Source organism: Urocampus carinirostris, chromosome 1 (genome assembly GCF_059441175.1).
Source record: "Urocampus carinirostris isolate Australia breed hairy pipefish chromosome 1, RoL_Ucar_1.0, whole genome shotgun sequence".
In the NCBI taxonomy this organism is placed as follows: domain Eukaryota; kingdom Metazoa; phylum Chordata; class Actinopteri; order Syngnathiformes; family Syngnathidae; genus Urocampus; species Urocampus carinirostris.
In genome coordinates this window covers 74239128-74806560 of record NC_142349.1, presented here as the reverse complement: position 1 = coordinate 74806560, position 567433 = coordinate 74239128, and the positions used below count along the sequence as shown (strand labels likewise).

The following is a 567433-nucleotide window of genomic DNA, read 5'->3' as shown; positions in this document are numbered from 1 at the left end:
TATTGAGTATACAGTGGAACCTTGCTTCTTGACCATAATCCGTTCCAGAACCCTGTTCGAAAACCGATTTGTTCGATCACCGAAATCATTTTTCCCATTAAAAACAATGTAAATCGTTTTAATCCGTTCCAACACCCTGAATGTTTACCCTGAATGTTTAACGTAAACATCAAGCTTACCCAGGCTAATCGTACGTTCGCGTTATCGTAATCTTCTGTACGAAAGATTACGCTAACATGAACGTATAAAAATTAAAAAATCGGGTCGTTTACAAGTCATTTAGCACCCGGGTCTCCACAATAAGTGGTGAAGCGGTTCTATGGAAAGGGGGCTCCGTTCCAACACCCTCAATGTTTACCTGAATGTTCAACGTAAACTTAATGCCATACCAGGCTAATCGTACGTTTGCGTTATCGTAATCTTCTGTACGAAAGATTACGCTAACATGAACGTGTAAAAATAAAAATAAGGATAACAACAATAATTATGGATAGGATTTTTTACCTTTGTGGTGGTCAGCAGAAGGCACGGGTGGATGGCCGTTGCTTGCTCATAGCACTCACTCCCTTAGCCACATCACTAAATTTCACAGCCTCCTTATTCTTTAGTATCGAACTGATTGTAGATTTAGCCATGCTGTATTCCCTAGCAAGATCAGACACTCGCACACTTGCTATTATTTCTTTCTTAAATGCAATAGTTGTACGCACTACTTTTCTTTTTTCACCCGTAGCAACTTTGCTGCTTGCTCTGACTTTCTTCGGAGAAATAATAAGGGGCTAAAACACCCGTACGCCGCTCAGCATGGCACCCTAGCGTACGCACTCACGCATTACCGGCGTTCGAACTCCGATTTTTTAACCGAACAGCAAAGCAATAATTTCTCGAAATTTTTGGTCGGACTCCGATTTGTTAGAACTGAGAGGCGTTTGAAAACCGAGGTTCCACTGTACTATAAAAATAAAGATTTGAGTACAAACGTATAAGAGTATATAAAAAAACAAGAGTATAACAGGCACATTTAAACCATAATTGCCCTTACACAAGGTTTCTTCATTTCCCTCATGCTAAAGTTTTTGAGTTTTTCCTTGCCCTCATGTGGGTTTTAGATCAGGGGATGGTTTCTTAATAGTCTGTAGCAATAGTCTGTGGTCTGTGAAGAACTCTTTGTGGTTAGGGCTATACAAATAAACATGACTTGACTTAAGCCACACAAATGTCACTAAAACCAGAGGCAACCCAATCTGTGGATACCACTATGTTAGGGGAAATTTGCTTGTCCAACAATCGTTATCAAAGCAAAGAACTTATCAGATCACTGTGTGACAAGGAAAATGTGTCCGTTCCATGTATCATGTCTTTTTTGAAGAAACATGTTCACTTGATTGACTGGGAATTTTTCTGGGTTGTTACCCAATTGCTACTCATTAATTCAGATTCAGATTCAGATATACTTTATTGTCATTCTTGTACACGGATATACAGTACGAAATGTCGATACATCTGACCCGCACAGTTTCCTTGAATGTACAGATATAAATAAAATGTTGTATTGAGTTGGAGTATTGAAGTAGTAATAATATACTAAATAATTATAGCTATGTGTAGTATTATACAGTAGTGCAAAGAGTGCAAGAGGAGCAGCTGACCAGATGTGCAAAATGGGCAGTCAGGTAAACAAGTCACTATACAATAACAATAACACTGTAGTACGATAGTGCAGAGGAAAACAGATGTGCAAAAGAGTGGCTAGGTATAAGAGAACTGCCAGTAGTGCAAAAAAACAAAAACAAACAGATGTACAGATTAGCAGCTGTGTAGGCTTACCATGTGTGTGATTGACCATTTAACAGTCTAATGGCCAGGGGGACAAGAATTAAGAATTAAGAAACAAAGTCAGATGAATCTCGTTTAAAATAATTCATAGGATTTACCTTGTCAGTGTGCTAATTGCAAAAAGGTTTAATAAAGACATTGATGTTAAATGTACATTTTGTTCAGATGACCCTGAAACTGTATAGGAATAATCTTGGAAACTTTGAACATTTTCAAAAATCGTTCAGTGGTACATGTTAAATTTCAGATATGTGCTAGGGGGGTTGCAAATCATTCAACTCGGATAAGCAGTTAAAACTACAAACTCTTGTAGAAAGAGGAATCAAAGTTCTATCTATCTACCTACCGACCTAGGTCATATCCCTCAAAAGGGGTGACCAACCCAATTGCCCAAACAAGTTAGGCACCTCGGCACCAAAGTTGGTCATGCTTTCATCCCTCCAGATGAAACGGGACACAAGAAAGCGGCCAAAGCACTTGGGTCAGGGTGACACAACACACTCTTCTGTCCGACTGCTTTCACTGGTTTACCCCTGCCGTAGCATACGGGTACACTGCACATCCCTGAGAACGCGTCCAAGCATCCCACTATCCTTTTACAACACCTTTTCACTCATTTCTATTACCAACAAGAGCTCTAGCTTCCATTAGATTTAGACCTCAAAGGAATCAAAGTTAAATGACAAAATTGTAGTTTAATGTAAGAACAAGACGGTCACAAAGTTGACATAATCTTGTTTTTCCTATGATAATTATAATTGAATTACCTCAGGACACGGTAATCTATTTCTAGACATTTCGTCTGAAATGACTGCCCATTTTGCACATCTGGTTAGCTGCTCCTCTTGCAGTCTTTGCACTACTGTATAATATTATACATAGCTATAATTATTTAGTATTTTAGTACTTCAATACTCCAACTCAATACAACATTTTATTTATATCTGTACATTCAAGGAAACTGTGCGGGTCAGATGTATCGACATTTTGTTCTGTATACACGGGTACAAGAATGACAATAAAATATATCTGAATCTGAAACTGCAAACACTTAAAATAAATAAATCAACATTAAATGACAAGAATGCAGTTTAAAATAACAACAAAGATGGCCACGAAAGCAAGCATTTATTGGAAATAAAAAGGAAACTAATGGATGTGATTTGAGATGGACACGAGTGTCTTTGAGATCTTACACGACAACCGCACAGCTAAACCTATTCACGTTATTTATACAGTGCTGAGAAACACGCATACACAAAACATTATAATTTATATACCGTAAATTCCGGACTATAAGCCGCTACTTTTTTCCCCAAACTTTCAAACCTGCGGCTTATTCAGTGATGCGGCCAATTTATGTCATTTTTCTAACGCCTGCCAGCGGCGCTCGAGTACAAAAGGTCTATATGACAACGTTTGTTTCCGACACTGAGGAAGACGACTTTGATGGCTTCAGTTCTAAGGAGGAAGATGAGGACGGTTTACCGTGATTTTCACAAGTACGGTATGTTTTTTTACCAGCCCCGTTTACTGTGTTGCGAGCGTGTTGCTAGCGTGTTGCTACCATTAACTGCCCTGTCACAGGCACCGTTTGGGATGAAAGTTATATTATTATTTTTATAGCTTTGAAAACTCTCTCGGTGTACCGTATTTCTTTGTAAATATGTGTAACCCATACATAATATGTATTTGCAACTGTATATTTTTGTAATGTATTCATTTGTATTTATTTTAGACACTTATTCTGATATGTTTTGCACATAAACGCGGGGTGACAGGAAGTGGGGACCGGTAAAGGTGAGGAACAGACAGTCCTGTTTGTGGACGCGGCGGACAATACTGGATATATATTTTTTCCCACCCTTACCTTTGAAAATATACACTTTTTTCCTTGGATTACTTTCAACGGGATCCGGACTTTGCAGGTCTGCATCAAACCTTAAGTAACGGTATCATTTTCCATTAATTTTGCCGGCTGTGATTTTTGGACTGTGTACTTTAATGAAGGACATTTAGTTTCAAACGCGGGACTTAAATTCGGGTTTGGGTTAATTTTGTGTTTGTGTTACATTTTTTAATGTGGGCGCATGCGGCTTATATACAGGTGCGGCTTGTGTAAGTACAAAAACGGTTTTCCTCTTAAATGTGGTGGGTGCGGCCTATAATCAGGTGGGCTCTATAGTCCGGATTTTACAGTGTATATATACCGGAGCCAGATCCCCCTAGTGGGAGGTGGCTAGAGTCATTTCTGACTTTTTCTGGGAGATTGATATAGAGGAGGGGATTCCCAGCCCCCTCGCTCAACCCAACTGATGTGTTTGGAGTCATTAGGTGACCAAACCCCCCAATTCCAACCCCCTAATGCCGAGGGAGGCAATGGGTACCAATGTTGTAAGTCTTAGGTATGACACTGTCGGGGCTTGAACCACAACCTCCCAGTCTCGGGGCGGGCGCCCTTACCCCCAAGGCCACCGAGTTGGTTTAAACATTTAACATTATAATTTAATGGCACAATATCCCGAATTGATAACAAAGTCATTTCATTAAAGTCGACAAAAAGATCAATGAGACCCCAAAACAAGGGCTGATGGCAAAGTTTTATCTCTTGTCCCCCTTCACTTTAATACTTTACACAAATGATACATTTCAAAAAACAAAATATAAAAAATAAAAAAAACAAACTGATGAAATTGTGATTATTAGTCAAACCTAAATGTATGACGTTGTTATATCACAGTGAATCACATTTGTTTTCAAATCAATCTTTTCAACAGAACAATTTTCAAAAAATGTCATCGATTCACATTTCACGACGCTTACATGTGATACAAGACAATGAAATACACGTACAGTAAGAGTCAGTGTATGAAATAACGTCTGCCCGGACGCACGGGGCCTTCATCTTTTACGTCGGGCATACAACTTACACAACGTCTCTGCCCAGGTGGCTGATAGCTTTTTCAAGAAAGGGAAAAAAACCCGAAAGATTTGTTTTCAAATCAAACATTTGCTTTATTCCGATTTCGAAATCTTCGTTCGGTTTGGAAATTTCGGGAGTTCGTTTGGAAATTTGCATACCCGGCAGCCAATCAGAAGCCTGCATCCAATAACTTCGTGCTTCCGGACTCTCCCGAGCGTTATAAGGTCGTGCATTTGCATATCATTTTCCAAAGTACACGCACAGAGAACACAAGAAAAAATGGAGAAGTGGTTAGGAATCGAGCCAAAACCTCAGCCCCAGAAGATTCAAAAGAAGCTAACAAAATGGATGACGCTACAGAACGTAAACGTACATTAAAAGCAAGGTGGAAAGAGGAGTTCACCTGGCTTGTAGCAGACGACGCAACACAAACATTGCATGAATGAAAATGACTATATACAGGCAGGGATGGGTAGGGTTACTTTAACTCGATTACTTTCAATTACAGCACGGTGGCGCAGTGGTTAGCGCATGTGCGGTTCATGTCTTGGGAACCTCCTGCGTGGGTTCAAATCCAGCTCCAGACTTCCTGTGCGGAGTTTGTATGTTCTCCCCGTGCTTGCGTGGGTTTTCTCCGGGCACTCCGGTTTCCTCCCACATTCCAAAAACATGCATTTCAGGTGAATTGGCTGGTCCAATTTGTCCCTAGGTGTGAATGAGTGAGCGAGTTGTCTGTCCCTGTGTGCCCTGCGATTGGCTGGCAACCAGTTCAGGGTGTCCCCTGCCCACTGCCCGATGATTGCTGGGATGGGCTCCAGCACCCCCGCGACCCTACTGAGGATAAGCGGTGTAGCTAATGAGATGAGATTTTCAATGACTTTTGGATGACTCCAATACCAAATATGCTAATAAAAGACAAAAGAAACTAAATATGAATAAAATGATGACTCACAACACGTGGTAAGCTTTCCCTCCTGGCTTTGATCTCTTTGATCTCCGGCAAAACTAACATAAAATGCGACAGAAACAAAATGAAAATCAATCCAAACAGCTTGCCAACATCATTTTTGCCGTTCCATGTATTCCGTTACTCCCCAAGCCTGCACAAAATTGAGTCATTTTATTCATATTTAGTTTCTTTTGTCTTTTATTAGCATATTTGGTATTGGAGTAATCCAAAAGTCATTGAAAGTAATCAAGTTAAAGTAACCCTACCCAACCTTGAATACAGGTGCATACTGATGGCAGATGGAAAACAGCATATACATGCAATTCATGTAGTTGTAGTTTAGTTTATTCAACCAATAATCTTATAATATAATATTTCATAGATTCATGTTAAAAACTAAAGGGTATTGCACAAAAAAAGGGATTAAACAGGGATATATTTGTCAGCTCGAGGTAATTTAGCCTCAAGCGGGATGCATGAAAGCAAGTTAAAACTAACCTGGCTCAGTTGCTATGGTGATTTATTCTCAACAGCCAATGTTTTCAACGTGATACTCATCAAATAGTCAAGTCATGTTTATTTGTATAGCCCTTAATCACAAAGAGTCTCAAAGGGCTGCACAGACCACAGATTAGCGTTGAATCTCCTTATTAAAGACGACCATAAAATCATGGGCTAAATGGGTAGAACTATCTGGAATAACCTGTTGCCTCGTTAGCGATGCTACATCGTCAAAAAGGACTTTGGGGTTATTCTTTTGTGCCGCAATCACCTTCGAAAAATAGGCTGATTTTGCAGAGGCAGGGGCTGCTTTATACTTTAACAAGTTGTCACACCAGGTTTGACGGAAAACCTCAAGCTTGGTAGCGCGCCATTTTCTTTCAGATTTCCGAATCAGCAGACTATAGATTTGGATATTTTTAGATTATTAAAATGACAGAGTATATTTTCACCATCGCGTGCGTTTTCCAGCAAAATTCATTTTACTATTTAAATATCACATCATTACTTTTATCATCACAATATTTAGTTTAATGAACCGCTGTGCAAAAATACCAGACGTCCTTTCCTTACTATTAATGCTCATGTAACCTTTTTTCCCTTATTTCTTTCAAAAGTTCATAGAACTCCATAAGAAGCTGAAGTTCAGTGGCCGTAAAAGATCATAGGCAACATTTTTCCATGTTCCAATCTCGGATGCTGAAATGGATCATGGGAGTCAATTTAAAATATTCTGTGAACATGCATTTCCCTCAGTTGTCTACAGCTGGTTTGACATAGCCGCGCCTTTTCATTCTCACTCAGACACCATGCAACCCATTAAGCCAGACTAGATCGAGCTAAGCTTATTCAGTTAGCCTGGATTTCTTTATTCGACTTTTGTGCAATACCACATGGAAAGAGTCCATCTTGATAAAGTGAACTCAGACGTTTGAAAATACTCAAAGACTCAAAAATTGAATATACCTAGAAGATGTCAAAGTAAATCATGTTATTCATAATTTGTTGAAAAAACACTTTTAAAACAAGAACAATAATACAAAAAGTCTGTGTTTAGACATATTTCTAACGTCAAGAGTACAAAAAGAGTTCATTGAGTGTTTTTTTTTTAATATTAAATACAAACTATGAGCTCAAGCAGCGTTATGACTGCTATCTTCACCAGCACAATTGTGTCATTGGGCTTTGACCTGAAAAGAGAATCTTCAACTGGAAACTGAACAAGAAAGTAGTTTCTCATCAGTGTAGGTTCTAATGTGTCCTATTAAGGTTCCTTTTCTGTAAATTTTAAACCACAAACGGGCAAGCTAAAGGATTCTCACATGTATGGGTTTTTGCGTGAATTGTTAAGTCGGATTTTTGGCTGAATTTCTGACCACAAACGGAGCAGGAAAAAGGTTGTTCACCAGTGTGGGTTCTGTTGTGTCTTTTCAAACTTCGTCTTTCACGGAAGTTTTTACCACAAACTGTGCAACCAAAAGGTTTTTCACCGGTGTGGATTCCTGTGTGGTGTTTCAAACTTTGCCTGCCGCTGAAATCTTTACCACAAACTGAGCAAACAAAAGGTTTCTCACCAGTGTGGATTCTTGTGTGCTTTTTTAAACCTTCTTTACGGCTGAACTTTTGACTGCAAACTAAACACGCGAAAGGCTTCTCAGCAGTATGGATTCTTGTGTGGTCTTTTAAGGCATTCTTCCAGCTGAATCTTTGACCGCAAATTGAGCAGGCAAAAGGTTTCTTACCTGTGTGGGTTCTTGCGTGGATTTTTAACCCACCCCGCTCAGTAAATTTCTGACCGCAAACTGAGCAGGCGAAAGGTTTTTCACCAGTGTGGGTGCTTATGTGCCTTCTTAAAATTTCTTTATGGCTGAATTTTTGACCGCAGACTGAGCAGGCAAAAGGTTTTTCACCAGTGTGGGTTCTTAAATGGCTTTTCAAAGTTTCGCTCCGACTGAATGTTTTGTTACAAACTGAGCAGGAAAAAGGTTTCTCACCCGTGTGGATTCGTGCATGGAGTTTTAACTTCCCCCTCTCAGCGAATTTTTGACCACAAACTGGGCAGGCAAACGGTTTTTCACCAGTGTGGGTTCTACCATGGCTTTTCAAATATTTTCTATGGCTGAATTTTACATTGCAAACTGAGCAGGAAAATGGTTTTTCCCCAGTGTGGGATCTTGTGTGGATTTTTAAGGTACCTCTCCGGGTAAAATTTTGACCACAAACTGAGCAGGAAAAGGGTTTCTCACCAGTGTGGACTATCATATGTAATTTCAAATAGCATTTGTATTTAAATGTTTTTCCACACTCCAAACATTTGTGATTTGTCTTATCACCTTCCGACTGTTTGTCGCCATCATTGTGTGCAGAGTCGGACACGTCTTCGTCATCTATTGTCTCGGAGCTTCTGCATGGAGACACCTTTTCCTTGTTCTCTACATGTTGATCTTTGGAGGTTAAACAGACCCCAGTCACTTCAATCTCTCTCAAATCGTCCTCCTCTTTAAAGTCAAAATGCTCAAAATCCTCCTCCTCCTTTTTAATGAGATCAAACTCCAAAACTTCCTCCTCCTTTTTAATGTCAACCGTCTCTAAAAACGGATCTTCCTCTTTTTTATCATGATGCGGCTCCAAATTGTCCTTCTCCTTTTTGAGGTGTTCAGGCTCCAAATCCTCTTTTTTGACGGCAGGCAACTTTGTCTCCTGTTGCCGAGGAAGAAGATTCTCTTCGCTGACGTCTGCAGGACCCAAAACACACAGTTTGGGAAAATCTCTACACACATAAAAGCTTTTTTTTTTAACAGCAACCCCGTCACAAAGATTTAACTCAAATCTTGTGGCATGCGTCCTAGACGCATCATTTTTGCTGGGGATGCATAGTGTCAAATCAACGTGCGTCAAATTGTCATTATTACCCTATTACTTTTTTTTAACAAAGATTTACTGCACTCCAAACTTTTCGTCAGGCAGATCCGCCATTGTTGTTTTGGTCTCGCGGTTCGAGTTTTCGTCCGCACGCCGATCTCGGCCAACGAGATCTCGTTGCTTCGAGATGACGTCATTGTTTTGGTGATTGTCGAGTGAAAGAGAAGTATGCCTCCGAAAAAAAGTTAGTATCAGGTGAAAATCAACACAAAATTAGTCATTTCTTCAGTGTCAGTAACAAGTGGAAACATAATACAGAACGCGATAACAACGGCAATAATTCCGGCACACAAAAACAGCGGAGAAATTCATACCTGTCAAGCTGTACGTTTTTGACGTACAAAGTACGTTTATTACGACGTACGAGAAAATCTGTACGGAAAAACGCAAATTTGTCAATCATGGGTACCATCCGGTATACACCGACTATCACCAAACGGCAAGTCAAACGAGTTCGAGTTGTGTAGTGAAAGGAAGTCCGTCTTTTTTTAAGAGAACCGGCTTTTTTGGCTCAACTCATTAAAAAGTGCCGGCTCTCAAACGGCTCACTTGCTTTGATATACTGATTAAAAGGGATAATCACAAACCTGTCTTTTTTCATTTTCTCCTTTTATACTTCCTTTTTTCTTAACTTCTTTATACAACATCATCATTCGTAATATAATGCATCAAAGCAAGTGAGCCGTTGGAGAGCCGGCTTTCTTTAATGAGTTGAGCCGGAAAAGCCGGTTCTCTAAAAAGAAACGAACTTTCACTACACAACTCGAACTGGAGATCGGCGTGCAGGCGAAAACTCGAACCGCGAGACCAAAACAACAATGGCGGATCTGCCTGACGAAAAGTTTGGAGTGCGGTAAATCTTCGATAAAAAATGATAATGAAGATTGTGTCAAAAAAAGTTGCGTCCCGGGGACGCACGTTGATTTGAGACGATGCGTCCCCAGCAAAAATAATGCGTCTAGGATGCAGGGACGCGGGCAAACCAGAACACTGATCCATCTATCTATCTATCTATCTATATGTTGGAATTATATACATATATTTATCCTACAGTTGACATTAATATGTTATAAGTGTTCTCAGCCCTTTTTGTATAGTTTTCAGCCGTAAGCTGTTCTTCAAGGCCATGAGTTGTTTTTTGTTCAGTCTGTTTACCCTTCCAGTGGGTGCACCCTGACCTGTGCATGCCATAACTCAAGTTGTTTTTCACCAAGAACCTTAATAATTAGGAGGGAGGGTTTGGAGATTTCTTCAGAGTGAGGAGGGGTCTCCGCCGCTCTCATTATAATGATTAATAAAATAACCAATTCTCAATGACCGATTCTCTATGTCTTCTTTTATTTCAGAGCGTTTTATTAAAAATGTTGGGGACTTAAACCTAACACTATATCCATCCATCTGTCACCCGCAGAATTGTTCTCTTTGGACTTTCAACCGTTACTAGAACAATACAAATCTGACCTTACTAGATGGAGCACACTTCATCTGTTCTCAATAGGTAGCCCTAATCTTATCAAGATGACTGAACTGCCGCGGCTCCTCTATATGTTGGAACGTGTCCCTTTTTCCAGACAAAAGACGTTTTTTACCAAGTTAGACCAGTTGACTAATTTGGATTTTTGTGGAGTATTTAGGAAGACCACTCTTTCGCTTCCCAAGTCCCTTGGTGGTTTAGCTTTGCTCGATTTTTGCAGGTATTACTGGGCTAACAGTAGTAACAAGCTCCTTTTTTGGAATGTCCCAAAAAAAAAACTTCCACCTCATCTGCTTTATTGTCAATGATGTGCCCTCAAGCTATTAAAACGCTTCATCTGGAAGGATTTTTTATTTTATTTAATTGACTATAAGGGAAGCACTGCGGCGCAGTGGTTAGCGCGTGTGCGACACAGTTCTGAGGTCTTGGGAACCTCCTGTGTGGGTTCAAATCCAGCTACCGGACTTCCTGTGCGGAGTTTGTATGTTCTCCCCGTGTTTGCGTGGGTTTCCTCCGGGCACTCCGGTTTCCTCCCACATTCCAAAGACATGCATTTCAGGTGGATTGGCCGAGCGAGTTGTCTGTCCCTGTGTGCCCTGCGATTGGCTGGCAACCAGTTCAGGGTGTCCCCTGCCCACTGCCCGATGATTGCTGGGATGGGCTCCAGCACCCCTGCGACCCTACTTGAGGATAAGCGGTGCAGCTAATGAGATGAGATGAGACTATAAAGGGTTTAATATAATACAAATTAAATGTTGGTGAATGCAGTGGGGATTTTTCACAGAAGGCTGAAGGTTGCGCCGTTCAAAGTGTAGAGAGTTTTGGCTGAGGAATTTTGATAGCGGGGCGCTGACGAGGGAATTTGAGCTGATAAGTTTTCTTGTTTTGAGCCCTCTAAACGTGGCGGCGTCTTCCGGGGAGGAGGAGGTGACGTTGCCACCTGGCCTGCTCAGGGGAGGAGTCAGCACGCCCAGGGGGAGTGGCCAATGCCCCGACGTATCAAAAAGATGGAACCCGTAAGATGGAGACAGAACAGACAGACGGGATCGAAGACGAAAAAATGTGGGGCTCGACAAGACTAATTGGACTAATTCGATAATAATTCGGCAAAATTCGATGGAATTCACTTTAGAAATCATATGGGAAAATAAATCTGCCCCCGTGTGGAAAAGCCTGTCTCCTGTCAATGTTTCCCTAAATTAAGAAAACGAGCATGCGTTTGTTAGGAGGATAGAGTTTGTGTTTGGTTAATGGATTCAGATAACTAATCCGAACAATTTGGTAAACGCTACATTGTACATATAGTCTAATTCCTAACAATCTTTCAAATTTAGCCTTTCATTTTATAAAACTGCAAGGTTAATTCCTATTCTGTCCGCATGAGCGTATATTTGATTTGGTCTCGACGCCATTCCCATATATTCACCACCCAGAAGCGGCTCCATCATAAATATGGAATAGTAAGAGAAACTACTCTGCCGCCATTTTAAGTTTCTTCCACGCTCAAGTATAAAGGGAGAACGAATGGCGACTAAAACACTCCAACCTTTGAAATTTAGCGTTTGATTTTATTGAACTGCAAAGCAAATTCCTGTTGAGCGTGTATTTGATTTGGTCTCCGCGCTGTCATTTACGGTAATTGATTGTGACTGCGCAGCTGACGAGTTATTACGGTACACGCACACCGAGCGAGAGTCTGGGAGCTGTTTGTTACTAAGTGAAAGAAGCTATAGCGTGTTCTAAAAATAAACAACGTTCATATTGAGATTAAAGATATTATGGCAGCCTTTCCAGCAGCTCCGTGTTATTTCGCTCTTTTGTGATTTATTGTTTTAAGTGTCTGCTTCTATTTTCGGTGTTTTTCGTCCTGTTTGACAATTACACTTTGGATGACTTTCTATCCCAGCGTTATGGGTTTTAACGCACAAAAAATGCGTTTATTCGAGGGATAAACTCCTTGCCCTGAAGAATTCTCGTGCCGGCGTGATGAGGGGGCCCTATCGTAGATGCAGAGCCGGAGCTAAGGCTAAGCGGCTAGTGGCGTTATGAGTCTTTGGTACCGTCCGTATTCATGGTAAATGAACTCTCTTTCCAATAAGACCGACGTACTGGCTGTGCTGGTGAAAAACATCAAAACGTACAGGGAGTTTGCTGTGTTTTACCAAAACGTGGCTCACGTCTAGCATCTCGGACGCTAACGTGGAGCTAGCCGGAGCTATCCGGCTTCAGCGCCGTTAGGGACAGAGACACAAAAGCCTGCGGGAAGCGGAGAGGAGGTGGACTCGCTATCTACGTTAACACAAGGTGGTGTAACCCTGGGTACAAAGATCTCCATCTGCTGCAGGGACGTCGAGCTTTTGGACTAGCGTGTGACGTCATCCACTCCGCTGTGGCTAAACTACAACACAGCATCCCGAGGCCATCTTGTTAATCTGTTGATAAACAACAAAAGGATGCTGCTGGAGGTGTGAATTTCCCTACGGGGGTGAATAAAGTGTCTATCTATCTATCTATCTATCTATCTAAAGAGGACATCGTCTATCTTTTACACAGGCCAAACCAACGGATACACCCCTCATAGCATCTTCCTCATATATGTGGAATATAAATCAAACATATGTCGTGCAAAAGACTTCAAGAGCAGAAAACAAGAATTTATAAAATGTAGAAATGAAAATGACTAACCGGCTCCGTTCGATACTACTTTTAGCTGCTTGCTAATGCTAACTTGGTTGAGCCGTCGATCTTCTCCCTCGTTTTCTTCTTGCACTTCTCGAAGCTCCTCCTTGACATGACATTTCTCTATCTCGCACATTTTAGCCACATTTGAAGCTCAAGTGAAAAGTTTTAAAGAGTTAAATGCAGTAAACTGGAGTCGACTGAGCCCCAACAGCTCACAAACAATGGCAGCAGTGATGTGTCATTCTTGTCTTCTTCTTGGTTTGTATCCATCTCTTTGGAGCATTACCGCCCCCTATGATCACATCCTCGTCACTGTTCCCCTGTGTTGCGTCGTTGTGAACCACTTTTACCTCGTTTTATCTCACTTTTATATCATTTTTCGAGAATGTAATGGCGAACAAATGACCAAAACCACTTCGTCTCGCATTTTTTGGAAAAGTAATACAACTTAAACCTTTCCGTCTTTGTATTTGTTGTGAATGTAATCGAACGGCAATGCACACCCTATATAAATCACTGAGCAGGTAACATGTTTTTTTTTGCCTTTTTCTATTCAAATCGCTTGTATTGAAACTGTTATGCACTCTACCATAAAGCTTATTTCAGCACAATAAGCTTTACGGTAGAGTGCATTCGTAACGGTACACAGGTGGATGGTCTAGCTCCATTTGTTTTATATATTTTTCTTTTTTTTCTTTTTGTTTTGTTGTTCTTTTACCTAATCTGCAAAATAGATGGCAAATGTCAGTCTCACACGACACCATTTACTTGTTGCCATTAAGAGTGATTTATTAGACAAGTCTCTTTAAATCACGCGAGACTTGCCCCAAAAACACCCTTCTCTGACCTGTGAGACTATGTCATCTAGTGGTGATATACTGGTACTTCACTTTTACGGCTTTACAAAACAACACCAAAATCCCAAAATATAACATTTTAACTAGTCAGCAACCCTTGTTGCGCCACACATTACAGTTCTAGAGTAAACCACTGTTTACCCTAGGCAAGCTTTTCGACCCTCACTCACTCCTGTTTTTGCTCCCGTCTGTTTCCCGACTTTGACCCGTTTTCTTATCTTGACCACGTCTACTCTCCCCTGCTGGCTTTCGACCCGTTTTGATCCCGAACACGTTTATTGCTCTCCTGTCCCGGCTACTGACCCGTTTCTTCCGTTCCCGACACCGCCATCGCTCGCCCAAGAAGTGCCACTTCTGTGTTCAGAGCGACCTGCTTCTCGCGACCAGGGATCACTGGATCGTGTGTGCACTATTTTCCTTTCTTCCCAATAAAACTGAGAGAAACGTAACACAAGTGGGTCCTGTCCCCGTTCCGGTCCTGACAATAAGTGGTTAGGAATCAAGCCAAAACCTCAGCCCCAGAAGAAAGATTCAAAAGAAGCTAACAAAATGGATGACGCTACAAAACGCAAACGTACATTAAAAGCATAATGGAAAGAGGAGTTCACGTGGCTTGTAGAAGATGACGCAACGGCAAAAATGATGTTGGCAAGCTGTTTGGATTTATTTTCATTTTGTTTCTGTCGCATTTTATGTTAGTTTTGCCGGAGATCAAAGAGATCAAAGCCAGGAGAGAAAGCTTACCACATGTTGTGATTCATCATTTTATTCATATTTAGTTTCTTTTGAAATGATCTGCATTTATATAGCGCTTTTCAAGTCAAGACTTCCCAAAGTGCTTTACAGTGTGCTTCACATTTCCCAATAGCGGCCGTGCAGCCATGTAAGGTGCTAACCTGCTTATTGAGGACCTTAAGGGTTCAGTGTCTTACCCAAGGACACTTCGACATGTAACACGGAGGAGCCGGGATTCGAACTGCGATTTCTTGATCCCAAGACGAGCGCTCTACCTCCTGACCCACTGCCGCCTCGTCTTGGGATCAAGGGATCCCAGTTCGAATCCCGGCTCGTCCATGTTACATGTCGAAGTGTCCTTGGGTAAGACACTGAACCCCTAATACCCCCAATAAGCAGGTTAGCGCCTTACATGGCTGCAAGGCCGCTATTGGGAAATGTAGAGCACATTGTAAAGCGCTTTGGGAAGTCATTGACTTGAAAAGAGCTATATAAATGCAGATCATTTCATTTCATTTTGTCTTTTATTAACATATTTGGTATTGGAGTCATCCAAAAGTCATTGAAAGTAATCAAGTTAAAGTAACACTACCCAACCCTGCTAGCTACGATTCCGACACACATTCTGTCGGAAACTCGGCGCTAAGAATAGATAACGCAAAGGAGAGTCGGATTCGGAGGGGAGTCGAATTGAGCCATTTCGTTCGCCCAAGACACATCACAATGGAACGGTGACGAGGATGTGATCCTAGAGGGGGCGCTAATGTACCGAAGAGATGGATGCCAGCCGAGAAGAAGACAGGAACGACACTGCTGCCATTATTTGTGGCCCCGTGGCGTTCACCTCCAGTCGTGTGCACATTTTAACTTTAACTCCATTTCACTATGTCAAATAGGTATTGGTGAGCTTCAAATGTGGCTAAAATGTTCTCAAAAGGGAAAGGAAATTTGAAAGAGGAGCTTCAGAAGGTGCAAGAAGAGAACGAGCTACATCATCGACTGCTAAAGCAAGTTAGCATTAGCAAGCAGCTACGAGTTGTGTTGAACAGAGCTGGTTGGTCACTTTTAATTCTACATTTTCTACATTCTCATTTTCTGCTCTTCAATTCCATTGCACCGCAAATGTTTGGCGTCTATTTCACATTTATGATGCCATACCTGTCAATCTGTACGGTTTTCATACACCGACTATCACGAAACGGCAAATCAATCAAGTCAAACGAGTTGGCTGCGGTATCCTCTATCTCGGTATCATTTTATTCGTTGCAAACGAAGCGAGCGGTTTGATGCTACTGTGCGCATGCGTCTGCCGCCTGGGTATTTCCCATCATGCATCATTCCGAAAAAAATATGGTGTACGATTATTTTGTATTTTGTGCGGGAAAATGCGAACGTTTGTATGGGCATGGAGCCGTGGAGGTTGACAGGTATGTGATGCAGCTACTTAGGAATGGTTAGCTACTTCGAGATCAAATCTAAACCCATGCGGCCAAAATAGTAATTAGCACTGCAGTTTATCAAAATTAATTGCTAAATGTTTTAAATGTTTCAGTCGTTTGGATACATTTAGTTTTAGTTCTTCCTGTTTGCACTTTTGTGCTAAATAAAAGTACAATGGCGGCGGAATCGTTGCTACTACTATAAGCATAATTTCTTGTTCAAATAATTGTAGACTTTTTAAACGTTCGCATTAAATATTAGAGTAATAAATTGAACCCCTAATTACGTTTTCATGTCATTGGATATGATCGGTAAACCTCCGATTCGCCCTGGAGATAAATAAGAAATGGGCTAAGCTATGCTAAGTTTACAAAGAGTGGAAGTGGATTACCACATGAACCCACCAGATGGTGCACTCCCTGGATTTTTTTAATGCCAACATACAATAAAATATACTGTATCTTCACACATAATATCTCTGTATTATTTGTGATTGCAACATCCTTCGCTGTCTGATAATCCTGAAAGGGAGATGCTACATGTGCGGTCCCTTCTCAAGGTTTCTTCATTTTCCTCATGTTGAGGTTTTTGAGTTTTTCCTTGCCCTCATGTTGGTTCCAGATCAGGGGATGATGTCATAATAGTCTGAAAAATAGTCTGTGCAATAACCTGTGCAGCCCTATGAGACTCTTTGTGATTAAGGGCTATCCAAATAAAAATGACTTGACTTGACATATTAGACGCACTGTTTGAAAGGGCGCACTCCTCTGAGTTCGATTTTTTTTTTTTTGGTCTGCTCAAATGGCGCACTGGCCTATTAGACGTGAGTGTCACGCTTCCCCCTTTAATACCACAGCAAAATAAGCACCGGTAACAAAACTGAGTTTGATTGGGGTTTATTAAGTATTTACTCAAAACATGAGAATACAAAAGAATTGTGAAAAAAAGACCAAACAGTCTGGTATTTACATTTTTACACAAAGCCCTGGAACTCTTCATGTTCCGTCTCGGACATAAAAAGCTGCTCCTTCATCATTGAGTATAGTGGCGATGGGGCGCTGCTGACCTCAACCCAGGATGTTGTGAATTGGTGGAAAGAGTACTTCGAAGACCTCCTCAATCCCACCGAAACGTCTTCCTCTGAGGTTGGCTCTCATATCTCTGGGGTTGAAGTCACTGAGGTGGTCAAGAAGCTCCTCAGTGGCAAGGCCCAAGGGGTTGATGAGATCCGCGCAGAGTTTGTTAAGGTCCTGGATGTTGTGGGTTTGTCATGGTTGACACGCCTCTGCAACATGGCGTGGACATCGGGGACAGTGCCTCTGTACTAGACCTAAGATTTATGGCCCGAGCCCGAACCCGAACCCGAGGCAATTTCGGGCCGGGTCGGGCCTGAAATGTCAGTCATACGGTCGGGTCGGGTCGGGTTCCATCCGCATTAACAAACGCATTTTGTAAAATACGATCGCGCTTTATTGTTTAAATAAACGCGTTTTATAGACTAGAATCTCCCAATTATTATAATTAGCTCGCTTTATTTTGTTTTAAAGCGTATTATATAGAATACGATCGCTTTTGTCGAAAGCGTACATTGACGTTGGTGACATTTTCATCCGCGTTAAAAACGCAATTTGTAGAATACGATCGCGCTTTATTGTTTAAATAAACGCGTTATATAGACTAGGATCTCCCAATTGTTATAATTAGCTCGCTTTATTGTTTTAATAAGCGTTTTATATAGAATACGATCGCTTTTGTCGGAACCGTACATTGACGTTGGTGACATTTTCATCCGCGTTAAAAAACGCAATTTGCAGAATAAAATCACGCTTTATTGTTTAAATAAACGCGTTATATAGACTAGGATCTCCCAATTATTATAATTAGCTCGCTTTATTGTTTTAATAAGCGTTTTATATAGAATACGATCAGGGGGGGGGGGGGAATTTGCATAGGAGTCGGAAAAGGGCACAACACGTCAACACCCGCTTAATGAAACTGCTGCGCTAAAATCTTAAGGACGTACTACTACTGCTGCTGTGGATTATGGCCCAATGATCAAGTCGTCAAAATGACGGACGCCCTTAAATGTTTTCGCTACCTCAAAAAAAAAAAAACGTCAATGACAGATTGTCGCTTAATGTAACATCTGCAGTGCAGACACAGAAATATAAAAGATGTAAATGTTTATACAGTTTTATTTAACTTAGGCCTAGATGTTGTAACAAAAGGCAGAGTTTAATTTGTTATCATAAATCACCCCTCCTTATAAATAAAATATGTAATTTCGGGCCCCCTCGGGCCGGGCCAGCAAATCCAGTTAATTAGTCGGGCTCGGTCTGGGTCGGGTTTAATACCCCTCGGGCCTGCGTCGGGCTCGGGTGCTTTTTTTTGGCCCGATCTTACCTCTACTCTGTACTGGCAGACTGGGGAGGTGGTTCCCCTCTTCAAGAAGGGGGACCGGAGAGTGTGTTCCAACTATAGGGGAATCACACCTCTCAGCCTTCTTGGTAAGGTCTATTCAGGGGCACTGGAGATGAGGGTCCGCCAGGAAGTCCAATCTCAGATTCAAGAGGAGCAGTGTGTTTTTTTTTTGTCCCAGCCAATTTATATATCCTGACTGTTCCATATACAGTACTATTTAGAGAGAAATTATGTTTGAAAAAAAAGCAAGCAAGGAAGGAAAGGTAAACATTTATTACAATATTGTAATTAAGTCAAGTCAAATTTTTTTATATAGCCCTCAATCACAAAAATGTCTCAAAGGACTGCACAGGATTACAATGACACAATGACCTGATCTTAAACCAACATGCGGGCAAGGAACAACTCAAAAACCCCAGTGTGAGGAAAAAGAGAAACCTTGAGAAGGGACCTCACACGTGGTATCCCCCTTTCAGGATGACCAGTGTGAATTACATTTAGCATTACAGTACACAAACATAGTAAACGCTAGGTAAGATATTGAAAATTTGTCGGGAAAGTGCATGACAGCAGCGACGCCCCCAGCCTGTAAACTAGTCCAGAAAGTCTATGACGGCCACGACGCAGCTTCCTATCTCTGCCAGCTGGTCCATGCAGGCGTTCACATGCTTCAGGTCAAACGCTGGTCCGCTGACTCACCTCAAATCGTCCTTCTCCTTCGTATCACCACCAGGCAGGCAGTCTGAAAAAGACAGGACAATACACAATATGAGGTGGGCATCAATCATAAGCTTTGGAATAGAAGTGTGTCTTAACCCGCAGGGTTGAATGTTTGGGAAAAAAGTAGCGGATTATAGTTCGGAATTTACTGTAGATGTGTTGTTTCATTCTTGTGTTTTTTAAATAAATGAGCCTCTGGCCATTAGGACGGTGTGATTTTCTCTCTGAGCTGATCTTGGAAGCAGTCTTAGGGGAAAGCTCAGTGGGACGCACCTGCGATGGAAAGGCTATCAAAAATTTAATCTCTGACTCACAGTGTGTTCCTTCCTTATTCTCGTACAATCTCAAGTTTTCACCTTGACATACGTTAGCTGTAAAAAAATATTTTTTGTGTGTGTGAATAGAGATTATACACATTCATGTCTGTCTTGTGTCCTGCAGATGTCAGTGAAGAGAATCTTCTTCATTGGCAACAGGAGACAAAGTTGCCCGGCGTCAAAAAGGAGAAAGATGAGTTTTTAGAGACTTTTGACATTGAAAAGGTTGAGGATTTGAAGCCTGATCACATTAAAAAGGAGAAGAAAGACTTTAAGGCTGTTGACATTAAAAAAGAAGAGGAGAAGGATGTGGAGCCTGTTGACGTTAAAGAGGAAGAAGATTCAAGAGAGTTTCTCCTGACTGGAGCCTGTTTAATATCTGAAGATCAACATGAAGAGAGCAAGGAGAAGGTGTCCCCAAGCAGAAGCTCGGGGACAACGGATGATGACGACACGTCTGACTCTGCACACGATGATGGCGACAAACGGTCGGAAGGTGATAGCTTATATCACAAATGTTTGCAGTGTGGAAAAACGTTTTCATACAAGCAAAACCTGAAACGCCACACCATTGTCCACACTGGTGAAAAACCATTTATCTGTTCTGTTTGCGGACAAAATTTCACCCGGAAATCAAACTTCAAAAGGCACACAAGAACCCACACTGGTATAAAACCTTTTGCCTGCTCAATTTGTGGTAAAACATTTTCCCAGAGAAGTTCCTTAAAAAGGCACACAGAAACCCACACTGGTGAGAAACCCTTTTCCTGCTCCGTTTGTGGTCAGAAATTTGACCATAAATCCCACTTAAAAACGCACACTATAACCCACACAGGTCGAAAACCTTTCGCCTGCTTAGTTTGTGGTGAAAAATTTAGCCAAAAAGGAAATCTGAAAAGCCACACAAAAACTCACGTTAATGAAAAACCGTTTTCCTGTTCAGTTTGTGGTCAAAGATTCACCTGGAAGTTTTGCCTAAAAATACACTCAAGAACCCACAATGTTGAAAAACCCTTTGCCTGCTCAGTTTGCGGTCAAAGATTTACCCAAAGATGTGACTTAAAAATCCACACAACAACACACACTTTTGAGAAACCTTTTGCCTGCTCAGTTTGTGGTCAAAAATTCACCCGGAAATTTTACTTAAAAGACCATTCAAGAATCCACACCGGTGAAAAACCTTTTGCCTGCTCAGTTTGTGGTTTAAAATTCAACCATAAAGGTAACTTAAAGAGCCACACAAGAACCCACAATGGTGAAAAACCTTTTGCTTGCCCAGTTTGTGGTCTGAAATTCAGCATGAAATCAAACTTAAAAATTCACACAAGAACCCACACTGGTGAAAAACCTTTTGCTTGCTTAGTTTGTGGTAAAAAATACAACCAAAATCGAAGTTTGAAAATACATTTGAGAACCCACACAGGTGAGAAACCTTTTGCCTGCTCACATTGAGGTCCAAAATTCAGCTTAAAGAAACACATAAAACGTCACACAAGAGCCCACCTGAATGAAAACCTTTTCTTGTTCAGTTTGCGCTCAAAGATTCGCCAATAAAGTCCAGGATCACAAGTGTGCTGGTGAGAATAGCATTCATCACTCTGTTTGATATAAGCTTACAGTTTGCATTTACATTGAACATTCAATGATCTCATTTATGTACTCTTGACATCAGTGATATGTCTAAACTTAAGCTATTTATGTTGTTTATCTAGTTCTGAAAACAATTATATCCTATTTTGATTGATTATATGAAATTAAACAAATAATAATTACTAAATGTCCTCAGTTAGTTCCACCAATTGTCTTTTCTTCTGAAGTACTTTTAAAGTGTCTCTTGTGAACACATGTAAATACAGTTGTGGTCAAAAGTTGACATACACTTGTGAAGAACATGATGTCATGGCTCTCTTGAGTTTTCAGTTATTTCTAAGACTCAAACAAAAAATGTTTGTATCTGCATTTTTCGTGAGCGTCTGTATTTCTACAACTCAGATTTTTTTTCTGATAGAGGGGGGACTTTGCAAGGTTTATGTTCTATATTCTTTATCAATTATCCATTATCCGTTATCGGTCAAATCATAATACGCTACAAAGCCAAGGGGCCGAGACAATTGCTCTCAGCCAAGAGGCCGAGTCAAGGTCCTAGCCACAGAGCGATGCCTTGAAGCTGACACCTTTGGGATTGGAACAGATAATTCTTTGTCACAAAAAACATTCACGAGGTTTGGTTCTTTAATCACTTTATTATGGGTTAACAAGTGAAGTCAAGTCATGGTTATTTGTGACGCCCTTAATCACAAAGAGTCTCAAAGGGCTGCACAGACCACAAATTATTAACAGAAAAAGTGATGAAATCTGGGTCAGAAATATACATAAAGCAACACAAATTAGCCAATTTGGGGACTTAGAAAGTTGTGTCATTGAAATGAACTTCAGAGCGTGGCCTCTTAACTTCTTGTGAGTGATTCTGAGTGACTACAGCTGGTGACTTCCCTGAGGCCATTTAAATAGGGCTCACTGGATGCAAACACCCAAAAACACTACAGTGGGAAAGTCAAAGGAGCTCAGCATGGATCAGAAAAAGTGAATCATTGATTTGAACAAGTCAGGAAAGTCACTTGGAGCCTTTTCAAAGAAGCTGCAGGTCCTGAGAGCAACAGTGCAAACAATTGTAAGTATAAAGTGCATGGCACTGTTTTGTCACTGCCACGATCGGGAAGAAAATGCAAGCTATTGCCTGCTGCTGAGAGAAAATTGGTCAGGAATCACCATAAAGCATCTCTGCCAAGAATTAGAAGCTACTTGAACACAGGTGTCAGTGTCCACAGTCAAGCGTGTTTGGCATCTCCATGGACTGAGAGGCTGCCGTACAAGAAGGAGGCCCTTGCTCCAAAAGCGGCACCTTGAGGCTCGACTGAAGTTTGCTGCTGAACACATGGACCATGATAAGACCTTCTGGATGAAAGTTCTGTGGTCAAGACGAAACAAAAATCAAGCTTTTTGGCCAAAATGCTCAGCAATAGGTTTGGAGGAGAAAAGGTGAGGCTATTAACCCCAAGACCACCATGCCTACCGTCAAGCATGGTGGTGGTGGTATTATGCTGTGGGGCTGTTTTGCTGCCAATGGAACTGGTGCTTTACAGAGAGTGAATGGGATAATGAAAAAGGATGATTACCTTAAAATTCTTCAAGATAAACTAAAGTCATCAGCCCGAAGATTGGGTCTTGGGCAAAGTTGGGTGTTCCAACAGGACAATGATCCTAAACACACATCAAAAGTGGTCCAGAGACTAAAAATCAGGCTAGAATTAAGGTTTTAGAATGGCCTTCTCAACGTCCTGACTTAAACCCCTTTGAGAACTTGTGGACAATAATGAAAAAAAAAACAAGTTCATGTCAGAAAACCATTAAATTTAATGGAACTGCACCAATTCTGTCAAGAGGAGTGGTCAAAGATTCAAGCAGAATCTTGTGGATGGGAACCAAAAGTGCCTAATTGAAGTGACAATAGCCAATGGACATGATACCAAATATTAACGCCGCTGTATGTATATTTTTGACCCAGCAGATTTAATCACTTTTTCTGTCAACTGATAATAAAGTCATTAAAGAATAGAATAGAATATGCCTTTATTGTCATTGTTACAACATGGGATATGCTGTGACAACGAAATTGGACGACTCCAGTCCCACATTTACAGTGAGGATAAGGAAACAAAGAGATAAAGGAACAAAGAACTAACTGACTTTGTTGTAAGTAGGCTTTGTTTTCCTCCGGGGGGTGTGTGATGAGAGGGGTGAGGGTCAAACAGAGTTGCTGGATACAACCGGAATGTTTGATGTTTGATCTTACATTATACATAGTCCAGTGTTTTTCCGAATTGCTCAGTCCACAATTGAATGGATTTGGGAGTACAGTCCATAAACATGCCCGATTAAAGTCGCCGTCGACGATAAAGCTCCATTGGGGTGTGCAAGCTGCTGTTTATTGATAGCAGCGGGCAGGAGATTTAGCGCTATGCTAACGTTAGCATCCGGTGAAACGGTTAGCGGTGGAAAGTAAACAGCAAACACAAAGACCACAGTTAACTCTCCCGGTACATAGCTAGAAACTCCATATCGAGTGAGCAGTGTGTGTCAATGGTTCGGCTGTTATTGCAGCGCATAGTCCCCCACCCCTGTTTTTACCGGCGTCTTCGTCTCGTTTGAGCCGGTGATGTAATGCGGCGTCGGGAAAGCCAAGACTCCGTGATGACAAAAAAAAAAAAAAAACTCCAATTCCGGACATTGTTGGTGGCGATCCGCAGCTCAAATTCACTCATTGTGGACGATGGATCTGGCGTTGGTCGAACATGCTTGGGAGCGCTGGTCCGTGTGGCCGCCTTCTTAGCTCAGAGCTGACTGGCAGCCTTTTCCTTTTGCTCCGTCGTTGTCGGCAGGCAGGCAGATCTTCCAGGGAGATCCGGTGGTCTCTGTATCACCCTCGGGATGTAGTGGATATTATTGTATGAAGGGAGTCGAAGGGAAAATATGAGGGATCGGGGGACACTGAAAAACAAAAGACGAACTGGAGCCCGAGCCGCAGCGTCTGCCATCTTGACACACCAAACCTCATGAATGTTTTTGTGACAAAGAACTATCTGTTCCAATCACACATTCAGAGAAAAATCAGAGTTGTAGAAATACAGACGCTCCCCTACTTACGACCATTCAACCTAAGAAAAATGGTAGAGATGAACATTTTCATCGGTATGTCGAAAAATATCCGAGACATTGCTGTAAGTTAGATTTTGTATTGTAGTTCACCTTATTTCTAGTACAGTGGAACCTCGGTTTTCAAACGCCTCTCAGTTCAAACAAATCGGAGTCCGACCAAAAATTTTGAGAAATTCTTGCTTCTCTGTTCGGTCAAAATAGTTCGAACGCCGGTAATGCGTGAGTGCGTACGCTAGGGTGCCATGCTGAGCGGCGTACAGGTGTAGATTGCTCTTTTCGTGACCGACTGTTAGCGCGTGCGCACGTGCTTCGTTTTGCTTTCGCTTTAAATATAGGTGTACGAAGTGTTTTAGCCCCCAATTATGCCTCCCAAGAAAGTCAGTGCAAGCAGCAAAGTTGCTACAGGTGAAAAAAGAAAAGTAGTGTGTACAACTATTGCATTTAAGAAAGAAATAATAGCAAAATATGAAGGAGGTGTGCGAGCGCCTTCTGCTGACCACCACAAAGGTATTAAATCCTATTCATAATTCTTTTCTTTATCCTTTTTTTTTTATTTTTACACCTTCATGTTAGCGTAATCTTTTGTACGGAAGAGTATGATAACGCGAACGTAGGATTAGCCTGGGTTAGCTTTAAGTTTACGTTAAACATTCAAGGTAAACATTGAGGGTGTTGGAACAGAGCCCAACATTGAGGGTGTTGGAACGGAGCCCCCTTTCCAATGAACCGCTGACCACTTGTTGTGGAGACCCGGGTGCTAAATGACGTGTAAACGACCTGATTTTTTTATTTTTACACGTTCATGTTAGCGTAATCTTTCGTACGGAAGATTACGATAACGCGAACGTACGATTAGCCTGGGTGAGCTTTATGTTTACGTTAAACATTCAAGGTAAACATTCAGGGTGTTGGAACGGATTAAAACGATTTACATTATTTTTAATGGAAAAAAGGATTTCGGTGATCGAACAAATCAGTTTTCGAACAGGGTTCTGGAACGGATTATGGTCGAGAACCGAGGTTCCACTGTACAGTGCATTACTGTAGTGCTTCTTTCCGCCGCTACCGGCGTGTGGTGGCACTGTGAGTGGTCACCCAGCATCCACCCTGAAAAAGAAATACGCTTCCTCTTCCTAGTTGGTTTGTAAACATACTACGTACACTGTACTGTATGTCGACATTTGTATGGATAATATAGTTTTTCTATTCCTGCCTGTTGGTTTAAGATCAGGGGAGGGTGTCATTGTAACCTGTGCAGTCCTTTGAGACATTTTTTGTGATCAAGGGTGTCATGTCCTGCACAGTTGTCATGGCGCCCAGCTGGCCCCGCCCCTTGACACCGACTGAGACGCATTGGACTGATTGCTTTTGGAGTACTTAAACGCTCCTTTTGGGACTGCCCGTGGCCAGATCATTGCTTTACCTTGTTGAAGACCTGTTCATGCCTGTTTGATCTGAGTAATGCCTAGTTTGTCATTTTGATTGCCTTTAAACCTGTTTTGTTTTTGGTCCGTTTGTGTGTTGGACAACTTTGATTTCCTAATTAGAGTGACAGATTGTCTACGCATGTGAGTTCCGACTTCCTGCTTCCCGTCCGTTACCTGACAGAATGATCTGGCCACGGGCAGTTCCAAAAGGAGCGTTTAAGTACCGTATTTTCCGCACTACAAGGCGCACCTAAAAGCCTTTATTTTTTTCAAAAGCTGACCATGCGCCTTATAATACAGTGCGCCTTATTTATGGATCAATATTATGTCGCAAAGTCTTGCAACTAATCCAAGCTGCCGCCGACTAGATTTTCCCCCGAACGCGAGTAGTCCGCGGTGTATGCTGGGATTTATATACCGCCGTTTCATTGGCTAACCAATGTGTCAATCATCATTTGAATCGATCACTATTGGCTAAAGTTATTCGGAGATAAAGGGGGCGGATCCTTTTTTATCGTTTACAGGCTCGTATAGGCTAAGGGGCAAAACAAAGCCTGCAATTGGCCGAAAAAGATGAATGTGAATAGCAAGTCTGGTTGTCTACGGCATAAAGAAAACATGTTTAACCATTCTGTATTTGTAGATATTTTACTCTCCTGGATTTACTACACTCACGGATATAAGAGGACCATGGTTGCACATTATTATTGAACGCAACGACTTCGGTGAGCTACTCCGGCTATATATTTTCCCAGTATCTTGTTTCAGAGTGATATCGATGTTTCTGTGATGGGTCTTTTTTTAAATTAAACTCAATTCCAAGTGTTTATTGTCTATGCACAGTAAAGTTGCGAGCGAAAAAGAAAATAGAAACTAAGGAATGGTTGGCATTTCTTGAATCCCAAGACTTTAACCTTCCGAATGATGGAACGATGCATTTGAGTGACATCGTACGGACACCGCATCCGCACGTGTCTACGACACGTATTTGCTTCTTTGCAAGCTTTGGGAATGTTAAGGGGGTAAGAAGTTTGACTGAACAATCTGACTGTTTTGTCCACGTTCCCAATGCAGCGCCTTATAATCCGGTGCGTCTTATGTATGTCAAATATAGGACCAAAAACTATTTTTTCGGGGTGCGCCCTATAACCCGGTACGCCTTATAGTGCGGAAAATATGGTACTCCAAAAGCAATCAGTCCAACGCGTCTCAGCCGGTGTCAAGGGGCGGGGCCAGCTGGGCGCCATGACAACCGTGCAGGACATGACAAAGGGCTATACAAATAAATGTGACTTGACGTGACCCGATGGCTGTGCTCAAATCTGCAATAAATGCACAAGTTGACATTGACCGTTTGGACATCTTTCTTAATCCTTCAATTGATAAAATGTTTGGGGACTTTGAACTCATTTTCCAAGATGACAATGCATCATGCTACAGATCAGAACGTGTGAAAGCATTCCTTGGGAGAAAGACTCATCCAATCAATGTCACGGCCTGCAGATATCCCAGATCTCAACCCAATTGAAAACGAATGAATCGAAAGAATGAAAGAAAAAAAGAGAGAAAGAAATAAGAGAAAGAGAGGGAGAGAAAAGTAGAGAGGGTGGGACAAGGAAAGAGAGAAAAGAAAGAGAGAGAGAGAGAAAAAGAGAGAGTGTGAGAAACAATAGATAAAAAGAGAAATAGCGAGAGAGAGCGAAAGAAAGAGAAAGAAAGAAATCCAAACAGAAATAGAAAGAGAGGATGAGAGAAAAAAGAAGGAGAAAAAGAGAGAAGGGGAAATCAAGCGAGAGAGAAATGGAAAAGAGCATGAGAGAGCAAAAGAAGGTAAATAGACACAGACAGAAAAAGAGACAGAGAGGAAAAAAGAGATACAGAGAGAGAGATAGAGTGGGATAAAAAGGGAGAGAGAGAGAGAGAAAGTGAGGGAGAGAGAGAGAGAGAAAAAAAAACAGAAAAATACAAGTACAGCGTTTGTGAGAGGCACCTGGCTTTGACAACATCAAGTGGACATATATCAACCTGCAGCTCGTTTTTCTCTTGCGCTTCCCTCAGGATAGTGAACCTTTGTAACACAAAAGGTACAATGCGTCTGAGAAATCAACGCAAAGCCAAAATGGAGGCAAAACTAACATCAAATGCGACAGAAACAAAATGAAAATAAATCCAAACAGCTTTTTGCCGTTCCATTCCGTTACTCCCCAACCCAAGCCTGCACAAAATGTAGTCATTTTATTCATATTTCGTTTCTTTTGTCTTTTATTAGCATATTTGGTATTGGAGTCATCCAAAAGTCATTGAAAGTAATCAAGTTAAAGTAACCCTACCCAACCCTGGAACCAAACTTGTTTACCTGGGGATCACAATAACCAAAGACCGACAAAAAAAAAACTGGTTTGTAGTTAGAACTCTCTTAGAGGTAGTGTTCTCCTGTCTCAGGCAGATGGGATTTCTGGATAAACGTACACTTCTCAATCTGTATCTGGGTAAGAAATTATTAGCAGAGGTTGAAAGGCAACTACAGTGGAACCTTGGTTTTTGAACGCCTCTCAGTTCGAACAAATCGGAGTCCGACCAAAAATTTCGAGAAATTCTTGCTTCGCTGTTCGGTCAAAAAAATCGGAGTTCGAACGCTGGTAATGCGTGAGTGCGTACGCTAGGGTGCGATGCTGAGCGGCGTACGGGTGTAGATCGCTCTTTTTGTGACCAACTGTTATCGCGTGCGGACGTGCTTCCTTTTGCTAAAGTAAACATTCAGGGTGTTGGAACGGAGCCCAACATTCAGGGTGTTGGGACGCAGCCCCCTTTCCAATGAACCGCTCACCACTTGTTGTAGAGACCCGGGTGCTAAATGACTTGTAAACGACCTGATTTTTTCATTTTTACACATTCATGTTAGTGTACTCTTTCGTACTGAAGATTACGATAACGCGAAAGTACGATGAGCCTGGGTTAGCTTTATGTTTCCGTTAAACATTCAAGGTAAACATTCAGGGTGTTGGAACGGATTAAAACAATTTACCGTATTTTCCGCACTATAAGGCGCACCGGGTTATAGGGCGCACCCCGGAAAAATGGTTTTTGGTCCTATTTTTGACATACATAAGACGCACCAGATTATAAGGCGCTACAATGGTAACGTGGACAAAACAGTCAGATAGTTCAGTCCAACTGATTACCCCCTTAACATTCCCAAAGCTTGCAAAGACGCAAATACGTGTCGTAGACACGTGCGGATGCGGTGTCCGTACGATGTCACTCAAATGCATCGTTCCATCATTCGGAAGGTTAGTCTTGGGATTCAAGAAATACCAACCATTCCTTAGCTTCTATTTTCTTTTTCGCTCGCAACTTTACTGTATATATGACAAATAAACTCTTGGAATTGAGTTTAATTTAAAAAAAGACACTCCATTACATCCATTATCTGCACCGCTTATCACAGAAACATCGAGTTCAGTCTGAAACAAGATACAGGGATAATATATATAGCCAGAGTAGCTCACCGAAGTCGTTGTGTTCATAATAATGAGCAGCCATGGTCCTCTTATATCCGTGAGTTTAGTAAATCCAGGAGAATAAAATATTTACAAATACAAAATAGTAAAAAAATGCTTTCTGTTTGCCGTCAGCCACGTGCTATACGCATTCATCTTTTTCGGCCAATTGCAGGCTTTGTTTTGCCGTTTAAGCCAATGCCAGCCTGTAAATGATAAAAAGGATCCGCCCCTTGACCTCCAAATAACTTTAGCCAATAGTGATCCATTCAAATGATGATTGAAACATTGGTTAGCCAATGAAACTCCGGTAAATAAATCCCAGCATACACCACGGACTACTTGGCGTTCGGGGGGAAAGCTAGTCGGCGGCTGCAAGTTAGTTGCAAGACTTTGCGAATTAATTTTTTTCCATAAATAAGGCGCACTGTATTATAAGGCGCATGGTCAGCTTTTGAAAAAAATGAAGGCTTTTAGGTGCGCCTTATAGTGCGGAAAATACGGTACATTATTTTTAATGGGAATAATGATTTCGGTGATCGAACAAATCGGTTTTTGAACAGGGTTCTGGAACGGATTATGGTCGAGAACCGAGGTTCCACTGTATGCAATTTTTGTATGGAAAAATAGAACTCACCATGTTAAAAAAAATATGCTACTGATGACGTAAAGGGAACGGTGGCGAGGACGTGAGGCTAGGGGGCAGTATTGCACCCAAGAGATGGATGCAACCGAGAAGAAGACGAGAATGACATATTACTGCTGCCATTTTGTTTGTGGGCCCGTAGCGTTCCGTTCCTGACGTTTGCGCAATTTAACTCAGTTTAACTGCATTTAACTCTGTTAAAGAGTTAGCGGTGAGCTTTAAAGGTGGATAAAATGTGTTCGAAAGGGAAAGGAAATTTGAAAAAGGAACCCCAGGAGGTGCAAGAAGAGAACGAGCTACATCATCGACTGCTAAAGCAAGTTAGCATTAGCAAGGAGCTACGAGTTGTTTTGAACAGAGCAGGTCGGTCACTTTTAATTTCACAACATTTTATGCATTCTTATTTTCTGCTTTTCATGTCCATTGCATGGCAGATGTTCGATTTATATTCCACGTATATAATGACGCTGATTCGAAGGGTGAATCTAATTCACGCCCTCATGCGGACAAAATAGGAATTAACTTTGCAGTTTCGAAAAAAAATCTAACGCTAAGAGTGTTTTGGTCGCCATTCGTTCTCCCCGTATGCACTTTCGTGCGGAATAATCTCAAAATGGGGACACAATACTTGCCATTACTATATAGCGTCGTTACTTGTTCAAATGCCTGTAGACTTATTAAACGTACGGTTGGAATATTATAGTGATACATCCATCCTTTATCTACACTGCTTATCCTCAGTAGGGTCGCGGCGGTGCTGGAGCCCATCCCAGCTATCAGTGGGCAGGGGACACCCTTAACTGGTTGCCAGCGAGTCGCAGGGCACACAGGGACAGACAACACACTTGCTAATTCACACCCATGGACAATTTAGACCGGCCAATAAACCTGACGTGCATGTTTTTGGGGTGCCTCGAAGAAACCAACACAAGCATGGGAGAACATGCAAATTCCACACCGGAGGATTCGATCTCGTGACCTCAGAACTGTGCTGCCGATGTGCTAACCACAAAAGTAATTTTTGTGTCATAAGATATACTCAGTCAACTTTCGTGCAGCCCTGGAGATAACTAACAGATGGGCTACACTATGCTAAGCTAACAAAGAGTGGAAGTGTATTTCCACTAGATGGCGCATTCCCTAAATGTTTTTTTTTTTTCAATGCCAAATTGCAAGAAAATATAAACAAACCAAATGCCAAAGGGGGGGGGGTGTAAATAAACTTGTAAATATGGACTTCTGATGACAGTGGTACTGTGAATTGTAGATTTTGCCACCTCCAGGGCAGGAAAGCAAGAGTCTTTTTACAAAATGCAATTCGGCAAAACGGTCAGGTTTCGGGGAAACAGAATTTGGAAATACAAAAAAAAACATTGTGTAAAAGATCGTTTTGAAGTATAAAAACATTTTTTTGAGGCTGAACTCATTGATAGTTTGTTTCTATTATTTGTTTAATGAATTGAATTCTAGCACTCTTGGGCTTCCCTATGCAGTATCATTTCTATTTCAAATACTGGTATATTTTTAAAACATTCAGATCAAATATTATAGTAATCCATTGAAAGCAAAATTAAATTTTTATGTCATTGGATTTCTTCAGTCAGCTTTTGAGCTGCTCCAGAGCTGACAGACAAACGGGTTAAGCTAGGAAAGAGTGAAAGTGTATTAGCGCATGAATCCACCAGATGGAGCACTCCTTGAATGTTTTTTTTTTTTCTTATTTTTTCGTGCCAATCGACAAGAACATACAAAAAACATGCCTGGCGGGAAACGGACAAGTTCAGCAAAATGTTTCCGAATATGATTCTATCTATCTCCATCTTTATATCTCTATCTATCTCTCTATCTAGATAGATTATCTAATCTATCCAATCTATCTAAGATATCTAATTTGCTCTTGCTCTTGAAACAATTCCCAGGATGAAATAAGCCAGCAAAACTAAATCAAGAAGACAATAAATAAAAAAAAAACCCCTCTCAATGCCGGCTACCGTACAATTATTATTTCTTGTAAACCTATACTCGGGTTTATTCCGTTAATGCCTTTTCATGTAAAAATTGACATTGAGAGAGTTTTCACGGAATTGTCTTTATCGTCATAATTAACAACGTAGTTAACATGATAACATTTTAGGATTGACATGAAAAAAAAGGCTTTTAGGGGAAAAATAAATGACCATATATCTGTGAAACTTTTTTTTGGTCTTGATAATTATTCATGACATTTTTTTGGAGCCGAAACCAAAATCCCTGGGTTTTTGTGGACCATCGTTGTGGATTAACTGCAAGTCGGCCTGATTGAAAACATCTGGATGTCATGTAACCATGTTGATACAGGAAATACCACAGTGTTTTTCCCGCCCCGACTTGGCTCAGTGGTTAGGGTATTTCCTGTATCAACATTGTTTCATAACATCCAGATGTTTTCCATCTAGCTGACTTGCAGTTAATCCACAACACCACAACCCCCCCGAAAATCCACGTAGTGTCGCACCTTCATAAAAGCCCCCAGAGGGTTAAACTTATTGAAATGACGTCATTTCCGACTCAATAGTATACAACCGTAACAAAATAACAATCATACATCTACAAACAATCACACACAACACATACTTGAAGTTGAATGGATGGTTTTATTAACATCATACAAAAGTAAAATGTGATTGAAGGAATTCTCCTTTTAGAATCAGAAAGCTATTTAGAGAGCTGCCGGCTAACTGCACGCCAGCATCGGGTGTTCTCAAATTACGCCATGTTTCCAATTGTAGAGGTTTCTCACTTTGTAGCTCCATGTCATTCGTTTCATGGTTAATGGATCTGGTATTGGAAAGATACAGGATACGCAGCTGCAGCTTGGCAGGGTTGCTAGCCTAGCTGTTAGCAGTACGCCTGACCTGTATTAAGGCTTTTGCTTTCCCTTCTGATGCCTCTTTAGTCAATTCATGGATGCGAACAATCCACATAGCACCTGCTGGCATTTCTTTGACTCCTCTGACTTTCCTTAGAGTCCAATTTATTTGATGAATATCTTTTCAATGTAACAAGCCGCTAAAAGCGCTTGCCCTGGTTTGTTTACAGAGGCATTGCCCGCCCGCTGTTTGACTCTACTTACACCAGCCTATCAGAGTGGTGTACACAGTCACATCAGCCTATCACGGCCATGCACACGGTCACACCCACCCAACAGAGCACTTTACCTAATCTCTCCCCGCTGAACACAATGCACGATACAATGATATTAATGGCAACATAGACAAAATCAATTCATTTGAAAATTTGCGAAGTAGTAAACTAGCAATAACCGAAGCGCAAAATAGCGAGTGGTCTCTGTATGCTGAAAGGATTTCTTTAGCGATGCTTTTGCTTTAGAAAAATATATTTTTTGTGTTTGAATAGAGATTATACTCATTTATGTGTGTCTTGTGTCCTGCAGACATCAGTGAAGAGAATATTCCTCATTGGCAACAGGAGACAAAGTTGCCTGGCGTCAAAAAGGAGGAAGACGAGTTTTTTGAGACAGTTGTCATTAAAAAGGAGGAGGCGGAGGAGGATTTGGAGCCTGATCACATTAAAAAGGAGAAAAGGGACTTTGAGCCTATTGACATTAAAAAAGAGGAGGGGAACGATGTCCAGCGTGTTGACATTAAAGAAGAGAAAGATTTAACAGAGTTTCCCGTGACTGGGGCTTCTTTAATCTATGAAGAGCAACATAAAGACAGCAAGGAGAAGGTGTCTCCGAGCAGAAGCTTCGGGACAATAGATGAGGACGACACCTCCGACTCTGCACACAATGATGGCGACAGACAGTCGGAAGGTGATGACACATATCACGAATGTTCCCAGTGTGGGAAAACGTTTAGGCGCAAGGATCATCTAAAAAGCCATGTCAATGTCCACACTGGTGGGAAACCATTTGCTTGCTCGGTTTGTGGTCAAAAATTCGGTCGAAATGAGCATTTAAAAAGGCACACAAGAACTCACACTGGCGAAAAACCGTATTCCTGCTCAGTTTGCGGTAAAAAATTTGCCCAGAGAGATTCCTTAAATAGCCACAGCAGAACCCACACTGGTGAGAAACCCTTTTCCTGTTCAGTTTGTGGAGAGAAATTTGGTCGTAAATCATACTTAAAAACTCACAATAGAACGCATACAGGTGAAAAACCTTTCACCTGTTCAGTTTGTGGTGAAAAATTTAGCCAAAAAGGAAATCTGAAAAGCCACACAAGAACCCACTTTAGTAAAAAACCATTTTTCCGACTCAGTCTGTGGTCAAGTATTAACCTTGAAATTTTGCATTAAAAATCACTGAAGAATCTATACCGAAGGAAAACATTTTGTTTGTGTTTGCAGCCAAAAATGAACCCAGAAAGGTACCTTAATCATCCACACTGGTGAAAAACCTTTTGCCTGCTCAATTTTTGGTCTTAAATTCAGTGTGAAATCAAACTTGAAAATCCACACAAGCATTTTTTTTAAGCAAAACCTCTTATTTGCTTAGTTTGTGGTTAAGAATTCAACCAAAATCCAAGATTGTAAATACACACAAGAACACACAGTGGTGACAAACATTTCGCCTGCTCCGTTTCTGGTAAAAAATTCAGCTTTAAGAGAAAATAAAATATCCAACAAGAACCGAAACTGACGATTAACTGTTTCCTTGTTCAGTTTGCTGTCAAAGATTCTCTAGTCAAGTCAAAGCTCAGGATCAAAAGTGTGCTGGTGAGAATAGCATTCATCACTGTTTGATGTAAGCTCACAGTTCCATTATAAAACACTGGATGATCTCTTTTGTGTACTCTTAATGTCAGTGATGTCCCTAAAAGCGTATTTTTTAGTGGTTGTAGTTTTGAAAATGCAGCTTGTATCTTTTTTTGATTGATGAGTGTTATCCATCATTTTATTTCATATGCCGTAAATTCCGGACTATAGAGCGCACCTGATTATAAGCCGCACCCACCACATTTCGGGAGGAAAACCGATTTTGTACATACACAAGCCGCACCTGTATAAGCCGCATGCGCCCACATTGAAAAAACGCAATACAAACACGAAATTAACCCATCCCCGATACAGTCCACAAAAAACAGCCGGCAAAATGAACAGAAAATGATACCGGTACTTGAGATTTAATGCAGACCTGCAGAGTCCGGGTGTCCATTGAAAGTAATCCAAGGAAAAAAGTGTATATTTCCTAAGGCAAAGGTGGGAAAAATATAAATCCACCATTGTTGGCCGCGTCCACAAACACATCTCACCTTTACTCCACTTCCCGTCAGCCCGCGTTTGCCCCGCCCCTTCTTTCTCATTTTCTCGTACAAAACATATCAGAATAATTTTCTAAAATAAATACATTACAAAAATATACAGTTGCAAATACATATTATACATGGTTACACATATTAACAAAGAAAGACGGTACACCGAGAGAGTTTTCAAAGCTTTAATAATAATATTATAACTTTCATCCCAAACCGTGCCTGTGAAGGGTAGCAAAATGCTAGTAGCAACATGCTCGCAACACAGTTAACGGGTCTGTAAAATAATCATACCGTACATGTAGAAACCACGGTAAACCGTCCTCATCTTCCTCCTTATAATTGAGGTCATCAAAGTCGTCTTCCTTCAGTGTGGGAATGAGACTTTGTCATATAGATGTCGTCTCACGCTCCTTTAGTCAAAAACACGCTAGCAGCACGCTCGCAAAGTAAAGTTTACGTGCAGTAGCTCTGTTTCCTTGTTTATCGGACTGCTCGATTGCGTTTAGCTTGAAAGTTGCGTCATGAGCCTTTCTTTTAGCAATTTGCATGATGAGGTTATGTCCACACTAGTTTAATTTGTGCACAAGCTAAGAAGTTGCAGTCGAAATTTTACCTTTTGTACTCGAGCGCTGCCGGCGGCCGTTACAAAAATGACATAAATTGGCCGCATCACTGAATAAGTCGCAGGGTTGAAAGTTTGGGAAAAAAACGTAGCGGCTTATAGTCCGGAATTTACGGTATTTTCCATTGTATCGCCTCAGTATGTTCGATTTTTGACTTTTTGATTCATTTGAAATATCCCTTGTTGACTCGTGTAAATATGTTATACAGTTTTGAGTTGATCAAAATGGCCTCTAGGGTTATTGCACGCAAATTGGAATAAAGAATATGTCAATATGGCGGCGCCCCTGTTCCGCTGCGGCTACATCGGCTCGTTACAGTTTTTTACACGTCGGCCATAAGACCCAGTCTTCGACTCGAACTGCAGATTAAGATACGATTTTGCTGGATATGCGATCATCCAGACATCAAGCGCTCGGTGCTACGAACACTCGGGAGTGTTTATTAGCCACGGACTGCTATGTCAACAAGACCCAGCGGCCTACAAAGCAGCGAAGCAGAGTGGCACGGCAGCGGCGTGACCGCCGGACGAGGAAGCGAGGTTGTCGGGCCGGGCTAACAGCCAGGCTAAAGGCTAAACGCCTCTCCCATCCATTCTCCAACGTTCGCTCTCTGGACATTAACTGGACCATTTAACAACTGGAAGTGGCATCGAACCGCGAGATGACGAACTGCTGCGCTAAAATTCTGACGAAGACACGGTTAATCTTATCTATCCCGGCTGACGTTCAAAGAAACAGTGCGGGTCAGATGTATCGACATTTCATTCTGTACACACGTGTACACGAATGACAATAAAGTCAATCTGAATCTGAAGAAAACCAGGCTAACTGAATAAGCTCAGCGAGAGTAGTCTGGGTTACTGGGTTGTATGTTTTCAGAGTCGAGACGAATAGGCGCGGCTATGTCAAGCCAGCTGTATGTAGTGGGGATCAAATCTATGTTCACTGAATCCTCAAATGGACCCTCGGATCCATCTCAGAATCACTCATCGGATGTTTGAAAGAAAGTAGAAAAATAAAAAGGTTACACAAGCATTATTAATAAGGATGATTTCATAAAACGTTTCACTTCACAACTGTTACGGTTGTAAGGTCAACAAAAACATAGTGCCAGAAAACATACAAAAAAATGATTCACTCGGAAAGAGGGAAATTATAACTTGAGGGGCTGTCGTAAATTCATAATCCCAAAGGTGAGAACCACCAGGAAAAGTATGTGTGTGTCTGTGTGTGGAGTCAAGCTTTGGAATAATTTACAATAATTAAAAAGCATTACTGGCGAAATACAGGGATGAAGAAAATGGGATATGAGGGAGATTGGAAATACTGCGTTTAAAACTATACTTAACGTGTTGTTATTGTTGCTATTATTATATCAGAACTCTTCTTACAAATATTATGTTTATTTTTATTGTTGTTATTATCATTGGTGCCGCAGTGACATTTGGTAACTAGGCGGATTATGACGTTGAGGGATGGGTAATGAGAAGATTAGTGTATAAAATCTGATTATTGTAATTATTGATATCTGACCTATGTAATAAGTACTGTATTTTCCGCACTATAGGGCGCACCGGGATATAGGGTGCACCCCCAAAAAATAGTTTTTGGTCCTATTTTTGACATATATAAGGCGCACCGGATTATAAGGCGCTACAATGGGAACGTCGACAAAACAGTCAGATGATTCAGTCCAACTTATTACCCCCTTAACATTCCCAAAACTTGCAAAGAAGCAAATACGTGTCTTAGACACGTGCGGATGCGGCGTCCGTACGATGTCACTCAAATGCATCGTTTCAAATATCATTCGGAAGGTTAATGTCTTGGGATTCAAGAAATGCCAACCATTCCTTAGTTTCTATTTTCTTTTTCGCTCGCAACTTTACTGTGCATATGACAATAAACACTTGAGTTGAATTCACTCAACTCATCACAGCAACATCAAGATCGTTCTAAAACAAGATACCGTGAAAATATAAAGCCGCATAGCTCACCTAAGTTCTCACGTTCAATAATGGTACGCAACCATGGTCTTCTTACAACCGTGAGTGAAGTAAGTCCAGGAGAGTAAAATATTTACAAATCTAGACTAATGAGACATGTTTCTTTATGGCGTACTTTAGCAAGCTTGCTATTCACAGTAATCTTTTTCGGCCAATTGCAGGGTTTGTTTCGGCCCTCTAGCCTATCCGAGGCTCCGAATAACTTCAGCCAATAGCGATCGATTTAAATGATGATTGACACATTGGTTAGCCAATGAAACGCCGGTATATAAATCCCAGCATACACCGCGGACTACTCCACGTTCGGGGGAAAATCGAGTCGGCGGCTGTTGCGTAAGTTGCGAGACCTTGCGATTTAATATTGAATCTTATATAAGGCGCACTGGATTATAAGGCGCATGGTCAGCTTTTGAAAAAAATTAAGACTTTTAGGTGCGCCTTATAGTGCGAAAAATACGGTATATGCATGAGATTTTGTTATATTAGACATGAGAGGAAAGGAGGATTTGTAAAATGTATTCAATAGGGAAGATAAAGGGGTAGGAAAAATAAGCATCTGCTTCTGACTACCCCTTTTCGAACATGTTATGTGACATTATTTTGTTGTTGACTCATTGTTTTTGTCCTGTTTTTATTTAATGTTCGAAATAAAAGTTGTCATTCATTCATCCAAGGAAAGGACAACGCCAGGTACTTTTACACACCGGTTCATTGAAACTTCATTAAATATGACAGAAAATACTAATTCAAACGAAATAATAATTAAATCCGGGCTTAATCCTTTAACTCGGTGTCGTGCAATAACCCCGTAGAGGTTTTTTTTAAAAATGTGATTGAATGAATCTACCAGGTTTGGGTAGGGTTACTTTAACTGGATTACTTTCAAAATGAATCAATTTTGTGCAGGCTTGGGAATAACGGAATACATGGAACAGCAAAAATGATGTTGGCAAGCTGTTTGGATTTATTTTCATTTTGTTTCAGTCGCATTTTATGTTCGTTTTGCCGGAGATCAAAGAGATCAAAGCCAGGAGATAAAGCTTACCACGTGTTGTGAGTCATCATTTTATTCATATTTAGTTTATTTTGTCTTTTATTAGCGTATTTGGTATTGGAGTAATCCAAAAGTCATTGAAATTAATCAAGTTAAAGTAACCCTACCCAACCCTGGAATCTACTGTACAATGTATATTTTGATACCTGTAATCAAATCATGACTTTTATGGTGATCTCATTATCTCGTATCACATGTAAACATGTTTGTTCTGTGAATATGTGACTAAAAATCAAAATTCAGATTCAGATTCAGATTCAGATCTACTTTATTGTCATTCTAGTACACGTGTATACAGAACGAAATGTCGATGCATCTGACCCCCACAGTTTCCTTGAATGTACAGATATAAATAAAGTTGTATTGTATTATGGCTACGTATAGTATTTTACCATAGTGCCGATAGTGCAAGAAGAGTAGCTAACCAGATGTGCAAGATGGACAGTCAGGTTAACAAGTCAGGTATACAGGAACATTAACACTGTAACGATAACGCTGTAAGTACAATAGTGCAGAGAGCAAATGTGCAAGGAGTGGCAAGCTATAAAAAAACTGCCAGTAGTGCAAAAAGTCAGATTAGCAGCCGTTTAGATTTAGGTTAACTATATGTTAGATTGACCATTTAACAGTCTAATGGCCAGGGGGACTAGACTATTGCGGAGCCTGGTGGTCCTGCACCGCACACTGCAGTACCTCTTCCCAGAGGCTAGCAGAGTGAACAGTCCATGATGGGGGTGAGAGGGGTCCCCGGTAATGTTCTTAGAATGGGATAGGCAGCGCTTCTGGCCAATGTCCTGAATGGAGGGAAGTGTAGTCCCGATTATTTTCTCTGCTGTCCTCGTTACCCTCCTCACACTACCCCAGTCGGTAGCGCTGCAGCCTCCACACCACACAGAGATACAGCTGGTCAGGATACTCTCTATGGTGCCCCTGTAGAATGTGATGAGGGAGGGTGGGGGCAGGTGGGCTCTCCTCATCCTCCGCAGGAAGTACAGGCGCTGCTGTGCCCTCTTAACCAGTGATGCAGTGTTCATGGACCAGGTGAGTTTGTTTGTAATGTGCACCCCTAGGAACTTGATACTGCTGACAACCTCCACAGCCTTGTTGTTGATGCAAAGTGGGGCATGGTTGGGCTGGTTTGTCCTAAAGTCGACAATGATCTCTTTAGTTTTGTCAACATTCAGGACCAGGCTGTTGTCCCTGCACCAGCCCACCAACTGCTCCACTTCCTCTCTGTAGGCCAGGTCGTTGTCATCCCTGATGAGGCCCACCACCGTTGTGTCGTCAGCATACTTCACGATGTGGTTTGTGGCGGACCTAGGGACGCAGTCGTGTGTCATCAAGGTGAACAGCAAGGGGCTTAGGACGCAGCCTTGGGGGGAGCCCGTGCTGAGGTAGATGACATCTGAACTGTTCTGACCTATCCGCACAGATTGGGGTCTGTCACAGAGGAAGTCCAGCAGCCAGTTCCGCAGGGGGGTGTTGAAACCCAGGAGTCTCATTTTGTCTACCAGATGTTGTGGGATGATGGTGTTGAATGCTGAACTGAAGTCCAGGAACAGCATCCGCACATGGGTATTCTTCTCCTCTAGATGTGTCAGGCTCAGGTGAAGCGCAGAGGAGATGGCATCCCTAGTGGAGCGATTTGTCCGGTAGGCAAACTGAAAGGGGTCGAATGAGGAGGGGAGACTGGAGGTGATGTGCTCTTTAACCAGTCTCTCAAAGCACTTCATTATGATAGGAGTCAGTGCAACGGGCCGGTAATCGTTGAATGATAAGATCTGGGGTTTCTTTGGCACTGGGATGATGTTGGCAAATTTGAAGCATGATGGTACTTTGGCTTGGTCTAGCGAGGTGTTGAAAATGTCTGTTAGTACGCAAGCCAGCTGATCGGCGCACTCCCTAAGTACCCGCCCCGGAATGTTGTCCGGGCCTGGAGCCTTCCTTGTGTTGACCCTTCTCAGGGTCTTCCTCACGTCAGATGAGTCCAGGTGGAGTGCTCTTTCGTCCTAATTTGGAACCGCTTTCGCTACAGGGGTGCCGTTTTGTGCCTCGAACCTTCCAAAGAATTTGTTGAGGTCATTCAGAAAGTCCATGCTAGTGTCCTGCACTGGGGCGGTGGTTGGCTTGTATTTGGTAATGGCCTGAATGCCTTTCCACATATCCCTGGTGTTGGTTTTGTTGACGAAACGTTCCTGGATTTTTTGACTGTACGTTCGCTTTGCTAGTCTGATAGCACGGTTCAGGTTAGCCCTCGCTGATCTCAGCGCCTCCTTGTCACCAGATTTAAAGACAAGGTTCTGTACTTTTAGTTGTTTGTGTATCTCAGCAGTCATCCAGGGCTTCTGTCATGTCAGGACTTCATGTTTATTTGATTGATTCTATTGTTTTTAATTGACCATTTGTGTAAAGTATTGAAGGTAAAGACACACAAAATAAACTTGTTGACTGCACTGCCCTGCTGCCTCTCTTACAAGAAAATCTGTACGCAAATTTGTCAATGATGGGTACCATCCGGTATACACAGACTATCACGAAACGGCAAATCAATCAAGTCAAACGAGTTCGCCGCGGTAGCCTCTATCTCATTATTGTTTTTTTCGTTGCAAACGAAGCGAGCGGTTGGATGCTACTGTGTGCATGCGTCTGCCGCTTCGGATTTCATGTGGTAGTTGTGTAGTGAAAGGAAGTCTGTCTCTTTTTAGAGAAGCGGCTTTTTCGGCTCAACTCATTAAAGAGAGCCGGCTCTCCAATGGCTCTTGCTTTGATGCATTATATTATGAATGATTATGTTGTATAAAGAAGTTAAGAAAAAAGGAAGTATAAAAGGAGAAAATGAAAAAAAGACAGGTTTGTGGTTATCCCTTTAATCAGTATATTACCAACAATAATTTAATCCAGAAAATGAATTAATAATTTGAATAAGAAAATGTATTATTCTACTTAAAAATATTTAGATGTATTTTTCTTTCTACAGTGAACGACCAAGCTACTTCATTTTTTAACTTTTTTTAATAATAAACCTCATTCATGTCGAGCAACTCAGTTTCTCACAACAAAATGTTAATTAACAATATATATGATATAACGAAACACAAGTACAACACAACATGTTAAAATACACAAATAAACACGTTTGAAAAAAAATATGGTGTAAGATTATTTTATATTTTGTAAGGGAAAATACAACATTTTGTAAGGGCATGGAGCGGAGGAGGTTGACAGGTATGCTATAACTAATGTCTCCGCTAGATAGCGCACTCCCTAAACCTTTGCGGTTATCATGTTATGTACTGTACTCTTTTCTAAAATTGATATGAATAAACCGTAGCAAAAATCAATACACTAAAAAATATATAAAATAAAATATACCAAACAAATATTTTGAATGATAAAATTAAAATGTATCAGCTTTGAAGAGCACTGGTGTAACCCGGAACTTCTTTGGTTAGAGCTCCGCCCACTTTCTTTCTTCTTCCGGCTAACTCCAAGTTTGTTTCGGTACACGTAGCAATTCGCTCCAGACGTGTGAAAAAGCTCCATTTAACTCTGTCAATAGTAAATGGTGAGCCTAAAATGTGGATAAAATGTGCGAGAGAAGGGAAGGATATTTAAAAGAAGACCTTCAGGATGCGCGAGTAGAGATCGAACAAAAAGATCGAGGGCTAAGCCAAGTTAGCATTAGCAAGGAGCTACGATTCGTGTTGAACAGAGCAGGTCGGTCACTTGTTTTTCTACATTTTTATTTTTCTATTTTGTGCTCTTCAATTCTCAATTCCATGTTACGATTTTTGACCGATCTCTATTTAATATTCGTCATAAAGCTGCTTCGGGTGGAAGCTTTATTTCGTTTCGTCGAGACGAATTTAAATATACGCGCATGCGTACAATTAAGATGAATTAACTGCATTTTAACCAAATCAATTGGTAAGTTAAAATATGTGCACCTTTCGTGGATATTTCTTATTAAGTTTTTTGTTTAAATACCTGTATTTGATGTTCTAAAGGTTAGGAACATTCCCTATTATCATGTTCGTAAATTTAAGCCATCCATCCATTATCTGCACCGCTTATCCTCAGTAGGGTCGCAGGGGTGCTGGAGCCCATCCCAGCTTTTTTTGAGCAGTGGGAAGGTGACACCGTGAACTGGTTGCCAGACAGTCGCAGGGCGCACAGAGACAGAAACTCACTCGCTCATTCACACCTAGGGACGATTTGGACAGGCCAATTCACCTAACATGCATGTTTTTGGAATGTGGGAGGAAGCCGGAGTGCCCGGAGGAAACCCACCCAAGCACAGCGGAGAACATGCAAACTCCACAGAGTTCCAAGTTGGAGTGTGTCGTATGAGGTGCCCTTAAAAAGTTGAAGGATCTCATGACCTCGGAACCGTGCCGAACACGCGCTAACCACTGCGCCACCTGCTGCCCTAAATTTATGCCCAAAATCCTAAAAATCTTCCGTCGTTGACTACGCCAGCGATTAATAAACCCATTTTCTATGAAAACTAGAAAAATGAATCGAGCATTGTGTATTTTTGTATTGAACACGTTGATTGTGATCTTACGTTTACTGTTTCTGCCTTCGTCATTCACTCAGAAACTGTGGTTGGATTTCTCGTTTGGAACAAATGGTAAATGGTCTGCATTTCTATAACGCTTTTTAATTCAATATAGACCTACCCTTACCCTCAATATAGACCTACCCTACAATGTTTTTCACACTTACCCATTCACACACACACTCGCACACCAATAGGGAGTTAGCCCCCCAATAAGCCTACCTGCTAATCTACCATTCTCATTCTTATTTTCCCTGCTCACATGCAGCACATGACAGCACTTCACAAGAAAAGTCTGATTTGGAAATGTCGGTGTTAAAGAGACAGGAAGCAGTCCTAAGGCTTCAAGAAGAGTATTATACACTCAAAATTCAGTGGATGAAGAAGAAAATTGTAGATTCTCCTCTACAAAACTGAAAAGATTCTCCATGGTGGATCTCAAGCTCTTCCCTTTTGGCTTGGCACTTAATAGTAGAGTTGTTTAGCATGTAATTGTTTATTTAATGTGAATACATTGTAAACTTAGGGATTCAGTGTCTTGCCCAAGGAACTTCGACATATACAGGGATCAGAATTTTCCGCGGATCCGCGGATTTCCGCTGTTTTTGAACCCCAAAGGTCATTCCCGTACATCGTCTAAATTCGATGAGAAAATATTTTGGGGGGGTGAGGTATGATGCGTGACTGTTTCATCACCCCAATTTAGCAGTTAGAGATCGCGAGAAAAATCGGCAAAAAGAAGCGCAGCGCATTAGATCTATAACACACAACAAATAGATCGACTCCTACCATTGGTCGATAGGTTCGCTGATAACCAATCAGCGGAGCTTTTGTTCAGAGCATTGGCTTTCTCAAACATGGCGCTCCTTCCGGTCTTTTCAAACGGTGAAACGAGTGTTTGAAAAAGTAAATATGAAAATACTAAGAAAAGAAGACGAGGCTTTTGTCTCCGAGATTGATAAAGGAATCAAGAATAAATTGAAGTGGTCATGGCTGGAGAAGACTGTCACAGACTGACATGTATTTTCTTTAAGCATGTTCAGTTTGTGCATTCTATTTTCAAATTAATGATGAATGGTTATTAATGTATATATTTTCATATATATTGTTGATTAGTAGCTAAATACAAGGTCCATCTTCATCATCAAAACACAACAACAATGGTGATGGTTGTAACATTGTAATCCCCCAATTGTTTTAAACATCTTAAAACTGAAAAAAATACATGGTTTCTGTTTTGTTGGATTTAATTCATTCTAGTGCAATTTTCACATAGCAAATAAGATAAATGCTGTTGGCTTCAGGGGGGCTTCGCCCCGCTGAGCTCCCCACCGGGCTCCACCCTGGACCTGGCCGGGGCCTGCGGCCCCTGGCTATTTCAGCTGAAAATGAAAATCTCCATTCTGATCCCTGCATATAACACAAAGGAGCCGGGAATTGAACCTTCGACCTCTTTATCCCAAGACGAGCACTCTACCTCTGAGCTAATGCCAGGCTTGAGGCAATTGATGTTTTTTTGCGGGAGCGGTATGCATAAGGACACTGGGGATTTCGGTGGTACTAAAACAATATCTTATTAGTGATATTGTAGTTATATCAATATATTTTTCACATTTTTGTTAGACTGAAAAGGCTTAAGAGTTAATTTTCTTTGAATCCACAAAAACACGAAACCTAAAATGAGGCATATTCATTTCGTCAAAGTATTGACAGAAATGTGGTGATACGATGTTTTATTCTGTAACAGGTTATTTTTGAAATGTGTCCCAATGTTTTTGTTCCGTAAATGTACATAGCATGAATTTTCCGTTCCGGCCATTAAAAACAAAAAAAAAATAGCGGTTGAAGGGCGACATCTAGTGTACAGATGTAGGCCGTCTCTGTCCGTGGTACAAACAACAGTAAATCATTTAATAGGACGTAATGGACATAAAATGCAGATTAAGCTAGATATAAACCACAATATTTTACCTGTTTTTAGATTTAACAAGAGTAAACAAAACGCACCTATTACTGCAACGTTTTTGATGTTTGGAGCACTTAATTACGGATTAGCACGAGGGTCTTTTCTAGGGGGTATCATCTATATACTCTATGATAAGTCGATTTTTTCATTTCATAATTTGTTATAGTAATTCTGTTTCCTAAATACATTATTTTGAAAAAGGTGTAGACTTTTAAGGAGATGGTATAAAGATGGCTTCGGCAATGTTCCCTCTAAGCTGCGTGTGCGCGCAATTGCGCACTCCCCAGGGTTTTCCGCGCACAAGAAAATCTAGCCAGCTCACAAAAATCAGGGCTCGAAATTGCCAATTAAGAAGCTCATTAAGTCAAAGTTACAGTGCATGAAGGTAAAAATACAAGGGTTCCCCTGACGTTGAGTTCTAAATGCGGTATTTGGAAGTCGAACAAAGTTGAGTAAAGTCAGTTTTTCGAGAAGGGCCTTCTTCGGCTCGGCTCACTAAAAGGAACCGACTCTTTCGAGTCCCAAACGGCTCTTCAGGTTGTTTTTGCTTCTTACATCCCTATATGACCAAATATGTAAAATTTTGCACAAAATGACTTAAAGGAAGGGGGAATAGAACAAAAAGGAAAAAAATACCAAAATGAAAAAGTAGTGTAAAACTGAGAAAAAAAGAAACAAAAGGAAGAGAAAATTAAAGGAAAAATTCAGAAAAAAAAAAAAAAGTAACAGCTAGGAAAAAATAAACACAATTAAAAGGAATTTTAAAAAAAGGATAAAAAACACAGAAAAAAGAAAAAAAGGTTGTGTTGCATTCAAATGATTTCCCATTATATCAAGTAAATCTTGTTGCCAACATTGTACTTCCACTAAAAATGTGATTAAATAGAGTTCTGTATCTTACAACCGACTAAATAAGCCCCCAAAAATGTTGATATTATGCGACAAAATATGTCAGGAAATAAAAAGAAATGGATATCTTGTGAAAGAATTGTTGTAAAAACAAACGACGTTTGTAGGCCGTACAACCTTTGCAATAGTACATGAGTCAATTCATTCAAAAGAGAAAAATCATTTTGCATTGCCGGAAACTCAGCAAAATGTAACTCGAAGACAAGTTTAGGACATGTTTGATAATGACTTAGTTGCCACACTTGGGATTGCCGTTGCTCACTTTTGTTTCAAGCGTTGCTCACCGACTTTGTGTGAACGCTCAGACCCGTAAGGAAAATTACAGGGAACATTGCTCCAGAGTACACATGTAATACAGACTTGAATGAGAGAAATGAGGCCAAATAAATTTTTGCTGTAGAAAATAAATCACTGTGGTCATTGAGCCCAGCTTAACTGAACCTGCTTTCATGCAACCAAGTTAAGGCTATGTTCAGCCAAAATAACAAACATACTACTAGTAGATTAAAGAGAACGAACAAGAGAGATAAAGAAATAATAGAAAGAGGGAGGGAAAAGGAGAGAGGGCGGGACAAAGAAAGAAAAAGAGAGAGAGAGGGCGTGAGAAACAAAAGATAAAAAGTCGTGAGAGAGGGGGGAAAAGAAAGGGAGAGTAAGAAAGAAATCCAAAGAGAAATAGAAAGACAGAAGGAGAGAAAAGAGAAAAGAAAGCGCGAAGGGTATGAAGAGAGAAAGAGAAAAGAGAAAAAGGAAGTTAGAGCAAAAGAGGTTAAAAGACACAGAGAGAGAAAGAGACAAAGAGCAACAAAGGAAGAGCAAAAGAGAGACACGGAGAGTGAAAGAGATAGAGACAGAGTGGAAGAAAAGGGGTGGAAAAGAGAGAGAGAAATAAATACAAGTGCAGTGTCTTTGTTCGAGGCACCTGGCTTTGGCAACACCAAGTTGACATATTTCAACCTGCAGCTTGTTTTTCTCTTGCGCTTCTCTGAGTCTTGTCTCGCGGGCCGGATTCAATCCCTTAGCGGGCTTGATCTGGCCTGCGGGCCACCTGTTTGACACCTGTGGTTTAAACTTGAACACCCCTGCTGTTAAGTTGGAGTGTATTTATGGAATGATCTTGGGGATCATTTGAAACAATCTTCCATTTCTGTTTGAAAGCTTTTGAAAAATTAAAAAATCTTCAATCGTCAAGAAACCTCAAAGCATAAAAATCCCAAACTGTTATGACACAATGGAATAGAATAGAATATTCCTTTATTGTCATTGTTACAACATGGGATATATTGTGACAACGAAATTGGACGTGGCACTCCAGGTCCACAGTTTACGGTGAGGATAAGGAAAACAAAGAGATAATCCATGTATGTCTTGTGTCCTGCAGACGTCATGGAAGAGAATCTTCTTCATTGGCAACAGGAGACAAAATTGCCTGACGTCAAAAAGGAGGAAGATGAGTTTTCAAACATGGAGGAGGAGGATTTGGAGCCTGTTCCTGTTAAAATGGAAGAGGAGGGATATTTCGGGACATTTGACGTTAAAAAGGAAAATTTGAAGCTCTATCACATCAAACAGGAACAGGAGGGTGATCTTGAGCCTGTTGACGTTAAAGAGGAGAAAGATTTGAGAGAGTTTTCCGTGCCCGGGGCCCGTTTAACCTCCGAAGATCAACATGAAGAGAACAAGGAGAAGGTGTCTCCAAGCAGAAGCTTCGGGGCAACTGATGACGACGACACGTCCGACTCTGCACACGATGGCGACAGACAGTCGGGAGGTGATAACACCAATCACGAACGATCGCAGTGTGGAACTGAAAAACCATTTTCCTGCTCGGTTTGTGGTAAAAATTTCACCCACAAATCAGACTTAAAAAGGCACACAAGAACCCACACGGGTGAAAAACCGTTTGCCTGCTCAGTTTGCGGTCGAAAATTCAGCCGAAAGGAAAATCTAAACAACCACACAAGAAACCACACTGGTGAAAAACCTTTCGCCTGCTCGGTTTGCGGCCAGAAATTCATAACCAGAGTTTACCTTAAAAGACACATGGGAATCCACACTGGTATAAAACCCTTTACCTGTTCTGTTTGTGGTCAAAATTTTACCTGGAGAGGTAACTTAAAAATCCACATGAGAATCCATACTGGTGAGAAACTCTTCGCATGCCTAGTTTGCGGTCAGGAATTCACACTGAGCTCACACTTAGAAAAACACACAAGAACCCACACCGACACGTGCGACTCTGTGCACTATGATGGTGACAAACGAAGAGGTGATGACACAAATCACAAATGTTTGCAGTGTGGCAAAATATTTCGATTCAAGTGTCAATTGAAACGCCATATCATTGTCCACACTGGTGAGAAACCCTTTGCCTGCTCAGTTTGTGGTCAAAAATTCGGTCGGAAATCACACTTAAAAACCCACACAAGAACCCACACTGGTGAAAAACCTTTCGCCTGCTCGATTTGTGGTGAAAAGTTCAGCCAAAAAGGAAGTTTGACGGACCACACAAGAACCCACACTGGTGAAAAACCTTTTGTTTGCTCCGTTTGTGGTCAAAAATTTCCTCGGAGAGGTACCTTAAAAATCCACACAAGAATCCACACTGGTGAAAAACCATTTGCTTGCTCAGTGTGTGGTGAAGAATTCCACTGGAAAGAAAGCTTACAAGTACATACAAGAACCCACTCTGGTGAAAAGCCCTTTGCCTGCTCAGTTTGTGGTAAAAAATACAACCGCAAATCCCACTTAAAAATCCATGAAAGTACCCACACAGTTGAAAAACCTTTTTCCTGCTCAGTATGTGGTCAGAGATTCAACTGTAAAGGAAGCTTAAAAGTACACACAAGAACTCACACTGGTGAAAAACCTTTTGCTTGTTCAGTTTGTGGTGAAAAATTCCGTTGGAGACAAAGCTTAAAAGTACACACAGGAACCCACACGGGTGAAAAACCTTTTGCCTGCTCGGTTTGCGGTCAAAGATTTAACTGGAACGCAAGCTTAAAAGTTCACACAAGAACACACACTGGTGAAAAACCTTTTGCTTGCTCAGTTTGTGGTCAAAATTTCAGCCATAAAAGAGATCTAAAAAGACACACTCATGAGAAACTGTTTTCTTGTTCATATTGTGGTCAAAGTTTCTCTTGTCAAGTCAAAGCTCAGGATCACAAATGTGCTGGTGAGAATAGCAGTCATCACTCTGCATGATACGAATTCTTGGTTTACATTCACATTACAGAAGAAATCACAGCTACTATTGAATGGACTCATTTGTTTACTGACGTCAGTCAGTGATATTTCTTAATTTAGCCTATTTTTATTGTTCTAATTTTGAAATTGTTGTTTTTTCTAATGCACAAGTATCTTTTTTGATTGATAATATGAAATCATGAATAGCAATATTACTATGATATGTCATGAGAATGTTTAATTTTTGACTTTTCTAGAGAAATTTCAAAAATCTGTTGTAGACGCATATAAATAAGTTATAACGTTTTGAGATGACTTAATCAAGATGACTACTTTATAGGTAATAAAAAAAATCCAGGCTGACTCAATAAGTGCTTTCACTGAGTCTTCAAATATATCCAACTCAGAATAACTGATCGGAAAGTGTAAAAGTGTCGCCCATGATCTTTTACAACCGCTGAACTACAGCTCTTGATGGAGTTTAAAAACTGTATGAAGAAAGTACAAGAAAAAAAAAGGTTACTAAAGATCTGTTCACAAGGAAAGAACCCCGGGTACTTTTGAGTATCGGCTCATTGATTGTTCATTGATGAGTATCACGCTCTTGAGAATAAATAGACATAGTAACTGAGCTAGGCTAATTTGAATTTGCTTTCATGCAAACCACTCGAGGCTAAATTCAACCAAAACAATAAATATACAGTGGAACCTCGGTTCTCGACCATAATCCGTTCCATTTCTTTGTACAAAAACCGATTTTTACGATCACAGAAGTCGTTTTTCCCCATTAAAAGTAATGTAAAATTGTTTTAATCCGTTCCAAAACCCTAAATGTTTACCATGAAAGTAAACATGAAGCTAATCGTACGTTCGCGTTAGCGTAATCTTCCGTACGAAAGATTACGCTAACATGAACGTGTAAAAATAAAAAAAAATCGTGTCGTTTAGCACCCGGGTCTCCACAAAAAGTGGTGAGCAGTTAAAGGATAAAGAAAAGAATTATGAGTAGGATTTCTTACCTTGGCGGTTGTCTGCAGAAGCCATGCTGTATTCCTGAAAGAAGGGAAACTCGCACACCTTCTTCATATTTTGCTATTATTTCTTTCTTAAATGCAATAGTTGTACGCACTACTCCTCTTTTTTCACCTGTAGCAACTTTGCTGCTTGCACCAACCTTCTTCCGAGGCATAATTAGGAGTTAAAACACTCCCTTCACTGCTTTTGAAAAACGGAAGCAGAGAAGGAGTGCGCGTTGCCGTGACAACAGTTCTTCACGAGGGGTGGGGGCAATCTACACTCGTACGCCGCTCAGCATCGCCTCTAGCGTACCGGCGTTCGAACTCCGATTTTTTTGAACGATAAGCGAAGCAAGAATTTCTCAAAATTTTTGGTCGAGAACTGATTTGTTCGAACTGAGAGGCGTTTGAAAACCGAGGTTCCACTGTATCTCGTTTTAATTCCTTATCTTGCTTTTGTGTGTTATATATTTGTGCAGAGTGTCTAAGTGTCCGGAGCACAAGATAAACTTGAGCTGTTCCCGTCTGTCCTTGTTTTGAAGGTATAGTTTTCAGCAATCTTATCAACTTTTTGTGTGCCTATTTGACTGTAATCTTGTTCCTGAATTGAAATGTCTTTGTTTTTATATCATACTGTAAGTATGTCAAAAACGTTATTTTTCTCTGCAATGTGTAAATAACCAGGGTTAGGTAGGGTTACTTTAACTTGATTACTTTCAATGACTTTTGGATTACTCCAATAGCAAATATGCTCATAAAAGACAAACGAAACTAAACATGAATAAAATGATGACTCACAACACGTGGTAAGCTTTCTCTCCTGGCTTTGATCTCTTTGATATCCGGCAAAACTAACATAAAATGCGACCAGGGTTGGGTAGGGTTACTTTAATGTAATTACTTTCAATTACTTTTGGATGACTCCAATAGCAAATATGCTAATAAAAGACAAAAGAAACTAAATAAGAATAAAATGATGACTCACAACACGTGGTAAGCTTTCTCTCCTGGCTTTGATCTCCGGCAAAACGAACATAAAATGCGACCAGGGCTGGGTAGAGTTACTTTAACTGGTTTACTTTCAATTACTTTTGGATGACTCCAATACCAAATATGCTAATAAAAGACAAAAGAAACTAAATAAGAATCAAATGATGACTCACAACACGTGGTAAGCTTTCTCTCCTGGCTTTGATCTCCGGCAAAACGAACATCAAATGCGACAGAAACAAAATGAAAATCAATCCAAACAGCTTGCCAACATCATTTTTGCCGTTCCATGGATTCCGTTACTCCCCAAGCCTGCACAAAATTGAGTCGTTTTATTCCTATTTAGTTTCTTTTGTCTTTGATTAGCATATTTGGTATTGGAGTAATCCAAAAGTAATTGAAAGTAATCAAGTTAAAGTAACTCTACCCAACCCTGTAAATAACATGCATTGGTTCGGCAGTTTGATTATCATGAAGGTACTCAGAGACTTGTGTCATTGTGTCGTGTCTCATCAGTAAATGGAAACCATATTTTGTTTTTATTTACAATAAATAGTTAAACTGTGTTTTTGTCATTTCGTTTTGAATTCTCTTATTTGAAAGGGTTTGAAGTTTGGACTGCTGATCCGTGTTTAATGATTTTCTAACCCCTCTGGCCTATATCGGTCATCTATCATTTACCACAAGATAACTGAAGTTTTTCCACAGTTGCCAAAATCATTCCTTTATTCAAAATGGGAAACTAGTCCAGATTGTCTATCACTGTTTCCTCCCAATGGCTGCCAACCAATGTTCCCTGTCATTTTCCTTACGGGTCTGAGCGTTCACACAAAGTCGGTGAGCAGCGCTTGAAACAACAGTGAGCAACGGCAATCCCAAGTGTGGCAACTGAGTCAGTATCAAACATGTCCAAAACTTGACATCGCGTTACATTTTGCTGCAAAATTATTTTTCTCTTTTGGATGAATTGACTCATGTACTATTGCAAACGTCATTTGTCATTATTTGAATGCAACACAAACTTTTTCTTATTTTTCCTTTTTTCTACTTTTTTTTAATTCCTTTTAAAAAAAATCTCATTGTGTTTATTTTTTCCGAGCTGTTACTTTTTTCTTTTTGTTCTCTATTTACTTTTTTCCTACATTTCTTTCTTTTCTTTTTTTCTGGCTTTTTTTCTAAATTTTTCCTTCTTTCTTCTCTTCCTTTTGTTTTTTTTTCTCAGCTTTTCACTACTTTTTCATTTTGGTATTTTTGTCTTTTTTGTTCTATTCCCCCTTCCTTTAAATCCTTTTGTGCATAATTTTACATAATATTTGGTCATGTAGGGATGAAAGAAGCAAAAACAACCCGAAGAGCCGTTTAGGACCCGAAAGAGCCGGTCCCTTTAAGTGAGCCGAGCCGAAGAAGCCGGTTCCCCGACAAACTCTACTAACTTTACTCAACTTCGTTCTCCTTCGACTCGACTTCAAAATACGGCATTTAGGACACAATGTCAGGGAAACCCGTGTATTTTTACCTTCATGCACTGTAACTTTGACTTGAGTCGCTTCTTAATTAGTAATTTTGAGCCCTGATTTTTGTGCACTGGCTAGATTTTCTTTTGCGCTGAGAATGTGCGAGCAGTGCGCCATTGCGCACGCGCGCAGCTTAGAGGGAACACTGCTCCCGACCAATTCTTAACATCCTCCAACTCTTGCAAGAACAAGCATGCAGACGATGAACTGGTAGATAGATACTTTATTCTACGGGGATGAATAAAGTAGAAGAAGTTGTGCAAGTATGAGAGATTAGTGCTAGGCATTCTTGGTTATTTAGATTTGGTAAATATTTTACCTCTGCTCTAAAAAGTTGCATGACACTCCGCTCACAGACAAAAGAAACTAAATATGAATAAAATTACTAAATTTTGTGCAGGCTTGGGGAGTAACGGAATACATGGAACGGCAAAAATGATGTTGGCAAGCTGTTTGGATTTATTTTCATTTGTTTCTGTCGCATTTTATGTTCGTTTTGCTGGAGATCAAACAAATCAAAGCCAGGAGGGAAAGCTTACCACGTGTTGTGAGTCATCATTTTATTAATGTTGAGTTTCTTTTGTCTTTTATTAGCATATTTGGTATTGGAGTCATCCAAAAATCATTGAAAGTAATCCAGTTAAAGTAACCCTACCCAACCCTGGTGATCAGATAGATACTTTATTCATCCCTGTAGGGAAATCCACACTTCAAGCAGTATCCTTGTGTTGAAAAATACAATTATAAAGATATAGAATACAAAAATACCCAATATAACTTTTTTTGCTATAGTGTATTTAAACAGTGCCACGAAAATACACACTGTAATAAAAATAGGGTAATATGCAAATGTGGGGGTGGGGTTTCATGAGGGCTTTTACTCCCCCGGGTGGAGTTAAAGAGCCTCATGGCATGAGGAAGAAATGATCTCCTCAGTCTGTCCGTGGAACAAGACTGTGACAGCAGTCTGTCGCCGAAGCTGCTCTTCCGTTTGGAGATGATGCTGTGTAGTGGATGTGATGAATTCTCCATGATTGACCGCAGTTTTTTCAGTTCCCGTCTCTCAGCTACAGTTGTCAGGCTTGTCGAAGGAGAAAAGTCGGGGTTCCTTGACATGTGCCCCCATGCAAACCTCACATGCGGAGAGGCCTTTCTGACGTGTCGCAGCAGACGTACTCGAGTTGCCTATAGCATCCAAGGGCAACCGTTATGATTTGGTTGTGGAGGATTATTTCACCCAAGACAAAAGAAACTAAATATGAATAAAATGACTCAATTTTGTGCAGGCTTGGGGAGTAACGGAATACATGGAACGGCAAAAATGATGTTGGCAAGCTGTTTGGATTTATTTTCATTTTGTTTGTCGCATTTGATGTTAGTTTTGCCGGAGATCAAAGCCAGGAGAGAAAGCTTACCATGTGTTGTGAGTCATCATTTTATTCCTATTTAGTTTCTTTTGTCTTTTATTAGCATATTTGGTATTGGAGTCATCCAAAAATCATTGAAAGTAATCCAGTTAAAGTAACCCTACCCAACCCTGGTGATCAGATAGATACTTTATTCATCCCTGTAGGGAAATCCACACTTCAAGCAGTATCCTTGTGTTGAAAAATACAATTATAAAGATATAGAATACAAAAATACCCAATATAACTTTTTTTGCTATAGTGTATTTAAACAGTGCCACGAAAATACACACTGTAATAAAAATAGGGTAATATGCAAATGTGGGGGTGGGGTTTCATGAGGGCTTTTACTCCCCCGGGTGGAGTTAAAGAGCCTCATGGCATGAGGAAGAAATGATCTCCTCAGTCTGTCCGTGGAACAAGACTGTGACAGCAGTCTGTCGCCGAAGCTGCTCTTCCGTTTGGAGATGATGCTGTGTAGTGGATGTGATGAATTCTCCATGATTGACCGCAGTTTTTTCAGTTCCCGTCTCTCAGCTACAGTTGTCAGGCTTGTCGAAGGAGAAAAGTCGGGGTTCCTTGACATGTGCCCCCATGCAAACCTCACATGCGGAGAGGCCTTTCTGACGTGTCGCAGCAGACGTACTCGAGTTGCCTATAGCATCCAAGGGCAACCGTTATGATTTGGTTGTGGAGGATTATTTCACCCAAGACAAAAGAAACTAAATATGAATAAAATGACTCAATTTTGTGCAGGCTTGGGGAGTAACGGAATACATGGAACGGCAAAAATGATGTTGGCAAGCTGTTTGGATTTATTTTCATTTTGTTTGTCGCATTTGATGTTAGTTTTGCCGGAGATCAAAGCCAGGAGAGAAAGCTTACCATGTGTTGTGAGTCATCATTTTATTCCTATTTAGTTTCTTTTGTCTTTTATTAGCATATTTGGTATTGGAGTCATCCAAAAGTCATTGAAAGTAATCCAGTTAAAGTAACCCTCCCCAACCCTGGTCGCTGAATACCTTTACCAGAATCCTTGAACACGTGATGGAAACCTTTCACACCGACACGGGAAGGCAGTTTGAGTCGGACATTTTCAAAGGCTTGTGGGAAAGGTTGGGGGTGAAACAAAAAACCATACCACACCTTATAATTCAAAATCAGATGGCATGGTGGAGAGGTCTAATCTTCCGATGGAGGAATCTGCCACACTAAACTGGAAATTTGAAGGCCTGCCTCACTGAGATAAAAGAATGAATGTCACTCAACTTCTTGCGCCTTAACTCTGAAAAGACCGAAATGTTAGTTGTTGGTCCATCTAAATGCCGTGACTTGTTCTGAAAAACGGCTCTGAATATTGACAAATGTAATATCACTCAAAAATTTGGGTGTCATATTTGACCCCAATGTGTCCTTTCAAATAGACGTGAAGAATATTACTAGAACGGCTTTTTTCCGTCTTTGCATCATTGCTAAAATTTGCCCTATGCTGTCTCAGTCGGATGTAGAGATTACAGTGGGACCTCGCTACTTCGCGGTTCAACGTTCGCGGGTTCAGAGCTTCGCGGGTCAAAAAATAAAAATAATAATTTGAGCATTTTTGAAGGCGCGTCGCTACTTCGTGGTTCCAAGTTCGCGGGTTCAGAGCTTCGCAGGTCTAAAAAATAATAATAATAAAAAAAAAAAATTAAAAATAATAAAATAAATAATAATATCTCAGGCAGTGGGCAGGGGACACCCTGAACTGCTTGCCAGCCAGTCGCAGGGCATAAATAATAATATATATAATATATATATATATATTTATATATCCGGGCAGCACGGCGGCGCAGTGGTTAGCGCTTGTGCGGCACAGTTCATGTCATGGGAACCTGTCGTGGGTTCAAATCCAGCTCCAGACTTTCTGTGCGGAGTTTGTATGTTCTCCCCGTGCTTGCGTGGGTTTCCTCCGGGCACTCCGGTTTCCTCCCACATTCCAAAAACATGCATTTCAGGTGAATTGGCCGGTCCAAATTGTCCCTAGGTGTGAATGAGCGAATGAGTTGTCTGTCCCCGTGTGCCCTGCGATTGGCTGGCAACCAGTTCAGGGTGTCCCCTGCCCACTGCCCGATGATTGCTGGGATGGGCTCCAGCCCCCCCGCGACCCTAATGAGGATAAGCGGTACGGCTAATGAGATTTATATATCCATCCATCATCTGTACCGCTTATCCTTAGTAGGGTCGCGGGGGTGCTGGCAGTGGGCAGGGGACACCCTCAACTGCTTGCCAGCCAGTCGCAGGGCACACAGGGACAGACAATTCGCTAGCTCATTCAAACTCAGGGACAATTTGGACCAGCCAACTAACCTGAGATGCATGTTTTTGGAATGTGGGAGGAAACCGGAGTGCCCGGAGGAAACCTACAAAAGCATGGGGAGGTTGGTAGCTGGATTTGAACCCATGACCTCAGAACCGCGCCGCCGTGCTGCTATATATATATATATATATATATATATATATATATATATATATATATATATATATATTTTTTTTTTTTTTTAAGCATTTTTGAAGGGGCACCGCTACTTCGTGGTTCCACGTTCGCGGGTTCAGAGCTTTGCAGGTCTAAAAAATAATAATAAAATAAAACAATAATTAAAAAAAACATTTTTTTTAAGCACTTTTGAAAGGGGCGTCGCTACTTCGCGGATTATCACTTTTCGCGGGTGGTTTTGGTCCCCATTAAGCGCGATAACCGAGGGATTACTGTATAATTCACGCGTTTGTTACCTCCCGTCTGGATGACTGTAATGCACTACTCTCCGGTCTCCCGAAGTCCAAAATCAAGAGCCTTCAGCTGGTACATAATGCTGCTGCCAGGCTTTTAACTAAGACAATAAAGTTTGATCACATGACCACGATTTTAGCTCACTGTTAGCTTAAGATGTGATTTTAAGGTTCTGTTGGTAGTATACCAAATCAGTCATGGACTTGCTCCCTCATACGTGTATACAGATCGACATTTCGTTCTGTATACACGTGTACTAGAATGACAATAAAGTAGATCTGAATCTGAATCTGAATATCTTTCAGATTTAATTTCCCCCTATGTTCCTGTCTGGAGCCTTGGCTCTGAAAATGCTGGTCTACTAGTGATCCCAAGAGTCAAGAAGAAATACGCAGGTTGGAGAGGGTTGTCCATTCGGGCCCCGATATTGTGGAATGCTCTTCTCCCTGAGATTCAATCTATAACCTCAGCGGGACTGTTTAAACCTAGGCTTAAAACTCACTTCGATTCTATAGCACATGAATAAACTATATTTTCTGTTGACAATATCTGTGTATTATTTGCCCTCATGTAGGTTTTAGATCAGGGGATGGTGTCATTATAGTCTATGGTTTGCAAATAGTCTTTGATCTGTGCTGTACTTTGAGACGCTTTGTGATTAAGGGCGTCACAAATCTACATGACTTGACATGCTTGCTAATGCTAACTTGGTTTAGCCGTCAATGATCTCGCTCGTTCTCTTTTGGGCTTTCCCGAAGTTTTTCTTTCTATTTTCCTTTCCCTCTCGCACATTTTAGCCACCTTTTCAGCTCACTAATAACTCATTTAAAGCGTTAATTGCAGTTAAATTGGGTTACATTTTGCATAGGACTGGAAAGAAACGCCGCGTGTGAACAACCAATGGCAGCAGTGCTGGGTCTTCTTCTTTTTGGAGTTTAAGAGCGGTTGTCACCGTTTTGATGCATTAGCGCACCCTATCGTCTCGGATCCATATTACCTGTATGTAGGACGAGAATGACCAAAATGCAATATATCTTGTTCTACGTACAGCAAAAAACAATCAGAGTATGAGAGCGACTTGCTTCCTGCGTCCAGCAAACACTGGATCGTGGGCGCAGCCCTTCCTCTTTCCTTCAATAAAACTTGTGGTGGACGCTACGCAATTGGGTCCTGACAACATAAAATAAGAGAAGTTTTAAAATTAAATGACAAAATCGCAGTTGAATATAAGAACAAGGACGGAACGAAAGCAACTGTTTATTGGAAATAACAAGTACAGAAATGGTTTTGATTTGCTGAAGAGACGGAGACACAATGGCACAAGTTTGTTTGAGCACTGACAGTTTAGTACAGGGGTGTCAAACTCATTTTAACTCGGGGGCCACACGATAGAACAAACATTCTGTCGGGGCCCGGACTAGTAGATTAAAGAGAAAGAAAAAGATAAAGAAATAAGAGAGAGGGAGGGAAAAGGAGAGAGGGTGGGACAAAAAAGAGAGAGAGGGAGAGAGCGTGAGAAACAAATGACAAAAAGTCGTGAGAAAGGGGGAGAAGAAAGGGAGAGGAAGAAAGAAATCCAAAAAGAAATAGAAAGAAAGAAGGAGAGAAAAGATAAAAGAAAGCGCAAAGGGCAGGAAGAGAGAAAGAGAAAAGAGAGAAAAGGAAAAAAGGAAGTTAGAGCAAAAGAGTTTAAAAGACACAGAGAGAGAAAGAGACAAAGAGCAACAAAAGAAGAGAAAAAGAGAGGCACAGAGAGTGAAAGAGATAGAGACAGAGTGGGAGAAAAGGGGTGGAAAAGAAAGAGAGAGAAAGAGAGAGAAATAAATACAAGTACAGTGTCTTTGTTCAAGGCACCTGGCTTTGTTAACATCAAGTTGACATATTTCAACCTGCAGCCTGTTTTTCTCTTGCGCTTCTCTGAGTGTTGTCTCGCGGGCCGGATTCAATCCCTTAGCGGGCCTGATCTGGCCTGCGGGCCACCTGTTTGACACATGTGACATATGTGTTCACGAGAGATGTTCAAAATTAATAAATCAAAAGACATACTGAGGAGATATCATCGTAATTACTATACATCATTTCATATAATCAATTAAAAATAGGATACAAGCAGAAACACTCCTCCATTTCAAGTCAAGTACAAGCACAAAGATGAATGAGGGCTTAACACATACAATATAAGCCCTCAATTTCTAAATGACAGGGGAACCATACCGTGGAGAATAGTGCCAGATTGCAACACAGGCATGAAAAGTTGTTGTCATTGGTGGTTCTCCAGCCATACTGTGGAGAATAGTGCCAGATTGCAACACAGGCATGAAAAGTTGTTGTCATTGGTGGTTCTCCAGCCATACTGTGGAGAATAGTGCCAGATTGCAACACAGGCATGAAAAGTTGTTGTCATTGGTGGTTCTCCAGCCATACTGTGGAGAATAGTGCCAGATTGCAACACAGGCATGAAAAGTTGTAATTGGTGGTTGACATTGTAAGGGGCCAGCTTGCATTTGCTTGTCATCGTTCCTCAAGAATTGAAGTAAACTCCAATGACCAGGCAATAACTACAACAATGCCACTATAGAAGAGTAGAGTTTTTGATCATATTGAATGCGGTTCAAATCGGATGTAAAAATTGAGGACTTGATTTGTGGGAGCAAAAATTTAATCATTAGTACATATTGTAAGGAAAAAAAAACATGGAGGTAATGTTTCCCCGATTCCAGTGTATGATTTTATTATAGCACCACACATAAGATTAGCGACCCATATGCAGTGTTCCTTCTAAGCTGCACGCGTGCGCAATTGCGCACTGCTCGCACATTCTCAGCGCACAAGAAAATCTAGCCAGCGCACAAAAATCAGGGCTCGAAATTGCTAATTAGGAAGCGAGTTAAGTCAAAGTTACAGTGCATGAAGGTGAAAATACACTGGTTCCCCCGACGTTGTGTCTTAACTGCGGTATTTTGAAGTCGAGTCGAAGTAGAACGAAGTTGAGTAAAGTTAGTAGAGTTTGTCGAGAACCGGCTTCTTCGGCTCGGCTCACTAAAAGGAACCGGCTCTTTCGGGTCCTAAACGGCTCTTCAGGTTGTTTTTGCTTCTTTAATCCCAACATGGCCAAATATTATGTAAAATTATGCACAAAATGACTTATAGGAAAGAGGGGATTGAACAAAAAAGAAAAAAAATACCAAAATGTAAAAGTAGTGAAAAGCTGAGAAAAAAGGAAACAAAAGGAAGAGAAAAAAGAAGCGAAAATTTAGAAAAAAGCCAGAAAAAAAAGAAAAGAAAGAAATGTAGGAAAAAAGTAAATAGAGAACAAAAAGAAAGAGTAACAGCTAGGAAAAAATAAACACAATTAAAAGGAATTTTTTAAAAGTAGAAAAAAAACACAGAAAAAAAGAAAAAAAGTTTGTGTTGCATTCAAATAATTTCCCATTATACCAAGTGAATCTTACATAGTACTTCCACTAAAAATGTGATTAAATACAGTTGTGTATCGTGCAACCGACTAAATAAGCCCCCAAAAATGTTAATATTATGCGACAAAATATATCAGGAAATAAAAAGAAATGGATATCTTGTGAAAGAATTGTAAGAACAAACGACGTTTGTAGGCCATCCTACATGAGTCAATTCATTCAAAAGAGAAAAATAATTTTGCATTGCCGGAAACTCAGCAAAATGTAACGCGATGTCAAGTTTTGGACATGTTTGATAATGACTTGGTTGCCACACTTGGGATTGCCGTTGCTCACTGTTGTTTCAAGCGTTGCTCACCGACTTTGTGTGAACGCTCAGACCCGTAAGGAAAATTAGAGGCAACATTGCATATGTATAAACAATCAAACTGTCAAGTGCAAAAGACATTTGAAAACTATATTTTAAAAACTGCAAAAACAATCAAAATAGGCTAAGTTTAGACATATGGCTGACGTCAATACTACCCAAATGAGTTCAAGGGGTGGTAGTTGTGTTTCTTTAAGAGTAAATGCAAACTATGAGCTTTGACTTGACAAGAGAATATTTGACCACAAACTTAACATTATAATAGTTTTTCACCAGTGTGTGTTCTTGTGTGGCTTTTCAGGTGATCTCTACGTCTGAATTTTTTACTGCAAACTGAGCAACAAAAAGGTTTCACGCCCGTGTGGATTCTTGTGTGGCTTTTTAAATTTGATTTATTGGTGAATTTTTTACCACAAACTGAGCAGGAAAACGGTTTCTCACCAGTGTGGCTTCTTGTGTGGATATTTAAGTAGGATTTATGGGGAAAACTTTTGCCACAAACCGAGCAACCAAAAGGTCTTTCGCCAGTGTGGGTTTTTGTGTGGCTTCTTAAATTTGATTTGTGGGTGAATTTCTGACCACAAACTGAGCATGCAAAAGGTTTTTCACCAGTGTGAATTCTCATATGGATTTTTAAACTTCCGTTCTTGGTAAATAGTTGGCCGCAAACTGAGCAGGAATAAGGTTTTTCGCCTGTGTGGATTTTTGAGTGTCTTTTTAAGTTCCACCTCTCGGTGAATTTTTGACCGCAAACTGAACAGGACAAAAGTGTTTTACCAGTGTGGATTCTTCTATGATTTTCTAAGTATGACTTTCTGGTAAATTTTTTACCACAAACTGAACAGGCGAAAGGTTTCTCAGCAGTGTGGGTTCTTGTGTGGTTTTTCAAACTTCCTTTGTGGCTGCATTTTAGTCCACAAAGGGAGCAGGCATAAAGCTTTTCACCAGTGTGAATTCTTGCATGGATTTTTAAACTTCGCTTCGTGGTGAATATTTGACGGCAAACTGAGCAGGAATACGGTTTCTCATCGGTGTGGGTTCTTGCGTGTCTCTCTAAGTTTAATTCCAGGCTGAATATTTTACCACAAACTGAGCAGGAAAGGGGTTTTTGTTTGTCAACATCATTGCGTGCAGAGTCTGACGTGTCGTTATCATCTGTTGTCCCAGAGCTTCCGCTTGGAGACACCTTCTCCTTGATCTCTTCACGTTTATCTTCGGAGGTTAAACGGGCCCCAGTCATGGGAAACTCCCTCAAATCTTCCTTGTCTTTAACGTCAACATGCCTAAAATCCACCTGCTCCGTTTCGATGCGGTCAGGCTTTAAATCCTCCTTTTCATCTTTGACGTCAACAAGTTTAATGTCCTCCTCGTCCTCTTTAACGGGGTCAGGCTCCAAATCTTCCTCATCCTTTTTGACGTCAATATGATCCAAATCTTCCTTTTCCTCTTTTACATAATCAGGCTGCAAGTCTTCCTTGTCCTTTTTAATGTCAACCGTTTCTAAAAACCCAACTTCCTCCTTTTTAACGTGATCAGGCTCCAAATTCTGTTTTTTGACGGCAGGCAACTTTGTCTCCTGTTGCCGAGGAAGAAGATTCGCTTCGCTGACATCTGCAGGACACAAAAACCACATAGTTTGGGAAAATCACTACACGCACACGTTTATAGCAAAAGCATCACCAAAAAAAATCCTTTCAGAGATTCTGCATAAAAAAGTTTTACAGTGAATGATTTTATACATTTGACTATAAAGGATTTTATACGATTGAATACACACACTGCTCACTCGATATAGAGTTTCTAGCAGTATCGTGTAGACCCTTCTATCTACCGAGAGAGCTAACTGTGGTCATTGTGCTTGCTGTTTACGTTCCACCAAATGCTAACGTTTCACCGGATGCTAACGTTAGCATAGCGCTAAATCTCCTGCCCACTGCTATCAATAAACAGCAGCTTGCACACCCCAACGGAGCTTTTATCGTCGCCGGCAACTTTAATCGGGCATGTTTATGGACTGTACTTCCCAAATCCATTCAATACGTGGACTGAGCAATTAGGGAAAAAAACACTGGACCGTGTGTACAGTAAGATCAAACATCCAGTTGGATCCGCCCATCTCTGTCTGTCCCTCACCCCCTCATACACCCCCCCTCCGGAGGAAACAAAGTCTATACAACAAAGACAGTTAAAACATCTTCTTTGTTCCTTTATCTCTTTGTTTCATTATCCTCACTGTAAAATGTGGAACTGGAGTCGTCCAATTTCGTTGTCACAATATATCCCATGTTGTAACAATGACAATAAAGCTATATTCTATTCTATTCTACATTTATTGAGTACAATGAAGATTTTCACCAAGTAGGCTTAAGTTCAATGAGCAGTGAAAGTTCAGGGCACCCTGGTCTGGTAGGAAATATTGCTTACAGGAATGGCGGGAACGGGACGTGAGGCTGATAAGATAATCAGCGCATCCAGACGCAGAGGGGCCCTGATGACAGAGGACGAAAAGGAAATGTTTTGAGAAACGCTCGGCTGTTTTGAGTTTTTCAGACATCGAGGCGAGGTGGTGCAGGCCACGTAGGGCTTCCCTGGCACGCCCATGGGAGGAGCCGGGACACCATCTTGCGGAAAGACGTGGGCCGAGAGGAGAAGGCTGGAGGACTTGAAGAGAGGGTTTCACAGAGACTCCTACGACAATTGTTAATGAAATTAAATCTTTTCTTGTGTGAAAATGTCGGTTATTCTTGTTCACCTCTTCCATCAAGAATGTAGGTTGTGTTTGGTTAATGGAGTCAGATAACTCATTCGAACAATTTGGTAAACGATACATTTTAATATCTAATTCCCAACAAAAGGAATAAGGACTTTTTTTTTCCTTTTTTTAATGTTTCGAGTGCCGCGCAATGACAAAGTCTTTCCCATAACATTGAAAGTTTCTGCTGGGCTGGTCACACTAAACCTGATGGGAAACACTGATAAGACAATTCAATGAGAACCCTCTCGATGTGCGTTTCAGAACTGATTTGAAGGTGCGTTTAAATGTCTTAACGGTCTTGGGTCTTATCTCATTTTGTTATAAGAGCTTTTGCAGTCTGAGGTCCTCTGACAGCGGTTTGTTGACTGTTCCTCACGTGAAGACCAAAACCGCCCAATGGTGAAGCATCATTCAGCCACTTTGGTCCTCACCTATGGAACAGTTTGCCAGAAGACATCAGGTCTGCAGGGACCCTCGATATTTTTAAGAGGAGGCTCAAAACCCAATTTTCTAATATGGCTTTGAACTGATAGTTTTTATTTAGTTTTGATGGTAGGTGGCTGGTTAGCGGTAGTGCAGTCAGGACGAGATGGGCAGAGTATTTTGAGAAGTTGCTAAATGTGGAGGATGGGAGAGAAGTGAGAGTCGAGGAGATCGATGGTATGGAGAGAATGCCCGTGTTGGGTGATTTAAATGTGAAGCCCGTGGAAGGTGCAAGAGGCAGTAAAATAAATGAAAGGGGGGAAGGCACCTGGGTTGGATGGTTGTACTGCTGAATGCCTCAAAAAAGGTGGCACAGCGATATTTGACTGGTTAGTACGCTTGTTGAATGTATGCTTTTTAAGTGGTGTGGTTCCTGTTGATTGCTGTAGTGCATGTGTGGTGCCATTGTATAAGGGTAAAGGTGATAAGTATGAATGTAGCAATTCGAGAGGTATCAGTTTGTTGTTGGGTAAGCTGTATGGAAGAGTCTTGATTAAGAGAGTGAGAGAAAGAACGAATGAGGTGGTGATGCATGATTTAAATGTCCACCCGTAACTCCAGACCTTCTACCATACATACCTCCAAGCTGTAATTCACCCTTTCCTTTCATCTTTGTTTCACTCGAGGCTAGCACATCAACCTTCCTTTTAGTCATCATCCTTCCGATCTCCTCTTTCTTCCACTCAGTCGCTTTACTTCCACATCCTCTCACACTTAGTGACCCAATAACTAGGGTTTGTAAGACCTTTCGGTCTCCCGCCCCCCTTTCTTTGCCTTGCTGTCTCTTTAACTTGTAACCTTTTACTGTAACATACTTTACTTTTTATTTCACGTTTGTATGTTTTGTTCTGCTGTTGTTTTTATTTTTAGAATAAATGTTTCCTCATTTGGGGGTACCACACTGGTAGGGTGTTGATCTATGGCTGAAAATCCCAAAGGCATCTGTTGTCATCCCCATCAGTGTGGATAAGCCTCCCTTGAAGTCCCTTTTCTCACATGGTGAGTCCGTGCGAGAGGTAAGATCTTGGGCCCTGGCCCGAAATTTGGACGGCATTTCGAAGGAGAACCAACAAGGAAACTGCTAAAAAACCTCCCATTATGTTGTAGTAGAGCTGGACAGCCTGACAACTGTAGCTGAAAGACGGGTACAAAAAAAGCTGCGGTCAATCATGGACAATCCATCGCATCCACTACACAGCATCATCTCCAAACAGAAGAGCAACTTCAGCGAAAGACTGCTGTCACAGTCTTGTTCCACGGACAGACTGAGATCATTTCTTCCTCATGCCATGAGGCACTTTAACTCCACCCGGCGGAGTAAAAGCCCACATCAAACCAAACCCCCAATCGAATATTACCCTATCTTTATTACAGTGTGTATTTTCCGTAGCACTATTTAAATACTCTATATCAACACGTTACATTGGGTATTTATGTATTATATTCCTTTTACTTTATTATTGTTTTATTTTGAACACAAGGATACTGCTGGAAGTGTGAATTTCCATACAGGGATGAATAAAGTATTTATCTATCTATCTATTTATCTACCGAAAATTCTGGACTATAAGCCGCTACTTTTTCCCCAAACTTTCAACCCTGCGGCTTATTCAGTGATATGGCCAATTTATGTAATTTTTCTAACGGCCGCCAGCGGCGCTCGAGTACAAAAGGTCTATATGACAAAGATTTATTTCCGACACTGAGGAAGACGACTTTGATGGCTTCAGTTCTAAGGAGGAAGAGGAGGACGGTTTACCGTGATTTTTACAAGTACGGTATGTTTTTTTAACAGACCCGTTTACTGTGTTGCGAGCGTGTTGCTACCATTAACTGCCCTGTCACAGGCACCGTTTAGGATGAAAGTTATATTATTATTATTATTAAAGCTTTGAAAACTCTCTCGGTGTACCGTCTTTCTTTGTAAATATGTGTAACCCATGTATAATATGTATTTGCAACTGTATTTTTTTGTAAAGTATTTATTTTAGACCCTTATTCTGAACGGGCGAATGAAAAAGGAGGGGCGGAACAAACGCGGGGTGACGGGAAGTGGGGACCGCTAAAGGTGAGGAACAGACAGACCCGTTTGTGGACGCGGCGGACAATAGTGGATATTGAACCGGCTCACTTGCTTTGATGCATTATATTACGGATGATTATGTCGTATAAAGAAGTTAAGAAAAAAAGGAAGTATAAATGGAGAAAATGAAAAAAGACAGGTTTGTGGTTATCCCTTTAATCGGTATATTACCAACAAGAATTTGATGCAGAAAATGAATTAATAATTAGATGATTAAAACTGAATGAGAATATAGATTTTTATTATATATTTCCACCGATTTACAATTTCAACCTTCAACTCTCGATGACTGTGATGCACTACTCTCCGGTCTCCCGAAATCCAAAATCAAGAGCCTTCAGCTGGTACAAAATGCTGCAGCCAGGCTTTTAACCAAGACAAGAAAGTTTGATTACATTACCCCGAAATATTTAAATCTAAGCTTAAAACACCCTTCCATTCTATAGCATATGAATAACCTATATTTCATGTTGATAACATGTGTATTATTTGCCATCATGTAGGTTTTAGATCAGGGGATGGTGCAATCCGTAGTTTGCAACAGTCTGTGCAGCCCTTTGAGACTCTTTGTGATTAAGGGCGTCTCAAATAAACATGACTTGACTTGACTAAGTTATATCACATTCCCAACAAATGCCAGACGAAATAGTTTTGGTGACATTTTCGCTATTACATTCCCAAAAAGTAAGATAAAAGTGAGATAAAACGAGGTAAAATTGTTATAGTAGCAGGAGTGACGCGTGCGCGCTTCCGCTATGGGGGGACAAATTCCGGCGGGGGGGCAATTCTCAGCACAACACTCGTTCGTAAGTAGGGCGGCGTCTGTATTGCTGCATTTTAAGGATTGGGAGTTAGTCATATACAGTAGAGTGATATAGCTAGAAGCTAAATATAGCCCGCTAATGGCTAGCTAGTGGCTAAGTTTTCATCTCAAATAATAGAAACAGATCTCTCTTTCTCTTATTTGTCCCTCTCCTTTTCTCTCCCTCCCCTCTCTTCCTTTGTTTTTGTTGTCTCTCTTTCTCTCTCTTGCTTTGTCTCTTTCTTTTTCTTCTTTCTTTTTCTCACTATTTCTCTTTTAGTTGCTCTGTCTCTTTCTATGTTCTTCTCTCTTTCCCTCTTTTTCTTCTCATTTCCTCGGTCTTTTTTCACTATATTTGTCCCTTTCACTTTCTCTCCCCCTCACTATCTCTTTTTGTCTTTTCCTCTCTCGGTCTTTTTGTTTATAATTCTCTCTCTCTCTCTTTCTCTTATTTGTCCCTCTCCTTTTCTCTTCTGCTCCCTCTCTTCTCTTCCTATTCTTCTCTTTTTCGTCTCTCTTTCTCCCTTTTCTCTCTCTCTCTGTATTTCTCCCCCTCTACCTCTCCTTTTTCCCCACTCACTTTTTCTTTCCCCAATGCCCCAATAAGCAGGTAGGCGCCTTGCGTGGCTGACTCCCTATTGGTGTGTGAGTGTGTGTGTGAATGGGTACATGTGAAGCACATTGTAAAGCGCTATAGAAATGCAGACCATTTACCATTTAGCTACCACCTTTCCTGCCCACTGTAAATAGCTAGCTGTCTTGCAAAATAAACTTCAAATTTGGTTAGCTAGTTCTCTATAAAAAGCTATATAACTCAATTATGCTAGCCAGTAGCTAGTAGTTGAAGGCTATAGCTAGGACTTGAATTAAAACATTGACTCAACTTCCTAGCAGCCGCATTAAGAATATGAAATAGAAGTAAATGGTAAATGGCTGGCATTTATATAGCGCTTTTTCGAGTCAATGAAGACCGCCTAAAGCGCTTTACAATGTGCTTCACACTTTCCCTTTTACACACTAACTAAAAATTATAGCAGTGTTAGAAAGGCAGTGTTCTCGTTTGCCCGCGTCCCTGCGTCCTAGACGCATCATTTTTTCTGGGGACGCATAGTGTCAAGTCAACGTGTGTCCCCCGGACGCAACTATTTTGACACAAAATAATCATTAATACCCGATTACTTTTTTTTTTTTAAACAGAGATTTACCGCACCCCAAACTTTTCGTCAGGCGGATCCGCCATTGTTGTTTTGGTCTCGCGGTTCGAGATTTCGTCTGCACGCCGATCTCGGCAAACGAGATCTCGTTGCTTCGAGATGACGTCATTGTTGTGGTGGTTGTCGTCGAAGGAAGGTGAAAATCAACACAAAATTGGTAATTTCTTCAGTGTCAGTAATAAGTCGAAGCTTAATGCAGAAAGTGATAACAACGCCAATAATTACGGCACCAAAAAACGGCGGAGAAATTCTTCGAAAGATCGCGAAGGCAAGGAAAACACGTGTGTTGAAGCGAACGATTCGACGAAAGAAAACAAACAAAAGAATACTCCTAGCGAGAAAAGGACCTTTCTGCCAAAATGGACTCAATTATATTCTTGGTTACGCTATGAGGAGGATGATAATGGATTGGACCTTGAGAAGGCATTACAACTGTGGCGGGACAGCAAACCACAAAGAGTATATGAACTGAAAAATCGGAAGTGATAATGGCTTTGTATCACCAATTGACTGTGATGATTAAAACTGCACGAATATAGACTAATATTTCAGCAATATTATTTTGTATAATGTACAATATTTTTGTGAACTGAAAAATCTAGAAGTGATAACGGATTTGTATTACCAATAAACTGTGATGATTAAAAGTGAATGAATATATAGATTTATATTATATATTTGTCGCCGATTTAAATTTTTAACCCCGATAACGCTCAATTTTGGGGACCCATAGATCTCTGTTGGGACCCATAACTTTTCGGAGGTAAAATGAACCCTGGAAAGGCACGACATATATAAGTAAATTGACTTCGGGAATGGAAAATTAGATGAAAACTCAAGTGACCAACCTGCTCCTTTAAACACAACCTGTAGCTGCTTGCTAAGGCTAACTTGGTTTAGCCGTCGATCTTCTCGCTCGGTCTCTTCTTCAAGCTCCTCTTTGAAATGTCCTTTCCCTCTGGAGGACATTTTAACTCTTTTAACAGATAAACATAGCTTTTTTTAACACGGCTGGAGCGGGACGCCAAGTACAGGAACCGAAAACAAGCTGAGAGTGACCCGGAAAAACAAAGAAGGTAGGCGGAGTCTTGACTAATTCACTTCCGCTTACAAAAGAGTTTTGAATTTTTCTTTTTTGAGGTGGTATTATTTTTGTGTATTTTATGATTATGCCAACCGCAAGAGTTTAGGGAGTGCCCTATCTTGTGGAGTATTTGCATAATATAGCTCTATTGTGCTGATAGACGTAGCGCAATATGGCAGAATAGCAGGGTTGGGTAGGGTTACCGGTACTTTAACTGGATTACTTTCAATTACTTTTGGATGACTCCAATACCAAATATGCTAATAAAAGACAAAATAAACTCAATATGAATACAATGATGACTCACAACACGTGCTAAGCTTTCTCTCCTGGCTTTAATCTCTTTGATCTCTGGCAAAACTAACATCAAATGCGACAGAAACAAAATGAAAATAAATCCAAACATCATTTTTGCCGTTCCATGTATTCCGTTACTCCCCAAGCCTGCACAAAATTTAGTCATTTTATTCATATTTAGTTTCTTTTGTCTTTTATTAGCATATTTGGTATTGGAGTCATCCAAAAGTAATTGAAAGTAATCAAGTTAAAATAACCCTACCCAACCCTGCAGAATAGACAGGGTTGTCAATTTGGGAGGGTTGCCTTTAAACCGTAATCCGATAGGGTTATTAGTTACCTTTTGAAAGACAGCATTCAAGTCATGTTCATTTGTGACGCCCTTAATCACAAAGAGTCTCAAAGAGCTGCACAGACCACAGACTATTGCAAACTACAGACTATTATGACACCATCCCCTGATCTAAAACCTACATGAGGGCAAATAATACACATATTATCAGCATAAAATATAGGTATGCTATAAAATAGAAGTGTGTTTCAAGCCTAGGTTTAAACATTTCCACTGAGGTTGCAGATTGAATCTCAGGGGGAAGAGCATTCCACAGCACCGGGGCCCGAATGGAGAAGGCTCTCCAACTTGCGGATTTCTTCTTGGCTCTTGGGGTCACTAGTAGACCAGCATTTTCAGAGGGAAGGCTCCGGACCGGAACATAGGGTGAAATTAAATCTGAGAGATATGAGGGAGCAAGTCCATGCATGATTTTGTATACTACCAACAGAACCTTGAAATCACATCTTAAGATAACAGGGAGCCAATGCAGGTTTGCTAAAATCGGGGTCATGTGATCAAATGTTCCTGTCTCAGTTAAAAGCCTCGCTGCAGTTTTTTGTACTAGCTGAAGGCTCTTGATTTTGGACTTCGGGAGACCGGAGAGTAAGGCATTACAGTCATCGAGACGGGAAGTAACAAACGCGTGAATTATAATCTCTGCATGAGACAGCATAGGGCGAATTTTAGCAATGTTGCGAAGATGGAAAAAAGCTGTACCGAGTTCTATAATGTTGCAGTCATTTAACCTTGATTACTTCCCACTACTTTTGGATTACTCCAATACCAAATACGCTTATAAAAGACAAAATGAAGACAATTTAAACAAAAACACGACATTTAACAATGTAACCCTCGAAAAACAATTAGAGGTAACCACGATTAGGTAGTTGCTTGTGGTCCAATGAAACAGTGTTCACATTTGAAGCTTGTAGTAATGGTGTATTGAGCAAAAATACAACTTTCTCGTTCACATATATAACATTAAATATGCTTTGTTTTAGTTCACATTAATAGCATATCAAAATCCCATTATTGTTCTAAACATACTAACTTGTCACGGTTGCCATGGTGCCCAACTGGCCCCGCCCGTGTGGCACCAACACCTCCTCTTCGCTTCCCGGGTAGCGACGGATAGCTCCACGTTAGCGTCCAGGATGCTACACGTGAGCCACATTTCCATAAAACACAGCAAACTGCACTCCCTGTACACTTTGATGTTTTTCACTAGCACAGCCAGTTCGTCGGTCTTATTTGGTAGAGAGTTCACATTTACCGTGATTACAGACGGTACACCATAGACTTATAGCGCCGCTAGCCACTTAGCTAGCTCCGGCTCTGTATCCACGATAAGGCCCCTTCATCACGCCGGCACGAGGAGTGATTCCTCCAATAAACTTATTTTTGTGCGTTAAAACCCATAACCATAGGATAAAAAGTAATCCAAAGTGTAGTTGTCAAATGGGACAAAAAAAAGACAGAATTGGTGCAGTACTGTTAAATTTATTGGCTTTCTGACATGAACTTGTTTTTTCAGCATTGTCCAAAAGTTCTCAATGATAAGGTTTAAGTCAGGACTTTAAGAAGGCCATTCTAAAACCTTAATTCTAGCCTGATTTAGCCATCCCAGTACCACTTTTGGTGTGTGTTTGGGATCATTGTCCTGTTGGAACACTCAACTGCGTCCAAGACCCAATCTTCCGGCTGATGACTTTAGGTAATCTTGAAGAATTTGAAGGTAATCCCCCTTCTTCATTATCCCATTTACTCTCTGTAAAGCACCAGTTCCATTGGCAGCAAATCAGCCACACAGCACAATACTACCACCACCGCGCTTGACGGTAGGCATGGTGTACTTGGGGTTAATGGCCTCACCCTTCCTCTTCCAAACACATTGCTGGGCATTGTGGCCAAATAGCTCTATTTTTGATTCGTCCAGAAGGTCTTATCTTTGTCCATGTGATCAGCAGCAAACTTCAGGTGCCGCTTTTGGAACAAGGGCCTCCTTCTTGTGCGGCAGCCTTTCAGACCATGGAGATGCAAACCTTACTAGAAAATAGTCCCTCATCAGTGAGGGTTTTGTGTGCCTTTTTAAACTTTATTTACGGCTGAACTTTTGACACCAAACTGTGCAGGCAAAAGGTTTTTCAAAAGCATGGGTTCTTGTGTAGGTTTTTAAGCTTCCTTTATGGCAGATTTTTTTACCGCAAACTGTGCAGGCAAATGTTTTTCAGCAGAGTGGCTTCTTCTGTGTCTTATTAAATCCCCACGAACTGAGAATTTCTGACCACAAACTGAGCAGGCAAACGTTTTTTCACCAGTGTGGTTTCTTGCGTGAATACTTAAGTGATGTTTTAGTCTGAATTTTTGACCGCAAACAAAGCAGGCAAAAGGTTTCTCACCAGTGTGAATTTTTGTGTGGATTTTTAGTTTATCAAGTTCTGTGAATCTTAGACCACAAACTAAACAGGAATGAGGTTTTTCACCCGTGTGGGATCTTACATGCCTATTTAAGTGTGATTTATAGGCGAATTTTTGACCGCAAAAAGAGCAGGCAAAAGGTTTTTCACCCGTGTGAATTCTTGTGTGGATTTTTAAGTTTGATTTCCTACTGAATTTTTGACCGCAAACTGAGCACAAAAAAGGTTTTTCACCAGTGTGGGTACTTGTATGTATTTTTAAGTTTGATTTCCGTCTAAAATTTTCACCACAAACTGAGCAGGCAAACGGTTTTTCACCAGTGTGGTTTCTTGCGTGAATACTTAGGTGATCTTTTCGTCTGAATTTTTGACCGCAAACAAAGCAGGCAAAAGGTTTCTCATCAGTGTGGACAGTGATATGGCGTTTCAAACAAGACTTGTCTGGAAACATTTTGCCACACTGCAAACATTTGTGATTCGTGTTAGCGCCTCCCGACCGTTTGTCGACATCGTTGTGTGCAGAGTCGGACGTGTCGTCATCATCTGTTGTGCCGGAGCGTCTGCTTGGAGACACCTTCCCCTTGTTCTCTTCAAGTATATCTTCGGAGGTTAAATGGGCCCCAGTCACGGGAAACTCTCTTAAATCTTCCTCCGCTTTCACGTCGACATGCTCAAAATCCTCCTTTTCCTCTTTAACACTGTCAGGTTCCAGATCGCCGTTCTCCTTTTTGACACAATCAGGCTCTAAATCGTCGTCTTCTTTTTTAAAGTCAACCTTCTCCAAAAACTCATGTTCCTTCTCTTTGACGCAAGGCAACTTTGTCTCCTGTTGCCAAAGAAGAAGATTCCTTTCAGTGATGTCTGCAAGACACAAAACACACACATGGTTTTACAGCAAAAGCATTGGTACAAAAACGCTTTTGGCATCTCTGGAAAGAAAAAGATTCATTTGTAAATATTTACCCCCCAAACTTGTTCAAAGCAGGGTTGGGTAGGGTTACTTTAACTGGATTACTTTCAATTACTTTTGGATTACAGTGGGACCTCACTACTTCGCGGTTCGACGTTCGCGGATTCAGAGCTTCGCGGTCTGTAATGGTAAAAAAATAAAAAATATTTTTTTTTAAAAATTTTTTTTGAAGGGGCGTCGCTACTTTTTGCGGGAATCCCCCTCGGCCGACGACCCTAGCATGGCGCGCCTTTCTCGTTTCCAGGTGTTGTGCCCAAATCCGACTCCCGTACAGAATCCTCCCCCCCTCGCGTGAACGCGCATTCTGCTGCGCTTCCGACAAAAGCGACCGTATTCTACATAATACGCTTATTGAAACCATAAAGCGAGCTAATTAAAATAATTGGGCAATCGTAGTCTATATAACGCGTTTATTTAAACAATAAAGCGCGATAGTATTCTACAAAATGCGTTTGTTAACGCGGATGAAAAAGTCACCAACGTCACGTCTCCCGCTCGGGCCGCGATGGCTCTACATGGCGCTACACGGCCCTCGATGGGGGGGAAAGGGGTAGGGAAGACCTGTGTGGGTGAGGGGGCGGTGAAGCGGAAGCCGCGTGGACCCAGCAATGGCAGCCGTGGGCTACCGGTACACTCAGTACGGCCAGAGTAAGTCGAGAGCCTTCCTGGCTTAGCATGGTGCTCGTGGCGCACTATTATGCATTACGGCGGTGAAGCGGAAGCCGCGCGCCGGTGTTGTGCCCAAATCCGACTCCCGTACAAAATCCTCCCCCCCTCGCGTGAACGCGTATTCTGCTGCGCTTCCGACAGGCCGTCGCTGTGTCGTGCGTATCGCGCCCGAAAGTACCCGCGCCGCGGGTTAGGGGCTCGCTCGCGAATAATAAGGATAAGCGGTGCAGATAATGAGATGAGATTTTTTTTTTCTTTTTGAAGGGGCGTTGCTACTTCGCAGATTTTCACTTTTTGCGGGTGGTTTTGCTCCCCATTAAACGGGTCTAAATAATAATACCAGCTCAGTAGCCTAGATGGTAGTGTGCCCGCTTTGAGACTGGGAGGTCGCTGGTTCGCGCCTCGGCCGAGACATATCTAATTGTTATAATGGCAGCGCCCTCTGTTGGCTGCGGCTGCATCGACTCGCTACAACGGGTCAGGTGTATCGACATTTCGTTCTGTGTACATTGTTACAAAGAATGACAATACAAAGGAAATTATTATTATTATTATTATTATTATTATAATTTAAAAAAAAAATTAAAAAAAATGTTTGGGAAGGTGCGCCGCTACTTCGCGGATTTTCACTTATCGCGGGTGGTTTTGGTCCCCATTAACCGCGACAACCGAGGTCTTACTGTACTGCAATACCTAACATGCTAATAAAAGACACAATAAACCAAATATGAATAAAATGACGACTCACAACACGTGGTAAGCTTTCTCGCCTGGCTTTGATCTCTTTGATCTCCGGCAAAACTAACATAAAATGCGACAGAAACAAAATGAAAATAAATCCAAACAGCTTGCCAACATCATTTTTGCTGTTCCATGTATTCCGTTACTTATTTAAATTTAGTCATTTTATTCATATTTAGTTTCTTTGGTCTTTTATTAGCATATTTGGTATTGGAGTAATCCAAAAGTAATTGAAAGTAATCCAGTTAAAGTAACCCTACCCAACCCTGGTTCAAAGTTATGAAACAGTTCGAAGTTTTACAGAAAAATGGACATTTTCTTCTTTTTGATATCTATTTTTTTTTGCATAATAGCCATTTAGTCCATGTTTATTCTGGAGTGCCGTGCGTTATCATCCACACTACGTTGTTATCAATGACAATAAAGACAATTGAATGGTAAATGGTAAATGATCTGCATTGATACAGCGCTTTTCAAGTCAATGAAGACCTCCCAAAGCGCTTTACAATGTGCTTCACACTTACCCATTCACACACACACACACTCACACACCAATAGGGAGTCAGTCAGCCTCCAAACGTTTTGAGGATAATCAAGATGCTAAATGGTAAATGGTCTGCATTTCTATAGCGCTTTTCAAGTCAATGAAGACCTCCCAAAGCGCTTTACAATGTGCTTCACACTTACCCATTCACACACACACTTACACACAAATAGGGAGTCAGTCAGCCTCCAAACGTTTTGAGGATAATCAAGATGCTAAATGGTCTGCATTTCTATAGCGCCTTTCAAGTCAATGAAGACCTCCCAAAGCGCTTTACAATGTGCTTCACACTTACCCATTCACACACACACACACACACACACACCAATAGGGAGTCAGCCATCCAAGGCGCCTAGCTGCTTATTGGGGGGCATTAGGGATTCAGTGTCTTGCCCAAGGACACTTTCACATATAACATGGAGGAGCCGGGAATCAAACTTTCAACCTCTTGATCCAATTCAATGAAAACCCTCTCAATGTTAATATTTACAGAAAAGGGCATAACGGGAAAAATCCCGAATATAGTGGCACAAATAAATACTAATTGTAAGGTCGGTGGCAATGAAAGGTGTTTCTTAAGTTATTCCTATTCAGCGTCTTATTATTTTAAGAGCAAGATGTTGTGACACTTTTGAAGATCAAATGCTCGAAGAACTGAAAAGCAATTCTTCTTGGCAAGATTGAATGGCTGCCTTGCAATTTTCTATTTTAAAAAAATCTCTTATTGCTAATAGTTACGTTACAATTTCTTGAAGTAGTTCATTCCAAATCAATTGGCTTGAAAACCCCCGAGTGTATATGGAACATAATCAGACGTATATTCTTGTATTGTAATTGCAAAATTGAGAAAAAAATGTATTCCTTTCCCTTCTTGCTCTCTTATTTTCAAACATTTCTCTCCAAGTAAATACTTTATGTAAAACAAACAAAACATTTGTATTTAACTATATTACAATTTCATCGTTCCTCCTACAAAGAGTCAAGATTACAATGGCTTCAAACTACCGTATTTTCCGCACTATAAGGCGCACCTAAAAGCCTTTATTTTTTTCAAAAGCTGACCATGCGCCTTATAATACAGTGCGCCTTATATGTGGATCCATATTGAGTGACAAGGTCTCGCAACTAAGGCAAGCAGCCGCCGACTCGATTTTCCCCCAAAGGCGAAGTAGTCCGCGGTGTATGCTGGGATTTATATACCGGCGTTTCATTTCCTAACCAATGTGTCAATCATCATTTGAATCAGTCAATATTGGCTAAAGTTAATCGGAGGTAAAAGGGGCGGATCCTATTTTTTCATTTACAGGCTCGCATAGGCTAAAGGGGCGAAACAAAGCCTGCAATTGGCCAAAAAAGATGAATGGGAATCACACGTTGGGTTGCACTACGGCATAGAGAAAACATTTTTGACTATTCTGTATTTGTAAATATTTTACCCTCCTGGATTTACTGCACTCACGGTTGTAAGAAGACCATGGTTACGTATCATTATTGAACGTGATGGCTGCAAGAGAACTTAGGTGAGCTATGCGGCTTTATATTTTCCCGGTATCTTGTTTTAGAACGATCTTGATGTTTCTGTGATGAGTCTTTTTTTAAATTAAATTCAATTTAAAGTGTTTATTGTCATATGCACAGTATAGATACCCCATTACCCTGCACAATAAAATTCTTACTTTGCTGTCCACACAGTTACCAGCGAAATCTTGAATCCCAAGACTTTAACCTTCCGAATGATATGTGGAACGATGCATTTGAGTGATCGGTGACATCGTACAGACACTGTGTCCATACATGTGTGAGACACAAAATTTGCTTCTTTGCAAGCTTTCGGAATGTTAAGGGAGTAATACGTTTGACTGAACTATCTGACTGTTTTGTCCACGTTCCCATTGTAGCGCCTTATAATCCGGTGCGCCTTATGTATGGAAAATATAGGACCAAAAACTATTTTTGGGGGTGCGCCCTATAACCCGGTGCGCCTTATAGTGCGGAAAATACGGTAGTTTGGTGTTGGAGTATGAGTCCCAAACATGTCAACTAAAGCCATATAAAACCTTTGTTGTCAACCTTATCTATATCACTCAGTTTTACATTCACAACTGCAAAGTAGACTTTTTTTGCTTTTCAATGTGAAGTAAAACAATACATTTTGTCTATGAAGCTTTCCCACAAGAAGACAGAAGGCTATTCACACCAATGATCGGATTTAAGAGAGGACTGTGCCGACTGTGTTGTATGGTGCAGAGACTTGGAGCCTGAACGCAGATTAGAGAAGGAAATGAAATGTTTTTGAGATGAAGTGTTTGAGGAGTATGTTAGGAAAGACAAGATTGGATGGATAAAGAAATGAAATTGTGAGAGACAGAACTGGAGTAGTCGTGGAACTGAGCACGCGTGGGGATAAGAGAGTACCCTGTTGGTTTGGACACATGGAGAGGATGGATGAGGAGCAAATGTTGAAGAGGATCTACAGAGCAGAAGTCAATGGAAGGAGACCAAGAGGAAGGCCACGATAGACATGGATGGATGGTGCTATGAGTGCACTGCAGGAAAGAGGTCTAAATCTAGTGGAAGAGCTCTTGTTGGTGATAGGAAGGAGTGGAGAGGGGGGATGTTTGGACGCATTCTAAGGGATGGGCAGGGAACCTGTATGATGCGGCAGGGGTAAACCAGTGAAAGCTGTCAGGTCCTGCTGTTGAACAGAAAAGTGTATTGTGTCACCGTGAACCGATTGACACGGCTCCTTTCTTGTGTCCCGTTTCATCTGGGGGGACGAAAGCTTGACCAAATTGGGTGCCGAGGTGCTTAACTTGTTTGGGTGTTGTCTGCTGTTAGGAATAATAAAAATCAGCACCCGTGTGGTTTTTCCTGGTCATTTCTCCCAAAAAACGAGTGTGCATAACTGTTGGATGAATGTAGGTCATGTTAGGTTGATGGAGTCAGATAACTCATTCTAAAAATTTGGTAAACGGTACATTTTGATGATGACAAAGCCTACTTACAACAAAGTCAGTTAGTTCTTTGTTCCTTTGTCTCTTTTTTTCCTTATCCTCACTGTAAATGTGGAACTGGAGTCGTCCAATTTCGTTGTCACAGCATATCCCATGTTGTAACAATGACAATAAAGGCATATTCTATTCTATTCTATTAAATCCCAACAATAGCTCAATTTTGGTAGTTCGTCATAAAGCGATATAGCTAGAAGCTAAATATAGCTAGCTAATAGCTAAGTTCTCATCTCAAACAATTGAAACCGATCTACCTACTTGCCTGTCCACTGTTAATAGTCAGCTGGCTTATAAGAGAAACTATAAATGTAGTTTGCAAAATTACTATAGTGGGTGGGTGTGTGGCTCTCTTAACCAATAGGGTGGTAGGCAATGTTCCCTGTAATTTTCCTTACGGGTCTGAGCGTTCACACAAAGTCGGTGAGCAACGCTTGAAACAACAGTGAGCAATGGCAATCCCAAGTGTGGCAACTGAGTTATTATCAAAGATGTCCAAAACTTGACATCAACGTTACATTTTGCTGAGTTTCCGGCAATGCAAAAAAAATGTCACTTTTGAAGGAATTGACTAATGTACGATTGCAAAGGTTGTAGGGCAGACAAACGTCATTTATTTTTACAACAATTCTTTCACAAGATTTCCATTTATTTTTTTTCCTGGTATCGTTTGTCGCATAATACTAACATTTTGGGGGGCTTATTTAGTCGGTTCCACGATACACAATTGTATTTAATCGCGTTTTTTTGTGGAAGTACAATGTTGGCAACAAGATTGACTTGGTATAATTGAAAATTATTTGAATGCAACACAAACTTTTTCTTCTTTTTCCCAGTTTTTTTTTCTACTTTTTTATTCCTTTAAAAAAATCTCATTGTGTTTATTTTTTCCTAGCTGTTACTTTTTTTGTTTGTTTCTTTCTTCTCTTTTTTTCTGGCTTTTTTTCTGAAATGTTCCCTGTTTTTTCTCTTCCTTTTGTTTTTTTTTCTCAGCTTTTCACTCCTTTTTCATTTTGGTATTTTTTTCTTTTTTGTTCGATTCCCCCTTCCTTTAAGTCATTTTGTGCACCGTTTTACATAATATTTGGTCATACAGGGATGAAAGAAGCAATAACAACCTGAAGAGCCGTTTAGGACCCAAAAGAGCCGGTTCCTTTTAGTGAGCCGAGCCGAAGAAGCCGGTTTTCGAAAAACACTACTGACTTTACTCAACTTCGTTCTACTTCGACCTTGACTTCAACATACCGTATTTAGAACACAACGTCAGGGGAACCCGTGTATTTTTACCTTCATGCACTGTAACTTTGACTTAATTCGCTTCTTAATTAGCAATTTTGAGCCCTCATTTTTGTGAGCTGGCTAGATTTTCTTTTGCGCACACACGCAGCTTAGAGGGAACATTAGTGGTAGGGGCATCATTTCCTGTGGTGTGTCTTGGGCAAGTACAGCCTGGTGGTGCCCATCCCTCTCCAGGGCAAAGAATGTTTCCACCCAGTCTCGAAAGCTATGTGACTTGAGTTTGCTTGCTAGTAGCTAGGAGTAGAAGGCTATAATTAGAAGTTACATCAAATAGACTCCACCTTCTGGCAATTACGTCAAGAATATAGAAAGGTAACAAGATATACAGTAAATTGACTTCGGGGGTGTAAAATAAGATGGAACGTCAAGTGACCAACCTTCTCTTTTCAACACAACATGGAGCTGCTTGCTAATGCTAACTTGGTTTAGCCGTCGATGTTCTCGCTCGGTCTCTTCTTCAAGCTCCTCTTTGAAATTTACTTTCCCTTTGGAGGACATTCTAGCAACATTTAAACCTCACAATTAACCCTTTTAACAAGTTATATGTCGTTTTCCCACACGGCTGGAGCAGAAGGCCATGTCGCTGAAAACAACCCGTGAGTGACCCGGAAGGACAAAGAAAGTGGGCGGGGCTCCATCGAAACAACTTCCCCTCACAAAATAGCTTTTTAGAATATTTTTTGCAGTATTATTTTGGTATCTGTTATGAACAGGGTTGGGTAGGGTTTCTTTAACTTGATTACTTTCAATTACTTTTGGATTACTCCCAATACCAAATATGCTAATAAAAGACAAAAGAAACTAAATATGAATAAAATGATGACTCACAACACGTGGTAAGCTTTCTCTCCTGGCTTTGATCTCTTTGATCTCCGGCAAAACTAACATAAAATGCGACAGAAACAAAATGAAAATAAATCCAAACAGCTTGCCAACATCATTTTTTGCCGTTCCATGTATTCCGTTACTCCCCAAGCCTGCACAGAATGGAGTCATTTTATTCATATTGAGTTTCTTTTGTCTTTTATTAGCATATTTGGTATTGGAGTCATCCAAAAGTCATTGAAAGTAATCCAGTTAAAGTAACCCTACCCAACCCTGGTTATGAAGCATCTTCTTGTAACAGTATACTGATTTTGCACCAGTTGTTCGACGTAGAATTCAGAAAGGACTGCATAACATATACTAACGTTGAGGGAGTGCACCTTCTTGTGGCCCCTTGGCAAGGCCTTAGCTCGCCTGCAGTAAGAGCAGGGTTGGGAGGATTACTTACAAACAGGGTTGGGTAGGGTTACTTTAACTTGATTACTTTCAATTACTTTTGGATAACTCCAATACCAAATATGCTAATAAAGGACAAAAGAAACTACAGTGGAACCTCGGTTCTCGACCATAATCCGTTCCAGAACCCTGTTCGAAAACCGATTTGGTCGATCACCGAAAATCGTTTTTGCCATTAAAAGTAATGTAAAATCACTTTAATCCGTTCCAACACCCTGAACGCTTACCATGCACGTAAACATGAAGCTAACCCAGGCTAATCGTACGTTCACGTTAGCGTAATCTTCCGTACGAAAGATTACGCTAACATGAAGGTGTACAACTAAAAAAATCAGGCCGTTTACACGTCATTTAGCACCCGGGTCTCCACAAAAAGTGGTGAGCGGTTAAAGGATAAAGAAAAGAATTATGAATAGGATTTCTTACCTTTGTGGTGCTCAGCAGAAGCCATGCTGTATGTATAGCAAGATCGGAAACTCGCACACCTTCTTCATATTTTGCTATTATTTCTTTCTTAAATGCAATAGTTGTACACACTACTCTTCTTTTTTCACCTGTAGCAACTTTGCTGCTTGCACCGACCTTTTCCGGAGGCATAATTAGGGGCTAAAACACTCCGTTCACCGATATCTAAAGCGAAAGCAAAAAGAAGTGCGCACGCACGTCATGACAGTTCTTCACGAGGGGTGGGGGCAATCTACACCCGTACGCCGCTCAGCATCGCCCCTAGCGTACCGGCGTTCGAACTCCGATTTTTTTGAACGAAAAGCGAAGCAAGAATTTCTCGAAACTTTTGGTCGAGAACCGATTTGTTCGAACTGAGAGGCGTTCGAAAACCGAGGTTCCACTGTAAATATGAATAAAATGACTCCATTTTGTGCAGGCTTGGGGAGTAACAGAATACACGGAACGGCAAAATGATGTTGGGAAGCCGTTTGGATTTATTTTCATTTTGTTTCTGTCGCATTTTATGTTCGTTTTGCCGGAGATCAAAGTGATCAAAGCCAGGAGAGAAAGCTTAACACGTGTTGTGAGTCATCATTCTATTCATATTTAGTTTATTTTGTCTTTTATTAGCATATTTCGTATTGGAGTCATCCAAAAGTAATTGAAAGTAATCCAGTTAAAGTAACCCTACCCAACCCTGATCTTAAACTAACAGGGAGCCAATGCAGGTTAGCTAAAATCCGGGTAATATCTTTTGCAATTCTGTCTAAATTCCATGTCGGAAAACTGTTGCAAAATCAGTATCCAACATTCTAAAATAACACTTTAAACAGAAATGAAAAGCTCTTTTGTAAGACAAAATGAGTTAGTCGTAGCTCCGCCCATCTTCTTAGTCCTTCCGGGTCACTCACAGCTTGCTTCGTCTAGGAGGCGTTCCGCTCTAACTGTGAAAATAGAACTCAATTTACCTGCATTTAACTCTGTAAATGAGTTTTTTTGTGAGCTTTAAAGGTGTCTAAAATGTTCTCCAGAGGGAAAAGACGTTTCAAAGACGAGTTTCAAGAAGAGACCGAGCGAGAAGATCGACGGCTAACTCAAGTTAGCATTAGCAAGCAGCTACAAGTCGTGATGGAAGGAGAAGGTTGGTGAAATTAAATGAAATGATCTGCATTTATATAGCGCTTTTCAAGTCAATGACTTCCCAAAGCGCTTTATAATATGCTCCACATTTCCCAATCGCGGCCTTGCAGCCATGTAAGGCGCTAACCAGCTTATTGAGGGTATTAGGGGTTCAGTATCTTGCCCAAGGACACTTCGAAATGTAACACGGACGAGCCGGGATTCGAACCGGTATCCCTTGATCCCAAGACGAGCGCTCTACCTCCTGAGCTACTGCCGCCCCATCAGTAGTGGTCATTTTCATAACATCTTTGGCATTTTACTTTTACAATGTTACACTCACAAAATACATTTTTATGTATGTTATGTATACGTGTCCGTGTTTTACTTTTCTATTTCATATTCTTGACGCGGCTGTTAGATAGATAGATAGATAGATACTTTATTCATCCCCGTAGGGAAGGATGTACCATATACAGTCAGGATTTTGTATCAAGTCGAGCACCAAATTTATTTTAAATAAACAATTTAAACTACCAAAATCAAGTCTTTTAATCCTCCTGTAACGGCCCTCTTTCATGCACGACACAAGGTTTCACAGTCACTCGGTTTATTGCCTGCATTCAGTAAACAAAACAATACAAAAGTCAGGGGCATCTGTTCACGACGTCAATTATCTTCAGCGCATACAAATTCACTGAAGCCACGGCAAGCAGAGAACATACGAGCACATTCATAGTGAAACTTCAATAATAACAATGAACATAACTTTCTCACGTACCTGCATTCAGTAAACAAAACAATACAAAAGTCAGGGGCATCTGTTTACGACTGCAATTATCTTTAGCGCATACAAATTTACTGAAGCCACGGCAAGCGGAGAACATACGATCACATTAATAGTGAAACTTCAATAATAACAATGAACATAACTTTCCCACGTACCTGCATTCAGTAAACATTGAAAAGCGCTATAGAAATGCAGATCATTTCATTTTTCACTTGGCACGTGATCTAATGAAGGCTTCTTTTGCTTTTTGGCGATATAACTCATCAAGTTCACATTGTGCGAGAGAGTATTCTTCTTTTTCTTCTGTTGTTAAACTCTTTACTAGCTAGGGTGGTTATAATAGATATGAACTCATCTTTTTTCTGGGTTTAGAAGATTTCTAGCTCATATTTTCATGATTCCCAGTTAATCCCTTAGCGACTTTCGTTTTATGCTTTATTCCAATCATGTGAAGTCTCATCTCACTCATCAGCTGCACCTCAGTAGGGTCGCGGGGGTGCTGGAGCCAATCCCAGCAATCATCAGGCAGTGGGCAGGGGACACCCTGAACTGGTTGCCAGCCAATCGCAGGGCACACGGGGACAGACAACTCACTCGCCCATTCACACCTAGGGACAATTTGGACCGGCCAATTCACCTGAAATGCATGTTTTTGGAACGTGGGAGGAAACCGGAGTGCCCGGAGGAAACCCACGCAAGCACGGGGAGAACATACAAACTCTGCACAGGAAGTCTGGAGCTGGATTTGAACCCACGCAGGAGGTTCCCAAGACATGAACTGTGCCGCACATGCGCTAACCACTGCGCCGCCGTGCTGCCCACGTCTCATCTCATTAGCTGCACCGCTTATCCTCAGCCATCTTTGGGCAGTGAGCAGGGGACACCCTGAACTCGCTCGCTCATTCACAGCTAGGGACAATTTGGACTGGCCAATTCACCTGACATGCATGTTTTTGGAATGTGGGAGGAAACCAGAGTGCCCGGAGGCAACCCACGCAAGCACAGGGAGAACATGCAAACTCCACACAGGAGGTTCGATCTCATGACCTCAGAACTGTGCCGCACACGCGCAAACCACTGCGCCGCCGTGCTGCCCCATCATGTGAAGTTATTTTCATTATTTGACTTTGACATGTAACAATGAGCAGTTAAGTTTCCAGTAGCTCCCTAAGCTGCGCGTGTGCGCAATCGCGCACTACCCAGAGCTTTTCCGCAGAAAAAATCAGGGCTCGAAATTGTTAATTAAAAAGCGAAATAAGTCAAAGTTACAGTGTGCATGAGGGTAAAAATACAGGGGTTCCCCTGACGTTGTGTTCTAAATGCGGTATTTGAAAGTCAAGGTGGAAGTAGAACGAAGTTGAGTAAAGTCAGTAGAGTTTTTCGAGAACCGGCTTCTTCGGCTCAGCTCACTAAAAGGAACCGGCTCTTTCGGGTCCTAAGCTCTTCAGGTTGTTTTTGCTTCTTTCATCCATGCACGACCAAATATTATGTAAAATTATGCACAAAGTGACTTAAAGGCAAAAAAAAAACATACCAAAATGAAAAAGTAGTGAAAATCTGTTCCTTATACAAAACTATTTCAAGGAATTGTCAAATAATAATTGGCAATAAGAGTTTTTCTTCCTCATGCCACGAGGCTCTTTAACTCCACTCGGAGGAGTAAAAGCCCACATTAAACCTGACCCCCACATTTGCATATTACCCTATTTTTATTACTGTGTGTCTTTTCTGAAATTCTCTCTCTCTCTCTCTCTCTCTCTCTCTCTCTCTCTCTCTCTCTCTCTCTCTCTCTCTCTCTCTCTCTCTCAATGAGAGGGCTTTTGTCGAATCGCCTTTGTTGTCATTGATAATAACTTAGTGTACATGACAACGTGATTTCGTGTAGCACTTGTAAAGTAGATCATATTTAGTTAATTGTGTATTTCTCTGTGTTCCATGTTACAAATAATCCTGATGAAATTAACTCTCATTTAATTTAGTTTTTTCTTATTTGTATTTACTATTTTTCCATTTCGAATGTATGAGTAATCATTAAAATACACACACATACTCTGATTTTAATACACACATTTACTTCAGTTATTTTTTTCGCTGTATGTATGGAAAAGATGTATTTGTGACGATTGATACCGTAAAATCCGGACTATGGAGCACACCTGATTATAAGCCGCACCCACCACTTCTTAGGTGAATTGCCACTTTTGTACTTACACAAGCTGCACCTGTATATAAGCCGCGTGCGCCCGCATTAAAACATGTGACACTATCACTAGCTTAATTCAGACCATGCTGTAGGTTCCTCAATTGTAACTGGGGGTTTTTAGGGTTTTTAAGGGTTATTGATCTATCTTCGTTATTCATCCTCAATTGTAACTCAGTAGATAGTACACAATCCTAATACCACAGTCAGCATCATGAATGGGAAATGATACCCGTATTTAACGTATGATGCAGACTTGTAAAGTCCTGGTCCCGTTGAAAGTAATCCAAGGAAAAAAAATGTCTTTCCAACGTTAAGGGTGGGAAAAATATATATCCACTATTGTCCGCTGCGACAACAAACAGATCTACCGATAACTCAGCTTTACCCCACTTCCCATCAGCCCGCGTTTGCTTCGCCCCTTCTTTTTGATTCGCCCGCAGAACACATAACAAAATAAGTCTCTAAAATAAATTCATTACAAAAATATACAGTTGCAAATACATATTATACATGGTTACACATATTTACGAAGAAAGACGGTACACCGAGAGAGTTTTCAAAGCTTTAATATTATTTATATAACTTTCATCCCAAACCGTGCCTGTGAAAGATACTACCACGCTAGTAGGATCACGCTTGCAATGCATCAAACGTGCGTGTTAAAAAAAGCATCCCGTAATTGTGAAATTAACAGTAAATCGTCCTCAACTTCCTCCTCGTAATTATCGCCATCAAAGGCGTCTTCCTAATTATCGGAGAGTACCTTTATTGTACAGGCAATGTATGCATAATCTTAGAGGTTGCAGTCTTCCTCGGCGCACATATTCTGCTGGTCTTAATCTTACCTTATGTACTCCAGGGCCGCTGGTAGCCGTCAGAAAAATGACATAAATTGGCCGCTTCACTGAATAAGCCGCAGGGCGGAACATGTGGGAAAAAAGTAGCGGCTTATAGTCCGGAATTTACGGTAATTTCTACGCATGCGCGAAGCTGAATAAAACTCGTTCGCTGTCTGCAAACGGGGGGAGAGAGGTCTTTGGTATAGCCCGAAGGGAGATACCATTCTCTCCTCCCCGCTGCGCAGCGGATTCTAAATACAATAATAATAATAATTTCCTTTGTATTGTCATTCTTTGTAACAATGTACACAGAACGAAATGTCGATACACCTGACCCGTTGTAGCGAGTCGATGCAGCCGCAGCCAACAGAGGGCGCCGCCATTATACCAATTAGGTATGTCTCGGCCGAGGCGCTAACCAGCGACCTCCCAGTCTCAAAGCGGGCACACTACCATCTACTAAAAACTATACATTTGCATTTCTGCCTGATCACTTTAGTCAATAGCGTATCAATATCTTTATTAGCTCTCTCACACTCCAGGAGAAACGTGATATCAACGGTTTTTAGGCAAAAAATAAGACTTAACAGAAACAATGTCCATATTTCTGTAAACATTGTTTTTGGGGTGAATATTTATTAAATTATATATCTTTGCAGATATGCTGATAGGATTTTTGTTTTCTTAGGATTTGCCTTAGAAAAAAACTTTTTTTTGTGTGAAATGAAATGATCTGCATTTCTATAGCGCTTTTCAAGTCAAGACTTCCCAAAGCGCTTTACAGTGTGCTCCACATTTCCCAATAGCGGCCGTGCAGCCATGTCAGGCGCTAACCTGCATATTGGGGGTATTAGGGGTTCAGTGTCTTACCCAAGGACACTTCGACATGTAACACAGAGGAGCCGGGATTCGAACTGCGATCTCTTGATCCCAAGACGAGCGCTCTACCTCCTGAGCCCAACGCCAAGTGTTTAAACATTATATAAATTCATGTGTGTCTTGTGTCCTGCAGATGTCAGTGAAGAGAAACTTCTTCCTTGGCAACAGGAGACAAAGTTGCCCGGCGTTAAAAAGGAGGAAGAGCAGTTTTTAGAAACGCTGGATATTAAAAAGGAAGAGGACGTTTTGGAGTTTGATAACGTCAAAAAGGAGGAGGAGGATTTGGAGTCTGTTGACATTAAAGAGGAGGAGGAAGATTTGAGAGGGTTTCCGGCGACTGGGGCCTGTTTAACCTCCGAAGATCAACATGAAAAGAACAAGGAGACGGTGTCTCCGAGCAGAAGCTCCGGGATAACGGATGATGACGACACGTGCGACTCAACACACAATGATGGCGAGAAACAGTCGGAGGGTGATGACACTGGAGAAAAAGTATTTACCTGCTCAGTTTGTGGTGAAAAATTCAGCCAAAAAGAAAGGTTGAAAAGACACACAAGAGCCCACACTGGGGAGAAACCCTATTCCTGCTCAGATTGTGGTCAAATGTTTGGCTTGAAATCAAACCTAAATAAACACACAAGAAACCACACTGGTCAACAACCCTTTGCCTGCTCAGTTTGTGGTCAGAAGTTCTCCAATAAATCATGCTTAAAAATACACATAAGAACCCACACTGGTGAGAAACATTTTGCCTGCTCAGTTTGTGGTCAAAAATTCAGACAAAAAGGACATTTGAAGAGCCACACAAGAACCCACACGGGCGAAAAACCCTTTGGTTGTTCAGTTTGTGGTCAAAAATTTACTGAGAGTTGGATCTTAAAAATCCATGTAAGAATTCACACTGGTGAAAAACCATTTGCCTGCTCAGTTTGCGGTCAAAAATTCACTCAAAAAGGAAGCTTAAAAATCCACACAAGAACTCACACTGGTGATAAACCTTTTGCCTGCTCAGTTTGTGATCAGAAATTCACGGAAAGTGGGTCTTTAAAAATCCACACGAGAACCCACACTGGTGAAAAACCCTTTGCCTGCTTGGTATGTGGTAAAAAATTCAGCCAAAAAGGAAATTTGGAAAGCCACACAAGAATCCACACAGGTGAAAAGCCTTTTGCTTGCTCAGTTTGTGGTCAAAAATTTACCCAGAAATCCAACTTAAAAATCCACACAGGAACCCACACTGATAAAATACCTTTTTCGTGTTCAGTTTGCGGCCAAAAATTTTCAAGGCAGGTTAAAGCTCAAGATCACAAGTGTGATGGTGAGAATATATTTTAATTAGTATTTTAATTCAAATGGGTAATGGAATGAGAGGAAGGCCCACTTATGATTGGATGGATGGGGTGAAACTTTGCTTCGGATGTGAGATTGGTTAATTTGATGCATGCAAGAGTGTGCTAAGAATAGATGTGATTGGCGAAGGATAGTTAAGAATGACTGATTTCGACGCAGGCTAAGCTGGGCTTCCCGGCTGGCTTGTTTGGGCCAGCGGGGAGCCGAGGTGGGATTGGACCATATGATGCGGAGGGGGTAAACCAGTGTGTGCTGTTGATGGTTTTAATGGCATAGTAACTCATCCCGTTGTGTAATCTTCTGTGTTTGGAAAGAGCTAGTGGAATTAATGTTTGGGGAATGTGAGTGTGTTCTTGACTCTAGCCGTCTCCCAATTGGGGGATATAACTTTAGCATAAAAAAAATCAAAAAACAAATAGAACGTATTTTGAAAAAAAATCACAGCTGCTACTGTGTACTTGATGACGGCAATATCTCTTAGCCTGTTTTATTATTGTGCCAGTTTTGAAATTGTTTTATCGAATGCACGTGTGTTGGAGCTTGTTTGCTTTTACAGACGCTGCCCTAGTTACGAATGAGATCGTTAGTAAGTTGAATTTGTCGTTTCTTCAGTGCTATATTTTGTATGGAAAGTATGTTTAAGGTTTATATACGTATGTTTAAGGCTTGTATAAGGAACCTGTATGGTTGTGTACTTAAAAATAAACATTTAATAAAATGGCATGCTCTACAAAGATCCAGTTGAGTTTAACTTACTTTTGGGAGTCTTGCTTCAAGAGTTAGGCGACTTCCTCCTCCGTGGTAGAAAGTTGCCGAAAAAAAGCGATGCAACCATTTTCTCAACCGCATCAAGCTTCCATATTCCTCTTTCAAATGAAACGGCTCGCCTTTACACTTTACACCAACCATGTTAAATGGATGCACGAGATATTAAACAATAAAAATGTCAAAGTTGTTAGTGCACTGGAGATACAGTATACAGAAGTATTTTTACGAACGAACTCGGAAGGGGAAGCTGGATTTCTTCTTCAGGGTGGATGCTGGGTGACCTCTCACAGCGCCACATGCCGGTAGTGGCGGAAAGAAGCACTACAGTACTGTCCTGTACTCGGAAAAGGTGCACACATTTCCAAAACCTAACTTACATTAATGTCCAAGTATTTTTCGATATCCCGGAAGAAACTTCCGTATCTACCGCTTTTCGTAACTCGAATGGTCGTCAGTAAGGGAGCGTCTGTATTGAATAATAGAAATGATGAATTATAACAGCAATTACTACCGTATATATTCAGTATTTTCCACTATTGACTTTTCTTCTGAAGAACTTCTCAACCATCTCTTGTGTACACTTGTAAATATGTTATAATTTTGTGAGTTGACTTAAGCAATTTGATCTCTTCACAAAATTATTTGAAATCTGATTGTGATGAAATTAATCTACGATGTCCTTTTTGTTGACCTGTGATGGAGGCGCGATGACTTATGCTGATTTTATTATTTTGTACGACATTGTGATTTTGTGATCCTCTTTGAAGATTGAGATTTATCTTCAACGGTACGCAATTCACCCACTTCATACATTTACATTTGACTTAAAATTAAAATGTCATGAGTTCATTTGTTGATTGATTTTGTTTTTAAATTGTGATTATTAGAGTGTCTAATTTTTAGGGGACTAGAGATGAACTTGATATTTTCCTTTCACCCCTTGTTTTTAAGATTCGATTATCTTTTTGTCCCTTATTATTATAATTATTGTTATTGTAATAGATTCTCTTATTATATAGTACGCTGAAAATGTATGGAGACAATGATAGAATAGAATATACCTTTATTGTCATTGTTACAAAATGGGTTAACATATTGTAAACAAAATGTATAAGATATAAGATAACATTGAAAATAGCGATGGTGGCGTTGATGAGGACTGTGCATCCACAGAATGTAATTATGTACTTTCGTGAGGTGTTTGTCAAGTTAAGTCCCATTTATTTAACAACACCATCCCCTGATCTTTAACCCACATGCGGGCAAGGAAAATCTCCCAAAACCTCAGCTCGAGGAAAGTACGAAACCTTGAGAAGGGGCCTCACAATTGGTAATCCCCCTCCCAGGATGACCAGGGTGGAATAGATTTAGCATTGGGTAACAGTACACATGACTTGTACCGTAAATTCCGGACTATAAGCCGCTACTTTTTTCCCTAACTTTCAACCCTGCGGCTTATTCAGTGATGCGGCCAATTTATGTAATTTTTCTAACGACCGCTAGCGGCGCTCGAGTGTTGCTACCATTAACTGCCCTGTCAAAGCTATATTATTATTATCAAAGCTTTGAAAACTCTCTCGGTGTACCGTCTTTCTTTGTAAATATGTGTAACCCATGTATAATATGTATTTGCAACTGTATATTTTTGTAATGTATTTATTTGTATTTATTTTGGCCCCTTTTCTGATATGTTTTGCACGGGTGAACGAAAAAATGAGGGGCGGAACAAACGCGGGGTGCCGAGTTTAAGTGGGGACCGCTAAAGGTGAGGGACAGACAAGGAAAGAAGAGGGGGTAAAAGGTTGGTTAAAGAAAAAGGAGTTGCGTGAGTAAATGTGTTCATCTGATATATTTTTCCCACCCTTACCTTTGGAAATATACACTTTTTTCCTTGGATTACTTTCAACGGGACCCGGACTCTGCAGGTCTGCATCAAACCTTAAGTACCGGTATCATTTTCCGTTCATTTTGCCGGCTTTGATTTTTGGACTGTGGACTTTAATGAAGGACATTTAGTTTCAATCGCGGGACTTGAAGTCGGGTTTGGGTTAATTTTGTGTTTGTGTTACATGTTTAAATGTGGGCGCATGCGGCTTATATACAGGGGCGGCTTGTGTATGTACAAAATCGGTTTTCCTCTTAAAATGTGGTGGGTGCGGCTTATAATCAGGTGCGCTCCATAGTCCGGAATTTACGGTAGTTTTTTGTTCTTAACGCGTGCAAAATCAAGTTTCATTCGTTCATTCTCTTAACTTGACTGCGACCTTGTTCCTGAAATGAAAGGAGGAAAAATAAATTGCCAACATTGTTTTTCAATATGTGACATGTGCTCAAATTAGCTCTTTTTTCCCTTCATTTCTTTTTGAGTAAGAATACTGAAAAGGAAGACTGTTTTATTGTATAGACGTACCTATGGTGTAACCAGGGTTAAAATGCCCTATAGTGTTTTTTCATGCCCAATGGTGGTTTTTCCTACATTCCCTATAGTCCCTTTAATTTGGGTTGCAGAATTCTGATCTAGGCCATTTGTCTGATTGCTGGGATGGGCTCCAGCACCCCCGCGACCCTACTGAGGATAAGCGGTGTAGCTAATGAGATGAGATGAGATGAATGCCATATAGAAGCCAAACCTGTATAACTCGACATATCTCAAATGGAATGGAGTAAGTTGAATCTTTATTAAGTTCTACCAGTGTCTGAAATAACATATGCCCAGATGCCTGGGGTGTGCATCTTTTACGATTTTTTTTTTTTCAAATCAAACGTTTGCTTTATTCCGATATCGAAATTTCGGAATTTTGGTTCGCTTGGCAATTTGCGTACTCGGCAGCCGATCAGAAGCCTGCATCGAATAACTTCGTGCTTCCGGACTTTCCCGAGCGTTATAAGGTCGTGCATTCGCATATCATTTTCCTAAGTAGACGCACAGAGAACACAAGAAAATTCGATAAGCCCCAGAAGAAAGATTCAAAAGAAGCTCACAAAATTGATGACGCTACAAAACGTAAACGTACATTAAAAAGAATCTTGGAAAGAGAAGTTTACGTGGCTTGTAGCAGTCAACGCAATGCAAAAATTGCCTAACTGAAGATGAGTAAATACAGGTACACACTGATTGTAGATGGAAAATAGCGATGTCATATCCTTGCAATGAATGTTATAGGTAGATTTATAATAACCTTAAATTTCAAGTGTTGTTCTGTTATATATTCTGATTGTCAATCCTTAATACTTTGCATCAATGTTTTTGTTTTTTGTTTTTGCGATGAGACGTCTTATTGTGTTTCAAGTTGTGAAAAATAGAGTTGTCTGCCCTGGTGTCCGCTAACTTTTTGTCATGAGTTTCAGACACTGGTTCTACTTTATTAAGGTTAAAGGAAAAGACACTGCAACAAATGTTATTTTCATCAAACAAAACCAGTAGATTGCTGGCGTTCCATCCCATTAAGATTTCAGCAAACAATCTCATTTGATGCATAGCAAAATAACTTCCCCACAGAAAATATCAAAAACCCACTTTTTTTTCAACCAGTTGGTTTTTTGGCCTTAAATAAGAATCTGCCCTTTGTTGAGTTAAACATGTCATTATTATTATTTTGTGTTCACTTTATTTCTTCAATTTTTTTTTGTAATTCTGCAAGGCTTTCTTTTCCCTTTAAAACGGTAATTTTGTATTGTTAAACTGTTTCATGCAAGATTTGTTTGTTTGTGTGTTTGTAATGATGCAGTATTCAATAAAATAAATCATTTTGAATGATTTGAGATTTTTTTTTTTTAATGTTTCTTCTTCATGCTCTGGTCTCTTGCTAAGAGAACTACAACATCCAGTTAGCTGGACTACAAATTTTGTGGCTATTCAGACAATAATGAATACGGGAAAATGAAATGTACGTTTCCACCACAATTCTTCAATGTAATCCTGTTTTAACGGAAGAAATCAATTTACTGTTTGTGTTATCGTGGAATCTATTTTGTTGAAAAAGCTTTAAATATTATAAACGTAACACTCTCCTCAGGTGTAGTTCCAGTGGCTTTTAAGTCCGCTGTTATTAAACCTACACCGAAACGACCCAACCTTGTTTCAGAAAGCTTATGTAATTATAACCCTGTGTCAAACCTACCGTTTCTTTCTAAAGTACTTGAAAAAGTGGTGGCAAAGCAGCTGAAAGATTTTATATCTGAGAACAATCTTTTCGAATCTATGCAATCAGGATTCAGGGCTAACCACTCTACTGAGACAGCCCTGATTAAGGTAACCAATGATCTTCTACTGGCAATGGATTCCGGCGCTTCATCACTCTTGCTGCTGCTGAACCTTAGTATCTCACAAGAACGGTTGGAAACATGGATTGGTCTCTCAGGAACCGTCCTTTTATGGTTCAGATCCTACCTCTCAGATAGGACGCACTGTGTTAAATAAGGTGATATCACATCAGAGCCCTTTACTGTTACCTGTGGTGTTCCGCAGGGTTCTGTACTTGGCCCCCTTCTTTTCAGCATTTACATGCTTCCATTGGGTGATATTATTATTTGCAAGTATAAGTTTTCATTGCTACGCAGACGACACTTAACTCTATCTTGCGATGGAGGAATCTGCCACGCTAAACTGTGGAAATTTGGAGGCCTGCCTCACCGAGATAAAAGAATGAATGTCACTCAACTTCTTGCGCCTTAACCCTGAAAAGACCGAAATGCTAGTTGTTGGTCCATCTAAATGCCGTGACTTGTTCTAAAAAACGGCTCTGAACAGTGACAAATGTAATATCACCCAGAGTGACTCAGTTAAAAATGTGTCATATTTGACCCTGATCTGTCCCTTCAAACACACGTGAAGAATATTACTACAACAGCTTTCTTCCATCTTCGCAACATTGCTAAAATTCATCCTATGCTGTCTCAGTCGGATGCGGAGATTATAAGTCACGCGTTTGTTACCTCCCGTCTCGATGACTGTAATGCCCTACTCTCCGGTCTCCCGAAGTCCAAAATCAAGAGCCTTCAGCTGGTACAAAATGCTGCAGCGAGGCTTTTAACTAAGACAAGAACGTTTGATCACCTGACCCCGATTTTAGCTAACCTGCATTGGCTCCCTGTTAGCCTAAGATGTGATTTTAAGGTTCAGCTGGTAGTATACAAAATCATGCATGGACTTGCTCCCTCATATCTTTCAGATTTAATTTCGCCCTATGTTCCAGTCCGGAAAACTCTCTCTCTGAAAACGCTGGTCTACTAGTGATCCCAAGAGCCAAGAAGAGATCCGCAGGTTTCAGAGCGTTTCTCCATCCGGGCCCCGGTGCTGTGGAATACTCTTCCCCCTGAGATTTGATCTGCAACCTCAGTGGAAATGTTTCAATCTAAGCTTAAAGCACACTTCGATTCGATAGCATATGGATAACCTAATTTTGTGTTGACAATATCTGTGTATTATTTTCCCTCATGTAGGTTTTAGATCAGGGGATGGTGTCATAGTAGTCTGTGGTTTGCAATAATCTGTGGTCTCTGCAGCCCTTTGAGAATCTTTGGGATTAAATGCGTCACAAATAAACATAACTTGACACAATTAGAATTGTCTTTATTGTCATTGATAAAAACACGGAGAACATTGTTTCCAAAGAGATTAGACGTGGCACTCCAGGATAGACACGTAATAAAAACTTAAAAGAGAAAGCCAAAATTAAAAGAATGTCAGGATAGTTAGGCAAAAATAAAAACAGTAGACATACAGAAAGTACTTCAGAAGATCAATAGTTGAACATGATAAATTGATATTGTAGAAGTTACTAGGGCTGCACGGTTAAAAAAAAAATAAAAATGCGATTTTTCAGACCTCTATTGCAATTTCGATGCGATTTTTGAATTTACAAGAAGTGCATTTCTGAGCTTTTTTTTAAATTTTGGGGATAACTTCAACAGGCAAACTTACCACGAGATGACATCATTACCGACTGAGAGTATAACACTAACAAAATGACAACTAAAAATCTACAAATATAAAAAATGGCACTTAAATAAATGTATTTTATTGACATTATAGTAAAGAGGGCTACTCCTTTCAGTGTAAGAAAGCGATTAAGAGACGTTAGTGACGGGTAACTGTTATTTCTGCAAGTTCTCTGTAATGATTAAAATACCAGGGTCACAAATTTAGCGGTTTTTCACGAGTAGTAGCTCCGTTTCATTGGTAAAAGATCTGGCGTTGGGGACTAGCTATGTTCGGCAGCAGCGGCTTCAGAGTTATTGGCCTGTTGTGGAGTCTGCTTGCATAAGGAACACATCAAGCTAAGAGAAAGGGGAAATTCCAACTCGGCGAATATTATTATTAATGATCGCCTTGGACGAAAGACTGGCGCCCGACAGCTTTCGCTGGTTTACCCCTGCCGCATCATACATGACTTCTGTAAAAATCTGGAGGCCTGCCTTACTGAGATTCAAAGATAGATCCGGCTCATTGTCGTGAGTTTTTTCAAACACTGCCTGAACCTAGACACTTGTAATATCACCCATAGTGACTTTGTTGAAAATTTTGGTGTTATATTTGATCCTAAGTCGTTTCAGTCACACGTGAAAAATATTACTAGAATAGCTTTCTACTACCTCAGTAATATTGCGAAGATTCGTTCGATGCTGTCCCAATCAGATGCAGAGGTTTTCATTCATGCGTTTATTACTTCTCAGCTTGATTACTGTAATGTATTGCTTTCTGGTCTCCCGATGTCTAGCATCAAAAGTTTGCAGCTGGTTCGAAATGCAGGAGCAAGACTGTTGACTAAAACAAGAAAGTTTTACCATACTACTCCTATTAGCTCACCAGTTCTGGCTTCCAGTTCGCTTATGATCTGACTTTAAGGTTCTTTTACGAACATACAAATGTTGGCATGGACTTGCGCCCTTCTTATCTCGCAGATTTGGTTTCCCCCTATGTTCCTGCACGGAGCCTCTGCTAGGAAAATGCCGGTCTACTTGTGACTCAGAGAGCCAAGAAGAAGTCTGCAGGCTCAAGAGCAGTGTTGCCTCTAAGCTGCGCGCGTGCGCAATTGCGCACTGCTCACCCATTCTCTGCGCACAAAAAAAATCTAGCCAACGCACAAAAATGAGGGCTCAAAATTACTAATTTAGAAGCGACTTAAGTCAAAGTTACAGTGCATGAAGGTAAAAATACACGGGTTCCCCTGACGTTGTGTCCTAAATGCGGTATTTTGAAGTCGAGTAAAGTTAGTAGAGTTTGTCGGGAACCGGCTTCTTCGGCTCGGCTCACTAAAAGGAACCGGCTCTTTCGGGTCTTAAACGGCTCTTCAGGTTGTTTTTGCTTCTTTCATCCCAACATGACCAAATATTATGTAAAATTATGCACAAAATGACTTAAAGGAAGGGGGGATAGAACAAAAAAGAAAAAAATACCAAAATGAAAAAGTAGTGAAAAGCTGAGAAAAAAAAAGAAACAAAAGGAAGAGAAAAAAGTTAAAAAAGTAAATAGAGGACAAAAAGAAAAAAGTAACAGCTCGGAAAAAATAAACACAATTTTTTTTTTAAAGGAATTAGAAAAAAAAAGTAGAAAAAAATACGGAAAAAAGAAGATAAAGTTTGTGTTGCGTTCAAATAATTTCCAATTATATCAAGTGAATCTTGTTGCCAACATTGTACTTCCACTAAAAAATGTGTTTAAGTACAGTTCCGTATCTTACAACCGACTCAATAAGCCCCCAAAAATGTTAATATTAAGCGACAAAATATATCAGGAAATAAAAAGAAATGGATATCTTGTGAAAGAATTGTAAGAACAAACGACGTTTGTAGGCCGTACAACCTTTGCAATAGTTCATGAGTCAATTCATTCAAAAGAGAAAAATCATTTTGCATTGCCGGAAACTCAGCACAATGTAACTTGAAGACAAGTTTAGGACATGTTTGATAATGACTTAGTTGCCACACTTGGGATTGCTGTTGCTCACTGTTGTTTGAAGCGTTGCTCACCGACTTAGTGTGAATGCCCAGACTCATGGAAAATTAAAGGGAACATTGCTCAAGAGCCTTCTCCATTCGGGCCCCGGAGTCTGGAAATGCTCTGCCTCCAGAGATAAGATCTGCAACCTCATTGGAAGTTTTTAAATTTAGACTTAAGACACACTTCTATTAAATAGCTTATGATTGATGCCTACTTCATATTTTGTATTGTCCTTATTGTCCTGTCTTTTTCTGACTGCCTGGCTGGTGGTGATACGAGGGATAAAGACGATTTGAGATGAGTCAGCGGACCAGCGTCTGGACTTTAAGCATGTCAACGCCTTCATCGACCAGCCGGCCGAGATGGGAAGCTGCGTCGTTGCTGTTATAGACTTTTTGGACTATGTTACATGTAAGAGGCGTCGTTGCTGTCATGCACTTGCCAGACAAATTTCAACAAGTTACCTATCGTTCTCTTTTGTACTGTTACCCAATGCTAAATCTATTCCACCCTAGTCATCTTGGAAGGGGTATGACCACTTGTGAGGCCCCTTCTCAAGGTTTCTTTTTTCCTCATGCTGAAGTTTTGAGTTTTTCTTTTCCTGCATGTTGGTTTAAGATCAGACGATGGTTCAATTGTAATCCTGTGCAGTCCTTTGAGACATTTTATGTGATTAAGGGCTATACAAATAAATATGACTTGACATCAAGAGTACACAAATCTGTACAATCAGTTGTAGTTTCTTTCAAATGTAAATACAAGAAATGAAAGCATATCAAGCCGAGTTACCAATGCTAGTTTCATCAGCACACGAGTGACCCTGAGCTCTGGCCTGACTTGGGAATCTTGTCCCACAAGCTGAGCAGGAAAAAGGCTTCTCAACAGTGTGAATAATTGTGTGTCTTTTTAAATGTGCTTTCTGGCTGAATTGTTTACCACAAAAAAGGCAAGAAAAAGGCTTCTCACCCGTGTGGGTTTTTATATGGTTTTCAAGGACATGCTTACGGCTGAATCTTTGACCGCAAACTGAGCAAGAAAAAGGCTTCTCAGCAGAGTGGATTAATGCGTGTCTTTTTAAGAGTGCCTTCTGGCTGAATGTTTTACCGCAAACCGTGCAGGAAAACGGTTTCTCTCCAGTGTGGGTTCTTAAGTGATTCTTTAAGACGTGCTTCCAGCTGAATTTTTGACCGCATACTAAGCAGGAAAAAGGCTTCTCTGCAGTATGGGTTCTTGTGTGGTCTTTTAAGACATGCTTCCAGCTGAATCTTTGACCGCAAATGGAGCAGGAAAAAGGCTTCTCGGCAGTGTGGGTTCTTGTGTGGAATTTTAGGTAGGTTTTTTGTCTGAATTTTTCACCACAAATTGAGCAGGCAAAAGGCTTCTCCCCAGTGTGGATTGTTGAGTGTTTTTTCAAGTTTCCTTTAATGGTGAATTTTTGACCGCAAACTTTGCAGGCAAAAGGTTTCTCACCAGTGTGTATTCTTGCATGTCTGCTTAAGTGTTCTTTCCGGCTGAATTTTTGACCGCAAACTGAGCAGGAAAAAGGCTTCTCGCCAGTGTGGGTTCTTGTGTGAGTTTTTAAGTATGCCTTCAGGCGAAATCTTTCACCACAGATTGAGCAGGAAAAAGGCTTCTCACCAGTGTGGGTTATTGTGTGTTTTTTGAAGTTTGCTTTTTGGCTAAATTTTTGACCGCAAACTGGGCAGGCAAATGGTTTCTCACCAGTGTGAGTTCTTAGGTGATTTTTTAAGACATGCTTCCAGTTGAAGTTTTGGCCACAAAATGAGCATGAAAAAGGCTTCTTACCAGTGTGAACTACCATATGCAACTTCAAACGATACTTGAATTGAAACGTTTTCCCACACTGAGAACATGTTTTATCACCTTCTGACTGTTCGTCGCCATCAGTGTGTGCAGAGTCGAACGTGTCCTCGTCATCAATTTTCACGTAATGATGGGAGCTGCTGCTTGGAGGCTCCTGCCAGTTTTCTTCATCTTTTACCTGACTCCCAGGAGTTAAACAGGTCTCAGTCACCGGCAACTCTGTGAAATGTCCCTCCTCTTTCACACAAACAGGTTCCACATCCTCCTCCTCATTTTTAATGTCAGGAAACTCTGGTTCCTTCCAGACAGCAGGCAGGAATTCTTCCCTGACATCTGTGGGACACAAGACACACATAGGTTTCGAATCATCCAAAATATACAACAAAATACCAAAATGACTGAATGACAAAGTATTAGGTGATTTACATTGTGTTCCTAAAGTTTTAAAGTCCTCTTATCTCTTTAACTATGAATAGTAGTAAAATAAAAGTTGTGCCATTTAACAGCTAATGACATTTAAAAGTACTTCTCATCTCATTAGACGTACCGCTTATCCTCATTAGGGTCGCGGGGGGGCTGGAGCCCATCCCAGCCATCTCCGGGCAGTGGACACCCTGAACTGGTTACCATCCAATCGCAGGGCACACAGGGACAGACAACTCACTCGCTCATTCTCACCTAGGGACAATTTGGACCGGCCAATTCACCTGAAATGCATGTTTTTGGAACGTGGGAGGAAACCGGAGTGCCCGGAGGAAACCCACGCAAGCACGGGGAGAACATACAAACTCCGCACAGGAAGTCCTGTAGCTGGATTTTGAACCCATGACATGAACTGTGCTGCACAAGCGCTAACCACTGTGCCGCCGTGCTTAAAAGTACTTTGTATAGTAATTTATTTTTCTTTTAGTTTTTTTCAGATCCGTTGATTGTGTTCACAAAAGTAGTTTTGTGTTCTTGAGTTTGCAAAAACGGAATCATGGACTGTGGATCAACATGCATGCAGAAAATTTGGAAAGGAGCCAGCAGAGAGGAAGTCCAGAGTTCATTCTGCGCAGTTAAAAGAACGGTACACCCCTCGATTTCAGAAGATCTCGTGTCCTGGCCACCCAGATCTTCAGACCTTAAAACATGCCGTTTCTTTTATTAGGGATTTGTGAAAGAATTGGTCTAAGAGCCCCCATTCCAAGAGACGTGGATGAAGGCAGGGGTAACAAACCCTCGAGGTAAGTTTAAACTTTTGCGGGCTTTTATGAGGGTGCGACGCTGCATTGCGGATTTTCACTTTGATCAGGTGGTTCTGGTGCCCTATTAACAGCCAAGAACAAGGGATTGTGTGTGTGTGTGTGTGTGTGTATATCAGGGATGTGATTGAGGTGAGGAGAAAAAGTCTGAAACCTAGCCGGGGGTTCGGGGGCCCAGGGCAGAGCCCAGTGGGGGGGGCACTGGGGGGCGATGCCCCCCCAAAGCTCCCGGGTTTTAAGCAATTTACTTGTCCAAAACCATGCTTCAATTAATAATTTAACATCTTTAGAAGATTTAAATAACAAAATAATTTGCCCACATACCTGATTTTTTCTGTAAATACTGCAAGGTCAGTTCAAATGCAGTTCAGACCCTGCAGCTTGTGCAACAATGTGGCCAATTTATGCATTTTTTTCTAACGGCCACCAGGGTGCGCCAGAGCAATAAAGGAAAGAGTGAGACAGTCGGATTTGTTTGCTACGCAAGTGAAAAAGTCGGAATTCCGACTATAGTCAGAAAAATCACATCCCTGGTATATGTAACAGGTGTAATAATAACTTTTGTTTTATTGAAATTCCTGCTGAAATATGTGTATAGTTTTTGGTAAGTGTCCTGCAAGGATGAGTCCAACAGTGCCACCTGCTGGTATGGGGTGGGGCTTGGTTTTGGCTTCTGACATGTGACCGGGAGGCGGGGTTTGTTGGCAGTTTTCAGAGGGAACTGCCACTGGTAAGACACATCTTTTGGTGCTCCACAAAAGAAGTTAATTTTAAACATTATCACCCCAGCTGACAAATCTCTCAACATGCACAGTAATGTGATTGATATTGTCAAGCTGTTTAGATTTATTTTCGTTTTGTTTCTGTTTTACTAAAATATTAATTCCCCTTGTAGAGATCAAAGAGATCAAAGCCAGCAGAAAAGCTAATGTTGTGACTCATTCATTTGCAGGTAAATTGTACCCGTTTTTATACTCATTATTGTTTTTATTTCTATTTTCTCATATTCATTAAAAAGGATGATGTTGGTTAAAATTCAGACTAAAGAAAAATATGTTGAATTCATTGTAAACGTTAAAAATCCACTATACGATCTCTTGTTAAAAGTATCTTGTTAAAATGGATGTAAAAATGTATTGTGATATTCTAAAATGTATTTTATGTAAATTGAAAAGAAAGCTCTTTGATATGCTTTTGGGCAGAGGTTTTCAGAGGGAACTGCTACTGAGATCAAAGAGATCAAAACCAGCAGAAAAGCTAATGTTTTGACTCATTCATTTGCAGTAACTGTAATAAAAACCTCATCATCCAGTCGAGCGTGAATGTGGATCTTTGGTAGGACAAGTACACCGCGGTTACATATTCATATAAACACCATTCATTTGCCTTGATTTGCAAAATAAAACATTGTGAAAAATACACAAGTTTATAAGAGTGAAAACGGGCAGCACGGCGGCGCAGTGGTTAGCGCGTATGCAGCACAGTTCTAAGGTCTTGGGAACCTCTTGTGTGGGTTCAAATCCAGCTACCGGACTTCCTGTGCGGAGTTTGCATGTTCTCCCCGTGCTTGCGTGGCTTTCCTCCCACATGCCCTGCAATTGGCTGGCAACCAGTTCAGGGTGTCCCCCGCCCACTGCCCGATGGGATGGGATCCAGCACCCCCGCGACCCTACTGAGGATAAGCGGAGCAGCTAATGAGATGAGATGAGATAAGAGTAAAAACATCCTCTTAATGATTATTACAATATGGCGGCGCGCACGGGTGTAGCGGCTTCAGGCTCTCCAGTTAGTCTTTTTGTTTAGTGTTTTTTTTTTATCTCGCCTATTTTCCCTGATCAATACATGATTGGCAAAAAAAGCCCTGACCAACGCCAGATCCATTGTTCACAAAATTGGTGAATTGGAGCTATGGATCGCTACCAACAGCTTTCTCCGGAATTGCAGTATTTTTGTTATTACGGAGTCTTTGCTTCACCCGCGGATCCCTGACGCTGCAGTCTGGCTAGCAGGACGCACGCTACAACGGCACGACCAGGACTCCGGTAAGAACAGGGGTGGGGGACTATGCGCTTAAATGCATAATGTGTGGTGTAATAACAGCAGAATCATTGACACACACTGATCACCCGATATAGAGGTTCTAGCAGTATACTGTGGACCTCTCTATCTACCGAGAGAGCTAACTGTTGTCATTGTGATTTCTGTTTACATTCCACCGGATGCTATTATTAGCATAGCGCTAAATCTCCTGCTCTCTGCTATCAACAAACAGCAGCTTGCACACCCCGACGGAGCTTTGATTGTCTGCGGCGAATTTAATCAGGCATGCTTAAGGACAAAACACTGGACCATGTTTACAGTAACATCAAACATGCGTACAGAGACACCCTCCCCCCCACCTAGCTGGAACCGACCATCTCTGTCGGTCTCTCACCCCCTCATACACCCCCCTCCGGAGGAAAACAAAGCCTGCAACAAGGACAATACAAACATGGCCTGAGGGAGCTCTCTCTCAGCTGCAGGATTGTTTTTACCAGACTTGCTGGGAGGTATTAAAACACCAAGACATCCAGGAGTACACTGATACTGTACCATCTTATATTGGACACTATATGGTCAACGTCACAGTAAATCAAAAAATAAGGGTCTTGCCGAACCAAAAACCCTGGATGTCCAGCAAAATGCGCACCCTCCTCAAACACCGCCTTCAGGTCTGGAGACAAGGCGCTTTACAGCACAGCCAGGGCTGACCTGAAGAGAGGTATTAAGGATGCAAAGGCAGCCTACACGAGGAGGATCGAGGACCACCTCGCTGGAATTGACTCAAGGAGGATGTGGCAGGGTCTACTACAGAGGCAACAACCTGGCGACTGTTGGGGCTGATGCTTCACTAGCTGCAGAACTTAAACAGTTCTCTGCCCGCTTTGAAGATGAAAGGCCACCAGCAGTCACACCACACTCAGCAGCCAGCAGCAGCACACTGACACTTCAGGAGCATGAAGTATGACGTATGCTGAGAACCGTAAACCCCAGGAAGTCACCTGGCCCAGATGGAGTACCAGGGAGGGTACTCAGGGAATGTGGTGAAGAGCTGCCCGGTGTCTTCACCGCCATCTTTGACCAGTCCCTGTCACATGCTACCATCCCACCCTGCTTCTATACCTCCACCATCTTTCCCATTCCCAAAAAGTCAGCAGTGGAAAGCCTCAATGACTACAGGCCTGTTGCACTTACGCCTGTGGTCATGAAGTGCTTTGAGAGGTTGGCATCCAAGCACATCAAGGACTCCCGACCGCCCACACCGGGCCCCCATCAGTTTGCCTACAGGGCAAACCGCTCCACTGATGACGCCATAAACACCGCACTTCACACCACGCTGAGCCACCTGGAGCACCGGGGGAAGCTATGTCAGAATGCTCTTCCTGGACTTCAGGCAAGACTTCAATACCATTAGCCCGGAGATCCTGGTGGAGAAACTCTCTTCCTCCTTCTGCCACTCATACCACCCACAATTCGTGAAATGCGGCCACCACGTCTCTCCCACCCTAACGCTGAGCACCGGCTCCTCCCAAGGATATGTACTGAGCCCCCTGTTTTTCACCCTCTACACCTCCGACTGTTCACCGACCCACCTCACAAACACAATTGTTAAGTTCGCCGACGACACTACCATCGTCGGCCTCATCTCTGAAGGGGATGAGGCGGCGTACAAGGATGAGGTGGAGTCACTGACAACGCGGTGCTCGAAAAACAATCTCCTATTGAACACCACAAATACAAAGGAAGTGATACCAATCCAAACACACGACCTCATACAGATGTAAAATTGTATTCATGCGTATGATTACTTTGCACAATGTTGCCTATTTGCACTACTGCCCCTTTATGTAAACACCCAATGTAAATACCTTCTGCTTTTACATGCCGACACTTTCTTGTGCTCATATATATCCAAATTATTTTTATCTTTTTTTATTTTTCGTCTTATACGGTGTTCATGTGTAACTGGAGTGCCACGTCCAATTTTGTTGACACAATATGTTCAACTAATTTTGTAACAATGATAATAAAGGGGGCAGCACGGCGGCGCAGTGGTTAGCGCATGTGCGGCACAGTTCATGTCTTGGGAACCTCCTGCGTGGGTTCAAATCCAGCTCCAGACTTCCTGTGCGGAGTTTGTATGTTCTCCCCCGTGCTTGCGTAGGTTTCCTCCGGGCACTCCGGTTTCCTCCCACATTCCAAAAACATGCATTTCAGGTGAATTGGCTGGTCCAAATTGTCCCTAGGTGTGAATGAGCGAGTGAGTTGTCTGTGCCTGTGTGCCCTGCGATTGGCTGGCAACCGGTTCAGAGTGTCCCCTGCCCACTGCCCGATGATTGCTGGGATGGGCTCTAGCACCCCCGCGACCCTACTGAGGATAAGCGGTGTAGCTAATGAGATGAGATAATAAAGGTACATTCTATTTTATAATATTGAATTTCAAATATTTTTCAATCAACTTCATATAGTGTTAAAATGTCAATGGAGTTATTTGTAACTTGTATAATTCTTCATAAATTGTTGATTTAACGAATTGTTCGTTTATTATTTAAAAACACATTTTCTGTTTTTATACTTATTTAATTAACCATCCATAATAACAACATGTGTTTAGGTTGACCAAAAAAAGCTACCTTCGTGATAATCGGAAGTAAAATGAGCAAATGAAGATTTCTTTTCAATGCAGGTCCATTACCTTAAAGGGGACGTTGACCCGACCAATATGGCTGCCAGGTGGGCACGCTAAATAGCAGGCTACTAAAGCACACCGACGTCTCTAGTCTTCCATGTATCTGTGGTTAAGGAGCCAATATGGCCGCTCATCGTATACAGTAATTCAGTATGGAGCTAGTATCACCCTGACCCCTCCCGCTAGCATTTAACATACAATAAGAATACATACATTTACAAGGACATTATATAAAAGGTTAGAAAGTAGGGAATGAATGACCAACCTGCCCTGTGAACACCACTCGAAGCTGCTTGCATACAGCCATTTTGTAGCGATAACTCAATCTCCTCTTTAGGACTCGGAAGCTCCTTTTTCAACATGACTTTCCCTCTCTCGCGGGTTTGATTTTCTCCCAAGTCCAAAGGCGTCTTTCCAAGCGAATGGATATGAAAAAAATGGTGGCAAGATTCTATTGCGAGTCTCGCCGTGTGCGCGTCGTTTCCGCCAGATCGAAGAATTAGATCCACACCACGAGAACAGTGATGGGAATTCCGGCTCTTTTGAGAGAATCGTCTCTTTGGGCTCAGCTCACTTAAAGGAGCTGGCTCGCTCGGATCCCAAACGCTTCTTCAGATTTTTGTGTCTTTAATAACTATGTTATAAAACATCATGGAGTAAATAATTCATTTTTATTCATTCCAAACCCGAAGGCGCATTTTCCTGCGGCTGGATCAAAATCCACGTCGCCAATAAAGAATTAGAGAAGCGTCGTTCGCGACTGAAAGGACTCTATAAGCTGGCTCTTGAGAGCGAACGACAGTAATCGACTCTCCAGCAATATTTCTCATGCAATTGGTCAATATATTTGTTTCTGTATGGATTTTGTGTAAAATTTTCTGGGGGGAATATATGTGAATATTTTAACTTGCTTCCTGCGTTTGTCAGAGATCTTGTGTTTCACCATTCGCCTTTTTCTTTTAAATGTAAAGTTTATTCTCGGATTCCGTAGTTGATTTGTGGGTGCATGAAAAGTCAATATTTTTAATTGACATTTTGTGTTTTTCAGAGATTGGGAATTGCTTGACTTTAAAGTATAAAATGGTTCAATGTTTACTTAAAGGTTCATTGTAGAGTTAAAACAATGAATCCTGCTATGAATTTGATGAATTAATCTAAAAATGTATTCAATTTGAGCATAATCCAGTGTTTATATTATCTCTGAAAAGTGATGGGTCCCAGGGACTTGCATGCTCAAAAATCTATGAGTCCCAACAGAGATCCATGGGTCCCCAAAATCGAGTGTTACCGGGGTTGAAAATTTAAATCGGAGACAAATATATAATATAAATCTATATATTCATTCACTTTTAATCATCACAGTTTATTGGTAATACAAATCAGTTATCACTTCAAGATTTTTCAGTTCACAACAATATTTTACATTATACAAAATAATATTGCTGAAATAATTATATAAATCTATATTTTTATTCAGTTTTAATCATCACGGTTAATTGGTAATACAAAGCAGTTATCACTCCAGATTTTTCAGTTCACAATATTGTACATTATACAAAATAATATTGCTGAAATATGAATCTATATCTTCATGCAGTTTTAATCATCAGTTAATTGGTAATACAAAGCAGTTATCACTTCAGATTTTTCAGTTCACAAAAATATTGTACATTATACAAAATAATATTGCTGAAATTATTATATTAATCTATTTTTTTAATTCCGTTTTAATCATCATAGTTAATTGGTAATACAAGCCAGTTATCACTTCAGATTTTTCAGTTCATATATTCTTCGTGGTTTGCTGTCCCGTCACAGTTGTAATGTGTTAGGACTGTATAATTATATTTATCCTACAGTTGACATTTAATATGTCATATGTGTTCTCAGCCATTTTGAAGAGTTCTCAGCCTGTAAGCTGCTCTTCAAGGCCATGAGTTGTTTTTATGTACAGCCTGTCTTTTGTTCTCACATACCAATGGATACACCCCGACCTGGAATAAATCTCTTCATGCCATAACTCAAGTTGTTCTTCACCAAAGAGCCTGGGAAGAAGGAGGGGAGTTTGCCCAGGACAGAGGTCACCTGTCATCATCGGATGGAAAGCAGGCCTTTGAAAGAAGACTAACTCTACGTAGCAAAAGCCAAAAACTGAACATTAGAAGGGAGGTTTTCGGAGACGTCTTCAGAGCCCAGCGAGCAGAGCGAGCGAGCGAGCAGAGCGAGCGAGATGTTTAACAGCAGGATCTCCGCGGCTCTCATAATGATGATTAATAAAATAACCAATTCTAAAGAACCGATTCTCTTTGTCCTACATTTCAGAGTGTTTTATTATAAATGTTGGAGACTTGAACCCAACAAATGCCTTCTCAAGGTCCAAACCATTATCAGCCTCCTCAGAGCGTAACCAGGAATATAATTCAGTCCATTTTGGCAGAAGTCCTTTTCTTGCGAGGAGTATTCTTTTGTTTATTTTCTTTCGTCGAATCGTTCGCTTGAACACACGTGTTTTCCTGGCCTTCGCGACCTTCCAAAGAATTTCTCCGCCGTTTTTTCATGCCGGAATTATTGCCTTTGTTATCAGTTTCTGCATTATGTTTCGACTTATTATTGACACTGAAGAAATTACCAATTTTGTGTTGATTTTCACCTAGTACTGTTTTTTCAGAGGCATACTTAGCCTTCACCTTCCCTCGACAACAAGCACCACAACAATGACGTAATCTTGAAGAAACATTGTTTGCAGAGATCGGCGTGCAGACAAAAACTCAAGACCAAAACAACGATGGTGGATCTGCCTGACGAAAAGTTTGGAGTGCGGTAAATCTTTGTTATCAGGTAATAATGACATTTTTGTGTCGAAAAAGTTGCGTCCCGGGGACGGCGTTGATTTGACACTATGCCTCCCTAGCAAAAATGATGCGTCTAGGACGCAGGGACGAAGCCAAACAAGAACACTGATAATCTATGCTTTTTAAGGGAACCCCCCCAAAACTTTATTGTATTCCTCTTTGGTTTCTGCTGATGTATGAAGCTGGATTCTCGGTTTCGCCGAGAGTTTCACCTTTTAGTGCCTTTGGGTGGATTTTGGCAGGGTATTCGTCTCGTAGAGCTCTCCACACTACTGCACGGTAGGCGTTGAACTCAGTCCCATCGGCCATCACATCGATCATCCGTCCGTTCTTGTTGTGGCGCAGGAGATTCTCCATCGTTGAAGCACCTACACTTTGCGCCTATACTGACTTGGTGTCAACAATGGCCAGCAGCTTAGCAATGGTCTCTTCCTCAAACCGTCGGATCCACTTCCCAGCACCTTCGTGTATGTCTGGCAGTCGGGAGTTCAAGTGTCTGCCATGGGATATATTGACCTTTATTTCCCTTGATTGAAATGATAGATACTTTATTCATCCCCGAAGGGAAATTCACATTTACAGCAGCATCCCTGAGCTGAGAACAATACAATAATAAAGCAAAAAGAATACAATATACAAATACCCAGTGTGACGTGCAAATGCCCACTGTAGCGTGTTATATAGAATATCTAAATAGTGCTACACAGAATACATATTGCAGTAAGATTCGGTAATATGCGATGTAGGTGGTGTGGTTTAATGTGGGCTTTTACTTTGCCGGGTAGAGTTAAAGAGCCTCATGGCATGAGGAAGAAAAGATCTCTTCAGCCTGTCCGTAGTACAAGACAGTGACAGCAGTCTGTCGCTGAAACTGCTCTTCTGTCTGGAGATAATGCTGTGTAGTGGATGCGATGGATTGGGAATGGGAAACTGGCAAGGGTTGGATAGCTATCCGGCGGCCAGATATTTGGTCTATATCTTAAGTCACAATTTCTAGTTATAACCGTTGACGGTCCAGGTTTCTCACTGCAACTTCTTTGTGTGAAGACTGTCCAGTTCCTCTTGTAATTCTTGGATTGTGACCCAAATGGCTCATTATTGCCCTAGGACAGGGGTAGGGAACCTATGGCTCGGGAGCCATATATAGCTCTTTTCATAAGTACACATGGCTCCGAAATAAAATGTAACTATTGCACATCTCTCTGTGGCGTTCCAAAGTCAAGTGATTTCATCCCGAACGAATTCAACTTGCGAACGATCGTCCGGAACCATCTCGTTTTTAAATAGGGCAGCGTCTGTATACATATTGTGGGTTCATTCAATCACATTCAGATTTCAAACGAATATTGGAAAAGGTCATCATAATTTTGTCAACTCAAAAAATAATAACATGGATACATACATCCACAAATAAAAATGTCTTTATTGTCATTGATATAAACATAGAAAACATTTCCAAAGAGTTGATAGATAGATAGATAGATAGATACTTTGTTCATCCCCGAAGGGAAATTCACATTTCCAGCAGCATCCCTGAGCTGAGAACAATCGAGAACAATCGAAAATAACACGGGAGCTGCTGGAGTGGCTGCCAAGATGTGACACTCCAGGATAAACTCTGAATAAAGACTTCAAAAAGAAAAATAAGGTCAGGATAACTAAACTAGGCATAAATAAAAGATATTCAGAAAGTACTTCAGAAGAGAAATCAATCGTTGAAAATAAATGGATATTGTAGTTACTGTTACAGAATATTTAAATGTACAGTGCCTTGCGAAATTTTAGCCCGTACAACCTTTTGTCATTTTGCTAAAAAAAACTGTTCTAAGAATCAACAAAATGTGAGACACAATGGTGAAGTGGAATCAAAATATTTAATTAACATTTTTAGATTCTCCAGCACACATGTGATTCTGAGCTCTGGCTTGACATTAGAATCTTAGATTGAAGCTGAGCAAGAAAAAGGCTTCTCGCCAGTGTGGGTTCTTATGTGTGTTTTTAAGTGAACTTGCTGGCTGAATGATTTACCACAAAATGAGCAGGAGAAGGGCTTCTCGCCAGTATGGATTGTGGTGTGTTTTTTTAAGAGTTCTTTCCGGCTGAATGATTTCCCACAAATGGAGCAGGAAAAAGGCTTCTCGCCAGTGTGGGTTCTTGTGTGTGTTTTAAAGTGAACTTGCTGGCTAAATGATTTACCACAAAACGAGCAGGAGAAGGGCTTCTCAGCAGTGTGAGTTCTTGTGTGTCTTTTTAAGTATGCCTTCAGGCTGAATGATTTAGCACAAAACGAGCAGGAGAAGGGCTTTTCGCCAGTGTGGGTTGTAGCGTGGTTTTTCAAACTTACTTTGTGGCTGAATTTTTGACCACAAACTTTGCAGGAAAAAGGCTTCTCACCAGTGTGGGTTCTAGTGTGTCTTTTTAAGTATGCCTTTCGGCCGAATGATTCACCACAAAATGAGCAGGAGAAAGGCTTCTCACCAGTGTGGGTTGAAGAGTGGTTTTTCAAACTTACTTTGTGGCTGAATTTTTGACCACAAACTTTGCAGGAAAAAGGCTGCTCACCGGTGTGGGTTCTTGTGTGATTATTTAGGTTTGATTTCTGGCTAAATGATTTAGCACAAAACGAGCAGGAGAAAGGCTTCTCGCCAGTGTGGGTTCTTGTGTGCGATGTTAGGTTTGCCTTCTTTCTGAAATTTTCACCACAGATTGAGCAGGAGAAAGGCTTCTCACCGGTGTGGGTTGTGGCATGGTTTTTCAAACTTGCTTTAGAGCTGAATTTTTGACCGCAAACTGAGCAAGGAAAAGGCTTCTCACCAGTGTGGGTTCTTGTGTGATTATTTAGTTTTGATTCATAGGTGAATTGTAGACCACAGATTGAACAGGAGAAAGGCTTCTCGCCAGTGTGGGTTCTTGTGTGCGATGTTAGGTTGACCTTCTTTCTGAAATTTTCACCACAGATTGAGCAGGAAAAAGGCTTTTCAGTGTGGGTTCTTGTGTGTCTTTTTAAGCTTCCTTTATGGCTGAATCTTTGACCGCAGACTGAGCAGGAAAAAGGCTGCTCACCAGTGTGAACTACCATATGCAACTTCAAACAATACTTGAACTGAAACGTTTTCCCACACTGAGAACATGTTTTATCAATCTCTGACTGTTCGTCGCCATCAGTGTGTGCAGAGTCGGACATGTCGTCATCAGTTTTCACGTGGGAGCTGCTGCTTGGAGGATCCTGCCAGTTTTCTTCATGTTTTACCTGACTCCCGGGAGTTAAACAGGTCTCAGTCACAGGAATATCTGTGAAAAGTAGTTCCTCTTTAACACAAACAAGCTCCACATCCTCCTCCTCCATTTTAATGTCAGGAAACTCTGGTTCCTGCCGGACAGGAGAAAGGACTTCTTCACTGACATCTGTGGGGCACAAGACACACATAGGTTTCGTGTCATTCAAATTGTACGACATAATAACGAAACTGATAAATGACAACATGTATAAATATATTGACTGCATTTATATTATAATTCTAACCAATGGAGACAGAAACACCGCAGAACTTCAATTAAAATGTGTATAACAAAAACAAATATCATTGGTCTCTACTGAATATTGGCATTTAGGAACTCAAAGTGCTAAGCTTTGAAGGACTGATTCCAATTCTTCTGTCAGTGATAGACAATGCACAATTTTGCGTACCGTAAAATTTGGACTGTAAGCCGCTACCTTTCTTTAGCAACCGCCAGGGGGCGCCCAAGGCAGTAAAGGGTAAGAGTGAGACACGTCGAATATATTGAGAATCAGCCACAAGCGATGTGTCATCTGCAAACAACAACTGACTTACCTGCCGCACTGTTCCACTGTTGTCCATCATCATTGTTAGAATATGATATAATGAAATTGTATATGTGTTTAATTGCTGTTATAAATGTCACCAAAATCGTTCAAACTTCATATTGTTAGAAAATGATATAATGAAATTGTGAATATGTTTAATTGCTATTAAAAGTATCAATAAAAAAATGTTCAAACCTCATCTCATCTCATTAGCCATACCACTTATCCTCATTAGGGTTGCGAGGGTGCTGGAGCCCATCCCAGCCATCTCCAGGCAGTGGGCAGGGGACACCCTGAACTGGTTGCCAGCCAATCGCAGGGCACACAGGGTCAGACAACTCACTCGCTCATTCACACCTAGGGACAATAAGGACCGACCAATTCACCTGAAATGTATGTTTTTGTGACGTGGGAAGAAACCCACGCAACCACCGGGACAACATACAAACCCCGCACAGGAAGTCTGGAGCGGGATTTGAACCCACGACAGGTTCCCATGACGTGAACTGTGCCGCACAAGCGCTAACCACTGCCCTGCCGTGCTGCCCTATGTTCAAACCTCACATTCTTTATCTGCTGTTAAAAGTGTCAATAAAAAGTGTTCAAACCAAAAACCGTATATTATCAAAACTCCTTTTGTGTGCACTCTTTCTATGTAAAAATCTCAAATCCTTCAATGTACTGGGAGTGCCTTATAGTCAGGTGCACCCTAAAGTCCGAATTTTATAGTAAGTAAAATGAGTCCATGTGAGGATCATTTTCCTGCTTTGCCCCTTTTTTAGAAATGTCCCTTTTGTCCTCTGTATAATATTATAAGTCTAAGGGGGCTGGAGGAGAGGAAGACCGAAAAAGAACTGGGCAGACAACATTAAGGAATAGACTGGTGCCGGTGTAACAGAGTTGAAATTTGATTGTTTTGAATGTTTTTTTGAATTCTCACAAAATCTGTGTTTTTGTTGTATTACTGTTAATATTCCGGTACCTCATTCAGTTGTGAAGTCATGGGCGTCTGCGACTGTTTTTTTCGTTTGGTACTTTATGGGCTTCAGCGCTTGCCGTAGTTTATGTTATTTTGCAAGCGTTAAAGGTAAGATGTGCCCAATATCAGTTGGATTAAAAAAATGCATATTTTGCTAAACATTTGAGCTGTTTTCGAAATTATTTTTGTATATAAAGATATATAAGTTGTTCTAAATGATGTATATTAAAAAAAGCACTAAATAAGAAGTTAAGTAATATAGCTTGAAATGAAAATGCAACGTATTTTGATGCAAACACGCCACGAGGTGCGGCCTGTTGATTAATGACCCGTTCTTTTGTATGTTTAATATTTTAGATAATTGCAGTCGTGTACAGACACCCCTGACTTTTGTATTGTTTTGTTTACTGGATGCAGGTACGTGGGAAAGTTATGTTCATTGTTATTTTCGAAGTTTCATTATTAATGTGCTCGCATGTTGTCTGCTTGCTGTAGCTGATGTTATTTTGCAAGCGTTAAAGATAATTGCAGTCGAGAACAGACACCCCTGACTTTTGTATTGTTTTGTTTACTGGATGCAGGCAATAAACCCAGAGATTTTAAAACCTTGTGTCGTGCATGAACGAGGGTCGCTACACCAACTTTGCCACGACCCAAGAATAGGCAAGGGACTGGAACCGATGGAGAAGGCTGTCCAAAGTTGCGTTGAATTCTAGATGAAATAAAAATTGCACTTCAACGGTTTCATCGTTTCGACTCAATCAAACACGGAAACGAAGAACAAGATTAATATGACAAATATTAAATGCTGATGCTTAGCAACTGGGTAGCCAAAATGGCTGCTTATCCTGCTTGGCTCGCGTTGTTTAGCAGGTCACCTCTGGATTGTATCTTACGTGCACCGAGAGAAAATCTCTTTTCAAAATATATTTTATGAAAATTGGCAAAGTAGGAACTAAATGACCGACCTGCTCTGTTCAACACGAATCGTAGCTCCTTGCTAATGCTAACTTGCTCTAGCCGTCGATCTTCCCGCTCATTGTCACCTTGAAGCTCCTCTTTTAAAATTCCTTTCCATTTCTCGCACATTTTAGCCACTTTTGAACCTTTAGGAAATCAAATGGAGTTCGATGTAGGTTTATTGTGCACAAGACTGGAGCAAAACGCCACGGAGCCGAAGACGATTGAAGCAGTGATGTGCGGTTCTTCTCTTCTTCTCGGAAGGCATCCATCTCTTTGGTGCTCTATCGCCCCCTAGCATAATACGTTGTCACAGCTCCACTCTGCTGTGTTGTTGGAGAACGAAATGAGTTAATGAGCTCTCTCTCTCTCGATAGATAGATAGATAGATAGATAGATAGATAGATAGATAGATAGATAGATAGATAGATAGATAGATAGATAGATAGATAGATAGATAGATAGATAGATAGATAGATAGATAGATAGATAGATAGATAGATAGATAGATAGATAGATAGATAGATAGATAGATAGATAGATAGATAGATAGATAGATAGATAGACAGACAGACAGACAGACAGACAGACAGACAGACAGACAGACAGACAGACAGACAGACAGACAGACAGACAGACAGACAGACAGACAGACAGACAGACAGACAGACAGACAGACAGACAGACAGACAGACAGACAGATAGATAGATAGATAGATAGATAGATAGATAGATAGATAGATAGATAGATAGATACTTTATTAATCCCCGAAGGGAAATTCACATTTCCAGCAGCATCCCTGAGCTGAGAACAATCGAGAACAATCGAAAAATAACACGGGAGCTTCTGGAGTGGCTGCCATTCGTGACGGCGCCGGAAGAAACGATTCAATTTGAATCATGTACAAACAAACAAGCAAACAAAATATTTATGTTTCAATAAGCGGAGTGTTAATAAAATGGGGGGAAAATAATTTCTGATACTGATATAACCAGGTAAAACTAATATATATATATATATATATATATAGTATTAGGTGAAAATCGACACAAAATTGTTCATTTCTTCAGTGTCAGTAATAAGTCGAAACGTAATGCAGAAAATGATAACAACGGCAATAATTCCGGCACAAAGAAACGGCGGAGAAATTCTTCGGAAGATCGTGGAGGCAAGGAAAACGAGTGTTCTGCCATAATCATATTCCTGGTTACGGTATGAGGAGGATGATAATGGATTGGACCTTGAGAAGGCATTACAACGGTGGTGGGACCGCAAACCACGAAGAATATATGAACTGAAAAATCCAAAGTGATAACCGCTTTGTATTACCGAATAACTATGATGATTAAACCTAAATTAAAATATACGTAGATTAATATAATTATTTCAGCAATATTATTTTGTAAAATGTACAACATTGTTGTGAACTGAAAGATCTTGAAGTTAATGCTTCATTGAACCAAACACATATAGCACCTGCGTATATAGTATTTGGGGTTTTCAGTACCGAACCTAGGGTCTCAGACTCTCAGTGAGGTAGGGATGAAATCAGGTCTTCCACAAAAAAAAACCCTACCCCATACCAGCAGGTGGAACTGTTGGACTCATCTTTTCTTTCCAAAAACTATACACATATTTCAGAAGGAATTTCATTAAAACAAAAATTATTATTACACCCGTTACTGGAGTAATCCAAAAGTAAGAATTCGATCCACACCACGAGAACAGTGATGGGAATTCCGGCTCTTTTGAGAGAATCGTCTCTTTAGGCTCAGCTCACTTAAAGGAGCCGGCTCGCTCGGATCCCAAACGCTTCTTCAGATTTTTGTGTCTTTAATAACTATGTTATAAAACATCATGGAGTAAATGATTCATTTCTATTCATTCCAAACCCGAAGGCGCATTTTCCTGCAGCTGGATCAAAATCCACGTCGCCAATAAAGAATTAGAGAAGCGTCGTTCGCGACTGAAAGGACTCTATAAGCTGGCTCTTGAGAGCGAACGACAGTAATCGACTCTCCGGCAATATTTCTCATGCGATTGGTCAATATATTTGTTTCTGTATGGATTTTGTGTAAAATTTTCTGGGGGAATATATGTGAATATTTTTACTTGCTTTCTGCGTTTGTCAGAGATCTTGTGTTTTACCATTCGCCTTTTTCTTTTAAATGTAAAGTTTATTCTCGGATTCCGTAGTTGATTTGTGGGTGCATGAAAAGTCAATATTTTTAATTGACATTTTGTGTTTTTCAGAGATTGGGAAATGCTTGACTTTAAAGTATAAAATGGTTCAATGTTTAGTTAAAGGTTCATTGTAGAGTGAAAACAATGAATCCTGCTATTTTACGAATTTATGAATATATTCTTTTGATCTAAAAATGTATTCAATTTGTCCATAATCCAGTGTTAATATTACCTCTGAAAAGTGATGGGTCCCGGGGACTCGCATGCTCAAAAATCTTTGGGTCCCAACAGAGATCCATGGGTCCCCAAAATTGAGTGATACCGGGGTTGAAAATTTAAATCGGAGACAAATATATGATATAAATCTATATATTCATTCCGTTTTAATCATCACAGTTTATTGGTAATACAAATCAGTTATCACTTCAAGATTTTTCAGTTCACAACAATATTTTACATTATACAAAATAATATTGCTGAAATATGAATCTATATATTCATGCAGTTTTAATCTTCAGTAAATTGGTTATACAAAGCAGTTATACCTTCAGATTTTTCAGTTCATATATTCTCGGTTCATATATTCTTGGTTTGCTGTCCTGTCACAGTTGTAATGCCTTCTCAAGGTCCAATCCATTATCATCCTCCTCATGGCGTAACCAGGAATATAATTTAGTCCATTTTGGCAGAAAAGTCCTTTTCTTGCTTAGAGTATTCTGTTGTTTATTTTCTTTCTTCGAATCGTTCGCTTCAACACACGTGTTTTCCTTGCCTTCGCCGTTTTTTCATGCTGGAATTATTGCCGTTGTTATCAGTTTCTGCATTATGTTTCGACTTATTATTGACACTGAAGAAATGACCAATTTTGTGTTGATTTTCACCTAATACAAACTGTTTTTTCGCAGGCAGACTTAGCCTGCACCGTCCCTCGACGACAAGCACCACAACAATGACGTAATCTCGAAGCAACAAGATCTCGTTTGCCGGGATCAGCGTGCAACCAAAAACTCGAACCGCGAGACCAAAACAACAATGGCGGATCTGCCTGACCAAAAGTTTGGAGTGCGGTAAATCTTTGTTAAAATTTTTTTTATCGGGTAATAATGACAATTTTGTGTCGAAAAAGTTGCGTCCCGGGGACGCACGTTGATTTGAGACTGCGTCCCCAGCAAAAATGATGCGCCGAGGACGCAGGGACGCGGTCAAACGATAACACTGATAATCTATGCTTATTAAGGGAACCCGCCCAAAACTTTATTGTATTCCTCTTTGGTTTCTGCTGATGTATGAAGCTGGATTCTCGGTTTCGCAGAGAGTTTCACCTTTTAGTGCCTTTGGGTGGATTTTGGCAGGGTATTCGTCTCGTAGAGCTCTCCACACTACTGCACGGTAGGCGTTGAACTCAGTCCCATCGGCCATCACATCGATCATCCGTCCGTTCTTGTTGTGGCGCAGGAGATTCTCCATCGTTGAAGCACCTACACTTTGCGCCAATACTGACTTGGTGTCAACAATGGCCAGCAGCTTAGCAATGGTCTCTTCCTCAAACCGTCGGATCCACTTCCCAGCACCTTCATGTATGTCTGACAGTCGGGAGTTCAAGTGTCTGCCATGGGATATATTGACCTTTATTTCCCTTGATTGAAATGATAGATACTTTATTCATCCCCGAAGGGAAATTCACATTTACAGCAGCATCCTTGAGCTGAGAACAATACAATAATAAAGCAAAAAGAATACAATATACAAATACCCAGTGTGATGTGCAAATACCCACTGTAGCGTGTTATATAGAATAACTAAATAGTGCTACACAGAATACATATTGCAGTAAGATTCTGTAATATGCAATGTAGGTGGTGTGGTTTACTGTGGGCCTTTACTCTGCCGGGTAGAGTTAAAGAGCCTCATGGCACGAGGAAGAAAAGATCTCTTCAGTCTGTCCGTAGTACAAGACAGTGAGAGTAGTCTGTCGCTGAAACTGCTCTTCTGTCTGGAGATAATGCTGTGTAGTGGGATGCGATGGATTGGGAATGGGAAACTGGCAAGGGTTTGGATACCTATCCGGCGGCCTGATGTTTGGTCTATATCTTAAGTCACAATTTCTAGTTATAACCGTTGACGGTCCAGGTTTCTCACTGCCACTTCTTTGTGTGAAGACTGTCCAGTTCCTCTTGTCATTCTTGGATTGTGACCCGAATGGCTCATTATTGCCCTAGGACAGGGGTAGGGGACCTATGGCTCGGGACTCTGGAGCCATATATAGCTCTTTTCATAAGTACACATGGCTCCGAAATAAAATGTAACTATTGCACATCTCTCTGTGGCGTTCCAGAGTCAAGTGATTTCATCCCGAACGAATTCAACTTGCGAACGATCGTCCGGAACCATCTCGTTTTTAAATAGGGCAGCGTCTGTATACATATTGTGGGTTCATTCAATCACATTCAGATTTACAAGGAATCTTGGAAAAGGTCATCTTAATTTTGTCAACTCAACAAATAATAACATGGATACATACATCCACAAATAATAACGTCTTTATTGTCATTGATATAAACATAGGGAACATTTCCAAAGAGTTGAGACGTGATACTCCAGGATAAACATGTCATGAAGACTTCAAATAGAAAAGATAAGATAAGGTCAGGATAACTAGGCATAAATAAAAGATATTCAGAAAGTACTTCAGAAGAGAAATCAATCGTTGGAAATAAATGGATATTGTAGTTACTGTTACAGAATATTTAAATGTACAGTGCCTTGCGAAATTTTAGCCCATAGAACCTTTTGTCATTTTGCTAAAAAACAGAAAACCTGTTCTAAGAATCAACAAAATGTGAGACACAATGGTGAAGTGGAATCAAAACATTTAATTAACATTTTTAGTTTCTCCAGCATGTGATCCTGAGCTCTGGCTTGACATTAGAATCTTAGATTGAAGCCGAGCAAGAAAAAGGCTTCTCGCCAGTGTGGGTTCTTATGTGTGTTTTCAAGTATGCTTTTCGGCTGAATGATTTACCACAAAGCGAGCAGGAGAAAGGCTTCTCGCCAGTGTGGGTTCTTGTGTGCGATGTTAGGTTTGCCTTGTTTCTGAAATTTTCACCACAGGTTGAGCAGGAGAAAGCCTTCTCACCAGTGTGGGTTCTTATGTGTGTTTTCAAGTATGCTTTTCGGCTGAATGATTTACCACAAAGCGAGCAGGAGAAAGGCTTCTCGCCAGTGTGGGTTCTTGTGTGCGATGTTAGGTTTGCCTTCTTTCTGAAATTTTCACCACAGGTTGAGCAGGAGAAAGGCTTCTCACCAGTGTGGGTTCTTTTGTGTCTTTTTAAGTATACCTTCAGGCTGAATGATTTAGCACAAAACGAGCAGGAGAAGGGCTTTTCGCCAGTGTGGGTTGTAGCGTGGTTTTTCAAACTTACTTTGAGGCTGAATTTTTTCCCACAAACTTTGCAGGAAAAAGGCTGCTCACCGGTGTGGGTTCTTGTGTGATTATTTAGGTTTGATTTCTGGCTAAATGATTGACCACAAAGCGAGCAGGAGAAAGGCTTCTCGCCAGTGTGGGTTCTTGTGTGCGATGTTAGGTTTGCCTTGTTTCTGAAATTTTCACCACAGGTTGAGCAGGAGAAAGCCTTCTCACCAGTGTGGGTTCTTGTGTGTCTTTTTAAGTATGCCTTCAGGCTGAATGATTTAGCACAAAACGAGCAGGAGAAGGGCTTTTCGCTAGTGTGGGTTGTAGCGTGGCTTTTCAAACTTACTTTGTGGCTGAATTTTTGACCACAAACTTTGCAGGAAAAAGGCTGCTCACCGGTGTGGGTTCTTGTGTGATTATTTAGGTTTGATTTCTGGCTAAATGATTTACCACAAACTTTGCAGGAAAAAGGCTGCTCACCGGTGTGGGTTCTTGTGTGATTATTTAGGTATGATTTCTGGCTAAATGATTTACCACAAAGCGAGCAGGAGAAAGGCTTCTCGCCAGTGTGGGTTCTTGTGTGCGATGTTAGGTTTGCCTTCTTTCTGAAATTTTCACCACAGGTTGAGCAGGAGAAAGCCTTCTCACCAGTGTGGGTTCTTGTGTGCGATGTTAGGTTTACCTTCTTTCTGAAATTTTCACCACAGATTGAGCAGGAAAAAGGCTTTTCAGTGTGGGTTCTTGTGTGTCTTTTTAAGCTTTCTTTATGGCTGAATCTTTGACCGCAGACTGAGCAGGAAAAAGGCTGCTCACCAGTGTGGGTTCTAGTGTGTCTTTTCAAGTATGCTTTTCGGCTGAATGATTCACCACAAAATGAGCAGGAGAAAGGTTTCTCACCAGAGTGCGTAGTAGCGTGGTCTTTCAAACTTGATCTCCGGCTGAAGTTTTGACCGCAGACTGAGCATGAAAAAGGCTTTTCACCAGTGTGAACTACCATATGCAACTTCAAATGATACTTGAATTGGAACGTTTTCCCACACTGAGAACATGTTTTATCACCATCTAACTGTTCGTCGCCATCAGTGTGTGCAGAGTCGGACATGTCGTCATCATCAGTTTTCACGTGTTGACGGGAGCTGCTGCTTGGAGGCCCCTGCCAGTTTTCTTCATCTTTTACCTGACTCCCAGGAGTTAAACAGGTCTCAGTCACCGGCATATCTGTGAAAAGTAGTTCCTCTTTAACACAAACAAGCTCCACATCCTCCTCCTCCATTTTAATGTCAGGAAACTCTGGTTCCTGCCGGACAGGAGAAAGGACTTCTTCACTGACATCTGTGGGACACAAGACACACATAGGTTTCGTGTCATTCAAATTTTACGACATAATAACGAAACTGATAAATGACAACATGTATAAATATATTGACTGCATTTATATTATAATTCTAACCAATGGAGACAGAAACACCGCAGAACCTCAATTAAAATGTGTATACCGAAAACAAATATCATTGGTCTCTACTGAATATTGTCATTTAGGAACACAAAGTGCTAAGCTTTGAAGGACTGATTCCAATTCTTCTGTCAGTGATAGACAATGCACAATTTTGCGTACCGTAAAATTTGGACTATAAGCCGCTACCTTTCTTTAGCAACCGCCAGGGGGCGCCCAAGGCAGTAAAGGGTAAGAGTGAGACACGTCGAATATATGTGTCGAGGAAGACGCAAGTTTAATGTAACTTGGCGCTTTGTGCATGAAAAAACTAGCATGAACAGACCCTAATCATGGGAAAGGAGAACGCTGACGGCCACATTGAGAATCATTTTACAAGTTTTGTTGACTTGTAAACGGAAATAAGGGGGCGAAACAGACGAATTACAAGAAGCAACGTCCAACAAAGCAGAAATGTTTCATGCAGATTATTATTAATCTGTAAGCATGATCGTGTGGCTCGAAATAAATATTTTACACGGTTGGATTCTATGAATTGCCCTAATGTAACGAAGACATTTTCGCGAAATTTAAAGCAGGTGAAGACGGCCAAGTGATGTAATGGCATTGGCTCATAAGGTAGAGCGCTCGTCTTGGGATCAAGAGATCGCAGGTTCGATTCCCGGTTCCTCCGTGTTATATGTCGAAGTGTCCTTGGGCAAGACACTGAATCCCTAATGCCCCCAATAAGCAGGTCAGCGCCTTGCATGGCTTAATGGCCGCTATTGGTGTCTGAGTGTGTGTGTGTGTGAGAATGGATAAGTGTGAAGCACATTGTAAAGCACTTTGGGAGGTCATTAACTTGAAAAGCGCTATATAAATGCAGACCATTCACGATTTACATTTAATGATGAGTTATGCAGGCTTTATAGTTTTCAGATATCTTGTTTTAGACTGTTTTTTTTTTTTGTTTGAACAAATTTATCGACACCAATTACAGCAAACAAACAATGTGAGGTTTGGAAAACCCTTCTCGCCAACCTTAACAGCAATCAAGCATATTCTCAATTTCGTTATGTCTGGCAATATGACGTTTTAACATTTTTAACCACTAATAACAGCAAACAAATAATGTGAGGTTTGAACAACCCTTCTCGACAATCTTAACAGCAATCAAGCATATTCACAATTTTGTTATGTAACATCTTTGTTAGTGTCAATAGATCTGTCCAGGCCAAAGTCGATTGTTTTTTGTTCTGAACAAATCCACCGACACCAACAGCAGCAAACAAACACGACAATCTCAACTGCAAACAAGCATATTCACAATTTTGTTATATCTGACAATATGACATGACAATATGACGTTTTAACATTTTTTTCTGACATTTTCAACATCAATTAAACAATTTCAGAGTCATTATCTTTCAACAGTAGTTAAACAACGTGTAAAGGGCAACACTAATGTGCAAGGGCATGTTTTAGACTGGTGTTTCTGATGAGTGTATTCAGAAATAGTCATCATATTTTGAATGTCAAGAGTTGCTTGCCACTGATATGTGGCATGACGTATTTCGGTGACATCATACAGACACGATTTTTGTCTATTAAAGGTCCTTCGGCCCACCTGCAGAATGTCAAGGGGGTTAAGGTACCTTGTATTATTATACCTCATATTGTTAAAATATGATATAATAAAGTTATGAATGTATTTAATTGCTGTTAAAAATGTAGACAAAAAATGTTCAAACCTCATATTGTTAGAAAATGATATAATAAATAAATCGTGAATGTTTATTTGCTGTTAAAAGTGTCAATAAAAATGCTTTAAACCAAAAACCTTATATTATTAAAACTCCTTTTGTGTGCACTCTTTCTTTGTAAATATCTTAAATATTTCAATGTACTGGGAGCGTCTTATAATCAGGTGAGCCCTATAGTTTGAATTTTACAGTAAGTAAAATGAGTCCATATGAGGATCATTTTCCTGCTTTGCCCTCTTTTTTAGAAATGTCCCTTTTCTCCTCCGTATAATATTATAAGTCTAAGGGGGCTGGAGGAGAGGAAGACCGAAAAAGAACTGGGCAGACAACATTAAGGAATAGACTGGTGCCAACTTTGCTACGACCCAAGAACAGGCCAGAGACTGGAACCAATGGAGAAGGCTGTCCAAAGTTGAATTCTGGATGGAATAAAAAATGCACTTCAACGGTTTCATCGTGCGACCGGGATATTGAATCAAACACGGAAACGAAGAACAAGATTAATCATGACAAATATTAAATGCTCAAGCTTAGCAACTGGGTAGCCAATATGGCTGCTCATCCTGTTCGGCTCGCGTTGTTTACCTCTGGATTGATGTGCAATGAGAGCAAATCTGTTTTCAAAAGACAATATATGAAAGTTGGCAAAATAGGAAATGAATGCCCGACCTGCTCTGTTCAACACGAATGGTAGCTCCATGCTAATGCTAACTTGGTTTAGGTGTCGATTTTCTAGCTCGTTGTCATCTTGAAGCTCCTCTTTCAAATTTCCTTTCCATTTATCGCACATTTTAGCCACTTTTGAACGTTTAGGAAATTAAATGAAGTTAGACGGAGTTCAATTCTGCACAAGACTGGAGTTAAACGCCACGAAGCCGCAGATAACGGCAGCAGTGATGTGTGGTTCTTCTCTTCTTCTGGGATGTCATCCATCTCTTTGGTGCTCTATCGCCCCCTAGCATCAGACCATCTCGCAGTTCCACTCTGCTGTGTTGTTGGCGAACGAAATAAGTTAATGAGCCGGCTCCCTTCGAAATGCTCCCCCCCCCCCCCCCACCCACCCAAAGGAGATCTGGTTGTTTCGAGATTACGTCATTGTTGTGGTGCTTGTTGTCGAGGTAAGGTGAAGGCTAAGTATGCCTCCGAAAAAAGGAAGTATTAGGTGAAAATCGACACAAAATTGGTCATTTCTTCAGTGTCAGTAATAAGTCGAAACGTAATGCAGAAACTGATAACAACGGCAATAATTCAGGCACAAAAAGACGGCGGAGAAATTCTTCGGAAGGTCGCGGAGGCAAGGAAAACAAGTGTGTTGAAGCAAACGATTCGACGAAAGAAAATAAAGAAAAGAATACTCCTAAGCAAGAAAAGGACTTTTCTGCCACAATGGACTAAAACATATTCCTGGTTATGCTATGAGGAGGATGATCATGGATCGGACATTGAGAAGGCATTACAACTGTGGCGGGACAGCAAACCACGAAGAATATATGAACTGAAAAATCTGAAGTGATAACTGCTTTGTATTACCAATTAAGTGATGATTAAAACTGCATGAATATATAATTATTTCAGCAATATTATTTTGTAAAATGTACAATATTGTTGTTAACTGAAAAATCTGAAGTGATAACTTATTTGTATTACCAATAAACTGTGATGATTAAAACTGAATGAATATATAGATTTATATTATATATTTGTCACCGATTCACAATTTCAAACCCGATAACACTACATTTTGGGGACCTATAGATCTCTGTTGGGACCCATAGTTTTTTGAGCATGCGAGTCCCCGGAACCCATCACTTTTCACAGCTCAGATGAACATTGGCTGCGCGTCCGACAATAGCTTTATTGTTTTAATAAGCTTATTATATAGAATACGATCACTATTGTCGGAAGCGCAGCAGAATGCGCGTTCATGCGAGGGGGGGAGGATTTTGCAGGGGAGTCAAAATTAGGCACTACAGCGGCAGAAGCATGCCCACAGTAGCATCAAACCGCTCGCTTTGTTTGCGACGAAAAAAACGAGACCGAGATAGAGGCTACCGCGGCAAACTCGTCAGACTTGATTGATTTGCCGTTTAGTGATAGTCGGTGAATATCGGATGGTACCAATCATTGACTAATTTGCGTATTTCCGTACAGATTTTCTTGTACGTCATACTCGTCTTAAAATGCATAATAAACGTACTTTGTACGGCAAAAACGTACAGCTTGACAGGTATGTTAATGCTTCATTGAACCAAACACATATAGGACATGCGTATATAGGGTTTTCAGGACAGATACCAATTATTGGTATAAGAGGAGGCCGATAACCGACATTTTGTAGTCAATATTCATTTGCTGTACTGTATAGGGATTTTAAACTACATTTATGGGAGGGGCGACGAACCTAGGGTCTCGGTGAGGTAGGGACGAAATCAGGTCTTCCACAAAAAAGGTTCTGATAAAAACATTTCACTGTCAAGTATATATTTAATATATATATTTAATTACCTGGGCAGCACGGCGGCGCAGTGGTTAGCGCTTGTGCGGCACAGTTCATGTCATGGGAACCTGTCGTGGGTTCAAATCCAGCTCCAGACTTCCTGTGCGGAGTTTGTATGTTCTCCCCGTGCTTGCGTGGGTTTCCTCCGGGCACTCCGGTTTCCTCCCACATTCCAAAAACATGCATTTCAGGTGAATTGGCCGGTCCAAATTGTCCCTAGGTGTGAATGAGCGAATGAGTTGTCTGTCCCTGTGTGCCCTGCGATTGGCTGGCAACCAGTTCAGGGTGTCCCCTGCCCACTGCCCGATGATTGCTGGGATGGACTCCAGCCCCCCGCGACCCTACTGAGGATAAGCGGTATGGCTAATGAGAATGGGATGATTTAATTACCTAAGATCTATAAATGAAAGAATATGAGCAAGAAATGAATCAATAATCTGGTAGAGTTGCACTTAAAAGGACAGTGCCTCCAAGTGGTGAAAAAATGTCTTATGTCAAAACTCAAGGTTGATCTATATTTTAAGCAAAAATAGATCAACTATGGGCGACACGGCAGATGAGTGGTTAGCCCGTCCGCCGCACAGTTCTGATGTCATGGGTTATATTCCAGCTACCCACCCTTCCTGTGTGGAATTTGCATGTTCTCCCTGTGCTTGCATGGGTTTGTACGATTTCCTCTCACATTCCAAAAACATGCATGTCAGGTTGATTGGCTGGTCCAAATTGTGTGAATGAACGAGTGAGTTGACTGTCTCTGTGAGGGTGTCCTCTGCCCACTGCCCGAAGGTGGCTGGGATGGGCTCCAGAACCCCCGAAACCCTACTGAGGATAAGCGGTGGAGATAATAGATGGATGTCCTCAATATGTTCCACTAGGGTGGAGCTTCTTTTCAAAGTTGCAAAAACCTTCTGACTTACCCCCTAATTGTGTTCCATTACACAAAAGACCATTTGCTGTGCAGTTTGGTCTAAATAAAATCAATTTTAGAGGTAGCTCAATTGCTGAGAAGTTGGGCGTTTTCCATCATTTTTCTTAAATGGGAGTTCTAGACATGCTGGGATAAGCAGGGTTGGGTAGGGTTACTTTAACTGGATTACTTTCAATGACTTTTGGAGGACTCCAATACCAAATATGCTAATAAAAGACAGAATAAACTAAATATGAATAAAATGATGACTCACAACACGTGGTAAGCTTTCTCTCCTGGCTTCGATCTCTTTGATCTCCGGCAAAAATAAAATCAAACAGCTTGCCAACATCATTTTTGCCGTTCCATGTATTCCGTTACTCCCCAAGCCTGCACAAAATTGAGTCATTTTATTCATATTTAGTTTCTTTTGTCTCTTATCAGCATATTTGGTATTGGAGTGTAACCGCGGTGCACCTGTCCCACCAAAGATCCACATTCACGCTGGACTTGATGATGAGGTTTTTTTTTTTAAATTACAGTTTCTGCAGATGAAATGAGTCACAACATTAGCTTTTCTGCTGGCTTTAATCTCTACAAGGGGAATTAACATTTTAGTAAAACAGAAACAAAACGAAAATAAACCCAAACAACTTGACAACTTCAATCACATTACTGTGCATGTTGAGAGATTTGTCAGCTGGGGTTATAATGTTTAAAATTAACTTCTTTTGTGGGGCACCAAAAGATGTGTCTTACCGTTAGCAGCTCTCTCTGTAGACTGCCAATAAACCCCGCCTCCCGGTCACATGTCAGAAGCCAAAACCAAACCTTACCCCATACCAGCAGGTGGCACTGTTGGACTCATCATTTCAGCACACTTTCCAAAAACGATACACATTTTTCAGCAGGAATTTCAATAAAACAAAAATTATTATTACACCCGTTACAGGAGTAATGCAAAAGTAATTAAAAGTAATCCAGTTAAAGTAACCCTACCCAACCCTGGGTATAAGCCACATATGTGTAAGTTTATATCTCAAACAATTATTACCCACAAGTCATTGCTCAGCAAATCAGTCTAATTCAACTAGACTAATTTCCCTTGACCTACTTTTGAAGACAAAGCCAGCAGACCTTCTTTGTCCTCCAAGAAGTGATTGACATTCAAATATCAGCACCAGGTAAATATTCAGTACATTGTTTCAACTAGATCATGTAGCAGTCGTAGTTCAGAAGATGATAAACCAAGAACAAGTCATGACATATCAGGTATTGGTATCTCAAATAGTAAAAGAGATATGAAAAACGTAACTTCAGAGTTAGCTGCTGCTTTAGATCGCACCAAGATGTCTGATGGAAAAGCTACATTTGTAATAGATTCAGGAATACTGCGGTCATATCCCAAAAGATGAAACTGATCTGTAGCCTCTGCAGCAGATTGCTGAAAAACACGGCAAAACTTTTCCTGACAGCCGTAAAGAGACTCTAACAAAGGACTGAGTTTTTCTTATTGTCTGTATTATGTACCGAAGCCATCATTATTTTGAGTGTGTAACCGGGCAGCACGGTGGGGTGTGGGTTAGCGCATGTGCGGCACAGTTCATCTCATGGGTTCAAATCCAGCTCCAGACTTCCTGTGCGGAGTTTGTGTGTTCTCCCCGTGCTTGCGTGGGTTTCCTCCGGGCACTCCGGTTTCCTCCCACATTCCAAAAACATGCATGTCAGGTGAATTGGCCGGTCCAAATTGTCCCTAGGTGTGAATGAGCGAATGAGTTGTCTGTCCCTGTGTGCCCTGCGATTGGCTGGCAACCAGTTCAGGGTGTCCCCTGCCCACTGCCCGGAGATGGCTGGGATGGGCTCCAGCCCCCCCCCCCCCGCGACCCTAATGAGGATAAGCGGTACGGCTAATGAGATGAGATTAGATGAGATGACTGAAACTTCTGCTGTGTAGTTTTTAGTGGAAGTGGAACATTTTTGAGGGGTAAGATAAAAGAAAACACGAAATAAAAAAATATTGGCCATATAAGCTCCACTATAATGTTCCACTGTTGACTTTTCTTCTGAAGTATTTTGCAAGCATCTCTCGCGTACACATGTAATTATGTTATATATATACATATATATAAGTAATGTGATAGATGTTGTCAATCTGTTTGGATTTATTTTGTTTCTGTTGTGCTAAAATATTAATTACCCTTATAGAGATCAAAGCCAGCAGAAAAGCTAATGTTGTGACTCATTTCATTTGCAGGTAAATTGTATTCGTTTTTTATACTCATTATTGTTAGTATTTCTATTTTCTCATATATATATATATATATATATATATATATATATATATAAAAAGGATGATGTTGGTTAAAATTCAGACTAAAGAAAAATATGTTGAATTCATTGTAAACGTTAAAAAAAACACTATACGATCTCTTGTTAAAAGTATCTTGTTAAAGTGGATGTAAAATTGTATTGTGATATTCTAAAATGTATTTTATGTAAATTGAAAAGAAAGCTCTTTGATATGCTTTGGGCAGTCTACAGAGAGAGTTGCCAACAAGATCAAAGAGATCAAAGCCAGCAGAGAAGCTTATGTTGTGACTCATTTCATTTGCAGTAACTGTAATAAAAACCTCATCATCCAGTCCAGCGTGAATGTGGATCTTATGTGGGACAAGTACACTGCGGTTACATATTATATGTATATATATATATATATATATATATATATATATATATGTTTGGTTTTTAGTTCACATTATAAAGCCAGAAGATATTTTTATACTTTGCTCTTGTGAATGTAGAATTGAGCTATAGTAATAATAAGATTTATTTGATCTGAAGACGTCAGCAATACCAAAACCATCTGCACCCGTGCCAATCAGAAGCCCTGGATGACTGCTGAGATACGCAAATTGCTAAAGGTACGGAACCTTGCCTTTAAATCTGGTGACAAGGAGGCGCTGAGATCAGCGAGGGCTAACCTGAACCGTGCTATCAGACTAGCAAAGCGATCCCACAGTCAAAAAAATCCAGGACCGTTTCCTCAGCACAACCAACACCAGGGATATGTGGAAAGGCATTCAGGCCATCACCAGGTACAAGCCAACCACCGCCCCAGTTAAGGACACTAGCATGGACTTTCTGAATGACCTCAACAACTTCTTTGGGAGGTTCGAGGCACAAAATGGCACCCCTGCAGCGAAAGCGGTTCCACATGCAGACCAGGAGAGGTTATAGTTATAATTTACCATGTAAATTATAACTATAGCCTTATTCCCCTTGTTTTATAACATTATCTTCTCTGTTCCTTTATCTTCTTGCTCATACCCTCACTATGTGTAAAACTGGAGTGTCATGCCCAATTTCGTTGTCACAATATGTTAGCCCATTTGTAACAATGACAATAAAGGTATATTCTATTCTCATCTCATCTCATTAGCCGTACCGCTTATCCTCAGTAGGGTCGCGGGAGGGCTGGAGCCCATCCCAGCAATCATCGGGCAGTGGGCAGGGGACACCCTGAACTGGTTGCCAGCCAATCGCAGGGCACACAGGGACAGACAACTCATTCGCTCATTCACACCTAGGGACAATTTGGGCCGGCCAATTCACCTGAAATGCATGTCTTTGGAATGTGGGAGGAAACCGGAGTGCCCGGAGGAAACCCACGCAAGCACGGGGAGAACATACAAACTCCGCACAGAAAGTCTGGAGCTGGATTTGAACCCACAACAGGTTCCCATGACATGAACTGTGCCGCACAAGCGCTAACCACTGCGCCGCCGTGCTGCCCCATATTCTATTCTATTCTATTCTATTCACATCAGGACGAAAGAGCACTCCTCCTGGACTCAACTGACGTGAGGAAGACCCTGAGAAGGGTCAACACACGGAAGGCTCCAGGCCCGGACGACATTCCAGGGCGGTTCCTTAGGGAGTGCGCCGATCAGCTGGCTTGTGTACTAACAAACATTTTCAACACCTCGCTAGACCAAGCCACGGTACCTTCATGCTTCAAGATTGCCACCATCATCCCAGTGCCAAAGAACCCTCAGATCTTATCATTGAACGATTACCGGCCCGTTGCACTGACTCCCATCATAATGAAGTGCTTTGAGAGACTAGTTAAAGAGCACATCACCTCCAGTCTCCCCTTCTCACTCGACCCCTTTCAGTTTGCCTACCGGACAAATCGCTCCACCGGGGATGCCATATCCTCTGCGCTTCACCTGAGCCTGACACACCTAGAGGAGAAGTTTAGCATTCAACACCATCATCCCACAACACCTGGTAGACAAAATGAGACTCCTGGGTTTTAACACCCCCCTGCGGAACTGGCTGCTGGACTTCCTCACTGACAGACCCCAGTCAGTGCGGATTGGTCAGAACATCTCCGATGTCATCACCCTCAGCACGGGCTCCCCCTCAGGCTGTGTCCTGAGCCCCTTGCTGTTCACCCTGATGACACACGACTGCGTCCCTAGGTCAGCCACATACCACATCGTGAAGTTTGCGGACGACACAACAGTGGTGGGCTTCATCAGGGATGACAACGACCTGGCCTACAGAGAGGAGGTGGAGCAGTTGGTGGGCTGGTGCAGGGACAACAGCCTGGTCCTGAATGTTGACAAAACTAAAGAGATCATTGTCGACTTTAGGAAAAACCAGCCCAACCATGCCCCACTTTGCATCAACAACAAGGCTGTGGAGGTTGTCAGCAGCATCAAGTTCCTAGGGGTGCACATCACAAACAAACTCACCTGGTCCGTGAACACTGCATCACTGGTGAAGAGGGCACAGCAGCGCCTGTACTTCCTGCGGAGGATGAGGAGAGCCCACCTGCCCCCACCCTCCCTCATCACATTCTACAGGGGCACCATAGAGAGTATCCTGACCAGTTTTATCTCTGTGTGGTGTGGAGGCTGCAGCGCTTCCGACTGGGGTAGTGTGAGGAGGGTGACGAGGACAGCAGAGAAAATCATCGGGACTTCTCTCCCCTCCATTCAGGACATTGGCCAGAAGCGCTGCCTATCCCAAGCCAAGAATATTATCAGGGACCCCTCTCACCCCCATCATGGACTGTTCACTCTGCTAGCCTCTGGGAAGAGGTACTGCAGTGTGCGGTGCAGGACCACCAGGTTCCACAATAGTCTTGTCCCCCTGGCCATTAGACTGTTAAATGGTCAATCAAACACATAGTAAATCTAAACTGCTGCTAATCTGTACATCTGTTGGTTTTGTTTGACTTTTTTTGCACTACTGGCAGTTCTTTATAGCTAGCCACTCCTTGCACGTCTGTTTCTCTGCACTATTGTACTTACAGTGTTATTGTTACTGTTTACCTGACTGTCCATTTTGCACATCTGGTTAGCTGCTCCTCTTGCACTATTTGGACTACTGTAAAATACTATACATAGCCATAATTATTTAGTATATTATTAGTACTCAATACTCCAACTCAATACAAAATTTCATTTATATTTATATCTGTACATTCAAGGAAACTGTGCGGGTCAGATGTATTGACATTTCGTTCTGTATACACGTGTACTAGAATGACAATAAAGTAGATCTGAATCTGTTTGGAGTCATATAGTCCAAGCACAAACTGGTTTGAAGCCATTTGTCAATCGAGACTCTTTTTATAGGAGAAAAGATGAAAATGCTGGGAAACCAATTTAATATTGTTCAATAAAAAATAATTTATGTTGAAACAATAGGTCCCGATTGTTCCATATACACTATTTATTTGGAGAGAAATGAGAGCAAGAAAGAAAAAGAAGGCCTTCTCCTAATATTGTAAGTACTAGCTAAGAAGGATTGGTGTTCCATACAAGATCAGGATTTTTGAAGACAATTGATTTGAAATCAAGTATTTCAAGAAACTGTAACGTAATCTTGATCAATAAGAGATTTTGGTAGATCTAAAATTTACCACGGAGGAGGACGTCGCCCAACTCTTCCAAAAGTAAGTGATACGTAACTTTATCTTTATAGTCAATTCATATTTATTTGGATAACCCTCAATCACAAGGAGTCTCAAAGGGCTTGAGAGACCACATGTAGCTTGTTTTTTAGAATAGAATAGAATATACCTTTATTGTCATTGTTACAAATGGGCTAACATATTGTGACAACGAAATTGGGCATGACACTCCAGTTTTACACATAGTGGGGTATGAGCAAGAAGATAAAGGAACAGAGAAGATAATGTTATAAAACAAGGGGAATAAGGCTATAGTTATAATTTACATGGTATTTACACAAGAATATCGGCATGTGGGATGTTACATACAGGGTTGTCGTGATAACGTTGTATCGTAACGGTTGTGCAATATTGCATTTGGTGCAAAGTCATCATGGTGCAAAAATAGTCAGCATATACATTGGTGCAGGCATAGACATCATAGTACAGAAAAAGGAAATGGTCAGACATTGTGCAATTGAGCATTAAACGTAGTGCAGTCGACATGTGCAAGAACAAGACATGAGTAACATTATATTCGTATGAGGTAGTGTTGGCACGAGTTTTCAGTTTTTTGTGCGGTGTCTGTTTGAGCAGTGAACAAACATAGTGCAGACAGCATGTACATGAGTACCATTTTACATACGTGTGAGGTAGTTTTTTTGCAACAGTTTTCAGTTTTTTGTGCGGTGTCTGTTTAGGGTGGTAATGGCTGTGGGGAAGAAACTGTCTCTGAGTCTGTTCGTTTTTGCTTTGTGTGACCTGTAGCGCTTGCCGGAAGGCAGCAGTACTATGCTTGATCATTCAGCCTGCTTTGTAACGTTATAGAGCATTTTATTTCAGTAAATCTTTATTTTTCAATTTCAAAACAATACAGGTTACTTATATAAACCCTAAACATACTTTCCATACAAAATATAGCACTGAAGCAACTTACGAACAAATTCAACTTACGAACGATTGTCCGGAACCATCTCGTTCGTAAGTAGGGCAGCGTCTGTATACATATTGTGGGTTCATTCAATCACATTCAGATTTCAAGTTAATCTTGGAAAAGGTCATCTTAATTTTGTTTTATAAAAATGTCTTTATTGACATTGATATAAACATAGATAACATTTAAAGGAGATTAGACAAGACAGTCTAGGATAAACACATAAAGACTTAAAAGAGAAAAATAAGAAGGTCAGGATAACTAGGCATAAATAAAAGTTATTCAGAAAGTACTTCAGAAGAGAAATTAATAGTTGAAAATAAATGGGTATTGTATTTACCGTTTTTGACATTTTGCCACCTTTGAGGCTTCAAACGTAAAGCTAAAAAACAGAAAACCCGTTGGAAGAATCAACACAATGTGAGACAAGTCATGTTGTATCAAAAAAAATTAACATTTTTGGTTTCATCTACAGCGGAAAAACGGACACACATTGTGTGTATGTATGTGTGTGCATATAGAGAGATATGTTATTGAATTGATATGACATGAAGAGCACACAAATCTGTACATTAAAAATTATATATCAAATAGAGTGACGGATGCCATTTTCTCCAGCACACGTGTGATCCTGAGCTTTGGCTTGACATTAGAATCTTAGATTGAAGCTGAGCAAGAAAAAGGTTTCTCGTCAGTGTGGGTTCTTATGTGTGTTTTAAAGTGATCTTTTCGGCTGAATGATTTACCACAAAACGAGCAGGAGAAGGGTTTCTCCCCAGTGTGGGTTCTTGTGTGTATTGTTAAAATTTCTTTCCGGCTAAATGATTTACCACAAATGGAGCAGGAAAAAGGCTTCTCACCAGTGTGGGTTCTTGTGTGTTTGTTTAGATTTGATTTATGGGTGAATTGTAGACCACAGATTGAACAGGAGAAAGGCTTCTCGCCAGTGTGGGTCATCGCGTGGTTTTTCAAACTTACTTTGTAGCTGAATTTTTGACCACAAACTTTGCAGGAAAAAGGCTTCTCACCAGTGTGGGTTCTTGTGTGATTATTTAGGTTTGATTTCTTGGTGAATGATTTACCACAAAATGAGCAGGAGAAAGGCTTCTCACCAGTGTGGGTTGTAGCATGGTTTTTCAAACTCACTTTGTAGCTGAATTTTTGACCACAAACTGAGCAGGAAAAAGGCTTCTCACCAGTGTGGGTTCTTGTGTGATTATTTAGTTTTGATTCATAGGTGAATTGTAGACCACAGATTGAACAGGAGAAAGGCTTCTCGCCAGTGTGGGTTGTAGAGTGGTTTTTCAAACTCACTTTGTACCTGAATGTTTGACCACAAACATTGCAGGAAAAAGGCTTCTCACCAGAGTGGGTTCTTGTATGATTATTTAGATTTGATTTATGGGCAAATTGTAGACCACAGATTGAACAGGAGAAAGGCTTCTCGCCAGTGTGGGTTGTAGAGTGGTTTTTCAAACTTAGTTTGTGGCTGAATTTTTGACCACAAACTTTGCATGAATAGGGCTTCTCGCCAGTGTGGGTTCTTGTGTGTGTTTTAAAGTGATCTTTCCGGCTGAATGATTTACCACAAAACGAGCAGGAGAAAGGTTTCTCCCCAGTGTGGGTTCTTGTGTGTGTTTTTAAAATTTCTTTCTGGCTGAATGATTTACCACAAATAGAGCAGGAAAAAGGTTTCTCACCAGTGTGGGTTCTTGTGTGTTTGTTTAGATTTGATTTATGGGTGAATTGTAGACCACAGATTGAACAGGAGAAAGGCTTCTCGCCAGTGTGGGTTATCACGTGGTTTTTCAAACTTACTTTGTAGCTGAATTTTTTACCACAAACTTTGCAGGAAAAAGGCTTCTCACCAGTGTGGGTTCTTGTGTGATTATTTAGGTTTGATTTCTTGGTGAATGATTTACCACAAAATGAGCAGGAGAAAGGCTTCTCACCAGTGTGAGTTCTTGAGTGTGACGTTAAATGTGCCTTCAGGCTGAATTTCTGACCGCAAACTAAGCAGGAAAATGGTTTCTCATCCGTGTGGATTGTAGCGTGGTTTCTCAAACTAGCTTTCCGGCTGAAGTTTTGACCGCACACTGAGCAGGAGAAAGGTTTCTCACCAGTGTGAACGATCATATGCAACTTCAAACAATACTTGAATGGAAACGTTTTCCCACACTCAGAACATGTTTTATCACCCTCTGACTGTTCCTCGTCATCAGTGTGTGCAGAGTCGGACATGTCGTCATCATCAGTTTTCACGTGTTGACGGGAGCTGCTGCTTGGAGGCTCCTGCCAGTTTTCTTCATGTTTTACCTGACTCCCAGGAGTTAAACAGGTCTCAGTCACCGGCATATCTGTGAAAAGTAGTTCCTCTTTAACACAAACAGGCTCCACATCCTCCTCCTCCTCCTTTTTAATGTCAGGAAACTTTGGTTTCTTTTGGACAGGAGGCAGGAATTCTTCACTGACATCTGTGGGGCACAAGACACACATAGGTTTCGTATCATTTAGAATATACGACATAATACCGAAACTGCTGAATGACAAAATGTATAAATATATAATATAAACTATATTTACGTAATATTTCTAACCAATGGAAACAGAAACGAGACAGAACCTCAAATAAAATGTGTATCACAAAATCAAATATCTTTGAAGGACTGATTCCAATCCCAAACTTTGAACATTGCAACTTATGCAGCCAATTTATGCATTTTTTTGGTGGCCGCCAGGGGGCACCCAAGCAGTAAAGGGTAAGAGGGAGACACGTCAGATTCCTGCTATATCAGAATTCTGGGCAGAGATTTTTCATCTTGAACAGCTGAAAAGTTTCAGGTAAATATCTCGGACGATTGGCGTAAGGTTTGTGCCGCGCGCAATTGTTCATCGTCGCGCTGCTGCCGGTAGCCGGTGAAAGAGCAAACTCTCCCCCCGGCTGCTAAGACACTAAGACGCTGCTCGGCTTCTGACGACTCACAAGCGAGTATGGGTTGTTGTAAAGGTTGCTCCCGCCTCCGTAGGAAGGTTGCAGAGGGACGTGTCTGCAACTAAAGCATTTTAAAAGGAAAATGGTAAGCGCCACGGACATCACTGCTAGCGTGGGTTGTAGCAAAATTGCTAGTGTGGTCAGGATTAGCCCTTAACGGGTTGCTAACTCCAATGAGCCAATCCAGACTCATAGTAAGTTCAGCCCCCAGCGAGTCCCACTCCACCCCGGTCTACTGGCTCCCGCACCCTAGATATAGATGACTCCATCACCTGTAACATAAAGCTTAGCAACCCAGCTACGTTTATGTGTATTTCTGGGGCCAGAGTACCCGACATTGAGGCTAATTTGAGGGATCTGACACGCAAACCTAGACACCAGGACAGGGCTAGCTACACCGATATAGTCATTCACGTAGGCTCTAATGATACTAAAATGAGGCAATCTGAGATTACAAAGCAAAATATTGCTAGGACCTGTAATCGCGCCAGAAAGACGAGTCGGCATCGAGTAATTGTCTCTGGCCACTTGCCTGCAAGAGGCAATGATGAGATGTTTAACAGACGAGTCTCGCTCAACCGGTGGCTGGCAAGTTTTTGTTGTCAGTAGGGCTTTAGGTCTGTGGATAACTGGCCTGCTGTCTGGGTCCGACCTGACCTGCTTAGGAGAGACGGCCTTCATCCTCACTGGTAAGGTGCTCTCACTCTTTCTAAAAATGTATAGTTCTGTTTACGGCTCCCATGACAGGGTACACTAGTGCAAGCCAGCTCACAGGTGATTAATGAGCCTTTAACCACGAGTATGGAGTCTGTATTGCTAGAGCTAACTAGCGCTATGCTAGATTCTATTCTATTCAGGTACATCACATCTTTTTTGTAGTTTAGAGTGTTCCATTGCCTGCACTACACACGCTGATTTTTACTCTTCCATAACTCCTGAAAATTTTGAATCTCAAGAGTTGAAGCTTTCCACTAATATGCGTCATGACGTATTTCAGTGACAGGTGACATCATACAGACACGCATTTGTTTATTAAATATCTTGCCGTTCACCAGCGGAATGTCAAGGGGTTAAGGTACCTTATATTATGAAAACTCATTTTGTGTGCACTCTTTCTTTGTAAATATCTCAAATATTTCAATGTACTGGGAGCGCCTTATAGACAGGTGCGCCCTATAGTCTGAATTTTAGGGTAAGTAAAATTAATCCATATAAGGATAATTTTTCTGCTTTGCCTGCCTTTTTAACCAAATTCCCTTTTGTTCTCCGTACAATATTATAAGTCTGAGGGGCCTGGAGGAGAGGAAGACCGAAAAAGGACTGGGCAGACAACATTAATGAATGGACTGGTGCCAACTTTGCAACGACCCAAGAACAGGCCAAAGACTGTAACCAGTTGTCCAACCGGTGCAGTTAAGGGATCCGTAAACCTCCATATTGCAGTCTTTGTTGAACCGTTCCTGATCTAAACGTGCTGCTGCGGCAGCCTCCCCCCTGTTCTACGGAGCGAACAAGCGTATGAGGACAAAAACAAATTACAAGTTTGAGAGCCTGGCGAGCACCAACGAAACACTGGCATCATGCCAGGGTTCTTTTATGGCATATGAAACACCGTGATTAACGTATAACAGAATTAAAAATGAAAGAAATATTGACCTTGCTTGAAAGAAACATCTCCTGGATGCAACTGGGACACGTCATCAGTGATGTAACCTGGGTTCATTGAGTGTTTCGGTTCTTGCAACATCAGACACTATCGCCCATGTGACCCAGCCGATGTTGGTCAAGCTTCAACTTGCGTCATTGTGGCCCTCGAGTCAGAAAGTTTGCCCACCCCTTTTCCAGGCATTTCCAAAAGTGGCCATTTGGAGACGACCAGTTGACAGTCCTTACTTTATCATTTTACTTTGGGCCGATTTGATTCAGTTTCCTTAAACAGGCCTTCACGGGTTGTCATGGGCTGATAACCGTAAAAAAGCTTGCACTTGGCCAAGAGTGATGACAATCAAACGGTCAGAGGCTAACATTAGTCATATAAAAATGTGATCCAAATAAAAATGACCGACCTGCTCTGTTCAACACAACTCGTAGTTCCTTGTTAATGCTAACTTGGTTTAGCCGTCGATCTTCTCGCTCGTTGTCATCTTGAAGCTCCTCTTTCAAATTTCCTTTCCATCTCTCGCACATTTTAGCCACTTTTTAACCTTTAGGAAATTAAAAGCAGTTAGATTCGTCACACGACTGGAGCTAAACGTCAATGAGCCGCAGATAACGGAGGCGGTGACGTGTAGTTCCTCTTCTTCTTGGATGTTATCCCTCTCTTTGGTGCTCTATCGCCCCCTATATCATACCATCTCACAGCTCCACTCTGCTGTGTTGTTGGCGAACGAAAGGAGTTGATGAGCCGGCTCCATTCGAAATGCTTTCTCATATCCCCCTCTCTCTCTCCCCCCCCCCCAAGCGGTCATAACTGGTCAATACGAGTGTTTTTCTTCGTGTAATCCATGTAAAAGTTGAAATGAGGTCAAAGTTCACCTCATATTGAAATAATAAAGGTTATAACAGCAGCATAACCCTATTCAAAATGATTTAATTTGGGACATCCGATTTCATATTTATTTTGAGTATATTTAGATAGATAGATACTTTATTCATCCCCGTAGGGAAATTCACACTTCCAGCAGTCTACCCCGTTGTTTATTAACAGATGAACATGATGCCCGATGGGTGCTTGTAGCGAAGTGGATGACGTCACGCCAGTCCAAAAATTCGACATCCCTGCGGCACATTAAAAACTTTTCTTTGTGAAAATCCAGGGATACACCACTTCGTGTTAGGAAGTCCGCCTCCTCTCCAATTCCCCCGGCTTTCGTGTGTCTGTTTAGCTGCGTTGAACCCGGATTGCTCCGGGTGGCTACACGTTAGCGTCCGGAATGCTAAACGTGAGCCACTTTTCCACAAAACACAGCAACTGCGCTCCCTGTACACTTCGATGTTTTCAAAAAGCACTCGATGATCTTATTTGGTCGTGAGTTTGCATTTACCATGATTACGGATGGTAAAGAAGACTTATAACGCCGCTAGCCGCTCCACTAGCTCCGGCTTTTCCTCAGGATAGTCCCCTTCATCACGCCGGCACGAGAATTCCTCAGGGCAAGGAGTTGAAATACATGCAATTCTTGTGCGTTAAAACCCATGTCCATAGGATAGAAGTAATCCATAGTGTAGTTGTCAAAACGGGAAGAAAAAACACCGAAGATAGGAGCAGACAATAAAACAATAGGGCAGCTGCTGGAAAAGGCAGCCGCTCGTGGCAGCGCCGCTTTGATGATTTGATTTGAAAACAAACCAAAATAATTTTCGGTTGCAATCCGGATAGTTATTGTATATGTTAGAGACATTTGGGAGTGTTCATCAATTTGAACAGATGACACTGAAAACATATTCACTGACAAAAATCTGAAAAAAAAGGTTATACATCTTTCATATTATTGGTGGATGAAAATGATTTCACTCATCTACAATTGCAAAAAGAGCAGTTATCTTAAATTTTAAAACGCGATTTTAATTAATCTTTTGATGAAATGAAAATGAAATTATCAGCATTTATGTAGCGCTTTGCAATCAATGACTTCCCAAAGTGCTTTACAGTTTGCTTCACATTTCCCAATAGCGGCCTTGAATTGCAGCCATGTAAGACGCTAACCTGCTTATTGGGGCTATCGGGGTGTATTACCCAAGGCCACTTCGACATGTAACACGGACAAGCCGGGATTTGAACTGGGATCCCTTGATCCCAAGACAAGCGCTTTAACTCCTGAGCTACTGCCGCCCCGGATGATACATGTTATTACCAGAATTGAAAGAGTTAAATATTGACTCATGTAAATGTACTACAGTAGTTTGAAATGTAATCAGTAACATAACCTTAATACCACATTCGATTTAAAATAAATCTTGGTGAAGGTCATCTTAATTTTGTCAACTCAACAAATAATAACATGTATTCATGCATCCTGTAAGATTTTAACATTTATGATACTGAAATCTGACTCTGAAGATACTTCCCATGTCTTGTGTAATCCTTTAAAGTTGGAGCATTTCCAGACGCCGGAGAAGCTATTGAGACGAGTATAGTCCACATATTAATGTATTTAGCCAAATCAAAGAGTTAAACATATCAGGTCTCTGCATGTACCAATTTTATAAACGTGTGCAGGAGAAGAGGGGGGCTTCCGGGGTTGCCCACTTAATTGACACATGGCGATGAAATGTTCACGCCCCATGACCAAGTCGTTGGCTGATTCGTCCGCGGTCGTCGACGCAAATTTCCCAATAGTCCTTTGAAGCTTGGGAGAAGGGTGATCTGTCATTACCCTCTGGACAAAATGGGGCACAACACACACATTCAAAGCCCCCAGGCAGGGTGATAAATCATTAATATCTGCACAGACTGAAACCAAAGATAAGATTCCTGAGCACAGGCGTTTTTACAATATCCTAAAAAGTTGCACTCAAGGCTGAGATCAAACTTAGGACATGTATTTTAAACATAAGTGGAATAAAACAGCGTATAAAATACCATATAACTTCAATTGACAATTAGAAATGTATTTCTTGGCATTGATGAAAATACGGAGAACATTGTTTACAAAGTGATTAGAAGTGGCACTCCAAGGGACACGCGTGGTAAAGACTTACAGGAGAAAAATAAGAAATAAAATGTCAGGATAAAAAGGCAAACATAAAAACAAGAGAAATTGAAAAATAATAAATGTAAATTAGATACAGTAAAATATTATTTCAATCAGTGCTTAAATGTAAGACAAAATCGGGAAGTGGAACCAAATTTTGTTCCCCCATTTTGTGTTATATTTACAACAAAAACACGTGAAAAGTAAGCTATTGAATTATATTATCCCTCTGTTCTCTCAGTTTAGCCAACAAACATGAGAAGTTCCCTGATGACTTCTGAATGATCCAATGTCCACGTAAAAGACTATCAAAGTGAACCTTAGTGTCATTAAGCATGTCAGTTTTAATCCATTAGCTCTGTGGTGGGCTCATAGGTTGGTGAAAGGAGACACTGGAGAACAGACAACGTTATGAAGACCAAAGTGCACACCGGGTAGGTCCAGGATAGTGTTGAGGAAAAGCAGGAATAGAATACAGAAAGATTTTGCAACATTAACACATCTCCCGGAGCACTCTGCGAGCAATGATTTAAAAATGGAGACAACTTAAACATGGGTTCAGGAACTTGCAGCTTGCAAGCCATATATGTCTTTTTCATGAGAACCTATGGCTAGGATATAAAACGGACCTTTAGCTATTACTTAAAATATTGTCACTTATGAAGGCATTTGTCAGTCGTGAGAAACCAAGACAGTTTACACTCTTAAATATTTTTGCATCGTTTCCGTTGTAAAATTTCACGCTACGTACACATACACAAAACCCTTCACGCGTTGTTCGAGTTCTCTGTATTTTAAATTCTCCAATCTCTCAAGTTATGAGCCCTGTCTTGCATTTCAAACATTTGCTGTGAATTTAAGGCCTCTTTTTGTTGAAAAACTTGAATTAAAACTAGCCGTATGGTATTTGATGAGACCCTGAAACTTGAGCAATTTAGACTCGTTAATAACACGCAGTGCTGGTTTTTCTACTGTAACTGTTGCACTGGATTTTCCCCAGAATGTCAGGTCATTTATCTCGCTACTGCATTTTGTATGTTTAATGACAGTTCAAATGTATTTATGAGATGTTTCATGGCTATTTAACTTGGATGCTTTCTGGAGACCAAAACTGATGAATTCATTTTCAATTATTTCATATGTTCGAAATTCGCTTCTTCACAATCAATTTGGGAAAAAACCTGGAACAAAGTAAGCTTGTATGAAGGGGTACCACTGTGCGTGTAGCTGTGTGTATATATATTCTATACAGACACGTAAACACAAAAAGTTTTCATTCATTCGTTGGCCGATTTCTTTTTAGTAAATGCAAGAAATGAAACCGAATCAAACGGAGTGACGGATGCTATTTTACCCGGCACACGTGTGATCCTGAGCTCTGGCTTGACTTGAGAATTTTAAACCGCAGAATGAGCAGGAAAAGGGTTTCTCTGCAGTGTGGACTCCTGTGTGATTTTTAAGGCCCCTTTGTGCCTGAATTTCTGACCACAGATTGGGCAGGAAAAAGGTTTCTAGCCAGTGTGGGTTCTTGTATGCTTTTCGAGGATCTGCTTCTGACGGAATCTTTGACCGCAAACTGAGCAGGAAAAGGGCTTCTCATTAGTATGGATTCTTGAGTGTCTTTTTATGTTTCCTTTGTGCTTAAATCTCTGGCCACAAATTGAACAGGAAAAAGGTTTATCACCAGTGTGGGTTCTTGCGTGTGAGTTTAGGTTTGCCTTGTGTCTGAAGAGTTCACCACAGATTGAGCAGGAAAAAGTTTTATCACCAGTGTGGGTTCTTGCGTGTGACTTTACGTTTGCCTTCTGTCTGAAATGTTGCCCACAGATTGAGCAGGAAAAAGGCTTCTCACCAGTGTGGATTCTGGTGTGGACTTTTAAGACCTTCTTATCGCTGAATCTTTGTCCGCAAATTGAGCAGGAAAAAAGTTTCTCGCCAGTGTGGACTCCTGTGTGGATTTTTAAGGTCGATTTCTGCCTGAATTTCTGACCACAAATTGAACAGGAAAAAGGCTTCTCACGAGAGTGGGTTCTTGTGTGTGCGTTTAGGTTTGCTTTCTTACTGAAGTTTTTACCACAGATTGAGCAGGAAAAGGGCTTCTCACCAGTGTGGATTCTGTTGTGGATTTTTAAAGTTTCTTTGAGCCTGAATTGCTGACCACAAATTGAGCAGGAAAAAGGCTTCTCGCCAGTGTGGACTCCTGTGTGGATATTTAAGGCCCCTTTGTGCGAGAATTTCTGACCACAGATTGAGCAGGAAAAGGGTTTCTCATTAGTATGGACTCTTGTGTGGATTGTCAAGGCCTCTTTGTACCTGAATGTCTGACCACAAATTGAACAGGAAAAAGGCTTCTCGCCAGTGTGGATTCTTGAGTGGATTGTCAAGGCCTCTTTGTGCCTGAATGTCTGACCACAAATTGAACAGGAAAAAGGCTTCTCGCCAGTGTGGATTCTTGTGTGTCTTCTTAAGCTATCTTTATGGCTGAATTTTTGACCGCAAGTTGAGCAGGAAAAAGGCTTCTCCCCCGTGTGGGTTCTCATATGCAACTTCAGACAATACTTGGATGAGAACGTTTTCCCACACTGAGAACATGTTTTATCACCTTCTGACTGTTCGTCGCCATCAGTGTGTGCAGAGTCGAACGTGTCCTCGTCATCAATTTTTACGTGATGATGGGAGCTGCTGCTTGGAGGCTCCTGCCAGTTTTCTTCATCTTTTACCTGATTTCCAGGAGTTAAACAGGTCTCAGTCACTGGCAACTCTATGAAAAGTCCCTCCTCTTTACCACAAACAAGCTCCACATCCTCCTCCTCCTTTTTAATGTCAGGAAACTCTGGTTCCTGCCGGACAGGAGGCAGGAATTCTTCACTGACATCTGTGGGACATAAGACAAATTTAAAATATACGACATAATACTGAAACTGATAAATGACAAAATGTGTACCGTATTTTCTGCACTATAAGGCACACCCAAAAGCCTTTATTTTTTTCAAAAGCTGACCATGCGCCTTACAATACAATGCGCCTTATATATGGATCAATATTAAGTCGCAAAGTCCTGCAACTAATGCAAGCAGCCGCCGACTCGATTTTCCCCCGAAGGCGAAGTCGTCCGCGGTGTATGCTGGGATTTATATACCGGCTTTTCATTTTCCTGACCAATGTGTCAATCATCATTTGAATCGGTCACTGTTGGCTTAAGTTATTCGGAGGTAAAGGGGGCGGATCCTTTTTATCATTTACAGGCTCGCATTGGCTAAAGGGGCGAAACAAAGCTTGCAATTGTCCGAAAAAGAATCGCACGTTGGGTTGCACTACGGCATAGAGAAAACATTATTTTACCATTCTGTATTTGTAAATATTTTACTCTCCTAGATTTACTACACTAACGGTTGTAAGAAGACCATGGTTACGTATCATTAAAGAACGTGATGGCTGCAAGAGAACTTAGGTGAGCTATGCGGCTTTAAATTTCCCCGGTATCTTGTTTTAGAAAGATCTTGATGTTTCTGTGTAAATTCAATTCAAAGTGTTCATAGTCATATGCACAGTAAAGAACCCTGTTTCCCTACACAATAAAATTCTTACTTTGCTGTCCACACTGTTGCCAGCAAAAAATAAAATGGAAACTAAGAAATGTTTGTTTGGTGACATTGTACAGACACTGTTTCCGTACATGTCTGAGACACGTATTTGCTTCTTTGCAAGCTTTCAGAATGTTAAGTGGGTAATAAGTTTGACTGAACTATCTGACTGTTTTGTCGACGTTCCCATTGTAGCGCCTTATAATCCGGTGCGCCTTATGTATGGAAAATATAGGACCAAAAACTGTTTTTTGGGGGTGCGCCCTATAACCCAGTGCGCCTTATATTGCGGAAAATACGGTAAATATAAAACAGACTGCATCCATGTAATAATTCTAACCAATGGAGACAGAAACGACACAGAACCTCAATTTAATGTGTACAATGTGTCCCTGCCACCCACACTGGACCCACATCAGTTTGCCTACAGGGCAAACCGCTCCACTCACGATGCCGCAAACACCGCTCTTCACACCACGCTGAGCCACCTGGACCATGGGGGGAGCTACGTCGGAATGCTCTTTCTGGACTTCAGCTCAGCCTTCAATACCGTTATCACGGAAATCCTGGTGGAGAAACTCTCTCACCAAGGACTCTCTTCCTCCATCTGCCATTAGATAATGGACTTCCTCTTAAAACACCCACAGTCCGTGAAACTCTGCAACCACGTCTCTCCCGCCCTAACACTGAGCACTGGCTCCCCTCAAGGATGGGTGCTGAGCCCCTTGTTTCTGACCCTCTACACCTCCGACTGCTCACCGACCCACCTCACAAACACAATTGTTAAGTACGCCGACGATACTACCATGGTCGGCCTCATCTCCTTAGGGGACTTCTGGAGGAAAAGGCAGAAACCCAACACCACGCAATATAAAAGGAGACTGTGTAGAGAGAGTCCACTCTCAATTTCCTGGGTGTGCACATCTCCGATGACCTCTCCTGGTCTGCAAACACCAGAGCGATGGTAGGGAAGGCCCAGCAGCGAGTCATCTGAAATAGCAACTGCTGGTGTCCTTCTACAAAGCCACAGTGGAGAGCATTCTGACATTCAGAATTACGGTGTGGCAGGCAAGGTGCACGGCAGCAGACAGGAAAACACTTCAGAGGGTCATCAACACAGCCCAGAGAATCGTTGGTTTATCTCTGCCCAGTTTGGAGGACATTGCCCGCTCTCGCTACCTCAGCAGAGCAGAAAACATCACAGAGGACTCTTCTCACCCCGGCCACCACCTCTTTGACCTGCTGCCTTTCGGCAGACGCTACAGGTCACACAAAACGAAAACAAACAGACTCGGAGACAGTTTTTTCCCCAGAGCCATCACCGCCCTAAATACACACTGCACAAAAAAAACAAACTCTTACAAACACACCCCATACAGATGTACAATTGTATTCATGCCTATGCTTACTTTGCCTCTACATGCCCGCACTTTCTTGTGTAAATTATCTTTGTCTTTTTTTTTTCTCAGTAAAATGTGACACTGGAGTACCACGTCCAATTTCATTGTCACAATATGATCAACCCATTTCGTAACAATGATAATAAACGTATATTCTATTCAAAAACATAAATATAATTGGTCTCTACTGAATATTGGCATTTAGGAACACATCTGTAAATTATTCATTCGGAAAGAGGGAAATTATAATTTAAGGGGCTGTAGTGAATTCATAATCCCAAAGGTGAGAACCACCAGGAAAAGTATGTGTGTGTCTGTGTGTGTAGTCAAGCTTTGGAACGGATTGCAAGATGAGATCAAACGGTGTCCAACTATTCACTTGTTCCGGTTTAGATACAAAGGAACATTCCTGTCGGAATACAGAGATGAGGAGGGTGGGGTATGAGTGGTGCAGGGAGATTGGGAATAATGCGTCTAGTTAACTTTGTGTTATTGTTGCTATTCTTATATCAAAACTGTTATTAATTTCATTACAATTTTTGTTATATTATTGAAGAAGATGATGATCGAGAATTCGTCTCATACGCGTTCACAGAGAATGCAGGAATCAATGGCGTCAGAAGGAGTTCTTGTTTATTGATGCAACAATCTCAACAAGAAACTCAGAGAATCTCCAGATATGCGTGGATCTTTATAGTTTCAACACAGAATGTGTAAACGGTGTAGCCTGTCCCTTTCACGCGGCATGCACAGGGTTCCGTCCTTATTTGGAAGTGTTTTTGTCAGTTTATGTGACCTTGCCCTTTGCCGTTATCTCTTGGCAGGACAGACGCTTCCCTTAAGGAGGATTGTTTATACTAATTCGTCCGCCGAGACCTTCCCGAAATGTAAGCAACATTTCTCCCAACTGTAAGCAAATCTTTTTCAAATGTTAGCAAGTCCCCTGAACAAATGTATGCAAATCTATTCTACTAATGCAAACAAGTTTCTATTCTACAAAAAAAAGTTTCTAATCTACAACAATATCATGGGTATACTTGGTGGGGAAGATGAAGGGGTAGGTTCTATCTATCTACCTTGGTCATATCCCTCAAGAGGGGTGACCGACAGCAAAGACAAACACATACAATAAAGAAAATAAAAGGGAAAAAAAATAGCAAAAAACACACATAACATTTTTTGGGACCATGGCCAACCCAATTGCCCAAACAACCAAACAAGTTAGGCACCTCGGCACTTAAGTTGGTCATGCTTTCGTCCCTCCAGATGAAATGGGACACCAGAAGGGGTAGTTAATATAAGCATTTGCTTCTTACTACCCCTTTTCGAATATGTTACGTGTGGTTATTTTGTTGAGTTATTGTTTTTGTTCTGTTTTTATTTTGAAGTTCGAATAAAGTTTTCATTCATTCATTCAAAGTGCTAAGCTTTGAAGGACTTATTCCAATTCTTCTGTCAGTGATAGACAAAGCACAATGTTAAGTACCGCAAAACTTGTACTAGAAGCCGCTACTCCCCCCCAAGCTTTTAAGAGGAAGACCGAAAAAGAACTGGGCAGACAACATTAATGAATGGACTGGTGCCAACTATGCCACGACCCAAGAACAGGCCAGTGACTGGAACCAGTGGAGAAGGCTGTCCAGAGTGTCGTTCTCATTGGTGCCCCAACAACTCATGCGGTTGAGGGATCCGTGAACCTCCATATTGCAGTCTTTGTTGAACTGTTCCTGATCTTAACGTGCTGCTGCGGCAGCCTCCCCCCTGTTCCGTGGAGCGAAATAGCGTGTGAGGAGAAAAAAACGAAACAAAATACAAGTTTGAGACGCTGGACGTCTAGAAAGACGTATAAGAGAATTAAAAACAATAAACATTTTCACTGACCATCTTAAAACCATATTCTGAAAAATGAGATTACATAAAATCCATAATGCATTCAAACAGATTAACAACAGTATTAACTCAAAATCACGATATTAAACAATAAACGGCAAAAAAATCCAAACAAAATCTTGGGGTCCGCTGACTATCAATCAAGATAGTCAGCATCAAAGCACAGGGCGTGCTTTGATGCTGGGAATTGCGGGGTAGAGCTTTCCTCCCTCCATTCCTTTATTTTTACAGGGACGCATTATACCTTTCGTGTTACAAAGTTTCATTTTCCTTAGTGCTCATTTATTATGCTCACACGCCACCTAATGACCAGCATTATTCACTTCATTTAAGCAAGTTTTCTGTCTGATCTCGCTTAAGCCAATCAGAGGTATTGTTTTATGCGCGTGTTTCCATATAAATGAGTTTCTATCCGTTGAGGGAGAGTGGTTCCTCCCTGTGCCGATCCCGGAAGCAGATCTCGGACGCCCGAGCATCCGATTTAAGGACTATCAAAAACCTACCGTATTTTCCGCACTATAAGGCGCACCTTCAATGAATGATATATTTTTAAACTTTTTCCATACATAAGGCGCACCCCATTATAAGGCACTATAAGTGCATGCAGGTTTAATTTTGTAATTGTAATCCTGTGCAGTCCTCCGAGACATTTTTGTGATTAAGGGCGTCATAAATAAATGTGACTTGACTTGGCTACAGTAGAGGACGTAGTTACGTTATGCAACCATTAGATGGTGCCGCGCTAAAGGGAATGTCAACAAAACAGTCAAATAGGTCAGTCAAACTTTATTAATAGATAACAAACAAGCTTTCCTCAACTCCATTCACTCCCAAAACGAATAAACAGCCGCTTTATTATTTTTCTCTGAGGTAAAGCATTTTCGTGACACATCTTTAACATCTTTGAACAACAGCAAGGCATAACATTTTACTTTTCCTCTATTTAGTCAACACGCAAAAAACAGTCTGATACTGTTATGGTAAATTAAACGTTAGTGCAATAGCACTATAGTGACACTCGTAATGTGCAAAAACAACAAGTGCAAAACAATAACAATAAAGCAATAACTGTAAAATGTAAACAGCTCATCCTCATGCTTCTTCCACTTCCGCAACATCGATTCATTAATGTTAAACTCTCTTGCTGCTGCTCTATTTCCGTGTTCTACTGCGTGACTGATCGCCCTGAGTTTAAACTCTGCGTTGTAAGCGTGTCTCTTAATAGGAGCCATTTCAGGGTCTTTATACAAACGCACAAATAAAAGAGAATCGTTGTTTAATATTTCCCAGTATGCACAGCGCACTTCTTCTACGCGAAAAATGGAGTCAGTGGCTGCTTCTCTTAGTTGCGAAACCTTGCAATTCAATGTTGATCCATATATAAGGCGCACCGGATTATAAGGCGCATAGTCAGCTTTAAAAAAAAAAAACAGATTCTATGTGCGCCTTATAGTGCGGAAAATACGATAGTTTGATACTTGGTTTTGTAGTATTTGTGTAGAAGTATTTTTGTTCTAGATACACAAGGGGCAATGGGGACAAAGTTGGCATTCTAAAACATTTTTGTTATTAGCGGTATTTTTTTTTTATTCAGTCAAAGTCAGCTTTATTGTCAATTCTGCAGCAAAAACAGAATTGAAATTGTGTTTCTCTCAGCCCTCCGTTTCTAGAAAATTAAAAAAAACACACTATACTTGTACAAACATATAGACTGATAAATTGATAGTGCACACGTTCTATTTTAAGAATTTTCGTTTGGCTGGCCGGATGATACCGCCTGACGGGTTGCATGTAGCCAGCGGGCTGTAGTTTGCCCACCTCCTGGTGTAAATGAAAGTATGCCATTTTTTCAGCACGCCCGTAAAACCTTTTCTGTACTCAAAAGCCTAGAATAGTTTTGTTTTGAATTCTAGATGACATAAAAATTGCACTTCGACGGTTTCATCGTGTGACCGGGATGTTGATTCAAACACGGAAATGAAGAACATGATTAATCATGATAAGTACAGTGGGACCTCGCTACTTCACTGTTCGACATTCGCGGATTCAGAGCTTCGCCGTCTGTGATGCTTCCGCTTCACCGCCCCCTAAGACCCACAGGTCCCCCCCTACCCCTTTCCCCCGCCGCCGCCCGTCCGTCTAGCGCCATGTAGAGCCATCGCGGCCCGAGCGGGAGACGCCGGGGGGCGCCGGTGTTGTGCCCAAATCCGACTCCCGTACAAAATCCTCCCCCCTCGCGTGAACGCGCATTCTGCTGCGCTTTCGACAGGCCGGCCTCCGCACGGAGCGCCCGACCCGCTCCGCTTGCCGCGGTGTCGTGCGTATCGCGCTCGAAAGTACCTGCGCCGCGGATTAGGGGCTCGCTCGCGACCGTAATAAGGATAAGTAGTGCAGATAATGAGATGACATATTTTTTTTTTTCCTTTTCGAATGGGCGTCGCTACTTCGCAGATTTTCACTTTTAGCGGGTGGTTTTGCTCCCCATTAACCGGGTCTAAAAAATACTTAGAAGGGAAAAAAAAGTTTTTTTTGAAGGTGCACCGCGACTTCGCGGATTTTCACGTATCGCGGGGGTTTTGGTCCCCATTAACCGCGATAACCGAGGTCTTACTGTATTAAGTGCTGATGCATTGCAACTGGGTAGCCAAAATGGCTGCTCATCCTGCTCGGCTCGCGTTGTTTAACGGTTCACCTCTGAATTGTATCTTACATGCAACGAGAGAAAATCTATTTTCAAAAAGGTATTATATGAAAGTTGGCAAAGTATATAAATAATAAATGACCGACCTGCTCTGTTCAACACAACTCGTAGCTCCTTGCTAATGCTAACTTGGTTTAGCCGTCGATCTTTGTCATCCTGAAGCTCCTCTTTCCTCCTTTCCATTTCTCGCACATTTTAGACACTTTTGAACCTTTACGGGGTTGGATGCAGTTGGATGGAGTTAGATTCTTCACAAAACTGGAGCTAAACGCCACGAAGCCGCAGATAACGACAGCAGTGACGTGTAGTTCCTCTCTTCTTCTCGGATGGCATCCATCTCTTAGGTGCTCTATCGCCCCCTAGCATCATACCATCTCACAGTTCCACTCTGCTGTGTTGTTGGCGAACTAAAGGAGTTAATGAGCCGATTCCCTTCAAAATGCTCTCTCATTTCGCTCTCGCCCGCCTCTCTCTCTTTTGCAGGCGCTCATAACTACAGTAAGACCTCGGTTAACGCGGTTAATGGGGACCAAAACCACCCGCGATAAGTGAAAATCCGCGAAGTAGCGGCGCACCTTCAATTTTTTTTTTGAAATTATAATTTTTTTAGACCCGTTAATGGGGAACAAAACCACCCGCGAAAAGTGAAAATCTGTGAAGTAGCGACGCCCCTTCAAAAAAACAAAAAAAAAAACAAAAATCATCTCATCTCATTATCTGCAACGTTTATCATTTTTAGTGTGACGCCACGTCCGCCGAACTCGCTCCGTCGCGCAGCCCGGGAGTGACCTTGTGTGGTGCAATAATAGCGGCCGTGCAGCCATGTAAGGCGCTAACCTGCTTATTGGAGGCATTAGGGGTTCAGCGTCTTGCCCAAGGACACTTCGACATGTAACACGGAGGAGCCGGGATTCGAACTGCGATCTCTTGATCCCAAGACGAGCCCTCTACCTCAACGGAAAAGTATTCTGAAATGCGTCCACTAGACAGCGCTCTCAATGATTGCTTGAAATGTCCTTATCAGTTGTTAGAAAATGTCTTGTTAAACAACATTCACACAAATAAATACACCCAAAACCTTTTTTTTTGTTTATGGCTGCTGTGGATCTCTTCTTGGCTCTTGGGATCACTGATAGACCAGCATTTTCGGAACAAAGGCTCCAGACCGGAATATAGGGCGAAATAAAATCTGAAAGATATGAGAGAAAAAGTCCATGCATGATTTTGTATACTACCAACAGAACCTTAAAATCACATCTTAAGCTAAAAGAAAATTATTCTAAACCTCATGTTTTTAGGTCATGATTTAAGCCGTAGGGGCGCTACTGAATCCAGGACACTAGCCAGGGTAGCATTAAACTCATTCATGGGTGAGTCAATAGAGCCTGAACGAAGATCAGAGAGCTCAGAAACTATGCCAGTGCAAATATTGCGGCCGCTAAATCCTTTAGTTTCCTTAATGAAATGAAATGATCTGCATTTATATAGCGCTTTGGGGCGGCAGTAAAGTAAAGTAAAGTGACTTATAGTGACTTGAAAAGCGCTATATAAATGCAGATCATTTCATTTCAAGTCAAGACTTCCCAAAGCGCTTTACAGTGTGCTTCACATTTCCCAATAGCGGCCGTGCAGCCATGTAAGGCGCTTACCTACATATCGGGGGTATTAGGGGGTTCAGTGTCTTACCCAAGGACACTTCGACATGTAACATGGAGGAGCCGGGATTCGAACTGCGATCTCTTGATCCCAAGGCGAGCGCTCTACCTCCTGAGCCACTGCCGCCACACAACATTTAGCCAGCACAGAAATAACGATAGTACACGGTAACTCCGTCATGTATGAGGTTGAAACTCCTTGAGTCAGAACCAAGTCTAGCGTGTTTCCATCTTTATGAGTCGGCAAATCAATCAGTTGATTAAAACCAAATGTATCAATTAGAGACCGAAACGCAACAGTAAGTGAACTGAGTGTGGAGTTCATATGAATGTTAAAGTCCCGCATTATTATTATTTTATCTGCATAGGTTACTAGATCAGACAACAGTTCAGAGAATTCATCTAAGAAAACCAAGTATGGTCCTGGTGCGCGATAAAAAGTTACTACATATATTGACATTTAAGAGGACCGCATGACAAGAGCCTCAAATGCCTTATAATTATTAGAGGCACGGGGAGTAAATTTGAGTATTTTTTTCAGAAATGAGCGCAACACCGCCACCCTTCTTCAAAGAGGGTGTTACATGACAGCTCATGTAGACAGGAGAAGCCTCATTTAACGATAAGAAACTCATCCGGTCTCACCCAAGTTTCAAACAGACCAATCAGGTTAAGTTTGTGATCACGAATAATACAGGGTGATCCAAAAATATGCGTACCCACATTTTATTCGATAAAAAATTCATTTTTTTAACGAATGTCTTTCCTGTTGCAGGACTTGAAGGGTGAACCTATGGATGATCATCAGGGTTATTGAAAGTAATTGAAAGTAATCAAGTTAAAGTAACCCTACCCAACCCTGATGATCATTTGCAGCTATAGTTGCCCTGACAACATAACAACATTTAACATTTATTATACTGAAATCTGACTCAGAAGATACTTCCCGTGTCTTGTGTAATCCCTTAAATTTGGAGCATGTCCAGAAGCCGGAGAAGTTATTGAGTATAGTACACATATAGAGTATAGTACACATATTAATTTATTTTGCCGAATCAAAGAGTTAAACAAATCAGGTGTCTGCCTGTGCCAATTTTACAATCGTGTGCAGGAGACGACAAGGGTTTCCAGGGTTGCCCACTTTTATGACACATGGCGATGAAATGTTCACGCGTCCTGACCAAGTCGCTGGCTGATTGGTCCGCACTCGTCGACGTAAATTTCCCAATAGTCCTTTGAAGCTTGGGAGAAGGGTGATAGGTCATCGCACTCCTAACAGAATGGGGCACGACACACACATTCTAAACCCCCAGGTGAGGCATTGTTATCTGCACAGACTGAAACCAAAGAAAACATTCCAAAGCACAGGCGTTTTTACGACATCCTTCTAAAAAGTTGCACTCAAGGCTGAGGTCAAACTTAAAACAAGTATTTTGAATATAAGTGGAATAAAACAGCGAATAAACTGGTATATAACTTCAATTCACAATTAGAAATGTCTTTATTGTGATTGATAAAAACACGGAGAACATTGAATGAATGAATGAAAACTTTATTTCGAACATTAAAATAAAAACAGGACAAAAACAATGAGTCAACAACAAAATAATGGCACATAACATGTTCGAAAAAGGGTAGTCAGAAGCAGATGCTTATTTTTCCTACCCCTTTATCTTCCCTATGAAATACATTTTACAAATCCTCCTTTCCTCTTGTGTCTAATTTAACAAAATCTCATGGATACACTTATTACATAGGTCAGATATCCAAAATTATAATAATTACAATATTCACATATTTTATACACTAATCTTCGTAATACCCATCCAATTGTTTACATTGTTTACAAAGAGATTAGAAGTGGCACTCCAGGAGAGACACGTAATAAAGACTTACAAGAGAAAAAGAAGATAAATAAAATGTCAAGATATAGGGGCAGCATAAAAACAAGAGAAACTTAGAAATAACTTTAGAAGAGAAATCCACAGTTGAAAATAATAAATGTATAGATACGATAAAAGAATATTTCAATGTACAGCGCCTAAATGTGAGACAAAATCGTGAAGCGGAACCAAATTCGTTCCCCATTTTGTGAAAAGTAAGCGTTTCGAAAATATTGTCCCTCTGTTCTCTCAGTTTAACCAACAAACACGCGAATGTCCACCTAAATGACTAACAAGGACGAACAAAGTGAACCTGTGTGCCATTAAGCATGACAGTTTTAATACATTTGCTCTGTGGTGGGCTCGGAGGTTGGTGAAAGGAGACACTGGAGAACAGACAACATTATGAAGATCAAAGAGCACACCGGGCAGGCCCAGGATAAAGTTGTGGAAAAGTTCAAAGCAGGAATGGGATACAGAAAGATTTTGCAACATTTACACATCTCCCGGAGCACTCTGCAAGCAATAATATCAAAATGGAGAGAGCATAAAACGACCTAAGATCTGGCTGTCCGTCTAAACCAGGGTTCGGGGAACTTGCGGCTTACGAGCCATAGATGTTGTTTTTCATGAGAACATATGGCTACGAGATGAAACAGACCTTTAGCTATTACTTAAAATGTTGTCACTTATGAAGGCGTTTGTCACTCGTGAGAAACCGAGACGGTCCCGGCTGCTTAATGGGTTCAGTCCAGTATATATAGGACGCAATTTCAACAACAGTTTACCGTCCAGGTGTCACACTGTTGTAGAAAATGCAGGTTCGAGAATTGATTAATTCTTCTCGCATGCGTTCAAGAAATGCACGGATGCCGGCGTCGTGAGAGGGATGTTCTTTATTGCATCATCCCAAAGAAATCAAAGAACTTTAGACATAACAAAGCTTTTATAGCTTCAAGTGAGTAAAACCCGAGAGGCGGCCCGGTCCTGCGTGAGGACTTACGTATCATCTTCGGAATTGTTTATCTCTTAAGGAAGGTGTTGTCGTATCCTTATTTGGAAATGTTTTCGCCTCAGTTTGCTCAGAGAGTCCTGGCAGGTCCCATGCTCTTTTAAGGAAACTTAATTGTCTGCCAAGAACTTTCCCGAAATGATGTCAACATGACTTTTCTCCACCACAACACCGACAGACCCGGTTTTGGCTGTAAATTGCTAATTAAGCCTTTGTACGGAAAGCTCAATAAACAATCTATGATAAAAAGCCACATCACAAACTTTAAACATCCAAAACCGCTAACAAAACACCTAGCAATTTCATTAAGAGAGTGGTAGGAATGTGCAGAGCTATACATACGCAGGGTTGGGTAGGGTTACTTTAACTTGATTACTTTCAATTACTTGATGCCAGGTCCTTAGCTTGGCCTTTTGGCCGGCTGTGATTGTTACCTTATGCTCAGTCAAAATGTACTTTGTGTACTTTCTATGAAGTCACTATCTTTGATTTTTGCATTTCGGAGATGGAATATGAGCTTGCTCTGTCCACTCCATGCATCGGCCCGGTATTGCAGTACCTCCGGGAACGGTGCATTCGCAATGATCGCAGCAAGGCTTTAGGGCTAGGACCTTAGCTTGGCCTTTTGGCTGAGAGTAAGTGTCCCGGCTCCTAGGCTTTGTAGCGTATTATGAACTGACCGATAACGGATAATGGATAATGAATAACGAAGATAGATCAATAACCCTTAAAAACCCCACTTTCAATTACTTTTGATTACTCCAATACCAAATATGCTAATCAAAGACAATAGAAACTAAATATGAATAAAATGATGACTCACAAGACGTGGCAAGCTTTCTCTCCTGGCTTTGATCTCTTTGATCTCCGGCAAAACTAACATAAAATCCGTTTCTCTGCATCGTACTTACAGTGTTATTGTTACAGTGTTATTGTTCTGTTTACCTGACTTGTTTACCTGATTGCCCATCTTGCACATCTGGTTGGCTGCTCCTCTTGCACTATTTGCGCTACTGTAAAATACTATACAAAGCCATAATTATTTAGTATATTATTAGCACTCAATACTACAACTTAATACAACATTTTATTTATATCTGTACATTCAAGGAAACTGTGCGGGTCAGATGTATCGACATTTTGTTCTGTATACACGTGTACTAGAATGACAATAAAGTAGATCTGAATCTGAAAAAAAGAATCTAAAAAAAGCGACAGAAACAAAATGAAAATAAATCCAAACAGCTTGCCGACATCATTTTTGCCGTTCCATGTATTCCGTTACTCCCCAAGCCTGCACAAATTTCAGTCATTTTATTCGTTGGCCGATTACTTTTATATGTAAATGCAAGAAATGAAACTGTATCAAACAAAGTGACGGATGCTATTTTCCCCGGCACACGTGTGATCCTGAGCTCTGGCTTGACTTGAGAATATTAAACCGCCATCTGAGCAGGAAAAGGGTTTCTCATCGGTATGGTGTGTCTTTCTAAGTGTTCCTTCCGGTTGAATTTCTCATCAAAAATTGAACAGGAATAAGGCTTCGGAGTGGATTTTTACGTGATTTTTTTACGCTTTCTTTACGGCTGAACCTTTGACCACAAACTTCAAGATGGCTGCACGCGCGAGTGCAGCGGCTTCACGTGTCTCTCCAGTCAATCTTTTTACTTTTAGTGTTCTTTTATCACTCATCTTTTCTTTGATAAATACTTGCTCGGCAAAAATCACCTTAAGTCGCTAGGAACTTATTAACCTGGGTCTAAGATTAGACTTCGACTCATTTCACCACTACAACACCAACAACAACATCCCAAAGGACATACGAAGACCACCGGGATCTCCCTGGGTGATCTGCCCACCCGACAAGCGACGGAGAAGGCGGAAGGAACGTAAGCAAAAACGAGGCTCTCGGGGAGGCCTAGCGGAGAAGCTAAGAAGGCGACCACACCAACAAGCGATTCCGAGTATTTTCCTGACCAATGCCAGATCCATCGTTCACAAAATCAGTGAACTTGAGCTGCGGATAGCTACCAACAGCTTCGTACGGAACTGCAGTATTTTTGTGATCACGGAGTCTTGGCTTGACTCGCGGATCCCAGACGCTGCAGTCCAGCTAGCAGGACACACTCTACACCGAAACGACCGCAACAAAGACTCCGGTAAAAAAAGAGGTTATTGCTGGCGACTTTAATAAGGCATGTTTAAGGACTGTACTTCCAAAATTCTTTCAACATGTGAACTGTGCAACAAGGGGAGAAAAAAACTTTGGACCGCGTATACAGCAACATCAAAAACGCATATAAAGCTCCCCTCCTCCCCCACCTAGTCAATTCCGATCACCTATGCCTGTCCCTCACCCCCTCGTACACCCTCATCCGGAGAAAAACAATGCCTGTAACATGGACAACACAAACGTGGCCTGAGGGAGCCCTCTCACAGCTGCAGGACTGTTTTCATCAAACTTGCTGGGAGGTATTTGAACACCATGACCTCCAGAAATTCACTGAAACTGTTTTATCCTACATTCGATACTGCACGGATGAAGTCACAGTAAAAAAAAAAAATCAAGGTATACCCAAACCAAAAACTCTGGATGTCCAGCAGGGTGCGCACCCTACTCAAACATCGCAACAGCGCCTTCAGGTCTGGAGACAAAGCTCTTTACAGTGTGGCCTGACCTGAAGAGACGCATTAGGAAAGCAAAGGCAGCCTACGCGAGGAGGATCGAGCACCTCTTCGCTGGAAATGACCCGAGGAGGATGTGGCAGGGTCTTCAACACATCACTAACTTCAGAGGCCACAACCTGGCAACTGTTGAGGCTGATGCTTCACTAGCTGCGGACCTTAATCAGTTCTTTGCTCGCTTTGAAGCTGAAAGGCCACAAACAGCCACATCACACCCACTAACAACCAGCAGCAACACACTCACATTTCAGGAGCAAGAAGTTAGGCGTGTGCTGAAAACCATAAACCCCAGGAAGGCAGCTGGCCCGGATGGAGTACCAGGGAGGGTACTCAGGGACTGTTCCGATCCGCTGGCTGGGGTCTTCACCACCATCTTCAACTGGTCCCTGTCACAGGCGACCATCCCACCTTTCCTCAAAACCTCCACCATCATTCCCATCCCCAAAAAGTCAGTAGTGGAAAGCCTCAACGACTACAGGCCTTCTACACCTCCGACTGCTCACCGACACACCCCACAAACACAATCATTAAGTTCGCCGACGATACCACCTTGATCGGCCTCATCTCTGAAGGGGACGAGGCGGCGTACAGGGATGAGGTGGAGTCACTGTCAACGTGGTGCTTGGAAAACCACCTCACACTGAACACCACAAAAACAAAAGAACTGATACTGGACTTCAGAAGGAATGGCAGGAATCCAGCACCTCTCATCATAAAAGGAGACTGTGTAGAGAGAGCCCACTCCTTCAATTTTCTGGGTGTGCACATCTCCGACGACCTCTCCAGGTCTGCAAACACCAGAGCGGTGGTAGGGAAGGCCCAGCAGCGACTGCATTTCCTGAGAGTGCTCAGGAAAAATAATCTAAAACAGTAGCTGCGGGTGTCTTTATACAAAGCCACAGTGGAGAGCATTCTAACGTACTGCATTATGGTGTGGTATGCTGGGTGCACAGCAGCAGACAGAAAAACGCTCCAGAGGGTCATCAAAACAGCCCAGAAAATCGTCGGTTGCTCTCTGCCCAGTCTGGAGATGATTGCCTGCTCTCGCTACCTCAGCAGAGCAGAAAACATCATCAAGGACTTTTCTCACCCCGGCCACCACCTCTTTGACCTGCTGCCTTTTGGCAAGCGCTACAGGTCACACAAAACAAAAACAAACAGACTCAGAGACAGTTTCTTCCCCAGAGCCATTACCACCCTGAACTGACACCGCACAAAAAACTGAAAAACTCTTGCAAAAACACTACCTCATACGAACGTAAAATGGTACTCATGACTATGTTCTTGCACATGTTGACTGCACTTTGTTTACTGCTCACCTTGCACAATGTTGACCGTTTTCTTTTTTTTTGCACTATGATGACTATGTTTGCACCAAATGCATATGTTGACTATTTTTTGCACTATGATGACAATTTTTGCACCAATTGCAAAAACCCTTATGATACCAACTGTATTACGATACCAACTGTATGTAACATCCTACATGCCGACATTTCTTGTGTAAATATCGTGTAAATTATAACTATAACCTTATCTTCTCTATTCCTTTATCTTCTTGGCTTTATTACCTCACTGTGAATGTGTGAAACTGGAGTGTCGTGCCCAATTTCGTTGTCACAATATGTTAACCCATTTTGTAACAGTGACAATAAAGGTATATTCTATTCTATTTTATTCAAAAGGTTTCTCGGCTGTGTGGATGCTTGTGTGTCTTTTTAAGCTTACTTTGTGCTTAAATCTTTGGCCACAAATTGAACAGGAAAAAGGTTTATCACCAGTGTGGGTTCTTGTGTGTGAGTTTAGGTTTGCCTTGTGTCTGAAATTTTCACCACAGATTGAGCAGGAAAAAGGCTTCTCGCCAGTGTGGATTCTGGTGTGGACTTCTAAAGCATGCTTTCGGCTGAATTTTTGATCGCAAAGTGAGCAGGAAAAAGGCTTCTCACCAGTGTGGGTTCTCATGTGACGAGTTAGGTTTGATTTATGGCTGTATTTTTGGCCACAAACTTTGCAGGAAAAGGGCTTCTCATTAATATGGATTCTTGTGTGTCCTTTTAAGTGTCCTTTCTGGCTGAATCTTTGACCGCAAACTGAGCAGGAAAAAGGCTTCTCCCCAGTGTGGATTCTTATGTGTGAGTTTAGGTTTGTTTTCTGGCTGAATTTTTCATCACAGATTGAACAAGAAAAATGCTTCTCACCAGTGTGGGTTCTTGTGTGTGAGTTTAGGTTTGCCTTGTGTCTGAAATTTTCACCACAGATTAAACAGGAAAAAGGCTTCTCGCCAGTGTGGATTCTAGTGTGGGCTTCTAAGGCATGCTTTCGGCTGAATCTTTTATCGCAAAGTAAGCAGGAAAAAGGCTTCTCCCCAGTGTGGATTCTTGTGTGCGAGTTTAGGTTTACCTTCTGGCTGAATTTTTCATCACAAAATGAACATGAAAAATGCTTCTCGCCAGTGTGAATTCTTGTGTGCGAGTTTAGGTTTGATTTTTCTCTGAATTTTTTACCACAAACTTTGCAGGAAAAAGGCTTCTCGCCAGTGTGGACTCTTGTGTGGATTTTTAAAGTTCCTTTAAGCCTGAATTGCTGACCACAAATTGAGCAGGAAAAAGGCTTCTCGCCAGTGTGGATTCCGGTGTGGATTTTTAAAGTTCCTTTGTGCCAGAATTTCTGACCACAAATTGAGCAGGAGACAGACTTCTCGCCAGTGTGGACTCCTGTGTGGATTTTTAAGGTCCCTTTGTGCCTGAATTTCTGACCACAAATTGAACAGGAAAAAGGCTTCTCGCCAGTGTGGATTCTGGTGTGGTCTTTTAAGACATGCTTTCGGCTGAATCTTTTACCGCAAACTGAGCAGGAAAAAGGCTGCTCACCAGTGTGAACGACCATATGTAACTTTAAACGATACTTGAATTGAAACGTTTCCCCACACTGAGAACACTTGTTATCACCTTCTGACTGTTCGTCGCCATCAGTGTGTGCAGAGTCGGACGTGTCCTCATCATCACTTTTCACGTGTTGATGGGAGCCGCTGCTTGGAGGCTCCTGCCAGTTTTCTTCATGTTTTACCTGACTCCCAGGAGTTAAACAGATCTCGGTCACCGGCAACTCTGTGAAAAGTCCCTCCTCTTTAACACAAACGGGCTCCACATCCTCCTCCTCCTTTTTAATGTCAGGAAACTCTGGTTCCTGCCGGACAGGAGGCAGGAATTCTTCACCGACATCTGTGGGACACAAGACAATACTGAAACTGATAAATGACAAAAAGGGTAAATATATAATATAGACTGCATTCATGTAATAATTCTAACCAATGGAGACAGAAACGACACAGAACCTCAATTAAAACGTGTACAATGTGTCCCTGCCACCCACACTGGACCCCCACCAGTTTACCTACAGGGCAAACCACTCCACTGAAGACGCCATAAACACCACTCTTCACACCACGCTGAGCCACCTGGACCACCGGGGGAGCTACGTCGGAATGCTATTTCTGGACTTCAGCTCAGCCTTCAATACCATTATCCCGGAGATCCTGGTGGAGAAACACTCTCACCTAGGACTCTCTTCCTCCATCTGCCATTAGATAATGGACTTCCTCTCAAACCGCCCACAGTCCGTGAAACTCTGCAACCGCGTCTCTCCAGCCCTAACACTGGGCACTGGCTCCCCCCAAGGATGGGTACTGAGCCCCTTACTTTTAACCCTCTACACCTCCGACTGCTCACCGATAGGGTGGTCCTTAATGGGGGTCGAAAATTTTTTTTTTGAAATATTGGGCTCTGACCCCCCGCATATGTTCTTATATCGATAAAAACACACTGTGTGCAATTTTGAACAATTTGGATAATATTTAGAGGTAGCTCAACGACTTTGAAATTTCCCAAAATGGTAAAATTTTGGCAATTTTCGAGAAAAAACGGAAATCTTAACCCTATGTGTACGGCGTTTTAGAACATCCAATTTCAGTCCATTGCTTATAATTGTAACACAAGAAAAGTTACAAGTAACTTTGTACACTAGGTCTGATATAATGTGCGAAAAATCCTTATTTTTCATACCAAAATTTCAGAGGCCTTGAGCGACCTCTAAATATCCTTTGATTTTGATGAAACTTTGCCTAATTACGTTTTGTATATATTGGAACATATTCAAGGGGTCAGAGCATGAAATTTTAAAAGTCGAAAAATAAGGACCACCCTACTCACCGACACACTTCACAAACACAATTATTAATTACGCCGACGTTACTACCATGGTCGGCCTCATCTCCTTAGGGGACGAGGATGGGACACTGATTACGTGGTGTTCAAAAAACCACCTCATACTGAAATTACAAAAACAAAAGAACTCATACTGGACTTCAGGAGGAAAAGACAGAAACCCAACACCACTCATTCTAAAGGGAGACTGTGTAGAGAGTCCACTATCTCAATTTCCTGGGTGTGCACATCTCCGATGGCCTCTCCTGGTCTGCAAACACCAGAACGGTGGTAGGGAAGGCCCAGCAGCGACTGCATTTCCTGAGAGTGCTCAGGAAAAATCATCTAAAACAGCAGCTGCAGGTGTCTTTTTACAAAGCCACAGTGGAGAGCATTCTAACGTACTGTATTACGGTGTGGTATGCTGGGTGCACAGCAGCAGACAGGAAAACACTTCAGATGGTCATCAACACAGCCCAGAGAATCGTTGGTTGCTCTCTGCCCAGTCTGGAGGATATTGCCCGCTCTCGTTTTCTGCTCTGCTGAGGTAGCATCACAGAGGACTCTTCTCACCCCGGCCACCACCTCTTGGACCTTCTGCCTTTCGGCAGACGCTACAGGTCACACAAAACGAAAACAAACAGACTCGTAGACAGTTTCTTCCCCAGAGCCATCACCGCCCTAAATACACAGTGCACAAAAAAACAAACTCTTGCAAATACACCTCAAACAGATGTACAATTGTATTCATTCCGATGCTTACTTTGCACAATGTTGCCTATTTTGCACGACTGCATATTGCACTCATACAATCCCAAAACTGGATGTAAAAACCCAATGTAAATAACTTCTGCCTCTACATGCACACACTTTCTTGTGTAAATATTGTGTAATTTATATTACATCTTTTTTTTAATTCTCTCAGTAAAGTGTGAAACTGGAGTACAACGTCCAATTTCGTTGTCACAATATGTTCAACCCATTTTGTAACGATAATAAAAAGCGTATATTCTATTCAATAACATAAATAATAGCAAAAAACACACACATGTTTTTGGACCATGGCCAACCCAATTGCCCAAACATGTTCAGCACCTCGGCACTTCAGTTGGTCATGCTTTCATCCCTCCAGATGAAATGGGACACCAGAAGGGGTAGGTAATAAAAGCATTTGCTTCTTACTACCCCTTTTGGAATATATTATGTGCGTTTTTTTTGTTGAGTTATTGTTTTTGTTCTGTTTTTATTTTAATGTTCGAATAAAGTTTTCATTCATTCATTCAAAGTGCTAAGCTTTGAAGGACTTATTCCAATTCTTCTGTCAGTGATAGACAAAGCACGATGTTATGTACAGTAAAATTTGGACTAGAAGCCGCTACTTCCCCCCCAAGCTTTCAACTTTGCAATTAATATTAAAACTCCTTTTGTGTGCACTCTTTCTTTGTAAATATCTTAAATACTTCAATGTACTGGGAGGGCCTTATAATCAGGTGCGCTCTATAGTCTGAATTTTACGGTAAGTAAAATTGGTCCATATGAGGATCATTTTCCTGCTTTGCCTCCTTTTTTTAAAAAAATCCCTTTTGTCCTCCGTATAATATTATAAGTCTAAAGGGGCTGGAGGAGAGGAAGACCGAAAAAGAACTGGGCAGACAACATTAATGAATGAACTGGAGCCAACTATGCCACGACCAAAGAACAGACCAAAGTCTGTAACCAGTGGAGAAGGCTGTCCAGAGTGTCGTTCTCATTGGTGCCCCAACAACTCATGCGGTTGAGGGATCCGTGAACCTCCGTGTTGCAGTCTTTGTAGAACTGTTCCTGATCTTAACGTGCTGCTGCAGCAGCCTCCCCCCTGTTCCGCGGAGCGAACTAGCGTGTGAGGAGAAAAAAACGAAACAAAATACAAGTTTGAGACCCTGGACGTCTAGAAAGACGTATAAGAGAATTAAAAATGAAAGAAATATGGACCTACCAACAACATCCGAAATTCAAAAATAAAGTACAAATCCTTAAACAATAAACATTTTCACTGACCATCTTAAAACCATATTCTGAAAATGAAATTACATAAAATCAATACTGCATTCAAACAGATCAACAACAGTATTAACTCAAAATCGCGATATTAAACAATAAACTGCAAAAAAAATCCTAACAAAGTCTTGGGGTCCGCTAACTATCAATCAAGATGGCCCTGTGCTTTGATGCTGGGAATTGCGGGGTAGAGCTTTCCTCCCTCCATTCCTTTATTTTTACAGTGACGCATTATACCTTTCGTGTTACAAAGTTTCATTTTCCTTAGTGCTCATTTATTATGCTCACACGCCACCTAGTGACCAGCATTATTCACTTCATTTAAGCAAGTTTTCTGTCTGAACCAATCAGATTCGTTTCATGTATTCTGGATTGTATCTTACATGCAACGAGAGATAATGTATTTTCGAAAGATATTATATGAAAGTTGGCAAAGTAGGAAATAAATGACCGACCTGCTCTGTTCAACACGAATCGTAGCTCCTTGCTAATGCTAACTTGGTTTAGCCGTCGATCTTCTCGCTCGTTGTCATCTTGAAGCTCCTCTTTCAAATTCCCTATCCATTTCCCGCACATTTTAGCCTCCTTCGGACCTTTACGGAGTTAAATGCAGATTAAAGAAGTTTTATTGTGCACAAGACTGGAGCGAAACGCCAATGAGCCGCAGACAATGGCAGCAGTGATGTGCTTCTTCTCTTCTTCTCGCAAGGCACCCATCTCTTTGGTGCTCTATCGCCCCCTAGCATCATTCCATCTCACAGTTCCACTGTGCTGCGTTGTTGGCGAACCAAAAGAGTTAATGAGCCGATTCCCTTCGAAATGCTCTCTCATTTCTCCCCCCCCCCCCCCCCCCCCTCTCTCTCTCTCTTGCAGCCGCTCATAACTAGTCAATTACAGTGTCGTCTTTTCTGTGTGTTTTTCTTCGTATAATCCATGTAAAAGTTTAAATGAGGAAAAAGTTGTCCTCATATTGAAACAATAAAGGCTATAGTAACATAGTAAAACTAACAAAAAATGTTTCGTTGTCTTTAATCCGAAGAGCCCGCTGGGGGCTAAAAGTGCCTGCCCGTTTTCGTGAGCCGAGCCGAAAAAGCCGCTTCTCTAAAAAGAGAAGAAATTCCCATCACTATTCAGGTCGCAAAGCAAAGTGAGAACGGAAAAGTATTCTGAAATGCGTCCACTAGACAGCGCTCTCAACGATTGCTTGAAAGTTCCTTATCAGTTGTTAGAAAATGTCTTGTTCCAAACAACATTCACACAAATAAATACACCCAAAAACATTTTTTTTTGTTTATGGCTGCTGTGGATCTCTTCTCGCCTCTTGGGATCACTGATAGACCAGCATTTTCGGAACAAAGGCTCCGGACCGGAACATAGGGCGAAATAAAATCTGAAAGATATGAGGGAGAAAGTCCATGCATGATTTTGTATACTACCAACATAACCTTTAAAATCATAACTTAAGCTAAAAGAAAATTATTCTAAACCTCATGTTTTTAGGTCATGATTTAAGCCGTAAGGGCGCTACTGAATCCAGAGGCGTGTTCAGGAGAGTGATCAGACATGAAGTCTCTTGATAATCGCTTGCCGCGCACTGCTGAACGTTTTGTAATCGCTCACTGTGATTGCCTTACTGATCCAAAATGGCCGACGACAGTACAATGGATTTCGTTCTACAGCTTGCTTTGAGCGAGTTGGCTGATATGAGCGACAGTTCGCATATTGACACAGTTAAGGTTATCCTAAACGCAGTGGAAGGGTCATACCTGTCTTGCATTGTTCACAAACATTACCAGGCAATGTAAGACGATATATTACATCGCCAACAGCACTCGTCAGGGTGAGATACTCCATCTTCTGCACTGTCGACGCCATGTTGGAAATCAAAGTAAGCGGTCTTTCTCCCGTGATTACTCGGGCACGCGAGCGCTCAATAATCACTGGCCGTTCAGAAGCTAGCGATAGCTCGCGATAGCAATCACTCACTCTCCTGAACACGCCTCAGGACACTAGCCAGGGTAGCATTAAACTCATTCATGGGTGAGTCGATAGAGCCTTTATATAAAGGATGCTCTTTTATATGCTTTGGGCAGTCTACAGAGATACCTGCCAACGAGATCAAAGTGTTCAAAGCCAGCAGAGAAGCTAATCACATGTTGTGACTCATTTCATTTGCAGAGACTGTAATAAAAACATCATCATCCAGTCCAGAATGTGGATCTTTGGTGGGACAGGTACACCGCAATTACATTGGTGCCGTTGACATTAAAGAGAACCGCATGACAAGAGCCTCAAACGCCTTATAATTATTAGAGGCACGGGGAGTAAATTTGAGTATTTTTTCCAGAAATGAGCGCAACACCGGCACCCTTCTTCAAAGAGGGTGCTACATGAAATGAAATGATCTGCATTTATATAGCGCTTTTCAAGTCAATGACTTCCCAAAGCGCTTTACATTGTGCTTCACATTTCCCAATAGCGGCCGTGATCTGTGCAGCCATGTAAGGCGCTAACCTGCTTATTGGGGGTTCAGTGTCTTACCCAAGGACACTTCGACATGTAACACGGACAAGCCGGGATCCCTTAATCCTAAGACGATCGCTCTACCTCCTGAGCTACTGCCGCCCCACATGACATGACATGACAGCTCACGTAGACAGGAGAAGCCTCATTTAACGATTAGAAACTCATCCGGTCTCAACCAGGTTTCAAACAGACCAATCAGGTTGTTTGTGATCACGAATAATACAGGGTGATCCAAAAATATGCGTACCCACATTTCATCCGATAAAAAAATCCATTTTTTTAACGAATGGCTTTCCTGTTACAGGACGTGAAAGGTGAACCTATGGATGATCATTTGCAGCTATACAGTAGTTGCCCTGAAAATGTCTTGGACAAATCAGCAGAAGACATTCTCCCTGGACACCTATTTTGCGACAAAATCATACCAGAGTGTACAGATTCAGTTTCGAAAGCGTTTCCATTGTCGCAACTTTCCATCAAAATCAACGATTGTTAGTTGGAGTAAGAAGTTCAGAGAGCATGGAACTGTAGTGGACCTATGTTCTAAAGCCACAGGGAGAACTTATTCAGGCAGGAACCTTTGAAACCCCAAAAAACATTGTTTTTGCTATTGATGTGCCCAGAAAACAAAAGATGGGCTTCATCTGAGATCCAAAGAAAGTTTGCATCATTTTCAAGCACATGACCGAACCATTCACACATTGTTACTCGCTTTTCCTTGTCAGCATCAGTTCATTTTTGCTTTATTTGGATCTTGTATGGGTATAGGTGCAGATCAGACGTAAGAACGAGCCGCAGTGACTCCCTTGTCATTCCCAGTTCTTGGCTGCGTCTGCGCACTGATTTCCTAGGGCTGCTCCTCCAGAGTCCCTCACTGCAGCAATGTTTTATTCTGTCCTTTCACTCTTCTTCATGCCTGAATAAGAAATTTAGACGCAGAACCAAATGTATAAGTTCCTCCCGACTGTAGGTATTATTGGCCATGCATGTGTCCAGAAAAGAAAGCTAAAAAGACAAGAGAACTGTAATAAATAGAAAATTAGCTGAAGAGCTGTGAGCCGCTGCGTCCATGCGTGCCGCCATCATGCAATTCCAGTACTTTATCGAAACACGACATAGTAAGAATTGCAGTTTATTCCGATATTTCAAATGACATCGTTGTCACAGGTTCCACCGTAAAACGTCCCGTCGGATTAAAATGAGAATAAAACCGGAAGTTCACCTCCTCCTGTGGAGCTGACCAAACGCTAGACATGGACGTTGCAGTATCACATTTACCAACCAGATAACGCACTCCCTGAAAATTAAGGTTTAGCTTAGGCTCGCTAACAAAACAGCTAAGCTAGGCATTTGCTTACAAGTGTTTGAAATTGCCGCGTCATTAAACATTTTTGTGACAGGAAGTTAGATGATGCAAGATAACAACATTCACATTAAAACTCGTGCCGCTTTAATTACAAGTAAAAAGAAGTGTAATCATTGTGGGTAAATTCAATCATATTCAGATTTAAAATAAATCTTGGTGAATGTTATCTTAATTTCTTCAACTCAACAAATAATAACATGTACTCATGCATCCTGTAAGGTTTTAACATTTATTATACTGAAATCTGACTCGGAAGATACTTCCCGTGTCTTGTGTAATCCCTTGAAGTTGGAGCATGTCCACAAGCCGGAGAAGCTATTGAGCCGAGTATAGTCCACATATTAATTTATTTTGCCGAATCAAAGAGTTAAACAAATCAGGTGTCTGCCTTTAGCAATTTTACAATTGTGTGCAGGAGACGACAAGGGTTTCCAGGGTTGCCCACTTTTATGACACATGGCGATGAAATGTTCACGCCCCATGACCAAGCCGTTGGCTGATTGGTCCGCGGTCGTCGACGCAAATTTCCCAATAGTCCTTTGAAGCTTGGGAGAAGGGTGTACTGTCATCACCCTCTGGACAGAATGGGGCACGACACACACATTCTAACCCCCCAAACGAGGTGATAAGTCGTCGTTATCTGCACACACTGAAACCAAAGAAAACATTACAAAGCACAGGCGTTTTTACGACATCCTTCTAAAAAGTTGCACTCAAGGCTGAGGTCAAACTTAAAACAAGTATTTTGAATATAAGTGGAATAAAACAGCGTATAAACTGGTATATAACTTCAATTCACAATTAGAAATGTCTTTCTTGTCATTGATAAAAACACGGAGAACATTGAATGAATGAATGAAAACTTTATTCCGAACATTAAAATAAAAACAAGACAAAAACAATGAGTCAACAACATAATAATGTCACATAACATGTTCGAAAAGGGGTAGTCAGAAGCAGATGCTTATTTTCTCTACCCCTTTATCTTTCCTATTAAATACATTTTACAAATCCTCCTTTCCTCTTGTGTCTAATATAACAGCATCTCATGGATATACTTATTACATAGGTCAGATATCAATAATTATAATTACAATAATCACATATTTTATACACTAATCTTTGTAAAACCCATCCAATTGTTTACATTGTTTACAAAGAGATTAGAAGTGGCACTCCAGGAGAGACACGTAATAAAGACTTACAAGAGAAAAGGAAGATAAATAAAATGTCAGGATATAAAGGTAGCATAAAAACAAGAGAAATTTAAAAATACCTTTAGAAGAGAAATCCACAGGTGAAAATAATAAATGTATATTAGATACAATATACATTTATTAAACGTGAGACAAAATCCGGACATTTTCAACATCTTACCTAGTGTTTACTATTCTGTGTACAGTAATGCTAATTGTAATTCACCCTGTTCAATCCTGGAAGGGGGATTACCACATGTGAGGTCCTTTCTCAAGGTTTCTCTTTTCTCCTCACACTGAGGTTTTTGAGTTTTTCCTTGCCCGCATGCTGGTTTGCTAGTTTAAGATCAGGTAATTGTGTAATTTTGTAACTGTAATCCTGTGCAGTCCTTTGAGACATTTTTGTGATTAAGGGCTATATAAATAAATTTGACTTGACTTGACTTGACTTGACAAAATCGTGAAGTGGAACCAAATTCGTTCCCCATTTTGTGTTATATTTACAACGAAAACACATGAAAAGTAAGTGTTTCGAAAATATTGTCCCTCTGTTCTCTCAGTTTAGCCAACAAACACGAGATGTTCTCTGATGACTTCTGAATGATCCAATGTCCACCTAAAAGACTATCAAAGTGAACCTGTGTGTCATTAAGCATGTCAGTTTTAATGCATTTACTCTGTGGTGGGCTCAGAGGTTGGTGAAAGGAGACACTGGAGAACAGACAACATTATGAAGATCAAAGAGCACACCGGGCAGGTACGGGATAAAGTTGTGGAAAAGTTCAAAGCAGGAATGGGATACAGAAAGATTTTGCGACATTTACACATCTCCCGGAGCACTCTGCAAGGAATACAGTAATATCAAAATGGAGAGAGCATAAAACCACCTAAGATCTGGACGTCCGTCTAAACCAAGGTTCGGGGAACTTGCAGCTTGCAAGCCATATATGTCGTTTTTCATGAGAACCTATGGCTACGAGATAAAACAGACCTTTAGCTATTACTTAAAATATTGTCACATATGAAGGCGTTTGTCACCCGAGAGAAACCGAGACAGTCCCGGCTGCTTAATGGGTTCAGTCCAGTATATATATAGGACGCAATTTCAACTACAGTTTACCGTCCAGGTGTCACACTGACGGACCCCGTTTTGGCTGTACGGAAAGCTCATAAAACAATCTACGACAAAAAGCCACATCACAAACTTTAAACATCCAAAAGCGCTAGCAAAACACCTAGCAATTTCATTGAGAGAGTGGTAGGAATGGGCGGAGCTATACATACGCCCATTTTCTTCTCCTCGCCCAGGGACGTATACACTGAAGGTAAACGAGTTGGTTTCCTCCATGGAGTATTTTATGGAATTTGTACATAATAACTTATTTAGGACAAAAATGAAGGTTCAAATGAGCTTCATCACAATATTAATTTGAAGTGGTATATTTGTATTAATATGAGACACAGGCTCTGGCGTTATAATGATTTTGCTTTTATGGCCTTTTGGGTTTTTCTACTGTAACAGTTCCACTGTATTTTCCCCACAATGTCATGTGACTTATCTCGCTACTGTATTTTGTATGTTTGATGACAGTTCAAATGTAATTTAAGTGATGTTGAAGATGTGCTTCATGGCTATTTAACTTGGATGCTTTCTGGAGACCAAAACAGATGAATTTGTTTTCATTGATTTCATATGTTAAAAATTTGCTTCTTCACAATCAATTCGGGCAAAAACCTGGAAGAAAGTAAGCTTGTATGAAGAGGTACCACCGTGCGTATGACTGTGTATATATATATATTCTATACAGACACGTACACACACAAAGTTTTCGTTCATTCCTTGGCCGATTACTTTTATATGTAAATGCAAGAAATGAAACCGTATCAAACAGAGTGAAGGATATTATTTCCCCCGGCACACGTGTGATCCTGAGCTCTGGCTTGACTTGAGAATATTAAACCGCCATCTGAGCAGGAAAAGGGTTTCTCATCGGTATGGATTCTCATGTGTCTTTTTAAATGTTCCTTCCGGTTGAATTTCTCATCATAAATTGAACAGGAAAAAGGCTTCTCACCAGAGTGGATTTTTATGTGATTTTTTAAGCTTTCTTTACGGCTGAACCTTTGACCGCAAACTGAGCACGCAAAAGGTTTCTCGGCTGTGTGGATTCTTGTGTGGTTTTTTAAGGCATGCTTAACGCTGAATCTTTGACCGCACACTGAACAGGAAAAAGGCATCTCACCAGTGTGGGTTCTTGTGTGTGAGTTTAGGTTTGCCTTGTGTCTGAAATTTTCACCACAGATTGAGCAGGAAAAAGGCTTCTCGCCAGTGTGGATTCTGGTGTGGACTTCTAAGACATGCTTTCGGCTAAATTTTTGACCACAAAGTGAGCAAGAAAAAGGCTTTTCACCAGTGTGGGTTATTGTGTGACGATTTAGGTTTGATTTATCGCTGTATTTTTGACCACAAACTTTGCAGGAAAAGGGCTTCTCATTAGTATGGATTCTTGTGTGTCCTTTTAAGTGTTCTTTCTGGCTGAATCTTTGACCGCAAACTGAGCAGGAAAAAGGCTTCTCCCCAGTGTGGATTCTTGTGTGTGAGTTTAGGTTTGCCTTCTGGCTGAATTTTTCATTACAAAATGAACAGGAAAATTGCTTGTCACCAGTGTGGGTTCTTGTGTGTGAGTTTAGGTTTGCCTTGTGTCTGAAATTTTCACCACAGATTAAACAGGAAAAAGGCTTCTCGCCAGTGTGGATTCTTGTGTGGTCTTCTAAGACATGCTTTCGGCTGAATTTTTGACCGCAAAGTGAGCAGGAAAAAGGCTTCTCACCAGTGTGGGTTCTTGTGTGATTGTTTAGGCTTGATTTATCGCTTAAATTTTGACCACAAACTTCGCAGGAAAAGGGCGTCTCACCAGTGTGGGTTCTTGTGTGTCTTCTTAAGCTTTCTTTATGGCTGAATTTTTTACCGCAAGTAGAGCAGGAAAAAGGCTTCTCCCGAGTGAGGGTTCTCATATGCAACTTTAAACAATATTTGAATTGAAATGTTTTCCCAGACTGAAAACATGTTTTATCACCTTCTGACTGTTCGTCGCCATCAGTGTATGCAGAGTTGGACGTGTCCTCATCATAAATTTTCACGTGATGAGGGGAGCCGATGCTAAGAGGCTCCTGCCAGTTTTCTTCATGTTTTACTTGACTCCCAGGAGTTAAACAGATCTCAGTCACCGGAAACTCTGTGAAATGTCCCTCCTCTTTAACACAAACAGGCTCCACATCCTCCTCCTCCTTTTTAATGTCAGGAAACTCTGGTTCCTGCTGGACAGCAGGCAGGAATTCTTCCCTGACATCTGTGGGACACAAGACACACATAGGTTTCGGATCATTTACAATATACGACATAATATCGAAACTGATAAATGACAAAATGTATGTTGAGGAATTTGTCGGTTGGTTAGGAAAAGCCTTCTCATATGTGGATAAGGAGACAGAGGCCAGCTTCGGAGGGAGATTGCTTTATTGCAGATTCTCTCAGAGAACGGTGAACATGACAATGGTTTTAAGCAGTAGTGACGATTACGCTGGATACACCCCAAAAGGCGGTCCTGTATCACGTATGAGTACGTGACCAGTCCCGTGTACGCCGTATGAGTACGTGACCGTTCCTTGCACGCCGTCTGGCAACGGTATCTTCAAGGTAAACTCTAATCGTCTGGTAACGGTATTCAACCGAGGTCACCCCGACCTTTTCCCACAAGCAAGTAATGTATTGTAAGTTAATGTAGACATGTATGCAAATCTATTTCTATATATGCAAGTGCAAATGCTTTTGAGGATTTGCCACAACATAATCCCCCCTTTTTTTTTTTTTCCTTTGAATGGAAATTAAAATTGAAAAGGAAAACGGAGTAGTGGCAAATTATTACCAATCGTAGATATCAATACAGGACAGAGTTTACGCGAATCGAAAATAAAATAAAATTCTGGCGGTCAGCCTGCTGTGATTACTCTAACTTTCATTATTCATGTTTCATTAAATAAAAAAGAAAAAACCCCTAACACTCCAAACATCTGACCCATGCACTAACCCCCCCCCTTCATTTATCTTTATCCGTACATACTGTATTATACACGTGGACCGTCGACGGTTGATCGGTACGTGATAAAGGTAAATGAATGATTAAACTGATCATCGATAACCAATTTCGTTAACAGTCGATACATTTCAAGATGAGCGCAAGACTGGATAGTGATACAGCATGCACATCGGCCTTTGGCCCGACCCCTTTGAAAAATTTGAAGACCATGCATTGTCGTATTCGTCAACGGGTGTCGTGAAGTCAGATGTTGGAGTGAGTGTTATCCCAGCAGGCATCACGCTCAGTTTCCATGCAGCCAAAAACCCGGAAGCGACGATGACCATCCCAGGCAGCAGCTTGTTCCCCGGCAGTGTGACATACCAACAAAAGAATCACAATTAGAAACCAATATATTTGTTGCTGTTATTCCTAGTGCTATACAGTGTGTTGCGTGTTTAACAATAGTGCTAATTGATATCGTATTCCGTCCAGATCATCATATGTGTCTCTTTCCGCAGATGCTCCATTATCTAATGTAATGTAGACTGACTATTAACGTTGCCAAATAAAATTCAAGGTTTTGAATTTAGTTGAGTCATCTGTTCTTCCTCACTAATGAATAGGCTTGGATATTTAATCACAAACTGTGCTCATTGAGCTTCTTGCCACCCTAGTATTAGCCACTACTGTCATTTGTCCTCCAAAAGTCTTAAGAATTCCTCTTTTAAGAATAGGTATGGCACAGAAACACAACAAATACATAATTATTACGATAGTTAGTACGAAAATTTCCCCCCTTTGCTAACATACTAGCCCAGTACCCCAATGTAGACGAGAACCAATCAAAAGAGATACTAGATGTCTCATGTAATTGCTCTCCTACTGAACTAAAGGCCTCGTTAATGTAATTAATAAACGTTGTTGGTTGTAATAAATGTAGTTAATCCATTTTGCGTTCTTATCCTGAGTTATCCAGATAAACACCGATTCTAATCCAGACTTAATTTCATTGCTAGCTATAAATTACTCTGGAATTACTCTCGGTTGTCCGATGTTATTTAGCTATACCCGTCCACCCGGAATATATGTTCTCTTTACTGCGGCCAATTGTCAACAAAAATATTTCATTAAATTACTTTTTCCCCTTTTCATTTTCTTCCTTTTCTCACTTGTATGTCCCTCTCTTCTCTTTTCCTCAACGCCTACTTTCTTTTCGCCTTTTTATTTCCTCCTTTGCTAACTCTTATCTTTCTGTATTTGTAACTTCCTTACTTGCTCTGCCAACAATCCATTTTCCACATAACTTTCCCTTCTCCTACGCCCTCTAACACATGCTTTTTAGCCCACTAGTTTAATGGGAAATTGACATATAACCATCTCACTTAATCTTTCAATTCATTTATTTATTTTTTCCAAACCAATTAAATCTACCATCCTAGCTTCACCTACTTCATTTGAAAACGACGTGCATTGATCTACAACGATTCATCTTACTCATTTGTATTCCATTCAATGAATATTTCCTCCATATTCAATGAAAAAAAAAGTATTTACTCACGCTTTTCCACTATTCTCGTACAACAATGCTTTTCATTTTCAAATTACTCCATCCCAATTTCACTCAATTGGATTTTTCCTCGTCTTCACATTCCTTTATTTTCCAATTTTTAACTGAAAACGAAACATTTTTATTCATTTTTTGTCACTATTCCATCTTTCTATGGTGAGGTTCTGGCATTACCTCTATGAATCTGAAATAACTCAAACATAATTTTTCTAAACTTACCACTCCTAAATTTATCGTTGTCCAATCGAAAAAACAGAAAAAATTTGGACCGTAAAAATTTTTATTGGAACCCCTTAGGCCCGCAGGCGTTATGTTGTACACCTTTAGCGTCAAACACTGATTTCCCAAAAAACGAACATTTTCGATTCCTGACGCGATGTGCTCTCGGTTCCACCCAAAAACAACATTTTTTAAACGGTCTTACTGTTGATAACAAAACGTTTCTGTCGTTGCATTGTGCACTTAAATTCGCTTCCTTTTTCTTCTTTGTTAAAAATGCACGCGCTCTTGTCCGCGGCAATTTTCCTTCGTATTTTTCTATTTTTCCTTTTCAGTTACGTGGGCCGCTTAAAAGCTAGTACAAACAAACATAAGACAAGAAAAAAGAGAATACAGGAAAGTATACAAACATTTACAACATTGAACAAACATAAAACATATGACAAGACAAATGGCCCACAAAAATTTAAGTTGTTTAGTCAAATTAAGTCAGTGCACATTGAGACCATGCGCCTACACAACTACCGAGTTAGGGTTACGGTTTTCCTCTTCTACACAATTTCCCGAATTTTACGTACTGGCCGTGCACTCATGTTTGGCTGTCGGCGTTGTAACCTCACTCTTTAGTGCTGTCGCCGTGGGTGTAGGTTTCTCTGGACTTTGGTGTGTCGGAACCTTCCTTGCCTGTATCGTCACATTAAGGTTTAGCCTATTATTAACTTTAGTCTGTACTGTCGTTAACATATTTGGTTTCTGGTAGTCCGTCGGCACTCCGACTGGTTGCACGTTTAGGGCGCTTTGAGGAGAGGGATGACTGAGAATGGGCGCCAAGAGTGGACTGAGAGTGTGATCGTGGCCACTGTGTTGTGCGGTGCAGAGACGATTCAGTTTTATTAAGACGACAGCAGTGTGTGTGTGTGTCGTCGTATCGATACTAATAACTACAAGGAGTGGAATGGAACTATGACGACTATAACATGAAACCAAACGAGACGTCACGCTCTATAGAGAATTTATCGACCTATTTCATCATCGCCTACAATCAGCTCAAAATTTTTTTCCAACATTCTGCTTCTTAAAAGAACCTAAAAAAAAATCAGTCATTAAAAGCGCAATTAACCACCAGTCTATCGTCCCAAAAACAATAGTTTTAAGTCAATGGTGGGCAAACTTTTGTCGTCACGGCCTGGGGACACATCCAATTTTTCTCATTTACAATTATGATGTTGTATTTCATTATATTTAATTCCTGTTTATTTATTTTGTGTAATGGTTGCACATCAAACTGAAATATTAGCGTTTGTTCCTTGTTATTTTTTCCATTGTTCCTTACAAAACCGCTCCCCAGTTCCCAAAGGTACGACGGTGATCGTTTGGATACACCATTTTTCAGATCTTTCCACAAACACTATTTATGTCCGGACTTGGGCTTGGCTATTCTAACACATTTATATTGTTAGTTCTAAAACATGGAATTTTAGATTTTGTTTATGTACGAACCCCTACTGAACACCAGCATACCTTCAGGGCAATTGCAGTTGACTCAACAAGGTTCGTTTTCTTTCGGAACGGACTAATCCCGTTTCAATCCAATTGATTCAAATTGATAATGTGTTTCGATTTACAATAGTTTCATCATTCCATATTTACTGCTAGAACCAATTAAACGTATAAGTAGAGGTACAACTGTGTTATTGTAGTTGTGCACGTATGTAGTATTTCTGCCATGTCCAGCATGGTCGCTGTGGCGACCGTCTAATTTGCATGTGTCCTTCTTAAGGGCTTGCCCGTTCTGAGTAAAAGCCTGTTTTATGAGTATTCCAAGTTTGAGTTCCTGTTTGCCTGTAAGCCTGTTTTTGTTTTGTTTTGTCCCTGGGTGTTGGACAATTTTGCTAAATAAAGTAACTGGTCGTTACGCGATTGAATTCAGGTCCGCTCTGCACTTAACTCAACCATTCCTGCAGTAGTATCTTATAATATTTATTAAATAAGATTCTGTAATATTTTCGAAGTAGGTTGTAGTACACTTGAGGCTATATTTTTTCAGGATTTCTTTAGTAGCGCTAGTATTAATGCTGTTGTAGTTTTGTAGCAGTATTCTTGCAGAATTTCTGTAGTTGGTCTTTTTAGAATTATAGCCGTACCATATACTATGTCCCATTTTTCAAGCTCTATATTCCGTTTTCTAGTAATTTCATAAAATTTCTGTAGTAGGATTTAAATTATTGTAATCTTTTGCCATCTCATCTCTTGTACTATTTTGGTTTACTGCACATGAATGGCTGGATTAAACCCTAGAGGTTTAATTCTGACCCAATTGTGGAAAAATGTATCTGATAATGTTACTTCCGGCGCCGTCACTAATGGCAGCCGCTCCAGCTGCTCCCGTGTTATTTTCGCTACTTTTGTGATTTATTTATTTGTTTATTTATTTTTGCTTACTTTATCAGTGCCTTGCAACACTTGGATTACTTTCTATCTCCACCCAGCAGAGTAAAGGCCAACATTAAACAACACCACCTACATTGGACATTACCGAATCTTACTGCATTATGTGTTCTGTGTAGCACTATTTAGTAACTCTATATAACATGCTAAAGTGGGCATTTGCACGTCACACTGGGTATTTGTATATTGTATTCTTTTGGCTTTATTATTTTTCTGTTCTCAGCTCAGGGATGCTGCTGGAATTGTGAATTTCCCTCAGGGGATGAATAAAGTATCTATCTATCTATCTATCTATCTATCTATCTATCTGATTAATTCGTTCACCCCTGTGATAGTGAACCTAAATCGTTTAATTAGCTTTTTTATAAAGTATTTAGCAATTTATATCCAAAACAGGGATTGCTGGTGTGACTACGCGATTGTAAACTGGAGTTACTGGAGTTTTCCATAACATAACATGAGCATCACCTAGAGGCAGTGAAAAATAGTGCTTATGTGGGTGCTGTGACCCCCCTTAATTATCCTGTCAAGCACTTTTATTTTGGTTGCACTCCACAGTGCAGAGACTTCTTGCGGTCAATTTATACACACTGTCCCTTTAAAAATTTCGAGTGCATGCTTTTTATGAAACCTTATTCTAAAAATTATATTTTACACATTTTCGTCACATCTCACATTTTTCTTTTTTCCTGTAATATTTTTTGATTTTGGTACTTTAGAGCTTATCTACCTCAGGGCCAGTGAGCCCTTCATGAGGTAAAATGTACTTGTACTTTCCAAATCACCAACCGTTTTGGCATGTTATACAGTAGTGTCACACTTAACCGGGTCGCTGTCTCTAGGATGCGTCATGGTCTGCAACTTCGCTTTTTGGATCTCCGGTTGCACTTTCGGAACCGCAATTTCCATTCGCCGCTGCGATTTCTCGAGCTCTGCTCCTAGTAACAATCATATCAGACAATTTATTATCACACACAGCTTTGTTATCCACATCTTGTTTTCCTAATTTGAACGTTACTGTCCTGTTGATCTTGCTTGGTCTCGTTGACGGTGGCAGCAGGGGTCAGCAATAGATGATTGGTGAAAAATTAATGCCATTAATTGCGAAAAATTAATGGAATGGTTGCTTAAATTCATAAATCCATTTATTGCAAAATTTAAATAATTAGCAATTATTGCGAGTTTGCGACCCATTAATTGCGAAATTGTTCGGGTTTTTTGTTAGTCGATTGCGTCAACAAACGTGCAAATTTTCTCGCCGCGCGAGCATTTCGTATGCGGTCAAGGGCACATACACGCACAATCGGGACAGTGCATGTATACGCGTAAGCTACCGTGTTTCCCCCATTATAAGGCCCAGCTTTTTATGAGAAATGAAATTCAACCTTGTCAACAAATTGCCTAGAAGCCCAACTTTTTTTGTTTTCTAACAACCGCTTCTGGGACAGCGAATTTGTTTCCCACATCGTTTCATCTAATGAAAATCTCTAACATTTTCACTCTCTCCGATGCTTCTATGTTGTACACATTTTTGTTCATAAATGAATGTGTAATAAATAGCAAAACCTCTTATTACTAAGGTGTCTTACTGCGCATGATAATGTTGGCGTGAATGTTCTATCATTCACTGTTCATCTAACCTCAGTTAGTGTTCCGACAATTCGCATATTAATTTAGGAGAAATCGACAAATTATAATTATAAAACAAGCCCCAACATGCCGGTAGCTGATGTGATCACCAATAACTCAGAAGATATTTTTTGTACTAAAAGTAAAGATTAAAGGACCAGTTTGTTCGACCACATTGACACGGCTAGCACACCATTAAATTACCAATTAATGGCTAGAAATCCAATAAATACCCATCAATTGGCCTTGCCGCAAAAAAAATTAATTTTAATTTTTTCGCACTTAAATATTATTTTTCTTCCAAAAATCAATTAATGATGACCCCTGGGTGGCAGCGTGAGCCCTCGACCTGGACTGCGGCCAGCGTTGCCCTCACGACGGTGTACGGTCCCTCACGCCTCGGATGGTTCCTCTTTCGTCGACCTTGATGTACACGAGATCCCCTGGGACGTCTTTTCAAATGGTTGTTCGACCTTGGACTCCTGTCTCTTAACCAGCTAGTAGATGACAGCCGTCAATTGTCACATTCAGTCTCTCAGTTCAGTTTGTAGTGTTTTGTAGTTGCTCAAGTGGCCCAGACGCGGTGCTGGTCTGCCTGTTACAGGGATATGATTCGACCAAAGTGAAATTACCTGAAAATTAGGTGGGGGACTGGGGGGCGCGGGCCCCCAACTGGGTCCAGGGCAGTGCCCCGGCGGGGGGACTAGTGGGGCGAAGTCCCCCCCGAAGCTCATGGGTTTTCCGTGTTTTTAAAGTACTTTCAATGCATTCAGATGACAAAGAAATAGACAAAACAACAGAATACCATCATATCTAACTCATGTGATTACTAAGTTAACACAAATGTCTTGGTTATTGCAGAAGAGTTTTTCTATAAATGAAAGTACTGTAGTTTGGCTGTACCTAATTCACCCATGGAACCATTGTTTAATGTGTAGTTTTTGTAAGATGCCATTCACGACCTTTAGAACAAACAAATTTATCTGATATAAAGTCAAAGGTATTTCCCTGTTACCTATTCTCGCCTCTGGAGACACAATCACCGATTTCCTGGAAAGCAGATTCAAAATACAATTTTAGCAGTATTTCTGTGTTAAAAATAAAATAATTCACAATCCAAACGTATCAATATTCCTCAGATTTGTAAACACTACGTCAATCAACAAGATTCTAGCGTGATTCAAAGCAGACTTGTGTTGTTAGTTTATCACCGTCGACGGCCTTGGCCGTCTGGCTCAGTCCCTTGTGACGTTCACTCGCAGTCTGCCGCCGGAATGTTTTCGTGAGCTTATCAGTACCAAACTGACCTTGGTGCTCAGCTGTCTACCTTTTTCCCCTCGTAACTGGCTGCAATCAGCACTTTTTGAGGACAGCCTGGATGTGCTCCAGTGTCCCCACGACCCTTCTGTAGACAAGCGGCCAGACAATGGATTAGTGAACGTCTTTGTTTGTTCTTTGCCCGTTTTTCTGTCCATCCTCAGCCCTTTTCAACGATCGTCTGACTTCTGAATCCTGTTAAATCGGTCATGTTTACAAACTCGGATGTTTAGTCTAGGTTAAATGACTGAATGAATGAATGAAGACATCACCTTAGCAATTAAATTCTTAAATTTTTCATGGTCTTCCTCAAGATCAAGTAATCTGCTCTTCATTGTATTTTGAAAAAGCTTGCCAAATTGTCCTCAATTTACCCAAACTATACTTATTACGTTTATCGGAACAAGATCTCACAAATCAAAAGGCCACACGCAAACGGAGCACTTGACTTGACGAATTAAGTAATCCCTCCATTTTTTTATTTTTATGACACCACTTAACATAACGTTACATAAAGTAAAGGGAAAACAATACACACGGTCGAGCTCAACTTACACACGGAGAAAGACAGAGTGGTGGGGGTAAGGGGGGGGGTAAAAAACAAAAAACAAAAAAGACAAAAAGAACCAACGGTTTGCGCTAATAACCCACAAAAACCAAGAAGCAGTCACTCCATCATTCATCCATGCATCCATAACTCCACACCCAACGCCAAACAAAAGAAAAACAGAAAAGACAAAAACATCAAAGGTTCTCCTCCGCACAGCGTCGTATAAATCACCCGCGTACAAAATAAGATATTTTATTTCCTTTTTTACAAAAATACAGAATATAATTTGCATAAACAGCCAAATAAATATTACATTTCAAAAGGGTCTTTAACAAACGTTTAGGACACTTTTACTTGTATTTATTTTATTATATAATTACCTCTTTTTAATATTAAATATAAAAGCAGTAACGTTTGCTCATTGGTAACATTTTTTTTAATGACAATTATTATTTAAATAAAGAGAATTCATATTTAAGCAAGCGATGTTATCTGCCATTGAAATAAAAATCACTCAGCGAAGCCCACGACCCTGAGATTAAGAATCTCATGCTCTACCGACTGAGCTAGCCGGGCGGGGGAGAACACACATCCACAGACAGAAACACACACGCACAGTTCTCGCTAGCTGGCACACACCAACATTCCCGAATGAGACATCTCCCACACCAAAACATGTCATCAATTCCCACACATTCTTTGTATCGCCTGTTCTATGCGAAAGTATTTTAATAATAAAACATCGATTACTGCTCATTTTTTAGCGTCGGTCTAACAAAATCAGATTTTAGAAAATGGCGGTCTTCCACGCACCATACTTCTTATTAAGTCAAGGTTACATGTCCGACTCCCAAATCATAAATCCACTAGGGAAACAAATATTTCCCGTATTAACAATATATAAATCGCCTATTTTGAACTGCCACTAGCAAATGACGACGTCTTATCACAGCTTTACACAGATCTCAAGACAATCATAAATTATACCTAAACCGACGCCGCTGCACACCATTTTATCCAGGTAAAATTTGCCTTATTATGTTTTTAACGCAGCCATGTCTCTTAACTAACAGGGTTCCTGAGCATCGAACTCCCGTTTAGACAACAAAATCTCAACTCAGTTCACATATCACATCCGCTCGAACTTGGGCCAGACTACGGATGGAGAAATTCACATGCATGCATTTAATTTAGCTCCGAGATTCTGGCTCCTGTCTCTCCACAAATATCTCGACAAGCAAACTGAAATAAGGAGATAAAAAAACATTCCTTACCTCAGTCGCTGGTGCGAGACCGATGAGACAATGAGAAGTTTTCCTCCCTTTTCGGTTTTATTTGATTAGTGGGTCAATTCACGTTGTGGCGCCATTGATTTGTTGAGGAATTTGTCGGTTGGTTAGGAAAAGCCTTCTCATATGTGGATAAGGAGACAGAGGCCAGCTTCGGAGGGAGATTGCTTTATTGCAGATTCTCTCAGAGAACGGTGAACATGACAATGGTTTTAAGCAGTAGTGACGATTACGCTGGATACACCCTAAAAGGCGGTCCTGTATCACGTATGAGTACGTGACCAGTCCCGTGTACGCCGTATGAGTACGTGACCGTTCCTTGCACGCCGTCTGGCAACGGTATCTTCAAGGTAAACTCTAATCGTCTGGTAACGGTATTCAACCGAGGTCACCCCGACCTTTTCCCACAAGCAAGTAATGTATTGTAAGTTAATGTAGACATGTATGCAAATCTATTTCTATATATGCAAGTGCAAATGCTTTTGAGGATTTGCCACAACATGTACAAATATATAGACTGCATTTATGTAATAATTCTAACCAATGGAGACAGAAACGACGCAGAACCTCTGAAAAACACGCAAACATATCAATTAAAATGTGTATAATAAAATCGTAAATATAATTACTCTCTACTGAATATTGGCATTTAGGAACACAAAGTGCTTAGCTTTGAAGGACTGATTCCAATTCTTCTGTCAGTGATACACAATGCACAATGTTACATACCGTAAAATTTGGACTATAAGCCGCTACCTTTCTTTAGCAACCGCCAGGGGGCGCCCAAGCAGGAAAGGGTAAGAGTGAGACACGTCGAATATATGTGTCAAGGAAGATGAACGTTTGATGTAACTTCGTGCTTTGTGCATGAAAAAACTAGCATGAACAGACCCTAAAAATGGGAAAGGTGTCAATCGAAGGAGAACGCTGACGGCCACATTGAGAATCATTTTACGAGTCTGTTGATTTGTAAACGAAAATAATAGATAGATGTCTAGATAGATAGATACTTTATTCATCCCCGTAGGGAAATTCACACTTCCAGCAGTCTACCCCGTTGTTTATTAACAGATGAACATGATGCCCTAGGGGTGCTTGTAGCGAAGTGGATGACGTCACGCCAGTCCAAAAATTCGACATCCCTGCGGCAGATGGAAAACTTTTCTTTGTGAAAATCCAGGGATACACCACCATAATGTGGCGAAACAAACAAATTACAAGACGCAACGTCCAACGAAGCAGAAATATTTAATGCAGATCATTATTAATCTGTAAGCATGATCGTGTGGCTTGGAATAAATATTTTACACGGTTGGATTCTATGAATTGCCCTAATGTAGAAGACATTTTTGCGAAATTCAAAAAAGGTGAAGACAGGAATGGGACGTAATGGTGAGTTACGCAGGCTTTATGGTTTTCAGGTATCTTGTTTCGGACTGATGTTTCTCTAATGAATGTATTTAGAAATCATATTTTGAATCTCAAGAGTTTAAGCTTTCCACTGATATGCGTATTTCGGTGACTGCTGACATCGTACAGACACATATTTGTTTATTAAAAGTCTTGCGGCCCACCGGCGGGCCGGCAGAATGTCAAGGGGTTAAGGCAGCTTATATTATAAAACTCCTCTGTGCGGTCTTTGTAAATATCTTGAATATTTCAATGGTGGCACATGCGGCTTACAGTCAGGTGCAATTTTTGTACAAAATGATCGTACTTTTAATGACGTACTGGGAGCGCCTTATAATCAGGTGCGCTCTAATTTTACAGTAAGTAAAATTAGTCCATATGAGGATTATTTTCCTGCTTTGCCACCTTTTTTAGAATTGTCCCTTTTGTCCTCTGTATAATATTATAAGTCTAAGGGGACTGGAGGAGAGGAAGATTGAAAAAGAACTGGGCAGACAACATTTATGAATGGACTGGTGCCAACTATGCCAAGACCCAAGAACAGGCCAAAGACTGTAACCAGTGGAGAAGGCTGTCCAAAGTTGCGTTGAATTCCTAGATAAAATAAAAATTGCACTTCAACGGTTTCATCGTGCGACTCAATCGTGACAAATATTAAATGCTCATGCTTAGCAACTGGGTAGACAAGATGGCTGCTCATCCTGCTCGGCTCGCGTCGTTTAACAGGTCACCTATGGATTGTATCTTACATGCAACGAGAGAAAATCTGTTTTCGAAAGATATTATATGAAAGTTGGCAATGGAGGATATAAATGACCGACCTGCTCTGTTCAACACGAAACGTAGCTCCTTGCTAATGCTAACTTGGTTTAGCCGTCGATCTTCTCGCTCGTTGTCATCTTGAAGCTCCTCTTTCATATTTCCTTTCCATTTCTCGCACATTTTAGCCACCTTTGAACCTTTACGGGGTTAAAAGCAGTTAGATGAAGTTAATTTATGCACACAACTGGAACGAAACGTCAAGGAGCCGCAGATAATGGCAACAGTGACGTGTGGTTCTTCTCTTCTTCTCGGATGACATCCATCTCTTTGGTGCTCTATCGCCCCCTAGCATCATACCATCTCACAGTTCCACTCTGCTGTGTTGTTGGCGAACAAAATAAGTTGGTGAGTTGTCTCCAGTGTTCCCTCTAAACTGCGCGCGTGCGCAATTGCGCACTGCTCGCACATTCTCAGCGCACAAGAAAATCTAGCCGGCGCACAAAAATCAGGGCTCAAAATTACTTACTAAGAAGCGACTCAAGTCAAAGTTACAGTGCATGAAGGTAAAAATACACGGGTTCCCCTGACGTTGTGTCCTAAATGCGGTATTTTGAAGTCAAAGGAGAACATATTTCAGCAGGAATTCAACAAAACAAAACGTTATTGTCACACCCGTTACACGTATATAGTGTATATTTGGGACATTGGGAGTGTTCATCAAATTTAACAGATTACAACGATAAATCTAAAAAAAGATTAAACATCTCTGATATTCTTGTACAAGTGGACATGAGAAGAACATAGCATCTGTGATTTCAATATCAATATAGCAAAATGAGCAGTTGTTATCTTTAATTCTAAAACGTGATTTTAATTAATCTTTTGATGATACATATTATTCACAGAATTGAAAGGGTTACTTTAAATATTGACTTATATAAATGTACTAGTTAAAAAATGAAATCTTTAACCTAACCCTAATACCATAATATTGAAGTAATATAACTGGATTACTTTGGATTTACTCTAATATCATTTAAGCTAATAAAAGACAAAATAAAGGATATGAATAAAATGACTACATTTTGTTAAAGATTATTGAACAATGTAACCTGAAAAAAAGAATCACATTTACCCACCAGATGACGCGCTCCCTGAAAATGAAGGTCTAGCTTAAGCTCGATAACAAATCAGCTAAGCTAGGCATTTGCTCACAAGTGTTTGAAATTGTCGTGTCATTAACATTTTTGTGACAGGAAGTTAGATGATGCAAGATAACAACATTCACATTAGAACTAATGCAGCTTTAATTACAGGTACAAAAAAGGGTATTCATGGTGGGTAAATTCAATCACATTCAGATTTAAAATAAATCTTGGTCATCTTAATTTTTTCAATTCAAAAAATAATAACATGTATTCATGCTTCCTATAAGGTTTTAACATTTATGATACTGAAATCTGACTCCGAAGATACTTCCCGTGCCTTGTGTAATCCCTTAAAGTTGGAGCATGTCCAGAAGCCGGAGAAGTTATTGTGCCGAATCAAAAAGTTAAACATATCAGGTCTCTGCATGTACCAATTTTATAAACGTGTGCAGGAGAAGAGGGGGGCTTCCGGGGTTGCCCAATTTTATGACACATGCCGATGAAAGGTTCACGTCCCATGACCAAGCCGCTGGCTGATTGGTCCGCGGTCGTCAATGCAAATTTCCCAATTGTCCTTTGAAGCTTGGGAGAAGGGTGCTCGGTCATCAAACTCCGGACAGAATGGAGCACAGCACACACATTCTAACCCCCCAGGCAAGGTGATAAGTCATTGTTATTTGCACAGACTGAAACCAAAGAAAACATTCCAAAGCACAGGCGTTTTTACGACATCCTTCTAAAAAGTTGCACTCAAGGCTAAAGTCAAACTTAAAACAAGTATTTTGAATATAAGTGGAATAAAACAGCGTATAAACTGGTATATAACTACAATTCACAATTAAAAATGTCTTTATTGTCATTGATAAAAACACAGAGAGCATTGTTTACAAAGAGATTAGACGTGGCACTCCAGGAGAGACACGTAATAAAGACTTACAAGAGAAAAATAAGATAAATAAAATGTCAAGATATAAAGGCAGCATAAAAACAAGAGAAATTTAAAAATACTTTTAGAAGATAAATCCACAGGTGAAAAAACAGATTCGATAAAAGAATATTTCAATGTACAGTGCCTAAATGTGTGACAAAATCGTGAAGTGGAACCAAATTTGTTCCCCATTTTGTGTTATATTTACAACGAAAACACGTGAAAAGTAAGTGTTTCGAAAATATTGTCCCTCCATTTTCTCAGTTTAGCCAACGAACTCGAGATGTTCCCTGATGACTTCTGAATGATCTAATGTCCACCTAAATGAATAACAGTTGACTAACAAAGTGAATCTGTGTGTCATTAAACATGTCAGTTTTAATGCATTTGCTCTGTGGTGGGCTCAGAGGTTGGTGTCAAAAAGGTTACCGACCACTGATCTAAGCCTTCGGCCCAACAAGGAGACAACTCATCAGAGAAACAACTGAGAAAACGGGAATCACATTGAATGTATAATCGGCCCGCCCAATGATTGATCAACCTTTAGTTCGAACTCTTGAATATTTTTGCATCGTTTCTGTTGTAAAATCCGACTGTTCCGGTTTTTGTACTGAAACGGTTCCACTGGATTGTCCCCACAATGTCATGTGACTTATCTCGCTACTGTATTTTGTATGTTTGATGACGGTTCAAATGTATTTTAAGTGATGTTGAAGATGTGTTTCATGGCTATTTAACTTGGAGACCAAAACAGATGAATTCGTTTTCAATGATTTCATATGTTCAAAATTCGCTTCTTCACAATCAATTCGGGCAAAAACCTGGAAGAAAGTAAGCTTGTATGAAGAGGTACCACCGTGCGTATGACTGTGTATATATATTCTATACAGACACGTACACACACAAAGTTTTTGTACATCCGTTGGCCAATTACTTTTATATGTAAATGCAAGAAATGAAACCGTATCAAACAGAGTGACGGATGCTATTTTCCCCGGCACTCGTGTGATCCTGAGCTCTGGCTTGACTTGAGAATATCAAACCGCCATCCGAGCAGGAAAAGGGTTTCTCATCGGTATGGATTTTTGTGTGTCTTTTTAAGTGTTCCTTCCGGTTGAATTTTTCATCACAAATTGAACAGGAAAAAGGCTTCTCACCAGAGTGGATTTTTGTGTGATTTTTTAAGCTTTCTTTACGGCTGAACCTTTGACCGCAAACTGAGCACGCAAAAGGTTTCTCGGCTGTGTGGATTCTTGTGTGGTTTTTTAAGGCATACTTAAGGCTGAATCTTTGACCGCACACTGAACAGGAAAAAGGCTTCTCACCAGTGTGGGTTCTTGTGTGTGAGTTTAGGTTTGCCTTGTGTCTGAAATTTTCACCACAGATTGAGCAGGAAAAAGGCTTCTCGCCAGTGTGGATTCTGGTGTGTACTTCTAAGACATTCTTTCGGCTGAATTTTTGACCGCAAACTGAGCAGGAAAAAGGCTTCTCACCAGTGTGGGTTCTTGTGTGATGATTTAGGTTAGATTTATTGCTGTATTTCTGACCACAAACTTTGCAGGAAAAGGGCTTCCTATTAGTATGGATTCTTGTGTGTCCTTTTAAGAGTTCTTTCTGGCTGAATCTTTGACCGCAAACTGAGCAGGAAAAAGGCTTCTCCCCAGTGTGGATTCTTGTGTGTGAGTTTAGGTTTGTTTTCTGGCTGAATTTTTCATCACAAATTGAACAGGAAAAATGCTTCTCACCAGTGTGGGTTCTTGTGTGTGAGTTAAGGTTTGCCTTGTGTCTGAAATTTTCACCACAGATTAAACAGGAAAAAGGCTTCTCGCCAGTGTGGATTCTGGTGTGGTCTTCTAAGATATGCTTTCGGCTGAATTTTTGACCGCAAACTGAGCAAGAAAAAGGCTTCTCACCCGTGTGGGTCCTAGCGTGACGATTTAGGTTTGATTTATCGCTGTATTTTTTACCACAAATTTTGCAGGAAAAGGGCTTCTCATTAGTATGGATTCTTGTGTGTCCTTTTAAGTGTTCTTTCTGGCTGAATCTTTGACCACAGATTGAGCAGCAAAAAGGCTTCTCCCCAGTGTGGATTCTGGTGTGGTCTTCTAAGACGTGCCTTCGGCTGAATTTTTGACCGCAAAATGAGCAGGAAAAAGGCTTCTCAGTGTGGGTTCTTGTGTGTCTTTTTAAGGTTCCTTTTTGGCTGAATCTTTGACCGCAGACTGAGCAAGAGAAAGGCTTCTCACCAGTGTGAACTACCATATGCAACTTCAAACGATACTTGAATTGAAACGTTTTCCCACACTCAGAACATGTTTTATCATCCTCTGACTGTTGGTCGCCATCAGTGTGTACAAAGTCGGACGTGTCGTCATCAATTTTCACGTGATGATGGGAGACGCTGCTTGGAGGCTCCTGCCAGTTTTCTTCATGTTTTACCTGACTCCCAGGAGTTAAACAGATCTCGGTCACCGGTAACTCTGTGAAAAGTTCCTCCTCTTTAACACAAACAGGCTCCACATCCTCCTCCTCCATTTTAATGTCAGGAAACTCTGGTTCCTGCCGGACAGGAGGCAGGAATTCTTCACCGATATCTGTGGTACACAAGACACACATAGGTTTTCTATCATTTATATTAAACGACATAATACCAAAAGAGATAAATGACAAAATGTATAAATATATAAATGTTTCATGCGGATTATTATTAATCTGTAAGCATGATCGTGTGGCTTGGAATAAATATTTTACACGGTTGGATTCTATGAATTGCCCTAATGTAGAAAACATTTTGGGGAAATTCAAAGCAGGTGAAGACGGCCAGGGGACGTAATGGTGAGTTACGCAGGCTTTGTAGTTTTCAGGTATCTCGTCTCAGACTGATGTTTCTCTGAATGTATTTAGAAATCATATTTTGAATCTCAAGGGTTTGAGCTTTCCACTGATATGTGGCATGGCGTATTTCAGTGACTGCTGACATCGTACGGACACATATTTGTTTATCTAAAGTCCTGCGGCACACTGGGGAGCCGGCAGAATGTCAAGCGGTTAAGGTACCTTATATTATAAAACTCCTTCTCTGTGGAATCTTTGTAAATATCTTGAATACTTTAATGTGGGCACATGCGGCTTACAGTCAGGTGCGACTTATGTACAAAATGATCTTATTTTTAATGACATACTGGGAGCGCCTTATAATCAGGTGCGCTCTAATTTTTCAGTGAGTAAAATTAGTCCATATAAGGACAATTATCCTGCTTTGCCTCCTTTAAAAAATCCCTTTTGTCCTCTGTATAATATTATAAGTCTGAGGGGGCTGGAGGAGAGGAAGACCGAAAAAGAACTGGGAAGACGACATGAAGGAATGAACTGGTGCCAACTATGCCACGACCCAATAACAGGCCAGTGACTGGAACCAGTGGAGAAGGCTGTCCAAAGTTGAATTCTGGATGGAATAAAAAATGCACTTCAACGGTTTCATCGTGCGACAGGGATGTTGATTCAAACACGGAAACGAAGAACAAGATTAATCATGACGAATATTAAATGCTCATGCTTTGCAACTGGGTAGCCAAAATGGCTGCTCATCCTGCTCGGCTCGCGTCGTTTAACAGGTCACCTCTGGATTTTATCTTACGTACAACAAGAGAAAATCTGTTTTCAAAAGATATTATATGAGAGTTGACAATGTAGGAAATAAATGACCGACCTGCTCTGTTCAACGCGAATCGTAGCTCCTTGCTAATGCTAACTTGGATTAGCCGTCGATCTTCTCGCTCGTTGTCATCTTGCACTTCCTGAAGCTCCTCTTTCAAATTTCCTTTCCATTTCTCGCACATTTTAGCCACCTTTGAACCTTTACAGAGTAAAATGCAGTCGAAATGAATTTTATTGTGTACAAGACTGGAGCGAAACGCTAATGGGCCGCAGATAACGGCAGCAGTGATGTGCGGTTCTTCACTTCTTCTCGGATGGCATCCATCTCTTTGGTACTCTATCGCCCCCTAGAATCGTACCATCTCACAGTTCCACTCTTTGTGTTGTAGGAGAACGAAAGGAGTTGATGAGCTGGCTCCCTTCGAAATTGTCATGTCATTGATATCTAATGCAAGATAATAACATTCACAATAAAACTCATGCAGCTTTAATTACAGGTAAAAAAAAAAGTATATTCATCGTGGGTAAATTCTATCACATTCAGATTTAAAATAAATCTTGATAAAGGTCATCTTAATTTGGTCAACTCAACAAATAATAACATGTATTCATTCATCCTGTAAGGATTTAACATTTATTATACTGAAATCTGACTCCGTAGATACTTCCCGTGTCTTGTGTATTCCTTAAAGTTGGAGCATGTCCAGAAGCCGGAAAAGTTATTGAGCCGAGTATAGTCCACATATTAATATATTTAGCCGAATCAAAGAGTTAAACAAATCAGGTCTCTGCCCGTGCCAAGTTTACACTCGTGAGCAGGAGACGACGGGGGCTTCCAGGGTCGCCCACTTTTAAGACACATGGCGATGAAATGTTCACGCCCAATGACCAAGCCGCTGGCTGATTGGTCTGCGGTCGTCGACGTAAATTTCCCAATAGTCCTTTGAAGCTTGGGAGAAGGGTGATCAGTCATCGCCCTACGGACAGAATGGGGCACGACACACACATTCTAACCCCCCAGGTGAGGCATTGTTATCTGCACAGACTGAAACCAAAGAACATTCCAAAGCACAGGCGTTTTTACGACATCCTTCAAAAAGTTGCACTCAAGGCTGAGGTCAAACTTAAGATAAGTATTTTGAATATGAGTGGAATATAACAGCGTATAAACTGGGATATAACTTCAATCCTCAATTAGAAATGTCTTTATTGTTGTTGATAAAAACACAGAAAGAGAGACTTACGTGAGAAAAATAAGATAAATAAAATGTCAGGATTAAAAGGCAGCATAATAACAAGAGAAAATTTAGAAGAGAAATCCACATTTGAAAATAATCCACAATTAAAAAATTCTTTATTGTTATTGATAAAAACACAGAAAACATTGTTTACAAAGAGTTTAGATGTGGCACTCCAGGAGGGACACGTAATAAAGACTTACAAGAGAAAAATAAGACTACATTTTACAAATCCTCCTTTCCTCTTGTGTCTAATATAACAAAATCTCATGGATATACTTATTACATAGGTCGGATATCCATAATTATAATAATTACAATATTCACATATTTTATACACTAATCTTCGTAATACCCATCCAATTGTTTACATTGTTTACAAAGAGATTAGAAGTAGCACTCCAGGAGAGAAACGTAATAAAGACTTACAAGAGAAAAATAAAATAAATAAAATGTCAAGATATAAAGGCAGCATAAAAACAAGATAAATTAAAAAATACTTTTGGAAGAGAAATCCACAGTTGAAAATAATAAATGTATATTAGTACAGCGCCTAAATGTGAGACAAAATCGTGAAGTGGAACCAAATTCGTTCCCCATTTTGTGTTATATTTACAACGAAAACACGTGAAAAGTAAGTGTTTCGAAAATATTGTCCCGCTGTTCTCTCAGTTTAGCCAACAAACACGAGAAGTTCCGATGACTTCTGAATGATCTAATGTCCTCCTAAATGACTAACAAGGACTAACAAAGTGAACCCGTGTGCCATTAAGCATGCCAGTTTTAATACATTTGCTCTGTGGTGGGCTCAGAGGTTGGTGAAAGGAGACACTGGAGAACAGACAACATTATGAAAACCAAAGAGCACACCGAGCAGGTCCAGGATAAAGTTGAGTAAAAGTTCAAAGCAGGAATGGGATACAGAAGTAAGCAGTGCAAATATAATTTTACCCCCCCCCCTGATAATATAATAAAATTTTAACCCCCTTGATAATATAATAAAGTTTTAAACGCCCCCCTGAAGTCAAAGAATTTTTAGCATTTTCAGTACTCAAAATGCAGCTAAGAAGTAACACATTTTACATTATCTTCACAATCACAACCTCATGTTTACTGTCAATTTACCTTAACTGTACTGATGGAAATAATCAAAAGAAAGTTATTTAGAATAGAATAAAATAGAATACAATATGCCTTTATTGTCATTGTTACAACATGGGATATATTGTAACAACGAAATTGGACGACTCCAGGTCCACATTCTACAGTGAGGATAATGAAACAAAGAGATAAAGGAACAAGAACATATTTTAACTGTCTTTGTTGTCTTTGTTGTAAATAGGCTCTGCTTCCTCCAGAGGGGGGGTGATGAGGGGGGTGAGGGACAAACAGAAATGGTGGATCGAACTGGAGGTTTGATCTTACAGTACACAAAGTCCAGTGTATTTTCCCGAATTGCTCAGTCCACGTATTGAATGGATTTGGGGAGTACAGTCCATAAACATGCCCGATTAAAGTCGCCGGCGACGATAAAAGCTCCGTTGAGAGCAGGTTTGGCCGTTTTGTTGAATCTTATCTTAAAATGCAGTATATGGCGTGAACCCCAAAAAATAAAATGAAAATATTTTTGCTTTTATTGCCCTTTGGGTTTTTCTACTGTAACAGTTCCACTGTATTTTCCCCACAATGTCATGTGATTTATCTCGCTACTGTATTATGTATGTTTGATGACAGTTCAAATGTAATTTAAGTGATGTTGAAGATGTGTTTCTTGGCTATTTAACTTGGATGCTTTCTGGAGACCGAAACAGATGAATCTGTTTTCAATGATATCATATGTTCAAGATTCGCTTCTTCACAATCAATTCGAGCACAAACATGGAACAAAGTAAGCTTGTATGAAGAGGTACCACCGTGCATATGACTGTGTATATATATTCTACACAGACACGTACACACACAAAGTTTTTGTACATTCGTTGGTTGATTACTTTTATATGTAAATGCAAGAAATGAAACCGTATCAATCAGAGTGACGGATGCTATTTTCCCCGGCACACGTGTGATCCTGAGCTCTGGCCTGACTCGAGAAACTTAAACAGCAAGCTGAGCAGGAAAAGGGTTTCTCATTAGTATGGATTCTTGAGTGTCTTTTTAAGAGTCCTTTCTGGCTGAATTGTTCATCACAAATTAAACAGGAAAAAGACTTCTCGCCAGTGTGGACTCCTGTGTGGATTTTTAAGGTCCCTTTGTGCCTAAATTTCTGACCACAAATTGAACAGGAAAAAGGCTTCTCACCAGTGTGGGTTCTTGTGTGCGTGTTTAGGTTTGCCTTCTGTCTAAAATTTTCACCACAGATTGAGCAGGAAAAAGGCTTCTCGCCAGTGTGAATTCTTATGTGGTCTTCTAAGACATGCTTTTGGCTGAATTTTTGACCGCAAACTAAGCAGGAAAAAGGTTTCTCACCCGTATGGATTGTGGCGTGGTTTTTCAAATTTGCTTTCCGGCTAAAGTTTTGACCGCAAACCAAGCAGAAAAAAGGTTTCTCACCCGTGTGGATAATAGCGTGGTTTTTCAAACTAGCTTTCCGGCTGAAGTTTTGACCGCACACTGAGCAGGAGAAAGCCATCTCACCAGTGTGGGTTGTAGCGTGGTTTTTCAAACTTACTTTGTGGCTGAATTTTTGACCACAAACTTTGCATGAAAAAAGCTTCTCAGCAGTGTGGGTTCTTGTGTGTGCTTTTAAGTATGCCTTTAAGCTGAATCTTTGACCGCAAACTAAGCAGGAAAAAGGTTTCTCACCCGTGTGGATTGTAACATGGTTTTTCAAACTTGCTTTCCGGCTGAACTTTTGACCGCACACTGAGCAGGAGAAAGCCTTCTCACCGGTGTGGGTTGTAGCGTGGTTTTTCAAACTTAGTTTGTGGCTGAATTTTTGACCACAAACTTTGCATGAAAAACGCCTCTCACCAGTGTGGGTTCTTGTGTGTGAGATTAAGTATGCCTTCCGGTTGAATTTTTGACCGCAAACTAAGCAGGAAAAAGGTTTCTCACCCGCGTGGATTGTCGCGTGGATTTTCAAACTTGCTTTCCGGCTGAAGTTTTGGCCGCACACTGAGCAGGAGAAAGGCTTCTCACCAGTGTGGATTGTAGCGTGGTTTTTCAAAGTTAGTTTGTGGCTGAATTTTTTACCACAAACTTTGCATGAAAAAAGCTTCTCACCAGTGTGGGTTCTTATGTGCGATGTTAGGTTTGCCTTCTGTCTGAAATTTTCACCACAGATTGAGCAAGAAAAAGGCTTCTCACCAGTGTGGGTTCTTGTGTGAGTTATTAAGTATGCTTTCAGGCTGAATTTTTGACCGCAAACTGAGCAGGAGTAAGCCTTCTCATCAGTGTGGATTGTAGCGTGGTTTTTCAAACTTACTTTGTGGCTGAATTTTTGACCACAAACTTTGCATGAAAAAGGCTTCTCACCGGTGTGGGTTCTTGTGTGTGATGCTAAGTGTGCCTTCAGGCTGAATTTTTGACCACAAACTAAGCAGGAAAAAGGTTTCTCACCCGTGTGGATTGTAGCGTGCTTTTTCAAATTTGCTTTCCGGCTGAAATTTTGACCGCACACTGAGCATGAAAAAGGCTTCTCACCAGTGTGAACTACCATATGCAACTTCAAATGATACTTGAATTGGAACGTTTTCCCACACTGAGAACATGTTTTATCACCTTCTGACTGTTCGTCGCCATCAGTGTCAGCAGAGTTGGACGTGTCGTCATCATCAGTTTTCACGTGTGGACGCAAGCTGCTGCTTGGAGGCTCTTGCCAGTTTTCTTCATCTTTTACCAGACTCCCTGTCGATAAACAGGTCTCGGTCACCGGCAACTCTGTGAAAAGTCCCTCCTCTTTAACACAAACAGGCTCCACATCCTCCTCCTCCTTTTTAAAGTCAGGAAACTCTGGTTCCTGCCGGACAGGAGGCAGGACTTCTTCACCGACATCTGTGGGACACAATACACACATAGGTTTCGTACGATTTAGAATATACGACATAATACCGAAACTGATAAATGACAAAATGTATAAATATATCGACTGCATTTATGTTATAATTCTAACCAATGGAGACAGAACCTCAATTAAAATGTGTACAACCAAAACAAATATCATTGGTCTACTGAATATTGGCATTTAGGAACACAAAGTGCTAAGCTTTGAAGGACTGATTCCAATTCTTCTGTCAGTGATACACAATGCACAATGTTACATACCGTAAATTCAGACCATGAGCCGCCAGGGGGCGCCCAAGCAGTAAAGGGTAAGTGAGACACGTCGAATATATGCGTCAAGGAAGATGAAAGTTTAAAGTAACTCGGTGCTTTGTGCATCAAAAACTAGCATGAACATGGGAAAGGTGTCAATCAAAAAGGGAACGCTGTCAGCCACATTGAGAATCATTTAACGAGTCTGTTGACTTGTTAACGAAAATAATGTGGTGAAACAAATGAAGTACAACAAGCAACGTATAACGAAGCAGAAATGTTTCATGCGGATTATTATTAATCTGTAACTATTATCATGTGGCTTGGAATGAATATTTTACACGGTTGGATTCAATGAATTGCCCTAATGTAACAAAGACATTTTCGAGAAATTCAAAGAAGGTGAAGACGGCCAAGTGATGTAGTGTTGAGTAACGCAGGCATTATAGTTTTCAGGTATCTCGTTTTAGACTGATGTTTCTCTGATGAGTGTATTTAGAAATGGTCAGCATATTTTGAATCCCAAGAGTTGAAGCTTTCCAATGATATGTGGCATGGCCAGGGTTGGGTAGGGTTACTTTAACTGGATTACTTTCAAAGACTTTTGGATGACTCCAATACCAAATATGCTAAAAAAAGACAAAATAAACTAAATATGAATAAAATTTTGTGCAGGCTTGGGGAGTAACGGAACATATACAACGGCAAAAATTATGTTAGCAAGCTGTTTGGATTTATTTTCATTTTGTTTCTGTCGCATTTGATGTTAGTTTTGCCGGAGATCAAAGAGATCAAAGCCAGGAGAGAAAGCTTACCACAAGGTCAATTATATTATTAAAACTCCTTTTGTGAGCACTCTTTCCATTTAAAAATCTCAAAATATTTAAATGTACTGGGAGCGTCTTATAATCAGGTGAGCCCTATAGTTTGAATTTTACAGTTAGTAAAATTAATCCATATAAGGATCATTTTTTCTGCTTTGCCTGCTTTTTTAAAAGGATCCCCTTTGTCCTCCGTATAATATTATAAGTCTAAGGGGGCTGGAAGAGAGGAAGACCAAAAAAAGAACTGGGCAGACTACATTAAGGAATGAACTGGTGCCAACTATGCCACGACCCAGGAACAGGCCAGGGACTGGAACCAGTGGAGAAGGCTGTCCAAAGTTGAATTCTAAATGAAATAAAACATGCACTTCAGGGGTTTCATCGTGCGACCGGGATGTTGATTCAAACACGGAAACGAAGAACAAGATCAATCATGATAAATATTAAATGCTCATGCTTTGAAACTGGGTAGCCAAAATGGCTGCTCATCCTGCTCGGCTCGCGTTGTTTAACGGGTCACCTCTGGATTGTAATCTTACATGCAACGAGAGAATATCTGTTTTCAAAAGAGAATATATGAAAGTTGGCAATGTAGGAAATAATGACCAACCTGCTTTGTTCAACACGAATCGTAGCTCCTTGCTAATGCTAACTTGGTTTAGCCGTCGATCTTCTCGCTCGTTGTCATCTTGAAGCTCCTCTTTCAAATTTCCTTTCCATTTCTCGCACATTTTAGCCACCTTTGAACCTTTACGGAGTTAAATGCAGTTTAAAGGAGTTTTGTTGTGTACAAGACTGGAACGAAACGCCACGGAGCCGCAGACAATGGCAGCAGTGATTCTTCTTCTCTTCTTCTCGGATGTGATCCATCTCTTTGTTGCTCTATCGCCCCCTAGCATCATGCCATCTCACAGTTCCACTCTGCTGTGTTGTTGGCGAACGAAAGGAGTTAATGAGCCGGCTCCATTCGAAATGCTCTCTCATTTCTCTCTCTCTCATTCTCCCCCCCCCCCCCTCTCAGGTGCTCATAACTAGTCAACTACAGTGTTATCTTCTCTGTGTTTTTCTTCGTATAATCCATGTAAAAGTTTAAATGAGGCCAAAGTTCACCTCATATTGAAACAATAAAGGCTATGATAACATAGTAAAACAAACAAAAAAAAAATTGGTGTCCTTAATCCATGTATTTAATCCGAAGAGCCTGCTGGGGGCTAAAAGTGCCTACCCGTTTTGGTGAGCTGAGCCAAAAAAGCCGCTTCTCTAAAAAGAGAAGAAAGTCACATCACTATTCAGGTCGCAAAACAAAGTGAGAAGGGAAAAGTATTCTGAAATGCGTCCACTAGACGGCGCTCTCAACGATTGCTTGAAATTTCCTTATCAGTTGATAGAAAATGTCTTGTTCCAAACAACATTTACACGCAAAAAAATACACCAAAACATTTTTTGGTTTATGGCTGTTACATCTTCAAGTCTTGAGATTTTCTTAATTGAACATTTCATCATTCCAAACAAAACAGGCATGAAACCGCCAAACAACGATACAGAGTCATCAAGTTTAAATGAACAGAAAGTGCTGAAGAAATATGGAGAAAAGGAAAGTATATGAATAGGGAAAGTAAAAAGAAAAATATATACAGTAATCCCTCGGTTATCGCGGTTAATGAGGACCAAAATCACCCGCGAAAAGTGAAAATCCGCGAAGTAGCGACGCCCCTTTCAAAAAGCTTAAAAAAAATGATCTTTTTTTTTTTTAAATTATTTTATTATTATTAGTATTATTTTAGATCTGGTTAACTTGACTTGACTTAATGGGGACCAAAACCACCCGCGAAAAGTGAAAATCTGCGAAGTCGTGACGCCCCTTCAAAAATGCTTTGAAAAAAATATATAATTATTATTATTCTATTATTATTATTTTTTAGACCCGGTTAATGGGGACCAAAACCACCGGGGAAAGGGGAAAATCTAAGAAGTAGCGACGCGAATGCTTGAAAAAAAAAATATATATATATTCTATTGTATTATTTTTTTAGACCCGCGAGGCTCTGAACCCGCGAACGTGGAACCGCGAAGTAGCAAGGTCCTACTGTATGTAATCCAATACGAGCGGAGATTCTTAAATATATTGTATATACCAGCTCAGTAGCCTAGATGGTAGTGTGCCCGCTTTGAGACTGGGAGGTCGCTGGTTCGCGCCTCGGCCGAGTCAGACCTAATTGGTAAAATGGCGGCGCCCTCTGTTGGCTGCGGCTGCATCGGCTCGCTACAACGGGTCAGGTGTATCGACATTTCGTTCTGTGTACATTGTTACAAAGAATGACAATACAAAGGAAATTATTATTATTATTATTATATTTGGGACATTGGGAGTGTTCATCAAATTTAACAGATTACACCGAAAAATCAGAAAAAAAAATTAAACATCTTTGATATTCTTGTACAAGTGGACATGAGAAGAACATATCATCTGTCATTTCAATTTCAATATTGGAAAATGAGCAGTTGTTATCTTAAATTTTAAAACGTGATTTTAATCAATCTTTTGATGATACATATTATTCACGGAATTAAAAGGGTTACTTTAAATATTGACTCCGATAAATTTACTAATTAAAAAATGTCATCAGTAACCTAACCCTAATACCATAATATTGAAGTCATATAAATAGATTACTTTGGATTACTTTTGATTTACTCTCATATCATTTGTGCTAATAAAAGACAAAAGAAATGATATAAGTTTGGGGCGGCAGTAGCTCAGGAGGTAGAGCGATCGTTTTAGGATTAAGGGATCCCAGTTCGAATCCCGGCTTGTCCGTGTTACATGCCGAAGTGTCCTTGGGTAAGACACTGAACCCCCAATACCCCCAATAAGCAGGTTAGCGCCTTACATGGCTGCACAGATCACGGCCGCTATTGGGAAATGTGGAGCACATTGTAAAGCGCTTTGGGAAGTCATTGACTTGAAAAGCGCTATAGAAATGCAGATCATTTCATTTCAAGTAAAATGACTACATATTGTTAAATATTATTGAACAATGTAACCTGAAAAAAGAATTGGCAGAAAGGAGACGGACTTCCGGTTACGACATGTCAAGTCAAGTTTATTTGTATAGTCCTTCATCACAAAGAGTCTCAAAGAGCTGCACAGACCACAGATTATTGAAAACCCCAGTATAACACCATCCCCTGATCTAAAACCTACATGACGGCAAATGATCCACAGATATTGTCAACATAGAAAATAAATTATTCTTATACTATAGAATAGAAGTGTGTTTTAAGCTTAGATTCAAACACCGTAAAACGTCCCGTCGGATTAAAATGAAAATTAAACCGGAAATTCACCTCCTCCTGTGGAGCTTGCCAAACGCTAGACATGGACATGGACCAAAGAACATTCCAAAGCACAGGCGTTTTACAACATCCTTCTAAAAAGTTGCACTCAAGGCTGAGGTCAAACTTAAGACAAGTATTTTGAATATAAGTGGAATAAAACAGCGTATAAACTGGGATATAACTTCAATCCACAATTAGAAATGTCTTCATTGTCATTGATAAAAACACAGAGAACTTTGTTTACAAAAAGATTAGAAGTGGCACTCCAGGAGAGACACGTAAGAAAGACTTACAAGAGAAAAATAAGATAAATAAAATGTCAGAATAAAAAGGCAGCATAAAAACAAGAGAAATTCAAAAATACTTTTCGAAGAGAAATCCACAGTTGAAAATAATAAATGTAAATTAGATACGATTAAAGACTATTTCAATGTACAGTGCCTAAATGTGAGACAAAATTGTGAAGTGGAACCAAATTCGTTCCCCATTTTGTGTTATATTTACAACGAAAAATAAGCTTTTTTTCTGGAGAGGAGGTTAGTCCGTTTTGTTGAATTTTATCTTAAAATACAGTATATGGCGTGGCCCCCAAAAAAGAAAATGAAAATATTTTTGGTTTTATGGCCCTTGATCTAAACCTTCGGCCCAACAAGGAGACAACTCATCAGAGAAACAACTGTGAAAACGTGAATCACATTGAATGTATAATCGGCCCGCCCAATAATCGATCAACCTTTAGTTTAAACTCTTAAATATTTTTGCATCGTTTCTGTTGTAAATATTTGACTTTTCCGGAGTTTCACGCTACATACAACACAAAAACCTTCACGCATTGTTCGAGTTTTCTGTATTTTCAATTCTCCATAATCTTTAAAGTTAGGAGCCCTGTCTTGAATATCAGCCCTGTCTTGAATTTCAAATATTTTCTGTAAATTATTTTTGTTGAAAAACTTGAAATAAAACTATAGCCGTATCGTATTTGATGAGACCCTGAAACTTGAGCAATTTAGACTCGTTAATAATACGCAGTGCTGGTTTTTCTACTGTATCAGTTCCACTGGATTTTAACCACAATGTCATGTGACTTATCTCTCGACTGTATTTTGTATGTTTGATGACAATTCAAATGTATTTTAAGTGATGTTGAAGATGTGTTTCATGGCTTATTTAACTTGGAGACCAAAACAGATGAATTAGTTTTCAATTTCATACGTTCAAAATTCGCTGCTAATTCGAGCACGAACCTGGAACAAAGTAAGCTTGTATGAAGAGGTACCACTGTGCGTGTGACTGTGTATATATATGTTCTATACAGACACGTACACACACAAAGTTTTTGTACATTTCTTGGCCGATTACTTTTATATGTAAATGAAAGAAATGAAACCGTATCAAACAGAGTGAAGGATATTATTTTCCCCGGCACACGTGTGATCCTGAGCTCTGGCTTGACTTGAGAATCTTAAACCGCAATCCGAGCAGGAAAGGGGTTTCTCTGCAGTATGGATTCTTGTGTGTCTTTTTAAGTGTTCCTTCCGGTTGAATTTTTCATCACAAATAGAACAAGAAAAAGGTTTCTCACCAGTGTGGGTTCTTGTGTGTGAGTTTAGGTTTACCTTCTGTCTGAAATTTTCACCACAGATTGAGCAAGCAAAAGGCTTCTTCCCAGTGTGGATTGTTGAGTGTTTTTTCAAGTTTCCTTTAATGCTGAATTCTTGACCGCAGACTTTGCAGGCAAAAGGTTTCTCACCAGTGTGGAGTCTTGTGTGTGTTTTTAAGTTCCCACTCTCAGAGAATTTCTGACCGCAAACTGAGCAGGAAAAAGGCTTCTTGCCAGAGTGGATTTTTATGTGATTTTTTAAGCTTTCTTTACGGCTGAACCTTTGACCGCAAACTGAGCACACAAAAGGTTTCTCGGCTGTGTGGATTCTTGTGTGGTTTTTTAAGGCATGCTTAACGCTGAATCTTTGACCACACACTGAGCAGGAAAAAGGCTTCTCACCAGTGTGGGTTCTTGTGTGTGAGTTTAGGTTTGCCTTCTGGCTGAATTTTTCATCACAAATTGAACAGGAAAAAGGCTTCTCACCAGTATGGATTGTTGTGTGTCTTTTTAAGTGTTCTTTCTGGCTGAATCTTTGACCGCAAACTGAGCAGGAAAAAGGCTTCTCGCCAGTGTGGATTCTGGTGTGGTCTTCTAAGACATGCTTTCGGCTGAATTTTTGATCGCAAACTGAGCAGGAAAAAGGCTTCTCACCAGTGTGGGTTCTTGTGTGATGAATTAGGTTTGATTTATCGGTGTATTTTTGACCACAAACTTTGCAGGAAAAGGGCTTCTCACCAGTATGGATTGTTGTGTGTCTTTTTAAGTGTTCTTTCTGGCTGAATCTTTGACCGCAAACTGAGCAGGAAAAAGGCTTCTCGCCCGTGTGGATTCTGGTGTGGTCTTGTAAGACATGCTTTCGGCTGAATTTTTGACCGCAAACTGAGCAGGAAAAAGGCTTCTCACCAGTGTGGGTTCTTGTGTGATGAATTAGGTTTGATTTATCGCTGTATTTTTGACCACAAACTTTGCAGGAAAAGGGCTTCTCATTAGTATGGATTCTTGTGTGTCTTTTTAGGTGTTCTTTCTGGCTGAAACTTTGACCGCAAACTGAGCAGGAAAAAGGCTTCTCCCCAGTGTGGATTCTTGTGTGGTATTCTAAGGCATGATTCCGGCTGAATCTTTGATTGCAAACTGAGCAGGAAAAGGGCTTCTCATTAGTATGGATTCTTGTGTGTCTTTTTAAGTGTTCTTTCTGGCTGAATTTTTCATCACAAATTGAACAGGAAAAAGGCTTCTCACCTGTGTGGGTTCTTGTGTGTGAGTTTAAGTTTGCCTTCTGTCTGAAAATTTCACCACAGATTGAACAGGAAAAAGGCTTCTCGCCAGTGTGGACTCCTGTGTGGATTTTTAAGGTCCCTTTGCGCCTGAATTTCTGACCACAAATTGAACAGGAAAAAGGCTTCTCGCCAGTGTGGATTCTGGTATGGTCTTCTAAGACATGCTTTCTGCTGAATTTTTGACCGCAAACTGAGCAGGAAAAAGGCTTCTCACCAGTGTGGAGTCTTGTGTGATTATTTAGGCTTGATTTATCGCTTAAATTTTGACCACAAACTTTGCAGGAAAAAGGCGTCTGACCAGTGTGGGTTCTTGTGTGTCTTCTTAAGCTTTTTTTATGGCTGAATTTTTGACCACAAGTAGAGCAGGAAAAAGGCTTCTCCCCAGTGTGGGTTCTCATATGCAACTTCAAACGATATTTGAATTGAAATGTTTTCCCACACTGAGAACATGTTTTATCACTTTCTGACTTTTCGGCGCCATCAGTGTCTGCAGAGTCGGACGTGTCCTTATCATACATTTTTACGTGATGAGGGGAGCTGCTGCTTGGAGGGTTTTGATTCTCAGGAGTTAAACAGGTCTCAGTCACCAGCAACTCTTTGAAAAGTCCCTCCTCTTGAATAGAGACACGCTCCACATCCTCCATTTCCTTTTTGATGTCAGGAAACTCTGGTTCCTGCCGGACAGGAGGCAGGAATTCTTTACTGACATCTGTGGGACACAAGACACACATCGATTACGAATCATTTACAATATACGACATAATACCGAAAGAGATAATTGAAAAAATGTATGAATATAAAATATAGACTGCATTCATGTAATAATTCTAACCAATGAAGACAGAAACAAGACAGAACCTCAATTAAAATGTGTAAAACAAAAACATAAATATCATTGGTCTCTACTGAATATTGGCATTAAGGAACACACTTCTGTCAGTGATAGACAATGCACATTGTTACATACCGTAAAATTCGGACTATAAGCCGCGAGGGGGCGCCCAAGCAGTAAAGGGTAAGAGTGAGACACGTCGAATATATGCGTCAAGGAAGATGAAATTTTAAAGTAACTTGGTGCTTTGTGCATGAAAAAACTAGCATGAACAGATCATCATGGGAATGGAGAACGCTGTCAGCCACATTGAGAATCATTTTACGAATCTGTTGACTTGTAAACGAAAATAATGTGGCGAAACAAACGAATTACAACAAGCAACGTCTAACGAAGCAGAAATATTTCTGTAATCTGTAAGCATGGTTGTGTGATTCGGAATAAATATTTTACACGGTTGGATTCTATGAATTGCCCTAATGTAACAAAGACATTTTTGCGGAAATTCAAAGAAGGTGAAGATGGTGTGAGGTCCAAATTATGGGTAAACCCCGTGTGGCCGTTCATCAGATCTAAAAAGGAATTCAGGTAACGACAATATACATTTTCGTTCCGCTGCAGCGGGGGAGAAACGGGGAGAAACACAGGGGATGTGTTCTCGGCTCCACAATCGTCCTTCAGCTTCTTCCCCTCCGCAGCCGGCTTTATTTAGTACAAGTATGGTGGACTTTAGACTGACACATCATTGGGTGGACATTAGACTGACACATCATTGGGTGGACATTTTACTAAAACAGCAAAAGATATATAGACAGTGAATATTAGGGGAATGTTCAGAAAAATACACAAAATATATATATATATAGAACATTCTTAAGCAACTTCACAATGGCCAGGGGACGTAATGGTGAGTTACGCAGGCTTTGCAGTTTTCAGGTATCTTGTTTCAGACTGATGTTTCTCTGATGAATGTATTTAGAAATAATATTTTGAATTCCAAGAGTTGAAGCTTTCCACTGATATGTGGCATGGCGTATTTCAGTGACTGCTGACATCGTACAGACACATACTTGTTTATCAAAAGTCCTGCGGCACACCGGCGGGCCGGTGTTATGCCGAGAAATGCATCCCCTGTCGCGGGAGTGCGCACACGTCACTCCTGCTACTGTAACCACTTTTACTGCGTTTTATCTCTCTTATATATCACTTTTCGGGAATGTAATGGCGAACAAATATCCAAGACCACTTCTTCTTGCATTCGTTGGGAATGTAATACAACTTAAACCATTCCGTCTTGTATTTGTTGTGAATGTAATCGAACGGTATTGCGCACCGTATATAAACCACTTTTGAGCAGGTAACGTGTTTATTTTGCCTTTTTCGACTCAAATCGCTCGTATTGAAACCGTTATGCACTCTACCATAAAGCTTATTATGTTGAAACGAACTGTCAAATCATCACCAGATAAACGGGAGACGAACTTGTTTGATTTCTTCTCATCGTCAAGCGAAGACGTAACACGTCGATAATTGTATTTTGTACCGGACTTGAATGAACAGATCATCGTGTGCCTAATATTGTCACAGCAACGGTGTCATTTTTTTTTCTAGTACAAATTTTTGGGTTTGAACAAATTTATTGACACTAATAACAGCAAACAAACAATGTGAGGTTTGAACAACCCTTCTCGATAATCTTAACAGTAATCAAGCATATTCACAATTTCGTTATATAACATCTGTCCAGTCCAAAATCGATTGTTTTTTAGGTCTGAACAAATCCACCGACACCAACAGCAGCAAACAAACACGACAATCTCAACATCAAACAAGCATATTCACAATTTTGTTATATCGGACAATATGACATGACGATATGACGTTTTCACATTTTTTCCTGACATTTTCGACATCAATTAAACAATTTCAGAGTTATTATCTTTTAACAGTAGTTAACCAACGTGTAACAAATATAAATAATGCTGGTGGGAGGGACCAGCCTGGCTGCAACAGCCTGGCTGCTGAGAAATGCACCCCTGTAGAGCTGTAAGATAAAGGTTGGCCTTTCGGAATATAAAGTGACGACTGATATAACAATAACAGGAAGTAGTCAACAAAGCACTCCAAAGGACGGTCAAGAATGACTACAAAATAATGAAATGTCCACACCCTGGTCCAAACCTTTGCTGACACATAACACAACAAATAGCAGTCAAGTCACATTAGTTTATATAGCCCTTAATCACAAAAATGTCTCAAAGGACTGCACAGGATTAAAATGACACAATTACCTCAGTGACGTGTGCGCACTCCGGCGACAGGGGATGCAATTCTCGGCAGTGGTGCATTTCTCGGTATAACAAAGGCAGCTACCTTGACTCGGCCTCTTGGCTGGGAGCAAGTGTCTTGGCCCCTTGGCTTTGTAGCGTATTATTATTTGCCCGATAACGGATAATTGATAAAGAATATAGAACAACTAGACAATTCCCGCTGCAATTGTAAGAGTTGTGATTGATCTGGAAGATGATACAGGGACAAAGCATAAAGTTTTTAATTGGGATAGCTGTATTTGTATAATTTACTTGGTTCTGTGGCGGAATTTTTGGTATATGAATCGTTGGGCTACTCCAAAAGCTCTGGGAAGAGAGGCCCGTCAAAATTCGGCGGAAGAAGATAGATATATGTTCCTGCACGGAGTCTGCGCTCGGAAAATGCCGGTCTACTTGTGACTCCGAGAGCCAAGAAGTCTGCGGGCTCGAGAGCGTTCTCCATCCGGGCCCCGGTGTTATGGAACGCCCTGCCTCTGGAGATAAGATCTGCAACCTCAACGGAAGTTTTTAAATCGAGGCTTAAGACACACTTCTATTCCAAAGCATATGATTGATGCCCACCTCATATTCTGTTTTGTCCTGTCTTTTTCCGACGCCTGCCTGGCTGATACGAAGGAGAAGGATGATTTGGGATGGGTCAGCGGACCGGCGTCTGACCTGCAGCATGTCAACCCCTGCATTTACCAGCTGGCAGAGACGGGAGGCAGCGTCGTGGCCGTCATAGACTTTCTGGACTGGTTTGCAAGCTGGGGGCGTCGTTGATGTCATGCACTTTCCGGACATTTTCAACATCTTACCTTATGTTTACTATTATGTGTACAGTAATGCTAATTGTAATTCACCCTGGTCAATCCTGGAAGGGGGATTACCACATGTGAGGTCCGTTCTCGAGGTTTCTCTTTTCTCCTCACACTGAGGTTTTTGAGGTTTCCTTGCCCGCATGCTGGTTTAAGATCAGGTAATTGTGTAATTTTGTAACTGTAATCCTGTGCAGTCCTTTGAGACATTTTTGTGATTAAGGGCTATATGAATAAATTTGACTTGACTTGACTTGATATAATAATTTTAATAAGATCTCGGGGGATTATAATAGTTGTGCCTGCGAAGCTATTACATTGCCCTGTGCTTACAGCACTTGGCAATGTAGTTGTGCCTTGCTGAAGCAATCACAACTAATAAACCTGTAGCGAGCAGAGACGGGAGTCGTAGGCGGAGTGTCAAACAAAGGTGCAAACGAAAGCTGCTTTAATGACATTTAAACTTGCAATAACAAAACAAACACGAGAGTGGCTCGAGCCGGCCGAATTAAGAGTCCCCCTAGGAACTCGCTAACTAAACAATGGTTCCGTGGGTGAATTATGTAAAACCCACTACACTAAATATCTTGAATATTTCAATGGTGGCACATGCGGCTCCCAGTCAGGCGCGACTTATGAACAAAATGATCTCATGCACTCCAATTTTGCAGTAAGTAAAACGAGTCCAACCTGCTCTGTTCAACACGACTCGTAGCTCCTTGCTAATGCTAACTTGCTTTAGCCGTCGATCTTCTCGCTCGTTGTCATCTTGCACTTCCTGAAGCTCCTCTTTTAAATTTCCTTTCCATTTCTCGCACATTTTAGCAAATTTTGAACCTTTGGGAAATGAAATTAAGTTAGATGGAGGTTTATTGTGTACAAGACTGGAGCAAAACTCTAATGAGCCGCAGACAATGGGAGCAGTGATGTGTTGTTCTTCTCTTCTTCTGGGATGGCATCCATCTCTTTGGTGCTCTATCGCCCCCTAGCATCATACCATCTCACAGCTCCTGCTCTGCTGTGTTGTTGGAGAACGAAAGGAGTTAATGAGCCGGCTCCCCTCTCTCTCTCGATTATATTCTTGATCCCGCTGCTAGGAGGTGGAGTCCATTCTTTTTTGTTTTAATGCTTCATTGAACCAAACACATATGGCACATGCGTATATAGTATTTGGGGTTTTCAGGACAGATACCAATTATTAGTCTAAGAGAAGGCCGATAACCGACATTTTGTTCTCGATATTCATTTGCTGTACTGTATAGGGATTTTAAATTCCATTTTTGGGAGGGGCGCCAAACCTAGGGTCTCGGTGAGGTCGGGACGAAATCAGGTCTTCCACAAAAGGTTCTAATTAAAAAAATCATGTCAAGTATATGTATATATTTAATTACCTAAGATCTATAAACAACAAAAATATGAGCAATAAATGAATCGATAATCTGGTAGGGTTGCACTTAAAAGGACAGTGCCTCCTTGTGGTGAACAAACGTCATATATCAAATAACAGCGTTGATCTATATTTTAAGCAAAAATAGATCAATTATGGGCGACACGGCAGATGAGTGGTCAGCCCGTCCGCCGCACAGTTCTGATGTCATGGGTTCAAATCCAGTGACCGGCGTCCCTGTGTGAAGTTTGCATGTTCCCCCTATGTTTGCGTTGGTTTCTACGATTTCCTCTCACATTCCAAAAACATGCATGTCAGGTTGATCGGCTGGTCCAAATTGTGTGAATGAACGAGTGAGTTGTCTGTCTCTGTGTCCTGCAACTGGCTGGCAAGCAGTTGAGGGTGTCCCCTGCCCACTGCCCGAAGGTGGCTGGGATGGGCTCCAGCACCCCCGAAAACCTACTGAGGATAAGCGGTGGAGATAATGGATGGATGTCCTCAATATGTTCTACTATTTACTTTTCTTCTGAAGTACTTTGCAAGCATCTCTTGCGTACACATGTAAATATATGTTATATATATGTGTCAATCTAGACTCTTTTTATAGGAGAAAAGATGGAATCGCTGGGAAACCAATTTGATATTGTTCAATAAAAATGGATTTATGTTGAAATAATATGTCCCGATTGTTCTATATACAGTATTCATTTGGAGAGAAATGAGAGCAAGAGGACTGGCGGAGAACGGGAGCGAGCAGGGAGTGACACTTCCGTGTCGAAAGAAGACAGGCGGGAATGGCAAGTCTTTTGACCAGGGCTGGAGATCAGAGGCGATGTCAAGTTCGTAATAGAGGTCGTAGGCAGGCGGCAGGCAGAACAGGCGTAGTCAGGTTCAGAAACGGGTCGAAAATGGTAATCAGGCAGGAAACGGATTTTAACAGGGACAGAGTCGGACGGGAACGCTCACTGAGTGAAACATAACAACTCGCTACGATCTGACAAAGTTTGAACTGAAGTCGGGGGCTTAAGAAGGGTGTGGCCACCAATCAGCTTGTCCGGACTGTTGGTGCCAATCAAGCCGCCACCGGTGTTTCAAATAGGGTAATTATGACACCTTCGTACATTTCACCTTCAAAAGCGTCACAACATCTTGCTCTTGAAACAATTCTCCAAATGAAATGTGCCAGCAAAACTCATTTAAAAGAAAACCCGTTCACTGCTGCAGAGCTTACAATGATTTTTTTGTAAATACGGGAATTGTATATTGTAAAATGTTGATGGTTGATCGATACATGATAAAGGTACGCGCATTGATTAACTGATAAGCAGTAACATAGGTAATAAAAGTGGAAAATTATGAGTATATGAATGAATATGAATATAGTCTATGTCCATGTTGGCATTTGGTGTTGACACCTCCCCTTTAACATAAACCTAAAATTTTCAGGCGTATGTTGTACCCTCGAAAAATAATGTCCTACTTTTAGACCAAAAATTAATCGAAATATAGCACTGAAGCAACTTACGAACAAATTCAACTTACGAACGATCGTCCGGAACCGTCACGTTCGTAAGTAGGGCAGTGTCTGTATACGTATAGTGGGTTCAATCAATCACATTCAGATTTCAAATGAATCTTGGAAAAGGTTATCTTAATTTTGTCAACTCAACAAATAATCATCCACAATATAAAAACGTCTTTATTGTCATTGATATAACATTTAAAAATAGATTAGACGTGACAATCTAGGATAAACACGTAATAAAGACTTCAGAAAGAAAAATAAGATAAGGTCAGGATAACTAGGCATAAATAAAATATATTCAGAAAGTACTTCAGAACAGAAATCAATAGTTGAAAATAAATGGATATTGTAGTTACTGTTACAGAATATTTAAATGTACAGTGCCTTGCGAAATTTTGCCCCATACAACTTTTTGTCATTTTGACACATTTCAGGCTTCAAACGTGAAGCTAAAACACAGAAAAACCTGTTGGAAGAATCAACACAATGTGAGACAAGTCAAGTTGTTTCAAAACATTTAACATTTTTGGTTTCATCTACAGCGAAAAAACGGACACACATTTTGTATGTGTGTGTGTGTGTGTGTGTGTGTATAGAGTAATGTTATTGAGTTGATATGACATGAAGAGTACACAAATCTGTACATTCAGCAGTAGAGTTTTAAATGTATACGCAAAAAAGTATATATCAAATAGAGTGACGGATGCCATTTTCTCCAGCACACGTGTGATCCTGAGCTCTGGCTTGACATTAGAATCTTAGATTGAAGCTGAGCAAGAAAAAGGCTTCTCACCAGTGTGGGTTTTTGTGTGATTATTTAGGTTTGATTTCTGGGTGAAAGATTCACCACAAAATGAGCAGGAGAAAAGCTTCTCACCAGTGTGGATTGTAGCGTGGTTTTTCAAACTTACTTTGTGGCTGAATTTTTTACCACAAACTGAGCAGGAAAAAGGCTTCTCACCAGTGTGGGTTCTTGTGTGACGATTTAGGTTTGATATCTGGCTGAATGTTTTACCACAAAATGAGCAGGAGAAAGGCTTCTCGCCAGTGTGGGTTCTTGTGTGCAATGTTAAGTGTGCCTTCAGGCTGAATTTTTGACCGCAAACTAAGCAGGAAAAAGGTTTCTCACCAGTGTGGGTTGTAGCGTGGTTTTTCAAACTTACATTGTGGCTGAATTTTAGACCACAAACTTTGCATGAAAAAGGCTTCTCACCAGTGTGGGTTCTTGTGTGAGATGTTAGGTGTGCCTTCAGGCTGAATTTTTGACCGCAAACTAAGCAGGAAAAAGGTTTCTCACCCGTGTGGATTGTAGCGTGCTTTTTCAAACTTGCTTTCCGGCTGAAGTTTAAACCGCACACTGAGCAGGAGAAAGGCTTCTCACCAGTGTGAACTACCATATGCAACTTCAAACGATACTTGAATGGAAACGTTTTCCCACACTCAGAACATGTTTTATCAACCTCTGACTGTTCGTCGCCATCATTGTCTGCAGAGTCGGAGGTGTCCTCATCATCAGTTTTCACGTGATGATGGGAGACGCTGCATAGAGGCTCCTGCCAGTTTTCTTCATGTTTTACCTGACTCCCAGGAGTTAAACAGGTCTCGGTCACCGGCAACTCTGTGAAAACTCCCTCCTCTTTACCACAAACGGGCTCCACATCCTCCTCCTCCTTTTTAATGTCAGGAAACTCTGGTTCCTGCCAGACAGGAGGCAGGAATTCTTCACTGACATCTGTGGGACACAAGACACATTTAAAATGTACGACATAATACCGAAACTAATAGATGACAAAATGTATAAATATATAGACTGCATTCATGAAATAATTCTAACCAATGGAGACAGAAACGAGGCAGAACCTCAATTAAAATGTGTATAACAAAAACAAATATCATTAGTATCTACTGAATATTGGCATTTAGAAACAAAAAAGTGCTAAGCTTTGAAGGACTGATTCCAATTCTTCTGTCAGTGATAGACGATGCACAATGTTAAATACCGTAAAATTCGGACTATAAGCCTCTACAAAAAAAAAAAGCATTCAACTTAAATTGGTCACTATTGGCGTTTTTTTCCTTTTCGTTAAACAGGACTTCATAGGTTGTCATGGGCTAATGACCGTAAAAAAAGCTTGCACTTGGCCAAGAGCGATGCCAATCAAAAGGTCAGAGGCTAACTGAAATAATATACAAATATTATGGAAATAAAAGTGATCAACCTACTCTGTTCAACACAACTCGTAGCTCCTTGCTAATGCTAACTTGGTTTAGCCGTCTATCTTCTCGCTCGTTGTCATCTTGCACTTCCTGAAGCTCCTCTTTCAAATTTCCTTTCCATTTCTCGCACATTTTAGCCACTTTTGAACCTTTGGGAAATTAAATGAAGTGAGATCGAGGTTTATTGTGTACAAGACGAGCAAAAAGATAATGAGCCAAAGACAAAAGAAGCAGTGATGTGGGGTTTTTCTCTTCTTCTTGGTTGTTATCCATCTCTTTGGTGCTCTATCGCCCCCTAGCATCATACCATCTCACAGTTCCACTCTGCTGTGTTGTTGGAGAACGAAATTAGTTAATGAGCCGGCTCCTTTCGAAATGATCTCTTTCTCTCGCTCATGAACAAATTCAACTTACGAACGATCGTCCGGAACCATCTCGTTCTTAAGTAGAGGCAGCATCCGTATACATCTTGTGGGTTCATTCAATCACATTCAGATTTCAAATGAATCTTGGAAAAGGTTATCTTAATTTTGTCAACTCAACAAATAATCATCCACAATATAAAGATGTCTTTATTGTCATTGATATAAACATAAGGAACATTTAAAAAGATTTTAGACGTGACACTCCAGGATAAACACGTAATAAAGACTTCAAAAAAATAAAATAAGATAAGGTCAGGATAACTAAACATAAATAAAAGTTGTTAAGAAAGTACTTCAGAACAGAAATCAATAGCTGAAAATAAATGGATATTATAGTTGGTGATACAGAATATTTAAATGTACAGTGCCTTGCGAAATTTTGCCCCATAAACCTTTGTCATTTTGCCACATTTCAGGCTTCAAACGTAAAGCTAAAAAACAGAAAACCTGTTGTAAGAATCATCACAATGTGAGACAAGTCAAGTTGTATCAAAACTTTTTTAGTTTCATCTACAGCGAAAAAACTGACACACATTGTGTATGTGTGTGTGTGTGTGTATGTATATGGAGATATGTTATTAAATTGATATGACATGAAAAGTACACAAATCTGTACATTCAGTAGCACAGTTTTAAATGTAAATGCAAGAAATGATATCAAGCAGAGTGACGGATGCGATTTTCTCCAGCACACGTGTGATCCTGAGCTTTGGTTTGACATTAGAATCTTAGATTGAAGCTGAGCAAGAAAAAGGTTTCTCGCCAGTATGGATTGTTTTGTGTTTCTTAAAGAGTTCTTTCCGGGTGAATGCTTTACCACAAAATGAGCAGGAGAAGGGCTTCTCCCCAGTGTGGGTTCTTGTGTGTTTTTTGAAGTCTGCTTTCCGGCTGAAGTTTTTACTGCAAACCGAGCAGGAAAAACGGTTCTCGCCAGTGTGGGTTCTTGTGTGCCGATGTAGGTTTGATATCTGGCTGAATGTTTTACCACAAAGCGAGCAAGAAAAAGGTTTCTCATCAGTGTGGGTTGTAGCGTGCTTTTTCAAACTTGCATATTGGCTGAATTTTTTACCACAAACTTTGCATGAAAAAGGTTTCTCACCAGTATGGGTTCTTGTGTGAGATGTTAGGAATACCTTCTTTCTGAAATTTTCACCACGGATTGAGCAGGAAAAAGGCTTTTCAGTGTGGGTTCTTGTGTGTATTTTTAAGCTTTTTTCATGGATTATTTTTTTGCTGCAAACCCGCGACCCTACTGAAGGTAAGCGGTGCAGCTAATGAGATGAGATGAGATGAGAAATATCATTGGTCTCTCCTGAATATTGGCATTTAGGAACACAAAGTGCTAAGCTTTGAAGGACTGATTCCAATTCTTCCGTCAGTGATAGACAATGCACAATGTTACATACCGTAAAATTTAGACTATAAGCCGCTACTTTTATCCCCCCCCCCCAAGCATTTAACTTTGCAACTTATACAACGATGTGGCCAATTCTTGCATTTTCTAGCGACCACCAGGGGGCGCCCAAGCAGTAAAGGGAAAGAGTGAGACACATCAGATTCCTGCTATATCAGAATTTCTGGCTGAGACTTTTCATCTTGAACAGCTCAAAAGTTTCAAATAAATATCTCGGACGATTGGCGTAAGGTTTGTGCCGCGCGCAATTGTTTATCGTCTAAATGCTCTCTCATCTTTCTCTCTCTCTCCGCTCCCAACGTTCGTTAAAAAATTATCTGCACCGCTTATCCTCAGTAGGGTCGCGGGGGTGCTGGAGCTCATCCCAGCTATCTTCGGGCAGTGGGTAGGGGACACCCTAAACTGGTTGCCAGCCAGTCGCAGGGAGCACAGGAACAGACAACACACTCGTTCATTCACATCGAGGACACCGGAGTGCCCGGAGGAAACCCAAGCAAGCACGGGGAGAACATGCAAACCTCACACAGGAGCTTCGATTTCATGATCTCAGAACTGTGCCGCATACGCGCTAACCACTGCACCGCAGTGCTGACCCTGTCATATTATATCATTATTTTAGGTATTCCATTGCGCATACAATCCTGTTTTTATGTGCCTGAATTGCTAACTTTAAAAAAAATGCCATTTATTCCCAACTTCATTCTTTCCCCCTAAATGTTGCATACAATTAATAGCTATTTAGTATTCCTCGAATGTCGAGTTACTGATTGTTTAGTGACCACAAGAGGGTAGCCAATACGACAAGTACTTTCATTCTCACAAGCGTACACAACCCAATCCAGTTCCACGGAAGAGCATTGTGGAAGATATCATCCCCACACATCCAGTAACGGTCTGCAATTGCAATCAATTGATCCCTGAAAAAAATGCATTTCCGGAATTGTCATTGTTATGTTTTCGCATGATTGATCATGCACACCTGGATTCTCATACCATATAGGTGTTGCTAGAAATACAGGTGTCACGTTTGCGTGCGGAAACCAGGATAGCACCCAAGATGTCTTACATTTTACCGTCAAACCGCGGTTCGATCCACTCTGTACCTTGTGGGAGGGCTTTTCAAGTCTGTCGTCCGATGAAATTCAGCACACAACCTAAACCTAACTTTATCAGGTGTTTGTTGTACACTTGAAAAATAATGTCCTCCTTTTAGACCAAAAATTAATCGACATTCTATAGAACACATTGGTAAGAAGAATGTTTATTATCAGGGGTTTCTTTAAATACATTTTCCTTCTTTGCATAACTGTCGCTGTTCATCTGCACATGTTTTACTCATGTTGGGCGCCACTTATTTTGGGAAGAACATCGTTGGGCATCGCCCCTAAATATACGCAGAGAGGAGATATGGCAAAAAGGGAAGGCTCTTTATTGCATTCAGGACACAGTCAGAGTTCCAGAAACGTTCAGTATTGGCCTATATAGTGTCCACGAAATCAACTTGTGATATATCGTGAATGTCGCACCGACCCGTCGGTCGATCTCCCGTTCCATCCTACCCGCACACATGAACAAGACCCCAAGATACTTGAACTCCTCCACTTGGGGCAAGACCTCCTCCCCGACCCGGAGGGAGCATACCACCCTTTTCCGACTGAGAACCATGGCCTCGGACTTGGAGGTGCTGATCCTCATCCTAGCCGCTTCACACTCGGCTGCGAATCGCTCCAGCGAGAGCTGAAGATCAAGACCTGAGGAAGCTAACAGCACCACGTCATCTGCAAAAAGCAGTGACGCAATGCTGAAGCCCCCAAACCGGAATCCATCCCGGCCAAGGCTGCGCCTAGAAATTCTGTCCATAAAAGTTATGAACAGAATCGGTGACAAAGGGCAGCCCTGGCGGAGCCCAGCCCTCACCGGGAACGAATCCGACTTACTGCCGGCAATGCGGACCAGACTCTGGCACCGGGCATACAGGGACCGCACAGCCCGGATAAGACTGTGCGGTACCCCATACTCCCCAAGCACCCCCCACAGGGCCTCCCGAGGAACACGGTCGAATGCCTTCTCCAAGTCCACAAAACACATGTAGACCGGACAGGCAAACTCCCATGCACCCTCAAAGACCCTGCTGAGTGTATAGAGCTGGTCCAGTGTTCCACGGCCGGGACGAAACTGTTCCTCCTGAATCCGAGATTCAACTTCCTGGCGGACCCTCCTCTCCAGTACCCCTGAATAGACCTTACCAGGGAGGCTGAGAAGTGTGATTCCCCTGTAGTTGGAACACACTCTCCAGTCCCCCTTCTTAAAGACGGGAACCACCACCCCAGTCTGCCAGTCCAGAGGCACTGTCCCCGATGTCCATGCGATGTTGCAGAGGCGTGTCATGGTTGACACAACATCCGTGTCATCTTAATTTTGTCAACAAATAATCATCCACAATATAAAGATGTCTTTATTGTCATTGATATAAACATAGGGAACATTTAAAAATAGATTAGAATAGAATAGAATATGCCTTTATTGTCATTGTTACAACATGGGATATGCTGTTACAAGACGTGACACTCTTGGATAAACACCTAATAAATACTTTGGAAACAAAAATAAGATAAGGTCAGGATAACTAGGCATAAATAAAAGTTAATCAGAAAGTACTTCAGAACAGAAATCCATAGTTTAAAATAAATGGATATTGTAGTTACTGTTACAGAATATTTAAATGTACAGTAACTTGCGAAATTTGCCCCATACAACTTTCTCATTTTGCCTAGTTTTAGGCTTCAAACGTAGAGCTAAAAAACAGAAAACCTGTTCGAAGAATCAACACAATGCGAGACAAGTCAAGTTGCATCAAATTATTTAATATTTTTTGTTTCATCTACAGCGGAAAAACTGACACACATTGTGAATGTGTGTGTGTGTGTGTATATAGAGAGATATGTCATTGAATTGATATGACATGAAGAGGACACAAATCAGTACATTCAGCAGGACAGTTTTAAATGTAAATACACGAAATGATATCATATCAAGCAGAGTGACGGATGCCATTTTCTCCAGCACACATGTGATCCTGAGCTCTGGCTTGACATTAGAATCTTAGATTGAAGCTGAGCAAGAAAAAGGTTTCTCACCAGTATGGATTGTTTTGTGTTTTTTTAAAGAGTTCTTTCCGGCTGAATGATTTACCACAAAACGGGTAGGAGAAGGGCTTATCGCCAGTGTGGGTTTTTGTGTGTGTTTTTAAGTGAACTTGCTGGCTGAATGATTTACCACAAAACAAGCAGGAGAAGGGCTTCTCCCCAGTGTGGGTTCTTGTGTGTCTTTTTAAAATTTCTTTCCGGTTGAATGATTTACCACAAATGGAGCAGGAAAAAGGCTTCTCGCCAGTGTGGGTTCTTGTGTGTGTTCTAAAGTGTTTTTTCTGGTTGAATGATTTACCACAAAAAGAGCAGGAGAAGGGCTTCTCCCCAGTGTGGGTTCTTGTGTGTGTTTTTAAAACTTCTTTCCGGCTGAATGATTTACCACAAATGGAGCAGGAAAAAGGCTTCTCGCCAGTGTGGGCTCTTGTGTGTTTTTTGAAGTCTGCTTTCTGGCTGAAGTTTTGATTGCAAACCGAGCAGGAAAAACGCTTCTCACCAGTGTGGGTTCTTGTGTGCCGATTTAGGTTTGATATCTTGCTAAATGTTTTACCACAAAACGAGCAGGAGAAAGGCTTCTCGCCCGTGTGGGTTCTTATGTGTGATGTCAAGTTTGCCTTCAGGCTGAATTTTTTACCACAAACTAAGCAGGAAAAAGGTTTCTCACCAGTGTGGGTTCTTGTGTGCGATGTTAGTTGTGCCTTGAGGCTTAATTTTTTACCACAAACTAAGCAGGGAAAAAGCTGCTCACCAGTGTGGGTCCTTGTGTGTATTTTTAAGCTTTTTTCATGGAGAAATTTTTTACTGCAAACTGAGCAAGAGAAAGGCTTCTCACCAGCGTGAACTACCATATGCAACTTCAAATGATACTTGAATTGAAACGTTTTCCCACACTGAGAACATGTTTTATCACCTTCTGACTGTTCGTCGCCATCATTGTGTGCAGAGTCGGACGTGTCCTCGTCATCAATTTTCACGTGATGACGGGAGCCGCAGCTTGGAGGCTCCTGCCAGTTTTCTTCATATTTTACCTGACTCCCAGGAGTTAAACATGTCTCGGTCACCGGCAACTCTGTGAAAAGTCCCTCCTCTTTAACACAAATGGGCTCCACATCCTCCTCCTCCTTTTTAATGTCAGGAAACTCTGGTTCCTTCAGGACAGGAGCCAGGAATTCTTCACTGACATCTGTGGGACACAAGACACATTTAAAATGTACGACATAATACCAAAACTAATAAACGACAAAATGTATAAATATATAGACTGCATTCATTCCCTGCAGTGAGGGGCCCTCTCCTTGTGAGAGGTAAGAGAATTCTCCCACCATGGTCCGTAAGAGGCGACTAAAGTGGAGGGAGCGAGGGGACTGGGGATCCTCTCCTGTCTATCTCTACTCCCCAAGAGACAGCAAGGCAAACAACGGGGGACGGGAGACCGAAAGGTCTCGCAAACCCTAGTTATAGGGTCATTAAATGTGAGAGGATGTGGAAGTAAAGCGACTGAGTGGAAGAAAGAGGAGATCGGAAGGATGATGACTACAAGGAAGGTTGATGTGTTAGCCTTGAGTGAAACAAAGATGAAAGGAAAGGGTGAATTACAGCTTGGAGGTATGTATGGTAGAAAGTCTGGAGTTACCGGTGGACATGCTAGAGAAGGGGTGGCTGTGCTTGTGAGTGAAAAAGCAATGGAAAAACTGGTGGAGTGGAAAGAGATATCTTCCAGATTGGTGTGGGTAAAGTTGAAGTGGGGTAGAGAAGTATGGATGTTTATAAGTGCATATGGACCTGGTTCAGAAAGAAGCGCTGAGGAGAGAGAAGAGTTCTGGAAGGACTTGTCCGAATGTGTGGCAAGTGCGAAAGAAGGGTGGAAAGTGGTAATACTAGGTGACCCGAATGCTAGAGTGGGTGATGAAACGGTTGAAAATGTGATTGGTGAATATGGAGTACCAGGAAGAAATGAGAGTGGGAAGAAATTGATTGAGTTATGTGTGGAAAATGAGTTGGTGATTGGAAATACATTGTTTAAAAAGAGGGACGTGAATAAGTATACCTTTGTCAGAGTGGATAGTGGCAAGATGGTGGACAGAGCACTGATGGACTATGTAGTGGTTAAGAATGGGATGTTAAGTAGATTGTTGGATGTGCATGTTTACAGAGGTGAAATGAGTGATATGTCTGATCATTTTTATGTGGAAGGAAAACTGAGAATAGATGGATCGTGGAGGTCTACTTATAAGAAGAGTGTGAGGGAAGAGGTGAAAATAAGAGTTGAATAAGGCAGAAAAGGAAAGAGAGTTTAAAGAGAGGGTAAGGGAAGAGTATGAACGGGGTAGTAGAAGAGAAATGGAGAGTGTGGAAATTGAATGGAAGTGGTTTAAAGAGGCAGTGTTGAAGAGTGCAAAAGAAGTGTGTGGAATGAGAAAAGTTGGTCGAGGTATTAGGAAAGGAAGTGAATGGTGGAATGATGAGGTATCAGAGGCTGTGACAGAAAAGAGACGTGCCTTTGAGGAGTGGCTGCAAGATAAGAGTGGCGATTCGTATGAAAGATATAAAGTGAAGAAAAGGTTGGTAAAAGCGGAAGTAGAAGCAGCGAAAAGGAAAGTAAATGATGAATGGTGTCGAAAGATAGGAGTGAACTTTGAGCAAAGGAGAAAAGTGTTCTGGAAAGAAGTGAAAAGAGTAAGAAACAGTGAGTCTGGAAAGGAAGAGGAAGTGAAAGATAAGGATGGTAGATTGCTGGTTAGCGGTAGTGCAGTCAGGACAAGATGGGCATAGTATTTTGAGGAGTTGCTAAATGTGGAGGATGTGAGAGAAGTGAGAGTCGAGGCGATCGATGGTATGGAGAGAATGCCCGTGTTGGGTGATTTAAATGTGAAGCCTGTGGAAACAGGGGAGGTGCAAGAGGCAGTGAAAGAACTGAAAGGGGGGAAGGCACCTGGGTTGGATGGTTGTACTGCTGAATGCCTGAAAAAAGGTGGCACAGCTATGATTGACTGGTTAGTACACTTGTTGAGTGCATGCTTTTTAAGTGGTGTGGTTCCTGTTGATTGCTGTAGTGCATGTGTGGTGCCATTGTATAAGGGTAAAGGTGATAAGTATGATTGTAGCAATTCGAGAGGTATCAGTTTGTTGTCTGTATGGAAGAGTCTTGATTAAGAGAGTGAAAGAAAGAACGAATGAGGTGGTGATGGAGGAGCAGAGTGGTTTCAGGAAAGTAAGAGGATGTGTGGATCAGGTGTTTGCAGTACGACAGGTGTGTGAAAAATATTTTGCAAAAGGTAAGGATGTTTATTTGGCTTTCATGGACTTGGAAAAGGCGTATGACAGAGTTGATAGAAAGGTGTTGTGGCAAGTGATGGTGATGTATGGAGTGGGTGGAAAGTTGTTGGAAGCATTGAAGAGTTTTTATATGAACAGCAGAGCATGTGTAAGAGTAGGGAGTGAGACAAGTGAGTGGTTCCCTGTGTTGACTGGAGTGAGACAGGGGTGTGTGAAGTCACCATGGCTGTTTAATGTGTACATGGATGGTGTGGTGAGAGAGGTGAATGCAAAAGTATTTGGCAGAGGTGTAGACATGATGGACAACAGTGGAAGTGTGGCAGGTAAGTCAGTTGTTGTTTGCAGATGACACAGCGCTTGTGGCTGATTCTGAGGAAATATTGAGAAGGTTGGTAACGGAGTTTGGAAGAGTATGTGATACGCGTAAGTTATGTGTCAATGTTGGGAAGAGTAAGGTGATGAAGTGTTCACGTGATGGCATGACGTTAGAAATAAGGTTGCATGGACAGGTGCTGGAAGAAGTTAAAAGCTTTAGGTACTTGGGTTGTGATGTGGCTGCAGTTGGTGGAATGGAGTGTGAGGTATTGCAGAGAGTGAATCAAGGAAGCAAGGTTTTGGGTGCTCTGAGGAGAGTGATGAACAACAAGAGTATGAGAATGGATGTTAAGAGGGGACTGTATGAGAAAGCGATTGTGCCGACTGTGTTGCATAATGCAGATACTTGGAGCCTGAACGCAGATTTGAGAAGGAAATTAAATGTTTTTGAGATTAGGTGTTTGAGGAGTACGTTAGGAGTGACAAGATTGGATGGATTGAGAAATGGAGTAGTAGTGGAACTGAGCAAGCGTGTGGATAAGAGAGTACTCGGTTGGTTTGGACACATGGAGAGGATGGATGAGGAGAGAATGTTAAAGAGGATCTACAGAGCAGGAGTAAATTGAAGGAGACCAAGAGGAAGGCCGTGATTGATGTGGACGGATGTTATAAGTGCACTGGAGGAAAGAGGTCGAAATGTAGTGGAAGCTAGAGCTCTTGTTGGTGATAGGAATGAGTGGACAAGTGTTGTAAAAGGATAGTGGGATTGTGGACGCATTCTTAAGGATGGGCTGGGCACCCGTATGATGCGGCAGGGGTAAACCAGTGAAAGCTGTCGGGCCCTGCTGTTGAACAAAAGAGTGTGTCGTGTCACCCTGACCCGAGTGACATGGCCACTTTCTGGTGTCCCATTTCATTTGGAGGGACGAAAGCATGACCAACTTGGGTGCCGAGGTGCCTAACTTGTTTGGGTGTTTGGGCAATTTGGTTGGCCATGGTCCAAAAACGTTTGTGTTTTTTTTTTTTGCTATTTATTTCCCTTTTATTTTCTTTGTTATTGTATGTGTGTGTCTTGCTGTCGGTCACCCCTCTTGAGGGATATGACCAAGGTCGATAGATAGCATTCATGTAATAATTCTAACCAATTGAGACAGAAACGACACAGAACCTCAATTAAAATGTGTATAACCAAAACATAAATATCATTGGTCTATTCATAATTTGGGCATTTAGGAACACAAAGTGCTAAGCTTTGAAGGACTGATTCCAATTCTCCTGTCAGTGATAGACGATGCACAATGTTACATACCGTAAAATTCGGACTATAAGCCGCTACTTTTGTCCCCCAAGCTTTCAACTTTGCAACTTATGCAACGATGCGGCCAATTTGTGCATTTTCTAGCGACCGCCAGGGGGCGCCCAAGTAGTAAAGGGTAAGAGTGAGACACATCAGATTCCTGCTATATCAGAATTCCGGGCTGAGATTTTTCATCTTGAACAGATGAAATTTTAGGTAAGTATCTCGAACGATTGGCGTAATGTTTGTGCCACGCGCAATTGTTTATCGTCGCGCTGCTGCCAATCGCCGGTGAAGGAGCAAACTCTCCCCCGGCTGCTACGACACTAAAACGCTGCTCGGCTTCCCACTACTCCTAAACTTAGACACCAGGACAGGGCTAGCTACACCGATATATTTATTCACGAAGGCTCTAAGGATACAAAAATGAGGCAATCTGAAATTACAAAAAAAATATTGCTAGGACCTGTAATCTCGCCAGAAAGATTAGAGGTTTAGCAGACGAGTCTCGCTCAACCGGTGGCTGGCAAGTCTTTGTAGTCAGTAGGGATTTAGGTCTGTGGATAACTGGCCTGCCTTTTGGGGCCGACCTGACCTGCTTAAGAGAGACGGCCTTCACCCTCACTGGAAAGATGCTCTCACTCTTTCTAAAAATATTTAGTATTGTTCAAGCCTTTCATGACAGGATACACTAGTGCAGGCCAGGTCACAGGTGATTAGTGAGCCTGTAACCACAGGTGCGGAGACTGTAGTGCTAGAGCTAACTAGCGCTATGCTAGATTCGATTCTATTCTATTCATGTAAATCACATCATTTTTGTAGTTTAGAGTGTTCCATTGCCTGCATACACACCCTGATCTTCCAAAAGTCCTGAAAATTTTGAATCCCAAGAGTGTCAGAGTTTATATAGATATAAACTCTTTGCTGGCGGAATTATTCAGATAAAAACACTTATTGAATTTTAACCTCCCTCGCGAATGAAGCGAGCCCGGCCCAGTCGCCATCTTCCCAGGTTGCCCGGGCCGTACTGTACTGACCACATCCGGTCAGAAGGCGTGGTTTTTTGACGTCACACATAAGCAGGAAATGGAGTCACACATGAGTGTCATATTACAATCAAAATTAGACTGAAAACGTATCACAAATAATAGAAATAGACTGATCTTTGAAACGTGACTATGTGTGTGTGTGATGACTACTTGTATATTAGGAATATAAAAACAGGTTAATTTCATAGCATGGGAGTCTGAGAAATACACAACTAAAAATAGCTAACTTTACAAAGAGTTGAAGCTTTCCACTGATATGTGGCATGACGTATTTCAGTGGCAGGTGACATCATACAGACACGCATTTGTTTATTTAAGGTCCTGCCGCTCACCGGCGGAATGTCAAGGGGTTAAGTACCTTATATTATTAAAACTCCTTTTGTGTGCACTCTTTCTATGTAAAAATCTCAAATTTTTCAATGTACTGGGAGCGCCTTATAGTCGGGTGCGCCCTATAGTCCGAAATTTACAGTAGGTAAAATGAGTCCATATAAGGATCATTTTCCTGCTTTGCCTCCTTTTTTAAAAAAATTCCCTTCTGTCCTCCGTATAATATTATAAGTCTAAGGGGCCTGAGGAGAGGAAGACTGAAATATAACTGGGCAGACGACATTAAGGAATGAACTGGTGCCAACTTTGCCCCGACCCAAGAACGGGCCAAAGACTGTAACCAGCTGTCCAAAGTTGCGTTCTCATTGGTGCCCCGACAACCCATGCAGTTAAGGGATTCGTGGACCTCCAGATTGCAGTCTTTGTTGAACCGTTCCTGATCTTAACGTGCTGCTGCTGCAGCCTCCCCCCTGTTCTACGGAGCGAACAAGCGTGTGAGGACAAAAACCAAGACAAAGGTTTGAGACCCTGGCGAGCACCAATGAGACCCTGACGACATGCCAGGGTTCTTATACGGCATGGGAAACACCGTGATTAACGTATAAGAGAATTAAAAAGAAAGAAATATGGACGTTGCTTAAAAGAAACATCTCCTGGATGCAACTGGGACGCATCATCAGTGATGTAACTTGGGTTCATTGAGTGTTTTGGGTCTCGCAACATCAGACACTCTCGCCCAGGTGACCCAGCCGAGGTTGATCAGGCCTCAACTTGCGTCATTTTGGCCCTCGAGTCAGAAAATTTGCCATCCCCTTGTCCAGGCGTTTCCAAAGGTGGCCATTTGGAGACAACCAGTTGACAGTCCTTGTTGTATTATTTTACTTTGGGCTAATTTATAGACATTGTGAAAGAGGTTTTAAATGTAAGTTTTCTCTTTCTAGAAGGAAAGCCATGATTGTACAGACTTGCCGGTCATAATGATGCGTAAAAATGAATCAAGATTGGCTTTGCGTTCATCTTCGGGTATGATTTCAATACACAACGTAAATGTGTACATATCTACGTTGGGAATTCATAGGCTAACCAATGTGTCAATCCACGTTTAAATCGGTCACAATTGGCTAAAGATTTTTTGGACCCGAATTGGTCATGACGTTTTTGTTCCTTAAACAGGCCTTTATAGGTTGTCATGGGCTAGTAACCGTAAAATTGCTTGCACTTTGCCAAGAGCGAGGACAATCAAAAGGTCAGAGGCTAACAGAAGTAATATAAAAATATTATGGAAATAAAAGTGATCAACCTGCTCTGTTCAACACAACTCGTAGCTCCTTGCTAATGCTAACATGGTTTAGCCGTCGATCTTCTCGCTCGTTGTCATCTTGATGCTCCTCTTTCAAATTTCCTTTCCATCTCTCGCACATTTTAGCCACTTTTGAACCTTTGGGAAATTAAATGATGTTAGATGGAGGTTTATTGTGTACAAGAATGGTGCGAAACGCCACTAAGCCGCAGTGATGTGTGGTTCTTCTCTTCTTCTCGGATGGCATCCATCTCTTTGGTGCTCTATCGCCCCCTAGCATCATACCATCTCACAGGTTCACTCTGCTGTGTTGTTGGAGAACGAAACGAGTTTATGAGCCGGCTCCTTTCGAAATGCTCACTCTCTTGCTCTCTCTCGTTCTCTCTCGCTCTTTCTCGCTCTCTCGCTCTTTCTTGCTCTCTCTTTCTGCTCTCTCTCTCTGCTCGAAACGTTCATCATCAAACAATTATCTGCACCGCTTATCCTCAGTAGGGTGGCGGGGGTGCTGGAGGTAGGGTGGCGGCTGTAGCTCAGGAGGTAGAGCGATCGTTTTAGGATTAAGGGATCCCGGTCCGAATCCCGGCTTGTCCGTGTTACATGTCGAAGTGTCCTTGGGTAAGACACTGAACCTAAATACCCCCAATAAGTAGGTTAGCGCCTTACATGGCTGCACAGATCACGGCCGCTATTGGGAAATGTGAAGCACAAGGTAAAGCGCTTTGGGAAGTCAATGACTTGCAAAGCGCTATATAAATGCAGATCATTTCATTTCATGTCATCCCAGCTATATTCGGGCAGTGGACACCCTGAACTGGTTGCCAGCCAGTCGCAGGGCACACAGGGACAGACAACACTCTCGCTCATTCACATCTAGGGACAATTTAGACGGGCCAATCAACCTGACGTGCATGTTTTTTGGAATGTGGGAGGACACCGGAGTGCCCGGAGGAAACCCACGCAAGCACGGGGAGAACATGCAAATCTCACACAGGAGGTTCGACTGATTGTTTAGTGACCACAAGAGGGTAGCCAATATGGCAGGTACTTTCATTCTCACAAGCATACACAACCCAATCCAGTTCCACGGAAGAGCATTGTGGAAGATAACAACCCCACACATCCACATACCTGCCAACTTTTGAAAGTGAAAAAGCCTAGTAGCTAGGGTCCAGGGGCCGCAGGATTTTTAGCATTTTCAGGGCTTAAAATGCAGCTAAGAAGTAACAAATTTTACATTTTTTTCACAATCACAACCTCATGTTTACAGTCAATTTACCTAAACTGTACTGATGGAAATAATCAAAAGAAAGTTCTTTAAAGCTCAACAATGTATTTAATATAACAAAGTCATAGAAAACCCTCATAGTTTTCTTTTCTTTTCAATATTTGATACAATAAGAAACAAAACATTTAATTTTTTATCATTGAAGTAATATTATTCAGTGTTGGTTCTTGGGTTGGTTTTCAGGTTAGTTTGGAAACTTGTTATTTGAGATATTCCAATATATTTGTGAGTGAATAATTATATAATTGATTTTGATCAGTTTTTATATAAATAAAATAACAACCAGGCCCAACACTGACTAATAGTTAAATTTTACATGCAATTTAACTATTGGAAGCAGTTGAAGATAAAACAAAATTTGGCAAACAATAATTAAACTAATTATCTAACTAAGAAAACATTTCACTGGCACATTTCCAAGTGTCACTGCACTGCATACAAGTGTATGTCCATTGAGGCAGTCACTTCTCATCTTAGAAATTCCCAATTTCACTTAACTGACTTCAGCACATATTTAAGCAATAAACAAACTAAAAGCTAAATCTATATATATCATGCAAACAATTTCACTGGCACATTTCTAAGTGTCACTGCTCCATTGAATCAGTCACTTCTCAAAGTGAAGCAAGGCACACCAGAGTCAATTGAACATGCGAGGCCAAAAGATTTTTCTCCGCTGAAAAGCAGATAATAAGAGACTGAAAAGCCATAAACATGCATGGGTTGATTCACTTTAGCAAAATTAATGATATCCAAATGTTCTCCATGTTATACAAGCTACAGCCTAAGCATTATTTGTTTTCCATTGTGCATCGTTTTGATTTTTTCAACTGGTCTTTCGAATGGGTCACACTGTGGCACTTGTATCCAGATGATGTCATCATCATTTTCCTAGTCATCAGGCTGCCAAGCACTTTGGTCGATAGACTTGCCCGGAACTCCGTCTTGTTCTTGTTGACATGACTGAAGATGCGTTCACAGTCTGCGTTGCTGTGATAAATCACCAACACAGACTTGGCCACTTTGAAGAGGGCTCCAAACTTGGCCTTGCCAGTGGCTGGGTCCTTGAGTTTTGAGAGCTCGTTCCACGCTGTGTCCACTCGCTCAGCTTCTGTGATGGCAGGGGTGAGTGGATCGCACTGGTATACGAGGAACTCCTCTTCCAGACTCCTCTTGTCATCCTTGGTCAGGAGGTGAGGGTACCTCTCAGCAAAGAATCTCACCTGGCTGAACTTGCAGTCCTGCCTGTAGCTGATATCCAGCATCCGGGCATTCACCAGAACTTCATCCCCAAAGGGAAATGCGCTGATCATGTAGCTGCATGTGCTGCTGTAGAATGCCCTGACACTGGAAAAGAAAGTGGTGAGGTCACATTCCTTTGCATGTTCAGCCACATAGTCCCTGCAGTTGGTTCCCATGAAGAGATCCTCGTCGTCCTTCTGGTTGGCCCGGTCCTTAAAGTTCACCTTTGTGATGTCACTGGCAGCGATGATGACCTTTGGCTTCATTAAGCACATGATGAGCTTGCTGAACTGAGTCGAGAGCACATGGTGCAAGAGATGCACGCAGGGTTCATCTTTTTGGAGGAAGGTGTTGGTCTCGTTGAAGATTGGCAAGACTGCCATCAAGAAATGGGCATACAACAAAGTGTTCTTGTCACTCATCTTGGTGAGGATAAGGCTGGCTTTGCTGCTGCTGGTCTTGGTGTCATCTTCTTTCTTCTTCTCCTTCACCTTCTTAGACTTGTCCGCCACTTCCTTCTCCTTGAACATGTACCTGGCCAAGTCGAAGGTCTTGGAGGAGTCTGCTTTCTCATCTGTTGCCTGAGGAGCGGCCGTGTCCAGCTTCCTTTTCTTCTCCTCCGACTTCTTCACATCAGGAGTGTAGGGCCTCTTTCTTCCTCTGCTGGATGGCATGCTGGACTTCTTCTCATGACCCACCTCTGCCTCAAAGAACTTGATGAGAGCCGTCCACTGCTGAAGGAGTCGGTCCAAGCAATGCTCCAGGGACAGCCATCTCGTTGACACATGCTTCAGGATCTTGGCCTTGGGTAGACCTTCCTCTTCTTGGAACTGTCGGAGTGCCTGCTTGCGTTTGCTGCTCTTCTCCAAGTAGTAGAACACGTCCACAAGCAGATCATCTAGCTTCACTGGCAATTGCTTCGCCCCTCTCTGAACAGCCAAGTGGATGAGATGGCAGGAACAACCTGCAAATTAATTGCAAAAATTGTAAATGTTCATGGATAAATAGATAATATCCCCAATTCTGGAACATAATCTAAATGCATAAAAACAAGGTTGTCATGGTGTAGTAAAAATTAATACTGTAGTCATAATGTCAAGAGATGTAATGTTGGTGGTAATGGTTAATGCAAGTCCTCATATACCTATGGCTGATGGATTGTAATTTGCTTTAAATCATGTAATTTTAGTAATATTTTATTAAAAACATTATCTGAAGTTTTGATATTTAAAAATTAGGAGTATAAGAAATAACATGACATTTCCTGAAACTACTTTGTAAAACATAACTAATTAATTACATCTATACAAACACACATCTCAAGGTGATTACTATGGGCACATAAAAATAATTAAATGACAAATTTTACTTGAATTAAAATATCTCAATATTATAATTGAAATCAGTACTGTAAAAGAATCTATGGAAAATTGTATTTTCAAGTGATATATTTGATACCATAAATTAATCAGCTTGCAGCGTTTTCGTAATAGGCACATCGATATGAAATAATAATAATTTTGAATAAATTGCATAGTCAATTACCTGCGATGTATGCCGATGGAGATTTTTCTGTGATGAAGGACGCGACTCCTTTCTTGGATCCAAGCATAACAGCGGCGTTGTCGGCAGCAAAACACACTAAATTATCCCAGGGAATGTTGTTCGAGTTCATTTCTTTTTCGATAATCTTAAAAATGTTCTCGCCCGTCGATGCCGTGTTGCATTCTCTCAACGAAAGAAGCACTGACAGAACTTTTCCTGTTTGGTTATCGAAGAATCGTACACAAATTGGATAAAGTTTTACATCGTCGTAGTCTGTACTTCCATCAGTAGACATGCTAAAAGGCGAAGATTTGATGACATCGACGATGCTTTGTGATGATTCTTCACCAAGGCACTGAACGATGTTCGAAGTTTTCGTTCTCCCACAACCATATTTTTTAGCGATCTTAGAATCGGGAAACATTCTCCTGAAAAGCGGTCCCATGTGGTCGGCCATAGCGATTGGAACACCATGTTCAATGATCGCTTCAGTAAATAACACTTCGGCATTTATGACGTCCAAAGAATCGGTTGGGGCGACAAAAAAAGTGGAGATTTTGCCGCTGGAATTACTGTCATTGGCATTTGATTTGTGTTTTTTCGTTCCAACGTGGTCTTTAACGTCGCTAATTCCTCCATGACCCACAGAAAAGTCTTGTCTACACAGTGTGCAGTTCGCGTAATTTTCACCTTTTCTCGATCTGATAATTACTCCAGGGAAAGCTTTGAAATATTCTTCACGAAAGCACTGTAATTTTCGTTTCGGTTTCACAATTTTCTGCACTTTTTCTCCGGTAGATTCCATGATCTATTCAAAGCACCGTGACCTACATCTCGGTTCCTTCTCGCTGCCGATTAAACAATGGCAGTGCTCCAATTGAGCTAAAAATAAACCTCCCGCATGCGCAGACGACTGGCAGTGCCGATAGCCTTTGTTTGAAATGGTACTTCGCGATCTCGCGGTGGAATGTTTTTCGTTCTTTATTTACGATTTTTTTTTTTTTTTTTTTTAAGGGGAAAACCGTAGTTTTTGTAATGAAACCGAAACACCGTAGTGGGTTCAAGAAAACCGTACTCATTACGGCAGAACCGTAGTAGTTGGCAGGTATGCATCCAGTAACGGTCTGCTATTGCAATCAATTGATCCCTGAAAAAAATGCATTTCCGGAATTGTCAATGTTATGTTTTCGCATGATTGATCATGCAACCCTGGATTCTCATACCATATAGGTGCTGGTAGAAATACAGGTGTCACGTTTGCGTGGGGAAACCAGGATAGCACCCAAGATGTCTTACATTTTACTGTCGTATTCCTTACCTCGTGTCCAACATGTCCTCCTAACTTATACCCACCATTCACATAAAACTCAAACGCCGCGGTTCGATCCACTCTGTGCCTTGTGGGAGGGCTTTTTAAGTCTGTCGTCCGATGAAATTCAGCGCACAACCTAAACCTAACTTTATCAGGCGTATGTTGTATCCTTGAAAAATAATGTCCTCCTTTTAGACCAAAAATTAATCGACATTCTATAGTACACATTGGTAAGAAGAATGTTTATTATCAGGGTTTTTTTTAAATACATTTTCCTTCTTTGCATAACTGCTGCTGTTCATCTGCACATATTTTACTCACGTTGGGCGCCACTTATTTTAAGAGAACATCGTTGGGCATCGCCCCTAAATATACGCAGAGAGGAGATATGGCAAAAAGGGAACGCTCTTTATTGCATTCGGGACACATTCAGAGTTCTAGAAACGTTCAGTATTGGCCTTTATAGTGTCCACGAAATCAACTCGTGATATCTCGTGAAGGTCGCCCGCCCCGGCTCACTCAGCATGCCAGCTTGTGACCTCCTGCAACAACGTCATCCCAAGACCTCCGCCAGATGTCTACACACAATAGTCTATTGTTAGCTCCAAGACTGTTGCTTCAAGTTAATTTCCCTTATCATTATTTTTTACCTACTTTCTACAACAATATAAGAGGCTAGCAGTTTCTTTTGAAACTAAAGTGGATATACAAAGCTTGATGCGGTTAAGAAAGTGGATGAATCGCTTTTTTTTCGTTCAGTTTTTACCACGGAGGAGGAATAGGGTGGAACTTATACAACCAATATTATTTTTTTTCATGTATTCGTTTATCTTACCCCACAAAAATGTTCCAATTCCACCCAAAAATACACAGCAGAAGTTTCAGTCATGGAAGGTGATATTTACAGGTAGCTCAACCACTTTATAAATTTGGATTGGCGCCCATTAAGCCGGTCACACACACAAAATAATGATGGCTTAGGTACATAATACAAACACAAAGAAAAACTCATTCCTTTATTCAAGTTTCTTTACGTCTGTCACGAAAAGTTTTGCAGTGTTTTTCAGCAATTTGTAGCAGATTCTGCATATCAGTTTCATCTTTTGTGATATGACCGCAGTGTTCCTGAATCAGCCACACTTTGTTCTGCAAGATCATTGATTGCCTGAACAGTTTCCAAAGCTTGTTTGAAGTCATCCCGTGATTCCCATTCCTGTGGTTCAACATCAAGATAGCCAACAGGAAGGTCCATGATTTTGAAGAAAGTGCTAGATCTAGAGGACACAAAGTCTTTTATACATTTGCTAGTAACAGTGTCTAAATCGAACAGATTTCCTCTTTTGAAAATCCTGTTCGGCAGTTTCATCGATGTTGTCCTTTTTTTTCATTGCAACCACTGTGAGTTGTTTCGTTGATGCACTGACTTGATTGTCAAACAAAGCTAGTGTAACCGTTTCAGGTGTTAGATACCCTAGGTGATTGGAAAATTTCTGGAGGGTAGCCTTAGATATTGCAGCATTTATGTTTAAATATTCCACCAAAGACTTTAAAAGCTGCAAATCAGTGCGCTGGGCACTTGCAGTAAGAGGTGCCATGATCCAGGCTTTCACGTTGATCCTTACTGTGAAGACACACACATTAAGGAGTGCTTGTTCTTCCCTTCTAGTCAAACCGAACTGGGATCGAAGCATCCATATTTTTAAAGAATAAATCTGATATGTCATGACTTGTTCCTGGTTTATCATCTTCCGAACTACTACTGCTACATGATAATTGAACTGACATGCACAATTATTTGCTCAGCTTCTAGACGTCGTTTCAAGGTCTTTTCTTCAAGTCTTTTTTTCTTTCTCTGCTAATTTTTTGTCAACACCTGTCATTCACCCCTTTGCTCTTCGAGCCAACAAAAACTTTTTGGAATTGTCATAATGTTGATAGCATTAGCATGAGCAATGTCAAACAAGTCATCAAGTTCTTCTTTGAACTCACTTTCCTTGGATTATTATGTTGCTCTTTGTCGTCCTTTGTTCTTTTTTAGCAAACGCCATGCTTGAAAATGTTTAGTCTGACAATTTTGTGGATCTCGAAGTGGAATTCTTGCTTTATTCCGAAATGATATTTCTTTCACTGTCACTGCGGAAGCCGCTCTGATGGGCTTATGCAATTCCAAGTGTTGATAAAGAAACCAAGAGCCATGCAAACTGATGGTAACTTGCTTCCAGCTAGTTCAGACACAAAAGTACCAAGCAGATACTTTTTTTCTTTGATCTATTTGAAACCATGTTGTTCATGGGACGGGGAGGGGCGATTTTGTAAGGTTTATTGTTCTATATTCCTTATCAATTATCCATTATTGGTCTAATCATAGTACGCTACAAAGCCAAGGGGCCGAGACAGTAGGGGAGTCAGTAGCTCAGGAGGTAGAGCGCTCGTCTTGGGATCAAGGGATCCCAGTTCGAATCCCGGCTCCTCCGTGTTACATGTCGAAGTGTCCTTGGGTAAGACACTGAACCCCTAATACCCCCAATAAGCAGGTTAGCGCCTTACATGGCTGCAAGGCCGCTATTGGGAAATGTGGAGCACATTGTAAAGCGCTTTGGGAAGTCATTGACTTGAAAAAGCGCTGTATAAATGCAGATCATTTCATTTGGGGCGGCAGTAGCTCAGGAGGTAGAGAGCTAGTCTTGGGATCAAGGGATCCCAGTTCGAATCCCGGCTCGTCCGTGTTACATGTCGAAATGTCCTTGGGTAAGACACTGAACCCCTGATACCCCCAATAAGCAGGTTAGCGCCTTACATGGCTGCAAGGCCGCCATTGGGAAATGTGGAGCACATTGTAAAGCGCGTTGGGAAGTCATAGACTTGAAAAGCGCTATATAAATGCAGATCATTTCATTTCACACTTGTTCTCAGCCAAGAGGCTGAGTCAAGGTCCTAGCCATAGGGCCAAGAAGCGGGCTGATGCTTGGAGTGGATAGAGCAAGCTCTCATTCCATCTCAACCGCTTGCAATATGGATGAACATTGCTTAGAAAGTCTCGCCATTATGTTCCTTGACTATTCATGCAGATGTACAGTAGTATTAAACTGTATCATGGTGTAAAGAAAATTGTGCAATCTGTGATCAGGAAGATTATGTAACTGAGGAATGTTTGAATGTACTGAACATTTACCTGATGCTGATCCTTGAATGTCAATCACTTCTTGGAGGACAAAGAAGTTCTGCTGGCCTTGTAGGTCAAGGGAAAATATACTAGTTGAATTAGACTGATCTTGCTGAGCAATGACTTGTGGGTGACAATGTGTAATGGAACGCAATTAAGGGGTAAGACAGTGACTTTTTGCAACTTTGAAAATAAACTCCACCCTAAGGAGGAAGTCGCCGAACGCTTCCAAAAGTAAGTTATACTTAACTCTATTTATCTTTATAGTCAAGTCTTGTTTGTTTGTTTTATATCCTTCAATCACAAGGAGTCTCAAAGGGTTTCAGAGACCACAGAATGTTGACACCAAATGTGTAGCTTTGTTTTTCAGTACTATGCTTTGTTGTTCAGCCTGCTTTGTAACGTTACAGAGCATGTTATTTCAGTAAACGTTTATTTTTCAGTTTCAAAGTAATACAGGTTACTTATATAAACTTTAAACATACTTTCCATACAAAATATAGCACTGAATCAACTTACGAACAAATTCAACTTACAAACGATCGTCCGGAACCAGCACGTTCTTAAGTAGGGCAGCGTCTGTATACATATTGTGGGTTCAAGGTCACCTTAATTTTGTCAACTCAACAAATAATCATCCACAATATAAAAATGTCTTTATTGTCATTGATATAAACAAAGGGGAAGATTTAAAAAGAGGTTACACGTGACACTCTAGGATAAACACCTAATAAAGACTTCAAAAAGAAAACTAAGATAAGGTCAGGATAACGAGGCATAAATAAAAGTTATTCAGAAAGTACTTCAGAACAGAAATCCATAGTTGAAAATAAATGGATATTGTAGTTACCGTTACAGAATATCTAAATGTACAGTGCATTGCGCAATTTTGCCCAATACAACTTTTTGTCATTTTGCCAAATTTCAGGTTTCAAACCTAAAGCTAAAAAACAGAAAACCTGTTGGAAGAATCAACACAATGTGAGACTAGTCAAGTTGTATCAAAACATTTAACATTTTTGGTTTCATCTACAGCGAAAAAACTGACACAAATAGTGTATGTGTGTGTATATAGAGAGATATGTTATTGAATTGATATGACACAAATCAGTACATTCAGCAGTAGTTTTAAATGCAAGAAATGATATCATATCAAGCAGAATGACGGATGCCATTTTCTCCAGCACACGTGTGATCCTGAGCTCTGGCTTGACATTAGAATCTTAGATTGAAGCTGAGCAAGAAAAAGGTTTCTCGCCAGTATGGATTGTTTTGTGTTTTTTAAAGAGTTCTTTCCGGCTGAATGATTTACCACAAAATGAGCAGGAGAAGGGCTTCTCACCAGTGTGGGTTCTAGTGTGTCTTTTTAAGTATGCCTTCAGGCTGAATTTTTGACCGCAAAATGAGCAGGAAAAAGGCTTCTCACCAGTGTGGGTTCTTGTGTGTGTTTTAAAGTGATCTTTCTGGCTAAATGATTTCCCACAAAACGAGCAGGAGAAGGGCTTCTCGCCAGTGTGGATTGTTGTGTGTTTCTTTAAGAGTTCTTTGCGGCTGAATGATTTACCACAAATGGAGCAGGAAAAAGGCTTCTCACCAGTGTGGGTTCTTGTGTATTTTTTTGAAGTCTGCTTTCTGGCTGAAGTTTTGACTGCAAACTGAGCAGGAAAAAGGCTTCTCACCAGTGTGGGTTCTTGTGTGTTTTTTTAAGTGAACTTGCTCGCTGAATGATTTACCACAAAACGAGCAGGAGAAGGGCTTCTCACCAGTGTGGGTTCTAGTGTGTCTTTTTAAGTATGCCTTCAGGCTGAATTTTTGACCGCAAAATGAGCAGGAAAAAGGCTTCTCACCAGTGTGGGTTCTTGTGTGTGTTTTAAAGTGATCTTTCTGGCTAAATGATTTCCCACAAAACGAGCAGGAGAAGGGCTTCTCGCCAGTGTGGATTGTTGTGTGTTTCTTTAAGAGTTCTTTGCGGCTGAATGATTTACCACAAATGGAGCAGGAAAAAGGCTTCTCACCAGTGTGGGTTCTTGTGTGTTTTTTGAAGTCTACTTTCTGGCTGAAGTTTTGACTGCAAACTGAGCAGGAGAAAGGATTCTAAACAGTGTGGGTTCTTGTGTGTTTTTTTAAGTGAACTTGCTCGCTGAATGATTTACCACAAAACGAGCAGGAGAAGGGCTTCTCGCCAGTGTGAGTTCTTGTGTGTATGTTTAAGTAAGCCTTCTCGCTGAATGATTTACCACAAAACGAGCAGGAGAAGGGCTTCTCCCCAGTGTGCGTTCTTGTGTGTGTTTTTATAGTTTCTTTCCGGCTGAATGATTTACCACAAATGGAGCAGGAAAAGGGCTTCTCGCCAGTGTGGGTTCTTGTGTGTTTTTTTAAGTCTGCGCTCTGGCTGAAGTTCTGACCGCAAACCGAGCAGGAAAAACGGTTCTCACCAGTGTGGGTTCTCGAGTGACGTTTTAGGTTTGATATCACGCCGAATGTTTTACCACAAAACGAGCAGGAGAAAGGCTTCTCGCCAGTGTGGGTTCTTGTGTGTAATATTAAGTGTGCCTTCAGGCTGAATTTTTGACCGCAAACTAAGCAGGAAAAAGGTTTCTCACCAGTGTGGGTTGATGCGTGGTTTTTCAAAGTTGCATAGTGGCTGAATTTTTGACCACAAACTTTGCATGAAAAAGGCTTCTCACCTGTGTGGGTTCTTGTGTGCGATATTAGTTGTGCTTTCAGTCTGAATTTTTTACCACAATTTAAGCATAAAAAAGGTTTCTCACCGGTGTGGGTTCTTGTGTGTATTTTTAAGCTTTTTTTATGGAGAAATTTTTTACTGCATACTGAACAAGAGAAAGTCTTTTCACCAGTGTGGGTTGTAGCGTGGTATTTCAAATTTGCTTTGGAGCTGAATTTTTTATCGCAAACTGAGCAGGAGAAAGGCTTCTCACCAGTATGGGTTCTTGTGTGTCTTTTTAAGCTTCCTTTATGGCTGAATCTTTGACCGCAGACTGAGCAGGAAAAAGGCTGCTCACCAGTGTGGGTTCTTGTGTGTATTTTTAAGCTTTTTTCATTGGGAAATTTTTTACCGCAAACTGAGCAAGAGAAAGGCTTCTCACCAGTGTGAACTACCATATGCAACTTCAAACGATACTTGAATGGAAACGTTTTCCCACACTCAGAACATGTTTTATCACCCTCTGAATGTTCCTCGTCATCAGTGTGTGCAGAGTCGGACGTGTCCTCGTCATCAATTTTCACGTGATGATGGGAGACACTGCTTGGAGGCTCCTGCCAGTTTTCTTCATCTTTTACCTGCTTTCCAGGAGTTAAACAGGTCCCAGTCACTGGCAACTCTGTGAAAAGTCCCTCCTCTTTACCACAAACAAGCTCCACATCCTCTTCCTCCTTTTTAATGTCAGGAAACTCTGATTCCTGCCGGACAGGAGGCAGGAATTCTTCACCGACATCTGTGGGACACAAGACACACATAGGTTTCGTATCATTCAAATTGTACGACATAATAACGAAACTGATAAATGACAAAAAGTTTAAATATATAATATAGACTGCATTCGTGTAATAATTCTAACCAATGGAGACAGAAAAGACACAGAACCTCAATTAAAATGTGTATAAAAAAACAAATATCATTGGTCTCTACTGAATATTGGCATTTAGGAACACAAAGTGCTAAGCTTTGAAGTCAGGTCAAGTCATTTTTATTTGTATAGCCCTAAATCACGAAGAGTCTCAAAGGGCTTCACAGGTTATTACACTATATTACACAGAATATTTTCAGACTATTATTATACATTCCCCTGCTCTGGAGCCGACGAGAAGAGTAGGTTCATACGCTATAGAGTAGAAGTGAGCTTTAAGCTTAGATTTAAACATTTCCACTGAGGTTGCAGATCGGATCTCAGGGGGTAGAGCATTCCACAGCACCGGTGCCCGGATGGAGAACGCTCTCGAACCAGCAGAACACTTCTTTGCTCTTGGGATCACCAGAAGACCGGCACTCTCAGAACGTAGGCTTCGGACCGGGACATAGGCGGAAATCAGACCTGAAAGATAAGAGGGAGCAAGTCCATGTATGATTTTGTATAATAGTAAGAGAACCTTGAAATCACATCTAAGGCTAACTGGGAGCCAATGCAGGTTAGCCAAAATCGGTGTGATGTGATCGGACTTTTTGTAATAGTTAAAAGCCTCGCTGCGGCATTTTGTACCAGCTGAAGAGACTTGATTCTGGACTTCGGGAGACCGGAGAGTAGTGCATTACAGTAATCGAGACGGGAGGTAACAAACGCAAGAATTATAATTTCCGCATCCGACTGAGACAGTATAGGACGAATTTTAGCAATGTTACGAAGATGGAAGAAAACGGTTCTAGTAATTTTCTTTACATGCGTTTCAAAGGATAGATAAGGGTCAAATATGACACCTAAATTTTTAACTGAGTCACTCTGTGTGATGTGACATTTGTCAATGTTCACAGCAGTTTTTGAGAATAAGTCGCGGCATTTAGATGGACCAATGACTAACATTTCGGTCTTTTCAAAGTTAAGACGCAAGAAATTGAGTTACATCCACTCTTTTATCTCAGTGAGGCAGGCCTCTAAATTTCCACAGTTTAGTGTGGCAGATTCCTCCAACGGAAGATATAGTTGAGAGTCGTCTGCGTAGCAGTGGAAACTGATATTGTACTTGCGAATAATATCACCTAATGGAAGCATGTAAATGCTGAAAAGAAGGGGGCCAAGCACTGAACCCTGCGGAACACCACAGGTAGCACTAAAGGGCTCAGATGTCATTTCGCCATATTTAACACAGTGCGTCCTATCTGAGAGGTAGGATCTGAACCATGAGAGACCAATCCATTTTTCCAACCGTTCTAGTAAGAAATCGTGGTGCACTGTGTCAAAAGCAGCACTAAGATCCAGCTGCAGCAAAAGTGATGAAGCGCCAGAATCGATTGCCAGGAGGAGATCATTGGTTAGCTTAATCAGAGCTGTCTCAGTAGAGTGGTTAGCCCTGAATCCTGATTGCATAGATTCAAAAAGGTTATTCTCGGATATGAAATCATTCAGCTGCTGTGCCACTACATTTTCAAGTACTTTAAAAAGGAAAGGTAGGTTTGGCACGGGTCTATAATTACATAAGCTTTCTGGATCAAGGTTGGGTCGTTTCAGTGTGGGTTTAATAACGGCGAACTTAAAAGCCGCTGGAACTACACCTGAGGAGAGTGATATGTTTATAATATTTAGAACTGATGGTCCAAGGACGCCAAAAAGACCTTTAATAAGTGAACCTGGGAGCGGGGTCGAACTGGCAAGTTGTCGGTTTGGCTGCATTCACCACCTGTTTAAGATCATCAAGTGACAGTTCACTAAAACTGGACAAATTCCCTGGACAGCCACCCTGTCGTGCATCTGTAGATGTCAGCCCTTTAATATGTGTTGTATTAATAATGTCTTTAGCAATTTCTTCCTGTATGCATTGAATCTTCTTAGTAAAGAAGACCATTAAGTCATGGGCTGAGTGGGTCGAACTATCTGGGATAGTCTGTTGCCTTGTAAGCGATGCTACAGTGTCAAAAAGGACTTTGGGATTGTTCTTTTGTGACGCAATCACCTTCGAAAGGTAGGCCGATTTTGCAGAGGCAAGGCTTTATACTATAACAAGCTATCACACCAGGTTTGATGGAAATCCTCAAGCTTGGTGGCGCGCCATTTTCTTTCCAATTTCCTGCATTCTTTTTTAATGGTTCTAGTTTCATCAGTAAACCAAGGCGTGCGTCTTTTAGGTCGTGATTTAAGCCGTATGGGCGCTATTGAATCCAGGACACTAGCCAGGGTAGCATTAACCTCATTCATGAGTGAGTCGATAGAGCCATTGTATGACGGAAAGGACGCAACTGCTCTTGGAAGAAGATCAAAGGGCTCAGACACTGTGCCAGTGCTGATATTGCGTCCGCTAAATCCTTCAGCTTTTTTAGTACTACATTTAGCTAGCAACTCAAACGTAACTAAATAATGATCCGAGATAACGGTAGAACACGGTGGCACCGTCATGTTTGAGGTTAAAACTCCTCGAGTCAGAACCAAGTCGAGCGTGTTTCCATCTTTATGGGTTGGCAAATCAACCAGTTGATTAAAACCAAATGCATCAATTAGAGACCGAACGCAACAGTGAGTGAACTGAGTGGGGAGTTCATATGAATGTTAAAGTCCCCCATAATTATAATTTTGTCTGTATAGGTTACTAGTTCAGACAAAAGTTCAGCAAATTCGTCTAAGAAAGTTGTGTATGGTCCTGGTGCGCGATAGATAGTTATCACATAGATTGACAATAGAGAGGACCGCATAGCCTAGATGGTAAGGCGCCCGCTTTGAGACTGGGAGGTTCGGGTTCGCGCCCCGGCCGAGTCATTCCTAAGACTTAAAAAGTGGTCGGCGGCGCCCTCTCTTGGCTGCGGCTGCATCGGGTCAGATGCAATCGACATTTCGTTCTGTGTACATTGTTACACAGAATGACAATACAAGGAAATTATTATTATATTATTATTATTATAACAAGAGCCTCGAACGACTTGTAATTATTAGAGGTACGAGGAGTAAATTTGAGCGTTTTTTCCAGAAATGAGCGCGACACCGCCACCCTTCTTCAACGTGCGTGCTACATGGCTACTCACGTAGTCTGGAGGAGAAGCATAATTTAGCGGTAAAAACTCATCCGGCCGTAACCAAGTTTCACAAAGACCGATACAATTAAGTTTATAATCACGAATCATGTCATCAACAAGTAAAGCTTTAGGAGCAAGCAATCTAATATTTAAAAGACCAAATTTAAGCTTTGCTGAATCATTTGACTTACCTGAAGTCTTCGTAGTCTTTGTAGAGATCGTCACAAGATGTCGCCGTTCGTGAGCGTTGAGTTTAAAGCGTCGGTTGTCCGGCGAGGAATGAATGGTGGAATTAGTCACATCTTCGCATCCTTCTTGCTCCTTCGACTTCGCACGCTTCACACATTTACCCGCACGGCAACCACGCTTCTGTTTCCTGTCTTTACGGCGCCTTCGTTGTTGTTTAGTAGGAGGAATAGTTGTCCACAAAAATGCCGGATCTCTTTGTAGCTCGTTTGGGATATCATAGACGGTGTAAAAGGTGCCCGAAAAGTCGAAATTTAGACGCCCACCCAATCGAATAAGTTTGTCCCGACTGCAAGTCTTATTGTCCATGCTTGTGTCCAAAAAAGAAAGCAAAAAAGACAAGAGAACGGTAATAAATAGAAGACTTGCTGGAGAGCATCGGGCCGCAGCATCCATTGTATGCGCCGCCATGTTCCGAAGGACTGATACCAATTCTTCTGTCAGTGATAGATGATGCACAATGTTACATACCGTAAAATTCGGACTATAAGCCGCTACTTTTGTCCCCCAAGCTTTCAACTTTGCAACGATGCGGCCAATTTGTGCATTTTTTTTAGCGACCGCCAGGGGGCACCCAAGCAGTAAAGGGTAAGAGTGAGACATGAAATGAAATGAAATGAAATGATCTGCATTTATATAGCGCTTTTCAAGTCAAGACTTCCCAAAGCGCTTTACAGTGTGCTTCACATTTCCCAATAGCGGCCGTGCAGCCATGTAAGGCGCTAACCTGCATATTGGGGGTATTAGGGGTTCAGTGTCTTACCCAAGGACACTTCGACATGTAACACGGAGGAGCCGGGATTCGAACTGAGATCTCTTGATCCCAAGACGAGCACTCTACCTCCTGAGCCACTGCCGCCCCCAAGTCAAAATTCCTGCTATATCATAATTTTGGGCTGAGATTTTTCATCTTGAACAGCTGAAAGGTTTCAGGTAAATATCTCGGACGATTGCTGTAAGGTTTGTGCCGCGCGCAATTGTTTATCGTCGTGCTGCTGCCGATGGCCGGTGAGGGAGGAACCTCTCCCCCGGCTGCTAAGACACTAAGACGCTGCTCGGCTTCCACCTACTCACAAGTGAGTGTGGGTTGTTGTAAATGTTGCTCCTGCTTCTGTAGGCGGGTTGCCCTTCAAGAGGGACGTGTCCGTGAGCTGGAGCAGTTTAGAAGGAAAATGTTAGGTGCCGCGGACACCACTGCTAGCGTGGGTTGTAGCGAAACTGCAAGTCCAGTTAGGATTAGCCCTAAACGGGTAGCTAACCGCGGTGAGCCAATCCAGATACTTAGACTGATCTTTGAAAACGTGACTATGTGTGCATGTGATGATTACTTGTAAATTAGGAATATAAAAACAGGTTAATTTCATAGCATTGGAGTCAGAAAAATACACAACTAAAAATAGCTAACTTTACAAAGAGTTGAAGCTTTCCAATGATATGTGGCATGACGTATTTCAGTGGCAGGTGACATCATACAGACGCGCATTTGTTTATTAAAGGTCCTGCCGCCCACCGGCAGAATGTCAAGGGGTTGAGTACCTTATATTATTAAAACTCCTTTTGTGTGCACTCTTTCTATGTAAAAATCTCAAATATTTAAATGGACTGGGAGCGCCTTATAGTCAGGTGCGCCCTATAGTCCGGATTTTACAGTAGGTAAAATGAGTCCATATAAGGATCATTTTCCTGCTTTGCCTCCTTTTTTAAAAAGATTCCCTTCTGTCCTCCGTATGATATTATAAGTCTAAGGGGCCTGAGGAGAGGAAGACTGAAAAATAACTGGGCAGACGACATTAAGGAATGAACTGGTGCCAACTTTGCCACGACCCAAGAACAGGCCAAAGACTAACCAGTGGAGAAGGCTGTCCAAAGTTGCGTTCTCATTGGTGCCCCGACAACCCATGCAGTTAAGGGAGTCGTGAACCTCCAGATTGCAGTCTTTGTTGAACCGTTCCTGATCTTAACGTGCTGCTGCTGCAGCCTCCCCCCTGTTCTACGGAACGAACAAGCGTTTGAGGACAAAAACCAAAACAAAATCTAAATTGAGACCCTGGCGAGCACCAATGAGACGACACGCAAGGGTTCTTATATGGCATAGGAAACGCCGTGATTTACGTATAACAGAATTAAAAATAAAGAAATATGGACCTTGCTTGAAGGAAACATCTCCTGGATGCAACTGGGACGCATCATCAGTGATGTAACTTGGGTTCATTGAGTGTTTCGGGTCTCGCAACATCAGACACTCTCACCCATGTGACCCAGCCGAGGTTGATCAGGCCTCAACTTGCGTCATTGTGGCCCTCGAGTCAGAAAATTTGCCCACCCCTTGTCCAGGCGTTTCCAAAGGTGGCCATTTGGAGACAACCAGTTGACAGTCCTTGTTGTATTATTTTACTTTGGGCTAATTTATAGACATTGTGAAAGAGGTTTTAAATGTAAGTCTTCTCTTTCTGGAAGGAAATCCATGATTGTACAGACTTGCGGGTCTTAAAGATAAGTAAAAATGAATCAAGATTGGCTTTGCGTTGATCCTCGGGTATGATTTCGATACACTGTAGTGGGTTTTACATAATTCACCCACGGAACCATTGTTTAGTTAGCGAGTTCCTAGGGGGACTCTTAATTCGGCCGGCTCGAGCCACTCTCGTGTTTGTTTTGTTATTGCAAGTTTAAATGTCATTAAAGCAGCTTTCGTTGGCACCTTTGTTTGACACTCCGCCTACGACTCCCGTCTCTGCTCGCTACAACACAACGTAAATGTGTACATATCTACGTTGGGAATTCATAGGCTAACCAATGTGTCAATCCACGTTTAAATCGGTCACAATTGCCTAAAGATTTTTTGGACCCGAATAGAGTGCTTCGAGGTCCTAAGATTTACCCACAATGCATTGCTGGCGGCCGTTTTGGAAGTCCACAAAGCTTTTCACTTCATTGTTATTGTTCAGCGAACCAGTTAGATTCTACATTATAATGCCGAATACGTGCGTTATTGTTGGCTGTTGTAGCCGAGGGGAAAAGGGTGGGAAGGGCTTCTTTAGACTTCCGAAGTGTGTTTACGATCAGGGGATTGAAGCTCAGGAGAAAAGTGAACGGCGAAGACGAATGTGGCTGGCAGCTATCAACCTGTCAAATTTGCCAAAGCTTGACTGTGTTCGTGTTTGTTCTGACCACTTTCTGACAGGTAAATTGAATTATTTATGATGTAGAAATAAATTTTAAAAAGGTTATGGGACATGTGTACTTCATGTACATCTGTCGACACCATTCAAGTATGGCTAGGTTAAATGCTGTGTGCACAGACACATCCCGAACCCAACCAGACACAAATCTGTCGTAGGCTTCCATACTTTTGTAATTTTGAAAATCCTTCAGTTCACAAAAGGGACTTGGGTGGAAAATAAGACAAGTTCGATGTAAGTCACACACGGCAACAAATCGGGATCAGACTTCCAGTCCTTGTTTTTAATTTTGTGGGGATCCAATTTTCCAATAAAATGCAACTTCGCAGCGTACCGCTCGCGTGCTTGCTTGTCTAAACTCTCCACGTAGTTTTCCATAGTGTAGATGGACAAAATCCGTACACAAACGAAGCTAGTTGAGTAAATAGACAAACTGAGTAAATATTTGCTCCTCTCGCTATCACCACTTGTAATCGACAGACTTCCAAGATGGCGGCACGACGCCGTGTTACTATTTTTAGCACAAAGCGCGGAGCCCTCTATTGGTCATGACGTTTTTGTTCCTTAAACAGGCCTTTATAGGTTGTCATGGGCTAGTAACCGTAAAATTGCTTGCACTTGGCCAAGAGCGAGGACAATCAAAAGGTCAGAGGCTAACTGAAATAATACAAAAATCTTATGGAAATAAAAGTGATCAACCTGCTCTGTTCAACACAACTCGTAGCTCCTTGCTAATGCTAACTTGGTTTAGCCGTCGATCTTCTCGCTCGTTGTCATCCTGAAGCTCCTCTTTCAAATTTCCTTTCCATCTCTCGCACATTTTAGCCACTTTTGAACCTTAGGGAAATTAAATGAAGTTAGATGGAGGTTTATTCTGCACAAGACTGGAGCGAAACGCTAATGAGCTGCAGACAATGGAAGCAGTGATGTGTGGTTCTTCTCTTCTTCTCGGATGTTATTCATCACTTTGGTGCTCTATCGCCCCCTAGCATCATACCATCTCACAGGTCCACTCTGCTGTGTTCTTGGCGAACGAAAGGAGTTGATGAGCCGGCTCCCTTCGAAATGCTCTCTCTCTCGCTCTCTTTCGCTCTCTCTCTCTCTGCTCTCAACGTTCATCAATCAAACAATTATCTGCACCGCTTATCCTCAGTAGGGTCGCGGGGGGTGCTGGAGCCCAATCCCAGCTAACTTCGGGCAGGGGACAACGATCATCTGGAACCATCTCGTTCTTAAGTAGGGCAGCGTCTGTATACATATTGTGGGTTCATTCAATCACATTCAGATTTCAAATAAATCTTGAAAAAGGTCATCTTAATTTTGTCAACTCAACAAATAACCATCCACAATATAAAGATGTCTTTATTGTCATTGATATAAACATAGGGGAGATTTAAAAAGAGATTAGACGTGACACTCTAGGATAAACACCTAATAAAGACTTCAAAAAGAAAAATAAGATAAAGTCAGGATAACTAGGCATAAATAAAAGTTATTCAGAAAGTACTTCAGAACAGAAATCCATAGTTGAAAATAAATGGATATTGTAGTTACTGTTACAGAATATTTAAATGTACAGTGCCTTGCGAAATTTTGCCCCATACAACTTTGTCATTTTGACACAGTTCAGGCTTCAAACGTAAAGCTAAAAAACAGAAAATCTGTTGGAAGAATCAACACAATGTGAGACAAGTCAAGTTGTATCAAAATATTTAACATTTTTTGTTTCATCTACAACGAAAAAACTGACACACATAGTGTATGTGTGTGTGTGTGTTTGTAGAGAGAGATATATTATTGAATTGATATGACATGAAAAGTACACAAATCTGTACATTCAGCAGTAGAGTTTTAATTGTATATACAAAAAATTATATCTCAAATAGAGTGACGGATGCCATTTTCTCCAGCACACGTGTGATCCTGAGCTCTGGCTTGACATTAGAATCTTAGATTGAAGCTGAGCAAGAAAAAGGATTCTAACCAGTGTGGGTTCTTGTGTGATTATTTAGGTTTGATTTCTGGGTGAATGATTCACCACAAAATGAGCAAGAGAAAAGCTTCTCACCTGTGTGGGTTGTAGCGTGTTTTTTCAAACTTACTTTGTGGCTGTATTTTTTACCACAAACTGAGCAGGAAAAAGGCTTCTCACCAGTGTGGGTTCTTGTGTGACGATTTAGGTGTGATACCTGGCTGAATGTTTCACCACAAAATGAGCAGGAAAAAAGCTTCTCACCAGTGTGGGTTGTAGCGTGGTTTTTCAAATTTACTTTGTGGCTGTATTTTTTACCACAAACTGAGCAGGAAAAAGGCTTCTCACCAGTGTGGGTTCTTGTGTGACGATTTAGGCTTGATACCTGGCTGAATGTTTTCCCACAAAATGAGCATGAAAAAGGCTTCTCGCCAGTGTGGGTTCTTGTGTGCAATGTTAAGTGTGCCTTCAGGCTGAATTTTTGACCGCAAACTAAGCAGGAATAAGGCTTCTCGCCAGTGTGGGTTCTTGTGTGCGATGTTAAGTGTTCCTTCAGGCTGAATTTTTGACCGCAAACTAAGCAGGAAAAAGGTTTCTCACCAGTGTGAGTTGTAGCGTGTTTTTTCAAACTTACATTGTGGCTGAATTTTTGACCACAAACTTTGCAGGAAAAAGGCTTCTCACCAGTGTGGATTCTTGTGTGAGTTTTTAAGTATGCTTTCAGGCTGAATTTTTGACCGCAAACTGAGCAGGAGAAAGCCTTCTCATCAGTGTGGGTTGTAGCGTGGTTTTTCAAACTTAATTTGTGGCCGAATTTTTTACCACAAACTTTGCAGGAAAAAGGCTTCTCACCAGTGTGGGTTCTTGTGTGAGTTTTTAAGTATGCTTTCAGGCTGAATTTTTGACCGCAAACTAAGCAGGAAAAAGGTTTCTCACCCATGTGGATTGTAGCGTGCTTTTTCAAACCTGCTTTCAGGCTAAATCTTTTACCGCAAACTGAGCAGGAGAAAGGCTTATCACCAGTGTGAACTACCATATGCAACTTCAAACAATACTTGAATGGAAACGTTTTCCCACACTGAGAACATGTTTTATCACCTTCTGACTGTTCGTTGCCATCATTGTGTGCAGAGTCGGACGTGTCCTCGTCATCAATTTTCACGTGATGATGGGAGACACTGCTCGGAGGCTCCTGCCAGTTTTCTTCATCTTTTACCTGCTTTCCAGGAGTTAAACAGGTCTCAGTCACCGGAAACTCTGTGAAAAGTCCCTCCTCTTTAACACAAACAGGCTCCACATCCTGCTCCTCCTTTTTAACGTCAGGAAACTCTGGTTCCTGCGGGACAGGACGCAGGAATTCTTCACCGACATCTGTGGGACACAAGACACATTTAAAATATACGACATAATACCGAAACTAATGAATGACAAAATGAATAAATATATAGACAACATTCATGTAATAATTCTAGTTAGTTATGTTAGAATGTTAGTGTCCCAGTACATCAAAAACTCCCGGCCACTCACACTGGACCCCCACCAGTTTGTCTACAGGGCAAACCGCTCCACTGATGACGCCATAAACACAGCACTTCACACCGTGCTGAAACACCTGGACAACCGGGGGAGCTACGTCAGAATGCTCTTTCTGGACTTCAGCTCAGCTTTTAACACCATTATCCCGGAGATCCTGGTGGAGAAACTCACACACCTAGGACTCCCCCCCCTCCATCTGCCACTGGATAATGGACTTCCTCTCGAACCGCCCACAGTCCGTGAAACTCGGTAACCACGTCTCTCCCACCCTAACACTGAACACTGGCTCCCCCCAAGGTTGTGCACTGAGCCCCCTGCTTTTTACCCTCTACACCTCCGACTGCTCACCGAACCACCCCACGAACACAGTCATTAAGTTCGCCGACGATACGACCTTGATCGGCCTCATCTCTGAAGGGGACAAGGCGGGGTACAGGGATGAGGTGGAGTCACTGTCAACGTGGTGTTCGGAAAACCACCTTATACTGAACACCACAAAAACAAAAGAACTGATAGTGGACTTCAGAAGGAATGGCAGGAATCCAGCACCACTCATCATAAAAGGAGACTGTGTAGAGAGAGTCCACTCCTTCAAATTTCTGGGTGTGCACATCTCCGACGACCTCTCCTGGTCTGCTAACACCAGAGCGGTGGTAGGGAAGGCCCAGCAGCGACTGCATTTCCTGAGAGTGCTCAGGAAAAACCATCTAAAACAGCAGCTGCAGGTGTCCTTTCACAAAGCCACAGTGGAAAGCATTCTAACGTACTGCATTACGGTGTGGTATGCTGGGTGCACAGCAGCAGACAGGAAAGGGTCATCAAAACAGCCCAGAAAATCGTCGGTTGCTCTCCGCCCAGTCTGGAGGACATTGCCAGCTCTCGCTACCTCAGCAGAGCAGTAAACATCATCAAGGACCTTTCTCACCCCGGCCACCACCTCTTTGACTTGCTGCCTTCCGGCAAGCGTTACAGGTCACACAAAAACAAACAGACTCAGAGACAGTTTCTTCTCCAGGGCCATTACCACCCTAAACACACACCGCACGAAAAACTCTTGCAAAAACACTACCTCATACGAACGTAAACGGTACTCATGTCTATGTTTTTTGCACAATGTTGACTGCACTATGTTTACTGCTCACCTTGCACAATGTTGACTATCTTTTTTTTGCACTATGATGACTATTTTTGCACCAAATGCATATTGCACAAACCCTTACGATACCAAACTGTATGTAACATCCTACATGCCGACATTTCTTGTGTAAATTTTGTGTAATTTATAACTATAACCTTATCCTCCTTGTTCATAACCTTATCTTCTTTGTTCCTTTATCTTCGTATTTTACCTCACTGTGAATGTCGGAAACTGGAGTGTCATACCCAATTTCGTTGTCACAATATGTTAACCATTTTGTAACAATGACAATAAAGGTATATTCTATTCTATTCTATTCTAACCAATGGAGACAGAAACGAATAAACATATAAATTAAAATGTGTATAACAAAAAGAAATACCAATGGTCTCTACTGAATATTGGGGTTTAGGAACACAAAGTGCTAAGCTTTGAAGGACTGATTCCAATTCTTCTGTCAGTGATAGACGATGCACATTGTTACATACCGTAAAATTCGGACTATAAGCCACTACTTTTGTCTTCCAAGCTTTCAACTTTGCAACGATGCGGCCAATTTGTGCATTTTTTTTAGCGACTGCCAGGGGGCGCCCAAGCAGTAAAGGGTAAGAGTGAGACAAGTCAGATTCCTGCTATATCAGAATTCTGGGCTGAGATTTTTCATCTTGAACAGCCTAAAAGTTTCAGGTAAATATCTCGGACGATTGGCGTAAGGTTTGTGCCGCGCGCATTTGTTTATCGTCGCGCTGATGCCGATCGCCGCTGAAAGAGCAAACTCTCCCCCGGCTGCTAAGACACTAAGACGCTGCTCGGCTTCACACTACTCACAAGTAAGTATGGGTTGTTGTAAAGGTTGCTCCTGCTTCCGAAGGCAGGTTGCCCTTCTAGAGGGACGTGTCCGCGAGCTAGAGCAGTTTAGAAGGAAAATATTAGGCGCTGCGGACACCACTGCTAGCGTGGGTTGTAGCGAAACGGCAAGTCCCGTAAGGATTAGCCCATAGTAAGTTCAGCCCCCAGCTAGTCCCACAACACCCCGGTCTACTGGCTCCTGCACCAGAGTTATAAGTGACTCAATCACCCGTAACATAAAGCTTAGCAACCCAGCTACGTTTATGTGTATTTCTGGGGCCAGAGCACCCGACATTGAGGCCAATTTGAGAGAACTGAGATGCAAACCTAGACACCAGGACAGTGCTAGCTACAGCGATATAGTTATTTACGAAGGCTCTAATGATACTAAAATGAGGCAACCTGAGATTACAAAAAAAATATTGCTAGGACCTGTAATCTCGCCAGAAAGATGAGTCGGCATCGAGTAATTGTCTCTGGCCCCTTGCCTGCGAGAGGCAATGATGAGAGGTTTAGCAGACGAGTCTCGCTCAACCGGTGGCTGGCAAGTTTTTGTAGTCAGTAGGGATTTAGGTCTGTGGATAACTGGCCTGCCTTCTAGGGCCGACCTGACCTGCTGAGGAGAGACGGCCTTCACCCCTAATGGAAAGATGCTCTCACTCTTTCTAAAAATATATAGTACTGTTCAAGCCTTCCATGACAGGGTACACTAGTGCAGGCCTGGTCACAGGTGATTAATGAGCCTTTAACCACGGGTACAGAGTCTGTATTGCTAGAGCTAACAAGCGCTATGCTAGATTCTATTCTATTCTATTCTATTCATGTAAATCACATTATTTTTGTAGTTTAGAGCGTTCCATTGCCTGCATACACACCCTGATCTGTACTCTTCCAAAAGTCCTGAAAACTTTGAATCCCAAGAGTTGAAGCTTTATGAAAAGAGGTTTTAAATGTTAGTCTTCTCTTTCTAGAAGGAAATCCATGATTGTACAGAATTGCCGGTAATAATGATGCGTAAAAATGAATCACGATTGGCTTTGTGCATGTTCACCAGGCTGTGGGAATTCATTGGCCTACCACTTTGTCAACTCACTTTTTAATCGGTCACTATTGGCTTGTGTTTCCTTAAACAGACCTTTATAGGTTGTTATGGGCTAATAGCCGTAAAAATGCTTGCACTTGGCCAAGAGCGATGACAATCAAAAGGTCAGAGGCTAACATTAGTCATATAAAAATGTGATCGAAATAAAAATGACCGACCTGCTCTGTTCAACACAACTCGTAGTTCCTTGCTAATGCTAACTTGGTTTAGCCGTCGATCTTCTCGCTCGTTGTCATCCTGAAGCTCCTCTTTCAAATTTCCTTTCCATCTCTCGCACATTTTAGCCACTTTTGAACCTTTACTGGGTTAAAAGCAGTTAGATGGAGTTAACTTCTGCACACAACTGGAACGAAACGCGAATGAGCCGCAGTGATGTGTGGTTCTTCTCTTCTTCTCGGATGGCATCCATCTCTTTGGTGCTCTATCGCCCCCTAGCATCATACCATCTCACAGTACACTCTGCTGTGTTGAAATAACAAATAAGTTTATGACCTGGTGTTTTGCCGAGAAATGCATCCCTGCCGAGATTTGCATCCCCTGGCTACTACAACCACATTTACCTCGTTTTATCTCACTTTTATCTCACTTTTCGGGAATGTAATGGCGAACATATAACCAAAACCACTTCGTCTTGCATTTGTTGGGAATGTAATACAATTTTAACCATTCTGTCTTTGTATTTGTTGTGAATGATAGATAGATGTCTAGATGTCTAGATAGATAGATAGATACTTTATTCATCCCCGTAGGGAAATTCACACTTCCAGCAGTCTACCCCGTTGTTTATTTACAGATTAACATGATGCCCTAGGGGTGCTTGTAGCCGAGCGGATGACCTCACACGCTAGTCCAAAAGTTCGACATTCCTGCGGCAGATGGAAATCTTTTCTGTGTGTCCAGGGATACACCACCTCGTGTTAGCGAGTCCGCCTCCTCTCCGATTCCCGCAGGCTTTCATATCTCTGTATAGCGGCGCTGAAGCCGGTTAGCTCCGGGTGGCTACACGTTAGCGTCCGGGGTACTAAACGTGAGCAACGTTTCCGCAAAACACAGCAACTGCGCTCCCTGTGCGCTTCGATGTTTTCCACCAGCACTCGTTGGTCTTATTTGGTAGTGAGTTCACATTTACCATGATTACAGACGGTACCAAAGACTTATAACGCCGCTAGCCGCTTGGCTAGCTCCGGCTCTTCTTCCACGATAGGCCCCTCATCACGCCGGCACGAGAATTCTTCAGGGCAAAGAGTTGAATCCTCGAATAACTGCATTTTTGTGCGCTAAAACCCATGTCCATAGGATAGAAAGTAATCCAAATGTTTAGTTGTCAAACGGGAAGAAAAACACCGAAGATAGAAACAGACAATAAAACAATAAATCACAAAAAGTGAGAGATAACAGGGGCAGCTGCTGGAAAGGCAGCCGCTCAGTGGCGGCGCCGCTTTATCACCCGTATGTAATCGAACGGTAATGCACACCGTATATAAATCACTTTTGAGCAGGTAACATGTTTATTTTGCCTTTTTCTACTCAAATCGCTTGTATTAAAGCTGTTATGCACTCTACCGTAAAGCTTATTTCAGCATAATAAGCTTTATGGTAACAAAGTCTATTCTGTTTTGTTATATTTTATTTTATCATATGTTATTGTCATTCTATTCGGTCATAATATCCATCCATCCATTATCTGCACCGCTTATCCTCAGTAGGGTCGCGGGGGGTGCTGGAGCCCATCCCAGCTATCTTCGGGCAGTGGACACCCTGAACTGGTTGCCAGCCAGTCGCAGGGCACACAGGGACAGACAACACACTCGTTCATTCACATCTCGGGACAATTTAGACCGGCCAATCAACCTGACGTCCATGTTTTTGGAATGTGGGAGGACACCGGAGTGCCCGGAGGAAACCCACGCAAGCACGGGGAGAACATGCAAACCTCACAAAGGAGGTTCGACTGATTGTTTAGTGACCACAAGAGGGTAGCCAATATGACAGGTACTTTCATTCTCACAAGCGTACACAACCCAATCCAGTTCCACGGAAGAGCATTGTGGAAGATATCATCCCCACACATCCTGTGACGGTCTGCTATTGCAATCAATTGATCCCTGAAAAAAATGCATTTCCGGAATTGTCATTGTTATATTTTCGCATGATTGATCATGCACACCCGGATTCTCATACCATATAGGTGCTGGTAGAAATACAGGTGTCACGTTTGCGTGGGGAAACCAGGATAGCACCCAAGAGGTCTTACATTTTACTGTCGTATTCCTTACCTCGTGTCCAACTGGTACTCCTAACTTATACCCGCCATTCACATAACACTCAAACGCCGCAGTTCGATCCACTCTACCCTGTGGGAGGGCTTTTTAAGTCTGTCGTCCGATGAAATTCAGCACACAACCTAAACCTAAACTTTATCAGGCGTATGTTGTACCCTTGAAAAATAATGTCCTCCTTTTAGACCAAAAATTAATCGACATTCTATAGTACACACTGGTAAGAAGAATGCTTATTATCAGGGGTTAATAAATACATTTTCCTTCTTTGCATAACTGTCGCTGTTCATCTGCACATGTTTTACTCAAGTTGGGCGCCACTTATTTTGGGAAGAACATCGTTGGGCATCGCCCCTAAATATACGCAGTAAGGAGAAATGGCAAAAAGGGAACGCTCTTTATTGCATTCAGGACACAGTCAGAGTTCCAGAAACGTTGAATATTGGCCTTTATAGTGTCCACGAAATCAACTCGTGATATATCGTGAATGTTGCCCGCCCCGGCTCACTCAGCATACCAGCTTGTGACCTCCTGCAACAACGTCATTCCAAGACCTCCGCTAGATGTCTACACACAATAGTCTATTGTTAGCTCCAAGACTGTTGCTTCAAGTTAATTTCCCTTATCATAAGTTTTTACCTACTTTCTACAATATAAGAGGCGAGCAGTTTTTTTTTAAACAAAAGTGGAATTACAAAGCTTGATGCGGTTAAGAAAATGGTTGAAACGCTTTTTTTTGTTCAGTTTTTACCACGGAGGAGGAAGTCGCCTAACGCTTCCAAAAGTAAGTTTTACTTAACTTTATTTATCTTTATAGTCAAGTCTTGTTTTTTTTTATATCCCTCAATCACAAGGAGTCTCAATGGGCTTCAGAGACCACAGAATGTTGACACCTAATGTGTAGCTTTGTTTTTCATTACTATGCATTATCATTCAGCCTGCTTTGTAACATTATACAGCATGTGGTTTCAGTAAACGTTTATTTTTCAGTTTCAAAGTAATACAGGTTACTTATATAAACTTTAAACATACTTTCCATACAAAATATAGCACTGAAGAAAATTTCGAACAAATTCAACTTACGAACGATCATCCGGAACCATTTCGTTCTTAAGTAGGGCAGCGTCTGTATACATATTGTGGGTTCAAGGTCACCTTAATTTTGTCAACTCATTAAATAATTATCCATAATATAAAAATGTCTTTATTGTCATTGATATAAACAAAGGGAACATTTAAAAATATATTAGGCGTGACACTCTAGGATAAACACCTAATAAAGACTTGAAAAAGAAAAGGTCAGGATAACTAGACATAAATAAAAGTTATTCAGAAAGTACTTCAGAACAGAAATCCATAGTTGAAAATAAATGGATATTGTAGTTACCGTTACAGAATATTTAAATGTACAGAGCCTTGCGCAATTTTGCCCAACTTTTTGTCATTTTGCCACATTTCAGGCTTCAAACGTAAAGCTAAAACACCTGTTGTAAGTCAAGTTGTATCAAATCATTTAACAATTTTGGTTTCATCTACAGCGAAAAAACTGACACACACAGTGAATGTGTGTGTATATAGAGAGATATGTTATTGAATTGATATGACATGAAGAGGACACAAATCAGTACATTCAGCAGTTTTAAATGTAAATGCAAGAAATGATATCATATCAAGCAGTGTGACGGATGCGATTTTCTCAAGCAGACGTGTGATCCTGAGCTCTGGCTTGACATTAGAATCTTAGATTGAAGCTGAGCAAGAAAAAGGTTTCTCGTCAGTGTGGGTTGTTGTGTGTGTTTTAAAGTGATCTTTCCGGCTGAATGATTTACCACAAAACGAGCAAGAGAAGGGCTTCTCCCCAGTGTGGGTTCTTGTGTGTTTTTTTAAGTGAACTTGCTCGCTGAATGATTTACCACAAAACGAGCAGGAGAAGGGCTTCTCCCCAGTGTGGGTTCTTGTGTGTGTTCTTAAGTGACTTTTCTGGTTGAATGATTTACCACAAAACGAGCAGGAAAAAGGCTTCTCCCCAGTGTGGGTTCTTGTGTGTGTTTTTATAGTTTCTTTCCGGCTGAATGATTTACCACAAACGGAGCAGGAAAAAGGCTTCCCGCCATTGTGGGTTCTTGTGTGTTTTTTTAAGTCTGCGCTCTGGCTGAAGTTCTGACCGCAAACCGAGCAGGAAAAACGGTTCTCACCAGTGTGGGTTCTCGAGTGACGTTTTAGGTTTGATATCACGCCAAATGTTTTACCACAAAACGAGCAGGAGAAAGGCTTCTCGCCAGTGTGGGTTCTTGTGTGTGTTTTTAAAATTTCTTTCCGGCTGAATGATTTACCACAAACGGAGCAGGAAAAATGTTTCTCACCAGTGTGGGTTGTAGTGTGGTATTTCAAAGTTGCACTGTGGCTAAATTTTTCACCACAAACTTTGCATGAAAAAGGCTTCTCACCAGTGTGGGTTCTTGTGTGCGATGTTAGTTGTGCCTTCAGGCTGAATTTTTTACCACAAACTAAGCAGGAAAAAGGCTTCTCACCAGTATGGGTTCTTGTGTGTATTTTTAAGCTTTTTTCATGGAGAAATTTTTTACTGCAAACTGAGCAAGAGAAAGGCTTCTCACCAGTGTGAACTACCATATGCAACTTCAAATGATACTTGAATGGAAACGTTTTCCCACACTCAGAACATGTTTTATCACCTTCTGACTGTTCGTCGCCATCAGTGTGTGCAGAGTCGAACGTGTCCTCGTCATCAATTTTCACGTAATGATGGGAGACGCTGCTTGGAGGCTCCTGCCAGTTTTCTTCATCTTTTACCTGATTTCCAGTAGTTAAACAAGTCTCAGTCACCGGAAACTCTGTGAAAAGTTCCTCCTCTTTAACACAAACGGGCTCCACATCCTCCACCTCCTTTTTAATGTCAGGAAACTCTGGTTCCTGCCGGACAAGAGGCAGGAATTCTTCACTGACATCTGTGGGACACAAGACACACATAAGTTTCGTATCATTCAAATTGTACGACATAATAACGAAACTGATGAATGACAAAAAGTTTAAATATCAAAGCGGCGCCGGCACGAGCGGCTGCCTTTTCCAGCAGCTGCTCCGTTATCTCTCACTTTTTGTGATTTATTGTTTTATTGTCTGCTCCTATCTTCGTTTTTTTTCTTCCCGTTTTGACAACTACACTATGGATTACTTCTATCCTATGGACATGGGTTTTAGCGCACAAAAATGCGTTTATTCAAGGAATCAACTCCCTGCCCTGAAGAATTCTCGTGCCGGCGTGATGAGGGGGCCTATGGTGGAAGAAGAGCCGGAGCTAGCGAAGCGGCTAGCGGCGTTATAAGTCTTCGGTACCATCCGTAATCATGGTAAATGCGAACTCACGACCAAATAAGATCATCAAGTGCTGGTGGAAAACATCGAAGCGCACAGGGAGCGCAGTTGCTGTGTTTTGCGGAAACGTGGCTCACGTTTAGCATTCCGGACGCTAACGTGTAGCCACCCGGAGCTACCCGGAGCTATCCGGCTTCAACGCCGCTATACAGAGACACGAAAGCCGGGGGGAATCGGAGAGGAGGCGGACTTGCTAACACGAGGTGGTGTATCCCTGGATTTTCACAAAGAAAAGATTTCCATCTGCCGCAGGGATGTCGAACTTTTGGACTAGCGTGACATCATCCACTCCGCTACAAGCACCCCTAGGGCATCATGTTCATCTGTTAATAAACAACGGGGTAGACTGCTGGAAGTGTGAATTTCCCTACGGGGATGAATAAAGTATCTATCTATCTATCTATCTATCTATCTATAATATAGACTGCATTCATGTAATAATTCTAACCAATGGAAACAGAAACGAGGCAGAACCTCAATTAAAATGTGTATAACAAAAACATGAATATCATTGGTCTATTCATAATATTGGCATTTAGGAACACAAAGTGCTAAGCTTTGAAGGACTGATTCCAATTCTTCTGTCAGTGATAGACGATGCACAATGTTACATACCGTAAAATTTGGACTATAAGCCTCTACTTTTGTCCCCCACCAAGCATTCAACTTAGCAACTTATACAACGATGCAGGCAATTTGTGCGATTTCTAGCGACCGCCAGGGGGCGCCCAAACAGTAAAGGGTAAGAGTGAGACACATCAGATTCCTGCTATATCAGAATTCCGGGCTGAGATTTCTCATCTTGAACAGCTGAAAGGTTTCAGGTAAATATCTCGGACGATTGCTATAAGGTTTGTGCCGCGCGCAATTGTTTATCGTCGCGCTGCTGCCGATCGCCAGTGAAAGAGCAAACTCTCCCCCGGCTGCTAAGACACTAAAACGCTGCTCGGCTTTCCACTACTCACAAGTGAGTATTGGTTGTTGCTCCTGCTTCCGTAGGCAGTTTGCCCTTCTAGAGGGACGTGTCCGCGAGCTACAGCAGTTTAGAAGGAAAATGTTAGGCGCCGCGGACACCACTGCTAGCGTGGGTTGTAGCGAAACTGCAAGTCCAGTTTGCCCTAAGCGGCTTGCTAACCGCGGTGAGCCAATCCAGATACATAATAAGTTCAGCCCCCGGCTAGTCCCACACCACCCCTGTCAACTGGCTCCCGCACCCTAGTTATAGGTGACTCTGTCACCCGTAACATTAAGCTTAGCAACCCAGCTACGTTTATGTGTATTTCTGGGGCCAGGGCACCCGACATTGAGGCCAAATTGAGGGAGCTGACATGCAAACCTAGACACCAGGACAGGGCTAGCTACACCGATATAGTCATTCACAAAGGCTGTAGTTTTAATGCTGTCTGCTGCGGCCACACCGTTTTCAGTTGTTACTGTAAATAGACAATTTATTGACTATAAAGTTGCTGTATTGTACTTGGAATCTTTGAACCAATCCTTGTAATTTACTTAGAAAACTGCAAAAAGAATTGTTTTAGCAGGTCAGATTTGACCCGTTATTCAAATCACCCTGAAAGTACTTTCAGATTAGTTAGCTTTCATTTCATTGAGATACAGACTTGTGGAGTAACATTCTGTGGCATAAATAAGTCAGCACAGTGAACTTGGGGTCATTCTGAGTTTTTATTCAGGAGTTAGCAGGGGGGGGAGAAATTGGGCAGGCACTTTACCTGCCTAAATCGGATTCCTCAGCTAAAATAGATCCTGTTTGAGTAGAGTAACCTTCTGTGGCATAAATAAGTCAGCACAGTGAATTTGGGGTTATTTGGTGTTTTTATTCAGGAGTTAGCAGGGGGGGGGGGGATTTCGGCAGGCAAAAAATCTGACTCCCCTGCAAAAAAATAGACTCTGTTGGAGATAAAGACTTGTAACTTCTAGAGTAACCTTCTGTGGCATAACTAAGTCAGCACAGTGAATTTGGGGCTATTATAGTACATCAAATAAAGGCTATTTGAGTACAATTAGTTGTGATCGCGGAAATCATAGCGTACGTTGACGTTGGTGACTTTTTCATCCGCGTTAACAAACGCATTTTGTAGAATACGATCGCGCTTTATTGTTTAAAGAAACGCGTTATATAGACTACGATAGTTTAATTGTTTTAATTAGCTCGCTTTATTGTTTCAATATGCGTTTTATATAGAATACGATCGCTTTTGTTGGAAGCTCAGCAGAATGCGCGCTCACGCGAGGGGAGGAGGATTTTGCACAGGAGTCGGATTTGGGCACAACACCTGTCATAATGATGCGTAAAAATGAATCAAGATAGGCTTTGCGTTCATCTTCGGGTATGATTTCAATACACAACGTAAATGTGTACATATCAACGTTGGGAATTCATTGGCCATCTAATGTGTCAATCTATGTGTCAATGACGTTTTTGTTCCTTAAAAAGGCCTTTATAGGTTGTCATGGGCTAATAACCGTAAAAAAGCTTGCACTTGGCCAAGAGCAATGACAATCAAAAGGTCAGAGGCTAACATTAGTAAAATAAAAATGTGATCGAAATAAAAATGACCGACCTGCTCTGTTCAACACAACTCGTAGCTCATTGCTAATGCTAACTTGGTTTAGCCGTCGATCTTCTCGCTCGTTGTCATCTTGATGCTCCTCTTTCAAATTTCCTTTCCATCTCTCGCACATTTTAGCCACTTTTGAACCTTTGGGAAATTAAATGAAGTGAGATGGAGGTTTATTGTGTACAAGACTGGAGCGAAACGCCAATGAGCCGCAGATAACGGCAGCGGTGACGTGTAGTTCTTCTCTTCTTCTCGGATGTCATTCATCTCTTTGGTGCTCTATCGCCCCCTAGCATCATACCATCTCACAGTTCCACTCTGCTGTGCTCTTGGCGAACGAAAGGAGTTGATGAGCCGGCTCCATTCGAAATGCTCTCTCATCTCTCTCTCTCTGCTCTCAACGTTCATCAATCAAACAATTATCTGCACCGCTTATCCTCAGTAGGGTCGCGGGGGTGCTGGAGCCCATCCCAGCTATCTTCGGGCAGTGGGTAGGGGACACCCTGAACTGGTTGCCAGCCAGTCGCAGGGCACACAGGGACAGGCAACACACTCGTTCATTCACATCTAGGACACCGGAGTGCCCGGAGGAAACCCACGCAAGCACGGAGAGAACATGCAAACTTCACACAGGAGCTTCGATTTCATGATCTAAGAACTACGCATACGCGCTAATCACTGCACCGCCGTGGTGCCCCTGTCATATTATATTATTTTTTAGGTATTGCTCCCATTGTGCATACAATCCTGTTTTAATGTGCCAAAAATAGCTCACTTTAAAAAAAATGCCATTTATTCCCAATTTCATTCTTTCCCCCTGAATGTTGCATACAATTAATAGCTATTTAGTATTCCTGCCGATCGCCGGTGAAAGAGCAAACTCTCCCCCGGCTGCTAAGACACTAAGACGCTGCTCGGCTTCCCACTACTCACAAGTAAGTATGGGTTGTTGTAAAGGTTGCTCCTGCTTCCGTAGGCAGGTTGCCCTTCTAGAGGGACGTGTCCACGAGCTACAGCAGTTTAGAAGGAAAATGTTAGGCGCCGCGGACACCACTGCTAGCAAGGGTTGTACTGCAAGTCCAGTAAGGATTAGCCCTAAACGCCTTGCTAACCGTGGTGAGCCAATCCAGATACATAATAAATTCAGCCCCCAGCTAGTCCCACACCACCCCGGTCTACTGGCTCCCGCACCCTAGTTATAGGTGACTCCATCACTCGTAACATTAAGCTTAGCAACCTAGCTACGTATGTGTATTTCTGGGGCCAGAGCACCCAACATTGAGGCTAATTTGAGAGAACTGACATGCAAACCTAGACACCAGGACAGGGCTAGCTACACCGATATAGTTATTCACGAAGGCTCTAATGATACTAAAATGAGGCAATCTGAGATTACAAAAAAATATTGCTAGGACCTGTAATCTCGCCAGAAAGATGAGTCGGCATCGAGTAATTGTCTCTGGCCCCTTGCCTGCGAGAGGAAATGATGAGAGGTTTAACAGACGAGTCTCGCTCAACCGGTGGCTGGCAAGTCTTTGTAGTCAGTAGGGATTTAGGTCTGTGGATAACTGGCCTGCCTTTTGGGGCCGACCTGACCTGCTTAAGACGGCCTTCACCCTCACTGGAAAGATGCTCTCACTCTTTCTAAAAATATATAGTATTGTTCAAGCCTTTCATGACAGGATACACTAGTGCAGGCCAGGTCACAGGTGATTAGTGAGCCTGTAACCACAGGTGCGGAGACTGTAGTGCTAGAGCTAACTAGCGCTATGCTAGATTCGATTCTATTCTATTCATGTAAATCACATCATTTTTGTAGTTTAGAGCGTTCCGTTGCCTGCATACACACCCTGATCTGCACTCCTCCAAAAGTCCTGAAAATTTTGAATCCCAAGAGTTGACAGTCCTTGTTGTATTTTTTTACTTTGGGCCAATTTATAGAGATTGTGAAAGAGGTTTTAAATGTTAGTGATGTCTTTCTAGAACAGACCTGGGAACTCCGGTCCTGGAGGGCCGTATGTTCTGCATGATTTTTGAGGTTTCTCTGATCCAATACAGGTGATTCCAATCACCAGTATCGTTAACGAGCACTTGCTAGCTTGCTAACGAGGTTATAATTTGTATCACCTGAGTTAAAGAAGAGCAAACTTCAAAATCTGGCAGGACGTATGGCCCTCCAGGACCGGAGTGCCCAGGTCTGTTCTAGAAGGAAATCCATGATTGTACAGACTTGCCGGTCATAATGATGCATAAAAATGTTTTGCGTTATAGAGCATGTTATTTCATTAAACGTTTATTTTTCAGTTTCAGAACAATACAGGTTACTAATATAATCCTTAGACATACTTTCCATACAAAATATAGCACTGAAGCGACCTTTCTAATTGCATCATCGACCATCTGATGTTCAGGGTTAGTGAGCGCATCCCCGGAGTGTCTTTCGGCAACTACCACCTGACTGACCTGGAGTATGCTGACGACACCATCATGCTCAGCACTTCCTACAGCCAGCTGAGAGACGCTCTGGGCATTTACAGCGAAGAGGCAGCGCGGCTTGGCCTCCAAGTGAGTTGGACGAAAACCAAGTTCATGTATGTCGGTGATGGACCAGATCCACCTCCCATCTAAATTGGTAGCGACCTCGTAGAGCCTGTCAAGAGCTTTGTGTATCTGGGGTCCACGGTGACAGACAATGGGGACCTAAAACCAGAGATTCTCCGCAGAAGAGCCCTGGCAGCATCTGCTCTGCAGTCTCTCTGGAAACCACTCTGGCGGCAGCAGACCATCGCACGCAAGACGAAGCTCCGCATTTACAACCTCGCCGTACTCCCTATCCTGCTTTATGGCTCAGAAACATGGCCCCTGAACGACACCCTGGCCACAAGAATCGACGGTTTTGATAGCAGGGCTCTCAGAACCACCGAGAACATTAAGTGGCCCCAGCGAGTGTCCAATAAAGAGCTCAGAGCCCGCACTAACCCCGAGCATCTTCCCTGGTCGCACAACGCCGCACCCGCTGGTTTGGCCATGTCCTTCATTTACCACCAGACCATCCGACACGAGCCATTCTCCAGTTTGACCCAAAGGCCACAGGCTGGAGACGACCACGAGGGAAACCCCGCACTCGATGGCTCGACGTCGTTGCGGGCGACCTCCAACATTACGGAGTTGCTGTAGAGGATGCAGAACAGCTGGCACAAGACCGCCAGCATTGGAAAAACCTGGTTCATCTGGTCAGCTCAACGCACAGGGACGGGACCCCCCCACCTTCGCTGGAGCAATAATCAATCAATCAGCAATTTACGAACAAATTCAACTTACAAACGATCATCTGGAACCATCTCGTTCTTAAGTAGGGCAGCGTCTGTATACATATTGTGGGTTCATTCAATCACATTCAGATTTCAAATGAATCTTGGAAAAGGTCATCTTAATTTTGTCAACTCAACAAATAATCATCCACAATATAAAGATGTCTTTATTGTCATTGATATAAACATGGGGAACATTTTAAAAGAGATTAGACGTGACACTCTAGGATAAACACCTAATAAAGACTTCAAAAAGAAAAATAAGTTAAGGTCAGGATAACTAAACATAAATAAAAGTTATTAAGAAAGTACTTCAGAACAGAAATCAATAGTTGAAAATAAATGGATATTATAGTTGGTGATACAGAATATTTAAATGTACAGTGCCTTGCGAAATTTTGCCCCATAAACCTTTGTCATTTTGCCACATTTCAGGCTTCAAACGTAAAGCTAAAAAACAGAAAACCTGTTGTAAGAATCAACACAATGTGAGACAAGTCAAGTTGTATCAAAACATTTAACATTTTCAGTTTCATCTACAGCGAAAAAACGGACACACATAGTGTATGTATATAGAGAGATATGTTATTGAATTGATATGACACAAAACAGTACATCCAGCAGCACAGTTTTAAATGTAAATGCACGAAATGATATCATAACAAGCAGAGTGACGGATGCAATTTTCTCCAGCACACGTGAGATCCTGAGCTCTGGCTTGACATTAGAATCTTATATTGAAGCTGAGCAAGAAAAAGGTTTCTCGCCAGTATGGATTGTTTTGTGTTTTTTAAGGAGTTCTATCCGGCTAAATGATTTACCACAAAACGAGCAGGAGAAGGGCTTCTCCCCAGTGTGGGTTCTTGTGTGTGTGTTTAAGTATCCCTTCAGGCTGAACGATTTACCACAAAACGAACAGGAGAAGGGCTTCTCGCCAGTGTGGGTTCTTGTGTGTTCTTTTAAGTGAACTTCCTGGCTGAATGTTTTACCACAAAATGAGCAGGAGAAGGGCTTCTCACCAGTGTGGGTTCTTGTGTGTGTTTTTAAGTGAACTTGCTGGCTGAATGATTTACCACAAAACGAGCACAAGAAGGGCTTCTCACCAGTGTGGGTTCTTGTGTGTGTTCTAAAGTGATTTCTCTGGTTGAATGATTTACCACAAAACGAGCAGGAGAAGGGCTTCTCCCCAGTGTGGGTTCTTGTGTGTGTTTTTAACATTTCTTTCCGGCTGAATGATTTACCACAAATGGAGCAGGAAAAAGGCTTCTCGCCAGTGTGGGTTCTTGTGTGTTCTTTTAAGTGAACTTCCTGGCTGAATGTTTTACCACAAAATGAGCAGGAGAAGGGCTTCTCGCCAGTGTGGGTTCTTGTGTGCGATGTTAAGTTTGCCTTCTTTCTGAAATTTTCACCACAGGTTGAACAGGAAAAAGGCTTCTCAGTGTGGGTTCTTGTGTGTCTTTTTAAGGTTCCTTTATGGCTGAATCTTTGACCGCAGACTGAGCAGGAAAAAGGCTTCTCACCAGTGTGGGTTTTTGTGTGTATTTTTAAAGTTTTTTCATGGAGATTTTTTTTACTGCAAACTGAGCGAGAGAAAGGCTTCTCACCAGTGTGAATGACCATATGCAACTTCAAATGATACTTGAGTTTAAAGGTTTTCCCACACTGAGAACATTTTTCATCACCTTCTGACTGATTGGCGCCATCAGTGTGTGCAGAGTCGGACGTGTCCTCGTCATCAATTTTCACGTGATGATGGGAGACGCTGCTTAGAGGCTCCTGCCAGTTTTCTTCATCTTTTACCTGACTCCCAGGAGTTAAAAAGGTCTCAGTCACCGGAAACTCTGTGAAATGTCCCTCCTCTTTAACACAAACGGGCTCCACATCCTCCTCCTCCTTTTTAATGTCGGGAAACTCTGGTTCCTGCTGGACAGGAGGCAGGAATTCTTCACCGACATCTGTGGGACACAAGACACATTTAAAATATACGACATAATATGTACTCTTCCAAAAGTCCTGAAAATTTTGAATCCCAAGATTTAACAGTCCTTGTATTATTTTACTTTGGGCCAATCTATAGAGCTTGTGAAAGAGGTTTTAAATGTTAGTCTTCTCTTTCTAGAAGGAAATCCATGATTGTACAGACTTGCCGGTCATAATGATGCGTATAATTGAATCAAGATTGGCTTTGCGTTCATCCTCGGGTATGATTTCGATACACAACATAAATGTGTACATATCTATGTTGGGAATTCATTGGCCATCCAATCTAACAGAAGTAATATAAAAGTATTAAGGAAATAAAACTGATCGACCTGCTCTGTTCAACACGAATGGTAGCTCCTTGCTAATGCTAACTTGGTTTAGCCGTCGATCTTCTCGCTCGTTGTCATCTTGAAGCTCCTCTTTCAAATTTCCTTTCCACCTCTCGCACATTTTAGCCACCCTTGAACCTTTAGGATATTAAATACAGTTAGATTGCGGTTTATTCTGCAAAAGACTGGAGCGAAACGCTAATGAGCCGGAGACAATGGCAGCAATGACGTGTGGTTCTTCTCTTCTTCTCGGATGGCATCCATCTCTTTGGTGCTCTATCGCCCCCTAGCATCATACCATCTCACAGTTCCACATTGCTGTGTTGTTGGAGAACGAATTCTCATACCATATAGGTGCAGTTAGAAATACAGGTGTCACGTTTGCGTGCGGAAACCAGGATAGCACCCAAGATGTGCTCAGGAGGTAGAGTGCTCGTCTTGGGATCAAGAGGTCGCAGGTTCGATTCCCGGGCCCTCCGTGTTATATGTCGAAGTGTCCTTGGGCAAGACACTGAATCCCTAATGCCCCCAAAAGGATGTTGGCAGCATGGTTGCACGGCCGCTATTGGTGTGTGAGTGTGTGTGAATAGGTAAGTGTGAAGCACATGGTAAAGCGCTTTGGGTGACTTGAAAAGCGCTATATAAATGCAGACCATTTACCATAATGCCAAGATTTTGATTCGAAATTCAACACAGATTTGCTTGTTTGATTCAGTTGAACTGCCTCTGAGGCTCAGTGACGATCAGTACGTCTAAACCAGCGAAACCAGCTAATCTACAAACACCAGATTAGCAAAGCCCGCTGGAGCCACTGATTCATCGCAAAACCTGCGGCTGTAGCGGCGCCTATGGATCAACTGTCGGCTGAATTTATTTTGCCAAACAGAGAGCCTCACTCAAGGAAGATGTCTCCAGCCTAAATCGAGCAACCATGAGACCGGTGCAAGATACAATTGACTCGCTGCAGTCAACAGTGTCCTCATTCCAAACACGTCTCACCTTCGCGGGGGACAACTTTGATCGACTAGCAATTGCGGAGTCCGCCAGCAAGAAGCTCCAGAGCCAAATCAATCGCTGCTGGACCCCTGTGACGACCTTGAGAGGTCTAATATCCGTATATTGAACATCGCTGAGGCCAGTAAAGACGCCAAGGACCCTGTAAAGTGTCAGAGGTTTGGATGTAGATGATGGGGCCAAAAGTTTTTTCTACACCGCCTGAGTTGGAGATAGCGCACCGTTCTCTAACTTTCAGCACCAGTCAGGGATCATCTCCCCCTTATGTTTAAGGTCTGCTTCTCCTACTTTCAACAAAAAGGAGGCTGCACTGCACTGGGCCAGAAATCATGAGCTTATTTTCCAAGGTACCACGGTTAGGATCTACCAGGATGTCAGCGCAGCGCTCACCAAAAAGAGCTACGTTTAATGGCGTCAAGCAAGCCCCTGTATCAGATTCTGCCTGCTCTACCCGGCCCGGCTGAGAGTGACACACGGAGAAACCGTTTTTAAGTCAAGTAGAGTCATTTTTATTTGTATAGCCCTTAATCACAAAGAGTCTCAAAAGGCTGCACAGGTTATCGCGCAGACTATTATTTCAGACTATTATGACACCATCCCCTGATCTGAAACCAACATAAGGGCAGGGAAAAACTCAAAAACCTCAACATGAGGAAAATGAAGAAACCTTGAGAAGGGACCGCACATGTGGTAATCCCCCTTTCAGAATGACCAGGCTGCAATGGATGTTCCAAGTACAAATAGTACAGAAATATTGTCAACAAAAAATATAAGTTATTCATATGCTATAGAATAGAAGTGTGTTTTAAACTTTTCCACTGAGGTTGCAGATCGGATCTCAGGGGGAAGAGCATTCCACAGATGAACGCTCTTGAACCTGCGGAACACTTCTTGGCTCTTGGGATCACCAGTAGACCAGCGCTTTCAGAACAAAGGCTTCGGACCGGAACATAGGGGGAAATAAAATCTGAAAGATATGAGGGGGCAAGTCCATGTATGATTTTGTATCATACCAAGAGAAACTTGAAATCACATCTTAGGCTAACAGGGAGCCAATGCAGGTTAGCCAACATCGGCGTAATGTGATCGGACTTTCTTGTCCTAGTTAAAAGCCTCGCTGCAGCATTTTTTTACCATCTGAAGGCTCTTGATTTTGGACTTCGGGAGACCAGAGAGTAATCGAAACGGGAGGTAACAAACACATGAATTATAATCTCCACATCCGACTGAGACAGCATAGGACGAATTTTAGCAATGTTGCGAAGATGGAAGAAAGCAGTTCTAGTAATTTTCTTCACGTGTGTTTGAAAGGACAGATCGGGGTCAAATATGACACCCAAATTTTTAACCGAGTCACTCTGTGTGATGTGACATTTGTCAATGTTCACAGCAGTTTTTGAGAATAAGTCACGGCATTTAGATGGACCAATAACTAACATTTTGGTCTTTTCAGAGTTAAGACGCAATAAATTGACTGACATCCACTCTTATCTCAGTGAGGCAAGCCTCCAAATGTCCACAATTTAGTGTGGCAGATTCCTCCAACGGAAGATATAGTTGAGTGTCATCTGCGTAGCAAAGGAAACTGATATTATACTTGCGAATAATATCACCTAATGGAAGCATGTAAATGCTGAAAAGAAGGGGGCCAAGCACTGAACCCTGCGGAACACCACAGGTAACACTAAAGAAAGGGCTCAGATGTCATTTCGCCATATCTAACACAGTGCGTCCTATCTGAGAGGTAGGATCTGAACCATAAGAGGACAGTTCTTGACAGACCAATTCATTTTTCCTGGGAGACTTCTGGGGTACAAGGCATAAGAAGATGTGTTACCGGAAGTTTTTTGAAATAGTATTTAGCCTTTAGCCTAAAGTGTCAGAAGTAAAAAAACGACTTGACCTCAGTCCCGCGACTACCATGGAGCTGACAAACTCAGCGTGAGGGGATGGGGCCGATGCTCACTGGAAAATCAAGAGGAAGGAAGTTAACAGTGATCATGCTTGCACACCGCGGCGAGTGGACGACCGTACAGTGGAGCATGTGACCCGAATGGTCAGGAGGATGGCGGCTAATGCCAGATTCGGCTCGTGAAACGTGGATGAGCCAGCCGGCGCGGAAGCACACGTAGGAAAAGCAACGAAGCCAGAAGGTAAAAAAGATGGCTGCACCCTGAGAAACCTACGGCATGTTGAGTTGCCGAAATTCTCCAGTGAGGCAGACCTGAAGGCTTTCCATGCCCAATTTGAACTGTTAGCGTACGGAACTGGCAAACAAACAGAAATGACAAGGTGAGCTGCGGAGCCTGCTAATGACATTGGGACTTTGGGAAAAAAAAGCAATGCCCACAAGCCCACTGACGTGCAAGATGAGCGAGCCAGAGACCAGTTCTTACGGGCCATATTCCCCAGAGAGCTTTCCAAACAAACACAGCTTGCGCCCCCCCTGAAGTCTGCAAGAGGCGCCTGAGGGAAGCTCTGGGAGTTGTGGTTGGAAGTAATACTGGTGGGGGTGCGCCACTTGCGAGAACTGTGGTACCTAAGAGCCTGGGTCAAGAGAAGCCAGCCTGGGCTGCTGAATTGACTGAACTGATCAGAGCTGTGTCATTGCAATCAAAACGTGACAATGCCTGCCCTCATTGGGCCTCCCTGTGTGTTGGACATGTGGACAACTGGGCCACATGAAAGCGGAGTGCCCCAAGTATGCTGGTGTTCAGGGAAAGCTTCAGGGTTTTTGTAGAGGGTGCGATTGAGGCCCCACCCCGTCTTTTCCAACCCACCCTGTTCCCTGCCAACGGAACCAGACTGCACAGCCGGGAGACCGGACCTCTACATCGTCCGGAAGCAGGCGACGGCGCAGAGTCCGTGAGGGTGGTGGGCTGGACCCATGCAGGGAACTTTTGACATGTCCCCATCACCCTAGCAGAGGTGCCATACACAGCCCTGGTCGACACTGGCTTAACTGCAACACTCGTGAAACACGACGTAGTACTAGCCGGGACACAGTTGGAACCTGGTTGAGCTGCTGACAGTGACTAGTGAATTAGCTCCCATGCTTGGAATAGTGGTTGTAACCATGCAGGTTGGGGGACTCACAGTGGACTGCAAGGTGTGGGTTGCGGCAGTAGAAGACCACTGCATATTGGGTCTGGACTTTTTGCAAGCGCAGAGTGTGTTAGACTTAGGGAGCAACACACTGGGCTGTACTGGGGACCCCATTGTTGAAATGGTGCACCCTGTGCAGGGCTCCGGACCACACCTGCCAAGTTTGAAAGCAGCAGAGGAGCATAATAGACCGTACCCCGCACGTCAAACCCTTTCAATGCCGCAGACCTTACAATGATTTATTTTGTTTAGCTATCATCAGGTTTGCAGATATAAGTGAAGATAATCATCTTGGCAACAGGAAACAAAAGTTCCCTTCCGTCAAAAAGGAGGATTTGGAGCAGCGTCTGTATACATATTGTGGGTTAATTCAATCACATTCAGATTTCAAATGAATCTTGGAAAAGGTCATCTTAATTTTGTCAACTCGACAAATAATAACATGGATACAATGCATGCATCCACAAATAAAAATGTCTTTATTGTTATTGATAAAAACATAAGGAACATTTACAAAGAGATTAGACGTGACACTCCAGGATAAACACGTAATAGACCTCAAAAAGAAAAATGGTCAGGATAACTAGGCATAAATAAAAGGTATTAAGAAAGTACTTCAGAAGAGAAATCAATAGTTAAAATTAAATGGATATTGTAGTTACTGTTACAGAATATGTAATTTTAGCCTGAACAACTTTGTCATTTTGCCACATTTCAGGCTTCAAACGTATAGCTAAAAAACATGCTCTAAGAATCAACGCAAGTCAAGTCAAGTGTTATCAAAACATTTAACATGTTTCATATACAGCGAAAAAACTGACACACACAGTGTGCGTTTGTGTGTGTAGAGAGAGATATGTTATTGAATTGATATGACATGAAGAGTCGACAAATCTGTACATTCAGCGGTAGAGTTTTAAATAAATGCAAAAGAAATGATCTCATATCAAGCAGAGTGACCGATGCCATTTTCTCCAGCACACGTATGATCCTGAGCTCTGGCTTGACATTAGAATCTTAGATTGAAGCTGAGCAAGGAGAAAGCTTCTCGTCAGTGTGGCTTTTTGTGTGTGTTTTAAAGTGATCTTTCCGGCTGAATGATTTATTACAAAACGAGCAGGAGAAGGGCTTCTCCCCAGTGTGGATTGTTGTGTGTTTTTGTAAGAGTTCTCTCCGGCTGAATGATTTACCACAAAACGAGCAGGAGAAAGGCTTCTCACCAGTGTGGGTTCTTGTATGTCTTTTAAAATGATCTTTCTGGCTGAATGATTCACCACAAAATGAGCAGGAGAAAGGCTTCTCACCAGTGTGGGTTGTAGCGTGGTTTTTCAAACTTACTTTGTGGCTGAATTTTTGACCACAAACTGAGCAGGAAAAAGGCTTCTCACCAGTGTGGACTCTTGTGTGATTGTTTAGGTTTGATATCTGGCTGAATGTTTTACCACAAAACGAGCAGGAGAAAGGCTTCTCGCCAGTGTGGGTTCTTGTGTGCGATTTTAAGTTTGTCTTCTTTCTGAAGTTTGCACCACAAATTGAGCAGGAGAAAGCCTTCTCACCAGTGTGGGTTGTAGCATGGTTTTTCAAACTTACTTTGTGGCTGAATTTTTGACCACAAACTATGCAGGAAAAAGGCTTCTCACCAGTGTGGGTTATAGCGTGATTCTTTAGGTTTGATTTCTGGGTGAAAGATTTACCACAAAGAGAGCAGGAAAAAGGTTTCTCACCCGTGTGGGTAGTAGCGTGGATTTTCAAACTTGCTTTCCGGCTGAAGTTTTGACCGCACACTGAGCAGGAAAAAGGCTTCTCACCAGTGTGGATTCTCATATGCATCGTCAAACGATACCTGAACCGAAACGTTTTCCCACACTGAGAACATGTTTTATCACCTTCTGACTGTTCGGCGCCATCATTGTGCGCAGAGTCGGACGTGTCGTCATCATCAGTTTTTACGTGTAGATCCAAGCTGCTGCTTGGAGGCTCCTGCCAGTTTTCTTCATCTTTTACCTGATTTCCAGTAGTTAAACAAGTCTCAGTCACCGGAAACTCTGTGAAAAGTTCCTCCTCTTTAACACAAACGGGCTCCACATCCTCCTCCTCCTTTTTAATGTCAGGAAACTCTGATTCCTGCCAGACAGGAGGCAGGAATACTTCACTGACATCTGTGGGACACAAGACACACATAGGTTGCGTATTAGTTAAAATATACGACATTATACGGAAGCTGATAAATGACTAAATGTATAAATATATCGACCGCATTCATGTAATAATTCTAACCAATGAAGACAGAAACAAGACAGAACCTCAATTAAAATGTGTAAAACAAAAACATAAATATCATTGCTCTCTACTGAATATTGTCATTTAGGAACACAAAGTGCTTAGCTTTGAAGGACGGATTCCAATTCTTCTGTCAGTGATAGACAATGCACAATGTTACATACCGTAAAATTCGGACTATGAGCCGCCAGGGGGCGCCAAAGCAGTAAAGGATAAGAGTGAGACACGTCGAATATATGTATCAAGGAAGACGAAAGTTTAATGTAACTTGGCGCTTTGTGCATGAAAAAAACAGACCCTAATCATGGGAAAGGTGTCTATCGAAAGGGGAACGCTGACGGCCACATTGAGAATCATTTTACGAGTCTGTTTACTTGTAAACGGAAATAAGATGGCGAAACGAATGAATTACAAGAAGCAATGTCCAACGAAGCAGAAATGTTTAATTATTAATCTGTAAGCATTATCGTGTGGCTTGGAATAAATATTTTACACGGTTGGATTCTATGAATTGCCCTAATGTAACCCTGGCAAGCACCAATGAGACCCTGACGACTTTCCGGGGTTATTATATGGCATGGGAAACACCGTGATTAACGTAAGAAAATCAAAAATGAAAGAAATATGGACCTTGCTTGAAAGAAACATCTCCCTGATGCAACTGGGACGCATCATCAGTGATGTAACCTGGGTTCATTGAGTGTTTCGGGTCTCGCAACATCAGACACTCTCGCCCAGGTGACCCAGCCGAGGTTGATCAGGCCTCAACATGCGTCCCAGTGGCAGCCCAAGGATCTGCCCTTCTGAGCCAAAGCCACCTGGTGGCTTTTTCTGCAGCTTCACTAGCGGATTTAATGGCTTTCTTTTTAGCTGCCCCTGTCACAGCCAATAGTCCTAGGACTTTGCGGTAGGATTGTCCAGAAAAACCCCTGTGGCCGACCTCAATTGGCTCAAACAAAACTTTCCAGTCCCTGCCCCTGCACTCCTCCACCAGCTCCTGGTACTTTGCACGTTTCCATTCATTGGCTTCCTCAATGCGCTCTTCCTGTGAGTTCCAGCATGATCAGGTGTTTTGAAGTCACAGAGGTGATCATCATGTCTGGTCGGAGCGATCTTGCTGATATGTGCTGGAGGAACCTTGGTTGTTTCCGTAGGTCGACGTGCAACTGCCAATCAGAGGTAACGTGGAGGAGTCCTGATGTTGTCTGTGCACAAGCCCTGGGTTCCTCTCCTGCCTTGATGAAATTGACTGCCTTGCTTGGGGCTTGATGGTATTTACCTGTGTTGATTGCGAGGGCGATGCACTCAGCAACTGCTTTCAGAACCTGGTCATGGCGCCAGCGATAGCGACCATCAGCCAGGGCCTTTGGGCAGCTGCTGAGGAGGTGTTCCAAGGAGCCTCCTTCAGAGCAAAGAGGACACATGAAGGTTCACAGGGCTTGGTAGGACATTGTGAACTGCCTGCACAAGGAACCGGATACGGTGGAAGTCAGCTTGCATGATGCTTGACCAGACCAAGAAGGACCAGCTCCAGTAACAGCCCAGTGCAGCCCGTGTGGCAAAACAGATATACAGGTAGAGGTATAGGATAGCAGAACATTCTGCTAAAAAAAGTCAGCCTTTACGAGGCGGAGATAAACACTACTTAAAATTTGTCAAAATCAAATAAAAGAACGTGCATGTTAAGTGTCATTGATGTCCTGGGGCAAAGCTTTTGTCGACATCTGTGGCAAGCAATTCAATCTTTTAAATACATAATGGAAGAGTAACATATGTTCACATTTGTCTCAGGTTTTTAGATCCAACTAGAATTTTAAACAGACATTGTTGTGTATTTTATTGCTGAACTGTTTACTTTTGTTGTGGATAAAATATTGGAAGTACAGTAGCATATGACTACTAGACCAGTTGTCTCAGATTATGAGAATTAGATTTAATTTATCAAACTAATTTGTATACTGCTGATTGTTATGTTATATTGTTTACCTTGTATTGCTATTGCACTTCGAGTGAGATGCAATCAGGGTTGGGTGGGGTTACTTTAACTGGATTACTTTCAATTACTTTTGGATTACTCCAATACCAAATATGCTAATAAAAGACAAAAGGTACTAAAAGTGAATAAAATGACTAAATTTTGTGCAGGCTCAGGGAATAACGGAATACATGGAACGGCAAAAATGATGTTGGCAAGCTGTTTGGATTCATTTTTATTTTCTTTCTGTCGCATTTTATGTTCGTTTTGCCGGAGATCAAAGCCAGGAGAGAAAGCTTACCATGTGTTGTGAGTCATAATTTTATTCATATTTAGTTCCTTTTGTCTTTTATTAGCATATTTGATATTGGAGTAATCCAAAAGTCATTGAAAGTCTATCTATCTATTTACCTTGGTCATATCCCTCGAGAGGGGTGACCGACAGCAAGACACACACATACAATAACAAAGAAAATAAAAGGGAAATAAATAACAACAACAACAAAAAAACACAATTTTTTTTGGACCATGGCCAACCCAATTGCCCAAACACCCAAACACGTTAGGCACCTCGGCACCCAAGTTGGTCATGCTTTCGTCCCTCCAGATGAAACGGGACACCAGAAAGCGGCCATGTCACTCGGGTCAGGGTGACACGACACACTCTTTTGTTCAACAGCAGGGCCAGACAGCTTTCACTGGTTTACCCCTGCCGCATCATACGGGTGCCCAACCCATCATTAAGAACGTGTCCACAATCCCACTATCCTTTCAGCAATAAACCCTGGATGCAATAAATATTATAACATTGTATAACACTGCTAACGGTCTGTTCTTTATCAAACTGACTCGAATACTGCTTAGAAAATTTCAAATTATTTTGCCAAGATTTTTTAAACCCGAATTGGTCATGACGTTTTCCTTTTCCTTCAACAGGCCTTCATAGGTTGTCATGGGATAATAACCGCAAAAAAAGCTTGCACTTGGCCAAGAGCGATGACAATCAAAAGGTCAGAGGCTAACAGAAGTAAATACAAATATTATGGAAATAAAAGTGATCAACCTGCTCTGTTCAACACGAATGGTAGCTCCTTGCTAATGCTAACTTGGTTTAGCCGTCGATCTTCTCGCTCGTTGTCATCTTGATGCTCCTCTTTTAAATTTCCTTTCCATCTCTCGCACATTTTAGCCACTTTTTAACCTTTAGGAAATTAAATACAGTTAGATTGCGGTTTATTGTGCACAAGACTGGAACGAAACGCTAATGAGCCGCAGACAATGGCAGCAATGATGTGAGGTTCTTCTCTTCTTCTCGGATGGCATCCATCTCTTTGGTGCTCTATCGCCTCCTAGGATCATACCATCTCACAGCTCCACTCTGCTGTGATGTTGGAGAACGAAAGGAGTTAATGAGACGGCTCTTTTCGAAATGCTCTCTATCTCTGTCTAGTGCTCATAACTGATCAATAGGAGTGTTTTTCTTCGCGTAATCCATGTAAAAGATTAAATGAGGCCAAAGTTCACCTCATATTAAAACAATAAAGGCCATGATAACATTTTAAAACAAAAATGTTTTGGTGTCTTTAATCCGAAGAGCCAGCTGGGGGTCGTTTTAGTGAGCCGAGCCGAAAAAGTCGCTTCTCTAAAAAGAGAAGAAATTCCCATCACTATTCAGGTCACAGAGCAGTGAGAAGGGAAAAGTATTCTGAAATGTGTCCACTAGACGGCGCTCTCAACGATTTCTTGAAATTTGCTGATAAGTTGTTAGAAAATGTCTTGTTCCAGACAACATTTACACCAAAAAGCGCTCCATAAAATACACCAAATAACTTTTTTTGGTTTATGGCTGCTACATCTTCAAATCTCGAGTGTTTTATTTCTATTTTTTTAATTGAACATTTCATCATTCCAAACAAAACGGGCATGACACCGCCAAACAACGATACAGATTCATCAAGTTTAAAAGAACAGAAAGTGCTGAAGAAATATGGAGAAAAGGAAAGTATATGAATAGAAAAAGTGAAAAGAAAAATAAAGTTTAATCCAATACGAGTGGAGATTCTTAAGTATATTGTATATATTTGAGCCATTGGGAGTGTTCCTCAATTTGAACAAATGACACCGAAAAATCGGAATTTTTTTTAAACATCTTCGATATTTTTGGGTCTAAATATACTTCACCACCGGAAAAAGCGCTAATTTCAGGTCAATGTTAGCGTTTCAGCACGTCTAAACTTTTCAAATACAGTAATCCCTCGGTTATCGCGGTTAATGGGGACCAAAACCACCCGTGAAAAGTGAAAATCCGCGAAGTAGCGACGCCCCTTCAAAAATGCTTAAAAAAAAAAAAAATATATATATATATATATATATATATATATATATATTTTTTTTAATTATTATTATTTTATTTTATAGCACGGCGGCGCAGTGGTTAGCGCGTGTGCGGCACAGTTCTAAGGTCTTGGGAACCTCCTGTGTGGGTTCAAATCCAGCTACCGGACTTCCTGTGCGGAGTTTGTATGTTCTCCCCGTGTTCGCTTGGGTTTCCTCCGGGCACTCCGGCTTCCTCCCACATTCCAAAAACATGCATGTCGGGTGGATTGGCCGGTCCAAATTGTCCCTAGGTGTGAATGGGCGAGCGAGTTGTCTGTCCCTGTGTGCCCTGCGATTGGCTGGCAACCAGTTCAGGGTGTCCCCTGCCCACTGCCCGATGATTGCTGGAATTGGGCTCCAGCACCCCCGCGACCCTACTGAGGATAAGCGGTGCAGCTAATGAGATGAGATTTTATTTTATTATTATTATTTTTAGACCCGGTTAATGGGGAGCAAAACCACCCGCAAAAAGGGAAAATCTGCGAAGTAGCGACGCCCCTTCAAAAATGCTTGAAAAAAAAAATAATATATATATATTAACTGGATTTATTTTCTTGCTTTCTAAAGATTATTAAAGCACTGTATTTGCCGTTTCTTTTTCACGACATATTATTTTGAAACCCGGTGTTACATTAATAAATGATTTCACTAGTGCGCTATCACGCAACAGTTTTGGATGCAATTCCAGTACTTTCTCGAAATACAGTTTGACATAGTTAGAATTGCGGTTTATTCCGATATTCAGGGTTGGGTAGGGTTACTTTAACGTGATTACTTTCAATGACTTTTGGATGACTCCAATACCAAATATGCTAATAAAAGACAAAAGAAACTAAATATGAATACAATGATGACTCACAACACGTGGTAAGCTTTCTCTCCTGGCTTTGATCTCTTTGATCTCCGGCAAAACGAACATAAAATGCGACAGAAACAAAACAAAATAAATCCAAACAGCTTGCCAACATCATTTTTGCCCTTACATGTGTTCCGTTACTCCCCCAAGCCTGCAAAAAAGTTTTATTCATATTTAGTTTATTTTGTCTTTTATTAGCACAGATAGAGATAGATAGATACTTTATTCATCCCCGTAGGGAAATTCACACTTCCAGCAGTCTACCCCGTTGTTTATTAACAGATGAACATGATGCCCTAGGGGTGCTTGTAGCGAAGTGGATGACGTCACGCCAGTCCAAAAGTTCGACATCCCTGCGCCAGGTGGAAAACTTTTCTTTGTGAAAATCCAGGGATACACCACCTCGTGTTAGCAAGTCCGCCTCCTCTCCGATTCCCCCCGGCTTTCGTGTCTCTGTTTAGCGGCGTTGAAGCCGGATTGCTCCGGGTAGCTCCGGGTGGCTACACGTTAGCGTCCGGAATGCTAAACGTGAGCCACGTTTCCGCAAAACACAGCAACTGCGCTCCCTGTGCGCTTCGATGTCTTCCACCAGCACTCGATGATCTTATTTGGTCGTGAGTTCGCATTTACCATGATTACGGATGGTACCGAAGACTTATAACGCCGCTAGCCGCTTCGCTAGCTCCGGGTCTTCTTCCACGATAGGCCCCTTCATCACGCCGGCACGAGAATTCTTCAGGGCAAGGAGTTGAAATTCCTTGAATACACGCATTTTTTGTGCGCTAAAACCCATGTCCATAGGATAGAAGTAATCCATAGTGTAGTTGTCAAAACGGGAAGAAAAAACACCGAAGATAGGAGCAGACAATAAAACAATAAATCACAAAAAATCAGAGATAACAGGGCAGCTGCTGGAAAAGGCAGCCACTCGTGGCAGCGCCGCTTTGATAGATATTTGGTATTGGAGTAATCCAAAAGTAATTGAAAGTAATCCAGTTAAAGTAACCCAACCCTGCCGATGTTTTACATGACATCATTGTAACCCACCAGCTGATGCACTCCGTGAAAATTATGGTTTGGATTTAGGTGTGAAGCTGGCTAACCAAAGAGCTAAGCTAGGCATTTGGTTATCAGGCGTGTTGTGGGTTAATTTGATCACATTCAGATTTCAAATGAATCTTGGAAAAGGTCATATTAATTTGGTCAACTCAACAAATAATAACATGGACACATGCATCCACAAATAAAAATGTCTTTATTGTCATTGATAATAACATAGGGAACTTAGTTTACAAAGAGATGAGACTTAAAAGAGAAAAATATCAAGTCTGGATAACTAGGTATCAATAAAAAACAAGAGATATTCAGAAAGTACTTCAGAATAGAAAACCAATAGTTCAAAATAATAAATGGATATTGTAGTAGTTACTGTTACAGAACATTTAAAAGTACAGTGTCCAGCAAAAGTTTTGGCCCCATAAAACTTTTTGTCATTTTGCCACATTTCGGGCTTAAAACTTATAGCTAAAAAACAGAAAACCTGTTCTAAGAATCAACAAAATGTGAGACATAATCGTGAAATGGAATCAAAACATAACATTTTTAGTTTCATCTAAAGCGAAAAAACGGACAAACACACACATATATATACATATGTACACACACACATATATATAATACATATATATATATATATTATATATGTACATACATACATATATATGTGTCTGTGTATATATACAAGGGTAGCATGATTAAATGAAATCCAATTGATATTGCAATGTGACATAGTGCGATTGTGTAATCGCAAGACACAGCCGTTTCAGTGGGAACGTCGACAAAACAAGCTAAGAAGCAAATACGTGTCTGTACGATGTCATCAATCACTCAAATGCGTCATTCCACTTATCATACGAAAGGTTAAACTCTTTGGATTCAAGAAATGCCAACCATTTATTAGTTTCTATTTAATTTTTTGCTAGCAACTGTGTGGACAAGTAAGAATTTCATCGTGCAGGGAAACGTGGTTCTTTACTGTGCATATGACAATAAACACTCTGAATTGAATTGAATCTAAAAATAGACTCATCACAGAAACATCAAGATCAGTCTGAAACAAGATACTGGGAAAATATAAAGCCAGGGTAGCTCACCAAAGTCGTCTTGCAGCCATCGCATTCAATAATAATACGCAACCATGGTCCTCTTACATCCGTAAGTGTAGTCAATCAAACAGTGTAAAATATTGACACACTCCAAAGAGCGCAATAATGCCGACAAATAAAAGAAAAAATCCGCCGGGAAGCATCTGCATCTATAGACGTTGCTTGTTGCTAGCTGTCTGTTTCGCCCCATAATTCCAGTTTAAAAATAAAGACTAGTCAAAAATGTTTTCTCCAGAGCAACCTGACGTGTGATTCACATTCATCTTTTTTGGCCAATTGTAGGCTTTGTTTTGCCCCGCTTTAGCCTATGCGAGCCTGTAAATGCTATTAAGGACCCGCCTCGCTTACCTCTGACTAATATAACTTTGGCCAATAGTGACCGATTCAAATGATAATTGACACATAGGTTAGGAAATGAAACGCCGGTATATATATCCTAGCATACAACGTGGACTACTTCGCCTCCGGGGGAAAATCGATTCGGCGGTCGCTTGCCTTAGTTGGGAGACCTTGCAACTTAATATTGATCTATATATATATATATATATATATATATATATATATATATATATAAGGCGCACTGTATTACAGTGGAACCTCGATTTTCGAACGCCTCTCAGTTCGAACAAATCGGAGTCTGACCAAAAATTTCGAGAAAATCTTGCTTCGCTGTTCGGTCAAAAAATCGGAGTTCGAACGCCGGTAATGCCTGAGTGCGTACGCTAGCGTGCCATGCTGAGCGGCGTACGGGTGTACATCGCTCTTCGCGTGACCAACTGTTATCGCGCTCTTCGTTTTGCTTTCGCTTTTAATATAGGTGGCGAAGTGTTTTAGCCCCTAATTATGCCTCCGAAGAAAGTCAGTGCAAGCAGCAAAAGGAGGTGTGCGAGTGTCTGGTCTTGCTAGGGAATACCCCACCGTCCACCTGCGCCTTCTGCTGACCACAACAAAGGTAAGAAATCCTATGCATAATTATTTTCTTTATCCTTTTTTTTTTTTACACGTTCATGTTAGCGTAATCTTTCGTACGGAAGATTACGATAACGCGAATGTACGATTAGCCTGGGTTAGCTTCATGTTTACGTTAAACATTCAAAACATTCAGGGTGTTGGAACGGAGCCCAACATTCAGGGTGTTGGGACGCAGCCCCCTTTCCAATGAACCGCTCACCACTCGTTGTGGAGACCCGGGTGCTAGATGACTTGTAAACGACCTGTTTTTTTTATTTGTACACGTTCATGCTAGCGTAATCTTTTGTACGGAAGATTACGATAACGCGAACGTACGATTAGCCTGGGTTAGCTTCATGTTTACGTTAAACATTCAAGGTAAACGTTCAGGGTGTTGGAACGGATTAAAACGATTTACATTATTTTTAATGGGAAAAATGATTTCGGTGATCGGACAAATGGGTTTTCGAACAGGGTTCTGGAACGGATTATGGTCGAGAACCGAGGTTCCACTGTATAAGGCAGGTGACATTATTTTGTCCTAGTCAAGACCCCTTATTTTGATTTCGTCTTCCTGTGGCATCATTTCATGTCAGTGTTTCTCTTGGTTTTACAAGGTGAGGACCTATTTTGTTGTTGTTTGTTATTTCAACATGCTGTATTTGTGATTTATGTTATTAGTTTATGCTGTTAAGTGATGATGACACGTTTTGTTGTGTAAATTAATGTTGGAACGTTGTTTTATTTTTGTTGACTTGTTATGAATCAAAGGCTGTACTTTTGTTTAATCAAAAGGGTAAAGAGTGTTTCTTTTGGTTTGACAAGGACAGGGAACTAAATGTGAACATCTCAGCCGCATCATCGACCCTTTTGCTGGTTCCTCCACACCAAATCAACATCTAAATACACAACGCAGACTTTTTCACGTGTGCAAGGCGGCCGGAATAGCGACAAAGGGTTATGTATTACACACACACACACATATATATATAGACAGTGCTGTAGTGCTTCTTTCCACCGCATGAAGCAGTGAGAGGTCACACAGCATCCAACCCAAAAAAGAAATATGGCTTCTTCTTCCTAGTTTGTGTACATATGTGTGTGTGTGTATATATATATATATATATATATATATATATATATATATATATACATACACACATGTGTGTGTATAGAGAGTGAAATGGTATTGAATTGATAAGACACGCGTACACAAATCTGTACATTCAGTGGTAGAGCTTTCAATGTAAATGCAAGAAATGATATCAGATCAAGCAGAGGGACCGTTGCCATTTTCTCCAGCACACGTGTGATCCTGAGCTCTGGCTTGACTTGAGAAGCTTAGACCGCAAGCTGAGCAAGAAAAAGGGTTCTCGCCAGTGTGGATTCTTGTGTGTTTTTTTAAGTGTGCCTTCTGTCTGTACTTTTTACTGCAAAATATGCAGGAAAAAGGTTTCTCACCAGTGTGGGTTCTGGTATGATTATTCAGGTTTGATTTATGGCTGAATTTTTTACCGCAAACTGAGCAGGGAAAAGGCTTCTCACCAGTATGGGTTGTAGTGTGGCTTTTCAAACTTACTTTGTAGCTGAATTTTTGACCGCAAATTGAGCAGGAGAAAGGCTTCTCACCAGTGTGGGTTGTAGCGTGGCTTTTCAAACTCACTTTCTGGCTGAATTTTTGACCGCAAACTTTGCAGGCAAATGGCTTTTCACCAGTGTGGGTTCTTGTGTGATTATTTAGGTTTGTTTTATGGCGGAATCTTTGACCGCAAACTGAGCAGGAAAAAGGCTTCTCACCAGTGTGGGTTGTAGCGTGGTTTTTCAAATTTCCTTTTTGCCTGAATTTTTTACCGCAAATTGAGCAGGAGAAAGGCTTCTCACCAGTGTGGGTTGTAGTGTGGCTTTTTAAACTCTCTTTGCGGCCGAATTTTTGACCGCAAACTTTACAGGAAAAAGGCTTCTCACCAGTGTGGGTTTTTGTGTGATTATTTAGCTTTGATTTATGGGTGAATTGTAGACCACAGATTGAACAGGAGAAAGGCTTCTCGCCAGTGTGGGTTCTTGTGTGCGATGTTAGGTTTATCTTCTTTCTGAACTTTTCACCACAGATTGAGCAGGAAAACGGCTTCTCATCAGTGTGGGTTCTTGTGTGATTATTTAGCTTTGATTTATGGGAAAATTGTTGACCACAGATTAAACAGGAAAAAGGCTTCTCACCAGTGTGGGTTCTTGTGTGTCTTTTTAAGCTTTCTTCATGGCTGAATTTTTTACTGCAAACTGAGCAGGAAAAAGGCTTCTCACCAGTGTGGGTTTTTGTGTGGTCTTTTAAGACATGTTTTTCACTGAATCTTTGTCCGCATACTGAGAAGGAAAGAGGCTTCTCGCCAGTGTGGGTTCTTGTGTGAGTTTTTAAGTATGCCTTCAGGCTGAATTTTTCACCACAGATTGAGCAGGAAAAAGGCTTCTCACCAGTGTGGGTTATTGTGTGTGTTTTTAATTGTTCTTTCCGGTTGAATTTTTCACCACAAAATGAGCAAGAGAAAGGTTTCTCACCAGTGTGGGTTCTTGTGTGTGTTTTTAAGTGTTCTTTCCGGCTGAATGATTTACCACAAAACGAGCAGGAGAAGGGCTTCTCATCAGTGTGGGTTTTTGTGTGTCTTCTTAAGCTTTCTTTCCGGCTGTATTTTTGATCACAAACAGAGCAAGCAAAGGGCTTTTCACCAGTGTGGCTTCTTGTGTGTCTTTTTAGGTATGCCTTCAGGCTGAATTTTTTACCGCAAACTGAACAGGAGAAAGGTTTCTCACCAGTGTGGGTTCTGGTGTGCAACGTCAGGTTTGTCTTCTTTATAAATTTTTTACTGCAAAATGAGCAGGAAAAAGGCTTCTCACCAGTGTGGGTTTTTGTGTGGTCTTTTAAGACATTCTTTTCCCTGAATCTTTGTCCACAAATTGAGCAGGAAAAAGGCTTCTCCCCGGTGTGGAGTCTTGTGTGTCCTTTGAGGCTTTGTCTCCAGCTGAATCTTTGACCACAAACAGAGCAGGCAAAAGGCTTTTCGCCAGTGTGGGTTCTTATGTGATTTTTTAAGACATGCTTCGAACTAAATCTTTGACCGCAAACTTTGCAGACAAAAGGCTTCTCAACAGTGTGAATTATTGTGTGTCTTTTTAAATACACCTCTTTTCTGAATTTTAAACCGCAGATTGAACAGGAAAAAGGCTTCTCACCAGTGTGGATTCTTGTGTGCGATGTTAGATTTGCCTGCTGTCTGAATTTTTCACCACAGATTGAGCAGGAAAAAGGCTTCTCAACAGTGTGAACTACCATATGCAACTTCAAACGATACTTGAATTGAAACGTTTCCCCACATCGAGAACATGTTTTATCACCTTCTGACTGTTTGTCGCCATCAGTGTCTGCAGAGTCGGAGGTGTCCTCATCATCAGTTTTCACGCGTTGATGGGAGCTGCTGCTTGGAGGCCCCTGCCAGTTTTCTTCATCTTTTACCTGACTCCCAGTAGTTAAACAGGTCTCAGTCACCGGAAACTCTGTGAAAAGTCCCTCCTCTTTAACACAAACTGGCTCCACATCCTCCTCCTCCTTTTTAATGCCAGGAAACTCTGGTTCCTGCTGGACAGCAGGCAGGAATTCTTCCCTGACATCTGTGGGACACAAGACACACATAGGTTTCGAATCATCCAAAATATACGACATAATACCAAAATAACTGAATTACCAAGTATTAGGTGATTTACATGGTGTTCCAAAGGTTTTTAGCACATTTAAATTCCTCATATCTCCTTAACTATGAATGGCTAACAGCTAATGACATTTAACAGTATCCGGGAGGGACTCGGTGTCCTCCGCATTGAGAGGAGCCAGTTGAGGTGGCTTGGGCATCTGATAAGGATGATAAGGATGCCTCCTGGACGCCTCCCTCGGGAGGTGTTCTGGGCATGTCCCACCGGCAGGAGGCCCTGGGGATGACCCAGGACACGCTGGAGACACTATGTCTCTAGGCTGGCCAGGGAACGCCTCGGGATCCCATCGGATGAGCTGGAGGAAGCGGCTGGGGATAGGGAGGTCTGGGCTTCCCTTTTAAGGCTGCTGCCCCCGCGACTCGACCCCGGATTAGCGGAGGATAATGGATGGATGGATGGGTCCGCTTTCAGTGTTTCTAGAACCGTTTCATAGTTTTAACCGTTTATGCTGCAAGTGACCATACTGTCACTTCTGTATACATCAAAAATAGATGAATAACTTCCTTTAACTTTGTGTTTTTTCTTCTTAAAATATTTTATACATTGGTCTACAGGATTTTTATTTTATTTCTATAGCCTAGACTGGCAAGTGACTTTATATGGTTCTGTCTATGCTTATGTGTGTGTGTGTGTGTGTGTGTATATATACAGAGACCCCTTACTACTTTGCACTTCGATTTCTACTGGTTTCTTGGATTTTTAATTGAATTGTCTTTATTGTCATTGAAATCAACCTATCAATTATTGTGGTCGGAGAGAGTTCTTGCACGGGGCACATAGTGTCCGATTGGGTGGGCGCGAACCGTGTAAACTGTGAGTCACACAGATGTAATGGTCTGCATTTCTATAGCGCTTTTCAAATCACTGAAAACCTACTAAAGCGCTTTACAATGTGCTTCACACTAACCCATTCACACTCACTCACACACCAAAAGCAGGGTCAGCCATTCAAGGCAACTTCCTGCTTATCGGGGGCATTACGGATTCAGTGTCTTGCCCAAGGACACTTCGACACATAACATGGAGGAGTCGGGAATCGAACCTCTTGGTTTCAAGACGAGCGCTCTACCTCCTGAGCTACTGCCGCCCCGGGATGCAGTCTACGTCCCGAACCAAAACAAACGGAGAAGCATGGTGACAGCTAGCGTTTAGAGGCTCGTTACATTGAAAATAAACTCATCAATAAAATCGGACTCTGAGGACAGTCAGAAGAGCGCAGAGAAACCGCTGATTACCTTCGGGTGCTCAGTCATCAAAGCGGCGCTGCCACGAGCGGCTGCCTTTTCCAGCAGCTGCCGTATTGTTTTATTGTCTGCTCCTATCTTCGGTGTTTTTTCTTCCCGTTTTGACAACTACACTATGGATTACTTCTATCCTATGGGACATGGGTTTTAGCGCACAAAAATGCGTGTATTCAAGGAATTTCAACTCCTTGCCCTGAAGAATTCTCCTGCCGGCGTGATGAAGGGGCCTATCGTGGAAGAAGAGCCGGAGCTAGCGAAGCGGCTAGCGACGTTATAAGTCTTCGGTACCATCCGTAATCATGGTAAATGCGAACTCACGACCAAATAAGATCATCGAGTGCTGGTGGAAAACATCGAAGCCCACAGGGAGCGCAGTTGCTGTGTTTTGCGGAAACGTGGCTCACGTTTAGCATTCCGGACGCTAACGTGTAGCCACCCGGAGCTACCCGGACCTATCCGGCTTCAACGGCGCTATACAGAAACAAGAAAGCCGGGGGGAATCGGAGAGGAGGCGGACTTGCTAACACGAGGTGGTGTATCCCTGGATTTTCACAAAGAAAAGATTTTTCATCTGCCGCAGGGATGTCGAACTTTTGGACTAGCGTGACGTCATCCACTCCGCTACAAGCACCCCTAGGGCATCATGTTCATCTGTTAATAAACAACGGGGTAGACTGCTGGAAGTGTGAATTTCCCTACGGGGATGAATAAAGTATCTATCTATCTAGATGGTCATCAAGCCCTGAAAAAGACTGAGGCGGTGTCAGGAGAGAAAGCAATAGTGAGGCTGCAGGTCCGGACCACAGCTACGGCTAAGCTAACAACCCTCACAAGCCAGCCCTGCGGAGCATGTATATCAGCAACACTCGATCTATTAACCATGAAATAAATAATCTGGAGCCACAATTCGTGGGAAACTGCTACATTTAGGACTCATGGAGGACACCCGATGCCAGCCCCTAACAAGGCAGCCGCTTTCTCAATTGCTTTCTTACTCTGAAAGGATATTACCCCCAAATTGGTTTTACTTTTGTATAACGACAATAACACCAGCCATTCAACTGCAGTTTATTGTTGTGTTATGATTTGTAGATCTCTAGTTATTATTTTGTTACAGTCTTATACTCTTAAGTCTGTAATGACATAATCTCGAGGTAAGTTTAAACCTTTGCGGGCTTTTATGAGGGTGCGATGCTGCATCGTGGATTTTCACTTTGCGCGGGTGGTTCTGGTGCCCTAATAAACGCAAAAACCGTGGGATCAGTGTGTGTGTCTGTATGTTTCTATGTATATATTTATATACACATATCTATGGTTATTCATTTTCTTTGATTTGCAAAATAAAACATTTTTAAAGAAAATACCGTAAATTCCGGACTATAAGGCGCTACTTTTTTCCCAAACCTTCAACCCTGCGGCTTATTCAGCGATGCGGCCAATTTATGTAATTTTTCTAACAGCCGCCAGCGGCGCTCGAGTACTAAAGGTAAGATTTAGACCGGTGGAATATATGCGCAGAGGAAGACTGCAACTTCTTAGCTTGTGCACAAATTAAATTAGCGCAGACATATCCATATCATGCAAATTGCAAAAAGAAGGCACATGACGTAGCTTTCAAGCTAAAAGCAAACGAGCAGTCCGATAAAGAAGGAAACAGAGCTACTGCACGTAAACTTCACCTTGCGAACGTGTTGCTAGCGTGTTTTGGAATAAGGGAGCGTGGGACGACGTCTATATGACAAAGTCTCTTTCCCATAATGGGGAAGACGACTTTGATGACGTCAGTTATAAGGAGGAAGATGAGGACGGTTTACCGTGGTTCCTACAAGTACGGTATGTTTTTTAAACAGACCCGTTTACTGTGTTGCGAGCGTGTTGCTAGTAGCGTTTTGCTACCCTTCACAGGCACGGTTTGAGATGAAAGTTATAATATTATAATTAAAGCTTTGAAAACTCTCTCGGTTTACCGTCTTTCTTTGTAAATATGTGTAACCATGTATAATATGTATTTGCACCTGTATATTTTTGTAATGCATTTATTTGAGACACTTATTCTGATATGTTTTGCGAATTAAAAAAGAGGGGCAGAGCAAACGCGGGCTGACAGGAAGTGGGGTAAAAGTCAGTGAGACCTGTTGTCGCGGCGGACAATAGTGGCTATATATTTTTCCCACCCTTACCTTTGGAAATATAGACTTTTTTTCCTTGGATTAGTTTCAACGGGTACCCGGACTCTGCAGGTCTGCATCAAACCTTAAGTACCGGTATCATTTTCTGTTCATTTTGCTAGCTGTGGCTTTTGGACCGTATACTTTATATTCAGTTACAATCGCGGGACTCAAAGCCGGGTTTGGGCTAATTTTGTGATTGTGTTACAAGTTTTAATGTGGGTGCATGCGGCTTATATACAGGTGCGGCTTGTGTAAGTACAAAATCGGTTTTCCTCTCAAAATGTGGTGGGTGCGGCTTATAATCAGGTGCCCTCTGTAGTCCGGAATTTACGGTACACAAGTTTAAAAAAGTAAAAATGTTCTCTTAAGATGATTTTGAATTGTAAATAGTTATCAATAAGTTTCATATAGTGTCAATGGAGTTGTTTGTAACTTGTATAATTGTTCATAAATGGTTGGTTTAATTAGTTTTTCGTTTATTTAAAAAAAAAAACAGTTTTTATACTTATTAGATTACTTATCTATAATTACAACATGTTTAGACGTTGACAAAAAAAGCTACCATCATGAAAAAGTAAAAGTAAAATGAAATGATCTCCATTTATATAGCGCTTTTTCAAGTCAAGACTTCCCAAAGCGCTCTACAGTGTGCTTCACATTTCCCAATAGCAGTCGTGCAGCCATGTAAGGCGCTAACCTGCTTATTGGGGGTATTAGGGGTTCAGTGTCTTACCCAAGGACACTTCGACATGTAACACGGGGAGCCGGGATTCGAACTGCGATCTCTTGATCCCAAGACGAGCGCTCTACCTCCTGAGCTACTGCCGCCCCGACTATTATTTCAGACTATTATTACACCATCCCCTGATTTAAAACCTATATGAGGGCAAGGAAAAACTCAAAAACCTCAACATGAGGAAAATGAAGAAACCTTGAGAAGGGACCGCACATGAGGTAATCCTCCTTCCAGGATGACCAAGATGCAATGGATGTTGCAATAATAAATAATACACAGATATAGTCAACATAAAATATAGTTTATTCAAAAACTAACGAATGAATAAATTAGAATAAAACAATGAAAAATAATGAAAAACAAAAACGATTAAAAATGAATAAAACCATTTTTTTGTCTATCAGGTTTTCTCTCGTTTTACTCTTTCTCTCTCTCCACTTCTGTCTCTTTTCTTTCTTTCTGTCTTTCTTTAGGAAACAAAGATTGATTTATTTTGTATCCGCCATTGCATAATCTCGATCTGATACCTGAGGAATAAACATATTCTTGGTTTACCCAATTGTTTTTACCTTATCGCAGCTCTTTCAAAATGAACTATTCCAATTTGGGGGGAATTTATTTGTGACTTGTTTGTTGTAAACATTCCAGTCATGCAAAAATAAATGACAAAAATGCAGATACGTATGATCATGTAACACCAAGCATATTCATTTATGAATAAGAATGCAGGCATCTACATATACATGTTATATTTCGCCCTTTATTTTGCTATAAATAGACCATTTGATCTTGTTTTGAAGATTAAAGCAAAGCAATACATAATGTGCTTTTGCGAAGCATTCAATGATACTTTGCATTAAATACCTTAAACAAGGGCTAGCTCATATTTTTTTGCAGGAAATTATATAAATATATTGGTAAATTAAAAAAATATCAAGTATGAATGGGCAGCACGGCGGCGCAGTGGTTAGCGCTTGTGCGGCACAGTTCATGTCATGGGAACCTGTCGTGGGTTCAAATCCAAACTTCCTGTGCGGAGTTTGTATGTTCTCCCCGTGCTTGCGTAGGTTTCCTCCGGGCACTCCGGTTTCCTCCCACGTTCCAAAAACATGCATTTCAGGTGAATTGGCCGGTCCAAATTGTCCCTAGGTGTGAATGAGCGAATGAGTTGTCTGTCCCTGTGTGCCCTGCGATTGGCTGGCAACCAGTTCAGGGTGTCCCCTGCCCACTGCCCGGAGATGGCTGGGATGGGCTCCAGCCCCCCCGCGACCCCAATGAGGATAAGCGGTACGGCTGATGAGATGAGTATGAATGAATGGAAAATGTATTTGAACATTAAAATAAAAACAGAAAAAAAACAATAACTCAACAACAAAATAATATGTTCGAAAAGGGGTAAGAAGCAAATGCAGGCTACTAAAGCGCACCGACGTCTCTAGTCTTCCATGTATCTGTGGTTAAGGTGCCAATATGGCCGCTCATCGAATACAGTAATTCAGTATGGAGCTATTATCACCCTGCCCCCTCCTGCTGGCATTTTACGTACATTAAGAATACATACATTTACAAGGATAATATATAAAAGGCTAGAAAGTCGGAAATAAATGACCAACCTGCTCTGTTAACACCACTCGAAGCTGCTTGCAAACAGCCATTTTGTAGGGGAAACTCGATCTCCTCTTTGGGACTCGGAAGCTCCTTTTTCAACATTATTTCCCTCTCTCGCAGGTTTGATTTTCTCCCAAGTCCAAAGGCGTCTTTCCAAGCGAATGGATATGGAACAAAAACGGTGACAAGTTTCTATTGCGAGTCTCTCTGTGTGTGCATCGTTTCCGCATTCGTCATCAGATCGAAAAATTAGACCCACACCAGGAGAACAGTGATGGGAATTCCGGCTCTTTTGAGAGAACCGTCTCTTTCGGCTCGGCTCACTTAAAGGAGCCGTCTGGCTCGGCTCCCAAACGGTTCTTAAGATATATTTTTTTTAATTGATTATATTACCAATAATAATAAACAGGGTTGGGTAGGGTTACTTTAACTGGATTACTTTCAATTATTTTTGGATTACTCCAATGCATCGACTCGCTACAACGGGTCAGGTGTATCGACATTTCGTTCTGTGTACATTGTTACAAAGAATGACAATACAAAGGAAATTATTATTATTATTATTATACCAAATATGCTAATAAAAGACAAAATAAACTAAATATGAATAAAATGACTCAATTTTGTGCAGGCTTGGGGAGTAACGGAATACATGGAACGGCAAAAATGATGTTAGCAAGCTGTTTGGATTTATTTTCATTTTGTTTCTGCAACCTCAGTGGAAATGTTTAAATCCAAGCTTAAAACTCACTTCTACTCCATAGCATATGAACAACCTACCGTATTTTCCGCACTATAGGGCGCACCGGGTTATAGGGCGCACCCCCAAAAAATAGTTTTTGGTCCTATATCTTCCATAGATAAGGCGCACCGGATTATAAGGCGCTACAATGGGAACGTGGACAAAACAGTCAGATGATTCAGTCCAACTGATTACCCCCTTAACATTCCCAAAGCTTGCAAAGAAGCAAATACGTGTCGTAGACACGTGCGGATGCGGTGTCCGTACGATATCACTTAAATGCGTCATTTCAAATATCATTCGGAAGGTTAAAGTCTTGGAATTCAAGAAATGGCAACCATTCCTTAGTTTCTATTTTCTTTTTCGCTCGCAACTTTACTGTGCATATGACAATAAACACTTGGAATTGAGTTTAATTCACTCAACTCATCACAGCAACATCAAGGTCGTTCTAAAACAAGATACCGGGAAAATATAAAGCCACATAACTCACCTAAGTTCTCACGTTCAATAATGATACGCAATCATGGTCTTCTTACAACCGTGAGTGTAGTAAATCCAGGAGAGTAAAATATCTACAGATACAGACTATGAAACATGTTTCTTTATGGCGTTGTTTAGCAAGCTTGCTATTCAGTCATCTTTTTCGGCCAATTGCAGGGTTTGTTTTGGCCCTCTAGCGTATCCGAGGCTCCGAATAACTTCAGCCAATAGCGATCGATTTATTGGATGATTGACACATCTTTTTCGGCCAATTGCAGGGTTTGTTTCGGCCCTCTAGCCAATCCGAGGCTCCGAATAACTTTAGCCAATAGCGATCGATTCAAATGATGATTGACACATTGGTCAGCCAATGAAACGCCGGTATATAAATCCCAGCATACACCGCGGACTACTCCACGTTCGGGGGAAAATCGAGTCGGCGGCTGTTGCGTAAGTTGCGAGACCTTGCAAATTTTGATATTGAGCCATATATAAGGCGCACTGTATTATAAGGCGCATGGTCAGCTTTTGAAAAAAATTAAGACTTTTAGGTGCGCCTTATAGTGCGGAAAATACGGTACTCTTCTCGTCGGCTGAAAATAGTCTGTGTAATATAGTGTAATAATCTGTGAAGCCCTTTGAGACTCTTTGTGATTTAAGGCTATACAAATAAAAATGACTTGACTTTATGTTAGTTTTGCCGGAGATCAAAGAAATCAAAGCCAGGAGAGAAAGCTTACCACGTGTTGTGAGTCATCATTTTATTCATTTTATCTTGAAGTGATAACTTATTTGTATTACCAATAAACTGTGATGATTAAAACTGAATGAATATATAGATTTATATTATATATTTGTTGCCGATTTATAATTTGAACCCCGATAACACTAAATTTTGGGGAGCCATAGATCTCTGTTGGGACCCATAGATTTTTGAGCATGCGAGTCCCCGGGACCCATCACTTTTCGGAGGTAAAATGAACACTGTATGTATATATATATATATATATATATGACACTATTTAAACTCCAGTTTAGTCAGGTGTCACACCAACAGACCCTTTTTAGCTGTAAATCATTGAATAATCCGTTGTATGGAAGCTTATTAAACAGTTTATGTTTATTGTTGAGACACTTTATGATGAAAGCCAAATAAAAAACATTAACCTCCAAAAGCTCTAGCAAAGCACCTAGATCAATTTGATTGAGTGAGCGGTAGGAATGGGCAGAGCTATACACATGCACTAGTTCTCGCCCGGCGATGACTGCCCTTAAGGAAAATACAGTGGAACCTCGGTTTTCGAACGCCTCTCAGTTCGAACAAATTGGAGTTCGACCAAAAACTTCGAGAAATTTTTGCTTCGCTGTTCGGTCAAAAATTCGGAGTTCGAACGCCGGTAATGTGTGAGTGCGTACGCCAGGGTGCGATGCTGAGCGGCGTACGGGTGTAGATCATGTAGATCGCCCCCACCCCTCGTGACCAACTGTTATCACGTGCGCACTGGCCTCTTTTTGCTTTCGCTTTTAATATCAGTGAACAGGGTGTTTTAGCCCCTAACTATGCCTCCGAAGAAGGTCGGTGCAAGCAGGACAGGTGAAAAAAGAAAAGTTGTTCGTACAACTATTGCCTTTAAGAAAGACATAATAGCTAAATATGAAAGAGGTGTGCGAGTTTCCAATCTTGCTAGGGAATACAGCATGCGCCTTCTGCTGACCACCACAAAGTTAAGAAATCCTATTCATAATTCCTTTCTTTATCTTTTTTTTTTTTACACATTCGTGTTAGCGTAATCTTTCGTACGGAAGATTACGATAACGCGAACGTACGATTAGCCTGGGTTAACTTTATGATTACGTCGAACATTCAGGTAAACATTCAGGGTGTTGGAACGGATTAAAACGATTTACATTATTTTTAATGGGAAAAATGATTTCGGTGATTGAACAAATCGGTTCGCGAACAGGGTTCTGGAACGGATTATGCTCGAGAACCGAGGTTCCACTGTATGTTGGCATCCTCGTTTGTAGAATTTTGTGGCATTTGTACAAAATAACTTGTTTTGAAACCTTATTTAGGACAAAAATGACGGTTAAAATGAGCTTCAACGCGCGATTTATTTTAAGTGGTATATTTATATTATTATGGGACACAGGCTCTTGCATTGTTATTTTTTAAGTGATTTGTTCAAATCATCAAATGATACACAGTGAAATAAAATCGGCTGTAAAGTTAACTTTTGTCTGGAGAGCGGGTTAGCGGATTTGTTGAATTTTATCATGGAATACAGTATATGGTGTGTCTCCCAAAGAATCAAATAAAAATATTTTTGCTTTTATGGCTCTTTAGGCCAAAAAGGTACCCGTCCCCTAATCCAAACGTTTGGCCCAGACAAGGAGACAAGTAATCAGAGAAGCAAACAAGAGAACCTTGATCACATTGTATGATCTGCATTTATATTATCTATCTATATATATATATATATATATATATATATATATATATATATATATATATATATATACACACACACACGCACACAATCGTTACACCGACTCCCTTCGTCGTAAGTATTCACAGTAAACTTGCATATAATATCGTTAATGCTTGATTGAGGCTTTATTTAAGCACATCACGCCACACACAGCAATTTACCAACAGAAACAACAAAATATTTGTACACCAAAAAAAAAAAACAGATATACGATATAATAACACAGTAGTAGGAGTAGGCTGAAAGCTGAAGCTTTTTAATGCCTACCCCTATTTCAGGAAAGAAAAAATCCAATCAAAGCGAAAACACAGCACCATTCCTCACAAGGAAAATTTGAAAAAACAAATTGTTGGGTCTAAAACGACCACTGAAGTGTGGGAGAGCTAAAAAAATATTGGGTAACCGTAGAAGGAAATTCAGGCAAAGACTTGTTTTGTATTTTTACAACTGCAGCTGGTGAAGGACCCGGAGGAGCGGATAATTTACTTGCTTTTCGTCTCGCTGGCCACGCTCCTTATGGCTTTTCCCCAGCCCGCTTTTGAGTTTTATTGAGATCACAAGACATGGAAAAGTACTGGTCTGTTGAGACAAATACAATAGACCAACCCCCCCTGGGGGTGGTCTTCACCTTCAAACAAAGACAGGAAGACTAAGAGACGCCAAAAGGGAACATCAAACTGATTAGAAATACACACCTTGAGCAAATACGTTTAAGCCTACTTTACACAAATACCTGACATTTGACACTTGAAAATTGAAAAAGGACAAGTACTAAGAGTGGTCCAAACAAAATACCAACGATGTTCAAGACAAAATACCGACAATGCTAATAGAACAGTGTGAGAGAGGCTAACTCAGCTTCAAAGCAAAACAGCCATTCGCCTGCCCCTTTGACCCAGTTTTGAATTTATTTAATCGGCCGGTCTAACTAATAAAAAAGCTGATACTGATTTCCGTCAAATTCTCAAATATCAGACCTCTAGTTTAAACCTGTGAATATGTTTGCATTGTTTCAGTTGTGGGGTAGCACGGCGGGGCAGTGGTTAGCGCATGTGTGGCACAGTTCCGAGGTCACGAGATCAAACCTCCAGTGTGGAGTTTGCATGTTCTCCCTGTGCTTGCATCAGGTTTCCTCCAGGCACTCCGGTTTCCTCCCAAATTCCAAAAACATGCATGTCAGGTTAATTGGCCGGTCAAAATTGTCCCTAGGTGTGAATGAGCGGGCGAATTGTCTGTGTGCCCTGTGACTGGCTGGTAACCAGTTCAGGGTGTCCCCTGCATTCTGCCCAGAGATAGCTGGGATGGGCTCCAGCACCCCCGCGACCCTACTGTGGATGAGCTGGTCAGATAATGAATTAATAAATGTTTCAGTTGTAACTACGACCGTTCCGGAGTTTCACACAATGTACACACAAAAACCTTTACACGTTGTTCGAATTCTGGGTGTTTGAAATTCTTCAATGTGTTTTAAGTGATGAAGAAAATGTGTTCCATAGCTATTTAGAGTGAACTTAGATGCTTTCTGGAGACCGGAACAGATGAATTTTGTGATGTTTAACTATCATGTGTTCTCCCTTGTCAAGGTTTCCTTATTTTCCTCATGTTGAGGTTTTGAGTTTTTCCTCGCCCTCATGTAGGTTTAAGATGAGGGTATGGTGTCATAATATTCTGTAGTTTGCAATAGTCTATGGTCTGTGCAGACCCATTGAGAATCCTTGTGATTAAGGGTGTCACAAACAAACATAACTTGAATATTTTTATGAGGTTGGTTGCATTTCACAGGCAGATAGAAAATCAAAAAGTGCAAAATTGACAACAGACAGCTACCCTAACAAAGCTCCCAAGAAGAGAGCGCTGTTTTCTCAAGGTTAAGCATGTCATTATGATTGAGAACCGACCAAAAATGAACCTAGCACAGAAAATGCACCTTTGAAAAAAATAGAAATCAAATATCGCACTGAAATCGCAACACTGGTCTGAAAATTTTCAAATAAGTTATTTTACAAAATCGTGCAGCCCTAGCACTACCGTGTGTGTGTGTGTGTGAGTATATATAACATTTTATAAACACACATGTACACACTCAAAGTTTAGACACTGAAAGGACACAAATTTGTACATTCCGTAGTAGATTCTTTTAATGTAAATGCAAGAAATGAAATAATATCAAGCAGAGTGACCGATGCTATTTTCTCCAACACACGTGTGATCCTGAGCTCTGGCTTGACATGAGAATCTTAGACCGCAAGCTGAGCAAGAAAAAGGCTTCTCGCCAGTGTGGATTCTGGTGTGTTTTTTTAAGTGTGCCTTCTGTCTGTATTTTTTACTGCAAAAAGAGCAGGAAAAAGGTTTCTCACCAGTGTGGGTTCTGGTGTGGTTTTCTAAGACATGCTTCCGGCTGAATCTTTGACCGCAAACTGAGCAGGAAAAAGGCTTCTCACCTGTGTGGGTTCTGGTGTGTTTTTTTAAATTTTCTTTCAGGCTGAATTTCTGACCACAAATTGTGCAGGAAAAAGGTTTCTCGCCTGTGTGGGTTCTGGAGTGTGATTTTAAGTCCGCCTTCTGTCTGAAATTTTCACTACAAATTGAGCACGAAAAAGGCTTCTCACCAGTGTGGGTTCTTGTATGTGAATTTAAATTTGACTTCTGTCTGAATTTTTCACCACAGATTGAGCAGGAAAAAGGCTTCTCACCAGTATGGGTTCTTGTGTGGTGTTCTAAGACATGCTTCCGGGTGAATCTTTGACCGCAAACTGAGCACATAAAAGGTTTCTCACCTGTGTGGGTTCTTGCGTGTGATTTTAAGTTTGCTTTCTGTCTGAAATTTTCCCCACAAATTGAGCAGGAAAAAGGCTTCTCACCAGTGTGGGTTCTTATGTGATTTTTAAGGACATGCTTCGAGCTGAATCTTTGACCGCAAGCTGAGCAGGAAAAAGGCTTTTCACCAGTGTGGACTCTTGTGTGGTCTTCTAAGACATGCTTCCAGGTGAATCTTTGACCGCAAACTGAGCAGGAAAAAGGCTTCTCCCCAGTGTGGATTCTTGCGTGCGATTTTAGGTTTGCCTTCTGTCTGAATTTGTCACCACAAATTGAGCAGGAAAAAGGCTTTTCACCCGTGTGGGTTCTTATGTGATTTTTTAAGACCTGCTTCCGGCTGAATCTCTGACCGCAAAATGAGCAGGCAAAAGGTTTCTCACTTGTGTGGATTTTCATATGCAACTTCATATAACACTTGTCCTTAAATGTTGTCCCACACTGAGAACATGTTTTATCGCCTTCTGACTGTTCGTCGCCGTCGGTGTCTGCAGAGTCAGACGGGTTGTCATCCTCCACGTGTGGACGGGAACTGCTTTTCAGAAGCTCCTGAGAGTTTTTCTCTCCACCTTGTTCCTCGGCCGTTGAAGTGACGGCAGCCACGAGCATTTCTGTGAAATGTTCCTCCTTTTTAACACAAAAAGGGTCCGTATCCTCTCCCTTATTAATGCCGGGAAACTCTGGTTCCTTCCACACAAGAGGAAAGAATTCTTCATTGACATCTGTGGGACACAAGACAGAACGTCTGTAGTTGTTCTCTATGTAAAGTATGATGATACATGCTATATATGAGATTTATCTTATTAATGAGTGCTGTCGGGCAGCACGGAGACGCAGTGGTTAGCGCATGTGCGTCACAGTTCTGAGGTGTTGAGATCGAACCTCCTGTGTGGAGTTTGCATGTTCTCCCCGTGCGAGTGTGGGTTTCCTCCGGGCACTCTGGTTTCCTCCCACGTTCCAGAAACATGCATTTAAGGTGAATTGGCCGGTCCAAATTGTCCCTAGGTGGGAATGAGCGAATTGTCTGTCCCTCTGTGCCCTGCGACTGGCTGGCAACCAGTTCAGGGCAATGTTCCCAGTCATTTTCCGTGGGGTCTGAGCGTTCACACAAAGTCGGTGAGCAACGCTTGAAACAACAGTGAGCAACAGCAATCCCAAGTGTGGCAACTAAGACATTATCAAACATGTCCAAAACTTGACATCAAGTTATATTTTGCTGAGTTTCCGGCAATGCAAAAAAATTAGTCGGTTGCACGATACACAACTGTATTTAATCACATTTTTAGTGGAAGTACAATGTTGGCAACAAGATTGACTTGGTATAATTGGAAATTATTTGAATGCAACACAAACTTTTTCTTCTTTTTCCCTGTTTTTTCTATTTTTTTAATTCCTTTAAAAAAAATCTCATTGTGTTTATTTTTTCCTAGCTGTTACTTTTTTCCTTTTTGTTTTCTATTTACTTTTTTTTCCTTTGTTTCTTTCTTTTCTTTTTCTGGCTTTTTCTCTAAAATGTTCCTTCTTTTTTTCTCTTCCTTTTGTTTCTTTTTTATCTCAGCTTTTCACTCCTTTTTCATTTTGGTATTTTTTTCTTTTTTGTTCTATTCCCCCTTCCTTTAAGTCATTTTGTGCATAATTTTACATAATATTTGGTCGGCTCGGCTCCTTTTAGTGAGCCGAGCCGAAGAAGCCGGTACTCGAAAAACTGCGCTGGATAGATTTTCTTGTGCGCTGAGAATGTGCGGGCAGTGCGCGATTGCGCATGTGCGCAGCTTAGAGGGAAAATTGGTTCAGGGTGTCCCCTGCCCGAAGATCCAGCACCCCCGCGACCCTACTGAGGATAAGCGGTGCAGACAATGGATGGATGAGTGCTGTCTTGCGCACATGATTCTTTTCTGCTTACGGTTTTTTCACAACCATGAGGCAAACATAAAAGTCACAGATTTTCTTCAAATAATGCGGAGTGCCCCATTGTGTTTGGCGCCGTGCGTGTGATGTAAAGCAGCGGACGTAGATAAGGACACGATGAGGCTCTAAAGCAGGGGTCTCCAACCTTTTTCAAGCGTCGAGCTAATTTTTGTTACTAAATAGCACAAAGAATTTCTGAAATAGCAATTTTGCTAGATGGCTTGCAAAAGGAGTAAAAAGTAAATTAAATAGCCGGATAGAAATCTAAAAACAGTCTAGATGGCTAGCTAGAAAGGAGGCCAAAATTTAGCTTGATAAACAATAAAAAAGATAAGATGTTAGCTAGATAACATGTAAAAAAATGTAAAAAGCCAGCCAAATAGTTTGCTAAATAGTGTTGAAGAAGATAACAATCGAAAATTCGTCTCATACGCGTTCACAGAGATAGCAGGAATCAATGACGTAAGAGGGAGCTTTTTTATTGATACAACAATTTCAACAAGAAACTCAGAGAATCTCAGATATGCGTGGGTCTTTATAGTTTCAACACAGAATGTGTAAACGGTGTAGCCCGTCCCTTTCACGTGGCATGCACAGGGTTCCGTCCTTATTTGGAAGTGTTTTTAAGTTTGGGTCAGTTTGCCCTTCGCCGTTATCTCTTGTCCTCCCTTAAGGAGGATTGTTTATACTAATTCGTCCACCGAGACCTTCCCGAAATGTAGGCAACATTTCTCCCAACTGTAAGCAAGTCTTTCTACATGTCAGCAAGTCTCCTGAACAAATGTATGCAAATCTATTCTACAAATGCAAGTTTCTATTCTACAACAATAGCAAAAAATGTAGAAAGACAGCGAGCTTGAAGGCTAAAAAGGTAGCCAGATAGCTAGCCAAATAAATGTAAGCTTTTTGCTCATTTGCTTTATCTATCCATCTACCCAGGTCATATCCCTCGAGAAGTGTGACCGACAGCAAGACAAACACATACAAAAGTAAAGAAAATAAAAAAGGGAAAAAATAGCAAAAACACACGACCCAAATGCCCAAACACCCTCAAGTGAAGAACCTCGGCACCCAAGTCGGTCATGCTTTCGTCCCTCCAGATGAAACGGGACACAAGAACGCCGCCATGTCACTCGGATCAGGGTGACACAACACACTCTTCTGTTCAACGGCAGGACCCGACAGCTTTCACTGGTTTATCCCTGCCGCATCATACGGGTGCCCTGCCCATCCCTTAGAACGCGTCCAAACATCCCACTATCCTTTCACAACACCTCTCCACTCATTAGCTTTATAAAACCCATAAATTGGAATTTAGTTATTTTTATATCCTGTAAAATAAACCAATAAAAAGATGAATACATATATTTGTTTAAAGAGATTACAAAATATCATTCTTTATAATCGGGCACAAAACACGTCGTGTTCCTTTCCACAATCGTGCAGATATGTTGCAAAACATTCAACGTGCCGTTAATCTGTTAATAATCAACACAAGGATACTGTTGGAAGAGTGAATTTCCCTACGGGTATGAATACAGTATCTATCTATCTATCAATCAATCTTGGGAAATCACAAGAGGGAAAAAAGCCCCTCGAAAGAAGCGGCTCTTCGTTGGTGGGGAGCCGGCTCATACAGCCGTTTGGTTCGCGCACGACACATCACGAACACAAATTGCTCTTCTACTCGTTCGGGTAAGAGTAGCCAAGATGGCGGCTTATCGTAAAATTCAGTATGGAGCTATTATCACCCTGCCCCCTCCCGCTGGCGTTTTACGGACATTAAGAATACATACATTTGCAGGGATATTATATAAAAGGCTAGAAAGTAGGAAAGAAATGCCCAACCTGCTCTGTTAACACCACTCGAAGCTGCTTGCAAACAGCCATTTTGTAGCGGAAACTCGATCTCCTCTTTGGGACTTGGAAGCTCCTTTTTCAACATTACTTTCCCTCTCTCGCTGGTTTCAAGCACAAGATTGATTCATTCCAAGCCCAACGACACTTTTACTCGCGGGTGGATAGAAAGACCGCGTGAGACTGGCTCCAGTTGACAAAAAACACTGCTGAGAGTTTTCTACTTAAATTCAAGGATATGGATATGTTCGCAGTTTCCGTATTCGTCACCGGAAGTGGGGCCAACTTCCGGTCACTGTTCTAAAAGCATTGCAATCGCATCTAAACTTTTCAAATATCCTTGCATTAGCTAAAAACAGTAAAACAACGCAAGGTTTTTTTCTGTCATAGGTTATGAACTCATAAATTGGTCTGCAAAACAGCGTAAAGAAAACTATTTTAGAGAGAGAGAGAGATACTTTATTTATCCCCGTAGGAAAATTCACACTTCCAGCAGTATCCTTATGGTAAAAATAAAATAAAAGCTATAGAATACAAATATACATAATATAGCGTGTTAATAAAGAGCATAAATAGTGTTACGAAAAATACACACTGTAATAGGGTAATATGCAAATGTGGGTTGGGGTTTAATGTGGGCTTTTACTCCCCCGGGTGGAGTTAAAGAGCCTCATGGCATGAGGAAGAAATGATCTCCTCAGTCTGTCCGTGGAACAAGACTGCGACAGCAGTCTTTCGCAGTCATTAGCTGCGCCATCTGGAGGGACGAAAGCATGACCAATTTGGTTGCCGAGGTGCTTAACTTGTTTGGATGAATATAATTAACTGATGTTTAACAGATTTTATAACCATTAGGGTCATGTGACACTCTTCACTAATCCGTTGGTACAGGAAAAAGACACACAAGTCATGACGTGCATTCGGAAAGGCAGCCGATACCTTTTATTTATTTTCATAATCGAACATTTCATCATTCCAAAGAAAGTGGGCAAGAAGCAGCCAGTTCTGTTTTAGCCTAACGCAGCGTAGCATGCACAGGGCTCATTTATATTACAAACTTACATTCTGACACTCTTTGAAACACATCAGATTTGCTCGTGTGAGTGTGGACTTCATTTATATAGAGCTCTTTAAGTCACTCAAAATCTTCCAACGCGCTTTACAATGTATTTTACACTTACCCATTCACACACACACACACTACATTCCAAATTTGTGACCAGACTTATTTTGAGGCGTCACACTAGCATTCATCCTTCAAATACATGCAAAACTTCTAAAGAATTGAAGGACATCCAGGAAAAGTTGGCAGCCATTGGCAGGACCCAAAGACAGGCAATCTGCATTCACACGGTTTGGATTAGCCAATCACTACAACTATCTCAGGTAATCACCTAAAAATCTATACATTCATTTGTCCGTCATTAACACTGTGGACATTATTTGCAATGGTATTGGACATGGCACTCCAGGATCAGATGATCATCTCCAAAGGCCAATAGACTCATGTCTAAATAGAGTAGAAAGAGAATAGAGCTTCCTTGTCAAAAATAGTCTGTGAACAAACGTATGAGGGTTTGAAACTACAGTGGCTTGTGAAACTATTTGGCCCCTTGAATTTTGTGACCTTTTGCCACATTTCAGACTTCAAACATCAAGATATAAAACTATTTCTTCTGAAGAATCAACAATAAGTGGGACACAATCATGAAGTGGAACATACTTTATTGGATATTTTAAACTTTAAATTTAGGTGGACGGCCCGATCTTGGTAGATTCGCAGTGGTCCGATACTCCTTCCGTTTCAATATTATTGCTTGCACAGTGCTCCTTGGGATGTTTACAGCTTGGGGAAATCTTTTTGTATCCAAATCCAGCTTTAAACTTCTCCACAACAGTATCCCGAACCTGCCTGGTGTGTTCCTCGTTCTTCATGATGCTCTCTGCGCTTTAAAGAGACCTCTGAGACTATCACAGTGCAGCTGCATTTATATAGAAACTTGATAACACACAGGAGATTCCATTTATCGTTAGTCATTTAGATCAACATTGAATCATTCAGAGATCCTCACTGAACTTCTGGACAGTTTGCTGCACCGAAAGTAAAAGGGCTGAATAATTTTGCACACCCACTTTTTCGTTTTTTATTTGTTAAAAAAGTTTAAAATATCCAATAAAGTGTGTTCCACTTCATGATTGTGTCCCACTTATTGTTGATTCTTCACAAGAAATTAAAGTTTTGTATCTTTATGTTTGAAATCTGAAATGTGGAAAAAGGTCACAATGTTCAAGGGGGCCAAATAGTTTTGCAAGCCACTGTATGTACTGTATACTAAACTACTATGTATTACTTTGCAAGTTTTCTATTCTTTTAGTCAACTTCACAGCAATTGACTGAACGCTAGCTCAGGTTATTTCAATTTCTACCACATAACTATATACAAAAATAGAAAATAGAATACACATGAGCCATTGAATACCGAGATTATATACATACATCTAAATGGACCGTCTTTTAAATAAATGGTCGAAACAGACACATTCAGCACATTTCCCGTTTCTTAAAATAATGTTGGCAATCGAATTTGGCTTCTTTAATTTCAGGAACATGGTTGGAGTCAAGTGAGAGACAAAAAAACAGAACACTTGAAACAAGTCAAGGGCTGATGGGAAAAGATCAAGGTTAGCTTGTGTCCTTGCAACCTAGACACTGTATACAATTATTATATCTTAAAAAAATAAAACAGCAAATTGAGTGCTCAAATTTATAGGAAACCCTAGTGTTAATATTCATTTCAACAAAAGCTGAAAATGTTATGAACAATGAACAGGACATTAGACAACATTTAACACCAATACCAGTAAAAGATCATTCTTATTTGGCTTATAGTGTTGATAGCAAACACCTAAATTTGATTAATAACCCGGTTTTATTTTTTTTTCAGGTTAATGACCGGTCATCTACCCTACTTTTGGTTGATAACTCATTAGTTGCAAAATGTACATTAATGTGCACTTGGTAGGGTTTTAGAATCAACCCAAACTTCAAATTTGAATGACAGTTCAAACGAATGACAAGAAGGTTTATAAAATAAGCAAAGAAAACACAATTCAATTTTTTTCTGTTTCAGGCTTCCCAAATCTATGGGTATCACTGCTTTCTCAAATTCCATGAGTCCACAGTCAAGATCAAAGGAATAATCCAATTCTTACCGGGACCAGAACCTGGATGGATTCTTGGTCTGGGGAAAGTCGCCACTCGAACCAGAGATTTTCAACGTTTTCATTAATATATTAACTTGAAGCGGAAACAGAATTTTCATGTTGTTGCATTTGTGCCGGGTAAGCTGTATGGAAGAGTCTTGATTAAGAGAGTGAGAAGAAAAAATGAACGAGGTGGTGATGGAGGAGCAGAATGGTTTCAGGAAAGGAGAAATGTGTGGATCAGGTGTTTGCAGTACGACAGGTGTGTGAGAAATATTTTGCAAAAGGTAAGGATCCGTATTTGGCTTTCATGGACTTGGAAAAGGCGTATGACAGAGTTGATAGAGAGGCGTTGTGGCAGGTGATGGTAATGTATGGAGTGGTTGGAAAGTTGTTGGAAGCATTGAAGAGTAGGGAGTGAGACAAGTGAATGGTTCCCTATATTGACTGGTGAGAGACAGGGGTGTGTGATGTCACCATGGCTGTTTAATGTGTACATGGATGGTGTGGTGAGAGAAGTGAATGCAAGAGTATTTGGCAGAGGTGTAGACATGATGGACAACAGTTGAACAGTGTGGCAGGTAAGTCGGTTGTTGTTTGCAGATGACACAGCGCTTGTAGCTGGTTCTGAGGAAACATTGAGAAGGTAGGTCATGGAGTTTGGAAGAGTGGGTGATAGGCGAAAGTTATGTGTGAATGTTGGGAAGAGTAAGGTAATGAAGTGTTCACGTGATGGAGTGGGCATGGCGGTAGAAATAAGGTTGCATGGACAGGTGCTGGAAGAAGTTGAAAGCTTTAGGTACTTGGGTTGTGATGTGGCTGCAGTTGGTGGAATGGAGTGCGAGGTATTGCACAGAGTCAATCAAGGAAGCAAGGTTTTGGGTGCTCTGAGGAGAGTGATGAGCAATAAGAGTATGAGTATGGATGTTAAGAGGGGACTGTATGAGAAAGCGATTGTGCCGACTGTGTTGTATGGTGCAGACACTTGGAGCCTGAACGCAGATTTGAGAAGGAAATTAAATTTTTTTGAGATTAGGTGTTTGAGGAGTACGTTAGGAGTGACAAGATTGGATGGATTGAGAAACAGAGTAGTAGTGGAACTGAACAAGCGTGTGGATAAGAGAGTACTCGGGTGGTTTGGACACATGGAGAGGATGGATGAGGAGAGAATGTTAAAGAGGATCTACAGAGCAGGAGTAAATTGAAGGAGACCAAGAGGAAGGCCGTGATTGATGTGGACGGATGTTATAAGTGCACTGGAGGAAAGAGGTCGAAATGTAGTGGAAGCTAGAGCTCTTGTTGGTGATAGGAATGAGTGAAGAAGTGTTGTAAAAGGATAGTGGGATGTTTAGACGTGTTCTAAGGGATGGGCAGGGCACCCGTATGATGCGGCAGGGGTAAACCAGGGTAAAGCTGTTGGGCCCTGCTCTTGAACAGAAGAGTGTGTTGTATCACCCTGACCAGAGTGACATGGCCGCTTTCTTGTGTCCCGTTTTACATGGAGGGACAAAAGCATGACCGACTTGGGTGCTTAACTTGTTTGGGCATTTGGGTTCGCCATGGTCCAATTTTTTTTGTGTGTGTTGCTACTTTTTCCCTTTTTTTATCTTCTTTGTTTTTGTATCTGTCTTGCTGTCGGTCACCCCTCTTGAGGGATATGACCAGGGTAGATAGCTAAATCAAAGATGATCACAAACCCACAATTCAAATACAATATAATGAAATCCACATAGAAAGTCATCATGATTCAATTACAGGTCAAAACTAAGGACATTGTAGATTCAATTCAATACAATAAAAAATAATCTTAGTTGAGTCAACTAAAAAAATAATTACTGTTATTATATGAAAGTTTTATAATCATTCAATAAAGGCATACGAGCTGCAACACTCATGCATCTAAAAAAATCAAAACCAGCAAAATTAAAACTAGGTTGAGTATATTTGAGATATATCACTCCTGTGAAGAGAACACATTTCTAAATTGAATTTATAATAATATCTCAAGTCTATTATCACCAGCACACTTGTGATCCTGAGCTTTAACTTGACTTAAAAATCCTCAATGCAAACTGAACATGGAAATGGTTTCTCATCAGTGTGGATTCTTACGTATTTATTTAGGTCCAACTCTCTGAGAGGTTTTTACCACTAACTGAGCAGGAAACGGGGTTTTCACCAGTGTGGGTTCTCATGTGGCTTTTCAAATGTTCTCTCCGGCCAAATCTTTGGCCGCAAATTGAGCATGCAAAAGGTTTTTCACCAGTGTGAGTTTTTAGGTGCCTTTTCAAGGTCTCTTTTAGATTGAATTTTTGACCACAGACTGAGCAGGGAAAGGGTTTTTCACCAGTGTGGATTCTTGCGTGTTTTTTCAAACTTCCCGTTTGGCTGAATTGTTTACCACAAACCAAGCAGACAAAGGGTTTGTCACCGGTGTGAATTCTTGTGTGGCTTTTTAAGGTAGCTCTCTGGGTAAATTCTTGGCCGCAAATTGAGCAAGAAAAAGGTTTTTCACCAGTGTGGGTCCTTGTGTGGTTTTCCAAACTTCCTTTGTGGCTAAAATTCTGACCGCAAACTGAGCAGACAAAAGGTTTCTCACCAGTGTGGGTTCTTGCATGCATTTTTAAGTTTGATTTGTGGCTGAATCTATGACCGCAAACTGAGCAGGTGAATGGTTTCTCACCGGTGTGGATAAGTATATGGGATTTCAGATGATACTTGTGTCGAAAGAGTTTTCCGCACTGCGAACATTTGTGATACGCGTTATCACCTTCCGACTGTTTGTCGCCATCATTGTGCGCAGAGTCGGACGTGTCGTCATCATCCGTCGTCCCAGAGATTCTGCTTGGAGACACCTTCTCTTTGTTCTCTTCATGCTGATTTTCTGAAGTTAAACGGGCCCTAGTCACTGGAAACTCTCTCAAATCTTCCTCCTTTTTAACGTCAACCATCTCAAATAAATCCTCATTTTGAATGTGATCAGGCTCCAAATTTTCTTTTTTGATGCCAGGCAACTCCGTATCCTGTTGCCAAGGAAGAAGATTCTCTTGACTGACAGCTGCAGGACACAAGACACACGTGGTTTTTTTTTTACAGCAAAAGCATTTCTACAAAATCCCTTTCACATACAGTGGAACCTCGGTTTTCGAACGCCTCTCAGTTCGAACAAATCGGAGTCCGACCAAAAATTGAGAAATTATTGCTTCGCTGTTTGGTCAAAAAATCGGAGTTCGAACGCCGGTAATGCCTGAGTGCGTACGCTAGGGTGCCATGCTGAGCGGCGTACGGGTGTAGATCGCTCTTTTCCTGACCAAGTCTTTTGCTTTCGCTTTTAATATAGGTGTACGAAGTGTTTTAGCCCCTTGTTATGCCTCCGAAGAAAGTCAGTGCAAGCAGCAAAGTTGCTACAGGTGAAAAAAAGTAGTGTGTACAACTATTGCATTTAAGAAAAATAATAGCAAAATATGAAGGAGGTGTGCAAGCGCCTTCTGCTGACCACCACAAAGGTAAGAAATTCTATTCATAATTCTTTTCTTTATTCTTTTTTTTTTAAAATTTTTACACGTTCATGTAAGCGTAATCTTTCGTACGGAAGATTACGATAACGTGTACGTACGATTAGCCCGGGTTAGCTTTAAGTTTACGTTAAACATTCAAGCTAAACATTGAGGGTGTTGCAACGGAGCCCCCTTTCCAATGAACCGCTCACCACTTGTTATGGAGACCCGGGTGCTAAATGACTTGTAAACGACCTAATTTTTTTATTTTTACACGTTCATGTTAGCGTAATCTTTCGTACGGAAGAGTACGATAACGCGAACGTACGATTAGCCCGGGTTAGCTTTAAGTTTACGTTAAACATTCAAGGTAAACATTCAGGGTATTGGAACGGATTAAAATGATTTACATTATTTTCAATGGGAAAAATGATTTCTGTGATCGAACAAATCGGTTTTCGAACAGGGTTCTGGAACGGATTATGGTCGAGAACCGAGGTTCCACTGTATAAGCAAAAACACAGGTTTTACAGTAATATGTTCTATGTTTATCCCTTTTCCCTTAAAGCCTTTTGTACAGTTTTTCTTCGGCAGTGCCACGCAGAATTGTTATGTACACTACGATGTCATCAATGACAATAAACACAATAGAATGAAAACTCTTAATGTTTACATTTACAGAAAGGGTTAAATTGCATAACTGAATAACAGTGATTATAGCGGCACAACAGAATGATTGTAAGGTCAGCTGCAATGAGAGGGTTTCTTTTGATTTAGCGTCTATGAAATGATCTGCGTTTATATAGCGCTTTTCAAGTCAATGAAGACTTCCCAAAGCGCTTTACAATGTCTTACCCAAAGACACTCCGACATGTAACACGGAGGAGCCTGGATTCGAACAGCGATCTCTTGATCCCAAGACGAGCGCTCTACCTCCTCCTGAGCTACTGCCGCCCCCTGCTGGTCTACTTGATTTAGTTTTGCTGGCACATTTAATTTGGAGAATACATTTAGGGGCAAGATGCCGTGACACGGGGCAGCACGGCGGCGTAGTGGTTAGCGCGTGTGCGGCACAATTCTGAGGTCATGAGATCGAACCTCCTGTGTGGAGTTTGCATGTTCTCCCCATTTGACGGGTATGGGCCTTTCTTTTTTATTGGACGGGCCAATTAAAGATATTTAAAGGGGCTTTTTTAGGCTCAGGTGGAGCCAAGCCTCCCTCCCTGTCTCTTTTGTCTCGGACACTACCCATCCCACGACTTCTGATTGAATAAGCGACGGGGGCGGAGCCACTGAAGCAGGAGGAATATTGTTAGAACGGAGTAAACGGCAGCAGCTCAGTTAACTCCTGAGTCCCGACATGCCTGTGAATCAGGACCGCTGATAATATTGAGATTTTAAATGCTAGAAAAGCTTGTGTGTGATTAAAGAAAATTGTAGATCACTTGTTATAGTATGTTCGTGTGGAGACTGATATCAGCTCTTATCATAACATTTAATCAAGCGTGTGTGTTTTTGATTGAGAGCTTAAAAAGCATGCTAAAGTGGAAGGCTGCATGATTAGCTGTTACCATAACATGGGTTCTTCAAACGGGCTCTAAAACAGGAGTGCCCACACTTTCAATTCCCCAGCTCTGTTGAAACTTCCATGCACTTTTTGTTTTAGGGTCATTTAAGTCATGTTGGTTGTATTGGAAGTCAGGGAGCTATTTAAGTTTTTTTTTACAGGTTGCCGCTAAATTTTTGGTTGAAGTGAAAGATTACTCTATTAAGTTGTGTATAAATTATAATTTACTGTAAAAAAAATTCCTTATCCAAGAAAACTGTAGTTACATTTTTTTCGGGATGTCAAAAAATATCCGGACATTGCTGTAAGTTAGATTTTGCATTGAGTGCACCTCTTTCCGAATACAGGACATTACTGTAGTGCTTTTTTATGCCAATTCCAGCCTGTGGTGGCGCTGTGAGAGGTCACCCACCATCCACCCCAAGAAGAAATCCAGCTTCTACGTCCTGGTTCGTGTGTGTACACACTGCACTGTATCTCTAGCACGCTAAGTACTTTGACGTTTTTTTTGTTTAATATCTCGTGAATACATTCAATATAGTTGGTGTCAAGTCTAAAGAAGAGGCGAGCTGTTTATTTTGAAAGTGAAATAAGAAAGCTTGATGCGGTTGAGAGAATGGCCAGAATTCTTTTTTTTACCCACTTTTTACCAAGAAGGAGGACCTCTTGAAGCGCATATTCCAAAGTGAATTAAACCTCATTTTATATTTATTATAGAGCATATTATTTTAAGAAATGTTTATTTTTTTGGTATAAAACCATACAGGTTACTTATACAAGCCTTAAACATACTTAGATAAACCTTTAACAAACAAAATATAGCACTGAAGCAACTTACGAACGATAATCCGGAACCTATCTCGTTCGTAGGTAGGACAACGCCTGTAGCTTAAAGCCTTACCTATCAACTTGTCAAATTGAATAACTACCTGAAAAACTAAACATTGGATTTTACACATTTTTCTAAGGGTAGCTTTAGGCGTTTCCAAAAGTGGCCATTTGGAGACGACCAGTTCACAGACCTTAAAACTTATATTTATGTATTTAACTTTGGAAAATTTTTCGACATTGTGAAAAAGTATTAAATGTTTAACCACGCTTTTTAGAAGTGAATCCATGATTTTGCACACTTTTGCGTCATAATGAAGCGTAAGAATGAATCCAATTGGCTTTGCACACATTTTTATTCCGTGAATGTGTACATATTTACGTTCGAAATTCATTGGCTAACCATTGTGTCAATCGACATTTGAATCGCTCACTTTTGGCTAAAGATTTTTGAAGCTGCATTGGTCATACAGGACCTCATAGGGCGTCACAGGCTAAGGACCGTAAACGAAAGTTTGCAATTGGCCCGGGTGGTGTCAATCACAACATCAGGGACGGAAGTACTGAAAATAATCCGACGACTGTTTTTAAAGAGGGGTAATGAAGCCAAATAGGCATATTTCAATGAAAACAGTCAACCATGCAGGAATACTTTTGGGCGAATTTTTATAAAAATCTGACGCCATTTTCGTGTGTTTTGGAGCATATATTTTACACGGTTGGATTCGCTAGACCTTCGTAAATGTAACCACACCGTTTTTGCGGGGAATCTTATCACGAGCTGACTCTCAGGAGACGTTATAGATGAACTATGCCGGCTTTATAGTTTTCTGGTATCTTGTTTCAGACTGATGTGTGTATTTTGAAACGGTATGTACTCCCAATATAATATCTCGAATCCCAAGAGTTTATGCTTTCCAATGATTTGTGTCATGAAATATTTCAGTGACACCGTGAAGACAAGACTTTGTCCACCAAGGTTTCAACTGCCCGCTGGAAGGAGGTAAGGGGTTAAAGTTTTATTTGACTATCTAACATATATTTATCTTGCTTTTGCATTCTTTCAATTTTCTTACGCCAATATTTAAGCTTTTGCATCACACAAATATCGGCTCCAAATATTTGTTTTAGGCTTCCTCTTAATACTAATAAGTACCAAGCCTGAAAAAACACATTACTGTAAATTCCGGACTATAGAGCGCACCTGATTATAAGCCGCACCCACCACATTTTAAGAGGAAACACGATTTTGTACATACACAAGCCGCACCTGTATACAAGCCGCATGCGCCCACATTTAATAATAATAATAATAATAATAATTTCCTTGTATTGTCATTCTGTGTAACAATGTACACAGAACGAAATGTCGATTGCACCTGACCCGTTTTAGCGAGCCGATGCAGCCGCAGCCAACAGAGGGCGCCGCCGACCACTTTTCAAGTCTTAGGAATGTTTAAACATGTAACACAAACACAAAATGAACCCAAACCCGACTTCAAGTCCCGCGATTAAAAACTAAATGTCCTTCATTAAGGTCCACAGTCCAAAAATTACTGCCGGCAAAATGAACGTAAAATGATACCGGTACTTAAGGTTTGATGCAGACCTGCAGAGTCCAGGTCCCGTTGAAAGTAATCCAAGGAAAAAAGTGTATATTTCCAAAGGTAAGGGTGGGAAAAATATATCAGATGAACACATTTACTTACACAACTCCTTTTTATTTAACCAACTTTTTACCCCCTCTCCTTTCCTTGTCTGTCCCTCACCTTTAGCGGTCCCCACTTAAACTCGGCACCCCGCGTTTGTTCCGCCCCTCATTTTTCGTTCACCCGTGCAGAACAAATCAGAATAAGTGTCTAAAATAAAAACAAATAAATACATTACAAAATTAAACAGTTGCAAATACATATTATACATGGGTTACACATATTTACAAAGAAAGACGGTACACCGAGAGAGTTTTTAAAGATTTAATAATAATATAGCTTTGACTGGGCAGTTAATGGTACCAACACTCGAGCGCCGCTGGCGGCCGTTAGAAAATTACATAAATTGGCCGCATCACTGAATAATTCAGATTCAGATTCAGATCTACTTTATTGTCTTTCTAGTACACGTGTATACAGAACGAAATGTCGATACATCTGACCCGCACAGTTTCCTTGAATGTACAGATATAAATAAAAGTTGTATTGTATTATGGCTACGTATAGTATTTTACCATAGTGCCGATAGTGCAAGAGGAGTAGCTAACCAGATGTGCAAAATGGGCAGTCAGGTTAACAAGTCAGGTAAACAGTAACATTAACACTGTAACAATAATGCTGTAAGTACAATAGTGCAGAGAGCAAATGTGCAAGGAGTGGCAAGCTATAAAGAACTGCCAGTAGTGCAAAAAGCCGGGTTGCAGGGTTGAAAGTTAGGGGAAAAAGTAGTGACTTATAGTCTGGAATTTACGGAAGTCAATCCTTACATGAGAAGACTGCAAACTCTGATATCTGATATAGCTTTCACAGGGACATATCTCAGCATAAATCTGGTGGATTCATGTACACCTCCACTCTCAGTTCGCATACCTTCACCCTTTTTTAGTATGTTCCAGAGCAACTCGAAGCCTGACTGAGCAAATGCAACGACATGAAAATTCAGTTTTGGTTTTAAGTTAATATAATAATAGTTATGGGGAAAAAATCAGGTACCTGAACAAAAAAATGACGCTAAGAGTAATGGCAACTACTTGTCAAGTCAAGTTTATTTGTATAGTTCTTAATCACCAGGAGTCTCAAAGCACTAATACGATCCCAAAACTGTATGTAACATCCTACATGCCCACATTTCTTGTGTAAATATTGTGTAAATTATAAACTTTATCTTCTTTGTTCCTCTATGTTGTGTAAATTATAACCTCATCTTCTTTGTTTTCTTTTATCCCCGCTGTTAAATGTGAACCTGGAATGCCACGTCCAATTTCGTTGTCACAATATGTTCAACCCATTTTGAAACAATGACGATAAAGGATATATTATATTCTATTCTAAAAAAGGGCTGATCAGAGGTCTCATGTATAACCTGCACTCGTGTATAACACACACTGCTAATTTTTGATGAACAATCAATGAGAAATTTCATTTTCTTAGCGCAAACTAAGTTTTGGAAGTGACCATGACAGCAATCATTTATTGACAACGTAAACTAAGAACACAATACTAACGGAAAATTTACTGAATGCCCTTCAAAGTCCCATTCATCATCAAATACACCAAAGAGTTGTTTCCCTCGTCTTACTTTTTGGAGTTTATTCATATCTTTCAGGACGACTTTGTTTTTGCCATTCTCTCACCTTTGTCAGTGGTACGTGAATAAAAGTAGTGCTATATTCAAATAAACTGGAATGCCTTTTCGTATGTCATCTATAAAACTTCGCCACCATTTTATATTTCTTCCACACTAGTCAAGTCAAGTCATTTTTATTAGTATAGCCCTTAAAAGAGTACATGAGGGGATAACTAATGGTGACTATAAATCATTCTCGTCTATTTAATTTGGCGTTTGATTTGATTAAATTACAAGGTTCATTCCCATTTTGTCCGTTTGGGCGCATATTTGATTTGTTTCCAACGCCAATCCGATGGATTCGAACCTACGAAGCAACTGCATCATAAATACGGAAAATAAATTTAATATTTGGCATGTAATGGACTTGAAGAGGAGAAAATAAGAATATAGAAAATATAGAGATAGAAGTGACCAACCTGCTCTGTTCAACACAACTCGTAGCTGCTTGCTGATGCTAACTTGGTTTAGCAGTTGATTTTCTCGTTCATTATTCTCTTGCACATCCTGAAGCTCCTCTATGAAATGTTCTTTTCCTCTCGCACACATTTCAGCCTACTTTTAAGCTCACCATTAACTATTTACGGCGTTAAATGGAGTTAAATTGCGCACAAGACTGAGGCGGAACGTCACGAGGCCACAAACAATGGCGGCAGTGATGCTTTGTTCTTCTTCTTTGGTTGGCATCCATCTTTTTAGTGCATTACCGCCCCCTAGCGTCACATCTTCTTCAGGGTTCCACTGTTTTGTGTCGTTAGCGAACAAAACGGCTTTATGAGCCAACTCCCTTTGAAATACACTCTTCCCCCCACTCCCGGATTTGGTCGCTATCCACCCGGCGCCTTCTGATTGAATATGCCAGTAAAGCAGGTAGAATAACGTTAGAGCTTCCAGGGATATTTGAACAACAAAAAAACGGAAATAATCGCTCTTCATCACGTTTTTGCTTTCATATTATCGACAAGATTCACTCATTCCGGTTCTCTATTTTTTTTCAAGTGAAGCACATCGGATGCAGTGCTAACAAGCAACCAGCAGAATGCAGGCTTGTGCTTTCAATAATAATCATCGAAGATACAGTACATCAAATTCATCAAGATACATGAATATTGTGATTATTATGTAAAATAATTTTCACCATCTTTGTTTTCAAAGAGTTTTTTCTATGGATTGAAATTCCATATCATTTAATTCTAGGGCTGTCAAAGTGTCATGTTACTGATGCGGGGCACTTGAGTCTGCTCTGTTGGCGCCAACGGCCTCGGACGCTGATTGGCTGCTGATCTCTTGTTGGAAAATAAAATAAAAGATATAGAATACAAAAAATACCCAACATAACGTGTTGATATAGAGTATTTAAAAAGTGCTACGGATAATATACACTTTAATAAAAATAGAGTAATATGCAAATATGGAAGTGGGGTCTAATGTCGGCTTTTACTCCCCCGGGTGGCGTTAAAGAGCCTCATGGCATGAGGATGAAATGATCTCCTCAGTCTGTCCGTGGAACAAGACTATGACAGAAAGTTTTCTTAAATTTATAGCATTTTAGGAACAATATAATACTCAAGTCAAAAGACAAAAAGAAGGGCTGATGGGAAAGGATCAAGTTCATCACTTTCCACAAATGTCGTGGTAAGAGATGTGGTAAATGTTGTGGTTCTCAGCTCTTCTCTCACCCCTTAAGTACTTACACAATTATCCATCCATGATCTGTACCGCTTATCCTAAGTAGGGTCGCGGGGGTGCTGGAGTCCAGTGAGCAGGGGAGACCCTGAACTGGTGGCCAGCCAGTAGGGACAATTTGGACCGGCAAATTAATTTTTGGGAATATGGGAGGAAACCCGAGTGCCCGGAGGAAACCGGAGTGCCCGGAGGAAACCCACGCAAGCATGGGGAGAACATGCAAACTCCATACAGGAGGTCTTACACAATTAAAGTAACTTTAAAAGAAATAAAACAAAGACTTTTTAATCATTAATCACATGGAAATATATGTAGTTGTTTAAAAGCACTCAGTGGAAAGTAAATCTCAATCTTCAAAGAAGGTCACTAACTCAAAATTCAAATACGCTTAGGGGTCAAGGAAAATAATGACATCCACATAAAAAGTCATCATGCTTTGATTACACTTCAAAAATAAAGACATTATAGATTCAGTCAATCACAATCAGATTGAAAATAAATATTGTAGTGAGATCCTTTTTGTTAATTCAACTCCGCAAACTAACATACAGTATACTTATATGTGAACACAAGAATGCTTGATAAGTACTCCAAGAAGAAAAGTCAATAGTTGAACATAATGAAGATACATTGTAGTATTTACTGTTATTAATCATTCATAATATATATACTTCATATCATCATTCAATAAAAGCATACAAGCTGCAACACAAGTGCATTTGAAAAAAATATTTTAAAATGTGACACTGATGTACCCAAACATGCTCATTTAGTGGTAGCTGTAATTTATTTCATTGTATGTTCTCTTTAAACTGTTGATAAAAATCTATTCTCACTAGAACAATATTGATCCCGAAGTTTACTCTGGCTTGAAAATTGTTGGCTGAAACACTTAACAAGAAAAGGGTTTCTCATCAGTGTGGGTTTTTGAGTGCCTTTTTAAGTCTGATTTTTGGGTGAAATGTTTGCCGCAAACGGTGCAGGCAAAAGGTTTTTCACCAGTGTGGGTCCTTGTGTGGATTTTTAAAGAACCTCTCTGAGTGAATCTTTGACCACAAAATGAGCAGGCAAAAGGTTTTTCGCCAGTGTGAATTCGAAGATGAATTTTTAAATTTTCTTTTTGGATGAATTTCTGACCGCAAACTGAGCATGTGAAAGGTTTCTCACCAGTGTGGATTCTTGCGTGCGTTTTCAAGTGAGATTTCTGGCTGAATTTTAGACCACAAACTGAGCAGGCAAAGGGTTTTTCACCAGTGTGGGTTCGTATGTGTAGATTTAAGTTTGCTTTTAGGCCGAATCTTTGACCACAAACTGAGCAAGGATAAAGTTTCTCTCCGGTGTGGGTTCTTGTGTGGATTTGTAAGTTACTCTTCAAGCCGAATGTTTGACCACAAACTGAGCAGACAAAAGGTTTCTCACCACTATGGGTTCTTGCGTGCGGTTTTAGGTGCGATTTCTGGGTGAATATTTGACCGCAAACTGAGCAAGAAAAGGGTTTTTCACCGGTGTGGGATCTTGTGTGAATTTTCAAGGTATTTTTCCGGGTGAATCTTTTTCCACAAAATAAGCAGGCAAAGGGTTTTTCACCCGTGTGGACAATGAAATGGCGTTTCAAATCACACTTGTGTCTAAATGTTTTTGCACACTGCGAACATTTGTGATATTTACTATCACCTCCCGACTCTTTGTCAGCATCATTGTTTGCAGAGTCGGACGTGTCGTCATCATCTGTTGTCTCGGAGGTTCTTCTTGGAGACACCTTCTCCTTGTTCTTTTCATGTATATCTTCGGAGGTTAAACAAGCCCCAGTCACCGGAAACTCTCTCAAATCTTCTTCCTCTTTAATGTTAACAGGCTCCAAATTGTCTTCCTCCTTTTTGACATCAGCAGGCTCAAAATCATCCTCATCCTCCTTTTTAATGTGATCAAACTCCAAAACTTCCTGCTCCTTTTTAATGTCGACCAGCTCTAAAAACGCATCTTCTTCTCTTTTGACCGCAAGCAGCTTTGTCTCCTGTTGCCAAGGAAGAAGATTCTCTTCACTGACGTCTGCAGGACACAAGACACACATGGATGTGACGAATCTCAATTCAGACAGACAAAGAAAAAATATTTTGAAGGCAAGCCCATGTTGTCATGCACACTATGTTATTATCAAGGACAATAAAGACAATACAATGAAAACCCTCTCAATGTTTATATTCACATAAAAGGCATTACCGGAATAAACCTGAGTATAGCTGCCTAGAAATGAATAAATGTAAGGTCGGCGACATGAAAGGGCTTTCCTTAGATTTTCCTATATGTGTCTACTAGATTAAGTTTTGCTGATTTATTTCATCCGGAAAATTGTTTCAAGAGCAACATGTTGTGACACTTTTCTTCTTAGCAAGATTGACAGGCTGCTTTTGAAATTTTACATCTTTAAAAATCTCTTATTGCCAATGCGGTAAGGGGACCTCAGAATTGCACCATTTAATTATTTCAAATGAATCGGCTTTAAAAGTCCAGGTTGTACCTAGAACATCATTTCTTTCCATAATTCCGATTACAATATGGAGAAAAACGTCTTCCTTTCTGGTTCATCGTTTCTCTCTAAATAGTACTGTATATGGAACACCCACGACATTTTATTTCAACATAAATCCCTTTTCATTTCACAATACTATAATGGATTCTCTGTTATTTCGATTTACTCCTATAAAAAGAGTCAAGATGGACAATGGCTTTTAACTATTTTCTGCTTTGATCATAGGACTCCAAGCATATCAAATAAAGCCAAAAGAAACCTTTATTGTCATTTTTTTCTCTCATTCGATCTCTGGAACTGAGATCCCAAGCATATCGCAACAACCAGTTAAGAGCCTGGGGAAACTCTTTGACTCAACTCTGAAAGACTCTGCTGCCACCCAAGAGTCTGTTAAACAACTGGCAATGTGGCTCACCAAGGTGGACAAGTCCAGCCTGCCTGGTAGATTTAAAGCCTGGATCTACCAGCACTCTATTCTTCCCAGAGTCTTGTGGCCTCTCTTGGTCTATGCAATACCGGTATCAACTGTGGAGATCCTCGAAAGGAAGATCAGTAGCTTTCTCCGGAAGTGGCTGGGACTTCCCCGCAGCCTTACCAGCGCTGCTTTGTACGGGACAAGCAATTACCGTCCAGCTACCCTTCACCGGGTTCACTGAGGAGTTCAAGGTGGCATGTACTAGAGAGGCTCTTCAGTACAGGGATTCCAAGGACAGCAAGGTGTCATTAGCTGGGGTTGAAGTGAGAACCAGAAGAAAGTGGAGAGCTCAGAAGGAGGTGGAGGTGGCAGAGTCACGATTCAGGCAGAAGACTCTGGTTGGGGTCCTGGCATTGGGGAGAGCAGGTCTGGGCTTCTTTCCAAATACCAAAGTAAGTCAAGCCCAAGGAAAGGAGAGACACCATCTTCTCCAGGAAGAGGTCAGAGCAGGTGTGGAGGAAGAGCGGATGAGCAGAGCAGTCGGAAGCAAGGAGCATTGACAAGGTGGGAGAACACATTACAGTGCAAAGTGACCTGGTCGAACATCATGCAAGCAGACTTCCACCGTGTCCGGTTCCTTGTGCAGGCAGTTGACGATGTCCTACCAAGCCCAGCGAACCTTCATGTGTGGGGAAATGGCGAAACACCCTCCTGCCCCCTTTGCTCTGGAAGAGGCTTTTTTCTTCACTTAGGTTTTGAGTTTTTCCTTGCCTGCATGTTGGTTGAAGATCAGGCGATGGTGTCATTGTAGTGCTGTGCAGTCCATTGAGACATTTTTCGTGATTAAGGGCGTCACAGATACTTTTGACTTGACATGAAACCTTGTCAATGGAGAAGTTACATACCAAGATCAGTCCATGCTTGTAATGACCCAGATCGAAGAATGAGAATTACAAGTGGTACTAAGAACCATGCAATGAAGATTCTAACTTTCCTACAAAGTATGAGAGGAGTGATGAAGCCACATTAAAACTCAATGCAAACACCATTGAACCTTTTGGGAATCCATATTATTGTTGACCAATATCTTCGTTTCCCAGGAATTAATACCCTATCATACTCCCAGAAGCATTTTAGAATTTTCAGTTTCTTCAAAATCAAATCAATTCTGGCCCATACTACTTTGCTCAATAGGTTTGAACGATAGATGGGGTTTCAAACTGAATGTAAAACTTTTAAAAATAGTTAAAGGCTAATGTTATAATTTAAAATAAGGTAACAGCTATGGTTAGATGTAGAGTTCGGATTTGGGCTCCAAGGTAGGTCTTTAAACAGATTTATGGTTCTGAAAATTGTCTTTAAAAGGTGCTTGAATTTGACCATGAAAAATGTGTACTAACTCTGGATTGTGATATTTGACCACTAGATGTCAAATGCAGCTAGGTGGCCTTGGGGGTATGGCGCCCGCCCCGAGACTGGGAGGTTGTGGTTCAAACCTCGGCCGAGTCATACCTAAGAATTAAAACATTGGTACCCGTTGCCTCCCTGCTTGGCGTTCAGCATTAGGGGTTGGAATTGGGGGGTTTGGTCACCTAATGACTCCCAACACCTCAGTTGGGTTGAGCGAGGGGGCTGGGAATCCCCTCCTCTGAATCAATCTCCCAAAAAGAGTCAGAAATGACTCTAGCCACCTCCCACTAGGGGGATATGGCTGTGGTATATAATAAGATGTCATATGTTGTAGTGCAGGGATCTCCAACGTGGTCCCCGCAGGCGTGCATTATTTGTTATTGCAACATCTGTTGCAGCCTGGTCATTATGGAAGGGGGATTACCTCATGTGCGGTCCCTTCTCAAGGTTTCTTCATTTTCCTCATGTTGAGGTTTTTGAGTTTTTCTTTGGTTTCATGTAGGTTTTAGATCAGGGGATGGTGTCATAATAGTGTGCAGTCTGTAAAAGGTTGTGGTCTGTGCAGCCCTTTGAGACTTCTTGTGATTAAGGGCTATACAAATATACATGACTTGACTTGGGTTCAGTCTGTAAGGAATACATCGTTTGGTTATTAGCTGCTTAAATGTGTAAACTTTTTTTGTGACACCCTGTATTGTCAAATAATTTTTCGTGTAAAGTCATGAATGTGATCAGTCAAAATGCTTGTGTCATCTGACAACACCAGAGAAACAAAATCAAATGTAATTTTGTCTTCAACAGAGGTGTTTTAAACAAAACAAGAAAGTTTGATCACATGACCCCGATTTTAGTTGGAATTATACAAAATCATGCATGGACTTGCTCCCTCATATCTTTCAGATTTAATTTCCCCCTATGTTCCGGTCCAGAGCCTTCCCTCTGAAAATGCTGGTCTACTAGTGATCCCAAGAGCCAAGAAGAGAACCACAGGTTCGAGAGCGTTCTCCATTCGGGCCCCAGTCCTGTGGAAAGATTAAACCTAAAGTGACCAACCTTCTCCTTCCATCACGACTTGAAGTTGCTTCCTAATGCTAACTTGGTTTAGCCGTCGATCTTCTCGCTCAGTCTCTTCTTCAAGCTCCTATTTGAAATGTCCTTTCCCTCTGGATAACATTTTAGCCACATTTAAGGCTCACCGTGAGCTATTTTAACAGATAAACGGAGCTTTTCTACGCGACTGAAGCGAAACGCCAAGTAGCCGAAAACAACCCGTTGAGTGACCCGGAAGAACAAAGAAAGTGGGCGGGGCTCCTACGAAACAACTTCCCTTCACAAAAGAGCTTTTTAGTTCTTTTTGCTGTATTATTTTGATATATTTCACGAGGTATCTTCTTATACATACTTTTGCAACAGTTTTCCGACACGGAATTGAGAAAGGACTGCGAAACATACGCTAACCGCAAACGTTTACGGAGTGCGCCATGTTGTGGAGTCTTTGCATAGCTTAGCTCAGTGGTCTCCAGCGTGGTGCCCGCGGGCTCCAGGGTGCCCCCTAAGGACAGTTGAGGTGTTCGCAGACTTGTTCTGAAAATAGCTAACCAGTGCTGGGTCATTGTGATTTTCCAGTTAATTTTTTTTGCCAGAAGCAGCAAAGTAAGAGAACAATGTTATGCCTGAACTGAGAGTTTGTGTGTGTAGAACAGTGCTCACAATGTTAACTGTTGAAAATTATTCCGATTCAGATATACTTTATTGTCATTCTTGTACACGTGTATACAGAATGAAATGTCGATACATCTGACCCGCAGTTTCCTTGAATGTACAGATATAAATAAAATGTTGTATTGAGTTGGAGTATTGAAGCACTAATAATATACTAAATAATTTTAGCTATGTATAGTATTATACAGTAGTGCAAAGAGTGCAAGAGGAGCAGCTAACCAGATGTGCAAAATGGGCAGTTGATATCATCATGTTGTTGTGGTTATTTTCATCAGATCTTTTTTTTTTTTTTTGGGTTTGAACAAATGTATTGACACTAATAACAAAAAAAAAAACAATAAGCACATTCACAATATTATGTTCCAATATGATGTTATTACCAGCAAACACATAGTGAGGATTTGAACAACCCTTCTCGAAAATCCTATTAGCAATCAAGCATATTCACAATTTCATTATATGACATCTTTGTTAGTGTCAATAGATCTGTCCAGGCCAAAGTTGATTGGCCTGAACAAATCCCCCGACACCAACAACAGAAAACAATTATGACCAACACAACAGCAATCAAGCATATTCACAATATTATATTCCAATATGACAATTTTAACAGCAAACACAATGTGAGGTTTGAACAACCCACCTCGAAAATCTCAATAGCAATCAAGCATATTCACAATTTCATTATATAACATCTTTGTTAGTGTCGATAGATCCGTCCAGGCCAAAGTTGATTGTCCTTGGTCTGAATAAATCCACCGACACCAACAGCAGCAAAAACAAAAACGACAATCATCAATTAAACAATTTCAGAGTTATTTTCTTTTAACAGTAGTTAACCAGCGTGTAAAAAAGGCAATACTATTGTGCAAGGGCGTAGCTCTGCCATCCCACCCTCCCAAGCAGCATTCTTACAGTCCTCTGTGTGGGTCTTCTCCCTTCTGTGTGGGTCCTCTCAGGCCGTTGCTGCCGGGACTCCCACAGTGGGTCCTCTCAGGCCGTTGCTGCCGGGACTCCCACAGTGTAGTTCCGGTTCCCCCCTCTGGGTGGGTGCAGACGAGTCTTCTTTATTGCTGCGTCCTAGCCCCGCCGCTCGCAGATTGTATGGTATCCGCAGCCATTTGTAGCACAGCCACAGGGGGGATCTGCCTGCACCTCCATACCAACAGGTTTATGGAGGTCCAGATGGCGTCCTTGATGGCTGCGAGAGTGAGCCAGTCCCTGGCAAAGTCGTTCTGAGACCTCATCGACCGACTCACCCCGTAAATCACGTACTGTGCATCAGGGACCTCCCCTGCTGGCAAGTCCAGGAACTTTCCTAGTTGGTCGGCCATTGTCCACAAGACCTCGGCAGCGCTGCACTCACAAAAAAGGTGCCTCACCGATTCCTGGGCGCCACAGCCAGGACGAGGGCACGTCGAAGTCGCCGACATACCTCGGTGGTGCATTACGGCTCTGACTGGGAGAACTTCATGAGCCACCATCCATGACAAGTCTCTTAGTCTGTTTGGGAGGGCAGGATGATTCACGTTGCTCCAAACCGTTGTAGGTTCGCCAAACGCAAGCCCCCGCACAGGGCTTACTGTTGCTCGCTCTTGCACAATAGCAATAAGGGCCCTGTGGTTTTGTAAAGTGTGACATTCTTGTTTTTCCAAATCAAACTTCTTTAAAAAATCCCTAATAAAGAGATGTGTTGGTGGCAAGTTAAATGAAACTGGAATCAAACGATTGTTTGGTACAAGCTTTAGCTTCCGCAAATATGAGCCCATCCAAAACCGGGTCATTGCTTGACTTTTCGGGTTGTTGGGTGGGCCCACAGCGTTTTGGAAGTGGAGAGAGACATATTTGCTTCCCAGGAAAAGCTTTTCATCAGATCTAGCCGAGTAAAAATCTGTGTATGCGTGCATACACGATTAAAATTTTTTGTTTATGTGTACCCATATGTAGAATGTGTTTTTTTAGTAACACATCATAGTTGCCCCGTCGACAACTATGATGTGGCTCTTTGTAGTAACACAGACCAAAAATTGGCTCTTAGTCGCTGAATGGTTGGCCTCCCCTGCTGTAAGGGTTGCAAATCATTAAACTCTGATCTGCAGTTCAAACTTCAAACGCTTGAAAATAATTCAAATCAAAATGAGAAAATCACAGTTTAATATAAGAACAAAGACAAGGCAGTCACTAAAACAATTATTTATTGGAAATAGAAGTAAGTAAATGGTTTTGATTCGCTGATGAGACGGCGACACAATAACACAAATCTTGTTTAGTACTTCCACGACAATCACACAGCAGAGCCCGTGCACGTTATTTACACATTGCAGAGAAAGTAAATAAGAATAAGGTTTTTAATTTAATGTAAAAACAAAGACATTTCAATTCAGGGTCAGGGTTCAAATACACTTACAAGATGATAAAATCCACATAAAAGTCATACTTTCATCAAAGGTATAAAAATATATATTTTATATTAATACAATCACAATCGGATAAAAAAAAAAAAACCTGGGGCGGGGGGTATCACACGAAACCAAGATAAGGGATTAAGCTTGGAAATATTTATCAACTTGGTTGCATGAAGACAAGTTAAAAATAGCCTGCTCAGTTACTATGCTGATTTAGTCTCAATGGCAGGAGCTACCAACATGATACTCGTTAAATATAATGCAGTTTCAATGAACTGGTGCAAAAAAAATATCAGGCTATGTCCTTTCCTAATTAATAGTGATCGTGTAACCATTTTATCTTCTACTTTCGGTCAGTTATAAGACACAATTATTAAGGAAGTCAAAAGGGTGGAATGGAAAAAGCATATGCTTCTTCCTATTCATGTTTTATTAACATTATTTCGGTTTGCTCATGTTAGAAATAAAGGTTCAATCATTATCTAAAAAATTCTTACGCCCGTTTTTAAGATTTTACAGCAAATGTACTGTACATCAGCTCCAAATATCTGTTATCAGTCTCCTCTTAATAATACTGGTGATACGAAGGAGAAGGACGATTGAAGATGAGTCAGCGGACCAGCGTTTGACCTGAAGCATGTGAACGTCTGCATGGACCAGGTGGCAGTGATGGGAAGCTGCGTCGTGGCCGTCAGACTTTCTGGACTAGTTTACAGGCTGGGGGCGTCGCTGCTGTCATGCACTTTCCGGACAAATTTTCAACATGTTACCTAGTGTTTAATATGTTTGTGTACTGTAATGCTAAATGTAATTCACCCTGGTTATCCTGAAAGGGGGATACCACTTGTGAGGTCCCTTCTCAAGGTTTCTCTTTTTCCTCACGCTGAGATTTTTGAGTTGTTCCTTGCCCGCATGTTGGTTTAAGATCAGGTCATTGTGTCATTGTAATCCTGTGCAGTCCTTTAGGACATTTTTGTGATTAAGGGCGTCATAAATAAATAATCGGTATCGACAATGAAAAATATATCTGTCGATCCTTAATTCCGGGAACCAAACACACAACAAAGTAAGAATTTCAGTGTGAAAGGAAATGTCGTTCTTTACTGTGCATATAAAATCAAAACTTTTAATCTGAATTGAATCTATTAGAATATGACGACATTTTAACGCCCAATAGCAGCAACGACCGGTTGGCTTTCCTTAGTTTTTTGACCAGCGCGGTGTCTAGTTTTGCTTCCACCTTTAGCTTGATGTCACGCATGACATAGGATAATGAAACTAACGTCAGAGCCATCCGTTTTGATGATACAAAGCTAAACGTTTAGCACGTATGTTTATTGACATTCTTTCTCGCTCTAGCTTTTGCTTCCAGGCTAAGCCCCGTCCACCGGATATGTCACAATGTTTACACATAAAGTAAAGGGTCTATAAAAACAATTTAAAACTGGAACAATAAGAGACAAGGTAGAGCAAATTTGAGACATGTCAAGAGTACACAAATGGGTTTATTTAGGGGTAGCTGACATTTCTACAATGGAAATATAACTTATGAACTTATTTCAATCAGATTGATGACCGCTATTCTCACCAGCACACTTGTGACTCTGAGCTTTAACATGACTTGAGAATTTTACAACGCAAGCTGAACAAGAAAACGGTTATTCAGCAGTGTGGATTATTATTAGTCTTTTTAAGTTCCCCCTCTTGGTGAATTTTTGACCGCTAACTGAGCGGGTGAAAGGTTTCTCACCAGTCTGGGTTCTTGTGCGATGTTTGAAACTGTGGCTGAATTTTCGACCTTAAACAATGCAGGCATAAGATTTTACACCAATGTGGGTTCTTGTGTGTTTTTCTAAGTGTGATTTATGGGTGAATTTTTGACCACAAACAAAGCAGGCCAAAGGTTTTTCACTGGTGTGGATTCTAATATGTCTCTTTAAGTTCACCCTCTCTGTGAATTTTTTACCGCAAACTGAGCAGGCAAAAGGTTTTTCACCAGTGTGAGTTCTTGTGTGGTTATTCAACTTTTCTTTGAGGCTGAACATTTGACCGCAAAGTGTGCAAGCAAAAGGTTTCTCACCACTGTGGGTTCTCGTATGGTTTTTCAAATTTCCTTTGTGGTTGAATTTCAGACCACAAACAAGGCAGGCAAAAGGTTTTTCACCAGTGTGGGTTCTTGTGTGATTTTTTAAGTGCGATTTACGGTTGAATATTTGACTACAAACTGAGCAGGCAAAAGGTTTTTCACCAGTATGAATTCTTACATGGATCTGTAAACATCCTTTCCTGGGGAATATTTGACCGCAAACTGAGCAGGAATAAGGTTTCTCGCCAGTGTGGACCCTTGTATGGATTTTTAAGGTACCTCTCTGGGTAAATTTTTGACCGCAAACTGAGCAAGCGAAAGGCTTTTCACCCGTGTGGGTTCTTGTGTGTCTTTTCAAGTTATCTTTTTGATTGAATTTTTGACCACAAACTGAGCAGGCAAAGGGTTTTTCACCAGTGTGGCTTCTTGTGTGTTTTTGCAAGTGTGATTTATGGGTGAATTTTTGACCACACACCGAGCACACAAAAGGTTTCTCACCAGTATGGGTTCTTGTGTGTTTATTTAAGTTTGATTTATTGGTGAATTTTAGACCACAAACTGAACAGGTAAAGGGTTTCTCACCAGTGTGGACCAACATATGTGATTTCAAATGACACTTGTAACGAAACGTTTTGCCACACTGCGGACATTTTTGATATGTGTTATCACCTTTCGACTGTTGGTCTCCATCATTGTTTGCAGAGTCGGACGGGTCATCATCATCCGTTGTCCCGGAGCTTCTGCTTGGAGACACCTTCTCCTTGTTCTCTTTATGTTGATCTTCGGAGGTGAAACGGGCCCCAGTCACTGGAAACTCTTTCAAATTTTCCTCCTCTTTAATGTTAACAGACTCCAACTTGTATTCCTCCTTTTTGATGTCAACATGCTCAAAATCCTCCTTTTTCTCTTTAACGTGGTCAGGCTCGAAATCGTCCTCCTCCTTTTTGACGTCATCAGGCTCCAAATCCTCTTCTTTTTTCATGCCAAGCGACTTTGTCTCCTGTTGCCAAGGAAGAAGATTCTCTTGACTGACTTCTGCAGGATACAAGACACACAGGATAGTTTATTCATCCCGGTAGGAAAATTTCCACTTCCAGCAGTATCCTTCTGTTGAAAAAATAAATAAATAAAATAAAAGATATAAAATACCCAATATAAAGTGTTGATATAGAGTATTTAAATAGTGCTATGGAAAATACACACGCTAATAATAGGGTAATAGGGTGGAGTTAAAGAGCCTCATGGCATGAGGAAGAAATGATCTCATCAGTCTGTCTGTGGAACAAGACTGTGACAGCAGTTTGTCGCTGAAGCTGCTCTTCTGTCTGTTTGTTTGAACGTGTACAAACTTTATCCACACACGAAAAAATGTATTTCTTGCCTGAGCTAGGGTCTGGAGGACATTGGGCCGAATCAGGTTTTCCACAAAAGAAATGTTCCACTTTTCTCAAATATATATATTTTTATAAATTACTATATGAAATATGATCTAAAAAACGGTAATAATTGTTCAGCGTGTTTACATGGGCTGCTCTTACATGAAAGAGACAATGTGTTTTATTTGACCGCTAAATGTTTTAATATTGTGTCGTGCAATCGAAAAAAAGTGCTAAAAAGCTCAATGAATTATACAAACTTCGATGAGTGAAAGTGCGCAAAACGCAGCATTTTTCTTCTCAATTTATTGCTCAGCCTTTCCCAGAGAAAGAAGAAAAAAGTCAAGAAAACAAAAGAAAAAGGAGAAAAAAACTGAAAACAACAGAAATAAAGGAAAGCAAGAAAAAAGAAGAACAAAGAGAAAGGGTGAAAAAAAAACATTTTTTTCGGGTAACCTCACCAGCACAATGGCAGACACTTGGTTTTATGTTATGTTAAATAAATGCTAATTTCTTCACTTACGAGTATTTGTTTATATCATAGGTAATATACTTTTGCTTATGTTTGAATCAAAATACATTTTTAAATGAATGACTTTTTAACCACCAGAAGGCTCCTAATAATACATATGGTCCCTTTAAATTTTCATATTTAGTTTGACACACCTGGATATTAGGAGTCTCCTCAAAAATAGACTTGTTACATTCGGGATTGTCCAGTGAATCCAAGCGCATAAAATACAGATATTTTTTAAAATTCTGCCTAAATGTGAATTTCCCTTCGGGGATGAACAAAGTATCTATCTATCTATCTAAAAGATTTCGGCATTGATTTGGATTATGCTTGTTTTAATCGGTTTGTTTCGCTTCATAATTCCCCTTTAAAAATAAACAGAATCGTCAGATGATGTGTGTGATGAGGGGTTAGTGCGCAGCCCCATGGTGCAGAGGTTCAGGTTTCGAGTCCAAGTCAAGTGCGTGGGTTTCCTCTGGCCACTCCGGTTTCCTTCCACATTCTAAAAACATGCATGTCAGGCTAATTGGCCGGTCCAAATTGTCCCTCGGTGCGAATCAGCGAGTGAGTTGTCTGTCCCTGTGTGCCCTGCGACTGGCTGGCAACCAGTTCAGGGTGTCCCCTGTCCACTGCCTGAAGATAGCTGGGATGGGCTCCAGCACCCCGTGACCCTACTGAGGATAAGATGTGCAGATAATGGATGGATGGATGTTTGTTAATGCAACATCCGTTGCAGCCTGGTCAACCCTCTCAAGGTTTCTTCATTTTCCTCATGTGGGGGTTTTTGAGTTTTTCCTTGCCCTCATGTCGGTTTTAGATCAGGGGATGGTGTCATAATAGTCCGTGGTTTGCAATAATCTGTGGTCTGCGCAGCCCTTTGAGACTCCTTGTGATTAAGGGCGTCACAAATAAACAAGACTTGACTGTGTTTCTTTTGTCAGTGATAGACGATGACCAATATTTGGGAGCCATTAATAAAATGAGTCCAAATAAGGATCAGTTTACTGCTTTGGCTCTTTTTATTCCCAAGGAGTTGCTGAGGCTCACCTCAGCTCAGCAAAAAAAAAAAAAAGAGCGTCAGCAACAGAAACAAACAAGCTTATGAACCAATCAACCAATTAACCCAAAAGCAAGAGAGGACAAAAAAATAGCTTGCATGTCGCTACCGATCTTTTATAAAATGAGATTTCTTAAGGTTGATTAACTTCACATATTAAGGCATTTAAATATATGTTTTTTTAAATATAAAAGTTTGAGAACCTGGCGGTGATCAATTAAAGCCTGGCGGCCCGTCAGAGACGTTCAATGGTATGGAAAACACTGATGTACAGTATGTACTGAAGTTATACAGTATTTTATACACTGTTTTATCTTACATAAAGTCAAATGTACTTGTTCTAAAATTTGACTTGTGTTTGAGGGCAAACTCAGAGAAGGGTGTTGTAAACCGCCTTTGCATTGAAATGTGCCTTTTCTTCCATTCAGTGCAGATAACAATGACTTATCACCTCACCTGGGGTGTTGCAGTGTGTGCCTGGTACAATTCTGGCTGTAGGGCGATGACCTATCACCCCTCCTCCCATTCTTCAAATCATGGTTGGGAAATTTGCATCGACGACAGCGCGGACCAATCGCCAGAGGTTTGGTCATGGGGCGTGAACATTTCATTGGCATGGGTTATGAAATGGGATAACGCTGGAACCCCCTCGTCTTCTCCACACAGTTGTAATTTGGCACGGAAGAAAGATCCGATTTGTTCAACTCTTTGATTAGGCTAAATACATTGATATTTGGACTATATTCGTCGTTCGGCTGATTAAATTTCTCCGACTTTTGAACATGCTTCAACTGTAAGGGATTAGACAGTATAATAAATGTTAAAACCTTACAGTACCTAGAATAACAAATAAGTATGGACAGTTATCGACATGCAAAGACAAAAGTGTACCAAGACAATCCGTGTACTGTTGCACTAGCCAAAAACCCAGTCCACAAAGAGAAAGTGTCAACAGTAGAAAAATAACTGCAACATTGTCCTACTGAGAAAATGATTGCTGATGTTATGACAACGCCAGCTACTAAGCTAAAATTGAAAAAGTTTACTCCGGATTTGTTTGGTACTTAAATGTGCTGGACGTTTTTGTTTACATGTTTGAAAATTGTCAATTTATATTGGTTTCTTTAGTGTGTTCCAGAATAATCCGCAGAGCTAAAAGCGGGTGGGATGTGAATTTTATCGTGCTCTTACTCTTGATATTACAATAGGGCGTCCTCCATTGTCCGGCATCATCTTTTGCGCACTGTTTTTATGGATGACTGCCATGTTGAGTCTAATGAGTGCAGTGTTCATGTTCTTGTTAATGAATAAATTATGTCAGAAGGATGATGGAGGATGTTCTGCTTATCTTCCTTATGCATACGACTGCTGCACACACTGACATAGCCTTAACCGGGACTTATTGTTTTTACATATATCCCGCTTTATTTAACAATATTGTTTCCCAGTTATTTCATCTTTACTCCAATCACGAGTAAACGACTTCAAACTATAATTTTCTGCTTGGAATGTATGACTCGAAAGATATCCAAAAAGCCAAAAGAAAGCTTTATTGTCAATCTTATGATCACGACAGATGCTCGCCTACTTAAGACCATTCGACTTTCGTAAAATGGTAGATATGAACATTTTTTTTCGGTATGTCGAAAAATACCCAGTCTTTGTTGCAAGTTAAATTTTGTATTGTGTCCTCCTTTATCAGAGTAGAGGACAGTGGTGTAGTGATTCTTTCCGGTCACCCAGCAGCCACACCGAAGGAGAAATTACTACTTCCTGGTTTGTGAGTATACACACACTGCACTGTATCTCTAGCGCGCTAATAACTTTGAGGTTTATATTGTTTAATATCTCATGTATCCATTCGATATGGTTGATGTGAAGCTTAAAGAAGAGGCAAGCAGTTTCTTTTGAAATGAAAGTGGAATAAGAAAGCTTGATGCGGTTGAGAAAATCGTTGAATCGCTTTTTTTGCCGTCCACTTATTTCTTTGACCATGTGACTTTTTTATGCAATGCAGTGTATTTCTCCGAATAAAGTTAAAGTGCATTTGATTGAGTTTTGACGATAGTGTATGCAACTACTACTCCGCCGCCCTCTAAGGTTTATTCTACACGAAAATGCATACCAGTAGAACAAATGCCGACTAAAACACTTTCTTTTTTTAATTTAGCGTTTAATTTTTTTTTAAACAGCAAGGTTAACTCCTATTTTGTCTGCATGAGTGTAGATTTAATTTGGTATCGCAAACCCGATGGATCCCCCCTTCGGAGCAGCTGCATCATAAATATGCAGGGTTGGGTAGGGTTACTTTAACTTGATTACTTTCAATTACTTTTGGATTACTCCAATACCAAATATGCTAAGAAAAGACAAAATAAACTAAATATGACTAAAATGACTAAATTTTGTGCAGGCTTGGGGAGTAACGGAAAACATGGAACGGCAAAAATGATGTTGGCAAGCTGTTTGGATTGATTTTCATTTTGTTTCTGTCGCATTTTATGTTAGTTTTGCCGGAGATCAAAGAGATCAAAGCCAGGAGAGAAAGCTTACCACGTGTTGTGAGTCACCATTTTATTAATATTTAGTTTCTTTTGTCTTTTATTAGCATATTTGGTATTGGAGTCATCCAAAAGTCATTGAAAGTAATTCAGTTAAAGTAACCCAACCCAACCCTGTAAATATGGAATACAAACCAAACATACGTCGTGTAATGAGTTTAAAGAGCAGTAAATAAGAATATATAAAATGATGTGGAAATAAAAGTGGCCAACCTTCTCTGGTCAAAACAACTCGTAGCTGCTTGCTAATGCTAACTTGGTTTAGCCGTCCATGTTGTCGCTCGTTCTCTTCTTGCACTTCCCAGAGCTCCTCTTTCACATTTCCTTTACCCCTCTCGCACATTTGGGCCACTTTTAAAGCTCCCCGTTAACTCGTTAACGGAGTTAAATGGAGATACATTGTGCACACGACTGGAGCGAAACGCCACAAGGCCACAGAGAATGGCAGTAGTGGTGTGTCGTTGACGAACGAAACGTCTTTATGAGCAGGCTATTTGAAGTGTTTAGAGCCAACTCCCTTCAACATACTTTTGCTCTCTCTCTCTCTCTCACACACTTTCTCTCTCTCGCTCTCTCTCTCTGGTCAAACTGAGTTTCGTCATCTTTGTGTTTGCTTCGTATAATCAATTGAAAAATTGAAATAAGGGTAAAAGTTCACTGTACATTGAAACAATAGAATCTATTCCAATCAAGCAGCATCATAAACCAAATTCGATTCATTTTAAAAGTGTATCATATTTCATTATAATTGCTAATATATATTTAAAACAAAAAAATATATATACATTTTAGTCGCCCTCGTTCATAGAGTCATTTAAGAGCGGATTGGAAGCAAAAAGGAAACGGCTCTTTTCAGTGATTGGAGCCGATTAAGCCACTTCTCCGAAAAAGAGGCGCAATTGCCATCACTACTCGGGTCGCTAGGCGAAGTGAGAAGGGGAAAGTATTCTGAAATGAGTCCTCTAGGTGGCGCTCCTCCTGATTGCTTGACATTTGCTTGTTGGCTGTTAGAAAATGTCTTCTTCCAAACAACATTTACACCAAATAGCGCTCCATGAAATACACCAAAAGCCATTTTTTGTTTATGGCTGCTATATTTTCAAGTCTTGAGTGTTTTATTTCTAATTTTTTAATTCAACATTTCATCATTCCAAACAAAACTGGCATGGCACAGCCAAACTACAGTAGAGAGTCATCAGATTCAAGCAAAGAGAAAGTACTGCAGAAATACAGAGAAAAAGAAGGTCAAGTCATCTTCTTTTGATAAGCTCTTAATCACGAGACGTCTCAAAACGCAGGACAGACTAATATTTAACCATCCCCTGATGAAAAAAAAAAACCTACACAAGGACAAGGAAACTCAAAAACCTCAGGACGAGGAAGATCAAGAAACCTTGAGAAGAAGCTGCACAAGAAGCAATCCGCCTTTCAGGAAGACCAGTCACAGACGTCATCAATAAGAAATATAGTTAAAACATAATGTCCTGGGGTCAACATCATTCATATACTATAGAATAAAAGTGTGTTTTAAGCTTAGATTTAAACATTTCCACTGAGGTTGCAGATCAAATTTCAAAGGTCAGAGCATTCCACAGCACCGGGCCAGAAGGGAGAACACTCTTTAACTTGCAGATTTCTTCTTGGCTCTTGGGATCTCTAATAGACCAGCAATTTTTGAGCGAAGGCTTCAAGAAGCAACATAGCAGGAAATTAAATATGAAAGATTTGAGGGAGGAACATTTGTATAAAACCAACAGAACCTCGAAATCACATCTTTGTCATGACCAGAACAGAGACAGGACCGACTCGCGTAATGTTACCACAAGTTTTATTGAAGGAAGAGAAAGGGTTGCACACAAGATCCGGGGATCGCTGGTTTCGGGGAGCAGGTCGCTCTGAACGCAGAAGTGGCACATCCGTGGCGAGCGTCGGCGGTGTCGGTAGTGGAAAAACAGGTCAGTAGCCCGGTCAGGAGAGCAAAAAACGTGGTCGAGATCATCAGCAATTGGAAAGCAGGGACGGGAGAGCAGAGGTGGTCGGAATCAAAAACGAATCGTAATTCGGGACGGGAGAGCAGACGTGGTCGAGATCAAAACAGATCGTAGCGGGAGACAAACAGGAGCAAAATACGGGAGAGGTGAAAAAGGGCTTGCTGTGTAAAATCAGAGATTCGCAGACAGACCAACGAACCAGAGGGAGTGTGACCAGCGAGCCGAGAGCAAGTAAATTGTCCGCTTCTCCCCCTCCCCTCTAGCTGCAGTTGTTTAAAAAACTTAACAAGTCTCTTGCCTGAGGGGTCGGATTGGCCCGGGGCCCTTAACTTTGACATCGATGGAGTAGAACAAAAATGTTTGATATCATCCCAATTTTACCTGACTTGCACTGGCTCCCTGTCAATTCAGATGAGATTTGAAGGTTCTGTTCGTAACATACATCATTTTGCATGGACTTGTTGTCATGATTACTGATGTGATGCACCTGTGCCCGCTCCTTTGGCGCCAACTGCCTAGGGATTCTGATTGGCTCCCTGTCACTATTTAAACCCACTCCTTTCTGTCACCTGTTGTCAGTCCGTCTGCGAACCTCAGTTTACTCTAGCTTTTTCGACCCTGACTAACACCTGTTTTTGCTCCCTTCTGTTCTACGACCCGTTTGATCCTGACCTCGTCCACTCTCTCCTGGCTTTCGACTCGTTTCTGATCCCGACCACGTTTCTGCTCTCCTTGTCCCGGCTACTCACCCGTTTTTTCCGTTCTCGACACCGCCATCGCTCGCCACGGAAGTGCCACTTCCGCCTTCAGAGCGACCTGCTTCCGCAACCAGCGATCATCGGATCGTGGGTGCAACCCTTTCCTTTCTTTCAATAGAAACGTTACGCAAGTGGGTCCTGTCTCCGTTCTGGTCCTGACACTTGCCCCCTCTTATCTTTCTGAGTTAATTGAACTCTCTATTCGGAGCTCGCTCAGAAAATGCTACTTGACTTATGATTCCAAGATCCAAAAAGAAATCTACAAACTGTATATTGTTTGCCCTTGCAACATCCGTTGCAGGCTGCTTGACAACCCCCCACCCCCCTCGAAGTATCTTAATTTTTCTCACGTTGAGCTTTTTGAGTTTTTCCTTGCCCTCATGTAGATTCAAATCAGGGGATGATGGTCTATGCCAGGGGTCAGCAACCTATGACACGAGTGCCAGCAGTGGCACGCGAGGGGTTAACCAGTGGCACGCGAGCACACGACAAAATAATAATGATTTTTTTTTTTTGATGCGCATTTTTACCCGAAATTTAGACATTTTCATTGCGTGCTGTGTGGTTGAGCGGCTTTACGGTCGCGCCCCCCCTCCCCCTCTGCTCCGTGTTTGAGCATGTGTCTGCGCGGTGCCTCGCAGAGGAGGAAAGATCTGTGTTTTAACCCAGCCACAGAAACACTGACACGCGATAAATTAACGAATCACGACCACTCCTCTAGCGAAAAAATCTCGTTCTTTTCAGCCAGCGTGGACAGATGACTGAGGGTTTGTGCAAAAAATGACCGTGCTGTTTGCGCATTATGCCTCGAGAGCGTTGTACCTCGCACATCAAGTGTTACACGTCATTACAAGACAAAACATGAACATGAATTCAAGGACAAGTCCGACATGGCGGAGACATTAAAATGCATTGTGTCCAGGTAGGGCAAACAAACACAGACCCTGAAAACCTTTGTCACTCCTAAAAACACCACCACTGAAGCAAGCTATCACATTGCTCACTGCAACACAAAGCACGGAAAAACATTTACTGATGGCGAATATATTAAAGGTGTGTGTGTGTTTCAAGTTTTGATAGTTTCTAAAATAAGATTTTATTAATGAATGGTATTGTAGCTGTCCATATCACGTGTTTTTTGATTGTAGTTCATTGATGATGAAGAATGGTTGAAGTCATGGATGTCTACAGGCCTTTCCACATGTTGCTCACATTCATTTTTTAGTTTGTTGATGAACAAGAATATGGAAGATAAAATTGGTGAGTTATACAATTTCAATGTCTATCCATGTGGACCGGGGTAAAATGACAGCTCTGTTGGAGATACAAAAATTCTTGTGCGAGTCGATAATCTTGGTGTGGCACACTGATTTACAAGGAGATTTGAAAGTGACACTCCACACCAAAAAGGTTGCTGACCCCTGGTCTATGCATTACTTTCAGACTTTTTGTGATAAAGACAAATAAATTGCATTTAAAATCAAGAAGCTCTTAAACAAAGGACAACTCAAACAGATGCAACTTTGGATAAACATCTTTATTGTTACACTACCATCCAATAGAGCGACACCATTTGGTCACCTTTTGTAAACACATCATGTTCCCAGTTGAAAGGTTTGGATGAGCTTACACGGACGTAATGTTGAACAGAGGACACGATTGGTGGAACAAGATTAGGTTTTATCTTATCACCACACAAACTACAAACACAAGTAGACTACGGCACGGCAGCACAATTAAATAGAGGACACCAACCCGGGATTCGTAAGCGGGCTCCGGAAGGGAACAATATACACTACCGTTCAAAAGTTTGGGTTCGACGACACAATTTGTGTTTTTCGTGCAAAAGTCACACTAATATTTATCAAATGAGTGGTGCAACGTTCCTATGAATCCCTTCTTTTTTTGTTGGCCAGTCTCGGATATGGCTTTGTCTCTGCAACTCTGAATCTCGGAGTCGCCTTTTCACTGTAGATGTTGACACTGGCGTTTGGTGGATACAATTTCCAGCAATTCCGTGTTATTTCGCTCTTTTTGTGATTTATTGTTTTAAGTGTCTGCTTCTATTTTCGGTGTTTTTCGTCCCGTTTGACAACTACACTTTGGATCACTTTCTATCCTATCGTTATGGGTTTTAACGCACAAAAATGCGTTTATTCGAGGAATCAACTCCTTGCCCATTGAATAAACAGTGCTTTCCCTTCAAATCTAAGGACATTTCTAAGTGACCCCAAACTTTTGCACGGTAGTGTACGCAAACACGTAGTGCAGGCAGGGGCTGGTTGGGGGTCTCGGGTGGGTCTCCAATGCACAACTTGACGGAAGTGAAAAAGTGCAGGCGGAAGGGATTCTCACTCCAAACGGCGAGTAAAGTTGTCCGGGAAGAGTCCCTTTGGCGCTCCGCTTCCGAGCCTCACCCAATCGCTTTGCTTGAATCCCGTCAGCCATCCGGCGTCCTGCCACAGGGAAACCGTTGCGATCGGATCGGAACACGCCGAGCCGAAAACCGCTCGCCGACGGCCGAGCGCTCACCTGATCCTCGGCCGAAGCTGTGGGGACCACCAAGACCACGTCGCCTCGCTTCAGGTCCAGCTCGTCGCCATTTGCCGCCTCAAAGTCGTGCATAGTCTCTACCTGAGAACGTTTTTCCGTCGCTGTTAGGCCAAGTTAATAGGATACTCAGTTCTAAAACATGCGAAATGTGAGAAAATAGTACATGTTATTTGCATATCTATATATATATTTTGTCGGTATGTTTTAATTATTTTCAAAGATAATCCATTTTGAAGACAGCCTGTCCCGTGTTTGACTTACTGGGCTGTGACATCCTCAGAATAACAACACCACACTCGCACGCCAGTCACCATAAAGGTTCGAGTGTATATTTTTCAAAGAGGATACGAGTGTTTTAAGCAGAGTATTGCTAGTTTTTGTTAAGAATGCCTAGGCATTGTGCCACAGGTCGGTGCAACAATGGTACAACAAATGGCGAGGAGCCAAAATGGGGCAACTAGTGAAGATAACACACCAAGAGCAAACAGGGACCAATCCAGCTGGCAATAAACCAATGGACACAGCAGTCAGGTGTTAAAAAAGGCTCACAGGGATCGATCGATGGAAAAAACAGAAACTGGCCTATAAAACATGCAGTTAGGCTAACCGGGAACCAACAACAAAAAGCGGTTAAGGCAACAAACATGAACCAAGCCGGAAATAACGCACTTGACGCGGTAAGCTCGCCCGGCGATAATGGGGCTAACCCTGACCAAACAAACTGGAAGCCTTCGGCAGCCTCGATGCTAACAGGGAGCTAACCGGATGCTAATGTGGTGTAAAACACAAAGGAAAAACCTACCTACCTAAAGGGAGGCAAAGGCAAAAAGGAAGGCGCGCTGTAACAGCGGCAGGTAAAATTAACTCACGCAGCATTTAATGACAACTGTAAAGTAGGCTTAAACGTATTTGCTCAGAAGTGTGTATTTCTAAATCAGTTTCATGTTCCCTTTTGCCGTTACCTAGTCTTCCTGTCTTTGTTTACGTTTCCAGGGGGGTGGTCTGTGGACTTTTCTCTTTGTCTCAGTACTTTTCCACCCTTGTGACTTCAATAAAACATAGCGCAGAACGGGGGAGGTTGGGCTAGCGAGCTGAAAGCAAGTAAAATCTTTGCTCTTCTAACCCTCTTCTTTCTCCAACTGCAGTTCTTAAGAAAACTCAACAAGTATCATGCTTGGTGTATTCTCTAGGGTCAGCCAACTTTTAAAGCTGTCCCACATGTAAGTGGTACCTTTTTTAGACCCAACAACAACTGAGACAAAAAGTCCTCAAGCGACACATTAAGCAAAGTTTACATTTCTCCAAGCAGAAATGAGCGCTACGCTATCGCTGTTTACTACAAATGCCGTCTGTTTCGGAGCTGCCAAAAACGTAGCTTCAATGAGACGCGCCATGGTTAAGAGTCTTGTCTTTGTCCAATTACATCATAAGTATTGAAGTTATATACTATTATATACGCTGTTTTATTCCACTTATACTCAAAATACTTGTCCTCGGTTTGATCTCAGCCTTGAGTCAACTTTTCAAAGGATGTCGTAAAAACGCCTGTGCTTTGGAATATTTTCTTTCCTTTTGTTCTGTGCCATCTGGTCTGTGCAGATGGCGGTGATTCGTCACTTCCCTGTGGGGTTTAGAATGTGTGTGTCGTGCCCCATTCTGTCCGGAGGGCGATGACCTCTTACCCTTCTCCCAAGCTTCAAAGGACGATTGGGATAATTGCATCAACACGGCGCGAACCAATCAGCCAGAGGCTTGGTCATGGGGCGTGGACATTTGATCACCATGTGTTATAAAAGTGGGCAACTCGGAAGCCCCTGCCGCTCGCTCTCTCCTACACACGATTGTAATTGGCAAGAAAGAAAGATGTGTTCAACTCTTTGATTCGGCTAAATAGATTAATATGTGGACTATACTCGGCTCAACAACTTCTTCGGCTTCTGGACATGCTCCAACTGTAAGGGTTTGGACAAGACACGTGTAGTGTCTAATGGAGTTAGATTTCAGTTTAAGAAATGTTAAAACCTTACAGTTTATACACTGCACTGTAACTCTCGCTCGCTAGGAACTTTGAGGTTTTTATTGTTTAGAATATATACCAAATCGTTAAACTTTGAGACTAAATTTCTCAAGTGTCCTGGTGCGTGGAATGTCTGCATGATTCTGTGCCTAATTGAAAAGGAAAAAATGGTGTTTTATTCTTCCTTTACCCTTCCCTGAAAGTCTGACCTTGTACAGGAAGTCGTCAGGGAGCCCGCCCGGAACAGAAGAATGGATTTTTTCAGCTTTTCCGGCGTCATTATCGCCGATGGCCGAAGGCGAAACGATGTCGGCGTCACGGTCGTCGTCACCTTCGTTGCTGGAGGCCGGCTCGATCACCACAGAAGGGATGGCCATGCTTTCCTGCACACGACAGCAAACCAAAAAAATCACTGACTTGCTTTTCTTCTTCCTCTTCAAGTTTAACGGCGGTTGGCACTATTTTGATGTATTACCGCCCCAAACTTCTTTTTTGTGGTGTTGTTAGAACTTGATAGCACTTTGTGGCTTTCAAATAGAATACGATGTTCTCCATCCAATACTTTTATTCTGCTTTCTTCTGTTTTTATTATAAAATGCCAGGATACTTCATTATTTTGACTATTATGCACTGTTTATATTGTTGTCACTATTGGTGATAAGTTGATTCTGTTTATAATATTGAACACCTGCTAAGGCGTTTTTCAAAGGATGCCAGAGTTGTTTGTTATTTTGAATATTATTGCCCGTTGATCATCATTATTAGGACCATTACGCACCATTTACGTCAGGGGTCGGAAACCTATGGCTCGCGAGCCATATATGGCTCAGAGACAAATTTGATGGCATGCAAATTTTCTCCATCTCGTTCAAAACTTGAGCCATTATTCCTGGTTAGATACACGCAAAGCCAAACCAAAACTGTATTACGAAGCAGTACTTCGCAGAATATATAGGGCACGTTTTTCACTACAATTTACAGTCAAGGTGTCACACCCAAAAAAAAACAACAACCAAAAAATAAAACTCGTTTTGGCTGTACAACGCTAAAGAATCCTTTATATAAAAGCTCACTATATAATCTGTGTTCAGTGTTCAGATACCTTATGATCAATCCACAGAACAAACTTTAAATACACCGGAAGAGAACTTAATTTGATTGGTTGAGTGGGAGGGATGGGTGGAGCTATGCAAAAGGTTCAAGCACTCCCTCCCATCTCTCGCCCTACGCCGTCTGCGCCAAAGGTAAGGACATCGGGCTCCCTGTTTGCAGAATGTTGTGACGATTTTACAAAATAACTGCTTGCATCTGGTTTTGAAAACAATATGTATGAAAAAAAGGGTTAAAACGAGTTTAACCGATCTTGAGTCATTGCAAGAAAGAGAGAAGTTTAAAGTGGTATGTTTGTTGATTTTGGGACACGGGCTCTGGCATTATTCTCTTTTCATCATTTTTATCAAATCATCAAAAATAAATTTGCTGAAGACTAAGCTTTTGTCTGGGGCGCGAGTTTAGCAATTTGTCTCATAATATATGGTGTGGCTCTTTCCCAAAATAAAATATATATATTTTGCTTTTATGGCTCTTTGAGTCAAAAAGGTTCCCGACCCCTGGTTTACATCATTGTCACTATTGGTGATAAGTTGATTGTTATTAATATTGGACAGCTGAAGGAGTTTGCATAGAATACTAGCTTGTTATTTTGACTACTATGCACTGTTTACATATTTGTCACTATAGATGATAAGTTGGTTCAGTTTTTAAATATTCGACAGCTGCAAAGCAAGATTGCATAGGATACCGGTTTATTATTTTGACTATTATGCATCGTATAAATCATTGTCACAACAGCCAATCAAGTCACTGTTCTTTGAATTCCACACCCTAAAAGAGCAGATCTGCTTTTTGTAACCTAGGAGATTAAGTTACTACAATAATGTAAAACTGGTAGGAATTTTTGCATTTTGAGGGTTTTGTATGGTATTCTCCTGTTCTCTCCTTGCAAGTTCTAAATTCCTTGATGTCTTCTTTCCTTATTTTATTGTCTGCTGAATTATAAACTTATCATTCGGTCGATTGAGTTATTTCTGAACCAGCAACCTTTAGAACTGTCATGATTACCGATTCAGTGTACCTGCGAGTGCTTAATTGGCACCAACAGCCCGGACAGCTGATTGGCTGATGTACTCCTTTTAAACCCCCGACTCCCAAGAGATCCCTGTCAGATCGTTATGCGAACCGTTGCCTCCAGCTCGGTAAGCTCTTACGTCAGACTCTGGTCCTGCCCTGCTTTTCTCTGCCTGATCCTCGTTGCCAACCTGTTTCCGGACCTGACTCTGCCCTGTTCTGCCTGCCTGTTATCCGATCTGATTTGCCCCGTTACCTGCCTTCCTCCTGTTGCTGACCTCCTTTCCGAACTTGACACCGCCCTTGCTCTCCAGTCCCGGCTAGCGACTTGTAATTCCAGCCTGCCTTCGACCCTCCTCGCTAGACACCTAAGTGCCACTTCCGCATCTCTTGCTCCTCTTGTCCGTCAACCATCGGATCGTGGAAGCAAGCCCTGCTCTCCCTCTTCATTAATAAAAACTGAGCAAACGAGCGCTATTAGGTTCTGTGTCTATTTCTGGTGTGTGACAAGAACAAGTTGGATTTTTTGCATCTTGAAGATTTATATTATATATTATAAATTTGATTGGATTGGCATTCCACCAATGAAGGGAACCTTTCCTGGTCAGCTGCTTTAAGCCAACACTCACCTTTTATCAGCAGTTAACATAAATGATTCATCTATAATGATGGGAACACACCAGCAGACAAGAACCAACGGAAAGAAAGTAGGGGCGGCAGTGGCTCAGGGGGTAGAGCGCTGTGGTCTTGGGATCGAATCCCGGCTCCTCCGTGTTACATGTCGAAGTGTCCTTGGGTAAGACACTGAACCCCTAATGCCCCCAGTAAGCAGGTTAGCGCCTTACATGGCTGCACGGCCGCTATTGGGAAATGTGAAGCACACGAAGCGCTTTGGGAAGTCTTGACTTGAAAAGCGCTATATAAATGCAGATCATTTCATTTCATTTAATTTCAAAGTACCGAGTACCGTATCGACTGGAACGATGAGCAACACAATTGGTGAAGTGAATAAAAAAAGTGTGGAACTCACAGGAGCGCTATCGTCTAATGGAGGGGAACAACTCTCTTCTGTATTTCCTTCACCAGCAGGGGGTTGTAGCAGGGCTTCTTCATCATCAGCCAAGGAAGGCGCTTCCTCACCAGCAGGGGGCGCTGCGTCGGGCATCTGGGAAGAATCCGCCGAAACGTCGTTTCCTTCCTTCAAACGATAGCACATTTCATTTACGCTCAAACAGAAATGGACGACAGACTACCGAAAAGGACACTCACCGATTGGTCCGGACAGGCAGACGACGGGAGGCTGCCGGCGTCCTTTTGAAGGCGTGTTGAAAAAGAGACAAGAGCACTTGCAAACAGGAAGCAAAAGGCAGAAACAGATGGAGGGCAGGACATCAGGAAAGGTCAATGTGGGGTTACAAGAGAGGGACAAGCCTGAAAATGCAAGCACATGCTAATGAGCTAAGGGCCAATTGTGGACAACGGAGAGTGAAGACAGGAAGGGAAAGTCGGGTTTGGGTCAGCAGGAGGCTTCTGATCTCAACCCACATCTACTGGCTGCCAAACTAGCTAAAACAAGCCCGTGTACCTCATTTTCGTTTGCTACTTCTTGGCTCAATTCGCCAAATCTCAGGTTGGAAGCCTCGTCTTCGGACATGTCCTGACTTTCGGATTCCTGGGGGCCTTTGGGAACGTCAACACCTAGGACTTGAGTGGCAGTGCTGGGACCCGGCCCACTCCATCCGTCTTCGGAGACAACAAAAGAATCTGAGGTGGCTTTGAACTCCCCACTCTCTGTCTTGTCTCCGGCAAAAAGACCGCCGTCGAAGAGATCTGCGTCCTGAGTTTGGGCGAAAGGATCTGAACTGAGGACACCTCCACCCTGCAGTTCGGCAAAGGGGTCTGAATCAAAGGCGGCTGTGGCTCCCACGTCAGCGAAAGGGTCTGAATCAAACACATTTGCTCCTCGGATGTCAGCAAAAAGATCTGGATCCGAACCTCCTTCTGCCTGTGTTGTGGCAAAAGGATCTGGACCTCCCTGTATGTCGGCAAGAGGGTTTCGATCCAATCCTTGTCCTTCAAGCGGAACCAAAACCAGTGCCTGGTTGGCAGCAAAGGGGCCAGAATGAAGTGTTTCCCCTCCCTCGGCAAATGGATCTGAATCAAACCCTCCCCACCCTCCCTGGACATCAGCAAAAGGATCTGAATCAAACGTTCCTCCCTCCTGCATTCCTGCCTGATGGCACTCGAACCCAGCTCCATCCTGTCCTTGAGGAACAGAATGGCCTTGCTCCTGCGTTTCCATCCTGTTCAGGGAAACTTCAGCACCTGCGGACTCGGGAGACTTTTGCTCCTGGCTGAGATGGTCGACTTTTTCAGCAACAGTGTCCACTTCCAGACACTTCACCTTCTCACACTCAGGGGGTTGAGGGTCCCCACCTGCATTTGTCCGGTCCCCGCCCATCGCCCCATCGCCCCCGTCTTCGGCAGCATGGGATGCCGAACCCCAGCCGTCCCCAGACCTTGACTTGGTATCTGTCGCGTCCTCTGCAACCTCACTGGTAAAGGCGAGCTCGCTGGTGTGGTTCGGCTCCCCTTCCTGTCCCGGCTCCACCTCCGACTGCCCTGGTTTTACTTCCTCGGTATGGTGAATGTTGGGGTGAGTATGCCAGACTTGGCCTGGGCTGCTAACCTCATCCTCCACTGCTTGGATGTCCTTAGGACCGGGAGGAGACTGAGGAGGAGGCGAGGCCACTGTGCCATCTTGGTCCGCTTCGACCGGAATTGCGTCCCCGGCGGCAGTCGAACCAAAGTCCGCTGACCAGTCCGCCACGAATCCGCTCTCTGGAGCCTAAGCAAATGCAGGGAAGCAAAAGTTAAGGTTCAATGGCGTCGATGTTTGTCAGTGTAGTTGAAGCGGTTTGTCTCGTCTCCAGTCCTGCATCCAGTTCTCCAAACAAATATAAGGGTTCTTGTTGCGTGTGTCTGGTACTTACAGTCTGCTCTGGCTGGGCCTAAAAAGGAGTAAAAGCAGGACTCAGTGAACTGGCCTCTGCAACACATAGCCCCACACCCAAAGTACTCACCGACCACGTATCCCAAGGCACAGCCGTCTAATTTGGGGAGGGGGGAAAGAGAAACTTCTTGTTAATAATGTAAGATTATTAAAACGTTTCACTGAATAAGTAATCATAAGTGCAATAGTTTTTTAGTTATATTAGTTTTATTATTTAATCATCACATCATTACTTTGAAATTCATACTATTCATTTAGTTTTTAAAAATGCACCTTATGCTTATCCACATATTTGAATGAAGTATTTACTTGCTCTATTCATGTAATGTTTTAATGTGTCCATTCATTCAGTACTTTCCCAAGGGTGGTCTTCTGATTATTCTGCCCTCATCTTATCTTAGGGGCCGGTCACACAGCCGTTTGCGGCTGAATCACGGCTAAAATTTTGCGGTTTTTTTTTGCCCGTGGTTGCCCGCGATGGAAAATGCGCAAAATTGGCCAACCCGCTGTTCATCGGTGGTATGCCCGCAAAACAGACGCCGGCGACTGTTCCGCTTCCTCATCGCGACATTTCTGCGTCATTTTCTCGTGTGGACCACGGGTATAAAAGCTCCCGAGCCGGTGTTGTGCCCAAATCCGACTCCTACGCAACACCCCAACCCCCCACCCCCTCGCATGAACGCGCATTCTGCCGCGTGACTTTTTCATCCGCGTTAACAAACGCATTTTGTAGAATACGATCGCACTTTATTGTTTAAATAAACGCGTTATATAGACTAGGATCTCCCAATTGTTATAATTAGCTCGCTTTATTTTTTTAATAAGCGTTTTATATAGAATACGATCGCTTTTGTTGGAAGCGCAGCAGAATGCGCGTTCACGCGAGGGGGGGAGGATTTACCGTTCGATTACGTTCACAACAAAAACAAAGACGGAATGGTTTAAGTTGTATTACATTCCCAAAAAATGCAAGACGAAGTGGTTTTGGTTATATGTTCGCCATTACATTCCCTAAAAGTGAGATAAAACGAGGTAAAAGTGGTTGTAGTAGTGAGGGGATGCAAATCTCGGCAGGGATGCATTTCTCGGATAACACCGGGCTGTAGAAATCATAACCGCTCAAGACACAGTCCCGTGAAGATCAAGATTTCAAGCTGGCATCATTTTTATTTTATTATCTTGAAAAGAAATGTCAAGAAATAAAAATGGATTAAGACGAGGTCACTACGCTGACGGGGATCCATGTTCACCCCTTTGACGTCTCGAGCACAACTGACGTGTGCTCGGCAAATCGCGCTGTATATACGCGGAGAAAGGCGTTTGACTGTCACACGCGTAACACGCTAATTTCACGTAATAACACCGCGATACAGGCGCAGAACATGCTATCACCATGCTCCACCCACGATTACCCGCTGAAATTTCCCGTCCTACCCATGTGTAACCACGCCCTGGCCGCGGCCAGAGCACGTCGTTCCGCGTCATTTCCGCGTCATTACCTCGTGTTGACCACGTGTGCGGCACGCGGTTTAACACGTGCTCAAACTTTTGAGCAGCTCAAAACTTTTTCGCGCGGCCAACAGCGTGTGAATTTCCGACCGCGAGTAAAGCACCGCTGTATCTCGTCTGTATGGCGATCTCAAAGCGTCCAATAGCGTCCGCCTCACAGGCAGAAATTTCTGGCCGTGATTCAGCCGCAAATGTCTGTGTGACCGGCCCCTTACTTTGTCATAAAAGTCTTCAATTGAACTGCTGAGAGACACGCGGCGAGACACGGATTGTCTACGCCAACATTTGACTTCTTCAATTTAGTCCGGATACATTCAAGAACAGTTTTTGCAATTTTTAAGAATAATCTTTGAATTTTTTCATCATTTAATGCGTGATCTATTGGGTCAAAGATTGCAACAATTTCAAGCATTTACAAGCGCTTCATCGAAGCACTTTTAAAGCTTTGAAAACACAACATGAAAATTCAAGCATTTTCAAGAATTTCAAGCACCTGTACAAACCTATCTAGTCCTTTTTATATCTTTTTCATTTATGTTTCCCTTCTCTATTCCGGGTAACAGTAGAGCGCTCGTTTTGGGACTAAAAGGTCACAGGTTCGAGTCCTTATCAGTGTGTGTGAATAGGTTAGTGTGGAGTACATTGTAAAGCACTTTGGGAGATTTTCAGTGACTTGAAAAGCCTTATATCAACGTGGTCAATTTACCATCATCACACATGAAAGTAGACTAAAACGACTTCGATACATGGCTTTAGATGTCTAGATAGATAGATGTCTAGATAGATAGATGTCTAGATGTCTAGATGTCTAGATGTCTAGATAGATAGATAGATAGATAGATAGATAGATAGATAGATAGATAGATAGATAGATAGATAGATAGATAGATAGATAGATAGATAGATAGATAGATAGATAGATAGATAGATAGATAGATAGATAGATAGATAGATAGATAGATAGATACATAGATGTCTAGATAGATGTCTAGATAGATGTCTAGATAGATGTCTAGATAGATAGATACATAGATGTCTAGATAGATGTCTAGATAGATGTCTAGATAGATGTCTAGATAGATAGATAGATAGATAGATAGATAGATAGATAGATAGATAGATAGATAGATAGATAGATAGATAGATAGATACCATAGATAGATACCATAGATAGATACCATAGATAGAAACTTTATTCATCCCTGTAGGGAAATTCACACTTCCAGCAGTATCCTTGTGTTGAAAAATAAAACAATAAAATAAAGATATAGAATACAAAAATACCCAATATAACATGTTGATATAGAGTATTTAAATAGTGCTACGGAAAATACACATTGTAATAAGAATAGGGTAATATGCAAATGTGTGGGCAGGGTTAAATGTGGGCTTTTACTCCCCCGGGTGGAGTTAAATAGCCTCATAGCATGAGGAAGATATCGATGCAATAAAAGTACCGTTTTTTGCCATTTCGACTCGAGGACATGTTTAACGAATTTGGTATTAAACAACGTGCACTATATTGTTATCAATGACAACAAAGACAAGCTATTGGGGTCACCAACCTGCGGTACCGGGGACACGCTTTCGTCGGGCTGGAACGCGTCGAAATCCATATCCAGGAGCGACTCTCCGGGCCTCTCGTTGGGCTGCCGACACACAAGCCGATTAGCGGGGAAACTCACGCGCTGCTGAGCTCACGTTCGGCTTGCGGACCTGCGACGGGGAAGGGGCCGGCAGAAATTCTCCTCCGAACAGGTCGATGATCTGCTCCTCCGCCACCTCCTTGGAAGGTGTGACCGCTTTGGGGGGCGGCGGCACAGGGGGACCCTTTTTTATCTGAGAAAGACCAACATTTGCACGCGTCAGCTTGAGGGGCCCCAAGATGAACTCGGCAGAGACGGCAGAATGCCGCCAAGGCAGAGGTGGGACACTATATGGAGTTGGGTTGAAAGTTGGGGCCCGTCCTGGAAACCTATACGATTTGATTCATTTTATACATGCAGATATCTACATGTTATTGTTCTCTCAGTAAATTTGTTTGCAATTAGTAAAAAAATATCAGGTCCCTGTTTTAAGCACATAGTTTTGTCGTATTACTGTAGTTGAGTCTTTTAAGTATGTATGTAGTATTTCTACAGTCATATTTTTGTCTTGTATTTAGAGTATTTCTGTAGTATTTTTGTTGTTTTTGTAGAACTATAGTAGTATTTCTGCAGTAGTGATGATCTGCATTTATATAGCGCTTTTCAAGTCAATGACTTCCCAAAGTGCTTTACAATGTGCTCCACATTTTCCAATAGCGGCCTTGCAGCCATGTAAGGCGCTAACCTGCTTATTGGGGGTATTAGGGGTTCAGTGTCTTACCCAAGGACACTTCGACATGTAACACGGACGAGGCGGGATTCGAACTGGGATCCTTTGATCCCAAGACGAGCGCTCTACCTCCTGAGCTACTGCCGCCCCCAGTAGTATTTTTTAGTATTTCCATTATAGTATTTTTGTGGTATTTGTGTAGTACATCTGTAGTATTTCTGTCATAATATTTCTGAAGTAGTATTTTTTTTTTGGACTCTTGTCGTAATATTTTTATGGTAGTATTTTTGTATAATATTACTGTAGTAATATGTCTGTAGAAGTGTTTTGTTGTATTTCCATAATAGTATTTTCGTAGGACTTCTTGGGTATTTTTCATCATTATTTCTATAGTAGTATTTTTGTAATATTTTGGCCATGATATTTTTGAAGTAGTATTATTTTGTATTTCTGTTCTATATTTCTATGGAAGGATTTCTGTATGATAGTATTACTGTAGTTGTAATTCTGTAGTATTTTTCCCCAATATTTCTGAAGTAGTATTTTTTTTGTATTTCTCTTGTAATATTACTATAGTAGTATTTTTGTATGACAGCATTACTGTAGTAGTATTCTTTAAGTATTTCTGTAGAAGTGTTTTTGTAGAATTTCTATCGTAATAATTTTGTACCATTTCTGTAGTATATTTGAACGGATAAGCGGAGAGATGGATCGATCATATTTTTGTAGTTATTTTTGGAATGTTATTTGTAATATTTGTAGTGTTTTGTATTATAGTATTACTGCAGTGATATTTTTGTAGTATTTCTGTACAAGTATTCTAGTAGTATTTCCACATTCGTATTTTTGTAGTATTATGAAGTAGTATTTTAGTAGTATTCCTTTGTTTTTTTCTTAGTATTTCTTTGGTACTTTTATCATATTACTGTAGTTGTATTTTTGTAGTATTTTGGTATGATAGTATTACTGTAGTATTTTTTTTACAGTATTTCAATGGATTTTCTATTTTCAGAATAAATACAACATGAGGTCTAGGATTTTAAGCACGAAATTTGATATTTAGTTTTGAAGTAATTTTGTAGTATTTTTGTGTGAATTTCCCTACGGGGATGAATAAAGTATCTATCTATCTATCTATCTATCTATCTATCTATCTATCTATCTATCTATCTATCTATCTATCTATCTATCTATCTATCTATCTATCTATCTATCTATCTATCTATCTATCTATCTATCTATCTATCTATCCATCCATCCATCCATCCATCCATCCATCCATCCATCCATCCATCCATCCATCCATCCATCCATCCATCCATCCATCCATCCATCCATCCATCTATCTATCTATCTATCTATCTATCTATCTATCTATCTATCTATCTATCTATCTATCTATCTATCTATCTATCTATCTATCTATCTATCTATCTATCTATCTATCTATCTATCTATCTATCTAGCTAGCTAGCTATCTATCTAGCTATCTATCTATCTATCCAGCTATCTATCTATCCATCTATCTATCTAGTTGTATTTTTGTTGTGGACACACAGTGGAACAATGGGGACATGAGGATTTAGAGCAGGGGTCTCAAACTCCAAAGCTAGGGTTTGGGTGAGGTTGGGCCGAATTGGGTTTTCCACAAGAAAACATCTTATTAAAAAAAAATCCAATCTCAAATATCGTTTTCAAAATGATTTCTGTTTTGGTCAGCGTACTCCTCAGACCAGGACTGAGTCTAGGGACAGAAAAAGGGAAAGGTGGCCATAAAGCAGCAGCATAGCCGGGACGGAAGGGACACAAACACAAGTTGAAGACGCTGAAGTCACAAAATCTGCTTTGAGGCGGCTTCAATGGCGGCAGCATTGGAGCTCTTTCTACTTGTACGAGCACGGAGGGAACACACATTCCTCCTACAGGTCCGGTTTCCCAAATCCAGTCTGCGGGTGAGTTGGAGAAACCTTCCCCTCGGAAGAAGAAACTCTCTCTTTTAACAGATCATGTAATATTGGTGGAGACAAAACAACGATTGCTTGATATCGCTGTTAACACGTGCATACCTGTCAACTCGTACGTTTTTGCCATACAAAGTACCGTAAATTCCGGACTATAAGCCGCTACTTTTTTCCCTAACTTTCAACCCTGCGGCTTATTCAATGATGCGGCCAATTTATGTCATTTTTCTAACGGCCGCCAGCGGCGCTCGAGTGTTGCTACCATTAACTGCCCTGTCAAAGCTATATTATTATTATTAAAGCTTTGAAAACTCTCTCGGTGTACCGTCTTTCTTTGTAAATATGTGTAACCCATGTATAATATGTATTTGCAACTGTATATTTTTCTAATGTATTTATTTGTATTTATTTTAGACACTTATTCTGATAAGTTTTGCACGGGTGAACGAAAAATGAGGGGCGGAACAAACGCGGGGTTTAGGGGAGACTGTTCTCTCTTCTTTATTCATTATCCATTATCGATCAGTTCATAATACGCTACAAAGCTCAGGAGCCGGGTCTCTTACTCTCAACCAGAAGGCTAAACTAAGGTCCCAGACTTAAAGTTTTGCTGCGAATGCACCGAAAGATTTATTCGAAATGAAGAGAAACTACGCTGACGGGGATCCATGTTCACCCCCTTGACGTCACGAGCACAAATGACGTGTGCTCGGCATTCGCGCTGTTTATACGCGGAGAAAGGCGTTTGACTGTCACACGCGTAACACGCTAATTTCACGTAATAACACCGCGATACAGGCGCAGAACATGCTATTACCATGCTCCACCCACGATTACCCGCTGAAATTTCCCATCCTACCCATGTGTAAGCACGCCCTGGCCGCGGCCAGAGCACGTCGTTCCGCGTCATTTCTGCGTCATTACCTCGTGTTGACCACGTGTGCGGCACGCGGTTTAACACGTGCTCAAACTTTTGAGCAGCTCAAAAGTTTTGAACGCGGCCAACCACGTAAAAATTTCCGACCGCGAGTAAAGCACTGCTCTATCTCGTCTATATGGCGGTCTCTAAACGTCCATAAGCGTTCAACAGCATCTGCTTCACGGCAAGAAATTTCTGACCGTGGTTCAGCCTCAGTACGCTCGAAAAGCTGTGTGCCCATGCTCTGAAGGTTTGAGCAGCGCCAAATAATTTCGCGATGCCACCCGCGCGCGAATTTCCGACTGCGTGTTAAGCACCGCTGTATCTCGTCTGAATGGCGATCTTAATGCGTCCAATGGCATCCGCCTCAAAGGCAGAAATTTCTGGCCGTGAATCAGCCGCAAATGTCTGTGTGACCGGCCCCTTACCTTTGGAAATATACACTTTTTTCCTTGAATTACTTTCAACGGGACCTGGACTCTGCAGGTCTGCCTCAAACCTTAAGTACAGGTATCATTTACCGTTCATTACGCCGGCTGTGATTTTTGGACGTGGACTTTAATGAAGGACATTTAGTTTCAATCGTGGGACTTGAAGTCGGGTTTGGGTTAATTTTGTGTTTGTGTTACATGTTTAAATGTGGGCGCATGCGGCTTATATACAGGTGCGGCTTGTGTATGTACGAAATCGGTTTTCCTCTTAAATAGTGGTGGGTGCGCCTTATAATCAGGTGCGCTCTATAGTCCGTAATTTACGGTACGTTTATTATACATTTTAAGACGTGTACGACGTACGAGAAAATCTGTACGGAAAAAGGCAAATTTGTCAATTATGGGTACCATATACCGATTATCACGAAAACGGCAATTTAATCAAGTCAAACGAGTTCGCCGCGGTAGCCTCTATCTCGGTGTGGTTTTTTCATTGCAAACGAAGCGAGCGTTTTGATGCTACTGTGCGCATGCGTCTGCCGCCTGGGGATTTCCCATCATGCATCATTCCGATCACACGTGAACAAAGCGAAAGCGGAGCAGTAAGCCTACATTACAACATAGTTTTGAATTTTCTTTGGATACAATCATCGAGTCGCAATGGCCGAACCTGAATTAAAACGCTGTAAGTCATTCCGATCTGAAAACAACAGGCGGGGTCGATTGAGTCAATTTGAAATACATGTGGGCTTAAAAAACATCGGATTTCATGTGGTCGTTGTGTAGTGAAAGGAAGTCCGTCTCTTTTTAGGGAACCGGCTTTTTCGGCTCAACTCCTTCAAGAGAGCCAACGGCTCACTTGCTTTGATGCATTATATTACGAATGATTATGTTGTATAAAGAAGTTAAGAAAAAATGAAGGTATAAAAGGAGAAAATGAAAAAAGACAGGTTTGTGGTGATCCCTTTAATCAGTATATTACCAACAATAATTTAATGCAGAAAATGAATTCCTAATTTGAATAAGAAAATATATTATTCTACTTAATCATATTTGCATGTATTTCATCCTTCTACAGTGAACGTCCAAGCGACTTCATATTTGAACTTTTTTTTATAATAAACCTCATTCATGTCGAGCAACTCTGTATCTCACAACAAAATGTTAATTAACAATATATATGATATAACGAAACACGTGTACAATATAACATGAAAAACTACAAAAATAAACACGTTTGAAAAAAATATGGTGTAAGATTCTTTTGTATTTTGTAAGGGAAAATACGACGGCATGGAGCGCTGGAGCGCGACAGGTATGCACGTGTCACCTCTGTGTGACAAATATTTATGATTAAGGCGTCAAATTCTTCCACACTGCTCTGCAAAAGTATTTGGTCCCCCAGAAACCTTTTGACATGTTTACGTATTCCAGGCTTCGCACTTATAGATAAAAAAATAATAATATTTATTGAGAATCTGTCACGGTTGCCATGGCGCCCAATTGGCCCTGCCCGTGTGGCGCCAGCTACGGCTCATTAACAGATTGGCTTTCCGTCTTTTTAAGCAAGACGTGGATTCTGACTCGGTCTTGTTTTCCTGTTGGTATTTCCAGTCCAGTATTGTTCCCGTTTATTTTGTCCTGTTTAAATTCGGTTTCCAGTTTTGTTTCAGTCTATTTTTGTCCTGTTCATTATTTTCTCCAGTTTTCGTTACTGTCTAGTTTCTCCTGTTTATTTTCGATTTCCTGATTCGTTACCTATCCTGTCTGTCACGTCCTGTTCGGTATCGACCCCATCTGTCCGATATCAACTCAAGCAATCGGAATCGATCTCGTCGATCTCTGGCTTCCTGTCTTTCCACTCCAGACCGGCTGTCTAACGTGCAATGACAAACTAGACAGGAACAAAAACTGGAGAAAATAATAAACCGGACAAAAATACAATAGAAACTGAACTGAAAAACTGAAATTAAACAGGACAAAATATACGGGAACAATACTGGGCAGGAAAATATCAACAGGAACAGGACCGAGTCGAAACCCACGTCTTGCGGGGCAGAAGTTCGTTGACGGGCTGACAAGGGAAGCGTGACAGCGCTGAGCTTAAAATAGACTGACAGATTGTCCCACCCCTGCTGTGTTTGAATGCTGGTCATCCAATGTGATCGTTGGCCTCTTGATTGCGTTTCTGATTAGTTTTCTCCTTGTTTGGGATGAAAGTTTAGGTTTGCAGTAGTTTTATGCTCTCTCTATTTTAATATTTTTGCTGGCACAGTGCTCCTGAAGATGTGTAAATGTTGGGAAATATTCTTGTATTCCATCCCTGCTTTGAACTTTTCTACAACTTTATTCCGGATCTGAGTTGTGGGTGAGTCGGTGAGCAACGCTTGAAACAACAGTGAGCAACAGCAATCCCAAGTGTGGCAACTAAGTCAATATCAGACATGTTCAAAACTTGACATCAAGTTACATTTTGCGGAGTTTCCGGCAATGCAAAATTATTTTTCACTTTTGCAAAGGTTGCAGGGCCTACAAACGTCATTTGTTTTTACAATTATTTCTCAAGATTTTCATTTCTTTTATTCTTGGTATCTTTTGTTGCATAATACTCACATTTTTGGGGGCTTATTTAGTGGGTTGCACGATACACAACTGTATTTAATCACATTTTTTTTTTGTGGAAGTACAATGTTGGCAACAAGATTGACTTTGTATCATTGGAAATTATTTGAATGCAACACAAACTTTTTCTTCTTTTTCCGTTTTTTTTTCTATTTTTTTTTTTAATTCCTTTAAAAAAATCTCATTGTGTTTATTTTTTCCTAACTGTTCCTTTTTTCTTTTTGATCTCTATTTACTTTTTTCATTTGTTTCTTTTTCTTTTCTTTTTTCTGGCTTTTTTTCCGAATTTTTCCTTCTTTTTTCTCTTCCGTTTGTTTCTTTTTTTTCTCAGTTTTTCACTACTTTTTCATTTTGGTATTTTTTTCTTTTTTGTTCTATTCCCCCTTCCTTTAAGTCATTTTGTACATAATTTTACATAATATTTGGTCATATAGGGATAAAAGAAGCAAAAACAACCTGAAGAGCCGTTTAGGACCCGAAAGAACCGGTTCCTTTTAGTGAGCCAAGCCGAAGAAGCCGGTTCTCGAAAAACTCTACTGACTCGACTCAACTTTGTTCTACTTCGACCTTGACTTCCAAATACCGCATTTATAAGACAACGTCAGGGGAACACTTGTATTTTTACCTTCATGCACTGTAACTTTGACTTAATTCGCTTCTTAATTAGCAATTTCGAGCCCTGATTTTTGTGAGCTGGCTAGATTTTCTTGTGCGCGGAAAAGCTCTGGGTAGTGCACAATTACGCACACACGCAGCTTAGAGGGAACAATGATCAGAAGTCATCAAGCAACTTCTGGAGTCAGTTTGCTGAGCTGAGAGAACAGGGGGCCAATATTTTGGCAAGACCTACTTTTCATTTTTTTTTAATATATTATAAAATGATGAAATAATTTGGATCCACTTCACGATTGTATCTCACATGTTGTTGATTCTTAGAAAAAATTGTATATTATTAAGCTTTAAGTTTGAAGCCTGAAATGTGACAATATGACACAAAAGTCTTAGGGGGCAATACTTTCGCTAGGCACTGAATGTATGATTTTGTTTTCGATTGAAATGATTAGAAATATTCGAAATTGATCTTTGATGCCGAAACTCATTGCGTGATACTCAGGTGAGACAGGACTGGAGCAGGGAAACCGGACTTGCAGAAGCGGCACGCGTCCCCGCATATTTGCCCGAATATTCTGGACAAACATGGAAGCGAGCCGCCAGAACACAAACACGGAAACAAACGAGTGACAGACGTGTCACGTGTTGACTCACCGTCCCCGAGACGAGTGTGCAAGAAGTAAAACAGTCAAACAATGTTACAAAAGCAATTCAGTTGCTAGCATTAGCAAGCTAAAAGAAACCCGGCTAATCTTTGGCTGCCATCAAGCGACCTTTTACCTGCATGGGAGATTTGGGACGCGGCGGTCCCGGAGAAACCGGGCGGAGCGTGTGATTGGATGCGGCGTCCGGACTCTCGGGCGGACTTTCGTCTTCTGGCGGTGACGGCGTCCGTGCTAGTCGCAACGGACCCGAGTCGCTAGAAGAGACACACAAAAATACAGTAAGACCACCTGGCTGCTCCAGATACGAGAAATTCCAGATATCTATGAGAAATAAATCCTGCCTGACTTACTAGAGAAAATCCAAGTTACAAGAATTTCCAGAAACTACCAACAGAGGGCTAAGTCCTGGAACTCATCCTTTACCAGCTCAGTAGCCTAGATGGTAAGGCGCCCGCTTTGAGACTGGGAGGTTCGGGTTCGCGCCCCGGCCGAGTCATTCCTAAGACTTAAAAAGTGGTCGGCGGCGCCCTCTCTTGGCTGCGGCTGCATCGGGTCAGATGCAATCGACATTTCGTTCTGTGTACATTGTTACACAGAATGACAATACAAGGAAATTATTATTATTATTATTATTATTATATATGAGCTAATCTAGTTAGAGCCTGACATATGAGAGAAAATCAAAGTTTCGAAAATTTCCAGGCCCTACCACTAGAGGGCCGAATGCTCAAGGTCATCCTCTGCATACGAGCTGCTCAAAATACGAGAAATCAAGATACGAGATGTCTCTCAAGCAAAAATATTGTCTGACGTACAAGAGAAAATCGTCTTTACGGCCATGACACCCTGAGAACGCCCGATTTCGGGAAGCAAAGTTGTTGTTAGTACTCGGAAGGGAGACCGCCTGGGAATACTAGGTGCTTTAAATCGCTCATTCAGCGCACGCTCTGCTGCGGCAGCACGTACTGTACCCTCATGAATTTCCCAAAGGGAACAAAATTGTCATGATTACTAACTCTGGTCACCTGGAGCAATCATGTGGGCGCCTTCTGATTGGCTGACGCTTTGTTCTTTAGCGCGCTGCGCCCAGACTTCTTCGTCACAGTATTACTTTTGTAACTCTGTGTGACTCTCCTGTTTTCCCGTTTGACTAAGAACTCTGCTTACCTGTTTCTGCCTGCCTCCGACCCGACCTATTTCCGTCCAACGCTACGATCTCCTCTCCAGCCCCGGTAAACTCGACCTGCTTGACTTCCGCACTCCGATTGGCTACTCAATCCGAAGCTATCTTTCCGGCTCCGCTGCTGACGTCTGACAGTCATCACGTCTCCCGCAAGCCCTGAAAGCTTCCCTAATAAAAAACTGAAACGAATGCTCTGGGGTTTCCTGGTCTGTTCTGGTCTCATGATACAAAATAAGTTGAAATATATGTATTTTTATTAAAATACACATTTTTTCAGACACTACCACTAACGTACCGAGTGCTTGAGACTTTCCCCTACATACGAGCTAATCTCGTCACGGTTGCCACGGCGCCCAATTGACACGCGTTGACTGATTGCTCCTTGGGAGTACTTAAATGCGGTCCTTTGAGCCGTTAGTTGTCTGAGCGTCTGTGATACTTCTGTGAAACTTCTGCAAGACTCCTGTTAAACTCTGTGAAATGCCTAGTCTGTGAATTTGCCTGCGTTTGATCCTGTTTTGTTTGATTTTTTACTACTCTTTTGTTTGGATTTCAATACACTTCTGCAACCATCGATCCGCGGATCGAGTGTGCGCGCATTCCTCCTCTCCCCAATAAATTGTGAGTACGTTACGCGAGTGGGTTCTAAATTCTGTTTCCTGCCCTGGTCTGTGACAAATTTAATTTGGAGAAATTTGACATAAGAGTCAAGTCAAGTCATGCATCCAAATGTTAATACAAGTGACATGCTTTAAACTCAAGTAAACAGCGCCCTCTTCAGTGGAGTTCTGTTAGGGTTACCATCTGCTCAGACGTAGATTTGTGGGATAACGTCGCATCGCCTTTATCGACCAGTGCCGTTAAAACTCGCCTCTGATTGGCCGGCACCGTTTGAACCCGAACTGGTTGGCCCACCTCTCCATCACTCACAAACATGGAAGTACAAATCCTTGAAAAAAATGCAGTGTCTTGCGATTACAAAATCGCACTACGTCGCATAGCAGTATCGATTCGATTTCTGTTCATCGTGCAGCCCGTGTCTTTGGAACAAAAATCTTGCCTGACATACGGTAGAAAAGTTATATGAAAGCACACATCTGGACAACCAGAGGAAAAGCGATGAAATGAAACAGCAGAGGATTTTGATTTATTTAATAAGTATTCATGGAGAAAATATCATTAAAAACGCATGATTCGGACATTTTAGGCCAGCAGAGAAGGCCTTACAGGCCATCACAAAGAAATGTAATAGACAATAAATTAAGCTGGAAAACACACATCAGACACATACAAATTAAAGTATCTAAAAGCATTTCAATAATGAATAAAGCCAAATTCAATTTAAGCTATAATGCATTGTATTTATTATATTGTTCTCTAGTTCTGCCATACTTAACATACTGTGCAGAAGTCAGGGGCAATCATTACAAAAGTTCACTACAGCCCCTTTTTATCCTCCAAAAACGTGGAATTAGAACCATACACAGGGTAGGATATCGAGATCATACTCATATTTTATTACTGCAGTCCAAATTATCAAAATTAGATGATTTAGTAAAATTTTTCACTGCACAACTGGCTATCTAAGGTCAGCAAAAACATAGTGCCAGAAAACATCCGTAAATTATTCATTCGGAAAGAGGAAAATTATAATTTAAGGGGCTGTCGTGAATTCATAATCCCAAAGGTGAGAACCACGAGGAAAAGTATGTGTGTGTCTGTGTGTGGAGTCAAACTTTGGAACAATTTACATGACAAGGAATATAAGAATTTGGTTCTTACTACCCCTTTTCAAACATATTATGTAACGTTATTTTGTTGTTGAGTTTTTGTTTTTGTTCTGTTTTTATTTTGATGTTCGAATAAAGTTTTCATTCATTCATTCAAGGTGACAGGACTTACCTGGGTGCCCCTTGGATGGTGAACATTTTGTCGGCATGTTGTTCGCTGAGTTGCATCATGACTTCGTAGAGCTGCTTGCACACCTGCACAAAAGAGGTGACGCTCAGGTGGGCGCGGAATCAAATACATACACAAATTCTATCGTATTCATAGTCATATGGTCGCCCCCTCACCAAGGAAATCTCCCGATGAAATCTGGCCTCCAGGCTGGTCACGCTCTTGAAGGTGCCGATGTAAAATCCCACTCGGCTGAAATGCAAAACGTTTGTATCGGTGGCAAAAATGACATTCTCGTTTAGCCTGATGGCAAAAGGGAAGGCCAGTATCTTGCACTTTTAGTAGTGTTCGGATGCTAATTCGTCCCCAAAACTTGGGAAGGAATTCACCGGCATGATACAGGCCTTTCCCGGCTCATTCTTTCTCAATGGGAGCGAAAAACCTTCAGCAGAATGTTCTGACTGTGCACGTGAGACAGGAGGACAAAGGCAGGAGGACAGAGATAGGACGACAGAGACAGGAGGAAAAAAACAGGAGGATAGAGACAGGATGACAAAGAGGGGAGGACATATACAGGAGGATTAAGATAGAAGGACAGAGACAAGAAGAGGAAGACGGGAGGAAAAAAGACAGGAGGACGGACACTGGAAGGCAGAGCTTGGAGGACGGAGACGAGAGGTCAAAGACGGAAGGACGGAGATGGGAAGACAAAGAAAAGAGAATGGAGAAAGCAGAAAAAAAGCCGGGAGAACAGATATAGGCGGACGGAAACAGGAGGACAAATAAGAGAAGACGGACACAGAGGGACAAGGTCAGGAGGACCAACACAGGAGGACAAAGAAGGGAAGACAGAGACGGGCAGACACCTGTCCCAAAGCGAGGGAAGTTCATCCTGCAGACCCAAGTTGAGCTCATCAAAGACTCTCTGGGCCTTCCTCAACTCCTCGTCCGCCTGAAAAAGGACAAAAGGTAGAGTCGGCATTATTGTGCCGAGGCTGCCGATTGGTCTGACGATTGTAGGAGGGGACAGTTTGCGGACTCTGATTTCCCCAAAAGAGGGACAGCTCTGCAAAGCAGGTCTTACAGACTCGTCACAGATCGAGAAAGGGAAAAAAACATGTCAAGTGACCTTGAGCATCTTGCGGTCGTTTTTCATGCCGGACGCCTGAAGCGTTTCCACGTGGTGCCGAGCGCTGTCAAAATCGATCAGTTTGCGACTTCTTTTGGCCACGCGAGTCTGAAAACGGCGGGAAAGCGTTAGCATCAAAACCCCAAAACGCCTGCCAGGCATCCATCCTCACCTTTAAGTCAGGAAACTGCAGCAGGTACGCGTCCAGATTCAGCAACGTAGAGTCCACCAGTTTGTTGTGGAAGTTTTCCCACAAAGCGTCACAATCCTGCACAGGGGGGAACAAAATGGAGGACGCCGTCAAGGACCCGCTCGGGTTGGGGTGGAAGAGCAGTGCAGAAACAAAGATTAGTGTAGTAAGGGAGGTCTTTTATTTGGACTGGGGTCGGTATACAAGAAGTCAGGTGGCAAGGTAACAGTATCCAGAACACGAGAGGCAACGATCGTAATCCATGCGGAAGGTGTGAGGTCGGTGTTCCAGTAAACTCAATCCGTGAAAGCAACAGTTCAAGACTTCACCAGGCAGTACTCGTGATCCGGAAGGTCAGGCAAGGGTTCGGTACACTCAAGGAACAAAGACTTGACACAAATGTGCTTGGGATGTGACAAGAGTACAACAAAATAGCAAGGAACCAAAGTGGCAGAGTACTAATTAGGGAAGTAGACAAGTTGTGATGGAAGTAATAACCGAAGGGAAATCCAGACAAGTGAGTTCATCAGGCAGTACTTGTGATCCAGAAGGTCAGGAAAGTGTTCTGTACACTAGAAGAACAAGGAGCTGAGACAAGAGTGCTTGGAACGTGACAAGAAGACAAGAAAACCAGCAAGGAACCAAGGGGGCAGTGTACTAATAAAGGGCAGTGGATGAGTTGTCACTGCAATAAAGCCAGTACAAATGATTTACAATGGAGCGGTTAAAATTCTCGATAAGCAGTCAATTTGGTCACATCATTGTGTTAGTTTGGAGAACTTAAAATTTGTATTTTTTTAAAAACCTCATTAAATCTACACAGTTGAAGCTTATTGATTAACGCCTACATCAACAAGTCCCTCGGGTTCTTAGTGAGAACATAGTTCCCCTCAGGGCTGTGGGCTCCAGAACCAGAGAAGCCCAGAGCGGTAACTTTCAAGTCCCGGGGCAGAAGACTACTTTAGGACAATAAGCTTTTACTGTACAAGGCACTAAAGCCTGAAACTGTTTGCCCACGGAACTAAAGGAAGAGTCAAACTGGGTCCTTTTTAAAACATAAACTCAAAGACTTTTTAATCAGAGGTTAGATATGTGATGGAGAAAGAGAGGGGGGGGATAGATAGATAGACAGACAGACAGACAGACAGACAGACGGACGGACGGACGGACGGACGGACGGACGGACGGACGGACGGACGGACGGACGGACGGACGGACGGACGGACAGATAGATAGATAGATAGATAGATAGATAGATAGATAGATAGATAGATAGATAGATAGATAGATAGATAGATAGATAGATAGATAGATAGATAGATAGATAGATAGATAGATAGATAGATAGATAGATAGATAGATAGATAGATAGATAGATAGAAATGTCTGTAAAAGCCCTTCTGGAGACAGACATTGAGAATTAGCCTTGGCTAAAATGTTATTGAATGTGACATGAGTTTTTGGAGCCTACTTGTCCCTTTTCAAATAAACAAAACTTGAACTTGAAACTTGTGATGGAGGTGATAACTGTGGGGAAATCGAGACAAGTGAGTTAACCGGGCAGTACTTTTGATCCAGAAGGTCAGGAAAGGGTTCGGTACACTGAAAGAACAAGGAGCTGAAACAAGGGTGCTTGGGACGTGAGGTGAAGACAACACACTTGCAAGGATCCAAGGGGATAGTGTACTAATAAAGGGAAGTGGATACGTTGTGATGGAGGTAATAACCATGGGGAAATCAAGACGAGTGAGTTAATCGGGGAGTACTCGTAATCAGGCAAGGGTTCGGTACACCGGAATAACAAAAGGTTGAGACAAGAGGACTTAGGACTTTACATGGAAGACAACCAACTTGCAAGGAACCAAAAAATAAAGGGAAGCGACAAATCAAAACAATTGCCAACAGCTGTGAGGAGAAAAATTGAACCTGGAAGGGAGTGACCAAATAAGAGAGAGGGGAGAGAGAAAGTACTTACAGAAGCACAGGAAGCAGAGGACATGTCTCACCTTGCCGATGGTCATGACGTCGTCTTTCCCATGCCAGTCGGGCTCGTAGACCTCGTGGAGGGACTGGGTCAGGTTGATGGAGGCCTGCTGCATCCCTGCGATGTGATTGGATGCCACATGTTAGAATCTTAGCATGTGCGCGCTAGCCCTGGTGTGTGCCTATATCACCTTTAATGGCCGCCATGTAGGATTTCATCTCCCTCTGCAACCGTGAACCTTCGGACTGACAGAAAGGGGTGGGCTTTAAGTGTGCGACTGTGGGCAAAGGGGCGGGCTTCTTACCTCCTGCCTCCTGAAGTTTATGACCACCTGCTCGAACTGCTCATCTTTGGTCTCGTCGGCTTTCCCCAACTTCTGCAACACCTGCGACCACAAAACACAACCTTGTCGGGTTGCCGTGGCGACAGGGACAAAAATGCACGTCGTCTGCTTTAGTGTCCCGTGTTAGAGTTCCATGCTAGCGTCCCAAGCTCTCAAGCAGTTGCCACGCCGGGCAACGTAGTTAGACTTGTAAGTAAGGGTGTGCGGATCGATGCAAATATCTTTATTATCGATACTGAGCTAGAACAAGTGGTGTGAAAATGTATTTCTACCATAATTTCTGTGTTTTTTTGAGAACTCATCACCCCAAAAAGTTTGATATCATAAGACCAATTTTAATATCACACAGAGACAACCTACCTGTGGCAGCCATAACAGAAATCAAACGTTTACAATGATTATATACTATTTTAGACTATTTTCAAAAATACTTGTCCTAAGTTTGACCTCAGCCTTAAGTACAATTCTTCAGAAGGGTGTCGTAAACCGCATTTCCTTTGGAATGTGTCCTTGGTTTCCGTCTGTGCAGATAACAATGACTTATCACCTCGCCTGAAGGCAAGGGCGCTGACCTATCACCCTTGTCCAGAGCTTCAAAGGACTATTGGGGAATTTGCATCGCCACGGCGCGGACCAATCAGCCAGAGGCTTGGTCATGGGGCGTGAACATTTCATAGGCATGGGTGATAAGATGAGGAGACCCCGGAACCTCGTCGTCTTTCTCCACATGATTGTAATTGGGAAGGAAGAAAGATCCGATGTGTTCAACTCTTTGGGTAAATAAATTGATATGTGGACTACACTCGTCGTTTGGCTAATTAAATTTCTCAGACTTTTGAATATGCTCCAACTGTAAGGAATTAGACAAGACACGTGAAGTGTCTTCGGAGTCAGATTTCAGTTCAATAAATGTTATAACCTTACATTGGTAATGAATCTTTCGCAACACTGTGGAGGAGTTTTGGCCCACTCTTCTTAGCAAAATGTTTTCTGATCAGCCATATAGCAGGGTTTCTCTAGCATGAACTGACTGTTCGAGGTTCATCCACAGCATCTCAATTGGATTTAAATCCGGACTTTGGCATGGCCGCTCCAGAACCTTCATTTTGCGTTTTTGGAGCCATTCAGAGGTGCGATCGTTGTCCTGCTGCATGATCCTACATTGCTTGAGTTTAAGGGTAGCCATTCCTTCAAGATCTTCTGGTAAACACCAGAAATCATGATTCCGTCAACCACAGCGAGTTGTCCTGGTCCTGAGGCAGCAAAGTGGCCCAGTTAAGGTCAGTGTTCATGAATCCACTATAATAAAGACACTGGCCAAAAATGGCATCTACGAGAGGTTTCCCAGGCAAAAAACTGTCATTAAAGAACAGAAAGAGCCGTCTCACATTGACCAAAAAGCATCTTGATTATCTTCAACACTTTTTTAGAAACATTTCTGCGGACTGATGAGTCAAAAATTTAACCTTTTGGAAGGTGTGCAGCTCATTATATTTGGCATAAAAATGGCACAGCATTCGACAAAAAAAAAAACATGATACCAACAGTAAAGCATGGTAGTGTCACGGTTGCCATGGCGCCCAATTGGCCCCGTCTGTGGGCGCCAGCTGTAGCTTGTTGACAGATTGGCTCCCTGTCAGTATTTAAACTCTGTCATGTCAGTCCCCTTTGGTCGGTCCGTCTGCGAATCTCCGTTTTTACACGGTAAGTCCTTTTTCGCCTGTCCTGTGTTTTTGCTCTTGTTTTTCTACCGTTACTATCTGTTTTGATCTCGACCACGTCTGCTCTCATCTCCTGGTTTTCGACTTTTTTCCGTTCCCGACACCGCCATCGCTCGCCACAGAAGTCCCACTTCCGCGTCTGAGCAACCTACTCCCCGCGACCATCGATCTACGGATCGTGTGTGCGCTCTTTTCCCTGCTCCCCTATAAAACTGTGAGTAACGTTACGCGAGTGGGTCCTGTTTCCTGCTCTGGTCTTGACAATTTAAGGATTTGCTTGAGTTTAAAATCAGTGCTTTTGTACGTTTGTTGATGCAGTTCGTTTAAAACACAAATCACAAAACTGATTGTGTTTGCAGTAGGGCAGCACGGCGGCACAGCTCTAAGGTCTTGGGAACCTCCTGTGTGGGTTCAAATCCAGCTACCAGACTTCCTGTGCGGAGTTTGTATGTTCTCCCCGTGCTTGCGTGGGTTTCCATCGGGCACTCCGGTTTCCTCCCACATTCCAAAGACATGCATGTCAGGTTAATTGGCCGGTCCGAATGGTCCCTAAGTGTGAATGAGCGAGCGAGTTGTCTGTCCCCGTGTGCCCTGCGATTGGCTGGCAACCAGTTCAGGGTGTCCCCTGCCCACTGCCCGATGATTGCTGGGATGGGCTCCAGCACCCCCGCGACCCTACTGAGGATAAGCGGTGCAGCTAATGAGATGAGATGAGGTGTTTGCAGTAAATAATTGGTTTATTTTGTTACTTTTAGACTGCCTAGATGACTATTATTATCCTAATTTGTACTAAATCACTTTGAATATTTGGTATAAAATAATCCCAGGCTTCTCTTGGAGTTCAATTTTGTACTATAAGATATTACCATTGTATAATACACCATAGTTAAAACATGCCTGGCTGCCATTTCAGCTTTAATGTATTGATTCATCAGAGCTGGGGTGTCGAACTCATTTGAACTGGGGGCCACACGTTAAATGAAAAATCTCGGGGGGCCGGACAAGTAGATTACAGAGGAAGAATGAAAGAGAGAGGTACAGAAGGAGAGAAAAACGGGGGGGAGAGAAAGAAAAAAAAAGAGAGAAACAGACTGAAAGCGGAAGTGAGAGAGGGAGCAGAGAGATAAAAATACACAGAGAGAAAAAGAGAAAGATGAAAAGAGAGACAAATAGAAGAGAATAGAGAGAGAGAGAAGAGAGAGCGAGAGAGAGAGAGACAGAGACAGAGGGAGGGAGACAGAGAAAGAGAAAAAGCAAGAAAGAGAAAGAGAGGGAGAGAGAGAGAGAGAGTACAAGAGAAAGATGAAGAGAGGGACAAAGAAAAGAGAAGAGAATAGAGAGAGGGAGAAGGAGAGAAAGATACACAGAGAGTAAAAGAGAAAAATGAAGAGAGAGGCAAAGAAAAGAGAAGAGAATAGAGACAGAGACAGAGAGGGAGAGAGATACAGAGAGAGAAAGAAAGAGAAAAAGAAAGAACGAGAGAGACAAAGAAAACAGAATAGAGAGAGAAAGAGAGAGTAAGAGGAAAAAAAGGAAGAGAGATAAAGCAAAACAGCTCCCGCAAATTTGGGATTGTCACCTGACGTTGGCGGAAACAAGTGGACCGATTTCAAAGTGTAGCCCGTTTTTCTCCTGTCTCGCGGGCCTGATCCAGCCCGCGGGTCACCCGTTTGACACAGGTGCCATCGGGGAAGTTAGCCACTTTTCCAAATATTCATTTGATGGAATATCTTTTCCCACTGAGGATTCGCCATCAGAAACAACTCACATCTCGTCATTGAAGTGTGTTCGTAAGGACAGAGTAGAACATGGAATGATCAAGTGATTGAGGGGCCCCAAAATCATATTTTGCTTAGTGCCCCTGAAGGCCACAATTAGAAAATAAATGACGTATCGGGAGCTAATGAGTGACGTCACTCTCCCTATCGCCTCGTAAAAACGCGTCAACAGTTAACGTGCGGCCTTCAAGGACGTCAGCCTCCCCCATCCTCCCCTCTCTGCATCCCACCTGCCTCCACTTTCATCCTCCCCCTTTTATCGTGGATTCTTCTCCTTTTCCCTTACCTTCTCCTGAGCCCGGTTGATCCTCTTTTGCACGTTTTTAGCGAAGATTCCCGTCTTGATGTCCGCCATCGCGCCTCCCTCTTTCTCGCGGATTAGGTAGAGACGGAGTGGGGGGAGGGAGGGCGACTGCGATGCGTCTTGTGCGCATGCGCGATGGAGACCTTCGCCGCGGGCGGGCGGGGCTTCGTCCCCCACTTCACCAGAGCTACTGCGCATGCGCGCGCGGCAGCGAAAGAAAATAAAAAAGATCATAATGGGAAAAGAAAAGGAGGACCTTTCACTTCACAAACCTGCCAAGCTCAGCCAATTCCTCCCCATTTTAATCATTGCAATTCCCCTTGGGAGCGACAATAAAGTGTGAAAACAGAAAAACGAACTATATGGAATACAGAGATAATATTAGCCTTGTACGATGACGTTGTTGCCTGCTGACAGTGACCGAGACCATCCGGATCAGAGCCCAAATGGGAAGACCAGATTGCTCTAACAAAAAACAAATTTTCGAGATATGTTTTTCCCTGTATAAAATTGTCAACGGCGTGCACGATTAGAAAGGATCAAAAACATATAAGATAGGGGGAAACATATAAGTAGACAGGTATGAATAACAAATAACACATTTGCTAAGAATCAAATGAAAAATAAATACAGTAATAAATCCAAAACATACACGACACTTGTAAAAATATATTTCCTGAAAGCGCTTTTATAAAGACCCGCTTTGAAAGCTTTGCTGTAAAGGAGCAGCTTACCCGTCGTGGCCAACAATCCAATGAATTAAAAACGGAAAATCAATAATGAAGTCAAAACAAATACAACCGGAAAATAAAATCATAGTTTGGCACTTGTAAAAAAATCAATCATATTTCATTTTTTGTAGTATTGCATACCTGTCAACCTCTACGGCTCCATGCCCTTACAAACTGTCGTATTTTTTGTTAATGAACATTTTGTTGTGTGATACTGAGTTGCTCGACATGAATGAAGTTTATTATAAAAAAAGTTCAAAAATGAAGTCGCTTGGACGTTCACTGTAGAAGGAAAAAATACATGCAAATATAATTAAGTAGAATAATACATTTTCTTATTCAAATTATGAATTCGTTTTCTGCATTAAATTATTGTTGGTAATATACTGATTAAAGGGATAACCACAAACCTGTCTTTTTTCATTTTCTCCTTTTATACTTCCTTTTATTCATAACTTCTTTATACAACATAATAATTTGTAATATAATGCATCAAAGCAAGTGAGCCGTTTGATAGCCGGCTCTCTTTAATGAGTTGAGCCGAAAAAGCCGGTTCTCTAAAAAGAGACGGACTTCCTTTCACTACATAAGTACCACATGAAATCCGAGGCGGCAGACGCATGCGCACAGTAGCATCAAACCGCTCGCTTCGTTTGCAACAAAAAAAAACGATACAGAGATAGAGGCTACCGCGGCGAACTCGAGTTGACTCTATTGGTTTGCCGTTTAGTGATAGTCGGTGACAAATTTGCGTTTTTCCATGCAGATATTCTTGTACGTCGTACATGTCTTTAAATGCATAATAAACATACTTTGTGCGGCAAAAACGTACAGGTTGACAGGTATGAGTATTGTCTCCAATACAAGTAGTGTTATGAAGTCCCACTAATAAAACTTTTGTTGTGAAAGGACATCTAACCTGTACGTGCTCGCTCGTCATTGCTAAATCATGGCAACAACGCAAGGGACGTATTCAAAATGGGGGAAAAAACACAGCTGAAATCAATTAAATTGGTTAATAGAACATATTTGATATTTATTTTGGTTAAAAGCAGTTTTATGAAACCCATCTAAGTAAATTTTTACTGTGAAGGAGAACCTGACCCGGAAGTGTCTTTTGATGACTTCCTTGCCACGGGCCGGCTGAGGTGGCTCGGCTGGCTCGGCTAGCTAAACTAGCTTGACCGAAGAGGAACCGTGAGAACCGAACAAGATGACGGCGGGCGGCTCCATGGCGCTCTTCGTCTTGGCTCTCTTGTCCATTGGCCTCCCGTCGGAGGCCTGGGACGCCGACCTGGAGCTTCTGGACCTGGTGGAGGAAATCCCGGACACCTTCTACCAATTCCTCTCGCTGGAGCAGGTTACTATCGCCATGGGAACGCAGAGAGACTAGTCATTAGTCACATTTGCTCGTTACCTTATTTCAAAAGTAATTGTGTTACCTTCAGATTACTGATACCAAAGAGTAATACGTTACTGGAAAGAAATTAGTTACAAATTACCTTATATACTCGAGTAGAAGCCGACCCCCTACAATCGCTTAAAATAGCCACAGCATAAAATAATTAGAAGAAACCTGTGGAAGCAGCGAATAATTTGCATATTTCTTGGTGCGTTCAATCCTGTGAGATTATGGGGAGACACTCCATATCCATTTCGCTTCAAACTACTCTACTCCAAATCCACTCTGGTCTTTAACTATTTTTAAAAAGACGTTCTGGCAAAAATCTAATTATAATGTACATTACGACTAAAAACATTAGTGCACGATTCCCTTTTTTCATGACAGACTGAGATTTTTTGACTAAATCAGCTTCATGTGCATAGATGGTTAAAGCGGTCAATCAACTATATTTCATACGCTAATCAATAGGAGATAAAGTAGCAAGATTATATTTTTAATTTTATAGTAGAGAAGAAACATTACTGGTGATGTGTTCAGGTGCATCAGTACAGGTATATGTATTTAAGGACAATTAAAGAAATTTGTAAATGAAACTTTTAAAAAGTACAGTACCTTTTACACCGCATTTTTCCTCCTATATATGGCGATATAATTTAAAGTAAAGTGCTAAATACCAGTAGTGCTAAAAAGCAGCAAGCGTATTTTTTTACCATGTTTTCAGTCCAAAAGTTCTTTGTAAGATTTTACAAAGTACAATAATTTTACTTGGTAAATGATTGAGCTCATAAATAGTTCTTTGGTTTCAATGAGTATTTAAGAAATACCGTATTTTCCGCACTATAAGGCGCACCGGGTTATAGGGCGCACCCCCAAAAAATAGTTTTTGGTCCTATATTTTCCATACATAAGGCGCACCGGATTATCAGGCGCTGCAATGGGAACGTGGACAAAACAGTCAGATAGTTCAGTCCAACCGATTACCCCCTTAACATTCCGAAAGCTTGCAAAGAAGCAAATACGTGTCGTAGACACGTGCGGATGCGGTGTCCGTACGATGTCATCATTTCTTAGTTTCCTTTTTTTTTTTTGCTGGCAACTGTGTGGACAGCAAAGTAAGAATTTTATTGTGCAGGGAAACGGGGTTCTTTACTGTGCATATGACAATAAACACTTTGAATTGAATTTAGTTTGAAAATAGACTCATCACAGAAACATCAAGATGGTTCTAAAACAAGATACCGGGAAAATATAAAGCCGCATAGCTCACCGAAGTTCTCTTGCAGCCATCACGTTCAATAATGATATGTAACCATGGTCTTCTTACAACCGTGAGTGTAGTAAATCCAGGAGAGTAAAATATTTACAAATAATAGTAAAAAATGTTTTCTCTATGCCGTAGTGCAACCCAACGTGTGATTCACATTCATCTTTTTCGGCCAATTGCAGGCTTTGTTTCGCCCCTTTAGCCTATGCCAGCCTGTAAATGACAAAAAGGATCCGCCCCCTTTACCTCCGAATAACTTTAGCCAGTAGTGACTGATTCAAATGATGATTGACACATTGGTTAGGAAATGAAACGCCGGTATATAAATCCCAGCATACACCGCGGACTACTTGGCGTTCGGGGGAAAATCTCGTCGGCGGCTGCTTGCCTTAGTTGCAAGACTTTGCGACTTAATATTGATCCATATATAAGGCGCATTGTATTATAAGGCGCATGGTCAGCTTTAGAAAAAGATAAAGGCTTTTAGGCGCGCCTAATAGTGTGGAAAATACGGTAAATTAAGGAGGAGTTTCAGGACTTGTCATTCCGTCGTATAGGATGCGACGTCTTCGGAGATCAAGAAGGCGTATCGCCGGCTGTCACTAGTGCTGCATCCTGACAAGAACCGAGACCCAAACGCAGAGACGCAATTCCGACAGGTGACCAGATCTCGCCTTTTATGTCCCTCGCCTGGCCGCCATTGGCCGCCTGTCAAACGTTTTTCTTTGTCGGCAGCTAGTGGCCATCTACGAAGTCCTCAAGGACGAGGAGAGACGACGCAGGTGAGGTGTTGGCCGTGGCCTGTGGGCGTGGCCTGGTGCCCGACCTGTCTGAAACCCCGCCTCCTCCCCCAGTTACGATGACATCTTGGCAAACGGGCTTCCTGATTGGCGGCAACCTGTCTTTTACTATCGCCGCGTGAGGAAGATGAGTAATGGCGAGCTGGCCTTCCTCCTCTTCATCATCCTGAGTGTGGGACACTATGCCATCCTCTGGTCCATCTACCTTGAGAAGATGCTGGTCAGTCTTTCCTCGCCCTTGCATGTCTGTCTTTGCCCGTCTTCATCTGTCCTCACCCGTTTTTCGCCCCGTCTTCACCTGTCTTTGCCCATAGTCACGTCCATCGCCCGTCTGTCGTATTTTCGTCCGTCCTGGCCCGTGTTCACCTGTCTTTCCCCATAGTCATTCATGCATCGCCCGTCCGTCCATTTTCGTCTGTCCTGGCCCGTCTTCACCTGTCTTTGCCCATAGTCATTCATCTATTGCCTGTCTGTCGATTTTCGTCCGTCCTGTCTCGTCTTCACCTGTCTTTGCCCATAGTCATTCATGCATCGCCCGTCTCTCCATTTTCCTCCGTCCTGGCCCGTCTCCACCTGTCTTTGCCTATAGTCATTCATCCATCGCCTGTCTGTCCATTTTCGTCCGTTCTGTCCCATCTTCACCTGTCTTTGCCCATAGTCATTCATCTATCGCCCGTCTGTCCATTTTCCTCCGTCCTGGCCCGTCTTCACCTGTCTTTGCCCATAGTCATTCATGCATCGCCCGTCTCTCCATTTTCCTCCGTCCTGTCCCGTCTTCACCTGTCTTAGCCCATAGTCATTCATCTATCGCCCGTCTGTCTATTTTCGTCCGTCCTGGCCCGTCTTCACATGTCTTTGCCCATAGTCATTCATGCATCGACTGTCTGTCCATTTTCGTCCGTCCTGTCCCGTCTTCAACTGTCTTTGCCCATAGTCATTCATCTATCGCCCGTCCGTCCATTTTTGTCCGTCCTGTCCCGTCTTCACCTGTCTTTGCCCATAGTCATTCATCTATCGCCCGTCTGTCCATTTTCGTCCGTCCTGGCCCGTCTTCACATGTCTTTGCCCATAGTCATTCATGCATTGCCCGTCTGTCCATTTTCGTCCGTCCTGTCCCGTCTTCAACTGTCTTTGCCCATAGTCATTCATCTATCGCCCGTCCGTCCATTTTTGTCCGTCCTGTCCCGTCTTCACCTGTCTTTGCCCATAGTCATTCATCCATCGCACGTCTGTCCATTTTCGTCCGTCCTGTCCAGTCTTCACCTGTCTATGCCCATAGTCATTCATCCATCGCACGTCTGGCGATTTTCGCCCGTCTTCACCGGTCTTTGCCCATAGTCATTCATCCATCGCCCGTCTGTCGATTTTCGTCCGTCCTGGCCCGTCTTCACCTGTCCTTGCCCATAGTCATTCATCTATCGCCCATCCGTCCATTTTCGTCCGTCCTGGCCTGTCTTCACCTGTCTTTGCCCATAGTCATTCATCCATCGCCTGTCTGTCCATTTTCGTCCGTCCTGGCCCGTCTTCAGCTGTTCGAATCCATCCTCGCCCATCGTTGCCTGTCTTCGTCTGTCGTGCATTTTTGTCTTTCGCTACCTTCCTGATCCATCCTTGTCTACATATAATATAATGAGTTTATTAAGACATTCACGCGAACGTCACTAACACTGGAGGCGACCCAATGTAGCTAAACACTATAATATTCACGACCAAGGCCCATTTTAGGTTCAGAGTGTGTCATATCGCTCTCTCCACCAACAATCAAATGCAAACATCTTTCAAACATTAAACATTTTAATTCTGTCATTTAAATAGGTAATACAGAATAAAACGGGAGCTGTTTTGGTACCAAGAAGATGAGAATTCCGTATCATAAAAATCAGTTTCAATGAACATTTTTAATAGTGAATGGTTTGTAGATATTCCATCAAAATATTATTAGAATGCATCTTAACGCGGTGCTGAATCAAATGGACTGAACCAGTTCAAAGCAGGGGAGTGTTTCCGATGCTGTTGTTTACATTTTTGTTTTGTTTACCTTTTTTTATTATTTGTTTAGCGTTTCCAGCATATTTAAGCTTATCCTGTTCTATATTGAGAACAAGAGAGTTTTTCAAATGCTATAATTTTTGGGGGTGCTTGAGAATGACAACGACTAGCCTTAATCTTGTTCCACGGACAGACTGAGGAGATCATTTCTTCCTCATGCCATGAGGCTCTTTAACTCCACCCAGGGTAGTAAAAGCCCACATGAAACCCCACCCCCACATTTGCATATGACCCTATTTTTTATCACAGCGTGTATTTTATGCAGCACTATTTATATACTCTATATCAAGATCTTATATTGGGTAGTTTTGTATTCTATTCTATGCGATATTAATGTTCTATTTGAATTTTCAATAAATATTCGTAGTTTCTTTTTGCATTATTGAAAATTTCTCACGCAAATTTTTTGGGCTTTTACAGCAAATGTATATCGGCTGCAATTATCTGTTATTGGCCTCCTCTTAATAATCCGTATTGGGCCTGAAAAACACATATCGCTCGACTCTTAGTCTTTGCCCATTCTCGTCTGTCCTTTTCCATCTTGTCCTATCCTTGACCTTCCTCGCCTTTCTTCGACTGTCCTCGCCCGTTGTTGTCTGTCATTACTGTCCTCACCTGACTTTGTCCATTCTCACCCATCCATGCCCGTCTCTGTCCCTCTTCAGTTGTCCCTGCCCATCTTCAGCCACCTTCGCCCATCCTCCTCTGTCCTCAAATGTCTACCCCATTTTTGTCCAACCTTACCTATTCTTCCCTGTTTTTGCCCATCTTTGTCTGTGTTTGCCTGTCTTTGTCTTTACCCGTTTTTGGCCATCCCTGCTCATCTTCAGCTGTCCTCACCGTCTTTCTCATTCATTGTCTTTGTCCCCTTTGTCTGTCCTTGCCCGTCCGCACCTGTCCTCGCCTATCCTCGTCCTTCCTCATCCATCGTTGCCCGTCTTTGTCGGTCGTCGCCTGTCTGTGTACTTTTTAGGTAGCCCCATCCTGTCTATACCCGCCCTTGTCTGCCTTTGTCTATCTTCGCCTGTCCGCTCGTTTTCGTCTGTCCTCGCCTGTCCTTTGCAGCCCCGTTGACACCGGTGTTCCTTTAGGACGACATGCTGGCCAAAAAGAAGAGAGAGAAGAAGAAGAAGAAGGTCGGCGTTAAAGAGGAAGTCAAGCCAGGCGCCACTGAAGGGCACGAAAGGTGCCTGAACCTCGCCTGTCTGGCCTGAAAGCGCCGCCTGTCCTCGCGTCCTCACTACTATTGTGTTTTTTGTGCAGTGCTCATGAGCGCCCCTGCTGGCGAGATCTCCTTCCTTTGAAAGTGGGCATTTGGTTCTACCTGTCTGTCAAACACTCGCCCCAAACTCTTGTGGTACGCTAGCCGTCGCCCAAAAACCTTTCCAGACGCTTCTGATGGTCCTCCTTGATTGGCAGGAACTGCGCCAGCTCTACCACGACTACCAGGAGACGAAACAACAACAGCAACGAGAAAAAGAAGAAAAAGAAGAAGAAGAAAAGGCTCAGCAGCAGCAAGCGACCATCAGTAAGAAGCTAGCGCTTGCTCCTCCCTTCTGCCATCTGACGGCTTTGCGCTTCCCTTTCAGGAGTGAAGAGGACAAAAGTCAAGTCTAAGACCGACTTCCCGGTATATCAGCCAATGGCGGAGCAGCCCGACTACCAAAGTTACCAGCAGGCAGGATCCATCCAAGAAGTGGAAGAGCAGCTGGACCAATGGCTGCAGGACAACAAGCCGGCCAAGAAGAAGGTGACTGCCAATCGCTGTTGTCTATGTTGTCAGTCGCGACGAATCCCATCATGCAGTTCACTTCCTTGCGTGCTAGTGATAGGAATTTTGGCCCTGCTAGCTAAAATGCAGTGTTCATTTTACCTCTGAAAAGTGAGGGGACCCGGGGACTCGCATGCTCAAAAATCTATGGGTCCCAACAGAGATCTATGGCTCCCCAAAATTTAGTGTTATCACGGTTGAAATTGTAAATCGGTGACAAATATGTAATATAAATCTATATATTAATTCAGTTTTAATCATCCCATTTATTGATAATACAAATCAGTCATCACTTAAAGATTTTTCAGGTCACAACAATATTGTACATTATACAAAAATATTATTGCTGAAATGATTATATAAATCTATATTTCCATTCAGTTTTAATCATCACAGTTAATTGGTAATACAAAGCAGTTATCACTTCAGATTTTTCAGTTCATATATTCTTCGTGGTTTGCTGTCCCGCCATAGTTGTAATGCCTTCTCAATGTCCAATCCATTATCATCCTCCTCATAGCGTAACCAGGAATATAATTTTGCCCAATCTCCCAAATGTAAGTTAAACTAAACTTTATTTATCTTAATAGAGCATATTTTATTTTTTTTAGTACAAAACAATACAGGTTACTTATATGAGCCTAAAACAAATTCAACTTGCGAACGATCGTCCGGAAGTAAGTAGGGCAGCGTCTGTATCTCGAAGGGAGCTGGTTCTTGATTTGTGGGGAGCCAGCTCATACTGTAGATCACTACTACATCACTAGAATGGGAGCCAACTCCATACTTCACTTTAAAGAGCCCACTCAGAGACGTTTTTGAATAACACATCATTATCTTTTAAGGAGCCGGCTCTTGATTGATAGGAGTCGTCTCCTTTTGGTCACTATAAAGAGTGCGTTCATAGAGCCGTTCCATTTCCCAATGACTCATCACTCGTATGGCGGGTATCCCTGTCAATATGACGCCACGTTTGAGAATTTGACAGGAGGCGGGACCCGCTCACTTTTGGCCAATCGCCATCTCTTCGGTTTTGTTGTAGGCGTGCGATTGGAGCGAGGACGACATGAGCCTCCTCAGCCGGCTGATGGGAAAATTCCCGGGCGGGACGCCGGGTCGCTGGGAGAAAATCTCGCACGAGTTGGGGAGATCCGTGGCCGACGTAAGTCCGAAAAAACGACTCGTTCGGTTCACGTTTGCTCTGGACTTTTCTCCCTGTTTGCATTCACAGGTGACCAGCAAAGTCAAGCAGGCCAAAGACCTGGCAAACTTGGGCACAGGTGAGCCGCCGAGGCGCCATTTTCTATTTTACGCAGCAGCTATTCCATCCCCTGTCGAGCTCATAGAGCCGTTACGTTCGCCAACGATACATCACTGTCTCTAATGGGAGCTGGCTCCTGATTGGCAGGGAGCTGACTTCCAATTTTCACTTTAAAGACCTAGTTCATATAGCATTTATGTTTATGAACGACACATCACTGTCTCTAATGGGACCTGGCTCCTGATTGGCAGGGAGGTGGCTTCCATTTTTCACTTTAAAGACCTGGCTCATAGAGCCTTTATGTTTATGAATGACACATCACTGTCTCTAATGGGAGCTGGCCCCTGATTGGCTGGGAGCTGACTTCCATTTTTCACTTTAAAGACCTGGCTCATAGAGCCTTTATGTTTATGAACGACACATCACTATCTCGAATGGGAGCTGACTCCTGATTGGCAGGGAGCTGACTTCCATTTTTCACTTTAAAGACCTGGCTCATATAGCCTTTATGTTTATGAACGACACATCACTATCTCGAATGGGAGCTGACTCCTGATTGACCAGGAGTTGGCTTCCGTTGTTCACTTCAAAAAGTTGCCTTATAGACCCACTACGCTCATGAATAATGCATAACTATCTTGAATGGGAGCCAGTACTTGATTGGTGGAAGTCTGCTCCCTCTGTTCACTTCAAAGAGCGAGATCTTGGAGCCGTTATTTTCGTGAGCGACTCATCACTATCTCCGAGGGAACCGGCTGCTGATTGGTAGGGAGCTGGCTTATGTTGGTCGTTTAAAAGAACCATCTTAAAGTGCTGTTATGTTGCGACAGATCACTATCTCGAATGGGAGCTGACTTCTGATTGACCAGGAGTTGGTTTCTGTTGTTCACTTCAAAGAGCTAGCTATTAGACTCGTTATGTTTGCGAAAGACACATCACTATTTTTAAGTTTAAACCTAAATAGTCATTCAAAATAGGGAGAGAACACATCAATGGACATTGAACTTGCAAGGAAGACTGGGAGACAAGCCTTCAGATAAGGAATTCCTTCTCTTGAAGCCCTCTCCCGAACCCCCTTTTTTATAAAAATTTTAAGGTTACAAAACACAGATCACCTCTAAGGGGTGTGGATATCAAAGAACAGCAACATGATTGGCTGATACCGACAATGATGTCATCGTCTAAACAACAAACAGTCTGCAATGATAGTCCAAAATAAGGATCTGGCATCGAATGAAATCACTTCAAAGAGCCAGCTCATAGCGCCAGGGAAGCCAGCTCCTGACGGGGGGTGCATCGGATGCCGGCTACCCACCAACTTAAATCAAGATTTTCACATCATCTTAAGTTCTAAAATCTTGTAGTTTTGGTAAAGTTTCTCTCTCCCAGTTTTGTCCTGGTTGAGCTGTAGGAAGTTTTCTGCCATCAACGACTCGATATCTGAAATGCAATTCAAAAGGGTATCTATAGGACTTTTGTCATCAGGAGACACGGCAAAGCTGTGTGTAAAGCTGGGTGTCGTCAGCGTAACTATGGAAGTTGACTCCATGTTTCCTGATGACATCCCCAAGGGCAAGCATATACAGATTAAAGCGTAGTGGGCCTAAAATTAACCCTTGGGGAACCCCACATGTAACTCCATAGGTTCTGGAGGAATATGTATCCATACATACAAAGAATTGCAAGATAGGAACAAAACCAGTTTAAAACAGTACCACAGATGCCCACTAGGTTTTTAAGTCTGTTTAATAAAATGTGGTGATCTACTAGCACTGAGATAGTTTCAGATCTCTTACTGTGGTTGCTCCTAAAACCAAACTGAAATTTCTCTAAAATGCTGTTTTCTTCTAAAGAAGAATTCAGCTGAATAAAAAGCAAATTTTCTAAAACTTTGCTTAAAAATGGTAAGTTGGACACCAATCAGGGGCTGGCTCATGTCGCTCGCTACAAGAAGCCATTATGTTACCCAATGACCCATCACTGTACCTAACGAAATCACGGCATGTTGGAGTATTCGACAGGAGGCGGGGCTTTATTTTATTTATTTATTTATTTATTGTCCGTTGCAGGTCTGGTCAAGTTATCGGATTTAAAGGGAATGGCTCCGCCCACTATTGACGAAACGGACGAAGGGGGCGTGGTCAGTGAGGACGGCCAATCGGCGACGGGTAAGCGCAACAAAGGGAAGTGCGCGTCGGACGACGGCGAGGGGGCCCGGCTCCGGTCTCGACGGCAGAAAGACTTCGACCCGGACGACGTGGACCAAGGTGAGGCGGAGGAGTCGTCCGCCTCGTCGACTCAATCGTGGAGTCAGAATCAGCAGAAGCTTCTGGAACTGGCCCTGCAACAGTTCCCTAGGGGGAGCGCCGAGCGCTGGGACCGGATCGCCAAGGTGGTCCCCGGAAAAACCAAGGTGGGTCACCGCGTTATGCTAACGGGACGTGTAGCACACTGGCCTCTTTTAGCTTTAACGCTAACGGCAGAGGTCAAACGTCAGCCGCGATTCTTTGAACTTGCTAATGCTAGCGACAGCAGTCAAAATCCAGACAGGTTTCTTTTAGCTTGCTAGTGACAGCAGGCAAGGATACCTAGGGTTTATTAACTTGCAAAAATCACCTCTTTTAAGCTTGTTAATACTAGCTAGCTAGCTACAGCAGTCAAAATCCAGACAGGTTTCTTTTAGCTTGCTAGTAACAGCAGGCAAAGATACCTAAGGTTCATAAACTTGCAAAAATCACCTCTTTTAAGCTTGTTAATGCTAGCTAGCTACCTAGCTAGCTACAGCAGTCAAAATCCAGACAGGTTTCTTTTAGCTTGCTAGTAACAGCAGGCAAAGATACCTAGGGTTCATTAACTTGCAAAAATCACCTCTTTTAAGTTTGTTAATGCTAGCTAGCTAGCTGGCTACAGCAGTCAAAATCCAGACAGGTTTCTTTTAGCTTGCTAGTAACAGCAGGCAAAGATACCTAGGGTTTTTTTTAACTTGCTAATGCTAGCAACAGCAGTCAAAGATCAGCCACGATCCTTTTTACTTGCGAGCAACAGCAGGCAAAGACCAGTTTTTTGTAAACTTGCTAATGCTAACGACAACAGGTAAAGATCAGCCATACTTGTTTTAGCTTGCTAGCATTAGCGACAGTAGCCAAAGTTAAGCCAGATTTCTTGTCACTTTTTTTTTCAGGAGGACTGCATGGTTCGCTACAAGACGCTGGCAGAACTGGTCCAGAAAAGGAAACAGGCCAAGAGCTGACCCAGTGTACCAGACCCAGGACTTGGACCAGCCCCCTGACTTTCTCGCCTCAGTGCCTCGGCCCCTCCTAGCATGCGGCCTGCCAATCAATTTTTTGGACTCATCGTAACAAATATTTATTCTCAAAAGGAATTTGAGTACATTTGATGGATGGTGCGACTTTCTTTAAACGCTGCTGCTTTCCAAACTGCTTGGATTGGAAACTTCTTAAAGGGACAGTGTGTCTTATTTAAAACAGATTGTTAAAAAAACACACTGATTTGAATAACAAGACAAAATACATAAACTATCATCACAAATGTGCATTTATTATTCTTTTGAATCCAAAGATGTGTATTTATTTGACATAACGTGAGTTTCCTCTAGAGGGAGCAGACATCATTGTCGGCCATCTTGCTGCCAAGGAACCCCTAAGGATTTGCTATCATGTACTGTAATACATCAAAATGATGCTGCCAACCGCCGTCAAATTTGAAGAAAGAAAAGAGCTACTTTCTTTCATTGGACCGATAAAAGTGGCAGTTTCATTTTTAATCTTTTAGATTTTCAATAAAAACAAACAATCTCCAAGTTGCACTTTTTAGAGAATCGGCTCTTTTGGCTCACCAAAAAGAGCCGGTTCCTTTGGCTCCCAAAAAACTCTTTACATTTCTTTGTTGCTGGAGGGGTGATGGTCATGCCAGCTCTTTTAGGAGAAACGGCTCTTTTGGTTTACTAAAAAAAATGCCTTTGCAGCTCCCAAACAACTCTTTTGCCCTTTTTCCAAGATGTCCACTTCTTTTGGTCTGAATAAAAGTGTGATGATATCTAATCTTATAATTTTACACCAAATTCCCTCAAATTGCACTGGGGTATCCATTATAAACTAAAGAACTGTCTCTTTTGGCTGATCTCACTTAAAATGGCTGACCTTTTCGACTCCCAATCGGCTCTTCAGAAATTTTCGCTGTTGCTGCTTTTATCTATAACTATTATGAAAACATATGCACAAAATGAATTGACAAACCCGTTATAATAAGTATCCTCAATTTTTTTTTTGTAAATGTAATAAGGTTTGATTTTTGATCCAACAGCAAAGTTTGATCTTTTTGACACATTTTGTTTAAAATTCAAGAAAGGCCACCGAAGACGATCTACATGGCTATGTCGTTGTGCGCATGCGCGGTGCTCTCCCAAAAGGGGCGTGTCCTGGCGCCGGTTCTTATAAAAACGTCACGCTGGTGGCTATCAAGGCGGAAGTGGCTACAAAGCTAGCTGCGCAAGTAAACACTAGCTCAATGACTCAGCGTTCTTGTGTAAGTTTTAGTGATAATACTTTCATTATTGACGTACTACTTTGTGTACTTTATGTTCTTAGAATACTTTGTAGCTTCGTTCGAGAATAAAATGTCGTTTAGCTCGCTCCGCGTTCGCCGCGTAAATCCACTAAACGGCCGTTGTATAAAACTAGAATTAGCTTCTTTTTGGCGTTTTTTGCTAGCAGAGGATGGTCTCGTTGATCCTTCAGGCAAGTTCTGGTCCCAGGGACGCCATAAAACCTTACCGGGACTCGAACACAGATATTTACAGAAGACTAGATACGTCAGCGCCCTTTAGCATCCCCTAACTAGCGTGCCTACGTCGCGGCCACATTGGTCGGGTCAACGTCCCACCTCATCTCATTAGCTGCACCGCTTATCCTCAGTAGGGTCGCGGGGGTGCTGGAGCCCATCCCAGCAATCATCGGGCAGTGGACACCCTGAACTGGTTGCCAGCCAATTGCAGGGCACACAGGGACAGACAACTCGCTCGCTCATTCACACCTAGGGACAATTAAAGCTTAATTTGCTCCTTTTAAAAACGATTTTTATTTGGGTTACCCTTTGTTGTCAACGAAAACACGTGCAGTTATTGTGGGAAATTAATTTTTAAAAATTATACATATTAACGGAATAATTTTGCTTTTTTCAAACTCAAAAACGATCTATGCAAATTACAAAACACTGCATTGATATTAAGTTTTTATATGAAACCTATTGAAAGAAAGGAAAGAATGTTTTCTTTTTTAACTCGTGTGACTTTTTATCATGTTTTTTTTTTTTTTTTAATTCATATTTTGCGAATCGATAACCAAATATAGTCACTTCCCAGTCAAGGTTAAAAAACGACAACAAAAACAATGAAAATGCTCTAGGTCTGAAAATATTTAAAAAAGAAAAAGCTCAATGTTAAAGGAAGTTATTCATCGGGGTTTGACTGCTAAAGTAACCATTCACAGCAGGGGTCAGGAACCTTATTGGGCCATAAAAGCGAAAGCATTTTGATATTAGTCTTGCGAGACCAAATTCAACAAAACCGCTCCAGACTAAAGCTAATTTCCAGCACATTTTATTTCACCGTTTGATTTGCTGATATTAATGAAAAAATAATGATTCGTGAGCCTGTGTCCTATATCACTATAAATATACCACTTAAAATCTCTCGTAGTTACTTATATTTTAACTGTCATTTTTGTCCTAATAAAACAGGTTGTAATATTATCACAAAAAATGCAAATGAGAATACCAAGAAATTTACCTTTAGTGCAGACGGTGGCTGGCAAGAAGGGAGTGTTCACGTCCTGTCCCATGTATAGCTCCGCCCTTTTTAACCGCTTACCCAATCAAATTGCCCTATGTGCTTTGCCAGAGCGAATGGGTTAAAGTTTGTTGTGTGACTTTTCATTATAAAGTATGTAAGAATGCTTAGTGAGCTTCTACATAAAGGATTATTTAACTATCTGCAGCCAAAATGTGGTCTGTTAGGGTGACACTATAAAGAAAATTGTGTCCTATGTATAATTGTGAGAGACGGAACTGGAGTAGTAGTGGAACTGAGCAAGCGTGTGGATAAGAGAGTTGGTTTGGACACATTGAGAGGATGGATAAGGAGCGAATGTTGAAGAGAATCTACAGAGCAGGAGTAAATGGAAGAAGACCAAGAGGAAGGCCGCGCTTGACGTGGATGGATGGTGTTATGAGTCCACTGCAGGAAAGAGGTCTAAATCTAGTGGAAGCTAGAGCTCTTGATGGGGATAGGAATGAGTGGAGAGGTGTTCTAAAAGGATAGTGGGATGTTTAGACGCGTTTTAAGGGATGGGCAGGGAACCGTATGATGCGGCAGGGGTAAACCAGCGAAAGCTGTCGAGCCCTGCTGTTGAACAGAAGAGTGTGTTTTGTCACCTTGACCTGAGTGACACAGCCGCTTTCTTGTGTCCCGTCTCATCCGGAGGGACTAAAGCATGACCAACTTGGGTGCTGAGGTGCTTAACTTGTCTGGGTGTTTGTGCAAATGGGTTGGCCATGGTCCAAAATTGTTTTTTTTTGTTTTTGTATGTGTTTGTCTTGCTGTTGGTCACTCCTCTTGAGGGATATGACCAAGGTAGATGGATAGAAATGTTGAATGGACTGAACCCTTTTTCTGAAGTCTAAATGATTTTGGCTTCACATCTGTACATTGTACATTAAATTACCGTGCATGTTCCATTTTATCTCCGAGCCATATGTACACATGAAAAGCCACATATGGCTCGCGAGCCTTAGGTTACCGACCCCTGATATACAGTATGGCCATTTGCCACATGAAGGGTTAAAACGGTTCTAGAAACTTTGAAAGAGGACGGTTTTATAAGATTTTTCTTGTACTCCCAAGGGAAGTCTGCCAATGTGGTGCAGCATTATTATTATTTTTTTTAATATTGAAATAATTTAAGCCACCGAGAGGGACAGGTGATTGTCAATGTGTAGCTAAGTAACTACTGTTCTCCCTTATGAAAGGTTATTCCGGCTTTCCAGCACTCTATGGTGAGGAGTGATTAGCCCTGAATCCTGACTGTGAAAATTATAGGTTTGACAAAAGTCTATGATTAGATAAACTTTCTGGGTTGTAAGTGTGGCTTTAATAGAAGCAGACTTAAAAGCTACTGTAACACCTAAGGACAGCGATATGTTGATATTTCAAACTTCAGGTCCAAGGAACCTGAAAACCGATTAAACCAATGAGCCAGGAAGTATGTCTAACAGGCAAGTGGTCGGTTTTGGGAATCGGTGAGTGGCAACTCATGTTTGCTGTGATCTGGTTAAGGAGTGAAATTTACTTTTTTTTTTTCTTAGCATTATTTTGCTAAGGCAAAGGCCTGTGACCCAAAAGTAGTTCTCCGGTGGAGAAACAGTCTTACAAAAGCTGGAATTCCCATCAGCCAGCTCTATAGCAAGCCAATCCATTGGCTTCTCTAAAGAAATCTGGAATTCCGATCACCGATCGTCTTGCATTATGCGTGTGCCCAGGTATGATGCCCACAAGATGTCTCTCCAGGCCACGTTAGAGGAGCGAATGGGCGTTGCCAAAGCTTTGTGCCAGCGCGCCGAGCAAATCGGCGCCAACGTGGAAGGGCGCGGCAAACTCTGCGGCAAACTGCGCGCCGAATTGCGTTTTCTGCAGCGCGTGGAGGCGGGGCAGCTGTCCGTCAAAGAGTCTCACCTGCACAGCACCAACTTGACCCACCTGGCGGCCGTGTTGACGTCGGTTGACAGTCTGGAAGGCGTGGTGGCGCTCTTTCGCGTTTTCGCCTACCGGGACCAAGACGAACAGAAGCGCACCCTGGTCGTGGACGTGGTGGCGGACGGCGGGCGCACTTGGGTGAAGGCGGTGGGCAGGAAAGCGGAAGCGCTACACAATATTTGGCAAGGCCGCGGCCGCTTCGGGGCGAGGAGCGTCATCGGGCAAGCGGAGGAGTTTGTTTGCGCCAGTCGACAGCAACCCGTAGAGTATTTGCACCCGCGGGTGGTCTTCGCCTTCTACAATGGCGTTTCCAGTCCGATGGTGCGCTGCTTGGAGGAAATGGGCGTGGCCGTGCGTGGCGACGTGGTGGCCGTCACAACCCAGGATGACGTCCAAGATCAGGACCACAGGTAACATCTTGAAGGGATATTCAAATTCTAAAACACACATGTATTTTGCAAAATATCTAATATACGTCATTGGTATATTGATCTGAACTGAATTTCTATAGCGCTTTTCAAGTCAATGACTTCGCAAAGCGCTTTACAATGTGCTCCACATTTCCCAATAGCGGGCTTGTATTGCAGCCATGTAAGACGCTAACCTGCTTATTGGGGGTATTAGGGGTTCAGTGTCATACCCAAGGACACTTCGACATGTAACACGGACGAGCCGGGATTCGAACTGGGATCCCTTGATCCCAAGACGAGCGCTCTACCTCCTGAGCTACTGCCGCCATATTCCAATTCTCGTCTTTGAGCTGTGACGTCATGTGAAGAAAACCAGCACCCCAGCGAGTCAGTCAGCATATGTGTTTTGGCCCTGTTCCGGTAGTTTTTGTGGAAAATGGCTAGGCGTTGTCGCAACTGGCTAAAATAACACACAGAGCTAACGGGCTAAACCAGCCGGGACACGGCAGGCTAGCTGGCTGATAAAAAGGGCTAACTGGGACGGATCAGCGGAACAACATGGGAGACTGGCTCATCGAAAACATGCAGTAAGAAGCCAGGATGGCCGGAAACCAAAAACAACCGCAGCAACAAACGCAAAGAAGAATGGGCACGGCAGGCTAGCCAACAAGTCAACTGCTACCGGGGCTAACTTCGACCAAACAAAACTGTCAGCTTTCCGGAGCCTGCATGCTAACAGGGAATCATGTATACCCTGGAGTCTTCTGTATTATCTGGTTGTATGCACTGTTTATTAGCAATAATGCCGATTCCATTATTTTAGGGCCGTTCTCACCCCCGATGAGGACAGCGACGAAGACGAGCAGGAAATGGAGGCGGAGCCTACTCGGGTAGACCGCGCCACGGTATTAGCGAGCCTAGCGTTTCCCGCGGCGGCGCCGAGCGAAGACTGCGACCGCGTCAACTTGGACATCACGGCGCTCATCGCTTACGTGTCGGCGCTGTGCCACGGGCGCTGCCGCCTCGCCTTCCGGGAGCCGGTCCTGACCGAGCAGGCGGCGCAGGAACGCCAGACGCCGCTGCTCCCCATACTGGACGGCGTCATGGCGGGCAAGGAGCTGTTCGCCTGCCGGGCTGCCGTCACCGATTTTCAGCTAATTTTGGAGACCCTGGGGGGACCCCACGAGAAGGAACGCGCCCGCCGCCTGTTGGCGAGGGTTCGGGTGGTGGAGGACCGGCCCTCAGAGCGGGCGTCGGCACTGACACTGAGCGCTAAAGTCAACCGAAGATCGCTGTTGATTTTCGGGACGGGCGATTGGCTGAGGGCCGTCACCGTGACGGCCAACGCGCGATTCGTCAGGGCGGCGGCCAATCAGGGCGTGCGATTCAGCGTCTTTCTGCACCAACCGCGGGCGCTCACCGAGGGCAAGGAGTGGAGGGCTACGCCGGTCCCCGACCCAAAACGAGAATAACACCCGTTATTTTTCCAGCGGTTCAGCATAGTGGCAGCCAATCGGATTGCGTCTTTTCTGCACTGACCGAGGGCGGGGAGTGGAGGAACACGCCCTTCCCAAGACTCTTTCCGTTGCTTCCTTCCCGAGAACCAATCGCAGTTATGCATGGTGGTTATTGGGTGAGGAGTGCGATTCTGCTTTTTTCTGCTCAGGAGTGAAGGGCCATGCCTGTCCAGAACACAGTTAACATTAAGACTTTTTAGTTCCTTCCTTGCACGAGGTCCTCTTTCTATTTTGAGCAGGAAACCATTCTTGTATTCCACTTTCCAAGTGGAATACAAGAATTATTTGCTCCCAATTTTCGTTCCGAAGGACAACGGGAGTAGCAAGCGTCTGTGTTACCGGTCGATACAGTCACAATTTCCGGTGTATTGTTTGAATTCTGTTCAAAAATTAAAACGGTTGGGGGAGAAAACCAAAACGTTTTAGGGTTTTCACAAAGGTTCTTGAGTCAACTTGAGTCCTCAGGACAAAGTTTAGCTTGCAACAGTCATGGAATTTAAAGCAACTGTTAAAAAAATGTGCACAGAAACAGCATTTAGTACTATCTCTATACACAAGCTGCTTGAGGTGTCTTCCAAGTGAGCTGAATTTCCAGACACTACCACTAGAGGGCTAAGGACTCGATCTTTTTCTACATACAAGGGGTATTGGGGCCCTCTCTGGTGCGGTGTTAGTCAACCTTATCTGAGCCAAGGTACATGAAAAATTCCTGTGGTACATCGCCAGCTAAAAATGTAATGACTTTTTTTTGTTTTTATCAACTATAAGTATTTTGACGGTATTTGAGGACCCCTATGTGGTATTAGTAGAATGGCAGTGGTCATTGAGCTACAGATGCATTGCAAAAAAATGAAATAAAAATCATCCATCCATCATCTGCAAGGCTTATCCTCAATAGGGTCCCGGGGGTGCTGGAGCCCATCCCAGCTGTCCTCGGGCAGTGGGCAGGGGACACTCTGAACTGGTGGCCAGCCAGTCGCAAGGCACACAGGAACAGACAACTCACTCGCTCATTCTCACCTAGGGACAATTTGAACTGGACGATTACCTCAAATGCATGTTTTTGGAATGTGGGAGGAAACCGGAGTGCCTGGAGGAAACCCACGCAAGCACGGGGAGAACAGGCAAATTCCACACAGGAAGGCTGCGGTAGCCAGCAGTCGCAGGGCACACAGGAACAGACAACTCACTCACTTTTTCACACCTATGGACAATTTGGTTAGGCCAATCAACCTGACATTCATGTTTTTGGAATGTGGGAGGAAACCGGAGTGCCCAGAGGAAACTCATGCAAGCACGGGGAGAACATGCAAACTCCACACAGGAAGGTTCGATCTCATGACCTCAGAACTGTGGCGCTTGGGCGCTTACCACTATACCACCATGCTGCCCGAAGTAAAGATCAATTCATCCGTAAAAAAGGGTGACATTCATATCGTCTGAATAACTGTGTGTCCAGAGTTGTGCTACACCTCTATCAAGACAAAGCTAACTACCCTTAGCGCATGGACCACCGCTGCAAACTAATTTGCTATCACTGAAAACGTTATATTGAAAAAGCATCAATAGAAAAATAGAAATGAATGAGAAAGCCTAAAAAAATGGAGGAAATTTCTAGCTTCTAAACATGTTGGGATCAAATGGGATCAATAAAGGTTTTCAGGGTCTCTCACATGTTGGGAAAGGCTAATTTGTTCTCAGCCAATCAGGTGTCCACGTAGAATAGAATTCGATCAAGTCTGGCCAAATCGGGAACACCTCGGAAAGGAACACGTTCCTGGAATGGAATTTTTCCCGCAACAAGTACTCGAAAGGTGTAATTCCTATAAAAGCACGACCGTATTTTCCGGACTTAAAGTCGCACTGGAGTATAAGTCGCGCCTGCCCAAAAATGCAGCATTAAGAAGGAAAAAAACATAAGTCGCATTTTAGGGGAAATTGATTTGAAACACTAAAAACAATTCATCTTGAAAGGCAATTGAAAATAAAACGGGGGTCCAAATTTCGGCACTGGGGCCAGTAACGGCCCGTGATCACATTTTTACTGGCCCGCAGCATCAGTCATAAAATGAATAATGTGCTATTCCGTTTAGAAAAATGGCCTTGTGTGTGAAAGCATACATCACTCGGAGTATAAGTCGCACCAAAACCAGAAAAGAAATTTAACCTAATAGTGGGGAAAATACGGTACCCGACTACTTTTTAGAAACAGGCGTCTTTTGTTTTTTGATGGATTCTGCTTTGCTCACAAGGTAACCTACAACTCTCAAATCTGCCAAGAATGCATCTTTAATTGTGGCAGATTTAGAATTATTTACAAAATACAACCGTGTTCAGTTTCGGTGTGGCCATCTCAAGCACAGAGTACCAGGACATGATACTTCTGCCCGGAGAAACAAGAAAAGGTCTTGCACAGTACCCAAAAGCACAGAGGGAAATCTTTGAAAACAAAATGGATATGGAGTGTCTCAACTGTTCAATTTTTAAGCTTTCAAGATTGCACGATCCAAGAAATATGAAGGCCTCGCAGCTTCTACAGGTTGGTGGGAGCAGACCCCTTCACGAAACGTGAAACTCCACAAAGTAGGAACATGTATTTATTTAGGACTCAAGAACAAACCCGATTCACAGGCTTCACAGTATTTGTTTCACAAACAAAATACTGCACTTTATAAACTTTTTTTTTATAAATAACTTCTGAATTGTTAAATTATAATTTATAGAAATGATTTATAAAATAGTTATGCGTCACCAACTTATCAATTAAGGACCCAATCCACTTCTCTATACATGATACTTTGCCACCATCATGTGGTCGTTATGGAAAATAGCATTTACCCTAAACCATATATTTTTCTATTATCAAACATTTTTAAAAAAGCTCCAGAAGCCGCTTGGAAGCGCTATGAGCCTTCATGCGGCTTCAGAGCAGGTTTAGCGTTTGGAGAGGTCCACATTTGTTGGCGATAGAAAGCATCTTCTCCTATTTAGCCCATCAGAATGCAGAACACATTGCACCATGAAAATCCGTAAGACAGCTATAACAAAAGCGCAAAGTAGCAAACGTTTTATTTGATTGTTTTTATGTTTTGGCTATTTTCACTCGGTTTCAATGTGCGTGTATAAGTTTAATCGTAACTAGATAGGTACTTTGAGAGTTACGCTCTACGTTTGGGTGTCAGTCATCAGGGGATAATGGAGTGACTTATAAAAGGAAGTACCAGGAAGCTAGAGCGGCGGGTCGGCATCGTCTCGCGGCTCGACGAAAGCCTGGATTTCTCGGACCAGGCGATCGGCGATGCGCCGATTGTTGGCGGCCAAAACGCGGCGGGACATCAAGTCGATCGGACCTCCTGCACACACCGTCACATCGAGGAACAGAGTTTTTTTCTTCCCGTATTAAAAAAAAAGGGAGTTTTATTTCCTACTTTTTAACAAATGCCGTTTATTGTCATTCTACAAGAATTTCGTAATTGGAGGGTTTCTCCTTCCAATGTTTTATATATATATATATATATATACCAGAGCCATGTCCTCCAAGTGGGAGGTGGTTAGAGTCTTTTCTGGGGTGTCAAAAAGGCGGCCTGTGGGCTGGATCAGGCCCGCTAAGGGATTGAACCCGGCCCCCGAGACAACGCTCAGAGAAGCGCAAGAGAAAAATGAGCTGCAGGTTAAAATATATCCACTTGATGTTGGCAAAGCCATGTGCCTTGCACAAAGATGCTGTACTTGTATTTCTTTCTCTGCCTCTCTTTATCACTCTCTGTGTCTCTCTTTTTTTCCCTTAGTCTCTTTCTCTGAGTCTTTTGCTCTCTCTTCCTTTTGCCCTTTTCTCTCTCTTTTCTTTCTCTCTTGCTTTCCCCTTCTTTCTTTCTCTCTTCTCTCTTTCTCTCCTTCTCTCTATATTTCTATTTCTCTTTGGATTTCTTTCTTTCTCTTTCTTTCCCCCTCTCACTGTTTCTCGTTTTATTGTTTCTCATGTTCTGTCCCTCTCTCTCTTTATCTCTTTTATTTCTCACGTTCTCTCTCTCTATCTCTCTTTCTCCCTTTCTTTGTCCCACCCTCTGTCTCTCTCTCATTCTCCCTTTCCCTCTTTCTTTGTCCCACCTTCTCTTTTTTATCTCCCTGTCTCTTTGGATTTCTTTCTTTCTCTTTCTTTTCCCCTCTCTCATTAATTCTCTTTTTATCTTTTGTTTCTCATGTTTTCTATCTCTTTTTTCTCATGTTCTCTCTCTTTCTCCCTTTCTCTCTCCCTCTCTTTCTCTTATTTCTTTAACTCTCTTTTTCTTTCTCTCTAATCTACTAGTCCGGCCCCCGAGAATGTTTGTTCAATTGTGTGGCCCCTGATTTAAAATGAGTTTGATGCCCCTGCTCTAAAGTAACTAGTTACCGGGTAAAGTCACTATTTTACAGACTGAGGAGATCATTTCTTCCTCATGCCATGAGGCTCTTTAACTCCACCCGGGGGAGTAAAAGCCCACATGAAACCCCACCCCTACATTTGCATATTACCCTATTTTTACTACACTGAGTATTTTCCATAGCACTATTTAAATACTCTATATCAACATGTTATATTGGGTATTTTTGTATTCTGTCTTTTTTTGTTTTATTTTTCAACACAAGGATACTACTGGAAGTGTGAATTTCCCTTCGGGGATGAAGAAAGTATCTATCTATCTATCTATTTTCATGAATCACGTTACATCACAGTTGGTAATATCTGGATTAAAGCAACAAAACAAATCTAAAGAGCCGTTGCATGGAGCTGAGCCAAAAGAGCCGGTTGTCTAAGAAGAGTGAATTGTCATGACGAGCACTCACCCTGGACGTCCAATAGGACTCCTCCCGCCTCGGTGACAACCAATGAGCCGGCGGCGACGTCCCACACGTGGATTCCGATCTCGTAGTAAGCTTCCACGCAACCCGAAGCGACCAGGCACATGTTGATGGCTGCGCTGCCGGCCCCGCGGATCCTGAGCCAATCGCGGAAGCCGTTAGACCGGTCCCGCCTCCGCCCGCCACCAATCACAGACCGACGGATCGTACTTCGAAAATACTACAAAACTGCTACCGCGAAAAATACTAGAAAAACAAAAAATACAGAAACACTACAAAAGTAGGATTTTTGTAGTATTTTATAGGATTTCTGTATTATAAGTATAATTGTCGTATCTCTGTAGTATTCTTGTGGTATTACCGCAGTTTTATTTTGGTAAATTTTTGTAGTAGTATTACAGGATAATTGTAGTAGCATTTTTATAATATTTTGGTAGGATTTCTGTATTGTAGTATTTTCATAATTTTTGAAATAATTCTGTAAAAGTATAATTGACGTATCTCTGTAGTATTCTTGTGGTATAAAATACTTTATTCATGTATTAATACTTCCGTATTATTACTATAAAAACATTTCAATATTATATTTTTTGTAGTATTTCTGTAGTAGTTTGTGGTATCACTGTAGTTGTATTTTTGTAATATTTTTTGTAGTATTACTGTAGAATATTTTGTAGTAGTATTCTAGAAGTATTAATGTTATCTCCCTTGAGTATTTCCACAGTTGTTTATTGTAATATTTCTGTAGTAGGATTGACCTATTATAGGGTTACTGTAGTAGTATTTTTTTGTAGGATTTCTGTATTATAGTATTTTCAAAGAAGTATTTTTGAAATAATTCTGTAAAAGTATAATTGTCGTATCTCTGTAGTATTCTTGAGGTATTTCCACAGTTTTATTTTGGTATTTTTTTGTAGTAGTATTATAGGATAATTGTAGTAGCATTTTTATAATATTTTCACATTTGTATTCTTAAAATACTTTATTCATGTATTGGTATTTCTGGATTATCATATTACTATAAAAACATTTCAGCAAATATATTTTTTGTAGTATTTTAGGGTATCACTTTAGTTGTCTCATCTCTCATTAGCCGTACCGCTTATCCTCATTAGGGTCGCGGGGAGGCTGGAGCCCATCCCAGCCATCTTCGGGCAGTGGGCAGGGGACACCCTGAACTGGTTGCCAGCCAATCGCAGGGCACACGGGGACAGACAACTCATTCGCTCATTCACACCTAGGGACAATTTGGACCGGCCAATTCACCTGAAATGCATGTTTTTGGAACGTGGGAGGAAACCGGAGTGCCCGGAGGAAACCCACGCAAGCACGGGGAGAACATACAAACTCCGCACAGAAAGTCTGGAGCTGGATTTGAACCCACGACAGGTTCCCATGACATGAACTGTGCCGCACAAGCGCTAACCACTGCGCCGCCGTGCTGCCCCACTTTAGTTGTGTTTATGTAATATTTTTGTAGTATTTTGTAATTTGCTTTTTGTAGCAGTATTCTAGAAGTATTTATATAATATGTAGTATTTCCGCAGTTGTTTTTTGTAATATTTCTGTAGTAGGAATGACCTATTATAGTGTTACCGTAGTAGTATTTTTGTAGGATTTCCGTATTATAGTATTTTCATAGAAGTATTTTTGAAATAATTCTGTAAAAGTATAATTGTCGTATCTCTGTAGTATTCTTGTGGTATTTCCACAGTTTTATTTTGGTATTTTTTTGTAGTAGTATTACATGATAATTGTAGTAGCATTTTTATAATATTTTGTATTCTTAAAATACTTTATTCATGTATTGGTATTTCTGCATTATCGTATTACTATAAAAACATTTCAACAATTACATTTTGTAGTATTTCTGTAATATTTTGTGGTATCAACTAGTTGTATTTTTGTAATAATTTTGTAGTATTACTGTAGAATATTTTGTTGTTTGACTTTTGTAGTAGTATTCTAGTAGTATTTATGTGATATCCATTGAGTATTTCCACAGTTGTTTATTGTAATATTTCTGTAGTAGGATTGACCTATTACAGTGTTAGTTACTATAGTAGTATTTTTTGTAGGATTTCTGTATTATAGTATTTTCATAGAAGTACTTTTGTAATAATTCTGTAAAAGAATATTTGTCGTATCCTGTCATATTCTTGTGGTAATTCAGCAGTTGTATTTTTGGAATTTTTCTGTAGTAGTATTACAGGATAATTGAAGTAGCATTTTTATAATATTTCCACATTTGTATTTTTAAAATACTTTATTCATGGATAAGTATTTCAGTATTATCGTATTACTCTAAACACATTTCAACAATGGTATTTTTTGGCATCTCTGTAGTTATATTTTCTTAATATTTTTGTAGTATTTTATAGTATTACTGTAGAATACTTTGTATTTTGATTTTTTTAGTAGTATTATAGTAGTATTTATGTAAAATCCCTTGAGTATTTCCACAGTTGTTTTTTGCCTTGAAGTGGCGGTTATCCGATGCTAGCCAGCCGCTCTCTAAATTGCTTACTATAAAAAGAGAAGCATTCCAATTTAGTTATATTTTTGTATAATAAAAATAATGATCATTTCTTCAACTGCAATTTTGTTTTTAATTTGTTGATCAATAGTTTTGGATTTGTTAAAGTCGTCTACTCTCATTCGGTAATGACATCATTTTAGGTAAGTCCGCATGTGACAGATGAAGTTCTCTTTTTATGCGCTTTTTAAAATCAAAACTCAAAAAAAAAAAAAGCCCCTGATTTGAGGGTTTGAATTTAAAATGGACAGCATTGTATTCCAGAGGAGCATGCCCTTGGGTCTGACTAAATTCTATGGAAAAGAAATACTGCCTACCCGTGAACAGGAATGCTGACCACGTTTTTGAGGCTGGAGAAGATCTTGTCGACGATTTCAGGGTCTCGGTTGGAGCCGAACTCTGTGGCTACGATGGCCTGTCGGATGTCTGCCAAACAGGAAGTGGAGGTGGTGATGTCACTTCCTGTTTGTGGAAAGACTCAAGCAGGTGGGCAGTGCGTTCACCTGGCTGCGAGGAAACCTTGATAGGTTTTCCGTCGCAGAATGCGCCCTTCCCCCGCCGCGCCGTGTACATGTGATCTTGGAGGCAGCTGTAGACCACGCCCACCTCCACCTGGGGAACCAATGAATACGGCCGTGAGGGGCGGGGCTCGTGGCGGGCACCGTCGGACAGGCGGCCTACCTGCTTGTTGACGGCGAATCCGATGGAAATGGCCACGAATGGGAATCTGCGGAGCAGCGCAGGTTGAAACAAAAAAAAGAAGAAGACTAAGAACAAGAGGACAAACACGAAGAACGAAAAGAAAAACACGATAAAGAACGAGAAGAAAATACAGACAAACAAGGAGAACACTAAGAAAAAACAAGAAAAACAAGGAGACGAACATGGAAAAAAAAAGAGGGTGAACCAGAAGAAGAAAAAGTAGAATGAGAAGAACGAAAAGACGAACTCGAACGGAACAAAGAAAAACAAGAAGACAAATACAAACAAAATGAAGAAAACAATAAAGAAAAAAGAAGAAAAACAAAAACAACAAGAAGAACAAGAAGATCAAGAAGACAAACATGATGAAGAAGAAGAAGACGGACAAGAAGAACAAGAAGTTGAAGACAACAAACACGTAGAAAATAAGAAGAAGACAAAGACAAACATGGTGAAAAAGAAGAAGATGGTCAAGAAGAAGAACAAGAAGTTGAAGACAAAAAACATGTAGAAAATGAGAAGACAAAGACCAACATGATGAAGAAGAAGACGGTCAAGAAGAAGAACAAGAAGTTGAAGACAACAAACATGTAGAAAATGAGAAGAAAGACAAACATGATGAAGAAGAAGAAGACGGACAAGAAGAAGAACAAGAAATTGAAGACAACAAACACGTAGAAAATGAGAAGACAAAGACAAATATGACGAAGAAGAACAAGACGGACAAGAAGAAGAACAAGAAGTTGAAGACAACAAACATGTAGAAAATGAGAAAACAAAGACAAATATGATGAAGAAGAAGAAGACGTACAAGAAGAACAAGAAGTTGAAGACAACAAACATGTAGAAAATGAGAAAACAAAGACAAACATGATGAAGAAGAAGAAGACGTACAAGAAGAAGAACAAAAAGTTGAAGACAACAAACATGTAGAAGATGAGAAAACAAAGACAAACATGATGAAGAAGAAGACGGACAAGAAGAAGAACAAGAAATTGAAGACAACAAACACGTAGAAAATGAGAAGACAAAGACAAACATGATGAAGAAGAAAAAGACAGACAAGAAGAAGAACAAGAAGTTGAAGACAAAAAACATGTAGAAAATGAGAAGACAAAGACAAACATGATGAAGAAGAAGACGGACAAGAAGAAGAACAAGAAATTGAAGACAACAAACACGTAGAAAATGAGAAGACAAAGACAAACATGATGAAGAAGAAGAAGACGGACAAGAAGAAGAACAAGAAATTGAAGACAAAAAACATGTAGAAAATGAGAAGACAAAGACAAACATGATGAAGAAGAAGACGGACAAGAAGAAGAACAAGAAATTGAAGACAACAAACACGTAGAAAATGAGAAGACAAAGACAAATATGATGAAGAAGGACAAGACGGACAAGAAGAAGAACAAGAAGTTGAAGACAACAAACATATAGAAAATGAGAAAACAAAGACAAACATGATGAAGAAGAAGAAGACGTACAAGAAGAAGAACAAGAAGTTGAAGACAACAAACATGTAGAAAATGAGAAAACAAAGACAAACATGATGAAGAAGAAGAAGACGTACAAGAAGAAGAACAAGAAGTTGAAGACAACAAACACGTAGAAAATGAGAAGACAAAGACAAACATGATGAAGAAGAAGACGGACAAGAAGAAGAACAAGGAGTTGAAGACAACAAACACATAGAAAATGAGAAGACAAAGACAAACATGATGAAGAAGAAGAAGACGGTCAAGAAGAAGAACAAGAAGTTAAAGACAACAAACAAGTAGAAAACGAGAAGAAGAAGACAAAGACAAACATGATGAAGTAGTGAGTTCACGTGTGAACGAAGTTGGTGGTCCCGTCGATGGGGTCTATGATCCAGGTGGGCTTCTCCGTCAGGACGCAACGTTCTCCCGCCGCCACCGACTCCTCCCCGATGAAACTGACCAATGAGGAGACCCGATCGTGATCCGGTTTGTTTCCATGGCGACTGAGTCCGTCAAACGGGGAGAACGGGTTACCAGTGCGTGGGGAACTTCTCCTTGATGGCGGCCATGATGAGTTTCTCCACGTTTTGGTCCGTCTCGGTCACCAAATCGATGGAGGAGCTCTTCAGCATCACCGATTGGTTGCCGGCCGCCTCGCGCACCACCTGCATGACAAACCGGCCAATGGAAGTTAACCGCTTTTGTAGTACTACTGTAGTTGTATTTCTTTTTAGAGGTTTTGTATCATTTTTGCAGTCTAATTTTTGTTGCATTTCAATAGTAGAAGTAAGCCGGGACGGGAGAGCAGACGTGGTCAGGAACAAAACAGGTCGTAGCTGGAGACAGATGGGGGCAAAAACGGGATAGGTGGGAGTCGGGGTCGAAAAAGGCTTGCCTAGTATAAACAGAGGTTCGCAGACGGACTGACAACAGGGGACTGAAAGGACTGGGTTCGGATAGTGACAGGAACCAATCAGAACTCGCGACGGTTGGCGCCAAATGAGCAGGCACAGGTGAATCAAATCGGTAATCATGATAATATCTGTTATATCATTGTTGTTTTGTAGTATTTCTGTCGTAATATTTCTCTTGTAGTGTTTTTGTATTATAGTATTACCGTAGTGATATTGCTGTAGTATTTCCTATGTAATATTTCCACAGTAGTATTTTTGTATTATTCCTGTAGTTGTACTTCTATTACAGTATTTTTGTAGTATTACTGTAGTTTTATCTTTTTTTTTTTAGTTTTGCCGATTTTTGTTGTCTTTCTGCTGTAGTATTTTTGTCGCATTTCCATAGTAGTATTTTTAAGTATTTCACAAGTAGTTTTTTTTTTTTTTTAATATATCTGTAGTATTTCGTCATCGTATTCTTGTAGTATTTCTGTCGTAGTATTTCTGTTGTAGTATTTTTATAGTATTTCTTTTCGTATCTTCATAATATTTCTTTAGTAGTTTTTTTTGTAATAGTTCTGTGCTAGTATTTTTGAATTATATGATTACTGCACTAGAATTTTTTGAGTGTTTCTATACTATTTCTTTTCAGATCGAAACAAAATAATATATCAGGTTCCTGTTTTTAAACTCTACGTGTAATACTTTTGTAGTATTTCTGTTGTAGTTTTTTGCTGTTGTAGTATACAAAGGTCCAGTGAAGACAAAGTTGGCACCAAAGTTTTTATTAGTAGTACTTTACAGAGGCGGGTAGAGTAGCGAAAAATCGTACTCAAGTAAAAGTACTGTTACTTCAGAATAATATTACTCAAGTAGAAGTAAAAGTAGTCATCCAAATACTTACTTGAGTAAAAGTAAAAAAGTACTTGGTGAAAAACTGACTCAAGTACTGTAGCAACATGGTATTTATTGCTTTTTTAAAACAACCAATCAGATCATCAAATTATCAAAGTCCATCCAACCGACACAAAAATACATTTCATTTAAAAATAGACTAAATAATCGTTATTGCTAAGCGACATTTTCCATCTGTTTCATCCGTAAACAAAATTTCCCCCGCTGAATTTAAATATGGTCACGTGACGAGGCTGCTACGTTTGATTGGTTAAACAGGGTAGCGCCTGCCGGAGTGTTGCCTCATAAAAAATGCCCCTCAGCGGAGACGGACAGACACGTACTTACGTGGAGGGGATTAATTAAGTAACGACTTCAATGTCGCCTAATGTAGCGGAGTAAAAGTACAGTTCATAAATGTACTCAAGTAAAAGTATAGGGATTTAAAATTACTCCTAGAAGTACAAAAATTCGCAAAACTTACTCAAGAAAATGTAATAGTTTCAGGGAATCTAAGGGGCTGCAGAAAACCTTCTGGTACTTTATTTACTATTGCCATAAAAAGCCATTTGTTTGTGGCCCGCGTGCCGTAGTTTGACCACGCCTGGCCAATAACGACGTTTGCGCTCACCTGTCCGGCGCGCTTCGCTACCGCCACCGCCAGCTGCATGGCGTCTTCACAAACGTCCGCCATGACGGTCCGCCTCCGAAAAGAATGGCCGACCTGAAGAAAGAGGAGTCAAAATGGCGGCTAATATGCTTTCCTTTTTCTTCACTAGGACTCCATTTGATTAGGACAGGGGGGTCCTTTCACTCTCTCTTTTTTCTCTTCTCTCACACTTTTTTCTTTTGTCTCTTTCTCAACTTTCTTTTTCTTTCTTTCTCTCTCTCTCTCTCTCTCTCTCTCTCCTTTATCCCTCTTTCATTAGCTCTCTTGCTCTCTCTCAATTTATTTCTTTCCCTTTCTCTCTTTTTCCTAACTTTCTTTCTCTCCCTTTCTTACTCCCCTTCTCTATCTCTCTTTCTTTCTGTCTCTTTATTAGTTTGGCCCTCGTGAGAGTTCCATTTCCCCACCATGTGGCCCGCAAGCTAAAATGAGTTTGACACCCCGGGATTAGAACAAATGTGGCCGTTGATAAAAAGAAGAAAGAGAAGTAGACAAACGGAATGAAGAAAACCAAGAAGAGAAACAAGGAAAACAACCAGAATAATAACAAGAGGAACAAAAAACAGGGTAGTCTTATACGTGGGCGTTTTTTTTCCCAAGAGACATTCCGCTCTCCCAGACCACAGCATTGAATCAAGAAAATGTTATACAGGCGGTGAGGTAGGTTACTCCAGATGTGAAAACTGGCCAAAGGAAAATGCCTCAGCACTTTTGGTTTTGCTGACACAGCAGCTTTCCCAGAAAGACATTCTACTCTCTCAGGCCAGGGTTACAATCCTTCGCAAGCGATGGGGTAGGTCACTATAGAGCTGAATAAGGCTGCCCAAAAAAGGGAAATGCCACCAAAAATGATTTTGTATCAAAAAAGCTTTAATGGCGCAAAGACATTCTACCTCCTTTACATTTTTCCCTAGGTTAAAAAAAAATCAGGAAGAAAAATAGATATAGATATCTCACCAGGGATGGGTCATTGGGATTTTCTAGTAAATTTGATTTCTAACTGGCATGGTGTTTTAGTAGTAGACTTAACTTCTAGTAATTACAACCTGGTAATAAGATAGTAACAACATAGTAATAACACAAGTCGTTATCATCTCTGAAGAGTGGGATGATGCTTTACACCAAAAAAAAACAACAGCAACCAGATGATAAAAGTGCTGCATCTGAGCCGGATGAAAACCGGCATTTTCAGTAGCACGACACAACACAATGACAATGAAGGGACTCAAGTATTCCAGGTTTTCCAACAAATATTTTTAACAAAGTACGTTTGTAGTATCTCCGAGCAATTTTATGTTAAATAATAATAAGTTAGCAAGTGTTATTTAGCTAGTATAGCCTCTTACCGTTGCCATTCCTTACTACATAAACGAGTTGCTTTTATTGCGATTAACCAGGGATTCAAAACACTAATCCTCCGAATATAACATGCATTGAAAACTGTTATGTGTTCTACCATAAAACACATTACACAAAAATAAACTGTGAAATTATCACCGGGGATAATGAGACGAATGTTCAGAAAATAAAATGTCATTTATTATTCATTATATCCAGCATTATGTCAAGACACAAGAGCAGCTTCAGCGACAGACTGCTGTCACAGTCTTGTACCACATACAGACTGAAGAGATCTTTTCTTCCTCATGCCATGAGGCTCTTTAACTCCACCCGGCGAGTATAGGCCCACATTAAACCACACCCCCTACATTGCATATTACTGTATTTTATTGCAATGGGTATTCTGTGTAGCACTATCTAGATACTCTATATAACACGCTACAGTGGGTATTAGCACGTCACATTGGGTATTTGTATATTGTATTCTTTTTGCTTTATTATTGTATTGTTCTCAGCTCAGGGATGCTGCTGGAAATGTGAATTTCCCTGCGGGATCAATAAAGTATCTATCTATCTATCTATATATTTCACTAAATCATGCATGGACTTGCTCCCTCATATCTTTCGGATTTAATTTCCCCTTATGTTCCGGTCCGGAGCCTTCGCTCTGAAAACGCCGGTCTACTAATGATCCCAAGAGCCAAGAAGAAATCCGCAGGTTCGAGAGGGTTCTCCATTTGGGCCCCGGTGCTGTGGAATGCTCTTCCCCCTGAGATCCGATCTGCAACCTCAGTGGAAATGTTTAAATCTAAGTTTAAAACACACTTCTATTCTATAGCGTGTGAATGACTTATATTTCATGTTGACAATGTCTGTGTATTGTTTGTTATTGCAGCCCGGTCATCCTGGAAGGGGGATAACCTCATGTGCGGTCCCTTCTCAAGGTTTCTTAATTTTCCTCATAATGAGGTTTTTGAGTTTTTCCTTGCCCTCATGTAGGTTTTAAATCAGGGGATAGTGTCATAATAGTCTGTGGTTTGCAAAAATCTGTGGTCTGTGCAGCTCTTCGAGACTTTTGTGATTTAGGGCGTCACAAATAAATATGACTTGACTTGCGGATTTTGAGTTTTTCCTTGCCCTCATGTCGGTTTTAGATCAGGGGATGGTGTCATAATAGTCTGTGGTTTGCAATAATCTGTGGTCTGTGCAGCCTTTGGGACTCATTGTGATTTAGGGCGTCACAAATAAACAAGACCTGAGCCTTTTATTCGACACACTCGGTGTCGCCAGTGACAGGCAAAACTAAAGTGCGCCATTCATAAGTAAAACCTTACAAATGATTCACTTGCCTTCAAGTTTAAAACTCACTAATTCAAATGGGAAATTAATAAAACAGGAAAACAATAACTTACTTAAGACGAGAGGAAAAAATGACGAGGAGGCTTTGATCTTGACGCCGCGGATCACCGGTTTGAGACACTTCCGGATGTGGCGGGGACATGTTATGTTCTCCTTCGCGCTTGTTCGCTCGCTCTCTACCGCCCCCTACAGGTCCAGCGTTTTTTAAATCAAGCCATGTTACGTTGAATGTCGATTATATATGATCAAATCCTCGACAGAAGTATTTTTTAATCAATTTTTCTTTTATATGAGTTGTAAGCAACGAGATTGGACGTGGTACTCCCAGGTAAAACATGTAATATAAAGATTTTGAAGAGAAAAAGGATAGAAAACTATCAGGTAAACAGGCAAAAAATGTCTGTTAACTACAATGGCAAACATCACGGCGGATGAGTGGTTAGCGCATCCGGGCACAGTTCTGAGGTCACGGGTTCAAATCCAGCTAGCAAAGAGTGAGTTGTCTGTCTGTGGCCATGTTTATAATAATTTGGCAATCAAGAAGAGTAGTGCAATAACATTGAACCTTAAAGGGGGAATGTGTGTTACTAAGCACCCCCTGGTGGTAAAAAACACACACTTTTATCCGTTAAAAAAAAACAGAAAGAATAAACACATGAACTATCACATAAGTATGCATTTTTTTCAAGAAATTTGTTTTTGACATTGAGGCATGAGGCTCACCTAGAGGGAACTGACATGATCATCAGACATCTTGCCGCTACGGGTGCCAACTCTTGGGAATTAAATATTAAAATTGAAACAATTGAAATAAGTGAACTCCATCAATACGGCCGAATTAGTCGAATTAATGTCGTCTGAGTCACTGGGAAGCCTCTCTTCAAGTCTTTTAGCTTTCTTCTTATTGGTCATCTTCTCCCCGCACAATGGCGTGCCGGCTCCTCCCATGGGCGTGCCAGGGAAACCACCCTGGGCTTCACCACCTCCTTGCCAAAGGGCGTCGCGAGGTCTGTCCTTGTGCGTCTGTCCTTCTCCGTCAGCACTCAGTTCTGTTATCAGAAATACGTCTGATGCATTCCACACAGCCTAACCTTCTAATGTACCTTGAAGAAAAACAGTGATTGAATATCTTGCATTAAACTCAATAAATGTAACTTGTGTTCAATTGTATAAAATTCTTTATAGTCAAATGTATAAAATCCTTCACAACAAAAGCAAAAAGTGCTATATTTCTTCTCTTGTTGGTTTTGTAAGGCTGGATCTGAATGCTCACTATTCTAGAAAGAAGAACTAGAAGACGGCATATTGTCAGCATCACCAGTGTGTGAGCCAATGGTCTTAACTGGTTAAACTGGATGTGTGTAAGAATGCTTATAGATAGGAAGGCACAAAGCAAAGACAGTCACAGCAACTGCGCTAACATCAACAGTAGCTATTGCTAAACTTTGTTATTTCTCCCTCTTGGGCTTTTATGATTAAATTTTAAACAAATTTAGCCTCTATTAACCGATTCAAATGTCGATTGACACATTGCTTTGCCAATGGAATTCCCAATGAACGCTATTTTACGATGTGTATTCTAATCAGAGCTGAAAATAAACGTGCGTCAATGTCACCCGGGATACATTTTCACACAGATTATTATCAGGTGTGCAAAAGCAGTGATTAGCTTCAGGAAAGAGAAGTCAAACATTTACAACTCTTTCACAATGTCTAGAAATTGGCCAAGGTAAAATAGACAGTTGGAGATGGCTTAGAGCAGTTATCTGGTCGTCTCAGAATGGCCAGTTTTAATGACTGAAATACAATGTTTAGTTTTACAGATTTTGATCAAATTTGACCTCAGACCAAGTAAGGCTTCAAGCTATTTCCCCAGCTGTTTTTCAGCTAAGATGTCCAGGCTACACTCTCAGGCATGGGATTGCAAAAAAAGGAGAAATGAACCAAATTAATTTCTTAAATAATTTAGCTAAGTGAACTCCATCGAATATATGGCCGAATTAGTGTCTCGAGTCTCCGTCAAGCCTCCTCTCTCGATCTTCTGCTTCTCCTCTGCCCACGGTTTTTCCGCAAGCTGGTGTGCCGGCTCCTCCCAAGGGCGTGCCAATGAAAGCCCCCACGTGGGGTCCACCCTCTCGCCTCGATGTCTGGAGAAACTCAAAACGACACCGAGCGTTTATCAAAACAATGCCTGACGTCCTTCGTCAGAGTCCCGTTATCAAAATTCCCCAGCCGAAACATTCCGAATTTGGAACAGCGTGACCTGAAGCCCACTCAGTGAAAATCTTCATTGCATTCGATAAATGTAACTTGTATTTAATCGTATAAGATCCTTTGTACTAAAATGTATAAAATCCTTCCATAGGAAGGCGCAAAGCAAAGCCAGTCACAGCAACCTAGCGGCTTATGTCAAGTCTTCTAATATCTTAGAGAACACATCTAGCAGTTTGCAAAAAAGAAAGAAGAATGTGGACATATGAGCAAAATTCCTTTAATGATGGTGAGTGACTGCCGCCTAATTGTCCATTATCTCCCCTTCTTGGTCTTGGCCACTTTCTCCTTCCTTTTCTTGACATGCTTGGGGACTTTGGACTTCCGCTTTTCTCGCTGAGCTTCTTTCACTAATTTCTTCTTCTCCTGAAAACAAAAAACACTTGTTGAGTTGCTTACTTGTGATGGAGGAAGTGGGATTGTTTCCCAGTGCTCCCAGTTTTCCCAGTGAAAACTAAAAACCTTTTTGTCTAGGGTGCAGTCAGCGCTCGCGTCGGGCAGCGCTTTCGGGGCGGAGCCATCTTCATCGTCTTCATCTTCCTCTTCGTTGTCTTCTTCATCCTCTTCTGAAGAAGAGCTGTCCTCCAGCAATGCCGGAACCTGAAAATGGACGATAGTTGGATGATGTTCATGTTGGAATTTTTTTCATTTTGAGGGTTTTTTTTCCCTTCAGTCATCTCCTGTCTCCTTGCAAGTTCAAAATCCACTGCAGTCTTCTCTCTTTATTTTGAGTGTCTACTAAAGTACAAACTTAATTGGTTCTGCGGGCCAGATATTCTAAATCCTGAGGATTTGTACAGTCCTCCCCTGTTCTCCTTGCAAGTTCAAAATCCACTGCAGTCTTCTCTCTTTATTTTGAGTGTCTGCTAAAGTACGAGCTTAACAATTGGTCCGTCGGGCCAGATATTCTTTATCTTGAGGATTTTGCACAGTCCTCCCCTGTTCTCCTTGGAAGTTCAAAATCCACTGAATTCTTTTCTCTTTATTTTGAGTGTCTGCTAAAGTACGAACTTAACAATTGGTCCGTCGGGCCAGATATTCTTTATCTTGAGGATTTTGCACAGTCCACCCCTGTTCTCCTTGCAAGTTCAAAATCCACTGAAGTCTTCTATCTTTATTTTGAGTGTCTGCTGAAGTATGAACTTAAAAATTGGTCCTGCTGGCCAGATATTCTAAATCCTGAGGATTTTGAACAGTCCTCCCATGTTCTCCTTGCAAGTTCAAAATCCACTGAATTCTTCTCTCTTTATTTTGAGTGTCTACTAAGGTACGAACTAAACAATTGGTCCTGCGGTCCAGATATTCAAAATCTTGAGGATTTTGTACAGTCCTTCCCTGTTCTCCTTGCAAGTTCAAAATCCAACAAGTGGTCTGTCGGGCCAGATTTTTTTAATCAATTTTCTCCTGATATTCCTGCAATTTCAAAATCCAATATTATCTTTATGGTTAGTGTCTGCTAAACTCTGAACTTAACAATTGGTCCTTGGAGTCAAATATTACATATGTTGACTGTTTTCTACTGTCCTATACTGTTCTCCTTGCAGGCTCCCAATCAATTGATGTCTTTCCCCTTATTCGGAGTCTTTACTTTAAACTTAAATGGTCCTTCAGGCCTGATATTATACATCGAGGGGAGGACCTTTAGAACAGATTGGAATTTTTCAGGGATTTTTTTACAGTCATCTCTTGTTCTCCTTATGATGCATAGATGTCTTGTCTCTTTAAGTGTCTACTTAAATTTAAATATGTGAAGAACTTGTGTTACCATCTGAACACCGGACAAATCCTGCTTCAGACCCGTCAGCGTCTGGTAGAGAACCTGAGGAGCGATGAGAGAATGAAGCGGTGAGAACAGCTCGGAGTCTCTTTTCTGACTTCCGACTCTATTCGAAGTGACTCACCCGGTCGTCTTGAGGTCGGCTTCCGTTGGTCAACTGCTCGTCTTCTGTCGCCGCCCTCCTGGCGCTGTCCACGTCTCGCTCGTAATGGGAGACCTCCGTCAGCGTCCTGGGGATGTGCACATTCTTGAACACCTGACGGGAAAAGGCGAACCAATCAGACGCGTGCGGGAAGCGGCCGGCCAATCAGATGGAAAACAGGGAGTAGGAAAGAAGAAATGCTGTGCCGACTCACCTCTTCGTCCACTCGGTCCTGATTTGAGCGTTCGGCGGGCGTTCTTTGTGCTGCTACGTCCATCATCTGCGTTGGAAAACACAAACGCAATTACGAGAACGCGTAGGTGTTATTAAAAACATTTTGGAATGCTACAAAAACACTGAAACAACCCAGCCTTGATCCAGAAAGCTTATGTGTCAAACCTACCGTTTCTTTCTAAAGTACTTGAAAAAGTTGTGGCACAGCAGCTGAATGATTTTATATCCGAGAACAATCTTTTCGAATCTATGCAATCGGGATTCAGGGCTAAGCACTCTACTGAGACAGCACTGATTAAGGTAAACAATGATCTTCTACTGGCAATGGACTCCGGCGCTTCATCACTCTTGCTGCTGCTGGACCTTAGTATCTCACTAGAACGGTTGGAAACATGGATTGGTCTCTCAGGAACCGTCCTCTCATGGTTCAGATCCTACCTCTCAGATAGGACGCACTGTGTTGAATAGGGTGATATGACATCTGAGCCCTTTAGTGTTACCTGTGGTGTTCCGCAGGGTTCAGTACTTGGCCCCCTTCTTTTCAGCATTGACATGCTTCCATGAGGTGATACTATTCTAAAGTATGATATCAGTTTCCATTGCTACGCAGATGACACTCAACTCTATCTTCCGATGGAGGAATCTGCCACCTTAAACTGTGGAAATTTGGAGGCCTGCCTCACTGACATAAAAGAATGAATATCACTCAACTTCTAGCGGCTTAACCCTGAAAAGACTGGTATGCTAGTTATTGGTCCATCTAAATACCGTGACTTGTTCTCAAAAACCGCTCTGAACATTGACAAATGTAATATCCCCCAGAGTGACTCTGTCAAAAATGTAGGTGTCATATTTGACCCCGATCTGTCCTTTCAAACACATGTTGAGAATATTACTAAAAAAGCTTTTTTCCATCTTCGCAACATTGCTAAAATTCGCCCTATGTTGTCTCAGTCGGATGCGGAGATTATAATTCAGGCGTTTGTTACCTCCCGTCTCAATGACTGTAATGCACCACTCTCCGGTCTCCCGAAGTCCAAAATCAAGAGCCAAAATGCTGCAGCGAGGCTTTTAAGACAAGAAAGTTTGACCACATGACCCCGATTTTAGCTAACCTGCAGTGCCTCCATGTTAGCTTAAGATGTGATTTTAGGGTTAGAAACTCTGCTGAGTAGTGGCGCTGATATTGTAGATAACAGGCATTGTGGGAAATGTAGTACTCTTTACACCCATATTATCTCAGATGCTCGGACATTTTAAGCATTCACAGGCTACATGCAATGGTGTGGTGGGCCACAATAAGCACGCGGGCCATGAGTTTGACAGATGTGAACTAAATAGTTACTGTAAGTGTAACGTGCTACTTTCTGGTGCAAGTCTTCTGGAGGATGATGGAATTACTTTTAAAATGAAGTAACTAAAAACCGTAACTCATTACTGTTTTTCAGTAACACGACCAGATGGAGGGCGGGGACGAACGTAGTCGCGATTCGAAGTGAAAGGCAGCTAGCAAGCTAGCAAGTGGGCGGCTAAATGTAAAGTAGGCATAAACTACTTCTCCGAAAGTGGGTATTTTTAAACCAGATGGTATCACGTTTCTGTTTCAAATATTGGTACTGCCCAAAGGGGCGTTTCTTTCTTTCTCTGTCTTTGTTCTACTTAAATAAAAACAGTTTTGTAGGGGAAGGCCCCCCCCAGAGTTAGGAGCACGGCCAAGGAGACAGACGTAAGTTCCTCCTCTCCTGGCCCCTCCCCCTCTCCAACTGCAGTTGTAACAAGTTGAATGCCTGGTGTATCTTTTTTAGGGAATAGCCAACTTAAAATAGCTCTCCCACAACATGTAAGAGGTCGATTTAGACCCCACACTAACTCACCTTCTCCAAATACTGATCGATGTTGTGGCAGGTGATTGACGGGTCGGTCACAAAGTCAAAAAGTTCTCGGACGCTCATGGCCGCCACGCCTCGCTTCCCGAAAAAGTCTGCAACGCAAAAACAGAATGGAGGGTAGTGCCATATCGCTACTCGGATGCACGGATACAAACACCACGACACCACCCAATTCTCACTCTTCATCTACAGCAGTGCTTATCAATTATTTTCTGTCAAGCAATCTCCACCACCCTTGGAAGAAGAAATCCTCACGCGCCCCTCCAAGATCATTTTTTTTTAAATGATCACATAATATTGGTGGGGACAAAACAAAGATAGCTCATTACTGACGGTAACACGTCACCCCATGCAGAATCTACGCCTTTCGGCATTTTCATTGGCAAAAAACTCAAGCGTCTTATCAGCGTAATTGGGTCATAATGTCTTCAAGTGACAGCTGCCACTATTTTTAACAAAGCAATAACACCGGCCTTGGCTCGTCTCCCTCCAAGGTGGCAGTGAAGAGCTACAGGCGAAGACTTTTGTTTGTCTCTTTAACCCGTCTCGCTTTGCTTTTTTCAGCATCCGTGACATTTTTTTTCATGGGGTCCCTTGTCTACACTTCATAGTCAATGATTATACTAGTTAATGGAGTGTGTGGAGGCTAAATGTGGAGTCTAAACGTAAACAAGCCCCTGTGTAGTGGATGTGTAGACGCACTTTACTCTAGGAAAGTTAAAGGAAAAAAAATCCCTAAAGTTGAAATCATGCGCACCCCCTTGAGGGAGTCTCACTATTTGAAAACCACCGAGCGAAAGACAGGCGGGCCAAAGTAAGGAAGGACTCAGGGCCCTGGGATTACAGGAAACCCTCACGTTATCCCAGTTTACTTTTCAGGGTTTTGATGCTTTACCGATTTTCAAGCAAATTCTCTTTATTGTTCACAGTACATAGTGTTCTGCAGCAACCTACCGCTACGGCTGGGCCAGGGAATTGCAACCTAAAATAGTGAAAGAGTCATCTCATTTCATCTCATCAGCCGTATCGCTTAATCTCATTAGGGTCACGGGGGGGCTGGAGCCCATCCCAGGCATCACCGGGCAGTGGGCAGGGGACACCCTGAACTGGTTGCCAGCCAATCGCAGGGCACACAGGGACAGACAACTCAGTCGCTCATTCACACCTAGGGACAATTTGGACCGGCCAATTCACCTGAAATGCATGTTTTTGGAATGTGGGAGGGAACCGGAGTGCCCGGAGGAAACCCACGCAAGCACGGGGAGAACATACAAACTCCGCACAGGAAGTCTGGAGCTGGATTTGAACCCACGACAGGTTACCATGACATGAACTGTGCCGCAGAAGCGCTAACCACTGCGTGAAAGAGTCATATTGGATGAAATAAAACAAAAACGTCTGGAACTGCAAAAACAGAAATCCTCATATAAGTCTTATAATGAAGGCAACACATGCTGTAGGAATCTATATTGGGTTACATGTCAAAAGTTGGTTACAAATACATAATGAACCCTCATGATATAAAGTTTTATTTATATTTTTTTCAAATTTGATCACAACCTCTAAAACTAAACATTGTATTTCAGGGATTAAAAGTGGCCATTCTGAGACGACCAGTTTACTGCTCTAAAATATCTGCAATTGTCTATTTTACCATGGGCAAATTTTAGACATTGTAAAAGAGTTGTAAATGTTTGACTTAGCTTCCTTGAAGCGAATCACTGATTTTGCACACCTCATAAAAATCTGTGTGAAAATGAATCCCGGGTTACATTGACGCACGTTTATTTTCAGCTCTGATTAGGAAACACAACGTAAAATAGGAATGGTTATTTACATGGCAAAGCAATGTGTCAATCGACATTTGAATCCGTTACTATAGGCTAAAATTATTTAAAATTCAAGCATAAAAGCTCAAGAGGTAGAAAGAAGGAAGTTTAGCAATAGCTACCGTTGACGTTAGCGCAGTCCTTGCGGAGGAAGTCCAGCGCACGCGGGTGATCGTGCTCCACAGATTGAGAAACGTCGATGATGTAAGCGTCGCCCTGGTGGTATCTGCGAGACAATTTTTCTCATTGGTAACAAGGTAGTAAACACAGTTTTCCACTCGATTGGACGACATGGCACTCCAGGAGAAATGCTTCATAAAGACCGAAAAGAAAAATAAGGCATTGGGAAACTCGCAGGGAGTTCATTAGAATGGAATTATGTTGAACATTGTTTGCAATCGGATTATTCTACATAGCACTTCAGGATAAACACGTTATAAAAGCCAAAAAGAGATTTAAAAAAAAAAGCATCAAGAAACTCATGGGGTGATATTTTAGAAGTTATGGGCGGTAAAGATAAAAGAACGTTAAACAATGTAGTGCTTGAAGACTCTATTAATAGTGCAATGAAACCTTTGAGTCGCTGTTTTTTTTCCCATAGTTTGGCCAAGGGTGCGACTTATACTCCAGTGTGACTTATATGTGAAATCATGAACATGTTATTATATCATATAGTCCCAGCAAATAAATGACCTCACTTTGAAATAGATGGAATGACTGAGTCCTCTTTCGTACAGTTCCTGGTCTTACTAATTCACACATTCCACATACCATAATTTCTGATAACATGAAGATTAGAATTTAATTAAAACATCCAAGGCTATGTATTGATAAAATAATGTTCTCAGAATTATGTTGATTGGAGGCACATTCTCAAATACGGAACATTACGCAAATTTCTCACTAATTTGGCTCGTTAACAAGTTTAACAACTTCAAACACCGCCCCCTGATACTGTGAGTATCAGATATCTAAGACTATGCCCAAAAAGGTATGATCTGGTCAGACGTCCCTGGTCCATATAAAAAGAGGAGCTGATCGATGGCTCGTCTACTTTTCTACTGCCTCGCATGCAGGTCTGCACTGCGGCACCAAATCTCTCCGCAACATCAAGTAAGAGGAAAGTTCCAGAATTGATATCATGTTTACTGATTCTTGGAAATGAGCATTTTTTTTCCAGTACAAGGAAATCTCCCCAAATCGACTGGCATTATAGCAGGAAACTTCCTTTTTGTGCTAATAACTTTTAGCAGTCGAAAACTCCTAAAATCTCCAGCCACCGCCCCCTCCCCTTTTTGGTTTCAATCATTAATTATCTGTGTTAATAAATTGTGTGTGTGCTGTTTCAATCAGCCTGGTTCATTGTATTCATTTTCTTGGAATTAGTCATTCATATCAGAACTCAAAGAACTCAAGTAATAACGGAATTTTTTTTATCAGTGTTGGAAATCCTAGCATCCTTCAGATAAATAAAAGGATTTATGGTGGAGCACAAGCAAGTTTGTTACTGATTGCAGTTAAGAAGAATTCGTCTCAATCCTAACAATTTTCAAAATTAAAGCTAGAAGAATCCCTACACCATGTTAGCTTTTTTATGTGTAACAAATGTTAAAATGTATCCCTGTATTTTAGGTATTGTATTTTATTCACTTAGAACAGGTTGTTTTTTAATCCATTTTTGGGGATGATTTTGGTCGTCTTTTTGGTGTTTTTTTTGTTATTGTAGTTTTTGGTTTGTTTTTTGGGTTATCTTTTGGGTCGGTCGTTTTCAGAAGTTTTTTGCTGAAAACAATTTCTCTAAGAAGAGCCGCAATTTCCATCGTTGTCCTACGAGACCTTTAGCGCCCACAGCAAGGCCCCAGTTTAAGAAGTGGTTGTCCGGGGTTACCAAAGAGTGTGTCCCTTACAGCATGTTGAACTCGCTGAGGTCGGCGTGGACCAAACGCGCGTCGTGAAACATTTTCCGGATGTGATGGACGACCTGCAGGTAGAGTTGTCGAGCTTTGGCCTCTGACAAGACGGCGTTCTTCAACAAAGGGGCGGGCCTAATCAACGACATCACCAGTGAGACGGCCAATCGGGTGGCTGCGTTTTCGCGATGAGCGAGCCTCACATGTCGTCTTTGCCGATGAAACTCATGAGCAGGACGTGACTCCGAAGAAGAAGCGGTTCGGGACTCAGGATGCCGGCTGTCTGCAACCTAAAATAAAAAAGGGGTTTCAGATTTTTGGGTTCAATCAGAAAAACTGGACCTGCAGTGATGTGTCCTTGGCAACCGAAACGGCTATATGAGCCAGCTCTTTGAAGTGAACGACGGGAGCCGATTCCCAACCAACCAAGAGCCAGCTTCCTTCAAAAAAGTGATTTGTCATAAGCGAATGTTCCCCCTTCTATGGGCCTCCTCCTTAAAGTGAACGACAGGAGTAGGCTCCATTCGTGAAAGTGATGTGTCATTGGCGAGCGTAGCATAGCGGGAGTATGCTCCTGCTCAATCAGGATCCAGCTCCCTTCAAGATGGTTTTAAGTAATTTGCGAACTAACAGTTCTATGAGCCAGCTCATTGAAGTAGACGACGAGAACCGGCTCCATTCAAGATTGATTCGCAAACCTAATAGCTCCATGCGCCAGCTCTTTAAAGTGAACGACAGGAGCCGTCTCCCTGCCAATCAGGAGCAAACTCCCTTCAGAATACTGCTGTATCATTGACAAAGTTTGCAGCTCTATGAGACAGGTCTTTGAAGTGGACAACGGAAACGGGCTTCCCACCTATCAGGAGCAGGCTCCCTTCCAGATAGTGATGTGTCATTGGCAAACATAACGGCTCTTTGAACCGGCTCTTTGAAATGATTGACAGGAGCAAGCTTCCTTCACGACGCTTGTTTTCCTTGGTAGTGATGTGTTGGTGATTAAAACAATTATATGACCCTGCTCTAGAAAATAAAAAACAGGAGTCGGCTCCCTGCCGTCAAGATCATGACGTGTTGTGCTGTGAGGGTTTCAAGCGAATAACATGAGCTAACTCCCCACCAATCAGGAGCTGGATCCTTCAAGAAATGTTTTCTCAGTTATCATGTCATTGCTGAACGAAACAGCTCTATGGGCCAACTTTTTAAAGTGAAAACAGGAGCCGTCTCCCATTAAGACACATATTTTTTTTCCCTAAAAACTGAAGTGCAGTTGTGAACGGCATGAATTTTTCAAGTAAGAGAAAGGGCCTGGCTTTCCACCAATCCAGAGCCGGCTCTTTTCAAGCTAATGATGTGTAGTTTCCGAAAGTTACAGCCCTATACGCCAGATTATCGAAGTAAACAACGGGAGCCAGCAGCTCCTAGTCTTACAGAGACAGTTTTTTTCTGAAATAGTTGTGTGCAGCTGGTAAAGTGAATGGCTCTAAGAGCTGGCTCTTTCAAGTGAACAACAGGAGCTGGCTCCCAAACAATCAAAACGGAGCTTTCTTAGGATAGTCACAGCTCTATGAGCCAGATCTTTTAAGTAAACGACAAGAGCCAGCTCCCCACTAATCGAAACGGGGCTTTCTTAAGACAGTCACAGCTCTCTGAGCCAGATCTTTTAAGTAAACGACAGGAGCCAGCTCCCCACTAATCGAAACCGGGCTTTCTTAAGATAGTCACAGCTCTATGAGACAGATCTTTTAAGTAAACGACAGGAGCCGGCTCCTCACCAATCGAAACCGGGCTTTCTTAAGATAGTCACAGCTCTATGAGACAGATCTTTTAAGTAAACGACAGGAGCTGGCTCCCCACCAATCGAAACGGGGCTTTCTTAAGACAGTCACAGCTCTATGAGCCAGATCTTTTAAGTAAACGACAGGAGCCGGCTCCCCACCAATCGAAACGGGGCTTTCTTAAGACAGTCACAGCTCTATGAGCCAGATCTTTTAAATAAACGACGGGAGCCAGCTCCCTGCAAGAAAAGAGCCAAAATTTCCAAAGAGAGCAGGCTATTTTAAGTCGCCAAGCCAAAGGAGCTGGTTCTCGATAAAGAGTGAGCTTTTTTTGGTGAACCAAGCCTGTTATCGAAAAATATTCTCTGTTCATCAGTGAGCCGAATAGGCGCCATATACTGGTTGACTCCCTATCGGTGTGTGAGTGAGTGTGAATGGGTAAAATGTGAAGAATGTTGTAAAGCGCTTTGGGAGGTCTTCATTGACTTGAAAAAGCGCTACAGAAATGCAGTCCTTTCACCGTGTGTATTTAGTGAGCCGAAAGAGCCGCTTCTCTTGAAAAAGCAAAATTCTTACCTGATGAGGTTCCTCATCTCCTTCTCGGCCCAGGTTCTGACCATCTTCCTCGGGTTCCCTTTGCAGTACCCGCGACGGAACCTAAGGCATGACAAAAAACGGCTCACTGACTTCCGTACGACAAAAACCAACGACTCACAGACTCCCGCCGAGAGAGACGATCCCGACGGCACCTGAACTCGCCGCTGACGTATTTGTCACGATCCCTGAACTGCAAAATGGACGTCTTGTAGATTTTAATGGCTCTGCTGTCCCCGGTGGCCGTGCTGGCGTGGTACACGTTGGCCTGGCGGGATCATAGCCAAATTCAAGCACTTTTGAAGGACTTTCCCCAACAATTTCTCAAGGACCACTAAAAGAAAATCTGGTGGTTTCAGAGCAAAAAATATATCCTCAATTTACATATGCAATTTGCAATCTTGCGTTTCCATTTATCAATATACAGGATTTTTAGATCTTAAATAATTTAAGAATATATATCTTTTGAGACAATCTCTCCCCGTTTAGGTGTTGCTAAAAATGACAGTAAGATGTAACTTACATTTTCAGTTGCAGGAAGTTCTTCCCATTACGATTTACAATTGGGAAAAGCTACCTTCATTTTTTTGCATGGCCCATAATAAATGTCCCGTAGGCAGGGTTGGGTAGGGCTACTTTAACTGGATTACTTTCAATGACTTTTGGATTACTCCAATACCAAATATGCTAATAAAAGACAAAAGAAACTAAATATGAATGAAATGACTAAATTTTGTGCAGGCTTGGGGAGTAACGGAACACATGGAACGGCAAAAATGATGTCGGCAAGCTGTTTGGATTGATTTTCATTTCGTTTCTGTCGCATTTGATGTTAGTTTTGCCGGAGATCAAAGGAATCAAAGCCACGAGAGAAAGCTTACCACGTGTTGAGAGTCATCATTTTATTCATATTTAGTTTCTTTTGTCTTTTATTAGCATATTTGGTATTGGAGTAATCCAAAAGTACTTGAAAGTAATCCAGTTAAAGTAACCCTACCCAACCCTGCCCATAGGAGGTGATGACGCCTTATTGTAGGGCTGCAACAACTAATCCACAAAATCTATATCAATGGATTATTAAAAGCGTTGGCAACTAATTAAATCATCGATTCGTTGAGTTACGTTGTTTATAAGACACTAAGTACGTTAAATAAATGCAAATAAGAGTGTACACAGTTCTATTGTGACACTGAGTTGTAGTACCACTTTGATCCGGCAGAGGGCGCCAACACAGTTTTTTATATATAAAAATGTTCTTACATATTTTTGAAATCTTTTCTATGATACATTGTAACATTACAAACAAAATTGTCATAAAGTTTTCCATTTTTAGCGTTTAACTGTTAGATAATGAAACACAGTTAACAATTTTCAAACAGAAAGTGCTTCAGAAATACAGTGAAAAGTGGGTTTACATTTTTGACCTATTTTTTGTAAAAAAAAACAAAAAATGCTACACATAAAATAAAATGTATTGCTAACTTTTTTGTATAAGAAATCCAAACATAAAATAATTTTTAGATGGGTGGTAATAAAAAAATCTTCATATTTGTAGGTGTACAACAAACATTTCTTTGTGTTTTGTTAACTGACAACAATTTGGAATTGTTAAAATTTTTTATATTATAGAGTATTTTTTGGAGTGCAATTATATTTCTACCCGTCCAAAATTTCAAAACTTGATCAAAGAAGAAATTATAAATGTCGTTAGAAATCTGTTTCATAGGTCAATAAAATTCATGGATTACAGAAATAATTGTTAGTTGCAGCCCTGCTTCATAGGACAATGCCGTAAAAATAAATGCCAGCTGCCGTTAATAACTAGGGAAGAAGGAATGCAATGCTGATGCTGAGCCACCAGAGAGCAGTGTCTTTTTAAGCAGACTTTTCGGAAAATAAAATAAAAATAAATAAATAAATGAAAACATGGCAACAATTTTAAGCATTTACCAGTGTTCATTTGACCTCTGAAAAGTGATGGGTCCCGGGGACTCGCATGCTCAAAAATCTCTGGGTCCCAACAGAGATCTATGGATCCCCCAAATTTTGTGTGCTCTATGCACTTACGAAATACAAAAAAAATCTTTTTTTTTCCAAACATGTTTATTAATGTAGTTTATCATGTTAAATTGTACGTGTGTTTCCTTATATCATATATATTGTTAATGAACATTTTGTCGTGAGACACTGAGTTGCTCGACATGAATGAGGTTGATTATAAAAAAAAAAGTTCAAAAATAAAGTCGCTTGGACGTTCACTGTAGAAGGAAAAAATACATGCAAATAGGATGAAGTAGAATTTTCTTATTCAAATTACAAATTCATTTTCTGCATTAAATTATTGTTGGTAATATACTGATTAAAAGGGATCACCACAATCCTGTCTTTTTTAATTTTCTCCTTTTATACTTCTTTTTCTTAACTTCTTCATACAACATAATCATAATACATCAAAGCAAGTGAGCCGTTTTGAGAGCCGGCTCTCTTTAATGAGTTGAGCCGAAAAAGACGGTTCTCCAAGAAGAAACTGACTTTCACTACACAACTCAAACTGGAGATCGGCGTGCAGACGAAAACTCGAACCGCGAGACCAAAACAACAATGGCGGATCTGCCTCACGAAAAGTTTGGAGTGCGGTAAATCGTTGTTTTATTTATATATATATATATATATATATATATATATATACCAGGGCAGCACAGCGGCGCGCAGTGGTTAGCGCATGTGCGGCACAGTTCAAGTCATGGGAACCTCCTGCGTGGGTTCAAATCCAGCTCCAGACTTCCTGTGCGGAGTTTGTATGTTCTCCCCGTGCTTGCGTGGGTTTCCTCTGGGCACTCCGGTTTCCTCCCACATTCCAAAAACATGCATTTCAGGTGAATTGGCCGGTCCAAATTGTCCCTAGGTGTGAATGAGCGAGTGAGTTGTCTGTCCCTGTGTGCCCTGCGATTGGCTGGCAACCTGTTCAAGGTGTCCCCTGCCCACTGCCCGATGATTGCTGGGATGGGCTCCAGCACCCCCGCGACCCTACTGAGGATAAGCGGTGCAGTTAATGAGATGAGATGAGATATATATACCACAGCCATTTCCCTCTAGTGGGAGGTGGCTAGAGTCATTTCTGACTCTTTTTGGGAGATTGATTCAGAGGAGGGGATTCCCAGCCCCCTCGCTCAACCCAACTGAGGTGTTTGGAGTCATTAGGTGACCAAACCCCCCAATTCCAACCCCTAATGCTGAACGCCAAGCAGGGAGGCAACGGGTACCAATGTTTTTAAGTCTTAAGTATGACTCGGCCGAGGCTTGAACCGCAACCTCCCAATTTCGGGGCGGGCGCCATACCCCCAAGGCCACCGAGCTGTTTTTTTAATCTTTGTTAAAAAAATGATAGACATTTTCGTGTCAAAAAAGTTGCGTCCCGGGGACGCACGTTGATTTGACACGATGCGTCCCCAGCAAAAATAATGCGTCTAGGACGCAGGGACGCGGGCAAATGAGAGCACTGATTTACAAACACAACATTTAAGCATTTCCAAGGATTGAAAGCACCCGCATGAACCCTAGAAAGATGAGACCCTCCCCCTTCACAAACTCCGCGCCCCGTTCGAAACGGCGTCCCACTCACTTCCTTCCCGGTGCTGATGCATCCGTTGATTTCCGAGATGATTCCTCTCGTCAACATCTTGAAGAGGATCATCCTGGTGCGAGGATCTAAAACCTAAAGACCGGATCGTCAATCGCGGGTGCGGGCAAAGCGGCTCGACGGATACATCCGCGCGTGTTCGATACCTGTTCCACCGTGGCCCGATCCGATTTGTCCTTCACGCGGAACCTGAGGGAACGAGTCGACTGTTAGGGCCGTTTGAGAAAATGTTTGTTCGCGCTAACCGCCCACAAACATTACATCTCACAAGCAATGTTCCCTGTAATTTTCCACGGGTCTGAGCGTTCACACAAAGTCGGTGAGCAACGCTTGAAACAACAGTGAGCAACCATAATCCCAAGTGTGGCAAGATCATTCATTACCAAATATGTCCAAAACTTGACATCACGTTACATTTTGCTGAGTTTCCGGCAATGCAAAATTACCGTATTTTCCGCACTATAAGGCGCACCTAAAAGCCTTTATTTTTTTCAAAAGCTGACCATGCGCCTTATAATACAATGCGCCTTATTTATGGATCAACATTAAGTTTTCCAACTAACTTGCAGCCGCCGACTCGATTTTCCCCCGAACGCCAAGTAGTACGCGGTGGATGGTGGGATTTATTTACCGGCGTTTCATTGGCTAACCAATGTGTCAATCATCAGTTGAATCGATCACTATTGGCTAAAGTTATTCGGAGGTCAAGAGGCGGATCCTTCTTATCATTTACAGACTGCCATTGGCTCAAACGGCAAACAAAGCCTGCAATTGGCCGAAAAAGATGTGTCAATCATCATTTGAATGGATCACTATTGGCTAAAGTTATTCGGAGGTCAAGAGGAGGATCCTTTTTATCATTTACAGACTGCCATTGGCTCAAACGGCAAACAAAGCCTGCAATTGGCCGAAAAAGATGTGTCAATCATCAGTTGAATCGATCACTATTGGCTAAAATTATTCGGAGGTCAAGAGGCGGATCCTTTTTATAATGTACAGGCTGCCATTGGCTTAAACGGCAAAACAAAGCCTGCAATTGGCCGAAAAAGATGAATGCGTATAGCATGTGGCCGATGGCATAGAGAAAGCATTTTTTTCTATTCTGTATTTGTAAATATTGTATTCCCCTGGATTTACTACCCTCACGGATATAAGAGGACATTGCCTGCACATTATTATGAACACAATGACTTCGGTGAGCTATTCCCGGTTTTATATTGTCTTGTTTCAGACTGAACTCGATGTTTCTGTGATAAGCGGTGCAGATAATGGATGGAATGAAGTGTCTATTTTTAAATTAAACTCAATTCCAAGTGTTTATTGTCATATGCACAGTAAAGTTGCGAGCGAAAAAGAAAATAGATACGAAGGAATGGTTATCATTTCTTGAATCCCAAGACTTTAACCTTCCGAATGATGGAACGATGCATTTGAGTGACATCTTACGGACACCGCATTCGCACGTGTTCTCGACACGTATTTGCGTCTTTGCAAGCTTTCGGAATGTTAAGGGGGTAATAAGTTGGACTGAACTATCTGACTGTTTTGTCCACGTTCCCATTGTAGCGCCTTATAATCCGGTGCGTCTGATATATGTCAAAAATAGGACCAAAAACTATTTTTTCGGGGTGCGCCCTATAACCTGGTGCGCCTTATAGTGCGGAAAATACGGTATTTTTCTCTTTTGAATGAATTGACTCGTGTACTATTGCAAAGGTTGTACCACCTGCAAACATTGTTTGTTCTTACAATTCTTTCACAAGATATCCATTTCTTTTTATTTCCTGATATTTTTTGTCGCAAATATTAACATTTTTGGGGGCTTATTTAGTCAGTTCCACGATACACAATTGTACTTAATCACGTTTTTTAGTGGAAGTACAATGTTGGCAACAAGATTCACTTGATATCATTGGAAATTATTTGAATGCAACACAAACTTTTTTTTCTACTTTTTTTTTTAATTCCTTTAAAAAAATCTCATTGTGTTTTTTTTCCCGAGCTGTTACTTTTTTCCCTTTGTTCTCTATTTACTTTTTTCCAACATTTCTTTTCTTTTTTTCCTGGCTTTTTAAAAATGTTTCCTTTTTTCTCTTCCTTTTGTTTCTTTTTTTCTCAGCTTTTCACCACTTTTACATTTTGGTATTTTTTTTCTTTTTTGTTCTATTCCCCCCTTCCTTTAAGTCTTTCTGTGCGTCATTTTACACAATATTTAGTCATGTTGGGATTAAAGAAGCAAAAACAACCCGAAGAGCCGTTTAGGACCCGAAAGAGACAGTTGCTTTTGGTGAAATAAACACTCAACACAACATAACACAAGACAACACAACAAATGAAAACAAGAATAAAATAGACAACAAAATGAACAACCCAAAAAAACCTGAAATAAACAAATGACAAAATTAATTCCTTTGCTATTACTATAAGTAGCTATTTCCCCCGTAGAAACAGGGTTGGGTAGGGTTACTTTAACTGGATTACTTTCAATTACTTTTGGATGACTCCAATACCAAATATGCTAATAAAAGACAAAAGACACTAAATATGAATAAAATGATGACTCACAACACGTGGTAAGCTTTCTCTCCTGGCTTTGATCTCTTTGATCTCCGGCAAAACGAACATCAAATGCGACAGAAACAAAATGAAACATCATTTTCGCCGTTCCATGTATTCCATTACTCCCCAAGCCTGCATAAAATTGAGTCATTTTATTCATATTTAGTTTCTTTTGTCTTTTATTAGCAGATTTGGTATTGGAGTCATCCAAAAGTAACTGAAAGTAATCAAGGTAAAGTAACCCTACCCAACCCTGCGTACAAAGTGTTTGCAAGATGGCTCCCGTGTCGGCCATTTTGACGTACGTGTCAGCGTCCTTGCGCCTCTGCATGGCCGTCACTTTGTTCACCACCGAGTCGGCCAAGTTCAGCTTGCCTGTAAATTGCAAAAAACATGTCGAAAACGCGCCCTAAACAGACAAAAACACTCAAATCACGCGTCAAAAACATGCCAAAAACACAGACAAATCTTGCAAACAACGCGTCAAATTCCCATGTGGAAATAAACACGTCGATGACATGCTAAAACACACCAAAAACACGATGAAAATGTGTGAGCTGATACTGAGTCAGCCAAGTTAAGCTCTCCTGCAAACATGTAAACAAGTCATTTCAAAGTCACGCCAAAAACATGTGAAACTCACGCGAGTAATAAGTCAAAATCAAATTAAAAACAGGCCAAAAGCATGCCAAACACACACCCAAACACCTAAAAAAAACACGTAAAAAACATGTGAGCTGACGCTGAGTCAACCAAGTTCAGCTGGTCTGCAAACATGCAAAAAACACAAAAAAAACATGTAATGAACATGCCCAAAACACACAAATATATGTTAGAAACACACACAAAAAATGTTTACGTGCCAAAAACACACAAAACATGTGAAAAACACATGCAAAAACATGTAAAAATCATGTATAAAACACACCAAATGTATAGAACAAGGCCAAAAATGTACAAAAAAAAAATCCCCTTAAAAAATTCATTAAAAACATGAAAGAACATGTAAAACATGTAAAATCGCACAAAAACACAAGAAAAAATATGTTAAAAACAGACCGAAAACATGCCCAACACACACAAATATATGTTAGAAACACACACACAAAATGTTTACATGCCCAAAACAACCAAAACATGTAAAAAACACATGCAAAAACATGTAAAAATCACATCAAAGGAAATTATTATTATTATTATTATTATATAAAACATGGCCAAAAATGTAAAAAAAAAAAGAAAAAAAAAAAAAATCACCTTAAAAACTTGCAAAAATTCATTAAAAACATGCAACAACATGTTAAAAACATGTTAAAATCGCACAAAAAAAAATCAAGAGAAAATATGTTAAAAACAGACCGAAAACATGCCCAACACACACAAATATATGTTAGAAACACACACACAAAATGTTTACATGCCAAAAACACACAAAACATGTAAAAAACACATGCAAAAACATGTAAAAATCATGTATAAATCACACCAAATGTATAGAACAAGGCCAAAAATGTACAAAAAAAAATCCCCTTAAAAAATTCATTAAAAACATGAAAGAACATGTAAAAAAAACATGTAAAATCGCACAAAAACACAAGAAAAAATATGTTAAAAACAGACCGAAAACATGCCCAACACACACAAATATATGTTAGAAACACACACACAAAATGTTTACATGCCAAAAACACACAAAACATGTAAAAAACACATGCAAAAACATGTAAAAATCATGTATAAATCACACCAAATGTATAAAACACACAAAAAAAATCACCTTAAAAAACATCCGAAACCGAAAACATGCCCAAAACACACAAATATGTTAGAAACACACACACAAAATGTTTACATGCCAAAAACACACAAAACATGTAAAAAACACATGCAAAAACATGTAAAAATCATGTATAAATCACACCAAATGTATAAAACACACAAAAAAAATCACCTTAAAAAACATCCGAAACCGAAAACATGCCCAAAACACACAAATATGTTAGAAACACACACACAAAATGTTTACATGCCCAAAACAACCAAAACATGTAAAAAACACATGCAAAAACATGTAAAAATCACATCAAAGGAAATTATTATTATTATTATTATTATATAAAACATGGCCAAAAATGTAAAAAAAAAAAAAAAAAATCACCTTAAAAACTTGCAAAAATTCATTAAAAACATGCAACAACATGTTAAAAACATGTTGAAATCGCACAAAAAAAAATCAAGAGAAAATATGTTAAAAACAGACCGAAAACATGCCCAACACACACAAATATATGTTAGAAACACACACACAAAATGTTTACATGCCAAAAACACACAAAACATGTAAAAAACACATGCAAAAACATGTAAAAATCATGTATAAATCACACCAAATGTATAAAACACACAAAAAAAATCACCTTAAAAAACATCCGAAACCGAAAACATGCCCAAAACACACAAATATGTTAGAAACACACACACAAAATGTTTACATGCCCAAAACAACCAAAACATGTAAAAAACACATGCAAAAACATGTAAAAATCACGTATAAAACATGGCCAAAAATGTAAAAAAAAAAAAAAAATCACCTTAAAAACTTGCAAAATTTCATTAAAAACATGCAAGAACATGTTAAAAACATGTTAAAATCGCACAAAAAAAAATCAAGAAAAAATATGTTAAAAACAGACCGAAAACATGCCAAAAACCGGTCCCAAATGGCACAATTGGGCGTGCTGGGGTCCACGCGTGTTTGCAACGGTGTTAGCGTGTTGCGCTTACCCAAGTTGATCTTGTTCTCAAACCTCCTGAGCGAGCGATCGGTGGCGAGCGGCGTGCGATCTGAAATGCTTTGCTTGTTAGCCTGGCAAAAAAGAAATAGAAATTTCATTCATCTGTGAAACAATTTGTGGATTTATCTTTATGTATTAGGCATTCTTACTGAACCTATCAACTCATAGACCATTGGCAGTGTTCATTTGAGCTGTGAAAAGTGATGGGTCCCGGGGACTCGCATGCTCAAAAATCTATGGGTCCCAACAGAGATCTATGGGTTCCCAAAATTGAAATTGTAAATCGGCGACAAATATATAATATAAATCTATATATTAATTTTGTTTTAATCATCACAGTTTATTGGTAATACAAATCAGTTATCACTTCAGATTTTTCAGTTCACAAAATTGTAAATTATACAAAATAATATTGCTGAATTATTAGTCTATATATATTATTGCACATTATTCAAAATAATATTGCTGAAATAATTATATTAATCTATAATTTCATTCAGTTTTAATCAGTTAATTGATCATACAAAGCAGTTATCACTTCAGATTTTTCAGTTCACAATATTGTAAATTATACAAAATAATATTGCTGAATTATTAGTCTATATATTCATGCAGTTTTCATCATCACAGTTAATTGGTAATACAAAGCAAGTTATCACTTCAGATTTTCCAATTCATATATTCTTCGTGGTTTGCTGTCCCGCCACGATTGTAATGCCTTCGCAAAGGTCCAATCCATTATCATCCTCCTCATAGCGCAACCAGGAATATAATTGAGTCCATTTTGGCTGAAAAGTCCTTGCTAGGAGTATTCTTTTGTTTGTTTTCTTTCGTCGAATCGTTGGCTTCAACACACATGTTTTCCTTGCCTTCGCGATCTTCCGAAGAATTTCTCTGCCGTTTTTTCGTGCCGGAATTATTGCCGTCGTTATCACTTTCTGCGTTATGTTTCGACTTATTACTGACACTGAAGAAATGACCAATTTTGTGTTGATTATCACATAATACTAACTTTTTTCGGAGGCATACTTAGCCTTCACATTCCCTCGACCACAACCAGCACAACAATGACTTAATCTCGAAACAACGAGATCTCGTTTGCCGAGATCGGCGTGCAGACGAAAACTCGAACCGCGAGACCGAAACAACAATGGCGGATCTGCCTGACGAAAAGTTTGGAGTGCGGTAATTCTTTGTTTAAAAAAAAATGTAATCGGGTAAAAATGACAATTTTGTGTCAAAAAAGTTGCGTCACGGGGACGCACGTTGACTTGACACTATGCGTCCCCAGCAAAAATGATGCGTCTAGGACGCAGGCAAACGAGAACACTGAGGAGGTAAAGCCCTCTTCTTGGGATCAAGAGATCGCAGGTTCATTTCCCACCCCATTCCCACTGAATCCCAAATGCCCCCGATAGCAGGTAGTTAGTTACCTTGCTGACGCTGCTATTGGTTAGTTAGTGTGTAACAGTATAACGTGTGAAGCATATTGTAAAGCTCTTTGAGAGATCTTCATTGACTTGTCAAGTCATTTTTATTTGTATAGTCCTTAATCACAAAGAGTCTCAAAGGGCTCCACAGGTTATTGCACAGACTATTACTTCAGACTCTTATCACACCATCCCCTGATCTGGAACCAACATGAGGGCAAGGAAAATTTCAAAAACCTCAACATGAGGAAAATGAAGAAACTTTGTGGTATCCCCCTTTCAGGATTACCAGACAGCAAATGATGTTGCCATTACAAATAGTACAGAGACTTGAAAATGCAGGCCATTTAGATTTGGAGAGGAAAACCGCGCCGCCGTCAACTGCGTCAGGTGTGCTGGGGTACAAGGTGTTGAGACCAAATTTTGCCCCGCCTCTATTGGCCGGTGCCATGAAAGCCTGCTTATGATTGGCCAGCGCTGTTAAACCCTGGATTGTGACAATTCCTGTTAGCAAAACACTTTCACTCAATTACCAAACTGGAACTAAAAATCCTTAAGAAAGACCGCGGTAAATTTCGATGACACAATCAAACTACGGTTCATAGTGCAGCCCAATTGGGTGGGGATAAAGAAGGGGATTTTATTTCCTTATTGTACACGGAGTGTTTTATACAACACCTCGCGTGGCAATTCATTGCCTGAAAAGTGCTTTACGAATACATTTTGATTGATGGAAATATGAATAAGGAAAGCGAATGTGGTCTGACGTCAATCATCTGACCTGAGCTTGGCCGTTCCTGTTGTACTGCTTGGTGAGGTCCCCTCCTCGCGCTGGCCACGCCCACTCCTCATCTTCATCATCATCATAATCGTCGTCATCATCATAGTCGCCGCCCTCCTCTTGTAACCGACGGGGAGCCTTGGCCACGCCACGTGATCTGCACGTCACCAACAAAACAAACCACATTTTGCTTAAGTGGAGAGAACTGAATAATATATAATAATAATAATTTCCTTGTATTGTCATTCTGTGTAACAATGTACACAGAACGAAATGTCGATTGCATCTGACCCGATGCAGCCGCAGCCAAGAGAGGGCGCCGCCGACCACTTTTTAAGTCTTAGGAATGACTCGGCCGGGGCGCGAACCCGAACCTCCCAGTCTCAAAGCGGGCGCCTTACCATCTAGGCTACTGAGCTGGTTTGAAGGCACTGAACGCTCTTTTTGCAGTTGACCAAAAATGATCGCATTTCTAATACTCTTTTCTTTAGAAAAGGACAGGATAGTGAAGGATTTTATACATTTGACTAATAAAGGAAAATCAAAATAGAAGCATTAAAGGGAATCAAAATATAAGCATAGAGTGTTTTGTTAGAGGATGCTGCTTATCTGCATGAGCGCGGATGTGTGGTGCAAGAATTAGAACAGACAGTTCTAGAACAAAACGGTGACTACCCAAACAGGTTGATGACTCAGAGGCCTGCAACCACAACCAGGAGGGGCCAACACGGGATCCTCCCGGGGAGGAGAGACCAATCGGAGCGAGCTAGGGATAAATGCAGTATACACATGGCCAATGGAATTATGCTAGAATGTTTTGTTGCTGTGCTATTTGCATTTTGTATAGAATAAATTAATGCCAGGCTATTCGGATGAGGTGCGCCTGCTGCTGGGAACAGAGACGCACAAGATTGTATTGAGAGGGACCCGAGACCCAGTTGTTTGTATTAGATTTGTGTGTTAGGAATAAATCCACTCGTGTGTGAAATGCCAGCTTCCTGATACCTTTCTATTGTAGAACGACCACGCGTATTGTTGGATGAGTGGCGTTTGGGAAAGGTCAGAAATTAGAGTCAGATTACTAATGTAAGTGTGTATTGATAAAGTAATTCCAACACCATAAAAGATTTTATACGATTGAATACTAGTTACATTTATTGAGTGCAATGAAGATTTTCACCAAGTAGGCTTAAGTTCAATGAGCAGTGAAAGTTCAGGGCACCCTGGCCTGGTAGGAAATGTTGTTTCCGGGAGCCGACGTGGGGCTGATAAGATAATCAGCGCATCCAGACGCGGAGGGGCCCTGATGACAGAGGACGGCAGGCATTGTTTTGATAAACGCTCTCCATTGTTTTGAGGAACCTCAGCCATCGGGACGCTCGTCTCTGAGGTGCTGGAGCCCACGTGGGGCTTACCTGGCACGTCGATGGGAGGAGCCGGCACACCAGCTTGCGGAAAGACGTGGGCCGAGAGAAGAAAGACTGTGAACTTCAGAGGAGGCTTGACAGAGACTCGAGCGACACTAATTCGGCCATATATTCGATGGAGTTCACTTAGTTAAATTGTTTAAGAAATTAAATCTGCCCCCGTGTGGAAATGCCAGTCTCTTGTTCATCTTTTCCATTAAGAAATGAGCGCGCATTGTTAGGTGAATGTAGGTTGTTTGGTAAATATTATTATTATTATTAAAAGGAAGTCAGATAACTAATTCGAACAAATTGGTAAACCATACATTTTAAAATATTTAATTCCTAACATGCTTAAGTGAATATAACTTGAGAGACGACAAGGAGGAGGGGTTCCGGCAAGATGGCGGGGAGGATAACAAGGCTGTAGTTCAATGGCTTAAGATTGATGCCAACCTCATAACTTTATCTTCTCCTATCCCATTTAGCTGCCTGGCTTGTGGCAAAATAAAGGACATGGACAAATTGGGTCAGCGGACAGGCACCTGGACCTGAAGCATGTCACAATCTTGCATCGACCAGCAGGTTTAGATGGGAAGCTGTTATGGACTTCTTGAACATTTTACACAATATCCAAGGTTTCTTTTAAATGTTGATGTTGACTAGGTTTTGTGTATTGTAGCCCACTTATCCTGGAAGAGGGATTATCACTAGTGTGGCTCCTTATCGAGGTTTATTTTCCTCATGCTGAGGTTTTTGAGTTTTCCCTTGCCTGCATGTCGGATTTAGATCAGGGGAGAACGGGACTTGGCTATCACATGGACATTACGCGTCATGACGTCACAATATCACATTCTGTCCAAATAAATGATGTCATGACGAGTGAGTTACATTGAAGTCTTACTTGTTTTCTCCTTCTTCCGCGTCGTCGAACTGTCCCGATACGAAATCGGCCACCGATATTATGACATCACACGGCGTCGAGCTCATCTCCGAGTTGGCTACAGACACCGCGACATCACTCATCCTCTTTTTAACTTTTTTTTCTTTTCTTTTTCGGTTAAAAAAAGATGACAAAAGCGTTTTGTTGTTGTCGAGCGATGGCGGCTGCCTCGTGTGGAGCGTGACTTCCTTTTCCTGACACGTGGCACCGATGCGACCAATAGAAAGACGTAAAAAAAAAATCTGACACCCCCAGCTGAATGGATGTCTCATTTGAAATGAATTATTTAAAAAAAATCAAATTGTTTCGTTCATTGACGTCAAACACACACGACAACATTAACAATAAGAACATTTAAAAAAGCAGGAAGTCAGGAGCTAAGACGCCAGCGATTCAACAGGTCAAATCCGGCTCCCACTCCGCACCGGTTGGTGGCGCTAACGCAACAGCTGAAGAAGATGAAGAAAATAGGTACGTCATTTCCGGTGGCGACGATTCCTGGCTGAAAAGCAAGGATGAGCGCCACAAGTCAACTTGAGTGCGAAACTTCTTCGCTTTTGCATCCTAACGACAAACTTGGGGAGCACATAGACCGCCTCAACTTCATCTACCAGGTGAGTACACCTGCGCGGTGTTTAGCATGAAAAGCAAGACAAAAAAACTGAGAAATACAGTGGTACCTCTTCTTACGAGCCTAATTTGTTCCAGTATTATCGCCGTAGTTCGAATTGCTCGTGTCTCATCTCATCAGCTGCACCGCTTATCCTCAGTAGGGTCGCGGGGGTGATGGAGCCCATCCCAGCAATCATCGGGCAGTGGGCAGGGGACACCCTGAACTGGTTGCCAGCCAATCGCACGGCACACGGGGACAGACAACTCACTTGCTCATTGTAACGAGTCAATTTCCCCTATATGAAATCATTTAAAACTAATTGGTCAGTTCTTGCTCTCCCAAAATAACTTCGGTGAAACCTAAATACTTGTAAAACACACCTTCCTAGGCATTAAACGTTCAAATAGTAATTCATTATGAAAACATATTGTAAAAATATGAAGTTTTGAGTGCTGGAGACTGCATTCCCGTTAACCTTAGTTTTCCACGTATCTTATACATTTATTTCAAATTGAATATGCCATTTAACAATTTGTATGTTTTTTTTTGTTTAGTTTTAAAGCCGATCTCGTCCTGCCCATTTCACCTCTAATTTGGATGGTCTCAGTCACTGATAGCAAAACAACGTCATTGTGATTGGCTAATTGTGAATTTCCCTTCGGGGATGAATAAAGTATCTATCTATCTATCTATCTATCTAATATTGTCACAGCTTGTATGTAAGGTTTATTATTAGCTAAGCTTGACAGAGATGAAGAGAATATTGACTGCACTTACTATACACTTAAAATTGAAGTTAATGTAACTTTAAATGAACGTACACACAAGTTTTACAGTACCGTATTTTCCGCACTACAGGGCGCACCCCCAAAAAAATAGTTTTTGGTCCTATATCTTCCATAGATAAGGCGCACCGGATTATAAGGCACCACAATGGGAACGTGGACAAAACAGTCCGATGATTCAGTCCAACTGAATACCCCCTTAACATTCCCAAAGCTTGCAAAGAAGCAAATACGTGTCGTAGACACGTGCGGATGCGGTGTCCGTACGATGTCACTTAAATGCGTCATTTCAAATATCATTCGGAAGGTTAAAGTCTTGGAATTCAAGAAATGGCAACCATTCCTTAGTTTCTATTTTCTTTTTCGCTCGCAACTTTACTGTGCATATGACAATAAACACTTGGAATTGAGTTTAATTCACTCAACTCATCACAGCAACATCAAGATCGTTCTAAAACAAGATACCGGGAAAATATAAAGCCGCATAGCTCACCTAAGTTCTCACGTTCAATAATGATACGCAATCATGGTCTTCTTACAACCGTGAGTGTAGTCAATCCAGGAGAGTAAAATGTTTACAAATACAGACTAATGAAACATGTTTCTTTATGGCGTAGTTCAGCAAGCTTGCTATTCAGTCATCTTTTTCGGCCAATTGCAGGGTTTGTTTCGGCCCTCTAGCCTATCCGAGGCTCCGAATAACTTTAGCCAATAGCGATCGATTCAAATGATGATTGACACATTGGTTAGCCAATGAAACGCCGGTATATAAATCCCAGCATACACCGCGGACTACTCCACGTTCGGGGGAAAATCGAGTCGGCGGCTGTTGCGTAAGTTGCGAGACCTTGCGATTTAATATTGAGCCATATACAAGGCGCACTGTATTATAAGGCGCATGGTCAGCTTTTGAAACAAATGAAGACTTTTAGGTGCGCCTTATAGTGCGGAAAATACGGTACAGTTTTTTTTTTTGCTTGTAGTAGTTTGCATGTGCAACCTGGATGTGCTGTTTCTGGTGTTTAGCAGCCTCTAATGGTGGCCTCTGGGACTGCTGGTGAACCGGATTTTCCTTTTGTATAGCCAGATTTTTGTTGCAAATGACACTTGTGGGTTTTTTGCCAGGTGACGGTTCTGCTTCCGGACGAAAACAAAGCGCCTCCGGTGCTCGCCGAGGCGTCGGGAATTTTTCACGATTTTTACCTGGTCCGCGATCTTCCGCTTCACGAGCTTTTGGACGCCGGCTTGAGACGCGGTAGGTAAAGGTGGCTTCTTTCCTCGCACTTCCCCGACACGTTTCCGGTGATTTCCGTGCTGGTTTTGGCTTCAGGAGGCGTGTGCGGCATTTCCTACAAGACGAGAATCGGGGAAGACAACTGCGCCTTCCTCACAACACGTGGTAAGACCAAAAAGTGGGAAAACTAGGGCCTGTGGGCAGCATAGATGAAAATGATCAAAGTATAATAAAAAAAAAAAAAAATATATATATATATATATATATATATATATATATATATACGTAAATAAAGTACTGGGGGTGCGAACTTTGTCGCCACTGTACCTTTCTGTGTCTACAACAAAAATACTACAGAAAAACTACAAAATTTCTACAAAACCAAATACCAGATTTAGTGCTTATAGAGATCCTGCTTTCATTCTGAAAACACCGAAATACTATATAAATACTACGACAGCAAAGGTACACTACAAAAACACTACTACAGAAATACGACACCAGAAAATCTACAAAACACAACCACAGTAATATTACAGAAATACTTCATAAGAAATGCTATAAAAATACTACTACAGTAATACCTAAATACAAATTGGTTGGTTAGTGGTTGGATCCCTTAGTCACATGGATGGAAGGGGCACCATTTTCTGTGGTGTATCTTGGGCAAGTACAGCCTGGTGGCACCCATCTGGTTTCGAACTGGGGTCCTTACACATGATAGGCGAATGTGCTTAACCACTGCACTGCAGAAACACAAATACTACTACGGAAATATTGCAGGAGAAATGCTGGAAAAATACAACCCCAGTAGTACTACAAAAATAGTAAATATACTACAAAAAATCTATAATGGAAATACTGTAAAAAAACTGCAGAAATCATACAAAAATACGACTACAAAAATACTTTGAAAATAAAACAGCAGTAGACAAAGCACAACAAGGCCATTAAAAGCAATAATATCTTGTTGTTTTCATGGAACTTACCTTTTCCCCCTGGCGTGTTTGATTGAATTTTTGGGTATTTTGGTTTGATGCATTGATTTGTTGTATTGTTTACCAGTATCTGAAACTCGTGACAAAAAGTTCCAGGACACCCGGACAGAAAACTCTTGAAAAGTTGCCTGCCCAGCCATAAAGTTGCCTGCCCCATTTTTTGAAACACAATAAGACGACTCATCGCAAAAAAACCCATTGTTTCAAAGTATTAAGTTTTGAATATCAGAATATATAACAGAACAACACTTTAAAATTACATTTATTATAAATCTACCTATAAAATTCATTGCATGTATATGACATGGCTGATTTCCATCTGCCATCAGTATGTAGCTGTATTGACTCATCTTCATTCATGCAATATTTGCGTTGCGTCGTCTGCTACAAGCCCTGGAACTCCTCTTTTCACGATGCTCTTAATGTACGTTTATGTTTTGTTGCGTCATCCATTTTGTTAGCTTCTTTTGAATCTTTCTTCTGGGGCTGAGGTTTTGGCTTGTTTCTCAACCACTTCTCCATTTTTCTCATCCTCTCTGTGCTTCTACTTTGGAAAATGATATGCAAATGCACGACCTTATAACGCTCGGGAAAGTCCGGAAGCACAAAGTTATTCGACGCGGGCTTCTGATTGGCTGCCGAGTATGCAAATTGCCTAACGAACAGAAATTTCCAAATTAAAACTTTTTTTTTTTTTTTTTCCCTTGAAAAAGTTGTCGGCCACCCGGGCGGTGACGTTTCGTCAGTTGTACGCCCGACGTAAAAGATGCTCGCCCCGGGCGTCCGGCCAGACGTTATTTCAGACACTGTTGTTTACGCAACATTGCTATTGAATTTGTATGGAAACGTTATTGCATTTTGTCCAATAAACCATTAAAAAAACAGGATTGTGTCGTTTGCGAATGGAATGGTTCTATGAGCCAGCTTTTTGAAGTGAACCACAGGATCCTGCTTCTCGCCAATTCGGGGCTGGCTACTTTTGAGATACGAACGTGTTGTTCACAAACAAAACGGCTCTTTGAAATAAACGATGGGAGACTGCTCGTTACAAGTTGACTTTAGAGTGAAAAACAAAAGGTCATTAGAAAATCGTAGAATAATATATATTTTTAAAGTAGTGATAAAGTTGTTGTGGTCAATGTTACGTTATTATTGTTTATTTATGGATTAAAACAATAACAAATTTGAAAGGCCGATTGGGAGCCGAAAAAGCAGACTCTTTTAGTACGCTGGGCCGAAAGAGTCATGATTGCCATCTCGCAGCTATTTAGTCATTTTTGGGTTTTCATAATATTTTTTGTCCATTTTTGGTTGTTTTTCATGTTTTTGCCCATTTTGGGGGGATGTTCTTATGGTAGTTTGTAGTTGATTTTTCTCCCCCACATTTTTTTTGTTTTGGCTTGGGTTTTTGGAGTCACATTTGTGTTGTTTTTTTGGTAATTTTGACTTTTCAATGTTATTTCAGGTTGTTCTTCAGTCGATTTAGGTCATTTTTAGTTCATCTTTCAGATGATTTTCAGGTACAACTGGTCGTTTCGGCGACAAGAGCCGTTTCCTCCAAAAAGAGCCAGAATTGCCTTTTAATAGTTTTCCCAGACATTTTTGGTTAATTTTCGTTTTTGTCCATTTTTGGTTGTTTTTCATGTTTTCAATCGTTTTTTTGGTCATGTTTCCATTTTTTTTCTTTTTTTTTGGTCAGGTTTGTTTTTAGTTGATATTTGGTCGCTTGTAGTTTTTTTGGGGGTCGTTTCCGGGTTGTTTTTTTGGGGGTCATTTTTTGTGTTTTTAATGGATTGTTTTTCGTCCGTTTTTGCTGAAAGGGCTATAATTCTTTTGACTAAAACAAGCGCCCCCGTGTGGTGATCTGTGCAAATTACCACTAATGTTTTTTTTTTTGTGTTTGCAGGTCACCTTTGCCTCTCATTGGACAAAGACTCGTACGAGCTTTTGGGCGTTCAAGGCAAAGCGAGCAAGGCTAAGAACGGCTCCCATGGTGAGGGACCTTCTTAGTCACTGTTCTGGGACACGCCCACTTCTTGTTATCAAAGCTCATCTTCTATTTTGAAACCCTCCCTTAGTGGTGGATGTGGATTTGAGTGCCGGGAGCATGTCGCCCGGCAGTCCAGGCTACGAGCGTCTTTTCTGTGGTCTGACGAGACGCGTGCCCCTCAAGATGGACTTCCTGTTGGCGCCCGGATCAGGTAACTCGCTCCTGACACCTTCTGGTAGACTTTGGCTTTGTTTCAGGTGCTGGTTTTTTGAGCAGCGTGCCTAACATGGCAGTCTACTGAGCAACAAGAAATTGCACAATTGATGTTTTGAGAAACAATGTTCTGTTTGCCCTCTTTGCTTCCTTCCTGTTGAGTCACTGCAACATTCATCCTTATCAATATGTGGTGGCAGATAATTTATTTTATACACAAAATGTCTGCTAATAAGGTAATACAAGAAATTAAATTCGTGAACTTAATTTGTTAGCTAGGGGTTTTTCCTTTTATTTTCAGAACCAGCTGCCCTTGAGAGAGAGTGCCGTGTCGTTCACAAATGTGAGCCGGCTAATATAAGTGAACAACAGGAGCTGGCCCCTGATTGGTGGGGAGTCGTCAAGATAGTGATTGGCAAATTTAACTGCTCTTTGAAGTGAACGACAAAAGCCAGCTCTTGACCAATCAAAAGCCGGCTCCCTTTGAGATAGTGACGTGTCATTATTAAATGTGATCGGCTCTTTGAAGCGAACGAAGGGGGGCTACTCCCCCACCAATATGTAAAGCACAATGAGCTGGCTCTTTAAAGTGATCAGCCTCTTTTTAATAGAGATGGGTTGTCAAAAACATAACAGATCTTTGAAGTGAATCAGGAGTCAGCTCCCTTTTTAGATAGTATGTCCTTCGCAAATGTAAAGTCTTTGAGCCGGCTCCCTCGAGATAGTGATATATCGTTTGCAAACATAGCTGTCTCTTTGAAGTGACATACAGGAGCCAGCTCTTCTTTGATGGGGAGCTGCCTCCCTTTGAGACACACTTTTGGTCTTTCATATGCTTTTTTTCTATTGAAGGCCCGTGTAATCGGTCAATAGGCTTGGTGTCTTTTTTGAAAGTGCCATACAGTGAGGACAAAGAGTAAAAGAAATACATGAATCAACGCATAGAAAGGAGTCAAATCTTGGACTTTGTTTGAACGCTAATGACACATTTTAATATAAGACGTTCGTCCACAGGGGGCGCCGCAGCTCTGGAGCCGCTGCTCTCCAAATCCAATTGGTCGCGGCACACGCCGGAAGTCCTAAGTAGGCTGGTGAGCCATTCGTGCCGGCCCGTTCCGCCCTCGCCTGACTTGCGTTCATATGATCCGTTCGAATTCCTGGATTGGCTGGGAGCTGTCCAATCCGAAATAAATTGGTGAGGAGATGGGACTTAATTCGTTAAGGCTGGGCTCCCTGACTTTTCGCCCCCCTGTAGCGACGATGCAAAGGCCGACAACTTCCTGTCTACCATGGCGTGTCCACAGCCATTGGTCGATTCCGCCAACAGCTACTTCCTGTCCGTACGAGGCTTGCTACTTCCTGAAAAGGTCACCTCGCTCGTCGGGAAAATCAGGTAAGCGTTGACCCGCGTGTAGGCGTGGCCTGTCTATTAAGCCCCGCCCCTTTTGTCACAGCGACTTCCTGGAGCAGCCCCACTCGCCAGCGTGGGCGGCCATGACTATTTACGGATTTACTGACAGCGTGCGATTGGCCGAGAGACGGTTCTTTACGTTGCTGCTGTTTCCTGGACACGCCTACTCCTTGCACATGGCCACGCCTACCTCGTGACCGCGCCCACATTGAGAGCAACGTTTTCTATTTTGTTGTTAAAGCCAATTGACAGTATGTTTCTTATTGTGATTTTTTTTTCAGCAAATAAAGGCAGTTTCTGGGATCAATCCTTAAAGGGACAGTATTTAGTGTCTCCTATTGGGGGAAAAAATTATAGAAAAAGCTCTTTGACCTAAAAAAAAAAAATCTAAAAATACATGAGCTACAGTAAACATACATTTTAAAAATACTTTGGGTAGAGAAATATTTGAGATAAGATGAGAATTACAAGGAGCAAGGATGGTCAACTATTTGGAGTCGGCTGGGAGCCGCATCGCTTGCAAAGATTTGGCCCAGGGGCCCATCCTGGAGACCTATCCCATTTTTTTCCTTTATGAATAAATAGATATACATGCAGACATCTATATGTTGTTTTATATAAAATAGTTCAATCAAACACAAAGCAAAGAATATATATATATATATAAGGCCCCTTTTTTAATCACGATTAATATTTAATTTTGTAATGTTACTGTTTATATTTTTTTAGTATTTCTGCACTCTTTTTGTTTTAGTTCTGTATCGTTTCCATAGTAGGATTGTTGTATATCTGTAGAATGTCCTATTTTGTAGTATTTCCATAGCAGAATCTTGGTAGCATATGTCGTATCAGTTTTATTATTTCTGTAGTTTTTTTTTTTAATTTGACTTTAGTGGTATTTTCGTAGGATTTCTGCAGAAGTAAATTAGATTTTTTTTTATTGTTTCGGACAGGCCGGATGAAAATGCCTGGTGGCCCGCAGGCTGTCGTTTACCCACCCCTGACCCTGATGCGAGGGGTATCCCAAAAAGACAAAAACCTTCCGTCTTTTTCATTAGCGTTTTCCATTTGATTATTTCCTTGGGTTTTAGTTTTTTTCTTGTTCTTTATTTTTATTTCCTCCTTTTTCCTTTATATTTTTATTTTTTTATCAGCCATTTTGCTGCTACAGGTAGCCCAAAAATAGTCTTTTTTTACTTGCTGATTTTTTTTTTGATTTTTCAACAAATTTCTAATTGTATTGCTTTCTTCGCCCCACTTTTATTATTTTTCCCTCTTCTTATCCAAAAAAAATGGTGCTTTCATTTCATTTTCTTTTCCCCCTTTCGTTTTTAAAATGAGCAGATTTCTGTTACAAACGGTGTGTCTTTTTATTTGACATCATTTTCCATCTAAGTCTGCTTATTGAGTTTATCAACAAAATAATGGACACATTTATTGAATATGAAAATACAGTGCTCAACTGCTTGCAGTCCTAGATTGGTGTAAAATTGGCGCCTCCTGGTGGCCAAAGTGCTCATAGCATATCCTGAGGACAAGTTTAGCCATTTGGTCGAGATTCTGTTCTGCCGCCGGTTAGAGGGCCAGTCCCGATCTTGAAGGCCCCTCCCCCAATCCTTTTCCCCTTCCCAGACAGAAAGACATTTTTTTTTATAAAGATGGTGGGGGGAGGGTTGTGGTGGCCATAGATACTTCCCCAGCCTGTTGCCATACTGCCGACGTGGAAAAACTACCAAAGTAAAATCCTAGCAGACCCTCGAGCACCTCACCAGTGGTCTGGTTCCTGTCCCGGTCCTAGTCGAGTTGTTGTGTGCGCAGGTGTCTCAAGATGGCGTCGCTCCCCTGAGCGGCGCCCCAAATCCTCTTGAGAGCTTCGCACTCGCGATCATTGCTTTGCTCAAGAGAACTTCGGCTGGAGTTCCTCAGCAGGGATTTGGACTCACGCAGGACCTGGACCATAACCACAAACACGATCGGCAATTTGAAGTCAATGTCAGCACGAGATTGAGTAAATGAAAGCAAGCCCGCATGTGAGCTCAAGTTCCTGCGCCAAGTGAGATAGGGAGGGAGACTAGAGAGGCAGCAGGTGGAAATGAAGAAAATAGTGAAGAAAGGGTAAAAAAATAAAGAACAAAGCAGGAAAAAAGACATGACTCTTCAATCGCTCGTGTTACAGTCAAATAATTTGCAGCTATATCAAGTCAATTTATTTGCAAACACTGCACCTCCACTATAAAGCGTTATTAAATACAGTTCTGTATTGTGCAACTAATTAAAATCCACAAAAAGTAATATGTGACAAATACTTTTTTAGAAATGGTAATTGCATGTCATTGTTGTTGCAAAAACAACCGACCTGTGGGCCGTGCAACTTTTCCAATAGTCAATTCATTCAAATGTGAAAAAATAATTTTGCATATTTTCACAGCCATAAGGCCCACCCATCATGCAGTGCGCCCTGTGTCTCGAGTAAAGCGGCGGACAGACACCAGCTGGTCTTAGGTCACAGGTTTGAGCCTTGGCCGAGTAAAGACCTAAAATATTTTGGGGTGAATCTGATATTTTGTCAGATTGTTCACATTTCATATGTGACATGTATGCAATTTCCCCTTGATTTTATGCCTCTTCCCGTGTTTCCCACAAGCAGATGAGGAAAAGTGACATCCCACGCAATGCATTGTTTGCGGAAGCACTCATGGATGCCAACCTCGTAGCGTATGTCGCAATTTGAAAGTCATGATCCTCTTGGTGCTTTTGTTACATGAAGACAATGTCATTTTTCCAACCGGACCACGACTGCGGTGGCGCATACATTTGCAGCGGATTATAATGAAAAGAATGGATTGTTAACGCCTGGGCGGGACTGTTGTTAGAACTTTCGGAATGTGACTCTGAACATGACTCTGAAAGTGAAGGCAAACCTTTTAATGGAAATATAGCAAAGCAGTTCTAGCCAGGAACTGAGGACGAAGATTTTGACAGTTATGTCATGGATTACCGGTAAAAAAAAATGTGAGTGCAGAGCTGTTTTGCACCAGCTCTTGTTGAAAAAAGAAAAGTTTTATTTGTGTGTTTAACTCTGCAATCAATACTTGAATAAACCACAACAAAACTCTGTTTTGCTTTCATTGTATTTTTACATACAGCAACTTCACGGGAATTCAGTTTTTGGATGTTTGATGAGATTTAGTTGCCACACGCAGGAGCCAAAAAGAGATCCGCAGGTTCGAGAGCGTTCTCCATTAGGGCCCTGGTGCTGTGGAATGCTCTTCCCCCTGAGATTCCATCTGCAACCTCAGTGGAAATGTTTGAATCTCAGCCTAAAACACACTTCTATTCTGTAGCATATGAATAACCTATATTTTATGTCGACAATATCTGTATATTATTTGTTATTGCAACATCCATTCCAGACTGGTCATTGTGGAAGGGGGATTACCTTATGTGCGGTCCCTTCTCAAGGTTTCTTCATTTTCCTTATGTTGATGTTTTAGAGTTTTCCCTTGCCCTCATGTAGGTTTTAGATTAGTGGATGGTGTCATAATAGCCTGTGGTTTGCAATAATCTGTGGTCTGTGCAGCCCTTGGAGACTCATTGTGATTAAGAGCGTCACAAATAAACATGACTTGACTGACTCGTGGACGTTTGGAGGGAATGTTGGTTGCCACTAAAGTAAATCGGTGATGATACGAAAGACAATCGCAAAATTTTACTAAATCATTTAGTTCAAACAATATCTTACTAGAACGCTTGGAAAAATGGATTGGTCTCTCAGGAACTGTCCTCTTATGGTTCAGATCCTACCTCTCAGATAAGACACACTGTGTTAAATATGGTGAAATGACATCGGAGTCCTTTAGTGTTACCTGTGGCGTTCCGCAGGGTTCAGTACTTGGCCCCCTTCTTTTCCGCATTAACATGCTTCAATGAGGTGATATTATCCGTAAGTATAATATCAGTTTCCATTGCTACGCAGATGACACTCAACTATATCTTCCGATGGAGGAATCTGCCACGCTAAACTGTGGAAATTTGGAGGCCTGCCTCACTGACATAAAAGAATGGATGTCACTCAACTTCTTGCGCCTTAACTCTGAAAAGACCGAAATGTTAGTTATTGGTCCATCTAAATGCCATGACTTGTTCTCAAAAACTGCTCTGAACATTGACAAATGTAATATCACCCAGAGTGACTCAGTCAAAAATTTAGGTGTCATATTTGACCACCATCTGTCCTTTCAAACACACGTGAAGAATATGACTAGAACAGCTTTCTTCCATCTTCACAACATTGCTAAAATTCGTCCTAAGCTGTCTCATAATAGTCTGTAGTTTCCAATAGTTTTCGATCTGTGCAGCCCTATGAGACTCTTTGTGATTAAGGGCTATACAAATAAACATGAATGACTTGACATGACTTAAAAGTTTCCAAAACTGGATTTCAGACATTTTAATGCCAATTAAAGCCCTAATTTTTGGAAGAATGACTTGATTGCCTTTTAGGACTCTTAAGGATCGACGGTTTCCAAAAGTCGTCATAATCCCAATGAGACGGAAGCGAGACTCACCATCGCATCAACGGCAAGCATCTCTTTGACGCGCATCATGACTTCCTGCGTAAAAGTGTCCGGCCACAAAACTTGCGACACCAGACCTTTGGCGCAAGCTTCCTGCGCCGTCAATTTGCGCCCGCTCAGGAGAAGCTCGTTGGCCTGCGGGCACAAAGCGGGCACGGATCAGAACTGGCACTGATGCCCGTCTTAAGTGGAAAACGACAGTCAACTTTTGCGGAACGCATTAGGGCTGCAACTAACGATTCATTTCGGTCAATTATTTTTTTGATTAACCGATGAATCTGATTTCTTTAAGGCATTTTCAATTTCCACTTCTTTATTTAAATATAGAAAAATAATGGGTATTCTGTGTCATAAAACCATAAAAAAATCCAAGTGTTTGTCAATTAACTTGACAAACAAAAATATGTACGCTATACACCTGCAAATATGTAAGATTCTATTTTCTTACCACCTTTCCAAAGTTCATATTATATTTGGACTCATCATACAAAACTAAAAAGGAGGAGAAATACATTTATTTTTATGTGTTCCAATTGTTTTTTTTAATCCACAAAAATATATATATCCAAAATATAAAAAAAAACACTTTTAAAACTTTGTCATCAAATTTGTGTTATTGGTTAAATCTTGGTAAATAGTAAACATTCCCAATATGAAAAATATACGTTTGAGAATCTGCTCCTTGTGGAGAGTTAAACATGCCATTATTATTATTTTTTTTCTCTATTTTATATACTTCTTTTCTGATTTTTTTTTCTCTGCGCTTCAGCACCACTTTCTATTCCCGTGGAAATTGTTAACTTTGATTCACAGTCAAACACTACAAAGTTAAAACTTTCATGCCAATTTTGTTTGTAGTGATGCAACTTTCAAGATTTAGGATTTTAAAAAATGTAAAATAACTAGTGCCGGGGTATATTAGCGGACCGCGGTCCACGGTCCATGACCGGACCGCAGCACACCTCTCTGTGGGCCAGGGCGAATTGCACTTTTAAACAAAAAAACCCAAAAGAAACTAAAACATTTGTCCGTCGCCGATTTATCACATTACTATTTATATCTATCCATCCATTATCTGCACCACTTATCCTCAATAGGGTCGCGGGGGTGCTGGAGCCCATCCCAGCTGTCTTCGGGCAGTGGGCAGGGGACACCATGAACTGGTTGCCAGCCAATCACAGGGCACACAAAGACAACTCACTTGCTCATTCATACCTAGGGACAATTCAGACTGGCCAATTAACCTGAGATGCATGTTTTTGGAGTGCCCGGAGGAAACCCACGCAAGCACGGGGAGAACATGCAAACTCCGCACAGGAGGTTCGATCTCATGACCTCAGAACTGTGCCGCATATGCGCTAACCACAGCCCAGCCGTGCTGCCATATATATATTATTCTATACTTAATAAATAAATGTTTCTACTTAGCAAGTTTTGACTATCTTTGGACCTTTAATTTAACCACTGCAAAATGTACACATGAATGGAATAGTTTGCTTTCACCTAAAAATTCGTATTCAGAGTAGCAGCACCAAAGCTCTTATCGTTGCATCTACTGAAAGGCCAAAGGGAGACAGTGTGTGTGTATGGATTGCGTATAAATGCAAAAATCTAATGATATATCTTGGGTGTGAGTCTCATATTGATATGTAAAGAATTTTGTTTGCAATTCTTTGTCAAAAATTCTCCCCGAAACGTTTTAGTGACGCGCTCGTCGTGGGGTGCTGTGTACAGACCGAGGGCGCGCCCATGATGCGCGGGAAGGTGAAGCTCGAGCACGCGTCGGGCGTCTGCCCGTAGGCGGCGTAGGGCGTCTGAAACCAAGCCTTCTCATTGGCCCACACCACGTCGCACAGCGCCAAGATGGCCGCGCCCAGGCCCGTGGCCGCCCCGTTGACGGCCGCCACCAACGGCTTGCCGAACTGGATGAAGGTGTTAACGAAGGTCCTGAGGAGCAGAGACGCTTATTCACGTCGTTCAAAGCGCAAATTTACAAAAGTTACCTGAGGCTTTCGGCCATCTTGACGCTCTCCTTCTTCCTGTCGTCCGTGAGGCGCCGCAGCAAGTGGCGCAGGTCCAAGCCGCAACAAAAAACGCCGCCCACGGCGCTCAAAAGGACAAGCTTGCTGTCGTCCGACGCCGCTGTCGCCATGGCGCTCTCCATCTCTTTCATCACCTGCACAGGGCCAATCACGCAACTTTATTGGAGTTTTGATATTGGACACCTGCAAAGATCGATTGCATAGGATACCAGAGTTGTTCCGTATGTTGAATATCATTAATCATTGTTGTGCATTAGTTTGACTACTATGCATTCTTGACATCATTGTCACTTTTGGCCAATCATGAAATCATCAAATAAAGTATCCCCACACCCTTTAGGCAGTGTCTGAAACTCATGAGAAAAAGTTAGCGGACACCAGGGCAGACAACTCTTAAAAATTTGCCTGCCCAGCCATAAAGTTGCCTGCCCTATTTTTCACGACTTGAAACACAATAAGACGACTCATCGCAGTATTAAGGATTGATAATCAGAATATATAACAGAACACTTTAAAATCAAGTTTATTATAAATCTACTTAAAACATTCATTCCATGTATATGACGTCACTGTTTTCCATCTGCCATCAGTATGTCCCTGTATTTACTTATCTTCATTCATGCAATGTTTGCCTTGCGTCATCTGCTACAAGCCACGTGAATTCCTCTTTCCACGATGCTTTTAATGTATGTTTACGTCTTGTAGCATCATCAATTTTGTTAGCTTCTTTTGAATCTTTCTTCTGGGGCTGAGGTTTTGGCTTGTTTCCTAACCACTTCTCCATTTTTCTTGTGTTCTCTGTGCGTCTACTTTGGAAAATGATATGCAAATGCACGACCTTATAACGCTCCAGAAAGTCCGGAAGCACGGAGTTATTCGATGCAGGCTTCTGATTGGCTGCTGAGTATGCAAATTGCCAAATGAACCGAAATTCCCAAACCGGACAAAGATTTCGAAATCGCAATAAAGCAAACTTTTGTTTAAAAAAAAATCTTTCTTTTTCTTTTTTGAAAAACTTTTTGGGCACTCGGGCGGAGACGTTTTGTAAGTTCTACACCCGACGTAAAAGATGCACGCGCCGGGCGTCCGGCCAGACATTTCAGACGCTGCTTTAGGGTGGATCATCTTTTTGGAACCTTTTTATAAAATGATTTGTGAAACCTTTATGTAAAGTCCCACTTATTTGTCTGGCTTTTAAGTCAAGTCCTACTTCTTTGTCTATAGCCCATGGATCCAACTCTTTTGAAGCAAAATGCTACTTTTTGTTACCTATTGTTATGAAAGGCTACCATTTTAAAACAACTCATGTTATTGCTATGCAAGCTACGTTTTAATATGTTACGACCAGGCTTTTAGTTAAAATGGGCTTTGTCAACCACTAATAATTCCGGTGACCGATCAAATTTCCCCATCACTGATAAGTTACTATCAGAACCTATCTGCAAGCTTATCTGGTGCCCGCAGGCACCACCTTGGAGACCCCTGGTCTAGCCTTAAAGTCAAGTCCTATTTGGACTTGCTTAGAATAAAGAATGCGGTTCTGTTTTACAATTGCACACCTACACAGGAGATTGTATAGGATGCCAGTTTGTCAATTTGACTATTATGCACTTTTTTCATCATTGTCAAAATTGATTAATAATGCTGCTGTTCATTTGATTTTCACACACTTTAGGGCGGATCTGCTTTTGTAACCTCGATTTAAGAAAAAGAAAGGGCTCAGGTGAGGACCTTGTTGAACAGGTTTGAATTTGTTATTTAAAGGCTTTCACTTTCTGTCCCTGCAAGTTCAAAATGAATTACCTATTCTGGTGGGCCTTTTGTTGCTTTTTTTTTTAAGTTTTGTGTTTTGTGGCCCATTTTGAGGCTGTTACTTAATTTCCCAAGACTTTTTGATAGTCCAGTTTTGCAAGCTGGGAGATGTAATAGAAATAAAAAGCTTAGGATAAGGCCTTTTAGAACAGGTTGAATTTTGCTACATTAGGTTTGGGCCTCCTCCCTGGTTCTCCTTGCAAGTGCAGAATCCATCGATGCCTTCTCTCTTTACTTGAGGTGTCTACTAAAGTTATCAAGTGAACGGGTGCGCCATGGTTTCCCACCTCGGGATTGAGCGTGTTGTTTTCGGAGCTTTTGGTGGCGAGCAGGATGTGTGTGAAGCCATCTTGTTTTCTGACTACAATGTCCCGGTACCGGTACGCGCTCTCCGTCTGACGGACGCTGAAACGTAAACGTTTGTCGAAGGCGGCGGCGCGTTCCTCTGCTCGACGCTTTGCGGGGGCGCCTGTCGATGTGCCCGCATCCTCCCTGCTGTCGTCGCCACCTGGAGGTGAAGAGTACAAAAACACATAGAAGATATCCCTTTACTGCAAAAAAGGTTGTACCGGCACCCATTTAAACGACGCGAAAAATGACCCAAAGAATTGTGGATTAAATAAACCCTACCAAAATAAACAACTACTGAAAAACAACCCCAAAATGGCCCAAAAAATTATCTAAATAGACCTAAAAACAACCTTAAAAATAACCTGAAAACAACTAAAAAAAACAACCAATGCCCAGCAAAAAAATGACCCCAAAAACGACCCCCTCAAAAAAAACGTGAAAAAAGACCTAGAAACAAACCCAAAAAAAACATTCGAAAACTAAAAATGATCAAATAATTGAAAAATAACTAAAAGAAATGAAAAAGCACCAGATGCCTCTTCTGGATTGGCCTTCCCCTGCAAGGGAGGATATCGCATGCTTATTCTTACCCGCGGCAGCGCGGGCACGCAGGGCTACTAGCGCTAGCGGCGGATGGACCCGGGACCGGATGCCCATGCGGGCACGCAGGTCCCCAGGGCCTAGCGGCACGGGGACCGGCTGTTCCAGGGCCACCTCGGGGGGCACGGCGTGGGCGTCCCGGGCATCGTGGGCACTAGGGTCCGTGTCCGCCTCACAAGGAGACTCTTCGGCGTCCGGGGGAGCGTTCATAGGGCTTCTGGGCACCAGGATCTTGATGCCACTTTTGGACAGGTCCAGGCTGCGGCAGGCGGGCGGCGCCGGCATCAGAGGCACCGGCGATTCGCCCTCGAGTCCGCCAGCTGGCACCTGGGTGGACCGGGCCTGGTCGGAAGACGGGTCCTGGCCGGGGGTGGGCGGTGGGTGGCTGACAAAACCACGGGGGTGGGCACCCGGGCCACTGCGGGTAGAGCGCACCAGGTTGGCATCGGGGTTGCGATGAGCGTGCTGTCGGTTGAAGTCGTGGACGTATGCCATGCAGGTGGTCAGGTGCGTCTCGGGCTCCCAGGTGTCCCCTTCGGCCCCGTAGCCTCGCCAGCGGACCAGGTACTCGGTCCGGCCTTTACGGTTCTTGCGCTTGTCCACGATACGCTCCACCTAAGGGCCACAATTGGTAGTGGTGAACAGATTCATCCACATATCGATATCATCGATACTAGGTAATACTAGGATCAGATTGATACCATTGTCTTGGGATCAGTAACGATTTCCCATTTAATAAGCACCATAACAATGTTTTTAGGGGGGGTCATAAGATTATACTTACATAAAAACTCAATACACTTTATTGGCAATTTGACTGTGTAATGGAAGAATATTTTAGTTGTCTTGTTGACAATCTGATGCAGTATTTATATATTTGTAACATTGCTGCTTGTTTGGTTTGACTCTCTACTTTTCTTCTGAATTTTATTTAGCAGAAGTATTATTATTCATACTGTTAGTTTTTTGAATCTGTATTGTTTACACTACTTGCCTTTTCTGACTTTATTTTTAAAAAAACATGCAATGGAAAGTGTTTTAGTTGTCATGTTGACATTGTTATATTTGTATTCTTGTCCCATTGCTGCTTTTTTGGGTTTCACTCTTATGACTTTTGATCTGAAACAGTTTAAATAAAAATATATTTAATATTACATGCTGTAGACATTTGCTTCGTAATTATGTTAAAAAAGTTAAGAGTGCCTTATATATATATTTGCTGTGTAATTTGTCAATCTAAACTGGGACAAGACAACCATATATATTTTTTTAATACAATATGATAAATAATATAAACAAACAAACAATATAAACAAAACAACAATAAAAAGTTGTAGTAACTTGAATAGTAAGCTAAATATTACACACTGTCCCTTTAAAGTTTCCATTGTAGTTTGATAATTTAAAAAAAAAATCACTTTTGGTGCCTAATTATCTCTGTGTTGTGTTAACATCATTCTAATGAACTGACTCAAGGGGTAGGCAAATTTTTAGACGATTAAACGTCATTTCCAAGCATAGAACGACGTGATGTGAGCCGACAAAGTGAATTAGCTGCCCGGTTAGCCGTTAGCTCTTGTTAGCTCGTTAGCCCCACCTCGTAAAAGTTTTCGGTTGCCATGAAGACGGGCCCCGCGGGCCAGGCGCTTGGCGGGGGCGCGTTACAGTCGCCGTCGTCGCTTCTTTGGTTCTGTTGGACCTCAAGAACCGTCGCCAATAACACTTAAAAGCTCTGCCGGCGAGCTAACTGCGGCATGCTAGCTAGACGCTAACTTTAGCCTCCTGTAAACTTCCTTCTCGTTATTCTTGGAGTTTACGGCGGTTGGCATCTATGATTTTGGCACATTTGCGCCCTCTATCGATCATTATGGAGAATTGTCTCTGCCTCCTTCATTTCTATTCAAAAGTCCTGTAATCCTTTAAATATTGACATTTTTTTGCAAGCTTCTGTTCTGACATTTCAAAACAAACTAAAATCAAATGTTTTTTTTAACATTTTGAAAGATTTCAATTTATGTAAGCGCTTTGGTTCTGACCTTTCACAATAACACAGGGACTCACAGAATGCTTTTAATTTTTTTTTAAATCTTTTATTTTTCTACGAGCTTCCGTTCTGACCTTTCATAATAAGATGAGTACTCTCCTTCACTGAAAGGAATTATTATTTTTTTCATTTGACATCTTTTAGGTTCTTGCAAAAGTTTTTATTGTGACCCTTCAGAATAAGACGACACCTCATATTCACTGGAGGAATGTTTATTTTTTTAATTTGTAATATTTTATTTGCAAGAGCTTCCGTTCGTACCTTTCACAATAAGATTAGACCTACCCCTGTCGTGCTTTTTTTTTTAAATTTTGTTATCATATTTTTTGGCGAGAGCTTTAGTTCTGACCTTTCACAATAAAATGAGGATTCATCCACACTGAAGTAAATGTTTCCTTTTTGTAAATTTTGTAATCTTTTATACTGTGCAATCATTTCCATTTCGACTCTTCAGAATAAGATGAGGACTCACCCTTACTGAAGCGAATGATATTTAAAATATAGAAATATTTTATTTCAACGAGAACTTCAGTTCTGGCCTTTCACAATAAGATGCAGACTCTCCTTCATCGAAACGAATGTTTTTGATTAATTTATTTGTTTTAATCCGTGAAGCTGCGGCAGTAGCGCAGGAGGTAGAGCGCTCACCTTGGGACCAAGAGGTAATAGGTTCAATTACATTTGATGTCAAAATGTCCTTGGGCAAGACACTGAGCCCCTATTTCCCCTGACACGTTGGTGGTGACCCTGCGTGTGTGTGCGTGAATGGGTAAATGTGAAGCACTTTTGAACAGCTTCCTTGCCTGAAAAGCGGTAGATAAATACAGACCATTTTCCATGAAGGGCTAGACAAAGAAATGGGACACAACCAGTGTTCCCTCTAAGCTGCGCGCGTGCGCAATCGCGCACTGCCCAGAGCTTTTCCGCGCACAAGAAAATCGAGCCAGCTCACAAAAATCAGGGCTCGAAATTGCTAATTAAGAAGCGAATAAAGTTAAAGTTACAGTGCATGAAGGTCAAAATACACGGGTTCCCCTGACGCTGTGTTCTAAACGCGGTATTTTGAAGTCAATGTCGAAGTAGAACGGAGTTGAGTAAAGTTAGTAGAGTTTTTCGGGAACCGGCTTCTTCGGCTCGGCTCACGAAAAGGAACCGGCTCTTTCGGGTCCTAAATGGCTCTTCAGGTTGTTTTTGCTTCTTACATCCCTATATGACCAAATATTATGTAAAATTATGCACAAAATGACTTAAAGGAAGGGGGAATAGAACAAAAAAGAAAAAAATACCAAAATGAAAAAGTAGTGAAAAGCTGAGAAAAAAAGAAGGAAAATTTTAGAAAAAAGCCAGAAAAAAAAAAGAAAGAAACAAAGGGAAAAAAAGTAAATAGAAACCAAAAAAAGTAACAGCTAGGAAAAAAAACACAATGAGATTTTTTTAAAAGGGATTAAAGAAAATAGAAAAAAACAGGGAAAAAGAAGAAAAAGTTTGTGTTGCATTCAAATAATTTCCAATTATACCAAGTCAATCTTGTTGCCAACATTGTACTTTCACTAAAAAATGTGATTAAATACAGTTGTGTATCGTGCAACCGACTAAATAAGCCCCCAAAAATGTTAGTATTATGCGACAAAATATATCAGGAAATAAAAAGAAACGGATATCTTGTGAAAGAATTGTAAGAACAAACGACGTTTGTAGGCCGTACAACCTTTGCAATCGTACATGAGTCAATTCATTCAAAAGTGAAAAAAAAATTTGCATTGCCGGAAACTCAGCAAAATGTAACTTGATGTCAAGTTTAGGACATGTTTGATAATGACTTAGTTGCCACACTTGGGATTGTTGTTGCTCGCTGTTGTTTCAAGCGTTGCTCACCGACTTTCCCGTGGAAAATTACAGGGAACATTGGACGCAACATCATGGTTTCTTCATTTTGGCCCCCCTCCAAAAGGCCCCTGGAAACACTAAAAGACACCAGCCATTATTTTGCGTTCGTGGACTTTATTTGACGGATGTTGACATCGGACTCCCCCCGGCTACTAAAGACGGCTCGCGCCAAGTCAGTCCGACTTCTTATTGGACGCCGGTCTCCGAGAGGGGGCGGGGCTACCGCCGCCATCTTCGTCGTCACCGTGGTAGTGGGCCTTGCAGCACAACAAACACACCAGGACCAAGACGGCCGGCGGGAAGCCCAGCAGGAAGCAGCCGAGAACCGGCGCCTCGCTCAGTAACGGCTGCGGGCACAAATGCAGACGGTCAGAATCTGGAGTGGGGGGTGTCAAACAGGCAGCCCGCGGGCCGGATCAGGCCCGCCAAGAGATTGAATCCGGCCCGCGAGACAACGCTCAGAGAAGCGAAAGAGAAAAACGAGCTGCAGGTTGAGATATGTACACTTGATATTGCCAAAGCCAGGTGCCTCTCACAGACACTGAAGTTGTATTTCTTTCTTTCCCTTTCTCTCCCTCTCTCTCTCTCTCTCTCTCTCTCTGTCTACCTCCATCCCTCCATTTTCTCTCACTCTCTTTCAGTCTCTTTCTTTGTTCCTCTATGTCTCTTTCTCTCTCTGTGTCTTTTACCTTCTTTTGCTTTCTCTTCGTTATTTCCTTTTCTCTCTTTCTCACCTTCTCTTCTCTCTCTTTCTCTCCCTTTTCTCCTGTCTTTCCATGCCAGACCGGCTTCCTAACGTGCATGACTCCCCATTTCCCGGAAAATAAAAGGCTTGTGTGAGAACGGGTCCTGTTTCTGTTCTGATTCTGACAGGGACAGTGGGCAGAGACTGACAACTCACTTGCTCATTCACACCTAGGGACAATTCAGACCTGCCAACTCACCTGACATGCGTGTTTTGGGAAAGCGGGAGGAAACCGCAGTGCCCGGAGGAAACCCACGCAAGCACGGGGAGAACATGCAAACTCCACACAGGAAGGTTCGATCTCATGACCTCAAAACTGTGCCGCACACGCACTAACCCCTGCGCTGGCGTGCCACATAACAGTTATAATCATAATGACAGTTATAATAATACCCAAATTGATTATTAGTTTTACCCATCTATTAACTCTATAATGCTAATAATCACTAAATATCATACAGACACCAATAATAATGACAATAATATCAATAGTGATAATAACCGAGCGTACCGAGAGGGTGACTTTGGCCTCGTAGAAGAAGCGGCGTACTCGCTGGAGCGGCCCGTTTCCTCCGAGGGCCTAAAAGTGGACAAAAAGAGTCGGAACAAGGCCACAACATTTTAGAGCAGGGGTGTCAAACATGCGGCCCGGGGGCCAGATCAGGCCCGCTAAGGGACTGAATCCAGCCCGCGAGACAACGCTCAGAGAAGCGCAAGAGAAAAACGAGCTGCAGGTTGAAATATGTCCACTTGGTGTTGCCAAAGCCAGGTGCCTCTCACAAAGACGGTGGACTTGTATTTCTCTCTCTCTCTCTCGAACTCTCTCCCTATCTCGATTTTTTTTCCTCTCCCTTTTTTTCTCTCGCTGTCTCTCTCTTTCACTTTCTGTGTCTCTCTTTTTCTCTTTCTTTGTTTCTCTTTGTCTCTTTCTCTCTCTGTCTTTTTACCTTATTTTGCTCTCTCTTATTTTGCTCTCTCATTTTCCCCTCTCTCTCTCTCTCTTGTCTCTTTCTCTCTCTCTTGCTTTCCCATTCCCTCCTTCTCCCATTCTCTCCCTCCTTCTTTTTTCTCTCCTTCTCTCTTTGTATTTCTCTTTGGATATCTTTCTCTCTCTTTCTTTCCCCCTCTCTCATTATTTGTCTTTATCTCTTGTTTCTCACGTTCCACATTCTCTCTCTCTCTTTTTTCTCTCTTTCTCTCTCTCCCTTTCTTTGTCCCAGCCTCTTTTTCTCTCCTTCGCTTTGTCTTGTTTCTTTCTCTTTCTTTCTCTCTAATCTACTAGTCCGGCCCCCGAGAGAATGTTTGTTCTATCCTGTGGCCCCCGAGGTAAATTGAGTTCGACACCCCTGTTTTAGAGTATATGAGTATATCCACTTTGGACAGCATACTGTTTTGAAGGGCATTCTCTTTTAACGCCGTTGGTAACTCTACTTCCGAATTGAATTCATTCTGGGAGTAGCTTCGTAACCTGAAAACTTGGTAAGTAGAGACGCATTTTGAATGTAAATGCGCTAATCTGTTCTGAGCCCCGCAAAAGTGCAATATGATATATTTCTTTTTTAAATAAATCATAAAAGAGCATCAGAAGACCAAACAAAGACTCCGAGACTCCAAGGAATTTTGATCATCTTGGCTAATTGAATGATGTCTGCGTCCTCCTCTCCGCCATCTTGCCAGAACACCTCCTCCTCCTGGTTTCTGAAGTCTGAACTCTGAACTGTGACGGTGACAGGAAGAGCATGGTGGGATACACGCATGGGCACCCGCTTGCCAGGCAGTTTTTAGGCGCTAACCAGAATGTTGACGTTCAAGGAAACTCTGGGAGCGGCTAATAGCACCGCGTGTATGACTTTGTATCCTGATACACCTTTGTAACAAGAGGCGATATTTTCCGTATCAGGTACTTTTGTCACAATCACCCGGATCGGGAACACCTGTGTTCAGGATTTGGCGCCAACAGCCAGGACAGCTGATTGGCACACCCTGTACATTTAAATCCCCAGCTTCCGGTAACACTTTGTCCGATTGTACTATGCGATCTGTTGCCATCTGCTCAGAAAGCCCGTACCTCCGACTCTTTGCCTGCCTCCTGTTTTTCTACCTGATCTCCGTTGCCGACCCGTTTCCGAATTTGCCTACGACCTGCCCTGCCCGCCTGACTCCTGATCTCTCTTCCGAACACAACGACGCCCTTCTTCTCCAGCCCCAACCAACAACACGACGACTACGTCTGTCCAAGACCATTCCCGCCAAGCCTTCACCCGCCTGTCAAGTCTCGACAATCCGTCAAACAACGGATCGAAGATTCACGTCTTGTCATTCCTTCCTTCCAATAAAAACCAAGAAACGAGTGCAAGTGATCTCAGTTTTTCTTCCGTCCCGCCTGACAACTTTGTAACCGGAAACCTTTGCATGTAGACATTTGTAATGAAGTTATATACTATTTTATACGCCGTTTCATTCCAATTACACTCAAAAATACTTGTCATAAGTTTGACCACAGCCTTGAGTGCATTTCTTAAGAAGAGTGTCTAGGGCAATGACCTATCACCCATCTCCCAAGCTTCAAAGGGCTATTGGGGAATTTGCATCGACACGGCGCAGACCAATCAGCCAGAGGCTTGGTCATGGAGCTCGAACATTTCATCAACATTGATTATAACACAGGGGAAGACTCTGAAACCCCGTCATCTCCTCCACACAATTGTAATTGGCAAGGAGGAAAGATCACATGTGTTCAACTCTTTGATTTGGCTAAATGAATCAATATGTGGACTATACTCGGCTCAACAACTTCTCCGGCTTCTGGGCTCGCTCCAACTCTAAGGGATTACACAAGACACGGAAAGTGTCTTCGGAGTCAGATTTCAGTATACTAAATGTTAAAACTTTCCTACCTTTATACACATAAAAATTAATGTGCGCCACCCCATGGACAAACAAGAATAGCAGTCAGTGACACCAATACATTTTGGCTCCTACAGTCACAGCAACCTAGTTTATCAGATCAAGTCTTCTTTCTAATATCGAATGTGAATTTCCCTTCGGGGATGAATAAAGTATCTATCTATCTATCTATCTATCTATCTATCTATCTATCTGAGAGGCCTAATCTGTCATTGGAATACTACATCTGAACTGTTAGCTAGGTCAAAGGAAAATGATGAAACAATGACAGAACATGTGCATTGAATCACATGAAAGCTTTAATTTTAAGTGATTGATGGTAAAAGTTGACCAAATCTCATATTCTGTCTTTGAAACAAAGGGCATTGAAGGGTTGCTTTGACAACAACCTAGGATGCTGGCAAAAAAGGTGCGAGCTTGAAATCTCCTTACTCTACGATTGATTGAGCGAGTGAGCGAAATAGTCAATCCTGCAGGCTCCTTCCATGTTTGGCTAAAAGTTAGCACAAGGACTCTAACATATTGTAAAGTAGGCTTAAATGTATTTGCTCAAGATGTGTATTTCTAATCAGTTTGATGTTCCTTTTGGCGTCTCTTAGTCTTCCCGTCTTTGTTTAAAGGTGTTGGTACATTTCCAGGGGGGTGGTCTTTTGTCTTTGTCTCAACATACCAGTACTTTTCCATGTCTTGTGATTTTAATAAAACACAGAGGCAGACGGTGGGTGAGCGAGAGTGAGTAAGGGTGGACGAGCGAGTTGCTTGTCCTCTCTCCGGCTGCAGCTGGTTAAAAAAACTTAACAAGTCTCTTGCCTGGGGTATTTTCTACCGTTAGCCGAAATATAGCTCTCCCACACGTCAGTGGTCTGCGTCTTAGACCCTACACATATGCTGCCAGAAAGCGCCCACCAGTCACTGACCAAAGCTAGGTCTCACTGACAGGAGATTCTGGTTCCAACCAGGCCTCTGGACTGGAGGATTCCGCACTGCAATCTCTTACTTGGATCCTCTACTAACCGGCCTCAATATCAATGCGACAGAACCAAAATGATTCCAAAAGGTGTGACTTCCTCCCTTTTCCTGAGAAATTGATCATCTATTCAAATAATTTGTTGACCCCAAAAAACGCTACAGCATCCTTCGGGACCATTCGGGTCGCTTGCCTGGATGCTGCCGTCCAAGACCTGATCCAGAAAGTCCAGCAGGTGGCGCTCCGTCTCCAGCGGGGCCAACGGCAGGAAGTAACTGTCGGTGGACAGGTCCAGTACGATTATGGCAGGCAGGGGCAGCTCACTGGACCGGAACCAGAACTGGGTCAGGGGGCGGAGCCCAAGTTTGGAGAGTGTCTGTTATAATCACCCCATGATCAGCCCGTTGACGTAGCCGCCGCCCTCCATGAAACCGAAGAGGATCTTCCTGTAAGAGGGGAGAACCAGGTGCGAGGACCGACTCCGGACTCGGACGCCGAAAACCCACCGATTTGCTCACCTGTCGTAGACGTTTTGCTGGTCATGCGAAACCTTCTGGACCAGATTTTTGTACCTAAAGGTGCGTGGGAAAATGGTCATATAGGGCAGAGTCAAAGGGACCGGGTCAAAAACAAAGATGGCACCTGAAAGTATCAGGGTCGCCTCCGCTCTGGTCCAGCACCGCCAGCAGGATCAACTTTCCTGTGCAAAAGAAAGTGTTAGCGGCGTGGCGGATGTTCAGCCCCAAGAAAAGTTCATCTGAAGTTTATGTAGTTTCTCCATATTTTATTTTGAAAGAGACAGGAAATGAAGTCACATATTAGGTCAGTATTAAACATCCTCATTGATAAATCAACAACCATCTGCTTCTGTTGTTGTGCATTTGACTCCATTGTCTTTTAACTCTGTTTTGGATGAAAGTGGAGCTTGGACGCTCATCTTGACTCAACCCCATGTTTGGTAAGTTTTCAAAGATATTCTTTTATAGATCGATATTTTTAAAGTCAATACTCTAATAACAGCGGTAATTGCGAAGTGTTTTGCATTTTTTGTCGATTGTTTGCGGGGTTTTTTGTCAGGCTATTGTGTTTTTATTGTATGTTTCAGTTTTACTCGTTTTGGAAGTGTAGCTCTGATGCTAATTTTGACTTTTTCATTACAGGAGTTTAGCTTCTGTTAAAATCGTGTACTATTTTCACTGTATGTTTTGAGTTTTACCATCTTTTGGATGAAAGTGGAGCTTGGACGGCAGCACTTTTTTATTACAGAGATAAGCTAATGCTAGGTTTTGTATCTCTCTCACACACACACAAGGAGAGCAGTTCACATTGGTTTATGGTCTGGGAAATAATTAATTATTATTGTGTTTTTTATTTAATATATATTTAATAACAATTCTGAATCATGATTTTTTTTTACGTGTCACTGAAATGTCAATCATTTGAAATGGCACTTCAGACTTACTGTATTATCATTGTATGTTTCGGTTTTACTCTGTTTTGGATGAAAGTGTAGCTCGGACGCTAAACTTGACAAAGAACTTTTATATTAGAGGTGTCACGATAATGCTAGGTTGTGTACCACACACACACACACACACACACACACACACACACACACAAGGAGAACAGATCACAGCAGTTTATGACTTGGAAAATAAGCTATATATTTTTTTTTAAAATAACGTGCCTTTCGTTTTAAGACAATTAATAGCAGTTAGTACACACGATTGATGTATGTCATTGAAATTGCTATTTAAATCGCAGTTTTTGTCATTCGTCTGTGGTGTCGGACTGTGTTTTCTAAGTGTGTTTCAGTTTTACTCTGTCTTGGATTAAAGTGGAGCTTGGACGCTAATCTTGACCAAGCATTTTTTTCAAGGAAGAATCAAGCTGCTGCTAGCTTTTGTGGCTAGCATGTTAGCACTGCCGCTAACCTGAGTCTCCCATGGCGTAGAGGAGGTACTCGTCCACTTTGGCGAAGTTGGCGAAGCGCTCCCTTTTGACCCAGGCCGCCAGCGAACCGTCCTCGACCTCTGAAAAGCCTCAAGGTTAAGTGAATTCTTTATTCTGTTTTTAGATATTAAAAACTGCTTTGCATTTCTTTTGTTTCTGTGATATCGAAAATGGGGAATGACAAGTAAATCATTTTTTGGGGGGGCACCTATGTAGAAGTTGGCTCAGGAAGCAAGGGTTGTTTTTTATTTTGACAATTATACCTCACTGTTGTTTGAAGTTTTGACTATTATGCACTGTTTACATCATCGTCACTATTGGCCAAACGTGCTGTTATTCTTTGATATCCACAGCTTTTAGGGCGAATCTGCTTTAGTTTTAAGAGGGCTTTAAGAACCGATCAGAATTCCTTCTCAGGGGGTTAGGTACAGTCGTCTCCTGTTCTCCTTGATTGATTGATGTCTTCTCTCCTTATTTTGAGTGCCCATCCATTATCTGCACCGCTTATCCTCAGTAGGGTTGCGGGGGTGCTGGAGCCCAATCCCAACCTTCTTCTGGCAGTGGGCAGGGGACACCCTCAACTGGTTGTTATTTTAATTTTCTTATTCATCCATCCATTATCCATCCATCCATTATCTGCACCACTTATCCTCAGTAGGGCCGCGGGGGTGCTGGAGCGCATCCCAGCTATCTCGGGGCAGTGGGCAGGGGACACTCTGAACTGGTTGCCAGCCAATCACAGGGCACAAAGGGACAGATGGATCATGCATGTTTTTGGAATGTGGGAGGAAACCGGAGTGCCCGGAGGAAACCCACGCAAGCACGGGGAGAACATACAAACTCCGCACAGGAAGTCTGGTAGCTGGATTTTTCTTATTCATAAATGTATTATTAGCTCCCACCGTTGTAGCCGCTGCAACCGCCATCTTTGAAGACCACCGCGGCCGGTAGCGGCGGAAGCCCCGCCCCTTCGGGAAGGACGTCCCTATTGGCCGAGAAGAACGGCGTGCTCGCGATCATGTCCTCCGCCACCGACGAAAACTCGCCCTACGACAGGGGTCAGCGCCCCTAGGTCAGACGTCGGAGATCATGGCCCCGCCCACCTATGTGTGATTGGTTACTTTGAGAGGCGAGGCCCCGCCCACGTAGACAAACAAGACGCCGTGACGCCGCAAAGCGTGCTGGAAGAGCGCCCCGCTGGTGAGCGCTCGAACTGGCGGCCTGAAAAAAAAAACAACAAAACAAAATGGCCGACGCTGGCTTTCACACTTTCGCCCGTAGCGCTCACCCGCTCACTCGGTCGGCAAAATCCAAGATGGCGTCGGCGGTGCGCGGTCCCGAGTACGCGTACTTCCTGTTTTCTTTCCACCTAAAACGGGTCGGAGAGACGTCATTGGGCGTTGAGGCGATTAAGCTGACAGGCCACGCCCATGCACCCTATGCCACGCCCACCCAGACACTCACATGACGATGGTAGGGTAGTTGCGGACTCGGAACTCTATGGCCAAACCTGCGGGAAGAGGAAGTGTTACCATGGCGACAGTGTCCAGGCTGTTAGGAATTAAATATCATAATGTATCGTTTACCAATTAGTTATCTGACTCCATTAACCAAACACAACCTACAATCACTCAACAATTTATGCGCGCTCGTTTCTTGATGGAAAAGATGAACAAGAAAAGCCGACATTTTCACACGGGGGCAGATTGAATTTCATCAGCAAATTAACGAAGTGTACTCCATCGAAAATGGCCGAATTAGTGTCGTTGAAGCCCTCTTCAGAAGTCCTCCAACTTTTTTTCTCGGCCCACGTCTTTCCGCAAGTTGGTGTGCCGGCTCCTCCCATGAGCGCGCCAACGAAGCGCAACGTGAGCTTCACAATCTCAGAGACGAGCGTCCCGATGTCTGTGGTTCCTCAAAACAACGGAGAGCGTTTCTCAAAACAATGCCTGCCGTCCTTCGTCATCAGGGCCTTTCTGCGTCTGGATGTGCTGATTATCTTATCAGCCTTAAGTCCCGTTCCCGCCATTCCTGTAAACAATAATTCCTACCAGGGTGCCCTGAACTTTCACTGCTCATTGAATAAAGGCACAGTCAGTAAATAACTACAGCATTAAACTCAATAAATGTAACTTGTATTCAATCGTATAAAATCCTTTATAGTCAAATGTATAAAATCCTTTAACGCCCACTAATGATGTGACCTTGGCAATTGAAGTGGCTCCAAGAGGTAGCTCTTCTGAATCAACAGTAGGAGCCAGCTCCCCACCTGACAGGAGTTTGCTCCCTTCAATAGTGACGCAAACATAACAGCTCTATCAGCTAAACGAAAGGTGCCAGCTCCCTACCAATCAGGAGCCAGCTCCTTTTGAGATGGTGACGGGTTGGAGAACAAAAGTCAAAAAGAAAAGAGTCAAAGTAGGAAAAAGAGCCAAAAGTGTCACGACGCCAGGAACGGAGACAGGACCCAGTAGCGTTAGTTTACTCAGTTTTATTGATAAGAGGGAGAGAAGGACCTGCTTCCACGATCCGAGGATCGACGGACTAGTGAAGCAGGAGACGCGGGAGTGGCACTTCCATGTTGACCGAGGAGGGTCGAAGACAGGCAGGAATTACAATTCGTAAGCCGGGACAGGAGAGCAAGGGCGGTGTCAAGTTCGGAAACGACATCGGCAACAGGAGGCAGGCAGATAGCGGGGATATACAGATCGGATAACGGGCAGGCAGAACGGGGCAGAGTCAGGTCCGGAAACAGGTTGGCAACGAGGGAAACAGGGCAGGAACAAAGTCCGACGTAAGAGCTTGCCGAGCTGGGAGCATCGGTTCGGATAACGATCTGACAGGGATCTCTTGGAAGTCGGGGTTTTAAAAGGAGTACATCAACCAATCAGCTGTCCGGGCTGTTGGCGCCAATTAAGCAGTCGCAGGTGCTCTGAATCGGCAATCATGACAAAAAGTGGATTTGTTTGAATGCTATTTACACATTTTATCTGATCATTTTTGGTAGTTTCAGGCTAAGTTGGTTAAACTTTTCATTTGAAATGACCATATTTAGAGTACTGAAGGGTTAGAAATTAAGGAGTCAAAAGTTCATTGAAGCGTGAAAAAGTAAAGCCCATTGTCATGTTTACCGATATGCATCCCCTGTGCCCGCTCCTTTGGCGCCAACTGCCTCGGACTCTGATTGGCTCTCAGTCCCTATTTAAACCTTCTGCGAACCTCAGTTAACACTAGGCAAGCCTTTTTTTGACCCTGACTCCCACCTGTTTTTGCTCCCGTCTGTCCCCCCGCTTCGACGAGTTTTTTGATCCTGACCACGTCTACTCTCCCGTCCCGGCTTTCGACCTTATTTTGTCCCCGACCACGTTTACTCTCCTTTCCTGGCTTACGACTCGCTTACGACCACGTTTTTGCTCTCCTGTCCCGGCTACTGACCCGTTTTTCCGTTCTCGACACCGCCATCGCTCGACACGGAAGATCCACTTCAGCGTTCAGAGCGACCTGCTTCTCGCGTCACTGGATCGTGGCCGCAACCCGTTCTCTTTCTTCCAATAAAACTTGTGAGAAACACAACGCAAGTGGGTCCTGTCACCCATGATAAAATTATACATAGAAATAAACATTTTTTAGATTAATGATCGATTCATTATGTGCTAAAATGTTATATTATTATTGACAGTACTGTATATGGATTCTCAACTGGTCCGACTCTAGGAGCCAACACACAACCTGAATTACAAGCTGCAACTCAAATCAAGAAAATTGTATTCAAGTTTATACATTTGCAGAGCTTAATGACCATATAATGTTCATAAGTACAGTAATTGATTTTGAATTATTTGTATTTCTTAGCATTATTTTTGCCAAGGAACAGGTTCGCGACCCACTGACAACGGGTTTTGCGACCCACTTTTGGTCCCGACCCACCGGTAGAGAAACGCTGGATTTAATGAACAACAAAACCTGAAGAGCCATTTGGGAGTCAAATGAGACGGCTCTTTTTTTTAGTGAGCTGAGCCAAAAGAGCCTGATTTTGAAAAAGAGACGGATCTTTCTAGTGAGCCGAAAGATTTGATTCTCCAAAAAGAGTCGGTTCTCTGCAAAGAGTCAGAATTCCTACGTAGGGTGGCTCACCCGGGCTGGCGGTGCCATCGCATTTGCCAACATTGACGGGCGATCCGGTACTTCGGAGTTCCGAGCCAATCCGGTGCCAGGTTGAGTCCAGCTGCTGGCAGAGTTGGCACCAGGGGGCGTAAAACTGAAAAAAATAGAGGAAAGGGTCCACGTAGGAAGCTCTGCTTCCTGACATACTGTTGAAAACCTGCTTTGGTGCCATATCCCGTACCTTAATGAGCCACGTGTCTTCTGGTTGTCGTGTCTCCAGCAAGCTGCGGGTGGCACAGAGAAGTGACCGGGCGGATGACGGACAGGTGGCAGGAACGAGTGATAGGGTGGATGACGGACAGGTGGCACAAAAGAGCGACAGGGCGGATGACGGACAGGTGGCAGAAAAGAGTGACAAGGCAGTTGCAAAAGGGTATCATAATTGAGTGAATGGGTGGAAAACATGGGTGGCACAAAAAGCGACAGGGCAGATGATAAACAGGCGGCAAAAAGGAGTTACAGGGCGGAAGACGTACAAGCGGCACAAAAAAAGCGACAGGGCAGATGACGGTCGGTTTGCAAAAAAAGGGTGACAGGGCAGCTGACCAGGTTGATGACAGACAGTTGTCACAAAAAGGTGACCGTACTGATGACGAACGCGTGGCACAAGAGGGTGGAACACGGACGGGTGGCATAAGAGAGTGACAGGGCAGATGACAAGTGGCACAGAAACGTGATAAGACGGACCACGTACGTGTGAGACTAAAGAGTTATGGGTGGGCGGTACATCAGAGCGACAGGGCGGATGACCAACGATCGACAAACAAAATGGCACTTACGTATCGTCCAGCTCATCCACGAATGCCCGCGACGGCGCCACCTGGGCACACAACAGCAACGCTGGGGCACAAAAGACATAAAATCCCTCAGGATTTGCCCTAGTGCAGCGGTGGGAAAACTAGGGGCGGCGGGTCATATGTGGCCCAGCAGGCCTTTCCATCGGGCCCGTTGAACCGAAATAGTTTGAGTACAATGACATATCGAAAAGTAAATGAAGTGTTTCTGGTGCCATCTTTGTGATATCGTAGAACAGACGGTCGTAGGACAGAAGGGAAATGACTGCGCATGAAAATTGCTTTAATCAAGGAAAGAACTCTAAAAACTACAAGTAGAGGAATGATTTAAATAGGAAAAGTAAAATCCTAGCAAAAAAATATTCATTCAACGTTGAAAAGGGTTGAAAAGGGTTGAAAAGGAATAAAGTTTTGTTGATATTTTACAGAATTATAGTGAATATTGGGTGAATTCATTCCATTCAAAAACATTCCCTTATGGGTTAGTGTCAGGACCAGAACGGAAACAGGACCCAATAGCGTTAAGTTTCTCACAAGTTTTATTGGAGGAAAGAGAAAGGGCTGCACCCATGATGCAGTGTTCGCTGGGCGTGGGAAGCAAGTCACTCTTGTACTCGGATGGTGCTCCGGACGTGGAAATGGATCTTCCGTAAGTTCAGTTTTCATTCCCGTCTTGTTTGTCCTGTTTATTGTCGACATCCTGTTTCATTATCAATCCTGTCTGTCCCGTCCTTTCCGGTATTGACCCCATCCGTCCGATATCAACTCGGTAAATGGCATCGATCTCGTCGGCCTCTGGCTTCTTATCATTTCACGCCAGACTGCTGCCTCACGTGCATGACTCCCCATTTCCCGAAAAATAAAAGACTTGTGTGAGAACGTCACGCGTTTGGGTCCTGATCCGGTTCTTTGCCAGCCCAACACTTTGCTAGCAGCGGATGTAGCTGTTAGCATCTACCCATTAGCATCCACCAATTGCCCACGGTTATACTTAATGTGGTTCAGTTTCCACGCATATGCCACCGCTGGTTACCATGGCTACCCATTGAAACGAACGGGCCCCATGCATTACGAACGGTAAATTTTCAAACCCCATTCATGTCTACCGGACAAAAATCTGTGCATTTTGGGATACTGTGTTGTCACGGTAACCGCTATTGCTAACCCAGAACATAACACAAGTCATTGCCACTCTGCTTACGGCACTCGTGGTAATGAGTTGTGGTGTTGAAGCCAGCACCAACTAATGAAAGAAAAAGACAGAAAGACAAAAAGAATGAAAAAGAAAGACAGAAAGGAAGACAAAAAGGAAAGACAGACAGGCAGGCAGAGAGAAAAGGAAGACAAAAGGAAAGACAGACAGACAGAATAAAAGACAAAAGGGAAAGACAGACGGAAAAGGAAGACAAAAGGAAAGACAGATAGAAAAAAAGACAGACAAAAGGAAAGACAGACAGACAGAATAAAAGACAAAAGAGACAGACAGACGGAAAAGGAAGACAAAAGGAAAGACAGATAGAAAAAAAGACAGACAAAAGGAAAGACAGACAGACAGAATAAAAGACAAAAGAGACAGACAGACGGAAAAGGAAGACAAAAGGAAAGACAGATAGAAAAAAAGACAGACAAAAGGAAAGACAGACAGACAGAATAAAAGACAAAAGGGAAAGACAGACAGACGGAAAAGGAAGACAAAAGGAAAGACAGATAGAAAAAAAGACAGACAAAAGGAAAGACAGACAGACAGAATAAAAGACAAAAGGGAAAGACAGACAGACGGAAAAGGAAGACAAAAGGAAAGACAGATAGAAAAAAGACAGACAAAAGGAAAGACAGACAGACAGAATAAAAGACAAAAGGGAAAGACAGACAGACGGAAAAGGAAGACAAAAGGAAAGACAGATAGAAAAAAAGACAGACAAAAGGAAAGACAGACAGACAGAATAAAAGACAAAAGGGAAAGACAGACAGACGGAAAAGGAAGACAAAAGGAGAGACAGATAGAAAAAAAGACAGACAAAAGGAAAGACAGACAGACAGAATAAAAGACAAAAGGGAAAGACAGACAGACGGAAAAGGAAGACAAAAGGAAAGACAGATAGAAAAAAAGACAGACAAAAGGAAAGACAGACGGACAGAATAAAAGACAAAAGGGAAAGACAGACAGACGGAAAAGGAAGACAAAAGGAAAGACAGATAGAAAAAAAGACAGACAAAAGGAAAGACAGACAGACAGAATAAAAGACAAAAGGGAAAGACAGACAGACGGAAAAGGAAGACAAAAGGAAAGACAGATAGAAAAAAAGACAGACAAAAGGAAAGACAGACAGACAGAATAAAAGACAAAAGGGAAAGACAGACAGACAGAAAAGGAAGACAAAAGCAAAGACAGATAGAAAAAAAGACAGACAGACAGACAGACAGAAAGGAAGAAAATCTGAAGGCACGACAGCGAAAATTGCGAAGAATGTCAAAAGCTCACCTGCCAAGAAAGTCAGCGTGCCGCTAACAACTTCGGCCATTTTGATGGATTAACAAACAAAGCTTCTTCTAATCTCATCAGATGAGCATCTGTTCAAGGGCACAAAACTTTATTGACAAAAAACTAATCTCAGCTTTACACTACAGTATTTGATTTTCTCTCTCTCCATCCCTCTCCTCCCTCTCTTTTTATTGCTTCTCTTTGACTTTCTCTATTTCTTTCTCTCTATTTCATTCTCTTTTTCCCTCGCTTCCCTTTCTTCCTATTTGTCAGTCTTGCCTCTTTCTTTCTTTCTTTCTCTCCCTCTGTATTGCTCCGCTTCAACACTCTATTTCTCTCTTTTTCCCCTCTCTCGCTTTTATTCTGTAGGTCTGTCTTTTCTCTCTTCCTGGTGTTGGACAGACAGACCCAAAAACGGGACACAAGGGATGTGGTCTAACCTCACTAGGGGAACGTTATTCTAATAGCAACAAAAAAAGACTTTAAGGGTGAAGGGGTTTGGGACCGGGATAACAGAGGATATCTTGAGAGGGGATCTAGGGGTTGGCGAGAATCTTGAATGGGAGAATTGGGAATACCTTTAAAAGAGGGTCTAGTAGAATTGAAAGAATTTTAAAAAGTGAATTATTTTCAATTGAAAAATGTAAAAACACATCTGCAGATTAGCAGCTGGGTAGGCTTGCTATAGGTGGGATTGACCGTTGAACAGTCTAATGGCCAAGGGGACAAAGCTGTTGCAGAACCTGGTGGTCCTGAACCACAAACTGCAGTACCTCTTCCTAGAGGCTAGCAGAGTGAACAGTCCATGATGGTGGTGAGAGGGGTCTCTAGAGGTGTTTGTGGCTCAGGATGGGCAGCTCTTCTGGCCAATGTCCTGAATGGAGGAGACAGAAGTCCTGATCCAGATCAAGTCCGAGGCACTGCAGCCTCCACACCACACAGAGATACAGCTGGTCAGGATGCTCTCTATGGTGCCCCTGTAGAATGTGATGAGGGTGGGTGGGGGCAGGTGGGCTTTCTTCATCCTGCGCGGGAAGTTCAGGCGCTCCTGTGCCTTCTTCACCAGTGTTCAAAGACAAGCTGAGTTGGTCTGTGATCTGCACCCCTAGGAACTTGGTGCTGCTGACCACCTCCACAGCCTTGTTGTCGATGAGAAGTTGGGCATGGTCGGGCTGTTGTTTCCTGAAGTCAACAATCTCTTTAGTTTTGTCAACATTCAGGACCACGTGGTTGTCTCCCCACCAACTGCTCCACCTCCTCTCTGTAGGCAAGGTCATTATCCTCCCTGGTTGTGTCGTCCTCAAACTTCACAAGGTGGTTTGTGGCTGACCTTGGGACGCAGTGTCATCAGGGTGAACAGCAGGGGGCTCAGGACACAGCCTTGGAGGGAGACCGTGCTGAGAGTGATGATGTTGGAGATGTTCTGGGCAAGCTTCACTGACTGGGGTCTGTCATTGAGAAAGTCCAGCAGCCAGTTCTTCCTCACTTTTTAATTTTCGTTGAATTGTTTTTACCCAGGGGAGCATGGCGGAGCAGTGGTTAGCGCGTGTGCAGCACAGTTCTGTGGTCTTGAGATCAAACCTCCTGGGTGGAGTTTGCATGTTCTTCTGTGCTTGTGTGGGTTTCCTCTAGGCACTCCGGTTTATTCCCACATTCCAAAAACATGCATGTCAGGTTAATTGTCCGGTCCAAATTGTCCCTAGGTGTCAATGAGCGTGTAAATGGTCTGTCCCTGTGTGCCCTGCGACTGGCTGGCAAGCAGTTCAGGGTGTCCCCTTGCTCACTCCCCAAAGAAAGCTGGGATGGGCTCCAGCACCCCCGCGACCCTACTGAATAAGCGGTGCAGATAATGGATGGAGGGATGTTTTTACCCATGTTAACAATTAGATAGAGGCTTGGTCATGGGGCGTGAACATTTCATCGTCATAGGTTATAACGTGGGACAACGCTGGAACCCCCTCGTCTTCTTCTCCACACGATTGCAATTTGGCACGGAAGAAAGACCCGATTTGTTCAACTCTTTGATTAGGCTAAATAAATTGATATGTGGACTATACTCTTCGTCCGGCTGATCAAATTTATCCAAATTTTGAACATGCGCCAACTGTAAGGGTTTAGACAAGACACGTGAAGTGTCTTTGGCGTCAGATTTCCGTATAATAAATGTTAAAACCTTACAGTACCTAGAAATGTTACATTCCTTTCTAAATCTTACCGAGCAGGGGAACTTGCACAATTGCTGGTTGACTAAGTACTTTTACTCTGTATACGGGACAGAATTTGGAAATCCATCGTACAATTCAATCATATGGCATGCAGTCACTTTTTGTGGGCGTGGCCAAGCCCAACGTTGTCAACAAAGGTGTTTGCGTGCAACTCAGGCCGTCTGACTTCCTGTTGCGAAAGCGTCCTCGCACGCAACAGGAAAAGAACCCGATTTTTGCTTCGCGCTCAAGTTCCATACGAGGACCGACGTCAGCGCGCCATTGGCCGGGGTTTAGCTCCGCCCCCAGCCACGTGTGGGGCAACGTGAGTCCAAATCGAGGCGGTCGGCTCGGCCCATTTCTCACTTCTGCTTTAAAATTGACAAACCGTTTCAATCAGAAGGACATTGGACGCCATCGAGACGACTTTGTAAGTCTTACGCCGATTTCGTGACTTTACAAACTCAATTTATGGATATTAATATTGTTTTTGGACACGTTTTCCTTCTTTGGTTGTGTTTGAAGTGAGACAGGAGTAGGCTCCCCACCAATCAAGAGCCAGATCCCTTTGAGATTTTGATTTGTGGCTCCCTTTGAGATAGTGATTGGTCGTTCACAAACGTGCCAGCTCTAAGACCCTCTCTTTGAAGTTAATGTCAGGAGCAGGCTCCCCACCAATCCAGAGCCGGCTCTTTGAAGTTAATGACAGGAGCAGGCTCCCCAACAATTGAGAGCCGGTTCCCATTGAGATTTTGATATGTCGTTCACAAACGTGTCAGCTCTAAGACCCTCTCTTTGAAGTTAATGTCAGGAGCAGGCTCCCCACCAATCCAGAGCCGGCTCTTTGAAGTTAATGACAGGAGCAGGCTCCCCACCAATTGAGAGCCGGCTCCCATTGAGATTTTGATATGTCGTTCACAAACGTGTCAGCTCTAAGACCCTCTCTTTGAAGTTAATGTCAGGAGCAGGCTCCCCACCAATCCAGAGCCGGCTCTTTGAAGTTAATGACAGGAGCAGGCTCCCCACCAATTGAGAGCCGGCTCCCATTGAGATTTTGATATGTCGTTCACAAACGTGTCAGCTCTAAGACCCTCTCTTTGAAGTTAATGTCAGGAGCAGGCTCCCCACCAATCCAGAGCCGGCTCTTTGAAGTTAATGACAGGAGCAGGCTCCCCACCAATTGAGAGCCGGCTCCCATTGAGATTTTGATATGTCGTTCACAAACGTGTCAGCTCTAAGACCCTCTCTTTGAAGTTAATGTCAGGAGCAGGCTCCCCACCAATCCAGAGCCGGCTCTTTGAAGTTAATGACAGGAGCAGGCTCCCCACCAATTGAGAGCCGGCTCCCATTGAGATTTTGATATGTCGTTCACAAACGTGTCAGCTCTAAGACCCTCTCTTTGAAGTTAATGTCAGGAGCAGGCTCCCCACCAATCCAGAGCCGGCTCCCTTTGTGATAGTGATTGGTCGTTCACAAACGTACCAGCTCTAAGAGCCAGCTCTTTAAAGTTAATGACAGGAGCCGGCTTCCTACCAATCAAGAGTCGGCTCCCTTTGAGATTTTGATTTGTCGTTCATAAACATACCAGCTCTAAGAGTTGAAGTTAATAACAGCAGCAGGCTCCCCACCAATCAAGAGCCGGTTCCCTTTGAGATCTTGATATGTCGTTCACAAACGTGCCAGCTCTAAGACCCGGCTCCTTAAAGTTAATGACAGGAGCAGGCTCCTCACCAATCAAGAGACGGTTCCCTTTGAGATTTTGATTTGTCGTTCACAAACGTACCAGCTCTAAGAACCTGCTCTTTGAAGTTAATGACAGGAGCAGGCTCCCCACCAATCAAGAGCAGGCTCCCTTTGAGATTTTGATTTGTCGTTCACAAACGCACCAGCTTAAGAGCCAGCTCTTTGAAGCAAATGACTGGAGCTCCCAACCAATAAGGAGCCGTTATTGGTTGGGAGTTTGTAAACATTACAGCTCTGTGAGCCAGCTCTTTCACATCAACGAAGGGAGCCGCCTCCCCACCAATTAGGAGCCTTTTCTTTGGAGAGAGTGATGTGTCGTTGTTAAATTAATAGCTTAATGAGCTGGCTCTTTGCTATGAACGACAGGGACGACTCCCCAAAAATCAGGAGCAGGCTCCATTTAAAATATTAATGTGTTGTCGGCAAACATAAACGACTCTGGGAGCCGGCCCCTTTTCAAATAGTAATAGGTCGTTCACAAATCTAACAGCTCTATGAGCCAACTCATCAAAGCGAATGGCAGGAGCCAGCTCTCTTCAAGATAGTGATGTGTGGTTGGCAAATGTAACGGCTCTATGAGCAGGCTTTTTGAAATAAACGATTGAAGCCAGCTCCCGTCAAGATAAGTGTTGTTGGGGAATGTAACTTCTCAATTGAGTCTTTGACATGAATGACGGGAGCTGGTTCCCCCACCTATCAGGAGCCAGCTCCTTTTGAAATAGTAATGCGTGTTATTGGCGAACATATCGGGTCTATGAGCCGGCTCCTATCAAAATAATCATATATCGTTTACAAATGTAACAGCTCTATGAGCCAACTCATTGAGGCGCACGACAGGAGCCTGCTCCCTTCAAGATAGTGATGTGTTGTTGGGAAACGTAACAGCTCAATGAGCCTACTGTTTGAAGTGAACTAAGGGAGCCTGCTCCCTTTAAGATGTGTCGTTAGGGAATGCAACGGCTGTGAGGAGCCCATTCCCACACTATCAGAAACCTGCTCCTTTTTTGAGAAACTTGCTTTTTTTCGTTGAAAGTCCACATGATAGGTGGTGATGTGTCGTTTGCAAATGTTACAGGGGAACCGACTCCCCACCAACTATCAGGGGCAGGCTCCTTTTGAAATAGTAATGTGTTGTCGGCAAAGACGACTATGAGCCGGCCCTTTTCAAATAGTGATATGTTGTTCCGAAATGTAACAGCTCCATGAACCAACTCATCAAAGCGAATGGCAGAAGCCGGCTCTCTTCAAGATAGTGATGTGTGGTTGGCGAATGTAACAGCTTTTTGAGCAGGCTCTTTAAAATAAATGATTGAAGCCAACTACCTTGAAGATAAGTGTTGTTGGGAAATGTAACTTCTCAATTGACTCTTTGACATAAATGATGGGAGCTAGTTCCCCACAAACCTATCAGGAGCAGGCTCCTTTTGAAATAGTAACGTGTTGTCGGCAAACATAACGATTGAATGAGCCGGCCCTTTTCAAATAGTGATATGTCGTTCAGAAATGTAACAGCTCCATGAACCGACTCATCGCAATAGGCTACAGGAGCCGGCTCCTGTCAAGATGGCAAACGTAACGGCTCTGTGACATGAATGACTGAAGCCGGTTCCTCCCCAATCAGGAGCCGGCGCCCTCTCAAAATAGCGATATCACGGCTCTCTATGACAACTTTTGTAATGGCGGAAAATTCTCGTGATATAGACAAGGCGATATTCTGGCAATCGTGCGCAAGTCAGTTTCAAAGGAAGCTTTTATAAAATACCGTCGAAGTTTCGGGTTGGTTTCTAATGGTTCAATTGACGCGATACTCAATCCAAAAAGCATTCCCAAATGATGAAAAATATCTCGCGAGCGGCCATTTTGACAATTGTGCTCGAGGCGCTATCGCGGGCGCCGCCAAAATAAGACAATATGGCCGAAATACGGTACAATCTCGAGTATATGACGGTCTTTGTCTGCCCTGTAGCTGAAAGAAGCCTGCCAGGGGACTCCATGGACGACGACATGACGGACGCCGCGACCGAGGTAGGAAGGGTCCGGCCGGGGTCGGGCCCCTTTCTGGTACTGTGACTGAAGGAGCGGGTGTTTCAGGCCTCCCTGTACGGGGAGGTGACGGCGAGCACGGCGGATTACGACTACCCGGACCTGATGTGCGAGTTGTCTTCGGTTCGAGCCTTCCGCCGGGCCTGCGAGCCGCCCCTCTTCTGGTCCATCGCGACGGTGGGCGGTGCCGGAAACCTGGCGGTGGTCTGGATCTACCTGCACTTCCGCCGCCGGCTGAAGACCATGACCGACGTCTTCCTGCTTAATTTGGCCGTGGCCGACCTCCTGTTCCTGGTCACGTTGCCGTTGTGGGCCGCCGAGGCCGTTCGCGGTTGGACCTTCGGAGCCGGGCTCTGCAAGGTAGCCGCCGACGGGTCGGAATTCGGTTTTGACGCCGGATGACCTGTTGGAACTATCAAAATGTACTGTTTACCAAATTGTTCAAATTAGTTATCTGACTCCATTAACCAAACCAACCTACATTCATCAAACAATTATGCGCGCTCGTTGAGAGAAAAATGACCAGGAAGCCGGCAATTCCACACGGGGGCGGAGGTTTATTATTCTGAACAGCAAATCTAAGTGTAAACAGGAGACAGCTGAAGTGACGTTGAAGTTCTGAACTCCTTTAGCTTTCTCTTATTGGCTCACGTCTCCCCACATGGCGTCTCGGCTCCTCCCATGGGCGTGCCAAGCAGTTTGCGCGCCTTGATGTCTTGAACATTCTGCGTCAAAAGCATTAGACAAAACAACATGCATTTCAAAACAGCCTGCCCTGACAGTAAACTAAAACACAGTCAGTGAATATATTTATTGCATTAAACTGAATACATGTCATTTGTAGTCAATTGTATAAAATCCTTTATAATCAAATGTAGAAAATCCTTAATTTATCCCGCAACTGACGCCCAAATCCGTTTGCTTGGTCCGCGACTGATGCAGGTTTGCCAGAATCTGTTTTGTTTGTTCTACGACAGACGCCGATTTGTCGGAATCCGTTTACTTGGCCTGTGACTGATGCCGGAATCCATTTTGTAGCCCAGGACTGACTCCGTTAAGCTAGGACAGTTGTTTTTTTATTTGCCGGAATTTGTTTTATTTGCAGAGTTTCTTTCGGTCCACGACTGACGCCCAAATCCGTTGGCTCGGTCTGGGACTGATGCCCATTTGTTAGTATCTGTTTTTTTTTTGTTCTACGACGGAATCTGTCTACTTGGTCTGCGACTGATGCCGGAATCCATTTTATGGCCCAGGACTGATGCCGATTAGCGAGGATCATTGTTTTTGTATTTGCCAGAATTCGGGTTTTTTGGTTCTACGACGAACGCCGATTCGCCGGAATCCGTTTACTTGGCCTGTGACTGATGCCGGAATCCATTTTGTAGCCCAGGACTGACTCCGATAAGCTAGGACAGTTGTTTTTTTATTTGCCGGAATTTGTTTTATTTGTAATGTGACTGAAGTGACCGAGTTTCTTTCGGTCCACGACTGACGCCCAAATCCGTTGGCTCGGTCTGCAACTGATGCCGATTTGTTAGTAACGTTTTTTTTTTGTTCTACGACGGATGCCGATTTGACGGAATCTGTCTACTTGGTCTGCGACTGATGCCGGAATCCATTTTATGGCCCAGGACTGACGCCGATTAGCGAGGATCATTGTTTTTGTATTTGCCAGAATTCGGGTTTTTGGGTTCTACGACGGACGCCGATTCGCTGGAATCCGTTTACTCGGCCTGCGACTGATGCCGGAATCCATTTTATGGCCAAGGTCTGACGGCGATTAACCAGGATCGTTGTTTTTTTATTTGCCGTAATTTGTTTTATTCGTAACGCGACTGAAGCGATCTAGTTTCTTTCGGTCCACGACTGATGCCAGAATCCGTTCGTTTTTTCGTCTTGCCACCGATGCCCGTTTGTTAGTATCAGTTCTTTTTTGTTCTACGATTGCCGCCGTCTAGCCAGTACCGTATTTTCCGCACTATAAGGCGCACCGGGTTATAGGGCGCACCCCCAAAAAATAGTTTTTGGTCCTATATTTTCCATACATAAGACGCACTGGATTATAAGGCGCTACAATGGGAACGTGGACAAAACAGTCAGATAGTTCAGTCCAACTTATTACCCGCTTAACATTCCCAAAGCTTGCAAAGACGCAAATACGTGTCGATAACACGTGCGGATGCGGTGTCAGTACGATGTCACTCAAATGCATCATTTCAAATATCATTCGGAAGGTTGAAGTCTTGGGATTCAAGAAATGCCAACCATTCCTTAGTTTCTATTTTCTTTTTCGCTCGCAACTTTACTGTGCATATGACAATAAACACTTGGAATTGAGTTGAATTTCAAAATAGACACTCCATTCCATCCATTATCTGCACCGCTTATCACAGAAACATCGAGTTCAGTCTGAAACAAGATACAGGGAAAATATATAGCCGGGGTAGCTCACCGAAGTCGTTGTGTTCAATAATAATGTGCAGCCGTGGTCCTCTTATATCCGCGAGTTTAGTAAATCCAGGAGAATAAAATATTTACAAATACAGAATAGTAAAAAAATGCTTTCTGTATGCCGTCAACCACGTGCTATACGCATTCATCTTTTTCGGCCAATTGCAGGCTTTGTTTTGCCGCTTCAGCCAATGCCAGCCTGTAAATGATAAAAAGGATCCGCCCCTTGACCTTCGAATAACTTTAGCCAATAGTGATCGATTCAACTGATGATTGACACATCTTTTTCGGCCAATTGCAGGCTTTGTTTTACAACTTAAGCCTATGCCAGCCTATAAATGATAAAAAGGATCCGCCCCTTGACCTCCGAATAACTTTAGCCAATAGTGATCGATTCAAATGATGATTGACACATTGGTTAGCCAATGAAACGGCGGTATGTAAACCCCAGCATACACCGTGGACTACTTGCCGTTCGGGGGAAAATCTAGTCGGCGGCTGCAAGTTAGTTGCAAGACTTTGCGACTTAATATTGATCCATATATAAGGCGCACTGTATTATAAGGCGCATGGTCAGCTTTTGAAAAAAATTAAGACTTTTAGGTGCGCCTTATAGTGCGGAAAATACGGTATTCGTTTTTTTCTGGTTCTGACTATTTTTGTTTTGCCAGGTGACGTCGGCGGTGTACAAGGTGAACCTTTTCAGTTGCGCGCTTCTGCTGATGTGCATCAGTTTGGACCGCTACGTGGTCATCGTGCAGACCGCCAAAGCCAGAAACTCCCAAGCCGAGCGCCGCCGTTGCGCTAGCCTAGCTTGCGCCGCCGTCTGGTTGGCCGCCGTCTTGCTGGCCACGCCCGAGCTCGCCTTCGCCACGGCCGCGCCCGCCGAGGCCGACGAGGGTCCGAGATACTTTTGCCGGATGCTCTTCCCGCCGCAGGTAGGCAGGCTTTTGCCTTTTCACGGTCTTTTTTAGGGGTCAGTAGTCATTTCAAGGTCATTTGACAGTCGTCCTTCGCTCAATTTGAGTCCATTTTACCTCGTTTTGTTTTTTAGGTCGTCTTTGGTTTTTTGGGGGGGTCTTTCATTTCTTTTAGGGTCGTTTTGCTCTATTAAAAAGTCATAGTGTTTTAGAGTCGTTTTTGGGGGTCTTTTTGGGGTCGTTTTTGTTCAGGAGTCATTTCAAGGTTGTCATTTGCTCATTTTGAGTCCATTTTACCTCGTTTTGTTTTTTAGGTCGTCTTTGGTTTTTTGGGGGGGGCTTTTATTTGTTTTAGGGTTGTTTTGGTCTATTAAAAGTCTTTGTGTTTTAGAGTCGTATTTGGGGTTGTTTTTGTTCAGGAGTCATTTCAAGGTTGTCTTTTGCTCATTTTGAGTCCATTTTACCTCGTTTTGTTTTTTAGGTCGTCTTTGGTTTTTAGGGGGTTCTTTTATTTGTATTTGGGTTGTTTTGGTCTATTAAAAGTCATTGTGTTTTAGAGTCGTTTTGGGGGTCTTTTTGGGGTCGTTTTTGTTCAGGAGTCATTTCAAGGTTGTCATTTGCTCATTTTGAGTCCATTTTACCTCGTTTTGTTTTTTAGGTCGTCTTTGTTTTTTTGGGGGGGGCTTTTATTTGTTTTAGGGTTGTTTTGGTCTATTAAAAGTCTTTGTGTTTTAGAGTCGTTTTGGGGGTCTTTTTGGGGTTGTTTTTGTTCAGGAGTCATTTCAAGGTTGTCTTTTGCTCATTTTGAGTCAATTTTTACCTTGTTTTGTTTTTTAGGTCGTCTTTGGTTTTTAGGGGGTTCTTTTATTTGTATTTGGGTTGTTTTGGTCTATTAAAAGTCATTGTGTTTTAGAGTCGTTTTGGGGGTCTTTTTGGGGTCGTTTTTGTTCAGGAGTCATTTCAAGGTTGTCATTTGCTCATTTTGAGTCCATTTTACCTCGTTTTGTTTTTTAGGTCGTCTTTGTTTTTTTGGGGGGGGCTTTTATTTGTTTTAGGGTTGTTTTGGTCTATTAAAAGTCTTTGTGTTTTAGAGTCGTTTTGGGGGTCTTTTTGGGGTTGTTTTTGTTCAGGAGTCATTTCAAGGTTGTCTTTTGCTCATTTTGAGTCCATTTTTACCTTGTTTTGTTTTTTAGGTCGTCTTTGGTTTTTAGGGGGTTCTTTTATTTGTATTTGGGTTGTTTTGGTCTATTAAAAGTCATTGTGTTTTGGAGTCGTTTTGGGGTCGTTTTGAAGTCTCTTTTGTCATGGTTGCCATGGCGCCCAGTTGGCCCCGCCCATGTGTGTCACGGTTGCCATGGTGCCCAATTGGCCCTGCCTATGTGGCGCCAGCTTCGGCTTGTTGAGAGATTGGCTTTCTGTCTATGTTGAGCTCAGTGCTCTCTTGCTTGTTTGTCAGCCCATCAAACTAACTTCTGCCCCACAAGACGTGGGTTCTGACTCGGTCCTGTTTTCCTGTTGATATCTTTACCGTTTATTTTTGTCCTGTTTAATTTTGGGTTCCAGTTTTGTTTCCCTCTATTTTTGTCCTGTTTATTATTCTCTCCAGTTTTCGTTCCCGTCAAGTTTATCCTGTTTATTAACTTGTTTCATCATGAATTCTGTCTGTCCCGTCCTGTCCAATATCAACCCCATCTGTCCAGTAGAAACTCAGGCAATTGGAATCGATCTCGTCGGTCTCTGGCTTCTTGTCTTTCCACGCCAGACCGGCTGCCTAACGTGCATGACTCCCCATTTCCTGTAAAATAAAAGGCTTGTGTGAGAACGTCACGCGATTGGGTCCTGATCCGGTTCTGGTTCCTGACATCTTTATGTATCTTACGATTCTTTTTGTCTTGGGTTCTTTTAGTGGTTGTTTTGGTTGTTTTTTGTTTTACGGTCATTTTTGGTTGCTCTTTCGTCTTTTTTCTTGTTTGTTTCAGAATATTTTTGTTTTGTTTTTTGAGTCGTTATTGCTCAGAAGTCATATGAAGGTCATTTGACAGTGGTCTTTCGGTCATTTTGGGTCCATTTTATGTCCTTTTAGTTTTGGTTCATTTTTCAATCGTTTTTGTTTTTAAGTTTTGAGGTCTTTTTCAGGTAGGTTTTTGTTTAAGGGTTGTCTTTTTGGCAGGTTTTTGTCTGTCTTTTTTGGTTTTAGGGTTGGTTTTTTTTAGTTGTTTTTGTTTTATTTTTTTGCGTTTTAGAATTGTTTTGGGGGTCCTTATTTGGGCTTGTTTTTGTTCTGGTGTCTTTTTTGGGTTGAAGTCTTTTTTTGGATCATTTTTTGTTTTTGCTTATTTTCTTGGTCGTTTTTTGGTCTTCATCAATGTCTTCTCTTGTTTTAGGATCATTTTAAAATTTTGGCCCTTTTTTCTAGTCTTTTTTGTGTCGTTTTTGTTTGAGAGACAATTTTTGGGTTGTTTTTTTGATAACTCTTCACTGTGGGTATTTGTATTTCATCTTAGGGTGGGTCGTTTTTTATTCTTTATACAGTCTTTGTGTTTAAAAGTCGTTTTGGGCATCTTTATTTGGTTTTGGTTTTTCATTTTGGGGTTTTCCCTTCGATCATTTTGCGATTTTGGCGTAGATTTTCTGGTGTTTTTGTATTTTGTCTATGAGCGGATTGCGTTTTTGGGTTATTTTCTGTTTTTGAAATGTTGATTTTGTGTAGGTTTGGGGTTCTCGTTTTTGTTCTTTCAGGTTTAATTTTCAGATTATTTTTGGGTGGGTTTCGTTTCAAGCCCTTCTTTGTCATTGTTTTTTGTCCCAGGTGGGTCGTCGCACCAAGATGGCCGCCCTTCTGGTGCAGGTGGTGATGGGTTTTTGCCTGCCGCTAACAGTCATGTTAGCGTGCTACGGCGCGGTGGTGGCCACGCTCCTCAAGACCCGAAGTTTTCCAAAACACAAAGCGATGCGAGTGGTCCTGGCGGTGGTGGGGGTCTTCTTGGTGACTCAGCTTCCCTACAACGCGGTGTTGGTGACCGAAGCGGCGCAAGCGGCTAACCTGAGCGTGAGCGACTGCCAGCAGCTGAAGGGCTTCCTGAAGGCGGGGCAAATCCTAAAGGGCGTGGCCTACCTGCACGCCTGCCTCAACCCTTTCCTGTACGCTTTCGTGGGCGAACGTTTTCGGCGCGATTTCCTGCAACTGATGCGGTTTTGCTGTCGACGTCGTCCGCCGGCGATTCCGCCGGACCAGTTCAGCCGCTCCGGGAAGAGTCCCGTCTGTTCCGGCAAGGCGTCCGACAGCGACACCTCGCAGGCGCTCTCGCTATAGGTCGGTTTTACGGTCACATCGAACTTGTGTTGCTGCCATTAAGGGGGCGGGACTTCCTGTCCAGGGGACAGGAAGCTGCTCGTCATGTGACTTTCTCCACTTCCTGTCTGGACCTCAGCACCATCTGATAACTTTATTTGTGAGGTTGGGGGAGGGGCGATATGTAGAAATAAATGTACAAATAAATAAATAGCTACAACTATATAATAGAAAAATGAATGAATACATCAATAAATCACATAATACTTAAAATATGCCATCACTGCAAACTATATTTATACATTTTGTCATATATTCCAGTATATGTCCATTTTTGTTTATTTCATTATGTATTTTGTGTACTTGACATATGTTTATTTCATGTATGTTTTGTATTTGGTCGTGTATTTGGCTGTTTTTGTCATGTGTTTTCTTGTATATAAATCGTAGTGTATTTTTTGTGTACTTCATTGTCTTTATTTTGTCATGTATTTTTGTATTTACTGTTATTTGTTTTTTCTTGTCTGTTTTGTCGTGTATTTTGTCATGAATTGTCTTTTATGTTTTGCTTTGTATTTTGTTGGCTATTTTGAGTATTCTGTCATGTATTTCATTGTGTATTTGGTCATGTATTTTGTCCTTCATTTTCTTTATTTTGTCGTGCATTTCCTCATCTATTTTGTGTGTATTTTGTTTATTTTTTGTCTTTTTGTCATGTATTTTGTGTGTTTCATACATTTTGTTTATTTTTTTTGGTGTATTTTCTTGTGTATTTTGTTTATTTTTGTCTTTTTGTCATGTATTTTGTGTATTTCTTCATATATTTTATTTTTTGTCTTTTTTCATGTATTTTGTGTATTTCATACATTTTGTTTATTTTTTTTTGTGTATTTTCTTGTGTATTTTGTTTATTTTTTGTCATGTATTTTGTGTATTTCTTCATATATTTTATTTTTTGTCTTTTTTCATACATTTTGTTTATTTTTTTGCCTATTTTTTCATGTATTTTGTGTGTTTCTTCATATATTTTGTTCATTTTTTGTCTTTTTTTCCATGTATTTGTTTATTTTTTGTCTTTTTTCATGTATTTTGTGTATTTCATACATTTTGTTTATGTTTTTGCCTATTTTTTCATGTATTTTGTGTATTCCTTCATATATTTTGTTCATTTTTCGTCTTTTTTTTCATGTATTTGTTTATTTTTTCATGTATTTTGTGTATTCATATATTTTGTTTATTTTTTTGTCTTTTTTTCATGTATTTTGTGTATTTCTTCATATATTTTGTTTATTGTCTTTTTCCATGTATTTTGTTTATTTTTGTCTTTTTGTCATGTATTTTGTGTATTTCTTCATATATTTTATTTTTTGTCTTTTTTCATGTATTTTGTGTATTTCATACATTTTGTTTATTTTTTTGTGTGTATTTTCTTGTGTATTTTGTTTATTTTTGTCTTTTTGTCATGTATTTTGTGTATTTCTTCATATGTTTTATTTTTGGTCTTTTTCATGTATTTTGTGTATTTCATACATTTTGTTTATTTTTTTGTGTGTATTTTCTTGTGTATTTTGTTTATTTTTTGTCTTTTTGTCATGTATTTTGTGTATTTCTTCATATATTTTATTTTTTGTCTTTTTTCATACATTTTGTGTATTTTTTTGCCTATTTTTTCATGTATTTTGTGTGTTTCTTCATATATTTTGTTAATTTTTTGTCTTTTTTCATGTATTTTGTGTATTTCATACATTTTGTTTATGTTTTTGCCTATTTTTTCATGTATTTTGTGTATTCCTTCATATATTTTGTTCATTTTTCGTCTTTTTTTTCATGTATTTGTTTATTTTTTCATGTATTTTGTGTATTTCTTCATATATTTTGTTTATTTTTTTGTCTTTTTTTTCATGTATTTTGTGTATTCCTTCATATATTTTGTTTATTTTTTGTCTTTTTTTCATGTACTTTGTTTATTTTTTGTCTTTTTTTAATGTATTTTGTGTATTTCTTCATATATTTTGTTTATTTTTTGTCTTTTTTTCATGTATTTTGTGTATTTCTTCATATATTTTGTTTATTTTTTTGTCTTTTTTTCATGTATTTTGTGTATTCCTTCATATATTTTGTTTATTTTTTCATGTACTTTGTTTATTTTTTGTCTTTTTTTAATGTATTTTGTGTATTTCTTCATATATTTTGTTTATTTTTTGTCTTTTTTTCATGTATTTTGTGTATTTCTTCATATATTTTGTTTTTCTCATGTATGTTGTTGTGTATTTTGTCATAAGGTGTGATTGTATATATTGCTTTGTGTTTTGCCCTTTTGTGTGTTTTTTGCTATTTTTTTCCCTTTTATTTTCTTTGTTATTGTATGTGTTTGTCTTGCTGTCGGTCACCCCTCTTGAGGGATATGACCAAGGTAGATAGATATAATTTTGCCCTTCATTTTCTTTATTTTGTCATGTATGATAACATGCTCTTTGTCGTGTTTTTTGTTGTGTCATTTGTGTAGTTCTTCATTTATTTGGTTTATTTCGTCATCCGTTTTGTTGTAAATGTTGTGGTCTTTTGTTAACTTTCCCGTACGCTTTTGTGGGCTAGCGTTTCAGGCGCGACTTCCTGCGGCTCTTGCGGTATTGCCGCCGCCGCCGTCCACCCGCGATTCCGCCGGACCAGCTCAGCAGGGCATCCGATAGCGACGCCTCTCGGGCGACCTTTTGGATTTCAGGGCGAGACTTCCTGTCCTGGCGTCAGACAAAACTGGTGACAGGAAGCTGCTCACCGTGTGACTTTTTTTTACAAAGTCACTTCCTCTCTCCGCTTCCTGTTTTGAGCTCAGCCACATGTGATGACTTTCTTTGTGAGGATGATGGAGCGATCCTGCCGTACAGTGCATTGCAAAAGTATTGCCCCCCCCCTCCCTCTCTGCCACATTTCAGGCTTTCAACTCAAAATATTTTCTGAGAATCAACAACATTCGAGACACAATTGTAAAGAAACCGGATGTATTTTATTATTGGTTCAGCCATTTTAACAATAACACTACATTGTTATTTTTTTAAACATTTCCATTTTAGATGTTGCTTTATGTTTAGGGTTGTTGTCCTGTCGAAAGGTGAACCTGCACCGCATCCTCAGGTCTCCTGCAGACACCGGCATATTTTCTGCCGGATTCACCCTGGATTTGTCCCATCCATCTTCCCATTAACTCACAATCTTCTGAGTACCTGCTGCAGAAAAGCAACTCCAAAGCATGATGCTGCCACCACCATGTTTAACAGTGGGGATGGTGTTTTCAGGGTGATTTGCAGTTTTAATGATACGCCAAACGTAACGCTTTGGATTCGGGCCTAAAAGTTACATTTTGTTCTTATCTAAGCAGACGCCTTGTTCCACATTATCTGTTTCTCCCATGTGGCTTCTTGCAAACACCAATACTTTTGCTATCCACAGTATGTAGAAATAAGTAAATACAAACAAATGTATGCCATAGAAAGAAACAAACGCATCAATATACCATGTAATGCCTGAAAACATGACCTAAATCATTTAATTATGCATTTAGCCATTCCTTTTGTCGCGTATTTTGCTTATTTATATAGCAATTTTTCGTGTAGTTTGCGTTTTTTTTCTGGCATTTACACTATTGTGTAAATTGTGGTGCATTTGTACGATTTCATTTGAGCCAGAAAATGTACTAAAAAAAGAAAAAAAAATGCTCCTTTTGAAAGCAGAAACAAAGATAAAAACAAAGCTTGCTTTTTCACCTTCATTCTGCAGAAACTTCCTGTCTGTCAGCTGATTGGTCAGATGCCGTTGTAAACAGGAAGTGGCGCGCTAGAATGTTTCTTTTCAAAACAAACAAACAAAAGAGCTGAGTCATGTTTGCTGACTCGGCGCAACTTCCACAGTGACGTCATCTTTCCCGCCAATAAAAGGGGCCCGGCTTCCGGCTTTGAGGCTCCATTCCCATGATGCATCTGCCGCGGCGTCGCTCCTCCTTCCTGGCCCAAGGCCATCCGGCGTCCCGCGGGGTCCGGGTGGCCTCGTCCCGGGGAGTCTTTGTGGGCGCGGCCCCCGCGCTCGGCGGTCCCTCCCCCGGCTTGGGGACTCGCGTGTCCCGCCGAGCGCTGGGCATCAGCAGCATCTTCCTCCAGGGCAGCCGGAGCAGCACGGCGCCCCTGCCCCCGCGAGGGGGACCGGGCAGGGGGGCGGGGGCGCCCGCCGGCCTCAACGGTTGCCTGCTGGAGTACCGCGACAAAGTGCGAGCGCTGGAGCAACTCAACCGGCAGCTGGAGGAGCAGATCCGGGGGAGTCTGGACCGCAAGGCTTCCGGTGCCGGAGACTGGGGGCCACTCAGGGGCCGCTGGGAGGAAGTTTACAGGCAGGTGAGAAGCTCAAAAATAATATAAAATACAAGACTTGGTGGTTCAGGATGGATTATGGTTTCAAACAGCTTCGATAATGATTTGATGTAGTCAAGGGAGGCAGGTGTGACCGTGCCTCACCTGTGATCATGAAAAAATCAAAATATATGAATTCCATTTATTCCATGTTAAAGTTCTTATTTACCTTCACAATTTTTGTGATTTTCTTTGTCAAAATGGCCAAATTTTCTCAGGATGAGTAATACAATAACCGAGCTAAGCAGATGCAGAGTGAGGCACGCAATTCCCTTGCCTCATGGCAGATCAAGGATTGTAAGTTTTTCGATTTGGTGCACACCTCCAGCCCATTTTGTTTTCACGTTGTTTTATTCGTCTTTGTTTTTTGGTTGTTTTTGTATTTTAGGTCTTTTTTTGGGGGGGTTGTCATTTGTTTTGATGTCATTTTTGGTTTGTATTTTTTGTTCTGGGATTGTTTTTACTGAATCATTTTTGGTTGTTTAGGTTATGAGGTCCCAAACAATAGAACTAATGGTAGCTTTAGCAAACTAACCGCAAGTCAGGCTATATAGGAATATTTTTATTTTTATTTGCTCATAATGCCTTTTCTAGTGAGGCACGCAGTTCCCTTGCCTCATGGCAGAGGGCGATAGTTAAACAAAGGATTTTGATTTGACACACTGTTGGCTCTTTTTGTATTTGGGGGTAAGGTTTTAGGTCTTTCATTTTTACAACATGGTTGCTTTTTATTTGTCTTTGCTATATTTCTTGGTCTTGTATCGTTTTTGTGTTTTTTAAAATTGTTTTGGGGTCATTTTAAGGTTTGTTTTAAGCTCCTTTTTTGTTTTAAGGTTGTTGCTTTTTGTAGTCTTATTTTCTTGGTTTCTTGTTTTTTGTCTTCTCGTGATGTTTTTGATTAGGGTTTTTTCCGGTTTTAGTTTCTTTTTTTTGTCCTTTTGTGTCGTTTTTGAAGGAGTTCTTTTGAGTGTCATTTCCAGGGTCGTTGTTTTTTAGGGTCTTTCTTTGCTTTGGCTAAGGTCTTGTTGTTTGTGAAACAAAAAAAACGTCAGAAAAATGACCCAAACAATAAAAAAAGTGAAACTGTTAGCAAGCCTACAAACAGCAAGTCAAGCCAGTCAGTCATTTGTTTTATGTTGCATAGATTTTATCATCTAGTGTTGTTTCGATTCATAAGCGCATATATTTCATGTAGAAGACAAGAAAAAATGGGTTTGTATGTTACTCTATGGGCAGCACGGCGACACAATGGTTAGCGCGTGTGCGGCACAGTTCCGAGAGGTCATGAGATCAAACCTCCTGTGCGGAGTTTGCATGTTCTCCCTGTGCTTGCGTGGGTTTCCTCCAGGCACTCCGGTTTCCTCCCACATTCCAAAAACATGCATGTCAGGTTCATTGGCTGGTCCAAATTATCCCTAGGTGTGAATGAGCAAGTGAGTTGTCTGTCTCTGTGTGCCCTCTGATTGGCTGGCAAGCAGTTCAGGGTGTCCCCTGCCCACTGCCCGATGATTGCTGGGATTGGGCTCCAGCACCCCCGCGACCCTACTGAGGATAAGCGGTGCAGATAATGGATGGCTGTTACTCTATTGCTTTCTTCGACAACGTAATTTAATTGTAAATTGGACCATATGTAAATATAAACGATATCTGGAAACTATTATCCTCAGGTTTCTGATCTTGCGTCGTTTGGATTTAGCAAGTTTTTGGGGGGGGGTCCCCAGATTGGAGGTTGAAGTCTGATAAGTGGGGCCCAGTGAAACCATTAATGACGGAAGATTAGCAGCTAATGGAAGCTGGAACGATGCTACTAGTCACTAGTAGTCAAGGTTAGAATTAGTTTAGCTTTAGAGGTCCACACAAAGATCAGTTATTCTGCAATTCGGTCAGGAGATGGCGCCATGCCAATAACTCCGCCTGCACCCAAAAAGTGGGTGCTGTTCGAGTGGTGGAGCGATCTGTCCAATGGAATAAACTTTCATCATTTGTTCATTGAGAGCGATTGACAGCGGCGACCATTTTTGTCTTCAGGTTAGCGAGGCCATCTTGGACAACGCCAGATTGACGCTACAGACGGAAAACGTGCAAGCTAACGCCGAAGACTTCAAAGAAAGGTGCGTGGTGGACGCCCAATAGCGGCACAGGGGCAGAGTCTAAATCACAGGTGCGCCGTTGCGGCAGGTTCGAGAGCGAGCAACCGTTCCGGAAAGCGGCGGAGGACGAGATGGCGTCCCTCTACAAAGTCTTGGAGGACGCCGGACGAACTCGGACGGAACTGGAGGAGCAGATGGACGCCATGAGGGCGGAACTTCGCCAACTGGAGCGTCAGCACGAGCAGGTGAGATGGTCTCAGATTAAAAGCAAAAAAACGGTCGACGGAATCCAAAATCGTTACACGTTGTGTAAAAATGTGTATGGTATTCACAAGATAAACTGGCAGTGTTTAAGGATTGATCGGCCATCGCTCTGATTTACTGCAAAAACTCAAAGGGAGTGGGGCAAATTCCACACTTTCACGGTAAATCCTGTGGCTCACATTTACCCCATAGGTTTCCTGCTGCTTTTTTGTTCCTCTATAAGCCAAGCCTCCTTTTGTCATGAACTGGAACAGGACCCAAACGCGTGACATTCTCACACAAGCCTTTTATTTTACGGGAAATGGGGAGTCATGCATGTTTAGGCAGCGGTCTGGTGTGGAAAGACAGCAAGCCAGAGACCGACGAGATAAATTCCAATTGCCCGAGCAGATATCTGACGGATGGGGTCGATACCGGACAGGACGGAACAGACAGGATTGATAATGAAACGGGATATCAAAATAAACAGGACAAACTAGATGGGAACGAAAACTGGAAACCAATATTAAATAGGAAAAAATAAACAGGAACAAACGGGAAAAATACCGGACAGGGAATACCATCAGGAAAACAGGACCGAGTCAGAGCCCACGTCCTGCGGGGCAGAGGTTCGTTGACGGACTGACAAGTGAGAGCACTGAGGTTAAATAGACGGAAAGTCAATGAGCCGAAGCTGGCGCCACACGGGCAGGGCCAATTGGGCGCCATGGCAACCGTGACACCTTCCCACGCACTGCCGCTAATTACACACCCTACAGGCAGTGTTGAAATCAACAGACCTAAATAATAAGTAGTGAGTCTGTTTAGCCAATCAGAATGCAGAACGCAATGGACTACGCAAATCATTGAAGTAGCAAGACTGAAAATTCAACTATGTCACAGGGAGAGTCTAAGGGTCCGAGGACTTGCCAGGTCAATTATTGGAATGTTAAAAAACTCAGTCAACCACTTAAAAAGATAAATAAAATCAACTACAAAATCGCAAGGACCCAGCACTGGTGAGCAAATTTCAGAACCGGTAATCGGGATCCGTAGGGGCACCCTGGTGCCTGTGAGCACAATGTTGAAGACCCCTGCTCTCAAGGCTGAATCGTTATAGTAGAATGCTGAATTTCTCCTCATGGAAATATTTTCCCTAGGATATACTCTTAAGCCGATTTGCAACTGTAAAATATAGAAATCAGAGTGAGGCTTATATGCGCACATTTGGTTATGTGTCAGCGAATGGTAAGGGGGCGTGGCTTATGTAGGAACAAAACATCAACAGGAAAAAGACCTACAGGTTTGCTACTGGGGACACAAAACCAAATAAGCGCAAATAAATTGACTGAGCCACCAATTGAAAGTCTCAAGTGAACTACGGGTAATGCACAGCCCATCACGAAATCGTTTCTGTGCTGAACGAGACAGTAACCATGTTTTCTTTTTGATCATATCATATCGGTGTTGACTAAAGAAAGATTGGTCGGTATTGGTTGGAACACGCCCTCTCTGTAGATGCCAAAACTAAACCCTGCTTAAGAATTTTTTTTGTACTTAAATAGGTTTGTTTGGGAGAAGATAGGGACTTTTTGTTCCCACCAATATTAGTAGCAGCACTCGAATCGACTCTTCTTCCATATATTTCACATTGAAAAAGTAGATCTGGTCAACCTGAGCGTCTTAGTCGATTGTTGCGCTGACAGGAAACACAATTTGTAGTACCTCGAAAACATCCTGTTCTTCATACCGATTCTGGTTCCTCACTATGTGGAAAACTTATTCTCAACTATGCTGTTATTCACCATTGAGAAAGAAAATCCCATAAGGAAAGTCTAACAAACAGGAGCGTCTGTTGACGGTTCGACCATAAGGTTTACAGTTAGTTGTCCGCAGTCTGACTCGGCACTTCTCCACAGGACGTCCGCCTCCTCTACAGTCAAATGTGCGGGCGAGAACTGGACCAGCTGGACGCTCCCATCGAAACCAGCCTGGACCAGATCCTGGCCTACATCCGCAAACACTGGGAGGAAGTGACCGAGAAGAACAGAGCAGAGACAGACAGCTACCAGGACTGCAAGGTAGACAGCCTGTCCAATCGGTGAACTTGCCCGGACTTGACAAGCTTCCCTTTGGCAGGACGCAGTTTGCGTGGGTCAACTGAGTCCGGAAGAGGAACAACAGGAGGCGCTGAAGGTCCAGTGCTCCGACGCCGGCTGCAAGATCCAAAGCCTGCAGGCTGAGACGGAGTCCATCCGAGCGCTGGTGAGAACGACGGCGGGATCCCTCGAGGAACTTGTGACTGACAGCATCATTTTTCTCCAGAAACGAGGCCTGGAGAACTCCCTGGGCGACGCCCGTCACTGGCACCACGTGGAGATGCAGAACCTGGGCTCGGTGGTCTCCAAGCTAGAGGCGGAGCTCGCTGAGGTGCGCGCAGAGACCGAGCAACAGCGGCGAGACTATGATTGTCTACTGGGCAACAAGCAGCGTCTGGAACAGGAGATCCGCCTCTACCACGGGATCCTGGATGGCGAAGAGTGCCGCCTGCAGCCTGCAGCAGAGTGAGCGGACTGCATTGGCTGCTGTCGACTTAAAAAAAAAAAAGGCTTGGTTATGATTGATCCTTGTTGTGCAGGTGTTCAGGGCGTCAGGGACATCGAGATGGACCTTCAGCGACTTCGGGGGATCAGGGACCATCCAATGAACTGGAAAACCCTGTTAAGCCTTCGAGGCCTTAATGAAATGCTTAAGTCAGGCCAGGTTTGCCGGTGAATGTACTGCTGGCCAACGAGCCAATTAAAGTCTTTGGATTTTTTCAAGCAAGGCTTCATTGCTCCTTTTTCTCGACTTTGGGACTCAGATGTGGTGAAAACTTGTGCATTACCTTATAGATATTTGACTCGGTGCGTACGAAAACTGTTCAGTGGGTCACTGTGATCAGACGGTGGACCTTCTCCAGGAGACTTTGCTTTCAACAACAGTTCCTGAGAACATGACCAAGGCGAGTGCTTGAATCAGGGCATGTTTGCTGTTGAATTTCCTGATGGTCAATGAGCCAATTAAAGTATTTGGATTTCTTTTCTCCATCTGGATTTGTGGCATTTGGACGTGGTGAAAACTCCCTATGCAATTCTGATGAGCGGGAATCGTGCATCACCTTACCTGGAGATACTCGACTCAACCTTCTATTATCACTTTTAGCTTAAAGCCATCATACTTTTTTTCTTCTAGCATGGTGATGAATTGCAAAGTTAACAAGCTGATCATTTGTATCACCTGAGTTGAAGAAGGGACACACCCAGTCCAGGACATGTGGCCCTCAAGACTGGGTTGCCCACTTCTGCTCTTAAAAGTTGTGGCCTAACCAGAACTGATTTTAGTTGTATGAAACATTGACCACAACAGCCAAGCTTGCTGCTAGTCCTACCAACACTGGCGCATCACTAACGGATAGCTACAGCAGCTAACAATCACCAAGCCGCTCTTAATCACATAAGGGTTGCCTGTTGCTTTGTTGTTCCTCTATAGCAGGTGTCACCAACACGGTGCCCGCGGGCACCCGGTCGCCCGCAAGGACCACATGAGTCGCCCGCGGGCCTGTTCCAAAAATAGCACATCTCATAGAGAGCTGCGTCTAAAAATTAATTTTGTTCTGTTGCTATTATTTTTTTAATCACACTTGTATGTATATAGATTTAAAAAATACTATCTTAAAAATACTTTAAGGTTAACGCGCACAATATTTACCTATGGGCAGTAAAGTAGAGCTTGTGGGATGTGGAGAGTAAGCTAGCGGGCGCTGTATGCACTTTCGTACCCCAAAAACATGGCAGAAAAAAGAAAGAAAACGTATCTCTTTCACAGTGAATGGGAAGAGGAGTTCTTTTTTACGACTGTAAAAGAAACCTGCGTGTGTCTGATTTGCGGGACGACCGTGGCGACAGCAAAACGGCACAATGTGGAGAGACATTTCAATACGTGTCACAAAAGCTACCATGATAAATATCCACCTGCAAGCGCCCTACGGGCAGAAAAAGCCCGTGAGCTAAAGACCGCTCTGGGTAAGCAACAGTCTTTTTTTACGAGGCCGGCCAAAAACTCACAAAAAGCAACCGAAGCCTCGTTTAGAGCTACACATTTTCTGATCAAGAAAAAAAAGGCATTTACAGATGGAGAAGTTGTCAAAGAAGCGATGTTATTAATTGCTAACACTGTATTTAAAGACGAGAAAAATGGAAGCGACCTAATCTCCACTCTTTCCGACGTCCAACTGGGGGCATCTACGATGGCAAGACGAGTATCAGCTATGTCCAGTAACTTGGTCGATCAGTTGGAGCAGGATCTGGCGAAGTGCAAGTGGTTTAGCCTCCAGTGCGATGAGTCCGTGGACAGCAGCAGTACAGCGCAGTTATTGGTTTTTATCCGGATGGTGTTTAATGATTTCTCCACAAAAGAAGAACTCCTGACACTACTGCCCTTAAAGACAACTACGAGAGGAGTTGACATTTATAACACGGTGAAGGAGTTTTTCGTGCAGAAAAAGGTGCCATTGGAAAAGCTGGTAGCGGTGACAACAGACGGGGCTCCTGCTATGGTCGGCCGACAGACAGGTTTCATCGCTCACTGTAAACGTGACCCAGACTTCCCCAAATTTCTGCATTACCATTGCATCATTCACCAGCAGGCGTTGTGTGCGAAAGTGATCGGCTTTGGGCACGTGATGACTCCCGTTGTGAAAATCATAAACAACATCCGCTCCAAAGCAAAGCAGCACAGGATTTTCAAGGTACTATTAGAGGAGATGTCAGCAGAATATGGGGACCTACTGCTACACACAGAAATCAGATGGCTCAGCAGAGGACGAGTTTTGCATCGTTTTTTGTCTCTTTTGCGTGAAATCAAAGAGTTCATGCAGTCCAAAGGCGAAGATGTCTCACTGCTAGAGGACACAGAGTGGACACTTGACCTTGCATTTTTGGTGGACATTACTGGGAAATTAAACCTCCTGAACTGCCAGCTGCAAGGCAAAGGTAAGACTGTTGTCGATATGATAAGTGCTTTAAATGCATTTAAAGCCAAAATGAATGCATTCTCTGCAGATTTACAGAGAAAAAAAGTTCTGCACTTTCCCTCTGTGCAGTCAGTGCTGAAAGACAATGCTTCTGCATCTGAGACATTTGAAAAAGTGGCAGAAAAGTACATTGAAGTAATAAACAGACTTGGGCAAGAGTTTGAGAATAGGTTTTGTGACCTTCATCAGCTTGAACCATGTGTGTTCTTCATTTCCAACCCTTTCATGAATGGGGACACAACATGCTTTGCTGAGCAGTTAAGTGCAACGTTCAACTTGGATGCTGGACAGGTGGAGATTGAAATTATAACATTGCAAAATGATCTCCATCTCAAAGCCTACCAGGCTGCACCAAACTTTTGGCGCCTTGTTGACACAGAGAAGTACAGTGGAGTATGCACAGCAGCCATGAAGGTTGCCAGCCTGTTTGGCTCAACCTATCTCTGTGAATCAGCATTTTCTGACATGAACTTCATCAAAAACAAACACAGAACACGCCTCACTGATGCACATCTGAGAGACTCACTCACAGTTGCAGTGTCAAGTTACACACCAGATTACAACACACTGGTGAACAGCATGCAATGCCAGTCTTCCCACTAACCAAGGACGGATACCAGATGTAGTCAGTGACAACATGGTAGTGCCATGGCAAAGTTGATTTAAAATATTGAAGAATTGTGTTCAATTTAAAAGTGTATTCATGACATTTAAAAGTTATAATTTTGTTAAACATAACACAGACTTGGCCATTAGTTCAAAATGTGAAATAAAAAATGTATTACATATTTAAAAATATGTAAGTTGATTTTGTTTAACATTACATAATTGTTAACTTTTTGAAACATGTTGCAACATAGTTCATGATTTGTTAACAGGGCATGTCAGTGGCTTGTGCAAATGGGATATTTTTTGCTAAAATGTAGTGATGTAAGTGATCATCTGAAAATGTAACAAATACTGTGATTAATAGAGATAAAGTGTTGAATATTGATATCTGTTTCCCACCTTGTTGTCATTTTTGATAATCATTGTTAGAAATCATTAACATGATCAGTGTCTTTACATAGGTGAGTATTACTAATCATTATAAATAATGTATAACTAAAGGCAAACTGAGCAAATTTGTTATTTCAGAAGAGCGTATCAAACTGGTAGCCCTTCGTATGATTCAGTAACCGTGAAGTAGCTCTCAGTTTCAAAAAGGTTGGTGACCCCTGCTCTATAGAGTCGTCGCCCGAACAAGAACTATTAGTTAGTCACTGTGGTCAGACTTTCTCCAGGAGGGTTTGTTGGCAACAACAGTTCCTTCAACACTGAGCACATGTATAAGCTAAGCTCAAAGCGTTTCTTTATGTTAGGTTTATTCTTTAGACAAGCTTTATCCGGTCCAAGTTCACATTTTTTCCCACAAGGTTCATCAGGGACAACACAGACACAATTTCCTTGCCAGACATCGCCCGAAAAGGACACTTCTACCTGGAAGCTGTCACCATTGGTGTCCATAACCATGACGGCAAATCCTGCCGCCGGTCGCTACCAACACTGGCGCAATGCTAACAGTTAGCTACAGCGGCTAATGCCACGGTCATCGGCCTCCTCACCCGACAGCGGACCCGCCAGCTGCGACGGGAAGCGAGACGTCCGGTTAGGCGGGCTGCAGCGGGATGCAACCTACGCCCACGCCGCCCTGGTGGCACGCCATGGGCGCCATGAAGGTCCATCGGCCTGTGTCGGGGTTGAACATCTCCACGGAGCCCAGGTTGGTTTGCCCGTCGTAGCCGCCCACGGCATAAAGGCGTCCCGACGCCGCCACCAGGGACACCCGACTGCGCCGCGTGTTCATGGGCGCCAGGTGGCTCCACTGGCCCGAGGCAGAACTGAAGACCTCGGCGCCGCTCAGGAAACCCGAACCGTCGTAGCCGCCCACGGCGTAGAGGTGGCTGCCCAGAGACGCCGCCCCGTGCCGACAACGCTTGTTGGACATTGGCGGCGACGCGTGCCAGCGGTTGGTGTGATGGTTGTAACACTCCACCTGCAAATAAACAATCGTTTAAAAAACAAAAAAGGGACAACAGAGACTGATCATATGTTTAAGCCAGCTCAACAAACTTATGATCAAAAACTCAGGTTGAGTTGACTCAAACGGGGTTGTTAGATTAAGGTTCTCAGATATGAGAAGACTTTAGATTGGAGCTGACATGCTAGGTGGCTTTGACAGTCTTTGCTCGACACCTTTCAAACTAAAAGCACTCTTCCACACATTGAAGCAGTTAGGAACACAATGGCTGTTTTGGCTTATTTGGGTTGTTTTACGGTCAATTTTCATTCAATTTGTGTTGTTCGGCCATATTTAGGTTGTTTTTTTTCCATAATTCCGTAGTTTTTGGGTAGATTCTTTTGTTGTATTTTGGTTGTTTTCTGGTCATTTAAGGTCAGTTTTTGTTTGTGGATGTTTTGGGGGCAATTGTTTTGTTGTTCTAATTATCATAATTGCATCTAATCTCTCATCTCATCAGCCGTACTGCTTATCCTCATTAGGGTCGCGGGGGGGCTGGAGCCCATCCCAGCCATCTCCGGGCAGTGGACACCCTGAACTGGTTGCCAGCCAATCGCAGGGCACACGGGGACAGACAACTCATTCGCTCATTCACACCTAGGGACAATTTGGACCGGCCAATTCACCTGAAATGCATGTTTTTGGAACGTGGGAGGAAACCGAAGTGCCCGGAGGAAACCCACGCAAGCACGGGGAGAACATACTAACTCCGCACAGGAAGTCTGGAGCTGGATTTGAACCCATGACAGGTTCCCATGACATGAACTGTGCCGCACAAGCGCTAACCACTGCGCCGCCGTGCTGCCCTTAATTGCATCTAATGTTTTGTTTTATTTTAATTAATTTAACTTTCATTATATTTATTAATTTTGGGTTGGTTTCTTGTACTAAATTCTATCATAATAATCTGGTAAGTTTTTTGTGTGTTGTTTTTTGGGCCATTCATGTTGAGGTTCTTTGATTACCACACCCTTTAGACAAAAGACATTTCTTTAAAAGGCCCCAGGGGAGGGGACTTTTCTTGTTTTCCTAATGCTGAGTTTTTCCTTGCATGCCGATTTCAGATCAGGGGATGGTGTCATTGTGGACTGTGCAGATATTTTGTGATTCAGGGCGTCACAAATAAATGGAACTTGACTTTAGAACAAGTTATTTGCATCTAGAGCGCTCATCTTGGGATCAAGAGATCGCAGGTTTGATTCCCGGCTCCTACGTGTTAGATGTCAAAGTGTCCTTGGGCAAGACACTGAATCCCTAATGCCCCCAATAAGAAGGTAAGCGCCTTGCATGGCTGCATGGCCGCTATTGGTGTGCGAGTCTGTGTGTGAATGGGTAAGTGTGAAGCACATTGTAAAGCGCTTTGGGAGGTCTTCATTGACTTGAAAATGGCTATATAAATGCAGACCATTTACCATCTTCATGAGTTAAGGTAAATTATCTCCTGTTCTCCTTTCAAGTACAAAATCCATTGATTTATTATTTACTTATTTTGAGTGTCTACTTATTACCGTATTTTCCGCACTATAGGGCGTACCGGGTTACAGGGCGCACCCCCAAAAAATAGTTTTTGGTCCTATACCTTCCATAGATAAGGCGCACCGGATTATAAGGCGCTACAATGGGAACGTGGACAAAACAGTCAGATGATTCAGTCCAACTGATTACCCCCTTAACATTCCCAAAGCTTGCAAAGAAGCAAATACGTGTCGTAGACACGTGCGGATGCGGTGTCCGTACGATGTCACTTAAATGCGTAATTTCAAATATCATTCGGAAGGGTGAAGTCTTGGGATTCAAGAAATGCCAAACATTTCTATGTTTCTATTTTCTTTTTCGCTCACAACTTTACTGTGCATATGACAATAAACACTTGGAATTGAGTTGAATTCACTCAACTCATCACAGCGACATCAAGATCGTTCTAAAACAAAACACCGGGAAAATATAAAGCCGCATAACTCACCTAAGTTCTCACATTCAATAATGATACGCAATCATGGTCTTCTTACAACCGTGAGTGAAGTAAATCCAGGAGAGTAGAATATTTACAAATACAGACTAATGAAACATGTTTCTTTATGGCGTACTTTAGCAAGCTTGCTACGCCATTGCTAAACTCGGCCGATTGCAGGGTTTGTTTTGGCCATCTAGCCAATCCGAGGCTCCGAATACCTTCAGCCAATAGCGATCGATTTAACGGATGATTGACACATCTTTTTCGGCCGATTGCAGGGTTTGTTTTGGCCCTCTAGCCAATCCGAGGCTCTGAATAACTTCAGCCAATAGCGATCGATTTAACGTATGATTGACACATTGGTTAGCCAATGAAACGCCGGTATATAAATCCCAGCATACACCGCGGACTTGCTACGCCATTGCTAAACTCGGCCGATTGCAGGGTTTGTTTTGGCCATCTAGCCAATCCGAGGCGCCGAATAACTTCAGCCAATAGTGATCGATTCAAATGATGATTGACACATTGGTTAGCCAATGAAACGCCGGTATATAAATCCCAGCATACACCGCGGACTACTCCACGTTCGGGGTAAAATCGAGTCGGCGGCTGTTGAGTAAGTTGCGAGACCTTGCGAATTTAATATTGAGCCATATATAAGGCGCACCGTGTTATAAGGCGCATGGTCAGCTTTTGAAAAAAATTAAGACTTTTAGGTGCGCCTTATAGTGCGGAAAATACGGTAATTTGGTAATTTTTTGTACTGGTTTTGCATTTTTGGTCTCCACTAAAGTTTAGACTTAAAAAGATGACTGACAGTGTTGAAGATCTGTAAACCGTCGTGTCCGCCAGACACAAAGATGCGCCCGTCAAAGACGGTGACTCCGGCGGCGCTCCGACTAGCACTCATCTCAGTCACCACCGACCACCTAAGGAAAAAATAATAACAACAAAGAACTGATAAGGGCAACATTCAGGTAGTGGCGGCCACGTCATAGGGTGTCAAGAAGCAGAGATGACGGCCGACGACTGCCAATAAAAGAACTGTTAAACAAAGCTCTACAAGATTTTGCTGGCCGAAACAATCATCCCCACCTGCCTGAGGTCTGCCACAAGTCATCCCTATCCCCAAAAGTCACCTGAATCCAGCCTCAGGGACTAACGCTCTATCACCTTCACACCCATTATTATCAATTCCCAGAGACTGGTCTTCACCTGGGGACTTGACCTACATCATTTTTCATACAGGGCCAACAAATCCATGGAAGACGTAATTGCCAGAGCCCTGCACAAACTGCTAAGCCACTTGGAAAGACAGCACAGCTATGCCAGGATGCTCTTTGTGAATTATAGTTTGGCTTTTAACACGATCATACTGGACATAAATGATCACAAAACTGGACAACCTACGCTTCCCCGCCTCACATGCAGCTGGATCAAGGACTTTTTGACCAACAGGCCTTAGACTATTGACTTGGTTCTACCATCCCAGAGCACTTAAGTCACCACAGGGCTGCGTCAAAAGCCCTGAGCTGTATTGCCTCTTCACCTACAACTGCAAAGTGGCCTATGAAGACCACCTCAGGCTAAACTCACAAAGCAACGAGGCAGCCTACAAAGAGGAGGTCCAACCTACTTCTCTGAAAAGCCCTGTAAACACAAAAATGAAGATCATCCTGGACTTCAGGAGGAACAGGAGTGAACCATCCCGCTTTGACACCAACAGCGAGTGTGTGGAAAGGGTCCAACATTCAATTTCCTGGGGGTCCTATTGCTTGATGATCCCTTCAGGACAGCCAACATCACAAACATAAAATAGTCCCACTAGCGTCTACACTTCCTGAGGATCCCCAGGAGGAAACAAATGAGACAGGAAGCTGGCGCTGGCTTTGTAAAGCTCATCCATCGAGAGCCTACTGACATACTGTGTTTCTGTCTGCTACAAGAGTTACACTAAAGTGGACAGAAGGATGCTGCAAAGACAGTGAAAGCAGCACACCATATCATTGCCTGCCCTCTCCCCTCGCTGATGAACTTTTACTCCATTCCAAATTCCCAAACGTTGAGTTAAGCTTCCCTCGAACAACACCTCACCTGTCTGCTTGCGGTGAGTATCGCTCCACAGAGTTGAGTGAAGATTTTCCATCATAGCCCCCGCAAACATAGATGTGGCCGTCCATCACTACTGTTCCCATTGCGCTAAAAAAACAACAACAGCTGTTACACATGGGGAATCAAAAACAAAAATTGGTTGGCTCTGCCCACCTGCGTTGGCTGTTCATACTGGCCACACGGGTCCAAGCATCTGTTTGTGGGTCATAAACCTCCACGGTGCTGAGCCGCGATTGGCCGTCATAGCCGCCGATGGCGTAGAGCAGCCCATTGACCACGGCCACGCCCACACGGCTGCGCGCCGTCCGCATGGCTTGGCAGCGTTCCCAAAGGTTGCACACTGGGTCGAAAACCTCCACTAGGTTCAGGGAGTCCCCTGCGGGGGCGCACGGGTTTGTGTCTTTGACCAAAAGACAGACGGGCACATTTGTTCTGTCGTCTTACCTGAGCTGTTGAGTCCTCCTACGGCGTAGATGAGTGCCAGGATGGAGGTGCAGCACCTCTGTCGTGTCTTGAAGGCGGGCAGGTGAAGACAGCGCTCCGACATCAGGTGGAAGTCTTTGGCCTCGTCCAGGAGGTCCCTGCCATCAGGGAGGTCAGATATCGGGGCTCAAGGTCGAGTCTCCGTCGCCATTTTGTCCCACCTGCATTTGTGGCAGACGCGGACCAGTTCTTCCTGCTGGACTCGCTCTGTCAGGAAGCGAGGGCGGCAAAGGGGCAGTCGGACCTTGGAAAGTAGCTCAGGCAAAATCGGAACCCGCTTGGTGCGGTCGTGGTGAACCCATGACAGCGCTGCCTCAAACACCTTGACAAAAAAAATGGAATCAATGAATTGCGGCAAGGCCCGCCCATAATAGGCTAGTGATGGGAATTTCCCCATTAGCACTTACTCATGGAGATGAAATATTTAGCACATACGCAAGATATTTCAACTTTTTCCAACCACAAATTAGGCAAAGTCCTCAATTTCTGCATACACATCTAACAGCAGTCGAACTTATCCATCTATAAAGCTCCATTTGGGATGGGCTCCAGCACCCCCGCGACCCTACTGAGGATAAGCGGTGCAGATAATGGATGAATGGATGGATGGAACATGGCAACCACCAATGACGCCAGCACAAAGATAATTCCTTACATCTGTGTAGCAATCTGGCACAGTGAAATGAAATGATCTGGATTTATATAGCGCTTTTCAAGTCAATGACTTCCCAAAGCGCTTTACATTGTGCTTCACATTTCCCAATAGCGGCCGTGATCTGTGCAGCCATGTAAGGCGCTAACCTGCTTATTGGGGGTAATTGGGGGTTCAATGTCTTACCCAAGGACACTTCGACATGTAACACGGACAAGCCGGGATTCGAACTGTGATCCCTTAATCCTAAAACGATCGCTCTACCTCCTGAGCTACTGCCGCTACAGTGTGGTCGGCAGATAGTAAATATACAGTGGGACCTCGCTACTTCGCGGTTCGACATTCGCGGCTTCAGAGCTTCGCGGTCTGTAATGGTTAAAAAAAAAAATATATATATATATATATATATATATATATATATATTTTTTTTTTTTTGAAGGGGCGTCGCTGCTTTGCAGATTTTCACTTTTTGCGGGTTTTTTTGGCGGAACGTCAGCAGACGTGGGATAAGGCAGCCGGCTGGATGGGACAGGGGGGCGGCGCTCACTACCAGGCCGCACGACGGAGCGAGTTCGGCGGACGCGGCGTCACCCTAATAAGAATAAGCGGTGCAGATAATGAGATGAAATTTTTTTTTTTGGGAAGGGGCGTCGCTACTTTGCAGATTTTCACTTTTAGCGGGTGGTTTTGGTCCCCATTAACCGGGTCTAAAAAATAATAAATAAAAAAAATAATATATATATTCTTTTTTTCTTTTTGAAGGGTCGTCGCTACTTCGCAGTTTTTCACTTTTTGCGGGTGGTTTTGTTCCCAATTAACCGGGTCTAAAAAATAAAAAATAATATATATTATTTTTTTCTTTTTTAAGGTGCGCCGCTACTTCGCGGATTTTCACTTATCGCGGGTGGTTTTGGTCCCCATTAACCGCGATAACCGAGGTCTTACTGTATGCTCGTTTTTGTCATCGCTTATGTTGCAATAGTCGCCATCTTAAACAGTCAGATAATCCGAAAACATGACATAAACAACTTGTAGTATAACTGTGGGGCACCGCGCCATTGGCGTTCCATAGCCAATCGTGTCGAGGCAGAATTCCCCACGCCATTGGTGTCATGTATCTGGGGCCTTTACATCGTTTGGCTAGCACAGAGCGCCTACATTAATGGACCAGAAAGTGGTCAAAAAACCAGTCCTGTGTTCTTCAACTAGCGTCAAAAAAAAATGTACTTTTAATTACAAACGATATATACCTGCTCCTCGCTTTTGACGTTGAGCTGGTCGGAGGCGAGCAGGTCGAGCAGCTGTTCGGTCCCGAGGGCGAGGAACTCGTCCGACTGCGCCACCTCCTGAAAATGGCGCTGCAGGAATTCGTTGGCCGAGTCGTAGAGGGCGGCGCACATCATAGTCTCGGCGAACTGACGTACGCCCAAGCAGTTCTTGGGATGCAACCTGAGGAAGAGGTCCATCACTGCATCTGTCCATTCGTCCGTCCGTCCTTAATGAGCTCCTCACCTGTCCTGCAGGAAGGAGCAGCAAGCGTCTTTGACGTTCTGCAGTTGCAGGAAGCTGGAGCCAATCAGAAGGGCTTGCACGTTCTGCTGGTCGATGGCCACGTGGCCGCTGTATGCAAAGTTGATCAGCGCCTCCAGAGCGCTGCTCGCAAAGACAAAACAAGAGGGGCTTTTGCTGAAGGGCTTCGAGCACAGTTTGCTAGGAGACCTACCTGGGATCCATTCCTTGCATGAGGATCTCATCCTGCTTGCACTCCACCATGCCGTTGGTGAACATGGCGTGAAAGTAAGGGATGGAGGCTGCTAGCACGATACGGTGGGCGCTGAATTTGTGCTCGCCTGCCTGAGAAGCACCACACCAAGAAAAGTATTTTGTAATTAGAATCGTTTCTATCATCATTGATAAAGACGTAGTGAATAATGCACTACCTCATTCAATATTCACTGTTGAGATTTCAATTTTTCACCCACAAATCAAGCAATCCTAAACTTAGGCCAGGCTCCAAGCATTACCATTTACCCTGACATTCTTTATATCGGATTTTACTCTATTACATGTTTATCCTGAATTGTTATGTTTAATCTTGTTAAAAATGTTCACTTTGTTGCTATCAATGACAATAAAGACGATTCAAATTCTAATAGGATTTGAACAGCAGTGAAATATAGCTACTGAACAGTCCTTTCAGTATCATTGGAGAGTGCAATCGTTGGAGTTTCCTATACTCTTCATGGAACGATGACAAGCACATGCAATTCGGTCTGTTACCACAGTAACCACAAATGACAACAAGACAAAAAGACAACTTTTCATGGAACAAGTCATATTTATTTGTACAGCCCTTTATCACAAAAAGTTTCAAAGAACTGCACAGACCACAGATTATTGCAAACCATAGACTATTATTACACCATCCCCTGATCTGCAACCTACATGAGGGCAAGGCAAAACTCAAAAACCTCAACATGAGGAAAATGAAGACACCTTGAGAAGGGACAGCCTCAACAAGGTTAGATAGTCTTATTAGTCTTAATTGTCATTGAACACAACAGTGTTTACAACCAAATTTGACAGGGCACTCTAAGATTAACATGTAAAGAGTAAACAAAATCAAAGGAATTTCAAGTGAAGTCACATTTATTTGACAGGATAAAAAGGCAAAAATCTGTTACAAATACTGTCTAAATGCCCCCAGTTTATTCGAGCACATCTAAGAGAGACATATTTGTGGATGGGCTACAACGCAGCTTGACATGCTGCAATAATGATTTCGATAGCGTCAGCCAGTAGAATATTTTGAATTTACGGACACCTCCTTTAATGAAGGATCAATATGAAAAAAAGACTGAAAAAAGTAAAAAGAAACATGAACGTGAACAATGCAGCATCGGAAATCCTCCTGTCAGAAGAGTTATTGACCGATCAATACAAATATGTACAAAGGGTGATGCTTCTGGTAGCAAAGAAAATGATCACAGGTTCCTGGTTGAAACCAAAACCTCCTGACATAAAACAATGGAGAGACAAATTAAAGCAAATTTATATTATCGGAAAATCACTGCAAGACTTCAACTGAAACTAGATCATTTTGAGAAAAGATGGTAGCCTATCACACAAACTTTACTTGATGTCTTAACACCTCACCTTTTATTTTATTATCATTTTTTGTTGTTGGTTATTTTGTTACGTACGGTAATGTCATTTTTTATATTTTTCTCGATTGTGTTGTTCGTGTTGCTGTATGGTGGGTGACTCAACCCTCTGTCGAATTGTGTGTAATAAAAAGTTACCAAAAAGTTAGTAAAAAGAAAAAAATGAATTGATAACTTCTGTCTAATTGTTTTTGCTTCGTTATGTTATGTTTGAAATAAAAGTTTTCATTAAGATGGTGAATTCTCATTTTCTTGGTAATAAAAGAGCTTACGTTTGAGAACAATATTTATTTATCATCTATGACTACTTGAAATGTTTGGTTGGATCCCCTAACCTCGTAGGGGAACCACTTCCTGTGGTGGATCTTGGGCAAGTAATGCCTGGTGGCCCATCCCTCTTCAGACCAATGACTTAATTAATATTTGATGGAGTGAAAGATGATTATATGTGGTTGTTGAGCGAAAGGAAGAGGGATAAGATCCTCTGGGTGCCGAGCATCCCCAAAGCTCTGAACCTAGCTCAGGCCGTAGAGTGCTCGTCTTGGGATCAAGAGATCGCAGGTTCGATTCCTGGCTCCTCTGTGTTATAGTTCGAAGAGTCCTTGGGCAAGACACTGAACCCCTAATGCCCCCAATAAGCAGGTAGGTGCCTTGCATGGCTGCTACTGGTGTGCGAGTGTGTGTGTGAATGGATAAGTGTCAAGCACATTGTAAAGCACTTTGGGAGGTCTTCATTGACTTTAAAAGCGCTATAGAAATGCAGACCATTTACCATGCCTGACTGGAAGAATGCAAACACTGAAGAAGCATGGCTGACTCCCTATCGGCGTGTGAATGGGTGTGAAGTATATTGTGAAGTCCTTATGGGGGTCTTCAGCGGCTAGTTAAAGCGCTATATACATGCAGTCAATTTACCATTTAATAGAAGCTCTTGGGTCAAATTGGGGGGGCAGCACGGCGGCGCAGTGGTTAGCGCTTGTGCGGCACAGTTCATGTCATGGGAACCTGTCGTGGGTTCAAATCCAGCTCCAGACTTCCTGTGCGGAGTTTGTATGTTCTCCCCGTGCTTGCGTGGGTTTCCTCCGGGCACTCCGGTTTCCTCCCACGTTCCAAAAACATGCATTTCAGGTGAATTGGTCGGTCCAAATTGTCCCTAGGTGTGAATGAGCGAATGCGTTGTCTGTCCCTGTGTGCCCTGCGATTGGCTGGCAACCAGTTCAGGGTGTCCCCTGCCCACTGCCCGGAGATGGCTGGGATGGGCTCCAGCCCCCCGCGACCCTAATGAGGATAAGCGGTACGGCTGATGAGATGAGATGAGATGGGTCACATTGGAAAAGTGACGGATGTTGGACCGGCTCGGTTCTTTTTAATCAAACACGCGTCAGGTGACAACCTGACGGCGGCTCGTTTAGCCGCATCGCAATGGCATCTTTTTAAAAATGAAAAATTATCAACATCGCCCCTAGCCGGATAATAAAATGTAATCCGCCGTTAATTCTATTGCGCGTGAGCTCAGCATTAAAGGCTAGCTTCTCTCGGCTAGCTTAGCTATGCTAGCAGCTGTCTTGTATCCGGAAGCGCTACCTTGAGGGTGACGTCGCAGAGTTTCCCCTGTCGCCGAATTTCCTCCATGACGACGTAGCCTCGAGGTGGCAAGTCGTGGACCGAGAAATGGACCAAATCTTCCAGCTCCTCGCAGACAAGCTCGCCCATCCTCAGCGGCGCACACTCACTGACAAGCGCTCCCAGCCGCCGTAGACCTGTTGCTTACGTCACTTCCGGCTAAGTGCCGGAAGACCGGAAGTCTCTTCAAGTTCAATTAAACTCATTCAAGGTGGCAAATGGACGCGCGTCAAGTTTTGGGGGGTAAAATTCAAGATATTTTTATGCAAGTCACTCCACATATTTCTTGAAAAGTTGATTCTGATTCTAGATTTTGCTAAGCACCTAAACACAATCGGCTTAATTCTTGTAGTGTTAAAACAGGTGTCGAACTCATTTAAGCTCGGAGGGCGCACGGTAGAAAAAAAACGGGGGCTTGACTAGTGGATGAGAGCGAACGGGAATTTAAAAAAAAAAAAAAGGGGGGGGGGGGGGAAGAGTAAAAATGCAAAGAGATGGAGAAATAAGAAAAGGAGAGAAGAAAAAGACTGGCGATGAACTCAGATACTTCACTGTTGCTGGACCTTAGTCCTGCCTTTTGACACACTGGAACAAAATATCTTACTAGAACGCTTGGAAAAATGGATTGGTCCTACCTCTCAGATAGGACGCACTGTGTTCAATAGGGTGAAATAACATTGAGCCCTTTAGTGTTACCTGTGGTGTTCCGCAGGGTTCAGTACTTGGCCCCCTTCTTTTCAGCATTTACATGCTTCCATGAGGCGATATTATTCGCAGGTATAATATCAGTTTCCATTGCTACGCAGATGACACTCAACTACATCTTCCGATGGAGGAATCTGCCACACTAAACTGTGGAAATTTGAAGGCCTGCCTCACTGAGATAAAAGAATGAATGTCACTCAACTTCTTGCGCCTTAACTCTGAAAAGACCGAAATGTTGGTTATTGGTCCATCTAAATGTCGTGACTTGTTCTCAAAAACTGCTCTGAACATTGAAAAATATATCACCCAGACTGACTCAGTCAAAAATTTAGGTGTCACATTTGACCCCAATCAGTCCTTTCAAACACTCGTTGAGAATATTACAAGAACATCGCCTTAATATTGCTAAATTCGCCCTATCCCGTCTCAGTCGGATGCGGAGAATATAATTCGCGCGTTTGTTACCTCCCATCTCGATGACTGTAATGCACTACTACTAGCCTTCGCTCTGAAAAAGCTGGTCTACTAGTAATCCCAAGAGCCAAGAAGAAATCCGCTGGTTCGAGAGCATTCTCCATTCGAGCCCTGGTGCCGTGGAATGCTCTTCCCCTGAGATTTGATCTGCAACCTCAGTGGAAATGTTTAAATCTAAGCTTAAAACACACTTCTATTCTACAGCATATGAATGATGTTGACCTCAGGAAGCTGACAACCGGACATTCAGTTATTACAGATATTTCATGTTAATGATGGAATACAGCACTTTAAGACTCTAGTGATTAAGGGAGTCACAAAAACATGACTTCTGTTGTGTGAGCTCTCCCCAAATAGTCGTGAGTAAAAATATCATTAATAAGTAACAAACATTTTGAGTTTACCACAGGAAATTGCTACCTTCAATTTTGCATGGCCCATTATGAATGTTCACAATTAATAGATAATACTTGCACCAATACACATTTTATAGTGTCCTGTTTAGGTGTAGCATGCCGTAAACTAAAAAAAGACAAGCAGCCATTCATTACGAGGGAAGAAATGCAATAGCCAAGCCACGACACCAGAGAGCAGCATCAGCCTAATTTTTAAGCATCTACAAGCACCTCACACATAATTCAAGCACTTTCAATCCATATAAACTCAACATTAAGAATCAACCAAATTCAAGGATTTCAAGCGCCCGTACGAACCCTGCCCCAGGCTGTACAAATAAATATGTCTTGACTCGAATGGTTTGGGATCTTGAGTGGAGAAGCTCGCCTCAAACACCGAAATGTAATTCGTAAAAACCGAAAGAGACGCCGAGAGGAGTTTGCCAGTTTCCTTACTTTTCTTTAATATAAAAACCCAAAAGAAAAATTGACCAAGTGGAGGCAAACGTCATCTTCTGACGTCTCCTACCGCAAAATGCCGCTGCTCCGTCCATTCAGGTACCACACGTCGGCGCTCCTCAACCGCCCGCGTTTTCTGTTCTACGCCGACAGGTCGTTGTTCTCGAAGCGTTCCTGTTCGTAGGCCTCGGCGGCCACTTTGCGCCCTCCGAACCAGCGGCGGTCCAGGGCGCGGACGGCTCGGTTCATCTCGGCCGTGTGGTTGAACTCCACGAAGATCTTGATGACCACGGCCGCGTCCTCATCCTCGCCTTGCCGCTCCTGGTAGATGACCACTCGCTTCACCTGACCAAACTTGCCGCATTCCTCCGTCACTTCGCCCTCCAGTTGGTCGTCCATGTCCTCCTGGCCCACCATGTTCCTCAGGACCATCACCCGAGACTGAGGGGTGGGAGACACAAAATTCTGATTAGAACCGGATCTGCTCCCGTCCGCTAAGGCATTTGTTGGGCACCTTAGCTGGAAAACAGGTGAGACAAGAAGCCTTATTACCTGGTATCTTAACAAATTTGACCACAATCTGAAAAACTAAACATTGTATTTCACACATTTTTTCCAATTGTAGGTTTGACCAATTTTTAGACATTGCAAGTTTTTAAATGTTTGACTTCTCTTTCTAGAAGTGAATCCATGATTATGCACACTTGAACATAATAATGGTGCGTAAAAATGAATCATGATTTGCTTTGGGAACATTGACTTTTGGTTCTGATTTGAAAACACATAATAATGATGTACATATATTTGTTGGGAATTTATTGGCTAACCAATGTGTCAATCTACATTTGAGTCGGTCACTATTGACTTTTTAAAGCTGACTTGGTCATGACTTTGTTTTCAATACAGACCCTCATAGGGTATGTCACAGGCAAAAGACCATAAAAACAAGCTTGCAAATGGCCAAAAAGTGGTGTCAATCAAAAGAACAGAGGCTAACGGAAGTATTGAAAATAATAAGACGAGTCTGTTCATTTTTTAAAGGGGAGTAATGAAGCCTGAAGTTATTTACGATTTTATGTTTTATTCCACTTATACTCAAAAATACTTTGTGTCACCTCAGCCTTGAGTGGAACCTTTTAAACGCCTGTGCTTTGGAATGTTTTCTTTGGTTTACTTATCACTTCGCCTGGGGGGTTTAGAATGTGTGTGTCGTGCCCCATTCTGTCCGGAAGACAATGACCTCTCATCCTTATACCAAGCTTCAAAGGAGGATTGGGAAATTTACATCAACACGGCGCGGACCAATCAGCCAGAGGCTTGGTCATGGGGCTGGACATTTGATCGCCATGCATCATAAAAGTGGGCAACCAGGAAGCCCCCGCCGCTCTCTCTCTTTCTACACACACACACACACACACACGATTGTAGTATGGCAAGGAAGAAAGATGTGATCATCTCTTGGATTCGGCTAACAAATTAATACGTGGACTATACTCGGCTCAATAACTTCGACTTCTGAATACGCTCCAACTGTAAGGAATTACGAGTCAGATTTCAGTTTAATAAATGTTAAAACCTTACAAGCCAAACAGACCGATTTCAAACAATGCAGGAATGCTTTTAGGCGGATTTTTAAAAAAATCTCTTAGCATAAACGTTTGTCTTGGAGAAAACATTTTACACGGTTGTATTCATTGGACCTTTGTGAATGTATCCACACCGTATTTGCGGGGAATCGAGTGATAAGTAGAAGTTCCTAAAGCTTTTGGGTGAGATTTCCCGTTTTTAGTTTTTTTGGGGTATCTTGTTTCAAACTCATCGTAATAATTCTGTGAAGAGTATATTTATAATGGTGTATCTTGAATCCCAAGAGTTAAAGCTTTCCAATGATATGTGGCATGACATATTTCAGAGACTGGTGACATCGTGAAGACACGACTTGATCGATCGTTAACGTTATGTGGTTTCTGTGGTCAAGTCATGTTTATTTGTATAGCCCTTAATCACAACCAGTCTCATAGGGCTGTACAGACTATTAAGCCATCCTCTGATATAAAACCTACATGCGGACAGGGAAAAACTTAAAACCTCAGGATGAAGAAACTAAGAAAAGGGGCCACACATGAGGTTTCAGGACAACCAGGCTGCAACAGATGTAGGTTTTTTTCCCCCCCATCTTGTGTGATATAGCTTGTGTCATTAGCAGGACATTATCACCATCTACTAATAAGAAGTGCAATTGACCCTTGTTAGATAATAGAAATGTGTCACTGAATATGCAGTCACTATTGCGCGAGTTGCAGCTACATTAGTTTCATTATTTAATCAACATTATTTTGCTAATCACATTTTTCATTGAGTAGTAATCACCATATGCTTATCAATATATTTGAATGAAGTATTTACTTGCTATATTCATTTGACATTTAACTGTATACATTTACTTAGCAATTCTATTATTTCAACATTGTTTCCAAGCGCTGTTCTGATTGATTTGATGAATATGCCCTAATCTTATCATATGCAAGAATACAATTGTCTTTAGTGTCATTGATATCAACGTTGTGAAACATAGCACGCAACGAGATTTGACATGGCACTATAGGGTAAAACGTGAAAAAAATACTTTGAAGAGAAAAAAGATAAAATACTATGAAGATAAGCAAAAAAAATAAAAAATGATTACAGTGTAGCTCTGAAAAAAAACTTGTTTGAGTTATAAAAATTATGCAATACAAAATAATCTAGTTATGAGCAGTCTTAACAAGAGTCTGTTGTGAAGATGTGACTTCCTTGTCAGGAAATCCCCTTTAAGTTAAGTTTTGTCGATCCACGCACCTTTCCTATATAAACAAAGGTCAAACATTTTGTCAATGCTTGTTACGGGTGTCCTGTTGACAAGCCCAGAATATTCTGTTTATTTCGTATTCTGTAATAAAAATACTCTTGGGAACTGCACTCTTCAGCTCGTTTCTTTGACCAAATATTTCTTAAAACTGGGGACATGATGTGAACATACGACAGGGCATGAATTTATGGATCCCACCACTATTAATTATTTTTTTATTTTCTTAGAATTCTTTTGTCAAGGCAACATACCAGTTGAGAAACACTCCACTTGATGTCAAAAGCCTATCTAAGTGCATCTGTGGTGGGTTTTTTCCCCTTACTTTGTGATTGCGTACAATCTTGTTGGCGTCCGTGTTTTCGTCTGGGGGCGCCCCCTGATGGGGCTCTTGGTCCATTTTCAGGCCAGGCGTCGTGGCCAGCACCGGATTGACCAGCGACACTTGAGGAAAGCCGGGGCGAGCCGGAGTCACTCCTGCGAAAAACGTCATTGAGTGGGAGTGGGCGGGCCCCGAGCAGGTGGGGCCGCAGGACTATTACCTGTGATGATGCCGGGAGCCTGAGCCGCCATGACGCCTTGCGGCAGGCCGGCTAGCGCTCGCAGTACCGACGCGCTCATCGGATCCTGAAAGCATCACGGGAACAGATAGTCAAAAACTGACCTGATGGCTTTTGTGTCACGTGATTGTTTTCCACCCGGCGGACAAAAAAATGGACATCTTTTTGCCCGTCTGTGAGTGATATGAACGTTCATCTTTGCAGCCTCACTGGTGTTATCTCTCATTACGGCCCTAAAAGCAGGCTCCTTAAAGTGAGCGACAACAACCAGCTTCCCGTGAATCAGGAGGCAGCTTTCTTAGATATCGTGATGTGACGTTTGTGAACATAGTGGCTCTTTGCATTAATTAGGAGCCAGCTCCCTACCATTTAGCTGGCTCATTAAAAGACGCTTTTTTCTTTGTAGTGATATATCATTTGTAAAGATAAAAGCCCCCTTCCAGATGTTTTTTTTAACGCTGAGGCCCAGCTCATCTCTGCAGAAGATCAAAGCAGCTCCGTGTTATTTCGTGTGCTTCTATCTTCTGTGTTTTTAATCCCGTTTGACAACTATACTTTGGATTACTTTCCATCCTATCGTTATGGGTTTTAACGCACAAAAATGCGTTTATTTGAGGAATCAACTCCTTGCCCAGAGGAATTCTCGTGCCGGCGTGATGAGGGGGCCCTATCGTGAATGGAGAGCCAGAGCTAGCTAAGCGGCGTTTTAAGTCTTCGGTACCGTCCGTAATCATGGTAAATGTGAACTCTCTACCAAATAAGACCGACGAACTGGCTGTGCTGATGAAAAACATCAAAACGTACAGGGAGCGCCGCTTGCTGTTTTTTACGAAAACGTGGCTCACGTCTAGCATCCTGGACGCTAACGTAGAGCTAACCGGAGCTATCTGGAGCTACCCGGCTTCAGCGCTGTTAGACAGAAACACGAAAGCCTGCGGGAAGCGGAGACGAGGTGGACTCTACGTGAACACGAGGTGGTGTAACCCTGGGCACAAAGATTTCCAACTGCTGCAGGGACATTGAACTTTTGGCCTAGCGTGTGGCGTCATCCACTCCGCTGTTGCTAAAATACAACACAGCACCCCGAGGGCATTCTGTTAATAAACAACAAAGAATACTGCTGGAAGTGTAAATTTACCTACGGGGATGAATAAAGTGTTTATCTATCTATCTAAGATATTGCTTTACACCGTCAAACGATGGAGACCGTATAATGAAGGTGCTGTATCGGTCAAATCAAGAGGCTTTTTCTGCTACTGGTAACCATCAGAACCAGTATTATTTGTGTCACATGGGGAAACCAAAAATGACCTGGAGAAGGATAAGCGCCACCAGGCTTGTATTTGCCCAAGACAAACCACAAGAAGCGGTGCCCCGAAGACCATGGCGGTTAAGATCCGTGAGTGATGTGTCATTGGTGAATAGAACTGCTCTATGAACAACAGGAGCTGTCACCCTTGGAGAGACTTTTTTTTCCTCCCTCGTTATTGGTTGTTCTATGTCAACGGCTCCATGAGCGGTCTCTTAAGTGAACGATGGGGGCTGGCTCCTCACCGGCCAGTAGTCGGCAACTCTTCGAGATAGGGACGTGTTGATGGCATACATAATATTTATTTATGAGCCATTAACATTAAATTTATGAGCCGGCCATCTCTTTTCCAGTTCCCCACCAATTCAAATATGGCTTCCTTCAAAACGTTCATTGAAGGCGCACATGATTAGTCCATCCATCCATTATCTGCACCGCTTATCCTCAGTCGGGTCGTGGGGTTGCTGGAGCATTCTCAACTGCTTGCCAGTCAGTCGCAGGCAGGGTTGGGTAGGGTTACTTTAACTTGATTACTTTCAATTACTTTTGGATTACTCCAATACCAAATATGCTAATAAAAGACAAAAGAAACTAAATAGGAATAAAATGATGACTCACAACACGTGGTAAGCTTTCTCTCCTGGCTTTGATCTCTTTGATCTCCGGCAAAACTAACATAAAATGCGACAGAAACAAAATGAAAGTAAATCCAAACAGCTTGCCAACATAATTTTTGCCGTTCCATGTATTCCGTTACTCCCCAAGCCTGCACAAAATTGAGTCATTTTATTCATATTTAGTTTCTTTCGTCCTTTATTAGCATATTTGGTATTGGAGTAATCCAAAAGTAATTGAAAGTAATCAAGTTAAAGTAACCCTACCCAACCCTGGTCGCAGGGCACACAGGGACAGACATTTCGCTCGCTCATTAACACCTAGGTAGGGACAATTTGGACCGCCCAATTAACCTAACACGCATGTTTTTAGAATGTGGGAGGAAACCGGAGAGCCCGGAGGAAACCCATGCAAGCATTGGGAGAACATGCCAACTCCACACAGGAGGTTCGATCTCATGACCTCAGAACTGTGCCGCACACGCGCTAACCACTGCGCCGCCGTGCTGCCCCACATGATTAGTCAATATGTATTTTATAGGATTCGGTCTGGTGGACTTTAAGCTTTTTGAGTGTAAAATTAGTCAAAATAGTTTGATGTTTTATTATTCATTTTGGCAGACCTTCAAAATTTTAAATTAAGATGTCCTGTGTTTCACAGTGAGAATAGACACGGTCGTTTTTGGACTCTTTTTTGCTGTATCGATGTACAGTCCGTTATTTGATGGCCTTAAATTCAATGTGTTTTAGGATCAGTTTTAGGGGTCATGTTTTGGGGCGTGCTTTTTTCCCCCTTTTTATATTTGTTTTAGGATAAATGGACAAACATATTTAAAGGTATGTATAAAATACTTCATTAAGTAGTGACAAACATCAAGGTTAGCTCCCGTTATGTGTTATAGAAATAACTCTGGCAAACAAATTTCTCCTCTGGATAGGCGTCATAAATGTTTCAAGACATCATTCGCAGTGTTTTATATTTGAAGCGTATTAATATTGGAAAAGAGCACCTTGCCGTTTTGCTCGGTGCAACAATAGGATTGTTTTTTTAAATGAGTTGAATTGTATTTATGCCGTAGTGTTTAAAATGTGGCAAAAAAAATTGTCCGAAATTTATGGTCCTCCCTTTGACTGACCCGCGAGTCAATAATTTTTTGTCAAACACGACAAAGTTAAAACTTTTATTTTTTGCTCAGGAGGTACAGCGCCCGTCTTGGGATCAAGAGGCCGCAGGTTCGATTCCCGGCTACTCCGTGTTATACGTCAAAGTGTCCTTGGGCATGTCACTGAATCCCTAATGCCCCCAATAAGCAGGTAGGCGCCTTGCATGGCTGACTCCCTATTGGTGTGTGAGTGTGTGAATGAGTAAGTGTGAAGCACATTGTAAAGCGTTTTGGGAGGTCTTTATCGACTTGAAAAGCGCTATATAAATGCAGAGCATTTACCATCTGTTTTGAGTGTTGCAATGTTCAATTAAAAAAAAATAATAAGTAAAATGACTTTATAAAAACAGTCTTGGCACCCTCTGCCAGACCAAAGTGGTACTACAACACTGAGCGTCACAACAAGTTGTGTGCGTTCTTGTTTGAATTAATTTAAAATACTTAGTGGCTCATAAATCAGGCAACACAACAAATCAATTTAATTAGGTGCCAACACTTTAAATAACTGATTTTATCAATGAGTTGCTGCGGCCCTACCTGTGACGTGAAGTTGGCGCCGACAGGCAGGGCGCCATGGGGGTTGATGAGCGTCACGGGCGGAGTGACGGCCTTGCCAACGCGCAAGTACTGCCCGCCCAGATCAAAAAGGTTCATGGAGGCGACCGCGTCTACTGCCGCCTGAGGCTTGTCGTACTCTGTGGGGAGACGGATAAGCTGGTCAGGCGGTGCTACAGGTGAGGCGACGCAATGCCGCGCCTCACCTATGTAGCCGTAGCCTTTATGGCGTCCGGTGGCGGGCTCGCGGGCCAGCATGCAGGACTTGATTTTCCCGAAGGCCTCAAAGACGCTGCGGATGTCGCCATCTGACAGGTCGCGGTGAACAGACGCCACGTAGATTCGGTTGAAGGCACGAGCCTCCTCCGCTAGCTGCTCGATGATGGGCAGAGCCTGCCCGATGTTGCTCGGGCGGCCCACCTGCCAGGGGAAAAATACAAGAAAATAAATAAGAAAGGCAAAAAGAGGGGGTGGGAAAATGGGGGGAAACGAGAGAAAAAAAAAGGAAAAATAAAAGACAGTAAAAGAAAAATGATAAATAAAAAAATTGAAAGGTAAGAAATAATGGAGAAATATAAAAGAAAAAAGGAATAGTGTTTATTGTCATTGATAGCAATGTGGTAAAACATTGTATGCAACGATATTACACATGGCACAAAACTAAAAAACAAGAGATAGAAGAATGTAAAAAAAGAAAAATTAAGGAAAAAGAGAATTGAAAGGGAAAAAGATGCAAATAAAAATGTTATAAAATGGGAAAAATAAAAATAGAAAGAAAATAAGGATGATAAAGGCAAGAAATAAAGAAAAATATAGCACCAAGATTGTATTGATAAAACGAACATCACCTCATTTAGCTCTGAATATCTTTAGCAAGTAGCGATCGATCATAATCAACATATTGGTTAGCCAATGAAGTTCATAACATACACAATATAAATGTATGCACAATCAGGCTGTGTATTAAAATCTGAGCCGAAAACAACTAGTGATTCATTTTTCTGCATCATTATTACGCGCAAGTGTGCACAACAGTGAGAGACACGGAAAAGAGAAGTCAAACATTTACAACTCTTTCACAGTGTCTAAGATTTGACCAACGCCAAATACACAGCTCAAGATGTTTTAGAGCTGTGCACTGGTCTTCTAATGGCCCCCTTTGGAAACACCGTCCGTATGAGTCTGAGACACATATTAGCCTCCCAACAGTCTGACGTCGAGTGGTTAATATAGTCTGACTGACCTATTTATCGGTTTAGTTGACGTTCCTATTGTAGCGCCTTATGTATGGAAAATATATGACAAAAGACTATTTTTGGGCGCGGGTCTCATAATCGGGTCCGACTTACAGTGCAGAAAATACAGTACTTGTTTATGACGGCGTAGCTTACCTTAATGTTGCGCCCGCCCAGCACGACGGAGTTCATTTGGTCCAGGGCCAGTTGAGCCGCTTCCGGCGTCTCATACTCCACAAAGGCAAAGCCCTGAACAGGCAAAAGGTGTCGCATTGATTCCATTCTGTCTGGAACTCCTGCTTTCGCTCGTTCTGACCTTGTGCTTGAGGGTGACCGAGTCCCAGGACATGTCGATGCTTTTGATGGGTCCGAAGGGGATGAAGGCCTGACGGATGGTGTCCTCTCCAAGCTCGTAGTAGATGGAACCCACATAGACACGGCACATGATGGCCAGGGCACGCTGCCGTTGAGCCGCCACCTGTACAGGAAAAGTTAGCGTTTGCGGCTGCGGCGACTTTTCCAAACTATAAAATAAAAAGTCGACTTACGGACTGCAGAGGAGAGAGTTCTCCTAAAGCCATCGGTAATGACGCCATCTGAGACACAAAGACACAAGCGTGAGTACGTAGGCCGATGCCAACAAATGGCACTGGCTGGCGCAGTGAGACCTGTTGGACCTCCTGAGAATGCGAAAATGAGCCTGACTCCAACCTCAACCCTCCAATCTTAGGATTCGTACTAGCCTGACACAGAATAGACCCATAACGTTTTATTTTCAAACCACGCATCTTACCAGTTCAGCTACAAGTGATGGGTAATGCAGACGTTACAATTGGCCTCAATAATTTGTTACGCAAACACCCAAAGACTGTTTTGGAGGGCTGCGCGATTAACCGAAATATAATCGCTATTGCGATGTGAAGTGGTGCAATCGTGTAATCGAAAGACACTGTGTTTTTTCCCCAATGAGTTTAAAGTTCCTAGCTTTTGATCCCTTTGTTATTCGACTGATAGCATGTTCGGCCGACGAGAATTGTCACAGTTCGGGTTTCAATAATGCCGGCCAATCAGAGGCAGGTTTTAACGGCACTAGCCAATAAAGTTGAGGTAAAGTTTGCACGCATTGTGTGCGAGTGAATGTGATAGGCTGGTGTAAGCGGTCCGTCAAACAGCCAGGGTAGGCGGGCGCATAGCTGCCAACAAAACAAACGTCAACACAACGCAACAGCTAGGATTTCAGCGCCTCGTTACATTGAAAGGAAATTCATGAATTAATTTGGACTTTGAAGAGTGTAAAAAAATAATGATATGTGGCCTTCCATGGATAGATCCATGGATTGCTATCGCGTCCGTGAATCACTGAGGAAGCGTCTGGAGAGAAAGCAATAGCAAGGCTAGGCTGATAGCAGGGGTTGCTTGTAGGAGCGGAGTCACGAACGCCAGATCGGTTACCGATTTAACAGATGACCTGGAGCTACAACTTGTGGGAAGCTGCTACATTCGAGACTCTTGAATTGTAATCATCGCAGGGACTTTGCTGACGTCTCAGTTACCCAAAGCTAGCGCGCGGCTAGCCAGCGGCTCTCTAAATTGCTTTACTAGTCTGAAAGGAGAAGCCCTCTAATATTTTTAATACTTTTGTATAATGAAAATAAAGACAATTTATTCAAATGCAATTCTGTGTTCTCTGTATTTTCCTTTGTAGATCTATAGTTATTATTTCGTTACAATCATATACTCTCAGTCGGTAATGACGTCATCTCAAAGCAAGTTTGCACGTCACTGTAATTAAGTTCTCACTCTGGGTGGGGTTAGGTGGGATTGGGGTTTCCCACAAGAAAAGCTTTAATAAAACCATTCTGCTGCCCTTAATTCTACGTTTCTTTTGAAATTTTTACACAAAATATGATTTAAAAATAAAGAAACATTGGGAATTAATAAAAATAAATCAATTATTTCATACATGAATCCACAATTCACATGGGCTTCACTTTATATTAAACTTCCGTGTTAAGGCGGGGGCCTCAAGCAATCATCCTGGGGCTGCAATGGGCCATGAGTTTGAGACCCCCCGTTCGAAAGTGACTTTAGGAAGAAGTAGTAGTTCAGGAAACAGATGGATAAAAAAAAAAATGTAATTTTGAGGATGACAGGTAGCTGAGCATGACATAGCTTAGGAGATCCAAGCAAATTGGTGTAAGACTTGGCGTGTTTTTGTGCGTTGTGGCTCACTTGCAGTCCACTGAGCTGCTGCTGTTGCTGCTGAGCCATGGTCTGCCGGACCAGAACGTTCCGGATGCTCTGCTCCATGGCATACTTCTTGGCCTGCCCAAAGAAACAGAAACCAAAACGTCACCCCCCTGAAAATCCTTGCCATTGTCCAAATCCAATGTTCAGTGAATAAATTCACAAAGTTGGTGTGTTTTTGTTGCTAAGTGCACGTAGCGAAAGTGTGAGCCACGATTGGCCATGGTCGGCTGCTGTATGCACTATACAGGCCTATTAGCATTTGTAATGGAGACTGAAAAGTCACAGGGCGCATGAAATCCAATTTGGACAGAATGGATTGAAGCCACATGCCCTTTCGTACTCAAATTGGCCACATCTGTTCCAAACACACATCAGATTTCAGTGACCGCTTGCAAAAGACAATCCGCGTCAGGTCATTACTTCCTGTTCGGTAACTGGCCTAACGGTTCTTCCTGGCACGCTACGGCGGGCTGGGGTGTGCACGCAAAACCGAAAATGCAAAGTTGTGGCCGTTTAATTAATCCAAAAACAAACGTCCTTGAAAATAAGACAGACATAACAAAAGCATTGATTTTGAAAACACTTCTGATTAATGAGGGGTTGAAATAAGCTCTTGGACAATCGTTAAGTCTGGCGTGAAACAACCAGCCCGATATGAACAGATCAGAGACATTAGCTTGATAAGGTAACCGAATTTAAAATCAGATTGCAGGAGAAGTAGTTATACGTTAATGGCAGATGCTCTTTGTGGTGAACAATGAGAGCTGGCTCCCTTAGATAGATGATGTGTTTTTCTTAACATAATGGCTCTATGAACCGGCTCTTTGAATTAAACAAAAGGAATCAGGGCCACACCAATCAAGAGGCAGCTCCCTTCGGGGAATTTTTTGTTGCTTGATGATTTGCAAGTTCACCTGATACACAAAAGGTCCTCGGCTGTACTTGCCCAAGACACACCACGGGAAATGATGCCCCTGCGACCCCAGTGGTTAAGGGATCCAACCAACCGTAAAACCGTTATGAGTTAATTCACTGTAGGTCAGGGGTCTCCAAAGTAGTACACACTAAGTGCTGGGTCTTTTCGTATTTTCCAATTACAATGATAGATTTTGGCAGTTGACAGAGTCTGTTATAGAGTATTGCCTTTAATATCAACGTTGAAGAAGATTGTATGCAAGGTTAGACATAGCACTCGATGGTTATCATGTCAAGTCCTTTTTATTTGTATAGCCCTTAATCACAAAGAGTCTCAAAGGGCTGCACAGGTTATTGCAAACCACAGAAAATAAAGATCTGCATTTATATAGCGCTTTTCAAGTCAAGACTTCCCAAAGCGCTTTACAGTGTGCTTCAAATTTCCCAATAGCGACCGTGCAGCCATGTAACCTGCTTATTGGGGCATTAGGGGTTCAGTGTCTTACCCAAGGACACTTCGACATGTAACACGGACAAGCCGGGATTCGAACTATGATCTCTTGATCCCAAGACGAACGCTCTACCTCCTGAGCCACAGACAATAACTACATCATCCCCTGGCCTAATACCTACATGAGGGCAAGGAAAAACTCAAACACCTCAACATGAGGAAAAATTTCAAAGATCTAAGAGAGAAATTCAAGATAAAAGATCGCCAGGATAAAAAGTAACATTTTTACAATGAGGAGGCTGCCTCATGTGTTTTTTAAAAAAAAAAGCACTTTTGACGTTGTACCTTCTGCAGCGCCTCCTGCTGGTCGGAGGTGAGCGGTGGCAGGCCGAGCCTGGTGGTGATGGTTGTAGTGGTGGTGGCGGCGGGGGCGGGGGCAGCGGTCCCCTGGCCGTTCTCCATGACGAGCATGCGCAGTAGCCAATTCTGTCCCTACGCCGTCACCCTTGGCGTCGGCGACGCCATTCCGGCGCATTCGCGAGCTTACTTTCAAGCCTTTGTCGAAAAGCGCTCGGCTTTAGAGAACGTTCTCCGCTTGTGGCGTCACCTACTTAAACGTCTGCGTCCATTTTCTACTTTCGGGAGCCCCGACGCTTCACCCCAAAGCCTAAATTGGCTTAGCATTAGCTTAGCATGGTTCCGTCGAAAAAGTGGTCGCCAAAAGTGCGTCGCATGCTCATTTAATGCGACTGCGCTTCGCACACTTAAGTCGAACCTCTCTTCGGTTCCGTTTGCTTGGTGGTTGCGGTTCTGGATACGGTCCGAATGAATTTTGGGTCCAAAGTAAGCGGACAAACGAGCTGCTCGTGTGACTGAGCTGCTCCTGTTGGGCCAGTCTACGTCACTTCCGTTGCCCGGAAGCGTCAACAAGCTCCGTTTTGTCCCTTTCGAGCCACAATGGCGGCGCCCTTTTCATATTTCCCCACGACACTCGACTATTAGTTCGGCGAAGATAAATGTCAGAAGAAAAGCTTTCTTTAACTTTGGAGTGTACGACTAAAAAAAACAGGGCTGTAATCATAACATTTAGCCAGGCGATGGCGGTAGAGTACACGTGGTTTTGCGTTCATTTCTTCGACACGCGAATGAACTCTTCCATTTTCATCTTTTCAGGGGGTTGTTCCGCTCCTGATAAAAGTAAGGTAAAAGCAAATAGGCGCAAGGAAAATAAAGCATAAGGGCTCTTGAAACACAGTTGAGCATTTTTAACACATACTTCTGCTCTGTAGATCCTCTTTAACATCCGCTCCTCATCCATCCTCTCCATGCATCCAAACCAACCGAGTACTTTCTTATCCACACGCTTGCTCAGTTCCACTACTACTGCAGTTCTGTCTTTCACAATTTCATTTCTCAATCTATCCAATCTTGTCACTCCTAATATACTCATCAAACACTTAAATGTCCTTCTCAGATCTACATTCAGGCTCCAAGTCTCTGCACCATAAAACACAGTCGGCACAATCACACTCTCTTAACATCCGTACTCATACTCTTGTTGCTCATCACTCTCCTCAGAGCACCCAAAACTTTGCTTCCTTGATTCACTCTGTGCAATACCTCGCACTTCATTCCACCAACTGCAGCCACATCATAACCCAAGTACCTAAAGCTTTCACTTCAACTTCTTTTACAGAGATAATAGGTAATATTTGACCACTAGATGTCGCTGGGTTGTGTGGTGCAACTGAAAACAGGTGCTAAAGTCTTCTTTGAAGTTGGAGTGCAGGATTTAAAACTTGTGGCTGCAATTGTAACTTTCACGCCATATCACCCCGAGAAAACTTATAAGTTAAGCAGGGTCGGGCATGTTTAGTACTCAGAATTGAGGACCGCCTGGGAATACCAGGTGCTGTAAATAGGTAACTCGCAGAGCGCCCTGCTCCGACAGCACTGTGACTGAAACCTCCGTTACAGTCGGTGAAAATGAATTTTCCTAAGGGGACCAAATAAATTGAATTATTATTTTAGCCAGGAAATGGCAGAAGAGTAACCTAACATTTGCATGCATTTCTTAGACACATTTGAATAAACTCTTCTTTTTTCATCTTTTGTGGGGGTTTGTTCTGCCTAACCAGGACTGATAAAAGTAAGATAATAGGAAATAAGCGCAATGCGAATTGAAGGATAGGGGCTCTTTGAACTCAGTTGGACATTGTTAACACATACAGTGCATCCGGAAAGTATTCAAAGCGCTTCACTTTTTCCACATTTTGTTATGTTACAGCCTCATTCCAAATTGTATTAATTTAATCTCTTATCTCAAAATTCTACACAAGATACTCCATTATGACAATGTGAATTTTTTTTTTTTTTTTACTTTTTTTGAATTTATTAAAATTAGAAAACTAATAAATCACATTTACATAAGTATTCACAGCCTTTGCTTAATACTTTGTTGATCCACCTTTGGCAGCAAATACAGCCTCAAGTCTTTTTGAATATGATCCCACAAGTTTAGCACACCTATCTTTAGGCAGTTTTGCCCATTCTTCTTTGCAATAAGTCTCAAGCTCAATCAGGTTGGATGGGAGACGTTTGTGCACAGCCATTTTCAGATCTCTCCAGAGATGTTCGATCGGATTCAAGTCTGGACTCTGGCTGGGCCACTCCAGGACATTCACTGAGTGGTTCTGAAGCCAATCTTTTGAGATCTTGGCTGTGTGCTTTGGGTCGTTGTCCTGCTGAAAAAGGAACCTTCGCCCCAGCCTGAGGTCAAGAGCGCTCTGGAGCAGGTCTTCATCCAGGATATCTCTATATATTGCTGCATTCATTTTTCCTTCTATCCTGACTAGTCTGACAATTCCTGCTGCTGAAAAACATCCCCACAGCATGATGCTGCCACCACCATGCTTCACTGTAGGGATGGTATTGGCCTGGTGATGAGCGGTGCCTGGTTTCCTCCAAACATGGCGCCTGGCATTCACATCAAAGAGTTCATTCAGGTGCTTTTTGGCAAATTCCAGAATGGCTTCCATGTTCCTTTTACTAAGGAGTGGCTTTCGTCTGGCCACTCTACCATACAGGCCTGATTGGTGGATTGCTGCAGAGATGGTTGTCCTTCTGTAAGGCTCTCCTCTCTCCACAGAGGAACGCTGGAGCTCTGACAGAGTGGCCATCGGGTTCTTGGTCACCTCCCTGACTAAGGCCTTTCTTCCCCGATCGCTCAGTTTAGAAGGCCGGCCAGCTCTAGGAAGAGTCCTGATGGTTCCAAATGTCTTCCATTTACGAATATTGGAGGCCACTGTGCTCATTGGGACCTTCAAAGCAGCAGAAATTTTTCTGTATCCTTCCCCAGATTTGTGCCTCAAGACAATCCTGTCTTGCAGGTCTACAGACAGTTCTTTTGACTTCATGCTTGGTGTTTGTGCTCTGACATGCACACTCAATTGTGGGACCTTATATAGACAGGTGTGTGCCTTTCCAAATCATGTCCAATCAACTGAATTTACTGCAGGTGGACTCCAATTAAGCTGTAGAAAGATCTCAAGGATGATGAGTGGAAAAAAGATGCACCTGAGCTCAATTTTGAGCTTCATGGCAAAGGCTGTGAATACTTATGTAAATGTGATTTCTTAGTTTTCTATTTTTAATCAATTCAAAAAAAGTAAAAAAAAACGTTTTCACATTGTCATAATGGAGTATTTTGTGTAGAATTTTGAGATAAGATATTAAATTAATACAATTTGGAATGAGGCTGTAACGTAACAAAATGTGGAAAAAGTGAAGCGCTGTGAATATTTTCCGGATGCACTGTACCTACCTACCTACCTTGGTCATATCCCTTAAGAGGGGTGACCGACAGCAAGACAAACACGTATACAAAAACAGAATAGGAAAAAGTAGCAAAAAATACAAAAAAAAAATAACCATGGCCAACCCATGGTCCTGTGGTGAGGGGCCCTCTCCTCGTGAGAGGTAAGAGAATTCTCCCACCGTGGTCCACTGTGTGTCATAGGAGGCGACTAAAGTGGAGGGAGCGAAGGGACTGGGGATCCTCTCCTCTCTACTCTCTAAGAGACAGCAAGCCAAAGAAAGGGGGGTCGGAGACCAAAAGGTCTCGCAAACCCTAGTTGTAGGGTCACTAAATGTGAGAGGATGTGGAAGTAAAGCAACTGAGTGGAAGAAAGAGGAGGGGCGGGAGACCGATAGGGGCTGGAGACCGAAAGGTCCCTAGTTCTAGGGTCACTAAATATGAGAGGATGTGGAAGTAAAGCGACTGAGTGGAAGAGATCGGAAGGATGATGGCTGAAAGAAAGGTTGATGTGTCAGCCTTGAGCGAAACACATACCTAAGAGAAAAAACTTTTTTTTTTTAAGGACACCCCAAACAACGCACCCCACCATTAAAAGACAAGGTGTAATATTTGACCTCGATATGTTGCTGGGTTGTGTGGTGCAAGCGAAAACGAGTTCCGGAAAACACAAGGGAGAACACCAACTAGATTCATAGAAACGAAAAAGCACCATTTTGTTGCTTTTCACAAGATTTTCGGTATCTGTCGATGCTCGTGCAACATCCCTTGCAGCCTGGTTGTTCTCAAGGTGTCTTCATTTTCCTCGCGTTGAGGTTTTTGGGTTTTTCCTTGCCCTGACGTAGCTCTCAGATCAGGGCACGTTTTCATGGTGGTCTGTGCAGCCTTTTGAGACTTTCTGATAAAGGGCTAATCAAAGAAATGGGACTTGACTTTATTTTTTTTAAATGTACTTTGTCATATGAATTTAAAATTGAGTTCTTTTCGTCTCTGTACACAGTTATTTGTGCAAAGCAGCTTCCTGTTTGATGCAGTTTGCACAAAAAATGGTTTGATAGGATTGTAAGACAAACAATGTTCTAAATCAGGGGTCTCAAACTCAAAAGTAACGTGGGAGGCTGCCAGAGGTAGGGTCTGGGCAAGTTTGGGCCAAATTGTGTTTTCTACAAACACATTTCACTGTTTTCAAATACAAAAAGCCCTTCACAAAATAGGAAAACATTCAAAATTCATATAAACATCAATCAAATTAACCCATAATCAGCTAGGGCTGAAGTTAAAGGGGCAGTGTATTATTCAGTGCCTCCTAGTGGTAATTTTATTTATTCAACGAAAATAAAATGATTTAAATGCTTAGCAAAATCCCATTAGCTCATATATATATATGTTTTACTTACTTTTAAGTCGATTTTACTATTTTACATAACTTGAGCCTTACCGTCCAACTAGTAGGACGCACGCTTCACCGGCACGAACGAGACGGAGACTCCGGTAAAAACAGGGGTGGGGGACTATGCGCTACAATAACAGCCAAATCATTGACACACACTGGTCACTCGATATAGTTTCTAGAAGTATCGTGTAGACCCTTTTATCTACCGAGAGAGCTAACTGTGGTCATTGTGGCTGTTTACGTTCCACCAGATGCTAACGTTAGCATAGCGCTAAATCTCCGGCCCGCTGCTATCAATAAACAGCAGCTTGCACACCCCAACGGAACTTTTATCATCGCCGGCGACTTTAATCAGGCATGCTTAAGGACTGTACTTCCTAAAGTCATTCAATACGTGGACTGAGCAATTAGGGAAAAAAACACTGGACTGTGTGTACAGTAAGATCATGTGTGTACAGTAAGATCAAACATCTAGTTGGTTCCGCCCATCACTGTCTACCTCACCCTCTCTGCACCCCCCCTCCATAGGAAACCAAAGCCTATACAACAAGGACAGTACAAACATCTTTTTTGTTCCTTTATCTCTCTGTTTCCTTATCCTCACTGTAAAATGTGGAACTGGAGTGCCACGTCCAATTTCGTTGTCACAATATATCCCATGATGTAACAATGACAATAAAGGTATATTGTATTCTATTCTACCTACAAGTATATGACATGATTGTCCGCCATCTTGCTGCTACGTGTACCCAAAAAACAACCTTGTGAAAGGCTAAGCAAAAAAAATTGAAGAATTGATGCTTTGACTCAGATACAACTTCTTCCCTAAAAAGTTTGGGAACTAAACTGCACCTCTTTGTCATATCACGTAAGCCGTATTTGCATTGTAAATAACCAATATTTATCATTGATCGCTTGGAGCTACCTAGAACTCTACTACTGAAGTTTACTTGTAAAAGACAAATTAAGGTATGATGTGTAACGGTTTGAGGGGACTAGCACAACAGATGAGAAAATTGGGAGGGAGAAAGCAAAACGTGTTCCGACTGTGCCCGGTCTCCACTACAGTAAATGTGATCTCATCATACCTCTGTTTTCTGATGCATACCTTCCGCTAACCAGCAGTATAAATCCTTGGAAAAAAAGACAGTGTCTTGTGATTACTGATAGGTTGGTCGTTTTGGTTGTAAAATTTCTCAGAATTCACTGTGTGAATATAACTTGTTTTTATATTCCAAAATATAAAAACAATCTATCACACACACACATGAAGTAACCTTTCAATAATCAGTCTAATTGCATCTCTTGTACGTTTATCAATCTTATATTCTTTTATTGTGAAATGCTCATGTGTGCTGTTTCTCCCTGAAGTATAATAATTCACGCCCACGTTGTGGGCGGGATCTCTTTTTCCTCTTGGAACCATCATGGGAGCCTCGTGTGAGTACTTGCTCCTACTATCACGGGTTAAATTTTAACATTATATGTATTTTATTTGTGTAAATATGGCCACGAAATAGTCTTAATAATGATTGACTTTAACATTACACAGTCGCACTGTGTCACATTGCCATATCGATTTGATTTGGGTTGATCGCGCAGCCCTACTTTGTAAAAACGACAAATATTGATTTTTTTTTACACCTCCTGACTGAGTTTTTATTGAGTGCAGAGCGCTACCTATGTGGCAACAGTGAGTGTGAATAAACATCGCAGCGGTGGGTGCATCTTATAGCAGAATGCATTGCGCCACAAGCTCAAAGCAGGGGTCTCAAACTCGCTGCCCCCAGGAAGATGGTTTGAGGCCCCCACCTGGATATGAAAGTTAAAGGGACAGTGTGCATTATTTTCCCACTAGATGTCGCGCCACTGAAAACAAAAGCATGACAAAAACAGACAAAATACAGAGACTCAAACCTTAATACTTCCGAAACGAAAGAAAAAAAAACAATGAAAAATAAATAAGACAAAAAGTAAAACTCCCCCAAAAAGGAAAAAAATTAAGAGGGATAACAAAGAGAAAATTTCATTTGTTTTTGTCTTTTTTTAATTACTTTTTCTTTTCTCCTTTTTAGCTTTCTTTTACCCTACTTTTTTCTTTCCGTTTTCCTTTTTTGCCTCCATTTCTCATTTATTGATTAAAAAAAAAACGTTTCCCTTTTTTTTGTCTTTCTTTAATAAAGGCAGGGTAAAGAATTGAAAGAAAAAGGGTGCTCCCTACTCCCTTTCAGTCTCCGAAGTCTTCCTCGGACTAAATTTTGGTTGCACTGCCCATGACAGTGACATCTAGTGGACAAACATAAACACTGTCCGCTTTAAGAACACCAGTGCTGTTTTTGTAGAAAACCCCATTTGGCCCAACCTCACCCGGATCCTAGCTTCAGCGGCTCCCAACTCAATTGAGTTTGAGACCCCTGCTACAGAGGAAATTGACATCTCCCACAAACGGAAGCTCCATCCTGATGGAACGGAGCGTGGCCTCGTCCAAAATACAACCCTTGTGTGATGTGCGCCGAGCAAGATGGCGGCCGTTGCTGGCCCTCAAAGCGCCCGGGCTAGCTTGATGCCGCCTCCACATCGCCGGCGTCGCCATCGACACGCGACCGCCAGAAGGAAGCTGGCAAAAAGTGTGGAGCGCGCTTCCTAAAAAGGCATCCCTCCCGAAATCTGTCGCGCCACCTGCTCTTCGGGACTCTCGTCCTTGTCTTTCTTCTGTCGGTTCCAGTCTTTGAGGCCGGCGGGCAGGGCCGTGTCCTCCTCCTCGCCACCCGTGCCCTCCACCAGCTCCTCGTACGTCGACTTCTCCGAGAACGGGCGTCGACCCAGCAACTCCACCATGTCGTTCTTGTCCAGGACCTCCTTCTCCAGCAGCCGCAGCGCCACCTTGGGGAATGAAATGGGATCGTCTTTGATGCAGGGTTGGTAAACCTTGTTTTGAGGCAGAATACAAGCGCTTTTTAAAGACGGGCTAGCGCAAGTGAGGGACTTGCCGTTGAAGTTGTATACTATTTTATACACTGTTTTATATTACATAAAGTCAAGAATACTTTTTCTAAAATCTGACTTCAGTGTTTGAGGGCAAACTCAGAGAAGGTGGTCGTAAAAATGTGTGTGCTTTTGAATGTGTCTTTGGTTTCTGTTTGTGTAGATAACAATGACTTATCTCCCATTCTTCAAAGGACGATTGGGAAATTTGCATCAATGACGGCGTGGACCAATCAGCCAGAGGCTTGGTCATGGGGCGTAAACATTTTATCGGCATGAATTATAACAGAAGAGCCCCCGGAACCTCGCCGCTCTGTCTCCTGCACACGATTGTAATTGGCACAGGCAGTAGCACCATGTGTACAAGATGGCTGCCTCACCTTCTCCACGTCGGCCTTCTTTTCTTTGAGCAGGCGTTGAGTTCTAACGTAAGCGTCGGCGATGAGCGCCCGGACCTCGGTGTCGATGAGGCGGGCCGTGGCCTCGCTGTACGGCTTCTCCAGAACCATCTCGCCTTGCCGGGGGAGGTCGAACGACACTTGGCCCACCTTGGCGTTCATCCCGAACTGCACGATCTGCCAAAGAGCCAGAAAAGTCTAGGGCTGTAACAACTCATCGATAAAAATGATTCAAATAGTTTTTTTTAAAGAGATAATTGATTTAGAACACTAAATCATTGCAAATAAAGCTATTCTGTTGTAAAAGTGAGTTGTAAGACCACTTTGCAGATGGCACCAAGTAGCTTTTTATAAAAAAGTTATTTTACAGGTTTTTATATATATATATATATATATATATATATATATATATACACATACAGTAATCCCTCCGTTATCACGTTTAATGGGGATCGAGACCAGCCGCGAAAACTGAAAATCCGCGAAGTAGCGGCGCCCCTTCAAAAATGCTTCAAAAACCTATACAGGTATACAGTATACCCCCCCGCCATTAAACCGAGGTGATCGCTGGCATGATGGCAAGGAGTTATTGAGTGACTCGTCCAGAACTCTTCACACTGGAAATGAATGTACCAAAACATGACCCACAAGTGTAGCCATGTCTTACATCATCAATTTACACGGAATAGGACTGCGGCGAAACCACTACGAACCATTCAGTACGATTGTATTAACCGCTCTCAACCACATGCACCCATCACAGTTTTTTTTCGCTTGTTAACACTACCGGTTACATATTGAAAATAAATACAGTGAAAATGTGATATTTGATGAGTGTTTGTGAAGCGTTTTGGGAAACAACAGTTAAAAAAATGGTCTGTGTTCATTTTAATGAAAGTGAAAGAGCTCCCTTCTGACAATAACAACATACTTTAGCTAGCGGCATCGAACGGCTTTTACAACAAATACACGAAACCACACACAATTAGCCGTGTTTAGGTAGTATAAGTTCCTACATGATAAACTGAGTGCCACATAAGAAGGGGGTGAGGTGGGAGGAGTTGAAGGAGAGGGGGTGAGCGAAGCGGTAACTCACCGTGACTAAGCATTGTGTCAGGGCCTCCCCCTCCCCTTCACAATGAGAGTGTCCACACCGTGTCCTCAGTTGGCATAAGCTCGCGCTCAATGGCGTCAAGTCAATAAATGCTTTTATTGAGAAGGTAAGGTATATTTTTTAGACCCGAGAAGCTCTGAACCCGCAAAAGTGGAACCGCGAACTAGCGAGGTTCCACTGTGTGTGTGTATGTATATATATATATATATATATATATATATATATATATATTTTTTTTTTTTTTTTTAATTGAGCATTGCATCATTACAAACCAAATTGGAAGTATCAACTTTGAAGAGTTTGACTGTTTTATCATGAAACAAAGGGAACAATTTTCAAAGGAACAGAAGGTGCTGCGGATGAACCGAAAAAAAATAAGAAAATAAGTAAATAAAGTACATGAAGTTAAGTAAAATAATAGTAATGACATGTTTTACCGTTCCTGTAAAATTCCCCTCAAATCCCAATCCAAGACGTACCGAAAGTAAATTGAATGCTTTACATGATAGAACAGTTTGTTGTTCTGTGCACTTTCTTCTAACTGTGCAAAATTTCAATATTTGACTGAAGCGGGAAAATTTAAAAATGTCTCTGAGAAATCCGCTGCATCGATTAATCGAAAAAAATAATCAACCGATTCATCAAAAATAAAGACAACCGTTCGTTGCAGCCCTAGAATTGTCACATGACACCGAGTAGGGCGGAGCTTGTATCCAGACGTTCGGTCTTACCTGCGCGTAGGCACTCTGCGTGACTTTGCGGAGGTCGTCTTGGGCGCCGGTGGTCACCCTGCCGAAGAAGATCTCTTCGGCCACGCGTCCCCCCAACGTCATGCACATGCGGTCCAGCAACTGCTCAGTAGTGTACAGGAACTGCTCCTTGGGGAGGTACTGCGCGTAGCCCAGGCCCCGCCCACGCGGGATGATGGACACCTGCAAGTGGGCACGACAATGGGCGATAAACGAACATTGGATGTTAGGTGATTGGATCCATCATAATATTGATATTATCGATACTAAGCAGGTATTTGGATCAGATCGATACTATTGTCCCGGGATCAATGTTTTGCTCTTCCACCAATTTCCTCAAAACGCCGCTTCGCCATGTGGAGAGCGCAGCCCGTCTCTCCCTTGGCCACTCTCTAGATTTATGCCCGAGTGTGGGACTGAGAGGCAGACTTTTAGCACCTCTCCCTACCTGGCCTGCTGCGGCATCCTGCCTGCCAGGCAGAAGAGAAGGCCAAATCGATGCGACCATACCCACCAGAAGTGAAAATAACAAGAGCTAAATAGGTAGCTCAGTATAATGTGGACTTATATAAAAACCTTGTAAATAATATAGTTTTTTGTTTTTGTTTAATTACTGCTGCTAAATGTTAATACAATGATTTCATAGATAGATAGATACATGATTCATCCCCGGAAGGGAATTCACACATCCAGCAGTATCCTTGTGTTGAAAAATAAAAGAATAAATTAAAGATATAGATCGTGCCATTTCTAAGCAAAAAGTATCGCTATTGATTTTGTATCGGTTGATACTATCCTGTATTTACTCTGATCGGATGGACACCCAAAATTCCTAGCATGGTACACCCTTAGTCCTGGATTGCGGTGGTGTAAGGCTCACCTTGAGCAGCGGGTCAGCATGTTCCAGGAACCAGCCGGCGACAGCGTGGCCCGCCTCATGATAGGCCACAGTTTTCTTCTCCTCGGGCTGCAAGACCTGAGTCTTCTTTTCTAGGCCTGAAAGCACAACGGGCGAGTAGGGCGAGGCCAGAACGGGCAGTTGGCGCTAGGGCTGCACGATTCACTGTAATTCTAATCCATATTGCGATGTAACGTAGTGCGATTGTGTAATCGCAAGACACAGTTTCTTTTCAAGGATTTATAGACAGCAACCCTTACAAAGCTCCCCAGAGAAGGGCGCAGTAAAATTCACCTTAAATCCCATTTCAGGAAGTACCCAGAGTAAAACAAATGCTGTTGTTGAACTATTTAATTCAATGGGAGAGGCTCTGAAGGAGGAAATTCCCACTCTGCACTGTCCACAGCCAAAGACTGAGACGAAAGTCAGGGCTAGCGCAAATATTTTTCATATTTAAGAATACTTTTCACATTCGCGATTAGCGTCTTTTTCTCTCCACCCTCTTTGGGGGCCACCCTTGACAGAATTCTCAAGTAAATGACGTCAATGTGCGGCGAAGCACACACGGAAGCAGGAAACACAGATGTGCTTATGTAACCAGCTCGGTAGCCTAGATGGTAGGGCGCCCGCTCTGAGACTGGGAGGTCGCTGGTTCAAGCCTCGGCCGAGTCATACCCAAGACTTACAACATTGCCTCCCTGCTTGGCGCTCGGCATTAAGGGTTGGAATTGGGGGGTTTGGTCACCTAATGACTCCCAACACAGCAGTTGGGTCTAAAATGGCTGCGCCCTGTTTGGCTGCGGCTGCATCGGCTCGCTACAGTTTAAGTGTACGGGTCAGGTGTATCGACATTTCGTTCTGTGTGCATGGTTACAAAGAATGACAATAAAGGTAAATTCTTCTTCTTCCAACTCCCTTGCAGAATCTGACTCCCTTTCACGTAAACACAAACTAGGATTTTCTTATGCTTCTCAGTGATAATACGAATATAGTGATGGTAGTCTGTGTAATGTGTTTATTAGGAAACATTTATTCAGATTCAGATTCAGATCTACTTTATTGTCATTCTAGTACACGTGTATACAGAACGAAATGTCGATGCATCTGACCCCCACAGTTTCCTTGAATGTACAGATATAAATAAAGTTGTATTGTATTATGGCTACGTATAGTATTTTACCATAGTGCCGATAGTGCAAGAAGAGTAGCTAACCAGATGTGCAAAATGGGGAGTCAGGTTAACAAGTCAGGTACACAGTAACATTAACACTGTAACAATAACGCTGTAATTACAATAGTGCAGAGAGCAATGTGCAAGGAGTGGCAAGCTATAAAAAAAAACTGCCAGTAGTGCAAAAAGTCAGATTAGCAGCCGTTTAGAATTAAGTTAACTATATGTTAGATTGACCATTTAACAGTCTAATGGCCAGGGGGACTAGACTATTGCGGAGCCTGGTGGTCCTGCACCGCACACTGCAGTACCTCTTCACAGAGGCTAGCAGAGTGAACAGTCCATGATGGGGGTGAGAGGGGTCCCCGGTAATGTTCTTAGCATGGGATAGGCAGCGCTTCTGGCCAATGTCCTGAATGGAGGGAAGTGTAGTCCCGATTATTTTCTCTGCTGTCCTCGTTACCCTCCTCACACTACCCCAGTCGGTAGCGCTGCAGCCTCCACACCACACAGAGATACAGCTGGTCAGGATACTCTCTATGGTGCCCCTGTAGAATGTGATGAGGGAGGGTGGGGGCAGGTGGGCTCTCCTCATCCTCCGCAGGAAGTACAGGCGCTGCTGTGCCCTCTTAACCAGTGATGCAGTGTTCACGGACCAGGTGAGTTTTTTTGTAATGTGCACCCCTAGGAACTTGATACTGCTGACAACCTCCACAGCCTTGTTGTTGATGCAAAGTGGGGCATGGTTGGGCTGGTTTTTCCTAAAGTCGACAATGATCTCTTTAGTTTTGTCAACATTCAGGACCAGGCTGTTGTCCCTGCACCAGCCCACCAACTGCTCCACCTCCTCTCTGTAGGCCAGGTCGTTGTCATCCCTGATGAGGCCCACCACTGTTGTGTCGTCAGCATACTTCACGATGTGGTTTGTGGCGGACCTAGGGACGCAGTCGTGTGTCATCAAGGTGAACAGCAAGGGGCTTAGGACGCAGCCTTGGGGGGAGCCCGTGCTGAGGTAGATGACATCTGAACTGTTCTGACCTATCCGCACTGATTGGGGTCTGTCACAGAGGAAGTCCAGCAGCCAGTTCCGCAGGGGGGTGTTGAAACCCAGGAGTCTCATTTTGTCTACCAGATGTTGTGGGATGATGGTGTTGAATGCTGAACTGAAGTCCAGGAACAGCATCCGCACATGGGTGTTCTTCTCCTCTAGATGTGTCAGGCTCAGGTGAAGCGCAGAGGAGATGGCATCCCTGGTGGAGCGGTTTGTCCTGTAGGCTAACTGAAAGGGGTCGAATGAGGAGGGGAGACTGGAGGTGATGTGCTCTTCAACCAGTCTCTCAAAGCACTTCATTATGATAGGAGTCAGTGCAACGGGCCGGTAATCGTTGAATGATAAGATCTGGGGTTTCTTTGGCACTGGGATGATGTTGGCAAATTTGAAGCATGATGGTACTTTGGCTTGGTCTAGCGAGGTGTTGAAAATGTCTGTTAGTACACAAGCCAGCTGATCGGCGCACTCCCTAAGTACCCGCCCCGGAATGTTGTCCGGGCCTGGAGCCTTCCTTGTGTTGACCCTTCTCAGGGTCTTCCTCACGTCAGATGAGTCCAGGTGGAGTGCTCTTTCGTCCTGATTTGGAACCGCTTTCGCTGCAGGGGTGCCGTTTTGTGCCTCGAACCTTCCAAAGAATTTGTTGAGGTCATTCAGAAAGTCCATGCTAGTGTCCTGCACTGGGGCGGTGGTTGGCTTGTAACTGGTGATGGCCTGAATGCCTTTCCACATATCCCTGGTGTTGGTTGTGCTGAGGAAACGTTCCTGGATTTTTTGACTGTGCGTTCGCTTTGCTAGTCTGATAGCCCGGTTCAGGTTAGCCCTCGCTGATAACAGCGCCTCCTTGTCACCAGATCTAAAGGCAAGGTTCCGTACTTTTAGTTGTTTGCGTATTTCAGCAGTCATCCAGGGCTTCTGATTGGCACGGGTGCATATAGTTTTGTTATTGCTGACGTCTTCTGCGCATTTACTGATGTAGGCTGACACAGAAATGGCGTACTCATCTATATTTATTTTGTTGTTGTAAGTGGCAGCCGATTTAAACATGTCCCAATCAGTGCAATCAAAGCAGTCCTGTAGTGCCTCCATTGCCCCCTCAGACCACACCCTCACCTGCTTCACTGTAGGTTTTTCTCTGGTCAGCAGGGGCTTGTATGCTGGAATTAGCATAATAGAAAGGTGATCTGATGAGCCAAGGTGGGGGCGGGGGGCTGCTTTATATGCACCTTTGATGTTTATTGCCGTGATTAGAACAAAAAAGCGATCTTTTTCTATATAATGAGTTTATTAAGACATTCATGTGAACATCACTAACACTGGAGGTAACCCAATGTAGCTAAACGCTATAATATTCACAGCCAGATCTTTAAGTGTGTTATCGCTCTCCCTTTTCACCCAAAAACAAATAAACATCTTTCAGTCGTTTGAATAATTAATAAATAATAAAATGTTAAATGTTTTATTGCCAAGGAGATAAGAATTTAGTATCATAAAAATCAGGACCAATAAAGATTTTTTAATAGTTGAATGGTTTGTAGATTTTAAATATATATTTCTGGGAGATTGATATGAAGGAGGGGATTCTCAGGCCCCTCGCTCAACCCAACTGATGTGTTGCAACATCTTGTTGGGAGTCATTAGGTGCCCAAACCCCCCAATTGTGGCGCCAAGGCAGACTAACCTCCAATCACCCTCTCGATGGCCTGCTCGAAGTGTTTCTGTTCGATGGAGTCGCACAGATGTCGAGCGGCGATGAGGGCCGCTTCGTTGCAAACGTTGGCGATGTCGGCACCTGCAGACAAAAAAAGGGTTTAATAAATTACACAAGACAGAATTGTAGTACTTTGGTTGGGGAAAATCATATACAAAATCGCAATTTTTGGTTAGGACGAGTGATTTTTATTGATTGACATCTGCAAAGGAGATTGCATAAGATGCCAGATCTCAATTTCGACTATTATGCACAGTTTACACCAGGGGACAGCAACCTTTTTGGTGTGGAGTGCCACTTTCAAATTTCTTGGAAAATCAGTGTGCCACACCAGATTAATGACTCGCACAACATTTTTTTTTAATATCCAACAGAGCTGTCATTTTACACCAGTCCAAATATACAACATGGATATAGATTTTAAACGTATAACTGACCAATTCATCTTCCACTATTATTGTTTATCAATCAACTAAAAAAATAAATCTGAATAACAAGTGGAAAGGCCTGTAGCCATCCATGACTTCAACCTTTTGCCACAAGCATTAACCAGAATCAACCATTCTTTATCAACAATGAACTACTATCAAAAAACAAGTGCTATGGAAAGCACTTAGAACAGGTTGGAATTTCTTATGAGAAATTTAGGCTCTCTCTCGTTTTACTTGCAAGTTCAAAATGTTTTGATGTCTAGTTTTCTTATTTAAGTGTCTGCTTCACTAAGAACTTTTTGAATTTTTTTGGTATTGTATGTGTTTGTCTTGCTGTCGGTCACTCCTCTTGAGGGATATGACCAAGGTAAATAGATAGATAGATAGATGGACAGCTACCATACCATTCATCAATGATATTATGTTGCAGAAAATATCAAAACTTGAAATAACAGCAGCATAGTAGAAGGCACGCGCGCGCACACACACGCACACACATGTTTTTTTTAAATATTTGCCGTCAGTAAATGGTTTTCTGTGCTTTGCTATGCAGTGAGCAATGTGATAGCTTGCTTCAGTGGTGGTGTTTTTAGCAGTGACAAAGGGTCTGTGTTTGTTTGCCATACCTGGACACTACGCGTTTTAATGTCTCCGCCATTGTAGACTCATTCTTGAATTCATGTTTCGTCTCGTAAAGACGTTTAACACTTGCTGTGCCATGTAAAACGCTCTCGAGGCATAATGCACAAAACAGCACAGTCTTTTTTTTGCAAAAACCCCATTCGTCCCTCCATGCTGGCTGGAAAGAACAAGATGTTTTCGCTCGAGGAGCCGTCATGATTCGTTCATTTCGTGCGCGTGTGTTTTGTTGGTTGAGTTAAAACTCGGATCTCTCCTCTGCGAGGCGCCGCGCAAACACACACTGACAGACGAATCAGAGGAGGAGCTAAGGTAAAGCCTCTAAATAACACGGCGTGCAACAGAAAATGTCTGAATTTCAGGTAAAAATGCGCATTTTAAAAATATAATCGTTATTATTTTCCCGTGCGCTCGCGTACCACCGGTTAACCCCTCGCGTGCCACTGCTGGCACGCGTGTCATAGGTTGCCGACCCCTGGTTTACACCATTGTCACTTTCAAACAAAATTGTTGCTGTTCTTTGATCTTCACACCCTTTAGGGCAGATCTGCTTCTGTAACCTAAAACATTTAATGAAAAGAAAGGACTATGGGGAGAGCTTTTAGAACAGGTTGGAATTTCTTGCGAGAAATTTTGGCTCTCCCCAGTTTTACTTGCAAGTTCAAAATTCTTTGATGTCTTCTTTTCTTAATTTAAGTGTCGGCTTCACTAAGAACTTAGCAATAGGTCCTTCGAGCCGAATGATGTACAGGTTGAGGGTTTAGTACAGTCTTCACTGGTTCTCCTTGCAAGTTCAAAATCCATGTCTTTTCTCCTTATTTTAAGTGACAACTAAACTTTAAACATATACAAAATATTCACGAGCCATGCCATTCTGTCTGGTCAGTCAATCCAAAGTGTTCTGCCTTTGGAAACAAAGGAAATGCTAAAATGAAAACAAGGAAAATGCATAACTTGACACTGACTTTCGAAGACTTGTTGTAAATCCTTTTTTGTTGTTGCTATGGACAAGAATTGTCCAAAGTATAAAACTTTTTGTGTTGGCTTAAACAGATGCCTGGATGTCATAGTTAAGCGCACCACATTCGTTGGCATTCCGAGCTGACCTGAGAATCCTGGCGTGAGTGCCGCCATCTGGCGCGCCAAGGCTTCTTTATTTGTGTTGGGGTTCAACTTGAGAGGCCTCAGGTGGACCTTGAAGATGGACACTCGTCCTTTGATGTCGGGTGGACCTAAAAGGACACTATTGGTTAACTTTTAACTCTCGGAGTGGCGCCGTCAACATAGCCTAGTTTTGCTCACCAATGTAAATCTGCCTGTCGAAGCGACCCGGCCTCAGGAGTGCCGGGTCCAGTATGTCGGCCCGGTTAGTACCCGCCAGCACCACCACATTGGTGGCCGTGTTGAAGCCTGACAAAAAAAAAAAAAACACCAAAAATGAGACTGAAGGGGGTGGCAGCAGCGCAGCAGGTAAAGTGCTCGTCTTGGGACCAAATAGGTTTGATTACCGGCTCCTCTGAGATGATTGTCGAAGTGTTCTTGAGCATGACACTGAACCCTTAATTCCCCCGATAAGCAGGGTGCGAGTGTGTGTGACTGGGTAAGTTGTAAAGCCCCTTCAGTAACTTCCATCCATCCATCCATCCATTATCTGCACCGCTTATCCTCAGTAGGGTCGCGGGCGTGCTGGAGCCCATCCCAGCTATCATCGGGCAGTGGGCAGGGGACAGCCTGAACTGGTTGCCAGCCAGTCGCAGGGCACACAGGGACAGACAATTCGCTCGCTCTTTCACGTCACCTGTTTTCAGATCATGTGACCACTCAAGATGGCAACTCCGTCAAAAGACGAGAAGAAAAATAAAAAAAGAATGAAAAGGAAAAAAGAACGAAAAGGAAGAAGACAAAAACTTAAAAAAAAAAAAGTTATAAAAAAAGAGAAGCTCGTCGTTTTCTTTTGTTCTGATACTCAACGCCATTGACACTGCAATGTTCCCCTCCAAAAAGTGCCCTCTACAACGGACGCCAAAAGCAAAATGCCCATCTCCAATGGTTGGTGCCAGGTGTGGGCTTTAGCGAGCGATGGCGGCGCCTTACCGTCCATCTCCACCAGGAGCTGATTCAAGGTGTTCTCCTGTTCGCTCTGGCCTCCGAAGTTGCCCCGCCCCCTCTTGCGCCCCACCGCGTCGATCTCGTCGATGAAGAGGATGCAGGGCGCGTTTTTTCTCGCCATCACAAACAGATCCCGGACCTGCACAAAACGGGAAAAACCCTTAACGCGGTGTCGGGATGCCCACGATCCGACGGGCGCTCGGCCGAGCACTCACCCGGGCGGGCCCCACTCCCACAAACATCTCCAGGAACTCTGATCCGTTGACTGTGATGAAGGGAACGTTGGCCTCGCCCGCTGTAGCTTTGGCCAGGAGCGTCTTGCCGGTCCCTGGAGGACCCGTCAGGATGGCGCCCTGCCCCGTCCAAAAACAGCATTAGCGAGGATGCAAAAAAAATATTAGGAGAGAAAAGTATGGGGAGTGAAATTGCGACGAGGAAACCCCGAAGGTCTTGCTCTGGGGCCTTGGTGGAGATCTTGGCCCTCTCCCAAAACAAGTACAACTCCTCCACCACTAGGTTCGCTACCTTCTTGCAGGGTTTGTACACCTTTTCATTGCCAAATCCAAGCAATTTTCAGGCCAATTTTCCTGTTCCTTCAAAGTTTTTTTGGGTTGAGTTTGATGACTAAAAAAAAGACGCTATTTTGATGCTAGCACGTACTTTGTGATAATCTGAGTTGTTTCTATTTATGATTTACAATCTTTTTATGTTAATAGGCTGCTCTAAACTGACATGAATTCTGCCATTCTGCTTCAACAACGCCCGTGCAGCTTGGCTACGTCACACTGGTTGACAAACACGGAAATGGCTTTATAGGGGTTGGGTAATAATTGAGTTTAAGACAGAAGACGAAAAAAGAAAAAGTACTGTACGTACGAAAACAGAAAAATGAGCCAAATGAGACTGATTTTAATGATATTCATTGCTCCAAAGCAGAGTGCATTCAATCTTTCTGTAAATTCTCCCTATTTATTTAGGGCATTAGGGGTTGGAATTGGGGGGTTTGGTCACCTAATGACTCCAAACGAGAGGTTGCAACACATCGGTTGGGTGGGGCGGCAGTAGCTCAGGAGGTAGAGTGCTCGTCTTGGGATCAAAGGATCCCAGTTCGAATCCCGGCTTGAACGTGTTACATGTCGAAGTGTCCTTGGGTAAGACACTGAACCCCTAATACCCTCAATAAGCAGGTTAGCGTCTTACATGGCTGCAATACAAGGCCGCTATTGGGAAATGTGGAGCACATTGTAAAGCGCTTTGGGAAGTCATTGACTTGAAAAACGCTATATAAATGCAGATCATTTCATTTCATTGGGTTGTATCAATCTCCCAGAAAGAAAAAATGTGAATGTATTCTTGACTCTTGCCCACTGCCTGAAGCACCAGGGGGGATATGGCTCCGATATATATATATATATATATATATATATATATATATACTATTGGACCAAAATGGCTTTGGGGAAACTATCAAATATGTCTGATCAATGTAAAACCGTTTAAATCTAGGCTTAAAAACACTTCTATTCTGTAGCATATGAATAACTTATATTTTATGTTGACAATATTCGTGTAACACTTGTTATTGCAACATTCATTGCAGCCTGGTCATCCCGGAAGGAGGATTACCTCATGTGCGGTCCCTTCAAGGTTTCTTCATTTTCCTCATGTTCAGATTTTTGAGTTTTCCCTTGCCCTCATGTAGGTTTTAGATCAGGGGATGGTATCATAATAGTCTGTGGTTTGCACTAATCTGTGGTCTGTGCAGCCCTTTGAGACTCTTTGTGATTAAGGGCAATACAAATAAACTGACTTGACATGACTTAAAGGAAGAGTTTTCTTATGGTTCCACACCATTTTCAGGCCTACCACAACGAAAAACTAGGAAAATAAGAACCACTCTAACAGACACCTGCTTCCTCAACTGACCTTGGGGATCTTGGCGCCGAGGTCCTGGTACTGCTTGGGGTTCTTGAGAAAGTTGACAAACTCCATGATCTCCAGCTTGGCTTCCTCGCAGCCGGCCACGTCTTTGAACTTTACGTCAATTTCGTCTTTGAGGATTTTGGCGGTGGTCTCGCTGACGCTGAACAGGCCGCCCATGCCCCCACGGCCGGGACGCCCCCCGGCGGCCGGGCCTCGCCTCATCATGAAGAGCAGGAAGCCGATGATGAGGGCAGTGGGCAGCATGCTCAGCAGGAAAGTCCTAAGTGGGAAAAAAGACGACTTTTCACCTTGAAAATAGGATGCATCGGCGAAACCCAACCACAAAGCAAGGAGGGCTGGAGAAAAGCTCCTCACCCGTCGCTCTCAGTGGAGTAGACGACGGGAACGCGCCCCTCGCCCTCGATGCCAAGCTCGTATTGGGCGCTCTCCAGGTTCCTCTCGAAGGTGTCCACGCTCCCGATGTTGAACCAAACGTACTGCTAAGGGAGAAATAACAAATATGGCCACATCTGAGAAAGGAAAACTCTAGCAGGACAAACATAAGGCAAGAACTGACTAGCACAAGTGAGGGGCTTGCGGGGACTGGAGTAAATGTGTAATTAGTAGGATTATAATGTCTGATTTCTTTTATAATTTGATTTGATCCCAGGGATATCTTTAATTGCAAAAATGTTCAATCTGATTTAATTGCATTTTTTTAAGTGAAACCCCAGCAGGTATTCAAGAAAGGGAAATAAAAATTCATGCTATATTCCCAGCTGTTTTCCAGATTAAATACCCACGCTACGCCCTTTTGCAGGCTTGTGATGGCGCACAGAGTATAAAAACCTTCTATTTCTGTTTGTTCCAACTTAAATTACTCAATGTTGGTTGCACTTGCAATGAATATTTCCGTTTGGGACAAAACTTGAGAGCGTTACCTTTGAAAAGAGACCAAAAGCGTCCATATTCTCCAAGCAATTAATTACTTTGGGTAATTCTTGGATTGGGATTTTACACCAATTCTAGGGGATTGTTAAGGGGTTAACAGATAAAGATTTGTATTCAAAAAAAATTGCGCATTATAGTTCTTTTTTAGAACAACACACTTGAAAAAACAGGATTCACTGTAAATGCAAAGGTGGATGGTAAGTGGTCGGCATTTCTATAGTGCTTTTCAAGTCAATGAAGACCTGCCAAAGCACTTTACAATGTGCTTCACACTTACCCATTCACACACATCCACACACCAATACGGAGTCAGCCATCCAAGGCGCCTGCCTGCTTATTGGGGGCATTAGGGAGTCAGTGTCTTGCCCAAGGACACTTTGACATATAACACGGAGGAGCCGGGATAGACCAATATTGCCTTTTTACTTTAAGTATTGTCAAGGTATCAGATTGGAGACAGTGACTAGATTTTTCTACCAATACCATCAATCAATGTTTTTTTTTCTTACAAGCACTTCTACCAAATATTTGAACCAGCTGCAGCTTGCCACTCATACGGTTTCCCCACGCCTCCAGGGAACACATTGCTCATAGTCAAAATGCTAAAAGCGATGCTAATCATTTTTTGGAAGTCACATGGTGATGTAAAACTTTGAATTGAATTGGTGCAGGTTCTGCTCGAGTGATGGCAGAACCTCAACTTTATTTTCTCTCTTCTTCAGCAATTTGACCTTGTCCGAGTCCCTTATCCATCTGGCCACCCCGGCATAGCGCCGCAAAGTTTGCCGACTCACCCCGTCTACGGGCATTTTGCCAGGAGAGAAGACCACCTTGACGTAGCGCTTGTTGACCACCTCCAGCCGCTCCACCTGGGCACAAAGAGCCGTGTCACGACACCATCTTTAGCATCCGCTGTCATACTTGTCGTCAACCTCACCGCTCCTTTACACAGGAAGTTGTTGACAAAGTCCTTCCAGGTGACTTCTCGGCCTCCGTCCCTGAATAGGAAGTAATAGGCCACGGTGGACCAGAAGGCCACGCCGCTCAGGACGTACATGCGGAAGTCCCTCTCGTCCCATGGAATGTCACCCTGCAACCCAAACGCTCGGTTCTGTTTAGCATGTCATGATACGGGGATTGCGTCAAATCGTATCTCGCGACACTGACAACGGGTGCAGCCAACGACCGAACAAGCATCGTTCATTCAGTCTCCTCATTAGGGAAATCTACTCCATTACCGCTAGTTTCATTGTTTATTTTTCTGTATCGAGGACCTCATAACTCTGGACATTATTTGCCCTCTCTCCTTACCCGTTGGATTCCATAAGAAACAAAAAATAAAACACAAGTTTTGGTGTGGTGTGTTTATCTGTCAAAATGACACATAATGTCAAAAATGCCTTTCAAATTGTGTCCAATGATTGAATCGAACCATTGTTACAAATGACGGAATCTTGTCTCTCTCCGGTGGTAATGTGATTATCTAATCTCATAACTTCAAAGTATCTCAATTTTGAATAGAATGCTTCCTACCCCCCCGCTATGCAAACTTAGAAGAGGACCAAAGGTGGGAAAGTGGTTGCCATGGGCGTCGCTAAGGGCGATGCCCAGCCTGTGGACGAAGTGTTCCAAGTACAAACAGTTCTGCTGGTAACGAATAAGTAGCAACAGCTTCTCATGGCACATGTTAGCAAAACTAGTCATCCTTTCAAGACTTTTCCTTGTTTTTGATTTTTTTTTTCACTTTTTCAGTCTGCATGCTGTGTATATACCGTAAATTCCGGACTATAAGGCGCACCTGATTATAAGCCGCACCCCACATTTCGGGAGGAAACTGATTTATTATATACACAAGCCGCACCCGTATATTAGCCGCATGCAACCACATAATGAGAAGAAGTCCTTACTAATTGAGCAATTTAAATGAGGATAACCAGACTATTTTTATTGTTTCTCTGTCACTTAATAATTATTAGTCATATCGCATTTCACCTCTGACCCACCAAGCTGAGACACTTGATTTCAGCGAAGAGGCTGAGCTATGGTTCTGACCTGACCGACACATACCGTCGGAGTCTGAATCCCATAATCGACGTATTGAACAGAAAATGATACCGGTGGTTATCATTTAATGCAGACCTGCAAAGTCTGGGTGCCTGATGAAAGTAATCCAAGGGAAAAAAAAGTGTATATTTCCAAAGGTAAGGGTGGGAAAAATATATATCCACCTTTATCTGTCGTGTCCACAAACACTCACCTTTACTGGTCCTTACTTCCCATAATACCCCGCGTCTGTTACGCCCCTTCTTTTTAATTGGTCAGTGCAAGACTTATCAGAATAAGTGTCCAAAATAAATACAAATAAATACATGACAAAGATATACAGTTGCAAATACATATCATACATGGTTACACATATTTACAAAGAAAGACGGTACACCGAGTTTTCAAAGCTTTAATAATAATATAACTTTCATCCCAAACCGTGCCTGTGAAAGGTACCACCACGCTACTCCTACATCTTCCTCACATTTGGAACGAACCTCTATCATCTGTGATACGGACAATTTGATCATAGACCAATCCGGAGATGGAATAAGAGCTTGCTCTGTCCACTCCACGCATCGGCCCGGTATTGCAGTACCTCCGGGAACGGTGCATTCGCAATGATCGCAGCAATGCTTTAGGGCTAGGACCTTAGCTTGGCCTTTTGGCTGAGAGTAAGTGTCCCGGCTCCTAGGCTTTGTAGCGTATTATGAACTGACCGATAACGGATAATCGATAATGAATAACGAAGATAGAACAATAACCCTTAAAAACCCCACCTAGAGGATGCAGTTTACCTCGGTGTACGATTCCACCGGTCTAAATTTTACCTTTTGCACTCGAGTGCCGCTGCTGGTCGTTAGAAAAATTACTTAAATAAGCCGCTTCATGAATAAGCCGCAGGGCTGAACATTTGGAAAAAAAGTAGCGGCTTATAGTCCGGAATTTACGGTAGTTCCCGTGGGCCGTAGTTTAGTGTTCGAATGCTAACACGTGCCACCAGAAGTTTCAGCCAGTTCATTGCTTTCCATGATTGCTAGACGCAATCTTCCAACCAGAAAATCAGATTCAAATGTACGCATCAATTGATCAACAAAATACTGCATTGACCTCCTAAATACGCTTCAATAAAATAGTATATTGAAAGAAAATAGTTTGTCTGATGTTGGAAGTGCCATAATTGGCAAATTGTGAAGAATACAAACCTTCTGCAGACGGCTGTACCAGTGAGACTCCTTCCGGCCGCCTCGCTTTCCTCCCCCGCCGCCTCCCCCGCCGCCTCCCCCTCCTCCCGATGAAGATGGACCCGTCTCTTTGGGAGCATCCTCTGTCTTTTGGTCTGCCAGAAAAAAATATAACAAAGATAAAGAGTCTGGAAAGGCATGGCAACATAGCAGAGTGGGGTAATAACCGGCTGCAATTTGTCCGCTACATACATTAGGTTATCCCCTTTAAAAGATGTGATTCCAAGACTAGTTTGGACACGCAGTACTGCTTCTTATTCACTTACTCCACTATGTTGGATTATTTGAGTAGTTTTCTGTCTCATTTCCAATACAAGAGACTGCTTAAATCCTCCCTTATAGAGTACTCACTGGCCTCGATAATTAGCATTGATTACAACCTTGTTACATATTACAACAAGGCCGACTTTAATATTTGTTCATACATTTGTTAGTCAGTTCACACTTGATAGATCCCTTAACTGCCTCGGTTTTTGGGGAAGCACTTTCTGGCGTGTGCCTGCTGGAACCGATGCCTCTCTAGATGTTTTTTTTTGGGTTGGGATTTTCTACTCCACAAGAAAATGTAGTATTGGTTTCCATGGTTACCAGTAGCACGGGAAGCCTCTTTATCTGACTTAGATACAACACCTTCATCCTTTGGTCGCCATTCTCGGCAGTGTGAACATAGCCAATCCGTTAATTTATGGAGCTTAGCTTCTTCAACTTGCCAGTGAACATCTAAGATAACAATGATTTAACTTGAATAAGGTAGCGCCAAACTAATGGAGAGGCATTTCAGGTAGCCTACAGGTGGTAAAAAGGCTGGTCCTGGAAAAATATGCATCTTTGACTTGAACTAGCCGGAACTTTTCATTGACCTTCTCAACAATTAAATTATGAATATGAGGCCCTTTTGGTAACTTTGAAATGATATGTGATTTTTCTGGGCCCAAAAAGCATCGATTGCCTCCTGCGATATTTGCCATAGCGCTCTTCAAAGAATGTGTAATGTTTGTATGAATGAGTAAAGGGGGCGGGCTTAGCCACAATTCAATTTGGTAGTGATCCAACTGCAGTCTTAAGAGGACTGTGGGACTTTGGTTACTCAATTTCATTTGGGAAGTGAGCTTGTAGCCATCTATTACAACTCTGTTCTGTGACGCCTCCTTGAGAAATGTCGAACCTTTTTCAGGTGAGCCAGTCTCTTTGGAGTCCTTGGGGCTGTCTGGAAAGTACTTCTCAAATCCTGCGAGGCGGGGAAAAAAAATAAATCATTAATCATGTTTTTAGCGAGAAAGCCCGCCGGTGTCACTAGAGAACCTTTGGGCGGTCTGGAGGACTGGAGACTCCGACAGGCTACCAGCAATTCGCTCAACAAAGTTCGACCACTCGCCAGCCTTCTTGTTACCTGAATGCAAAAAAAGTGAGCCGTCAGTGTTTCCCATACCATGTAAAACTATTGCGGGGCACCAGGTTTTGTTTTTGTTTCCTTTCACGCACTTTTGTGTAATTGGTTAATATGAGTGTTTTTGTTCACGGAGCAGAGTAGAGAAGGATTGGGGGAGGGGGGCTAGCGCAGCAGTACATTGAGCACAGGAACAGTTTAGAGAGATTCCAATACAGGGGACAAAAAGAAAATGAAATGTAAAACCTGAGCCAAAGAAGGAAACTGAACATTGTGCATTGACAGAAGAATCTGCATGCATGTTTCCAGTCAGGACAAGATGTCCGAAGTTGTCTTAGTTCTTTGAAGCGTTGGTGTCACAAGACAATTTGAGCTCTCTGAAATGAGCTTTTTTTGTGGAAATAAAGTTAAACATTCAAACTCGGCGTGAACCTGGCACCAAACATTTGGGGAATTTGGCGTTGATGCATTTGGTCAAAAAACGCCCAGGGCACTCGTCCCCCCCCGCAATCCTGAAGTCGTTCTCAGCTGCACCATTTTCAGATCCACTACCTATTTCTAGATGGCGCTGAGGCAACCCCACAATGGAGAATAGTGCAAGAAAAGTACACCTTCTTGTGTTGTTGTTATTGCCGGTTTTTGCAGTAAAGGACATAACAGCATTGGTTTGTCATCATTCCTCGAGAACAAAGGGGAAATCCACGATTGGATGATGACTTTGATGATAAATAATAATAATAATAATAATAATAATTTCCTTTGTAATGTCATTCTTTGTAACAATGTACACAGAACGAAATGTCGATACACCTGACCCGTTGTAGCGAGCCGATGCAGCCGCAGACTGAAATGTAGTATTTTTGATAGATGAAATGAAATGATCTGCATTTATATAGCGCTTTTCAAGTCAAGACTTCCAAAAGCGCTTTACAGTGTGCTTCACATTTCCCAAATAGATAACTTTCCCTGCTGTTCCATTGGGTTGTAGATATAGAGGACTGCCTTATATGTGGCTGAAAAAGCTGAAATATTGTGAGTGAATGTTGAATACAGTTGCATAGAACCTCCTGTGTTGTTCCTGTTCTGTATAATATAAATAATGTTGGCAAAAACTCAGACCAAGCATGCGTTAAATGGGAAAATGCTGATTTTCTTCACTGCAAGCGAATCTGTATTACTGAATTCTGCTCTAATTAGTTGTGAAGAGAGTGAAGACCTATAAATAAAAGCCAGTTAAAAACATGTTGCGTGCACAGTGTTTATGAATAACACAGCGTGTCTGTCAATAGAGTCTCTTTACCATTTTAGAATGCAATTGATAAAATATTTCATTCAGATTTGTACTATTAGCAGGATATTCGATGGCTGCAGTGCTATACAAAAGAGGTAAGATTTTGTAACGTGTTACAAACTTTTTGCATCAAAATCAGCAAACCTATGTTTTTTTTTTAATTAAGAACATAAAACAAACACAATTCCATTCAAAATTGGTATTGCGACATTGTGTAACGTTATGTCCAAGTGTACAGGACAGCAAAAACAAAGAAAAAACAATGGTGGAAAAAACTGAACAAATAAAGGGACATGTCAGGGGATGAAAACAAACAGAAGTAACCCATCCATCCATCCATTATCTGCACCGCTTATCCTCAGTAGGGTCGCGGGGGTGCTGGAGCCCATCCTAGCCATCTTCGGGCGGTGGGCAGGGGAAGTACATGAAAATCTATTATCTATCTACCTTGGTCATATCCCTCGAGAGGAGTGACCGACAGCAAGACAAACACATACAAATCACAAAAAACAAAATTTTGGGGGCCATGGCCCACCCAAATGCCCAAACACCCACAAGTTAAGCACCTCGGCACCCAAGTCGGTCATGCTTTCGTCCCTCCAGATGAAAGGCGACACAAGAAAGCTGTGTAACTCGGGTCAGGGTGACACAACACACTCTTCTGTTCAACAGCAGGGCCCGACAGCTTTCACTGGTTTACCCCTGCCACATCATACGGTGCCCTGCCCATCCCTTAGAACGCGTCCAAACATCCTACAATCCTTTCAATAAAAATACCTAATGTTTACAAATATTCCAATGGCTTTTATGTTGGTGGAAACCTTGATGGACATCGTTTTATTTCATACTTGAATGTGATAGAAGAAAATGTTCTGCCTGTGAATGTAAAATTAAGCTAAAATTAAAAACAAGATTGATAATAGTTTCTTTTGGCGTTAATTTAATTTATCAGAGTCATCCATTCCAATCACAACATTTTCCCAAATGTATTCAATCTAAAATTGATCAAACTTAGGTTCATAAGGTTTTCTTTGAAGAGTGACGTCATCAGTGGCCCATATTCTTATTTGAGCCAGTGACGTCATAGCCACTGCGTGTTTCGAACCTTGCTCAAGGACACGAGACGTAAACAACCGCACAGGTTTCGAACCCAACACATTTCGTCACGAGGACAACTCGAACAACAGAGTCGAACCGACAACTAAGTCGGGTTACGAGACAGCCCCGGGCCATGTTTGGTCCACGGACCTGTCGGTCAGTCGCTTAGCTAGGCTAGCAGTTAGCATGTGAAGAAGCACTTACCAGCCTGCTGGTGGCGGGCGAAGGCGCAACGAGGAGCCGCAGGGTGTTTTGGCAGCCCGCCGACAGGCGAAGGTAGCGGTGCGCCATGCTGGAAAGCCTCCGGGTGATAACGTCAACGGTGACTCGCCGACTTTGAAATTGCCGTTCTGTAATCCAAGCACTGCGCCATGTTGCCTAACTGTTGACTGACGACTTCTTCTACGTCGAAGCTACGCGCAGCAAGGTGTAAGCAGCGCTCTCTATCGGTAAAACAGCCCCTGCGGTGAACAATTTTTCCCAAAATGCACCGCTTCGCAGAGATGAGGCGACTCTACTAACGGCTCTTCAGGTTGTCTTTGTTGCTTTAAAATTAAAACCATGAAATGATAATCAGGGTTGGGTAGGGTTACTTTAACTTGATTACTTTCTATTACTTTTGGATGACTCCAATACCAAATATGCTAATAAAAGACAAAATAAACTTAATATGAATAAAATTACTAAATTTTGTGCGGGGTTGGGGAGTAACGGAACACATAGAACGGCAAAAATGATGTTGGCAAGCTGTTTGGATTTATTTTCATTTTGTTTCTGTCGCATTTATGTTAGTTTTGCCGGAGATCAAAGAGATCAAAGCCAGGTAAGAAAGCTTACCAAGTGTTGTGAGTCATCATTGTATTCATATTTTGTTTCTTTTGTCTTTTATTAGCATATTTGGTATTGGAGTAATCCAAAAGTAATTGAAAGTAATCCAGTTAAAGTAACCCTACCCAACCCTGATAAGGGAGAACTCAAGCAAAACGGACAAAAAGGAAAAAAAAACTGAAACAAGAGAACAAAAACTAAAATAAAAAATGAAAAACGAGAAATGGAGTAAAAAGCAAAACAAAAAGGAAAAAAGAACTGAAAAGAGAGGGGAAAACAGAAAAAGTTAAGAAAAAAGAAATAAAAAGCTACGAAAAGGAAACAAAGGGGAAAAATATAAGAAATTAAGGGGGAAAGAGAAAAGAGAAGAAAAATGATAGAAAAACGAAGAAAAAATGTAACATTGAGCTCAAAATAAATGTTTTCAATAATCGATTATTCTACTAAATTATAATAGCATTTATTTTGTCAATCTACAGTGAACACTTCACTCATAACTGTTTTATACCAAGCAGCAACTTTAAAGTCAAGCAACTCCGAGTTTTTAGTTCAACAACACATAAACTATTAAATACAAGAATAAACTTTACATAGAAGCAAATTGTGAAACTGCACTTATTTTCTGATTTCTTGTTGTTGCAGAGTGAATGTATCCAAGATTGTTGAAAAAAAATCCAAGCATTTATGATAGACTACAAGCCTTTTTCTTCTTGTCTGACATTACAATTTTTCATTCAATGTTCTGTTTCATTTGTCCTTTCATTAATTTTTGTAAATTAGACCAATTACAAGTGGAAATACGCGTCTCGGAAGGAACTGGCTCTTGATAAGCGGGAATCCGGCTCCTGTCATTCACTTCATAGAGCCGTCTTATAAAGCCGTTTTGTTCGCGAACGACACATCACTGTGCGACTTCACCCGAATTGAGTGAAGCTTAACGCGCGTTGCATGCCGGGAGGCGGCGTGGAGGAATGTCACGGCTGACCGCTGCATGTTTTCCCCCCTCCGCTGTCATTTTTTTCCCGGTGGCGGGGACGAGCCATGAGGTAAGAGAGACCGACGAGCTTCACGGGAACCCAAATTTCTCGGTTTCGGCTATGGGCGCCTGTTAGCTTCTCTTCGGCTAACGCTACGTGAACCGTCGCGGTGTCGTGACGTCACACATTGTGACGTCACAGATCAGGGGTGTCGGACTCATTGGAGCTCGGGGGTCACATGCTAGAAAGCAACACTCACGGGGGAAGGAAAGGGACAAAGAGAGAAAAATAAAGAGAGACAGAAACGAAAGAAATAACGACAGAAAAAGAAATAAAGAAAGTGGATTGAGAGAGACAGAAAGAGGGAAGAGAACGAGAGAAAAAAAATGAGAAAGAAAGCAAAATGGAGAAATACATAAATGTAAATGGTGACAGGAAAAAAGGAAAAAAAGAATAGAAAGGAGAAGTAGACAGAAAAAAAGAAAGAATAAAAAAGAGAGAATGGGTGGGAGACAGAGAGAAAAAGAGGCAGAGATAGAAAGACAGAAGGAAAAATTGTGGAAGAAAGAAAGTGAAAATAAGAGAAAGAGAGACAAATAATAAGAGAAGACAGAGAAGAAACAAACAAAGACAAAGAGTAAGAGGTAAAGAGACAGAGTGATAATTACAAAAGAGGAAGAAAGACAAATAATGAAAAAAAGAGCAAGAGAGAAAAGAAGAAAGAGAAACTACAGAAATAAATAGAAATTGAGACAGAGAAAGAAAAAGGGACAATAAAAAGAATGAGAGAAGACATAAAGGGAGAGAAAGAGACAGAAAAAAAGATGAAAAAAAATGAAGAAGTAAAAGTGTAAAGAAAGAGAGGGAAAGGCAGGGGAAAAGGAGAATAAAGAGAGACAAAAAACTGAGAGAAATAAATAGAGAGAGATAGAAAGATAAAGAAATATAGCTAGTGTATTTGGAGTGGCGCCCGGGTTTATTTAAACCTGCAGCTCGTTTTTCTCTTACACTTCTCTCTATGTCGTCTTACGGGCCAGATTCAATCCTTCGGCGGGCCTGATCTGGCCTGCCCGCCGCATTTTAGACACCCCCGTCGTAGATAACTCCACAATAATAAAAGCAAGTCAGCGCTAGCTATTTGCACTTGGTGCGAAATGTTAATGCCGTTAATCACAGATTATTGCAAACTACTGACTATTATGACACCATCCCCTGATCTGTAACCTACATGAGGGCAAGGAAAAACTCAAAATTCTTAACATGAGGAAAATGAAGGGACCGCACGTGAGGTAATCCTCCTTCCAGGATGACCAGGCTGTAAGAGATGTCGCAATAACAAACAATACACAGATATTGTCAACGTGAAATATAGGTCATTCATCAGTTATACAAGAGAACAGTAATAAATCAAAAATTAGCTGTGAGCTGCTGCATCCATGCGCCGCCATCAGACGACCCAGCCTCGCCGACCGGCAGCTGCAACCTTGGCGAGCTCTGGCCATTCGCGATTCCATCGTCGGAGACCGTAGACTCGGGGTCCGGATCGATCTAATACACTTAGTGGCTCATAAATCACATGTTACAACGAATCGATGATCTCATTAGTTGCCAACGCTTTTAATAAGCCAATTGATGTGAAGACCAGAACGGAGACAGGACCCACTTGCGTTACGCTTCTCTGTTTTATTGGAAGAAAGGAAAAGGTGTCACGGACCGGACCAGGGAGGCAGGACTGGTGAACTCATTTACGTAACGATCAGTTACTTTTATTTAGAAAATAAAAGTTGTCCAACATGCAGGGACAAAAACAAAACAGACTTACAGGCAATCAGAAATTCAGACTGGGTAATACTCACAAACAGGCTTAAAGTTACTAACTCAGATAAACGGGCATGACAGGTCTTCCTCGAATCAAACAGAACAGAACAGAGCAAAACAGAACAGAATAATGCAATGATCCAGCAACCGGCAGTCCCCAAAACCCGCCCTTAAGAAGCACACACGCAATTTAGACAATCTGTTACAGCCGGTGCCAAGGGGCGGGGCCAGCTGGTTGTCATGGCGACCATGCTGGACATGACAAAGGGTTGCACCCACGATCCGGTGATCGCTGGACGTGGGAAGCAGGTCGCTCTGAACGCGGAAGTGGGACTTCCGTGGCGAGCGATGGCGGTGTCGGGAACGGAAAAAACGAGTCAGTCGCCGGGACAGGAGAGCAAAAAACGTGGTCGGATCGGAAACGAGTCGAAAGCCAGGAGAGGAGAGTATATGTGGTTAGGATCAAAAAACGGGTCGAAGTCGGGAAACAGACGGGAGTCAGGGTCGAAAAAGCTTGAGGTTCACAGACGGACTGACCCCAGGTGACGGAAAGACTTGGGTTCAAATAGTGACAGGGAGCCAATCAGAGTCCGAGGCAGTTGGCGCCAAAGGAGCGGGCACAGGTGCATCACATCGGTTATCATTTTAATTGATCGATTAGTTGTTGCAGCCCTGGTTGATATCTATTCTATTCTCCTTTCAGTGCAAATGAAGATCAATTAAAATGATAAAAGAAAAGAATATGTAAATGATATATGTTAAATTGGAGTGGCAGTGGTACGGTACCTTAAAGTTGTTGCTTTTCCACGCAGGATCTCGGAGTCGGGTCCAGTTGATGCGGAACCGGCACCATGCTGCATCGCTCCCTTTTCCACATCCTGAGGCCGGTCGCCGCGGTAACGCCTACCATGTGCGCCACCTGCCGCCACGGCGTCGGGAGCGGAGTCAAAACGAGAAGAGGAGGTCCGCCCACACCGCCGCAGCAGTATCCCGAACCCCGGGTCCCGACCCACTGGCAAGGCCACGCCCACTTTCACAGCCACGCCAGGGCCAAAACCCGGAACAGCTTACGGGAAAACCCGAGCTACGACACTTTCTTCACCATGAAGCGTCTCATCCAACGCTCGCGGAAGCCCGACGAGGTCCTGCGCTGGCTGGCCCAGAACCCCAACAAGACCTCTCACCAACACTACCCTGTGGCCCTCCACAAGATGGCGCAATTGCTGCAGGCGGCGCCAAGCGAGCGAGGAATCTTGGAGCAGCGGGACTTCCTGGCGCTGTGCGATGTCGTCGCGGCCCAATGCGTGCATTTTGACAACTTCGGCCTGGTCAACTGTCTGCACGCCGCCGCTAGCCTCCGTAAGTTACGATTTCCCTTTCCTTGGGTGCCAGTGATGGGGCATAAGCCTCAAAGGCAGGCAGAGTGGCAGGCCCTTGACAGCTATTGTTGGGAATTAAATATTAAAATGTATCGTTTACCAAATTGTTCGAATTAGTCATCTGACTCCATTAACCAAACACTACCTACATTCACCCAACAATGTGGGCTCGTTTCTTGATGGAAAAGATGAACAAGAAAAGCCGACATTTTCACACGGGGGCAGATTTAATTTCATTAAAAAGTGAACTAAGTGAACTCCATCGAATACGGCCGAATTAGTGGAATTAGTGTCGTCGGAGTCTCTGCGAAGCCTCTCTGAAGTCCTTCAGGCTTTTTTCCTCGGCCTACGTCTTTCCGCAAGACGGTGTGCCGGCTCCTCCCATGGGCGTGCCATGTAACCCAACCAACGTGAGCTCCAACACCTCGCCGCAATGTCTGGAAAACTCAAAACAGCGGAGAGCGTTTCTCAAACAATGCCTGCCATCCTCCGTCATCAGGGCCTTTCTGCGTCGTCGGATGTGCTGACTATCTTATCAGCCTCACGTCCCGTTCCCGCCATTCCTGTAAACAATATTTTCTACAAGGTTGCCTTGAACTTTCACTGCTCATTGAACTTAAGCCTACTCTATGAGAATCTTCATTTTACTCAATAAATGTAACTTGTATTCAATCGTATAAAATCCTTTATAGTCAAATGTATAAAATCCTTCACTATGTACTCCAGTGTTTTCTATTGAACCTTGTGAGACCCCGGCAGGTGGGCAGTCTGGCAGCATGCTCCCTTATTGCCAAAGGTTTAGCTCATTATATTATATTATATTCCTCATACGAATATAATGTTACTCATGTCTTGTTCTTGCACATGCCGACTGCACTACGTTTAATGCTCAAATTGCACAATGTCTGACCATTTCCTGTTTCTGCACTATGATGTCTATGTTTGCACCAATGCATATGATGACTATTTTTGCACTATGATGACTTTGCACCAAATGCAATATTGCACAACCCTTACGATACCAACGTTATCACGACAACCCTGTATGTAACATCCCACATGCCGACATTTCTTGTGTAAATACCATGTAAATTACAACTATAGCCTTATCCCCCTTGTCTTATAACATTATCTTCTCTGTTCCTTTATCTTCTTGCTCATACCTCACTATGAATGTGTAAAACTGGAGTGTCATGCCCAATTTCGTTGTCACAATATGTTAGCCCATTTGTAGCAATGACAATAAAGGTATATTCTATTCTATTCTATTTCAACTTTTTTATACTCGGCAACTTTAAAGTCAAGCAACACAGAACCTCTGAAAAAAACGCAAAAATTGAATTACAAAAACAACAAAAATATCTTAAGTCTGCAAATTGGCTTTTAGGAACACAAAGTGCTGAGCTTCAAGGGAATGATTCCGCTTATTCTCAGTGATAGGCAATGTCAAGTCAAGTTATGTTTATTTAATCACAAAGAGTCTCAAAGAGCTGCACAGACCACAGATTCTTGCAAACCACTGACGATTAAACCATCCCCTGATCTAAAACCGACATGAAGACAAGGAAAAACTCAAAAACCTCAACATGAGGAAAATGAAGAAACCTTGAGAAGGGACCGCAAGTGAGGTCATCCCCCTTTCCAGGATGACCAGGCTGCAATGGATGTTGCAATAACAAATCATTCACAGATATTGTCAACATAAAATATAGGTTATTTATATGCTATAGAGTAGAAGTGTGTTTTAAGCCTAGATTTAAACATTTCCACTGAGGTTGCAGATCGAATCTCAGAGGGGAAGAGCATTCCACGGCACCAGAGGAACGCTTTCGAACCTGCGCTCTCATGATTACTGATGCGAGGCACCTGTGCCCACTCCTTTGGCTCCAACTGCCTCGGACTCTGATTGGCTCCCTGTCACTATTTAAACCCTCGTCTATCCGTCACCTGTTGTCAGTCCGTCTGCGAACCTCAGTGTACTCTAGGCAAGCTTTTCGACCCTGACTCACTCCTGTTTCGGCTCCCGTCTGTTTCCCTTCGACCCGTTTTCTGATCTCCCACGTGGGGGTCTCTGGCCCGCCCCATGGGAGGAGCCGACACGCCAGCTTGGGAGAAAGGCCTGGGCAGAGGAAGAACTTGAGAAGATCGAGAAAGGGACAATCGAGAGAAAAGGCTCGACGAAGACTAATTCGGCTAATTCGATGGAATTCACGTAGTTTATTATTTAAGAAATTAAATCTGCCCCCGTGTGAAAATGTCGGCTATTCTTGTCCATCTTTTCCCAGAAAGAAACGTGCATGCATTGTTAGGAGAATGTAGTTTGTGTTCAGTTAATGGAGTCAGATAACTAATTCAAACAATTTGGTAAACGGTACATTTTTAATATAATTATTTCCTAACAATGGTGTGTTTTTTTGCAATCAGGACTTTCTGGTGACTGCCCCCTAGTGTCGGCGCTGGAGTCGCAGTGTCTCGCCCGCCTGCCACACTTCAACCAGAAGGACGTTTCCATGGCATTCAGCGCCAGCGTCCAATTGCACCCGGGCGATCGAACCCCCCTGGCCGAGGCCTGCCTGGGCCTCCTGGAGAAGAACCTGGAAAGAGAGCGCCACCCGCAGACCCTCTTTCTGCTGCTTTCCTACTACCGACTCCAACTGCACTCCACCTTGGCGCACGCCAACGACCACCCGGCCCACAGGTAAGATGGGGCCTAAAAAATGCAGACCAACACAAGCCGGGTCGCAGCACGGCGGCGCAGTGGTTAGCGTGTGTGCGGCACAGTTCTGAGCTAATGAGATCCATCCTCCTGTGTGGAGTTTTCATGTTCTCGCCGGGCACTTTGGTTTCCCACATTCCAAAAACATGCATGTCAGGTTAATTGGCCTAACCAAATTGTCCCTAGGTGTGAACGAGCGAGTGTGTTGTCTGTCCCTGTGTGCCCTGCGACTGGCTTGTAACCAGTTCAGGGTGTCCCCTGTCCACTGCCCGAAGATAGCTGGGATGGGCTCCCCTGCAACCCTACTGAGGATAAGCGGTGCAGATAATGGATAGCGGGATGGATGGATAAGCCGGGTCCATTTCGACCAATTGACTTGATTTGCAAACCCCAAATTTCATATTTTATGTGTGAGGACTCTAGAGGAGGAGAGTCGATTTATGGGAACAAAGTAAAGCCTGTCTTTTGTAACCAAACCTGAGTCCAACAAGACTGTGTAAACATGTTTTTATATTTTTGTGGCTGCAGAGGTTACGTAAACTGACAATTTTCCATCAATAACGGATGTTTTTAAGAGTTGATGGAAAAAGTTTAAGGCCGGCTTGAAAATTTAGCCACAAATCACAGCAGCAGCACAGAATCCATCGCAGTGTTTCCCAACCTTTTTGGAGCAAAGGCACACTTTTTACATTGAAAACTTTCGAGACACACCATCCATACAAAATGTTCAATAATTATTTAATTCAATTCACGTTCTTTTAAAACTTAAATGATCCTGAAAAAATTAACATAGTATTTGTGGTCACCCTGGTCCAGGATGTAATAATAATAATAATAATAATTTCCTTTGTATTGTCATTCTTTGTAAGAACGAAATGTCGATACACCTGACCCGTTGTAGCGAGCCGATGCAGCCGCAGCCAACAGAGGGCGCCGCCATTTTACCATTATTCATTCATTTGGTTTAATTTTTGCTGTCATTTTGGATTTGACTATATTTTTAACCTGATTTGAAAGTTTTACTACATTTTTTTATTCTCTAGAAAAATAACAAAAAATACTGATATTACCAATGTGTAATATTTGACCTGTAGATGGCACTGTGTTGTCTGGTACGAGCAAGAGCCAGTGATACAGGGCAGAGCATGGCGGAAGAACATGGCGCCGGTCTAAGAGTGTTAAATACAAATTCTCGACCTATGATTTTTTTTCATAAAAATTAACATCAGTATGATAGTTCATGTATTTACACCATTTCAATAGTAGAATGTTTGTAGTATTTTTGTAGTATCTTTTTCTTTTCAGAATGAAGCAAAATAATAGATTATGTCCCTGTCAAGACCAGAACAGGAAACAGGACGCACTCGCGTAACGTTACTCAGTTTTATCGGGGAGAAGGGAAAGGAGCGCACCCACGATCCGGGATCGCTGGTCGCGGGGAGTAGGTTGCTCAGATGCGGAAGTGGGACTATCGTGGCTAGCGATGGCGGTGTCGGGAACGAAAAAATGTCGAAAGGCAGGAGAGGAGAGTAGACGTGGTCGAGATCAAAAAACGGATCGTTATTCGGGGGGGAGAACAGACGAGGTCTAGATCGAAACAGTTCGTAATACGGGACTAGAGAGCAGACGTCGTCTAGCTTAAAACAGATCGTGGCGGGAGAAAAACAGGAGCAAAAACCCAGGTCAGGCGAAAAAGGGCTTGCCGTGTAAAAACGGAGAGTGGCAGATGGACCGACAAAAGGGGACTGACAGGACGAAGTTTAAATACTGGCAGGGAGCAAATCTGTCAACAGGCTACAGCTGGCGCCCATGGGCGAGGCCTTTTGGGCGCCATGGCAACTGTGACAGAAGCTGGCGCCACTTGGCGGGGGCCAATTCGGCGCCATGGCAACAGTGACAGTCCCTGGTTTTAGCACTAAATTTGATATTTAGTTATGTGAGAATTTTGTATTTGTATTATTTCTGTCGTAGTGCTTTTGTTGTAGACACACAAAGGGACAATGAGGACAAACTTGAGACCCCAAAACATTTTTTCTTACGAGCAGTACTTTATATACCATTTATATATATTGTCTTTATATTTTAACCATTTTTGTTCGACTGGCTGGATTAAAAAAGCCTGCCGGGTCACATGTGGCCCGCAGGCTGTAGTTTGCCCACCTTATGCTCTAGGTCAAAAAAAAAAAAAAAAAAAAAAAAAAAAAGCAAACTAAGTGCTCTTTTTGGCTGCAAGAGGTCATTGTTGAGTTTGTACATTGGGTGAGTTGGTACAGGTGTAAAACGGCATTCACTCAACTGTTAAAATAAACCCGAGAACAGAGTCCATGCCAAAGCTAAAAATATTTGTTCCCATTTTTACATGATTATTATATGTCGGGTTGGCCACTAAAGTAGGCAGAATGACGAAGAATAATACCGAAAAACTAAGATGAGCTAAAATTGTGAAGTTTCGCACCAAACACAAGACTTTGACATCCCTGGCTTAAGATTCTACCTCTGCGCCAATGCTGCCATGGTATTGGCTGACTGGTCATATGTCCCGCCCCCTTTAGGAAGATCCTGCGTCTGGTCAACCACACTCTAGCTAGCGTTAGCATGCTACGCGACCAAGAGTTGGCGCTTCTGGACGAGATGTTGGCGCTGTGTGCCAGCCAAGCCAACAACAAAAGTCTGGAATTCATCTTCAGCTCCAATGTTTTCTACCAGAACCGGCAGGAGAAGTTCATCAGGAGCCTGGCAGGTGAGGAGTCCCTCCCACAAAATGCCAGTCCCCTGATTGGTTCAGAGGCGTTGCCTATCAAAAGGACGTGGCACAATTGGATCAGCTGTGTTAGAAGAGAGACTCTTCCAAAACATGTATTGTATTTCTCTTAGTGATTCAAATTCCAGTTCTTTTTAGGGAAGCGGCCCATTGGGCCAGCTCTTTAATTAAAGAGCTGGCTCTATAGGCTCCCCAAACTACTATTGAGATTTTTGTTATCGTTGTTCTAATTACTAATCATTACTAATAACAATGTAACATTATGCACAAAAGAATTGATTTTTAAAAACAGGGTTTCGAAGGAAACCAACTCTTGATTGGTGGGGAGCTGTCTCCTGTCGTTCACGTCTGAGAGTTAGCTCATAGAGCCGATGACACATCACTACTATAGATAGATAGATAGATAGATACTTTATTCATCTCCGTAGGGAAATTCACACTTCCAGCAGTCTACCCCGTTATTTATTAACAGATTAACATGATGCCCTAGGGGTGCTTGTTGCGGAGTGGATGACGTCACACGCTAGTCCAAAAGTTCGACATCCCTGCGGCAGATGGAAATCTTTTCTTGTGTCCGGGGATACACCACCTCGTGTTAGCAAGTCCGCCTCCTCTCCGATTCCCCCAGGCTTTCGTGTCTCTGTATAGCGGCGCTGAAGCCGGGTAGCTCCGGGTGGCTACACGTTAGCGTCCGGAATGCTAAACGTGAGCCACGTTTCCGCAAAACACAGCAACTGCGCTCCCTGTGCGCTTCGATGTTTTCCACCAGCACTCGTTGGTCTTATTTGGTAGTGAGTTCGCATTTACCATGATTACGGATGGTACCGAAGACTTATAACGCCGCTAGCCGCTTCGCTAGCTCCGGCTCTTCTTCCACGATAGGCCCCTTCATCACGCCGGCACGAGAATTCTTCAGGGCAAGGAGTTGATTCCTTGAATAAACTTATTTTTGTGCGCTAAAACCCATGTCCATAGGATAGATGTAATCCATAGTGTAGTTGTCAAAACGGGAAGAAAAACACAGAAGATAGAAGCAGACAATTAAACAAAAAAAAAAATCCTAAAAAGTGAGAGATAACAGGGGAGCTGCTGGAAAGGCAGCCGCTCGATGGCGGCGCCGCTTTGATTGTATAATTGATATATATATATATATAATTGATTGATATAACAAAATGTTCACCAACGACACATAACTACTACAAAATAAAAGCGTCTTGAAGGGAAGCCTGCTCCCATCGTTCACTTCAAAGAGCCAGCTTATATATGCGTTACGTTGGCCAACAACGCAGTGCTGTCTCAAAGGGATCTTGCTCTTGATTGGCGGGGTGCCGACTCCTAGCTTTCACTTATAAGAATTCATAGTGCTGTTCCGTTTACTAGCAAGACATCACTACTGAGAAAATATGTCTTGAAGGGAGCTGGCTCCTGATTGGCGGGGAGCCGGTTCTTGTCATTCACTTAAAAAGAGCTGGCTCATAGAGCTATTCCCGTTCGCTATGTTTTTGTGCAGATGAGCTCCCCAAGAAAGACGGCAGACTTAGCGCCTCCACCATGTCGCTCATCGCCAAGTACCTTGCACGCCATCGCCTCCGGGAGACGGCCCTTTTGGATGCCGTGGCCCACTTTCTGGTCAGAGAGGCGGAACATCTGAACACCAAGGTAAGCAGGGCCAGCGCACATCCGATCCCTGAGCTGCCACTGATGCCACGCCCCCTTGCAGGTAATCCAGAAGCTGGTGTTTCCCTTTAGCAGGATGAGCTACCGCCCGTCCAACCAGGACCAGTTCTTCCGAGTTCTGGAGGAGGTTCTGTTATCCAAAGCCACCAGTTCCCCACTGGCCACCGTCAACATCATCATGTCGCTCTTCCAGTTGGGTCGATTCCCCGCTGCCGTCATGAAACACGTCTTCTCGCCCGCCTTCATCAGCAACCTCAACAGTCGGTACCTTCCTGCACCGCCGCCAGACTTTGCCCACATCTCCCTACCTTACTGCCAACCATCCCATCCTGTTAGCTGGCCCTTACGTCCTGATCATGCGCCGCTACTTGTCCTTGCTGGATGCCGCCCTAGAACTGGAGCAACCTGACTACTGTGGCCCACGTCTGCGCCAGGACCTCAAGGTGCCCATGTTTCAGCGCCCGCTCACCACAGACGAGATGAACCGCAAGTACAGGTAAGTTTCTTCCTGTCCTCAAAACGAGCAGCCCACCTACCCGTGTTTTTGTGCCAGCTATAAAGACCTGGTGGGCGAGGCCTTGCGTCAGCTGCTCGGAGAAGACCACTATGAGCAGGACCAAGTCCTGGCACCTGGATATTACACAGGTAAAGAGACACACCCTGGCACAGGAAGTCCGCATGCCCATTCTTGTTTCGTTGTCTGTACCCAGACTTTGTGTTGCGGATAGACTCATCGGGGAAGGTTCTTCCTATTCGCCCCATCGAGTCGGTTCCAGGCCCAGTTTCCACGCCGCCTTTGCCTCGAGTCAGTGATTTGCACAGTCCCTCAGCTGTCCTACACTCAAAGGAGGCCACAGACAACATCACGGACGGGACCGGACCTGGGTCCTCTCTGTCAAGCCATGCACACCATGGACACATTAATAGTCCCTTGGATAAGGGGCTTCAGTTCCAGGCGCTGGTGGAAGACCAGGAGAACTCGCCACTTGCCACCCCCAGCTCTGACACCCCACTGGCACCAAGGGATCCAGATCCGGATGCCAGCGCCACCCCCTCACCGGATTCTCAGGCCAGCGCAGGGTTCTCTGTCCAATCGGGAACCTCTTCCTACGAAGGAGGGACACCAGAGCAAGACAACCAAATAAAAAGGTGGGTCCGCTTGCCTGCGTTTGCCTGATACCATTGACTATTTAGGGCACTCTTGTCTTTGTAAGGTTGGGCCTGAATCTATGTCCGGTTCTTTTAACTGAAATACTTGCTATATTATAAATAAGAACCAGGATACAGCATATTCTCATTGAACTATTTACTGGACGCCAGAAAGATTTTGGAGCCTTTTTCAGTGTGATGCTGAAGTCTGTCTTGTCTAAAATAGTCCCGAGTCTTTTGCTGTCTTAAACACTCATCCAACGTGTTGGAGGGCAGGGGCAGTTTAGCTTCACCATTGTGCCGATGTGAGACCCAATGGTCTAACGTCTTTGAGTCCTTGCCTGAAGGTAAAATCAAATTTCCGACCAGCGCAAAAACATTTCCTGCCCCGCCAGGTTGGTGATCTCTGTGAACGACAAGTGGCACTACTGCCATAACTCGGACATCCTGGTGGGCTCTCGCGCCATGAGGGACCGCCACCTGAGACTGCTGGGATACACCATTCTGAAGGTACAAACCGACCCCCATAACTCACTATAATTAGGAATCGATTGACAAATGAATTTGAAGAGGCATACTTAATTTTCACATTAAATTCGGTTCACCTTGCTTTTTGTAACACGACATCATCAGAAATCTTGTAATCTTCAATTGTAGCTTCTTTTCCGTGAAAGGTTTCTGTATTTTGTTTTATCACCAACCACACACTCTAATACACATGGGAATTCCATCCATCATCGACATTTCGTTCTGTATACACGTGTACTAGAATGACAATAAAGTAGATCTGAATCTGAATCTGAATTTATACCGGTGATATTCCCAACACTGGGGAGGACAGAAATATGGGCGGGAAGCCATGTCAAAGGTGGAAAAGTTCGCTAAAGCGTGGCATTGTTTGTTGCAGCTGCCCTACCACGAGCTGGAGAAACTGAACGGGATCGAGGAGGCCAAAACCTATCTGGGCGCCAAACTCCGGCACGTGCCGCCATGACTGCTTGTCCACCTGCGGCTTTTTCTTCAAACATTTTAAAGGATGCTAAGAAATGGCGACGTGGCGAAAGGATGGACTTGTTTCAGGCCAAATAAGAGAAACGATTAGAGCAGGGGTCGGGAACCTTTTTGACTCAGAGAGCCATAAAAGCACAATTTTTGGAAATGTGTTTCAGTGAGAGCCATATAATATATTTTAAGACTGAATTCAATTAAATGTGAGCATAACAAGCGTCTTAATTTATTATTTTAAATAATGATGTTATAATACTCACCATTAATGCGTCCACTGGTGCTGCATGGATTTGCTGATGGTTTTGTAGTCTGGTTGGTACTTGGTGAGTTAAAGCTTCATGCAGGCATTGACGCCTTCATCCGTTAAATGTGATCGTAGGTTGGACTTGATGTTTTTGAGATGTGAAAATGACTGCTCACATGAATACGTCGTTCCAAACATTGTCAATACACCAATACTCACACGCCTCAGTGTGTGGTATGTGACTGGAAGCGCGCTCCAAGCTTTGAGAATCAGCTCGTCTTTGGATTGAAGTTTGTCCAGTTCTGTCCTCATGTGCTTGCTCGCCAACTCCGCTTTCTGTCGTGCAATTCTTTCCAATTCTTCATTCAGTGATTTGAACTTGCTCATCCTCATCTCTGAGGCCTTCAGGTCAGCCACTTCTGCTTCAAAATCTACCAGGGAGACATCAGGAATGCAACTCAGGTCGGCTGTGTTCAGTGAACACTCGTTTGGATGGGTGGTGAACTTAATAAGACCACAGTGCTCACGAAATTCTCCAAAGTGCGCTTTGAACGACTGGAGGAGACCGGATGTGAAGCCAGCTAGCAGGTGGAGATGTTTTGAGTGGGCTCACTTGTTGTGTATGCCTCTGTAAACTCTGTTTTTCGAAATGTAGTAAGCGACCTGTTTCAAAATCCTTGATCAAGAGCTCCAGCTTGTTTTCAAAAGCAAACACAACGTGTTGAAGGAATAACACTGTATTTCCAACGCCTTGCACTTTAACGTTGAGCTGGTTTAGATGTTCGGTAATATCGACGAGATAATAAAACTTGAGGAGCCACTCAGTTTTCGCTACCTCAGGATGCTCGTTGCCTTTCGTTTCAAGAAAAATCCGTATTTCGTTGAGGCAAGCCGTAAAACGGCTGAGCAACTTTCCTCTTGACAACCAGCGCACATTGCTCTGCAAAAGCAGACCGTGCAAAGGGGGCATGGCGTGTGTCGAAGTGCCGCTTAACATTCGACTGTTTCATCGATGCAATTTTGTCATAGCAAATTAGGCATACCTCTTCACAAAGGCAAATTCTTCGGGCTGTTCGTCCTGAAATGTACGATATTCATCATCTTTTTTTCGTTTTGCCATCTTCTCCGTCGAAGAGTTAGCTTTGAGCTAATGACCAACGGCCAAGTGCCAATGGACGCAAAAGGGGGCGTGTACCTGTGCCCCCCAGTAACAGCCAACATCGGGTATTATCATCCAATTAAAATAGACAATCGCTCGTGCAACTGCAACTCTGCACAAGACATGATCAATAGAAAATCGATGGATGCATTTAAGCAAACGATAATTTTTTTAAACCCAAATCTGCGAGCCAGATTTGCGAGCCATATGTTATCATCAAAAGAGCCATATCTGGCTCGCGAGCCATAGGTTGCCGACCCCTGGATTAGAGGCTACTTCACGGACACTGGGGGGGGCGCTGTCGTGTGACTGTTTTGTTTGCGCTCAAAAAATCTGCTAGTCACATGACCTCAGCCTGTGACGGTGTCAGAGACGGAAGGTAAAACTTAATTTTGGAAACCTGTACAAACCCCGCGCACCTTTCAGATGAAAACCAACACCCCGCCCATTTGAGGAGTGGATGAGAGACTATTATTTGTAAAGACAGGGGGCGGTAATGCACCAAAGTGATGGATGCCAATTGCCCTTAATGTCAAAGAGGAAATAAATAAGACATAAATGCACATTTCTTCATCTACAATTTTTTTATAAATGCACGTTTCTGCTTGGTATTTACCACTAGGAGGTGCGTAATAATACACAGTCACACAGGAAGTAGTTCGGGAGTGGTCGCAGGGTCGGTTCCTGACTCTTCTGAGTCAAATGTCGAACTGTCCTTGGGCATGACACTGAACATGTTACGCTCCCGATAAGCAGTGTTGGGAATTAAATATCAAAATGTACCAAATTGTTCGAATTAGTTATCTGACTCCATTAACCAAACACAACCTACATTCACCCAACAATTTATGCGCGCTTCTTTCTTGACGGAAAAGATGAACAGGAAAGCCGAGATTTCCACACGGGGGCAGATTTAATTTCATTAACATTTTAACTAAGTGTACTCCGTTGAAAACGGACGAATTGGTGTCGTTGGAGTCTCTGGGAATCCTTCTCCTGAAGTCCTTTAGCTCTCCCCCCATTGGCCATCCTCTCCCCGCACAACGGCGCGCCGACTCCTCCCATGGGCGCGCCAATGAAGCCCCCCCCCGGGCTCCACCACTTCAGAGAAGAGCGCCGTGACGTCTGGAACACCCAAAACAAAACCGAGCGTCTCTACGTCATCAGGGCGTTGTTCTCAAAACAATGCCTGCCGTCCTCCGTCAGAGTCCTGTTGTCAACAGAACTAGACAAAATATTTTGCATTTGGAACAGCCTAACCTGTCATTGAACTAAAGCCTACTCAGTGAAAATCTTCATTGCATTATGAGTCAATCGTATAAAATCCTTTATGGTCAAATGTATAAAATCCTTTAGCAGGTAGGTGCCTGGCATGGCTGCCTCTGGCTATCGGTGTGTGTGTGTGTAAAGTGCTTTGGGAGGTTTTCAGACTTGAAAAGCGCTATATGAATGTAGTCCGTTTACCATTTCATTTACAGACCCTTTAAAAAAGAGAAATGTTGAATTACCTCCACACATAATATATTACATGTTGTTGAATTCTAGTGAAAGTTAGTGAATATGTAAGAAGAAAAGGTAAACATCAGATATATAATGGTTAGATTAACTTTGATGGCTGTGGAAGCTGCAAGCGAGCAGGTGTTGTGGAATAGCTGTGGGTCAGAGCTTGCCAACAGTATTGAGAAGGAAAAAAACGCTTGTTTAGACAGGAAATTCCAAAGATGCTGAGAAACCGAGTTTGAGAAAAACAAGTGTCATGGAGAGAATAACACTCTGCTTGATTTAGAACAGCTGGGCGAATGCGAAACGGACAGAAAGTTGGCTGGGTAGATAGATAGATAGATAGATAGATAGATAGATACTTTATTCATCCCCGTAGGGAAATTCACACTTCCAGCAGTCTAAAGACGTCTTCTCCAACTTCGGGGAAAACACATAATGTCGGAGAATCAAAAGAGGACGCACCAACTTCGGGGAAAAACAACACGTGATATTTCTGAACAAAGGGTATAAAAAGCTGATGTCTTCGAGAGACGAATGAGAAACGCTGTGTCAACTCATGTAATGAAATAAATTGTTTCTCCCTTTATCCCATCTCATCTGTGTATGTTTTGGGGCAACGCCCAAAGACGGCCTCTCCAAAACAGGAAAAGAGACACAAGATGGCGGTGACTGAAACTGTTTTATTAATGGTTGAGCCAGCTGAAAGAGAAAACGTGTTTGCTGGCGTCGTCGGCCTCGTCCGATCCAGTGGAAGCTTCCTGCGGCGCAAAACACAAAACGGGTGACGGCCAGAGAAACCGCCGCTCGGACAGGTGATGTCATACCTGGGGGGTGGAGTCAGCAGCCGGGGGAGGCGGAGCCCGGACACTCGGAAGAAGAGTCTTGGTTTGTGACGCGGGATGGGGCGGGGTCTCAATTACTGTCTGCAACGCGGGCTGATGATTGGCTGAAGGTGTTGGCGACGCCCCCACTGCTTTCAATGGGCCCGCCTCTGCCGTGGGGGCGTCGGCATCGCCGGCGCGGGGCTCGTTTTCTGGAAGAAGGTGTGCTTGAATTTACGTTCAGCTCATTGCTAGCTAACCTGTTCACTAGAACATGCTGTTTGCGTCACACACTGACAAGTGATGGCATGTGAAGACTGTACTATTACAGAAATGTACCAATCTTTAACAATATATGGATGTTTTTGTACAAACTACAACAAGAAATCAACGGTACAAACTGCCATAAGATGTCCGGTACACTGCGACAGAACTCCCGCTAACTGTGAAAACTCTTACAGCATGTCTGTCAACTGAACAAAACTGCCACGGGATGATTGCTGCACTGCAACAGGATGTTTACCAACCATGCAAACCGCAACTTACTGTCCTAGTTTTGGAGAGGACGTCGTTGGGTGTCGCCCCAAAATATACACAGAGACAGAAATATGGCGGAGAGGGAATGCTCTTTATTGCATCCATTCATTCGTCCAAGAGACACTAGCATTTATACTGTGTGTTCACAACATCACGTGATGTTTTTCTCGGAATCTAAAGTGTTTTTTTCTGGCCCCACCTCGCTCTGTCAACAACTTGGGACTTCTTGTATCAACATTGTCTCATGACTCATAACATCCTGCCAGATGTCTGTTGTCAGCTCGAAAGCTACTAATTTACAGTTAATCCACAACACTAGGTTTGGGGATTACCTCACGCGTGGCCCCTTCTCAAGGTTTCTTATGTTTTGTCATGCTGAGGTTTTTGAGTTTTTCCTTGCTCGAATGCCGTTTTCAGATCAGAGGATGTTGTATTTGTGACCTGGGCAATCTCGCGATTAAGGGCTATACAAATGAATGTTACTTGACTAGACAACTGCATATCTGTTCACTGAACAAACTGTCACAGTATGTCTGTTGCACCACAACAGGATGTCTGCTCACCATGCAAACTGCAATAGGATGCCTGTCTAGTGTACAAACTGCCACAGGATGTCTTATCAAATGTTGGCTTCTCCACATGATGGCAAACTGTGCCATGCTAGTGAAGGATTTTATACATTTGACTATAAAGGATTTTATACGATTGAATACTAACTACATTTATTGAGTACAATGAAGATTTTCACCGAGTAGGCTTTAGTTCAATGACGGTCACGCTGTTCCGAATGCAGAATATTTTGTCGAGTTCTGTTGATAACAGGACTCTGACGGAGGACGGCAGGCATTGTTTAGGGAAACGCTCTCCGCTGTTTTGAGTTTTCCAGACATCGCGGCGAGGTGGTGAGCTCCATCACTTCATTGACACGCCCATGGGAGGAGCCGGCACACCATCTTGCGGAAAGATGTGAGCCGAGAGAAATGAGCTAGAGGACTTGAAGAGAGGGTTTCCCAGAGACTTCAACGACATTATTTCGACTAATTCGGCCGTATTTAATGGAGTACACTTAGCTAAATTATTAATGAAATTAAATCTGCCCCCCAGCACGGCGGCGCAGTGGTTAGCGCTTGTGCGGCACAGTTCATGTCATGGGAACCTGTCGTGGGTTCAAATCCAGCTCCAGACTTCCTGTGCGGAGTTTGCATGTTCTCCCCGTGCTTGCGTGGGTTTCCTCCAGGCACTCTGGTTTCCTCCCACGTTCCAAAGACATGCATGTCAGGTGAATTGGCCGGTCCAAATTGTCCCTAGGTGTGAATGAGCGAATGAGTTGTCTGTCCCTGTGTGCCCTGCGATTGGCTGGCAAACAGTTTAGGGTGTCCCCTGCCCACTGCCCGGAGATGGTTGGGATGGGCTCCAGCCCCCCCGCGACCCTAATGAGGATAAGCGGTACGGCTAATGAGATGAGATGAAATCTGCCCCCGTGTGAAAATGTCGGCTTTTCTTATTGATCTTTTCCCTCAAGAAACGAGCGCGCATGTAGGTTGTGTTTGGTTAATGGAGTCAGATAACTAATTCGAACACTTGGATAAACGGTACATTTTGATATTTGATTCCCAACACTAGCTAACTAACAATCGCAAGTAGTTTCACATGCTAAAAAATGAGCGCTTACTTTTGACAAAGGTGACGGCCATGAGCGCCCGTTTCTGGCGCTCAAAGTTGGTTCGGAAGTGCTCCATCTTCTCGTATCCCGACTGAACTTTTTCCAGTTTGGAGGTGTCGCTTTCTGCCGCCATCCTGCGCACACTGTTAGCATCACCTCAACTGCATCGTTGGAAAAAGTGGTTCAAGTGTTCCCATTGGGTCTCACTTTTGTAGCAGCTGCTTACTGTCCTGAGAAAAGGAGGCGGGTCTGTTAGCATCTGGGAGAGGATCCAGTTTAAAGCACCACACTACCATTCTACACTCATTGGAATTGTGATGGATGGATTTTAGGCTGTTTTGGGTTGGCCAAATGGAAAAGAGTTCTGCAGCTACAGTGCTGCTATCGTGTCTCGTTGTCCCATGTCCCGCTCAGCTTTCCAAAACCCCAAAAAGTTGAGAACGTGTGGTCTCACCTGCATAAAGACTGCCATTTCCCCGCAGTCCATGGTGTTGATGGCGTTCTCCAGGAGCTTGGCAGCATTCTCCAGATGCTGGTTGTACTTCCTCCGAATTCCCGAGATGTAGTCCAGTTTTTCCTTCTGTTCGTCACTGATGCGGGCGTCCAGTTCACCTTTTCTCTCCTCCAGGACGGCGAAGAGCTGGTCGAACGTCTCGCACACCTTGGACTTCTGCCGGCGCCCGTTATCCTGCGAACAGAGACTGGTCAAAGACACGAGCGCTCGGGAAGGCTTACGTTTAGCATCGAGAGGGGGAACCTACATCCACGGCACGGCAGGCGTCCTCTAGCTGTGCGATGACTGCCTGAATCCTCTCGTTGGCGATCACCAGCAGCGAGATACATTCGCTCAACTCCGCCTGGTGGCGAGCACGAGAAGTTGACAAAGGTCTTCAGCAGAGTGCTTCACCAAAGGTCTTCAAATATGAGCCAGTCTTTTAAAGTGTTGTACGTACATTGTGGTTTCCCCCAAGCGGGCCTTTACCTTCTGTTTGTCGAAGACAACGTCCAGGCGCGCCACCTGGCAGTCTTTGTGAGCGCCGAAGACTTTGCAGAGGGAGCAGGTGGGCACGCCGCAACTCAGGCAGTAGATGTTTATCTTCTCCTTTTGGTGATGCTCACACTCGGGACTCGGCGCCTCCACGGCAGGGAGTGGCGTCGCCTTGCTGACAGGATATGGCTTTTAGTGCAGAGGTGAGCAACACGTCCTGCATGCTTTTGGAGGCTTCCCTTCTTTAACTCGGGTGATTGAAATGATCAGCTTGTTAGCAAGCTAGCAGGTGCTTTTTAACAATGCTGGTGATTGGAATTACCTGAGTTATAGAAACTTCCAAAAGCATGCAGGGTGTATGGCCCTGGAGTACTGGTTTGCCCATTTCTGTTTTAGAGGGTCGGGGAGTAACAGAACTCATGTTACAGCGTTACTGTCATGATTACTGATGCGAGGCACCTGTGCCCGTTCCTTTGGTGCCAACAGCCCTGGGCGCTGATTGGCTCCCTTCTACTTTTTAAACCCCCCCGGTTACCAGCGTCAGACCGTCTGCGAACCTTAGCTATACGCAAGGCCAGCTCTTTTGACTCCTGACTTTATCCTGCCCCGTTTTCTGTCTGATTGCCGTTGCCGACCTCTTTTCTGAACCCGTTTTACGTTTTTGCTCCTTTGCCCCGGCCATCGACCAGTTTTTTTCTCACACTCGACATTGCCTTCGATTGACACGGAAGTGCCACTTCTGCGTTCCCAGCTATCTGCCACCCGTGACCGACGATCACCGGACGGTGGGTGCAAGTCCTTTCCTCCTTCGAAATAAAGCTGAGTAAACTAACGCAATTGGGTCCCGTCTCCGTTCCTGGTCCGTGACAGTTACAATTGCTTACAATTCCCTTTTTGTATTATAGTATTTTATGTCTCCTTCAATGTAGAACTCCATCCATCCATCTATTATCTGCACGGCTTATCTTCAGTAGGGTCGCGGGGGTGCTGGAGCCCACCCCAGCTATCCTCGGGCAGTGGGTAGAGGACACCCTGAACTGCTTGCCAGCCAATCAGAGGGCACACAGAGACAGACAACTCACCCGCTCATTTACACTTCGGGACAATTCGGACTGGGCATTTAACCTGACATGCATGTTTTTGGAATGTGGGAGGAAACCGGAGTGCCCGGAGGAAACTCACGCAAGCACGGGGAGAACATGCAAACTCCACACGGGGTATCCTGCGGTAGCTGGACTCTAACCCTGAAGCTCCTGACTTTAAGTTGCTGAAGACTTCCTAAAACACGTTGCAATGAGCTTCACATTTACCCATTCGCTCACACACTGATGGCGGCGTCAGCCATGAAAGGCCCCTAGAGGCTAATCAGGGACATTACACTGTTAATTGATGTTAAACAAAATTTGGTAATTGTATTTATATTCTGTTCATTTTATCTTTTTTGAGCATAATTAGTATTGGAGTAATCCGAAAGTAATCGGAAACAATTATAACACATTTCATCAATAACAAGGTTTAACATTACTGATTACATTTTTCAAACGGTAACTAGTAACCGTATCGGATTACATTTTTTAAGTAACCCTCCCGACCCTGGTTTTAGAGTGTATGCCATGATTACTGATGTGAATCAGCTGTCCCCGCTCTTTTGGCGCCAACTGCCTCGGACTCTGATTGGCTTCCTGTCTTATTTAAACCCACTCCCCTTTTGTCAGTCCGTCTGCGAACCTCGGTTAACACTAGGCAAGCCTTTTTTCGACCCTGACTCCCACCTGTTTTTTTCTTCCGTCTGCCCCCGGCTTCGACCAGTTTTTGATCCTGACCACCTCTACGCTCCCGACCTCTTTTTCTCCCCGACCACGTCTACTCTCCTTTCCTGGCTTACGACTCGCTTCCGACCCCGACCACGTTTTTTGCTCTCCTGTCCGGGTTACCGACCCGTTTTTCTGTTCCTGACACCGCTCCCCACGGAAGATCCACTTCCGCGTTCAGAGCGACCTGCTTCTTGCGCCTAGCGAACTCCGGATCGTGGGCGCAGCTCTCCCTCTTTCCTTTAATAAAACTTGCCGGAAACGGAACGCAAGTGGGTCCTGTCTCCGTTCTGGTCTTGACAGTGTAGGGGGAAAGAACCGGTTCAGGTTGGAATTTCTCCCTGTTGGTCAGCATAAGCTGCACCGACATGGAACGACCAATTTTGGCCAATCATTTGGGAAGAAATTTGGTGCTGGCAGGAGGTTGGTCTCCATCTTACTTTAGTCATATTACAGAAGTTGGCAAACCTGTCATGAGGGGCAGGGGTGGGCAGTGCCCACACACAAACAAAACTGGATGTAGTGGGAGTCTTAAAGATGAAAAACAACAATGGAAGAAAAAAAATAATCAAGAAAAAAGCTGGAAGACAAAGAGGAAAACACAAGAAAATAGAAAAAGCTACAAACAAAAGAAGAACAAATAAAACATAAGAGGAAAAAAGGAGAAAAAGAAGATAATTCGGCAATTGGAAAAGAAATAAATGCTAGGGAAAAAAAACAAAAGAATAAAAGAAAGGAAGAAGAGAGAAAAAATAAGAAAACAAGCAGGAACCAAATAAGAACAAGCGGAAAGGCAAAAAAATAAAATATTTAAAAGCTAGAAAATGAGAAAAATACGTGGAAAATAAAATAAAAAAGGAAAATGGAACACAGATTAAAAAAAAGAGGGAAAAAGAAATAAAAAGCTTGGACGGAAGAAAAATAGAAAACATGAAATATAAAAAAAAAACAGGAAACAAGACAGGTATTTAGGGGTCCATTTGTTCAGTATGATACTAATAACAATATTTTATTCTGCACAAAATGAACTTTTTTTGTCAAGGTTGACATGGCGCCTGATTGGTCCCCGCCGTGTGGCACCAGCTTCTGTCACGGTTGCCAGGGCGACCAATTGGCCCCGCCCATGGACACCAGCTGAAACTCGTTGACAGATTGCTCCCTGTGACTACTTAAACGCTATCCTGAGAGTCGCCTTTTGTCGGAGCGTCTGCGAAACTCTGTTTTTGACACGTCAAGCCCTGTGAATCTCCGCTTTTTCCCGTGTTTTTGCTCCTGTCTTGCTCTCGCCACGATCTGTTTGATTTTGACCACTTCCGCGTTCCGAGCAATCTTTTCCCCGCGACCAACGATCTCCGGATCGAGTGTGCGCTCCTTTCTCTTCTCTCCAATAAACTGTGAGTAACGTTACGCGATTGGGTTCTGCTGCCCGTTTCCTGTCCTGATACCTGACATTTTTTGAATCTGTTATTCTATTAAAAGATAATAACATTGATATGTTTTTCACTCTGGTGTGAACTTTTAACTCATTTAAACTTTTTTTTATACTAAGCAACCTTAACCTAGAATCACTCTACGACACAATGAAATGTCTATTAAAAATATTGATATGATATTTCACCACAACGACTGATAAACTAGCAAATATAAGAATAAACTACGTTTGAAAGAGAAAAAAAGCTCATCGTGAGACGCATCCCTGAAAAACACTGGGGTAAAATGGGTTGGAGGATAATAATCACTTTTTTCCTTTGCAAAGTGATCTAAAGCTTGTTTGTTTAGCTCACGGACTTTCTCATTGCCGATATAGACTCGAAAACGCACGCTTTCGGCGAGACCCCTTCAAAATAAAAGCATAGCCTGCAAAATTAAATCATATGTCCGCTCTAAATAAAGAAAAAAACAGTCTGGTTTTATGTAAAATAACAAAATAAATATGTTTATGTAACAGGTGTAATAATAACTTTTGTTTTATTGAAATTCCTGCTTAAATATGTGTATAGTTTTTGGTAAGTGTCCTGCAATGATGAGTCCAACAGTGCCACCTGCTGGTATGGGGTAGGGTTTGTTTTGGCTTTTGACGTGTGACCGGAAGGCGGGGTTTTGTTGGCAGTCTACAGAGCGAGCTGCCAACGGTAAGACACATCTTTTGGTGCTCCACAAAAAAAGTTAATTTTAAACATTAGAACCACTGCCGACAAATCTCTCAACATGCTCAGTAATGTGATTGATGTTGTCAAGCTGTTTGGATTTATTTTCGTTTTGTTTCTGTTGTGCTAAAATGTTAATTCCCCTTCTAGAGATCAAAGAGATCAAAGCCAGCAGAGAAGCTAATGTTGTGACTCATTTTATCTGCAGGTAAATTGTATCCGTTTTTATACTCATTATTGTTCTTATTTATATTTTCTTATTTATATTAAAAGGATGATGTTGGTTAAAATTCAGACTAAAAGAAAATTTGTTGAATTCATTGTAAACGTTAAAAAAACACTATACGATCTCCTGTTAAAAGTATCTTGTTAAAATAGATGTAAAATGTATTGTGATATTCTAAAATGTATTTTATGTAAATTGAAAAGAAAGCTCTTTCATATGCTTTGGGCAGTCTACAGAGCGAGCTGCCAACGAGATCAAAGCCAGCAGAGAAGCTAATGTTGTGACTCATTTCATCTGCAGAAACTGTAATAAAAACCTCATCATCCAGTCCAGCGTGAATGTGGATCTTTGGTGGGACAGGTACACAGCGGTTACATTTATATTATGGAATATTGGTAAAGGGTTTTTCCAAAAGGTCCTTTAACCCTCAAAGTTCAACCTACACACAAAGGACAAGTGAATAAAACCCATGTCCTTCAACCTTCTAGCCTTCCGCAACTCTCCCTAGCCAGCAAAAACACGACTTTTTTGCATTCCAAAAGTCGAATTTTCCACACAGGTGCGATGCTTTTTAGCCAACGAATGCACTTACCTGCCGCTTCCGTTTTTGTACATGTCGATGATGTTTTCCACCAGTAGGTTCCTCTGAAGTCCGTAGACGCCGTGGCGGTCCAGGAGAACTTCGTAGCGGCATGACGGACATCGGAAGCGTCCGCCGGACGTTGTTGTGGAGCCTGCTCTGGAGCTCAGGTAAGGATTGGCTGCCTGTAGAGGGAAAAACAAAGCGGGGTCCGTTTATCCTCAATTTGCCATCATCAGCTGGCGTCTGGTGGCTTCACTTCTGGTAACTGTGAGTAAGTAGCAGGGTTAGGCCCTCCCGGCGGAAGATTTTGAAATGACTGCTTCCTGGGCTTCCCGTTTGTACTCCTGGACTTTAGAAGTACGGTTGAAAGCCAAAGGGAACCAACGCTGACCCTTGTTGAAAATATCACAGCAAAACAACCCACCTGGAAGACGTCGTTGGCACACTTGCGGCAGAGGTTGTGTTGGCATGGTAAGATGACCACAGGCTTGGAGAACATCTCCAGGCATATGGGACATATGAGCTGCTTCTCCAGATTCTCCATGGCTGGCTGAGACCTGGCTGAAGGTGCTGCAAGGGGTGACCCGGAGGACAGAAGGAGTCGAGCAAGGGGAAGAGCAGCTTGGCGCTAGCTCGCTAGCTTGTGGCTTTTTTTAGAACCACGCACATGCCAGCACGTCAGCTGTTGCCATACCAACCTGGCTATATATGGCCAAGGTCACAGAGGGCGCGATGGAGTCTTTTCAGGGACAGAGCTTGAGAAGTTTGCAAAGACTAGCTGCTGTCGGGGTTCGTTCATCCTGGTAGCTTTTAGTTTGAGCCCAGCCAGTTAGCCTGTTTTCTGTGTGTCAGGGATTGGGCCAGTGCCCTCCTCAAACCAATTGAGTCCTTCTCCGGTCCTCAGAAGGACAAGACAATGCACATTTCAACGGACATTCTGAAACTGTCACAACCCAGAAACGGAGACAGGACCCAATAGCGTTCATTTTACTCAGTTTTATTGAGAAAGAGAGCAGTGCTTGCTTACACGATCCAATGATCGTCGCTCACGGGTAGCTAATGGCAGAAACGTGGAAGTGGCACTTCAGTGTCCAGCGATAGTAGTTGTAGACAGCGGGAAAACAGGTCGATGACAGGGACGGAGGAGCAAAGGCAGTAACGAGTCCAGAAAAGAGGTCAGCAACAGGTATCAGGCAGGAAACTGGGCAAAACAGGTCGATGGCCGGGACGGAGGAGCAAGACAGAATCGGGTCAAGAAACAGGTCGGCAACAGGTATCAGGCTGGTAAAAAACAGGGCAGGATAATGTCGGATAATACAAAGCTTGCCTAGCTGAAAGCATAGGTTCGCAGAACGGTCTGATGTTGGTAACAGGGAGCCGGGGGGTTTAAAAGGTGGCAGGGAGCCAATCAGCGACCAGGGCTGTTGGCGCCAACGGGGTAGCTGCAGGTGACCCGAATCAGTTATCATGACAGAAACAAACCCTGTGACGTTTTTATTACATCTTGTGTTGCCACACTTTCTGACAATTTTGGGCTGCACAGCTGTCCCTGGTGCACGAGAACCCTAGATGAGAAAACACCGCACAGAAAGAGACTGTGACTCCTTACTTCCCCAATTCCTGAGGTCCACCAGCCATAGAAGTCAGTCCACAGTCCTTGCAGTCCTTTTCTTTGAGTGGAAATATTATTTACAATAAAAACAATACGTGCTTCTGTCAGGATTACCAGAACAGAGCAGGAGACCCCAGAGCGTTCGTACAATTCTTTATTTGGGGAAGCATAAGGGTTAGCGGGAAACACGATGACCGTCGAACGTCAGCAGCAACGTCGTGAAGACAACTTCGGAAGACGTAGCCAATCGTAGCGTGGGACGGAAGCAGGTCGAGTTTGCCAGGACTGAAGAGAAGATCGTAGTGTGGGACAGAGGCCGGCAGGCAGAATCAGGTAAACAAGAAGGCACAGGTAATCGGGAGAGTCTTACGGGGTACAGAATTAATCCTCCGACCCAGAGTTCTCCGCGTAACGCGTTTAAAAAGGGAGCATTGACCAATCAGGAAGCACATTCCAGCGCGCCACATGATTACCCCAGGTGGCTCCACTTGGGTAATCATGACAGCTTCACCAAACTTTTCTGGAACAGTTTTATTGATTCCACAAAAAAAGAAAGTGCAAGACAATGGAGAACAGTATGACTTTTGCAGAAATATTTATTGTTTTGAGACGGTGGAACTGGAAAGTTGATACACTGAAAATAACTTCATTTAGAGATAACGGAGATGGCAAAGAGCCACCAACTCCTGAATCAACAGTGAGAAGAAGATTTGGAGCCGTGAAAGTCAACCTGGAACCCTTCCCTGTGTAGACCAAGTTGAGGGCTTTGATGCGTCGTCAAGAGGAAGAATCAGTCGTCATGGCGACAGACAGGCCTGGATGACATCATCACGTGTAGGAGTCCCCGTATCGCCGCCGTCCGTCCGAGATGAGTTGCGTTTTCTCACTGGCGTTGCTCGGCTGCTGGACGACTGCTGCGCCCGTCTCTGCAAAAAGCAAATGCGTTTCCTGCTTAACTTGAATTAGAACATGCCGAGGGGTCCCGGTCCGGCCCCAGGTACCGCAATCCTTCCTGTTTTAGACCATTTTCATCAGGGTTGAGGGATCCAATTCCAGAAGGTTAAAAGTCTGTTAAAGGTTGGTTTTATTTTGTCATTTGTCAAGTACACAACTTTATCTAGAAGTAGCCTTGCAAAAAACAAACTATGATAGTTTGGACTTTCTCGACATGGACGCCCAAAACCTTTATCCTCTCAAACACAACACAGCTGATTCGAGCTAAGCAAAATGACGATCCTGATGATTTGAAACCCGTATGTTCGATTACCAAAACAAGGTCGATTTTAATAAGACCTACACATACTCATGTGGCGGAACAAACCCAAAACCAAAAACGTCTGGAGAGAAATGGGATATGCCAGGCTGTTCTTGACCAAGACAACCCACAGGAACTGGTGCCCCCACAAAACCCTTACCCCTTAAAGTGGTAATAAATTTGAGCTCTAGAACAGATGTAGCAGACCTTTAGCAGAAGTCAATGGAAGGAGACCAAGGGGAAGGCTGACGTGGACGGATGGTGTTATGAGTGCTCTGCATCAAAGAAGTCTAAATCTAGTGGAAGCTAAAGCTCTTGTTGGTGATAGGAATGAGTGGAGAGCTGTTGCAAAAGGATAATGGGATGTTTGGACGCGTTCTAAGGGATAAACAAGGCACCTGTATGATGCGGCAGGGGTAAACCAGTGAAAGCTGTCGGGCCCTGCTGTTGAACAGAAAAGTGTGTTGTGTCACCGTGAACCGAGTGACACGGCTCCATTCTTGTGTCCCGTTCCATCTGGGGGAGCGACGAAAGCATTACCTACTTAGGTGCCGAGGTGCCTAACTTGTTTGGGTGTTTGGGGATTTTTGGCCATGTACCCAAAAATTTTGTCTGTGTTTTTGGCATTTTTTTCCCTTTTTAGTATTCTTTGTTATTGTATGTGTCGGTCACCTCTCTTGAGGGATATGACCAAGGTAGATAGATAGATAGATAGATGGATGGAACAGAAGATATAGGACCACCCACAAAAAAAAAGGGGGGTACAATCAATATATGTATATAATTAAGTGGTAGAGCTTAGGGGTTGTTGATTGCGCATGACCCCTCTTATTAACAGAATAGAGACCTGTGCTTCAGCTGTATTTTTGATATTTAAAGGAGTCATCTACAATCTGACTACGCTGAGTCCGGTGCCATCCTCCATCATCAGCCAGAGTCTAGCTGGCCCCTTGCACCAGCTCTTCAAGCCCACTGACAATACACCACAATGGACAAACGGTTTGTCCGAATTGAGTTTCCACCTTGGGGCAGGTGAGGTAGGTCCTCATCCTCCTCCTCCTGAAGGTCACCAAACGGTGTCTCAGCCTCCGGGTCGGCAGACGGTGCGCTCTTGAGGCGCCCGCAGCAGCAGTCGCAGCAGCAACACAAGCAGCAGCAGCAGTAAAATCCCGTCAACAGCCCGCACAGCGCAAATAAACCCTGGAAAGCATTCCAGGTCACTTTGTGCGGTTGATGGCAGTTGTTGGCAGCAGCGCCGGCCTACCTTAGCCCACCAAGTATTGAGCGTGAAGTAAGCGTTGACGTTGTCTTCGCCAAACTGCTGAGCAACGTAAAGCCCCAGGGAACCGTAGGCGTCATAGATGTTCCTTTTGCCGGGGTCTGACAGGACGGCGTGAGCTGCGTTTACCTCCTTAAACTTCTCGGCCGCCTCTGCGTTGTCTGGGTTCTTGTCGGGATGGTAACGCAGTGCCAGCTTCCTGCGCAGATAGAGGGTGAGGCCGAGGCTGGTGCCGGGCCACCTCGGTTGCGGAGTCACCTGTAGGACTTGCGTATATCCTCGTGGCTGCAGCCACGGTCAACGCCCAGGAGGGCGTACAGGGACTCGCCTGACGCTGACATCGCTCTCTGCCTGCTATCTGCCATCTTGACACCATCACCTGGATGCCACACCCGGTTTCAGGACACAAAATAGACTACAAGGAAGATGGGACAGGAGAAGAGAAAATGAGCCAGACGAGTTGACTGAAACTAAAAGAAAGGAAAAGAAAAGGAACAAAAGAAAAAAACTGTGGTAAGAAGTCACCACAGGGAACCGAGCAAGGATAGCTGTACCTGTGTTCCTGGCTCAAGGTTTGGTGCTGTCTCCCGTTCGTGTTAGTCTGCAAGTACATGAAAAATTCAGTTTGTGGGCTCAGGTGCCTGACAGTGGTGTCCCGTTTCTCATAGCTAAGGATACCGAGGGACGAGGAGGAGGCAAGAGGAAGAGATCACCTGATTAAGTTGCTGAGTCGTGAAGATGCTCGTTGGACCGCACCGAGGCGTGCTGCGGTAGAAAACCACATGCTGCCGTGAATGGATAAAAGATGAGGCCTTGGCTTTCAAACAAAATAATTTATATTGTGGAAGTCTGTCGCTTTGATGGCTAAAACCAAAGCCAGGTTTTTTTACACCTGCAGCTTGTTGTCATTCTCACAGTTTTTTTTTTTTTTTTTTTTTAAATTTTACAGCTTCATGCTTTCATCTAATAGTGCATACGAAATGATGATATCAGAAGAGATTTCTCTCATTTGAAGCTCGTGGGGACTCGGGAGCATACATAGTCATAATTAAATAAGTTCTCCAGTTATACCCGTTTGACTATTTATGAATCACATCATTCATTTAGTAATAGTTTATATACTTCAAGATTTTTGTGTGTCTAAGTAGAGCGTTAACTTTTGGTTGTGTTTATTTGCTGTTTCATCCAGTCATTGTGCATTCTTAGTACTTTTAAGTGATTTGCTTTGTGCCTGGACCTTTACCGTAACACTTTCAAATCCCAATGACTCAGTTTATCTGCCCACAATTGAAAACAAGCACATTTTGGTAAATTTCCACTATGCACAGAGACTCATCTCTCAAGCCACGCTCATGTCTCATGTTGTTCAATAGGACTATTGACTATTGACTTGCTGTATACAAACATTAAGAACGCATACAGTGCACGGACAGACTGAGGAGATAATTTCTTCCTCGTGCCATGAGGCTCTTTAACTCCACCCGGGGGAGTAAAAGCCCACATTAAACCCCACAACCACATTTGCATATTACCCTATTTTTATTATAGTGTGTATTTTCCCTAGCACTATTTAAATTCTTTATCAACACGTATTGGGTATTTTTGTATTCTATATCTTTTATTTTATTATTTTATTTTTCAACACAAGGATACTGCTGGAAGTGTAAATTTCCCTACGGAGATGAATAAAGTATCTATTCTCCTAATATCTTACAATTTATTACTAATGTTTTTGGGAGTGGGCAAAATCTTCAGAGCAAGCCTAGGATATATTCTGTTATTTTTTTATTGTTTATTTTGTTGTCATACTTTGTTTCATTGTAATAAACTATTTTAATGGATCTCCTCCTCTCAAGTGTTTGTGTCAAGATGACGGAGGAGGAGTAGAAGAAAGACATATTTCCTTCAGAAAAGTAGAATCTAATAGACACAAGGACTGTCTTTCTTCACACACCATTGTAAATAGGATGGTAGTGTTCCTGCCTTTGGAATGCCCATGTACCCTGAAAATTCGGGCCTGACCGGGTCATCAGCTGGGGACCACCGGTCATTGATGTTTTGCTCCTTTAACCTTAGGACATCTCCCAGTGGCGGAGAGATGGCTGGGAATTCTCTCTGCCAACCCCACTGATGCCCTAGGTGTTGCTTGAAGGCCCCAGCTCCTATCATTCCTCCACACTAACAACCTGGAGCTGCCTTTTCCACCTCTTCTGAGCCCACAAAACCCTGCACCCCACCTCCTCTGGGCATTCCAGGCTGCCTCCATGTACTCGTCTGCCAGGTATTCATACTTTGCCCCTTTCCTCTCATATACTACCTCTATTCCCTCCTCCCAAGGGACAGTGAGCCTCACCAGGAGGACCGCCTTGCCGGGCCCATTGCATTTATTTATGTTTTTCTATTACTTTTCAAC

The 567433-nt window shown here is 42.1% G+C and overlaps 41 protein-coding genes and 6 pseudogenes across 56 annotated transcripts; 13 read left to right on the top strand and 34 right to left on the bottom strand.

The window, feature by feature from the left end:
- Nucleotides 1–5040: 5040 nt before the first annotated feature.
- On the bottom strand, nt 5041–13537 carry LOC148376893 (uncharacterized). The gene is made up of 2 exons (XM_088351467.1): nt 13291–13537; nt 5041–8944 (listed from the first exon to the last, which is right to left on the bottom strand). The coding sequence occupies exons 1-2, from the start codon at nt 13418–13420 to the stop codon at nt 7497–7499; spliced, it is 1578 nt and encodes a 525-aa protein (XP_088207593.1). The 5' UTR covers nt 13421–13537; the 3' UTR covers nt 5041–7496.
- A 2118-nt stretch (nt 13538–15655) lies between these two features.
- LOC148376892 (uncharacterized) lies at nt 15656–23284 on the top strand. The gene is made up of 3 exons (XM_088327325.1): nt 15656–15731; nt 15817–15933; nt 19902–23284. Exons 1-3 carry the CDS (start codon nt 15656–15658, stop codon nt 21227–21229), a joined length of 1521 nt encoding a protein of 506 aa, XP_088183451.1. The 3' UTR covers nt 21230–23284.
- A 6892-nt stretch (nt 23285–30176) lies between these two features.
- Nucleotides 30177–35517, top strand: LOC148376891 (uncharacterized). Its single transcript, XM_088352244.1, has 2 exons — nt 30177–30429; nt 33500–35517. The coding sequence occupies exons 1-2, from the start codon at nt 30300–30302 to the stop codon at nt 34363–34365; spliced, it is 996 nt and encodes a 331-aa protein (XP_088208370.1). The 5' UTR covers nt 30177–30299; the 3' UTR covers nt 34366–35517.
- A 6984-nt stretch (nt 35518–42501) lies between these two features.
- On the top strand, nt 42502–51348 carry LOC148376890 (uncharacterized). 2 transcript variants are annotated; one of them, XM_088351258.1, is made up of 3 exons: nt 42502–42724; nt 47825–48214; nt 51128–51348. In XM_088351258.1, exons 1-3 carry the CDS (start codon nt 42595–42597, stop codon nt 51154–51156), a joined length of 549 nt encoding a protein of 182 aa, XP_088207384.1. In that variant the 5' UTR covers nt 42502–42594; the 3' UTR covers nt 51157–51348. The 2 variants fall into 2 exon arrangements, with proteins under 2 accessions (XP_088207384.1, XP_088207375.1); XM_088351249.1 differs by having other exon boundaries at nt 47825–51348.
- Nucleotides 51349–58593: 7245 nt separating this feature from the next.
- Nucleotides 58594–69488, bottom strand: LOC148376889 (uncharacterized). The gene is made up of 2 exons (XM_088351676.1): nt 69294–69488; nt 58594–62719 (listed from the first exon to the last, which is right to left on the bottom strand). The coding sequence occupies exons 1-2, from the start codon at nt 69412–69414 to the stop codon at nt 61365–61367; spliced, it is 1476 nt and encodes a 491-aa protein (XP_088207802.1). The 5' UTR covers nt 69415–69488; the 3' UTR covers nt 58594–61364.
- A 2152-nt stretch (nt 69489–71640) lies between these two features.
- Nucleotides 71641–80433, bottom strand: LOC148376888 (uncharacterized). Its single transcript, XM_088352119.1, has 2 exons — nt 80186–80433; nt 71641–73438 (listed from the first exon to the last, which is right to left on the bottom strand). The coding sequence occupies exons 1-2, from the start codon at nt 80304–80306 to the stop codon at nt 72333–72335; spliced, it is 1227 nt and encodes a 408-aa protein (XP_088208245.1). The 5' UTR covers nt 80307–80433; the 3' UTR covers nt 71641–72332.
- Nucleotides 80434–82556: 2123 nt separating this feature from the next.
- On the top strand, nt 82557–89169 carry LOC148376887 (uncharacterized). The gene is made up of 2 exons (XM_088353475.1): nt 82557–82677; nt 87500–89169. The coding sequence occupies exons 1-2, from the start codon at nt 82557–82559 to the stop codon at nt 88699–88701; spliced, it is 1323 nt and encodes a 440-aa protein (XP_088209601.1). The 3' UTR covers nt 88702–89169.
- Nucleotides 89170–97321: 8152 nt separating this feature from the next.
- Nucleotides 97322–99605, bottom strand: LOC148376886 (uncharacterized). The gene has a single exon (XM_088353338.1). The coding sequence runs from the start codon at nt 99603–99605 to the stop codon at nt 98202–98204; it is 1404 nt and encodes a 467-aa protein (XP_088209464.1). The 3' UTR covers nt 97322–98201.
- A 9875-nt stretch (nt 99606–109480) lies between these two features.
- On the bottom strand, nt 109481–111263 carry LOC148376885 (uncharacterized). The gene has a single exon (XM_088352081.1). The coding sequence runs from the start codon at nt 111257–111259 to the stop codon at nt 110015–110017; it is 1245 nt and encodes a 414-aa protein (XP_088208207.1). The 5' UTR covers nt 111260–111263; the 3' UTR covers nt 109481–110014.
- Nucleotides 111264–118577: 7314 nt separating this feature from the next.
- LOC148376884 (uncharacterized) lies at nt 118578–123601 on the bottom strand. The gene is made up of 2 exons (XM_088351279.1): nt 123302–123601; nt 118578–120769 (listed from the first exon to the last, which is right to left on the bottom strand). The coding sequence occupies exons 1-2, from the start codon at nt 123420–123422 to the stop codon at nt 118959–118961; spliced, it is 1932 nt and encodes a 643-aa protein (XP_088207405.1). The 5' UTR covers nt 123423–123601; the 3' UTR covers nt 118578–118958.
- A 10157-nt stretch (nt 123602–133758) lies between these two features.
- Nucleotides 133759–138218, bottom strand: LOC148376883 (uncharacterized; annotated as a pseudogene). The gene is made up of 2 exons (XR_015852480.1): nt 137994–138218; nt 133759–135409 (listed from the first exon to the last, which is right to left on the bottom strand). The product of XR_015852480.1 is annotated as an uncharacterized LOC148376883 (transcript).
- Nucleotides 138219–140114: 1896 nt separating this feature from the next.
- Nucleotides 140115–184208, bottom strand: LOC148376879 (uncharacterized; annotated as a pseudogene). Its single transcript, XR_015852730.1, has 5 exons — nt 184088–184208; nt 171836–172108; nt 164126–164263; nt 160380–160652; nt 140115–143496 (listed from the first exon to the last, which is right to left on the bottom strand). The product of XR_015852730.1 is annotated as an uncharacterized LOC148376879 (transcript).
- On the top strand, nt 155147–155327 carry LOC148376882 (U2 spliceosomal RNA; annotated as a pseudogene).
- LOC148376881 (uncharacterized) lies at nt 159106–160320 on the bottom strand. The gene has a single exon (XM_088352122.1). It carries the CDS (start codon nt 160315–160317, stop codon nt 159106–159108), a length of 1212 nt encoding a protein of 403 aa, XP_088208248.1. The 5' UTR covers nt 160318–160320.
- On the bottom strand, nt 170242–184208 carry LOC148376880 (uncharacterized). Its single transcript, XM_088353204.1, has 2 exons — nt 184088–184208; nt 170242–172108 (listed from the first exon to the last, which is right to left on the bottom strand). The coding sequence occupies exons 1-2, from the start codon at nt 184206–184208 to the stop codon at nt 170643–170645; spliced, it is 1587 nt and encodes a 528-aa protein (XP_088209330.1). The 3' UTR covers nt 170242–170642.
- A 1788-nt stretch (nt 184209–185996) lies between these two features.
- LOC148376878 (uncharacterized) lies at nt 185997–190059 on the bottom strand. Its single transcript, XM_088351310.1, has 2 exons — nt 189814–190059; nt 185997–188698 (listed from the first exon to the last, which is right to left on the bottom strand). Exons 1-2 carry the CDS (start codon nt 189941–189943, stop codon nt 187071–187073), a joined length of 1758 nt encoding a protein of 585 aa, XP_088207436.1. The 5' UTR covers nt 189944–190059; the 3' UTR covers nt 185997–187070.
- A 1945-nt stretch (nt 190060–192004) lies between these two features.
- LOC148376876 (uncharacterized) lies at nt 192005–211618 on the bottom strand. The gene is made up of 3 exons (XM_088351184.1): nt 211526–211618; nt 196688–196817; nt 192005–194992 (listed from the first exon to the last, which is right to left on the bottom strand). Exons 2-3 carry the CDS (start codon nt 196806–196808, stop codon nt 193023–193025), a joined length of 2091 nt encoding a protein of 696 aa, XP_088207310.1. The 5' UTR covers nt 196809–196817; nt 211526–211618; the 3' UTR covers nt 192005–193022.
- LOC148376877 (uncharacterized) lies at nt 201224–207167 on the bottom strand (annotated as a pseudogene). Its single transcript, XR_015852461.1, has 2 exons — nt 206946–207167; nt 201224–203005 (listed from the first exon to the last, which is right to left on the bottom strand). The product of XR_015852461.1 is annotated as an uncharacterized LOC148376877 (transcript).
- Nucleotides 209324–224185, bottom strand: LOC148376875 (uncharacterized). Of its 2 annotated transcripts, none has more exons than XM_088351975.1 (2): nt 223937–224185; nt 209324–210899 (listed from the first exon to the last, which is right to left on the bottom strand). In XM_088351975.1, exons 1-2 carry the CDS (start codon nt 224055–224057, stop codon nt 209926–209928), a joined length of 1095 nt encoding a protein of 364 aa, XP_088208101.1. In that variant the 5' UTR covers nt 224058–224185; the 3' UTR covers nt 209324–209925. The 2 variants fall into 2 exon arrangements, with proteins under 2 accessions (XP_088208101.1, XP_088208094.1); XM_088351968.1 differs by lacking the exon at nt 209324–210899 and adding an exon at nt 216072–217552.
- Nucleotides 224186–225246: 1061 nt separating this feature from the next.
- LOC148376874 (uncharacterized) lies at nt 225247–229021 on the bottom strand. Its single transcript, XM_088351019.1, has 2 exons — nt 228009–229021; nt 225247–227427 (listed from the first exon to the last, which is right to left on the bottom strand). Exons 1-2 carry the CDS (start codon nt 228811–228813, stop codon nt 226013–226015), a joined length of 2220 nt encoding a protein of 739 aa, XP_088207145.1. The 5' UTR covers nt 228814–229021; the 3' UTR covers nt 225247–226012.
- A 5546-nt stretch (nt 229022–234567) lies between these two features.
- On the bottom strand, nt 234568–243532 carry LOC148376873 (uncharacterized). The gene is made up of 2 exons (XM_088351591.1): nt 243287–243532; nt 234568–235941 (listed from the first exon to the last, which is right to left on the bottom strand). Exons 1-2 carry the CDS (start codon nt 243405–243407, stop codon nt 234578–234580), a joined length of 1485 nt encoding a protein of 494 aa, XP_088207717.1. The 5' UTR covers nt 243408–243532; the 3' UTR covers nt 234568–234577.
- A 368-nt stretch (nt 243533–243900) lies between these two features.
- LOC148376872 (uncharacterized) lies at nt 243901–249567 on the bottom strand. The gene is made up of 2 exons (XM_088351603.1): nt 249343–249567; nt 243901–245930 (listed from the first exon to the last, which is right to left on the bottom strand). The coding sequence occupies exons 1-2, from the start codon at nt 249461–249463 to the stop codon at nt 244567–244569; spliced, it is 1485 nt and encodes a 494-aa protein (XP_088207729.1). The 5' UTR covers nt 249464–249567; the 3' UTR covers nt 243901–244566.
- Nucleotides 249568–251839: 2272 nt separating this feature from the next.
- On the bottom strand, nt 251840–257668 carry LOC148376871 (uncharacterized). Of its 2 annotated transcripts, XM_088351901.1 has the most exons (3): nt 257439–257668; nt 254157–254429; nt 251840–252030 (listed from the first exon to the last, which is right to left on the bottom strand). In XM_088351901.1, the coding sequence occupies exons 1-3, from the start codon at nt 257557–257559 to the stop codon at nt 252023–252025; spliced, it is 402 nt and encodes a 133-aa protein (XP_088208027.1). In that variant the 5' UTR covers nt 257560–257668; the 3' UTR covers nt 251840–252022. The 2 variants fall into 2 exon arrangements, with proteins under 2 accessions (XP_088208027.1, XP_088208019.1); XM_088351893.1 differs by lacking the exon at nt 251840–252030 and having other exon boundaries at nt 252645–254429.
- Nucleotides 257669–258329: 661 nt separating this feature from the next.
- Nucleotides 258330–287520, bottom strand: LOC148376869 (uncharacterized). Its single transcript, XM_088353062.1, has 5 exons — nt 287304–287520; nt 281168–281440; nt 268902–269336; nt 262429–262701; nt 258330–258445 (listed from the first exon to the last, which is right to left on the bottom strand). The coding sequence occupies exons 1-5, from the start codon at nt 287398–287400 to the stop codon at nt 258330–258332; spliced, it is 1194 nt and encodes a 397-aa protein (XP_088209188.1). The 5' UTR covers nt 287401–287520.
- On the bottom strand, nt 279970–281139 carry LOC148376870 (uncharacterized; annotated as a pseudogene).
- A 5563-nt stretch (nt 287521–293083) lies between the features above and the next one.
- On the bottom strand, nt 293084–297853 carry LOC148376868 (uncharacterized). The gene is made up of 2 exons (XM_088351687.1): nt 297586–297853; nt 293084–294551 (listed from the first exon to the last, which is right to left on the bottom strand). The coding sequence occupies exons 1-2, from the start codon at nt 297680–297682 to the stop codon at nt 293182–293184; spliced, it is 1467 nt and encodes a 488-aa protein (XP_088207813.1). The 5' UTR covers nt 297683–297853; the 3' UTR covers nt 293084–293181.
- Nucleotides 297854–299889: 2036 nt separating this feature from the next.
- Nucleotides 299890–310690, bottom strand: LOC148376867 (uncharacterized). The gene is made up of 2 exons (XM_088352183.1): nt 310446–310690; nt 299890–303856 (listed from the first exon to the last, which is right to left on the bottom strand). Exons 1-2 carry the CDS (start codon nt 310573–310575, stop codon nt 302919–302921), a joined length of 1068 nt encoding a protein of 355 aa, XP_088208309.1. The 5' UTR covers nt 310576–310690; the 3' UTR covers nt 299890–302918.
- A 1423-nt stretch (nt 310691–312113) lies between these two features.
- LOC148376866 (uncharacterized) lies at nt 312114–317363 on the bottom strand. Its single transcript, XM_088352127.1, has 2 exons — nt 317121–317363; nt 312114–313761 (listed from the first exon to the last, which is right to left on the bottom strand). The coding sequence occupies exons 1-2, from the start codon at nt 317131–317133 to the stop codon at nt 312605–312607; spliced, it is 1170 nt and encodes a 389-aa protein (XP_088208253.1). The 5' UTR covers nt 317134–317363; the 3' UTR covers nt 312114–312604.
- Nucleotides 317364–320287: 2924 nt separating this feature from the next.
- LOC148376865 (uncharacterized) lies at nt 320288–328253 on the bottom strand. Its single transcript, XM_088351720.1, has 2 exons — nt 328002–328253; nt 320288–323315 (listed from the first exon to the last, which is right to left on the bottom strand). Exons 1-2 carry the CDS (start codon nt 328129–328131, stop codon nt 321994–321996), a joined length of 1452 nt encoding a protein of 483 aa, XP_088207846.1. The 5' UTR covers nt 328132–328253; the 3' UTR covers nt 320288–321993.
- Nucleotides 328254–332055: 3802 nt separating this feature from the next.
- amph (amphiphysin) lies at nt 332056–361955 on the bottom strand. Of its 5 annotated transcripts, none has more exons than XM_088350848.1 (20): nt 361796–361955; nt 357972–358052; nt 357858–357912; nt 357690–357784; nt 355666–355761; nt 355494–355601; nt 355231–355316; nt 354541–354616; nt 354368–354450; nt 351398–351536; nt 343473–343595; nt 343322–343405; nt 340318–340344; nt 340228–340245; nt 338820–340082; nt 338504–338545; nt 338265–338432; nt 335317–335490; nt 333070–333171; nt 332056–332993 (listed from the first exon to the last, which is right to left on the bottom strand). In XM_088350848.1, the coding sequence occupies exons 1-20, from the start codon at nt 361862–361864 to the stop codon at nt 332889–332891; spliced, it is 2994 nt and encodes a 997-aa protein (XP_088206974.1). In that variant the 5' UTR covers nt 361865–361955; the 3' UTR covers nt 332056–332888. The 5 variants fall into 5 exon arrangements, with proteins under 5 accessions (XP_088206974.1, XP_088206991.1, XP_088207000.1 ...); XM_088350865.1 differs by having other exon boundaries at nt 338265–338399; XM_088350874.1 differs by having other exon boundaries at nt 339924–340082.
- Nucleotides 361956–363516: 1561 nt separating this feature from the next.
- Nucleotides 363517–374643, top strand: dnajc1 (DnaJ (Hsp40) homolog, subfamily C, member 1). The gene is made up of 12 exons (XM_088350835.1): nt 363517–363904; nt 365771–365872; nt 365949–365995; nt 366068–366233; nt 369154–369248; nt 369326–369419; nt 369482–369590; nt 369652–369812; nt 370876–370995; nt 371065–371113; nt 373164–373507; nt 374276–374643. The coding sequence occupies exons 1-12, from the start codon at nt 363758–363760 to the stop codon at nt 374342–374344; spliced, it is 1503 nt and encodes a 500-aa protein (XP_088206961.1). The 5' UTR covers nt 363517–363757; the 3' UTR covers nt 374345–374643.
- An 888-nt stretch (nt 374644–375531) lies between these two features.
- c1h7orf25 (chromosome 1 C7orf25 homolog) lies at nt 375532–381681 on the top strand. The gene is made up of 3 exons (XM_088350809.1): nt 375532–375639; nt 378649–379272; nt 380096–381681. The coding sequence occupies exons 2-3, from the start codon at nt 378665–378667 to the stop codon at nt 380742–380744; spliced, it is 1257 nt and encodes a 418-aa protein (XP_088206935.1). The 5' UTR covers nt 375532–375639; nt 378649–378664; the 3' UTR covers nt 380745–381681.
- Nucleotides 381682–383843: 2162 nt separating this feature from the next.
- Nucleotides 383844–395673, bottom strand: impa1 (inositol monophosphatase 1). Its single transcript, XM_088350823.1, has 9 exons — nt 395555–395673; nt 392766–392858; nt 390882–391012; nt 390698–390802; nt 388846–388891; nt 388668–388776; nt 388482–388590; nt 385614–385765; nt 383844–384142 (listed from the first exon to the last, which is right to left on the bottom strand). Exons 2-9 carry the CDS (start codon nt 392826–392828, stop codon nt 384018–384020), a joined length of 840 nt encoding a protein of 279 aa, XP_088206949.1. The 5' UTR covers nt 392829–392858; nt 395555–395673; the 3' UTR covers nt 383844–384017.
- Nucleotides 395674–397968: 2295 nt separating this feature from the next.
- riok1 (RIO kinase 1 (yeast)) lies at nt 397969–421888 on the bottom strand. The gene is made up of 17 exons (XM_088350797.1): nt 421438–421888; nt 419128–419284; nt 416906–416987; nt 414427–414496; nt 411709–411751; nt 411545–411637; nt 408078–408190; nt 407905–407985; nt 405757–405843; nt 405551–405688; nt 403766–403869; nt 401800–401906; nt 399906–399971; nt 399674–399805; nt 399538–399591; nt 398235–398372; nt 397969–398138 (listed from the first exon to the last, which is right to left on the bottom strand). The coding sequence occupies exons 1-17, from the start codon at nt 421746–421748 to the stop codon at nt 398028–398030; spliced, it is 1887 nt and encodes a 628-aa protein (XP_088206923.1). The 5' UTR covers nt 421749–421888; the 3' UTR covers nt 397969–398027.
- Nucleotides 421889–421925: 37 nt separating this feature from the next.
- Nucleotides 421926–429035, top strand: rpp40 (ribonuclease P/MRP 40 subunit). The gene is made up of 8 exons (XM_088350785.1): nt 421926–422090; nt 424000–424129; nt 424205–424273; nt 427013–427099; nt 427185–427307; nt 428324–428504; nt 428565–428702; nt 428764–429035. Exons 1-8 carry the CDS (start codon nt 421992–421994, stop codon nt 428915–428917), a joined length of 981 nt encoding a protein of 326 aa, XP_088206911.1. The 5' UTR covers nt 421926–421991; the 3' UTR covers nt 428918–429035.
- Nucleotides 429036–430065: 1030 nt separating this feature from the next.
- On the bottom strand, nt 430066–439953 carry cdyl (chromodomain protein, Y-like). The gene is made up of 7 exons (XM_088350775.1): nt 439700–439953; nt 438093–438717; nt 437439–437659; nt 435301–435473; nt 435034–435244; nt 433289–433432; nt 430066–430670 (listed from the first exon to the last, which is right to left on the bottom strand). The coding sequence occupies exons 1-7, from the start codon at nt 439721–439723 to the stop codon at nt 430515–430517; spliced, it is 1554 nt and encodes a 517-aa protein (XP_088206901.1). The 5' UTR covers nt 439724–439953; the 3' UTR covers nt 430066–430514.
- A 2172-nt stretch (nt 439954–442125) lies between these two features.
- On the bottom strand, nt 442126–456106 carry LOC148376857 (protein disulfide-isomerase tmx3a-like). Its single transcript, XM_088350761.1, has 15 exons — nt 456046–456106; nt 453549–453609; nt 452951–452993; nt 452740–452863; nt 450070–450115; nt 449894–449974; nt 449727–449826; nt 449508–449652; nt 448587–448685; nt 447295–447352; nt 447171–447224; nt 447042–447098; nt 446846–446975; nt 443290–443358; nt 442126–442380 (listed from the first exon to the last, which is right to left on the bottom strand). The coding sequence occupies exons 1-15, from the start codon at nt 456083–456085 to the stop codon at nt 442207–442209; spliced, it is 1281 nt and encodes a 426-aa protein (XP_088206887.1). The 5' UTR covers nt 456086–456106; the 3' UTR covers nt 442126–442206.
- A 2529-nt stretch (nt 456107–458635) lies between these two features.
- On the top strand, nt 458636–469057 carry ccr9a (chemokine (C-C motif) receptor 9a). Its single transcript, XM_088350747.1, has 5 exons — nt 458636–458679; nt 461959–462017; nt 462084–462395; nt 465158–465424; nt 468216–469057. The coding sequence occupies exons 2-5, from the start codon at nt 461985–461987 to the stop codon at nt 468717–468719; spliced, it is 1116 nt and encodes a 371-aa protein (XP_088206873.1). The 5' UTR covers nt 458636–458679; nt 461959–461984; the 3' UTR covers nt 468720–469057.
- Nucleotides 469058–472646: 3589 nt separating this feature from the next.
- Nucleotides 472647–478250, top strand: bfsp2 (beaded filament structural protein 2, phakinin). The gene is made up of 7 exons (XM_088350735.1): nt 472647–473080; nt 475124–475206; nt 475274–475430; nt 477348–477509; nt 477568–477693; nt 477754–477992; nt 478067–478250. The coding sequence occupies exons 1-7, from the start codon at nt 472664–472666 to the stop codon at nt 478167–478169; spliced, it is 1287 nt and encodes a 428-aa protein (XP_088206861.1). The 5' UTR covers nt 472647–472663; the 3' UTR covers nt 478170–478250.
- A 704-nt stretch (nt 478251–478954) lies between these two features.
- LOC148376854 (general transcription factor II-I repeat domain-containing protein 2A-like) lies at nt 478955–481147 on the top strand. Of its 2 annotated transcripts, none has more exons than XM_088350721.1 (2): nt 478955–479492; nt 479655–481147. In XM_088350721.1, the coding sequence occupies exons 1-2, from the start codon at nt 479258–479260 to the stop codon at nt 481103–481105; spliced, it is 1686 nt and encodes a 561-aa protein (XP_088206847.1). In that variant the 5' UTR covers nt 478955–479257; the 3' UTR covers nt 481106–481147. The 2 variants fall into 2 exon arrangements, with proteins under 2 accessions (XP_088206847.1, XP_088206838.1); XM_088350712.1 differs by having other exon boundaries at nt 478955–480461; nt 480531–481147.
- A 694-nt stretch (nt 481148–481841) lies between these two features.
- klhl18 (kelch-like family member 18) lies at nt 481842–492702 on the bottom strand. The gene is made up of 10 exons (XM_088350700.1): nt 492511–492702; nt 489486–489616; nt 489275–489415; nt 489013–489211; nt 487272–487432; nt 487072–487208; nt 486781–487003; nt 486610–486714; nt 485333–485444; nt 481842–482537 (listed from the first exon to the last, which is right to left on the bottom strand). Exons 1-10 carry the CDS (start codon nt 492637–492639, stop codon nt 482151–482153), a joined length of 1725 nt encoding a protein of 574 aa, XP_088206826.1. The 5' UTR covers nt 492640–492702; the 3' UTR covers nt 481842–482150.
- A 1860-nt stretch (nt 492703–494562) lies between these two features.
- puf60a (poly-U binding splicing factor a) lies at nt 494563–507405 on the bottom strand. 2 transcript variants are annotated; one of them, XM_088350679.1, is made up of 10 exons: nt 506825–507404; nt 505096–505188; nt 503412–503459; nt 503180–503341; nt 503020–503112; nt 501835–502048; nt 501611–501768; nt 497970–498054; nt 497753–497904; nt 494563–495023 (listed from the first exon to the last, which is right to left on the bottom strand). In XM_088350679.1, exons 1-10 carry the CDS (start codon nt 506948–506950, stop codon nt 494724–494726), a joined length of 1431 nt encoding a protein of 476 aa, XP_088206805.1. In that variant the 5' UTR covers nt 506951–507404; the 3' UTR covers nt 494563–494723. The 2 variants fall into 2 exon arrangements, with proteins under 2 accessions (XP_088206805.1, XP_088206813.1); XM_088350687.1 differs by lacking the exon at nt 494563–495023 and adding an exon at nt 495054–495101 and having other exon boundaries at nt 497682–497904; nt 506825–507405.
- A 5584-nt stretch (nt 507406–512989) lies between these two features.
- afg3l2 (AFG3 like matrix AAA peptidase subunit 2) lies at nt 512990–535303 on the bottom strand. Of its 2 annotated transcripts, none has more exons than XM_088350620.1 (17): nt 535084–535303; nt 532406–532493; nt 532269–532331; nt 531065–531198; nt 528751–528903; nt 528608–528682; nt 527238–527362; nt 526866–527142; nt 525155–525292; nt 524925–525078; nt 524133–524240; nt 523937–524062; nt 521731–521841; nt 517813–517928; nt 516915–517115; nt 515052–515246; nt 512990–514569 (listed from the first exon to the last, which is right to left on the bottom strand). In XM_088350620.1, exons 1-17 carry the CDS (start codon nt 535168–535170, stop codon nt 514330–514332), a joined length of 2391 nt encoding a protein of 796 aa, XP_088206746.1. In that variant the 5' UTR covers nt 535171–535303; the 3' UTR covers nt 512990–514329. The 2 variants fall into 2 exon arrangements, with proteins under 2 accessions (XP_088206746.1, XP_088206754.1); XM_088350628.1 differs by having other exon boundaries at nt 527238–527359.
- Nucleotides 530331–530479, top strand: LOC148376851 (U2 spliceosomal RNA; annotated as a pseudogene).
- fastk (Fas-activated serine/threonine kinase) lies at nt 534892–552627 on the top strand. 3 transcript variants are annotated; one of them, XM_088350645.1, is made up of 11 exons: nt 534892–535411; nt 539315–539861; nt 542306–542579; nt 545150–545337; nt 546869–547017; nt 547079–547295; nt 547372–547531; nt 547589–547680; nt 547746–548184; nt 548580–548694; nt 549092–552626. In XM_088350645.1, exons 2-11 carry the CDS (start codon nt 539354–539356, stop codon nt 549176–549178), a joined length of 2229 nt encoding a protein of 742 aa, XP_088206771.1. In that variant the 5' UTR covers nt 534892–535411; nt 539315–539353; the 3' UTR covers nt 549179–552626. The 3 variants fall into 3 exon arrangements, with proteins under 3 accessions (XP_088206771.1, XP_088206782.1, XP_088206763.1); XM_088350656.1 differs by lacking the exon at nt 534892–535411 and adding an exon at nt 536591–536753 and having other exon boundaries at nt 547764–548184; nt 549092–552627; XM_088350637.1 differs by lacking the exon at nt 534892–535411 and adding an exon at nt 536591–536753 and having other exon boundaries at nt 549092–552625.
- Nucleotides 552628–552764: 137 nt separating this feature from the next.
- Nucleotides 552765–561488, bottom strand: LOC148376848 (tripartite motif-containing protein 54-like). Its single transcript, XM_088350666.1, has 8 exons — nt 561299–561488; nt 560884–561056; nt 556102–556282; nt 555881–555976; nt 555574–555807; nt 555327–555349; nt 555129–555253; nt 552765–553131 (listed from the first exon to the last, which is right to left on the bottom strand). The coding sequence occupies exons 1-8, from the start codon at nt 561416–561418 to the stop codon at nt 552917–552919; spliced, it is 1167 nt and encodes a 388-aa protein (XP_088206792.1). The 5' UTR covers nt 561419–561488; the 3' UTR covers nt 552765–552916.
- A 1723-nt stretch (nt 561489–563211) lies between these two features.
- On the bottom strand, nt 563212–565668 carry LOC148376847 (dnaJ homolog subfamily C member 5-like). Its single transcript, XM_088320388.1, has 5 exons — nt 565575–565668; nt 565279–565435; nt 565006–565219; nt 564764–564941; nt 563212–563412 (listed from the first exon to the last, which is right to left on the bottom strand). Exons 2-5 carry the CDS (start codon nt 565383–565385, stop codon nt 563315–563317), a joined length of 597 nt encoding a protein of 198 aa, XP_088176514.1. The 5' UTR covers nt 565386–565435; nt 565575–565668; the 3' UTR covers nt 563212–563314.
- Nucleotides 565669–567433: the final 1765 nt, after the last annotated feature.

Bases quoted from the DNA above. Each gene is read 5' to 3' on its own strand.
- puf60a (XM_088350679.1), bottom strand. From the start codon at position 506,950: ATGCTCGTCATGGAGAACGGCCAGGGGACCGCTGCCCCCGCCCCCGCC. The intron at 505,189-506,824 runs GTACAACGTCAA...TTCTTTGGGCAG, and splicing joins AGCAGGAGGCGCTGCAGAAG to GCCAAGAAGTATGCCATGGA. The intron at 497,905-497,969 runs GTAATAGTCCTG...CGTTTTTCGCAG, and splicing joins GGCTCCCGGCATCATCACAG to GAGTGACTCCGGCTCGCCCC.
- LOC148376869 (XM_088353062.1), bottom strand. From the start codon at position 287,400: ATGTTGAAAAAGGAGCTTCCGAGTCCCAAAGAGGAGATCGAGTTTCCC. The intron at 281,441-287,303 runs GTTGGTCATTTA...TGTGTCCCACAG, and splicing joins GAGTGGTGTTAACAGAGCAG to ATGTCAGGGAAGAATTCCTG. The intron at 262,702-268,901 runs GTGAGAAACCTT...TGTGTCCCACAG, and splicing joins CCACGCTACTACCCACACGG to ATGTCGGTGAAGAATTCCTG.
- klhl18 (XM_088350700.1), bottom strand. From the start codon at position 492,639: ATGGGCGAGCTTGTCTGCGAGGAGCTGGAAGATTTGGTCCATTTCTCG. The intron at 489,617-492,510 runs GTAGCGCTTCCG...GGTGCTTCTCAG, and splicing joins TCTGCGACGTCACCCTCAAG to GCAGGCGAGCACAAATTCAG. The intron at 489,416-489,485 runs GTAGGTCTCCTA...CTTTGCGAGCAG, and splicing joins ATGCAAGGAATGGATCCCAG to CGCTCTGGAGGCGCTGATCA.
- LOC148376893 (XM_088351467.1), bottom strand. From the start codon at position 13,420: ATGTGCGAGATAGAGAAATGTCATGTCAAGGAGGAGCTTCGAGAAGTG. The intron at 8,945-13,290 runs GTTAGTCATTTT...TGGGTCCTGCAG, and splicing joins AGTAGTATCGAACGGAGCCG to ACGTCAGCGAAGAGAATCTT.
- riok1 (XM_088350797.1), bottom strand. From the start codon at position 421,748: ATGAGACATCCATTCAGCTGGGGGTGTCAGATTTTTTTTTTACGTCTT. The intron at 419,285-421,437 runs GTAAGACTTCAA...GGTGACGTGCAG, and splicing joins GCGGAAGAAGGAGAAAACAA to ATCACGTGGCGTGGCCAAGG. The intron at 398,139-398,234 runs GTTTTTAGTTTT...TTTTGTTTTCAG, and splicing joins ACTGCACCCTAGACAAAAAG to GAGAAGAAGAAATTAGTGAA.
- LOC148376891 (XM_088352244.1), top strand. From the start codon at position 30,300: ATGTGTTCGAAAGGGAAAGGAAATTTGAAAAAGGAACCCCAGGAGGTG. The intron at 30,430-33,499 runs GTCGGTCACTTT...TGTGTCCTGCAG, and splicing joins AGTTGTTTTGAACAGAGCAG to ACATCAGTGAAGAGAATATT.
- amph (XM_088350848.1), bottom strand. From the start codon at position 361,864: ATGGCGGACATCAAGACGGGAATCTTCGCTAAAAACGTGCAAAAGAGG. The intron at 357,785-357,857 runs GTGATATAGGCA...ATCACATCGCAG, and splicing joins CTACATGGCGGCCATTAAAG to GGATGCAGCAGGCCTCCATC. The intron at 338,433-338,503 runs GTGAGTGTCCTT...TATCGTTTGAAG, and splicing joins CTGCCTGTCCGGACCAATCG to GAAGGAAACGACGTTTCGGC.
- LOC148376878 (XM_088351310.1), bottom strand. From the start codon at position 189,943: ATGTGCGAGAAATGGAAAGGAAATTTGAAAGAGGAGCTTCAGGAAGTG. The intron at 188,699-189,813 runs GTCGGTCATTTA...TGTGTACCACAG, and splicing joins ATTCGCGTTGAACAGAGCAG to ATATCGGTGAAGAATTCCTG.
- LOC148376886 (XM_088353338.1), bottom strand. From the start codon at position 99,605: ATGTGTGTCTTGTGTCCCACAGATGTCAGGGAAGAATTCCTGCCTGCT.
- LOC148376867 (XM_088352183.1), bottom strand. From the start codon at position 310,575: ATGTGTGCGAGAGGAAAAGAACATTTCATAGAGGAGCTTCAGGATGTG. The intron at 303,857-310,445 runs GTTGGTCACTTC...TGTGTCCTGCAG, and splicing joins AGTTGTGTTGAACAGAGCAG to CTGTCAGTCAAGAGAATCTT.
- afg3l2 (XM_088350620.1), bottom strand. From the start codon at position 535,170: ATGGCGCACCGCTACCTTCGCCTGTCGGCGGGCTGCCAAAACACCCTG. The intron at 527,143-527,237 runs GTGAGGAGCTTT...TTTCCCACTTAG, and splicing joins TACTCCACTGAGAGCGACGG to GACTTTCCTGCTGAGCATGC. The intron at 524,063-524,132 runs GTGAGCAAAACT...GTGTCCTTTTAG, and splicing joins CGACAGGCAGATTTACATTG to GTCCACCCGACATCAAAGGA.
- LOC148376887 (XM_088353475.1), top strand. From the start codon at position 82,557: ATGTTCTCCAGAGGGAAAAGACGTTTCAAAGACGAGTTTCAAGAAGAG. The intron at 82,678-87,499 runs GTTGGTGAAATT...TGTGTCCTGCAG, and splicing joins AGTCGTGATGGAAGGAGAAG to ATGTCAGTGAAGAGAAACTT.
- LOC148376892 (XM_088327325.1), top strand. From the start codon at position 15,656: ATGGATGCCAGCCGAGAAGAAGACAGGAACGACACTGCTGCCATTATT. The intron at 15,732-15,816 runs GTGTGCACATTT...TGTTCTCAAAAG, and splicing joins CGTGGCGTTCACCTCCAGTC to GGAAAGGAAATTTGAAAGAG. The intron at 15,934-19,901 runs GTTGGTCACTTT...TGTGTCCTGCAG, and splicing joins AGTTGTGTTGAACAGAGCTG to ATGTCAGTGAAGAGAATCTT.
- bfsp2 (XM_088350735.1), top strand. From the start codon at position 472,664: ATGATGCATCTGCCGCGGCGTCGCTCCTCCTTCCTGGCCCAAGGCCAT. The intron at 477,510-477,567 runs GTAGACAGCCTG...TCCCTTTGGCAG, and splicing joins ACAGCTACCAGGACTGCAAG to GACGCAGTTTGCGTGGGTCA. The intron at 477,993-478,066 runs GTGAGCGGACTG...CTTGTTGTGCAG, and splicing joins CGCCTGCAGCCTGCAGCAGA to GTGTTCAGGGCGTCAGGGAC.
- LOC148376873 (XM_088351591.1), bottom strand. From the start codon at position 243,407: ATGTGCGAGAGATGGAAAGGAAATTTGAAAGAGGAGCTTCAGGATGAC. The intron at 235,942-243,286 runs GTTGATCACTTT...TGTGTCCCACAG, and splicing joins AGTTGTGTTGAACAGAGCAG to ATGTCGGTGAAGAATTCCTG.
- rpp40 (XM_088350785.1), top strand. From the start codon at position 421,992: ATGAGCGCCACAAGTCAACTTGAGTGCGAAACTTCTTCGCTTTTGCAT. The intron at 424,274-427,012 runs GTAAGACCAAAA...TTGTGTTTGCAG, and splicing joins CGCCTTCCTCACAACACGTG to GTCACCTTTGCCTCTCATTG. The intron at 428,703-428,763 runs GTAAGCGTTGAC...CTTTTGTCACAG, and splicing joins TCGCTCGTCGGGAAAATCAG to CGACTTCCTGGAGCAGCCCC.
- dnajc1 (XM_088350835.1), top strand. From the start codon at position 363,758: ATGACGGCGGGCGGCTCCATGGCGCTCTTCGTCTTGGCTCTCTTGTCC. The intron at 369,420-369,481 runs GTACGCTAGCCG...CTTGATTGGCAG, and splicing joins ACTCGCCCCAAACTCTTGTG to GAACTGCGCCAGCTCTACCA. The intron at 373,508-374,275 runs GTGGGTCACCGC...TTTTTTTTTCAG, and splicing joins TGGTCCCCGGAAAAACCAAG to GAGGACTGCATGGTTCGCTA.
- LOC148376885 (XM_088352081.1), bottom strand. From the start codon at position 111,259: ATGTCCGACTCTGCACACACTGATGGCGACGAACAGTCAGAGATTGAT.
- ccr9a (XM_088350747.1), top strand. From the start codon at position 461,985: ATGGACGACGACATGACGGACGCCGCGACCGAG. The intron at 462,018-462,083 runs GTAGGAAGGGTC...CGGGTGTTTCAG, and splicing joins TGACGGACGCCGCGACCGAG to GCCTCCCTGTACGGGGAGGT. The intron at 462,396-465,157 runs GTAGCCGCCGAC...TTGTTTTGCCAG, and splicing joins TCGGAGCCGGGCTCTGCAAG to GTGACGTCGGCGGTGTACAA.
- LOC148376868 (XM_088351687.1), bottom strand. From the start codon at position 297,682: ATGTTGAAAAAGGAGCTTCCAAGTCCCAAAGAGGAGATCGAGTTTCCG. The intron at 294,552-297,585 runs GTTGGGCATTTC...TGTGTCCCACAG, and splicing joins GAGTGGTGTTAACAGAGCAG to ATGTCAATGAAGAATTCTTT.
- LOC148376848 (XM_088350666.1), bottom strand. From the start codon at position 561,418: ATGGAGAATCTGGAGAAGCAGCTCATATGTCCCATATGCCTGGAGATG. The intron at 555,977-556,101 runs GTAAAGGCCCGC...GCTCGCCACCAG, and splicing joins TTGTCTTCGACAAACAGAAG to GCGGAGTTGAGCGAATGTAT. The intron at 555,808-555,880 runs GTAGGTTCCCCC...CTCTGTTCGCAG, and splicing joins ACGCCTGCCGTGCCGTGGAT to GATAACGGGCGCCGGCAGAA.
- impa1 (XM_088350823.1), bottom strand. From the start codon at position 392,828: ATGGCGGACGTTTGTGAAGACGCCATGCAGCTGGCGGTGGCGGTAGCG. The intron at 388,591-388,667 runs GTGAACGCACTG...CCTGTTTGGCAG, and splicing joins CAAGGTTTCCTCGCAGCCAG to ACATCCGACAGGCCATCGTA. The intron at 385,766-388,481 runs GTAGGCAGTATT...CGATTGGCTCAG, and splicing joins GTCAGCATTCCTGTTCACGG to GATCCGCGGGGCCGGCAGCG.
- LOC148376865 (XM_088351720.1), bottom strand. From the start codon at position 328,131: ATGTGCGAGAGGGGTAAAGGAAATGTGAAAGAGGAGCTCTGGGAAGTG. The intron at 323,316-328,001 runs GTTGGCCACTTT...TGTATCCTGCAG, and splicing joins AGTTGTTTTGACCAGAGAAG to AAGTCAGTCAAGAGAATCTT.
- LOC148376876 (XM_088351184.1), bottom strand. From the start codon at position 196,808: ATGTGCGAGAAATGGAAAGGAAATTTGAAAGAGGAGCTTCAAGATGAC. The intron at 194,993-196,687 runs GTTGGTCATTAT...TGTGTCCCACAG, and splicing joins ATTCGTGTTGAACAAAGCAG to ATGTCGGTGAAGAAGTCCTG.
- LOC148376888 (XM_088352119.1), bottom strand. From the start codon at position 80,306: ATGTCCTCCAAAGGGAAAGTAAATTTCAAAGAGGAGCTTGAAGAAGAG. The intron at 73,439-80,185 runs GTTGGTCACTTG...TGTGTCTTGCAG, and splicing joins TGTTGTGTTGAAAAGAGAAG to ACATCACTGAAAGGAATCTT.
- c1h7orf25 (XM_088350809.1), top strand. From the start codon at position 378,665: ATGTCTCTCCAGGCCACGTTAGAGGAGCGAATGGGCGTTGCCAAAGCT. The intron at 379,273-380,095 runs GTAACATCTTGA...CCATTATTTTAG, and splicing joins GTCCAAGATCAGGACCACAG to GGCCGTTCTCACCCCCGATG.
- LOC148376847 (XM_088320388.1), bottom strand. From the start codon at position 565,385: ATGGCAGATAGCAGGCAGAGAGCGATGTCAGCGTCAGGCGAGTCCCTG. The intron at 565,220-565,278 runs GTGACTCCGCAA...CTATCTGCGCAG, and splicing joins GATATACGCAAGTCCTACAG to GAAGCTGGCACTGCGTTACC. The intron at 564,942-565,005 runs GTAGGCCGGCGC...AATGCTTTCCAG, and splicing joins TCAATACTTGGTGGGCTAAG to GGTTTATTTGCGCTGTGCGG.
- LOC148376857 (XM_088350761.1), bottom strand. From the start codon at position 456,085: ATGGCCGAAGTTGTTAGCGGCACGCTGACTTTCTTGGCAG. The intron at 453,610-456,045 runs GTGAGCTTTTGA...TTTGTGCCCCAG, and splicing joins CACGCTGACTTTCTTGGCAG to CGTTGCTGTTGTGTGCCCAG. The intron at 442,381-443,289 runs GTACGCTCGGTT...TTGTGCCCGCAG, and splicing joins AGGCCAAAGTCACCCTCTCG to CCGTTACTGAGCGAGGCGCC.
- LOC148376880 (XM_088353204.1), bottom strand. From the start codon at position 184,208: ATGTGCGAGAAATGGAAAGGAAATATGAAAGAGGAGCTTCAAGATGAC. The intron at 172,109-184,087 runs GTCGGTCATTTA...TGTGTCCCACAG, and splicing joins TTTCGTGTTGAACAGAGCAG to ATGTCAGGGAAGAATTCCTG.
- LOC148376872 (XM_088351603.1), bottom strand. From the start codon at position 249,463: ATGTGCGAGAGATGGAAAGGAAATTTGAAAGAGGAGCTTCAGGATGAC. The intron at 245,931-249,342 runs GTCGGTCATTTT...TGTGTCCCACAG, and splicing joins AGTTGTGTTGAACAGAGCAG to ATGTCGGTGAAGAATTCCTG.
- LOC148376881 (XM_088352122.1), bottom strand. From the start codon at position 160,317: ATGGTCGTTCACACTGGTGAGCAGCCTTTTTCCTGCTCAGTTTGCGGT.
- LOC148376890 (XM_088351249.1), top strand. From the start codon at position 42,595: ATGTGCGAGAGAAGGGAAGGATATTTAAAAGAAGACCTTCAGGATGCG. The intron at 42,725-47,824 runs GTCGGTCACTTG...TGTGTCCTGCAG, and splicing joins ATTCGTGTTGAACAGAGCAG to ACGTCATGGAAGAGAATCTT.
- LOC148376854 (XM_088350712.1), top strand. From the start codon at position 479,258: ATGGCAGAAAAAAGAAAGAAAACGTATCTCTTTCACAGTGAATGGGAA. The intron at 480,462-480,530 runs GTAAGACTGTTG...CATTCTCTGCAG, and splicing joins CTGCCAGCTGCAAGGCAAAG to ATTTACAGAGAAAAAAAGTT.
- LOC148376874 (XM_088351019.1), bottom strand. From the start codon at position 228,813: ATGGAATCTACCGGAGAAAAAGTGCAGAAAATTGTGAAACCGAAACGA. The intron at 227,428-228,008 runs GTAATTGACTAT...ATTAATTTGCAG, and splicing joins TCCATCGGCATACATCGCAG to GTTGTTCCTGCCATCTCATC.
- LOC148376889 (XM_088351676.1), bottom strand. From the start codon at position 69,414: ATGTCCTCCAGAGGGAAAGGACATTTCAAAGAGGAGCTTGAAGAAGAG. The intron at 62,720-69,293 runs GTTGGTCACTTG...TGTGTCCTGCAG, and splicing joins GGTTGTGTTTAAAGGAGCAG to ATGTCAGCGAAGCGAATCTT.
- LOC148376884 (XM_088351279.1), bottom strand. From the start codon at position 123,422: ATGTGCGATAAATGGAAAGGAAATTTGAAAGAGGAGCTTCAAGATGAC. The intron at 120,770-123,301 runs GTCGGGCATTCA...TGTGTCCCACAG, and splicing joins ATTCGTGTTGAACAGAGCAG to ATGTCAGTGAAGAAGTCCTT.
- fastk (XM_088350645.1), top strand. From the start codon at position 539,354: ATGCTGCATCGCTCCCTTTTCCACATCCTGAGGCCGGTCGCCGCGGTA. The intron at 539,862-542,305 runs GTAAGTTACGAT...TTTTGCAATCAG, and splicing joins GCACGCCGCCGCTAGCCTCC to GACTTTCTGGTGACTGCCCC. The intron at 547,018-547,078 runs GTAAGCAGGGCC...GCCCCCTTGCAG, and splicing joins CGGAACATCTGAACACCAAG to GTAATCCAGAAGCTGGTGTT.
- cdyl (XM_088350775.1), bottom strand. From the start codon at position 439,723: ATGGCAACCGAAAACTTTTACGAG. The intron at 437,660-438,092 runs GTAAGAATAAGC...CTTCACCTCCAG, and splicing joins GCGTGCCCGCGCTGCCGCGG to GTGGCGACGACAGCAGGGAG. The intron at 435,245-435,300 runs GTAACTTTTGTA...TCTGCTCCTCAG, and splicing joins AAGATGGCCGAAAGCCTCAG to GACCTTCGTTAACACCTTCA.
- LOC148376875 (XM_088351968.1), bottom strand. From the start codon at position 224,057: ATGTGCGAGAGATGGAAAGGAAATTTGAAAGAGGAGCATCAAGATGAC. The intron at 217,553-223,936 runs GTTGATCACTTT...TGTGTCCCACAG, and splicing joins AGTTGTGTTGAACAGAGCAG to ATGTCAGTGAAGAATTCCTG.
- LOC148376871 (XM_088351893.1), bottom strand. From the start codon at position 257,559: ATGTGCGAGAGATGGAAAGGAAATTTGAAAGAGGAGCATCAAGATGAC. The intron at 254,430-257,438 runs GTCGGTCATTTT...TGTGTCCCACAG, and splicing joins AGTTGTGTTGAACAGAGCAG to ATGTCAGTGAAGAATTCCTG.